This window comes from Schistocerca nitens, chromosome 10 (assembly GCF_023898315.1).
Source record: "Schistocerca nitens isolate TAMUIC-IGC-003100 chromosome 10, iqSchNite1.1, whole genome shotgun sequence".
Taxonomy (NCBI): domain Eukaryota; kingdom Metazoa; phylum Arthropoda; class Insecta; order Orthoptera; family Acrididae; genus Schistocerca; species Schistocerca nitens.
This window is the reverse complement of record NC_064623.1, coordinates 64575374-65152089: the sequence shown is the minus strand read 5'-3', so window position 1 is coordinate 65152089 and position 576716 is coordinate 64575374. Positions and strand designations below refer to the sequence as shown.

Sequence of the window (576716 nt, the reverse complement as noted above, 5' to 3'; positions counted from 1 at the left end):
TTTGACCTGGAATCTCATTGACTGGAGTAAAATTGTCTTCTGTGATAAGTCCGCTTCGAACTGAGCCCCAAATACCAGAGCGTTGGGATAATATCCTCAGTATCACCTGGCATACGACGTAATAACCAGGAGTGATGGTCTGAAGTCCATTTCATTTCATAGCTGGACCCCTTTGGTTGTCATCTGCGGCACACTTACAGTGCAGAGGTAAGTCGATGATATTCCACGTTGCGCTTTGTTGGCCCTCATGGCAAGCCATCCTGGACTTACATTTCAGCAAGATAATGCCTACCCACACATGGCGAGAGTTTGTACTGCTTGTCTTCGTTCTTGCGAAACCCTACATTGGGCAGCAACGTCACCGGATCTCTCCCCAAGTGAGAACGTTTGGAGCACTAAGAGCAGGCCTCTCCAACCATTGACGATCTAATACGCCAATTGGACAGAATCTGACGCAGTTTTCCTCAGGAGGATGTCCAACAACCCTATCAACCAATGCGAAGCCGAATCACTGCTTTCATAAGAGCCAGAAGCGCACCAATACGTAATGATTTGCCCAATTTTTGAAGCTCTTGCCCTTGAATAAATCATCTAACTTTTTTGAAACTGTAATCATTTGTTTTATGTACATGTAGATCGCGGCTACCAATTTCCGTCCCATTCGGATAACTGCTTCATATATATACACATATACACTCAAAGAAAACAAAACACATGTATCAGTTATATATATATATATATATATATATATATATATATATATATATATATATATATATTGTTGTGGTCTTCAGTCCTGAGACTGGTTTGATGCAGCTCTCCATGCTACTCTATCCTGTGCAAGCTTCTTCATCTCCCAGTACCTACTGCAACCTACATCCTTCTGAATCTGCTTAGTGTATTCATCTCTTGGTCTCCCTCCACGCTGCCCTCCAATACTAAATTGGTGATCCCTTTCATGCCTCAGAACATGTCCTACCAACCGATCCCGTCTTCTGGTCAAGTTGTGCCACAAACTTCTCTTCTCCCCAATCCTATTCAGTACTTCCTCATTAGTTATGTGATCTACCCATCTAATCTTCAGCATTCTTCAGTAGCACCACATTTCGAAAGCTTCTATTCTCTTCTTGTCCAAACTATTTATCGTCCATGTTTCACTTCCATACATGGCTACACTCCATACAAATACTTTCAGAAACGACTTCCTGACACTTAAATCTATACTCGATGTTAACAAATTTCTCTTCTTCAGAAACGCTTTCCTTGCCATTGCTAGTCTACATTTTATATCCTCTCTACTTCGACCATCATCAGTTCAAATGGCTCTGAGCACTATGGGACTTAACATCTGTGGTCATCAGTCCCCTAGAACCTAGAACTACTTAAACCTAACTAACCTAAGGACATCACACACATCAATGCCCGAGGCAGGATTCGAACCTGCGACCGTAGCAGTCGCGCGGTTCCGGACTGAGCGCCTTAACCGCGAGACCACCGCGGCCGGCCATCATCAGTTATTTTGCTCCCCAAATAGCAAAAATCCTTTACTACTTTAAGTGTCTCATTTCCTAATCTAATTCCATCAGCATCACCCGACTTAATTCGACTACATTCCATTATCCTCGTTTTGCTTTTGTTGATGTTCATCTTATATCCTCCTTTCAAGACACTGTCCATTCCATTCAACTGCTCTTCCAAGTCCTTTGCTGTCTCTGACAGAATTACAATGTCATCGGCGAACCTCAAAGTTTTTATTTCTTCTCCATGGATTTTAATACCTACTCCGAATTTTTCTTTTGTTTCCTTTACTGCTTGCTCAATATACAGATTGAATAACATCGGGGAGAGGCTACAACCCTGTCTTACTCCCTTCCCAACCACTGCTTCCCTTTCATGTCCCTCGACTCTTATAACTGCCATCTGGTTTCTGTAAATAGCCTTTTGCTCCCTGTATTTTACCCCTGCCACCTTTAGAATTTGAAAGAGAGCAGGTAAATACTATATGAAACGGTATGGCACCCTCAGTGCTATATTTTTTTGTGTTAGAGAATCCACGAATGTCTTGATGACGAGTCACATTGTGCTGCGATGTGCTCATACCGAATGTAACAATAGAAAAACAGGTCATGTGCTCCATGAGGCTCACACCTATCTCTTGACCTGCTGCTTTAACCTAATCTGCATGGATCTACAGCCTGTGACTGGTGCCGACATTGACCTGGTTTGACCTTTCAGGTATCCGGGTTGGACATGGTGCTGTCGCTGCTCCTCCTGGTGCTGAAGGATCTGTTGGCGTCCGACGTGTGCAGTACTCAACATGCGTGCGGTGTTGGCCAAGTTTCATCTGTTTGAATGCTGACAAATATAAATATATCAGATATAAAACTTTATTTTTGTTTGCTGTCGTTTATGTTTTTTCTACACTAGTCTACAACAGATTATCGTAAACAGATAATGGCAATGTATTTCCTCAATAGAGACACAGTTCAAGGAAAGACATTGGTGTAGAATGGATTATGAAATATTTAATACTGTGTCTCACCGTAAACTACCACACATGCTTGGTGGTGGAATGTCTTGCTCTCTGTGAAGAGCCTGAAGGCAGTTAATTCCATCCTGAGCAATAAGTGTACAGGTGACTGAAAAAGTCCTTGGTGGAGCCCATGGGGCTGCAGCTTCTCAACCTATTGCATCCCAAGTGTAGTTAGTTAGTTAGTTGTTTGCATGTTCCATTGATCATTTGCACGGTATGGTAGCTATTATGATGTGGAACGTGTCAAGTGCACAAGAAATGCACATATGAAACAAAATTTTTAGTACAGTATATATATATTACAATACAGAGTTAAAGAATAATATTTTTGTTACATACCCCATTCCATTAAATGGCACAAAATGCATATACTATTTTATAGATTTATTTATTCCTATTCAACAATTCATCTATGGTGCAGAAGTCGTTGTCAATTAGATATGATTTCAATTTATTTTTGAAGCTTTTACTACTGTCTGTCAGACATTTTATTTCATCTGGTAATTTGTCGAAAATCTTTATAGCTGCATATTTCACACCTTTCTGTGCCAAAGATAGGTTGAGTAAAGGATAGTGTAAGTCATTATTTTCTCTGGTATTATGATTATGAATGTCACTGTTGTTTTTAAACTGGTCCCATTGTTGAGAGTAAATTTCATTAGTGCGTAAATGTACTGTGAGGTTGTTGTAAGAATTCCCAATCTTTTAAAAAGATGCCTACAAGATGTGCGACTATGAACTCCATGCATTACTCTAACCACTTTCTTTTGAGCAGTGAATACTTTTTGTTTAAATGCTAAGTTACCCCAAAATATTATTCTGTATGCCATCAGAGAGCGAAAGTATGAAAAGTATGTCAGCTTTCTAATTTCTATATCCTCGAAATTGGCAAGAAGATCCAAAATATGAATTTTCCAATTAAGATTCTCATCTATGTGTACATGCAAAAACTTAGTATGCTCTACCCTGTCTATTGATTTCTGTTGATGTGCTATATTTATTGAAGGACCTGTACTTTTTGCAGTAGAAAATTGGATGTGCTGTGTTTCTTCAAAGTTTAGAGCAAGTCCATTTGCAGAAAACCAATTAATGACTTTTCCAAAGACCTTATTTGTATCATTTTCAATTGGACTTTCTTTTACTGGATTTTAATGATGCTTGTATCATCAGCAAACAGTGTCAGTTCAGCTTCCTGTTTCAGATAGGAAGGGAGGTCGTTCACATAAATCAAGAACAGAAGGGGACCCATGATTGAACCCTGTGGAACACCTAATGTAATTTTACCCCAGTTAGATGAAGTGGCAAACTTATTTAAATCACTTAACCCATATAAAGAAACTTTTGACAACCTGTTCTGTAGGTAGGACTTAAACCACTCATATGCTATTCCATTTATACCATAGAATTGTAATGTCTGTAACATAATGTCATGGTTCACACAATCAAATGCTTTGGACAAGTCACAGAAAATTCCTATTGGAGACATTTTACTATTTAAAGACTCAATTATGTGGACAGTGAAACCGTATATTGCTGTGTCAGTGGAACAGCATTTTTGAAATCTGAACTGTGATTTACTAAGTATCCCATTACTGTTGAGATGGCTAAACACTCTTCGGTAGATTACTTTCTCGAAGATTTTTGAAAATGCTGTAAGCAAGGATACTGGCCGATAATTAATTACATCTATGATGTCCCCCTTTTTGTAGAGAGGCCTGACAATGGCATATTATAACTTGTCTGGGAAAATACCTTGAGTTAGTGATGCATTACATATGTGACTCAGAACATCTGCTGTAATTGCTCCACATTGTTTTAATATCTTATTAGAGATGTCATCTACTCCAACAGAACGTTTATTTTTCAAAGATTTAATAATTTTACTTATTTCACAAGTGGTTGTTAGGTGAAACTTAATCTGACTAAATTTTTTCAAAACAGGCTCTTCCATGTTCCATCTGGCTTTTTATTTTGAACTGCTCTCCCCAATTTTTTCTCCTATGCTTAAAAAATGGTTGTTAAATACATTAGCTACTTGTGTACTGTTGGTTAGGATGGTCTCGTTCTCTTTAATATTAATACTACCTACCCCAGTGGTTACTTTTCCTGTCTCCCTTCTAACAACATTCCATATTGATTTGATTTTATTGCCAGAGTTGTTACTTTCTTCTCTAACATACATATTTCTTGATTTCCTTTCAACTTTTCTCAGTATGTTACAATAAATTTTATAGTGTAAAACTACTTCTGGATATTTACTAGTTCTTGCTGTCTCATACAGTTTTTATTTCTTTCTGAAGACACTTTAATACCTGTAGTAATCCAAGGTTTCTTTGAAAAGTGTTTGGTGTTACATTTAGTAATTTTCTTTGCGAAACAATGTTCGAAAACGGATATAAATTTATCAAGAAATATATATCATTTATCATGAGCATTAGGCTCATTATATATATCCCCCCAATTAACATTTTTTAAGCTTTCTCTGCAGTGCTCTGTAGATACCGGATTGAACGACCTCACACTTTTACTTAATGGTTTCCGAACTGTACACCCTGTTAGGTTTTGTAAGTTAATTAGTTGTGCATCATGGTCTGACAATCCATTTACCACAGGGAAAGCATGTGTTTGTTTTACATCCTCTTTCTGTACAAATACATTATCTATTAGCATGATACTGTCTTGAGCTATACGTGTAGGGAAACTGATCACTGATTCTAAGTTATATGTTGTTAATAATACTTCTAGTTCACTTTTTCCTATCAGAATTACTTAGAAAATTTACACTGAAATCACCACAGATTAATAACTTCTTCTGTTTGTCTGACAGACAGCGTAATAGGGAGTCAAACATTTTTATCAACAGTTCCCAGTCTCCTAATGGAGACCTGTACACTGTTGTTAATATCAATACTACATTATCTACCTGAAGTTCACATACACAAACCTCAAAGTGCTGATCAACACAAAAGTTGCTTACTTCTACAGTTTTGCATTTATACCCTTGTTTTATGAAAATGGCAACTCCTCCTTTATTCATCCTAGATCTACAAGTGTAAGATGCTAAATTACACCCACTTATAGTTACACTATCCATGCCCACAGTTACATGGTGTTCAGACAGACAGAGTATATCAATCTCATTCTTAACACACTAATCTAAACACACTAATAGCTCATCTACTTAATTTTTTGTTCCCTTGATATTTTGATGACGTAAGTTGATACTACCCTTAGCTTTACCCCTATTTGCTGTACATGAAGTTTCTTTTATTCTGTTTACCTTGATTGTCATCTGTCTTGACTTTGGCTTTAACCTAAAAAACCTGTCTGCCTGCACCCATAAACCACAGGGATCACCCCTTGTGTGACTGTGGACCTCCTTACAGTTTCTGCTAAGAGAGAAGCTAACTTATTTTTCTCCATCCTATTCAGATGCAGGCCATGTGTAGTGTACCCCACTTACCAAAGCATTTACTGGAACAACACTTATGTGAGATTTTGCCGGTGTCTGGGGCATCCTGTTCAGCTCAATGTTAATATGCCTTACAGCAGTGTTTACCCAGGGCTGATCATAGCGCTGTAAGACCTCCACAAACCCCACATTTGTGTGCTCATTTTCTGCTCCTATTTTATCCAGGTCACTACTGATACTGTATCTTGGATTCATAGCCAGGCTGTTTCCTGCTCCCCCAACTATAATTACCTGATCTTCCTTCTCAAAGTCCCTGCATAGCTGACCCGAGTTTTTTGTCACCTGGCTAAAACTAGCACTTGGTTTCACAATACTTGTGACCTGGTACTCTGCACCCAATTTCTCCTGAAGCGGCTGACCCACACCCCTCCCATGACTGCTACCTATAAGCAGAATTCTTCTTTTCCTATTCTTGTTTGATCTCGACCTGTCTTTTTTCTTTAAGCTAATATTCTGCTTCAACCTACTTTCAGCTACATCTGGGTGAGCCCCTTCCTCCAGATAGCAAGTCAAACTGCTTTACTAATTGAATTTCTGGAGTTTTTTCAAGTGTTTCCTTTTTTCGCCCGTTACTTGCTACTTTCCCCAGTTCCCAGTCCCTTTTTCCTCCCTTAACCTACATAATTTCAAGTTCGCGTTTTATAATCCAGCCTTAAGTGCACAAATTTTTGCCTCCTGTTCAGTGATTTTTCTGTCCTTTCTATATAACCTACACTGCCATGGAAGAGCCTCATTTTCTACCCTCGTTTCCTCGCCGTTACATTCGCCCCCAATGAAACCATAACTTACTGTCTAGACAGAACACCCCCTCTATCTAATTTCTACGGCAACCACCACATTTGTCACACATGGTTTGATAGACAAACTTAACACAAAAACAGAGAATAAGTTGGCACAAGACCACAGTAAATTCGTAACCTGTAGCCTACTAATCCGTAAATAAACCCTAACGCAAACTTTTAAACTTACTTCCGAAAGTTTTAACTACCTAAACTCTGTATAATCGACACGAATTAATTTGACTTTGAACAGATAACTTTAGTCAAAAACGAAAATCTACGCTCGCACAAATGTTACGACTAAAAAACGTAAACAAAACTAGTGACTACCGGCCTTTGAAGAAATACTTCCTTTTCGATCTAAATACGGTCAGAAAAGCGAAACCTTCAATAGATAGCCTAGAGAAGAAGTATATACACAAGTCTAAAATGTAATATTAACTAAATTAGCTCTTATTTCAATATTAATCACTTAACTTAGCGAGATCTTCGTATACGCGCGTCTGCCTAGCTCCAGAGACAGTGATGATGAGGACTTGCCTGAAGAAACTGTACTCAGACAGACAGACAGACATACACTATGTAAACACCGACTTAAGCTAACCAACCTCGTCTGCGTCTTCATATTGGTATTATCAACCACAAAAATTCATGAATTTCTAACAAATGAAGGACATAAATGTTGAAAATTCCTGGCAGATTAAAACTGCGTTCCAGACTGAAAGTCGAACTCGGGACCTTGGAATTTCGCGGGCAGGTGCTCTACCGACTGAGCAACCCAAGCACGACTCTTGACCCGTTCTCACAGCTTCACTTCGGCAGGATCTCGTCTCCTAACTTCCAAACGTCGCATAAGTTCACAGATTATTTTTGATCAGTTAACTAGCTGTGTTTTTGCACTTGGCTCCTCGCTTGTACGTAAGTTACATCTGGTGTACCTCTAGCAGTAGTGCAGTAGTGAAACTGCCGAAATAGCAGGAATCCTCTGAACTGCGCACCTCTTCCCAACGACTGGAATAACCTGATGAAATCGATCGTCATGACAGTCAGAATGTGATCCGCAGTTTTCAGGAAAGAATTCGAGGTGGTTATCAAGGAATTATATTTTCGGAAACATGTCACATAAAAGCTTTTCATAACACGACACCGTATGTAATTTCGTGGTCTCTTATTTCCTAAGAAATTGACACAAAACATTTTAAACCTCTCCGAGTCAGCCATCCCTTCGCCATGTAGCGTTTCACCAAACTGCTTCTTGTTGACCAGATCCCGAATCTCTGGGCCAACGGAGAGTCATTCTTCGACTTTTGATTGGCTCAAATGTAGGAATTTTTCCCTCAAGTGCTTATAGGTCTCGCCTTCGTGATTAATTTTCTTTAGAAAATTTTTCTTCCATTATACAAAAAACGACTTTACAACGACACAGAAAGACAAATTGCAGTCACTACCATCTACTTAATAGCTACAGTAAGACTCTTAAGTGGTATGACCTGAACGCTGAAAAATAATTTCATTTTGTCATATGTAACAATTATACATACATACTAGCTAGTTTCACGCAGTTTAAATTTCACTGTTGAACGATGTAATAGTTTAACATTTTGTAGTGAGTTTCATTTTGTAAACAAGACTAAAGAAAAATCAGTATACGTTCAGAGCCTCTGTCGACATGAAAAAAGCGTTCGACAATGTAAATTGGTGCAAGGTGTCCGAAATCCTGAGAAAAATGGGGTAAGCTATAGGGAGAGACTGGTAATACATAGTACTTACAAGAGGCAATACCAAGAACGAAGTGCTCGGATTAATCAGGGTGTAAGACAGGAATGTAGCCTTGCGCTCCAACTGTTCAATCGGTACCTCGAAGAAGCAATGATGGAAATAAAAGAAAGATTCAGGACTGGAATTAAAATTCAAGATGAAAGGGTATCAGTGATAAGATTTGCTGATGACACTGCTATCCTGTGTGAAAGTAAAGAAGAATTACAGGATCTGCTGAATGGAATGAACAGTCTAATGAATATAGAATATGGAGTGAGAGTAAATCGAAGAAAGACGAAAGTAAAGGGAAGTAGCAGAAATGAGAACAGCGAGAAACTTAACATCAGGATATGATGAACACGAAATACATGAGGTTAGGGAATTCTACTACCTAGACAGAAAAATTCCCAATGACGGACGGAGCAAGGAGGACATCAAAAGCAAACCAGCAATGGCAAAAGAGTATTCCTGGCCAAGAGCAATATACCAGTCTCAAATATAGACATTAATTTGAGGAAGGAATATGTGAGAATGTACGTTTGGAGCACAGCATTATATGGTAGTGAAACAAGGAGTGCGGGAAAACCGGAACAGAAGAGAATCGAAGCATTTGAGATGCGGTGCTACAGACGAATGTTGAAAATTAGGTGGACTGATAAAGATAAGGAATAAGGAGGTTCTCCACAGAATCAGAGAGGAAAGAAATATGAGGAAACAGTGACAAGGAGAAGGGACAGAATGATAGGACATCTGTTAAGACATCAGAGAATGACTTCCACGGTACTAGAGGGAGCTGTAGAGGGCAAAAAATAGAGGAAGAAAGAGATTAGAATACATCCAGCGAATAATTGACGACGTAGGCTGCAAGTGCTACTCTGAGTTGAAGTGGTTGGCTCAGGAGAGGGACTTGTGGTGGGCCGTATCCAACCAGTCAGAAGACTGATCACTCAAAAAAAAAAAAAAAAAAAAAAAAAAAAAAAAAAAAAAAAAAGCAACCAAATTCGATTACTGTACTATAAACATTATTTGAATAGAAACAGGACTGGTAGTCTCTGGACTTACTGAACTTTTTGAGATACTCAGTCATACAGAAAATTTGTCTTCAGTATGATTTGAGACTATATAAATGAAAATTTGATACATTAGGTACTTTTTAATTATAACTTATGGCTCCATTGACGCCGTAATAACGACGTCACGGACGACCACAATGAAACAAGCTCCTTCAGCTGAAAGTGGACCTTTTTGGACACAGTTTCTCAGGGCATTTCGGCAGTTGAAAGCGATGGTTCCAGACACCACTGTGCGCTGTCTGCTCTGACAAGTTTTGTGCTGGCCTCACTGGCGTTGGCCGTATGCTTTTATTTTGCACAGGCTAATAACAAACTCTACGTAAATTTTTGTTTTTTTCCCAATCCTCAGCAAAATTTCCAGCGTGAAATGATGCAGCAGACCTGCAATAATCGACAAATCTATGAACTCGAAATAAGTATACGCATGGCAGTTGTTTCTGCGAGAAAATAGTGGTTGGGAACTCGCCTTTTATGACTAAATATTAAAACATTCGTATAAAGCTCTAAAAATACACTACCTGTAGTTCATGAATTTGTCTGTTGAGTCGCCATTATTCGCCTAGTGGCAACTCCTCTCACTGCCGCTTCTTTTAATTCAAAGAGATCATATATTTTTATAGTTTTTTCACTCAGTTAACATCTCTTTATCATGAAAATAAAGATACTCATATTTTGCAGCTGAAATTTATTTACTTTCTTAATTCAGAATACATCAGTAACATAAGTATGCTCCTACGAATACATTCATGTAAACTAAGAATTCAAAATAAAATTTTTGTGTTGTCTCGTGACTGTAGGCCTGTACCTTGGGAAGCAAGGAGAGGATGTTGGTTGGTGGCCGGTATCCTGTTTCTATAACACAAACTGCAAGCATATATACAAACTGCATAAGGATAGAAACTTAGTTAAATCAAGATAGTTCAATTGTTGTGGTACAAACTCTTCGTAATAGACCACCTTAGTCTCACTGCTGGTGAACTAGAAGTCCGCTATGTACACTACTCTCGTCGGTATGTGTTGCCTGTCTCTGAGCCAGAGGCTGACCTAACTCTGCTACTGCGACCCCCACTGGGCTGCGACGGATGACTCGACTCGTTGACTCGCTGGATGACGGACTGGAATCGACTGGGGCCTCTCGTCCGAGGGGGCGATATAAATACTGGCGGCCGAAAAACCATTGGCGGCGAGTTTCTTGCGAGTCTGTCTTTGACCTCTATCGATCTTCTTGCAAGCACTTTTCAGCCTCAGATTTCAAGAAGAATATAATAATCCCAGTTCCAAGGAAAGCAGGAGCTGACAGGTGTGAAAATTAGCGAACTATTAGTTTAATAAGCCATGGAAGCAAAATACTAACACGGAACTTTTACAGAAGAATGGAGAAACTGATCAGTTACTGAGAACTTTCTGTGGAATAACAAAGATCGGATCGGTTGGTGGGACATGTTCTGAGGCATCAAGGGATCACCAATATAGTATTGGAGGGCAGCGTGGAGGGTAAAAATCGTAGATGGAGACCAAGAGATGAATACGCTAAGCAGATTCAGAAGGATGTAGGTTGCAGTAGCTACTGGGAGATTAAGAAGCTTGCACAGGATAGAGTAGCATGGAGAGCTGCATCAAACCAGTCTCAGGACTGAAGACCACAACAACAACAACAAAGAATCTAATTACAAGGCCATTGTTAAAAAAGTTGCAACATTTGCTGAAGATGGGCTGTTAAATGAGTGTGAAAGTCCACTTTCTACACTCACGTATCAACTTCTTTCCGGAAATTTGGAACATTATATTGAAGAGCAGAGTGAACGTTTTCACTGAGATGTTAAGAGGAGGTACCTGCGGCACTGGACAGCAGCTACACCGCCGATTAATGTTGGATGTTGAAGAGGGACTGTCATCTACAAAGAAGTCAAAGAAGAGAAATTTCAAAAATTTATGGAACAATTTCGACTTCTTGTTTTTATAGAAGGTAATCACGATACCAATTAGGGGAGTTCTGAGGAGTATTTTTTAGATGTATTTCATTTTTTAAATGCGTTTTGATTAAAAACTCACCTTGCGAGAAATGGTGTTTGAATATATTGGTGGGCTCGGCAGTGAAAATCGTCAAAATATTACTTCTTATTTTATGCAAAACCTGACGCGATAGACAAAAACAGTAGTTCTTTCTAGAATCAGCATAAAAAATTGATTCAAGGACACCTACGTTCAACAAATATTCTGAAAAGAAGTTTTAGTAACAGACTGGTGTTATTTATTCACAGTGTTTACAAGTCATAGTTCTTCTGCAGCAGCCTCGGCTGTTACTAATTCAACTGCGTGTCGGATTCCAGCTGACGTCCGTCGAGTCAGCTCAGGTTTTCAGGACCAGAAGGTGACGCAAGCGACCATGGTGGAGCGGCGGCTGCCCAGTGCGTAGTGGTTCTTGCACTAGCTGCGGAGTGTACTCGGTCCCACTGCAGATTCCATGACGACACTCGGGGACCCGTCTATGACGTTCCTGGTGTCGATAGTCACTGTTCAGTTCGTCTCCTCCCTATCCCTGGTAGGTTTCAGCAGCCGAAGGCACTCAAAAAGTTATTTGTGTTTATTCATTTCTGAGTGCTTTCAAAATGGTTCAAATGGCTCTGAGCACTATGGGACTTAACATCTGAGGTCATCACTCCCCTAGAACTTAGAACTACTTAAACCTAACTAACCTAAGGACATCACACACATCCATGCCCGAGGCAGGATTCGAACCTGCGACCGTAGCGTAACGATATAGTGTCATTCAATAATCACCTTCCTGTGAATTACAGGTACGTAATTTGGAAAGTCAAAATTTAGAATATATAAGGATGACAAAATTCGTAACATGATATTACTGACTCACTTGTTTCTTTTAACTTCAAATTTTTGTATTATTCGTTAACAATTACTGCTAGTCACTTTGTGCAATTTCTACAATTACTGGCTCAAGACGTTAACATATATTTTTGACTAACTGAGATGCGTAAAATGAAAAACTTATTTACCCATGAAATACTACAACAAAAATATCTTTTACCGAATTTCACTTTGTTAAGCGCCGTCTTTCAATTTACTGCTTACTAGACTGAAGCAGTTGCTTTAATTATTGTTTCGAAAATTATTGAATTTTTAATTGCTATTATTTCTCTAATAAAAACAAAGTAATAGTTGGTGATTAATTGAAACCCTCAGCTGCCGACAGGTGTTGTTGATATACCTCGATGGGGGCAGCTGAAAATGTGTGCCCTGACCGGGACTCGAACCCGGGACCTCCTGCTTATATGGCAGACGCTCTATCCATCTGAGCCACCGAGGACAGAAATGAACAGCACGACTGCATGGACTTATCCCTTGCACGCTTCCCGTCATACTCGTGGATACAGCGTCTGCCATGTAAGCAGGAGATCCCGGGTTCGAGTCCCAGTCTGGGCACACATTTTCAGCTGTCCCCATCGAGGTATATCAACAACACCTGTCGGAAGCTGAGGGTTTCAATTAATTATTATTTATTCTAGTGAAGCTGCACGGTCATCAGTGGCAACTGGTCTTTAGAGAACAGTAATAGTTTCTCAATCATTAGGACTCTCTCGGATCGTCAGTAGTGAATAGGATGAATCCGACTTAGGAATTTTGTCTTAGGTAAAAATGAGGGTCAACACTTTGGGATAACTGAATATTATTCAAACACAAAATGAACTACGACGCTGGCTAGCCGTATAAAAGTCTGACCAAGTAATTAGTTGGATCTTACTTCAGGTAGAGAGGTCGTCGGTGCAATGTAAGGCATAGTTGTTGACGATGTGTGGCACAGGCTATTCTTCTTATAGCTCCGTAACAAATGAAATTGGACCCTGAGTAATTTAATGCCATATGCTCCACCCGCCCACACCAAATGTACGCCGAGCCATTACGTACTTTAGCACCACTGCTTTACGACCATTTCTCGACTCGTCTCTCTCTGTCAACACTCTTACGTTCTGCCTGCGCTATGCTGAACTGTTGGTGCACCTGAGCGTCCAGTGATAATGCAACTGCCAGTTCACTATACTCTCTGACAATATTGCATCGACCTGACTAAGCCAGCGTGTCTACTAGCACTAGCTTATCGTCGCTAGGCAATGAAAACCTCTTAACTCCATCTGACAATGAAATCCACGTATCTCCATTACCAAATGTAGACAATTATGCCACGTAGCCTGTTGAAACCTCCCTTCTTCGAGATGTACGGTGTCGCCATCTAGCGGCAATAATGAAAAACCCAGATCTCCAGCGATATGTAGTTTGTGCTGAAAACCTCGCATCTCCGGTAATCGCCATTGTTAAGTGTGCAGGGCGAACACGTGCTCCGAGATTAAAACGTTTTTTGATGTGATAGTAACCTTTTTGACTCACAGACCCGACACTGCTTTATTGCTACAGATACGCGTTAGTATTTCTAGGTATTTATGTATTGTATTTTAACATCCAGAATTAATAATAACCTCATGAAATACAGGGTGATTCAAAAAGAATACCACAACTTTAAAAATGTGTATTTAATGAAAGAAACATAATATAACCTTCTGTTATACATCATTACAAAGAGTATTTAAAAAGGTTTTTTTTTCACTCAAAAACAAGTTCAGAGATGTTCAATATGGCCCCCTCCAGACACACGAGCAATATCAACCCGATACTCCAACTCGTTCCACACTCTCTGTAGCATATCAGGCGTAACAGTTTGGATAGCTGCTGTTATTTCTCGTTTCAAATCATCAATGGTGGCTGGGAGAGGTGGCCGAAACACCATATCCTTAACATACCCCCATAAGAAAAAATCGCAGGGGGTAAGATCAGGGCTTCTTGGAGGCCAGTGATGAAGTGCTCTGTCACAGGCTGCCTGGCGGCCGATCCATCGCCTCGGGTAGTTGACGTTCAGGTAGGCGATAAGGTTTCATAACTAACGTTTTTCGTAGGACTCTCCATACAGTTGATTGTGGAATTTGCAGCTCTCTGCTAGCTCTGCGTGTCGATTTTCCTGGGCTGCGAACAAATGCTTGCTGGATGCGTGCTACATTTTCATCACTCGTTCTCGGCTGTCCAGAACTTTTCCCTTTGCACAAACACCCATCCTCTGTAAACTGTTTATACCAACGTTTAATACACCATCTATCAGGAGGTTTAACACCATACTTCGTTCGAAATGCACGCTGAACAACTGTCGTCGATTCACTTCTGCCGTACTCAATAACACAAAAAGCTTTCTGTTGAGCGGTCGCCATCTTAGCATCAACTGACGCTGACCCCTAGTCAACAGCGCCTCAAGCGAACAAATGTACAACTAAATGAAACTTTATAGCTCCCTTAATTCGCCGACAGATAGTGCTTAGCTCTGCCTTTTGTCGTTGCAGAGTTTTAAATTCCTAAAGTTGTGGTATTCTTTTTGAATCACCCTGTAGAATGATGCGTAAGGCAGACTGCACTCGGTACATACGAGGTTTTAATTTTAGAACTTAACAGAATCCTATACATTCTACAATAACTACTTTGTTTTCAGATATGGGTAAAAACAGTAAATTCACTCTTCACCTTGTGAAACAAGCCGACAACGGGTCGTATCGTATAAAATCACCGGAAGAAGATTCTAGTTAGGTTCCTCCTTGTCCTGCACCAAAAGAAAGAGTAGACCCACAAAACGTCAAAAAATGAAGGTAAACCGTAGTTTATATTGTTGTAGCTTCGAATAAGATCCTTGTTTGAAAGTTGAGGTGATTAAATTATTTGAATATTATTGATGACATTATTGTTTACACTACAGATAATGCGGAAAAAGAAGCCAATACAGAGGCGAATTCTACTTCTGAGTTTGAAAGTCTTTTCGAACACAGCAGCGAGGATGATGTCTCCAGTGGCAGTAGCGATGTGTATGATCCACATAAAAACAAAAATGACTATAGCAGTAACAACAGCATGGAAGACGACGATGACGAAGTTGACGTGGGAGTAAAAAGAACTAAGCAGCGCCGTAAAAGGAAAAGCAGTCAATCACTTTAAAGTTTGCAGAAAGAAAAACATAAGAGGGGACAGGATTATTTAGGAATGCAAGAAGATGAGTTTGGCAAAAAGAGGCCAACAATGAGCAGAACTAGGAGAGAAATAAAACCACGATGTACTTGTAAACATTCTTCCTTTAATCGGAACAGGAATTGCAAGGATATTACAGAAGAGCGGAGACAGCTAATATTTAATCATTTCTGGCAGGATATGTCTTGGGGTGAAAGAAAATTTTTTGTTAGAAGCCATGTCTACTATGCTCCAGTTAAAAGACGCAGAAATAATTCAGAATCTAATAAATCTCACCGTTATAACACACTACATTACAATTTTGTAATAGGACAGAGAAAAACTGTCTGCAAGACTATGTTTCTGAATACTTTGTGCTTGGGCGAATGGAGTGTCAGAACATGGGCATCTACTGCATCAGGAAGAACGCTTGCAGAAGGGCCTCAAATGCAGGAGAGACCAACGAAAGTTTCAGATGGACGACAATCAACATCAGATTTATAGTGTCGCGGAATAGTAAAGAGTTGGAAACGTGGAATATTGTCAAAGTTTCGTTGCCTATGCCTCGGCTTCCAGTCCACCGTAGGCGACCGGGACCACCTACAGGTTTTTTTCCAGAGTTGCCGAAACTGGAATCGCATTACTACCGTAGTCCTTCCACAAAACTCTGCTTGGAACCTAACTGGCAGAGTAAATCAGAACTACATAGGAAATATATACAATTTTGCAAGGAAAGAGGACAAATCCCATCTGCTTACAAGAGGTTCTGCGAGGTATTCGATGGAAATAATCTTATTTTCACCTAAAAAGGACCAGTGCGATCTTTGTTGTTCTCACCAGACAGGCAACATCTCAGACAATGAATACTCTTTGCATATGGCCCGAAAAACTGAGGCAAATGAAGCGAAAAATAGTGATAAATTAGGTTCAGAATGGTTCAAATGGCTCTGAGCACTATGCGCCTTAACTTCTGAGGTCATTAGTCGCCTAGAACTTAGAACTAATTAAACCTAACTAACCTAAGGACATCACACACATCCATGCCCGAGGCAGGATTCGAACCTGCAACCGTAGCGGTCGCTCGGCTCCAGAGTGTAGCGCCCAGAACCGTACGGCCACTCCGGCCGGCTAATAAATTAGGACCAGCTAGAGTGTTTACTATGGACCTCCAAGCACTTCTGCTGTCACCCAGACTAAAAGCATCTGCACTGTACTGTAAAAGTAAACTAAAGGTCCACAACTTTACCATTTATGATTCAAAAAGTAACGATGGTTATTGTTACCATTGGTACGAGAGTGAAGGTGGACTAACAGCTTCGGAATTTGTCAGTATACTCGTACATTTTATATAAACGTACGTCCAAAATGATTCAGAAACTATTTTCTATAGCGACGGATGCACGCACCAGAATCGAAACTGTCATGAGTAATGCACTGGCTCATTTCGCCAATCTGAAAGGCATTACAATAGTCCAAACATTTCTGGAGAAAGGTCACACTCAAATGGAGTGTGATTCTATGCACTCCACCATAGAAAGGAAGTTAAAAACAGACACATTTTTGAACTGCTGCTGGATATGTAGATGTTTGTACTACTGCAAGACGAAGTCCTAGACCTTATGTTGTCAATTATTTGGGCCACACGGTTTTCAAGTCCTATGATAAACTCTCATTGTATTCGTCTATTCGACCAGAATCCAAAATTGAGGTTCCAACAGTGACTGATATCCGGTGTCTCAAGTATGATCCCTCCGCAAAAATGAAATATAAATTGAAATTCAGCGATACATAGGAACCGCTTCCAAGAAGGATGTCAAACATACCCAGCTCATTTACGGTGCCCCCTCTCTACAGTTCACCACTAAAGATCAGTGCAGAAAAGTTTATGCATTTGCAACAAGTAAAGTTGGTCCTTCCTAAGGATGTGCATTCATTTTATGACACACTGCCTCACATTTGTAATGAGAGAACATGTCCGTGCCTAAAAAATTGCAGCCGAAAATAAACTTATTTACAGCCACCTATGACTGTGATTGTGATAGTAGCAGTAATAGTAACAATAATAAATGTTAATAAACTGCACAAACGTTTACAGTAATAAAAGTTTAATTAAAGCTCACAACACTGTTTCCATGTTTTTTAAACAATGTAATTTATTAACATCCAGATTCCAATATTTTGATCAATGTGAAATTATTTGTTCCACTTTATATCTGTAACAATATATCATTACAGATATTTCATAATACACAAATAATGCAAAGTTTAAGTACTTTTTAAAACAAATTAAACATACATTCATTTCCATTCTTAACCGTACACTCGTTACATGCCTCTTATCTCCATCACTACCAAAAGAATAACTGTAAAAACCTCGTAACTCCAAATACCGGCAGACAATTTGAAGTGCATAATAAAGTCTTATGTACCAATGACCCAATCCGTATTGTGCAGCAGAAACCGCTACATTTGACTAATCAGGTCCCCATGTGATTTCTATAATTAGTTTTTTGTTTCTCCTGTAAAATTTGACCAATTTGAGTTACGAGGTTTTCATTGCCTAGCGACGTTATACTACTCACATTTATTTAACTTTACAAAGAGAAGAAGTTCCGTTTCATCATACGAACATTAGTACTCTTATTTACAAACTTTGATTCATAGAAAAAAATACATCGGAAAGTAAAATTGCAGGGAACAAATTTGGTAGCTCACAGAGTTGTTGTGTTACACACGCATCCTATTTTCTCAACAACAGCACGTATTGTGATCAGACGAACATGTTGCTATGTAAAGCGCGTTAGCTCCACCTGTTGCAAACTCCTTATACAGAATTTCGTGAGTATTGCCTAAGTCACGATCCCGTTAAAGCCTAGTTGATGATTCCTGTAAGTTAACGACACGTTCGTTATTTTGTCTAACATCCATGAAAAATTCAACTTGTCCTTACAGCATCACAATAGCGTTAACAATAACATCCAATTCATCGTGTAATTCGTAAAAAAAACTATGTATCGCCCTTCCTCGATGTTGTCGCCACCGCGTTGAAACGGATGCCTTGGCCACCGTGTCAACAGGAAACTCCTACTTGTATGCCTTCAGCAAGCATCACCCAACAGACAACTGCACTCTGTTACAAATATTGGTACATCGTGCCAGAACAATATCAGATGCCAATAATCTGCTATATGAGCTGAAACACATGTGCAGTGTCTTCAGAAACAACGGCTACAACGATCACGAAACAAATGAAGTGACAACAAACCGCCTGTTGACATTGTTCTCGACATTTACTACTCAAGCCAAATATAATATCAATGTTGTTGTACGACACCTAGTTTAGGAGATATGGCGTCATAGATACTGAGTAACCCGAGAAGCCACTTTTTCTCAAAAACTCAAAGATTCTCTATTTCAGTATCACAAAATTTTCACAGAATTGAAAAAAAAAGGTGTCAAAAGGTAATTCTCGTGTCACTCTGCCACGTACAGTTGTCAAATTATATTTAAAAAATCTTCATTTTTTACGTTCTGGATGCTTGCCGCCCGGCGGCTAGTAAAACGTTTCACTCAGCGTCCTGTGGACCGCATCGGAAACCGGAAGACGAACGAATATTCCACAGGACGTTTTTATAACTTTCCGCACCTAGGGAAACGTACATTTAGCTACTGTCTGGCGTTCATCGGCCAACATTCGTTTGGTCACTTTTCTGACGTTTCGTCAGCCCGAGTGGTTGGCATTGTCAAAGCTTTACCCTCCTTCACTGGTGGTGGACTGGAATCGAGCTCGTGGCCGCAGATTGTGTGTACCAGACACGCCAACGTCCGAGGGCATTCCCGTCGTCATTACCGCTGCAGTTTTCACCTCCAACGCTCTTTCGCTGCAGCACGGGAATCCAGGATCTGTTTACCTTGAGGCTTTCTTCCTTCTTGTTGAACCTATTGTCATCTTTGTGTTTTTCTATAGCTTCTCTCAACAGTCGGGTGTAATAGTTATTCTCTACAGCAATAAAAGCTCACAAGGTCCTTGTTCCACGGATGCTTGTGTGAAGTTCGTCTGGGAGCCTTACCAGGCAGGACTGATAGAAGAGCCAGAGAAGATCATACAAAGAGCGGTGCGTTTCGTCACGGAATAGTTCAGTACGCTCGACAGCGCTACAGAAAAGCGCAACAAAGTCCAGTGGCAGACACTACAAGAGAAGCATCGTGCATCGCGGAGAGTTCTTTTTTTTTTTTTTTTTTTTTTTGGTCATCAATCTACTGACTGGTCTGATGCGGCCCGCCATGAATTCCTTTCCTGTGCTAACCTCTTCATCTCAGAGTAGCACTTGCAACCTACGTCCTCAACTATTTGCTTGACGTATTCCAATCTCTGTCTTCCTCTACAGTTTTTGCCCTCTACAGCTTTCTCTAGTACCATGGAAGTCATTCCCTCATGTCTTAGCAGATGTCCTGTCATCCTGTCCCTTCTCCGTATCAGTGTTTTCCACATATTCCTTTCCTCTCCGATTCTGCGTAGAACCTCCTCATTCCTTACCTTATCAGTCCACCTAATTTTCAACATTCGTCTATAGCACCACATCTCAAATGCCTCGATTCTCTTCTGTACCGGTTTTCCCACAATCCATGTTTCACTACCATACAATGCTGTACTCCAGACGTACATCCTCAGAAATTTCTTCCTCAAATTAAGACCGGTATTTGATATTAGTAGACTTCTCTTGGCCAGAAATGCCTTTTTTGCCATAGCGAGTCTGCTTTTGATGTCCTCCTTGCTCCGTCCGTCATTGGTTATTTTACTGCCTAGGTAGCAGAATTCCTTAACTTCATTGACTTCGTGATCATCAATCCTGATGTTAAGTTTCTCGCTGTTCTCATTTCTACTACTTCTCATTACCTTCGTCTTTCTCCGATTTACTCTCAAACCATACTGTGTACTCATTAGACTGTTCATTCCGTTCAGCAGATCATTTAATTCTTCTTCACTTTCACTCAGGATAGCAAGTAGATATATTACTGAAATTTCGAGAGAACGCTTTCCGGAAATAATAAGACAACATATTACTTCCTCCCACATTCGACTCGGGGAATGACCACAACGAGAAACTTCGAGAAATTAGAGCTAGTACAGAGGCTTACCACGCGCCATTCGCGAATGGACCAGGGAAGGTGATGCTGTCAGATCCTCCTCTTTTTGTGGTTATTTCGTTTGCTAATAATGGATGAAATCTAGTCATATATGCGATTTCAGTCTTTCTCGGCGTATTCCAACGACGAATTCTTCTCGGGTTATCAGCCGAGTGGTGGCGTCGTCTTGTCGCAATGTTTCAATGAGTTTCGTACCCATCAATTTATGATCAGAAGACGACGCCACCACTCGGCTGATAACCCGAGAAGAATTAATCATAGAAATCTAGTCAGATTCAACATATTTCAACATTCGCCGTTACAGCGAGTTTGTTGATTAAACAACAAAACCTAGTAGGATCCGAATGTTGGCCACGTGGATTGTAACTGTTCACTTAGCTTGTTTGTAGTCGAATCTTGTAGATCATCTCCATGTGGTATGCTGGCTTCGTTTTGTCTAAGAGCATCTTAATTCCTGCTTCGCTGCAAAAAGCTGATGGGCTTACTTTTTTTTTCTTCATTGTTATTTTAAAACCTGTACAATAGGCAGGCTGGCAGTAGCATTCTACGCCGCTCTTCAGTCGTAGAATATCCAATGAGAAATAAACATAAGGAAGACACAGAATTTACATAATGGCGGGTAATAAAACAGTAGACACATTAATAGAAACACGGAACCGTTCACACTCGACGATAATCCACACTGCAAACTGTTGACACGACGCACAAACACTGAAGATGTCGATGGCACAGGTGAACGATGGAGTGTGACGGTGAACACTGAACACTAAACACGACAGCACACACGAGACACTGATGGCGATGATCTCCAGCGCGCGAATGTCCACGTAACGTATGCGAGTCTAGGTACCTGCCAAGAGGGCAAGAAGGGTGAGAGGGGGGGGGGGGGAGAGTGGAGAACAAAGATGCCAATGGCAGAGGAGATGGGAGGAGGAGTAGAGGGACAGGGGAGGGGAAGCCTGGGGAAGGAGTGGGGAGAAAGGGAGGAGGGCGGGAAGGGGGAGAGAAGGGACGGAGGGTGCCCAAAGGAACAAAACACAGGAAGAGGGAGGGAGGATCAAAGTTGGTAGGAGGGGTAGATGGAGGGGAGGAGGGCATCATCAGGGAGAGGGAGCTGGCGGAAGCCACCTTGGGAGAGGCTAAGGAGGGTGGTGAGATGGAGAGCAGGTGGGACGTGGGAATACAGGCGCGACAGCAGGCGGGGGTGGGAGGGGATGGGGGAGACAAGCGGTTGAGGATGATCGGGTTTACGGGAGGTGTAGAGGATCTGTATCCTTTCAAGGAAAAGGAGGAGGTGGGGGAATGGAATGAGGTCGTACAGCATCCGCGTGGGGGAGGGGAGACAGATGTGATAGGCGAGGCGGAGAGCATGGCGTCAAGGATCTGAAGGAATTTGTAAAAGGTTGGGGCGGGGCGGAGATCCAGGCAGGATGGGCGTAACAGAGGATAGGGCGGATGAGGGATTTATAGGTGTGGAGTGTGGTGGAGGGGTCCAGACCCCACATACGGCCGGAAAGGAGCTTGAGGAGACGGAGTCAGGAGCGTGCCTTGGCTTGGATTGTCCGGAGATGAGGGGTCCAGGAGAGGCGACGGTCGAGGGTGACGCCAAGGGCCGGCCAAAGTGGCCGTGCGGTTAAAGGTGCTGCAGTCTGGAACCGCAAGACCGCTACGGTCGCAGGTTCGAATCCTGCCTCGGGCATGGATGTTTGTGATGTCCTTAGGTTAGTTAGGTTTAACTAGTTCTAGGGGACTAATGACCTCAGCAGTTGAGTCCCATAGTGCTCAGAGCCATTTGAACCCATTGACGCCAAGGTACTTAAGGGTGGGGGTGAGGGCGATAATACGGTCATAGATGGTTAGATAGAAATCGAGGAGGCGGAAGGAAGCGGTGGTTTTGCCTACAATGATCGCCTGGGTTTTGGAGGGTTTGACCTTGAACAACCACTGGTTGCACCGAGCGGTGAACCGGTCAAGATGGGATTGGAGAAGGTGTTGGGAACGCTGCAGGGTGGGGGCAAGGGCAAGGAAGGCGGTGTCATCGGCAAACTGGAGAAGGTGGATGGGTGGTGACGGCGGCGGCATGTCCGCCGTATACAAAAGGTACAGAAGGGGGGAGAGGATGGAGCCTTGGGGCACACCGGTGGAGGGAAAAAAGGTGTAAGAATTCGTGTTATGGATGTTGACATAGGAAGGACTGTGGGAGAGAAAGGAGCCGATCAGATTGACGTAGTTAATGGGAAGGGCGAAGGTTTGGACCTCGAAGAGGAGACCGGAATGCCATACGCAGTCATAGGCACGTTTGAGGTCCAGGGAGAGGAAGGTTGTGGAGCAATGGGAATTAAGCTGTTTGGAAAGGAGATGAGTGAGGTGAGGGAGAAGGTCATCGGAAGAGCAGGATGGCCGAAAGCCACACTGGGTAACAGGAAGGAGGCAGTGCTGGCGGAGATGCTGGTGGATGCGTCGGGTGAGGATGGATTTCAGGACCTTGCTGAAGACCGAAGTAAGGCTGATGGGACGGTAGGAGGAGACGGCGGACGGCGGTTTACCGGGTTTAAGGAACATCAGGATATGGGAAGTATTCCACAGATCGGGTTAGCAGCCAGTGGACAGGACTACGTTGTAGAGCCTGGCCAGGGTGGAGAGGAAAGAGACTGGAGCTTCACGAAGGTGGCGGTAGGTGACACGATCGTGACCAGGAGCGGTGTTGCGTTTTGTGTGGATCGTAGCAATGAGATCCTGTGTAGTGATAGGGGCATTGAGTTCCATGTGTGCAATGTTGTCCAAGTACTGGAAACCAGGTGCGAGGCGAGGGACAGAGGTGTCAGTTAGATCGCAGACATCCGTGAGCGGGAGTAATCGAACTGGGGATCGCCGGGGATGGAAAAGACATTGGAAAGGTAGGAGGCAATGTGATTGACCTTAATAAGGGTGTCAGGGAAGGGGTGATCATCATGGAGAAGAGGATAGTAGGGGGAGGGTTTAGTTCCGGTAAGGCAACGAAAGGCTGACCAGAACTTGGACGAGTTTATAGGTAGGGTAGCATTTAAAGGGTGCATGTCTGTCGCCAGTTCCGGCGTTTCTTAGCCGCGAGCAAGTTTCGGATGTGTCGCTGGAGTTGCCGGTGGCGTCGTAGTATGTCCGGGTCATGCGTGTAGAGGAAGGCACGATAGAGACGGCGAGATTCACGGAGGAGGACTGCCTGTGGGGGTAAGGTAGGACGGTGGGAGTGGATGGCGACAGTAGGGACGTGGTTCTCCACGGCCTCAGACAAGGTCTGCTGGAGAAAGGAGGCGCCGTGGGTAACATCGTCAGGGTGGTGGTAGGTGAAGGGGTGGCCTTCGACCTGGGTGGAGAGGGTATCCTGGTAGGCATTCCAGTTGGCACGGGAATAATCATGGACGTACTTCGAGGCAGGGTCATTACAAGGGTCGGGGCAGGGGCGACGACTGTCTGAAACGCAACCAATGGGGTCCAGGACATCCACCGCTATGCGGCCAAGGATGTTGGGGGAGGAGAGGATGACATCAGGAATGGAGTTGGGTTCGGGTCGGGTGTGCTGGGGAATGGGGACGAGGTCACATTGGAGGGTGGAGAGGAACCAATGCCACCGCCATAACTGGGTGGTGGAACGACTATGGATGTTGAGGTCGGCGGCGATCACGTAGGAGGAGAAGGTGTGATCAATGTGGGAGAGGAAGTCGAAAGGAATAGGGGCGTTAGGGTGGACATAGATGGTGGTGCAGGTGACGGTAAGGCCGGGGAAGAAGAGACTAAGGATCAGGTGTTCGGTGGGGTCGGGAAGGAGAGGTTGGAGCCAAACCGGGATCTGGCGGTGGTGACCAATGGCAACTCCGCCACGCGCAATTGGGAGGGGATTATCGGAGCGGTGGAGAAGGTAGGGCGAAGTGTGGATGGTGTGGTGGGGTTGGAGGAAGGTTTCATTGAGTAGGAAGGCATCCACGCGGTGGGTTGCAAGGGTGTGCATGAAGAGGTTCTTGTTGGCGGGGAGGGAACGGATGTTGTTGAGCAAGATACAGTGCTGTCGCGCCATGACAGGGATTTAGACGAGGGTGTCGAGACGGGAGAAGGTGAAATGGGCCTGGTTGTGGGAGTAGGTGGCATACATTTTTAGGTGGAAGACGTAACGGGCGGTGAGGGAGACCTGTTGGAGGGTGTGAGGGCGCTGGAAAGGGTGGAATGAAGTCCTACACTCAGATTGGAATGTATACCGCAGAGACAGGCTGGACAGTGAAGGGGGAGGCGTGTTTATAGCGATAAGAAGAGCTATGGTATCGAAGGAAATTGACGGAGATCCGAAATGTGAAATAATTTGGGTGAAGGTCACGGTTAAAGCAGGCTCAGACATGGTAATTGGATGTCTCTATAGGCCCCCTGGCTCAGCTGCTGTTGTCGCTGAGCACCTGAAGGATGATTTGGAAAATATTTCGAGTAGATTTTAATTTGCCGGATATAGACTGGGAGACTCAAACGTTCATAACGGGTGGTAGGGACAAAGAATCCAGTAAAAATTTTTTAAGTGCTTTATCTGAAAACTACCTCGAGCAGTTAAACGGAGAACCGACTCGTGGCGATAACATATTAGACCTTCTGGTGACAAACAGACCCGAACTATTTGAAACAGTTCACGCAGAACAGGGAATCAGCGATCATAAAGCGGTTACTGCATCGACGATTTCAGCCGTAAATAGAAATATTAAAAAAGGTAGGAAGATTTTTCTGTTTAGCAAAAGTGACAAAAAGCAGATTTCAGAGCACCTGACGGCTCAACACAAAAGTTTTGTCTCAAGTACAGATAGTGTTGAGGATCAGTGGACGAAGTTCAAAACCATCGTACAATATGCGTTAGATGAGTATGTGCCAAGCAAGATCGTAAGAGATGGAAAAGAGCCACCGTGGTACAACAACCGAGGTAGAAAATCGCTGCGGAAGCAAAGGGAACTTCACAACAAACATAAACACAGCCAAAACCTTGCAGACAAACAAAAATTACGCGAAGCGAAATGTAGTGTGAGGAGGGCTATGTGAGAGGCGTTCAATGAATTCGAAAGTAAAGTTCTATGTAGTGACTTGGCAGAAAATCTTAAGAAATTTTGGTGTTATGTCAAAGCGGTAGGTGGATCAAAACAAAATGTCTAGACACTCTGTGACCAAAATGGTACTGAAACTGAGGATGACAGACTAAAGGCCGAAATACTAAATGTCTTTTTTCAAAGCTGTTTCACAGAGGAAGACTGCACTGAAGTTCCTTCTCTAGATTTTTGCACAGATGAGAAAATGGTAGATATCGAAATAGACGACAGGGGGATAGAGAAACAATTAAAATCGCTCAAAAGAGGAAAGGCCGCTGGACCTGACGGGATACCAGTTCGATTTTACACAGAGTACGCTAAAGAACTTGCCCCCCTTCTTGCAGCGGTGTACCGTAGGTCTCTAGAAGAACGTTGCGTTCCAAAGGATTGGAAAAGGGCACAGATGATCCCCGTTTTCAAGAAGGGACGTCGAACAGATGTGCAGGACTATAGACCTATATCTCTAACGTCGATCAGTTGTAGGATTTTGGAACACGTATTATGTTCGAGTATAATGACTTTTCTGGAGAGTAGAAATCTACTCTGTAGGAATCAGCATGGGTTTCGAAAAACACAGTCGTGTGAAACCCAGCTCGCGCTATTCGTCCACGAGACTCAGAGGGCCAGAGACACCGGTTCACAGGTAGATGCCGTGTTTCTTGACTTCCGCAAGGCGTTCGATACAGTTCCCCACAGTCGTTTAATGAACAAAGTAAGAGCATATGGACTATCAGACCAATTGTGTGAGTGGATTGAAGAGTTCCTAGATAACAGAACACAGCATCTCATTCTCAATGGAGAGAAGTCTTCCGAAGTAAGAGAGACTTCAGGTGTGCCGCAGGGAAGTGTCGTAGGACCGTTGCTATTCACAATATATATAAACGACCTTGTGGATAACATCGGAAGTTCACTGAGGCTTTTTGCGGGTGATGCTGTGGTATATCGAGAGGTTGTAACCATGGAAAATTGCACTGAAATGCAGGAGGATCTGTAGCGAATTGATGCATGCTGCAGGGAATGGCAATTGAATCTCAATGTAGACAAGTGTAATGTGCTGCGAATACGTAGAAAGATAGATCCCTTATCATTTAGCTACAAAATAGTGGTCAGCAACTGGAAGCAGTTAATTCCATAAATTATCTGGGAGTAGGCATTAGGAGTGATTTAAAATGGAATGATCATATAAAGTTGATCGTCGGTAAAGCAGATGCCAGAGTGAGATTCATTGGAAGAATCCTAAGGAAATGCAATCCGAAAACAAAGGAAGTAGGTTACAGTACGCTTGTTCGCCCACTGCTTGAATACTGCTCAGCAGTGTGGGATCTGTACCAAGTAGGGTTGATAGAAGAGATAGAGAAGATCCAGCGGAGAGCGGCGCGCTTCGTTACAGGATCATTTAGTAATTGCGAAAGCGTTACGGAGATGATAGATAAACTCCAGTGGAAGACTCTGCAGGAGACACGCTCAGTAGTTCCGTACGGGCATTTGTTAAAGTTTCGAGAACATACCTTCACCGAAGAGTCAAACAGTATATTGCTCCCTCCTACGTATATCTCGCGAAGAGACCATGAGGATAAAATCAGAGAGATTAGAGGCCACACTGAAGCATACCGACAATCCTTATTTCCACGAACAATACGAGACTGGAATAGAAGGGAGAACTGATAGAGGTACTCAGGGTACCCTCCGCCACACACCGTCAGGTGGTTTGCGGAGTATGGGTGTAGATGTAGAAGGGCGGCGGAAGGGTGGGTGGTGATACGAGGTACAGGAGCTACAGGGAGGTGGCGGGAAGCGGCAGGTCCTGGCGTGGACGCAGAAGTCGGTGCCGGAGATGGCGGTGATGAAGGTGACGGCGACCGCAGTGGGGAGAGCGGGGCATGGGCAGTGGCCCGTGGGGCCACCACCCTAGCTGGAGCTGCAGTGACAGGCTGGGGGAGTAGGGGGGAGGGGGGAAGGATCAGAGGGAAAGGAGCGGGAGGAAGAAGCTGGAGAGGGGGCGACAAAGAGCGAGGGCGAAGAGGAGGGGTGGAAAGAGGGGGAAGGGTGACTGGGCACACCATATAATGGTGGTGGTGGCGGCGGAGGGCGAAGTGTAAACTATGACAGTGGTGGTAGTAGTGGCAGTGGTGGTGGGGCATGACATGACGACAGGTAGAAACTAAGACGGTACAGGACGGAAAACGAGAGAGGAAAACCGGGGACTGACGAAGACGGACGAAGACGGACGACCAATTCCCACGCTGGCTCTGGCGACTGCTGGCGGGAACACCGCAGCTGGTGCTGCCGCGGACGGGGTCGCCGGCGCTGCTGCTGCTGCTGCTGCTGCTGCTGCCACTGGCTGGACCGCTGCTGGCTGGCTGGCTGGCTGGCTGGCTGGCTGGCTGGCTGGCACCTGCTAAACCTATCGCTTCGATTAGTGCTGGAATGGCACAATCGAAGCGCGGTATTCTAGCGAATTACCGCTGGAGGATGGGCTTACGTTCTTGTAAGATGCTAATCACACGAAAGCTAGTCTCAGATGCAAGTTGCATTTTTAAACTTCATTTTATTTTTCTCTTACTACCAGCCAATTGGTATATGTATATTTGTTAGTAACAACACAGATAAGCAAAAAACTATACAGGGTGGTCCGGACCAAATATCTCACGAAATAAGCGTCAAACGAAGAAACTACAAAGAACGAAACTTGTCTAGCTTGAAGGAGGAAGCCAGATAGCGCTATGGTTGGCCCGCTAGATGGCGCTGCCATAGGTCAAACGGATACCAACTGCGTTTTTTAAAATAGGAACCCCCATTTTTTATTACATATTCGTGTAGTACGTAAAGAAATATGAATGTTTTAGTAGGACCACTTTTTTTCGCTTTGCGATAAATGGGGCTGTAATAGTCAAAAACATATGGCTTGCAATTTTAGACGAACAGTTGGTAACAGGTAGGTATTTTAAATTAAAGTATAGAACGTAGGTACGTTGAACATTTTATTTCGGTTGTTGCAATGTGATACGTGTACCTTTGTGAACTTATCATTTCTGAGAACGCATGCTGTTACAGCGTGATTACCTGTAAATACCACATTAATGCAATAAATGCTCAAAATGATGTCCGTTAACCTAAATGCATTTGGCAATACGTGTAACGACATTCCTCTCAACAGCAAGTATTTTGCCTTCCGTAATGTTCGCACATGCATTGACAATGCGCTGACGCATGTCAGGCGTTGTCGGTGGATCACGATAGCAAATATCCTTCAACTTTCCCCACGGAAAGAATCCGGGGACGTTAGATCCGGTGAACGTGCGGGCCGCGGTATGGTGCTTCGACGATCAATCCACCTCTCATGAAATGTGCTATTCTGTGGTGTCACAGCCAGACACCACACGTGCTAGGTGGTAGCTTAAATCGGCCGCGGTCCTGTAGTACATGTCGGACCCGCGTGTCGCCACTGTGTGATCGCAAACCTAGCGCCACCACAAGGCAGGTCTCGAGAGACTGACTCGAACTCACCCCAGTTACGGACGACAGAGCTAGCGACTAGACGTACGAAGCCTTTCTCTCTCAGTAGCCGAGAGACAGAATAGCCTTCAGCTAAGTTAATGGCCACGAACTAGCAAGGCGCCATTAGCCTTACAGTGATTGTAATTAAAGTCTCCTTTGTGCGATGTACCACAATGAGTTATTAAAGATAAGTATTATACCAGCTACGTACTTTTCTTCATAGCATTAATTACGTATCCTGTTCCAGTACTTCACGCCCGTCTGCGTTAGTCTAGCGTGCATTAAGCCACCTCTATCTACAAGGTGTTGGCCCAGCTGCCGACACATCAATTCAATACCGCTTCAACCGCATGCGAGCTGTGTGCCGGACATCCACCATGTTGGAAATACATCGCCATTCTGTTATGCAGTGAAACATCTTGTAGTAACATCGGTAGAACATTACTTAGGAAATCAGCATACATAGCATCATTTAGATTTCCATCGATAAAACGGTGGCCAATTATCCTTCCTTCCATAATGCCGCACCATACATTAACCCGCCAAGGTCGCTGATGTTCCATTTGTTGCAGCCATCGTGGATTTTCCGTTGCCCAATAGCCCATATTATGCCGGTTAACGTTACCGTTGTTGGTGAATGACTCTTCGTCGCTAAATAGAACGCGTGCAAAAAATCTATCATCGTCCCGTAATTTCTCTTGTGCCCAGTGGCAGAACTGTACACGAGGTTCAAAGTCGTCGCCATGGAATTTCTGGTGCATAGAAATATGGTACGGGTGCAATCGATGTTGATGTAGCATTCTCAACACCGACGTTTTTGAGATTCCCGATTCTCGCGCAATTTGTCTGCTACTGATGTGCGGATTAGCCGCGACAGCAGGTAAAACACCTACCTGGATATAATCATTTGTTGCAGGTCGTGGCTGACATCTCACATGTGGCTAAACACTTCCTGTTTCCTTAAATAACGTAACTATCCAGCGAACGGTCCGGACACTTGGATGATGTCGTCCAGGATACCGAGCAGCATATATAGCTCACGCCCGTTGGGCATTTTGATCACAATAGCCATACATCAACACGATATCGACCTTTTCCGCAATTGGTAAACGGGTAATGTATCACGAAGCAAATACCGTCCGCACTGGCGGAATGTTACGTGATACCTCGTACTTATACGTTTGTGACTATTACAGCTCCATCTAACACACAGCGAGACTGGTGCAACTAAAACATTCATATTTCTTTACGTACTACACGAATAGGCAATAAAAATGGGGGTTCCTATTTAAAAATACGCAGATGATATCTGTTTGACCTATGACAGCGCCATCTAGTGGGCCAACCATAGCGCCATCTGGTTTTCCCCTTCAAGCTAGACGAGTTTCGCTCTTAGTAGTTTTTTTGTTTGATGCTTATTTCGCGAGATATTTGGCCCGGTCACTATCAATGGACCAACCTGTATACATCCACCTTTCATTCTAACACACAATAGAATGGGACATGTGCTCTCTGTCCGGATACACAAAGAGCTGCGTTACACACAAGTCCAAAGATGATAATGCGATACATCGATTATCGAAGTTATATTTACAAAACTTTTCAAAATATAGTTTATATTATATTTTTATGTCACTTCTTCAGATTTAAATATGAAATAAATAACATTATCCATACTAATCACTGATATAGTCGGTATTTAAATATAAGTCATAAAAGAACAAAAGTTTTAATTAACATATTAATTAAAGTGTTTCAATGTTAACTCGTTAACAAGATTGTTTGTTGTGTTTGAAATGCAATGACAAAACAAAGAATTAGCATATTTCCAGAAAAATGTCTTCTGTATCGGGAAGTCCTATACTTCCGAGTATTGTTAGCTTCAATACTTCGAGTATCGTGTACTACTATATGCTCTACTGATCAATTCATTACAGGGAGATCAGTTGTAGTACTAGAAGTACCTTCTCCCTCACACTGCCAGGTGGTTTGCTGAGTACTGCTGTCGATGTAGAAATCAGGAGCACTTCTTGGAAGCGACACATTCAATTTCAGAAGGTCTTCCTGTCCGAAGTTTTGCTATAGTTCGAAGAAACTGCAGGAAAACAGCAAGTGGTTGACACCTTCTCCTTCTTTCTTCTGACAGCTGCAGAAAGAGTTATCCTTGATGCCTACTCAGTGTAAGAGGGAAGGAGTCAAAACATGATTTGTATGTAATCAAGGTAGCTTTCTGCTCTCCTGAAATTTTCGGAACCAGGGGAGTTATAATTACTGGTTCGATCGCAGCGTAGTATTAATCTCCGTAGCACACTGGAAAATGCTAATCCTCTGCACATTCTTGGTCGCCCAGTTTTCGCATCCATAACGTGATATCGGAGGATGTTGGATTGACGTTTATTACAGGGCCAGAAAAACACTGGACTCCTTCCATAACCAATCCCAAATGAAACGTATTAGAAGTTGAGAATATGGACAACTATCCGCTACATAATGGAATGACGACAATGAAAATTTGTACCGGACCGGGACAAGAACCTGTATTTCCCACTGATCGCGAGCGGTTGCCGTAACATTTGGCTACCCGACAACGACTCATGAACACGACCAAACTTGCTATATGTCGTCAAGCATATGTCTACAACCAGTACTCGTACATCCATTATGTATATTCACATACAGGGGAGACATTTTACTTGAAAGTCGCTTGCCCAGTGTCGGCGAATAAGTAGGATATTGCAGGGCCCGTGTTATTCCGTAAAAACGAGGCAGTGTTCCTTCGGACATTGCATCGTAATTTGGAACAACACAGGCTCTACAATATCGTATCGTAATCCTACATGAGGTCGGACCCTAGAAAGCATATTTTGATAACTCTTCATTTATTTAGCAGTCATTCTCGTGGGATTTCAAGTATTGGAATGTTCATTTTACTGTTCCACATTAGGTTTTCAGTAGACTACAATACACGTTTTGAGTCTGAGGTTCTGGAGCCCAGATCACGATTAAATTTGAGAGCCCCTCTAATCGCTGGTAAAAACTGAACAGTATTGAGGCAGACGAGATAACTTATACCATATCAGTTTGAGGACGAGAAATGGACGTCCTGCAACTGTTTATATCGAGAGCCATCAGCATACAAGTGTAGAAAGTACGGGCAATAAAGATTAATACAAGCACTGAAACCTGAATTGATTGTGCGAAAGTAATTTTCGTAAAACTGTAACAGTGGATATCGTGGTTTTCCAACTTTCATCTGATTGGAGTCACAGATGGGGTTATGTAGCAATCTGTTTGAATCCGGCGGTCGATGACACGCACGGAGACTAATGTTACCACTGGCATGGCGCAAGGGTCACTCATTTTAGACGTGGACCTCATGGGAGGAGGAGGGTGATAAATCTACTACTGCGATACTGACCCTTACGGGAAACAAATTTTCTCGCCATATACTGACGTCGAATTTACAGCAGAGGTTCAGTAAGGCATTAGTCTAAGTCCATTGTTCCGTGGCATATCCGAAGGCATTGGAATTTTTCTTTTTCCTTTAGTACACGGTTGGCAGGAGAGCGGGCCGATTTGGGTGTAGGAAAATAGGTCGAGGATTATATTTGAAAAATTTTCAATCATAACAACGACACTCTTGCGTATTGTCTTTTCACGCAGTGTTCATGTTTTGAAAATGACGTCTTGTAAGCAGGCACCATCATTACATTGACACTCAGATAACTTGCGGTCCAAATCGATCGCGAAACGTTCAAGCATCTGTACAGGAATGTTTTTGATTTCCACAGGAATGGTGTCTCTCAGTTCCGCAACGGCGTGTAACGTCTAGCATACACCCTGTGTTTCAGGAACATCCAAACGAAGTGTTGCGCAACAAATCTAGTAGGAAAACGTGAGACTAAAATTATTTTCTAAGTGGGTCAGGTGGCATGACAGCTACGCGGGAGTGTCTCCAGGCACCGGTCGGAAAGCGTAAACATTCCAACACGTTACTGCTTCAGGAAGACAGCCATCTCAGCACCAAAAATCGTTCGAATTGCTCTGAGCACTATGGGACTTAACATCTGAGGTCATCAGTCCCCTAGAACCTAGAACTACTTAAACCTAACTAACCTAACGCCATCATACACATCCATGTCCGAGGCAGGATTCGAACCTGCGACTGTAGCGGTCGTGCGGTTACAGACTGAAGCGCCTAGAACCGCTCGGTCACTCCGGCCTGCCTCGGGCATGGATGTGTGTGATGTCCTTAGGTTAGTTAAGTTTAAGTAGTTCTAAGTTCTAGGGGACTGATGACCACAGCAGGTAAGTCCCATAGTGCTCAGAGCCATTTGAACCAACACACCGGCCGGCCATCTCAGCACCCTTACGAGAGACTGCGAGCAGCTCAGCAGAAAATGTTTAGAATAGTGCAGACAGGGCCGCCTTCTTTACTTACGTAACATTAAACTAGAGAAACTATATGCTCTCAGAGGCCTTTTTAAGTCTCAAACACCAATGACGTATAGAGTGTTTCCCAATTCATATTACGCATTTCAAGAGGTTGTAGAGGGGACTTAGTAGATCAAATTTTACACACGAACCCATGTCCAGGAACGTCATGCAACGACACTACAAAGCGTTGAAGTTATAGGCGTCGGCGCCTGTATACAGGGCGTTACAAAAAGGTACGGCCAAACTTTCAGGAAACATTCCTCACACCCAAAGAAAGAAAATATGTTATGTGGACATGTGTCCGGAAACGCTCACTTTCCATGTTAGAGCTCATTTTATTAGTTCTCTTCAAATCACATTAATCATGGAATGGAAAAACACAGCAACAGAAAGTACCAGCGTGACTTCAAACACTTTGTTACAGGAAATGTTCAAAATGTCCTCCGTTAGCGAGGATACATGCATCCACCCTCCGTCGCATGGAATCCCTGATGCACTGATGCAGCCCTGGAGAATGGCGTATTGTATCACAGCCGTCCACAATACGAACACGAAGAGTCTCTACATTTGGTACCGGGGTTGCGTAGACAAGAGCTTTCAAGTGCCCCCATAAATGAAAGTCAAGAGGGTTGAGGTCAGGAGAGCGTGGAGGCCATGGAATTGGTCCGCCTCTACCAATCCGTCGGTCACCGAATCTGTTGTTGAGAAGCGTACGAACACTTCGACTGAAATGTGCAGGAGCTCCATCGTGGATGAACCACATGTTGTGTCGTACTTGTAAAGGCACATGTTCTAGCCGCACAGGTAGAGTATCCCGTATGAAATCATGATAACGTGCTCCATTGAGCATTGCTGACGAAACTAAAATGAGCTCTAACATGGAAATTAAGCGTTTCCGGACACATGTCCACATAACATCTTTTCTTTATTTTTGTGTGAGGAATGTTTCCTGAAAGTTTGGCAATACCTTTTGGTTTCACCCTGTATGTTTGTATATACAGGGTGATTTCGTTGTGATGTTACAAACTTTTTCGGGTAATGGAGAAGCGTATAGGTATCAATTAGAGGTGTCTCTCTGCCGGAAACGAACAAGTCGAAAGTTCTGAGCGAAAACCGTTGTTCTGATACCTCTGACAGTGATACGTGTATTTGTGTTGTTGCTAAGATTGTAGGGTGGGAAACTTTCGGAGATATAAAATGCATAGCTTAACAGCTATGACCACTTGCTCAGTAGAGGAGATGTATTTCACCCTAGGGAAGATGAACAAGTGCTCATAGCTCTTAAGGTATGCATTTTAGATCCCATGTTCACTTGATATTTGTCTTATTTTGCTTCATAGTGCCACCTATGAATGTTGCCTTAGCAACATGTATTCCAACGCCAGAGGTATCAGGACGGTTTCTTCTTAGAACTATAGACTCGTTCATTTCCGGTAAGGGACCCTTAGCTCAGATTGAAACATTTACCCTTCTCCATTATCACAGAAAGTTAGTAGCATCATCACGGAATGAAAGTGCCACTAAAGCAGAGTTATTAAACACTGTTTTCCGAAACTCCTTCACCAAAGAAGACGAAGTAAATATTCCTGAATTCCAATCAAGAACAACTGCCAAGATGAGAGCATAGAAGCAGATATTCTCGGAGTAACGAAGCAGCTTAAATCACTTAATAAAGGCAAGGCCTCCGGTCCAGATTGTATACCAGTCAGGTTCCTCTCAGAGTATGCTGATAAAATAGCTGCATATTTAGCAATTATATACAACCACTCGCTCACAGAAAGATCCGTACCTAAAGACTGGAAAATTACACAAGTCACACCAACACCCAAAAAGGGGAGTAGGAGTAATCCGCTGAATTACAGGCCTATATCACTAACGTCGATTTGCACTAGGGTTTTGGAACGTATACTGTATTCGAACAGTATGAAGTACCTCGAAGAAAACGATTTATTGACACATAGTCAGCACGGTTTCAGAAAATATCGTTCTTGTGAAACACAACTAGCTCTTTATACCCATGAAGTTATAAGTGCTATCGACAGGGGATGTCAAATTGATTCCATATTTTTAGATTTTCCAGAAGGCTTTAGACACCGTTCCTCACAAGCGTCTTCTAACCAAACTGCGTGCATACGGAGTATCGCCTCAGTTGTGCGACTGGATTCGTGATTTTCTGTCAGAAAGGTACACAGTTCCTAGCAACAGACGGAAAGTCATCGAGTAAAACAGAAGTAACATCCAGCGTTCCCCAAGGAAGTGTTATAGGTTGGTTCAAATGGCTCTGAGCACTATGGGACTCAACTGCTGAGGTCATTAGTCCCCTAGAACTTAGAACTAGTTAAACCTAACTAACCTAAGGACATCACAAACATCCATGCCCGAGGCAGGATTCGAACCTGCGACCGTAGCGGTCTCGCGGTTCCAGACTGCAGCGCCTTTAACCGCACGGCCACTTCGGCCGGCGAAGTGTTATAGGCCCTCTATTGTTCCTGATCTATATTAACGATACAGTGGACAATCTAAGTAGCCGTCTTAGGTTGTTTGCAGATGATACTGTCATTTACCGTCCTGTAAAGTCATCAGATGATCAAAACGACTTGCAAAATTTCAATTACGCGGTAAGTCACACAAATTTGAAGGCTGTAAATTCAACTAAATACTTAGGGATTACAATTACAAATAACCTAAATTGGAACGATTGTGGGTAGAGCAAAACCAAAGTCTGCGATTCATTGGCAGAACACTCAGAAGGTGCCACAGGTCTACTAAAGAGACTGCTGCTTACACCACGCTTGTCCGCCCTATTCAGGAGTATTGCTGTGCGGTGTGGGATCGGCATCAGGTGGGACTGACGGATGACATCGAAAAAGTACAAAAAAGGGCAACTCGTTTTGTATTTTCGCGAAATAGGGGAGATAGTGTCACAGACATGATACGTGAATGGGAGTGGCAATCATTAAAACAAAGGCGTTTTTCGTTGCGACGGGATCTTCTCATGAAATTTTAATCACCACTTTTCTCCTCCGATTGCGAAAACATTCTGTTGGTGCCCACCTAAATAGGGGGAAATGATCATCACGATAAAATAAGAGAAATCAGGGCTCGGTCAGAAAACTTTAAGTGCTCGTTTTTCCCGCGTGCCGTTGGAGAGTGGAACGGTAGAGAGACAGCTTGAAGGTGATTGATTGAACCCTCTGCCAGGCACTTTATTATGAATAGCAGAATAATCACGTGGATGCAGATGTATATACATACATTTACAGACGCTGACTACTATAACTTTGACGCTCTGTAACAACATTTGGTGACTTGATCTACTACGTCATCTCTACAACCTCTAGAAGTGTGTAACATGAACCGTGAAACACGCTGTACGTACACAGACTGAAGCGATGAATGAATATTTGTACCAAGTCCGGGTTTGTAACCTGGGTCTCTTTCTCAAGAAGCAAATGCGCTAACTGCTACGCCGTCTTGGCGTAGTGGATTTGGATAACACCGGCTATGGTACAAATTTTCCGTAGTCGCTTTAGTCAGCATATACACATCATAGATGTTTATGACCTGAAAAGCTCTCTGGATCCATATACACACTTCAAAAAAAGTTTTGCATAACCCCAGTTCCCATAACTCCTTAAGATAGACGTTGACTGTGGATACTGTATCACAGACACAGTCCGTTTGACTGTTCAGAGATGTCACTAAACCCGCCCAAAGATGTGAACGACCATGCATGAGCAGCGCCTGTTAGACGAAGGAGGTCGGACAGCTGATCAGTTAAAGTGATTCCACCAGCAAGGATGAACACGGTTCGTGTTGTCTGTAGTTCAACCATGACTAGATGGTCAATACCGCGGTTCGATTGCGTCCGCATTGTTACTTTGTGCCAGGAAGGGCTCTCAACAACGGAAGTGTCCAGGCGTCTCGGAGTGAACCAAAGCGATTTTGTTCAGACATGAAGGAGATACAGAGAGACAGGAACTGTCGATGACATGCCTCACTCAGGCCGCCCAAGGGGTGCTATTGCATTGGGCGACGACACCTACGGATTATCGCTCGGAGGAACCCTGACAGCAAAGCAACCGTGTTGAATAATGCTTTTCGTGCAGCCACAGGACGTCGTGTTACGACTCAAACTGTGCGCATCACGTTCTCTTCACCAATGAGTGTCGCACATGCCTTCAACTAGACAATCGTCGGTCAGGCTGAACGCCTTGGACACACTGTCCAGCGAGCGCAGCAAGGTGGAGGTTCCCTGCTGTTTTGGGGTGGCATTATCTGGGGCCGATGTACGCCGCTGGTGGTCATGGAAGGCGCCGTAACGGCTGTACGATACTTGAATGCCATCCTCTGACCGATTGTGCAACCATATCGGCAGCATATTGGCGAGGCATTCGTCTTCATGGACGACAATTCCCGCCCCCATCCTGCATATCTTGTGAATGACTTCTTTCAGGATAACAGCATCGCTCGACTAGAGTGGCCAACATGTTCGCCGGACACGAACCCTATCGAATATGCCTGGGATAGATTGAAAAGTGCTGTTTATGGACGACGTGACACATCAAACTCTCTGACGGGTGCGTGAAATCTTATGAGACTTAACTGCTAAGGTCATCAGTCCCTAAGCTTACACACTACTTAACCTAAATTATCATAAGGACAAACACACACACCCATGCCCGAGGGAGGACTCTGCAGGGACCAGCCGCACAGTCCATGAAAACTTTTTTTTTATGTGTGTAGTTTCAGGTAGTTGAACCACGCACACCTGGGTTTCAGGCAGGATCCCCTGTTTCATTCAATGCTGAGGCGCTGGTCCAGTACAGATGGAGAGCTTCTGCAGTGCTGTTCGTGTTCAGGGGGAAAACCAACTGGGCTGAGTTGTGAAAGGGAATTTGACCTGAGACGGGAGGCATGATAGGGCAGTCCGTGCAGCCGTGGAAACCCACTGAGCCAGCGTGGCGTAGCGGTTTCCGCATCTGCCTAGACAGCAGGAGACCCGTCTTCGAACCCCTGCCTTGAAACAAATTTTCATTCGTCGGTTCACTCAGTATACAGGGTGGTCCATTGATCGTGACCGGGCCAAATATCTCACGAAATAAGCGTCAAACGAAAAAACTACAAAGAACGAAACTCGTCTAGCTTGAAGAGGGAAACCAGATGGCAATATGGTTGGCCTGCTAGATGGCGCTGCCATAGGTCAAACGAATACCAACTGCGTTTTTTAAAATAGGAACCCCCATTTTTATTACATATTCGTGTAGTACGTAAAGAAATATGAATGTTTTAGTTGGACCACTTTTTTCGCTTTGTGACAGATCGCGCTGTAATAGTCACAAACGTATAAGTACGTGGTATCACGTAACATTCCGCCAGTGCGGACGGTATTTGCTCCGTGATACATTACCCGTGTTAAAATGGACCGTTTACCAATTGCGGAAAAGGTCGATATCGTGTTGATGTATGACTATTGTGATCAAAATGCCCAACGGGCGTGTGGTATGTATGCTGTTCGGTATCCTGGACGACATCATCCAAATCTCCGGACCGTTCGCCGGATAGTTACGTTATTTAAGGAAACAGGAAGTGTTCAGCCATATGTGAAACGTCAACCACGACCTGCAACAAAGTATGAGGCCCAAGTAGGTGTTTTAGCTGCTGTCGCGGCTAATCCGCACATCAGTAGCAGAAAAATTGCGCGAGAATCGGGAATCTCAAAAACGTCGGTGTTGCGAATGCTACATCAACATCGATTGCACCCGTACCATATTTCTATGCAGCAGGAATTGCATGGCGACGACTCTGAACGTCGTGTACAGTTCTGCGCCACTGGGCACAAGAGAAATTACGGGACGGTGACAGATTTTTTGCACGCGTTCTATTTAGCGACGAAGCGTCACTAACCAACAGCGGTAACGTAAACCGGTATAATATGCACTATTGGGCAACGGAAAATCCACGATGGCTGCGAGAAGTGGACCATCCGCGACCTTGGCGGGTTAATGTATGGTGCGGCATTATGGGAGGAAGGATAATTCGCCCCCATTTAATCGATGGCAGTCTAAATGGTGCAATGTATTCTGATTTCCTACGTAATGTTGTACCGATGTTACTACAAGATGTTTCACTGCATGACAGAATGGCGATGTACTTCCAACATGATTGATGTCCGGCACATTGCTCGCATGCAGTTCAAGCGGTATTGAATAGCATATTTCATGAGAGGTGGATTGGTCGTCGAAGCACCATACCGTGGGCCGCACGTTCACCGGATCTAACGTCCCCGGGTTTATTTCCGTGGGGAATGTTGAAGGATATTTGCTATCGTGATCCACCGACAACGCCTGACAACATGCGTCAGCGCATTGTCAATGCATGCGCGAACATTACGGAAGGCAAAATACTTGTTGTTGAGAGGAATGTCGTTAAACGTATTGCCAAATGCATTGAGGTTAACGGACATCATTTTGAGAATTTATTGCATTAATGTGGTATTTACAGGTAATCACGCTGTAACAGCATGCGTTCTCAGAAATGATAAGTTCACAAAGGTACACGTATCACATAGCAACAACCGAAATAAAATGTTCAAACGTACCTACGTTCTGTATTTTAATTTTAAAAACCTACCTGTTACCAACTGTTGGTCCAAAATTGTGAGCCATATGTTTGTGACTATTACAGCGCCATTAATCGCAAAGCGAAAAAAGTGGTCCAACTAAAACATTCATATTTCTTTACGTACTACACGAATATGTAATAAAAAATAGGGGTTCCTATTTTAAAAAACGCAGTTGGTATCCGTTTGACCTATGGCAGCGCCATCTAGCGGGCCAACCATAGCGCTATCTGGTTTCCCCCTTCAAGCTAGACGAGTTTCGTTCTTTGTAGTTTTTTCGTTTGACGCTTATTTCGTGAGATATTTGGCCCGCTCACGATCAGTGGTCCACCCTGTATACATGTACACAAGATTACACAAGAGACACTAGGGAGGACGCCTTTATTCTTTTCTTGTAGAGGCGGCCCCTGTCGTGATGACGTCCTAGACAGCATGCTATTGGCTGACGTCGTCTCACAGCCTTGTCTGCTGTATCGTATCGTGCCGGCTCTTGTCGTTACACTGGAACAAGTCAGACGACACAATCGAACCACAGTCTAATAAATACAGTCGCGACCCTCTCTGGTGTGAAAGTTGTTACAGTTTGACTGCTGGATCGACACTGGCACTCCAAGCGGCGAGAAAGCAGGCAGTCGCATGTGTATTTAAGGATGTGTGTTTTTAATTATTTTCTGCTTAATTTACGGAATAGTGATTATATTTTTTCGTTCCATGCGCTAGTAAGTTACCAAGAGAGATGAACTGTCGTGAAATATGTGTAAAAACAGCCGAATCACACGGATCCAATGACTCAAGCTGCAATCCATAAAGGAATACTTTCGAATATTTCTATATTTACAGCGTTTTCCGCCGATGCAAGAGAATATAAACACATTTCATGCATGAAAAGCTTATAGTTCTGTTGTTGTCTGTTGTTACTATCATAGGCACTTTCCTCGACACTTATTACTTTTTATGGAGTCCAATGGTTTACCCTTTCTTACACTTCACTCGACTTCCTACTACACGATTTTTTTTGTACATTTAATAACTTTTGCTTCAAAAGTGAATGAGTTGAAGACTCTTTCCGTTTGTGTCCCAGATTTAGCAACAGTTGTGGAACTGGTTTCTCCTGTGTTAGGTAAAAATTTTATAGCTTATGACTATTTATTATCACGTATTTGAGATTTTTCCTTAAGCTGCAGTTGTAGTGGCCTGTTTAGTACGTTAAATAATGTAAGTATTACATTCCATATATGTTTCTTACGTTCCACATCCAATGACACAAGCTGCAATCCATAAAGGAATACTTTCGAATATGTCTATATTTACAGCGTTTTCCGCCGATGCAAGGGAATATAAACACATTTCATGCATGAAAAGCTTATAGTTCTGTTGTTGTCTGTTGTTACTATCATAGGCACTTTCCTCGACACTTATTACTTTTTATGGAGTCCAATGGTTTACCCTTTCTTACACTTCACTCGACTTCCTACTACACAATTTTTTTTGTACATTTAATAACTTTTGCTTCAAAAGCGAATGAGTTGAAGACTCTTGCCGTTTGTGTCTCAGATTTAGCAACAGTTGTGGAACTGGTTTCTCCTGTGTTAGGTAAAAATTTTATAGCTTATGACTATTTATTATCACGTATTTGAGGTTTTTCCTTAAGCTGCAGTTGTAGTGGCCTGTTTAGTACGTTAAATAATGTAAGTATTACATTCCATGTATGTTTCTTACGTTCCACATTCACAGCTTTAACTGGAAGTATAGCGAGCAAAACTCTGCTTTGCTACATAGATATACAAGGTCAGGTCTTTTGGTGTTTACTGCCAGTTTTTTGGTATTAAAGAAAACGACATTATTCAGTAAACGTCTGACAATACAACAGAATCGTAAATAAACTACCTTGTAATGCACCGTTTTGCATCTTCCAGGGTACTTAGGAAACTAAGTACTCACAAATGTGGTGTAATTTTTTCGTTATTGTCGATTTTTGTGGCACTGCAAGCACAAATTGTTGCAAAAGCTATGTTTCAAATCAATATAAACGTTAGTATTCGCACTTATGCGATATCGTATTCATAGGTGTCGCTTGCTGGCCGCTTGGAGCGCTGCTGTAGCTGGGAGTAACAAAAAAGCGATGGAGTGCGGCGACTGCTGTGTTAGGCTGTGATCGAACAGCGTTTTGAGTACGCGAAATTTGTCGCGATTTGACACACAGCGAGGAACATGATTCGACTAATGAATGCATCTACATGGATCTACATCTACATCGATACTCTGCAAATCACATTCAAGTGCCTGGCAGAGGGTGCATCGAACCACCTTCGCAATTCTCTATTATTCCAATCTCGTATAGCGCGTGGGAAGAATGAACACCTATATCTTTCCGTACGATCTCTGATTTCCCTTATTTTATCGTGGCGATCGTCCCTCCCTATGTAGGTCGGTGTCAACAAAATATTTTTGCATTCGGAGGAGAAAGTTGGTGATTGGAATTTCGTGAGAAGATTCCGTCGCAACGAAAAACGCCTTTCTTTTAATGATTTCCAGCCCAAATCCTGTATCATTTCTGTGACACTATCTCCCATATTTCGCGATAATACAGAACGTGCTGCATTTCTTTGAACATTTTCGATGTGCTCCGTCAGTCCTATCTGGTAAGGAATAGAACGGACATACGTGGTATACAGGTTTCTAACGCCATGAATGGTAACCGTTTCCCAAATTTTTGGACTTAAGTTGACGGAAAACTTACAGTATATGGCTTGTGCTGTGAAATGAGTGTTACCCTTCAGTAATTTATGGAAACGAATTCAATAATTTAGTGGTCAGCTAACAGTTAGGATAGAAAGATCCAAGGTTGCAGTAGTCTATAAAAAGTGCCGAAGATACAGTAAAGACCAACGCTTCGAAAGAAACACAAAAATCGTGCTTTGACGAAAAATGTGATTAGGAAGATAATTGTTGATGTGACATTTATTTAATATTTCGCTGATCTATACGGGAATATAATGTGTATAATCTTTGACGCTGGTAGTCATCTCTGGACTGCAGTCGACGAACAACCAAGCCTCTAAATTACTGAGGTCGATGGGTTGGCGTCAGCTGCTTTAAAACGTATGACCTCAGAATACAGTAAACCGTTTGTACAGGACAGTGTCATATATGCTCAAGTTTTTGTGTAGATGTTAACCAAATGCGTCGCAGTATGGCTTACCACGAGCGTGATTTTAACTTCCGCGACAACTACTACTACTACGGTAAGATTTCCAAGTTAAATTTATTTTCTGACTGTTTCGCAAATGCATAGGGTTTATATTTGCTTTATTATCATCCGAATAACGTTGTCTGGATGTAAAACTGTGTACAACTTGTTATTTTGATTGCTTAACGTGTGTTGCAAGTTCCCACGCTTGTTTCTTAAGTTTTGGGTATGGTTTGTGTCCATAAGACTATCTGCTCCAATCTTGTAGCAAACACAGATATTTCGTTTCATCAAACACAATGATGAGTACTCTGTTATTCGAAATTGAAGACGCAACGAAAGTAAATGTTCCTTTTGTTGCATTCCTCCTCTCAAAAATTAGTGTCTCTCGATTGTTAAGCAAGACGTCACGTTTTTTCTAATGTTCAGTGTTTTCGTAGTTAGGGCTAAAGTCGCTGAGGAGTAAGAAGTCGACTACAGTTTTGATCACTTGTCTAATGCCGAATAATCTCTAAATATTCCGCGTTGGTCCCTGTTTCGTGTTTTCTCTGATTTGTTTGGTTTGAGCTATAGGGTCGAGAAGAAGGTATCGTTTCTGTATACAGTCCAGATAAACTTTACTAAAAAGAATCATAGAATAGATGGCACACTGCGCATGTGACCAACATCAAACCGAAATAGTTGCGTGATGTTTATGTAACACCGATGTTTACATTTTGCCCTAACACCGGAACTTCTGTTTTTCACGCTTTTATTAAGGTATGACAGATGTACGTATTAGCAACGGCAGTGATGCTCAACTATTCTGCCACTGACGCAAATTGAAACTCACCAAAGGACAAAAGGCTGCCACAAAGTTCTAATTACGGTTATCGTACTAATATTTTAGTTGCTATGGTGTGACATCAGTTCTCAGCACTGACTATAATTGCTAGGATTAAACCGTCCTTTTATTTTATGCTAGCTAAACCCGGCCACGCTTCTCTGTGGTTCATTCTGATAACAAATGAAGGGGAAAGTAAATAAAAGTATCCCAGCGAACAACGATTCGCTGAGAAAACGCATCGTTCAATTCAGTACCCCGCCTTGCACTACAGTAGCTATGTGTCATATCAAGTAAAAGACTATTTTAAGTTTTACGAGTACAAATATACGCAGGCTGAATTTTTATGCAAGATGTTTCACAGTTCTGTAGAGGGGACTTAGCAGATCAAGTTTTGCATAGGATACCATGTCCTGAAATATCATCCAACGATGCTACAGAGCGTCAAAGTTGTAGGCGCCGGCGCCTGTAAATGTGGGTATAAACGGGGTGATTCCGTGATGATATTGTTACAAACATTCAAGGGTGACGGAGACGGAGAAATGTATCAATTTTAGGTGAAGGTGCCTGGTTCTGAAATGAACGGGCCGCAAGTTACAAGCGAAAATCATTCTAATTCCTCTGACGGTAAAATAAATGTACCGATACTATTCTTCCTAAGGAGGTAGTTCATCTTCTCTAGTGTGAAACACATCTCCTCTATTGAACAAGTGCTCAAATCTCTTGAGGTACGCATTTCAGAGCCCACGTACATCAGAAATTTTTTCTTGTACTGGCCCATACTACCACCTCTGAAAGTTGCCTACACTACAATCTTAGCAACAACAGTAACAGTACATGTATTCCACCGTCAGAGGTGTCAGAACGGTTATAAATTTCGACTCGTCTGTTTCCGGTAGAGCGACCCTTACCTCAAATCGATAAATGTATCCTTCTGCATTATCCTAGAAAGTCCGTAACATTATCATGAAATCACCTTTTATATACCTAAATTTACAGGCGCCGGCGCCTGTAACTTTGACGCTGTGTAACGTCGCTAGATGAAGTTTACGGACATGAGTTCTTTAGTAAAACACGACCTACTACGTAGGCTCTACAATCTCTAGACGTGTGACACGAACTGTGGAAAGCCCTGTATATGAAAGAACACATGGTTTGACAGTTGCAAGTTATCCATCGAGAAGAGCATCATTTTAGTTTCTTATTGGATAGTCAGGCAGCAGTTACAGTTGACGGTAAATTGAGTTCATGGTTCAGAGTAGTTTCAGGGGTAAGACAAGGCTGCAACCTGTCTCCACTGTTGTTCATATTATTTATGGATCATATGTTGAAAACAATGGGTGAGATTAAGATATGTGAACACAAAATAAGCAGTCTCGCATATGTGGATGACTTAATTGTGATGACAGATTCGATTGATAGTCTGCAAAGTAATATTTCAGAGCTAGATCAGAAATGTAAGGGCTATGGTATGAAGATTAGCATCTCCAAAACGAAAGTTATGTCAGTGGGAAAGAGATATAAACGGATTGGGTGCCAAATAGGAGGAACAAAGCTAGAACAGGTGGACGGTTTCAAGTACTTAGGATGCATATTCTCACAGGATGGCAACATAGTGAAAGAACTGGAAGCGTGGTGTACCAAAGCTAATGCAGTGAGCGCTCAGCTACGATCTACTCTCTTTTGCAAGAAGGAAGTCAGTACCAAGACTAAGTTATCTGTGCACCGTTCAATCTTTCGACCAACTTTGTAGTATGGGAGCGAAAGCTGGGTGGATTCAGGTTACCTTATCAATAAGGTTGAGGTTACGGATATGAAAGTAGCTAGGATGATTGCAGGTGCTAGTAGATGGGAACAATGGCAGGAGGGTGTCCACAATGAGGAAATCAAAGAAAAACTGGGAATGAACTCTATAGACGTATCAGCCAGGGCGAACAGGCTTAGATGGTGGGGTCATGTTACACGCATGTAGAAGCAAGGTTACCCAAGAGACTCATGGGTTCAGCAGTAGAGGGTAGGAGGAGTCGGGGTAGACCAAGGAGAAGGTACCTGGATTCGATTAAGAATGATTTTGAAGTAACAGGCTTAACATCAGAAGAGGCACCAATGTTAGCACCGAATAGGGCATCATGGAGGAATTTTATAGGGAGGACTATGCTCCAGACTGAACGCTGAAAGGCATAATCAGTCTTAAATGATGATGATGATGATGACTGGATAAGAGACTACATGCTACAAGCGACAGCTTCTGATAAGCAGTTGTCCACGAACACCCTGTGTGATGACTACCACTTCTCCGGAGAAGTCTGTTACGTCACAGTCAAGAACGAAAGTGTCCAGTCGGCAGAAAAAACAAGGTTGTCGAAATAGACGGATCGCATATAGCTACTATATACCAGGAGATAGGGAAGAACTCTACCTCTTCCAGTACATATATTTCCACAACTGGAGATTGCGTGGAAAAATTGACCCTCCTGATACTCTCCCGATACTTGAAACAGACATAGCAAGAGTGTATCCGATTATGGCAAAAAAAGTATAGCTGCAGACGGCTTATGAGGCACGATCAACAGTGCCTGAAGGAGACGTGGCTGACGAATAAAATAAGTAATGTTACTGCTTTGATTTGTAATTCTAACTTATTAAATGTTCCTATTTTGTCGTTTATAATGCTACAAGTCCCTACTATCAAAATGTTCGTAGATGTGCAGAAAGTAAATACCCTACGTTGCGCTAACTATTCCATCGTTAACGTATGTAATTTCATAAAGAAAGAAACATTATACTAACATATAAATGTTACTTATCTTGCTATGACAGTCTCGTTGTCTAGGATGTCTGTTCCTGTTTATGTTTTCCATTTAATAGAGCCGAGGTTTTTTTTTCAGTAAAGTTCGCTGGAATATTGTTGCTGCTTGGCATCATCAGTGTTTATTCATAAATTCCTGATACTTTATACAATATCATTTGTTAAGTAAATGCATTGTGCAGCATTTCAACACAACACAAAAAACTTGATACTTACGTTGACCAATTTCGACAGTTGAAACTGTTACGGTGCGTTCGATACCTAAAATTTCCATAAGTAAAGCGTACATTGCTTCCAGATTTTTCTAGAACACTCTGTAGTTCAAATTAATTTTGTTATGAGTGTTTTAAATGAAATTACTTTTCAGATATAATTTACAAAATGTTTTCTAGAAATAAAGATTTATGCGCCTAATAATTAGTAATGGAGGTTGCAAATTTTGACAATATAAAGACTATCCGCTTCTTGCCTTTGTGCAATTGTCGATTGAATTATCTATGATAAAAATCGAAAAATTAAAAATGGAAATAGAAACGTTGTTACATGCAAAATAACGGGTAAAAAGAGTTTCACGGTAAAACGGTTTTTGACTCATTCAGGTTAACAATTGTGATTATTAATTTTCAAGGCTCAAGATCGATGCTGCTGAATGGATCCATGTGAAAAATAAATTACATTTTCAGAAAAATATCGTTTTGGTGATAAGATATATACAAAACTATCTTTTCGTGTGGATTGTATATATTAAGCATAAAAATTAAACCAAGTTAGGGCGAATTTTATACGGAATCGAACATTTCAATTGAAGTACAAAAGTTCTGTGCTGCCGAGATTCATTACACGTTGCTCCAGTGAACGCTGTTGACTGTATGCATAGCTCGCATCACCAGTCATTTGGTCGATACAGAATCGCATTTTCGATGTATATTGTTATGGACCCACGCGTTCAATAGGTAATCATTCTTGAAAATTACCCGTTAACAGTCAGTACGGAAAACTGATATTATGTTGCAGTAAGAGATGCTTCACACGTTGATTAATATCGAAAACTTTTGTTCTCTGCCTGTGGGCTTACTTTCTCTTCTCAGGAAACGTGATTCTAGTGTTCTACTTGATCAGTTTGCCATTTGTGAATTTTGGACCTTAAGATTTCGCGATTTTGGACGTCTTCTGGTAGAGTCTCTGCCAACTTCAGATCAGTCCTGATCTCGCCGGTCTATTTCGTAGTGTCCGTTCTGGTATTACTCACATGTCAAAGAATTCGACTATTGGTTTTGTAAGTCTGTGTTGGTCCATACATTTAGTGTGTCCATAGAATCTTAAATTGCCATTTCTAATGTCGCTAGGGACATTTGTGCGTTGTCTGGTTTCCTTTCTGCCTCTGAGTTGATATTGTTCCTCTGGACGTTTTGGGCCTAGACTTTTTTTCACGAATTTAAGTTCCTTTTTTTCTATTTCTTTTGTTTGTCTTCTTGTTAAAAATAAGTTTTGCTGAACTATAGAGCCAGTCTGGTTTATTAACTGTTTTGGGGTTTGTGTGCTTTAAAATACATTTCTTGTTTTAGATATTTTCGGCAAGTCGGTATGCAGTTTCCACCTGCTGGCACCCAATTTCGTTTGCTTTTGTTTCGATTCCTTTTCCCTGAACCGTTTCAGCGAGCTATGTAAATTGTGGAACTCGTTTAATTTTGTCATATTTTGTACCCATAAATTGTGGTACCTGTTTTCAGGTCGCGCACTCTATCTTTTCATAAGATATTTAGAGGCCGACTTCTTCTGCAGTTTCTGTCAAGAGTCCAATCTGATGTTGGTCTGATGAAATGTCGCGAGTTAAAAGTAATAAATCGTGTACAAATTCTATCCAATCTATAGATAACATGCCTCTGTCAATTTTAAGGATTGATTTCTGTTTCTGCCTTCCATATATTATTATTATTATCATTATTTTATTATGCGCAGTGAATTCTCCCAATAAATGAAAGATGTTTAGCAAATAATTCAGTTAACTTTCCTTTAGGTTCAACTTGTTGATCCAATGCGCTTTCATTGTTTCCGAGAAGGACTGTTTACGTTATTTTGACCACTATGGTCTGAAATATTTTTGTTTTGGTTGCTCTGATGTAATTTCCAATTTGTTTCGTTTGTGTCTCTCCAAACTGTCGGTTATGTTCGGGTTTTTGAGATACTTTCCGATTTCGGTCAGCCAAGGTGTTGATTTCTTGATTAATGTTACATACTCTATTATCTTCCTCGTCAACCGCTTTTCTGCTAGTCTATTGGTCAAAGAATTTCATTCACTGTTTCTTAATGTCAGTTTCGACGACTGAAAACTCTTCTGTTATTTTGATTAATTTTAGCCTGTAACCGCCTTGTGTATGTCTTGTTCAATAATTTTCGTATATTACGTTGTTGAGCCATGATATTCCGTAGCGCTTATTTCTCCAAATTATCGAATGCTTTCTCAAAATCCATGAAAGCAAGGTGGGTTTTCCAATTGAACTTTCGTCTCTTTTCTTTAACTTGTCGCAGTGTGAAAACGTTGTCAACAGTTGATCGTCCTTTCCTAAAACATTATTTCTTCAGACATTAGCTTTTCCATGACTTTTTTAAGCCTTGCATTCAGGGTTTTGTTATATAATTTATTGGCTGAATCCTGGCGCGATGCACACAGCGGTTCTATGCGCTACACAGTTAATAAAGCACGGAACTATGTCTGGAGTTGATGCTAAAGAACACTGACAGAATTTAAAATAAGTCGCTTCTAATGAGAAGCCTTGCTTTTGCTGTCATTCAGTTCATGTGACATCTAAATTAAAATATCATCATACCGCTGTTTTTTATAATGAGTTATCCATTCCTTCTCTCTTGTATAATTAACATGTATATGAATATTTTGTATGTTAAGTGATTTCATCACTTTCTCAGCTATAGTTTGCATGCCATGTAAACAGTGTTCTATATTGCTAATAAAGCGTTCTCAGTAGTCTGTGTGCACTTTCCGAGTTATGTATTTCGCACTATTTCTCTTCTCTTTATATTCATTGTACATTTCATTACAGGGATTATATATGTAGGTCTTGAAAGATTCTTGGTTTTCTTTAATTGCTGTTTTCATCTCTGTCGTCCAACTCCTTAGTTCTCTAATTTTCCCATATTTTCTTTTCTCCAGAACATCATTGGCTTCACTCGATACAGCTGCTTTTAAGTTCTTCCATTCTTATTATGTCTTCAAACGTTTCTAAATTTGTTAGTGTTTTTGTCATCTACTTTTGCTAGATATATCTTACGGCGCTATCTTCTTAAAGGTAATCTTTAAGAACCTGTCCTTCCTTTTGATTCTTATCTAGTTCTTCCATTTTCCATAGATGTAAATTATTGACACCAATAAAAAAAGTGATCTAATCCTGTAGCCACTCCTCTATAAAGTCTAGTATCTATAACCTGTTCAGGAAATTCCTCATTTATTATTATACAAACTAAAACAGATGTATATTCTCTTGCTGACCAGGTGAATTTGTGTATATCTTTCTTCCTAAGGAAAGCATTGGTAATTTTTAAATGATTAAAGGTAGCAACATCTATGAGTATTTTTCCATTTTCATTATTATGTTTTCTCCCAACGTGTCTACTGTTTTTGGGATTGGTCTATTTCCAATTCTAGTATTGAGATCTGCCATAAGCAAAGTCTGAGTTTCATTGCATCTGTTTATGATCACTTGTAATTGTTTGTAAAAGGTCTTATACTCATCAGTTTTTACTTCTTCTAGAGCATAAGTTACTATTCTTAGGATTCCTGTTGGGTCTTGAATTCCTACGAGTACAATGCATCCATTTATATTCGTAGTCCTGAATTTTATCTTTCCATTTTCTATTACTGTAAATGTCAACACATTTACTTCTTTTTTGTCCCCGCTTTACTCCGCTGTAGATAATAATATAACCGCCTACATGTTTAGTTACAGATGTTTTCTTCTTTGTTTCTGTAATTTCTGCTAAATATGTATCCTTTTCTTTCAGATGTTTAGCTAATTCGACTTTCTTAAGAGCAGTCCCTCTAAAGTTCCAAGTGGTAACTTTCCAAGCTCCGTTAAACCATTTTCTCTTATTCCTATTTCTGGGCGGAAATCTGTCCTGTTTCTGGGGCTTGACTGAGTACTTAAGGTACGTGTATTGAGTCCCTGAATTGGGCTCTGGCCCACGGCAGATAAAACTGGTGATGGGACAAGCATCTCTGAGCTTTACTAGCCATATCTCATAACTTAAATAAGCGATGTCGTACAGCATATCCTCTGTACTCTCTAGGCGCTCAGTCCGGAACCGCGCGACCGCTACGGTCGCACGTTCGAATCCTGCCTCGGGCATGGATGTGTGTGAAGTCCTTAGGTTAGTTAGGTTTAAGTAGTTCTAAGTTCCAGAGGACTGATGACCACAGATGTTAAGTCCCATAGTGCTCAGAGCCATTTGAACCATTTTGAACCTCTGTACTCGATGTTATGGTTATACCACCAATACTTGGTCGTAGAGCCTCGTCTGCTTGGCGAGATACACCACTGGCAAAAGACGTTGACAGTTGGATGAAAGAGTCTGTAGACTTGCGCCATCATCCCATCAGTACCCCGAATCTATTCTTTTTGTTTAATTGTAAGCAGAAGAATTCAGACTTAAGGAATGATATTTGCCGGGCAACTTTTTCTGTTGATTCTTTTAGTATTTGGTTGCTGCTGTTTCGTCAACAGAAAGTATGGCTAGGTCGTCTGCAAAAGTTAGGGCTGAAGTTAATATTGTCCCATGATTCGTCCGTGTCATGTTGGATTCCACTGTCCTTGGCTCTTAAGTTCTTCTTCCCATTCCACTCATTTAATGTCCAGGAGCAGGTTCAATAGTAGTGGGAATAATGTGTCGCCTTGGTGTATCCTACATTAATTTTGACCATAAAGGGATCAGAGATTTCATCCATGAAGCGGACTTTCGATGTTGTCAGCTAGTGTCTGATTAGTCATAGCGTTTTTGAGCCTATTTCCTGTTCCTCTTGGATAATGAACAGCAATTATCGGTCAAAGAAAGCGTAGGGATTCTTGAAATTCATTGAGGTGGCATGTATTTTAGAATTGTTTTCAGATTGAAGATATCTACGTCCACATCACTCCTCTATAATTCACACTCAAGTGCCTGGAAGAGGATTCATCGATCCCCTTTCACATCAAGATGTATATATGACAGGTCTGGTCACGCTACCATGATACTGTAAGATGGCGGCCATTTAGGGTCTATAACGCCGCATTTAAAATTACCCAAGTTAAAATGTGTGCACTATACCTGCTGTTCGTAAATCGCTTGATTGCTGCACTCCTTATTTCTGAACTGGCAGAAATTGGAAGGCTGTTAATGCTTCGTGTCTAACCACAGCCACTAGTAATAATAATAATAATAATAATAATAAACCCCGTGGAGGCCCGGGAAAAGAATAGGCCTCCGGTATGTTCTGCCAATCGTAAAAGGCGACGAAAAGAACAAACCACTAATAGGGCTAACCCCCCTTTTAGTGTGATTAGTTGGTTCAGGACAGAACTAATGAAGCCTCGGACAAGCGCTGTCATGGTCAGGGATGACGCTTGAACCCTATGCCCGTCCACAATGGTAACGACACTGCTAGCCACACGGAAAATGATTTAAATCCAAATAGAGGTGTTTTGCAGGATATGCTTCCTGCAACCACTCTAGAAGGAAAACAAAGACAGAGGATGAGATGGTCAGATGAAGTTAACCGACACCTCATGTTCTGTTATTACCAGGCAACAAACTTAGGAACCAACCGAACTGGATACAGATCACTAGTATACACAACATTTATTACCAGATACCCAGAATTAAAATTTTTAATAGAACAACGGCTACCTGATCAGATCTGTGTAACAATAAAAAATAACAGGATACCCCAGTCAGAATTAGAAAACATCAAACAAGTACAACAAATACTGAAAGAAAATAATGTGCAATCAGAAGAAGAAGAAAATACAGTAATGGACAAACATCCCAGAGCAAACAAGCAAAGAACAACATGCATCAATTAAACAATCAGAGGAAAACGAAATCTTAAGACACCCACCAGAACAAGCACAAATAGAACACGAAATGACACACATGTTAGATATAGAAGAAAAATTTCAGATGACATATATAGAATACAAAGACACAAATACAGACATTAGACCATACTTGCATAGACCACCAAATAACCCACAAGTCGAAACAACAATAACAACTACCAACACAATCATACACAACAAAATAAATGAAAATACAATTATGGAAGAGTTACAGCTACTGGTTTATGTAGGAGCACTCACTACACTAAATATACACACTAGGCAGAGATCAGAACCAACCAACACACAGAAGAAACCCACAAAACCAGCATGGCAACACAGGCTACAGATCAGAATAGAAAAACTGAGAAAAGACATCGGACAGCTAACACAATTTATAAGAAATGAAATATCAGACAAAAAACGAAAAAGGTTAGGTAAAATCTCACAACAAGAAGTGATATAGCAATTAGATGAAAAGATGCAGAAATTACAAGCATTGGCCAAACGACTTAGAAGATACAAAAAAAAGTGAAAATAGAAGGAAACAAAACCAAACATTCAACACAAACCAAAAGACATTTTACCAGACAATAGATAAGGCACACTTTAAAATAGACAATTCACCAAACATAACAGACATAGAACACTTCTGGAGCAACATATGGTCAAACCCGGTACAACATAACAGACATGCACAGTGAATACAAGCAGAAACAGGCACATACAAGATGATATCACAAATGCCTGAAGTGATAATTTTGCAACATGAAGTCACCCGAGTAATTAATTATATGCACAATTGTAAAGCCCCTGCGAAAGATAAAATAGCAAATTTCTGGCTAAAGAAGTTCACCTCAACACATTCACATCTAACTAAATTATTTAACAGTTACATTGCAGACCCATACACAGTCCCTGATACACTTACACAAGGAATAACTTATCTGAAACCTAAAGATCAAGCAGACACAGCAAACTCAGCAAAATATCGCCCCATAACATGCCTACCAACAATATACAAAATATTAACTTCAGTCATTACACAGAAATTAATGACTCATACAACACAGAACAAAATTATAAATGAAGAACAAAAATACTGCTGCAAAGGAGCACGAGGATGTAAAGAGCAACTGATAATAGATGCAGAGGTGACATATCAAGCTAAAACCAAACAAAGGTCGCTACACTACACATACATTGATTACCAAAAAGGTTTTGATAGTGTACCCCACTCATGGTTACTACAAATATTGGAAATATACAAAGTAGATCCTAAATTGAAACAGTTCCTAAACATAGTAATGAAAAATTGGAAAACCACACTTAATATCCAAACAAATTCAAATAATATCACACCACAGCTAATACAGATTAAGTGTGGAATATACCAAGGAGACTCATTAAGTCCTTTCTGGTTCTGCCTTGCTCTGAACCCACTATCCAACATGCTAAATAATACAAATTATGGATATAATATTACTGGAACATACCAACACAAAATCACACATTTGCTATACATGGATGATCTAAAACTACTGGCAACAACAAATCAACAACCCAACCAATTACTAAAGATAACAGAAGTATTCAGCAATGATATAAATATGGCTTTTGGAACAGACAAATGTAAGAAAAATAGCATAGTCAAAGGGAAAACACACTAAACAAGGAGATTACATATTGGATAACCACAGCGACTGCATAGAAGCGATGGAAACAACAGATTCCTATAAATATCTAGGATACAGACAAATGATAGGAATAGATAATACAAATATTAAAGAAGAACTAAAAGAAAAATATAGACAAAGAGTAACAAAAATACTGAAAACAGAATTGACAGCAAGAAACAAGACAAAAGCTATAAATACTTATGCTATACCAATATTGACCTACTCATTTGGAGTAGTGAAATGGAGTAACACAGACCTAGAAGCACTCAATACACTTACACGACCACAATGCCACAAATATAGAATACATCACATACATTCAGCAACAGAAAGATTCGCATTAAGCAGAAAGGAAGGAGGAAGAGGATTTATCGACATAAAAAAACCTACATAATGGACAGGTAGACAATTTAAGAAAATTCTTTATAGAACGAGCAGAAACTAGCAAAATACAAAAAGCAATCACTGATATAAATACATTGGCTACACCATTGCAATTTCATAACCACTTCTACAACCCTTTAGATCACATAACATCAACAGATACGAAGAAAGTAAATTGTAAAAAGAAAACACTACATGGCAAGCACCCGTATCATCTAACACAGCCACACATCGATCAAGACGCATCCAGCACATGACTAAGAAAAGGCAATATATACAGTGAGACGGAAGGATTCATGATTGCAATACAGGATCAAACAATAAACAACAGATATTACAGCAAGCATATTATTAAAGATCCCAATACCACAACAGATAAATGCAGACTTTGCAAACAACAAATAGAAACTGAAGATCACATCACAAGGAGATGTACAATACTAGAAAATACAGAATACCCCAGAAGACATGACAATGTAGCAAAAATAATACATCAACAACTTGCCATGCAACATAAACTAATAAAACAACACGTTCCCACATACAAGTATGCACCACAAAATGAACTGGAGAATGATGAATACAAATTATACTGGAACAGAACCATTATAACAGATAAAACAACACCACATAACAAACCTGACATCATACTCACCATGCTTCGGTAGCTCAGTTGGTAGAGCACTTGCCCGCAAAAGGCAAAGGTCCCGAGTTCGAGTCTCGGTCGGGCACACAGTTTTAATCTGCCAGGAAGTTTCATATCAGCGCACACTCCGCTGCAGAGTGAAAATCTCATTCTGGAAAGTTGTCACCTTGTTTACTGCGTATAGGTTATTGTATCGACTCTGAGCTGCTTTGCATGTTAACTTGTGTGATATAATGAGCGAAGTGAGTGGTAATGAGTCAGAACACAACTTTACAGACAAAAAGAAGAAAAGAAAGTTACAGAAACAAGAAAAGAATGATCGTGGGCGCAAAAAAATTTAAGCCTGTAGATTGAGGTCGTCCAAAAAGGGTAGTGCATTAAGAAATCAACACGACTCCCTGAAGATATTTCTCTTTTGTCAATAACAGAGAAACCAACTGCAGCAGCAGCAAAGTTGATGGACATTCAAAACCTGTTGCGCTTTCTTCCTGATACTGTAAAAGGCTGGTATGAAGAACTGCTAGAAAGAGTAAACAGTGAAGAAGCTACTGATCCTGAACAGGAACATAAACTGTAATGGCCATTAACATATATTTTTTTGTTAACGTACAGTTCAACTGGATGTAAAATAATAAAAGCAATTTTCAAGTCAATTTTCATGATATTTTGCAGAGGTATGATGGTTTGATGGAAAAAGGGCGTAAACCATTCATCATATCTTGGATAATATATCACAAATTGAAGAAATATCTTCAGTCGTAAAGAATGATTCTGTATGTTAAAGATATGGTCTAAGACAGAATTATTACATCATTGAAATATAACTGTTTTTCAATATCGTATAAACATGCAAATCTTCAACTCAATGCACTTTTCGAACTTACGCCCATACTCTATAAAACTCAAAATCAATATTAGAGTCTTACAAAATTGTGAAATTAGTCTTTTGAAAATAATTTAGGTTCGTGACTGAAAGAGAATCGAATCGTTTAGATTTTACTGCTCAGAAAATTACATTTTACCCATCAGTGGGTAATTATCCTCAGGCTGGGAACCACTGGTCTAGAACCTGGAACAAGTTTCTAGCTACTGGATCAGTTGAGGATCGTCACAGTGTTGGCTGTGGAAGAAAAAGAACAGGTGTGCAGAACCGATGTCCGCATACAGCAGCAAGTAGACAACCTCAACTCAATACTGCAGGTCTAAGGCGGCAGTTGTAAACAGCTACAGGAGTGCAGGAGTCAACACAAATTATATGAAATAGTCTCAACGAGCAGGGATTATGTGCCAGAATACTTCTCAGAACTCTTCCTACTCTTCCTCTAAATCGGGTGTGGAGATCAATTGTGTAGTATGGCCACAAAACCGCTCTTTGTGGGCTAGCAAAAGATACAACGCCCTATTCTTATGAGACTCATATCAGTGTCCACCTTGACAATACTGACATTCATGTCTGGCGGCAACGAGGACTACTGTATCATAGACCTCCACCCTTGTCAAGGCGGTTCAGTTATGTTTTGGCGTTGAATCATGTATGATCGCAGGACCCTCCTTGTGCCCATACAAGAGTGGATGACTTGTGTGAAGTATCGGGACGACATCTTTGCGCGCATTGTGACTATTTGGTGAACACACTGGAGTGTGATTGAACGCAGATGGACGACAATGCACGCCACCATAGACACAGTCTTATGAAAATCCTTGCAGTGGAGCAACAAACAGTCGAATGGAATGGTCCCGTATTCTCCAGATCTTAACTGCACTGAAAATGAACGAGCCATGCTAAAATGACCCGTTTTTCAGTCGTGCTGTCCCACCAAAGAGACGTTTGAGAGGGAATAGAGCAACATCCCACAGGCTTATCTGGACAGTTTGGTAAGGAGTTTACCTAACCGCATTCAAGACTGTCCCCAGGTACGGGGTAGGCCACTTGGTTCACAAACAGCGCGTTAGGCAAGACGACAGTGGGAAAACCATAGTGTCTGCAGAAGACTCTTTCGAACGGTTTTGTTTTCGTTTTCTTTTCTTTGTCTGAATTTGTTGTTGTTGTGGTCTTCAGTTCAGGGACTTGTTTGATGCAGCTCTTCATGCTTCTCTATCCTGTGCAAGCTTCTTCATCTCCCAGTACCTACATCCTTCTGAATCTGCGTAGTGTATTCATCTCTTGGTCTCCCTCTAGATTTTTACCCTCCATACTGCCCTCCAATAATAAATTGCTGATCCCTTGATGCCTCAGAATATGTCCTACCAACCGATCCCTTCTTTTAGTCAAGTTGTGCCACAATTTTCTCTTCTCCCCAATTCTATTCAATACCTCCTCATTATTTATGTGATCTTCCCATCTAATCTTCAACATCCTTCTGTAGCACCACATTTCGGATTCTTCTATTCTCTTTTGGTTCAAACTATATATCGTCCACGTTTCACTTCCATACATGGCTACACTCCATACAAATACTTTCAGAAAAGACTTCCTGACATTTAAATCTATACTCGATGTTAACCAATTCCTCTTCTTCAGAAACGCTTTCCTTGCCATTGCCAGTCTACATTTTATATCCTCTCTACTTCGACAATCATCAGTTATTTTGCTCCCCAAATAGCAAAACTCGTTTACTACTTTAAGCATCTCATTTCCTAATCTAATTCCCTCAGCATCACCCGACTTAATCCGACTCCATTCCATTATCCTAACAACGTCCTCCTGAGTAGTCCCCGCCTGGAGATCCAAATGTGGGACTATTTTACCTCCAGAATATATAAAGTGGAAATATTCATTTTTTTATTTCATTGAATCTGATAGATCAAAACCAGTTTTGTTTCCTGTAACGTCCAGTACTCACAATAAAGCAATAAGCAACATTTGCATCGACCACTGTAATATAGTGGACCATACATAGAAAGAACTGCTACAGTATAATATCGAAATTAGCTGGAAGAAATAGCGGATGAGACGAGCAGGAGCGACACTTTTATTCAAAGACAATACTTATACTGAACTCACCACAATTCGTGATGGTCCTTTAGATATTACAAAAGGCGGAACATGTTTTTAATAGCATGTGTGATCACTACCGACTGTAATGCATGCTCTGCAATGCGCTGTCGTGCTGACCACAAGTTTTTTGGGAATTCTCGTGGTAAGGCATTCCACTCTTCCACCAGTGGGGTCAACATCTTCTTGATGGCTGTTGGTGCATGTGGACATGCGGCAGCACGTCTCCCCTAACCCATCCCAAACGCTATTGATGGGATTAAAGTCAGGGAAATGAGCAGGCCCGTCCATTCACCGAATATCCTTTCGTTCTTAGAACTCCTCGACCTTTCTGGTCGATGCGGTCGTGCATTGTCATCCATAAAAGTAAACTCAGTGAAGAAGGCGCAACTGAAAAAGCACACACGCAGTAGGAGTACGATGTGATAGTAACGTTGACCAATCATTGTACAGCAGCAGCACTCCGTCTTCAGGCCACAAGTGGCCCATCGGGACCATCCGACAACCGTGTCATCCTTAGATGAGGATGCAGATAGGAGGGGCGTGTGGTCAGCACACCGCTCTGTTGGTCGTTATGATGGTTTTCTTTGACTGGAGCCGCTATTATTCGGTCCAGTAGCTCCCCAATTGGCATCACGAGGCTAAGTGCACCCCGAAAAATGGCAACAGCGCATGGCGGCTCGGATGGTCACCCATCCAAGTTCCGACCACACCCTAAAGCGCTTAACTTCGGTGATCTGACGGTAACCGGCGTATCCACTGGGACAAGGCCGTTGCCTTAGCTAGTGTACCGTTTTCGACTATTTTAAAGGCTCTACGCCCATGAAAATAATATTATGCCTTCTCACAGCATATTATGAGAAGTACTGAAAACTAACGCCTACGAATTTCTTGTGTGAAAACTCTTGAAGCTTTTCAAAACGATACAAACGTCATTAAAATACTGCATGTACATTCTTAATGTCTACTACATACTTGCAGCTCTCTGCCGGTAGAGGGCTCAGAATTGCACTGAGAAACATGGCAGTGTGTAACGTAACTACGTTGGTACGTGAGAAAGGGCTTGCTGTGGTCTAATTTCGAATTTGAAGACTTCGTCCATACATGGAACATTTTCTGTCAGCATGCAATACCAGGCTGCACACGAGCACTGCGACTTCTTCAAAACTCTGACCCTTTGGGATCACCGTAATTGATTATCCTCCATAATGTCCCGACTTCGCCCCATTCGATTTTCATCTGTTTTCAGAACTTAAAGAATAACTTTGAGGACTTTACTTTGGTAGCGATAAAGCGGTGAATGCAGAGGTGTGGTTGTGTCTCCGTCAATATTCTACCGAGTCAACTAACTGGTCTCTCGTTGGGACAAATGTGTTCCTTGGGAGGGTAAATATGTTGATAAATAAAAATGCAGACATGAACAGTAAAGATTTACAATGTTAACAGACTTTATTTACAATGCTTTACGAGTTGTTGTGCAATAAATTTAGAGGCATTATTTTTCAGCACGTCCTCGTACCAGAATGACCAAAACGATCATGTTCGATAATGGTGAAACTACACTTTCATGAAGAGAGTTGGGAAGACGTAATGTGCCAAGGAATACTGTCGAACATGTTCGTTTAGTTGGTCCAGTTGTCATGGTGTGGGCAGGCATAATATTGTAAGAGAGTGCAGACCGCCAAATCTTTCAACGGGGTTGCTCTCAGGTCAACGCTACTGTGACACTGTACGCCCACCGCATTTATGTCTTGTTGAGTCCTGACTACTCTTCAAGTATGGGGTGCCTAGGAACCCTGCTTTCTCGGATCGCTAGACAACAATTCAAGCAAACCGTATAAATGAAGGTTATTACGAAAGGAAATGATTACAGTAGGTAAGTTTGAGAATTTACAATGATGTGTTGCAAGTAAAGGGTGACAGACAAATAAGGAATCTCATCAGTATATACAATTTCAATGCAAGTGAATGAATACAGTTCCTAATTCGCTGCTATACCAATGCCTATTCTTGATGCCACTGTGGAAGTCGGCGAACTCAGCTAGTCTTCAACTGGGGCATGGCCATGAGGCGCGGCCCTTATGTCTTCGTTTCGAGGACGCTGCTGTACGGTTGGGGTCCTGGAGAGGGGTCAGTCCGCGTGCTATTGGCTGACGTCTTCTTCACAGCCCTCTCTGCTCTAACGTTCCCGAACGGCGTGCCAGCGCTTGACTTTACAATGGAACACGTCTATTCAAGGTGCGCTTTCGGCACTGACTTCATTTTTATGGATGACAATGCGCGACCACATCGAACTGCACAGGCTGAAGAACTCTTATATCGAGAGGATATTCGTCGAATCGACTGACGTGCTTGTTCCTCCGACTTAAATCCTACCGAGCCAGTGTTGGATTTGTTGGGTGGTTGTGTACTGTAGCACGTCCACATGCACTGAAGACCATCCAGCAGATGTCAACAGTAGTGGTAGGGAAATGGAACGCCCTACCACAAGAAGTCCTTGTCAACCTTGTGGCCAGCATGTCAACGAGTTGCAGAGAATGCACCGCCGTCGTGGTGATCACAGAGCCTATTAAGAAGTGTGTCTTGCTTTTATAACGTTCAGGGGACCACCATAAATCGTAGTGACTTCAATATAATTATTGCCTTTGAATGAAAGTGTCATTTCAGTTTATCTCATTGCCTATATCTTTCCGTTACCTTTGTGTACTGTACTTTACTGTACTGTACTGAACACCGACGTGACAAAAATCATATGATACCACCTAACACCTTGTCGGACCTCGTTTCGCTTGGCGTTCTGCAGCAACTCGAGGTGGGATGGACAAGATAAATCGTTGAAGTCCTCTTCAGAAATATTCAGACATGCTATCTCTAGAGCTGTTCATCACTGTGAAAGTGTTGCCAGTGCAAAGAGTACGAAGAGACCTCTCGATTGAGTCCCACAAATGTCCGATAGGATTCGTGTTGGGCGATCGGGGTGGCCAAATAATTGGCTCAAACTGTCCAGAATGTTCTTCAAACCAACTGTGAACACCTGTGGCCCGGTGACATGGCACATTTTCGTCCACAAAAAATCCACCGTTTTTTGGGAACATGACATGCATGAAAGACTGAAAATGGTCTCCAGGTAGCGGAACATAACCATTTCCAGTCAATGGCCGGTTTATTGGAGAAGATGACCCATCCATTTCCTTGTAAACAGAGCCAACGCCATTATGGTGCCACCACCAGCTCCTACAGTGTCTTGTTGACAACTTGGGCCCATGACGTTGTGCAGTCTGTGCCACATTCGATCCCTACCATCAGCACTTGTTGTTGTTGTTGTTGTTGTGGTCTTCTGTCCTGAGACTGGTTTGATGCAGCTCTCCATGCTACTCTATCCTGTGCAAGCTTCTTCATCTCCCAGTACCTACTGCAACCTACATCCTTCTGAATCTGCTTAGTGTATTCATCTCTTGGTCTCCCTCTACGATTTTTACCTTCCACGCTGCCCTCCAGTACTAAATTGGTGATCTCTTAATGCCTCAGAACATGTCCTACCAACCGATTCCTTCTCCTAGTCAAGTTGTGCCACAAACTCCTCTTCTCCCCAATTCTATTCAATATCTCCTCATTAGTTATGTGATCTACCCATCTAATCTTCAGCATTTTTCTGTAGCACCACATTTCTAAAGCTTCTATTCTCTTCTTGTCTAAACTATTTATCGTCCACGTTTGACTTCCATACATGGCTACACTCCATACAAACACTTTCAGAAACGGCTTCCTGACACTTAAATCTATACTCGATGTTCACAAATTTCTCTTCTTCAGAACCGCTTCCCTTGCCATTGCCAGTCTACATTTTATATGCTCTCTACTTCGACCATCATCAGTTATTTTGCTCCCCAAATAGCAAAACTCCTTCACAACTTTAAGTCACTCATTTCCTAATCTAATTCCCTCAGCATCACCCGACTTAATTCGACTACATTCCATTATCCTTGTTTTGCTTATGTTGAAGTTCATCTTATATCCTCCTTTCAAGACACTGTCCATTCCGTTCAGCTGCCCTTCCAGGTCCTTTGCTGTCTCTGACAGAATTACAATGTCATCGGCGAATCTCATGGTTTTTATTTCTTCTCCATGGATTTTAATACCTACTCCGAATTTTTCTTTTGTTTCCTTCACTGCTTGCTCAATATACAGATTGAATAACAATGGGGAGAGGCCACAACCCTGTCTCACTCCATTCCCAACCACTGTTTCCCTTTTGTGTCCGTCGACTCTTATAACTGCCATCTGGCATCAGCACTTAACAACTGAAATCGAGACTCATCTGATGAGGGCACAATTTTCCAGTCGTCTCTGGTCCAACAGATAAGGTCACGAGGGAGAGGCGCTGCAGGCGATGTCTCGCTCTTGGCAAAGACACTCGGGTGGATCGTCTGCTGCCACAGCCCATTAACGCCAAACTTCGCCACACTGTCCTAAGGGATGACTTCCGTGTACGTACCATATTGATATCTGCGGTTATGTCACTCAGTGTTGCTTGTCTATTAAAACAAGTCTACGCAAACGCCGCTGCTCTCGGTCGTTAAGTAAAGGCCATCAGCCATGGCGTTGTCTGTGCTGAGAGGTGATGCTTCGAATTTCGCATTCTCGGCACGGTCTTGACGCTGAGGATCTCGGGATAATGAATTCCTCATTGATTTTGGAAATGGAATTCCATTGCATCATGTTCCAATTACCATTCGGTGTCAGTTCTGCTGATTCTCGCTGTGCGGCCATAGTCACGCCGAAAACCTTTTCAGATGAATCCTTTAATTGCAATTGACAGCTCCGCCAAGGCACTGTTCTCTTATTCTTTGTGTAGGCGATACTACGACCATCTGTGCGTGTTTATATCGCTATCCCACGACTTTTCTCTCCTCAGTGTACAACAGTAGTTGTTTCTATGTCTGCTCAGAATCTCAGTGAGCTACGTCACTTGGCTGTTTACACCTACAGAGAAAATGTACTTAATTCATCAAATAACAAATTACAAGCAGCAGGTATTTTCTGTGTTTTGTCAAAGGCATTTGATTGTGTGAACTACAATATCCTTTTAAATAGAGTTCTATGGTGTCACGGTCAGTGCTGCAAAATGGTTCAAGTCATACCTCGCTAACAGGAAACAAAGGGTGTCAGTGCAAGGGACTAGTGAATTAAGTCATCAGTCATCATCAGAATGGGAAGAAATTACGTGTGGTGTCTTAGGGCCATTGCTTTTTCTTGTGTACATTAATGATTCCCCATCAGTTACACTGCCAGAAGCAGAGTTCGTTTTGTTTGCAGATGATACATGTATTGCAATAATTAGTATCTCAAGTGTATTTCTAGAAAGATCTGCTAATGATATTTTCATGAATATTAATAAATGGTTTAAAGCCAACTCACTGACATTAAACTTTGAAAAGACTCACTATATGCAATTCAGAATCTATAAGAGGTTTCCACCCAGCATATGTGTAAGGTGTCATGCAAATCCAACACCTTCCATGAAAACCCTGACATGATAAGCAACTCCAGTAGTATGTCACATAGCTCCGAATAAATCGTGACATTAAATTAACCAAAGTAATACGAGTAACGAGTGAGCAAATGGAATACCAAAGACTAACACAAGAATGCCTAAATGCATGTCATACCTTCCCATCGTGAGACAGACGCAGTTCCGAGGGGAGAAACGAGAACAGAAGCCGAGAACAGAACAGTGTTAAACTGGAAGGCCCTACGATAAGGGACGGACACCCACGTCGCCAGCTAACCGCTAGGACCACACCCCAGCAGCAAGTCTTAGCGTGAGACTTTTTCGCGTCTCTGTTACGTCAGGACCACCCCCCAGCCCATGTTAAAAGCTAGAGCCCTCCAGAAGAACAGTATAGATCTTACGATAACACTAAAAGGACCGCACCAGCTGCATGTTTTAGCGTGAGACTTTTTCGCGTCCCTGTTACGTTGCAAACTTTAAAAACATTGCCTCACCACGAAAAGTATAACGTTTCTCATTGGATGGACAGAATTTTTGTAGGCAGAGCTTAAGGTTAACATTGAAACCCTGATTGGTCAGATGAAAACACAGCCAGATAATGTTTTTAAACCAACTTCCGTAAATTGTAGTAAGGAGAAGTTAAAGAGAGTTGCTTCCGAGAAGGCGAGATGTGAGGAGTTGCGCCGCCCTGACGCTGCCTAAACACCGACAAGGTAATGAACGCATTTTTAAGCGCATAAGGCTTCACTCAGAACTGCAGAAGTCTCATCTGTTACATCCCCGTTTTGCGTAATACTAGTGTCGATCGTCAATTAAAGCTCATGGTGTTCACATTTGCCACTTGAAGTAAAAACCTGAAACGCGATGATTTTTCTGTTATATAGTTATTGAGAAGCCACATCAGCCACTGTAATTTACGACAAGTTAGATTAGTAATTAAAGATAATTGAGGGTCACTGTAGACCATTTTGATAGTTTTCTCTTTTGTGAAACTTAATTTAAACCTAGATTATAGATGTGATATGGCATAGGTCATCCTTCGATCCATTGTAGAACTTGGAAACCCATTCAGGGAATATTTGTTCACATTTTTGTTGAACGCAGTTGGTTTTTACCATCCTGTATTAAAACATTTCCTTTTATCAATAGTGCAATTTATAAACAATGTTTTGTGAATAGAATAAAATTTCCAATGGTAAACTTAACTGCTTTTTCGACGTTATTTTACCAGCTAACTAAAAATAGGAAAGCCTTGAACCCCTTCCACTAAATTTAGTTAGTATTAAGATTCTTTTACAGGGAGTGCAGTGGAGCTGACGCCGAAATCATTAAGTATTTGGTTATATCATCGCTAGTCTCACTGAACTCTTCTGAACTCTACATGTCATGTGTGGTCTGGCGTCTCCTTACCAGCAACAAGTCCCAGGTTCAAACTAGTCAATTCCCCAAAAAACACGCTCAGAGCGTCGTTGCGCGAAAGTGGTAGGGAGACACGATATAGAACAAGCAGACACCACGCAGAATGTTAGATATGCATAAAGTATGAAGAAGAGCAGATAGAAGAGGTTGACAGTCTTTAATTCCTGGGATTACAACTCGATAATAAATTCAGTTGGTAGGAGCACACCACAGAACTGCAGAAACGCCTTAAGAAATCTGTATTTGCAATTCGAGTGTTAGCTGACATAGGCGACATAAAAATGGAAAAGCTTGCATACTTTGGCTACTTTCATTCCATAATGTCTTATGGTATAATATTTTGAGGTAACTCTTCAAGTCAAACAAAAGTTTTCAGAGTCCAAAAGCGTGTAATACGTATTATTTGTGGAGTATATTCACAGACGTCCTGTAGAAACATCTTCAAAGAAGTGGGTATACAAACTACTGCCTCTCAGTATATTTACTCCTTAATGAAATTTGTCCTAAATAATATATCTCTTTTTCCAACAAACAGCTCAGTTCATACATACAATAGCAGGAACAAAAATGATCTGCACAAGGGCTTAAAAGCACTTACTTTAGTTCAATAAGGGGTCCACTAGTCAGGAACACTCATCTTCAATAATTTGCCAGCAAACATAAAAAATTTAGCTACAAATAAAGATCAGTTTAAAAGGAGCCTGAATGTCTTACTAGTGGCCAACTCCTTCTACTTCATTTACGAATTTTTTAATAGAAACAAATGATGTATTGTATATATTCATACTATTAGTATTGTTATTTCAGCTTAAAAAAAAAGAAAAAATATTGACATGTCCCACATCCATGAGGACCTATGGAACGAAAAACTAATCTAATCTGATCTTGTCAGTGATAACATCATTCAACAAAGCTTTCCGCACCACTGTACATGACAGTCTGTTGTTTGTCACATGCTGTTTCTACTGCTGTTGCAATTTCAGTGACTTGCAGTGTAGATGAACTGACACCTGTCACTTCTCGTGTCGACAGGAGCAGTCGGAGGACGGCCTACAGGATAGCCAGCGGATATACGTGCATGGGGGCCGGCCGGTGGAGCGGGGTGAGTTCCCCTTCCTGGCGCTGCTCGAGATCTCCGACGGAGAGGGCGTCATGGTCTGCTCGGGCAGCATACCCTCGCCCTCCACCGTGCTCACCTCAGCGCACTGCGACGTGGGCACCATCAGTGAGTAGCCCAGCCGCCTGCCACAGACGGCAGGTCTGTCCACGTAGTATTTGTTGTGACTGACCATACGCAATTTTTCACAAACACAACATTTATTAATGTAAGTTCACAAGGTTGATGACTAAACAACAAACGAAAGGTAACAATAACAATGCCAGTAAAATTCTCCTAATTGAGTCAGACAAAAGTTCACTTCTAATTCGCCACAAAGGTTCGTGGTAACACACACACACGCACACACACACACACACACACACACACAGACACACACACACACACACAAACACACACACACACACACACACACACACACACACAATAGTAACAGTCCAATTCAGAGATGAAGACTTAATCTTTAAAGGTCGCAGTACACGAGGTCTGCATCCGGTGTAAACTGAACTTCGGGGCTGGTTCTAGCCCCTATATAGCTGTCGCCAGCCAATCAGGTTTTGGCATAGTGATACTTCCTGCAACCTGTGGTTCGAGCTCCCCCTGCAGGAAGTAGTGCTCGGAATTTCTGTTTCCATTATCTTGTATGTAAATAGCTGGGGTTTACCACAGTGATTTTGGTACGCCTTGGGCATAGACAACCACGTCCTCTGTGGTGTTATATGGCTTGCCGGCCCTCAGGGGCTACGTTGGTTCCGGTATAACAGTATCTGGGAGAAGGGCAGGGGGAGGGGAGGGGGCAAGGTGTGAGAACCGCTTTGAACACTCGCAAATGGCCAAGCGATGTGGTGCAGTGGATAGAACACTGGACTTACATTCATGAGGAGGACGGTTCAAACCTGCGACACGCTGAAATGTAGGGTTTCGTAGGGATCGAATGAAGGTTAGAGCCAAGGGTCGTAACACATCCGAAATGTAACGTCCACTGTTCAAAGTGCCATCAATGCGAACAAGAGGTGACAGATACGTGTAACCAATGGCACCCCATACCATCACGCTGGGTGATACGCCAGTACGGCAATGAAGAATACACGCTTCCAATGTCCGTTCACCGCGATGTCGCCAAACACGGGTGCGACAACCACGATGATGTAAACAGAACCTGGATTCAGTAATTTCCGGATGAATACAGGTTCTGTTTACAGCATCATGATGGTCGCACCCGTGTTTGGCGACATCGCGCGAACGCACATTGGAAGCGTGTATTCGTCATCGCCATACTGGCGTATCACCCAGCGTGATTGTATGGGGTGCCACTGGTTACACGTATCGGTCACCTCTTGTTTGAATTGACGGCACTTTGAACAGTGGACGTTACATTTTAGATGTGTTACGACCCGTGGCTCTACCCTCCATTCGATCCCTGCGAAATCCTACATTTCAGCAGAATAATGCACGACCGCATGTTGCAGGTCCTGTACGGGCCTTTCTGGATACAGAAAATGTTCGACTGCTGCCCTGGCCAGGACATTCTCCACATCTCTCACGAATTGAAAACGTCTGCTCAGTGGTGGCGAGGCAACTGGCTCGTCACAATACGCCAGTCACTACTCTTGATGAAGTCTGGTATCGTGTTGAAGCTGCATCGGCAGCTGTACCTGTACGCGCCATCCAAGCTCTGTTTGACTCAATGCCCAGGCGTATTAAGGCCGTTATTACGGCCAGAGGTGGTTGTTTTGGGTACTGATTTCTCAGGATCTATGCACCCAATTTGCGTGAAAATGTAATCACATGTCAGCTCTAGTATAATATATTTGTCCAATGAATACCCGTTTATCATCTGCATTTCGTCTTGGTGTAGCAATTTTAATGGCCAGTAGTGTACTTAAACCTAACTAACGTAAGGACATCACACACATCCATTCCCAGGGTTGGATTCGAACCTGCGACCGTAGCAGCAACGCGGTTCCGGACCGAAGCGCCTAGAACCGCTGATCCACAGCGTTCGACTTTTTTTATAGTCACTCTTGACAGATTCTTCGAATTTCATTTTCTACAATGGTAGAGCCGTTCTGTAAACCTGAAGGGAGTAAGATACAGTTCTGTAGATGGTACATAAAAAGTGCTGTTATGTATTTCTACAGTAAATAATTCAGGGCTCTGTAACAAGCAAATAAGCCATTGACCCGTTATTTCCGCCACACTTAAACTCTTCTGTCGATTGTTTATAGAGCTAATTACCGAAGAAGTATTAAATATGTAATGAAACTTTTCACCTGCATGCCGACCAACAGATGTCTTTCATCTGTACAGCCTGACGCATTCATTTTGGTATATCGCGGCTTGATCAGTCGTTACATGTCTGGAAAACACGATGTCTTGGCAATAACTAATACATATTGCACAATACCACATATACAGCACAGAAGACATTGCACAGTATGTGAAATGCTCATTTTTATAGCTGTGGAGTCCTCTTCAATGTATTCCTCAAACCATCAGCACCTATCTTAGGTGATCAATACTTATTGCTAAACATCCAAAATTGTGCAATAAAACTCAGTGTATGAGAGATCATTATCATATTGGCAGGCAATGCAAGAAACTACTGAAAATGGAAACGTTAGATATGTTGGCACGCATCTGAACATTATATGTCTCACAGAAAAACAATATGAAAAAATCTAATTCAATATTATGGGTAGTAATCACGCATTAGAAAGTGGTGGTGCTGATATGTTTGATGACCAACACAATTTTCAGATAGTTTAGAGTTTTATTTTTGAGGAAACTCTTTCGTTTCCTTCCCAGCTCTCCCTTCCTCGAAACTAATATGAGTTGCCTCCTATTTCAAATCACGGTTACATTCTCGAGACATCGCAGCCATACCTGAAAGAGGAAATAACGTCAGTGGTTTGGAATACCGGTATCATATTCAATGCAGACGGCTGAATACCTCGGACATTTCGTAAATGCCTCAAGTTTACATGCTTTAACTTGACACAATGCCTTTAAAATGAGCAGGGAGTATGGAGTGTGCTCACCTACATTTATTGCCGCTGTGCTGTTTTATTATTTATGTGTGAACAGTTTTGGACTGCAGAAGGCTGAATTTAATGTTTCTTTTTCCGTTGCAGCTGCCTACGCCGGTATAGTTAACAACACTGAAATGGACGTAAAGGATGGTAAAACGCAGGCACGCTATGTGGAGTCTGTGACAAAACCGAACTACCCCAACTTCTATGACATAATGATCTGTTACGTGAACGAGTCGTGGGTATGGAGCGAATTCGTCGCGCCAGTCGCCCTATATCTCAACGAAACAAGGTAGCTACGTTCTCCTCCATGATTAAATTGCCTCTCAGTTTCTCTGTCTTTCTACATACATATGTAGGCGTTGTTAGGGCACTACAGAATACAATTTACTTTTGTAGTTTTCCTCCTTATATCTCAAATGCACTTTATCATCAACTTCAACTTTTTGCCCATAGGTATTAACTCTTAAAAAAACTTACAAAAAACTGGTAGCTAAATATCTGCAAAAGTTATGGACCGATTTCTTTCAAGTCTTTACATGGTACTGTAATAGATGTTCAGACAGACATAGGCTGCATTTTTAATATCCAGTGTGTCCCATTTATCTTGCTCACCAGGAATACCTTCTTTGTGGTAAATTAAATGAAAAATAGTTTCAACCAGTGTTTTTTAACGCCATTGGGTAGTAGTTGCTAAGGGTATGCGTTTTATGTATCTCCACAGATGTAGGAGATACGGGATAGCGGTTAAATTTTTTAAATGAAACCATTTAAATTTTATTCAACAATTCACTCCTCTCCCCCGGCGCACCTTATTTGTTGTTGCCTTAGAGTTGTAGCTGTGTATCAGAGTAACTTGGTCACTGGATGGTGATAGTGTGCACTGTGAATGCAATTTTTGTTGTGTAGAGGTGTATGATGTACATGGATGACAAAAAGGTAGAAATGCTGTTGAAGTATAGAGAAAGTACGTTGACAGGAAATAATTTAGTAACTTGCATTTTTATGATCAGTACTGTTAGAGAACATTATGATTATTGTTTTATTATGTCTTTCTCGTTCTCTACTGTACATAGCTGTACTGTAATTTGCTGTAGCAGGCGAAATTCCGTTGAGGCACAACTACTGTTCAGCAGAGGTTTTTATTTTTATGGGGAGCAGTCAAGAACGCTCTTTACCAAAAGTTCCAGCAATACCAGGGGACATGCAACAATGCATTATTGATGCTTCTACAGCCATCACAGAACAAGTAGTAGCATCATGGCAAAAATGGTTCAAATGGCTCTGAGCACTATGGGACTCAACTGCTGAGGTCATTAGTCCCCTAGAACTTAGAACTAGTTAAACCTAACTAACCTAAGGACATCAGAAACATCCATGCCCGAGGCAGGATTCGAACCTGCGACGGTAGCGGTCTCGCGGTTCCAGACTGCAGCGCCTTTAACCGCACGGCCACTTCGGCCGGCTAGTAGCATCATGTAGGGCGTCCTACATCCACAGAGTGGCCCTGCGTAAGAATACCTATAGTCAGAATTTTCAGCATTCGACGTAAATGCTCTGTTTTTCATATAATTGTAGACTCACAATACGAGTTAGTACGAACTTCGAATGTTACTTCTGTATTGTCATAAGTACTGTAATGCAGTACTGTACAATAACTAGATGCAGTTACTTATGGTGCAGGACTGTTGTAATCAATGCTTACTGATAGTTTGTAAAATGTTCAAACGCATCTTGAAGAGATTAAAAACGTTTAGTTAATGAAATTCACTGAAGTGATATTTAAATCAGATATGTTACAATTCTTTATCATTTCAGTAGCTACTAGTAATATGAATAAAATGGTATGGTGTGATACATTACTGAATAGCTCTTGGAGAGGGTGAATGTTTTCATCTTCTTTACATGGCTCCATTTAAAAAAATTTAACCTCCACCCCATGTCTCCTACATCAATGCGTGAAACGTATAACCTTAGCAAAAACATAGGTTAACACTATTTTTCATTTAACACATCACAAGAACATATTTTGAGTTGGTAAGATAAGAGCAGGTGTTGACAGACGTGAAAATTGCCGAACTATCAGTTTAATAAGTCACAGCTGCAAAATACTAACGCGAATTCTTTACAGGCGAATGGAAAAACTGGTAGAAGCCGACCTCGGCGAAGATCAGTTTGGATTCCGCAGAAATGTTGGAACACGTGAGGCAATACTGACTCTATGACTTACCTTAAAAAATAGATTAAGGAAAGGCAAACCTACATTTCTAGCATTTGTAGACTTAGAGAAACCTTTTGACAATGTTGACTGGAATACTCTCTTCAAATTCTAAAGGTGGCAGGGGTACAATACAGGGAGCGAAACGCTACTTACAGTTTCTATAAAAACCAGATGGCAGTTATAAGAGTCGAGGGGATTGAAGGGGTAGCAGTGGTTGGGAAGGGAGTGAGACAGGGTTGTAGCCTGTCCCTGATGTTATTCAATCTGTATATTGAGAAAGCAGTAAAGGAAACAAAAGAAAAATTCGGAGTAGGTATTAAAATCCATGGAGAAGAAATAAAAACCATGAGATTCGCCGATGACATTGTAATTCTGTCAGAGACAGCAAAAGACCTGGAAGTGCAGTTGAACGGAATGGACAGTGTCTTGAAAGGAGGATATAGGATGAACATCAACAAAAACAAAACGAGGATAATGGAATGTAGTCGAATTAGGTCGGGTGATGCTGAGGGAATTACTTTAGGAAATGAGACACTTAAAGTAGTAAACGAGTTTTGCTATTTGGGGAGCAAAATAACTGATGACGGTTGAAGTAGAGAGGATATAAAATGTCGACTGGCAATGGCAAGGAAAGCGTTTCTGAAGAAGAGAAATTTGTTAACATCGAGTATAAATTTAAGTGTCAGGAAGTCGTTTCTGAAAGTATTTGTATGGAGTGTAGCCATGTATGGAAGTGAAACACGGACGATAAATAGTTTGGACAAGAAGAGACTAGAATCTTTCGAAATGTGGTGCTACAGAAGAATGCTGAAGATTAGATGGGTAGATCACATAACTAATGAGGAGGTATTGAATAGAATTGGGGAGAAGAGAAGTTTGTGGCACAACTTGACAAGAAGAAGGGACCGGTTGGTAGGGCATGTTCTGAGGCATCAAGGGATCACAAATTTAGCATTGGAGGGCAGCGTGGAGGGTAAAAATCGTAGAGGGAGACCAAGAGATGAATACACTAAGCAGATTCAGAAGGATGTAGGTTGCAGTAAGTACTGGGAGATAAAGAAGCTTGCACAGGATAGAGTAGCATGGAGAGCTGCATCAAACCAGTCTCAGGACTGAAGACAACAACAACAAGATAAGAGGGACACTCTGTATAAATAGATATACATACTGTATGAAGGATAACCATAGCAAAAATGGTCGAAAAGTTCTTGACAGATTAGTTCAGATTTCACACCATACTTTAACAAACGTTTCGAAAAATAACGAAAACTTTTTTAGACAAGTCTGGTATGTAAATATTCATACACTACGTAAAGAGAATACGTTGTTATCAAAAATCTCGACAAGTTCATGACTGATTTTCTTCAAAGTTTTGCACGACAGGGAGTATCTGTGTAGGCCTGTTGCAATGGAATTTGGTTGAGCTCAGTATTCGAATTCCACACCCGTGCACCATGCCACGAAAAGAAGCACACACGCCACCTTTGGTCGCTGGCCGAAATGTACCTTCCCCAGATTATATGAATGCATACATTACACGTTTGTTTTGTACTGAGGATATGCTTTTCCATAAGATACTGACCTTACTTTTCCTCAGTTCCTCACTTAATAAACTTAATAAACCGCTGTTTCAGAATTCTTTCGCAGTTGCGTCTGCAAAACATGTTAAGGAGATGACACTGTGTAAATTCTGCAGTGTTTTGGCAACGAAGCAAATTTTAAAATAGCATCCAGAGAATTTACTCTAAATTTCCCACTCGTGACGCTTCTCTGAAAGTTACAAATGGTTAACAAACAAGGCGAAAACAACTTGCTGCATTTTCCTTGGGATACTTTTTAGATGCTAATGAAAGCAGTGGTGGCAGTAGATCTTCATGGATGATCAGGTTAGAACGGCACTTCCCCTCCAGCGCTCTGCATTTCCTCTACAATGCCAGCTCTTACCCCCCCCCCCCCCCTCCCGCACTACCACTACCATTCTCCCCATGCCCAGCCATCTGCGCATCCAGCGGCCACGGTATTATGCGTGGCCTATATTGTGGGGCAGGGAGAGGTGTAACATCCGGCAGGTCCGCTTGCGTATGTGCGTGACAAATGCGCAAGAAGTACTTCGGTAAAAATTTTCGATTTTCACACACCTCATAGTTTTCTTTGCCAATGATGAATTGCTTATCATTTCGTTAATCGTCAGACTTAATGTGATATTTCAAGATTAAGCAAGCTACCACTAAAAAACGAATATTCTACAATGAAAAATAGAGGTCTCAATGAATTTGTGACTGTCTCACATTAGTTAGGTCATATGTTGCTACATACCAAACGTACTTAACATATTGGACTATTCTTTAAACTTGGGATGGGATCTCTAACTCACTTCATTCTTAAGAAGATGGATCGTATATAGCACTCTCCATTGCTCTTGCCTGACCAGATGATAAGCAGGAATGAAATATATATAACACCCTTGTATTTCATAAACTGCTTGAGATATCAAAACAAATTTTAGGCAAATGGTAGCACACAAAGAGGAGGAGAGTAGGTTGCCATATGGTTACTGTGCCTAACTTCCTTATCTAGTGCTATATACAGGTAACTACAGATTCTTTTCAATGGAATAATATAATTTTTAAGTGACATCGACAGCAGCTGAAACAGGAATTGTTACAGATTCCTAGAAGACAGAAGTAGTTTTCGAGACGTGGCTCTGACAATCACAGTAGGATTCGTAACGATTGTAAGAATTGTGAAGTCAACCACATAAGTGTTGTGGGATTGCCTCCAGCTGCAACACATGAGTACTTTCTGAAGACGATTTTTTAATACTTTGAACAACTTATATATTATACAGACCTTTCCAAATATAGTCGGTAATATCAACAGAAAACACATTTTTCTTAAGCGCTCAGAAATTTCTGGTACAATGTTCGTGCCTATAAAAAATTTTCATTTGGTCGTACTACAAATATTTGTAGATCCTCGCTGGAAATTCATTATAATCGATGGTGGATGATAAAGGAAGGAAAGAGAAGGTAGTAGAGTTCATTCTTCTAGTGTATTTCGCTTCATGTAAAAATGGGAGCGTAATATACCGGCAGCATCTTTACAACCAAAGACATGATTTGTATTACCTTTTGTGTTCATTGCAGGTGAGGCACATCCATTGTTAAGGCATTTAGCAGCTCTTACAGTCAATGGGTTCTAGAATCAGGGATAGACTACTTCGACAAACGCTTTTCCAGGCCATTACGATTAACTGAATATACTTTAAGAATAATGAACATTAAGAGAAGCATGTTTTGGAAGCAAGTGCAAACTTCACCAGAATTTGCTGACAATACTGTGAAATTTAACATGTTCCCCACAACATTGTCATTGACTTAGAAGATTCCAGAGTGTTGATGTGCAACAGACCGCAGAAACCGAGCGTTCTGTACATGGCACTTCACGACGAATTTGAAGAGACCTTCAAATGATGCTGTCCAATAAGACAGTTTTGAAAATTTTTTCTCACATAATAAAATAAGATTTTCATGTGTTTCTCAGTTATGCTACTTCAACTTTACTATCGCCTGACGTTTTAAAACAATGACACAAATAAGAGATTAACGAAATACCTTCTGGACATATGGTCTGTAATTTTCCTGCTACTTCACCATACAACTTATCCAAAGCAAGTTAGATGTGACGATAGTTGCTAGCGGTCCCATAAAGGACGCCAAGTAAAGACGGCTGCAGTCAAAGCTTCTGCTGATACAGTTTTCTTAACAGTACAACAAAAGAAACACACGTGGATGCAACAGTACTGACTCTTTGTATGAATGCACGGCGTCTGTTCTTTTAGAGGTGTCCAAAAGAACAGACACCATGCAGAATCCGCAGGTGTTATACGTTATATGTAAATTGAAGGTGGAGGGGGGAAGAAAGGAAAGGAATGGGGGTGGGGGTGAGGATTCACTGCTGTCAGCTGCATTGGGACATGACGGCGAACCAGCAGCGATGAATGAAAATGTGTACTGGACCAGGATTTGAACCCAGGTTCTCCTGCTTACCAGGCAGCTTGCGTTAACCACTCTGCCATCTTGGAGACAGTGGTATCGCAACTGCTGGACTATCTCGGCATGCCTCATGAGCGTTCCACATTCCCATCGAGCGCCACATACCCGCACCTGCCTAGTAAGTAGGAGATCCCGGGTTCGAATCCCGATAGAGCAACATTTTCCTTTGTCGCTTCTGATTCCGTGTAATGTCCCAATGCAGCTGTTAGCAGTGATCCCCTCCCTTTTCTTTCCTTACCTCCCCTCTCCACCTTCAGTTTGCATATAATGTATAACAGCTGTGGATTATGCATGGCCTGAATGAACAGACACCACACATTCATATAATCTGACAGTCCTAGTTGAGCAATGGATCCACCATCTTCAATGTGGATGCATAATTAAATCCGACCTCCTCTGTGAAGCCGGCCGATATGACCGAGCGGTTCTAGGCGCTTCACTCCAGATCCACACTGCTGCTATGGTCGCAGGTTCGAATCCTGCATCGGGCATGGATGTGTGTGATGTCCTTAGGCTTAAGTAGTTCTAAGTCTACGGGACTGCTGACCTCAGATGTTAAGTCCCATAGTGCTTAGAGTCATTTGAACTATCCTCTGTGAATCTGTGAGAGCGAACATGGAGGAAAAGGACTGCAGATAGGTGATGCTCGATGGGAGTGTGGACTGGCCGTGACATATGCAGACATACTCCGAGCGGTTGTCATACCGCTGTGACGTAGATGCACAGTGGTTAACACACCTGCCTAGTAACCAGGAGATCCCAGGTTCGAATCATGGTGCAGTACACATTTTCATTCATCGCCGGCGATTGCTTATAGTGTCCCAATTCAGCTGACACCAGTGATTCCTCCCCTTCCCTTTCTTGCCCTCTCCACCTTCAATTTACATATGAAGTACTGACTCTGCTACCTGCAGAAACAGCCGAATCATGCCGGCGTTGGCCGAATGCAGCCGGAGACACTCGAACGCCCTGGGCGCCGATCTGTGGAACAAATATGTCTGATCTGCTCTGCACTGCTCTACTGGCACCGCCACTACAATCGTTTGTTTCACAAGCTCTGCGCTGCTCAGATCACACAGCGCCACTCCACTATAACCGCAGCCTTAGCGATAGCTTTAGACCTGAAGAAAGAACCACCCATTCAGCCCTATCCACAACTACCGATAAACTAAGCCTAACGCATTGTCTGCTGAAAGTGGCGAACAAGAAAACGCTGGCACTTCAAAACACTATGAGGAGCAACGAACAAACAAGCGCCCTCATGGTAAGAATGTGCTAAAAGAGGCTCACTAAAAACACGTGCACCATACTGTGACGACCAAAGACTTAGCAGTGTCCACTATGCAGCTTGTACCACAGGTTTATTCAGGACTGCTCTGGTTGCCCTTTTGATGGAGGAGTGTTCACTTGGTGCTCTTAGGCACTTGATTGCTGGGTAAGGCGGGGAGCGGGAGAGTAAACGTGTGGGACTAGTTCCTGGTCGAAATCTGTCACTAACGTTTCCTCTGGCCGAGGTCGTCTTGGGTAGCCTAAAGTTCACAAGCATGCAAAACACAACATGATTTTGCCGTCACACACACCAAAGACCGCAGAAACTTTCATTAAGATTCGAGACTGAGCGCTGAGAAACACAATGTTGTATACCACAATTTTGTATCATAACTTGTGTGTTATGAAAGTATGCCTTTTCAAGGCAGTGGCATGTTGAAGATTTGTAAAAACACATCGTTCTTCATATGATTCCTACTAGAATGATTTTGTAGGTTCTGGCTCACTAACTCAATTTTAAACTAAATACTGAATTTTATAAATAAGACAACTGATTTTTAAGAAATCAGTAAAAAATCAGTATATTTAATTAACTTAACCGATTTTAAAATGTTAACTAAACGCCTAATTTTTACAACTCAACTAATTATAATAACAAACAAATTTATCCTAAAAAATTACGTGATTTACATTAAGATTTACCATTACTGCTTGAATCAAAACTTGTTCCAGGTACAAATGAAAGTAAATTAATAACTACTTTATATAAAAAACATAATGATGTAGTATTTTATAGAAAATTTCAACAGTATTTAACCCATGGAATGCAACTTACAAAAATACATAAAGTTTAAAAATTTAAACAAACTATTTGGTTAAAGAAGTGTGTAGATTTAAACACACAGTTAACAACTAAAGCTAGAAATAATTATGAAAAAGATTTCTATAAATTAATGAATAATTCTATATTTGGTAAAACAATGCAAAATATAAGAAACAGACCAGATATAAAATTAGTTTCAAATAGTAAAGCACATGATAAAGGTTTAGCTAAACCAGACTTTAAATATAGAACTATATTTAATGAAGATTTTGCTGGTGTTCATATGTATAAAAATAAAATTACATTTGATAAACTTTTATATGTTGGATCAAGTATACTTGATTTATCTATAGAATTATTGTATAATTTTCACTATAAAGTTATGAAACCTAAATATGGAGAAAATATTGATTTATTTTATCAAGATACAAATAGTTATATTTACAATATTAAAACAGAAGATTTCTAGGAAGATATAAAATCAGTGATTGCTTATTTTGGTACAAGTGATTATCCAACAGACAATATATATAATATTCCATAAGTAAACAAAAAAGTTGTTGGTAAAATGAAAGATGTATGTAATGGAAAAGTAATTAAAGAATTTTTGATTTAAGAGCGAAAATGTATACTTATAAATTTGGTGACAACATAGAAAAGAAACTAAAGGAATTAAGAAATGTGTTGTTAAAAACAAAATAAGTTTAGAATTATTACAAAGGTAGTTTGTTTAACAATATAGAATAATACAGAAAAATTAATTTAATTAAAAGTGAAAAACATGAAATATATACAATTCAAGTAAACAAAAAATCACTAAGTTCTCATGATAATAAAATATATGTATTGGAAAATAAAATATACATTACCATATGGTCGTTATATGTTATTAAAAATGTAATAAAATTTTTTATATATAAAATCAATAAAATTGTTTCTATTTAAAATTAATAAATTTTTTTGTATATAAAATTTTCCCCCTCCATGAACCATGGACCTTGCCATTGGTGAGGAGGCTTGTGTGCCTCAGTGATACAGATAGCCATACCGTAGGTGCAACCACAACGGAGGGATATCTGTTGAGAGGCCAGACAAACGTGTGGTTCCTGAAGAGGGGCAGCACCCTTTTCAGTAGTTGCAGTGGCAACAGTCTGGATGATTGACTGATCTGGCCTTGTAACACTAACGAAAATGGCCTTCCTGTGCTGGTACTGCAAACAGTTGAAAGTGAGGGGAAACTACAGCCATAATTTTTCCTGAGGGGATGTAGCTTTACTTCAAGAGCTGCATCAAACCAGTCCCAGGACTGAAGACCACAACAACAACAAAATTTTTCCATATGAATGGAAAATTTTTTGCAAAAATCAAAAATAACACAAAGATTTTTGTATACAAAAACTACATATATTGAATAAAATAAACAATGAAAAAATTAAAATAAAAGATGATAGAATTAGAATGAAAGATGAATGTGTTAATGTAAAATATGAAAGAATTAATGTAAAAGATGAAATAATTAATTCAAAAGACGTTCAAGTTCATAATTTGATGGAAACATTCGATATTTATTTAAAAACTAGTTGATTGTTGATCTAAATAGTAAACTGAATAGTAATCTAATTCTTTTTTAAACTCATTATTTAAAAACTAGTTGATTGTTAAAGTTAATAGTAAACTAAGTCTTTTAAAAAACTAGTTGCTTAAAAATTAATTGATTCTTTAACTAAAAAGTATCTAAATTGTAAACTAATACTTTTAAGAAACTAATTGTTTAAAAACTATCTGATTGTTAATATAAATAGTAAACTAGTTCTTTACAAAATTAGTTTATCTTTATTTATCCAACTGAGTGTGAATTATCGAAAACTAACCATTTAACATAAATTTAATTACCTTTCTTTCTCAACACTTTTTCAACTAAGTGTATATCTGGATACTCTGTTTTCTGTAGTTCTTGTTCATAAAAATTTCCTTTTATATATTTTAATTTATATGTATTTGGATTAGAATAAATAACGTCTGAATTTTAATGATTTCTTTTGACCAATTAGGGTATATCCTTTTTCAAAAAGACCTTTAACTATATCCCTGTTTTTAAATTTCGGATTTTCATTAGATAATATATTATGTATTTTTAAAATTTTTTCATTTTCTTCTGTTGATTTCATTCTTATTGTAGATTGTATTGTATTATTATAGTCATCAATTAGATTTTTAACTAAATTTAACCATTAATAATTTCCTTGTAAAGCAAATTTCTCCCATATATTTTCTTTGTGTTCTGTTAAATATTTCAACAAGTGATGCTTTTAATTCTAGAATAGTTGAATAATGATTAATGTTATGTTTCTTCATTAAATCTTTAAATTATTTGTTATAGAATCCTTTACCATTATCTGTTTGTAAATTATTTGGCTTTCCAACTATAAAATTTTTTTGAAAAGCATGAACTTTATTTTTAGCTTTTTTATCTTTAATAGGAACAGGAAAGGTATATTTTGAAAAAAAACCTCAATTATTGTTAATGAAGGTCTACAGCTTTTGTTCAGTTTTGAAATTCATTTTAAATTACCAGAATCCATTTGAACTAGATCAGCTTTCCATAAATGATCTATACTAAAAGCAATAAAATTTCTTCTATAAAATTCTTTCTAATTGGTTTATATATATTTCATTAATTATATTTTCACGGAGATTATTTAAACCTTCACCATTTACAAAATTTTTTAAATGAATTTTTTATTTTAGTTTTACGAATTGTACAAATACCTTCAATTCCTTGTCTTCGATGTTAAGTTGTTATTCTATGTGGATTATGTGTTACAGTAAACTTTTGCATTTCAAACAATAAATATGATCGTCTTTAAGAACTAAATATGACTTATGATTTTCCATTTATACAGGGTGTGTCAAAAAATATATACACACTTTGAAGTGTCATAGAAAATTTATTTCCCGTTCTACAATGTTAAATTTCTGGAAAAGTAAAGCTTAAAGTTCAATTGGAAATATAAATGAACTTTGCAAATGTGATTAATGTTCAAAATGGTGGCCTTCAGCATCAATACATTTCTGAGTACGAGTCACCACTGATTCCGTACATTGTACCAAAGTGTCCAATGAGATTTCTGCCCACACAGCCTGAATCTCATTCCAAAGTGTGTCCAGGTTATGTGGCTTACGTCTGTACACCTCATCTTTTGCTGTGCCCCATAAGAAGAAATCCAGCGGCATGAGGTCTGAAGAACGTACAGGAAACTCGATTGGTCATCTGCATCCCATCCACTGGACTGGTACATTGTGATCCAGGTATGCTTATGCAGTGGGGCGCCATCTTGTTGGAAATAAAACTCATCATCACTGTATAATGCACAAATGGCAGGGAATATGGAGTCCGCAAGCATTCTTAGGTACATTTCTACCTTCAGAGTGGAAAAGCCCAATGAGTCCCATTGTAGACAAACCACACCACACATTTACTCCAGGCACAGAGATACAGTGAATGAATTCCTTGCCACTGCTGCCACTGTGGAAGAAACATAACATTACTTTCTCACAGATATTTAACCTTGTAGAATTGGAAATAAATTGTCTTTGACAGTTCAAAGTGTGTATACATTTTTATGAACCCTGTATATATATATATATATATATATATATATATATATATATATATATATATATAATTCATATAGATTGACAAAACTTATATAGATTAACAAATTTAATAAAACTAAAATTAATCTAAAACCTTATTTCTTCTATTTCTTCATCTTATGTAAGCCTTTATTAATTTGTGATTTGTTCCTCCAAGATATTATTGCTAATACCATTTCTTTGCTTTAAATGTAAAAGAATCATGTTGTAATCTTCTTTATTAACATAATTATAGAACTGTGTTAAAGCGCTTGTGTATTCTGGTATTGTAACATATTCTTTTTCGAAGTACTGTTTGTTAACTATGTCTTTTACATCAATTGGATCATTTCCATTAACAAGTCTTCTATTTTTAAAACCAATATAACCATTAGTTATTTGAAAAATAGTATTAAATTCCTTTTGAAATTATATAAATTATATTATATAAATATCATTACAATTATAATTCTTACAAAGCAATTTTAAAACAAATAAACATAAATGACCACATATTACTTCATCAAAATTTTGTATTCTTTCTGTATTGTAGCATAGTTCCTTTTTTGCTAAATAGTTAACTAATTGTTTTGGTGTATTACCACCAAATGGTTCAAAAACACATTTTTATCATTATTTTTATAATAACAAATCCTATGAGTACCTGGATTATCAGATGTATCTAAATTTAGTATACCACATCTAATTCTTAATGTTATATTTACTAATTCATCAATCAAGTATACACCACAAAAGTTTTTAAGTTTTAATTTTTTGGATAGTTTTTCTATATCAAATATTACTTAATGCATTGTATTTTTTATTACTTTTTGAATTTTTTTGTCTTTTTTATTCCACTACCAACTTTCTTTCCACTTCAAAGTTATGTCTCTTTTCTTCTTCTAATTCTTAATCTTTTTTTGTTTAATACTGCATTTGCAATTGCTGCAGATCCTACAGCTAATGGAGCAATTATCGCTAAATATGATAACGCAGCTAATAATAATATCAAAAATCTACCTTCATGTTGAGTTTATCCTTTACTATCTTTCTTTTTTCTTCTTCTTCTTCTTCGTTTCACCCAACTTTGGGGTACGTTGAATCAATCACTTCTGTGTGTTGTGTGCCTTTCTTTTCGCCCAGTACTGCTTCATTCTTTCTGATCTTGCTTTTCTTTCCTCATCAGAGATGACAATCGTTCTTTTCTTCCTATTTTGGAGCTGGAATCACTCTTTTCTGTCTTTGCTTATCATTTTTGCGGTCCTATCTGTGAGCATTTTTTCTGTGATGTGTAGTTCTCTTAAGTCTTTCTCTGTTTGGATAAACCAATTTGGTTTGGATTTTTTATTCCTGAAGTAGTCAAACATTCTTTTTGTAAGTCTATTTGGGTTCATTCTGAGAATGTGCCCATAAAACTCAATTCTTCTTTTCCTCATTGTATCCGAAAGTTTTTCTGTGGTTTTGTAGAGTGTTTCATTTTTGGTATGAATTAGTTCGTCGTTATGAAATTTGGGGCCTAAAATTTTTCTCAATATTTTTCTTTCTTTGATCTCTAGCCTTTCAATTGGGCCATGGTTAGTGATAGATAATGTCTCAGCTGCATATAGTGCTTCTGGTTTAATGACAGTCTTGTAATGTTTTATTTTTGAATTCCATGAGAGGGACTTTTTATTATAAGTATTTTTAGTAAGCTGAAAGGCTAGTTCAACTTTGTTTCTTCTTAATTCTATTGCTTTTTTCTCAAGGGCGTTCCAGCTAATCCATTCACCAAGATATTTGAATTCTTTAACAATTTCGATCTTTTGGTCTCTTACTTTAAGATATTTCATTGGCTTTTTTATATTTGTGATTATTTTGGTTTTTTCAAAAGAAATTTTAAGGCCTATTTTCTCTGCTTGTTTCTGTAATTCGAGGATCTGTTCTTTGGCTTCTTCCCATGTTTCAGCTAGTAGGGCCATATCATCTGCAAATGCTAGGCAATTAACCTCGATGCCTTTGTTTTTTGTTCCTAGTCGGATTCCACTATTGATTTTCTTGTTCCATTCTCTTACTATTTTTTCTAGGGCACAGTTAAATAACAATGGAGAGAGTCCATCACCTTGTCGTACTCCAGTTTTTATCTCAAATAGGTCTGAGAGTTCTCCCATAAATTTAATTTTGGAGTATGTGTTGGTGATGGTTTCTCTAATTAGGTTTGTAGTTTTATTGTCTAGGTTCAATTCTTTTAATATGGAGATTAGAGATTCCCTGTCTATGGAGTCGTACACCTTTTGAAAGTCAATGAATGTGATGACATACGCTTTTGCTCTCGATTTTTGGTAGGCCATAAGATTTTTGAGGTTTAGAATTTGTTCTGGGCAGGATCTTCCCTTTCTGAAGCCTGCCTGGTATTCTCCAAGTTGACAATCTAGCTGGGGTTCTGCTCTGTTCAAAAGGACTTTAGACAGTATTTTGTATGTTACGTCAAGGAGCGAAATCCCTCTGTAATTGTTGGGGTCTGTTCTGGATCCCCTCTTATGAATTGGGTGAATGAGGGCCATCTTCCATTCATCCGGAATTCTTTCTGTTTTCAATATTTCTTCAAATATGTTTTGGAGAGATTCTATGGCATTTCTATTGACATTTTTCACAGTTCAGCAGTAATTTGTTCTCTCCCGAAGCCTTATAGTTTTTGAGATTCAAAATGATTGATTGTAGTTCCTCGACGGTGGGTGGTTCTGAGTTAGGACTTGTTGAAGTCTTTTTTGTTAAATATTCAATAACTTTTTTTACAACAGGAATACCTCATGTGTGAAGTAAATTTCCACCAGTTTTTATCTTTCTTACATTTTTGTGGTTCAGTTAAAAATGGTTCTGTTGCGATTAATTGTTCTTTATTTACCTTTAATTTAATTGATTTTGGTTTAGTTTTGCCACTAGGTAGCAAAGTAAAATCAATTGTAAAGTTATTCATTTATATAGTTAAAAATTTAATAAAGGGTTTTTATATAGTTATAAATTTATAAAGACTTTTTATATAGTTAAAACTGTATAAAGATACTTTATATAGATTAAAAATGAATAAAAGTTTTTATACTCAACGATTTTGATCAATATTAATACCCCTTACCTAATTTTCTTTTTCCATGCAGTATTCCTCTAACAGCTATTGCCCAACTTTTTCACCAAATGGAGCATCATTTGCATACATTCTTTCTTTTGCAGCTAACAAGTTCTTTATCAGCTAAATGTGTTTTCTCTAAATATTTATTACCTCTAAAAGAAATATCATGCTTTTTACAAGCTTCATCTAATGGATTTATACCTTTATCACCTTTAGGTGATCTTTCTTCTAATATTTAACTGGAGCACTAAATTTATAACTTTGAAGTTGCATTGCAAATGTTAATTTGTTAATTAAAGTATTTACTAATCCTTTTCCACATTTTTCACTTTTCGAAAACGTATATGGAAGATAATTTTAATATCTAATTAAATATGAAATTTATTTTGGATTATCAATTATAAAATCACTAAATTTATTTGTTAACAGTTGTGCAATACTAACTTTTCCAATATGATAATTTTTATTTGGAGGTAGTTTTTCACCTTGAATTACTGATAATATATTAATTAATTGTCTAACATCATTTAACCAATCATATTCAATTGATTTATTAATAGTGTAATTTTTAACTAAACCTTCACCTTTTTTTTATTCCGGAGAACTTAGTTCTGAAGAATCTATATTTGATTGTCTTCTTAAGTTTGGAAAATAATCAACAACTTTTTGTTTTAACAAGTAATTATATTTATTACCTCAACTTGATCTTATTTTATTTGGTTTATTACCAGACTATAATGCTCCTGAATTATATAATACATCTTCATAATTTGAAAATCTACACCATAGAATGTTTCATTTAAATCATCTATAGTAATTTTTTCTTCAGATAAAAGTCTCATTAATCCCTCTGTACCTTCATATGTTGTTTTATGAATTGTTAATTATTCACCATTGAATTCTACAGGTATATTACCCAGATATTTATACATACCAACATGTTTTAAACCAAATACTTTATCTTTACTTATGATTAATATACTTTCATAAACATTAATCTTTTTAGTTTCATTTATCTTTTAACTTTCATTTTCTTCTTGCTATTTATTAAATGTATCTCTAATTTCGGTTTCACTTAATGTATAATCATATTTTTCACGAATATCATCACACAATTCTGTTAACTTTTTAATGGGTGATTAATTTTCAAAATCTTCTTTATGATGATTATATGAAATCATTTGTTTTTCAACTTCCCTATTTTCTTCAATTGCTTTTAAAACATTATCACCTAAACCTTGAATACCTTGTTTTACTTTTTCAATAGCATCAATAACAGGTTGATTTCCTTTTTATATTTGTCATATTCTGATCTTGGTTGCTTTTTCCAAACCTTAGATTGTGCTTTTAATTCTTCAAATTTCTTTATATTTTGTTTAGCTAGTTTAACAAGTTTTTCATCATACTTTGCAAACATTAATAAATGAAGAAAAAACATTACTTTTGTTATGTTTATGTTTAATGTTAAAGTTAATGTTAAGTGTTTAATGTATTTCTTTAGTGTTTACATTGATAAGAAATGTATTTTATTTCTGAACTTACCTTCATTTGGTTTTCTAGACATATCTATCATTATTAAACCAAGTTCCTCATTCCAACATTTACTACACAATTCTTTAAAATTACATAACTTTAAATCTACACCGACAATTCATGGTAAATATGATTTAAATTTGCTTCATCTTGTCTAAAAATAATTTAAAAAATTAAATTTTCTCGAACTAAGTGTTTTGGTGTTTCTGAATAAGATTGACCTAAATAAAAGCAATCTATACATTATTCTCTTGCTATATCTTGATTTTCCAATTAAAGTCATTAAATACAACAACTGAATTTTCTTCACATTCAAGTAATGGAATAATTTCTTCATTATTTTGAATAAAACTAACTACTTGTTTGTTAATTTTATCTTCAATTTATTACATTGTTTTAAAAATTCTTGATATTTGGGTTATTCTAAACTTTTTGAATAAACAAACAAATGTTTAATTTTATTCCAATAAAACAACCTGTAGCTAAAATATATTTAACAATCATTAATGTTGTTTTCCCACAACCACCTGGTATATTTACTGCACATCTTATAGAATTTGGTAAAAGTTTATCATGTTTGTTTTTTAACTCAGTTTATGGAATTCTTACTTTTGGTTCCCAATCCGTTTTGTTCATTTATTAATAATGTTTTCATTTATTAATAATTTTTCATTTGGTGATAACTTTTTATTAACATTTTTTCATTTATTATTAATTTTTCATTTATTAATAATTTTTCAGCAGTAAATGAGTAGATTGTTTCAACTTAGTGATAAATCTTCTATACTTAGAAAATGATTAACTGTTCCAATACATGATAATTATATAATGTTTCATTAGTTGGTTTTTATTCAACTTTTTTAACATCAAATATTACAACAAAAAGTAATAAACTGTATTGTGATAGAGAAGCAATTGAAATTCCTGTAGGTCATTATAGTATAAGAAAAGTATACTATTGAAAAAACGTAATACACACATTAAAGCAGATGAAATATTAAACAGAACTGTTATTAAAGTGATGTAAGATTATATATTGATACAAAAGATAGTGTTTTAAGTATAGTTGGTTTTAATTATCAAGTTGTACAAGCTAATGAAAAATCTGTTGTTAAAGATGTTCCTAAAATAATTCCTTTTGAATCATTTAATATAAATTTTAACCTTGCTGAGGGAATGCATATAAAATTTAGTGATCATTTTCATAAAGAATCTATTATTGCTTCATTTAAACATAATGCAGAGTTTGGTGGATCAACAATATATGAACCAAAATTATCCTATTAATATTATTATTTTTAATAGAATTCAAGACTTAGAAGTTACTATTACTGATAAAAATGACAATTTAATTTACTTTAATGGTGCAACTATAACAGTTATTTTTTGTACTATCTTAATATCTTAATAAATTTTTTCCTTAACAAATAAATTATTGCTAAAACAATCTTTGTCTACATCATGAATAAAATTGAAAGTTATCAGTTTTGTTCATTTTCTGTTAATGAGTAATTTAAATGTTCCTAACAAAGTTACAGAAATTGCAATAAATATTGGTGATGGTTGGCTTCATCCAACTCATGCACAATTGTACATGAATTTTAGTATTATTGGAAATGATGGAACAGATGATCCAACTTATAATGAAAAATCAAACAAAAAATTAATTGATGATTATGTAACTATAAACAACAACAATAAAAAAAGAAATAATATATTATCTAGAATCATACATCGTTTTGTTTCATCAACGGTTTTATTACATTTAACTTCATCTGTTACTGACAGAATAAGTTTAGAAGGACATATTCTTAATACAGGGAAATTAAATAGTAACAAATGAACTACTTTATCCATTATTGATGTTTGGTGAATTTTTTAAAGATTATAAAGAAATTATGTTTGAAGGAAACTTAACTGTAGTTTTTACAGTTAGTTCAAGTTCTGCAGATGCAATTCTATATTGGTTTGATAAAAATGGTTCTGGTGTTGAAATAAAAGATGCACTTCCTAAAGAAGGTAAAATTGTTATAGAATCTGTGGAAATTCATGTACCTGTTGTTAAATATGAACCAAATTATGAACTTGAACAATGTGAAAATATTTTTAAAAATCCTAAATTTCCTATTTCTTTTTATGAACTTCACTCACAAGAAGTTGCTGGATTATCTGTTAAAAACAATTTTGAACTCAATATAACAAATTACTATAATTCTACAGAATTTGATATTCCATATTTTGTTTTGGTTGCATTTCAGACAAATCTTAAAAATAATCAATTAGTTGATTCATCATTATTTGATTATGTTAAACTACAGAATATATATTTAAAAAAATAGTAAAAATGAAGTTTTCCTCAATAAATGTGGAATATTAGTCCACCAAATAATTTTCTTAAGCATATGATGCATTTCTGAATTTTAAAAGGATTACTTTACTAAAATCAGATATTGAAATTAATTCATTTAGTTTTGTAACTAATTATTCAATTTATGTAATCAATCTGACATGTAGAAAAAATGTTATAACTACACAAAAAACAAATATAAAACGTTGTGCAACTTTTAATGATAAAATTCTAAATGATACACTTGGTTATGTAATTATGCATGGTAAAAAGAATGTTACATATGATGCATAACATAGATTACTTACTGAAAATTTTTAATTAATTACATTTGCTTCTATATAAATGAATGAAAAACTGAAAGATATATAAAAGTGTTATCTTTGTGCACATATACATTTCTGAAAGATTTTAAAAATGATAAAAAAATGAAAACTGATAATTTTTATGTAATTTACTTTTGTTAGCTAATACATTTTAATTATTTTACTTACATTCACAGTGTAAATTTTATAAAAATAACTTACTTTTGTTAAACAATACATTTTATTTAGTACTTACATTAACAAATTAAATTTTTATAATAAACCTTTGTTAGTTAACACATTTTAATTATTTACGTTTGTTAACTGATACATTTTGATTAATTTTCATGCATTCACAATATGATTTTTTACAAATAATTTACTTCTGTTATCTTATACATTTTATTTATTTACTTACATTCACAGTGTACATTCTTTAAAAATAACTTACTTTTGTCATATAATACATGTTATTATGTTTAAATCATGTTGTAAATTAAATAACTAATTTATAAATTAGTTTGTTATTATAATTAGTTGAGTTATTGTAAAAATTAGGTTTTTAGTTAACTTTTAAAATTGGTTAAATAAGTATACTGATTTCTTACTAATTTTTTAAAAATCAGTTGTCTTATTTATAAAATACAGTATCTAGTTTAAAATTGAGTTAATGAGCCAGAACCTACAAAATCATTTTACTATTTGTTATACTTAAGTCACATAATGATGTATTGGCTGTTGAAGCCTTCTGCCCTCCTGAGTTCTATTAGGTCTACAACTTTGGTTCCGCCATTTTGCAATAGACGGCAATAATAGAAAGTAGTGGTGCAAGTCGTTCGTCATGTCATACAGTAAGCTTAGCCATTTGAGAACATAACGCCATCAAAATATCAGTCGATTTTTGATTACATCATAAAGTTGTTCTCGAGTCAATACGTCAACCAATGCGCCCAATTCTCGTCATCTGCAGGAGATTTTAATTTTCTGCTTTGTATGAAGATATCTGCTGCTGAAGCTCATAAAAATCTGGGTAACGCCTATGATGGGACGCCTGTTAGTGACAGAACTTCGCAGACAATGGTTTCCACGCTTCAAGAATGGTGATTCTGACGTTGAAGATCGGCATGGTTGTGAAAAAGAGAAAGCTTTCGATGCTACTGCAACCGACGGGAACAATAACAGGAGATCGTTATCGAAAGCAAATGATGTGTTTGAACCGAGCACTGAAAGACAAAACGTTCACACTACAGCGATAGACATGAAAAAATGATTTTTCAGCATGACAGTGCACGACCCCATGTCGAAAATCCCGTCAAAACATACTTGGAAACATTGAAATGGCAAGTTCTACCCCACTCCAGATATTCCTCCCTCTGACAGCCACCTTTCTCGCTCTATGACACACGACCTAGCTCACTAGCACTTGCAGGCATATGAGCAAGTGTGAAATAGAATCGATTCATGGCTCCCCTTAAAAGATACCTAGTTTATACACTGCGGGATTCATATGCTGCCCTAAAGCTAGGAGAAAGCAGTGGCCAACGATGGCCAATACTTTGAATCATACATTTTTTGTAAGTTTTTCACGATAAAGTCTCGAACTTCGAGAAAAAAAGGCGAAAGCAAAGTTGTGGAGCTAGTAAGTTACATTACAAATGTTAAAATTCCGTTAGTTCATCATACAATTCCGCCTTGTGCGTCAAGGGAGCACCTTGTTCCTACTCGCGACTGTATCGCAGCGACGCGTGTGTCGAACTCGTGCATACTCGGTCTTGTGTGTGTATCTGCTGGTACCGCATCGTTCTCGCCTAGCGGAGTTTGTTGTTGGTTTGTTCTCTGGCGGCGACGTACTCTGCCTGCACAGTGATGTCTGTCGAGTCTCATAAGAATATTCCTCGTCGCGGTACCATTCGTTTCACTTTTGACAAAAGTGGTATCATGTTCAACGGAGCTCTCTACAGATTCACGATTGGTTAGTTGATACGATTTGAGCTACATCCGGTCAGGTAGATACTACCGATTTTGATTCGATTTGCACCCATTTATTGTGAAGTTCCACCATCACTTGCAGGCAGACCGGCTTCAGTCTGGGGCTGGTTCTGATGTGATGTTTACACATCGTGATTTCTCATATCGCCCAGTCCATCTCCCAAATGCAGCGATCGAGTACATTCCGGCTAGAATTTACGATCTTCCACCCGATGTAGACGATTCATTTCTTAAGGCGGCGTTGCTTCCTTCCGGAATCATGCAGCATATGGAGGCGATGATCTGCTCAACATCTCTTGCAGTGTTACAATGACATCCGAACGGTAGGAATGTGTGTTCAAAGAATATTCCTTCATACCTGGATGTTTGTGCTTACCGGATCATGCTATGTACGGCTGACAGGAAGAAACTTGCTTCCTTTGTAATCAAAGTGCCCATCTCAGATCCAATTTTCCACGCCGCGTTACGGTTTTGAAGTCGTCCCATGAAACACGGCGTCCGTTGACATTAGCTGAATTAGTGAATTCGCAATCTGGTGTCGGTAATTATACAGCTTTAGAGGACGTTTGAGTGACATTGTTCCCCAGCCCGCGCGAGTTTCCGCAGTTACCGGCACGTTCAGATGCGGACCCTACTGCCGCTAATGCGCCGGCACCCGTAGCACAGCTTAAACACCGTCGGACTCGGGATGGTGAAGATTTTGAAGTGACCCCTCCCCAGTCTCGACTCCCCGAGAAGATGGTGGTGGAGGGTGCTTCGTCCAGTGGTGATGCTTTGTGCACTGACGGTAATTACGGATCTTGTTTCGCCAGGGATGACGAGGCTGATTCTGTCGATGGTGAAATGAGTGTTGCATCTACGCCCTCTCCTCCACCTGTAGGAAAGTCATTTCCGGTGGGTTCCGATGATTTTACGGACACATCGTCTGCTGTTTCGCCTTTACAGTGCTCTAGGTGCAATTCCCCACCTTCATCAATCTGATACGATGGAACAACAGGTTGCTGCGGATTCTCTTCCGGGTAGTCACATGAGGCAGATAACTCCAGACGCTGCATTGCCTGTCTTCTCCTTCGCTGATGATGATGATCATCATATTCATAACTCCAGGCTGTGTTTCTCGTTTTTCTTGGAATGTGGAAACCTCCTCCCCCGACCTCCCCCCCCCCCCCCACCCCGAGCAGTGGACGGTGATGAGCCCTCTCCCCTTCCGGATCAAGAAGTTACTTTGTCACAGACTGGCAACGTTTTCAGCCGGACCGTGCGGCGTCGCGCCTAAATAAAATAAAGCATGGAATATGGACTTTCCGGTGGGGAGGATTCAAATCCTGTACCTTCTTCTCCGCCATCTGCCGGTATTATGGAGAACGAGACGTGATGCATTAATTGGTTTCTCTTTGTCTTTTCATGCCTTACGCGTGTTAACTAATGCGAGTGTATAAGTTTCTTACCTAAACGACAGTGGGATTACCTCTCCGTTACGGTTTGCTGCGTTACGACAGTTTATCATACCCAAGCTGGTGCCGTGTGCTTGCAACAAGCGTTGTTTGATGTGTTTCGTCTCCCTGGCTATAATGTGTCTTTTAATGTTTAGCCGAAAAGCTCGACTGGCGTGGCTGTGCTTCATGGGGATGGTATTCCGTAGACAGACTTTGAAACGCTGGCCAAAGGTCGTGGTAGAGTGTGTGGTCTTTATGATCTGGCCATAATTCTTCTTTATGTCCCATCTGGATCTGGTCGTACGTATGACTGGTGGCTTTTTTATAAGGAAGATGCCATTTGATTACTTTGTCCAAATCCTTGAAAGCTTTGATTAGGGGAGAGTCCAACTCCGTCTTACGTCCTGTGGATCAGACTCTCAGTAATAACTATTGTCTTGAACTTAAGGGGAGGTTTACTATCTTTGGCCCGAAAGAACTATGTTCTTTGAGAATTCTTTTCTGGGGATTTGTTATAGATATCAATGTTAAATTTGGTCAAAATGTTTATTGGTATTTCCTCTACAAACTGGAATTTTTTCGACCGGAAATGTCGAAGAGCAAAGGCGGAAGTGCCGTCGGAACGGAACAAAATTTCCATGTAGACCTCCACGCGTGGTATGTCACAGGTCAGCTGGCTCGTCTGAAATAAAAATTGAGTTGACGTTAGCGACCTATATAAGATTCTTAAAGAGTTGTACCTTGCTTAAGTATCTGGAGCGTAGGAAACAAAATGGCGGCCATTTGAAAAAAATAGGGTTTGTTTCGTCGAATTTTTCCACTTCGTCGGCCAAGTAAAAATATTTATATATATATTTAGTTGATGGATCGGAATAAAAGTGGTACAACTCCTAGACAATTTAGTTAGCTTCGTCGCAAACAAAGAATCATGCCAATCGGTTCAGTAGATTTGAAGTTACCATACCGCACGTTAAAAAATGTCATTTCGAGAAAAACGCGTTTGAAGTTTTGACTGCATATAAATGCAATATTATGCAACCTACGTTCAATCTACTATTCCGGGTCCATAAACTAGTCCTTCCTCTTCCTCATGGAGGGTGTTTTGCTCTATCTGGGCCCTCCTGCGCTGCTCCAGAGCCGCTCGTACGGCCGGTGACAAGCGGTTTTCGGCCGCTTGAATGCGGTGGTCGTCCGAATGCTTTGCGAACTGCGTCGAATAGAGTCCCAGGGTGGCGTCCATCGTTGTCATGGTCTTCAGAATTGCTGCTCACTGCCAGGAAAGTCGCAGTCTCCACAGTCTTCAGACCAGAATGCAAATGCTTGGGGGCTAACTTCCAAGCACATGCGTTTAAACTTTCATTTGAAATTTGTGTGTTTCCTCCCAAGCAGCGGTGCAATAACTCGTCCTCGGAAAGAAAATAACCGGTGTGTGAAAAAGGTCGATTTCAGGCAGGTGAATTTTTTTGTTCAACCGCGAATAACAAACATTTCCGTTCCGTATTAGGAAAAACCGTTTCAGGGGTGGATTCTATCACTTGTATGGATCCAAAAATGTAATTTAAATAAAATCGATTTTTTGAACCAAAAGATAGTAAACCTCCCCTTAATTATGTGGTGGCGTCGTTGAGTCTACAATGGGGTTGACATATTTTACAGTTGATTCCAGTAGTCGATTGGACTGTGTTTGTTCCTCTGCTCCGCTATGTGGCGAACTTATGTCAACCGATGTTATTCCTGGCAGCTCCACTGACCGCTGTGCTGTTTCAGTGACTCTTAATCGCGTCCCGTAGCTGATACATTTTTCTCGCCCTGTTTAGAAGCTCAGTATTTTACATCTGGCGGACCCGTCTCTGAATGATTTCTTCGGTGCCCTGTGGGCGCGGACAAGCCGTTCACAGCAGCATTATACCTCAATTATGCAATGGTGGGCTACCGTTGCCAGATCTCAGCTTCCCACTGCGCTTATACTTTTTAGCGCTGGTAAAGCGGCTGAAATGCGGTCTCGGGAATTTTATTATGCTGTCCTTCCTGATCTTTATGGTGGTGCTCGAGACGTCCATTTGAGAGTTATGGATGTTCATCGCGCGAAGGCGAAACTCCTGAAACTCGAAACACTGTAATTAGATGCTCTTCGATTGCGTTCCCAGTCACTTTAGATTATCCTGGACGAGTTGGCGTGTTTGTATCATCTAATTCGACTTTGATCGCGATCACAGAGGATGTGTCTCTCTACCATTCGTTCTATAGATGGACGTGAGTGACCATCCCCGGTATTCTTCCGACCTTTCCACTGGAGTGGACTCAGACGGTATACCCCAGACAGTATGCTGCCTGCTGGTTTTACTTCCCTCCTTGACAGTGTTGTTACGCCTGCTCTCTGTGAGGAGTTCTTGGTACCTTCTCGCCGTGATGAGGTACCCGACATTGCAGTTCGCCGGGTTTAGATGACCTTTCGAAACAAAATTCGGTTTTGGCCTCAGATAGGCGATACGAAGACATCTATGGTGAATGAAGTGCTGCAAGGAGTACACATCCTGCCCTACATTAAGATCGGAAAAAGTGTTTTAATTCGCAAAATGACGGAACGTCTATCCCTGGATTAGGTGCGACCGATAAAACTAGTCAGTTTTGGTCACAAAATCGGGCGACAAATAGCCCTTTGTCGGTTTTGCCTGGTGACATTTTCACGCTTTATCAAAGTTGTGTCCCGGGTCGTATTGTCCTGACTCCGGTTGCTGAATGTCGTGATCTCATCTCGATTGCTTCCACTGTTCCTGTGTCGGTAGTTTTTCTTTTCTTGATTTTAATTACGCGTTTGACCGAGTTAGTCATGTTTTTCTGTGGCGTTGACGGCTGTTGGTTTTAATGATGCTGCACGACGGATGTTCACCTCTTTAATCACTGGTATTCAGGCGTCTATTGATGCTAATGGCCGTCTTACTACACCCATTGAAGTGTGCGTTGTGTCCTCTATCTGTGTCGTTAAGCGTGCTATTTCTAGAATGCTTATTGCTGTTCATAGCTGCTCGACTGAGTGGTTGGTCGTTATTTGGACAATGTTCTATCTTTCGAGCGTATGCCATAGACGTTATGGGACTTCTTTGTACTCATAACGTGACATACTGCTGCTCAAGGGCCTTTTAGATGCATTTTGTAGCTTTCAAGGAGCATAGCTTACCGATCGGAAATGCCAGTTACTCAAATTGCGAGGATTTCACGCGGTCGTGATTCCTTGGGCTGTGGCGGTCTTCCGCCATCGATCGTTGGGCGTTATTATTGATCATTGTCCGATGAAGACGGCTGCGTTGAACTGGATGTCCTTCGCTGAAAGGATTCAAGGAGCTATCTTTGAATTTGCGTCGCTCCCTCTCGTTACTTCATAAAATTCGGACCTAAGTGCTGAGTAAGGCCTATTTTGTTTCCCAAATTTTCCCCCTCTTGCGATGGTTCCCCGAAAGTTGCGACGATTATCGGTCAAGATATCTGGCGAAACTCGGGTGCGCTGTGAGGTTATGACGAGACCCTTGCTGAAGGGAGGTTCGTGTCACCCTGATGTTTGCGCCAAGGCTCCTGCTTTATTTCTTCGACGCATTGTTTTAACTTGCCTTCGCGTCTCCCAACCACTTGTAGCCCTCCTTTTTCCCTCTCCCCGACCAGCGAGCTTAGCCCATGCAGTAGATGTTTGTGTACTAAATTAAGGCATATTCGAGAATTTCTATTGCTGATGTCAGTTATCTGTCAGTTGATACTCTTTTTCCCAGTCGTATGTCTTTGTAAAAATTATGTAACGTCGATGGACGTTTCCAAATCGCGATTCTTCTGTGCAATCCCTAATCTCTAGATAGGGATTGGAATGTCGTTTGGTCCAATGCCAGACTACCTATTTTTCCGATGGAAGTGGCATCCTCATGTTACCAAGTACTTCATAACCTTGTCCCCACCAATGTTCTACTGTTTTGCATTGGCCATAGTGGGACAGACTGATGCAGTCGTTGTCATGAAACTGATACATTATCGGTTGTTCGCCTGCTGAGACAGACATTGGAGTTGGCTCCACCAACAATTAGTCTCTCTCCAGGACGACGGAAGCAGCAGTCTCCAGAGAAATTCTCCTGTGTCCCGATTTCCTTCTTTTCCAGAACGAAAAAAATACAGTTACGTGGCTTTTTCGGGGATTTCATTCATTAAATTGTGGGGAGCGGGTGTGATCCTGACCCTTGAGCCTTTTACCAATATATGGTCACTGCCCATTTTACGTGGCAAAGGATGCCACGCTATCTTTTTGCGAATGTGCCCTATGTACACACATCAAAAATATTTTGCATCACCCCGGTTCCCAGAACTCCTGAAGATAGACGTTCACTCTGGATCCGATGAGTTCCAGTCGTTCCACCACGAAGGAGGTACACGGCTCGTGTTGTCTTTAGTTCAACCATGCCTAGACGGTCAATACCGTGGTTTGATCGCGTCCGCATCGTTACTTTGTGTCAGGAAGAGCTCTCAACAAGCGAAGTGTCCAGGCGTCTCGGAGTGAACGAAACCGATGTTGTTCTGACCTGGAGGAGATAAAGAGAGACAGGAAATGTCGATGAAATGCCTCGCTCTGGCCCCCCCCCCCCCCCCCCAAGAGCTACTACTGCAGTGGATGACCGCTACCTACGGATTATGGTTCGGAGGAACCCTGACGGCAACGCCACCATGTTGAATAATGCTTTTGTTACAGTCACAGGACAAACTGTGTGCAATAGGCTGCATGATGCGCAACTTCACTCCCGGCGTCCATGGTGAGGGCATCTTTGCAACCACGACACAATGCAGCGCGGTACAGATGAGCCGCTCAGGATTGGCATCACATTCTCTTCACCGATGAGTGTCGCATATGCCTTCGACCAGACAATCGTCGGAGACGTATTTGGAGGCAACCCGGTCAGGCTGAAGGTCTTAGACACACTGTCCGTCGAGGGCAGCAAAGTGGAGGTTCCCTGCTGTTTTGGGGTGGCCGACGTACGCCGTTGGTGGTCATGGAAGACGCCGTAACGGCTGTACGATACGTGAATGCCATCCTCCGCCCGATAGTGCAACCATATCGGCAGCATATTGGCGAGGCGTTCGTCTTCATGGACGACAATTCGCGCCCCTATCGTGCACATCTTGTGAATGACGTTCTTCAGGATAACATCGATCGACTAGAGTGGCCAGCATGTTCTCCAGACATGAACCCTATCGAAGATGCCTGGGATAGATTGAAAAGGGCAGTTTGTGGACGACGTGACTCACCAACCACTCTGAGGGATGTACACCGAATCGCCGTGGAGGAGTGGGACAATCTGGACCAACAGCGCCTTGATGAACTTGTGGAGAGTATGCCACGACTAATATAGGCATCAATGCAAGAGGACGTGCTACTGGGTATCAGAGGTGCCGGTGTGTACAGAAATCTGGAACACCACCTCTGAACGTCTCGCTATATGCAATGTGTGGTTTTCATGAGCAATAAAAAGGGCGGAAATGATGTTTATGTTGATCTCTCTTCCAATTTTCTGTAAAGGTTCCGGAATTGTGTGTAGTATTCAATCGTCAAGGTGTTGGGTGAAGTATACACTCTCTTTTCTCTTCGAATGTGCCATCCCTGTTACTTTCTTTTCGGTAAACTTGACAAAAAAAGCAAAAGAAGATAATAAGTTCATCAATCCTCTTGGTACTTTCGTCATGGTCCTCTTTCAGGTCTGCTGATAGACAGTTTATTTCAGTTTGTCTTTTTTGTTTAATTAACAAAAAGTAAATAGAAATTTATGCAGGCTATGACTGGAAATGAATTTTTTTTCTTTTGAAGTGCTGGAAACTTTTGTGTCGTCTCATTGTCACTGTAGGCTAGCACCACGAAAAGCAAGGAGAGGATGTTGTTTGTATGATGGGTATCCTCTTTCTATAACACAACTGCACACGTGTATTAACAGGGTTCTTTATTAACATAAACAAAGAGCTACTTAACTGTAGCAAGTTCATGTGTTGGTACTAGCTGTTCCGTAATACTCCACATTAGCCTCACTACTGGTGAAGTACAAGTCACAATAAGTACACTGCTCTGGTCGCTATGTGTTGGCTGTCTGTGAGCTAGAGGCTGATCTAACTGCAACTGTGACTCCCACTGGGCTGCGACGGATGACTGGACTCGTTGACTCACCCGATGATTGACTGGAGTTGATTGGCCTTCCAGTGTCCGCGGCGGCTGTGTAAATACTGGCGGCCGAGAGGGCGTTGGCGGCACGTTTCTTGCGAGTCTGTCTTTGGTCTCTGTAGATCTTCTCGCAACCTCTTTGCCGCCCAGTGTGTTGGCGACAGCTTACGCTAGCACAGAAGTCATGCAGGATTAAGAACGATATTTTTATTTCTTTTTTGAGTAGCAAACTGTAAGGTTTCAACGAAAAAATAAGTAAAGATAAAAAATTGTAAAATGGCGAGTATCATGCGTGGGACCAGCATACTGAAAAGCGACCACTGTCCACCTTTTCTCCAACCAACCTGATGCTCGCTATGTCTGTTCTTTCCTGACGCTACTGGCAATAGAATAAAATAAAAAAAAGAACTGAGTAGACTGCTGAGACACGAAACCCACATCCACCATGGAGATGTGGTTGGAGTCCTCATACGTTTATTTATTTAGTTTTGTTTAGACATCCATTTGTTTAAATATAAGAAAAGAAATCGTAGTGTAGCGTTATAGGAGATATGTTACAGACTGTAGGTTAGCTATGAACGTGGTTTGCGACCAGCCACATCCGAAGTTTTTTCCTGCCTTCACGTTTCTAAAAGGCTCTGTGACTTCATTATTAAATTAATAGAAGCAATTTCCTTCTGTAATATTCTGTATTGTGTATAGTGCTCTCTCTCTCTCTCTCTCTCTCTCTCTCTCTCTCTGTGTGTGTGTGTGTGTGTGTGTGTATGAAATGTCATTGTCAATATTTTACAAATTAAGCAGGTTACACGCAGATATGATTAAAAATTCACATGTTACTCATCTGGTAAAGCAAACTACCCTTCAGAATAAAACGCATAGAAAAGACTGACATATTTACAATAGAATTAAAAGGTAACTTTGTCTCAGCTATTTATGAAGGGTATAAATTACAATAAATGAGCCACTTCTTTTAGATCACATCTTTTCCAAACAAACGTCTTCCATTAAAATAAATCTTTAACGACTAATATTGCGCTTTTCTCACTTGATTACAACAAATTTTGCCAATAACGATGCGAGATCATTAATGTGTTGTTGTTTTGAAACATAGGACATACGATGAATGAGCTAGTTCTTTAATTCGTGTCCTAGAATGGCTACTCATCATTTCAAAATACAGACCAACTCCTGAAACTATCTTTCAGAGTTTATAAAAAAACTTATTTTGTTGAGATGCTTTAATGTACACTGTTGAACATATACGTTATTGGATTCCGTTCTGGCTGGAGTCAGCTTGCTTATTGCTTGTGAATGAGTAAGTCAGTCGTCTCACTTTCCGGTTTGGTGAAGGCTTATTAGGGAAAATAGTTAGTACAAGTTTTTCAGTAAGTTTCGGAGTTAAATCTTGCCAAAACTTTGATCTTTCTCTTATCCACACTCCATTCCACATTAAAGCAGAAACTTACACGTTTATAAACGATGTAACTTCAAGGTTAACGTAACCTGTAGTAAAGAAAAAGCGTAACCTCCAGTTCTCTCTACTTGAAGTGAATGTTACGGATTTGAACGCCATGTTCACCTCGCTTGTTGTGAACCGAACGATCGCGAAGTCGATAGACAGCGCTCTTCGTCTTCGATACAGCGTATAACGTCAAAATGGCGTCACGTTTTGACGAAGTCTTGTGAACTGTAAGTTACCCAAGCGTTTCCTGCTCTGCTGAAGCAGTTACGGCCGTGGGCTTGTATGGTTGCCACGAGGTCTCTCCCTGTTTTTTCAGACAAAGCACGGACCATGTGTGGGTTTTTCGCGACCCCATGAGGTCGGGAAGCCGTTGGTGGTCAAAAGGAGAGTTTAATTACGCATCTAATGATATAAAAATACCATCTGGATGTTACATATAAATGAAGTTACAGAGATAAATAGATTTACTTCCAACGTACGCACTTGATATAACTTTCAATGTAATCACGCCACCAAACCGATGACCGTAGCAGTCTGGTCCCTTTAATCCCACAAACCACGCCACCAAGGAGGCTGAGCAATCATGTTGTTGCTTTTGATGAAATCCATCTTCTGAAATAGTCATACGATCTATAACTCTAATAATTAACGTGAGAAAATCAATTTACGTGGAAATTAATTAAATTTGGTATCACTTATATACAAAGACAGATGTGCATTCCATAAGTAATGCGACCAATCTTTTTCTGACGCAGTGGTACACGACAGCGTGTTGTAACCGGCTGGGCTAAGTGGAGGGGGGTGTCAGCTTCAAAACTCTCTTTGTCTCATTCGGCTGCGAGCTGCTGGAGAGTCAGGACGTGCGTTTCCGTCAAGCCCGTTTTGAGTTTATGTAACACGGCACAATGGATCATTCTGCAGAGCAACGGTACGCTACGAAATTTTGCGTTAAACTTGGGAAGTCCGCCACCGAAACCATTCCATTACTTCAGCATACCTTCGGGACTGATTGCTTGTCCAGATCCGATGGCATAAGTCGTTCATGGAGGGCCGAGAGGAGATCACCGACGAACCTCGCAGTGGACGGCAATCAACCGCACGAGTCGACGGAAATGTGACGCGTGTATGCGACTGTTTGAACTCTGACATACGGCTGAGCCTTCAATTGATAGCACAAACTATAAACATGTCAAAAACAACACTTTTTCGCATTGTGACCGAAGATTTGAACATGATAAAGATGTGTGCCAAACTTTCCCCCTAAAAGTGTTGACCGACGAACACAAACACATGCGAGTGCTTCGGTGCTGAGAAATGTTGGAAATGTGTGAAAATGATCCTCATTTTTTTAAGCTCAGTTATCACTGGTGAAGAGACCCGGAGTTTAGAGTACGACCCTGAGGCAAAAAGGCACAGATCAGAGTGGCACATCCCATCGTCACCCCATCCCAAGAAGGCACGCATGAGCAAGTCCATGATCAAAACAATCTCGTTGTCTTCTCTGACGTCAGAGGCATACTCCACCACGAATTAGTATCTACCCGGACTACAGTGAACTCAGCTTTCTACTCGGAAGTGCTCAAAAGACTGAAAAGGAGGGTCTTGCGCTGCCAAAGCGACATCAAGGACACGTGGAAAGTTCACCACGACAACACGCCGAGTCACAGTGTCTTCATTGTCAACGACATCCTGTCCAGGACCAAGACCCCATTGGTTCCCCAACCTCTCTACAGTCCTGACCTGGCCACCGCTGACTTTTTTTGTTTCCTTGGTTAAAAGGAGTCATGAAAGGAAAACATTGGGACACGATTGAATGCATCCAGGCGCATGTTACATCAGCTCTAAAGGACATTCCGCAAAAGGCATTCCAGAATGCCTTCCAGGCATGGAAACACCGCCTCCAGAAGTGTATCGACGCAACAGGGAGCTATTTTGAAAATGTTAGATTATTTGTACGAATATATTCAATAAATGATTTTTTATGAATTTGGTCGCATTACTTATGAAACGCACATCTGTATACAAAGACAGATGCACTGACACTATGGCAGTATTTAGATTGTGAGGTTATTATTTTTGTTAGCAATGTTTATTATTTAATGTTAAAGTTATATAGTTTCGCCCATAGTTTGAATTCCATCGCAGGTACATAAATTCTGAATATAGCAGCGAAAAGAGGAGACCAAATATGATGAAAATGATACACCATTCGTAATTGTAAACTGAATAACAACGATGCCAAGAGCATACACAGTTTTAGCCTTCAAAGATCAAACTGTGAATAATTGTACTAAAATTTACGGGCAAACTGTGATACTTGGAAATTACTATGATATATATTTCTGAAGTAGAACTTTGTCACTGGATGCAGTTAGCCACAGAAACAGTCAATTTTTGGAGATAACAAATTTTGTGGAGTTTTCGATTTAGTTTCTGGCGAAGTTGAAGGACTTAGAATTATTCAGGATCAGTTTGCACTCTGATACGATATCTAAAAGACCTGCAGGACAATATATGGGTGTGTTCATTAGCTATAAATGAGTAACGATGTTTTATCCTAACTTGTAGCTGTGAACACAGTCGGGTGTCTTTCAGCTAGTTCATTGATTTATTAAATTTATGATGCGTTGTTATCCACAATTCGTATATCATTTATAGTTCCAGAATAGCTGGTGTTGATCGCCAGAAAAGTGTAATATCTGTTGAGTGGACAATAAATTTGATTTGTGAAAACTTGGACCACTCGTAGTTGCGCTAGTGATTTAAAAACTGGCACTATTGTTCCAACCTAGAAGTTAGAATTCTAACCTGCTGTAGTAACCATTTTGTAGGTTTATTTTAAATTAAAGTGACACAATTTAAGTAATAAAATCTGTCCCTAGATGATTATCTCCCTTGCATCATACATTGTATTAAATGATCGAACAGACATAGGCTTTGTTATTTTTCAATGTGTATAATATGTCAATAACGCGATATTCAGATAAACATTTGGATAGGTGAGGGCAAGTTACTTTTTGTGTACATAACAAATACATGTATGGGGTGGTTGGAAAGTCCGAAAAGCTTGTAAGGGTGTCGCAGGGTACTTTTTGCTGAGAAATAATTCTTAGGAAGAAAATTCGATACATTGCACAATTTCCAAGTTAATTAGCATTGAAGATAGCCAATCAGTTTCTTTGGTTTCCTAAAACCGAGCAATAGAGCAATACAATAACTGGACATGGGATGGTAGTAAGGACCGAACGCAAGCCAACGCTGAGCAGTCTCGTAAGCTATCGTCTCCACTATGAGAACAACTGACACAATGCTCTAATAAACATCAGAAGGACATTGGCTACATTAAAAAAGTATAGGTTTTCTGTTATAGTAAATAGTGAGAAAGAAAATGCTGTGCTGCAAAAGTGAGTAGTTTCATTTTCTTTCTCATAGTCAAATTTTTTCTATGACAACCAGACCCTTAAACTATTAGAGAAACTCTTTCTCCCGCATGCATTCTATCTCCTTGTTCATAATTTTAAACAAAAATTGTATACGCAACAGTGTGCTGCTTTGTTTTCTTCCTTGCAGTCAGTTTTAATAGAAAACAAGAAAGCTGTGTTTATAGCTTATCGGCTGATGTTTAGAATAGTACTACGGAGTCTGAATCTTTCGAAACATTGTAAATGATATATTATCGTAATTTGTAGCTCTGAACACAGTCTGGTATTTCCCAACCAGTTCATTAATTTTCTGCAGAGAAAAGTCAAATGGAATCAAATCTGGTAATCGTGGAGACCATGTGAATGGTCCACCTAGGCCAATGCATCTGTGTCCAAATCGTAGGTCCAGATGTGCCCGAACGTGTAGTGAAAAATAATGAGCAGGTGCGCCGTCATGCTGAAATCATGTTGTTGTAACACTTACAAACACGTGAATGAGGCTCCAACCAGGTCAGAGATACAGGACAGACGTTGAACATCAGCCAATCCGACGTAAGCACCTCCCACCATGACTACCCTGTTGGATACCTACACATGTTTTCAAACGGCTGCAGCACGGACGTTTCCGGATAAGGGTTTCTAATTCAACATATTGTCTAACCAGTTCCATCTACAAGTTGTAGAAGTTTAAAAGGGGAATTTTTGAACCCCATGTGTAAAAGAAATGTCCTGGCTGACCCACTGACTCATCAATGCCCAGTCCATATCGCTAAGCTTAAAAACCTGTAATTTGGCAAGGGTGTTGATCTTATTCTGTGGGCATGGTTTCACACGGGTGTTATCGAAATTATGCCCCTAAGGTGGTGAAATACGGGTGAAATGTTTTTTTGAAAATATATCACTATTAAGGCAATTTTGAAGCTACAACTACGAAAATTGGTATTTGGTTTCTCAGGTAGAAATAAAAACCTCGATGTCTCAGCATTTTTGGACATGGAAAACCTCAGTGAGTGAAACAATAACTGAAACTTTTTTGTTAATAAATCATTATTAAAGAGCTACTAAAGCATTTTTAACCCAGCGTCTATGAAAACTTGTGTTTGACTTCTCGGTTAGAAATTTAAAAAAAATGTATTTCATTGATTTTCGAAATTCAACCTGTGAGGGGATGAAATGGGGGATGAAAATTTTCATGAAAATATTTCATAAAGAAAGCATTTTTAAAGATAAATCTTTGAAAATTTGTATTTGGCTTCTCGCTTGGAAATCAAAAATATGTGTTTCAGTGTTCTTGGAAATTCAACACATAAAGGAGTGAAATAGGGGGTGGAAAGTATAATGAACATATTTCATTATGAAAGCGGAATGACTTTTCGGTCAGAAGTACATTCGGAAAATACCGTGCATCTATGGCCTTAATTAGCGTAAAAGGTTTATAAAATGTTGAAATCTGTGAACTATATCAAACAAAACTATTTAACAGAATTGCATAGAAAAAGAAACAGATCTTACAGGTTTTGCAGTAGGCCTACTATAAGATTATAAAATTATGTTTGCTGTAATTACTACGCAGAATAGTCTTTACTGGCGCTATCTACTTCGGAACCGTTTATCCGAATTGTATTTCTTTTTTTAGTTCCTATATGAAATTAAATTGAACTCGTTCGAATACTTCAATTATGCAGAGAGTGGCATCCATGTGAAGGGCCACTAACTCTCTCTATAGTGTGTAGACGGACTTGTACACGACCCCGTCCCTACCACCGACTAGTGGAACGTTGTAGCTTTCGTGGTGTATGGCAGGCGGTAGATGTTTTTAGAGCATTTCCTTGACGTCTCCACATAACTTCGACATCAGGTATTCGTTAAGTAATTATTATGATCAACTGTAACTCTACTTTATAATTTTTGTATTGTAGAGTTACTTCCTCATTTTATTAAAACATCATGTAGTCCGTATGCCAGATGGAAGACAGGCGAAGATGGCATTAGAGAGGAAACAAAACACCAAACGCCCCACTGGACGACCAAGGCAGCGCTGGATGGACGGCCTGACGAAGGACCTAGCAGCCCTGGGAACTGAAGACACCTGGAGGGACCGGGCACAAAACAGGAAGGAATGGAGGCACTTTGTGGAAGCAGCGCGTGGTCTGCAGGGCCTGTGATCGCTGGATATCTATCTATCCATTACTGTGGAAGCGGTGGGCGGTTGGAAAATTTAGCTACTGACAGGGATACAAAGGTGGGCGCTATGTAGAAAAGTTTGACTACACATGAGAAATGGGCGTAAAAACATAAAGATTTGATGAAAGAAACCAAAGAGCTTTGCAGACCAGACAGTCTACACTAGTGCAACCGGCTCTAAACTACACTCCTGGAAATGGAAAAAAGAACACATTGACACCGGTGTGTCAGACCCACCATACTTGCTCCGGACACTGCGAGAGGGCTGTACAAGCAATGATCACACGCACGGCACAGCGGACACACCAGGAACCGCGGTGTTGGCCGTCGAATGGCGCTAGCTGCGCAGCATTTGTGCACCGCCGCCGTCAGTGTCAGCCAGTTTGCCGTGGCATACGGAGCTCCATCGCAGTCTTTAACACTGGTAGCATGCCGCGACAGCGTGGACGTGAACCGTATGTGCAGTTGACGGACTTTGAGCGAGGGCGTATAGTGGGCATGCGGGAGGCCGGGTGGACGTACCGCCGAATTGCTCAACACGTGGGGCGTGAGGTCTCCACAGTACATCGATGTTGTCGCCAGTGGTCGGCGGAAGGTGCACGTGCCCGTCGACCTGGGACCGGACTGCAGCGACGCACGGATGCACGCCAAGACCGTAGGATCCTACGCAGTGCCGTAGGGGACCGCACCGCCACTTCCCAGCAAATTAGGGACACTGTTGCTCCTGGGGTATCGGCGAGGACCATTCGCAACCGTCTCCATGAAGCTGGGCTACGGTCCCGCACACCGTTAGGCCGTCTTCCGCTCACGCCCCAACATCGTGCAGCCCGCCTCCAGTGGTGTCGCGACAGGCGTGAATGGAGGGACGAATGGAGACGTGTCGTCTTCAGCGATGAGAGTCGCTTCTGCCTTGGTGCCAATGATGGTCGTATGCGTGTTTGGCGCCGTGCAGGTGAGCGCCACAATCAGGACTGCATACGACCGAGGCACACAGGGCCAACACCCGGCATCATGGTGTGGGGAGCGATCTCCTACACTGGCCGTACACCACTGGTGATCGTCGAGGGGACACTGAATAGTGCACGGTACATCCAAACCGTCATCGAACCCATCGTTCTACCATTCCTAGACCGGCAAGGGAACTTGCTGTTCCAACAGGACAATGTACGTCCGCATGTATCCCGTGCCACCCAACGTGCTCTAGAAGGTGTAAGTCAATTACCCTGGCCAGCAAGATCTCCAGATCTGTCCCCCATTGAGCATGTTTGGGACTGGATGAAGCGTCGTCTCACGCGGTCTGCACGTCCAGCACGAACGCTGGTCCAACTGAGGCGCCAGGTGGAAATGGCATGGCAAGCCGTTCCACAGGACTACATCCAGCATCTCTACGATCGTCTCCATGGGAGAATAGCAGCCTGCATTGCTGCGAAAGGTGGATATACACTGTACTAGTGCCGACATTGTCCATGCTCTGTTGCCTGTGTCTATGTGCCTATGGTTCTGTCAGTGTGATCATGTGATGTATCTGACCCCAGGAATGTGTTAATAAAGTTTCCCCTTCCTGGGACAATGAATTCACGGTGTTCTTATTTCAATTTCCAGGAGTGTAGTTATTACATATTTTTGAAAACTTACCTGTGAAAAATTTGTCACATTACGAAAACAAATTCTGCACCGTAGCTCACACCACGTCGGAAGCCCAACTGGACTCGATACAAAACACCAGGGGAACTTTCTGAAATAGACTATGTGGGAGCAACGCTCGACAGATGGGAAACCATGGTATTCCATTTTTCGCGTCTGTTCCATGATACCCAAAGTTCATCTGATTCTGGCAGTCACTTCAGAGCGGTTGGATGGGAGTGCCTGTTATTGTAGCGTATATTCGTGTTTCTTGTGGCAGAATTGGACCAAAATGTACTGTGAAGCATCCACTCGTTTACGCTGTTGATCAGCATTGAGGCATGAGGGAACGCATTTGGCTCAGATTTCGCACGTCCAAAATTTCATGAATAATGTGACGCAGAAGTTCTCCTGATGTGGCCAGGGTCTCTGCCATTTTTTTAGCAATCATCCTCAGATTGTCTTGGGTCATAATAAGAACAACATCCACAGGTTCCGGAGCTGAGACTTGAGCTGGCCTTTCAGAACGCTCTTTATCTTCAAGGCTGAAATGCCTTGTTGTAATAGCAGCAACCCAGTTGTTGATAGTGGAGTAGGAACGGCAGTTACCAGCCAATGTACCAGACCTATGATCAGAAACTTTCTGACCATGTTCCCTCTTGATAAAAGATACTGCACTGCAGCACGACTGTCTTTCACTGAGCATTCTCTATTTTCTTGGGGCATGTTCCCTTCAGACCCGCGCAGAAAAATATAAACCAGTGTTGCTGCTGTGCAATTACAATCATATGTAATGGAAAACACAAGATTTAATGCCGAAACAATCGCGGTTAATCTAAATCAGTTTTACCTAGGAAAAGCCACTATCGCCTCGATTTACCGCGCTAGTTTCGGAGCAGCAGGGTCTCAGCTTCCCTCGTGATTCCCAGTTCTTCTCAGAGAGATCGTCCGCCACTCCGTGTTTCACCATTCAGGCCGCCCTGCTGCTGAGTGGTCAGTGCGAGTAACCACCACGCACTGAGGCCATGGTTCGATTCTCGGTCCAGTCGGAGAGATTATTCACTCGGGGACTGGGTGTTGTGTTGGTTTCGTGAGGGGGATACCAGTTATCGCCGAAAGAACCGGCTTTCGGTACTTCGTTTCTTTTTTTCACGCAACTTGACTGTAAAAACTGCTCAAATTAATCGGTTTCTGAAATAACCGATTTTCGTTTTTTCATTTCCATTATCTCCTATAATAAACGTAGAAATCAAACAAAGATTTAAAAAATTAAATTTCTCAGTTTCAGGATACAAAGAGTCAAAATATTAAATTAAATAGGCAAATAAAAAGAAAACCTAGCTCGTCCACCGTTTGCTGCTTTTCTCGAAAAGCGACAAATAGCTGAATAATTAAAAAAAAAACAAAAAAGAAACAGTATACCGTATTGATTCAAATTTTTGGAACCTTCCTCAAAAATAATTTTGTAGTTGGAGATTATATCACTATATGGCCATTACGACTCTTGAGTGCTAAAGAGTGAAAACCGAGTTGGACGGAACTTTGTTTTTCGTATTAATTTGTCCGTTTTCAGAGGCGACAAGCAGATAAAGGCATTTTTTAATGTATTAAAAGGTAGCATATCAGCTACTTTCTGTTTTTACTGTGTACTATGAATGAATTGTTGTTTAGTTGTTCATTTTGTTACTGTTAACATAATATACTTCCTCTTTTATTATTTCATAGAAATGACACACAAATCCATAAACTTTTAGGCAAATGAAACCTTGTACTTTATCGTTACGTTACCTCTTCACAATGTTTCCAGTTTAGGGTTTGTACAGTTTTGCAGTAGAACGAAGGTCCAGCGACGACAGTGACAAAAAACCATAGAGTCAAGTCTTGCACACTGTACGTAGACCAATTCTTATTCTATGCGTTTCTTGCTCATTTCCATAGGCATTGTTGTTAAAATACCACCGATCAATTTTTGCTGTCGCTATATTTCAAACTAATGCAAAGGACAGGTTCATTACGAATCTCTCATTTTTTGAGGTGTTAATCAGAACTTCATGAGTGCTCTTGGCGTTAAGTACACTATGTGATCAAAAGTATACGGGCATCTGGCTGAAAATGACTAAAAAGTTCGTGGCGCCCTCCATCGGTAATGCTGGAATTCGGTAATTTTGGAATGTTGGCCCACCCTTCGGATTGATGACAGCTTCCACTCTCGCAGGCATACGTTCAGTCAGGTGCTGGAAGGTTTGTTGGGGAATGGTAGCCCATTCTTCACAGAGTGCTGCACTGAGGAGTGGTATCGATGTCGGTCGGTGAGGCCTGGCAAGAATTCGGCGTTCCAAAACATCTCAGAGGTGTTCTGCAGGATTCAGATCAGGACTCTGTGCAGGCCAGTCCATTACAGGGATGTTATTGTCGTGTAACCACTCCGCCACAGGCCGTGCATTATGAACAAGTTCTCCATCGTGTTGAAACATGCAATCGCTATCCCCGAATTGCTCTTCAACAGTGGGAAGCAAGAAGGTGCTTAAAACATCAATGTAGGCCTCTGCTGTGTTAGTGCTACCCAAAACAAGAAGATGTGCAAGCCCCCTCGATGAAACACGAACACGCCATAACACCACCGCCTCCAAATTTTACTGTTGGCACTACACAAGCTGCCAGATGACGTTCACCGGGCATTCGCCATACCCATACACTGCCATCGGATCGCCACATTGTGTATCGTGATTCGTCACTCCACACAACGTTTTTCCACTGTTCAACCGTCCAATGTTTACGTTCCTTACACCAAGAGAGGCGTCGTTGGCATTAACCGGCGTGATGTGTGGCTTATGAGCAGCCGTTCGACCATGAAATCCAAGTTTTCTCACCTCCCGCCTGTCATAATACTTGCAGTGGACCCTGATTAAGTTTGGAATTCCTGTGTGATGGTCTGGATAGGTGTCTATTACACATTACGACCCTCTTCAACTGTTGGCAGTTGCCGGCTGCGGTGGTCTAGCGGTTCTGGCGCTGCAGTCCGGAACCGCGGGACTGCTACTGTCGCAGGTTCGAATCCTGCCTCGGGCATGGGTGTGTGTGATGTCCTTAGGTTAGTTAGGTTTAAGTAGTTCTAAGTTCTAGGGGACTTACGACCTAAGATGTTGAGTCCCATAGTGCTCAGAGCCATTTGAACCAACTGTTGGCAGTCTCTGCCAATTAACAGGCGAGGTCGGCCTGTATACTTCTGTGCTGTACGTGTCCCTTCACGTTTCCACGTCACTATCACATCGGAAACAGTGGACCCAGGGATACTTAGGAGTGTGAAAATCTCGCTTACAGACGTATGACACAACTGACACCCAATCAGCTGACTACGTTCGAAGTCCGTGAGATCTGCGGAGCGTCCCATTTCGCTCTCTCACGATGTGGAATGACTACTGAAGTCGCTGATGTGGAGTACCTGACAACAGGTGGCAGCCCAATGCACCTAACATGGAAAACGTATGTTTTTGGGACTGTCCGGATACTTTTGATCACATAGTGTATCATTTGCTGATAGAGGGTGGGAAGGAATGGCTGCTTGTACACCTCTCACAAGGAGAGGCCTCTAGCGGTGAGATCGACTTTCTGAAACCATCCATATGATTATATACGTTAGCGTCGAAAGAATCACTCCCTTCACCCAAGTGGGTTCGCGTTTTGAGAATTATTAACGCACAAAATTAGGAATTTTGTGTGACGGTCAATAGCATTAAATTGATTGGTTGTGACGTGTAATGGACTGGGTAAGACCTTTACTTGCAGAAGGTTGTGGGTTTGAATCTCGACAGATATTTCGATTCTTTTTTATTTTTAAATTGTTGTCGTAATTACTTTGATCATTATTTTTATTCAGTTAATTGGTTTAAATACAATTTTTTTTTTATTTCTGTTCCCTTGTCACAATATTTTAGGCATCATATCAGTTTCTTTTTTGCTCTCATTTTTCTTCCTATCATTCCTTTTCTGCTTGAAATCTTTGTTCATGATATTGTAATTGATTTAATGTATTAAATTCGGTTTAATTTGTTTCGTTTTATCATCCTATTTTTTCGTCCACTTTGTTATGTTCATTATTTCTATTCCCTATTTTGACTGAATTTCGTTTTACTTATACAATCTTGTTTCGTTGAAATCTTCATCCGTGCTTACTTGTCCATAATGCAGAAGGAATTGAGGCTATGATTACAACATTTGTACGAAGATTACCATCCAAAAAATGCCCATCTTGTAACGAAAAATACATTGCTGCCATCATCATACAGTTAGCATATACAAACTATTTTGCCTTTTGTTTTCTGATAGCTCGGCATTTTCAAATAAGTAAACATTACAATAGATAAATGTAATTAAACTCAGATTCACAAAAATTCCGAGTGGAAAAACAATACTAGAAAGAAAAAATGAGAACAATTATGAAAATCTATACGACTATTAAAATGTGACAGAGGAACAGAAATAAAAAGGGGTATTGAAATCAACTAACTGAATAATAATAATGATCAAAGTCAGTTGGATAAGGATTTTAACAAATTTAAAGCGTCCGACGATATTCAAATCCACAACCCACTCAGCACCCTATCCACTACATCATGCAATCAATCTACAGAAACATTTCTTTTAACGCTATTGAGCGCCACGTATAATACTAATTTTTTTCTTCGATTGCTCGCAAACGAGAGCCCACGAGGGTGAATGTCTGCAGGGAGTGATACTTGGGAGCTTAGTCTACGTCAGCTCATAGACGCTTTCAACAAGTCGATCCAGTCGCTGGGGATCTCTTCTTGTGAGTGAACCGTTTGCAGATTTAATTTTCTCTCTATGATCTCGTCGGGTTGTTGTCGGGTTTGAAATTCTGTTATTAAAGTTTTTCCAAACATCTCTGCTAAACACTCTCACCAATGGACATCCACACCGCCTTTCTTCGTATGCATACATCGATTTGTTGTAGAATCTTAGAACATATCCTGAGCTCAAACGTAATGAGTTATCTCGATCAGAATGACCTCCATGTCAACCAGTATGGATTCCGAAAACATAGAGCATGTGAAACCCAACTCTCACTTTCCTCAAGTTACAAACTGAAAGCCGTGGATCAAGACGATAAGGAAGATGCAGAATCCTTCCGGGTCATGCTGACAAAATTTTATGAATTTATTTTTAAAAGTATGGACAGTGGAAATTGAAATTTACTGTGGTGCCTCTCTCGCTCCACGTCGGCCTGTTTGACGTCCTTTCCCCGTTAATCACATCCGCTTTACATGCATGTAAAGAACACTATGCTCATGAGAATATATTCTTCCTGATCTTCAGCGCTACCTAGGAAAATGAATTATCATAAATCCAGTCCTTTTTTATGATGAAGGTGTATCTGACTGAAACCTACTGACACTATAGCAAACTAAATAGAATAACATTAATCTAGGTAACTTGGTGTAACATTAAACAGAATGTACTGTTACTCTGTCACCTCTCCCTAGACTGAAGTCCGTATGGTGCATTCTGTGCTATTTTTTTTCTTTGTAGTAACTTCTCGTTTTGCGGTAATGCTGATGGTACTTGTGGCAGTGTGTCAACGGTACCTTTAAAAGATTTTGTCTGACTAACATATACTATCGATGATTTCATCAGCAACTGCATCTTGACATTGACCAGTGAAGTAATCTCCACTATGTAATATGATCCTTGAAACTTTGTTAAGAAATTCTCTGTGCGGTATAAGGAACTTTCCTATTCCGAACTGACGTAACTTACTCATACCCTGACTAAAGCATTCTTCATGCTCCAGTGCGCTTGTGTTATCACATTTTACTTGTTGCAACACTTCTTCAGGCTTTCGCGAATTGCTCTACATGTTCACCCTGTGTACCCCTTAGGTTAGATCACGTCAAACGGTGAGAGCATACACTACTTTGTGTGGAAAAAGAACAGTTTTTTGGGTGCATTTTAGAGTTGTACACACACACAAACACACACACACACACACACACACACACACACACCACACACCACACACCATAAAACTTAAATACATATCCCAGTCTAGGTGTTGGCTGTTCATATAGTTGATTTATGCTGTAGTATGGCAAACTCGCCCCATACGACCCATTGCTTGTCGGTGAAGTGGATTAGCGCGCAGTTTCTTCACTTTTAATGGGTGACATGACTGCTTCATCATATCTTTTTTTTTTTTTTTTAAGCACAAGGAATGGAATTTCTAACATATCGCTCCATATCATTACCAGAATCTCTCTGCGCTCTGTAGCTCTATGACTTTTGTGTCCTGACAGTACATGGTCTTATGTTTGCCATAACACTTCAGTTTGGAGCTGTACAGGAATGATGATGCATGGTCCACATTTTGTTGACATACAAAGTAAACCTTCCTGTATAGGAACGTGATTGCTTGCTGTATAATTGACGTTCCTTGCTTGTACCTTCTTCAAATCCGCCAGACTTGACCCAGACACTTGCAACAGCACTGTTTTTAGCTCCAGTAACCACTTAATGCTGCATGATCTGTTACTACTTTCAATTTACAACCAAATTAATAGCAACGGAAATACATAACACCGTATATTAGAACTAATAGCTCATTTTCTGTAGTCGAATAATTGTGCTCAACCTTGTTCATCTGGTGAGATGCATATATTACTGGAATTTCTGACCATCTACATTTTGACTTAAAATGACACCTAAAACAGTATCGCTAGCATCAGATGCTACTGTAAATTCTTTGGCAAAAACAGGAAAAACTGATACATGGTCTGAAGTTAATATGCCTTTTTAAATTTTGAAATGCTGTCTTGCACTGTGATGTCCACTGAAAAGTAACTTTTTTTCAGTAAACTAGTCAGTGGTTGCACAATTTCTGCAAACCTTTTGGCGAATTCTTAGTAATTATTCAGTATTCCATGGAATTATTGTAACTCTTTTGCTGTCGGTGGAACCGTAAAATCACATATAGCTGAAGTAAGATCGGGCCTCACTCCATTAGATTAGATTCGTACTTGTTCCATGGATGATGAATACAACACTTCGTACTGATGTCGAACGTATCAGGTTAATAAAAGGTGTCTATCCAAGATAATACACTATACAAAATATTACATGACACTTAATATCTGCCTCGCTGGATTAGCCGAGCGGTCTAGGGCGCTGCAGTCATGGACTGTGCGGCTGATCCCGGCGGAGGTTCGAGTCCTCCCTCTGACATGGGTGTGTGTGTTCGTCCTTAGGATAATTTAGGTTAAATAGTGTGTAAGATTAGGTACTGATGACCTTAGCATTTAAGTCCCATAAGATTTCATACACATTTGAACATTTTAAACACGTAATACCATTAATTTTTTTGCTGTGGGGGGTGGGGAAAATACCCACTTACTATATCCAAAAATTCATCTAATGAGTAGAAGGAGATGCCATTCAGAAATTCTTTTAATTCCCTTGTAAATGCTATATGGCTACCTGTCAGACTTTTGATGCTATTAGGTAAGTGACTAAAAACTTTTGTGGCAGTATAATTTACCCCCTTCTGAGCCAAAGTTAGATTTAACCTTGAGTAGTGAAGATCATCCTTTCTCCTAGTGTTGTAGTCATGTACACTGCTATCAATTTTGAATTCGTTCAGATTGTTAATAATAAATTTCATAAGTGAATATATATATTGTGATGCTATAGTGAAGATTCCTAGTTCTTTAAATAAGTGTCTGCAGGATGATCTTGGATGAGCTCCAGTAATTATTCTGATTACACGCTTTTGTGCAATGAACACTCTTTTACTCAATGATGAGCTACCCCATAATATGATGCCATACGAAAGCAGAAAATGAAAATAGGCGTGGTAAGCTAATTTACTGAGATGTATATCTCCAAAATTTGCAATGACCCTCATAGCATAAGTAGCTGAACTCGAACGTTTCAGCAGATCTTCAGGGTGTTTTTTCCAGTTGAACCCCTCATCAATGCATAAACCCAGAAATTTTGAATTTTCTACCTTAGCTGCCGATTTCTGATCGAAGTCTAAATTTATTAATGGTGTCATTCCATTTACTCTGTGGAACTGTTTATACTGTGAAACTTCCTGGCAGATTAAAACTGTGTGCCCGACCGAGACTCGAACTCGGGACCACTGCCTTTCGCGGGCAAGTGCTCTACCAGCTGAGCTACCGAAGCACGACTCACGCCCGGTACCCACAGCTTTAATTCTGCCAGTATCTCGTCTCCTACCTTCCAAACTTTACAGAAGCTCTCCTGCGAACCTTGCAGAACTAGCACTCCTGAAAGAAGGGATATAGCGGAGACATGGCTTAGCCACAGCCTTTCATTCAGGAGTGCTAGTTCTGCAAGGTTCGCAGGAGAGCTTCTGTAAAGTTTGGAAGGTACGAGACGAGATACTGGCAGAAGTAAAGCTGTGGGTACCGTGCGTGAGTCGTGCTTCGGTAGCTCAGTTGGTAGAGCACTTGCCCGCGAAAGGCAAAGGTCCCGAGTTCGAGTCTCGGTCGGGCACACAGTTTTAATCTGCCAGGAAGTTTCATATCAGCGCACACTCCGCTGCAGAGTGAAAATCTCATTCTGGAAACATCCCCCAGGCTGTGGCTAAGCCATGTCTCCGCTATATCCTTTCTTTCAGGAGTGCCAGTTCTGCAAGGTTCGCAGGAGAGCTTCTGTAAAGTTTGGAAGGTAGGAGACGAGATACTGGCAGAAGTAAAGCTGTGGGTACCGGGCGTGAGTCGTGCTTTGGTAGTTCAGTTGGTAGAGCACTTGCCCGCGAAAGGCAAAGGTCCCGAGTTCGAGTCTCGGTCGGGCACACAGTTTTAATCTGCCAGGAAGTTTCATATCAGCGCACACTCCGCTGCAGAGTGAAAATCTCATTCTGCTTATACTGTGTTTTGTCAAAGTTTAATGAGAGCCCATTTCCAGAGAACCACTTAATGGTTTTCTGAAAAACATCGTTTACAATTTCATCAGTTAATTCGTGTCTGTTGGGTGTGATAGCCATACTTGTATCATCGGCGAAAAGTACCAGCTTAGGCTTCTTCGTGAATACAGAATGGCAAGTCATTAATATATATTAAGAACAGCAGAGGACCCAAGACCAAACCTTGAGGCACCCCATTCGTGATTTTTCCCCAGTTTGAGAGATCACCAGTTTTTTTCATATTATGTGAACTGCTTATTTCAACTTTCTGCACTCTTCCAGTTAGGTATGATTTAAACCATTTGAGAGCTGTCCCATTCGTCCCACTGTACTTGAACTTATCTAGAAGTATTCCATGATTTATACAATCAAAAGCCTTTGAGAGATCATAAAAAATCCCAGTGGGTGACTTCCGGTTACTCCGAGCATTTGATATTCACTAATAACAAATGTGCAGGATTACATTTGTCATTGTTCTGCATGAGATGAGCTGTCTTAACCTGTCAAATACTTCTCTAAGACATTTCATGTATTCTTCTAAATCTTTAGCAGAAACTATGATGTCAGCTAAATAGACCATACATTTTTTCGATTATAAACGTCAAAGAACTCCATCTGGCAAAGGCTGGAATGTTGAGGACAATAAAAGGCATTCTGTGATATTGGTAGCTACCAGATGATGTTTTAAACGCTGTCGGAGGCCTGTCTTCTGGACAAACTTCAGTTTGGTGATAACAACTCATTGAATCTATTGTGGGAAAAGTTTACATTGCCCCAGGTTATCCGAAGTTTTGGTTATATTGAGAATCTGATATTCATCGCTTATTGTACATTTGTTTAAAAATATGTAATCACAACTGAATCGATATTTCGGTACAGTTACTTTACTTGCTGACCACGCACTATCGCTGTGTTCTGTTATGCTTTCCTCAAGCTGCTGATCTATGAAATGTGCTATCAATGCCTGGTTCGGTAGCCTGTGTTGTTTTCTGTTCACTGGTGTATGACTTGCCATTGGAATCTGATGCTGTGTAATGGTTGTGGCTGGCAATGAACTACCTGAGTTAAAGAAATCTTTATACTGAACTAACAAAGACTCCATGACTGATTGATCGTTACTCTCTAAATGACTGAGTTTACTACACAACGCACATCTGGTGGTGATTTGCTTGACAGTGTTGTTTATCGATTTCTTCTTTATGGACTACTTCTAGTTTAGCTATTACCAACCCCTGCAGAAGACTGACCTCATCTATTCTGAAATTACCAAGCTTATTGGCACCATAACCTGGCCATGTATGTCATTATCATGTACTATACTTCTTTGTATACAACAATGTTGTTCAATCAAATTATCATTAATAGAAGGTGGTTCTATCAAACATAAGACTTGCTGTGGTTTGTAGAGAATTGATGATGATGATGATGAAGTCCCATACTCCGTGACGGAGCGTAGGGGAGGATGCGGGAGACCCGCACCGCCGTACTAGGCAAGGTCCTAGTGGAGGTGGTTTGCCATTGCCTTCCTCCGACCGTAATGGGGATGAATGATGATGATGAAGACGACACAACAACACCCAGTCATCTCGAGGCAGGAAAAAGCCCTGACCCCGCCGGGAATCGAACCCGGGACCCCGTGCTCGGGAAGCGAGAACGCTACCGCGAGACCACGAGCAGCGGACTGTAGAGAATTAATGTTGTTTTGCGTGACAGAACACTAACAGGTATAGGAAATCTAACTTGAGTTACATGTAGAGAATTAATGTAACTCAAATTAGATTTCCTATACCTGCTAGTGTTCTGTCACGCAAAACAACTTTTAATGCCTTTGTACAATGTTTATTTGGTATTACCTTAGCAGTCGATGTACCTTTTGACGTAGAAACATTTGCACCTGCTGTATCCATCAGTAATAAATTCCCATTGAGCTCAATTGTTTGTTGCTAGAGGTCGATTTTAGGATGGTGCCTATCCAGAAAGTCTTATCAAAGTACTGCAGAAAATCCCTGCCCACAGTTGGCAACACTTCAATTTGCTCAAGAAAGCAGGTGTTTCCTACCTGAAACTTGAGCTGTATTGGCCCATCTCAATATCCCATATTATCGCCTATTGCTCGCAATCTGCATCTCAGATTTGCAGTCTCATCTTGTCCATGACACCCAGACTCACAACTCTTGCATGTGCCCCAGTGTCTACTAGAAATTCGTATTACTACTCGTTCACCCAAGCTATTGAACAACAACCCATCTCTGTGTACGTTTTTACAGTGCTGCAGTTTACTGGGAACACTCCCCGGCAGAAGAAACATACCCACTAGTATTTAAGCGTTTCATTTGCCATCGTATTTGTCCTGTTTTTTTAAATTCAAATATTGAGCCTTACGTCCGGTGTCGGCTATTATATCATTGCGGTTGGCGGCATTGTACCTTCAATTTCCCCTATTGGCCACAGTGGTAACATTCCTTACCACACGTAAATATCTTTTGCTCACTACTCATATTTGCTTCACTGTCTGTTTCTTGTAAATGCAAGTGCTACTGCTAAATTCTCACGTTTTCCTTTCGCATTTGTCGTGAAAAATGTGGGGAAATCGCTCTCAGCAAAACGTCTTATTGCCCTAGTCTTCGCCTCTTTGAGCATGACCCTGTCTCCATGTTGCTCCTGTTTCAGTCTATTTCATTATGTATATCCATGCCGTTACCTTGCGTATCCTGTTAGAAAACAATCAACAGTGTCATTTGTTTACTGTGTTAAGTTGTTGAGCTGCTCTCTAAAAAACAGTGCACTATTTTGTTTTCTATACCTTCGCTGTAAACCTTCTGCTAATTTTCCAGATTTCGATGCGTTTTGGGAACTTAATGATGATAGATATAGCTCTCAGCCTTGCCCATCTACAAACATGTTTCATCTGACCAGCTGCTTAACTCGGCCGTGGCTAACATATCGTTTGTAAAGATGATAACGTCCCCTGTTGGTTTCCTGTAGAAGGGGGTTATGAGATTCGTGGCTAAAGAAGCAACAATGATGGACGAACATTCATTACAGTTTTAAGTTCATCCAAACCTGATTGTGACTGAAGATTTATCAATGAGGGTGTAACGGTTGTAGTAGCTCTTCGTAAGTGCTTTTTGTTATTCAGTATGCTCTAATAATTTGGAAACTTGTTCCAAATTGTGATGCCTCGTGTAGGGAGGAGAAATGCGCACCATCACGTTTCCGACTTTGATAAAGGTCAGATTGTAGCCTATCGCGATTGCGGTTTATCGTGTCGCGACATTGCTGCTCGCATTGGGAGAGATCCAATGACTGTTAGCAGAATATGGAATCGGTGCGCTCAGGAGGGTAATACGAAACGCCGTGCTGGCTCGCAACGGCCTCGTATTACTAGCAGTCGAGATGACAGGCATCTTATCCGCACGGCTGTAACGGATCGTGCAGCCACGTCTCGATCCCTGAGTCAACAGATGGGGACGTTTGCAAGACAACAACCATCTGCACGAACAGTTCGACGACGTTTGCAGCAGCATGGACTATCAGGTCGGAGACGATAGCTGCGGTTACTGTTGATGCTGCATGTCAGACAGGAGCACCTACGACGGTGTACTCACGACGAACCTGGGTGCACGAATGGCAAAACGTCATTTTTTCGGATGAATCCCGGTTCTGTATTCCGCATCATGGTGGTCGCATCCGTGTTTGGCGACATCTTGGTGACCGCTCATTGGAAGCGTGTATTCGTCATTGCCATACTGGCGTATCACCCGGCGTGATGTTATGGCGTGCCACTGGTTACACGTCTCGGTCACCTCTTGTTCACACTGACGGCACTTTGAACAGTGGACGTTACATTTCAAATGTGTTACGACCCGTGGCTCTACCCTTCATTCGATCCTTGCGAAACCCTACATTTCAGCAGGATAATTCACGACCGCATGGTGCAGGTCCTGTTCGGGCCTTTCTGGATACAGAAAATGTTCGACTGCTGCCCTGGCCAGCACAGTCTCCAGATCGCTCACCAATTGAAAACGTCTGGTCAATGGTGGCCGAGCAACTGGCTCGTCACAATACGCCAGTCACTACTCTTGATGAACTGTGGTATCGTGTTGAAGCTGCATGGGCAGCTGTATCTGTACACGACATCCAAGCTCTGTTTGATTCAATGCCCAGGCGTATCAAGGCCGTTATTACGGCCAGAGGCGGTTGTTCGGGGTCTGATTTCTCAGGATCTATGCACCTAAATTGCGTGAAAATGTAATCACATGTGAGTTCTGGTATAATATATTTGTCCTATGAATACCTCTTTATCATCTGCATTTCTTCTTGGTGTAGCAATTTTAATGGCCAGTAGTCTAATATTGGGTTTAAAGGCACGCTCACATATCTTGAGTAATTTTTCTTAATTATTTAAGCTATAAAATGTCATTCTTCCAGAAAACTTTTTATGTCTTAAATGTTTATTAGTATTACATTGAACAATGAGATTCCATTGTTTTTATCTAAATTGTTAACCTGTACATTTACAGAAAAGAACTTCAAAGTGAAATTATTCCCCAACATAAGACGCCATTAAAGCGCCAAACTTCTCATTATGATACACAGCAGTATCGAGTACTTCACTAGTCCGAAGTATCGTATGCTACAGTACTCTCTAGTGGAGTCAGTTAATTTCTCGTTGCAGCCTTCATATCTCATAGTTAGTGAATTTAAACTGGAACTGAAGAGCTCTGCAGTGAGTCAGGGAGTCCGTGGTATTGTCCCTGCTTCTTGCAGCATGCAACCGTCGTTCGTGATCGACTGCCAGGTGCTGGGCTTCGGGCAGACGATGGCTGATGGGCCGGTGGGTGTGGCGCACGTGATGAAGCAGCTGGTTGGGAGCAGCTCTCAGTGCGCGCACCTCCACCCCATCCTCTGGTTCTTCTCTTTCTGGATGTGTTCCTTCGATGTCAACAACAAGGTACGTTGGTATTTTATTTTTTATATTGTTTACAAATATTAAGAGCTCACGTTGTTGTTGTGGGGTTCAGTCCAGAGACTGGTTTGATGCAGCTCTCCATGCTACTCTATCCTGTGCAAGCTTCTTCATCTCCCAGTACCTACTGCAACCTACATACTTCTGAATCTGTTTAGTGTATTCATCTCTTGGTCTCCCTCTACGATTTTTACCCTCCAAAATGCCCTCCAATATTAAATTGGTGATCCCTTGATGCCTCAGAACATGTCCTACCAACCGACCCCTTCTTCTAGTCAAGTTGTGCCACAAACTCCTCTTCTCCCCAATTCTATTCAATACTTCCTCATTAGTTATGTGATCTACCCATCTAATCTTCAGCATCGTTCTGTAGCGCCACATTTCGAAAGTTTCTATTCTCTTCTTGTCCAAACTATTTATCGTCCATGTTTTACTTCCATACATGGCTACACTCCATACAAATACTTTCAGAAACGACTTCCTGACACTTAAATCTATACTCAATGTTAACAAATTTGTCTTCTTCAGAAACGCTTTCCTTGCCATTGCCAGTCTACATTTTATATCATCTCAACTTCGACCAGCGTGAGTTACTTTGCTCCCCAAATAGCAAAACTCCTTTACTATTTTAAGCGTCTCATTTCCTAATCTAATTCACGCAGCATCACCCGATTTAATTCGACTACATTCCATTATCCTCGTTTCGTTTTTGTTGAGCTCACGTAGCAAGGCAAAATAGTGGATCACTACCGTTTCTGGGACAAAGGGCCCATTGTGCACCTTATCAGCAAGGTCAAAGGCAAATGTTCCCTAGGTCCATGTTCTCCATTCTGAGGCAGTTATGTGAGTTGTCTACGAGGTCAACCCCCTCTCCCCTCTCTCGACGAGTTGTGCATCACAAGTTTTCTGTACACTGTAGTGAAAGGATCGTGAAGTGTCATCAGCAGAGAACGCTACCAGGCAGAATAAGATAGGAAAACTCACTTTAAGTGTTAACCCATTCCTCTCTCTCTCTCTCATTATTCATCACATTTTTGTGTAATTTTGTGAATAGTTGAGGTGGTGGACGGTAGCGGTACACAGACAGGTTTGTGTATGCAGTTGTTTTTTACTGCAGGTAACAATGATTAACAACTGACTATCGTAATAAGGGTAATCATATAACTGTTTTACTTGTACGACTATTGTAATGATACAGATAAGAAATTTTTCACCATCTTGGCTTTAATTTTACGATAACGTTAGACTGGCTGTCGAAGTCGTCAGAATAAATGAATGTGATTGATTTTAATAGCACAGAAAAATCCATTTTTATGTTTAGGACGTTGCTATTTGCAAGCTGATAGTGGCACGACAAGTCCCATCTGTGTGAGGAATGGTACCGTTGGTCAAGTATGCATACTATATTTAAAGTGCGTTCATTAAATGTCCAGGTTTACCATGTATTTGGTAGATTGATGTAGTGTTTTACCGTTTGCACGTATTTGTTCAGCAGCACCGTTTGTTCTAGTAGAGATCTTATTTGTACGTATTTTTAGATTAAATAAAATGGGAAAATACAAAAAAATCGATAAATCATGTATAACCCAAGAGCAGCATGGTGAAGTGGTAATACTCATTAATGAGGGGGTGAATCAAAGGGCTGCTTCGAAGAAAGTTGGTTGCAGTGAAGAAACACTTATAGGCTCTAATTAGTGAAGATTAATTCAGTTGGCTAGAGTCATTAAATTTTTAAAAATTTACATTTATTAGTCAATATAGTAACTTTATTATTAATTGGTATTAGTTATCCTTTTGGTTGGGGTATCATAGCTAATTCCGTGGGAATACACAGTAAAGTATTCAGTAAAGAAATGGAAACACAATTAGCGAAACATATTAAAGAGTTTGGGTCTAGATTTTACGGAATGACCCGTAAGACGCCCATGAAAATGGCGTATGAATTTGCTGAGCAGAATGGGTTACAGCATCGCTTGACAATGAACTAAAGGTTGCAGGAGAAACCTGTGTGTACCATTTCCTTCAAGGTCCTGGTCTCTCTTTAGGTACACCAGAGCAGTGCAGCTGAGGAATAGCTGTAGGGTTCAGCAAGGTACAAAGGCTGCACAACATGGACGCGACTGGTGTATCTACTGTTCCTGGTAGGACTCCCAAAGTTTTGCCAACAAAGGGGAATAAATGTATAAAGAAATCAGAATCAGCAGAGAGAGCTCAAACAGTAACAGCCATAGGCTGTTCTAATCTATGTGTACATTTCATACCACGTGCATTCAGTGGTTTACATGAATTCTTAATTTTTCCTAGTTTTGTTGTGGCACTTCAACGAACATGTTAAGCCTTTTCCAGAGGACCCTGTCGTACTGGTTCTTGATAACCAAGTGTCTCATTGTAACCTCTAGGCTGTAGAATTTTACAGAGAACATCATATTCTTTTTCTAGGTCTGCTACTTCATCCAAAGTCGTATGTTACAGCTGTTACATAAAGTAATATCTGGTGCATTCAAGGAATTCTATGTAGAACCAATTGAGAAATGCCACTGTAGCAATCCAGGGAGCGCTGTTATTCAGATGGAAATGTCGGTCTATTCTGTGCAGAATTTCCAAGAATGACAACTACTAGGAAAATTTTAGCGTATTTCCGTAAGAGAGTGGTTTATCCTTACAATCCTGATGTGTTCACGGAAGATTTATTAGTAGCTGAAAGAACAAAAGTCGACTTAACAGCAATGAAAGGTCATTATGAATCAATAACCAGCACTCACCCCAACTATGATTATGGTGATGAAGGCGACCAACAAGAGAAAGAATCAGGAGCAGTTACCATGAAAGACGAAACGGGTCAATCATCAGCTGCCAGTGATCAAAGAAATCAACTGACCATTCCCTCCATTTCACCCTGAGTACCTGTCACCAACATTCATTCCCTTCCTAAATATTAAAACCATAACAAATGGAAACGAAGTGACAAGAAATCGAAGATTCCAACTTATTCCCAGCATAAGAACATCCTTAAGGAGAACCAAGGGTTAAAAGAGCAAGAAAAAAGGAGAAAGAAGAAAGGCTGAAGGCAAAACCTGCAAAATTGCTCACCAAGACGAATCCCCAACACAACAAGGGGATGAGAAAAGCGAAAATACGTGCAAGGACAAGAGACCTTCAAATTCACAAGAGCAAGCAAATCAGAAGGGAAAGGAAGTTCAGAGAATAATGTTCACATCCGTTCAGGATGTGTTGGGTGTTGCGATGATGTGGAGTGGGCAAAATGTGACGAGTGGTGGCGTGAGCTCTCCACACCACATGAGCGACACAAAGAGTTTATTCGTGATTACTATAAATAACATTTAGTAAAACCTACATGCTAATGTGAAAGTAAAGAAAATAAATGATCTGGCAAAATTTCCCCACTTACATGACAATATGTGTACATTTACCCGTCTGTGTGTTTGCATCCCACAACTTGCCTAAAATTGTGTGTTACATAGGTTATTATTACTGTTTCTACTATGCATATACATTTTTCAAGTTCCCTTTTATTAAATTTGTCCTTTAGTTTTACGAAAAAATCAGGGGCGTAAGTATTATAGCAGGCTGAGCAATGACAAACATATGTCAAAGCAGTGTTCAATGATTTTGTAAGCTATCTGTGCGATCACGGTGCTCGTGCAAATAACGGAACAGTGTGTCCACAGAATTTAAAAACAGAATACCTAGGTTTTATTTTCCTCCCACCTGTTTGACTGCGATGAAGTGTGAATTTGACGTGTATAAAAACAATTATTTGGGAACTACTCCTGTCTAAATGATGTAAAGAGGCAGGAAAAGAGACTAACATTTTTTGATGTTCGTCAGTAACAATGTTGGACAGTGTACAGTAGAAAAATAATATTTTCTTGAGAAACAGTTTCATTTTCTGTCAGCCTCATCCTGTAATTTAATGAGATTTAAGAGTTTATAGAGATAACCCCCCATGAACCATGGACCTTGCCGTTGGTGGGGAGGCTTGCGTGCCTCAGCGATACAGATGGCCGTACCGTAGGTGCAACCACAACGGAGGGGTATCTGTTGAGAGGCCAGACAAACATGTGGTTCCTGAAGAGGGGCAGCAGCCTTTTCAGTAGTTGCAGGGGCAACAGTCTGGATGATTGACTGATCTGGCCTTGTAACACTAACCAAAATGGCCTTGCTGTTCTGACACTACGAACGGCTGAAAGCAAGGGGAAACTACAGCCGTAATTTTTCCCCAGGACATGCAGCTTTACTGTATCAGTAAATGATGATGGCGTCCTCTTGGGTAAAATATTCCGGAGGTAAAATAGTCCCCCATTCGGATCTCCGGGCGGGGACTACTCAAGAGGACGTCGTTATCAGGAGAAAGAAAACTGGCGTTCTACGGATCGGAGCGTGGAATGTCAGATCCCTTAATCGGGCAGGTAGGTTAGAAAATTTAAAAAGGGAAATGGATAGGTTGAAGTTAGATATAGTGGGAATTAGTGAATTTCGGTGGCAGGAAGAACAAGACTTTTGGTCAGGTGATTACAGGTTTATAAATACAAAATCAAATAGGGGTAATGCAGGAGTAGGTTTAATAATGAATAAAAAAATAGGAGTGCCGGTTAGCTACTACAAACAGCATAGTGAACGCATTATTGTGGCCAAGATAGACACAAAGCCCATGCCTGCTACAGTAGTACAAGTTTATATGCCAACTAGCTCTGCAGATGATGAAGAAATAGATGAAATGTATGATGAGATAAAAGAAATTATTCACGTAGTGAAGGGAGACGAAAATTTAATAGTCATGGGTGACTGGAATTCGTCAGTAGGAAAAGGGAGAGAAGGAAACATAGTAGGTGAATATGGATTGGGGGGAAGAAATGAAAGAGGAAGCCGCCTTGTAGAATTTTGTACAGAGCATAACTTAATCATAGCTAACACTTGGTTCAAGAATCATAAAAGAAGGTTGTACACATGGAAGAATCCTGGAGATACTAAGAGGTATCAGATAGATTATATAATGGTAAGACAGAGATTTAGGAACCAGGTTTTAAATTGTAAGACTTTTCCAGGGGCAGATGTGGATTCTGACCACAATCTATTGGTTATGAACTGCAGATTGAAACTGAAGAAACTGCAAAAAGGTGGGAATTTAAGAAGATGGGACCTGGATAAACTGAAAGAACCAGAGGTTGTAGAGAGTTTCAGGGAGAGCATAAGGGAACAATTGACAGGAATGGAGGAAAGAAATACAGTAGAAGAAGAATGGGCAGCTCTGAGGGATGAAGTAGTGAAGGCAGCAGACGATCAAGTAGGTAAAAAGACGAGGGCTGATAGAAATCCTTGGGTAACAGAAGAAATATTAAATTTAATTGATGAAAGGAGAAAATATAAAAATGCAGTAAATGAGGCAGGCAAAAAGGAATACAAATGTCTCAAAAATGATATCGACAGGAAGTGCAAAATGGCTAAGCAGGGATGGCTAGAGGAGAAATGTAAGGATGTAGAGGCTTGTCTCACTAGGGGTAAGATAGATACTGCCTACAGGAAAATTAAAGAGACCTTTGGAGAGAAGAGAACCACTTGTATGAATATCAAGAGTTCAGATGGCAACTCAGTTCTAAGCAAAGAAGGGAAGGCAGAAAGGTGGAAGGAGTATATAGAGGGTTTATACGAGGGCGATGTACTTGAGGACAATATTATGGAAATGGAAGAGGATGTAGATGAAGACGAAATGGGAGATAAGATACTGCGTGAAGAGTTTGACAGAGCACTGAAAGACCTGAGTCGAAACAAGGCCCCGGGAGTAGACAACATTCCATTAGAACTACTGATGGCTTTGGGAGAGCCATTCATGACAAAACTCTACCATCTGGTGAGCAAGATGTATGAGACAGGCGAAATCCCCCCGGATTTCAAGAAGAATATAATAATTCCAATCCAAAAGAAAGCAGGTGTTGGCAGATGTGAAAATTACCGAACTAACAGTTTAATAAGTCACAGCTGCAAAATACTAACGCGAATTCTTTACAGACGAATGGAATAACTGGTAGAAGCGGACCTCGGGGAAATCAGTTTGGATTCCGTAGAAATGTTGGAACACGTGAGGCAATACTAACCTTACGGCTTATCTTAGAAGAAAGATTAAGAAAAGGCAAACCTACGTTTCTAGCATCTGTAGACTTAGAGAAAGCTTTTGACAATGTTAACTGGAATACTCTGTTTCAAATACTGAAGGTGGCAGGGGTAAAATACAGGGAGCGAAAGGCTATTTACAATTTGTACAGAAACCAGATGGCAGTTATAAGAGTCGAGGGGCATGAAAGGGAAGCAGTGGTTGGAAAAGGAGTGAGACAGGGTTGTAGCCTCTCCCCGATGTTATTCAATCTGTATATTGAGCAAGCAGTAAACGAAACAAAAGAAAAATTCGGAGTAGGTATTAAAATTCATGGAGAAGAAGTAAAAACTTTGAGGTTCACCGATGACATTGTAGTTCTGTCAGAGACAGCAAAGGACTTGGAAGAGCAGTTGAACGGAATGGACAGTGTCTTGAAAGGATGATATAAGATGAACATCAACAAAAGCAAAACGAGGATAATGGAATGTAGTCAAATTAAATCAGGTGATGCTGAGGGAATTAGATTACGAAATGAGACACTTAAAGTAGTAAAGGAGTTTTGCTATTTAGGGAGCAAAATAACTGATGATGGTCGAAGTAGAGAGGATATAAAATGTAGACTGGCAATGGGAAGGAAAGAGTTACTGAAGAAGAGAAATTTGTTAACATCGAGTATAGATTTAAGTGTCAGGAAGTCGTTTCTGAAAGTATTTGTATGGAGTGTAGCCATGTATGGAAGTGAAACATGGACGATAACTAGTTTGGACAAGAAGAGAATAGAAGCTTTCGAAATGTGGTGCTACAGAAGAATGCTGAAGATAAGGTGGGTAGATCACGTAACTAATGAGGAGGTATTGAATAGAATTGGGGAAAAGAGAAGTTTGTGGCACAACTTGACTAGAAGAAGGGATCGGTTGGTAGGACATGTTTTGAGGCATCAAGGGATCACAAATTTAGCATTGGAGGGCAGCGTGGAGGGTAAAAATCGTAGAGGGAGACCAAGAGATGAATACACTAAGCAGATTCAAAAGGATGTAGGTTGCAGTAGGTACTGGGAGATGAAGAAGCTTGCACAGGATAGAGTAGCATGGAGAGCTGCATCAAACCAGTCTCAGGACTGAAGACCACAACAACAACAATAGAGATGTGCAGTCACTGTTGCTTAGTGAGTAAGGTGTCTGTTTCTTCTGAAACATAGGTTTATACAGGAATAAAGTCATTACCATTCTGCCACCAACTTGCTAAGCTACTGTGGCTGTGCACATTATTGAGAAAGAAACGTATATATTACAAATTATTTTGTTGGTTTCTTTTTGTAGCCACAGTGCAGATTAATAGGAGGAGTCAAGGAATTTGACATCATGCATTCGAATTCCGATGTTCATACTTAGAAATGAGCACATGACTCTGAATCTCTGTGAACTATCACGTAACAATGATGTCAGTTGTTTAGGAAAGTACTCGTAATCAGTTGGGTTTAAACTACAACATCTTTCTCTAAGTTTTGTATTACTTTCAAAACGCAGCTCCCACGTGTTTTTAGATTAAAATCAGTAGAACGAGAAATGAGCATTAACACACTCATGAGCCTTCTTGCAAATCCATGTTCTCCAGTCACAGCGTTGGGACGTCTTTCAGAATAATTAGTTTCAGATTCTTTAGGATGCCTGGCGTTTTGAGATGTCTTTAATACACTAAAGTCGTGCAGGCGTCATTCTCCATAAGTAGTGACTTAATGGTTGGTAGAGTGTATGGGGAATACTTCAGTGTTCAAAACTTGCAACATACATTCATTTCCAACATTTAAATTACCACGTAGCACTATTGCTCCATAGTTATCACGTTTAAAGTCAAGCACATTAACCATATTCATTTTCAGGAGTATATGTGATGACATGTGCTACAGCAATGAACTGGATATAGAGACCAGCGTATTTTTTCTTTTATACCAAAAAGAAAAGAAGATCTATAGCTATACTTTTTTTTAAGTTGCGTACACTATGATGAATAATGTTTATTAACACTAGTTGAAAAAATGTTTTCTCCCTTTCGAGCAAGAACTCTAAAAGAGTGAACATGTCGAAACAGAGCAGCAGCGCCAATCCCATCCTCACTGCACCTGTCATGAAAGTATTACCAAGTATGATAATGAAGGTATTAGGAAACGGCACTAAAAATGTATAACTAATTTTTCTTTTGTACTTCACGCAGTTGAGGCAATGTCATCATCACAAACGCCGTCATATGTGATAATAATGGCGTTTAATTCAATACACAATTTAAATACGAGTAGCAGGTCATGTGTTCCGCACTGTGTTTTCGAAATTCCGCGGTATATTGACATGAGAGCGATATTATCCTTGGCTTCATCTAGGTGATACTTCTATGCAAATTTCTGCCATCTTCACGGGTGGGGGGAGTGGGGGGGGGGGGGGAAGGAGGAGTAACTTTCCACGAGCAGATAAACTTTCTAACGAGAGGAAGTGTATTACCCTGCAAGAGTATACATTTGAAATCTCAAGCATATGACAGTTATGTGATCCAGCATGCTCTTCACAGACGATTAATATGCCATCCATATGTAAACATATTGTATGAGATAATATGGACCAAATTTTTGCTGTTACCTCGTCAAAGTCAGCATCATACAGAAGAAGTCGTCAGGCAATGTTATGATGCGTGCTGTATAAGTATACATAAAAATTTATGAATGTGTATGAATGTATCGTGACAGATGTAGGCGCTGAACTATGTTATTATTTAAACATATTCAAGGAGGTACATGTGTTTCCTAGTGCCTCCCCCCTCCCAAAAAAGATTCCTTGAATAATCATCACCATGACCAAGTGAACAAGACACCTTCGTCACAGGGACTTCACACAAACCAACTCGTCCTGCAGTTCCAATGAAGACAAGAAGAAGAATGAACACCTTTTTTTCCGTAACGTATAAGCGATAATTTTTGGATCATCGGATTATGTCACTGCTAACACATCCAGATGGGATTCGCTAGAGGATGAGTACATATTTTCAGAAACATTATTTCAGCCCAAATACCACCTATTACAGGAGATACTGCACAACATTAATGGTGAAACTTTCTCAACATTCAGCAACGCAGTTATATCCTACCACACTGTGCTTATATGTGACGATGTTGCAATGAAAACAAACAAGGATCAATCACGGAAATATTTCTATTTTTCCAGTCATATTGGGGATGACGTCTTTTATTTTTTTCAGACGTACTCTAGGATTCGGAAAAGTTGGTAAGAGATAACGTTGACCTCGTTAACGCCTTCAGACCAGACAGTATGAATGTAAAGCACTTTTATCAAGCACATGTAGAACTGATACGACATTCAATCTATTTAAAACTATATTGGGACATTGCTAGAACCACACATGGTACAGGTTTCTAGTTATTGATCAAATACCTGGAAGATGGGCGATGTAGACGAAACTCACGAGAGTTCTTTTTAACTTAACAGGTTCAGTACAGAAAATAGGTAGCTGCATTCATATCAGGAACTCATCCTGAGAGGTGTATCATAGAGGGACAGAACATTCGTCCGTATGTGGATGCAAAAACTGAAACAAGAACTAACTGCGGTGGTAGCAGTGACAACGACACCTCACTATGAAGGTGCAGATGTTGGTAGACGCTGCTGATCGCATGAATACACTAACTATAAAAGTTAATGAAACAGAAAAAAGTATTAAGATATAAAAAGAGGACTCTTGTAGATCATAACACAGAACGAAAAGTTCGTGAGAAATCATCAAAACATTTCTGAGATTGATCAATAAGGTAAACGCACAGGTTGACAAAACTGAAATAATCTTACACATACAACAAGTAAGCCCCATTCATTAGCACACATAAGTTTCCATATTTTCTTGAAGTCAGTTTAGTACGCAACATGTCGACAAAACATAAATTCATCAAGGCCATACACAGAAATTACGAATGCAAAAGTTAGCCCATTTGGAGCAAACTCAATCACTCAGGGAAACATTTATACAAGTTACTGAATCTTTTGAATGACCCTCTAAGGTGGAAAAAATGTTGTTCCATTAATAGTGAAAGCAATGCCAATATAGGTAAAATACATCGAATGAGGAGAGGAAAACCATATACACTAGGTACACAACGAATATGTTTAAACGAACAAACAGCACAGGTTGGTGGTATAGAAATTGTAAGAACATTAACTTTACTAAATCTTATTCTCCTAATAGTCCCAAAACCCAAGAATTATTTACCAAAATGTTTAGGAATGTATGGCGAAATATCACATTTGACTAATGTGTATAAAAAGCCAGTGGAAGACCAAAACCCAAGCAATGAGAAATAGAAAACCATTAATAAACCATCAATGGATGGTAGATGCAACATAAGTGAGGTGTTTTCATCCAGCATAGAAAACAACTCATTTCTGCAGTACATATGTTACAATCACCTCAACAAAACAATAGAATGGTTACGACTAATCACATATGGCAGTCATGAATGGAAACGTATGAATCATTTCTGAGCTTAGAGAAAGACGCATCATCAAATAATTGTGAATACAATGGTTTTGAGAACAGGGGCACAAAACATTGCCACTTAGATGTATTATAATATACAGCTTGTATGACTTATTGCAAGCAGATCTCATAGATATGAGGCAATATTTGCAAAGGAAAAAGAGTTTCAAATATTCACTCTAAGACAAGAAAGGATCCACCGCAAATGATTAGCCGAATGGGACGGAAATCGATAGACGTGATTTACATTTGGAGACAAACAAATGATTGCAATTCCAGAAAAGCAAGTCAATAACATGTTGGTCCATCTCTGACCCTTATGGAAACAGCTACTCAGCTTGTCACTGACTGGGTTGTTGGATGTCCTCCTGAGGTATAACGTGCCAAATTCTGTCCAGTTGGTGCATTAGGTCATTAAAATCCTGACATGGTGGGAGATTCTTGTCAAATATGCTGGGGTGTCAGGCAAATCCATCACCTTCCATGAAAACCCTGACATGATAAGCAAATCCAGTAGTATGTCACATAGCTCCGAATAAATCGTGACATTAAATTAACCAAAGTAATACGAGTAACTAGTGAGCAAATGGAATATCACAGACTAACACAAGAATGCCTAAACGCATGTCATACCTTCCCACCGTGAGACAGACGCAGTTCCGAGGGAAGAAACGAGAACAGAATCCGAGAGCAGAACCGTGTTAAGCGAGAAGGCCCTACGATAAGGGACGGACACCCACGTCGCCAGCTAACCGCTAGGACCACCCCAGAAGCAAGTTTTAGCGTGAGACTTTTACGCGTCTCTGTTACGTCAGGACCACCCCCCCAGCCCATGTTAAAAGCTAGAGCCCTCCAGAAGAACAGTATAGATCTTACGATAACACAAAAAGGGGCACCCCAGCCGCAAGTTTTAGCGTGAGACTTTTTCGCGTCTCTGTTACGTCAGGACCGCCCCCCAGCCCATGTTAATAGATAGAGCCCTCCAGAAGAACAGTATAGATCTTACGATAACGCTAAAAGGACCACACCAGCTGCAAGTTTTAGCGTGAGACTTTTTCGCGTCTCTGTTACGTTGCAAACTTTAAAAACATTGCCCCACCACGAAAAGTACAACTTTTCTCATTGGATAGACAGAATTTTTGTAGGCGGAGCTTAAGGTTAACATTGAGACCCTGATTGGTCAGATGAAAACACAGCCAGATAGTTTTTTTTAAACCAACTTCGGTAAATTGTATCAAGGAGAAGTTAGGAGAGAGTTGCTTCCGAGACGGCGAGATGTGAGGAGCTGCGCCGCCCTGACGCTGCCTAAACACCGACAAGGTAATGAACGCACGCGATGCCGCACAACAGCGCATAATGCTTCACTCAGAACTGCAGAAGTCTCATCTGTTACACCCCCTTTTTGCGTAATACTAGTGTCGATCGTCAATTAAAGCTCATGGTGTTCACATTTGCCACTTGAAGTAAAAACCTGAAACGCGATGATTTTTCTGTTATATAGTTATTGAGAAGCCACATCAGCCACTGTAATTTACGACAAGTTAGATAAGTAATTAAGGATAATTGAGGGTCACTGTAGACCATTTTGATAGTTTTCTCTTTTGTGAAACTTAATTTAAACCTAGATTATAGATGTGATATGGCATAGATCACCGTTCGATCCATTGTAGAACTTGGAAACCCACTCGGAATATTCGTTTACATTTTTGTTGAACGCAGTTGGTTTTTACCATCCTGTATTAAAACATTTCCTTTTATCAATAGTGCAATTTATAAACAATGTTTTGTGAGTAGAATAAAATTTCCAATGGTAAACTTAACTGCTTTTTCGACGTTATTTTACCAGCTAACTAAAAATAGGAAAGCCTTGAACCACTTCCACTAAATTTAGTTAGTATTAAGATTCTTTTACAGGGAGTGCAGTGGAGCTGACGCTGAAATCATTAAGTATTTGGTTATATCATCGCTAGTCTTACTGAACTCTTCTGAATTCTACATGTCATGTGTGGTCTGGCGTCTCCTTACCAGCAACAGGTCCCAGGTTCAAACTAGTCAATTCCCCAAAAAACACGCTCAGAGCGTCGTTGCGCGAAAGTGGTAGGGAGACACGATATAGAACAAGCAGACACCACGCAGAATGTTAGAATGCTCCAAACCTTTTCCACTGGGGAGGGGTACAGCGACCTCACTTGCCAATGTAGGGTTTGCCAAGCATGAAGACAAACAACAGAAACTCTCCCTATCTGTGTGCAGACATTATCTTGCTGAAATGTAAGCCCAGGATCGCTCGCCACGAAGGGCAACAAAAATGGGTCGATCTACTGCTGTGCGGTAAAGATGCCATGAATAACAACCTTATATGAAAATAAATGGTACCCTAGTGCATCACTATCCGTTGTCGTGCCATATGGTGGGCAACTGTCATGTTGGTATCCCATCATTGTCCAGGGCCTCTCCGGACATGTCTTCATTGGTCAACAGAACTCAGTTCGAAATGGGACTCATTACTAAACACAACTTTACTCCAGCCAATGATATTCCAGGGCGACACTGCAAACAAACACATATTCAGTCGTGATGTACAAAAATGGACTGAGTTAGACACTCCTACGTCACAATCTGTGGACCAGAACACACTGAAGAACCCAAAGTAGAAAATTACTCAGAGTAACAACAACCTCAAGAAAAGATAAGAGCAGTACTTAGGTTCTCATAGACAAAACCGAATGTGCTGAGAAACTGAAACAGTGCCTCACACAGAAGTCCTACCATATCCTCATCGAACGTCCTGCCAAAACCTTTCAACCAATGTCGTAACCCGACGAATATGACATCATAACGAAAATAACGTGTAATACTCTGATACTGTGTGCTGTAATTGTTGTGTTTAATTTTGTCCATTGCGTGAAGTCGAATTTACAATATTAAACTCCTGTTTGGTGCACAACATAAATGGAGAATGCTTAGTTGACAGTTTTTCAACCAGTGTTAAGACCTTACAACCTTTAGCATATAAACGTATAACCAGTAATACTGTAATACTATGTATTTTAATTATTTATTAGGCTTAATATTGTCCGTTGCATAAAGTGTAATTTCAACGTTAAAAAAGATATCTGGTGTAAAACAATCTGAGCAAGTGGATTGTATCTTTGCTTATAGTGTTGGTTACCTACCGACTGAATAATGTCTTCTACTCCATCCACAGTCTATTCGTTTACACGCTCAGATGCAATATGACAGCTGGGCACTGTACCAGCGTCAAGCAGTGTATTGAACACACGAGTAAACGCTTTTGGATCTGGTAGTCTGCATTTAAGAAATTGTTTGACATATTCTCTACAGCAGTAGCAGGGTTTCCATTAAAAAAAACACATACACAGATACCGTATCGGCATACTCAGCATGTGTAAATACGTGTGGCATCTTTACACACTACAGTACAGTAGACTTGGGCAACAAATCACTATGAAAAAAAAATGGTTCAAATGGCTCTGAGCACTATGGGACTCAACATCTGTGGTCATAGGTCCCCTAGAACTTAGAACTACTTAAACCTAACTAACCTAAGGACATCACACACACCCATGCCCGAGGCAGGATTCGAACCTGCGACCGTAGCAGTCGCGCGGTTCCTGACTGAGCGCCTAGAACCGCTAGACCACCGCGGCCGGCTAATCACTATGAAAACTTCAATGTAAACTAAAGCACAACTTCACAACGTGAACATCAACGCTCTACTGCCGACATTCTATCAATATGCCCATAACAACCCATTGCAACTGGTGTACCAATACACGAAATGAAAATGCACTGAACTCAGCTGTATGTCTGTACTCAATAAAAATTGGACGCATGTTATATGGCATTTTCATTGCACTTCGTCTATACCTCTCTATATACGAAAATATTTACTGTTCCTCCTGAAACACCCTGTATAACAAGGAATGCAAAACTAGGAAGTGCATCAGATACACTAGCAGTATTCTCAACAAGCTAGCTGTTCACATTCCTGCATTTAACTGCAGTAGTTGGGAAACAAAGCTGCACAAACAGCTAGCATATGGCACTAAAGGGATGACTCTGCTGGCTGAAACATGCAAGTGGCACGATATTCCATACACTACAAATAAATATCTTCTGGAATGTCATGTTGCAGATCGAATTTTAGATGATAAAGCTAAGGCATTGCAAATACGTAGGGGGATCGGTACAGGATAATGCATTGCGGCATTTGCAGTTGATGAAACAATGCACACCAAACTTAAATTGGATTTGGAAGTAAACTTCTATCAAGTTATGAACTCCACTTTTCGTACATGAAGGAAATACATACGGGATGTTTAAAAAAACTGTATCCAGTCAGTGGGGTCAGTGGCTAAAAGTGTCCTGAAGGAGAAAGGAGTATGAGTTACAAGAAAAGGATCGATTATGACGACTAGGATTTCATCATTGCCTGAGATATCTGATGTAATTATGTCACTTCTAATTCCTGCTCTGGTAGATCTTTCAGTGAATGGCTTTTTACCCAGATGAAAGACAGTCATGACCTGCACAGTGAAAAACGTGAAAAGCGAGCAGAAGCAGCTTGATGAAGTGAAAAGACTCAATATAATGAAGGAATCAGTGGCTGTCAAAAAGAAATATATTGAAAATGGCAGAGAAAAGGGCACGGACTATTCATAATAAAAATCTCCAAACCGTACTATGCAACAGGCAACTGACAGATTCCAGTGTTCTTAAATTCATGAAAAAATCATTACTTCAAGAATCGGAGGAACTTTTATGCATAATGTGTTGCCAAGGACTATGTGGAAATCTAAAGAATGTATGATTGTGAATTTAGATGTTGCACAAGGACTTGTCAGTTACTAGGTTGCATATGGAAAAAATAATTCAATAATGTATACTATTGCGACTCATTTGGTGGCCTGCAGCGGACAGACTAATTGTGCTGATACTTCAGCAACAACAATGTTTTCTGCAATTTACGATACTACAAAAATTTTGATACTTGTTTCGGAGTCGTTTTTTCTTCATGGTCTTCCTGATGAGCTCATAAAGACAAGCACCTTACACATCCCTACAACAGCTAATGTTTTGCTGTGATGTTATAGCTCTGACTGTAAAAGAGCGATCGTTAGTTCGATGTTTGATTTACTTTGTGTGAGTAGGATTGGAGTATCACGTCGTTTGGACTGGAGGCATATAATAGCATTTCTAATCTCATCAATACAAAGAGTCATGTACATTAAGAGACTGATGGTAAAAAAATATAGAAATACCTGTTGGCACATAGATATTAAATCTATTTTTAAAACAGAAAGTAAATGGAATTGTTCAATGTGCTACCGTCAGTACACTTAAATCGCAAAAAAGAACAACATAGGTGACAAACTTCAGCCAGGCAGATACAATAGGACCACTACTACGTTTCTCAGAAATTCACATTTTGCGCAAGAGTCACAACAAATTTTATAAATCTGCCCACCAAAAGGATATACTAGCAGTCAGTACAAGTCTCATTAAGTGTAATATTACAATGAACGCATATTGCAAAACAAAACAAAAAAATGATTCCGGCAATTTACGATTTCTTCCCTGCAGCTCGCCCAGGATATGAGATAGTTGGGACACCCAGTGACCCCATATACCTGTCACTGACCGTCCAGGCATTAGAACATCACGAGTTGCGTATTGAAAACCGAGAAGGGCCCCTACCTGGCATTTGTGCTGAGGAAACTGTGATAAACCGCCACCTAAAATAGGATGGGCACAATGTGTAAATCCAGCACATGTAACCATCAGTGTACGACCTCGCAGAGAGGACACAAAATGACAACAAAGAAGAACTATCACTTTCTAAAATCGTAGGACATGATACCCAACAGTAGCATCATTCAAAATAACGGCTACTGTAGAATTATATGTCAGGGATACTTTTCATACAAGAGCTATGCTTCAGTAAAATTTAATAAAAGCCATCACATGACGACTGTTCTCCAGACCCACAATGCTTGAACCGCTCCATGCAAGAGTTTCCTGTAACTGGATGGGAAAAAAGATGGTAGCACTGCGGTAACACTTAATGCTTCAGTATTTCTGTTTCTGGAAACAAGATCTGAACTGAACATGCCAGAGATCAACCGCGCAAGCAATGTATGCAAACATCAACCCTTAAAACGCATATTTATGAGTTGCCTTCAGCTCGAACAGTTTAGAAAACACAAGATGGTTCATAGAAAAACCGCTACACAGAATAACAGCAGAGCACAGGTCATTTAGAGCAGGTTTATGTCTTAAGCTTATCATAGGATACTCTGAAGACATGAAACGCGTTAGTATGAATGCTAAAAATTAAATTACTCTGGTAAAAATTGCAACTGATAATAACTCATTCATTCAAGTAGATACTGTAGAGAAATGGAATTTTAATGGATAAAATAGGATGGAAAATACCTCAAGTCACTGCAACAGATGAACAGTAGACTTTTGAAGTTTGTGACTGCCAGTATTCAATTGCCCTTAACTGTCTATCCTTACGAGATTGTAATTAACTACTGCTAAAGCTTTTCTTAACTCGGAGTTTTATCCATATGATAGTTTACTAATAGACTGGATACAGAATGCACACAGTCTACAGTACTATATATATGTAAGATTTTTGCCATTCCTCCTATGAGAAGGATGTTTGTTCACTCCATGAAATTTAGGGATTTAGAGTCATTCAATGTGATAGATCGCTCAAAACAAAACAATTGAATCAGGGGTAATAGATGCCTGAACGGAATAGAAATCGTCAGAAAATTTCCTATTTGGCACTATACCTTCTGCTTTAGTACTACACGATGCGGTCTAACGCGCTGCAGTCATGGACTGTGCGGCTGGTCTCGGCGGAAGTTCGAGTCCTCCCTCGGGCATGAGTGTGTGTGTTTGTCCTTCGGGTAATTTAGGTTAAGTAGTGTGTAAGGTTAGGGGCTGATGACCTTAGCAGTTAAGTCCCATAAGATTTCACGCACAGATTACTACACGATGGCACCGTTAATTGTTCACCTCTCATGGGAATTATGCAACGGGTTCTATAAATGAGCGAGTGTTGTGCCACATCTAAAGCATTTGACGGTGACACATCAAATTGAAAACGTTGTATAGACGCTAAAGGTCTCTACGACAAATATGGACACTTGACTTTGAGGAAATCACTTGTATTGTGTTCGCAGACAGTGGATGTGTAATAAAAGTCACCGCAAACGTGGAAAAACACGACAAACTATATTAAGGTTAGCATATTTTCACTATTCAAAACGATGGAATGATTCAAGCATACCTTACGAGGTTGTGCAGTGTTTACACAAACACGTTATTACCAGTAAAATGGCTCTGAGCACTATGGGACTCAACTGCTGAGGTCATTAGTCTATTACCAGTAAAACCCAATCAAATTCGGAATATGTATCAAAAACCATTGAAATATATATCAACTTTTATTGTGACATGATTATTGCTATACATATAAAAGATCCACTTGCGTGTTGTCGCCGGCCCCGGTGGTCGACCGGTTCCAGGCGCTTCAGTCTGGAATCGCGCTACCACCACGTTCGCAGGTTCGAATCCTGCCTCGGACATGGATGTGTGTGATGTCCTTAGGTTAGTTAGGCTTAAGTAGTTATAAGTTCTAGGGGACTGATAACTTCAGATGTTAAGTCCCATAGTGTCCAGAGCCATTTGAACCATTTGCGTGTTATTACCACCTATCTAGACGTGAACGTTTTGCAGAGCCGCTTGTGGTGATCTCAAACTACCCTCTTCACAATTATTTGATGATGCATTTATCTTCAAGCTCTGAAATGATTTTTATGATTTCATTTCTATGACTTTTGTTTCTGTCATGGCTGATGGTCTGAGTAATCTTCATCATTCTACTAATCTGTTTTTGTCATTGTGTTATGTATATTACAAAGAATGGTTGTTCAACTTCTTACGCTGAATGTGGATGTCTTCGTCAGCACTATGTCGAGTAGCTAACATCAACTTAATAACATTTCCGTATTTCAAACTGTTTTTTTTTTTTTGGTCCTCCACTGGCTTTTTCGTGTACAACAGTCATATGTAATAAACTGAGATGACAAAAGTTAAGGGGTATCTCCTAATATCGTGTCGAGCCTCCTCCTACCCGGTGTGCTGCACCAACTCGACGTGGCACGAACTTAACAAGCCGATGGACGTCCCCAGCAGAAATATTGAGCCAGGCTGCCTATGTAGCCGTCCATAATCGCGAAAGCGTTGCCAGCGTAGGATATTGTGCTCTCGATTATGTCCCATAAATGTACTGTGGAATTCAAGTTGGGTGTCCGCAGCTCGTGGTCGTGCGGTAGCGTTCTCGCTTGCCGCGCCCGGGTTCCCAGGTTCGATTCCCGGCGGGGTCAGGGATTTTCTCTGCCTCGTGATGACTGGGTGTTGTGTGATGTCCTTAGGTTAGTTAGGTTTAAGTAGTTCTAAGTTCTAGGGGACTGATGACGATAGATGTTAAGTCCCATAGTGCTCAGAGCCATTTGAATCAACCATTCAAGTTGGGTGATCTGGGTAGCTAAACAATTCGCTCGAATTATGCAGAATACTCTTCAAACCAACCGCAAACAGTTGTAGGCCAGTGATGTGACATTGTTATTTGAGGACATGACGACCATTAACGGGCATTTGGTCTCCAAGTGTCCGAACATAGCCATTTCCAGTCAACGATCGGTTCAGATGCACAAGAGGACGCAGACTGTTCCATGTAAACACAGGCCACACCATTACGGGGCCACCACCAGGTTTCACAGTGCCTTATGGGCAACCTGGGTCCATGGCTTCGTGGGGTTTCGCCACACTCGAGCCCTACTGTCGTCTCTTACCAACTGAAATCGGGACTCATCCGACCAGGTCACGGTTTTCCAGTCGTCTTACGGGGAGCCGGAGGTGGTCAAATCCAAAAAATTACGATTTTTTTTTGATACCGAAAATTAATTGGATCATTCCCCTTTAATGTAAACTTTGAATTATTGTTCTACTCGCCCTAGAAGTGGAGTTATTACCACTTTCCCCCACGCCTGCAGAGGAAATGGGCGGCCGCTGAATGAATCTAACACCCTCTCGTGACTTCCTGGCGAACTGCTTGGGATTTTCTCGGCCTGTTACGCATACAGCGCCTTATGTTACGCATACAGCGAGTGTGCAAGGGTTGGCTACATTGTTTTCTGTGACAAATATTACCCGTATTTCCTTACAGCTTACTCCTACTTTCCTCAGAATTTCGAACATCTTGCTCCATTTAATATTGTCATACACTTTTGTTCTGGTTACGATGCCACGTTTTAGTAACCGTGTATATAAGAAGAGGAAGAAAGTAGGGAAAAGAAAATTAACACTAATACCAAGTTGCGATACTACAATGAATAAGAGCGCGGAACATCGTCTCTTTGCTGTTTACCGTTTCGAATTAGTTCAGTGTTGCGCCTGTTGTTGGTAGTATTATACTTCTTGTGTAAAGCGGGTAATATGCAGTATGTACAAGAATCAGGAGGGAACAATAAAACCAATTTTTCATGACTTTTCACAGCCAGAATTGTTACACAAATGTCTACACGGAAAGACGCAGAATCCTAATGAGAGCGTAAACAATTTGATTTGGAAAGTGATTCCTAAAAGTGTGTTTGTAAGTATAAAAACACTGCACTTTGGCATTTATGATGCAATAGCAACCTACAACCAAGGGAACAGTGTGAAGTGCGAAGTTCTGAAGGCATTAGGATTTACAGCTTGGGTGAACACCGTACGAGCACTAAGAAATATTGACAGAGAAAGGATAAGAGGAGCAGAAAGAAGAGAAAGGCATATGAAGTATGATGGAACAACAGGCCATAAAAGAAGACAGAAGAGGAAGCTTTTGGAGGATGAAGAAGAAGACCCTGATAATCCATCCTATAGTGCAGGAATATATTGAGAAACTTTGATAGCCATTTCCCGTAAATTAGAATTTTTCGAATATAAGGAACATTTTCTCAAAATCCACTCGAGCTAGAGAGATGAAATTTTTATACAGCACTCCTAGTGGTCAAACTTACATTGTAACACAGCCATTTGGCAATATGTTCAGTAGTTTCATTTCAGTTTAATTATAAAGCAATTATTCGTAAAAAATTTGGGTCATTAATAAAAAAAGTAATTGGAAGGAAACTAGAAAAGATACTCCAAAATCCCTCTGTCATAACTGCAATACTAAACCACCCTATATGTAAAAAAAAATCAAATTTTTCTATTTGGTAGTTTATTCATAAATGTTCCTCAAACTTAGTGATTTTAACATGGGCAGCATAGGCACCTCCGGCTCCCTTAAGTCCAGACAATATGTTTACGAGTGCAGGACAGGAGCTGCAGGTGATGTCGTGGTGTTATGAAACGCACTGATGCCGGTCATCTGGTGACGTAGCCCACAAATGCTACATTTCACTGCACCGTCCTAACGGATACGTCCGTCGTACGTCCCTCGTTGATTTCTGCGGCTGTTTCATGAAGTACTGCATGTCTCTTGGCACTGACATCTCTACGCAGACGCTGCTGCTGCTCGATTGTTAAGTGAAGGCCATCGGCCACTGCGTTGTCCGTGGTGATAGGTAATGCTTGAAATTGATATTCTCAGCACACTCTTGACACCGTGGATTTCGGAATATTGAATTCCCTAACGACTTTCGAAATAGAATATACCATGTGTATAGCTCCCACTACTATTTAGGTTTCAAAGCCTGTTAATTATCGTCGTGTGGCTGTAATCATGTCAGAAACCTTTTCACATGAATCAACTGAGTGCAAATGGCAGCTCTGCAAACGCCCTGCCATTTTATACTCGTACTTTGTGTACACGATAATGGCGCCATCTATATTTGTGCAAATCACTATCCTATTACTTCAGTGTATTTCAGCATACATTACGGGAACATTCAGTAAATAATTCTCGAGTTTTTAAGTTTTTGAAAATATTTGATTCAGTAAAGCAGGTGTTCTTTCAAATTCTCTGCCTTGAATTTGTAGTGTGTGCTCTGTTAAATTTATGGGTTGCATGCCAGGCGTATAGATCGTTCTTGCTGCTGACTGCATGTATTTTTTCTATCTTAGAATCATTGTTATGACTAGCGAAGTCGACAATATCATCATGTTCTTCTGTTTTCGCCCTTGTCAGTCGTTCAAGACTTTCAGTAACAGACTTAGACATATCCCCAACACACTGATCTCGTTCTAAATGCCCTAACTTTAGCAACTGTAATTTCCGTTGAACGGCTTTCATAAATTCATGTTTTGTGAAGATGCATACTAAACTGATTCGAATATGGTGTGCAACTGATATAGTCTCATGGGATTTTCTCAAATGTCTAAATTTTTTCCGATATCATTGGCCTTTGCTTTTAATATTTCGATTGACTTATGGACGTTTCTAATATCCTTGATATTAACATTGTGTAACGTCTTCGGAATTATACAGACATTTGCAATTAGTGGCCCTACTATTGTTAGCTTCTCAAACATTTATAGCATCAAGTTTCCCAATGATCAGAGGAAACAAGTCAGTATGGGTTTTGAGAACCTCGTTATTTATTTGAATTTCTGTATTCTATCTTTTAAGACTATCGATTAAGTTCTCTATTTCCATATCACAGCTTTCAAAATTTTGAAGACTTTTTTCAGTTTCTGTACACTGGAATTTAACACTTTCATTTCTATATTCAGTTTTTGCTTCCACATATGAATGAATGTTCTGTCTATGTACCTCCTCCTTTTGTACTGAGTGTCTAACATGAATGCGAGTATTTCCAATGTGTAATGTGTGTTGATGTACTTACCTCGTACTTTTCTGTATATTAAGTTTAAAAAAAATCGTTTGAAATTCCGTCTGTATCGCCCATCATTCAATTTTCTAGTTTTATCACAAACCAAATACCCACGCCTTGTGTGATTCCTTCAAACTCGACATGTGGTATAACTTCATTGAATGTCGTGTCAGTTCTTACATGCACTTGATACATCTCTTTTAAATTCGTATTGTCCTGTTTGGAGACGATAATAAGACTTGTGTTACACTTTTACTAGTTCTTTCGGAATCCTGGAGTATGTCTGATTCAAATAAAAGAAGTCAATTCACACACGGCAAGCAATAGAGAAATACTTCTGTATTTTGTCTTCATTTTCTACAGCAGCATCTTCAAATATAAACACAGTGTTTGCATGTACTCTTTCCGGTGGTGCAGTATCACTGCTTTCACTGGGTGTAGTGTATATTATATCGTTGATGCCATGCAATATCTAACTCAGTGGCTGGTATTTGGTCTGGAATAATGTTTCTGAAAATACATGCACATCCTCAAAGCGGATTCCATCTGGACGTGTTGGCAGTTACATCACAACATTGATCTTACCACAGTAAGATGCGTAATTGTTTTTGTGCTGTCACGCAGGAGTGTTCCATTCTTCTTCTTTTTCTACATTTCGGTAATACTGCAGGATTATTTGTTTACTACATGGGTATTTCGTTTATTTAGCCACAGTGTTGGCTATACATTTACATTAACGCACTGTCTCTCAGAAATTTGTTTATTTGTAAACCCTTAGGCGTATCTGGATATGCAGGCATGCTTAAATAGGAACATAGCTGTGTCTCCATATCTGGCACTGTCGTTTCATACATATACATATATCCATGTATCAATGCACGACACACATCATACAGCTGAGTGACGATTTCTTCTGATGGGTGCAGAGTTTAGCGCACTAACTCCACCAAATTGGTCCATATTTGCTTGTAGAATCTGCAGTTTCTCCAGAGCACATTGGATCCCATATGTTCATACATAACAATATGAAGCGTTTGCATGCAATCTCGCTAGATATAAAGTTTAACTATTCGTAGGAAGCCACTTGCCGAGATGATGTGATTACCTGATATCGCTGAGGAGCTTTGAGAACTTCCTCTGAACATGGCAGCAATTTGCATTGAAGTATCACACACATGAATCCACTCATCGAGTAATAATGTCACTTTAGCATCAGTATACTAAGGATTTTTGGAAGCAAGTACTGGGTTGAACTCACAATCCGTCATGTTCCCATACTAACACATTTACTGTCACTGCTGTTTCAATTGTATGTTGAATTAAACAGTATTATTTGTGCTAGTGTTCTTTCATCTGCGCGAGAAATAGACTTCTTCGAGTTACACGTATACATGGTGCCCCAGGAGGAGGGGGCAATAATCAGAGATACGGCAGGGGCGATCATTTAAGCAAAGAAGTCTAGGAAATATGGCCTCTAATATGCATACCTTAAGAGCTGTGAGCATTTCTTTATCTTCAATACTATTAAACAAATCTCTTCTACTTTAAGTTATTCGATTTTCATATTTTGGAAGGAGATGGTATGTGTCAAAACATGAAAAAATAGTAGAGCAACACCTTAACAGCTGTCAGCACATTTTTGAGTAGAAAAGATTTGTTTCACAGTACTGAAGATGAAGAAGTGCTCATAGATATTAATATATGCACTTTAGAGCCCATTCTTTACTACACTTTTTTGCATAGAACGATCGTTCTGCCTTATTCCTGAATATTGGCCATACCTGCTGGGACACCCAGCATTTAGGACCGCATCCTGCTATGACCGCCGCCATCTTCACTAATGCTTACATGAAAGCAGCACTGAGGAAGCGGAGAGCTGCACTGCACATTTCGACATGCACACACTCTGAGAGTTTTCACATGACTCGGAAAACACTTTTCAATTCTTGTTAATACATAACACTAGGAAATACGGGAATGCTTTACATCTCCATAATATGTATGGCCATTGTCTATGCATCCTAAGCTCCTTGTCCCTCTCTCTCTCTCTGTGCGTCGCTTCCTCCCCCCTCTCTCTGTAGACCGTCTCCTCCCGACCTCTTCCCCCACCCCTTCTCTGCCCATCTCATCCATTTCCCTCTGCATATCCATTGCCTCCCCCTTTCTGTCCTCCACTTCCGTTCTCTCGTTGACCTTGAGCCTTGTTTATTGTTCCTACCAATGAAACTTTGACTGGCAAATAAACTCGCTTAAAATAAATGGAATCTTCAATATAAAGCGAATAAAAAATGTCTCATGCTGCTGTGTCTGTGAGGACGGTAGCTTCAATGACATTATTTCTCATACACTCCTGGAAATTGAAATAAGAACACCGTGAATTCATTGTCCCAGGAAGGGGAAACTTTATTGACACATTCCTGGGGTCAGATACATCACATGATCACACTGACAGAACCACAGGCACATAGACACAGGCAACAGAGCACGCACAATGTCGGCACTAGTACAGTGTATATCCACCTTTCGCAGCAATGCAGGCTGCTATTCTCCCATGGAGACGATCGTAGAGATGCTGGATGTAGTCCTGTGGAACGGCTTGCCATGCCATTTCCACCTGGCGCCTCAGTTGGACCAGCGTTCGTGCTGGACGTGCAGACCGCGTGAGACGACGCTTCATCCAGTCCCAAACATGCTCAATGGGGGACAGATCCGGAGATCTTGCTGGCCAGGGTAGTTGACTTACACCTTCTAGAGCACGTTGGGTGGCACGGGATACATGCGGACGTGCATTGTCCTGTTGGAACAGCAAGTTCCCTTGCCGGTCTAGGAATGGTAGAACGATGGGTTCGATGACGGTTTGGATGTACCGTGCACTATTCAGTGTCCCCTCGACGATCACCAGTGGTGTACGGCCAGTGTAGGAGATCGCTCCCCACACCATGATGCCGGGTGTTGGCCCTGTGTGCCTCAGTCGTATGCAGTCCTGATTGTGGCGCTCACCTGCACGGCGCAAAACACGCATACGACCATCATTGGCACCAAGGCAGAAGCGACTCTCATCGCTGAAGACGACACGTCTCCATTCGTCCCTCCATTCACGCCTGTCGCGACACCACTGGAGGCGGGCTGCACGATGTTGGGGCGTGAGCGGAAGACGGCCTAACGGTGGGCGGGACCGTAGCCCAGCTTCATGGAGACGGTTGCGAATGGTCCTCGCCGATACCCCAGGAGCAACAGTGTCCCTAATTTGCTGGAAAGTGGCGGTGCGGTCCCCTACGGCACTGCGTAGGATCCTACGGTCTTGGCGTGCATCCGTGCGTCGCTGCGGTCCGGTCCCAGGTCGACGGGCACGTGCACCTTCCGCCGACCACTGGCGACAACATCGATGTACTGTGGAGACCTCACGCCCCACGTGTTGAGCAATTCGGCGGTACGTCCACCCGGCCTCCCGCATGCCCTCTATACGCCCTCGCTCAAAGTCCGTCAACTGCACATACGGTTCACGTCCACGCTGTCGCGGCATGCTACCAGTGTTAAAGACTGCGATGGAGCTCCGTATGCCACGGCAAACTGGCTGACACTGACGGCGGTGGTGCACAAATGCTGCGCAGCTAGCGCCATTCGACGGCCAACACCGCGGTTCCTGGTGTGTCCGCTGTGCCGTGCGTGTGATCATTGCTTGTACAGCCCTCTCGCAGTGTCCGGAGCAAGTATGGTGGGTCTGACACACCGGTGTCAATGTGTTCTTTTTTCCATTTCCAGGAGTGTAGTTTAATCTGCGAACTGATGAGATTACAAATGTTTCTGACGACTCAGTTTCCGTAGTAGTATGCTAATCATAAACCCATAAGCCATAAACCGAACATGTCTATTCTCTATTAAAACGGATTGCGAGGAAGAAAACGAAACAGCTGTGTAAAAAATTTTTGTGTAAAATTATGTATGAGGAGAAAAATATATATGGTGGAAACAACTTGTCTGGTGGTGTAAATGCCTGTTATCGAAGTTAAAAGAGGTCGGGAGGGAGCAAATGAAACTGCACATTTTCACAGGAGAGACAAGCGCCGCATCTTTTTTTTCTCAAGGTCGGTTTTGACAGAAACCCTTATAGCGTCTTAATAAATTATTACTGACGATCACACAAGGAAAAGACGCTCAATCACATGTAAGCGAGTTATGTTATTATTAATACAAGTTTTTTTTTTTTTTTCTCGTGAGACGATGGTGAGTCGCCTATCTTCAGAAACTCCGAAGGGTAAAGTTGCGATAGCCGCACCCCAGTAGTAATATATCTCATCCTACGTTTATAAAATGCGACATCGAGTGGTGTGAAGTTGAACCAAATAGTCGTGCGAGTAAGAAAAAACAAGTGAGCCCACCGCTGACTGTCGTGACAGAAAAATAATTAACAGGTAAGTTGTTTGAATGTTTTATTACATTATCTCTCTCACCTGTAAGCGATAACGGAGAAGAATATGATGGTAATGTAATTGTTTAGTATCATGTCTGTTTTCCTGGTACTCTTTTATTCATTTAAGCATAGTCACACGGTAGAAAACTTTGACGTTGTGCCTTTAGTTTTGGTTTGAAAAGGTAGAGCTATCACTGCCTAAGTCGCACCTATGGAGAATTCGTTAATCGTACCGGTGCAACTTAGGCTTTGATGGAAACTATACATCAACTAAAAATTGTTTGTTTTAGCTGATCAATAAGACGAAGAGGTCGTACAATAAGTGGAAGCCGGAGTATTTAGGCGAAGATTTACTGTAACATCGGAATGGTAAAATTGGATTTAATGAAACATAAGGAAAATATAATATACCACAGCCTACACGGTGTTGTCATTTGAAAAGTTTATGAAGACAGTACTTTCAGTAACGGTCTTCTCGAATGTCGTCAGAGATAGAGTGGACTGTTTAGCTACATAAAAATTTGAAAGATCTGCTTGTATGGCAGCAGAAATGGAAGATGAATCAGCACAGAATGTCATTAATTTACAATCTAGTTTCTTTACAGTAACTATTACTGAATTAAGAAACCTTGCCAACCAGCTGCCTGAGAAATATCATTTACCGGATAGAGCCAATTAAGAAAATAAAGATAGCTGGTAAAAAGTGGTTTGTGAAAGATCGTCCCACTTTGTCCTCGCGAGTTCTGCAGCAATATGGATGAGCTGAAGGAATAAGTTAATAAAGAACGTGTTAGTGATTTTTTTGATAAATTTGAGGAAATACAAGATGGGCATTGCTGACCAAAAATATAATGTGGTTGCAACAGCATTATCCACTGTTACACAAACTGTCTAATGTAATCTCCGGAAAAGGCAAACACCAGGTGGCCCCAATCATAAGCGAAGAAAGGAGTCTTACATTTAAATGTATACGTGCAATGAATGCAGCAGACGCATTCATACCTCCGATGTTAATATTTAAGCGCAGCAAATTTAGTTATGGTCGTAACAAAGGGAGCTTCACAGAACATATACGGACGCTCGACGAATGGATGGATAACATCACATCTATTTGTTAGATGACTGGAACATTTCATAAAACGCATAAAAGTAGAAAAAGAGGCCAGAAAGTAAATTTACTTTTACTGGATGGATGCAGCACACCCCCAAAAATTTAGAGACAATTCATCTGCCTCGTGATTATGGTACAATCATGATATCATTTCCCGCTCACACGAGTCATCGTCTGCAGCCACTGGACAGGTCGTTGTTTAAAACACTAAAAGAACAGTTACAACTAAGCGCAGTGTTCGTTACTACGTTCAGACCCTGGCAGTGCCATAAAACAAGCTGACATTGCAGAACTCGTGGGTAGCCCATACTTCACATCAGCTTGTATGGACATATCACTAAATGACTTTAATGCAATAGACTTGTGGCCATCTGATAGAAATGTCGTGAAAGAAAAGGACTTCGTAGCTGCTACGAATATTGTTCATCAGTCAGACCAAGAATCGCCCGATGGAACTGAAGCAACAACATGACAATCTGAAAGGCCGCATAACGTTGCAACACCTCTCAGTGATCAGTCTGGACCTTCTACAAAGTCTCAAGAATGAGGATCCGAAAACAATATTGCAATAGTTGCCGATATTAACAGTCAACAAATGAAATCTCAGTTGAACATTTGATCTTCTATCCCGTGGATAAAAATATTTATCAAGGAAAATACAGAAAATCCAAACCAACAATAGAATTAACATCAGGTCCTTAAGGAAAGGAAACAGAAGCCAAAGAAAAGGCGAACAAAAAGAAGATGCCCGTACACGTACCTCAGTATACGATCGTGGTATCGCGAAAAATCCGAGGAGACGCCAACACCAGCCATAGGGGCTAAAATATTCTGAAGATGGCTTGTAGATAAACCGAAACCGGTTAATAAACACATATTATTGCGATCTCGATCATTCATTTTTAAATTCAGAATAAGGTCGCTGCTCTCCGTGAACTATGTTGTCAAAATTTATAAGCTGTAAAACGACACAGACATATGCAAAATTCAACAATAATAAAAAATAAAGGACAGAATGAACTATTTGTGTCAGCATTGTAAGAAAGATTGAGAAGACGTGATTCAGTGTATGAAATGAACAGTTTAGGTGCATGACCTATGCGCTGGCGTGGAAAGTAAAATTAAGAGCTATGTCTGTGATATCTGTGTTCAAAACAACTGATTTTCGATTTCCCAATTCAAGCAATTTAATTTGCTAAGAAATTATATTTTGTTTCCTACACGTAATTTCATTTCGTCTAACTATGCGAATAACGTTACTTTTATAGTTTGCAATTTGCTATTGTGACTATTTTTATATTATTCCATGGATTTATTATGTCGTCGCTGACGTTGTATCCTAAGTATGACATAAGCAAAATGGGTATGGATTACGAAACCAGCCGTCTTAATTGAACCAAATGTACAGATCTGAGAAAGGTTGAAAACTTATTTTGAAAAAAGATTGTTGTATTGATTTAGGAGCTGGTTCATAGCTGAAAAATAGAGATTCAGTGAACGCAAAAGAAATTGTGCTATTTAAATTATACTATCAAATACAGTAATTCTCTCTTGAAGGGTACGACTTGAGCAACCTTACCCTACATCAGCAACAGTCGAATGTTCATAAATATTATAATGCTCGACCTTTAACTTTCAGTTTCTTGCGTTTCCTTGTAGGGTTTATTATGTCGTCACTCCTTTCACAATAATTCTCCTACTATCATAATGGATAACAATCGGACTTCAGTACGGTAAAGTCTTCGTGACTTAGAACTATCCTATATACTATTATGTGGAAAATAAACCCACAAACACTTGTACGTTTTTCATTGTTTATTTGTGTGTAGATTGTACAGCTCATACTTTTCAGAACAAACTAAGAGGCCATCTCCAAGAAGAGAGTAATAAAACAGGATCATAAAACATCAGTTTTTTTTTACATCAGCGATTCTCTGGCAGCGTTAATGATTATACTGCTGCAGTTAGGTTTCTCCAATGAACACATACTTCTTTTTAGAAATTTTTAGAACAAACTCCCTTTTCCTTACAAACTTTTTGGTCCTGATAACATCACAACGTGAACACTATTGTTTAAAAAATATATAGCCCATGTCTGTATGTTTATTAGACTATTGTATAAAAATTAGAGGAAAACTCCTCAAGAAATTTTCTATATTTTTGGTAACAACGTTAAACATCGACCTGCCTTTGTACAGTAGTATAGACTGTGAATATATATTTATGTACCATACATAATTTAAAATATGTAGCCCCTGTCTTTCCAAATATTTATTAGAGTATAGTGCAAAAATTTGATGTATAACACTCAAGAACTTTTCGAGATTTATTATTGTAACATGTACAAATCTGAAGTAATTGAATTAAGAGCTTTTCGAGATTTTTGTTATCAGTGTTAAACAATAACTTGTCTTTATATAGTAACATGGATTCACAGAAATATGTGCAACAATAAATCGTACAGAAAATGTACAACTATATAATCTCCGCTTTTTATTTATAAAATAAACTTACACCCTTACAAAAATGTGCAGTAATTACAGCTCAGCCAGTTGGGGATATGACAGGAATGGGACTGATGTATTTTGCTGAAGTCCAATGTTTACATATACTTATAAACTTTTAAATCAGTTTAAATGACAGAAAGTGCAAGAGGAACAAAAACAATTCTGTAAGAAGTATAGGTTTAGTAAATATTTTTATACAATTACCTGTACACGTCAACAGCAATGTTTTGAGAGTAACCGTTCTTTACATGCCTTAAATTCACTCTATATTGCGCTTCCATTCATGTGGGTATTCCATTTGCAAATTCTCAATGTACAGACTTAATACGTCTGGTTGTAATAGTTACAGACATTGGTACTGCATGAATACATGAATTTATACACAGATCTAACTCCACCTCATGCACACTATGCTCATGCACATAGCTCACGAAATAATTGACCTATGCTTTGACATATGGTTGCCACTCAGCCAGCCTGTCTTTCACAATCAGTAATGCACTGTATAGAGCACAAAAATTCACAACAATCGAATTATGTAAATTAATGCACTGTGAAGAGTCTCGACATGTTAACTTCAGTGCTGGAGTTCCATGTTAATGATGGAAGCCTTTTTGGTAAAGGTGTAGATGTCTGTAGGGGGATGATGCAGGTCATACTCAATCATCACTGGACTCTTGGTGTAATCCATCATGTTTCAGGGATGGTACCACGCCATCAATGTGTTGAGCACTTCAGGAATGTGTTGAACATTCTCAGTTTCCATTGTCACTTGGCGACCACCATCTGGAGCTATTCCTATATTTAGATGTTTAGTTCTGGTGGCAGTCAGTTCACACGTAATGAGGAAGAAAGAGCAGTACACTGAAACGGCTTAGCTGCTGCACAACGAACAGTGATGGAGAGAACAGAAATTCGAACAGTTGTGTGGCCTGCTCTGATAGATCAGGTAGTGCTAACTTCTGCATCAGGAAGCTGTTGCGCTGTGGAAAAATTAAAAGAAAAATCGTAAGTTTATGCAAAAACAGGTGCACATACACAAATAACACTGATAAATAATAAACAATGAGGAATGAATTAATAGAGATATTCAACTGTGTGAATCAGTTTTTTAATCTATCTGGAGCTGGTGGCTGACATTTTATATTATCGATCTTTCACTGCAGCATTCAGAAGACGAGTGATGAGTGCACCTGATGTCTAGCATGGGCAGGTGAATGGCGCGGTTAGGTGACTGTAGTGCTGTTGGAACAACTATTTTGTATCCACTATCTAGGATCTCCCTTGTTTGAGTGTGTCACCACACTTAATATAAAAAATACTAAATGGGCAATAAATTGTACAATAAGGAAGATGGTAGTCATAAATGTCAGTGATAAGGATAACATATTACAGCAAAAAGGAAATGATTGGTGCTAATTAGATAATAAATTATAGAGATAAAGGGTCTGAACATCTGGCAACCACATAAGCTACACCAACTTCATAGACCAATAGGATAACACCCCTTTGAATTTCTCGCCATTTATGCAGCACTCAGTTGGGCTGTAAGGGAATGGAGAGGGGGGAGAGATGGGGCGACCTTGATCTTGGACCTTGGGAAAATGTGACAACAATACAGACCGCAACAGAGTCTGCTTTGGTCCATTACTATCCAAACTCAGTCTGACTCGGTTCCCAGCTGGGTCTGAGCGGCTTTTGCTGGTAGAGGTATCAGTGCTGTATACTAAATTATTCCATGGAGACGGGCAACAAAACTAGTGGCCAACATGTTAGCCAGAAGGACATTTACTGTAAGGACAGGAAAAGAAACTAGCTGTCCAGGAGTATGGTATAATGACCTACTGTAACGATCTGTCCTCGATTACTTAATTTATATGTACAACTGAGTCTACAAATTTTGGCTATGTGGACGACTGGGCAGCAGCTAGCCAACACAAAACCTTTGACAGAACTGAAGAAATAGTAAATCCCGAGCAAGTCATCTTAAGCCAATACTTCCATAAATGAAGTTTAAACCTAAATCAAGTAAAACAGAAGCTGCTTATTTTTATCAGTCCATTAGACTGACTCACACATAGCCCTTAATGTCTACTATGGGGTAGGCATACTTCATCGTAACATGCATCCAAGATACCTTGGGATCACTTTAGGCAGGACACTTTATTTTGAGGAGCACTGATCACGAACTTCTGCTAAGCTCGAAAGCAGAAATAATATACTTTGTAACCTCCGCGGCACTAGGTGCTGATGTTGTATCAAAATCAATGCAAAGGTCCGTTCATTGATTTCCAGAAAGTGCCGAGTGGTGTGATGTTCGCCTACAGCTGTTGTCATTTGTGTTACACCATACTGGAGAATTGTGCTAAAGCGTTGATATACAATAGTTTAGTAATCTTTGTGTACAAGGTGATGTCACATAATTCATGAGGTGATCCTGCATGAGAATATGAACCGAAAAAGTCCTATGAATGTTTCCGATTCTCGATAGTTACAGAGCTGCAGCAGGTTGAAGACTTACACACATCGATGAACGAATATGAAGACAAGTGTGAATATTACTTGCCGAAATGCTGCCTAGGCCCTGTGGCGCACAGAATAATGGCGGCGCAGATGACTGATGCATCCTACAATGGACGATCAAAAAGTCCCCATCCATCTCAATGTACTTGACAACACACTGGACGGTGTGCTGTGTTGTCATTCAAACATCATCTCGGCGGGCTTTAATGTGGGAAACAGCGTTGGTGATGTGAGCGACAAGTTCTTCACGTGTATCCAGCTCCATAGTGCACACGTCCCCGTTTAACCAGCCCCATAAACAGAAGTCTAATGGGGTTAGGTTGGGCGATCTGGCAGACCAGATAATGGGTTCACCAAGGCCACTCCACCGTTGAGGAAATGTGTTACTCAGACACTGGGATGCTTGTCTGGTACATATGATAGATAATAATAATAATAATAATAATAATAATAATAATAATAATAATACCCGTGGAGGCCCGGGAAAAGAATAGGCCTCCGGTTCTGCCAGTCGTAAAACGCGACGAAAAGAACAAACCACTAATAGGGCTAACCCCCCTTTAGTGTGATTAGTTGGTTCAGGACAGAACTAAAGAAGCCTCGGACAAGCGCCGTCATGGTCGGGGACGACGCTTGAACCCTATGCCCGCCCACAATGGTAACGACACTGCTAGCCAACTGGAAAATGATTTAAATCCAAATAGAGGTGTTTTGCAGGATATGCTTCCTGCAACCACCCTAGAAGGAAAACAAAGACAGAGGATGAGATGGTCAGATGAAGTTAATCGACACCTCATGTTCTGTTATTACCAAGCAACAAACCTAGGAACCAACACAACTGGATACAGATCACAAGTATACACAACATTTATTACCAGATACCCAGAATTAAAATTTTTAACAGAACAACGACTAGCTGATCAGATCCGTGTAATAATCAAAAATAACAGGATACCCCAGTCAGAATTAGAAAACATCAAACAGCAAGTACAACAAATACTGGAACAAAATAATGTGCAATCAGAAGAAGAAGAAAATACAGTAATGGACTCAAACATCCCAGAGCAAACAAACAAAGAACAACACGCACCAATTAAACAATCAGAGGAAAACGAAATCTTAAGACAGCCACCAGAACAAGCACAAATAGAACACGAAGTGACACACATGTTAGATATAGAAGAAAAATTTCAGCTGACATATATAGAATACAAAGACACAAATACAGACATAAGACCATTCTTGCATAGACCACCAAATAACCCACAAGTCGAAACAACATTAAAAACTATCAACACAATCATACACAACAAAATAAATGAAAACACAACTATGGAAGAGTTACAACTACTGGTTTATATAGGAGCACTCACTACACTAAATATACACACTAGACAGAGATCAGAACCAACCAACACACAGAAGAAACCCACAAAACCAGCATAGCAACACAGGCTACAGATCAGAATAGAAAAACTGAGAAAAGACATCGGACAGCTAACACAATTTATAAGAAATGAAATCTCGGAAAAAAAACGAAAAAGGTTAGGTAAAATCTCACAACAAGAAGCGACAGAGCAATTAGACGAAAAGAAGCAGAAATTACAAGCATTAGCCAAACGACACAGAAGATACAAAAAAAGTGAAAATAGAAGGAAACAAAACCAAACATTCAACACAAACCAAAAGAAAATTTACCAGACAATAGATAACACACACATTAAAATAAACAATCCACCAAACATAACAGACATGGAACACTTCTGGAGCAACATATGGTCTAACCCGGTACAACATAACAGGCATGCACGGTGGATACAAGCAGAAACAGACACATACAAGATGATACCACAAATGCCTGAAGTGATAATTTTGCAACATGAAGTCACCCAAGCAATTAATTCTACTCACAATTGGAAAGCCGCTGGAAATGATAAAATAGCAAATTTCTGGTTAAAGAAGTTCACCTCAACACATTCACATCTAGCTAAATTATTTAACAGTTACATTGCAGACCCATACACATTCCCTGATACACTTACACATGGAATAACTTATCTGAAACCTAAAGATCAAGCAGACACAGCGAACCCAGCTAAATATCGCCCCATAACATGCCTACAAACAATATACAAAATATTAACTTCAATCATTAAACAGAAATTAATGACACATACAACACAGAACAAAATTATAAATGAAGAACAAAAAGGCTGTTGCAAAGGAGCACGAGGATGTAAAGAGCAACTGATAATAGATGCAGAGGTGACATATCAAGCTAAAACTAAACAAAGGTCGCTACACTACGCATATATTGATTACCAAAAAGCTTTTGATAGTGTACCCCACTCATGGTTACTACAAATATTGGAAATATACAAAGTAGATCCTAAATTGATACAGTTCCTAAACATAGTAATGAAAAATTGGAAAACCACACTTAATATCCAAACAAATTCAAATAATATCACATCACAGCCAATACGGATTAAGCGTGGAATATACCAAGGAGACTCATTAAGTCCTTTCTGGTTCTGCCTTGCTCTGAACCCACTATCCAACATGCTAAATAATACAAATTATGGATACAATATTACTGGAACATACCCACACAAAATCACACATTTGCTATACATGGATGATCTAAAACTACTGGCAGCAACAAATCAACAACTCAACCAATTACTAAAGATAACAGAAGTATTCAGCAATGATATAAGTATGGCTTTTGGAACAGACAAATGTAAGAAAAATAGCATAGTCAAGGGAAAACACACTAAACAAGAAGATTACATATTGGATAACCACAGCGACTGCATAGAAGCGATGGAAAAAACGGATGCCTATAAATATCTAGGATACAGACAAAAAATAGGAATAGATAATACAAATATTAAAGAAGAACTAAAAGAAAAATATAGACAAAGACTAACAAAAATACTGAAAACAGAACTGACAGCAAGAAACAAGACCAAAGCTATAAATACTTCTGCCATACCAATATTGACCTACTCATTTGGAGTAGTGAAATGGAGTAACACAGACCTAGAAGCACTCAATACACTTACACGATCACAATGCCATAAATATAGAATACATCACATACATTCAGCAACAGAAAGATTCACATTAAGCAGAAAGGAAGGAGGAAGGGGATTTATCGATATAAAAAACCTACATTATGGACAGGTAGACAATTTAAGAAAATTCTTTATAGAACGAGCAGAAACTAGCAAAATACACAAAGCAATCACTCATATAAATACATCGGCTACACCACTACAATTTCATAACCACCTCTACAACCCTTTAGACCACATAACATCAACAGATATGAAGAAAGTAAATTGGAAAAAGAAAACACTTCATGGCAAGCACCCGTATCATCTAACACAGCCACACATCGATCAAGACGCATCCAACACATGGCTAAGAAAAGGCAATATATACAGTGAGACAGAAGGATTCATGATTGCAATGCAGGATCAAACAATAAACACCAGATATTACAGCAAGCATATTATTAAAGATCCCAATACCACAACAGATAAATGCAGACTTTGTAAACAACAAATAGAAACAGTAGATCACATCACAAGCGGATGTACAATACTAGCAAATACAGAATACCCCAGAAGACATGACAATGTCGCAAAAATAATACATCAACAGCTAGCCTTACAACATAAACTTTTAAAACAACAAGTTCCTACATACAAGTATGCACCACAAAATGTACTGGAGAATGATGAATACAAATTATACTGGAACAGAACCATTATAACAGATAAAACAACGCCACATAACAAACCTGACATCATACTCACCAATAAAAAGAAGAAATTAACACAACTAATCGAAATATCCATACCCAATACAACAAATATACAAAAGAAAACAGGAGAAAAAATTGAAAAATACATCCAACTGGCTGAGGAAGTCAAAGTCATGTGGCATCAGGATAAAGTTGACATCGTACCAATTATAGTATCAACTACAGGAGTCATACCACACAATATCCACCAGTACATCAATGCAATACAGCTACATCCAAACACATATATACAACTACAGAAATCCGTAATTATTGATACATGTTCAATTACCCGAAAGTTCCTAAATGCAATATAACACATACCGTACAGTTAATAGGAAGTGACGCTTGATCAAGGTCCGCGTCACTTTCCATTCTCAACCAGACTTAACGTCTGAGAAAGTAAAGAAATAATAATAATAAACCTGAAATCACTTCTGAATTAAATCATGTGTTCTTTCTACTGTAATATACCTGCACCGTAAGTAAACTTCCATTATTTGCTGTCACTTATGCTGCTGCAGTTGTGACTGCCTGCAGAGCACTTTGCTCGGACACTAGTTCCATGTGTATCCTCCAGTAGTGTCAACTGTCAGCGACGTATTTCCCTGCCGCAGACAATGTGCCAGGGAGACTCGGGCGGGCCTGTGATGTGCTCGACAGCGACCGGCTCCAAGCAGTGGGCGGTGAACATGGGCATGGCTCCGGCCGAGAAGGAGTGCCTGCCGCAGAAGACGGCCAACGTGTACGTCAGCACCGCCTACTTCCGGTGAGTTCCCTCCTCCCTCTCCGCTGCAGTGTACACACACACATTTATACCTAAATGAGCAGTAAATGCACTGCAGTAGTAGGTCGCTTGCAGGCTGGCAGTAGGAGCGTTGTCATATTGTTAATACTTGTTTGTTGGCGGTTGTGCCAACAGTGAAATTCGTATGAGAAAAGAGGCAGTGTTGGTTGCAGTGTTACAATTTTTTTTATTATTTTCCAAGCATACATTTCGTCTATATTTAGACTTCTTCGGTTTGACCTAGGGAAGAAGTATGAAATTTCATAATATTTACTGAGACTGATTACCAAGAAAATATTAAGCTACTGATATTTGGTAGCAAAGCTTACAGTGCATGGGATACGGTGCATAGAAAATCCAGGCAGGTATATTTCCCTTTCCAAAGCTTTAAAAACAGTGTGCGGTGTCCTATAACACAGAATAAAACGGAACATGACATAAACGTATTTTTTAAAAAAATATGGTGATCAAATAGGAGATATGATACTGCGTGAAGAGTTTGACAGAGCAATGAAAGACCAAAGTCGAAACAAGGCCCCGGGAATAGACAAAATTTCATTAGAACTACTAATAGCCTTGGGAGAGCCAGCCCTGACAAAATTCTACCATCTGGTGAGCAAGATGTATGAGACAGGCGAAATACCTTCAGACTTCACGAAGAATATAATAATTCCAGTCCCAAAGAAAGCAGGTGTTGACAGATGTGAAAATTACCGATCTATAAGGTTAATAAGTCACAGCTGCAAAATACTAACGCGAATTATTTACAGACGAATGGAAAAACTGGTAGAAGCCGACCTCAAGGAAGATCAGTTTGGATTCCGTAGAAATATTTGAACACGTGAGGCAATACTGACCCTACGAGTTATCTTAGAAAATAGATTAAGGAAAGGCAAACCTACGTTTCTGGCATTTGTGGACTTAGAGAAAGCTTTTGACAATGTTGACTGGAATACTCTGTTTCAAATTCTGAAGGTGGCAGGGGTAAAATACAGGGAGCGAAAGGCTATTTACAATTTGTACAGAAACCAGATGGCAGTTATAAGAGTCGAAGGACGTGAAAGGGAAGCAGTGGTTGGGAAGGGAGTGAGACAGGATTGTAGCCTCTCCCCGATGTTACTCAATCTGTATATTGAGCAAGCAGTAAAGGAAACAAAAGAAAAATTCGGAGTAGGAATTAAAATCCATGGAGAAGAAATAAAAACTTTGAGGTTCGCCTATGACATTGTAATTCTGACCTGGAAGAGCAGCTGAACGGAATGGACAGTGTCTTGAAAGGAGGATATAAGATGAACATCAACAAAAGCGAAACGAGGATAATGGAATTTAGTCGAATTAAGTCGGGTGATCCTGAGGGTATTAGATTAGGAAATGAGACACTTAAAGTAGTAAATGAGTTTTGCTATTTGAGGAGCAAATTAACTGATGATGCTTAAAGTTGTAAACTAGTTTTGCTATTTGGGGAGCAAATTAACTGATTATTGTCGAAGTAGAGAGGATATAAAATGTAGACTGGCATTGGCAAGGAAAGCGTTTCTGAAGAAGAGAAATTTGTTAACGTCGAGTATAGATTTAAGTGTCAGGAAGCCGTTTCTGAAAGTGTTTGTATGGAGTGTAGCCATCTATGGAAGTCAAACGTGGACGATAAATAGTTTAGACAAGAAGAGAATAGAAGCTTTAGAAATGTGGTGCTACAGAAGAATGCTGAAGATTAGATGGGTAGATCACATAACTAATGAGGAGGTATGGAATAGAATTGGGGAGAAGAGGCGTTTGTGGCACAACTTCACTAGAAGAAGGGATCGGTTGATAGGGCATATTCTGAGGCATCAAGGGATCACCAGTTTAGTATTGGAGGACAGCGTGGAGGGTAAAAATTGTGGAGGGAGACCAAGAGATGAATACACTACACAGATTCAGAAGGATGTAGGTTGCAGTAGGTACTGGGAAATGAAGAAGCTTGCACAGGATAGAGTAGGTTGGAGAGCTGCATCAAACCAGTCTCTGTACTGAAGACCACAACAACAACAACATGTAACCTACTGTGTCCCTAAAATGTCAAACCACACTTGAAATAAGGAGGAAGCAGCAGATTACCTTATTACGGCGAGTGGCGCATTCCAGTGGAAACCAAGTGGGACCAGACCTACAGTAAAGCTCTACATCATAAACATGCCGGAGGTGTAGGGCATATTCTGATTTGCACACATCACGTAGGATGTAAAAACATACAAGCACGCAGCTCTCGACAAATAGCGCCTGCAAGCTGTGAGCTACGGTAGTGTTCAATTGCTAAATCTTGTCATAACGACAAATCATAACAGTTATTATACATGACTGCTGTTCAAAAAATTCCCGATAATATGCTTACATTGAGAGGCGAATGAAAATTAAAAATTAAAGTATATAAAGACAGGGAAAGCATAAAAGTACGCAGGACAGCTCTGAATTCCAATTTTTAGTTTAGTATTATACCCAACAACATTGTGCATACCCGTATCTCCCTAAAATCAGAATTTAGGCCCACCCCACTCTTTCTGAAACACGAGATCATCCCTACCTGTCACTACTGACTAACAGTGTCAATACTATGTTCGGATGCCTAGCAAGTGCGGCATCTATGTCGTAAAACATGCTTCATTGGGACGCTGATAAAGGCATGTGCAAACATAAAATATAATATAAAGTCACATCAACGTTAAAAACTGCCAGCGTTAACTACACTGTTGCTCATACATTAAGGATAATTGCAGCTTGTGGTGCCACACAACGTGGTGCTACACAAAACTGGCGCTAATAGCATAGGCACATAGGGAACACACACGACACATCTGTAAGTCCACGGTATTGGTGTTGAGTCGAGAAAAGCATCCCGAAACACATGTGCTACAAAGCTCCACGGTTTCTTGCGCATATACCCCGACATCAGTATGGGATATTATCATTATGCACACGTATACAGGCTGCACAACGGGCTGGCATACTCTGGATCAGATGGTCGAGCAGCTGCTGGGGTATAGCCTCCCATTGTTGCACCAGTGCCTGTCGGAGCTCCTGAAGTGTCGTAGGGGTTTGAAGACGTGCAGCGATACGTCGACCGAGAACTTCCCAGACGTGCTAGATGGGGTTTAGGTCTGGAGAACAGGCAGGCCACTCCATTCGCCTGATATCTTCTGTTTCAAGGTACTCCTTCGCGATGGCAGCTCGGTAGGGCGTTATCATCCATCAGGAGGAAGGTGAGACCCACTGCACCCCTGAAAAGGCGGACATACTGGTGCAAAATGACGTTCCGGTACACCCGACCTGTTACAGTTCCTCTGTCAAAGACATGCAGGGGTGTACATGCACCAATCATAATCCCAACCCACATCATCAAACCACAACCTCCAAACAGGTCCCTTTTAAGGACATTAAGGAGTTGATACCTGGTTCCTGGTTCACGCCAGATGAAAACACTGCGAGAATTACTGTTCAGAATATAGTTGGGCTCTTCCGTGAACACAACCTGGGACCACTGTTCCAATGATATTCTTGACACCAGGTATTACGGGCTCTCGTGTGACCAGGGGTCAGTGGAATGCATCTTGCAGGTCTCCAGGCGAATAAACCATGTCTGTTCAGTCGTCTGTAGACTGTGTGTGTGGAGACAAGTGTTCCAGTGGCTGCGGTAAGGTCCCGAGCGAGGCTACATGCAGTACTCTGTGACCGTCTGCGGGCACTGACGGTGAGATATCGGTCTTCTTGTGGTGTTGTACACTGTGGACGTCCCGTACTGTAGCGCCTGGACACGTTTCCTGTCTGCTGGAATCGTTGCCATAATCTTGAGATCAAACTTTGTGGCACATGGAGGGCCCGAGCTACGACCTGCTGTGTTTGACCAGCCTCCAGTCGCCCTAGTATTCTACCCCTCATACAGTCATCAATATGTGTTCTCTACGCCATTTTCAACACACAGTCACCATCAGCAACTCTGAAAACGTCTGGACACTTACTCGCTTCACCATACTCTGACATGCTCCAACACACCTGTGTATGTGGTCTGCTGCCAGCGTCACCGTGCGACGACCGCAGGCCAAATGCACCGCATGGCCATACCCTGAGGTGATTTAAACCCGCAAACCACCCACCAGGGCGTTGTTTCACCATCTATTAGCATTATCCTTAATTTATGAGCACGAGTGTAGATGACACCCTATATAAAATACCGAGGTCCCTCAGTGCAAAAGCTGAAAGCAAGAATCAATCTTAAAAATCCCAACTTTCAAAATATAATGGTTGTTAAAAAACATAGAATTACTTAAGGTCAAGAGCGCCAGTATGATCTAAATGTTACAGGATGCATAGTGAGAATTAATAAACTTTACTAATTTTTTTCGTTCCCCAAACCATAATGGACCTTCTTCGTGAAAAGTAAAGTTACATCAGCGCAAGAGTACCCGTGACAGCTATTATGTCGCACTGTGCATAATATATAGCACACACTGACTAAAAACTAAAAACTAAAAATCAATAAGCTTTAAAAATTAGACATTTAAAGAGATAACCTTTTGAAAAAATGTACAAGGCGGCGCGATTCAATTAAATAGCGTCCACGCCTTAGCTATAAACATTAAACAATGATCTCATAGAGTGAAAGTACACCTGGTTCTTCCCAGTTAGCTGATACCTCTTTTGTAATTATTAGACGGTGGGTGATGTTTTAAGTGGTCACTGTAGCAAGTAGATATCCACTAATACCAGTATTGCTGGCCCCTGCTTCGATCACAAGAGAGGTATATTCCTACACGTCGGCCAGGGGTCTGAAGATGGCGTAATTAAGCGCCGGAACTGGTTGCCTAATAAAATAAGGTTGAAAACTGACGTTTGAAAGGTGTTTAATTTGAAATCCTTATACAGACAGTGTCAGTAAGAGAGGATGCTGCATATGAATGCCTAAATACAAAGAGATATTGGGTAAAGGGATTTAGAATGTTCTGTGTTAAAGGAACGGGAATGCGTTCGCATGCCAATAGTTTTGGTGACGAAGGAGAAATGGGGATTGAGGAAACTGGTTCCTCAGTTTCCCTTCAGAGTGTTTTGAAGAGCTACATTCGCCTTTTTTGTGCTCCAACAGAAGCATTTTTCTGCTGGTAATATTCTGACTCCATCTGTTATGTGGTGTTGAGGTATCCTTAATACACTTGAACAGATTAATTTCGTACGGTAACAGTTTCCAAAGCAGCCTAAAATTTTGTTAATGTTTCACCACACTGTAGTTCAGTGTTTTTATATTTCTCTTTAAAAACTTCTAGTTATGTAATGACATTCTGATAAAGCGTGATAGATAAAAGCTGAATGAAATAAAAATTAAAATACCGGGTGATCAAAAAGTCAGCTATTTTTTTTTTAGTCATCAGTCTACTGACTGGTTTGATGCGGCCCGCCACGAATTCCTTTCCTGTGCTAACCTCTTCATCTCAGAGTAGCACTTGCAACCTACGTCCTCAATTATTTACTTGACGTATTCCAATCTCTGTCTTCCTCTAAAGTTTTTGCCCTCTACAGCTCCCTCTAGTACCATGGAAGTCATTCCCTCCTGTCTTAGCAGATGTCCTATCATCCTGTCCCTTCTCCTTATCAGTGTTTTCCACATATTCCTTTCCTGTCCGATTCTGCGTAGAACCTCCTCATTCCTTACCTTATCAGTCCACCTAATTTTCAACATTCGTCTATAGCACCACATCTCAAATGCTTCGATTCTCTTCTGTTCCGGTTTTCTCACAGTCCATGTTTCACTACCATACAATGCTGTACACCAGACGTACATCCTCAGAAATTTCTTCCTCAAATGAAGGCCGGTATTTGATATTAGTAGACTTCTCTTGGCCAGAAATGCCTTTTTTGCCATAGCGAGTCTGCTTTTGATGTCCTCCTTGCTCCGTCCGTCATTGGTTATTTTACTGCCTAGGTAGCAGAATTCCTTAACTTCATTGACTTCGTGACCATCAATCCTGATGTTAAGTTTCTCGCTGTTCTCATTTCTACTACTTCTCATTACCTTCGTCTTTCTACGATTTACTCTCAAACCATACTGTGTACTCATTAGACTGTTCATTCCGTTCAGCAGATCATTTAATTCTTTTTCACTTTCACTCAGGATAGCAATGTCATCAGCGAATCGTATCATTGATATCCTTTCACCTTGTATTTTAATTCCACTCCTGAACCTTTCTTTTATTTCCATCATTGCTTCCTCGATGTACAGATTGAAGAGTAGGGGCGAAAGGCTACAGCCTTGTCTTACACCCTTCTTAATACGAGCACTTCGTTCTTGATCGTCCACTCTTATTATTCCCTCTTGGTTGTTGTACATATTGTATATGACCCGTCTCTCCCTATAGCTTACCCCTACTTTTTTCAGAATCTCGAACAGCTTGCACCATTTTATATTGTCGAACGCTTTTTCCAGGTCGACAAATCCTATGAAAGTGTCTTGATTTTTCTTTAGCCATGCTTCCATTATTAGCCGTAACGTCAGAATTGCCTCTCTCGTCCCTTTACTTTTCCTAAACCCAAACTGATCGTCGCCTAGCGCATTCTCAATTTTCTTTTCCATTCTTCTGTATATTATTATTGTAAGCAGCTTCGAAGCATGAGCTGTTAAGCTGATTGTGCGATAATTCTCGCACTTGTCAGCTCTTGCCGTCTTCGGAATTGTGTGGATGATGCTTTTCCGAAAGTCAGATGGTATGTCGCCAGACTCATATATTCTACACACCAACGCGAATAGTCGTTTTGTTGCCATTTCCCCCAATGATTTTAGAAATTCTGATGGAATGTTATCTATCCCTTCTGTTTTATTTGACCGTAAGTCTTCCAAAGCTGTGTTAAATTCCGATTCTAATACTGTTTCCCCTATCTCTTCTAAATCGACTCCTGTTTCTTCTTCTAACACATCAGACAAATCTTCACCCTCATAGAGGCTTTCAATGTATTCTTTCCACCTATCTGCTCTCTCCTCTGCATTTAACAGTGTAATTCCCGTTGCACTCTTAATGTTACCACCGTTGCTTTTAATGTCGCCAAAGGTTGTTTTGACTTTCCTGTATGCTGAGTCTGTCCTTCCGACAATCATATCTTTTTCGATGTCTTCACATTTTTCCTGCAGCCATTTCGTCTTAGCTTCCCTGCACTTCCCATTTATTTCATTCCTCAGCGACTTGTATTTCTGTATTTCTGATTTTCCCAGAACATGTTTGTACTTCCTCCTTTCATCAATCAACTGAAGTATTTCTTCTGTTACCCATGGTTTCTTCGCAGCTGCTTTCTTTGTAGCTATGTTTTCCTTCCCAACTTCTGTGATGGCCCTTTCTAGAGATGTCCATTCCTCTTCAACTGTACTGTCTACTGCGCTATTCCTTATTGCTGTATCTATAGCGTTAGAGAACTTCAAACGTATCTCGTCATTCCTTAGTACTTCCGTATCCCACTTCTTTGCGTATTGGTTCTTCCTGACTAATGTCTTGAACTTCAGCCTACTCTTCATCACTACTATATTGTGATCTGAGTCTATATCGCCAATGCATGGCTGTCTTCAGTTACACGCATCAGCTGCGCAAGGCGGGTGACCTTGAACGAGCTGCGCCTGGCTGCCGCCAGTCAGTATAAATTTGAAAACTTAATAAACCACGGAATAATGTAGATAGAGAGGTACAAATTGATACACATGCTTGGAATGACATGGGGTTTTATTAGAACCACCCCATATTGCTAGACGCGTGAAACATCTCTTGCGCGCGTCGTTTGGTGATGATCGTGTGCTCAGCCGCCACTTTCGTCATGCTTGGCCTCCCAAGTCCCCAGACCTCAGTCCGTGCGATTATTGGCTTTGGGGTTACCTGAAGTCGAAAGTGTATCGTGATCGACCGACATCTCTAGGGATGCTGAAAGACAACATCCGACGCCGATGCCTCATCATAACTCCGGACATGCTTTACAATGCTGTTCACAACATTATTCCTAAACTACAGCTATTGTTGAGGAATGATGGTGGACATATTGAGCATTTCCTGTAAACATCACCTTTGCTTTGTCTTACTTTGTTATGCTAATTATTGCTATTCTGATCAGATGAAGCGCCATCTGTCGGATATTTTTTGAAATTTTGTATTTTTTTGGTTCTAATAAAACCCCATGTCATTCCAAGCATGTGTGTCAATTTGTACCTCTCTATCTACATTATTCCGTGATTTATTCGGTTTTCAAATTCATACTGACTTTTTGATCACCCAGTACAATATACTAATTACGAGAACACATGTTTGCTATTAACGAAAATGTGGTTCATTTCCCATCATTTTCTATTTTCCTCACGTATCACCACCAGATTCGGGACGTTGTAAATAAAGAAATAGGAATGATAAATATTTCGAGATAGTTCATTTTACATGTAACAACTCACATCTTCATAGACGTCGTATTCGAGTTATGAGTGTTGAGCGGAAGATGGTATTCTTTTTCAGGAGCTGGATCGTCGACAACATTAGAGACTTGGCATCGTGTGCTGGCAGCGCCCGGCATGGCTCAGTGCGAATTTTCACGCGCAAGGTATGGTGTGCCATTCAATTTCTTTTTCTTCTCTTAGCAGTCTTTGTACAGCATCTGAAAGCAGCAGATATGACTAAACCACCCAGTACAGCTCTACTTTTGATAGGGTCAGCAGTCTCGATTTAATAAAAGCTCATTGGCCCAATATACTGTACACATTGGACATCTCAGAAGTTATAAATCTCGTGATGTTACTGTAGGAGATACAAACATTAATGGAAGTAAAACAGTCCTAATAACTATAAAGACAAGTCATTTGAAAAGACACTCAAAATCAAGAATTTCACGTGTGACTTTACTTAATAACTGTTTTGTAATTATTTTTGGCTTCATTATGCACAATTTATCCAATTACTTTCATGTCCTCTTTCTGCAGTCTAGATCTGATTAATTTAAGAAGATGTAGAAATTAAAATGGTGTGATGAAAGTTATTTACTTTACCAACAGCTGAAGATTGTATACGTTATCAACAAGACACTCATGTGTCAAAGCATTTATGAACACGTGCCAAATAGGATGTTGGTCCACATCTGAAACGAAACACTGCAGCGATTCTTCATGGCATTAATTCTAGAAGTTGAATTGCTGCTTAGAGCAGGATCAGGTTATCGAGGGTGGAGCGATCCGTCCTGAGCCCACACAGGGAACGATTCAGTAGGGACCTGTTTCGAGAACCCACGCTAGGCGCCGATCGACTATATGCTCCACTGTCTTTCCTACGCAGCTTGTCAGGCTAATACTACGGGTTTCCAGAATGAGATTTTCACTCTGCAGCAGAGTGTGCACTGATATGAAACTTCCTGGCAGATTAAAACTGTGTGCCGGAGCGAGAGTCGAACTCGGGACCTTTGCCTTTCGCGGGCAAGTGCTCTACCAACTGAGCTGCCCAAGCACGACTCATGCCGCGTCTTCACAGCTTTACTTCTGCCAGTACCTCGTCTCCTACCTTCCAAATTTAACAGAAGCTCTCCTGCGAACCTTGCAGCACTTGCCGGCGAAAGACAAAGGTCCCGACTTCGATTCTCGGTCCGGCACACAGTTTTAATCTGCCAGGAAGTTTCATATCAGCGCACACTCCGCTGCAGAGTGAAAATCTCATTCTGGAAACATCCCCCAGGCTGTGGCTAAGCCATGTCTCCGCAATATCGTTTCTTTCAAGAGTGCTAGTTCTTCAAGTTTGGAAGGTAGGAGACGAGGTACTGGCAGAAGTAAAGCTGTGAGGACGGGGCGTGAGTCGTGCTTGGGTAGCTCAGATGGTAGAGCACTTGCCCGCGAAAAGCAAAGGTCCCGAGTTCGAGTCTCGGTCCGGCACACAGTTTTAATCTGCCAGGAAGGTTACTAAGGGTTTGTCTGATTCTACCCCGGTTTTAAAATTGGGATTCCTTCGTAAGCAACACCTTACGGCTATTTTCTTCGATTTGGATAAGGCCTACGATACTACCTGGGGGCATAATATTTTGTCGCAGCTATTCACTGGCTATTCCGTGGATGCCTACCTACCTCCATACGTCCCTTCCTCTTGGACAGATATTCAAGATACAAGCCTGACCGTTATAAGCAGGAGAATGGTGTCCCTCAACCGAGTGATTTAACTGTCACGCCATTCGCCATGGCAATAAACAGTACTACGTCCAGAGTGCGACGTTCTGTACTGTGGATCACCTTGTTTGTGGACGACTTCTCCGTTTTCTGTGCATCCTCCAACATCGCAACCGCTACCCAGCAATTGCAGCTGACGATCAGACGGTGAGAGGAATGGACTTACACCACAAGTTTTTAATTCTCTCTGGAAAAAACTGCCTGTATTGATTCTAATGTGTTCAGCTCTCTTTTTAATTCTCCCGTTTTAAAACTGCTGTGGGGGGGGGGGGGGGGGGGGGAAGAAGAAGATACCGTTCCCACATTTAAGGGAAAGGTGAAATATCTGGACCTTACATTTCATGAGAAGCTTACGTGGCTGCCACAGCTATAAGAACTGAAACTGAGATATCTCAAGGCCTTAAACATTCCTAACTGAGTCAGTCACAGGTCTTCTGAAGCCGACAGGGCCATCTGGGATCTGTGCAAGGGAGAGGGTTGAGCTGTTACATTCTGAAAACATTAATGTCCAAAGCCAGCGGTGGAGTTGGCCGTCCCTCTGGCTATTAAAGGGGTACAGATTACTTCTAGAGCTGACTCCTTACATGAAGCATTGTACACCAGAAGTTTAAAGAGGTTTTACATCGCCACCCAGATTTTATTACTGTTACATTGATGGACCCAAACAAGGAAATTTTCTCGTTTGTTCTGCCGTGGTCACCGACATTGTGCTCAGGATAACGTCCCAGAGCAGTTTTCAGTTTATTACTTGGAATTGTTTGCTATCCTGAAGGGATTCAGGGGAACGAACTGGCTGATGCGGCTGCCTACTCCTGCTCGATGTTCAGTTCCCCTGCAGGGGAAGGTCATATGTTGGTGGAAGGCTTAGTGCCTTGAAGTTTCATAAAGCATCAAGTGCGACCTAGGTTTACCTCCTTCCAGCCATTACGGCTTCAAGAAATAGCCCTTTCACGGCTCAGAGAGGCATGTCAGAGATGCGGGACGGAGCTGTCAGTACAACATATTTTAACTGTGTATATTTTATATTGAAGTGGGTCTCCCTCTATTCTGACTGATAACGAGGCGAGTGTTCGTGTTTTGAGATTTTATGAGGTGCCCGGAACTCTTCCTAAAATATTGTGTGTGAGGTCCTAATGTGTCACAGAACAGATGGTTCACTCATTATTTGTAAGCAGTCATCCAGCGTCGGTTATCATCCCTTTTTTAACCGTGTATTTACAGGTGTTTTTCCATGTTTCTTTTCTAGTTATTCTCCTGTATCTCGCTGGAATTATATTACGAACTTTCCTGAAGCTCATTTTATTGGTGTTGTCGTACGATTCTGGTGGGGGGGGGGGGGCGGATGAAACTTGATTTTAATGTTATCAGTAAATCATTACCTCAAGGGCGCTGATGGCACAGCTGTTCAACGCCCTCTGCCACAAACCAACATAATTCGACAAGTACTTGCTCATTTACCAGAGGTGTGTGGCCCCAGATGACAATGCATAGTTCCCCCAACTGCCATAAATTACGGACCGATGGTATTTTAGGCGCGGAGCGGGCTGTCCGTAGTGTCCCACATGCGTTCCATTGGGTTCAGATCAGGCGCATCTGGTGGCCGGGACATCAGCGTGAGTTCACTGTCACGCCCCTCATATCACTGTAGCACGAATCTAGCCTTTTGACACAGAGTGTTATCGTGCTGGAATTTGTCGTCACCATCAGTGAGCTGGCCGGAGTGACCGAGCGGTTCTACGCGCTACAGTCTGGAACCGCGCGACCGCTACGGTCGCAGGTTCGAATCCTGTCTCGGGCATGGATGTGTGTGATGTCCTTAGGTTAGTTAGGTTTAAGTAGTTCTACGTTCTAGGGGACTGATGACCTCAGAAGTTAAGTCCCATAGTGCTCAGAGCCATTTGAACCATCAGTGAAAACCTCGAGCGTGAAAGGATGCAGATGGTCTGCACTAAAGTTCATGTAGGCTACTAGTCTCACGGTGTCACGGACTGCTACCACAGGCCCTACTGAAGCCGAGGTGAAGTCCCTCACAGCATAATTCTGTCCTCAGTGGGTCGCATCTTTTGTGGCATGCTCGTCGAGCTGATGTATCAAGAAACGTCACCAGGCGACAAGTTCTATTGATCAACACTCCAATCTCGATGATCCTGTGAGCAACACAAACGTAGTTGACGATGGCTCTGGATCAACATGGCAAAACTCGGTATTGTACTCCATTAGGTTATCTGCCACTGCTTGTCGCCGCCTATCCCACTTTACAGAGTGGGCAAGCCACGTTGTGTGATAAGACATAGACTCGTGGCTAACCCTCCTCTTCTACATCTGCGCAGTTTCCATATGTCGGGGGGTGCCCTTGAGCTTTCCGTCCAGAAGGACCAGGGTTCACGTCCTGCCAGTTCCAGGGCGGGGCATGCGGTGGGACATCAGCATAGCCTTGGGAGAAAGAAAGACTTAGCAAAATTCGAAATTCCTACCAAAATTCGAAATTCCCATCAATAGGGTAAGTAGGGGAGGGTGAGAGTGAGAATGGGAAGGCCAGCCGATGTGGCCGAGCGGTTCTAGGCGCTTCAGTCTGGAACCGCGCGACCGCTACGGTCGCAGGTTCGAATCCTGCCTCGGGCATGGATGTGTGTGATGTTATTAGGTTAGTTAGGTTTAAGTAATTATTAGTTCTAGGGGACTGATGACCTCAGATGTTAAGTCCCATAGTGTTCGGAGCCATTTGAACCATTTTAGAATGGGAAGGTTCCGGAACCCAGTCCGCAGCTCGTGGTCTCGCGGTCGCGTTTTCGCTTCCCAAGCAAGTGGTCCGCGGCTCGATTCCCAACGGGGTCAGGGATTTTCTCCTGCCTCATCATTCATGAAAGTGGCGAGATCGGACTGAGGAAAGGTTGGGTATTTGTACGGGTACTGATAACCGAGCAGTTGAGCGCCCCACAAACCAAAACATCCATCCAGAACCGAAGTGCAGGTTGAGGAAAACACATGTTGTCAGTGGCTGGGGGAGCGGTGGTGAGCGATGTGGAGGTAATTCATTGGTCAATTTAATTAATTTGCATATCAATTTGTTATCAGTTTGACATCAACATTGTGATTGTGACGCCATCTCCCTACTAGTACTGCAGATCATGATTAATTTCAATGGTAATTGCAATCATCATTTACACAAATTTTTAAGCAAAGAGGATGTTTCTCAGGCCTTGAATGAACAGTGTAGACAGAAGACCAACCTCTTATGACTTGCAGCGTCTCCTATTTGCGCCGCATGTCCTCGGGTAGCAGCTTCAGTGCGACAAATGGCTGCAGCGTTTGCAACCACTCGATGTGCAGGTGCAGTCAGAGGCAGACAAGTCGCACAGTCTGACGTGGAGCTGCAGATCACACTCACGATAAATTTTATGGAGAGGCACACATTAGCAACGATTACAACGCCTTTTACCTAGCACAGAAAAAATTGTTTCACGTAAACCCTAGACATTTTTGGGGCGTAATTGGAATCTGAACTTAAAAATGCGTCTACCCATTTGAAAATAGAATGTTGAATTCCCTCACAGAGGTTTGGGGAGAGGAGTTAGTGGGTGACCACTCTTAGCACAAATAGATGTCCCTCTGGAATGTATTAGCGTTTCATCTGGAACATTAGTTTTGGATTATGCGCATTTCTAGAGATATTTAGTTATTCTAAACAAACGCCTGTATATGTTTTTGCCCTTTAATTTTGCCACTGATAAACTTGATTGTCCCTTGGATTAAAGACATAAATCACTTCCATAAAAAAGTGGGATGTTAAAGATAAAGAGGTTGGAGTTTTAAGATATACTGTTGATTTCTTCTACAGCACCCATAGTAAAGTCAAACAGCAAACAACCACTTGTAAAATTACCTCTGGCTACCTGTTCACAGATTTTGTGAGCAGTCTGTTTCACACCTTTGCTTTCCATTTTCAGGGTTCCAGGCAGGATACATAGAATGAAATAATATGTACCTTGTACTTCTGTTGTGAATCTTATTGTTACAGGTGCTTCCGTATCGACCTCTGTGGCTGTTGCCTATAACCGCAGTCACATTGTTTTATGTACACTGAATTAGTGATGGTGAGTTCTTTTGCAAGTAAAACATTACAATAATGATGTTAGAAATAGTGTTGTAATATATCGTTTCCTAGGCCATGGGAATGAATCATTCTTTATTAGTCAGTCAGCTCTCCTAGTTGGCTCTGGAGTTTTGGGGTATCAGGTTTCAGCCAAAGCTTCACAATGCATATACTCCCAAGAGACTCATCATAAATTACAGAGACGCACCCACCTACATCCTCGACAGACATGTTGAAAGTCTACCCCTTGTTTGTTATGCTGATTATTTTTCATGTGAGAAGTATCTCCCTTTAATGTAAGCGGACACAGTGCTCCATGGTTCCCATTTCTACCGCTATGTGTCTAATTCTTTCATTTAGGCCGGATAAATTGAGATATGGGTAATCAAACACGCTAGAAAAGATAGTATTCTAATTTAAAAATGAAGGAACGGATAACGCAACATCGGTGAATGGCCATGGAACAATACGTGCACATTAGGGACTGTAAGACTTTCTTTTTTTTTGATACTATGAATTCAGTTAGTTGCATAATGTGCATAATGCATACAATAGATATGCCTGGATTGAAAATTAATAGAATATAGTCATTATCTCGGTGGTATGGATGAAGGATACTGAATAACGCTAAGAGAGAATTTCAATTATCATTCTGATTTATTTCGATAACATTTAAGAAAACTATTACCCTCTGTGACAGAACATACATGAAATCTATTATATTTAAGAAAACGACCACTCTCGGTGACAAAACCTTCATGAAACAATCACTATCTCTTGCATCTCATGATAACGGAAACATAGACAATACTTCGTCGCCAGTTACATCTACTAATGATTAAAATGGGTAAAAATGAATGTTACTGAATGGTGGCCTCTTAACACCATTTAGTTATTGTCACACCCATTTAACGCGCGGAGAAGGGAAGGATACCACCTTTCACTCTCTCAAACATTACTTGCGTTACTTCACATGCAGTACCATTCGGATAAGTTCATGTTGAAACCGCGTATTATGCAACCGCACTGCAACGTGAGCAAACCAGCCCAGGCTTCATGACTCCACATTATTCATGCTATAATTAACGAAAGGCAAATCGATTGACTACCGTCATGAATGATGGCAACACGTGGCCAAGTTCGACAACAAAGAAACAAGTAAAAAAACCGTTGAATCATGAAACCTTTATGTTGCTTGTATCCAGAACTAAACTATGCAACAAATGAAACATTAATGAACCTATCTGCTATTGACCTAAGAACAAGAACCGTTGGTTCATGCCCTCAGTCACCTCGCGCCCAAGTCTGCTAGTTGAAACACATTAATCTGAAAATTTTCTACAAATAAAATATCGCTGAACGTTTCCCGGTATTAATTCACACCCGAACATGCTCCATAATCAATGTTACCCCAGAAGACCGACATTATGAATAACTTTTCTCACCATCCATGACGAGCGCCGCACCCCTGCGTCCGTCTCGTTCAATCGGCGGCCCCAGAGTGTCCTAACATGGCGCGTTCCAGGACCAACCGCCAACCGTTCAAAAAAAACTGGTGGTGGGGGTAGGACCTCAGTGAGAAACAACCTCACAAACTCTGCCCTGCTCATCCCCACCATCTTTGGAATCACGAACTCTCTGCCAAATCTACTCACGTTGTTATCTTGGTGCTAAACTACCCTACTGTTACCATCTTTGACTAACCCAGATTATTATATATTCCGTGCATAATTACGTTTATCCATCCACATACATCACGGGATTAAAGAATGAGAGAGGAGGTGTGACACCAACAGAAGAAAAAATATACATGGAAGCATTCTTGAATCCAGAGGATAATTAGCTAGACGAAACATTGAAATGACGCTCTCGGCGTAAAATAAAATGAATTATTAAACATGTAGAAATTATTTAGTTAAATGAAGCGTAAACCTGTGACGTTTCAATGTGCTAAACATTCTCACAAAGCAACATAAAAGGCAAGCTGACAGAACAATGAAACACAAAGAACTAATAAACGTAGATAATCTGCAACCCACCGTACGGTGCTTGGTGGAGAGTACCCTATACCGTTTCTCGTCATTTCCTTTTCGGTTCCACTCGCAAATAGAGCGAGGGAAAAACGGCTGTCTGTATGCCTCCGTATGAGCCCTGATTTCTCGTATCTTATCTTCGTGGTCCCTACACACAATGTTTGTTGGCGGCAGTAGAATCGTTTGGCAATCAGCTTCAAATACCGGTTCTCTAAATTTTCTCAATAATAATTATCGTAAAGAACGTCTTATTTCTTCCAGAAATTTCCATTGTTGTTCAAACCCACCGGTAACAAATCTAGCAGCCTATCTCTGAATTAAAAAACGAGCGTTCTATAATCCTGTGAAAAGAAACAATCAAGATAACAGAACATGACCTAGATACTTACAATAACACACAACAGAGATAAACACACTCCTGCACACCATTACTGAGCAAAATTACTTTAAATTCAATAAAGAATATTAACTTCAAGAAGGATTGCCCATGGGATCCCCAAGTTTATGAGAAGTGAGAAAATATCTTCATGAACAAAATGGAAGATAAAATTGTCCAGAAAACAGTAGCATGAAAATACAGTACACTGCATTGGTGGAGCTACGTGGATTGCATCTTGTACTTGCTAGATGAACCAGAAAATAAAATAGAATATCGACAGTCAGAGATAAACACATTACACAAAAGCATAAAGTTCACCTTTCAGGCAGAACAAGCAGTCCAAATAAACTTCCTAGATATATCCATCACAAAGTAAATTAAGCAAGACTCATAGTCATTTACAGGAAAAACACCACAATAGATATGATATTAAATCTGTCATCTAACTGCCCACAGGCTCGAAAAGAATCTGCCCTCAGATATATGCTCCACAGAGTAAACATAACAATAGTAAGGAGTTAAACATAATTATTGATATAGCAAAAAATAACTAATACCAAGAATCACTAGTAACAGAAATCAACCCAGAAGAACATAAAAGTAAAAAAACGAAACACTACACAAATTTAGAGACCCATAACACCCACCACTAATACACACACAGACAACATAACCACTAGACAACAAGAGCACAACACAGACGATCTGGTGCACACTCACACACAGAATTGAGAATCTGCTCAAAAAACAAAGAAGAAAAACAGCTTAACAGAGTAATGACTCTGTACAGAAATATCTAAGAAAGGAAGAAAAACAAGGAAGAAAAACAGCATAACAAAGTAATAACTGTGTACAGAAATATCTAAGAAAGGAAGATCACATTGACGTGTACAAAAAATTTGGTATCCCACAATTCCAGTGTAGCAGCTGGATCCTCTATACTTAGAGCAGACAGGCAGAACTTTCGAAATACGGTGTAAATAACACAAAAGAGCATGGAAATATGGCGTCAGTCAGTCAACATTTGTAGAACACCTCAATCAAGAAGACCATCATCCTGCCACAATAGAAATGAACATGAAACTACTCTGATTCAGTAGCAAAGAACGTCTAAACATACAGGAGAACTTCCAAATTCGAAAAGCAATGATAGAGACTAAATACATAATAAAAGTCCAGGCAAACATCAGCAACCGGACGTTGATTAAACTAATAGAGCATATTGCAGAGAAAGAACAGCGCCCTGAGATACCACAAAATAATATCTCAAACTAGATAATATCTCCAGGCTGGATCAGCCATCATTGTACCGCACACACACAGTAATTAAGAATGTTAGCTCCCTTTGCAGAAACACACACACACACAGACACACACACACACACACACACACACACACACACACACAGAGAGAGGGCAATATCAAATGCTCCCACTACTACAAAAACAAACAAAAAACCAACGCATTCCATAATCGGAAAAGGACAGTAGTTCTTCACAATACGAAAAACGTGAATAAAATGGTTCAAATGGCTCTGAGCACTATGGGACTCAACATCTTAGGTCATAAGTCCCCTAGAACTTAGAACTACTTAAACCTAACTAACCTAAGGACATCACACACACCCATGCCCGAGGCAGGATTCGAACCTGCGACCGTAGCAGTCCCGCGGTTCCGGACTGCAGCGCCAGAACCGCTAGACCAAACGTGAATATGTTTAGTGTTAGTGTAAGTGCTGCTTGCTGCAATCTAACACACATACGTGGAACAATACGAAGAATGGCGTAAATAACAAAGAAACCGTGAGTAACGATAAGAAGTAATACTGTTTAATGTAGTAAGTTCAACCATGTGAAATGTTCATGATCCTAGCAAACGAGATTGTCAGAGAAAAAAAAAAACTATATTCTTATAGTGGCCACTGAAGATGCTTTAGAATAAACGAAAGGCGTTTGGTCTTAATAAGACATTCAGTACACTTGCAAAAAGCGGTACTCGTATTTAGCCTAACAACTTATATATCTGCAAATGAGGAAAAGAGAGGCTGAAAAACGTGACAGACAACAGCAACACGTAGTTTCTATTAATTTTGAGTGTAATTTTGTCGTGAGATGCACTCTGCGGACTGCGGTCACCAGAAAACGCCCACCTCATTGTGCAATGAGTGATCACCATTGCTACTCGTACTCTGAAGCATGTGACGAGGTCTTCATGAGTGGAATTCAAGCTTATATGAGGGAGCGCTAGGGAAAAAAGTTGGCCGAGTTCAAAGGAACCATGCCAGCGTCTGCCAAAAGTCCTCAAGAAAGCGAGTCCAGTGTGTTACCAAAGCGCAACCTCTTTCGGTACCATGTGGTGGCAAGACATGTTTCGCTTATAATGTAACACGGAAGTTTGATTTTACAACACAAACAACACATGTAAGCAATCAAGAATTCAAACTCTACCTGGTAACTGTGCAATTCATTCCACTTTAAGATTTTAATTAGTGAAGCACCTGAGTGTAGTCTCTGTTACACTTTATTTTGGCAGTGGGACTCTAAGTTGGCAAACGATAAATTAGTAAGACTCATGTTATCCTCGACCATCACTTAATTCAGACGGTGTAATGCTAATAGTCACTTAGGCTGCTAAAACTAAACCAGATGAACGTGCTAGAGAACAACTATTGTGAAAGTTACATAACATTAAGTCCTTCTATACTCCACCTGTGAAAGGTCCTTATAGCAAAGACAGGGACTTTATGAAAGAAAATCGTTCAACAGAGGAAAGTCAACTGGATCTAATGGGACATTTATATCACCAGCGAGAAAATGCTCGTATTGGAGCACAGAAAAAGTGAATATGTTTCTGTTTAAAACACTCTGACCGAATAGTGGCGAACCAGCGCCTCATTCGACACTACTGGCCACTAAAATTGCTACACCACGAAGATGACATGCTACAGACGCGAAATTTAACCGACAGGAAGAAGGTGCTGTGATATGCAAATGATTAGCTTTTCAGAGCATTCACACAAGGTTGGTGCCGGTGGTGACTTCTACAACATGCTGACATCAGGAAAGTTTCCAACCAATTTCTCATACACAAACAGCAGTTGACCGGCGTCGCCTGGTGAAACGTTGTTGTGATGCCTCGTGTAAGGAGGAGAAATGCGTAGCATCACGTTTCCGACTTTGATAAAGGTCGGATTGTAGCCTATCGCGATTGCGGTTTATCGTATCGTGACATTGTTGCTCGCGTTGGTCGAGATCCAATGACTGTTAGCAGCATATGGAATCGGTGGGTTCTGGAGGGTAATACGGAACGCCGTGCTGAATCCCAACTGCCTCGTATCACTAGCAGTCGAGATGACATGCATCTTATCCGCATGGCTGTAACGGATCGTGCAGCCACGTCTCGATCCCTGAGTCAACAGATGGGGACGTTTGCAAGACAACAACCATCTGCACGAACAGTTCGACGACGTTTGCAGCAGCATGGACTATCAGCTCGGAGACCATGGCTGCGGTTACCCTGGACGATGCATCACAGACAGGAGCGACTGTGATGGTGTACTCAACAATGAACCTGGGTGCACGAATGGCAAAATGTCATTTTTTTTAATGAATCCGGGTTTTGTTTACAGCATCATGATGGTCGCATCCGTTTTGGCGACATCGTGGTGAACATACATTGGAAGCGTGTATTTGTCATATTGGCGTATCACCCGACGTGACGGTATGCGGTGCCATTGGTTACATGTCTCGGTCACCTCATGTTCGCATTGAAGGCACTTTTAACAGTGGACGTTACATTTCAGTGTGTTACGACCCGTGGCTCTACTCTTCATTCGATCCCTGCGAAGCCCTACCAGCTGTACCTGTACACGCCATCCAAGCTCTGTTTGACTCAATGCCCAGGCGTATCAAGGCCGTTATTACGGCCAGAGGTGGTTGTTCTGGGTACTGATTTCTCAGGATCTATGCACCCAAATTGTATGAAAATGTGATCACATGTCAGTTCAAATGGCCTGAGCACTAGGGGACTTAACTGCTGTGGTCATCAGTCCCCTAGAACTTAGAACTACTTAAACCTAACTAACCTAAGGACATCACACACAGCAATTCCCGAGGCAGGATTCGAACCTGCGACCGTAGCGGTCTTGCGGTTCCAGACTGTAGCGCCCAGAACCGCACGGCCACTCCGGCCGGCTGTCAGTTCTAGTATAATATATTTGTTCAATAAATACTCATTTATCATCTGCATTTCTTCTTGGTGCAGGAGTTTTAATGGCCCGTAGTGTACCTTCCATAGCAACTTTAAAGAATTTCTTAAATATTTTGGCATGGGAACACATTCGCGCTCGTTTTAACATGCAGTTCACCTTACACTCCCATGAGCTCCCGTAACTGTAACTCGCACCTACCCACTACTTCAACACTTTAAGTCACTCATACCCATCTACTTCCACTTGCCGGTTTTCATTGCACATTCAGCCCAACTTATTATCATTATCTCTTTGTGTCTCTCTGTGACTGCCTCCTGTCTCACAGCCACAGTCTTTTTCGTTCTGTCCTACTACTACTGTTTCCACTCACTGTCACTATCTCGCTGTTGCTCTCTCTTACTGCTATTATCTCGTTCACTTCCTCCCACTGCTGCTGTACCTTCTCACTGTCAGTATCTCTATCTTCCTCGTTGCCTTTCTCATAGAGTCTGTCTGTCATTATCATTGGCTCTCACCCACTTGCACTTCCTCCTTCTCTTTATATTTCGTGTCATGCCGCATTTTACGTGCGTATTGTTCCCATGGAAGTAAGGTAACTCTCTACCTCTGTATCTCGGAGACGGATAAAGATACCAAGAAATGTTTCAAGGCTGATCGAGATCGGTATCGTAGAAACATACCGTAGACATTTCAGCCGTTTTCTGTGCCTAACGGTCTTGGAACCCCCGGCTTGGTTTTGGCAGGAAAATACCGTAAAAATAAACTTTTTTTCAGGTTCTCTAAGGAATAGTTCGTGAACTAATAACGATGCCTCCATAAACCCCCGAAGACCTTTTGTATACCACATCAAATGCAAAAAAGGCCAACTTATTTGCTCCATTTGCCTAAGCAGGAGAAACAGCCTAATATCCATACTTTGATCTTGTACTGTAGGGCAGTGACGCTAAGACAATCCTTCTGTTGGCTATACAAATGGCCCCCAGGCCCAACGGCTATCTAAAACACTAGACCCTACGTTTCTGTCACCAACAGAACCCGAGGTATGGGCCGCGTTAGAATTCTGCTTGTATCGAAGGCTGTCGCAAGCGTACCGATTATCCTAAATTTTCGATTGAGAAGTACGTACAAAAAGAACTTGGTAAGAGGATGCAGAAGGTGAATTTGAAGCACAAAGAATAAATAGCCATTCCTTAGCATAGAAACATCCTTCTTCACTCCCCCGTCGTTTCTGTGTTCGGGTATGTAAGGGATATTCTCTCTCCTATACTGTCCGCAGCTCGTGGTCTTGCGGTAGCGTTCTCGCTTCCTGCGCACGGGGTCCCGGGTTCGATTCCCGGCGGGGTCAGAGATTTTCTCTACCTCGTGATGACTGGGTGTTGTGTGTTCATCATCATCATTTCATCCTCATTGACGTGCAAGTCGCCGAAGTGGCGTCAACTGAAAAGGACTTGCGATACGGCGGCCGAACTTCCCCGCAAGGGGCCTCCCGGCCAACAATGCCATACGATCATTTCATTTCATTTCATTTCTCCTATACTCTCTAATTTCTGTTTTACAACGTGTATGGCTCAAATGGTTCAAATGGCTCTGAGCACTATGGGACTCAACTGCTGTGGTCATAAGTCCCCTAGAACTTAGAACTACTTAAACGTAACTAACCTAAGGACAGCACACAACACCCAGCCATCACGAGGCAGAGAAAATCCCTGACCCCGCCGGGAATCGAACCCGGGAACCCGGGCGTGGGAAGCGAGAACGCTACCGCACGACCACGAGATGCGGGCCCACAACGTGTATGTTCACATTTTTTTCTGTATGGATTATGTTGGTAAATATGTGTTTTTACATGTGTAAAATAGATTAGATTTGAAAACCAAAAAGAAAAATCGGTCTTTCTTATGTGGATTTATTTTGTCGTCAAAATTACAAAATCAAACATTTACGAGTATATATGATTTTCTGTCTCTAACGTTTAAAAATACCAGTTGCATATCAGTCATATATGTACGAGGGTTATTCAGAAAGTAAGGAACGATCGGTCGCAAAATGGAAAATATAGTAAAAATCTGATGAAGCTTTGCGCAGATGCGTTGGGCACTGTGTCTACTTCGCTCGTCGATCGCATGGATCATGTCACTCTTTTCAGTTCTGACCTCACAGTGAGAGCATAAAGACGGCTAGAAATTAGCATCTTCCACCAAGTATTAGGATCTGGCGAAAGATTTCGCCTGAAGCTATGCAATCCACAAAACATAACTGTCATGCGGTTCTTTCTACACGACAGTTCTCGGCCGCACTCTGCAGGGGAAATGGAGATGCTTCTGCAGGGTTTTCGATGGGAGGTGTTTGATCACCCACAATACAGCCCGTAATTGGCTACCCCCGAGATTCATCTCTGCTCAAATGAACCGCTGGCTATGAAGACGATATTTTGACACAGACAACGAGCTGCAGTCCAGAGTAGAAAATTGTCGAAAAACACTGGTGGCTGTCTTCTATAACGAGGGAATTGAAAAGTGATAACGACTGTGTAAAGAAGTAGCTGGAAGGTGTGGCTAACTGAAGCAAATAAACAAGTTTTGAGTTTCATTGTATTTTCCATTTCGCGACCTATCGTTCCTAACTTTCCGAATATCCCTCGTATTAATTCTTCATATTAACGTATTTACTGCCTTGTTATCTTGCCTACGTAAATTAAAAGTGTGGTCCAGATTTATTCGAGACAAATGCAGTTTTGTCTATAGCACTCTGATGAGTTACATGCACCTTATTTTGTTGCTCTTCATGTCATCTACATGTGCAGTAACATTTATTTTCTTTACCTTTTGCAGGTTTTTGTGGGAGTCTCCAATTTTTTGGGATGTTTGTTGATTGCAGCGGCCTGTACTTGCACCAGTAGAAAATTTTAGTTACGATTGTATTGTTTTTATAAAGATGTACATTTATATATCAAACCATGATTATTGTTCTCTGTCCGTTTACAACTGCTGTGTGCTCTGAAATTATAACTCTTACCAGAGTCACGTTTTAAGTATTTGCAAACAGAATCAAAGCAAAATATTACGGGTGGCAGTTGTTGTGCTTGTTCTAAGAATATTCGCCTTTAAAATTGAGTTACTTTTGCGTCGGTTCGAAACGACTCCGTTGGCATTTCTCACTACGCTCATGTTGGTACCTCAAAGTCATAGGTTAGGAAAGGTCCGACAGCTTTTTGAGGCGATGAAACTTTTTGTCCACGTATTTTTGTGTGATAATAGGGAACTTGCAGAAGATATAAACGAGGACAGTACGGGCAGTGAACTGTCAACACTATGTTTTTCTCTCCCAGGTAACAAGATCTTTGAAGTCAAAAAAATGTTCAAATATGTGTGAAATCTTATGGGACTTAACTGCTAAGGTCATCAGTGCCTAAGCTTACTCACTACTTAACGTAAATTATCCTAAGGACAGACATACACAACCATGCCCGAGGGAGGACTCGAACCTCCGCCGGGACCAGCCGCATAGCCCATGACTGCAGCGCCTTAGACCCTGCGCGGCATCTTTGAAGCCCTATGTGGCCTGTGTGGCAGGCGACTTTCTCACGATGGACAATGTTATGGCTGTTTCTTTTTTCTTTTCTTTTCTTTTCTTTTTTTTTTTTTTTTCATCGCTGACTTGTGCAAATAGAATGCTCTACACTATTCAGCATTCACTTTCTGAACTTCTGAGCCGACGGTCACGACGTGTCCAGGGTAACCACTTTGGCTGGTTCCAGTTCACCTTGGAGTGTCCTGATAATTGACTGCTTTTTTACCGCCGTCTCCGACGAATACAGCCATGTTTAGTCTCACGTTATCACTTGCGTTAGGTGGTGATCATTTCGGCTTTAGGAAAGGTAAAGGCACGAGAAAGACAATTCTGGCGTTGCGCTTGATAAAGGAAGCAAGACTGGGGCAAAATCAGCACCCGTTCATAGGATTCGTCGACATGGAAACAGCGTTCGACTATGAAAAATGGGCAAAGATGTTCGAAATTCTGAGAGAAGTGGGGTAAGCTGTAGGGAGAGACGGGAAATATGCAACACGAGACTGTACACGAGCCAAGAGGGAACAATAAGAGTGGAAGACCAAAGAAGAAGTGCAGGATTAGAAAGTATGTAAGACAGCGATATAGTCTTTCGCCCCTACTGTTCTATCTGTACATCAAATAAGCAATGTCGGAATTAAAAGAAAGATTCAGGAGTGAAATTAAAATTCAAGGTGAAAGTATGTCATCGACAAGATTCGCTAATGACATTGCTACCCTCAGTGTCAATGAAGAAGAATTACACAAGCTTGTGAAGGGGATGAACAGTCTAATGAGCACAGAACATGGAGTGAGAGTATATGAAAGAAAGACTTTCATGAGAAGCAGCAGAAATGAGAAGAGCGAGAAACGTAACATCAGGACTGGTGATCACGAAGGAGATGAAGTGAAGGAATTCTGCTGCGCAGGCAGCAAAATAACCAATGACGGACGGAGCAAGGAGGACATCAAGAGCAGACTAGCACCGGCAAAAAGGGTATTCCTGGCCAAGACAAGTCTGCTACTATCAAACATGGCCTTAATCGGAGGAAGAAATTTCTGAGAATGTGCGTTTGGAGCACAGCATTGTATGGTATTGAAACATGGACTGGGGCAAAACCGGAATAGAAGAGAATCAAAGCATTTGAGATGTGGTGCTACAGACGAATGTTGAAAATTAGGTGGACTGATAAGGTAAAGAATGAGGAGGTTCTACGCAGAATCTAAGAGGAAAGGAATATGTGGAAAACACTGATAAGGAGACGGGACAGGATGATAGGACATCTGTTAAGACATGAGGTTTTTTTTTAAGACCACTTACGTTAGTAAACCTCAACGTGTGCTCCCTTGGTAGCTCGGAGAATGTCGAGGCGGTATTCCATTTCCCGCCAGGTGTTTCGTAATATGTCCTCTGTCACAGTACCCACAGCAGCTTGTATACTAGCCTTCAGTTTTTCGACGACAGCAACTGTTGTAACGAAGACTCCGTCCTTGATATAGCCCCAGAAAAAAAAGTCAAGGGGTGTAATGTCGGGAGAGCGGGGTGGCCAGGCTGTTGGACCATTCCTTCCAATCCACCGATCAGGACATTACTCCCCTCTCCAGACATTACTCGCCTTGACAGGAGTGATGACTCAAAAAATCTCGTGTATGTTTTTTTCTGAGCATTTCGAATGTGCTGCCATCTTGGACGCGCCTGAGCACACCTCTGCTTTTCACAGTGGGACACGTACCGATCTTCCGCTGCGGTCACGTAACGCTCGGCATCGACAGAGCCGATTTTTTGCGACCTTCACAAGATTCTGAGGTGACGGAACACCAGGAAGTTCGGCAAACTTAATAATAATAAGAATAATGTCTTATGGTTCAACAGCGTGGTGGAAGTCTTTCACTTGGGCGCCACTTCGGCTACTCAAAACGTGTCCCTGTGCCAAAGGCGCCTGGTGTTCCGAGGCGGAAACACGTCCCAGTACCAACGGGGCCCGGCGTTGCTTGACTTGGGTGGTCGGACAAAGGTTATGTTAAGCTGAACGAAACTATTGGATCCATTGCTGTTGAGTTAGTATTTACAAAAATTGTAAAAAAAAATGCTCAGGTTGTTTCACATAATTCTTTCTTTAAAGACTGACTTTAAACAAAAAGCTATGCCAATTTTTGGTTAATTAAAAATAACAAACGAGAAATCTCGAAACAATAGTGACGTCATGTCTCGACTACGCCGATCCTTGTACAGTAAATTACCGTCTCTTACCAAATATAACGGCTGCGGGAATATTATACATACATCTTCAGTGAGTGAAAGTAAGAGTGCAGTAGTGTATCTAGACCCAAACTGACCTGTGACGCGAACTTTGAGCTGCCACTCACGAAAATGCACGGGGGTCTTCATGCAGAGAGAATCCCAGGGTGCCCTTGAGAGCCGAACCAGCAAGAATCGCTTCTCGACTTCTAGCAGGATCAATGTGTGACTTTTTTTTTCAAGATCACACTTTATTACTGAAAATATACAATAAAATCACCAACAAAATTTACAGTTTCACATCTAGCATGCCCTTTACACCAGACAAAAACTGTCTCACCAGCGCCAGCCTTATGACGACTACCTGTTCTCACAACAAAAGCCATAATCACATTAAAATAACATGTACCGAGATCTCTATTGAAAACTTCGAAGACATTAGAAGTACGATAAGTACACTACTAGCCATTAAAATTGCTACACCACGAAGATCACGTGCTACAGACGCGAAATTTAACCAACAGGAAGAAGATGCTATGATATGTAAATGATTAGCTTTTCAGAGCATTTCACACAAGGTTGGCGCCTGTGGCGACACCTACAACGTGCTGACATGAGGAAAGTTTCCAACCGATTTCTCATACACAAACAGCAGTAGACCGGCGTTGCCTGGTAAAACGTTGTTGTGATGCATCGTGTAAGGAGTAGAAATGTGTACCATCACTTTTTCGTCTTTGATAAAGGTCGGATTGTAGCCTATCGCGATTGCGGTTTATCGTATCGCGACATTGCTGCTCGCATTGGTCGAGATCCAATGTCTGTTAGCAGAATATGGAATCGCTGGCTTCACGAGGGTAATACGGAACGCCGTGCTGGATCCCAACGGCCTCGTATCACTAGCAGTCGAGATGACAGGCATATTACCCGCATGGCTGTAACGGATCGCGCAGAGTCAGCAGGTGGGTACGTTTGCAAGACAATAACCATGTGCACGAACAGTTCGACGACGTTTGCAGCAGCATGACTATCAGCTCTGAGGCCGTGGCTGTGGTTACCCTTGACGCTGCATCACAGACAGGTTCTGTTTACAGCATCGTGATGGTCGCATCCGTGTTTGGCGACATATCGGTGAACGTACATTGGAAGCGTGTATTTGTCATCGCCATACTGGCGTATCACCTGGCGTGATGGTATGGGGTGTCATTGGTTACACGTCTCGGTCACCTCTTGTTCCCATTGACGGCACTTTGAACAGTGGACGTTACATTTCAGATGTGTTACGATCCGTGGCTCTACCCTTAATTCGTCCCCTACGAAACCCTACATTTCAGCTAGATAATGCACGACCGCATATAGAAGGTCCTGTACGGGCCTTTCTGGATACAGAAAATGTTCGACTGCTTCCCTGGCCAGCACATTCTCCAGATCTCTCACCAATTGAAAACGTCTGGTCAATGGTGGCCGAGCAACTGGCTCGTCACAATAAGCCAGTCACTATTCACGAGGAACTGTGGTATCGTGTTGAAGCTGCATGGGCAGCTGTACCTGTACACTCCATTCAAGCTCTGTTTGACTCATTGCCCAGGCGTATCAAGGCCGTTATTACGGCCAGAGATGGTTGTTCTGGTACTTATTTCTCAGGGTCTATGCACCCAACTGGGTGAAAATGTAATCACGTGTCAGTTCTAGTATAATCTATATGTCCAATGAATACCCGTTTATCATCTGCATTTCTTCTTGGTGTAGCAATTTTAATGGCCAGTAGTGTAATTACGTCACGATCGTTTAAACGCTCTCCGTACAATGCCAACATTGAGCCAACCGCTAACACGTGAAAAGCATCGGCCTTCTTACTACTAAAATTCAGTACTCCTCCTACGAAAACGCATGGTCTGTCCAATGCAGCGAAAGAACCAATGTCTCTCAGCTTCACTTCATTCTTTGTAACGACAGATCCTGTAGCAAAAGTGACATTATCAACAGCTTTATAAACAATACTTACATGGGTAAGGGGAAAAACATGACATCATCATGTCCCCTTTTCTCCTAAGCCACATATCCCCACCCCATACTCCTCCCCTTCTTCACAGCTATGCCCCAAACCATACACCACGTCTAAATTGTGTTTATTATTTAGCAAAATACACATAGATATTTTCATTTCTATCTTTCTCCTACCTGACGTTGTGTTCCACTACTGGTATATAAACAAACTTCCATGAACTCACCAGGCACGATTTTAAGAGGGGGAGACGAATGCATCATATTCTACGTAACAAAAATGTAATTGACGTTAATAACTGGCTAATACAACTTTTTCAATATTTTTGATCTTATGCATAATTCTGTTATGTTCCACCAGTGGTAGAAAAATTAACTTTCAAGGAGTGCTGTGAAATCATCGATTGTAATTATGGTGCTAAGTTTCTTGTGTAACGGCTACAGTTTACATCTCCTTTACTTTTCATAATCAACTAGTAAATAATACCAAGATCTGTAACATATTTATCCTATGGCGTCATTAATTTTTAACGCTTTGGCGTAACAAGTCATACTAAAAATAACCCAATTTGGAGCGCTCTCTAATGTGGTATATCACTTAAACCAAATATTTTCGTAATACGCAAACATAACTGCGAAAAGCAGTAAATACGATATGTCAGCTTTGTAAAGACTTAAATCAATGTGGAGTCTTTTTCTGTAAAAGACATTCCATATCCATACGTGTACTACTAGTGACAAAGTTCCACAAGGACGAGAGTTCGATTTGTGATTACAGACGAAAACTCGATGTTTGCACCAGAATAAAATTTCACTTTAAGGAAACCAAAATTTGTCTTTATCATTTGTTTAAATACTTAAAGACTTAGTCTATAATAGTACAAAACTCATATGGCTTGTTTTTTGGCACTACCGTTGTAAACTGCTGTCGAAGGGTACATTGGCGGTGACAGTAGTTAAATCTTAGTGCTACAGTAAAAAACGTAAATTTGCCAGTATTAGTTCTCAAAAGTTCCTCTTAGTTCTGCTAAAACAGATATCAAAGACATCGTTGTAATGACCCAATACTAGGCTAACAACGTCCTCCTTCAGTGCGATGATTGGAGCCTGGAATCTGCACAATGCTGGAGGATGCGACTGTGTACCCCTTTCACAACCATTCTCCTACCTGAAAATAACCGGGAATTTAAATTTTTTTCTTTTATTTCCTGCATAGTGGTATTGTAACAGCATTTTACATACTCATTGATATAATATGGCAACTCTTCCAACTCTATTCTAGTGGAATGTGGGTATAATAATTTATGTTTAGCACTTTAGCAGACGAATTATCATTAAATACAGATATTCCAATAAAACCTAAACATTTTAAATGGCATTTGTATCTATTACTAGATGCAAAATGTTGAGACGAATATATTTAGATACAGATACATCTTAAGCAGATCTCTATGGGTATGAAGGATTATAAAAACGATTTTCGTGTATCCTCAGTAATAGTAAACGTATTTTGATCCATTTGCTGTGAGTGCTTCAACAGAGGGCCACTTTGCATTTGTATTTGCAGCCAATATTGTTCTCTTATACCCCTCTATGTCATATCAAGTATTTCCAGTACAATGTTTTTAAAGCCGTTTGCTGTTCTTGTCTATACATATGAAATAGATAGTTCATTTTCCAATAGCACGTTATATTCATCCTTTCTTGCAATTGTTTTAGCCAAAATACTTGTTTATTTTTTTCTCCCATCTCTTTCATTTCCAGTTTTCTTCTGCATATGCATACACATAACACATTTCTGAAATAGGTCATGGTTAAATCTGTTTAATATATTGTTAATTCTTCGTATGACCTGCTGAAAAACATTAGTTATGGGAAATCATCCTCATTTGTCGGTATCTATACTTTTTGGTATTGTGAAGAACGATGTTCTGGATTGAGGAGAAAAAATACGTTTTTCTACCTTTATTATGACATTTATATTGTTCTTGCAGACAGAGCATAGGAGACAATCTTTTCTTGCTGTCGATTGTCAGGGGTTTGACTGTAAACAAGACAAATTTTGTGTGTTTTTATTGCTTGAGTGGATAAATTGCGGAACACTGTTAAACGCAACGCAGCAACTATTCTGTAACATGCTAATAGTTTAAACCATACTGAAGTGACTGGCACATAGTATAGCAGAGCGTACTGTGACTGCTGCTTGTTGACATTTGAAGTGCTAAGAGTAGAAATGGTACAAGAGACATTTCACAACAACATACTCTAAATACACATTTGGAAAGCTAAATTGTGGATCTCTTACTAGCAGAAGAAGAACACGCGAATTCATGCTTGGTGCCGCACTATGTGATGATGAAGTTTGCGCTCTAAGCGAATTCCTGGTTTGCACTTAGTATACAAGTATTACAAGTGGAATGGCAGACAAGAGGAGAATCGTTGATGTGTTTAATGAAGATTCGGATATGCATTTTTTGGAAGTTCAGCTATTCTTTGTTTTTAAGAGCAGTTATAGTAGTATTTAATACATGTTTAAATAGGTCATATTTTGAAATACTGATCGTACATCTTTGGCCAAAATCAGCATATTTACAGAATATATCATAAGGTCCTTGGAATTTGATAAACATTTTTGGCTCTCTGAAGCGCCAAAGAAACGCTTCAGACATGTATTTGTTCCTCTGGTCTGGATGTAAGCACTAAAACAGACCAGCAGAAAGCTTTCCGCAGTGGAAATGAAAACAGAAAACATTCTTTTAATCAAAGCCATGGGTGCACAGCAAAGGATAATGTTGCTAAAGACACAGAAAGAAGCAAAATACAACAGCGGAATACCATGTTGATGTACAGCATTTGCATCAAGATGAGTTTGAAATAAAATTTGAGGAATGGAAAAATCTGCAGGAAATGATGAACTATATCTCTCTACTTCATCACGAATTCCGTAACAATATATCCCATCCAAGACAGCAGGTACCATGGGTGTAATGAGAGGAAATGGAGAAAGCAGAGGATATTATCAGAGAAGGGTGCGAAAAAGACTGGAAAAAGCAAAACAGAATGGTACAGCAGCACAAGTGCTGCCTAAAGGAAATTCTTCAAGAACCGCCACAGAAGGAAATTACTATGATTCTGGAGACAATGACTATGATGCGATTGTAGAAAGTGTCTACGAATAATCTTTCATATTTGTTAGAACTATAACAAAACATTTTCATTTTGATATTTTAATTTTATTTCCTGTTTATCTATAGTTTTTCACCTTCTTATATTAATTTTATTTTAATTACTCACATATTCTTGTTTAATAACGAGCATGTATTGTACTATGTACATCATAGGCACTGTAAACAAAATCTTCTAAATATAGTACAGTAAATAAAAAGTTTTTGCACTTGTAACTGTTTTACTCCAAATAGTTTTAAGATGTAAGCAGTATAAATACTTTTAATACATTATAAAAATAATGCAGAGGCACTACAATCTCTAACTATATCTACAACTACACACAGACTAACTTACCATTAGGAAAAAGTATCCAACGAGTCCATATTAAGTCACATAGTTTATAAATACCCATTTAACTGCGGCAGTCATTTACTGCGAATGCTTTAGCATGCGCTAGTACAATTTACGTTCTCAGCTCCCCACTTAATACATTACACAGACTTGCACTTTGTAAAATACAATAACCATTCTGTAGTTATCAGTCAGACCATCCAGTATGGCAGTAGCACGTTTATTAGACGAGTAAGATGTAGAATTTTCTGAAATATATGTATCAGGGACATTTTGTAAAATTGATAGTATGGTTGTAAGTAGGCTGTTTAGGTTTTTTTATTGGTAACGCCACCTCTGTATGAAAATCACTGGCTGTGCTGTGTGCAGTCTGTGGCTGCTTTGCATTGTTGTAATACTCGCCATCGTAGTGTTAGGCAACTGGCTGTGAACAGCGCGTAGCGTTGGGCAGTTGGAGGTGAGCCGCCAGCAGTGGTGGATGTGGGGAGAGAGATGGCGGAGTTTTGAAATTTGTAATGAACTGCTATATATATATTATTATTGAGGTAAATACATTGGTTGTTCTCTATCAAAATCTTTCATTTGCTAACTATGCCTATCAGTAGTTAGTGCCTTCAGTACTTTGAATCTTTTATTTAGCTGGTAGTAGTGGCGCTCGCTGTATTGCAGTAGCTTCAATAGCGAAGATTTTTGTGAGGTAAGTGATTTGTGAAAGGTATAGTTTAATGTTAGTCAGGGCCATTCTTTTGTAGGGATTTTTTGAAAGTCAGATTGCGTTGCGCTAACAAAATATTGTGTGTCAGGTTAAGCACAGTCGTGTATAATTTTTCAAAGGGGACGTTTCATGGTTAACAATCTCATTCTTCACCCCTGAGCTGTGAGTTGACAAATTGTTATACCATATATATTTGTTTTACAATTATGGGTCTCCACAATAAACCGTCTATTCCAACTGTCTTATCGTTGTCCACAGTCACATGCTATTTCCTTGGTGGTCACTTTGTACAAAGAAGTTATGATTTGATGCTTTGTATTCCACACATCTCCAGTCTATTAGAAATATCAGCCAAATTTTGCGTTATTTCCATATCCACATGGTAACAGCCGTGTATGCAGACTTGCTCCAATATCCTGCAGAATTTACTATCTAGGTAACTGTTAAATACACATTCATCAACATTACATCCTTAATTGTTCTTGGCAATGCACCAATAGACACCTGTCCCTCTGTGGCAACAACGAGAAACATGTGCAGCTTACATCTCTGTAAAATGAATGTGTGAAGAAGTATAGACTGAAACCTTGATAACTAAGCTAAGATGTATATACATAGCAGCCGAGTTCCCCTCATGTCAAAAAAATGGTTCAAATGGCTCTGAGCACTATGGGACTTAACATCTATGGTCATCAGTCCCCTAGAACTTAGAACTACTTAAACCTAACTAACCTAAGGACATCACACAACACCCAGCCATCACGAGGCAGAGAAAATCCCTGACCCCGCCGGGAATCGAACCCGGGAACCCGGGCGTGGGAAGCGAGAATGCTACCGCACGACCACGAGATTCGGGCTCCCCTCATGTCACATGCATACTGTACGTCTCACGAAGCGAATGATGTGCACTATTTATTTGGCCTGTCTGTCTACAAATTACAAAAACGAAATTGTAAATACCTGCCAAAATTCTCACATGAGGGCTGTTAGGAGAGACACACACATCATTGAACATAAGATGAAGGTTACTACGTGATCGTCTTATTAAGCGAAGAGTACTTGCTGCATTGTATGGCGTAGTCTTGTAGGTTTGCTCCAAGATATTATCTTGCTCAACGTTGGCGAATGTGATACACACCTGATGGGGTACTGGAACATTTTTCAGCTGATGTAAGTCTACACCTAACGCACTAATATCGCCAAAGCTGGATACTTTGGATTCTTGGACCCGTGCCGGCACCTCGGACGCCAGAGACACATGACCTCCGATTTTTCTGTCTGGGGCCTCCTCAAAAGTGAAGTATGCATGAGGGTACTGATGAAGGCCTTGGGAAGCTAACTGTGAAGTCTTGTCGAGGTTTACGAGATGATCCAGAGATGTTTGAAAGAACTCACAACTACCTGCAGAGACGAGTACAGCGTTGCCTCCAAACGTGTGGATGACGTGGTGACTACATCCTTTAACAGGTGTGACAGCATGCTGTAACGTGTGGAAGTAGTGTTAAACTAGGGATTTAATCTAACAGTTAACATTTCAAATATATTTACTGTAACTGTTACAATATATGTAACTTGTATTACTATGTAAATGAGATTGAAACACATGTTTCTGTCTTGTTTCACATCCTTGAGGGCAACCTCACGTAAAATGAGCCGAATGATTGCTAAAAGGGACCACATAAATTCATTCGTGAAGCCTATATTCTGAAATGCATTTTCTCACACACGCTATACCCGTGAACATCTCTGCTTTGGAGATTTATGCAGAAATACTGTATACAATCTAATATTGCCAGGTAGTGCATATTTATTCGAACAGGATAATGTAAAGTTGTTCCATTTGCAAACTTCAAGGTGCCTCAACTGAGGTTCCAGAACCACTGTTTGAAAACTTATAGAACGTTCCCACATTCGTTTTTCTTTTCGTGTCTTCGATGTTCCATTTTTATGCCGCATTCTTGCTTCAACATGTCATGAAATTCTTCCTTTGTTGTTTCTCGAGATGTTAGATTTTTTTCTATTTAATTAAATAATATACACTGTTTTTGCTTTTATTAGTTACTAAATAATTTTATTATGTTTCGTCTCACTACAAGCTGGTTTCGGTTTGAAGGCAGCTTGTCAGCTGCAAGTAGTGTTGTAATATAAAATTCAATATACAGTATTTCAAAAACAATACACTCAAAGTGAAGGAACATTTCATGCTTGCAAAAGTTTACTTCATTTTTAGCACCTATGATGAGGTAATTTTCTGAATGTCCGCTATTACGAATGATGAAAGTGCAGATGATTATTAGAACAATCAAAACATATGAATGGATATGATTGATTTGCTGCTGGACTCTATACTTCCTGCCACACATCAGAGGTTTGCCCAATTATAGATACTTGTGTTGTCCATTACGCAGCTCCCCAATTAGTTACTTCACCATATCCGGCAGTTTAGATATATCTTCTGTTTGGCTCCATTAGTACATTAACTGCAATGTTGATTACATATAAAATTATGAACTGTTGCTTTCTCGTTCGGCAGAAGATAAGAAGATGCAGAAACTTTAACATCCATGTGAAAAGTATGAAAGAGAATCGGCATCTACACGTATTTCACTCCACAAAATGCAACAAAAGGAAAATTTGGTAACAGCTATAAAGCCACGCACGGATCTAATGCAGGCATCATGAGGGTTTGACACGCCCCCTCCACCCTCCAAAAAATATTTTAGTATAAGTGTTCCTACGAGTACAGTTGTCAATTACCATATACGTCAGCTAAATATCGGAGAATAAAACAGTATCAAAACCAAGCTTCTTAAAAGCGACTTTCAAGTGTGTGTGTGTGTGTGTGTGTGTGTGTGTGTGTGTGTGTGAATACAGCAGGATAGGAAATCAGCACAAATAACTGCTATGTTTAATTCTCAAGCGAAGATAGTGTTTCTGGATACAGTGTGTAACAATCACCCATGGATAGTGAAAATATGCGTTAATAACAAGAATACCATGCAGTGAGCGAGTCACATCTCACGTAAGAAATTCGCTGAAGTATCGTTACTCGTGGTTTGGCATGTTTTACGCAAACTATGTCATCAGACGTTTCCACTGAATCTATGACGTCAGAATCGAAGATGGTGATGCAAGATGGCTGACCTCGAATACTGGTTCTATGACGTTGGAATCCAAGACTTGGAATACTGGCACAGTCTCTCTGATGCTAGAATAGAAGATGGCGACTTTGCGGTCAAGGTCATACTGACACAGCTCATGATGTCGGAATCCAAGACTTGGAATTTTGGCACTGGCTCTATGGTGTCACAATCCAGCTGAGACTGGTCGGGCTATTGGCAGCAGTGTAGAATTCTGGCATACTGTCCCCCCAGAGGTATGTGGTCACTAGATACTGCACCTCCTAAGTTTGTATCTCTACATTTTATTTCTTAAACAGACATTCGGGAGGGAAACGCCACTCGGCCATATGCCGGGTCTCTCCCCCATCCCGAATTCACTTATGCTATGCTTCATCAACCCCCCACACCCCCTCTGAGATTTCAGTTTAAATAATTTATCTCTCCACACCAGCTACCAAAAGTTCAAATTGTGAGAAAATCAGCTTACCTCAAGTTTAAACCGAGGGCAAGTCTGCTGGTTGTCATACTTTAAACATGAGTAGCCCACTATTGCAGTCTGTATAGTTGTCAAACATTCGTTACCGTCGAGTGTAGTTGGGGGAAAGGAATATTTAAACACCGTTATATTACAGGGTGCCGAATGTCAGTCGCACCATGACGCTGACTCACGTCACCTACGCCACACTAAGGCCCACGAGAAACAGGCAGTGGCATGGACGTCACCTTCTGTGACATTGAAGGTCTTGCCAGCAGCCATCACTGGCGGGGATCAAATAAGTATTTCAGAAGAGTATGCTAATTCTTGACTAAGGATTTAAATGCATGTAAGCTCACGATAACACACAACGAATTTAAGACGCTTAGTTGGTATCTTTTAAATTACACGATCATTTTCCCTAGACCCTGAATGAAACCAAGCGTTTGCAAAGTGTGGCGAACAAGCCAACTAGTGTGACGTCACAAGTTCGTTGTGGGGCCCCTATCTCTCATGGATCCCACACGACACCTCCCAGCGTGTGCCTTGTTGGAGGATGCCGGTTTGTCTAATAAAACAAAACAAAACTAAACTCCGCCCAAACAGACTATGATGACCCAACGGTACCGACCGGCCGCCGTGTCATCCTCAGCCATCAGGTGCCACTGGATGCGGATATGGAGGGGCATGTGGTCAGCAAACGCTGACGCCCGAAGCAAACACCCAGCCTGAAAGTGTTTATCTAAGACATCTAAAGACCAACCGTCATTATGTTGTAGAATAGAGTAAACCAGGAACGTTACCTCCATTAAAAAAAAGAAATAAAAAAAAACACTGCATGTTGTCATCGTGAGACAGTGCACACTGAATTTAATACCAACCAGAAGCCAGAAACACTAACTTTGTCCCAACAAAAACACATCCATTCTCCCATTGCCCCATACGCAGGGACACGGACTAGCAATGATATCACATAGTCTTCACAATGTATTGTATGCAGGCTTACTACACGTCAAAAGTACGTTCACCAGAAACTGCACATCTCACCTCCCATTTCTGCTGAACTGTGAGGGTGCTTGTACAGGAGAAAGTGCTATAACGGCTACACAGAAGCGGCGAACTGCTTCCCAACTTGTAGAAGCACAGTGGGGTCTTCTCACAACCCTGAAGGCACGTCGGAGAATACCGTTACACAGTCAACATCACACAAGAGCATATGGTACACGTTCTAGTTCTTAGTGGGAAAAAAACCTAACAACACAGTGGAGTCACAAAGAGCATCTTAATAATGTATTCCTTTCGCCATGGAATTTTATAAATTTATCTGTATACCGCAACCACCTAGACTGGAGTCAGGCCATAAACCAGGCACAAGGTAGATACCAGAGAGCAGTTTTCTATGTTGGGAGGAATCCAATGTAACTGCAGTGAGACTTGTCTCCAGAATACATATCTTATTAACGCTATTTATTGCACACAAACCTTCCATTGCCATATCCATGCGAACTACTTTCACGTTCTTTGTTCGAGGACAATGATATTGTTGGCGCAAATTATAGGTGTAGGAGCATTTGAAGGAACTGTAGTAAACCAAGTACAAAATTTATGATAATGGCTGCAACACGAATCCATAGGAAAGTGTGAGAGACATGCTCCAGGAATTTCGACGGATTTTCATGGAGAAACGACGATGAAATTCTCGTAGGACCGCTTTGGGTAAAGGGATGTGAACATCAAGAATGGAAGAAAGAAACCACAAGCAGGAGTGACTTAAACAATGCAAAATTAGATGGTCTTACATAGTATAGTACATACAGTTAGTTTTACTACAAATTTACGCAATTTTATTGTGGTTCCTCTGTAATTGCGGTGCTATTGTACAGTACTACATAGAGAACTCTCAAAACTATTATCAGTATGATATACAGGACGTAAAATCCCGTCTGAGGCCAGCGATCATTTTTATGTTAATAATTGGCAACCAATGCTGTACAATCGCAATAAAGTCATGCCATGTTCAATTGGCTCTTTTATTAGAACATGTTACGCGTTTCGGGATCACACCCATCTTCAGACATCACAAATTTTAACTCTTTCCTAACGGACCAGGCGTACAGCCTTAACAACTCAAAGAAAGTGTCCAATAACATATGAGATGTTGAATTACGTGAATTTTTATTTTTTTATTTTATGTAATTTAAATATCCCAGAATTGCCCAGTGACTGCAGTGCTAACAATCGCATGATTATTTTGATGTAGGATACGATCACAACCTTCATGTAGTTATTAAGGACGTTAATTTCTGCTGTTCTGGTGTCAAAAGCTTCCGTTTATTATGATTTAATTTTCGAATATTCCTCATTATGACACAGTCACGTCGATTAAATATTTGGGCGTAACATTGCAGAGCGATATGAAGTGCGACAAGCATGTAATGGCAGTTGTGGGGAAGGCGGATAGTCGTCTTCGGTTCATTGGTAGAATTTTGGGAAGATGTGGTTCATCTGTAAAGGAGACCGCTTATAGAACGCTGCTGCGACCTATTCTTGAGTACTGCTCGAGCGTTTGGGATCCCTATCAGGTCGGATTGAGGGAGGACATAGAAGCAATTCAGAGGCGGGCTGCTAGATTTGTTACTGCTAGGTTAGATCATCATGCGAGTGTTACGGAAATGCTTCAGGAACTCGGGTGGGAGTCTCTAGAGGAAAGGAGGCGTTCCTTTCGTGAATCGCTACTGAGGAAATTTAGAGAACCAGAATTTGGGGCTGACTGCAGTACAATTTTACTGCCGCCAACTTACATTTCGCGGAAAGACCACAAAGATAAAATAAGAGAGATTAGGGCTTGTACAGAGGCATATAGGCAGTCATTTTTCCCTCGTTCTGTTTGGGAGTGGAACAGGGACAGAAGATGCTAGTTGTGGTACGAGGTACCCTCCGCCACGCACCGTATGGTGCGTTGCGGAGTATGTATGTAGATGTAGATTATGAAGCAAAAATCACAAACAAAAATGTGCACCCATGAAAAAATACACTCGCATTTCGAACCATTTCCAACGCATGTAACCCATCTGTAAATTTGCAAAGTATTTTAATTTCTTACTATAAAGGTTTTGGTATCGTTTATTAATGTGTAACCCTGGCACCATTAAAACTAGCTTGTCGTTTGCAAAAGTAGGTCTGTTTATGTCTGTGTACATCTTTACATCGAAATTTTTGCTTTAAAATGTGCAGCTTACTAAATTGCAATTACAGTAAGAAGTGATTTGATAGCTGTAAGCAGGAAATACCATGTTTATTGTTAGGAGAACTAAACATATAGGAAATTATTCACTCTTTTCCCTCAATAACGTTGTAAATATCTTGTACTAATGCCATGAATTTTCATGGCATATTACATACTTTTATTATGTTTCATATCGCACACAAACTAAAATAATTATCAAATAAATTTTTAGTATCAACAGAAAATGGAAGAAAACTGCAGGAGGAGTCTGTGATACAAAGGATGAACCTAAAAGTGGATTTATAAGATGAAATCAAAATGAGATATAGTTCCAATTTTTATCCAAAAATTTTTATTTTAGGTAGTAATTATACAAATAAGTAACATATAATAGGAAGAATCTTAACAAAAATCGTGGAGAAAATTAGTTGTTCAATTGTAAATAACAGCGATCATAAGGGGTGAGTACAGAACATAAGGTGGTGTGTGTCTTGATAAGTAACAAAACTGAAAATTTAGAGTAAGGATAGTAATGTGAAAAAAATGCTATGTCTATAGTATAGCTAGAGAAATGTGGAAGCAAAATAGTGTCTGCAGTTGACGTTTTTGCATTCAACCATAGTAGTAATGTACACATAAGCTTCACAATAATACATCCTAACGCTAACAGCAATACCAAGGGGGCCTGCACACGTCTTTCTGTGAGGCGGCATCCATACTTGTACAAACACCACTGCTACTGCTATAACTAATCCGTCACCAGTCATGGTAATGGAGGTAACCCCATGCCCTGGGCTGATGGGAAGTTGGTCAGCAGATGCTGCTGTCCAGTCGCACGCTGCTGCCCTGTGTGGTCAGTCAATGTCCAGCTTCTTGAAGGACCCCTCCACCCCGTACAGGGTCTCCGGGGTCCCGGCTTTCGGCTTCCCCTGCCGCCTGGACTCGTCCACACGTCGCTTCTCCTCCTCCACCAGGAAGTCACGGTTTGCCTTCATCACTTCCATCGTCTTCTCTGGAAGCAGACAGGATGCAATAATCAGTGCAATTTCAGGAATTCAGCTTCTGCAAACAGCCTATGATATAACGCCCACACATGTTTTAGGATCCATCAATAGGCAGTTTTGGACAGGTCTGTTATACATTTTACAAATAAATAATTATTGGGCAACGAAAACGGGACGTAAAACCAAACGATAATGAAATCAGTGCAATATTTACAACTGTGTGTGATTAATGTGGTGTATTTACCTCAACGTCAGCATGTCACATTTTGAGACATCTGTCCCTCCTGACGCTCCTTACCCCCCTCAGTCATTAGCTGGGGTAGTCTATGTGAACATTTCTATCTTAGAACTTACCGTGTCATAGTACCTGACTTTTAACCAATGATGACTGGATTTATATTGTCTGTTGTCACGGATATTATTATTATTGTTAACATTAGTGGTATTAGTACTAGTACACTACTGGCCATTAAAATTGCTACACCAAGAAGAAATGCACATGATGAACGGGTATTCATTGGACAAAGATATTGAAACTGACATGTGATTACATTTTCACCCAATTTGGGTGCATAGATCCTGAGAAATCAGTACTCAGAACAACCACCTCTGGCCGTAATAACGGCCTTGATACGACTGGGCATTGAGTCAACCAGAGTTTCGATGGCGTGTACAGGTACAGTTGCCCATGCAGCTTCAACACGATACCACAGTTCATCAAGAGTAGTGACTGGCGTATTGTGACGAGCCCGTTGCTCGGCCACCATTGACCAGACGTTTTCAGTTGGTGAGAGATCTGGAGAATGTGCTGGCCAGCGCAGCAGTCGAACAATTTCTGAATCCAAAAAGACCCGTACAGGACCTGCAACATGCAGTCGTGCATTATCCTGCTGAAATGTAGGGTTTCGCAGGGATCGAATGAAGGGTAGAGCCACGGGTCGTAACACATCTGAAATGTAACGTCCACTGTTCAAAGTGCCGTCAATGCGAACAAGAGGTGACCGAGACGTGTAACCAAATCCACCCCCATACCATCAGGCCGGGTGATACGCCAGTATGGCGATGACGAATACACGCTTCCAATGTGCGTTCACCGCGATGTCGCCAAACATGGATGCGACCATCATGATGCTGTAAACAGAACCTGGATTCATCCGAAAAAATGACGTTTTGCCATTCGTGCACCCTGGTTCGTCGTCGAGTACACCACAGCAAGCGCTCCTGTGATGCAGTGTCAAGGGTAACCGCAGCTATGGTCTCCGAGCTGATAGTCCATGCTGCTGCAAACGTCGTCGAACTGTTCGTGCAGATGGTTGTTGTCTTGCAAGCGTCCCCATCTGTTGATTCAGGGATCGAGTGGCTGCACGATCCGTTACAGCCATGCGGATAAGATACCTGTCATCTCGACTGCTAGTGATACGAGGCCGTTGGAATCCAGCACGGCGTTCCGTATTACCCTCCTGAACCACCCGATGCCATATTCTGCTAACAGTCATTGGATCTCGACCAACGCGAGCAGCAGTGTAGCGATACGATAAACCGCAATTCCGATAGGCTACAATCCGACCTTTATCAAAGTCGGAAATGTGATGGTTCGCATTTCTCCTCCTTACACGAGGCATCACAACAACGTTTCACCACGCAACGCCGGTCAACTGCTGTTTGTGTATGAGAAATGGGTTGGAAACTTCCCTCATGTCAGCACGTTGTAGGTGTCGCCACCGGCGCCAACCTTGTGTGAATGCTCTGAAAAGCTAATCATTTGCATGTCACAGCATCTTTTTCGTGTCGGTTAAATTTGGCGTCTGTAGCACGTCATTTTCGTGGTGTAGCAATTTTAATGGCCAGTAGTGTAGGTTTAGCATGGAATGTCCGTGGGAGAAGTTGGTACCACTGCCGTGTAGTGGAAGCCAGAGGAAGGAACGTGCATTCTCAACAATCAGTAGCTCGTCGATTACTGTTGTGGTGACTGTTAGAACTGGGCTCTCATTCCGACTTCCGCCGGCACGCGCGCTGTAATTCGTTATCTAAATACTCAGGGCATGAACGCCGTTGTGATTCATCGCGAAATTGTTTCAATTTATCGAGAGGCAGTGATGTCGAGGCAGCATGGGTACGGAATTACAATTTTGGAAGGCCGGAAATTCACGATGAAGACAGAAAGGGAAGGCCGTCAGTTGTGACTGATGATGTGGTGCAGAAAATTGAAAAACATCTCTCTAATCGCCGTTCGACAATTGACGACCTGCATGCAGTTTGTCCAAACATTTCACGAACTGTTGTGTGCGCGATGGGTGCCCAAGATGCTTCCCGAAGCACCCAAAATGAATAGTGTCAGTCCCTCTCACGAATTTCTTGACCGTTTTGAGAATGAAGGCGAGGCTTTTCTCGGCTCTATAGTGACAGGAGATGGAACTTGGGCTTATCACCGCATTCCAGAGAGCAAACGACAACCCTGCGGTGGTTCCATATTGATTCTCCTTCAACCAAAAAATTCAAAAATGAGCAAACAGGGAGGAAATCGTGGTGTGACAGAAAAGGGGTTCTGCTCGTTAACTTTTTGCAGAGAGGTGAAACAATAATTGCTGCAAGATATTGTGAGACAATGAAGAAACTTCGCAGAGCCACAAAAAAACAAACGTCGCAGGATGATGACAAAGGGAGTCTGTGTCCTTCATGACAACGCACGTCCGCACACCACTTATGCCACATGAGAGTTGTTTACTTCGTGTCGTTGGGATGTTTTAAGCCACACCTATCACAGCCCTGATCTCGCACCTAGTGACTATAATCTGTTCACTAAATCAAAGGAACACCTTCGGGAAAAACACTTTTCCGACGAGGACGAGGTGAAAATCGAAGTGAATAACTGGCCGAAATAGGCGAAGGGAGACGTCTGTGACACAGGAACAAAAAAATCCCCACCCACGGATGACAAAAAGTATTGGAGTAAATGGTGATTATGTGGAAAAATAATGCGAGACCTACATCTATCCAAGCACGCTTCATGTTCTACATTACGTTAGTTCACATACAAATATTGCAAGTCTTACATCTAATATAAAATTCAGTGCTTAGAAGTGGTTGTTGTCTGATATAATGTGTAATATCTGCTGTAGAAAATAATACAGATTATATTCATTTACGAGAAGTAAAACGATAAGAAAACCAAATTACGGGCAGTTGGATTACAACTTTCGGCATTTGTAGCAATACAAACGTATGGCAAAAGTGTTTGGATACCTCCTAAAATGGCGTCGGACCACGTTTTGCCTGGCGTCGGACCACGTTTTGCCTGGTGTAGCGAAGCAACTCGACGTGGTTCGGCTCAATAAGTCATTGTAAGTTGGCTGCAAAAATACACAGCCATGTTCCCTCTATTTTTTTTTTTTTTTGGGGTCATCACTCTATTGACTGGTTTGATGCGGCCCGCCACGAATTCCTTTCCTGTGCTAACCTCTTCATCTCAGAGTAGCACTTGCAACCTACGTCCTCAGTTATTTGCTTGACGTATTCCAATCTCTGTCTTCCTCTCCAGTTTTTGCCCTCTACAGCTCCCTCTAGTACCATGGAAGTCATTCCCTCATGACTTAGCAGATGTCTTATCATCCTGTCCCTTCTCCTTATCAGTGTTTTCCACATATTTCTTTCCTCTCCGATTCTGCATAGAACCTCCTCATGCCTTACCTTATCAGTCCACCTAATTCTCAACATTCGTCTATAGCACCACATCTCAAATGCTTCGATTCTCTTCTGTTCCGGTTTTCCCACAGTCCATGTTTCACTACCATACAATGCTGTACTCCAGACGTACATCCTCAGAAATTTCTTCCTCAAATTAAGGCCGGTATTTGATATTAGTAGACTTCTCTTGGCCAGAAATGCCTTTTTTGCCATAGCGAGTCTGCTTTTGATATCCTCCTTGCTCCGTCCGACATTGGTTATTTTACTGCCTAGGTAGCAGAATTCTTTGACTTCATTGACTTCGTGACCATCAATCCTGATGTTAAGTTTCTCGCTGTTCTCATTTCTACTACTTCTCATTACCTTCGTCTTTCTCCGATTTACTCTCAAACCATACTGTGTACTCATTAGACTGTTCATTCCGTTCAGCAGATCATTTAATTCTTTTTCACTTTCACTCAGGATAGCAATGTCATCAGCGAATCGTATCATTGATATCCTTTCACCTTGTATTTTAACTCCACTCCTGAACCTTTCTTTTATTTCCATCATTGCTTCCTCGATGTACAGACTCAAGAGTAGGGGCGAAAGGCTGCAGCCTTGTCTTACACCCTTCTTAATACGAGCACTTCGTTCTTGATCGTCCACTCTTATTATTCCCTCTTGATTGTTGTGGATATTGTATATGACCCGTCTCTCCCTATAGCTTACCCCTACTTTTTTCAGAATCTCGAACAGCTTGCACCATTTTATATTGTCGAACGCTTTTTCCAGGTCGACAAATCCTATGAAAGTGTCTTGATTTTTCTTTAGCCTTGCTTCCATTATTAGCCGTAACGTCAGAATTGCCCCTCTCGTCCCTTTACTTTTCCTAAAGCCAAACTGATCGTCACCTAGCGCATTCTCAATTTTCTTTTCCTTTCTTCTGTATATTATTCTTGTAAGCAGCTTCGAAGCATGAGCTGTTAAGCTGATTGTGCGATAATTCTCGCACTTGTCAGCTCTTGCCGTCTTCGGAATTGTGTGGATGATGCTTTTACGAAAGTCAGATGGTATGTCGCCAGACTCATATATTCTACACACCAACGTGAATAGTCGTTTTGTTGCCACTTCCCCCAATGATTTTAGAAATTCTGATGGAATGTTATCTATCCCTTCTGCCTTATTTGACCGTAAGTCCTCCAAAGCTCTTTTAAATTCCGATTCTAATACTGGATCCCCTATCTGTTCTAAATCAACTCCTGTTTCTTCTTCTATCTCATCAGACAAATCTTCACCCTCATAGAGGCTTTCAATGTATTCTTTCCACCTATCTGCTCTCTCCTCTACATTTTACAGTGGAATTCCCGTTGCACTCTTAATGTTACCACCGTTGCTTTTAATGTCGCCAAAGGTTGTTTTGACTTTCCTGTATGCTGAGTCTGTCCTTCCGACAATCATATCTTTTTCGATGTCTTCCCTCTGTAGCCGAACATAATTGCGAATCTGTTGCCGGTGCAGGATTTGTGCACGAACTGACTAAATTTCGGTGGGACTCATTCGGGCAATCTCGGTTTCCAAATCATTATCTAGAACTGTCCAGAATGTTCTTTAAAACAATCGCGAAAAATTATGGCCAGTGACATGGCGCATTGTTCTTTGGGAACATTTATTCCTGAAAATGGTCTCCAAGTAGCCGAAAATAATCAGAGGAGTCAGACCATCCGATATAAACACATACCACACCATTAGGGCGCCACCGCCATCATTTCGCCTTGTTGACAACCTGGGTCCATGGCTTCGTGGGGACAGCGCCAGACTCTAACCTACCATCGGTTGTTATGAACCACACTCATGCTCATAAATTAAGGATAATGCAGATCCATGGGGAAACAACGCTCTGGTGGGCGGTTTGCGGGTTTAAATCACCTCGGGGTGTGACCACGCGGTGCATTTGAACTGCGGTCGTCGCACGGTGGCGCTGGCAGCAGTCCACATACGCAGAGGTGTGTTGGTGCATGTCAGAGTACGGTGCAGCGAGTAAGTGTGCAGACGTTTTCAGACGTGTTAATGGTGACTGTGTATTGAAAATGGCGCAGGGAACACATATTGATGACGTTATGAGGGGTAGAATACTAGGGCGACTGGAGGCTGGTCAAACACAGCAGCTCGTAGCTCGGGCCCTCCATGTGCTACAAAGTGTGATCTCAAGATTATGGCAACGATTCCAGCCGACAGTAAACGTGTCCATGCGCTACAGTACGGGACGTTCACAGTGTACAGCACCAGAAAAAGACGATATCTCACCATCAGTGCCCGCAGACGGCCACGCAGTACTGCAGGTAGCCTTGCTCGGGACCTTACCGCAGCCACTGGAACAGTTGTCTCCAGACACACAGTCTACAGACGACTGAACAGACATGGTTTATTCGCCTGGAGACCTGCAAGATGCATTCCACTGACCCCTGGTCACAGGAAAGCTCGTAAAGCCTGGTGTCAAGAATACAGTACATGGTCACTGGAACAGTGGTCCCAGGTTATGTTCACGGAGGAGTCCAGCTAGATTCCTAACAGCGATTCCCGCCGTCTTTTCATCTGGCGTGAACCAGGAACAAGATACCAACCCCTTAATGTCCTTAAAAGGGATCTGTATGGAGGTCGTGCTTTGATGGTGATGGTTGGGATTATGATTTGTGCACGTACACCCCTGCATGTCTTTGACAGAGGAACTGTAACAGGTAAGGTCGTCATTTTGCACCAGTGTGTCCGCCTTTTCAGGGATGCAGTAGGTCCCACCTTCCTCCTGATGGATGATAACGCACGGCCCCACCGAGCTGCCAGCGTGGAGGAGTACCTTGAAACAGAAGATACCAGGCGAATGGAGTGCCCTGCCTGTTCTCCAGACCTAAATACCATCGAGCACGTGTGGGATGCTCTCGGTCGACGTATCGCTGCACATCTTCAAACCCCTACGACACTTCAGGAGCTCCGACAGGAACTGGTGCAAGAATGGGAGGGTATACCCCAGCAGCTGCTGGAACACCTGATCCAGAGTATGCCAACCCGTTGTGCGGCCTGTGTACTTGTGCATGGTTATCGGCCGTAGTGGCCGAGCGGTTTTATACGCTTCAGTCCGGAACCACGCTGCTGCTATGGCCGCAGGTTCGAATCGTGCCTCGGGCATGGATGTGTGTGTTGTTCTTAGGTTTGTTAGGTTTGAGCAGTTCTAAGTCTAGGGACTGATGACCTCAGATGTTAAGTACCATAGTGCTTAGAGCCATTTGAACCATTTGTTTTCCTTAAATCCAACCTGGTATGGATGCCAAACACTCGAACAGTATTCAGGAATAGTTCGCACGAAAGTCCTACATGCGGTCTCCTTTAGATGTCGACCACTCTCTCCTAAAGTTCTAAGTCTAATGGACTGATGACCTCAGATGTTAAGTCCTATAGTGTTCAGAGCCATTTGAAACATTTGAACCATGGTGATCATATCCCATATTGATGTCGGAGTACATGAGCAGGAAGCAGTGGCCTTTTTGAAGCACATGTGTTTCGGGACGACGGTTTTCTCAACTTATCACCAATACCGTCGACTTACAGATCTGCGTCGTGTGTGTCATGAGGTCATTATTTTAACTATGTACTTGGACTCCTTGCTTCACTTCATGCCAGATGAGGCCTGGTTGCATGTGTCAGATTACATAAACTCTAGATTTTCAGTTACTAGTCGCAGGACAACCCAAACATTCGGCATAAAGAACCTCTCCACTCAAGGAAGGAAGGAGGATTGAGTTTAACGTTCCGTCGGCATCGAGGTCACTGGAAACGGAACACGAGCTCGGACTATGTCAATGGTGGGGGAGATAATCGGCCGTGACCTTACAAAGGAACCATCCTGGCATTTGCCTGGAGCGATTTAGCGAAATCGTGGAAGTCCTAAATCTGGATGGCTGGACGCGGGTTTGAACCGTCGTCCTGAGGAACGAGGCCAGTGTGCTAACCACTTCACCACCTTGCTCGGTCCTCTCCACTGAAAGAATATAGGTGTCTGGAGTCTGTCGTCCAGCATGCGCATTGTTGGCCCTATACTTTTTAGTCATACCTTAAACGATGGCACATATTCAGAGATCTTTGACTCTTGCTGTGCACAGCTAACAATTGCAGGCAAACGGTAGGCAGTGTTCCAGCAAGATGGAGCAACAGCTCACACATGCAGTATGGCCCACGTCATCAATGTCTTCCCTGAAGACAGACTTGTCAGAGAGGCCTCTGGCCCCAAGGTCCCTGGTGTGTGATTTTTATTTATGGGGCGCAGTAAAAAGCAAAGTGTATGCTAACAATCCTTACACGATAGACGATGTGAAACGGAACATCACTAGAGAAATTAACAACATCATGCCTGAAGAATTACACGTGTTGCCGGTAACGCCATCACACGAAGTTAGCGATGCCTGTATGACCATGGCCAGCATTTTCAGCATCTCTTATAAACAGATAACTAAATGTTCTCGGGTTTCCAACCACGTCAATTGCTTAAAACTACACGAGCTTTCGGCCAAGCACTCCTTGGCACATGGTATGACTGCCAGTGGGCTGTTGGTGCGCCCTTATATTCGCTAGCTGCCGGTTGTGACGTCACTGGTGCCCGTGACATTGCCATATATGGGCATGTTTTGAGTCGGCGTTCGATGTGCCCTCTTCATAAGGGCACACCAACAGCCCACTGGCAGTCATACCACTTGACAATGGTCAAGGAGTGCTTGGCCGAAAGCTCGTGTAGTTTTAAGCAATTGACGTGGTTGGAAACCCGAGAACACTTTATTCAATGTTATCGCCGCGAGACTCTGCATTCATAGATAACTAAATGTTTTTAACGTCACTTTTACCTATTCCTTTTTAGTTAGTTTATTGTTACTTGAATCTTGGGCGTCAGGCGTACCGATTTTAAGTGGGACACCCTGTACAGTTGTTATCTCCCCAACTCGCACAAACAAATCCCTACATTGCGTAGTTGACTACTTCTTGGTCCCCCAAGACGTGATCTCAGCAGATCCGTTCTTTCAGAAGCATTATACGACAAATTTCGTTTTCCCGTAATTAGATTTAGTACCTCATCACTAATTACTAGATCCACACAATCTTCTTGTAGCCTGCTGGAAAGTGCCACGTATTAAACAGGCAGAGAATTACACGAGAAAAACAATGGTGCCTCCTCCGTTTGATATCCCCTTTCCATCCGAAAATGAGTCTCATCTAGGGATGAAGACGTCTAAAATGGCTGCCGTGTTGGGAAACAACTTCACAGCTTCTCCCTATTCCCTTCCCACACTATTTCACTTGAAATTTCTGTTTGTCCAACTGTTTTTGTTTTGGACGATTTGTTCCAGATCCATGCAACGCTGAACACATATCTGTTAGTGTTACGTTCTTCTGACTTGCCACTCGTGAATAACTGAAAAGTAACGGAATGTGTCTTTATATTGGAGTTTCAGGAAGACAAAAATTGTTCGCAGCCTGTAGAGTTTCTTCGTCATCATCTATACACTATTCGATTTTCTGCACACATCAGAAAGTCACCCCGTATAGTCTGAACAGTGTTCAAGCTGGCACACTGTCTTGCGGCAAAGAGTATACTCTGTCAGTCCAAAAAACAGATTTTATTCCTGGCGTATAAGCAACGTCAGCGACTGCGGTGACAGCTTGAAGTAACGACTGTTAACAACAGATGTGCATTCCACCAGTCAGCTATAAGTCAGTCCTCGTTAATTAACGGACGTGAAGCAGTAGTGTATGAAAATTGTTGTGAAAAATCATCACAGGTGATTAAACTTGGTTTTACCAGTACGAATCTACCACAGAGCAACAAAGTCAGAAATTCGCGTGAAGGGTCAATATTTCGACGGCATGTCTCACATTCAGGTCAATGAGATGTGCGAGTTGAACAAAATCCTAGAGAAGGACATTTCTTACTGTTTCATATGGTTGTATCAACGTTCTGGGTCTTCGCAGTTTTCCGTCATGGAGTCCTTGCACAAAAAGTTCTCAGTTCGCCTGCCGCGTCAAATTTGGATAAAATTCCAAGTTTTCGATGATACTCCTCCATCATCGTCGTCAAGGACTAAAACTGACTGTCTTTCTTCTTCTGTGTCGTAATTTCATACCCCTGTCCTATGTGGGCTGTATAAAATATCACAGGAGGGTGCTACATACGTAAAACATGGGGTTAAAATATGTAGTTTACACATGAGAAGGGGAAACAAATTGGAGTTAAAATATACAAAATAGAAGTAGTTTGACGAGACACATTTACATAAAACCCACATATAATTGAAATGACATTCGACGAAGATCTAGCACATAAACACTGGCTGGACGAAGAGAACAATTAAAAACGGCTTTCACAGTACGGGATGACGACACTGAACACACACTGCATTTATGTTAAATACACGGCGAGCACCAAACCAAGACAAAATACCTGGAGTAAAATAGGAAGGACCTGCCAAGGGAGTGGAGGTCAGAGAGGGGGGCGAGAGGAAAGAGAGAAGAAGGTCAGGGGGAAGAGAGAAGGCAGGAAGGGGGAGCTGGTAGCACACCAAGAGGCAGGAGATGGGGAGGGTGGGGGAGGGGAAAGCCCAGGAAGGAGTACAAGGAAGAGGGAAGTGAGAAGGGCAGGGAGGTAGGAGGGAGGAACCAGCTGGGGAGGAGGGGAAGAAGAGGAAGCCTTAGGGAGGAGGGGAGAGGAAGAGAAGGGCCAGAATTGGAAGGAAGGATAAATATTGGGGCGAAGCATATCATCTGGGATGGGGAGATGCTGCAAGTTTCTTTGCGAGGGCAGATGGAAGGTGTGGAGATGGAGAGAGGGTGGGATACATTGGTAGAGACCCGCAGCAGGCAGGGAGTGGAAAGGAGACACTAGAGGGTGATGGGGATCAAGGTGACGGTGTAGAGAATATGGATGTGTTCAAGGGAAAAGAGGAGATGTGGAAAAAGGATGAGACATAGAGGATTCATGGTGGGGGATGGGAGACGGATATGAAAAGCAGGGGGAGTGCATGGAGTTCAAGAATTTGGTGGGCTTTATAGAATTTAGGAGGTGAGGAGATCCACGCAACGATGGCGTAACAGAGGATGGATGGGTCGACGATTTTTAGGTATGAAGGATGGTGGAAGGGCGCAATCCCTGTGTCTGGCCTGACAGGAGGTGAAGTCTACTGTAGGCTTTGCATTGGATGTTAAGGGAATGGGAAACCTAGGTGATGTGACAGTCAAGGGTGAGGCCAAGGTATTTCAAGCTGGGGGTAAGTTGGATAGGACAGTCATAGATAGTGAGGAACAAATTATGGAGCCGGAAGGAGAGGGTGGTACATCCTATAATGACTGCCTTTGTTTTGGTAGGATTGAGTCAAAGGAGCCACTGATTGCAGCAAGCAATGAACTGGTCTAGGTCAGTTTGGTGGGAGTGCTGGGTCCATTGAAGGTTAGGACAGAAGGCAAGGAAGGTAGTGTCATCAGCGTGTTGAAGGAGATGGATGGGTGTAGGTGGTTTGGGCACATCAGCGGTGTCCAGGAGATATAGGAGATGAGAAAGGATGGCGCCCTAGGGCACAGCTGCATTACGGTAGAAGGTACGGACATTGGTATTATCAATGGTGATACAGGAGGGACAGAGGGAGAGGAAGGAGGCAATGTGAACTACCTTTTTTTTATTGTGATTTCATTCCCCTGCCCCAAATTGGAATGGGAGGGCTTGCAGCAGCAGAATCCGCCGCTCTTCAATCGAGTGATATGTTTATTAAAAAGATGAAAATGATACATGTAAAAGGCGATAAAAGGGGAGTTACGAAAATAGTAAGAGGTGCTAGTGGGGGTTAAAATATACACATACACGGAGATTTTCATGTGTGACAGTGAAAGATAGTCCACATAAAGTTAAAAAAAAACAGTTGGCAATATGTGTAACATGTAAAATATACCGAAGTCACATGTACAAGTTAAAGGTTGGCCACAGTACTAAAATACTCCAGAAAGATGACACTTGAAAACCAGTGCATGAAACAGAGCACCTACCCAAAAGAATAAAAACTGCCAGGAGGGACCTGCTGAGGGAGGGAAGGCCTGAGAGGAGGGGAAAGAGTGACTGGAGGGGCAGAGGGGGAGGGGGACTGGAGTGGGACAAAAACCAAGGGGGGCAGGGGGTACACCAAGGGCAGAAGACGAGTGGGGTGGGAGATGGAGAGGGATGGCAAGGCAGGAGGGAGCACAGAGATGCAGAAGGAGTGCACTGGAAAGGAGGGGGTGGAGGAGAGAGGAAAAACTGCTCAGGGGGAGGGAAGAGGAGAGGAGAGGGAGCCCTGAGGAGGGGGAGGGGAAAGGTGGCAATAGAGTTGGTAGGAACCCATCTACTGGGAGGGGTAGGCGCTGGAAGTTGTATAGGAAAAGGAAGATGAATAGAGGGCGAGACACCACAGTAAAGGTGCAGCAACAGGCTAGGGGTAGAGATAGCAGAAGACAACAGGGAATTGGGGGGGGGGGGGTCGAGTCTGAGGATGATGAACAAGGTGTGGATGTCATAACATACCCCAGGTGTGTATAAAATTCCGTGTAGCTGTGGCATGGTTTATATTGGAACAACTAAAAGGAGTGTTAATACCCACCTAACGGAACACACAAGGAACTGTAGATTGGGACCAATTGACAAATCAGCTGTAGCAGAAGACGTTTTCAAAGACGGTGATCACAAAATAATCGCTAGGACCTCACATTATTGTACCGACATGTATAGAGAAGCTATAGAGATCTAAAAGCACGAAATTAATTTTAATAAAAAAGAAGAAGGATTAAAAGTAGACAAGATATGGCGGTCGACTCTGTACCAACGAAGTGACTATCGATTACCTATAATCGAGAGAGACGGCACTAGCCAGAGATAGTTTCAAAGTCGAAAGCACGTGATGAGTGGTGGCGCCATCTAAGCGCTCTGTATAAGTGGGACCTCCAGCGCATAGCAGCCAGTCGCCGACTCACCTCGGAAGATGTTGCCCGCAGTAGGCAACGAAACGTCAGGAAGGAGAAACAGTTTTATATATGGACCACGGCAATTCAGCCCGGAAGTTTTAATCAATGAAGGTGTGGATGTCTTTGAGGAAAGGGGAAGATCTGGGAAGGGGATGGTGTCATAGAGGATACATGTGGGGTATGGGAGGCAGATACAGAAGGTGTGGCAGAGTCCATGGCGTTCAAGGATTTGGAGGGCTTTATAGAATCTGGGCAGGGCAGAAATCTAAGCTACGCTGGCATAACAAAGGAAGAGACGAATCAAGGATTAGTAGGTATGCAGGATGATGGAAGGATGCAGTCGCAATGTCTGGCCAGACAGGAGTTTTAGGAGCTGGAGTCTACTGTAGGTTTTGTGTTGAATGTTAAGGAGATGGGAAACCCTGGTGAGGTGATGGTGAAGGGTGAGGTCAAGGTATTTCAAGATGGGGGTAAGTTGGATAGGGCAGTCGTAGATGGTGAGGTAGAAATCATGGAACCGGAAGGAGGGGGTGGTACATCCTAAATGATTGCCTGTGCTTTGGTAGGATTGACTCGAAGGAGCCACTAGTTGTACCAAGCAGTGCACTGCTCTAGGTGAGTTTGGAGGGAGCGCTGGGACTGTTGAAGGCTGGGACAGAAGGCAAGGAAGACGGTGTCGTCAGTATAGTGTATGAGATGGACAGGTGGGGTCGTTTGGGCATATCAGCGGTGTACAGGAGATAAAGGAGATGAGAAAGGGGGTCACACCTGCGGTAGGGTAGAAGGTACTGGAATTGGTATTATGAATGGTGACACAGGAAGGACAGTGGGAGAGGAAGGAGGCAGTGCGAACTGATTGTCGCAAGTTTCCCTCTTTTATAGCCACAGGACTGCATCTGACTGGCTGGGTTACACCGTGATGGTGGGTACGGAGTTTTGCTTGCACTCTCTGTCTAGCGTTGCTTACAGGCGGCTAACTGCGAGAATTAGTCCTCTGTTTCTTTTTTTTTTCTTTTTTTCTTTTTCAACTGCTCGCTTCCATAGACTGCTAAGTGCATAGCTGTTGTCTCCATTGAATTTGTTTTCGCAGAGTCTGAGTTCAACTGCTTCTCTGATCACAAAATCCCAACTGGTCGACGTGTGAGCAGGTATTCTCTTTTGTCTGAACAGGTTGTGCTCTGCCACCACTGATTTCTGCAACTGCCTTTATTTATGATGACACCGATGCTCGACGCAGCGACCGGCTACGTCCTTGCAGACTGGCCCACGTAACTCTTGCCTCACTTGCAACGAATGCTATAAATTGCTGGCACTTGTAGGCCGAAATCATCTTCAACCCGTCGCAACATTTCTTTAATTTTTCCGGGTGGCCAGAAGACTGGTCTGATCCCTGGCCTGTTTAGGACGGTGCCTACCTTGCCGACTGTTGCACCGCAGAACGGAAGCTGCGCTGTGTGTCGGTCCTCTTGGCTTGTCTGAACGGCGTCACGCCATGGTTTCCTCGACACCGTTGATCCAACGTCACGACAGAATACCAGTTACTTCCGAATACCATCTTCAGATGCTTAATCTGGAAACCGATGTGGTCCTTGCCCGAAAACGTTCTGGGTCTATGTACTAAAGTGTTCAGCATAGCTCCCTTCTGAGCTGGGTGATGAAAGCTACGTCCGTTGACATACAGATACGTACGCGTCCGTTTCCCGTACACAGAATGGCATAGTCATCTATCTGAGTCCCGTTCGACCTACAGTTTTTTAAAAGGTAGCTTTCCATCCTTCTCCACCTCTACTGTAAATCTTATGTTGGGATGTCTACTATTCAAATAATAGTGGGATGTCTAACATTCAAATAACTGCTGCAGCCTCTCAGTGCTATGTGACGAGGTTGTGCTTGACACTTGTAAGGAAAAAACGTGGTGGAGTACCTCCCAAAGTTCACAGTCTGATGCGATGGATGACGCTGCAAGTGGTGTTAGAGATAGAGAGCGCAAGAACAATCTGTGGACATAAAGCGCTACACCTATGTATAATCCAGCCAGTCAGGTGCCGTCCTGTGGCAATAAAAGAGGGAACAGCTTGCCTGTTCAGGACAGTCAGTTTTAGCCCCTGACGACAGTGATGGAGGGTATCAAAAGCTTGGAAATTTTATCCGAATTTGAGCCCGCAAGTGAACCGAGAACATTTTGTGCAACATTCTGTGTGTTGCACTTAAGTGGGAGGAGACTTTGTAGACCATCTGAAGTATTAAGAAATCCCTCCTCAACTTTCCTCTACTTTTTATTAATCCAGTCTCGGAACGTTTTGAACTGACGAGGTACGTAGGAACACGACTCGAAACACACCAGGAGAAGTGCTGGGCCGGTCGTCGAGATTTCGTGCAGGAAACGGATTCGACGCAGCTGAACAGCCAGAAGAGCAGCTACAGCCACGTCTCCACTTACACCAGGCACACAATCTTCGTCTAAAGCAGGGTAAATCCGGGGGAGGCGCCACTTGCGCCTTAGATTGCGCACCCCTCGTAGTTTCGACAAACACTGACACAGTGTGCGTGCGCACATCGGCACTGCAGGTGTTCAGTGGACACCGCGCCATATCTGTCTGGTTACGTTTCGATCCAGCAAGTTTTACGTAAGCTTTGGGGAAATAACTGAGGTAAGTCTGTTAATATACCTTCAAAAACGCTTTTAGCGTCATGATTAATTCTTCGTGTGGAAATAGTAAAATATTTCGGTATATTTGAATAGTATTAACAATAAGTTCCATTAGGCGTGCCCTAATGCAAATGCGGCCAGCTTACCAATCAAGGTCGTACAAAGATACGACGTCTCTCCCCTGCAGATCGGGAAACATTCCGCAGTAATATGCAGTAAATATCCTGCCCATTTATTCATTAGGGATACTTGCCGCCCATATCAAATAACAGTTTTAAATAGGAGAAAACATTCCCGTTTTGTCTGTATTTTCGTTCAAATGACGTAGCATGCCCAGCGTTTCACATCTCAACGACCCGGATGACGACAAAAAGCATCAAAAAGGTGTCGCTAAGTAAGTTGTAACATTTGGTTACACGAAGACTGCACAATTTTTGATATGGTTTGTATCGATCGTGGCCGAGAAAAAGAAAAAAAAGCAAAAGAACTAATTTTTTAAATCTTACTTTTATTTCTCATTTAATATGTCGCCAGGATTTAATGAGTGTGTTAACTAAAGTTCAATGAATTATATTCCTTAGTTGTAATGTTTTCAGCTACCAATAAGTAAACTAGTAATCTAAACTAGAGAACTACTTACATATATATATTTTAAAAACGATTGCTAACAATTTATCGTTTCTTCTTTATCCATTTATACGAGGGGTGGAACTTCAAATTAGTGTCAACTGCTTATTCACAACCGATACAAAAGAGTTACATGTTTGCACCTGTTACTGCTTTCAGAATAGTCACCAGCGTTGTGTGGAACCCGTTGCCAGCGATGTGGAAGGCGTAGTACACCGTTAGCAGAGCTTGATAGTGCGAATGGAGCGGTCTACTGCCAGTCGAATCTCTGAAACAGTTCTGAAGCGAATGCCACGAAGTGGTTCCTTCATCTTCGGAATCAAATCAAAGTCACAAGGACCTAAGTCCGGAGAGTGTGGTGGATGGTACAGTACTTCCCAGTCCCATCGACCGAACAGAGCAGCCACTGCTTGCGCTGTATGCGCCCGCGCATTGCCGTGCAAAATGATGGGTGGGTTGCGCAGAAAGTGTCGCCGCTTCTTTCGCAAAGCTGGTCGCAGGTGATGCTCCAAAAACGAACAGTAATACTGTGCATTGACGGTCTGCCGTGGAGGAACGTAATGCGTTACGGTAACACCATCACTGTCGTACACGAGAATCACCATAACTTAAGACCGCTCTATTCGCACCATCAACAGAACAGACTCTGCTAACGGTATACTACGCCTTCCACATAGCTGGCAACGGGTTCTACACAACACTGGTGACTACTTAGAAGGACAGTAACAGGTGAAAACATGCAACTCTTTTGTATCGGTTGTGAATAAATAGTTGCCACTATTAAATTTCAACCTTCATATATGTATGCAGGGTATTACAAAAAGGTACGGCCAAACTTTCAGGAAACATTCCTCACACACAAAGAAAGAAAATATGTTATGTGGACATGTGTCCGGAAACGCTTACTTTCCATGTTAGCGCTCATTTTATTACTTCTCTTCACATCACATTAATCATGGAATGGAAACACACAGCAACAGAACGTACCAGCGTGACTTCACTTTGTTACAGGAAATGTTCAATATGCCCTCCGTTAGCGAAGATACATGCATCCACAATCCGTCGCATGGAATCCCTGATGCGCTGATGCAGCCCTGGAGAATGGCGTATTGTATCACAGCCGTCCACAATACGAGCACGAAGAGTCTCTACATTTGGTACCGGGGTTGTGTAGACAAGAGCTTTCAAATGCCCCCATAAATGAAAGTCAAGAGGGTTGAGGTCAGCAGAGCGTGGAGGCCCTCCATACAGTGACGTGGTCAACGTTACCTTGTAGAGCAGCAACTTCTCTGACGCTGACATTAGGGATATCGCCAACTGCACGTATAATTGCCTCGTTCATTGCTGGTGCCCTCGTCGTTCTAGGTCTTCCCCAGTCGCGAGTCATAGGCTGGAATGTTCCGTGCTCCCTAAGACGCCGATCAATTGCTTCGAACGTCTTCCTGTCGGAACACCTTCGTTCTGGAAATCTGTCTCGATACAAACGTACCGCGCCACGGCTATTGCCCCGTGCTAATCCATACAGCAAATGGGCATCTGAGTACAAAACCACGTTCGCGATGAACACTAACCTGTTGATGCTACGTACTGATGTGCTTGATGCTAGTACTGTAGAGCAATGAGTCGCATGTCACCACAAGCACCGAAGTCAACATTACCTTCCTTCAATTGGGCCAACTGGCGGTGAATCGAGGAGTACACTACATATTGACGAAACTAAAATGAGCTCTAACATGGAAATTAAGCGTTTCCGGACAGATGTCCACATAACATATTTTCTTTCTTTGTGTGTGAGGAATGTTTTCTGAAAGTTTGGCCGTACCTTTTTGTAACACCGTGTATACACGGCTATCAATATTTAGTGGGATGAATAAAAAACAATCAAATGTTAACAATACCTTTTTAATATATTATTTATTATATTAAATATTTATTAAATATATTAAATATTATTATTATTATTATTAGCGAATGTCCCCATGGGAGAACGATAAGCAGGTGATTAACATTTCTTAATGTTCTTCTTATTTTCCCAGTATTTCTTCATTGCCTCCCCAAAGGCCTTCTTCCTTTCTTCGGTCCACTTTGGTCGGAAAGGTTTAGATTCCGTCTCTGGAGTAAACTTCCACTTGTCGATTTTTCTTCTGAATGTATCCCGGTCTGATGTGTTTGTTATGTCAATTTTTGCCTTTTTCAAATCCTTCTTAACTTCAGTTACCCAGGGTATTGTTGCCTTAAGTGATGTCATATAGTCCAATAGACGTTTAGTTAACCTGTTTCCATGTAATCTGTCTATATGTCCATAAAACTTCATCCGCCTCTTCCTGATATCTGCCTCGATGTTTGATATTTTTTCGGTTGTCTCGGTAGTCTGCAGCCTGTATCCATCTTGTGTGTATCGTGGTCCTAGGATTTTTCTAATAATTTTTCTCTCTACTTTCTTAATTTCGTGTAAATCTAATTTTCTATTCAGGGAGAGTGTTTCACTTGCATATGTGACTGTTGGTTTGATGACTGTGTTGTAGTGTCTGATTTTAGTGCCTTTTGATAGACATTTCTTGTTATATATATTTTGAATAAGTCCGAATGCTTTCTTGATTTTCTGTAATCGGTTTTTTTGTGCTATTTTCTCAAGTCCTGTTGGTTCAATAACTTCACCGAGATACTTAAAGTGCTTGACTCTAGTTATTTCACCATACTTTGTTTTTAGTTTCGAAATATCTAATTTTGAGCAGATGAATTCTGTCTTCTCAAAGGAGATTTGCAGGCCAACCTTCTCAGCACATTCTTTAAGTGTCTCAATTTGTTTTACTGCTGTTTCTTCACTGTCAGTTATAATTGCCAAGTCATCTGCAAACGCTAAATAAGGGATGTTCAATTTTCCTTTACCTCTTCCTAGTTCAATTGGCTTCCACAAGCTTTGTTTCCTTAGTGTTACTTCCCACTCTTTCATAACTTTGTCCAAAACTATATTGAATAATAGTGGTGAGATCCCATCTCCTTGTCTTACTCCTGTTTTAATTGAGAATGGTTCCGAAATTTCCCCTCTGAATTTAATTTTTGATTTGGTTTCTGTTAGTGTTTGTTCAATTAGTTTTCGGGTTTTAGTGTCTAGGCCTCGTTCTTCGAGAATGTGACATAGAGACTGTCTGTCTATGGAATCGTATGCCTTTTTGAAATCAACGAATGTGCAGATTATTGGTTTTGACCTGATTGCTTTAATCTTTAAAATAGTTTTAAGGTTGAATATCTGTTCCGGGCATGATCTATTAGGACGAAAGCCTGCTTGGTAATCTGAAATTGTATGTTCTAGTTGTTCTTGTGCCCTCTTTAGGAGACATGCAGATAGAATTTTGTAGGTAACTGGTAAAAGTGAAATGCCTCTGTAGTTGTTTACGTCTGATCTCTCTCCCTTTTTGTGCAATGGGTGAATTAGTGCACACTTCCACTCCTCTGGGATATTTTCTGTCTGCCAAATTTTTTGGATGATGCTAGTGATCTCTTTTAACGAATTTGGACCAAGGTTTTTCAGTAGTTCAGCTACAATTCCATCTTCTCACGATGATTTATTATTTTTGAGTTTTCTAATGTGACTATAAATTTCTTCTTGAGATGGTGGTAGTGAAGTCTCATTCGTGTGTTCTGGTTGTAATCTGGGGAATCTTGTACTTGGTTGTGGGCAATTTAGGAGTTGTGAGAAATATTTAGCTAGTTCTTGGCAATTTTCTTTGTTAGTTAGTGCCAATTTTCCATTCTGTTTCCGGAAGCAGAGATTTTGTGGAGTGTATCCTTTGATTTGATTTGCGAATATTTTATAAAAATCTTGAGTGTTGTGGTTCTTAAAGTTTTCTTCAATTGTGTTTAGCTGTTCATTAAGGTATTTTCTTTTAGTTTGTCTAAGTATTTTAGCTGTTTGTTTTCTCACTTTGAAAAATGTTTGTTGTGTGGTTTCTGATTTGTCACAATTGTAATTTAAAAAGGCTTGTTGTCTCTCTTCTAATGCGTTATCACAATTCGAATTCCACCATGGATGCTTGGATATTTTCTTTAACGGAATCAAATCTCTTGCTTTCTGTATAATTTTCGTTCGGAAATCTTTCCAGTTGTTTGTTGGTTGTTTATCCCATGCTTCTGTAATTTCTGATTCCTTGATATTTTTCAAGTCAAATTTGGGAATTAGTGGTGATTTCCTTTGGCGTTTCCTTTTTGGAGTGAATTTAATTTTAACTCTGGTAAGGTAGTGGTCAGAATCTATATTTGCCCCTCTGCGGACTTGAACGTCGTGTATTTCTTTCTGGAAGTCATAGGAGATCGCAACATGGTCTATTTGAAATTCACCAAGCTGAAGGTTTGGTGATCTCCATGTTTTTTGTTTCTTGGGGTCTTTTCGAAGTGATGTTGTCACGATTTTTAGGTTGTTTTGCTGACATAACTCGATGAGTCTCATGCCGTTCTTGTTTGTGAATTTGTGTGCAGGGTAATTACCGACTGTTTTTTTATATTTCCTCTCTTTGCCAATTTGCGCGTTGAAATCCCCTAGAAGAATTTTTACATCCTCCTCTGGAATTTTGGACATTTCAGTTTCGAGTTTTTCCCAAAATTTTTCTGTCTTCTCCGGTTCTTTTTTGTTGGCAATGTTGGTAGGTGCATGAACATTAATAAATGTATATATTTTGTTGGTGTGCTTGATTCGCATGGTCATTAGTCTGTTACTGATTTGATTTATGTCTATAACAGAGTCAAGGGTGTCCTTATTTACAATAAAAGCCATGCCAAATATTGCAGCTCCTTTGCCAATTTTCTTGTCTGTTTTACTTTTAAAGATACGGTAATTGTTGTAGTCTATTGTTTCTGAATCAGTGAATCTGGTCTCTTGGAGAGCAAGGATTTGAATTTTCTGTTTGTTGAGTTCTGTTGTAAGATTATGAAGTTTGCCTGTCTGAATTAGTGTCTGAATGTTAAAAGTGCCAATAAATGTATGGGACTTTCGTGGACGTTTACTAGAGAACTCCGACTTTCTCTGTCGTACGAGCCCAAGCTCCCCAGAATCCGATAGCTTGGTTGTCGCCACAGGGCGAGTGGATTGGCCACCTGGGGTAATATTAATTTTACTTGTACGAATCATACTGCTTGTAATTAAGTTCCGGCTAATGCTGGGTAGTTAGAACCAGGGATTGTTAGTTCCTGGAGCTTGGTGTTCAGCCGCACCTCACATGGTGAATATATATATTAAATATTTATATATTTAATATATATATATATATATATATATATATGTTTTGATTTTAAAAAGTTTAGCGTAGCGGTTTTTAGCATGCGGCACATCACCCATAACGGACAGACGCCGCAATGTAAAGATGATTTGCTGGTGAAACTGTATGTCATAGACAAGTGGTTTGTTTAGTTGTACAAAAAAAGTTTTGCTAAAATTGCATCATGGGACGTTATACATGGAATTTTGAAAATGTGCGCCATCTTTCCGTGATTTGTGTATACAAAGCATTATTCTAACGCATTGTACAGAGCTTTTGCAGCAAACGTTTTGTGGTTTATCGTGTCGTATGCGGACGATATGTCTACTAATCCAGTATGGTTAAATAGTTACTCGAGAAAACTTTAGTCTGTGTGTGCTGCTAGGCTATGAACTTGACTTGTGCATTTAATCAGTGTGCGATTTGCAGGGGGGGATTCCCCTCCCCCCTCTGCATCAGACCATCCCCTCCTCTGGTTTTAGTTTATGCATCTCAACCTGGGATGTTTATTTCCCACGCAGTGGAGTAAAACTTTACATATAATTTAAATTTGTGGAGCCGAACACTGAAAGTTTTGAATATAGTCTTACAATTAATATTATTAATATGTTTGCTTATCAAATTTGAAAAAGTGTTATGCAGTAGTTAAGCATTTCCAAACATTTAGAACTAAATGACAAGACGACGCACGCCACATTTCCGTAGCATGCCATAATGTTGCAAGACGTCGCCCCAGCGTAAACGAGGCTTTAGAGCCAGGTCTGTATTGTATGGTGGATGTCATGTGTGGCGTACGAAACTAAAACCTGCAATCAGATCCAAACATCGTGGAAAACAGTGAAGAGGTGTCATCCTGCAGCAAGATAACGCTCGCCCACATTCTGCCAAACGGACAGCCGACGCAATAAAGGAGTTGAGATTCGAGGTGCTGGAACATCCACTATACAGTCGAGACCTGGCTCCAAGCGATTTTCACATGTTTGGACCCTTAACGGAAGCACTACAGGGAAGAAGATTTGAAAGTGATGAAGACGTCATTTCTGCGGTGCAAAATGGTTAGAGATGCAAGCGAAAAACGTATTTTCTGTTAAAATTAAAAACTCGTAAAACGTCGGCAAAACTGCATTGAAGTCCAGGGAGGTTACGTATAAAAATAACGCATGTTTCAGTTTTCTATCATCAGAATAAGCACAGCTTTTCACAAATGTGCCTTTACTTTTTGAATTTCCCTCATATACCTGTATGTAGATGATTTTGCAAATAAGCTTTACCTATAAGGTACTTTTAAAGATATAACAAGGGATGGCTTTTCTGATAGTGCATACACGCGACTAGTGAGTTTCGGCATTAACATCTATTTATAAATAACTGTTTAACCATGGGTAACGCCACGGTCCAAGCAAGTAACGTATGTAATTATACTAATCCCGTAAGACATGCCCCCCCCCCCCCCCCCCCCCACTGGTAAAAGCACAAATCGCACACTGCATTTAATCATAGTCGCACTAGCAGAGTTTGACTCCATAAGTACTGTTTCGTATTTAAGCGCATGGTCGGGTTTAGAATGAGCTCTGTTGTAGACAGAAGACCCACCTCTGATAGCCTCCAGGGTCTCCCCCTCGCCCCCCACGTCCTTGGGCAGCAGCTTCAGCGGGACGAACGGCTCCAGCGTGTGCAGCCCTTCCGTGTGCAGGTGCAGCTGGAAGCAGACAGGAGAATCACGCAGGCTCAAAACGCAGCTGCAGACAACACTCACGACAAATTTTACACAGACGAGCACATCAGCAACGACAGCAGAGGCAATAACACTGAGGCGAAAAACAGTCAAGTGATAGCGATGTGCATGTATACAGATGGCGCTAGTATCGCCTACACCAGGTATAAAGGGGCAGTGCATTGGTGGAGCAGTCACGTGTGCTCAGGTGATTCATGTGAAAAGGTTTCCGACATTATTATGGCGGCACTGCAGGAATTAACAAATGGCTTCAAATGGCTCTGAGCACTATGCGACTTAATTTCTGAGGTAATCACTCGCCTAGAACTTAGAACTAATTAAACCTAACTAACCTAAGGACATCACACGCATCCATGCACGAGACAGGATTCGAACCTGCGACCGTAGCGGTCGCTCGGCTCCAGACTGCAGCGCCTAGAACCGCACGGCCACTCTGGCCGGCAGGAATTAACAGACTTTGAACGCAGAGTGGTGGCTGGAGCTTCCATTTCGGAAATCGTTAATGGATTCAACATTCCGAGATCCAAAGTGTCAAGAGTGTGCCGAGAATACGAAATCCCCACGGACAACACAGTCGCCGACGGCCTTCGCTTAACGATCGAGAGCAGCTGTGTTGGCGTCAGTGCTAGCAGACAAGCAGCACTGCGTGAAATAGCCGCAGATATCAGTGTGGGACGTATGACGAACTTATCTGTCAGGACAGAGCGGCGAAATCTGTCGTTAGTGGGCTGTGGCCGCAGACGACCGACGCGAGTGCCGTTGCTAACAGCACGACATCGCCTGCAGCGGCTCTCCTGGGCTCGTGACCACATCGGTTGAACTCTAGACGACTGGAAAACAGTGGCCTATCCTCAGAATTTCCCAGAGAGTATTCGAGTGAACATTGTCAAAAGATTTCTATAAGTCTATAAATGCTATAAATGTAGGTTTGGCTTTCCTTGACCTATGTACTAAGACAAGTCATAGGGTCAGTGTTGCCTCATGTGTTCCTGCATTTCTCCAGAATCCAAACTGATGTTCCCCGTGGTCAGTTTTTCACAGATTTTTCATTCTTCTGCAAATAATTTGTGTCAGTATTTTGCAACCGTAATTAACTAATGAGGAGGTATTGAATAGGATTGGGGAGAAGTTTGTGGCACAATTTGACTAGAAGAAGGGATAGGCATCAAGGGATCACAAATTTAGCATTGGAGGGCAGCGTGGAGGGTAAAAATCGTAGAGGGAGACCAAGAGATGAATACACTAAGCAGATTCAGAAGGATGTAGGTTGCAGTAGGTACTGGGAGATGAAGAAGCTTGCACAGGATAGAGTAGCATGGAGAGCTGCATCAAACCAGTCTCAGGACTGAAGACCACAACAACAACAACAACAATTAACAAAACTGATTGCTCGGTAATACACACACGTGTCAGCATCTGACGTCTTTGGAACTGCTATTATTACACTCTTCTTGATGTCAGTCAACAACATACGCAATTAACAAAGTTTGTTATATCCTAAAAACAGCGGTTGGTAGGTTATCGTATACAGGGACAGAATTATACAATGAGACGTGGCTTCGCAGCCTTCGAGTCTGCCGTTTTCAGATCAGCGATGCTTATCTCGGATTGATTAGTCTTGCCCCGTGAATGGCACTTCTCTTTAAATGAGCATAAATGCAAGATTATGGCAGTAGTCAAGAGAAAACGATTCTGATGAAAAGATGAACATCTTGAGCACGTCATATAAGAATGCATAATACCGGGTATTCAGAAATGAATGTCGAGGCTTTAGGGCTTTGTAGCGGTTATTATATTCAACTTACAATTATAAAAAATAAAATAAAATGATAGAGCTGTTCAAACAGTTTTTCTTACAATTGTTAAATGTGAGCACCATTCGTAACACGGCACACACCGAGTCGATAGGCGATTTCTTTCCAAATCTTGATCAGTGTGTCTGGAGTAATGGTCGCAACAACTGCTTCAATCTTGTTTCTTAAGTTGGGTAAATCATCAGGTAGGAGAGGCACATACACCTAATCCTTTATCAATCCCCAAAGGTAAAAAGAGCATGGCACCATAGTGCATGAACGTGGAGGCCATGCGAAAGAAGCCCTGGTAATTAGCCTTGGATTCCTAGACATTTTAGAGGGATGATCAGCTGTTAGAGGCTTGTTTCTGAATGTGTACCACCCTCTAATTAAAGGCTCGTCTTAATACGTGAATAATCTGCACAGCTGAAATATCCTCTTGATTTATTATCACAATGGTAAATACAAGGAAGTGCGAGCATTCAGAGGAGGTAATGTATCTTAAGCAACTCTCAATCTTCCTATACAGTTCATTGATATTATAGTTCACTGCCCTGATCCGCAATGAGGAAAATGGTATGGATGGGATTAACATTGGCTTAAGTGATTGAACAGTTACTTTCGTGAGCAACAGGGTTTCTGTTTCGGTTACAAACCTCATTTACTTTCTTAAAGTCAAGAATTTGGGGAAATCAAATTGGAACACAATAAATACCGTTACAATGCAACTATGCATCTTAAAAATCATACTAGAATACCGGTCTCGTATTGACTTGGTTAGGGACACAGGATATTATGGCCAAGCCGAGCAAGCATCGAGCATGCCAGATAACGGGAGAGGCCCACGTCGAAGGTATTTTTACACTAGCAGGGTTCCAAGAGAAATACGAAAGCGGTTGCTAAAAATGCACTGTGAAAGGCACGAGAGCTAACAATTGCACCGGAGGGATAGCGTGGTAGTTCCCTTATAAGCGTGTATGGCACAAATAGTAAAAAATGGCACACAAATAATCAAACAAGAGGAAAATGCCAGTTACTCTCAAAATTTCACCTCTCATCCGGCTCCAGTCGCCAGTCCAATGGTCTGGTACAACGCGGTTTAACCAAGCGCGTACTGAATTACGTCAGTGAGGCGTCAAACAATCTCGCTGCCGAATAAAGTTCTGTGGTTCAGCTTCTTACAGATGTGAGACGCATTAAGATAAGAAACACCAGTTACAGTTGTTTCACGAAAAAAGAAAGGCCCATAAACTTTCCTCTCGGATACGGCACATAAAACATTGAATTCTTTGGAGTCTCGCAGTAACTCGGCTATTTGTTGGGGATTTCCTGACTGCCAGCTGCACACATTATGTGATTCATCACTGAACACGACACGATACCGAAAATCTCCACTGTCAAGCAGCAGCAGTTCGTTTGCAGAGTTGGATTGTAAACCATAGACGACTAAGATCCCGAACTGATTTTTTTGGGCTGCACGCGAAAAATTCTGTCACTAATTCAACACATCCTTGAGTCATTCTTCGTCATCCCATACTCTTCTATATGTCTTCAAACTGATAATACCGTCATTGCATATTATTACCACTTGGAGGATTATAGAGGAACTTAATGCGGAATACACTTTGCACTGTAACAACTGACTCAGTCTTTGCAAATTGTAAAACACAATAAGTTTTCTGCTCACTGGTCGCCATCTTTGCTACTAGCGCTTTCTAACGGAAGACACTGGAAACAATACATCCGCGCATGTACAGACACACACAACTGTTTGAGTTGCTCTTTCATTTGATGTATTATTTAAAATTGTAAGTTGAGTAGAATAAAAGCTTAAAAGTCTTAAAACCCCGATATTCGTTCGAAACGCCCAGTACTAAGAAGCGATACGAAAGGCAACAATCACGTAAAATCGGTATTATGGAAGGCATATGGACGACTTAAATTTATTAGAAGGTTACTGGAAAAATTGCATCCGAGATGCTAGTGGTACTATTTCTACAGTGTCGTTCCAGTGTTTGGTTTTGATCAAGTGGGTACGAGAACAGGGACTAAACATATTGAGTAAAGCGCAGCCAGCATCGCAACAGGGCGGTACAGCCTCCACGAAACTATAATATAAATACTTGGGGAACGTACATGTGAATCCTTCGAAGAAAGATATGTTACTCGGTAAGTTTACAGAACTTTTGTTCGAAGAATATCGTGCATCATCGCATGCTCGCCAGACAAAAATTAGTCATCCCTAGAGAAATACACTCCTGGAAATTGAAATAAGAACACCGTGAATTTAGGCGGCCGCGGTGGTCTAGCGGTTCTGGCGCTGCAATCCGGAACCGCGGGACTGCTACGGTCGCAGGTTCGAATCCTGCCTCGGGCATGGGTGTGTGTGATGTCCTTAGGTTAGTTAGGTTTAAGTAGCTCTAAGTTCTAGGGGACTTATGACCTAAGATGTTGAGTCCCATAGTGCTCAGAGCCATTTGAACCATTTTTTGAACACCGTGAATTCATTGTCCCAGGAAGGGGAAACTTTATTGACACATTCCTGGGGTCAGATACATCACATGATCACACTGACAGAACCACAGGCACATAGACACAGGCAACAGAGCATGCACAATGTCGGCACTAGTACAGTGTATATCCACCTTTCGCAGCAAAGCAGGCTGCTATTCTCCCATGGAGACGATCGTAGAGATGCTGGATGTAGTCCTGTGGAACGGCTTGCCATGCCATTTCCACCTGGCGCCTCAGTTGGACCAGCGTTCGTGCTGGACGTGCAGACCGCGTGAGACGACGCTTCATCCAGTCCCAAACATGCTCAATGGGGGACAGATCCGGAGATCTTGCTGGCCAGGGTAGTTGACTTACACCTTCTAGAGCACGTTGGGTGGCACGGGAGACATGCGGACGTGCATTGTCCTGTTGGAACAGCAAGTTCCCTTGCCGGTCTAGGAATGGTAGAGCGATGGGTTCGATGGCGGTTTGGATGTAGCGTGCACTATTCAGTGTCCCCTCGACGATCACCAGTGGTGTGCGGCCAGTGTAGGAGATCGCTCCCCACACCATGATGCCGGGTGTTGGCCCTGTGTGCCTCGGTCGTATGCAGTCCTGATTGTGGCGCTCACCTGCACGGCGCCAAACACGCATACGACCGTCATTGGCACCAAGGCAGAAGCGACTCTCATCGCTGAAGACGACACGTCTCCATTCGTCCCTCCATTCACGCCTGTCGCGACACCACTGGAGGCGGGCTGCACGATGTTGGGGCGTGAGCGGAAGACGGCCTAACGGTGTGCGGGACCGTAGCCCAGCTTCATGGAGACGGTTGCGAATGGTCCTCGCCGCTACCCCAGGAGCAACAGTGTCCCTAATTTGCTGGGAAGTGGCGGTGCGGTCCCCTACGGCACTGCGTAGGATCCTACGGTCTTGGCGTGCATCCGTGCGTCGCTGCGGTCCGGTCCCAGGTCGACGGGCACGTGCACCTTCCGCCGACCACTGGCGACAACATCGATGTACTGTGGAGACCTCACGCCCCACGTGTTGAGCAATTCGGCGGTACGTCCACCCGGCCTCCCGCATGCCCACTATACGCCCTCGCTCAAAGTCCGTCAACTGCACATACGGTTCACGTCCACGCCGTCGCGGCATGCTACCAGTGTTAAAGACTGCGATGGAGCTCCGTATGCCACGGCAAACTGGCTGACACTGACGGCGGCGGTGCACAAATGCTGCGCAGGTAGCGCCATTCGACGGCCAACACCGCGGTTCCTGGTGTGTCCGCTGTGCCGTGCGTGTGATCATTGCTTGTACAGCCCTCTCGCAGTGTCCGGAGCAAGTATGGTGGGTCTGACACACCGGTGTCAATGTGTTCTTTTTTCCATTTCCAGGAGTGTAATTACAAGCATCATTTAATACCGTGTAATTCCACCCCTGAATTTGATAATCTCCTGGATTCGATTACCAAGTGAGTCCTCCAGGTTGTGGACGTATGTAGCGTCTACGTTAAGCCACTCGCCGAGGATTTGATCGCTTAGTTCCACCAAATTGCGGAGATTCTGGTATAGGCCTTTCACCCGATGTTGCAACATGTCGCACAGATTTGCTACGGTCTGCAAGTCAGGCAATTTTGCAGGCCAATCGTGATGTAATAGGATGTAATAGGGTGGGGGAGTGTTCGGAAAACCAGGCACATATTCATGCTCCACGACGAACTTTGTTTTTTTCGTCTCTAAGTGCCTGTGTGAGCAATAGCCTTATGTGAGGCGACGGACTCCGAATATTCATAGCATACAGTTCTCGTCGTATTCTTCTCTCGCTAACAGCAGTTCTTCCCGGGTTTGGAAGAGGGGTGGGAAAATCGACGTGTTAAAACTGATACCAGTATTTTAGTTCTGAATAACCGGTATTTGTTTGATCTCCGTTATAAAAGGTGCTTTTTATTTCTTAAGTATAAACGGATAAAAAACAGAAATATCAGTTAGCCATAGCAGAAATGATAAAGTTTTCTGTTTTGAAAAACACCTTTTTTAAAGAGGAGACATTTTTATTAGGCATTAGTTTGAAATATTGTGTTATTAAAGAAAATGGGAAAAGCGATGGGTGCTGTTTGAGTAACAGTGACGACGGAAAAGCAGAGTAAGGTACGTGTGTATGTGCAGTGTGCAAAACTTGCGCCCACCTTGTCTAAACGGTTGTTTCACGTTGTCGTCATATATACTTGTTGTATTGCGAAATGGCACCAGCCGTAATCTGGAAATATTTTACGACCTGCCGCAGCAATGAAGTACAACGGTTCATTTACTTTAAAGGAGTGAAAATTGGTTGGTCGGTTGGTTGGTTGATTTGGGGGAGTGGAACAAATAGCGAGGTCATCGGTCCCGTCGGTTTACGGAAGGATGGGGAGGAACTCGGCCGTGATCTTTCAAAGGAACCATCCCGGAATTTGCCTGAAGCGTTTTAGAGAAATCACTAGAAACGGAAATAAGGATGGCCAGACGCGGGTTTGAAACGTCGTCCTCCCAAATGCGAATCCAGTGCGCCTACCACTGTGTTACCTCGCTCAGTAAAAAGAAATTGGTCTGCCGTTTCTACGAAATAATAAAGGAGGAATGAAATTATGGTAAAAGTAATAAATTAAAACTAAACAACAGCTCATTCATAGTATACAGTAAGAACATAAAGTCGCTGATTTGCTGCCTGTGTCTGCATAATATGTCTTTATGTACATATAGCCCTCGAATACGCACAAATTGACAACAAAAATAGACTATGAGCACTGATTGTTTGTAATGCTCAAATAATAGTATGACCTCCGATTACAACATTATTTTTGAGCAGAGTTTCGAAAAAAATAGAATAAATATAAGGTAGGAAATTTTTTGTAGTATTCAGCTACATAGTGAGAAAACAGCGAACGGTGGACAAACTAACTTTTTTTTTTACTATTTAATTTAATATTTTGATCCTATGCGTGTTAAAACGGAGGTAGTCAACATTTTTCAATCTTTGTTTGATTTCCACGTTTATTATAGGAAATAACTGAAATGAAACACGGAAGTTAGTTATTTCAAAAACCGATTATTTTGAGCGGTTTTAACAGCCAGGTTAAACTAACGCGGAATAAAATCAATGACATAACCAGAAACCGGTTGTTTCAGCGATAACCGCCATCCCTGGTTTGGAAGCGATTTTCATTCACAAGTCGTGAAACATATATGAAGATGGTATCTGTTCTTTCGGATATGTTGTTTCAGTAGCATGTTCGAAAGAACAGATACCATTGATGACGATACAGCGCTCTACAATGAAATGACAACTAAATCAAGACCCTACGCTGCCGACAGTCGTTGATGTACGTCAACGGGGACGGTTGAAAATGTGTACCCCGACCGGGACGCACATTCCCTACTTAATGCCCACACACTATATTAATGCCCTCGGTGGCTCAGATGGACACCGGCACGGTAGCTCAGCGGGTTTGGTCAGAGGGTTAGCTGCCCTCTGTAATGAAAACACTGAGTTGATCAATCAACGACGAACTTAAACGGGTGTCTTACGACGTTCGCCCCGAGCAGATGCAACGAACGAAAGCGAACAAAATGAGATTAAAAAAAAAGATGAATAGAGCGTCTGCCATGTAAGCAGGACGTCCCGGGTTCGAGTCCCGGTCGGGGTACATATTTTCAACTGTCCCGGTTGATGTATATCAACGCATTTCGGCAGCGTAGGGTCTTGATTTAATTATCATTTCAGTCATGAAACGTCTCTAGCCCCTCTGTGCCCTCGGTGGCTCAGATGGATACAGCGTCTGCCATGTAAGCATGAGGTACTGGGTTCGAGACCCGGTCGGGGCACATATTTTCAACTGTCCCCTTGATGTATATCAATGCCTTTCGGCAGCGTAGGGCGTTGATTTAATAATCATTTCAGTCGTGATACGCGTCTCCAGTCCCTCGCAGCTAGGATCTTCCTCCGACCACAATTCTGACGTCATGTGTCCGGGCTCACAGCTTGTACACACGCTGAAGAATCCGCCGCCAAGTACCAACAAATCCAGCACTTTGGACTTTATTCGCTTGCTAGCGACACTACTCCAGCCTCGCCCTAACGCCTCCAGTTTGTCGACCTTCGCACGGAACTTCACGATAGTGCCTCTGTGTACACTGATGGCTCTCGGACTGACCGTGGTGTCCGGTGTGCCTTCGTCACTGGCACCATTTCCGGTATCGGCTTCCGGAACGCTGCTCAGTATTTACAGCCGAGCTCTTCGCCTTGTATCAGGCCACGCAGTACTTGTGGCGACACAGGTTTTTCAATTGCCTCCTCTGCTCAGACTCTCTCACTGACCTTCAGAGCCTCTGTGTACTGTACACCGTCCGTCCCGTAGTGAAACGGGTCGAGGAAAGCCGTCACTTCCCCGCTGTTGATGGAGCCACTGTGGGGTCATGGTCGCTAGGGTCTGACGGGAAAAGAGGCTGTTGACCCTGCTACTGAGGCTGCAGTCTTCCTACCTCGGTCTGTTAGTTCTTCTACTCCTGTGTTGCCATCTGTCGGCAGGTGGTGTCACTTTGAAATCACCACTCTTCTTCCCTTCATAGGAACAAGCTCCGGGAAATTAATCCTCTCCCAGCGGCTTGGAAGACCTATTCCCGGCACTCTCGCCGTGAGGAGATCATTTCAGCATTGGGAACTGTCGCTTTGGCCACCATCATTTGGTAAATGGTGATACCCCACCATTTTGCGCTCATTGCCGCGTGAGGTAGCCGCGCGGTCTGGGGCGCCTTGAAGTTCGCCCCCCCCCCCCCCCCCACCTGCCCAGACACCCCCCACCCTCGAAGGATGGAGTCCTCCCTCAGGCATGAGAGTGTGTGTGCTGTCCTTAGCGTAAGTAAGGGAATACCCCCTTTTTAACTACTTACGTTTTAATTTATGTGTACCCTCAGAGTAATCGGTTGTTTTAGCCAATGACGCACGGGCTGTCGACCGCGTTTTACTTTTTATACATCGTAGCAATATGGCGAAGGATATTTAATCCTTCGTCCAGGACCTCCATTGTCTCTATGGCTTATGTCATGTAACTTTCTCTAAGAGAAACTCCCTGTTTTTAGCTGTCTTGCCTTCCGTCGATTGGGCTTAACGTGCAGTCGCTTTTAACTCGTTTTTCGTCTTCGTGTTCTACGGTTCTGACATGGACGCGTATGACCTTCGTTGTTTTTGCGCCCTAAAACAAAACAAAACATCTCCAGACACTATTTGGCCATGAGTATGGTCAAACACGATGTCCCCAGCTGCCAGGCAATCACGTCCTTACATTTACCCTTGTTTACGTACAATGTCCACATCAACGTCTCACCCATCGTCTCACCCATCGATATGAAAAAACAAAAACGATGACGTTCAACTATTTTAAGTGATTATACTATGATGTGGCACTTCAACCACGAACGTTGTATCTTTCGTGCAAGTCGGTGAGTGACTGCATGATTGTGAAGCGTCTAAAAGGCAATAGCGTCTAAAAACAAAATAAGAGAACAGTCAGATGACGAAAATGATAACATTTAGACAATTCTACACAACTATGGTTCCGAAAAACAAAAAATAATTCAATTATTGAACGTTGCAATGAAAAGTGTCCCCTTTAAGAACAACACCAACATTTTTTTTACTGTTCGTACCATGTCGATGAGCTCCTTCTTCATGAAAGGCTTCATGAGGGCGAGGAATTTGTCCATAAAAGGCACGACGTTGATGTAGTGGATGGCCTTTATCCTGACAGGCAGCGCTTCCTGGAACAAGCAAAGAAAGGTACCTCAGTGAAGCGATGCAATGAGGGCATTTACGTGGCTATAGAGTAGTCCGAGCGATTTTTCGCGGCTGTTCTTAAGAAATCGGTCGAACAAGAACCTACAGTTATCGCTCTTGCACAAAATTAAAAATTTTATTTCTTCAAATACAGCCACAGTTCTGTTCTTTTTTTAATAAAAATGGAGTAGAGACAACATGAATGTTACTAAATTTATCAAAAATAATGAACATCACCTAAAGGCACCTAGCCAAAACAAAAAATAAAAACTAAAATCTCACAGTACGTAATTTTTCTTTAGAGATGAAGACATGAAATAATGAAGAGAACATTATTACTGGTAAATACGACGTTATATTGTGATGGAATGAGGACAGAAGTGATTTCAAACGATGCCGAAATTATTAATCCTCTTCTTACACACATTCAGTGGCGGAAGTCCTACTGAGTAGGAACAAATACTGAAGGAAATTATGTCGAGTAACGGTAAGCCAAAATCACCACGTGACCACTGACTGCTCAACATATTACCTGCAAAATCCAAACACTCGCGCTCCTCACTTCCTCCATTCCCTCTTCCCCGGGAAACCACCAGGAATTGATCAACACTCTCAGGGGAATCACTCAGGCAACCGTGCTACTTACATTCAAGGTCATGTGACATGAAAATGACCACAACCCCTTCCACTCCCCTCTAGACCTAATGGGGATCATGCAGCCCCTCCACACTTTCATCTTTTATAAATGGAGCACTTCTGTGGTAGGGCGCACTCAGGAGAGGATGTGCCTATTCGTTAATACCAATATTAAGTGGCACCAACAGGGCCCTCACCTAGGTGGTAAGTACTCTCAGTCTTACGTAGTTTTCGAATTTTCTCATTTCTACGCATTTTTATCGAGATTCCCACAATTTTACGTGTTTTTTTTCCAATAAAACAAGACTCTTCACGACGTCGGGCCCACGTCATGACCTTCTCAGGCAATCACAATGGAGAATTAGATATCACTGATCTTTCATAACTGGGACACTCTGGAGCTGGGAACAACAGGGATAAGCCGAGTCTGTTAATAACATATTACATCAAGTTGAGATCTGTTTGTTTAACATTTCGAGGCGCCACCAGAGGCCTCTCAGTTTAACGTATTTTCGACAACTTACCCCATCGTACCCAGTTACGTGAACTACTTGACAACATCGCGTTATATCGTGTCACGGGGGCGTGTCACAGTGTTGTGTCTCATAGCGTCACCTAGCGTCGCGGCGCATCGTCGACGTCATGATGCTCTCAGCAGGGTCCCGATTTAGGCATCATTGCTAAGCCATAGCTCCATTACTACAGTGTGGCGTTCTAGAAACGAACACGCTGGTAGAAATAGTGACATCATGTAGAGGATGTCATAGAGAATTTAATAAGGACTACCGATTTCTAGCCGGCCGAAGTGGCCGTGCGGTTAAAGGCGCTGCAGTCTGGAACCGCAAGACCGCTACGGTCGCAGGTTCGAATCCTGCCTCGGGCATGGATGTTTGTGATGTCCTTAGGTTAGTTAGGTTTAACTAGTTCTAAGTTCTAGGGGACTAATGACCTCAGCAGTTGAGTCCCATAGTGCTCAGAGCCATTTGAACCATTTTGAACCGATTTCTAGCCGAACACATTGTTTTAGAAAATGAAGCATGCTTCGCAGTCTTGCGTCTGTAGAAGGTAACAGATGAGACGAAATGACGTTCAGTCATCCGACAGAGTAACATTGAATTCCACAATTAGTTTGGCTGCCAGTACAGATGTTTTGTGTAATCTATTTCCGTCTTAGAACTATAGGCATACAGGACATTGTTTTATAAACTATTTTAGATCGTGACAGCTTTTCTTGTAAGTAGAGTGCCATGTTATTACATCTTTCCATTACAAAAAAATCCATTAAAGCTACAGTCTTCCACACCATCTACAAATCCAGCTAAAAAAGTATCACTTATTTCTTGTAATTTTAGGAGTCACTGCCAGAAAAGACATCTCTATCAATACCATATGATTTAGCATCACTCACCCCCAGAGACAAGTTCCAAAATGATCTTCCAGATACATACACGAAACTTTAACAGTTAATGGTCTAGATATCCTTGACAGACAATGTCCCCTATACGAATCAGGAAGGTATAATTAAAAAAATTGGTTCAAATGGCTCTGAGCGCTATGGGACTTAACATCTGAGGTCATCAGTGCCCTAGAACTTAGAACTACTTAAACCTAACTAACCTAAGGACATCACACACACCCATAACCGAGGCAGGATTCGAACCTGCGACCGTAGCGGTCGCGCGGTTCCAGACTGCAGCGCCTAGAACGGCTCGGCCAGAACAGCCGGCAAGATATAATTTATTCTGTAACACTACCAATTAGACCCTCTAGAGCAGATGCATGGTTGTTCTTTCCATTCTCGGATTTATTATCATTAGAATTTTCCCTGCCGATTTGCTTACGACGAATAGATAGTCTTCTGGATGTGCAGCATCATTACTGTCAGTTCCCGATTTGGTGTTGTATGTAACTATTTGTCCCTTTATCAGTCCATTGTGGTGGGGGTTGATGGGGTTCCCCCCAATCACATCTACATTAATTCTCCGGATGGCGGCAGGTTGATCCCACGCCAGTCTATTTTAGTAACTTTACTTATACATGACGGTAGTATCTGTTCCCGAAAGAACAGTTACCGTGGATGACCATGCAGCTTTGCTAGAAATGAAATGATAATTAAATGGACACCCTAGCTGCAAACAGGCGTTGATGTACTTCGTTGGGAACATGTTGAAAATGTGTGCCCCGACCGGGACTCGAACCCGGGATCTCCTGCTTACATGGCAGACGCTCTACCCATCTGAGCCACCGCGGGCACAGAGGATAGTGCGTCTGCAGGGACTTATCCCTTGCACGCTCCCCGTGAGATCCACATTCCCAACATGTCCACACCACTACATTCGTAGTGCGCCTAATAGATGTTTGCCCATCATACTCATTACTCGTGGCAGATTAATCCACCAAGTCCCGTACGAGTTCGGGCATAGCGTGTGCGTTCGCACAAGAAGGTCAATGGCCGGGAAGCCATATTTTGACTATACATGACGGTAGTATCTGTTCCCGAAAGAACAGTTACCGTGGATGACCATGCAGCTTTGCTAGAAATGAAATGATAATTAAATGGACACCCTAGCTGCAAACAGGCGTTGATGTACTTCGTTGGGAACATGTTGAAAATGTGTGCCCCGACCGGGACTCGAACCCGGGATCTCCTGCTGACATGGCAGACGCTCTACCCATCTGAGCCACCGCGGGCACAGAGGATAGTGCGTCTGCAGGGACTTATCCCTTGCACGCTCCCCGTGAGATCCACATTCCCAACATGTCCACACCACTACATTCGTAGTGCGCCTAATAGATGTTTGCCCATCATACTCATTACTCGTGGCAGATTAATCCACCAAGTCCCGTACGAGTTCGGGCATAGCGTGTGCGTTCGCACAAGAAGGTCAATGGCCGGGAAGCCATATTTTGACTATACATGACGGTAGTATCTGTTCCCGAAAGAACAGTTACCGTGGATGACCATGCAGCTTTGCTAGAAATGAAATGATAATTAAATGGACACCCTAGCTGCAAACAGGCGTTGATGTACTTCGTTGGGAACATGTTGAAAATGTGTGCCCCGACCGGGACTCGAACCCGGGATCTCCTGCTGACATGGCAGACGCTCTACCCATCTGAGCCACCGCGGGCACAGAGGATAGTGCGTCTGCAGGGACTTATCCCTTGCACGCTCCCCGTGAGATCCACATTCCCAACATGTCCACACCACTACATTCGTAGTGCGCCTAATAGATGTTTGCCCATCATACTCATTACTCGTGGCAGATTAATCCACCAAGTCCCGTACGAGTTCGGGCATAGCGTGTGCGTTCGCACAAGAAGGTCAATGGCCGGGAAGCCATATTTTGACTATACATGACGGTAGTATCTGTTCCCGAAAGAACAGTTACCGTGGATGACCATGCAGCATGTTCCCAACGAAGTACATCAACGCCTGTTTGCAGCTAGGGTGTCCATTTAATTATCATTTCATTTGTAGCAAAGCTGCATGGTCATCCACGGTAACTGTTCTTTCGGGAACAGATACTACCGTCATGTATAGTCAAAATATGGCTTCCCGGCCATTGACCTTCTTGTGCGAACGCACACGCTATGCCCGAACTCGTACGGGACTTGGTGGATTAATCTGCCACGAGTAATGAGTATGATGGGCAAACATCTATTAGGCGCACTACGAATGTAGTGGTGTGGACATGTTGGGAATGTGGATCTCACGGGGAGCGTGCAAGGGATAAGTAGTCCCTGCAGACGCACTATCCTCTGTGCCCGCGGTGGCTCAGATGGGTAGAGCGTCTGCCATGTAAGCAGGAGATCCCGGGTTCGAGTCCCGGTCGGGGCACACATTTTCAACATGTTCCCAACGAAGTACATCAACGCCTGTTTGCAGCTAGGGTGTCCATTTAATTATCATTTCATTTCTAGCAAAGCTGCATGGTCATCCACGGTAACTGTTCTTTCGGGAACAGATACTACCGTCATGTATAGTCAAAATATGGCTTCCCGGCCATTGACCTTCTTGTGCGAACGCACACGCTATGCCCGAACTCGTACGGGACTTGGTGGATTAATCTGCCACGAGTAATGAGTATGATGGGCAAACATCTATTAGGCGCACTACGAATGTAGTGGTGTGGACATGTTGGGAATGTGGATCTCACGGGGAGCGTGCAAGGGATAAGTAGTCCCTGCAGACGCACTATCCTCTGTGCCCGCGGTGGCTCAGATGGGTAGAGCGTCTGCCATGTAAGCAGGAGATCCCGGGTTCGAGTCCCGGTCGGGGCACACATTTTCAACATGTTCCCAACGAAGTACATCAACGCCTGTTTGCAGCTAGGGTGTCCATTTAATTATCATAACTTTACTTATCTACACACTGGCCATTAAAATTGCTACACCACGAAGATGACGTGCTACAGACGCGAAATTTAACCGAAGGGAAGAAGAACCTGTGATATGCAAATGATTAGCTTTTCAGAGCATTCATTCACACAAGATTGGCGCCGGTGGCCACACCTACAACGTGCTGACATGAGGAAAGTTTCCAACCGATTTCTCATACACAAAACGGTAGTTGTCCGGAGTTGCCTGGTGAAACGTTGTTGTGATGCCTCGTGTAAGGAGGAGAAATGCGTACCATCACGTTTCCGACTTTGATAAAGGTCGGATTGTAGCCTATCGCGATTGAGGTTGATCGTATCGCGACATTACTGCTCGCTTTGGTCGACATCCAATGACTGTTAGCAGAATATGGAATCGGTGGGTTCAGGAGGGTAATACGGAAAGCCGTGCTGTATCCGAACGGCCTCGTATCACTAGCAGTCGAGATGACAGGCATCTTATCCGCATGGCTGTAACGGATCATGCAGCCACGTCTCGATCCCTGAGTGAACAGATGGGGACGTTTGCAAGACAACAACCATCTGCACGAACAGTTCGACGACGTTTGCAGCAGCATGGACTATCAGCTCGGAGACCATGGCTGCGGTTACCCTTGACGCTGCATCACAGACACAACGCCTGCGATGGTTTACTCAACGACGAACCTGGGTGCACGAATGGCAAAACATAATTTTTTCGGGTGAATCCAGGTTCTGTTTACAGCACCATCACGGTTTGGCGACAAGGCGGTGAACGCACATTGGAAGCGCGTATTCGTCATCGCCATACTGGCGTATCACCCGGCGTGATGGTATGGGATGCAATTGGTTACACGTCTCGCTCACCTCTTGTCCGCATTGGCGGCACTTTGAACAGTGGACGTTACATTGCAGATGTATTACGACCCGTACCTCTACCCTTCATTCGATCCTTGCGAAATCCTACATTTCAGCAGGATAATGCACGACGGCATGTTGCAGGTTCCGTACAGGCCTTTCTGGATACAGAAAATGTTGGACTGCTGCCCTGGCCAACACATTCTCCAGATCTCTCACCAACTGGAAACGTCTGGTCAATGGTGGCCGAGCAACTGGCTCGTCACAATAAGGCAGTCTCTACTCTTGATGAACTGTGGTATCGTGTTGAAGCTGCATAGGCAGTTGTACCTGTACACGCCATCCAAGCTCTGTTTGACTCAATGCCCAGGCGTATCAAGGCCGTTATTACGGCCAGAGGTGGTTGTTATGGGTACTGATTTCTCAGGATCTATGCACCCAAACTGCGTGAAAATGTAACCACATGTCAGATCTAGTATAATATATTTGTCCAATGAATACCCATTTAACATCTGCATTTCTTCCCGGTGTAGCAATTTTACTTGCCAGAAGTGTAGCAGAAGCCAGTTATTATTTCTCTCAGCGTACAATAATAAGCTTGTTATAACCGTTCGACATGCATACATTCCACAGACTGGCGACTGCGGCCTGGACGCACCTGCAGGTAGTAGAGGAACCGGGAGAGCGGGCCCGGCGTGAGCCGCAGCAGGTGGCCGAAGACGACGCCGCTCATGTCGAAGATGAGCACGAGGCCGGGCGCGGTGCCCTCGCGGCGCTGCCACACGTCCAGCAGCATGAAGAAGGCGCGGAAGCAGTCCGAGTAGTTGAGCAGCGCCGGGTCTGTGTTGCGGAGCCGCATCAGCACCACGCAGTCGCCGTCCGGGGACCTGCCCGCCATCCCGTACCTGCGGCGCGACACACACACACCCCGTAAACAGCGTCGCTGTTGGCTGGGCCACCACCGCGCAGCACGTATACACCGATGACTCAGAGCATTATGCTCTCGTGAGAGAAGCCGTCGGATGGCGATGTGCACTTATACAGATAGCGGTACTAATGCATACACAAGACGTAAAAGGGCAGCGCATTGATGGAGATTTGTTCTCAGGTGATTCATACAAAATGTTTTACGACCTGGTTACGGCTGCACAGAGGGAACTGACACACTTAGAATGAGGAATGCTAGTTGGAGCTAGACACATGGAATATTCCATTTCAGAAATCGTTAGGGACTTTAATATTCTGACACACACATTGTTAAGAGAGTGACGAGAATACAAAATTTCAGGCATCACCTCTCACCACAGACAGCAAAGTGCAAGACAGTCTTTATTTAACGACCGAGAGTAGTGAAGTTTGAGTGGAGTTTCTAACAACCATACCACAACAAAGGTCAAAAATTAATTATGATTGTAGTGTGACTCACGCAGCTAAATATTGCATTTTCAGGCAACAACAAAGTTATATTATGTGGCAGGTATCACTAGAGCACAGTTATTAAAGTCATTTCTTGAAATAATGGGTAAACTAGTCACTCATCTTTTTGTGTTTCCCACACTGGTCTCGTTGTGAACTCATGGCTGAATCGTCAAAAATCTGATGATTCCAAGCTTGGGTGCAAAGAGGCCTAGGTGTTATTCTGAGATATTCAAAAGCTTTATAGATGTGTTTCATAAACCATTCTTGATATTGCAAGTTAGGACAATGGTGATGTAAAAAGTAATCAGCACTCCAAATTTAAGTTACACTTCTTTTTCATTATTTTTCTTGCAATATCACATAACTCGTTCAATAAAACATCACTTCGCAATATAAAACGTACTTGAAAATATCTTCCTCACTGTTAAAGTTCACATTTCATAAACTGACTACAATTTGCGTCTTTTTAACATGACAACCAAAGCTTGACTCTCTAATAACCGCTTACGCGCCCAAAAATCAGAGTTACAAGTACGTCAAAGATCATAGTGACAAAAGAAAGAATACACATAAGAACAATATCATTGCAATATATACATATCGATGTATCGAAGTCCCTCTACATTAATGAAATCAAATCTGAATGTTGTCACAGAAATATGTTAATTATTTTACAGAAACACAGTAGAAAATTGCTGGTATCAAGAGGTTGAGGTGAGGTGCCTTAATGGTTACATAATTCAAGTACCACTACAAGTTGTCAGTGCTAACAATTAACAATGCATGAAATAACCGCAGAAATCAATGTGGGACCTACAATGAATGTATCTGTCAGGGCAGTGCAGCAACATTTGGCGTTAATGGGCTATGGTAGCAGATGACTGATGCGAGTGCCTAACAGCACATCACTTGCAGAGCATCTCCTGAGCTCGTAACCAAATCAGCTGGACCCTCGTCAGACGAGTCCAGATTTCAGTTGGTATCAGTTGATCATAGGGTTTGAGTGCACGCAGGCTCCACAAAGCCATGTATCCAAGTTGTCAAGAAGGCACTGTGCAAGCTGATGGTGGCTCCATAATGGTGTGGACTGTGTTTACATGGAACAGATTGGCTCCTCTCGTCCAACTGAACCGATCATTCACTGGGAATGGCTATGTTCGGCTACTTGGAAACAAGTTGCAGCATTCTACAGTTTTTGCCCTCTACAGCTCCCTCTAGTACCATGGAAGTCATTCCCTCATGTCTTAGCAGATGTCCTATCATCCTGTCCCTTCTCCTTATCAGTGTTTTCCACATATTCCTTTCCTCTCCGATTCTGCGTAGAACCTCCTCATTCCTTACCTTATCAGTCCACCTAATTTTCAACATTCGTCTGTAGACCACATCTCAAATGCTTCGATTCTCTTCTGTTCCGGTTTTCCCACAGTCCATGTTTCACTACCATACAATGCTGTACTCCAGACGTACATCCTCAGAAATTTCTTCCTCAAGTTAAAGCCGGTATTTGATATTAGTAGACTTCTCTTGGCCAGAAATGCCTTTTTTGCCATAGCGAGTCTGCTTTTGATGTCCTCCTTGCTCTGTCCGTCATTGGTTATTTTACTGCCTAGGTAGCAGAATTCCTTAACTTCATTGACTTCGTGACCATCAATCCTGATGTTAAATTTCTCGCTGTTCTCATTTCTACTACTTCTCATTACCTTCATCTTTCTCCGATTTACTCTCAAACCATACTGTGTACTCATTAAACTGTTCATTCCGTTCAGCAGATCATTTAATTCTTCTTCACTTTCACTCAGGATAGCAATGTCATCAGCGAATCGTATCTTTGATATCCTTTCACCTTGTATTTTAATTCCACTCCTGAACCTTTCTTTTATTTCCGTCATTGCTTCCTCGATGTACAGATTGAAGAGTAGGGGCGAAAGGCTACAGCCTTGTCTTACACCCTTCTTAATACGAGCACTTCGTTCTTGATCGTCCACTCTTATTATTCCCTCTTGGTTGTTGTACATATTGTATATGACCCGTCTCTCTCTATAGCTTACCCCTACTTTTTTCAGAATCTCGAACAGCTTGCACCATTTTATATTGTCGAACGCTTTTTCCAGGTCGACAAATCCTATGAAAGTGTCTTGATTTTTCTTTAGCCTTGCTTCCATTATTAGCCGTAACGTCAGAATTGCCTCTTTCGTCCCTTTACTTTTCCTAAAGCCAAACAGATCGTCACCTAGCGCATTCTCAATTTTCTTTTCCATTCTTCTGTATATTATTCATGTAAGCGGCTTCGATGCATGAGCTGTTAAGCTGATTGTGCGATAATTCTCGCACTTGTCAGCCCTTGCCGTCTTCGGAATTGTGTGGATGATGCTTTTCCGAAAGTCAGATGGTATATCGCCATACTCATATATTCTACACACCAACGTGAATAGTCGTTTTGTTGCCACTTCGCCCAATGATTTTAGAAATTCTGATGGAATGTTATCTATCCCTTCTGCCTTATTTGATCGTAAGTCCTCCAAAGCTCTTTTAAATTCCGATTCTAATACTGGATCCTCTATCTCTTCTAAATCGACTCCTGTTTCTTCTTCTATCACATCAGACAAATCTTCACCCTCATAGAGGCTTTCAATGTATTCTTTCCAGCTATCTGCTCTGTCCTCTGCATTTGACAGTGGAATTCCCGTTGCACTCTTAATGTTACCACCGTTGCTTTTAATGTCACCAAAGGTTGTTTTGACTTTCCTGTATGCTGAGTCTGTCCTTCCGACAATCATATCTTTTTCGATGTCTTCACATTTTTCCTGCAGCCGTTTCGTCTTAGCTTCCCTGCACTTCCTATTTATTTCATTCCTCAGCGACTTGTATTTCTGTATTCCTGATTTTCCCGGAATACTATCAAACATATCTGGGACATAACTGAGAGATCAGTTCATGCACAAAATGCTGTACTGGCAAAACTTTCGCAATAGCGCACAGCTATAGAGACAGGATGGTTCAGTATTTCTGCAGGGGAGTTGCAATGACCTGTTGAGTCTGTGCCACTTCCAGCTGCTTCACTACAGCATGCAAAAGAAGATATTCCTTGACTTTTGTAACCTCAGTATATAATCACCTGTTTCATAGCCTATAGTCCACCTTAGGGATACAAAACAGCAGCCATTCTATGTGGCAAGGCTTAGAAAAGTCCTCGACAGGTTTTTGTAGGTATGTGGTCTCAGACATCTATCCACAGCTTCCACAGCTTTCATAGTTTCCACACATTACAGGGTAGCAGTTGGTGCAACTGGCAACTAATAGTATCCCACTTGTGTTCTTTTGGGCTCAGGTGAGGTACATTTCGTGACAAAGACATCAAATTGAGACCACTCTGCCACTTCTAAAACTGCAGCAGCTGGATTCTGGCCTTATGATAAGGGTGGTTATCCTGCTGGAAGATGCCATAACCATCAAGGCAGCCAATAATGTCCACTGTAATGTTCAAATAATCCATAGCTGATACGGCCCCTTCGACTAGTACCAAAGGTCCCTCATAAGACAATGTCAATGTATCCCTTAGCACAATAGTGTCATTACAAGTACGTGTCCATTGCGCAGTGGATGTTCACACAGATGATGGCACATACAGACACGAGAATTCACCTTGTGCAACAAAAACATGGTTCTCCTGACCAGGCGATACGTCTCCATTGATCCACAGTCCGATCTCGATGATACCTACACACTGAAATCGTAACTGATGATGTCATTGGGTAAGCATGGGAACACGTAGAGGTCGTCTGCTGTACGTCAAACAATTTGTACTTAAGGGGCTCCAGAAAGGCTCAAAATCATGAAAAGTTCTATTTTTACTTTTTTGCGTTTTCTGAATGTGCAAACTATTACCTTTTAATAGATATATAATTTATTCAATTCCGAAGACTACAACTATTTTTAAATTTTTTTTGAAATGTATTCTACATGGGCGTGACCCACTGTGGCGCTGTTAAACTGCTGTCAAATGGTGTTATTATTAACGTCCGTGTTCACCGGGTACATTTTAGTGATGTGAGATAAAGTATGTGCTGTGGCTAACCTGTGATGGTTCAATATATATCGCTGGTGTGATTGTCGATTGTTTCATGTTTATTTACTCTGTCGTTATCTCGAAAATATTCGTAGTTAATTCTGTTTCTTGAGTCTCTGTTTTGTTGAAGTATAATAATGAGTAAAAGTAAAGTTATTAGAAATCCTCTGAAGGCTTTTAAGAAAAGGAGAAATGTTGGAAAGCCAAAGGTATGTGTTATTACTGTAAACAATAAAGACGATGAAAATCCCCAACATAGCTTGTGTCCCAAAGAAGAAGACAGTTGGTGTAAATATAACAAAGGATTGCTAACTGGTGAAGTGTACACTCATAAGCATAGTCTGCCTCATGCAATAATGGAGGTAATAAAACCTATTTTCAGAGACTTAGCAGCACCTGAACTGTTGAAAAAGTGTATTCACGGAAAAACTCAAAACCCCAATGAAAGTGTAAATAGTGTTATATGGTCGAGAATCCCCAAGACTGTATTTGTTGGAATAGAAACACTTCACTTTGGTGTGTATGATGCTGTTGTGACTTTCAATGATGGCAACATTGTAAGGTGCAAGGTATTTAGAAATATGGGAATGAAGATAGGAATGAAATGATAATTAAATAGACACCCTCGCTGCATACAGGCGTTGATGTACTTCATTGAGGACATGCTGAAAATGTGTGCCCCCGACCGGGACACGAACCCGGGACCTCCTGCTTACATGGCAGACGCTCTATCCATCTGAGCCACCGCGGGCACAGTGGATAGTGCGTCTGCAGGGACTTATCCCTTAACGCTCCCCGTGAGATCCACATTCCCAACATGTCCACACCACTACATTCGTTGTGCGCCTAATAGATGTTTGCCGATCATACTCATTACTCGTGGCAGATTAATCTACCAAGTCCCGTACGAGTTCGGGCAAAGCCTGTGCGTTCGCACAAGAAGGTCAATGGCCGGGAAGCCATATTTTAACTACACTCCTGGAAATTGAAATAAGAACACCGTGAATTCATTGTCCCAGGAAGGGGAAACTTTATTGACACATTCCTGGGGTCAGATACATCACATGATCACACTGACAGAACCACAGGCACATAGACACAGGCAACAGAGCATGCACAATGTCGGCACTAGTACAGTGTATATCCACCTTTCGCAGCAATGCAGGCTGCTATTCTCCCATGGAGACGATCGTAGAGATGCTGGATGTAGTCCTGTGGAACGGCTTGCCATGCCATTTCCACCTGGCGCCTCAGTTGGACCAGCGTTCGTGCTGGACGTGCAGACCGCGTGAGACGACGCTTCATCCAGTCCCAAACATGCTCAATGGGGGACAGATCCGGAGATCTTGCTGGCCAGGTTAGTTGACTTACACCTTCTAGAGCACGTTGGGTGGCACGGGATACATGCGGACGTGCATTGTCCTGTTGGAACAGCAAGTTGCCTTGCCGGTCTAGGAATGGTAGAACGATGGGTTCGATGACGGTTTGGATGTACCGTGCACTATTCAGTGTCCCCTCGACGATCACCAATGGTGTACGACCAGTGTAGGAGATCGCTCCCCACACCATGATGCCGGGTGTTGGCCCTGTGTGCCTCGGTCGTATGCAGTCCAGACTGTGGCGCTCACCTGCACGGCGCCAAACACGCATACGACCATCATTGGCACCAAGGCAGAAGCGACTCTCATCGCTGAAGACGACACGTCTCCATTCGTCCCTCCATTCACGCCTGTCGCGACACCGCTGGAGGCGGGCTGCACGATGTTGGGGCGTGAGCGGAAGACGGCCTAACGGTGTGCGGGACCGTAGCCCAGCTTCATGGAGACGGTTGCGAAAGGTCCTCGCCGATACCCCAGGAGCAACAGTGTCCCTAATTTGCTGGGAAGTGGCGGTGCGGTCCCCTACGGCACTGCGTAGGATCCTACGGTCTTGGCGTGCATCCGTGCGTCGCTGCGGTCCGGTCCCAGGTCGACGGGCACGTGCACCTTCCGCCGACCACTGGCGACAACATCGATGTACTGTGGAGACCTCACGCCCCACGTGTTGAGCAATTCGGCGGTACGTCCACCCGGCCTCCCGCATGCCCACTATACGCCCTCGCTCAAAGTCCGTCAACTGCACATACGGTTCACGTCCACACTGTCGCGGCATGCTACCAGTGTTAAAGACTGCGATGGAGCTCCGTATGCCACGGCAAACTGGCTGACACTGACGGCGGCGGTGCACAAATGCTGCGCAGCTAGCGCCATTAGACGGCCAACACCGCGGTTCCTGGTGTGTCCGCTGTGCCGTGCGTGTGATCATTGCTTGTACAGCCCTCTCGCAGTGTCCGGAGCAAGTATGGTGGGTCTGACACACCGGTGTCAATGTGTTCTTTTTTCCATTTCCAGGAGTGTAAGTTCAACTTCCTACCTCAAATACTTTGTGAGGAAAGATGTAATTTATAAGCGTTATTTTAACATTGCAAGTATAGGGCGTTCCGGAGCCCCTTAAGCACGTGGTCCTGGAACGTTTGTGTGTGCACCAGCACTGTACTCAGTCATGAGTGAAGCGGCAGTTTGCACTTTTAGCTGTAGCAGTTTGTCTCATACAAAATAATTTAATTTAATCTCTGTTTTTATATACTCCTGCAAATAAGTAAACTGTATTGTGTATTTTACTGTGAACCTTACTCCAAGTTCTTTCCATTCATTTTAGTGCATATTGAAATGCCATTGATAATTTTGAGCCTTAGTAGTTGAGAAGCGGCTCCATTGCTGTTGTATGTGAGGGAAGCTGGCAGGTGCAGGGGTGCAGAAAGGCCATGCAACTATGAACCAGCCTGCAGTGTATTTACATACAATTGAAACACCTTCGAAACTTTTCATGCTACATAAGGCCATAGAAGCATGGTCTTCTCCAAATGTGGTTCTGACTAAAATGCGATTCTGGTAACTGGAATCCAAGATTTTTGTTAATCATGCCTTCTACGTTCTTGTGCTGATGTTTCCATAGGGACTTTCATCCCCTAAGACATATTTACTTATATCTAACCAAGAAGATAAATACCAGTTATCACAGATATAGTTTTAACAATTTTTTAATATAAGGAAATACTTTCTTAAAATTTTTGATGCCCTATTTCACCACATTAGGGGATGAATTTTCAAAAACAATGAAAGAAATACTTTTTCTTAATTTTCAACCGTAAAGCCAAATTCAAATTGTCATACATTTAGCTTTAAAAATGATTTCATAATGAATTAGTTTCCTACAACATTTGTCTTTGACATGTATTTTTTATTTCTAACCGAGAAGCCAGAAGTCAGATAGCAATATTCGTAGAAGTATCCTTCAAAATGCTTTAGTAGGTCTTTAATAACGATTTATTTTTAAAAAATTCACGCATTAATTCACCCCCATAGGGTTTAAACTTCCGAAGATACTGAAAGATGTATTACTTTATATCTGACCGAAAAGCGAAATGCCAGTTTTTGTAGGGCTAGCTTCAAAATTGCCTTAATAGCAATATACAGGGTGATTCAAAAAGAATACCACAACTTCAAAAATGTGTATTTAATGAAAGAAACATAATATAACCTTCTGTTATACATCATTACAAAGAGTATTTAAAAAGGTTTTTTTTTCACTCAAAAACAAGTTGAGAGATGTTCAATATGGTCCCCTCCAGACACTCGAGCAATATCAATCCGATACTCCAACTCGTTCCACACTCTCTGTAGCATATCAGGCGTAACAGTTTGGATAGCTGCTGTTATTTCTCGTTTCAAATCATCAATGGTGGCTGGGAGAGGTGGCCGAAACACCATATCCTTAACATACCCCCATAAGAAAAAATCTCAGGGGGTAAGATCAGGGCTTCTTGGAGGCCAGTGATGAAGTGCTCTGTCATGGGCTGCCTGGCGGCCGATCCATCACCTCGGGTAGTTGACGTTCAGGTAGTTACGGACAGGTAAGTACCAATGTGGTGGCGCTCCATCCTGCTGAAATATGAATTGTTGTGCTTCTTGTTCGAGCTGAGGGAACAGCCAACAAATGCTTGCTGGATGCGTGCTACATTTTCATCACTCGTTCTCGGCCGTCCAGAACTTTTCACTTTGCACAAACACCCATCCTCTGTAAACTGTTTATACCAACGTTTAATACACCACCTATCAGGAGGTTTAACACCATACTTCGTTCGAAATGCACGCTGAACAACTGTCGTCGATTCACTTCTGCCGTACTCAATAACACAAAAAGCTTTCTGTTGAGCGGTCGCCATCTTAGCATCAACTGACGCTGACGCCTACTCAACAGCGCCTCAAGCGAACAAATGTACAACTAAATAAAACTTTATAGCTCCCTTAATTCGCCGACAGATAGTGCTTAGCTCTGCCTTTTGTCGTTGCAGAGTTTTAAATTCCTATAGTTGTGGTATTCTTTTTGAATCACCCTGTACATTAAAAAAAACTTTCATGTCCTCTTTCACCCCTTACTGGAGGAATTTCGAAAAATCCAGAGTTTTTATCCTAAGTGGTTTTGGCTGAGCGATGATGAGTCACTGAGTTAGAGAGTCAGCCTTTTACTTATAGATATTGAGAAGTAACAGGGCACATCGTTGTTTGGAAACGTTTAGTAAATTAATGGCTGTAAGTGGTGGCTGCAAGTAGCCCAACATAGCCATTTCCATTCAATGATCGGTTCAGATGCAGCAAAAGATCAGGCCTTTCTATGTAAACACAGTCCACACCATTGACATTTTCCGTCCATGGCTTCGAGAACTCTCCATCTCACGAACCCTAACGTAAGCTCTTAGCAACTGAAATCTTCAGTCATTTGACCGCACTACGACGTTCAAGTCGTCTAGGGTCCAACCAATATCGTCACGACCCCTGGAGGGGTGCTGCAGTCGGTCGTCTGCTGCCACAGTCCATTAACGTGAAATTTCGCCGCTCTGACCTAACTTAACGCGTTCGTCGTACGTCCTACATTGAGTTCTGCGGTTGTTTCATGCAGTATTGCTTGTCTGTTAGCAGCGGCAACTCTACGCAACTGCTGCTACTCTTGGTCTTAAGTTGAGGCGGTCGTCCACTGCTTTGTCCGAGGTGAGAGGCTGTTCCTGAAACCTGCCATTCTCGACGCACTCTTGATACTGTGGACATCGGTGTACTGAATTCCCTAACGATTTCCGAAACTGAATGTCCCATGCGTCTAGCTCCAACTACCATACCGCGTTCAATGTCTGTTCATTCTCGTCGTGATGCCATAATGACGTCGATGGCTTCGCACTGCTTGCTTATTATTATTGTCATTAGATACACCTTGCAGTGGGATTGCACTAACCTTTTATACCTTGTGTATCGAATTCTACTGCCACATGTATATGTGTATGTCGCTATACCATGGCTTATGTCACCTTATTGAGTAAGTAGCAACAAGTGGGTAAGGGATCAGTGTGGCATTCGTGATTTTACGATGTTGTTGTTGTTGTTGTGGTCTTCAGTCCAGAGACTGGTTTGATGCACCTCCCCATGTTACTCTATCCTGTGCAAGCTTCTTCATTTCCCAGTACCTACTGCAACCTACATTCTTCTGAATCTGCTTAGTGTATTCACCTCTTGGTCTCCCTCTATGACTTTTACCTTCCACGCTCTTCAATACTAAATTGGTGATCCCCTGATGCCTCAGAACATGTCCTACCAACCGATCTCTACTTCTAGTCAAGTTGTGCCACAAATTTCTCTTCTCCCCAATTCTATTCAATATGTCCTCGTTAGTTATGTGGTCTACCCATCTAATCTTCAGCATTCTTCTGTTGCACCACATTTCGAAAGCCTCTATTCTCTTCTTGTCTAAACTATTTACCGTCCATGTTTCACTCCACACAACTACTTTCAGAAACGACTTTCTGACCCTTAAATCTATACTCGATGTTAACAAATTTCTCTTCTTCAGAAATGCTTTCCTTGCCATTGCCAATCTACATTTTATATTCCATCTACTTCGACCATCATCAGTGATTTTGCTCCCCAAATAGCAAAATTCATTTACTACTTTAAGTGTCTCATTTCCTAATCTAATTCCCTCACCTGATTTAATTCGACTAAATTCCATTAACCTCGTTTTGCTTTTGCTGATGTTCATCTTATATCCTCCTTTCAAGACACTGTCCATTCCATTCAATTGCCCTTCCAGGTCCTTTGCTGTGTCTGACAGAATTACAAAATCATCGGTGAACCTCAAAGTTTTTATTTCTTCTCCATGGATTTTAATTCTTACTCCTAATTTTTCTTTTGTTTCCTTTACTGCTTGCTCAATATACAGATTGAATAACATCGGGGATAGGCTACAACCCTGTCTCACTCCCTTCGCAGCCACTGCTTCCCATTCATGCCCTTCGACTCTTATAACAAATATCTGGTTTCTGTACAATTTGTAAATAGCCCTTCGCTCCCTGTATTTTACCCCTGCCATCTTACAGTCAACATTGTCAACAGCTTTCTCTAAGTCTACAAATGCGAGAAACGTAGGTTTGCCTTTCCTTAATCTAGCTTGTAAGATAAGTCGTAGGATCAGTATTGCCTCACGTGTTCCAACATTTCTACGGAATCCAAACTGATCTTCCCCGAGGTCTGTAAAGAATTGGCGTTAGTATTTTGCAGCCGTGACATTCTATTTTGATAGTTCGGTAATTTTCACATCTGTCAACACTTGCTTTCTTTGGGATTGGAATTATTATATTCTTCTGTCTTATATATCTTGCGCCCCACATGGTAGATTTCTGTCAGGGGCTGACTCTCTCAAGGCTATCAGTAGTTCTAATGGAATGTTGTCTACTCCCGGGGCCTTGTTTCGACTTAGATCTTTCAGTGCTCTGTCAAATTCTTCACGCAGTATCATATCTGCCATTTCATCTTCATCTACATGCTCTTTCATTTTCATAACATTGTCCTCAAGTACATCGCCTTCTATAGACCCTTTATATACTCCTTTCACCTTTTTGCTTTCCCTTCTTTGCTTAGAACTGGGTTTCTATCTGAGCTCTTGGTATTAATGCAAGTGGTTCTGTTTTCTCCAATGGTCTCTTTAATTTTCCTGTAGGCAGTATCTATCTTACTCCTAGTGATACGCGCCTCTACATCCTTACACCTGTCCTCCAGCCATCCCTGCTTAGCCATTTTGCACTTCCCGTCAATCTCAATTTTGGGACGTTAGTATTCCTTTTTGTCTGCTTCATTTACTGTATTTTTATATTTTCTCCTTTCATGAGTTAAATTCAATATGTCTTCTGTTACCCAAGGATTTCTACTAGCCTTCGTGATTTTACCTACTTGATCCTCTGCTGCCTTCACTATTTCATCTCTCAAAGGTACCCATTCTTCACCTGCTGCATTTCTTTCCCCCATTCTTGTCAATCGTTCCCTTATGCTCTCCCTGAAACTCTCCGTAACCTCTGGTTTTGTCAGTTTATCCAGGTCTCTCCTTAAATTCCCACCGATGTACATATGATGAATGTGGAACCGTGATCTATGGCGTCGATATTACCACATGCGTTCAGACAGGACCAACGCGCTGTTATTTTTTTCTTGGCTGCCAACGGGCAAAGAATGAAGAATGTGTATGGAGCAGCTTGTCCATCGGAAGCCAAGTTTTGCGCCGGTCGCTACTCGACACGTCCCCATATCGTGAATGTCTTAATGCAGAAGTTACGCCATTTCAAGTGGGAGACAATCGAGCAACCGTCCGACAGTCCTGATCTGTCCCCATGCAGTCATCATGCCTCCAGTCCCTTAAAACAAGACATGAGTGGTCGACGATTTCTGTCAGACGAGGATGTGGCAGCACACAGTTACGGTATTCTTCATGCAAACTTGCTGCGTTGCTGGGATCAATGCCTAAGTGCTCACTGGTATTTTCCTCGATTGCCTTACCGATTCTGAACTGTATGGTCTTCAGATGGAAACTTTTTGATGGCCCCTCTAACTTAATTGGGTCGCATAGAACAGAATTGAGCCGTGCGTGGCTCGTGTTCCCGCCGTCATGTATTTTACACCCTGTTTTTAACGTACTTCCACCTCACTATGTTGATTTAAATTACTACTGTCACTGAGTTGCTGCTTTGCCTGACCGTGAGCGGCGTTAGCAGCGCGTATCGATATATCCACTCTCCTAGTATCTTTGCTTGACTGCAATTACTTCCCGGTCGTTGTCTGTCGTAAGTGGAATACGGATCGCGAGTTTGGGCTGCCAGTCAGTTGGAATGTGTCTGGAGCGCAGTCCGGACTTGCCAGTCGGGGAGTTGCAGTGCGGCACTAGTGCAGTCGGGTTGGAGCTGTGAGGTCTGCGTCGACGTGGCTCGCCCGACCATTGCCGCCACGCATCACTTGAGCCGGGCCACGGTCTTGTTGGATCGTCGGTCGGTCGTCCTACCGGGCGACGCGTTTTGGCTCGCCGATCGTTCATGAATTGGCTGTGTGTGTGTGTGCATCGACACCCGATTTGTCTTCGTGTGTGCTTAGTTACTGTTGGGTATCATTCAGGTCTTCATGCAAGTGTTTGTCAGGTTGGGTGTGTATTTGGCGTTATTTCGACTGACGACTATTTTAGATGTTGACAGCATTCTGAGGGAGTCGGTCGGTTGCTGCGGACCAGGGAAGATATCTCCGCGTTGTCTGGGTCTGCTGGCGGTCCCTGCACAGTGTCGGAGCGTGTGAAGAGCTGTCCGATCTCTACGAGCTTCGTGGCTCACCGACAGAGGACGTCAAAGCTGAGTGGTGTTTTAAGTACCCAAGCCACGTCGTTTCGGTAGTACGCCGTTGGGGAGGTTTTCCTGTGAGTAACACCGTGTGTTTGTATTCCTGAAATTTAGCCGTCATGCTATGGAATTAACTATATTGGTTGACTACAATTCAAGTGCACCAGTGGAATATTCTGCCTTGTGGTCGTTAGTGTTTTGGTTACCTGTCGTGGCGACTAACGTAATTTCAGGTAGCGTCCTTTCCTCACCTGTTGCTGCTGTCCAAGATGGTGTGTAGTTTTGACAGCTTAATACATATTTCACTGAGGATACGTTTGAAACATTTTGTGTTTGAGTTCTCATGTACCGATTGGGAGCAAGCAACTCGTTTTGTCAATCGGTCCATGGCTGTTCCCTGGTTGGGTTCCGACGGATCAAGTGTAGCTGGGCTCACCACCTGTCTCACCTAAGTGAACGAGGGCAGACAGACCCCCTGGAGGCTTCTGAGTGCCGTTATCTTTATTGTCTTTCTCACCGGTATTTAATTGTCTGTCTATAATCTATCATAGTCAACGATTTAAAAAATGCTTAGTTTTACTGTATTTAATGTAAATTAAAGGCCTTCAGCTGTGTATACGTAAGTTTGAATTGCGGAAACTAGATATTTGCTGAAAGTTTATTGTCGTTGTGTTGTCTTTTCTTTTAGTGCGTTTCAACCACCTAAAACTTAAGATTTAGGGTTATAGTTTTTTTAAAAAAATTTTGAGAAATTAATTGTGGGCCTTCAGCTGCTTGGAACCTTATCTTAAAATTACCTTTCAAGCTTAAATATTGCGGCCTTCTGCCCTTAGAGGTTTATGGTATTTTTGAATTTTGGAAAATCAATTGCGGGCCTTCAGCCTCTTAAAATCTTATTCTTGAAGTTACCCTTTGAGCAAGAACATTGCGGCCTTCTGCCTTAGAAAGGTTATGGTAATCTATTTTAAAATCTTGAAAATTTTATTGCGAGCCTTCAGCCATTTGTATTGCATCTTGTTTATATTTATATATGTATATTAATTATTTTAATTGTAATTGCAACTGCGTGTCTTTAGTCACTTGAAATTGTTGATTTTTTTAAAGATTTCGTGTTTGGAGGCCTTCAGCCGTGAAAGATTTGGAGTTTGATGTGTTATTAAATTACAGTAAATTACAATTTTAAGATGAAACTGACCCCAACCTTATTTGGCCCTTTCCGCAGTCCTAATCACCTGTTCTTCCCAGCAGGTATAGCGGGCGTTTCAAGAATGATTCAGTAATCTGGGTTACACAAGAGAGGATAGCATTCTGGAGGAGAGAATTAACTAAAGGTCGTGTTGCACAACCGGAGAATGCTGCCAAGCGTAAGGTGGAAGGACAGTACGATGGGTGGTTGAATGGATGGTGTTCTCAGGATAGAATGGAAAATTAAATATATGAATGACGAAGTTCAACGTTCACCAAGGGTTGTAGTGGCCAAGAAGAGGAAAAAAGGCACGTGGTCAGGGTGCCGCACGTGCTGGCGGTGCTACTCACAGGTACTCGTTGGTGGCGACGTTGACGGGCAGCAGCGGGTCACGGTCGGTGAAGAGGTCGGGCATGTGGGTGCGCGCCGTGTACGCCGCGTCGATGGTGTTCTTGGCCGCCTCCAGCCGGTAGTGGCAGCTGTGCAGGAACAGCACCAGCTGCAGGTCTGCAACGGAAGATAAGGCGGGTCCAGGACGCAGCCAAGCAACTGTGCCGGCACCAATCCCAAAGTGAATCTGTCTTTTTTACTCATAGAAGGAGCTTTTTAATTTTATTTTAACGGTCCGAGATATCGAAAAACCCGCCGGGGTAGCCGAAAGCGCTAACGCCCTGCTTCCTGGACTCGTGTGGGCGCGCCGGCCCCTGATCGGATCCGCCCGGCGGATTAACGACGAGTGCCTACGTGCCAGCCAGCATGGATGTGGTTTTTAGGCGGTTTTCTACATCCCGCTAGGTGAATACCGGGCTGGTCCCCATGTTCCGCCTCAGTTACACGGCTCGCAGACGTCTGAACACGTTCGCACTATTCCATGGATTACACTCGACGCAGACAGTTGGCAGGAAGGGCATCCGGCCACCCATTAACCATTAACATGCCAAATCCGATTAACGATGGCAGACCCTATGTAACTGCGGGACAAGCCTCAAGTGATAAATACACTCCTGGAAATGGAAAAAAGAACACATTGACACCGGTGTGTCAGACCCACCATACTTGCTCCGGACACTGCGAGAGGGCTGTACAAGCAATGATCACACGCACGGCACAGCGGACACACCAGGAACCGCGGTGTTGGCCGTCGAATGGCGCTAGCTGCGCAGCATTTGTGCACCGCCGCCGTCAGTGTCAGCCAGTTTGCCGTGGCATACGGAGCTCCATCGCAGTGTTTAACACTGGTAGCATGCCGCGACAGCGTGGACGTGAACCGTATGTGCAGTTGACGGACTTTGAGCGAGGGCGTATAGTGGGCATGCGGGAGGCCGGGTGGACGTACGGCCGAATTGCTCAACACGTGGGGCGTGAGGTCTCCACAGTACATCGATGTTGTCGCCAGTGGTCGGCGGAAGGTGCACGTGCCCGTCGACCTGGGACCGGACCGCAGCGACGCACGGATGCACGCCAAGACCGTAGGATCCTACGCAGTGCCGTAGGGGACCGCACCGCCACTTCCCAGCAAATTAGGGACACTGTTGCTCCTGGGGTATCGGCGAGGACCATTCGCAACCGTCTCCATGAAGCTGGGCTACGGTCCCGCACACCGTTAGGCCGTCTTCCGCTCACGCCCCAACATCGTGCAGCCCGCCTCCAGTGGTGTCGCGACAGGCGTGAATGGAGGGACGAATGGAGACGTGTCGTCTTCAGCGATGAGAGTCGCTTCTGCCTTGGTGCCAATGATGGTCGTATGCGTGTTTGGCGCCGTGCAGGTGAGCGCCACAATCAGGACTGCATACGACCGAGGCACACAGGGCCAACACCCGGCATCATGGTGTGGGGAGCGATCTCCTACACTGGCCGTACACCACTGGTGATCGTCGAGGGGACACTGAATAGTGCACGGTACATCCAAACCGTCATCGAACCCATCGTTCTACCATTCCTAGATCGGCAAGGGAACTTGCTGTTCCAACAGGACAATGCACGTCCGCATGTATCCCGTGCCACCCAACGTGCTCTAGAAGGTGTAAGTCAACTACCCTGGCCAGGAAGATCTCCGGATCTGTCCCCCATTGAGCATGTTTGGGACTGGATGAAGCGTCGTCTCACGCGGTCTGCACGTCCAGCACGAACGCTGGTCCAACTGAGGCGCCAGGTGGATATGGCATGGCAAGCCGTTCCACAGGATTACATCCAGCATCTCTACGATCGTCTCCATGGGAGAATAGCAGCCTGCATTGCTGCGAAAGATGGATATACACTGTACTAGTGCCGACATTGTGCATGCTCTGTTGCCTGTGTCTATGTGCCTGTGGTTCTGTCAGTGTGATCATGTGATGTATCTGACCCCAGGAACGTGTCAATAAAGTTTCCCCTTCCTGGGACAATGAATTCACGGTGTTCTTATTTCAATTTCCAGGAGTGTAGATAGATCCGAGATATCGAAATAAGGTTCTCGACAGACGATAATAGCCATAGTGGGACGCATACCTTAAGTGTAGAATGACCTGATTTTTGACGGTAATAATTACGAAACGCCAGCCGCTGTGGTCGAGAGGTTCTAGGCGCTTTAGTCCGGAACCGCGATGCTGCTACGGTCGCAGGTTCGAATCCTGCCTCGGTCATGGATGTGTGTGATGTCCTTAAGTTAGTTAGGTGTTGTGTACATAGTTCCACGTAGTCAGCGCGTACACTACTTTCCCACTAGAACGCTCCCCGCTAAGCACAACAGCGCAGGCGCAGCGCTCGTCCGTCTCCGCACTACGAGATGGCACTGTCTTAGATTCAAATGGTTCAAATGGCTCTGAGCACTATGCGACTTAACTTCTGAGGTCATCAGTCGCCTAGAACTTAGAACTAATTAAACCGAACTAACCCAAGGACATCACACACATCCATGCCCGAGGCAGGATTCGAACCTGCGACCGTAGCGGTCGCTCGGCTCCAGACTGTAGCGCCTAGAACCGCACGACCAACTGTGTTAGAGACGGATCAAATTCTGCTTCCGCCGATCCGCGTATTAAAATGTAACGTGGCCAATGAGATTGCTGCTAACGTAGAACCTTTTCTCCTCGCGGATCACACTCGCGCAGTGATACCTGAACGCACGAGGTATTATAACGAGTGTACAGACCTCCGATTAGTCAGTCTGCATTAGTATGCATTAGTCTACAGTCAAGTTTCAGTCTGCGCCTAATAAGATTATCAAATTCCTGTACATAGCCATGAAGATAAATGAATAGACACTTTGTCAAGTATCAGAGATATGTGAGAATAAGATTAACGTACCAAGACCAAAGGAACTTCAGATTGTCAACTGTAAATAGCATCCAGAATCAAGTTAAGTAAGGTTTATGATTGTTATTATTTTAATAAATATATGTGAAAATTAATCAAGTTCTGTTTAAAGTTGGTCACCGTCAATCTGCTACTCTAATCGTGCAAGTGGCATTTCTATCGTCTGACCGAACGGCAGAAGATAAACACGCCACGATAAGACCACGAGACATATTGCTGACACTCGCCTACTTCGTTAGAGCAACAAGTCAAATAATCTGATGGTGTGTGTACCGAAGGTCTTACAGTACGCATACCACATTAGGTTTAAGTACTTCTAAGTTTAGAGGACTGATGACCTCAGATGTGAAATCACATAGTGCCTAGAGCCATTTTTGAATTACGAAAAACGGGATGTGCAGGCAAGGAAATGTGTGTTGTTTGAATGGAAGCGAGCTAGAGTTTCAGAGTATCGCTGTCAGACGTCAGCCAATACGTCTTTTCAGTTTGCAGACAGAAGTAAGATGGCGTCCGCTCAACAGCAGCCTTTTTCAGTGCTGCAGTTTGCAAAGAGAGAGTCAGTGATTTCGGTCAAGCGTATTTTTCCTGGACGTTTTGCCCCTTACCTGCCTGCACCCAAAAATATTCGTCGTTGGTGTCGGCAATCTGAAGAGACAGGATGCTTGTGTAAGGGTAAGAGTGCAGGTTGAACTCGGACAGGAAAACACAGTGGCTGGAATCAGGTATCTTCGGATACTGCGGAACTGGCTTTTCCAAAACTTCAGGAGGACTCCGATGACTTCATTTTCCAACAGAATGGAGCTCTACCGCACTGGCACAGCAACGTACGTTAGTTTCTCAGTGGCACTCTTCCTCAACACTGGGTAGGTCGCACGGTACTCTCAGAAACTACTCTGTACCCTTGGCCTCTAAGAACGCCAGACGTGACCCCATACGATTTTTTCTTGTTTGGATATCTGAAGGAAAGTGTGTCCATTTCCCCCAGAACTCGCGACATAGAACAAGTGAAGAAGAGAATAACAGCTACCATAACTTATGTAAATGCAGATACATTTTGTAAAGTTGATGAGGAACTTAGCTATCATCTAGATCAGGGCTTAACAACTGGCCGGTTTTGAGCGCGAGTACTCGCGTCTGCTCAGGCATGTGCTCGCGAGCAGGTGCAAGGTCGCGGAGTAGGGAGGGAGGGGAGGGAGGGGAAATGCGCGCGCACGTTTGAATAGAGCCGCTGCGTGCCTATTGAATTCGCGCCGACTGTGTAACGTTTAAAGTACTACGATCAGCTCTTAACAGTCACTTCGCTAGTTAAGAATCATGTGATGTCGCCGTTGTGTAACCCCAAACATGCTTTCGCAGTTCAACCCCCATTGGGAGGAATTGTATCTGTTTACAGAAAAAGATGGTGTTGCAAAATGTTTAGTATGTCACAAAACGCTGAATTCTTTTACGAAATTTAATTTGCAGCAACATTATATGTCGTACCACGCGGAAGACTACGGACGTGGAAAATGTGATTGACCAGATCGTGCACAGGAAGTTATTAAATTTAAAAGGAAGTTATCTGAAGAAGATCTGGACGACGAAGAAAAATCAACTGAGGCAGCTCTCAGAGTGGGTTACAAAATTGCTTTGCTTTTAGCAAAATCCCTGCGCCCCTTAACTGATGGCTATTTAATAAAAGAATGTTTGGTAGTTGCAGCGGAACATTTGTGTCCATCTCAAGTTGAACAGTATCGGATTGTGCCATTATCTAACATGACCATTATGCGTCGCATACAGGACATGGCAGACGACGTCCAGAGCCAGCTTGTAAACATCTGTAAAGATTTTATGGCGTATTCTCTAGCTCTGGACGAAAGTGTTGATATCACTGGAACAGCGCAGCTTGCCTCATTTATTAGAGGTGTTAATAGAGATCTTCAGGTGAGGGAGGAGCTCCTCGATGTAGTAGCCATCAAGAACACTACAACCGGAGGTGATATTTTAAGTAGTGTTGAGGAAAGTGTTGAAAATATAGGATTGTCGTGGAATTCTTTAGTTTCAGTGTCTACGGATGGTAGAGGCATACACTAAGCTAATAAAATTATGTGGCACCTGTACATTCTCCTTTATTTGTTTCATTTGCCGCAGTAATAATTCGTGAGTGATATCCCTGCAGGTGGCCGCGGATTTACATTGACTGGCGGCAGCTGTTGTGTGCCCCACGTGACTCTCCCCACTCTCCACTCTGGTCCGGTAGCGGGGGTAACGTGCTCGCGCTGCTCCGTGCTCGCGCCTTGCTGCTCACAGCTTGCTCCGCGAGCACGTATGTTGTGAAGCCCTGATCTAGATGTTACTCGAGCTGCTACTGGTGGACACACAGAGCATTTGTAATAGCGTAGCTAAAATTTAAAGGTTTTGCAATTCATCCCATGCTTGCAGTACGTTTCTGTCAATAAATACGGAGTTTTGTAATCAGGTCATTCTTTTTGAAACACCCTGTATTATACAAATGGATCTTTTTATGAGTGTATGGTTCATGTCATCTCCTTAACCAGTGGACCGATGTCAACTTGGTACGTATGTTCCTACTGTCACGCAAGAATTATTGTTCAGACGACATGACGTCATAATCAATGGGGTGCGCAGATTTAATACATTTATTCTTTACTCCTGAGACTCTTCTACAGCTGATTCAACTTCTAGAAATCCCTGATCACTGGCAGCGCTTTTCACAGCTTTCAACTGCGAAGCGCAAACTGCTGTAAGCGAAAACGATAGCTGTCTAAGGCGTTACCACAGAGACGTTTACAAAATGGCTTCTGAACATGTAATTAGAAATATTGTCGATAATCAATTTGTGGGTTAAATAAACATTACAGGGAATTTGTATTTTGCATGCTATGATTCTTAATTTAGATACTTAATTTGTACATTTGCACATATGCATATTTCTTTGCGCGACTGTTCCATAATTTCAATAGTATTTCCACCAAGTGGCAACGCAACACAACGACTATTCACGTTGGTGTGTAGAATATATGAGTCTGGCGATATACCATCTGACTTTCGGAAAAGCATCATCCACACAATTCCGAAGACGGCAAGAGCTGACAACTGCGAGAATTATCGCAGAATCAGCTTAACAGCTCATGCATCGAAGCTGCTTACAAGAATAATATACAGAAGAATGGAAAAGAAAATTGAGAATGCGCTAGGTGACGATCAGTTTGGCTTTAGGAAAAGTAAAGGCACGAGAGAGGCAATTCTGACGTTACGGCTAATAATGGAAGCAAGGCTAAAGAACAATCAAGACACTTTCATAGGATTTGTCGACCTCGAAAAAGCGTTCGACAATATAAAATGGTGCAAGCTGTTCGAGATTCTGAAAAAAGTAGGGGTAAGCTATAGAGAGAGACGGGTCATATACAATATGTACAACAACCAAGAGGGAATAATAAGAGTGGTCGATCAAGAACGAAGTGCTCGTATTAAGAAGGGTGTAAGACAAGGCCTTTCGCCCCTACTCTTCAATCTGTACATCGAGGAAGCAATGACGGAAATAAAAGAAAGGTTCAGGAGTGGAATTAAAATACAAGGTGAAAGGATATCAATGATACGATTCGCTGATGACATTGCTATCCTGAGTGAAAGTGAAGAAGATTTAAATGATCTGCTGAACGGAATGAATAGTCTAGTGAGTACACAGTATGGTTTGAGAGTAAATCGGAGAAAGACGAAGGTAATGAGAAGTAGCAGAAATAAGAACAGCGAGAAACTTAATATCAGGATTTATGGTCACGAAGTCAATGAAGTTAAGGAGTTCTGCTACCTAGGCAGTAAAATAACCAATGACGGACGGAGCAAGGAGGACATCAAAAGCAGACTCGCTATGGCAAAAAAGGCATTTCTGGCCAAGAGAAGTCTACTAATATCAAATACCGGCCTTAATTTGAGGAAGAAATTTCTGAGGATGTACGTCTGGAGTACAGCACTGTATGGTAGTGAAACATGGACTGTGGGAAAACCCGAACAGAAGAGAATCGAAGCATTTGAGATGTGGTGCTATAGACGAATGTTGAGAATTAGGTGGACTGATAAGGTAAGGCATGAGGAGGTTCTACGCAGAATCGGAGAGTAAAGGAATATGTGGAAAACACTGATAAGGAGAAGTGACAGGATGATAGGACATCTGCTAAGACACGAGGGAATGACTTCCATGGTACTAGAGGGAGCTGTAGAGGGCAAAAACTGTAGAGGAAGACAGAGATTGGAATACGTCAAGCAAATAATTGAGGACATAGGTTGCAAGTGCTACTCTGAGATGAAAGGGTAGCACAGGAAAGGAATTCGTGGCGGGCCGCATCAAACCAGTCAGTAGACTGGTGACCAAAAAAAAAAAAAATTTCCACCAGCACATGGAAATTAATTTTTTCTATAGTACATTTCAAACACAGTCCGTTTTTTGTTTTCGTGTCTAATACAAACTGAGCGAAAAGAAAACCCAGGTGTCGCCACGCGTATCAGCTAATTTTTTTATAAAGAATGGAAACGAAACGATAACTGTTTACAATGTACCACAGCGGAGCAGAGCAAGTCGAGACCAACTGTTCGATGTACGATACTTGTGGCCTATCAGATCGGGAAGCTACCTTTTAGTCGCCTACGAACCTTACCGAAGCTACAGTGGGTGCGTCCCGTGGGAGGTTTTCTATATTCTCTCTCTCCCCTCGCGCATACTATTAGCGCTGGAGAAAAAACATGAGTACGCCCTTGGTCGTACGAAATTTAATGCAGTTTACTTTTGTTCTGGGATACGTTTTCACTATATGCCGCTGTTTTCGAGTTATTCGGAAAAATGGTACAAAAATGACCTCCAAAGGCAACCGTAGCTCCAAACTCACCTCTCACCGATCAGGGTTTTTAATATTTTCTTCACAGCAATCCTTCCTACCTCTGCACAAAATTTCCGGCTACAAGAGTTATCTTCCATACTCGACTCATTCTGGTTATTACCGACTGTCCTTAATCGTGCACTTATAAATTGTAAAAGTGACGTTTGTGTAAAATTTACCTCACAATTTTACGAATTTTAACAGCATAAAATTCACAAATTAAATATTGTTGTTTGTATGGTTTTCTTACTACAAGATCGCTGTGCTTGTAGGGCTTAAGCCTTGACTCAATTGTAAATATAACTAGTTTTTGCAAGATGTTCACAGAAGTATTTTTCTGTCATTACCCTTAAATTAATAATGTTACCAAAACAGTCAACTAAGCTGACGGCATAATGAAGACTAAAAAAGCCGAATATGGACGGTAATTGGCATAGTCGCAAATTTTTAGAGTTAGGAGGGAGCGCCATAAACAATAGGCTCTAAATTTTAACCAGTAGGGAGCGAGTGTGGACGTGGGCGTATACGAGGGTAAGTCAACTAAAAACCTTAAATATTTTTTTAAATATTATTTACTGTGCAGAAGTGGTACAAAGCTGTATCACTTTTCAACATAATCTCCCCCACGCTAAATGCAAGTCCTCCAGCGCTTACAAAGTGTACAAATTACTTTAGAAGAAAATTATTTTGGTAGTCCGCTCAACCACTCATGCACCCCGTGGCGTACCTGTTCATCAGAACGGAACTTCTTTCCTCCCATTGCTTCTTTGAGTGGTCCAAACGTATGGAAATCACTTGGGGCAAGGTCTGCTGAGTATGATCGATGAGGAAGACACTCAAAATGCAGGTCTGTGATTGTTGCAACTGTTGTACGGGCAATGTGGCACCTTGCATTGTCATGTTGCAAAAGGACACCTGCTGACAACACTCCACGTCGCTTTGATTTGATTGCAGGCCGCAGATGATTTTTTTAGGAGATCTGAGTTTGATGCACTGGTGACAGTGGTCCCTCTAGGCGTGTAATTCTCCAAAATGACGCCTTTTTCGTCCCAAAAGAGATTCAGCATAACCTTCCCTGTTGATGGTTCTGTTCGAAACTTCTTTCGTTTTGGTGATGAGGAATGGCGCCATTCCTTGCTCGCTCTCTTCGTTTCCGGTTGGTGGAAGTGAGACCAGGTTTCGTCCCCAGTAACGATTCTTGCAAGGAAGAAATCACCTTCTCTTTGAAAGCCCCGAAGAAGTTCTTCAGAAGCACGTCGTTCTCTTATTTCAGGAGTCAGCTGCGGTGGCACTCATCTTGCAGAAACTTTGTGAACCTGGAGCATATCATGCACATTGTGGTGTGCTGACCCCTGTCTAATCAGTAAACATGCTGCAATGTCATTCAGTGTCACTCGGCGGTTTTCCTTCACTATGGCTTCAACTGCTGCAATGTTCTGTGGAGTCACAACTCGTTGTGCCTGACCTGGACGAGGAGCATCTTCCACTGAAGTCACACCATTTGCGAACTTCCTACTCCATTCGTAGACTTGCTGCTGTGAGAAACATGCATCACCGTACTAAACCTTCATTCGTCGATGATTTTCAATAGGTTTCACACCTTCACTAAGCAGAAACCGAATAACAGAACGCTGTTCTTCCCTGGTGCAAGTCGCAAGTGGGGCGGCCATCTTTATACTGATACTGCGACGGTAAGTGTGCATCTGCACTATGCTGCCACCTACAGGCCATTCTGTAGGCTGTTTGTAGCACGCTTACCAACTTACAGGATAATGGCGCGAAATTTCGATTTGTTATTACAAATTTAAGGAAACATCCCCCAGGCTGTGGTTAACCCATGTCTCCGCAATATCCTTTCTTTCAGGAGTGCTAGCTCTGCAAGGTTCGCAGGAGAGCTTCTGTAAAGTTTGGAAGGTAGGAGACGAGATACCGGCAGAAGTAAAGCTGTGACACCGGGCGTGAGTCGTGCTTCGGTAGCTCAGTTGGTAGAGCACTTGCCCGCGAAAGGCAAGGTCCCGAGTTCGAGTCTCGGTCGGGCACTCAGTTTTAATCTGCCAGGAAGTTTCAAATTTAAGGTTTTCATTTGACTCACCCTCGTAATTCAAGGAAATTTTTGTACGTTTTTCTCGAATAACTCGTAGACCGCTGCCTGTAGCGAAAACAGACCCCAGGCCAAAATTAAGGCGCGTTAAATTTCCTACGAAAATGGTCTTATTAATTTTTTTCTCTACGCCTAACAGTTTGAGAGGGAGACTACACTGAAAGTCTAGTGCGAGACGCATGATCTGTATTCTCGGTGGTTTTTGTAGACGAGTTCGAGGTTGCTTAGCGGCTTGACAGTTACCAGCGCACCGTATCAGACTGTTCGTCTCGCCTTCCTCTATATCCCTGTGGTAGACTATAAACAGTTATCGTTTACACGTTGTATGCTTTACAACTTAAAGAACGGCAGGACGAAGCTACAAAATGTTGCTGTAATGTGTGGTCATTGATCGACAACCAGTTTCGGTCAAGCGGCAGCCCTCAAGTCGCGATTCTCAATAGTGAAACACAACTAGGAGATGGCGTTTTTGTGCGGCCAAGCAGACGGAGACGATCGAGAGTCAGCACGGCAATAACAAAACAAGTACCCGCACAGTCAACAAACGTTTCGAACAACATTTCAAGCCCTTTTTGGTCATTTGTGTGACCATGGTTCCTTTCAGATAGACAAACGCGCGGAGAGGTGGCGGACTGCGCATTCATCACCGGGTTCTACAAGATACTGAGACGAACTCTAGTACAAGCTCCAGGAAAATGCCCCAGCAATATAAGCCGAAGTGCGATTATGGGCGTCCTGCATGACAACCGCTACTATCCTTATACCTGCAACGGGTGCAAGGGTTATCACCAGCGGATTTCCCTCTACGGTACGGATTTTGTCGATGGTTTTTGTACCAACCATCTACACCTACATCACGCTTTGCAAGCCACCTAATGGAGAGCACTTTCGGTACCACTATCTGATACGAGGTGTATTCAAGTTCTAAGGCCTCCCATTTTTTTTCTAATTAACTACTCACCCGAAATCGATGAAACTGGCGTTACTTCTCGACGTAATCGCCCTGCAGACGTACACATTTTTCACAACGCCGACGCCATGATTCCATGGCAGCAGCGAAGGCTTCTTTAGGAGTCTGTTTTGACTACTGGAAAATCGCGGAGGCAATAGCAGCACGGCTGGTGAATGTGCGGCCACGGAGAGTGTCTTTCATTGTTGGCAAAAGCCAAAATTCACTAGGAGCCAGGTCAGGTGAGTAGGGAGCATGAGGAATCACTTCAAAGTTGTTATCACGAAGAAACTGTTGCGTAACGTTAGATCGATGTGCGGGTGCGTTGTCTTGGTGAAACAGCACACGCGCAGCCCTTCCCGGACGTTTTTGTTGCAGTGCACGAAGGAATTTGTTCTTCGAAACATTTTCCTAGGATGCACCTGTTACCGTAGTGCCCTTTGGAACGCAATGGGTAAGGATTACGCCCTCGCTGTCCCAGAACATGGACACCATCATTTTTTCAGCACTGGCGGTTACCCGAAATTTTTTTGGTGGCGGTGAATCTGTGTGCTTCCATTGAGCTGACTGGCGCTTTGTTTCTGGATTGAAAAATGGCATCCACGTCTCATCCATTGTCACAACCGACGAAAAGAAAGTCCCATTCGTGCTGTCGTTGCGCGTCAACATTGCTTGGCAACGTGCCACCCGGGCAGCCGTGTGGTCGTCCGTCAGCATTCGTGGCACCCACCTAGATGACACTTTTCGCATTTTCAGGTCGTCATGCAGGATTGTGTGCACAGAACCCACAGAAATGCCAGCTCTGGAGGCGATCTGTTCAACAGTCATTCGGCGATCCCCCGAAACAATTCTCTCCACTTTCTCGATCATGTCGTCAGACCGGCTTGTGCGAGTCCGAGGTTGTTTCGGTTTGTTGTCACACGATGTTCTGCCTTCATTAAACTGTCGCACCCACGAACGCACTTTTGACACATCCATAACTCCATCACCACATGTCTCCTTCGACTGTCGATGAATTTCAATTGGTTTCACACCACGCAAAATCAGAAAACGAATGATTGCTCGCTGTTCAAGTAATGAAAACGTCACCATTTTAAGTATTTAAAACAGTTCTCATTCTCGCCGCTGGCGGTAAAATTCCATCTGCCGTACGGTGCTGCCATCTCTGGTACGTATTGACAATGAACGCGGCCTCATTTTAAAACAATGCGCATGTTTCTATCTCTTTCCAGTCTGGAGAAAGAAAATCGGAGGCCTTAGAACTTGAATGCACCTCGTACCTCCAACCCTGTTCCACTCGCGAATAGTGCGTGGGAAGAGTGATTGTCGGTAAGCCCCTGTATTGGCTACAATTTCTTGAATTTTCTCCTCGTGGTCAATACGCGAGACGTATGTGGAGGGGGGGGGGGGGGAAGTAATATATTGTCTGACTCCTCCTGAAAAGTGCTGTCCCGAATGTTCAACAGTAAATCTGTCTCTGATGCTCAACGTCTCTGTTGTAACGTCTGCCAGTGGAATTTGTTTAGCTTCTCCGTAACGCTCTCTCGCCAGCTAAACGATCCCGTACATGAGCCCACTCGAAGTGTAAATGGTTGCGAAAGCATACGGGACCTTTTAGCAACAAATAATACTGGACAAATAGTATTGTGACGAATACAGGGATTACCGACCACAAGGCAGTTGCTGCTAGGCTGAATACCGTAACACCCGCAACCATAAAAAAGAAACGCAATTTAAAAAAGCTGATAAAAATGCTCTTAACGCCTTTTTAAGAGACAGTCTTCACTCCTTCCGATCTGATCATATAAGTATACAAAAGTTGTGGACTGTTTTCAAAGAGACAGTGTCGACAGCAATAGAGAGATTTATACCACATAAATTAATAAGCGATGGTACTGATCCCCCATGGTATACAAAACGAGTCAGATCGTTGTTGCAGAAGCAACTAAAAAAGCATGCCAAATTTAAAAGAACGCAAAATCCCCAAGATTGGGAAAGTTTTACAGAAGTTCTAAATATAGCGCGTACTTCAATGCGAGATGCTTTTAATAAGTTCCACAACGAAATTCTGTCCCGAAATCTGGCAGAAAACCCAAAGAGATTCTGGTCACACATAAAGCACACCAGTGGCAAGACGCAATCAATTCCTTCACTGCGCGATACCAACGGTGAAGTCACTGATAACAGTGCCACTAAAGTACAGTTATTAAACACGGTTTTCCGAAACTCCTTTACCAAAGAAGACGAAGTAAATATTCCTGAATTCCAATCAAGAACAATTGCCAAGATGAGAAACATAAAAGTAGATATCCTCGGTGTAAAAAAGCAGCTTAAATCACTTAATAAAGGCAAGGCCTCCGGTCCAGATTGTATACCAGTCAGGTTCCTCTCAGAGTATGCTGAGAAAATAGCTACATATTTAGTTATTATATACAACCACTCGCTCACAGGTAGATCCGTACCTAAAGACTGGAAAATTGCTCAAGTCACACCAATACCCAAGAAGGTAAGTAGGAGTAATCCACTGAATTACAGGCCTATATCACTAACGTCGATCTGCAGTACGTTTTTTGAACATATTCTGTATTCGAACATTATGGAGTACCTCGAAGAAAACGATTTATTGGCACATAGTCAGCACGGATTCAGAAAATATCGTTCTTGTGAGACACAACTAGCTCTTTATACTCATGAAGTAATAAGTGTTATTGACAGGGGATGTGAAACTGCTTCCATATTTTTATATTTCCAGAAGCCTTTCAACACCGTTCCTCACAAGCGTCTTCTAACCAAACTGTGTGCCTACAGAGTATCGCCTCATTTGTGCGACTGGAGTCGTGATTTCCTGTCAGAAACTTCACAGTTCGTAGTAATAGACGGAAAGTCATCGAGTAAAACAGAAGTAATATCCGGCGTTCCCCAAGGAAGTGTTATAGGCCCTCTATTGTTCCTGATCTATATTAACGACATAGGAGACAATCTGAGTAGCCGTCTCAGATTGTTTGCAGATGATGCTGTCATTTACCGTGTTGTAAACTCATCGGATAATCAAAACCAATTGCAAAATGATTTAGATAAGATACCTGTATGGAGCGAAAAGTGGCAATTGACCCTGAATACAGACAAGTGTGAAGTTAATCACATGAGTACTGAAAGAATTCAGCTAAATTTTGATTACGCGATAAGTCACACAAATCTGAGGGCTGTAAATTCAACAAATAACCTAAATTGGAACGATCACATAGATTGTGGGTAGAGCAAACTAAAGACTGCTATTCATTTGCAGAACACTTAGAAGGTGTAACAGGTCTACCAAAGAGACTGCTTACGCTACTCTTGTCCGACCTATTCTGGAGTATTGTTGTGCGGTGTGGGATCCGCGTCAGGTGGGACTGACGGGTGACTTCGAAAAAGTACAAAGAAGGGCAGCTCGTTTTGTATTATCGCGAAATAGGGGAGATAGTGGCACACACATGATACGTAAACTGGAGTGGCAATCATTAAAACAAAGGCGTTTTTCGTTGCGACGGGATCTTCTCATGAAATTACAATCACCAGTTTTCTCCTCCGATTGCGAAAACATTCTGTTGGCACCCACCTACACAGGGAGAAATGATCATCACGATAAAATAAGAGAAATAAGGGCTCGCACGGAAAAATTTAAGTGCTCGTTTTTCCCGCGTGCCGTTCGAGAGTGGAATGGTAGAGAGACAGCATGAAGGTGGTTCATTGAACCCTCTGCCAGGCACTTTATTGTGAATAGCAGAGTAATCACCTAGATGTAGATGTAGACACCATGGAAGCACCATGAACGCACGATAAGAAAAATTAGGGCTCTACGGAGGCATACAGACAGAAATTTGTCTCCGGCTGCACTTGCGGGTGGAACAGGAAAGGGAGTGTAATGTGCTGCGAATACATAGAAAGAAAGATCCCTTATCATTTAGCTACAATATAGCGGGTCAGCAACTGAACGCAGTTAATTCCGTAAATTATCTGGGAGTACGCATTAAGAGTGGTTTAAAATGGAATGATCATATAAAGTTGATCGTCGGTAAAGCAGATGCCAGACTGAGATTCATTGGAAGAATCGTAAGGAAATGCAATCCAAAAACAAAGGAAGTAGGTTACAGTACGCTTGTTCGCCCACTGCTTGAATACTGCTCAGCAGTGTGGGATCCGTACCAGATAGGGTTGATAGAAGAGATAGAGAAGATCCAACGGAGAGCAGCGCGCTTCGTTACAGGATCATTTAGTAATCGCGAAAGCGTTACGGAGATGATAGATAAACTCCAGTGGAAGACTCTGCAGGAGAAACGCTCAGTAGCTCGGTACGGGCTTTTGTTGAGAACGTGCAAAATGGCTAAGCAGGGATGGCTGGAGGACAAATGTAAGGTTGAAGAGGCTTATCTCACTAGGGGTAAGATAGATACTGCCTACAGGAAAATTAAAGAGACCTTTGGAGAAAAGAGAACCACTTGTATGAATATCAAGAGCTCGGATGAACACCCAGTTCTAAGCAAAGAAGGGAAAGCAGAAAGGTGGAAGGAGTATATAGAGGGTCTATACATGGGCGATGTACTTGAGGACAATATTATGGACATGGAAGAGGATGTAGATGAAGATGAAATGGGAGATACGATACTGAGTGAAGAGTTTGAAAGAGCACTGAAAAATCTGAGTCGAAACAAGGCCCCGGCAGTAGACAACATTCCATTATAACTACTGACGGCCTTGGGAGAGCCAGTCCTCACGAAACTCTACCATCCGGTGATCAATATGTATGAGACAGGCGAAATACCCTCACACTTCAAGAAGAATATAATAATTCCAATCCCAAAGAAAGCAGGTATTGACAGATGTGAAAATTACCGAACTATCAGTTTAATAAGCCACAGCTGTAAAATACTAACGCGAATTCTTTACAGACGAATGGAAAAACTAGTAGAAGCCGACCTCGGGGAAGATCAGTTTGGATTCCGTAGAAATATTTGAACACGTGAGGCAATAGTGACCCTACGACTTATCTTAGAAGCTAGATTAAGGAAAGGCAAACCTACATTTCTAGTATTTGTAGACTTAGAGAAAGCTTTGACAGTGTTGACTGGAATACGCTCTTTCAAATTCTGAAGGTGGCTGAGGTAAAATACAGGGAGCGACAGGCTATTTACAATTTGTACAGAAACCAGATGGCAGTTATAAGAGTCGAGGGACATGAAAGGGAAGCAGTGGTTGGGAAGGGAGTAAGACAGGGTTGTAGCCTCTCCCCGATGTTATTCAATCTGTACATAGAGCAAGCAGTAAAGGAAACAAAAGAAAAATTCGGAGTAGGTATTAAAATCCATGGAGAAGTAATAAAAACTTTGCGGTTTGCCGATGACAATGTAATTCTGTCAGAGACAGCAAAGGACTTGCAAGAGCAGTTGAACGGAATGGACAGTGTTTGAAAGGAGGGTATAAGATGAACATCAACAGAGGCAAAACGAGGATAATGGAATGTAGTCGAATTAAGTCGGGTGATGCTGAGGGAATTACATTAGGGAATGAGGCACTTCAAGTAGTAAAGCAAAATAACTGATGCTGGTCGAAGTAGACAGGATATAAAATGTAGACCGGCAATGGCAAGGAAAGCGTTTCTGAAGAAGAGAAATTTATTAACATCGAATATAGATTTAAGTGTCAGGAAGTCATTTCTGAAAGTATTTGTATGGAGTGTGGCCATGTATGGAAGTGAAACATGGACGATAAATAGTTTGGACAAGAGGAGAATAGAAGCTTTCGAAATGTGGCGCTACAGAAGAATGCTGAAGATTAGATGGGTAGATCACATAACTAATGAGGAGGTATTGAATAGGATTGGGGAGAAGTTTGTGGCACAACTTGACTAGAAGAAGGGATCGGTTCGTAGAGCATATTCTGAGGTATCAAGCGATCAACAATTTAATATTGGAGGGCAGCGTGGAAGGTAAAAATCGTAGAGGGAGAACAAGAGATGAATACACTAAACAGATTCAGAAGTATGTAGGTTGCAGTAGGTACTGGGAGATGAAGAAGCTTGTACAGGATAGAGTAGCATGGAGAGCTGCATCAAACCAGTCTCAGGACTGAAGACCACAACAACAACAACAACCTTCACCGAGGAGTCAACCAGTATATTGCTCCCTCCTACGTATATCTCGCGAAGAGACCATGAGGATATAATCAGAGAGATTAGAGCCCACACAGAGGCATACCGACAATCCTTCTTTCCACGAACAATACGAGACTGGAATAGAAGGGAGAACCCGTAAACGTACTCGAGGTACCCTCCGCCACACACCGTCAGGTGGCTTGCGGAGTATGGATGTGGATGTAGATGTAGATGTAGCAGTGACTAGTTACAGTACAAGGTGCCCTCCGCCACGCACCGTACGGCGGCTGGCGGAGTATGAATGTAGATGCAGATGTACTATTTGACCTAGTGTTCGACCGCCGACACACAATCTCGCCACTTCGTAGCGGCGGAACCGGTTGTCACGAGTTTCACTGTCTGCCGGCGGACAGGTTTTGTGGCTCAGTCGGGGACGCGATACGCAAGGTCAGGGGCACCTCCGCCTGCTGCTTGACCGCGTCGTGAAAGCCGTGGGCGAGAGTGGCCTATATTCGTTGGAAGAGGCTCCGCCGGCGCTGTAACATAACGCGGCCAGAACGGACCTCTCTGCACAGATCTTACTAACAAGGGCTGTACGAACTTCCCCTCACTGATGCGACTCACTTTCAGAGGACGTGTAGGCCACGACTAGGAGTTCGACAAATGAAAAAAGGGAGACACAACTTTCATGCAGTGTAGAGAAAAACTAGTTTGAAAATTTACGGCGAGCTTAGACGAGGTGAAGCTTAAAAAAGCAGAGAACCTGCAAGGAGGGATTCCTGACTGCAAAAGGAGGAGAAAAGGTCCTACGAACATGTGTCCAGAAATGCATCCTTGCCACGGTATATGGCGCTGACGAATGACAGTCGATTCTTCTGACCACGGGCCGTGTGTTCCTTATATGTTGGAGGCTGTGTGATTGATTGACGCAGCGTACTGTCGGAATTCCATGCGGCTTTTCGCGGATGATGCTGTGGTATACAGAGAAGTTGCAGCATTAGAAAATTGTAGCGAAATGCAGGAAGATCTGCACCGGATAGGCACTTGGTGCAGGTAGTGGCAACTGACACTTAACATAGACAAATGTAATGTGTTTTGAATACATAGAAAGAAGGATCCTTTATTGAATGATTATATGATAGCGGAACGAACACTGGTAGCAGTTACTTCCGTAAAATATCTGGGAGTATGCGTGCGAAACGATTTGAAGTCGAATGATCATATAAAATTAATTGTTGGTAAGGCGGGTTCCATGTTGAGATTCATTGGGAGAGTCTTTAGAAAATGTAGTCCATCAACAAGTACTCGCTCGACCTATACTTGAGTATTGCTCATCAGTGTGGGATCCGTGCCAGATCGGGTTGACGGAGGAGATAGAGTAGATCCAAAGAAGAGCGGCGCTTTTCGTCACAGGGTTATTTGGTAACCGTGATAGCGTTACGGAGATGTTAAGCAAACTCAAGTGGCAGACTCTGCAAGAGAGGCGCTCTGCATCGCGGTGTAGCTTGCTGTCCAGGTTTCGAGAGGGTGCGTTTCTGGATGAGGTATCGAATATATTGCTTCCCCCAACTTATACCTCCCGAGGAGATTACGAATGTAAAATTAGAGAGATTAGAGCGCGCACGGAGGCTTTCCGCAGTCGTTCTTCCCGCGAACCATACGCGACTGGAACAGAAAAGGGAGGTAATAACATTGGCACGTAAAGTGCCCTCCTCCACACATCGTTGGGTTGCTTGCGGAGTATAAATGTAGATGTAGATGTACTGTATTTAGCACGATGTTCCGGGAACGAAATCACGTAACTGTGATGGTCTGGTGCAAAAACCATTGACAAAATCCTTCCCGCAGAGGGAAATTCGCTGGTGTTAATCCTTGCTCTCGTTGCTGGTGATACAGATAGTAGCGGTTGTCATGCAGGATGCACACAATCGTACTTTGGCTTGCACGATGTTGGAGGGACACTCTCTTTTTGCTTGTACTAGGGTTCGTTTCAGTATCTTGTAGAACCCTGTCCTCTAGATTCAGTGTACACACAGTCCACCACACCTCCGCAAGTTTGTCTGTCTGAAATGACACATGATCACACATACGACCAAAAAGGACTTGAAATATTGTGTGATGTGGTGGGTGTCTGCGAGGGTACTTGTTTTGTTATGGCCGTGCTGCCTCTCCACCGTTTCCATCTGCTTGGCCCTATACAAATACAATCTCGGCTTGTTCCCTGTAGTGTACCTAAACTGGGATACAAAAGGACTGTAATTTTTTTAAAATTATTTGCCTCTCTCTTTCTCATGAGTTGTAGGAAGAAAGTCCTCACAACATGTGGTATAGCATCAATTTCAATTTTTTTTTTTAAATTTACAATTGTTAACAGATTTCTATTATTAATCACTTCTCTTGTTTCGGTGCGCCTCCAAGGTAGGACGTTTTATGGAGACCCTCCGTCTTTTGTGTAAAGAAAAAAAGTGTAAACTTGTATCACAATACAGTGTTGATTACATTATGCCACATAGGCTGCAAGGGAGACAGCGATGTGATTGTGGACAATGATTAGATTGCTGGAATAGACTGCTTAAAGTCGATGACCCCCCGTTGTAGCATAAAGATGTGTAATGAATTTATGTGACGAATCACAAGCCCAGGCATGAACAAAGTTATCGGTAACCACCTTATAAATTTTGTAATGTGTCCAGACACGTGTCCGTGAGGAGCTTTGACGTATTCCTTGGTTACAGATCATCGTATTACCACGTTGGAAGCTTCAGTACACAACTACAGAATGAGTCGTGTATTTGGCTCAGCGCAAGACTGTTTACGTCTTTCTGAACTGTAACCAACAGTATTTACAATGTGCTCCACTGTAATCTGTGCCAGCTACATCCGTGTGGTGACAGCCAACGGATAACTTGCAGAACAGCTGCTCTTTGTCTCCTGCAGGTTGTAAGAATACTGCCCTCAGACTCAAGACCGAGAAAAGCTTATTAATTGTCGTCTGTCTGCACAGACTTTTAATTATCTACTACACGGAGATTCTTAATACTGGCTCCAATAAAAATGACGTAAGTATTTCTCGGAGGAGCTATATTATAGCATGAAAAACATAGTTCATTTGAATCCCGGAAGTTGTTCTACGCAATAACGTCAGGTAAAGATATTACCGAGCTAGGACTGGTACCCACAAACAATATTGACCACAACAGCAGTCTGGTGCAGTAGCCAGAAACTCGTGCCAGCATATCTCCCTCTTTCTCTAAAGGTGTCTCATAAAATAAACTTGACATACAGCCCCGCAAGAAGTAGTCCATAGGAGTTATTTCTGGCGATTGCTGGGGCCACGCTGTTTAACGATCTCGGCCTATCCATCTGTCACGACATAGACTGTTGAGATGGAACCGCACGTGGAGAGTGAGGCGATCTTAGAACGGAAGCTGTATGTTTCCGGACAAGCGTTCCTATTCAGAATACGAGAGTTGAAACTTTAATAGTGGCAACCATTTATTTACAGCTCGGACAAAATACAAACGAGTTTCAAAGTTTTACTGACCTTCAAAGTAGTCACCAGCATTGGGTATAACCCGTTGCCAGCGGTGTGGAAGTCGTAGGATACTCTTAGCAGTGCCAGTTGTGTTGACAGGTCGAGCGGCGCGGTCTATTGCCCGACGAATTTGTAGCAGTTCTGAAGCGAATGCCGTGAAATGTTACCTGCAGTTTAGAAATCGAGTTGAACTACGAGGTCTTAAGTCAGGAGAGTGCAGTAGGTGGTATACAACTTAGCAGCCCCATCAGTCAAACAAATCAGTAACAGCTTACACTGTACGTGCTTGAGCACTGTCCTGCAAAATGATGGACAGGTACTCTGCTCACACTAAGCAAGTTGACGTCGCCTTAAACGAAACTGTACGTATTGCCACAGGATGCCTCAAACCAACTCCCACAGACATCATTTACCCCATCATAGGCATAGCACCACCCACTATCCGCAGACAAGTAGCCGCCGAGATCGAAAGACCAAAACAAAAGAATGATCCTCGACACCCGATGCATATGCACCGAAAACAACGTGTCCGGCTGAAATCCCGCAGGAGTTTCATTGAAACTACTGAAGAGCTCGCCACCAAGCCCGTCGCAAGGCGGCTATCTCTCTGGGAAGAAATGGTGCCACACTCCACAATGGAACTACTTGAGGAGAGATCTGTAGGATTTCAACTACCTTTTACAACTTGGAGGTCATTAAACCGGCTGCGCACTGGAGTAACTGGGTGCAAATCGAACCTATTTAAATGGGGTTACAGTGATAGCGATAGGTGTGAATGCGGAGCAATACAGGACTTGGACCACCTACTGATCTGCCCAGATATGTCTATGACATGCACTAAAGATGATATTTTGAAAGTCAATGACAAAGCAATCTACGTTGCTAATTACTGGGAAGGGAAGTTATAATTGGTGCATCCGGACACGGAAGAAGAAAAAAATGGTCAGGTCCTGCAGAAAGTGTCGACACTTCTGTCTCAATGCTGTTCATTTTTGGAACACAACCTACAACCAGCTTAGAAGTGAAGACACTTTCTGCAGGACCTGACCATCATTTTGCAGGACAATGCTCTCAAGCATGTACAGTGCAAGCTGTTACTGATTTGTTTGACTCATGGGTCTGCTAAGTGCAAGACAACCTACTACACTCCCGTGACTTCAGCCCTCGTAAGTTCCACCCGATTTCTAAACTTCAGGAAACACTTCACGGCATTCGCTTCAGAACTGCTACAAATTCGTCGGGCAATATACCGCACCGCTCGAACTGTCAACACAACTGGCACTGCTGAGAGTATCCTACGACTTCCACATCGCTAGCAACGGGTAATACGCAATGCTGGTGACAACTTTAAAGCCCCGCGGGGTTAGCCGAGCGGTCTGAGGCGCTATAGTCATGGACTGTGCGACAGATCCCGGCGGAGGTTCCTCCCTCGGGCATGGGTGTGTGTGTTTGTCCTTAGGATAATTTAGGTTAAGCAGTGTGTAAGGTTAGGGACTGATGACCTTAGCAGTTAAGTCTCATAAGATTTCACACACATTTGAACATTTGTACTACTTTAAAGGTCAGCAAAACTTTGAAACTCGTATGTATTTTTTTGAGCTGTAAATAAATAGTGGCCACTATTAAAGTTCCAACCCTCATATTGTGTTCTCATTTCACTCTACAAGTCCTGGAAGTTTTAACGGGAATTGTTGAACGCACTGTGTAAAACTAGTTTGTGTTATGTGGGAGCAGAAATTTCTGAGAATGTACGTCCTGGGTACACCACTGTGTGGCAGTGAGAATTGGACTGTGGGAAAATCAGAAAACAGGGTAATCGCAGCGTTTGAAATGTGGTGCTGTAGAAGGGTGTTGAAAAATTTAGTGAGCTGATAAGATGGCTCTGAGCACTATGGGACTTAACATCTAAGGTCATCAGTCCCCTAGAACTTAGAACTGCTTAAACCAAACTAACCTAAGGACAGCACACAACACCCAGTCATCACGAGGCAGAGAAAATCCCTGACCCCGCCGGGAATCGAACCCGAGAACCCGGGCGTGGGAAGCGAGAACGCTACCACACGACCACGAGCTGCGGACAGCTGATAAGAAATTGGCAAGGTCTCCTCAGAATCGATGAGGGGACAAATGTGTGGAAAACCTATTCTAAGGGACAGGACCGAATGACATGGCCTGTGTTAGAAAAATGGTTCAAATGGCTCTGAGCACTATGGTACTTAACTGCTGTGGTCACCAGACCCCTAGAACTTAGAACTACTTAAACCTAACTAACCTAAGGACATCGCACACATCCATGCCCGAGGCAGGATTCGAACCTGCACGGTTCCAGACTGTAGCGCCTAGAACCGCTCGGCAACTCCGGCCGGCCTCCTGTGTTAGAACAGGGAATGACTTCTGTCGTACTGAAAGGTGCTGTAGAGTGCAGAAACTGTTGAGATGGATGGAGACTGCACTGTAAACAAGAAATACATTGGTGTCCAGATTTAAAGCAACAAAAAAAATGGTTCAAATGGCTCTGAGCACTATGGGACTCAACTGCTGTGGTCATAAGTCCCCTAGAACTTAGAACTACTTAAACCTAACTAACCTAAGGACAGCACACAACACCCAGCCATCACGAGGCAGAGAAAATCCCTGACCCCGCCGAGAATCGAACCCGGGAACCCGGGCGTGGGAAGCGAGAACGTTACCGCACGACCACGAGATGCGGGCTTTAAAGCAACAACCGCTGTTTCCCCATCCTGTGTCTTATTCATAATGTAATCATACAAAATATCAACAGATGTTCGTTAGATAATGTTCTGGCCACAAGACGGCATTCCAGTCATTCCAGACTATGACGTCAGATCACCTGTCAAATGGGATACTGTTTGCCAGTTAGTCCCACGTCCACATCTCCCCGTCGGAGGTTCGAGTCCTCCCTCGGGCATAGGTGTGTGTATTGTCCTTAGCGTAAGTTAGTTTAAGTAGTGTGTTAGCCTAGGGCACGATGACCTCAGCAGTTTGGTCCCATACTCCTTACCACAAATTTCCAAATTTTTCCCACGTCCACAATCGCTGTCTACGCAGTTACAGATGGTGCAATACGGCACACGTAAGGCGCCTACCTGATTCTCTGTGGTGGAGGGCCACATGAAGAATGGGAGCAGGACAGTCGCAAACTGATGTATCTCGATAAAATGTAAATGTCGTGTGACTAGGGCCCCCCGTCGGGTAGACCGTTCGCTGGGTGCAAGCAGCATCCACTGGAAGTGTTGTATCGAGGGCAACACAGAAGGCTTCCGCAGAGTGACTTTTGCTGTCGGAGACCTGCTGTCTGTGTAACCTCCGACGCATCTTCACAGAAGATCTAGGGTGGAGGCGTCAACACGGCACTTGGCCAGTCGAACAGTGGGCAAATGTTCTCACAGATGAGTCCCGATTTGGTCTGGAGAGTGATTTTCGACAGATTCGCATACTGAGGTAACGTGGAACGCGACTTCGGGAGCCTGCCGGACTCCGGTATTGACTTCTTGTGTGTGCATTGGCTCCAATTCAAATTCCACCACTTCTTCGCCTAAATCATCATATGCTGGATTTCCACCATATCTTATTTGATTCGCAGCGTCTTGTCTGCCAAGTGTCCTTATATTGTTGCTCCTTTTAACATTAAAATTACCACTCCTCTCCGCCATTTCAATATCGTCCACTGGTCCTGGATATAAAGTTCCTCCTTCGTACTGTACTGACGGGTGATTTCCAGTGCTTAAATACCCATTTACCCACGACATTCTGCTGACTGCATAAATATTACTCAAGCAGCAGCATTTATATAATTTACAAAATAAAAATCTCTTGCTGCATACCGCTCACATTTCAAAATTTCTGCACGTGTCAACCTTTTTCTAGCGTGGGTGCTTGCCCATATAATGTCCTAACCGAACTACACTCCTGGAAATGGAAAAAAGAACACATTGACACCGGTGTGTCAGACCCACCATACTTGCTCCGGACACTGCGAGAGGGCTGTACAAGCAATGATCACACGCACGGCACAGCGGACACACCAGGAACCGCGGTGTTGGCCGTCGAATGGCGCTAGCTGCGCAGCATTTGTGCACCGCCGCCGTCAGTGTCAGCCAGTTTGCCGTGGCATACGGAGCTCCATCGCAGTCTTTAACACTGGTAGCATGCCGCGACAGCGTGGACGTGAACCGTATGTGCAGTTGACGGACTTTGAGCGAGGGCGTATAGTGGGCATGCGGGAGGCCGGGTGGACGTACCGCCGAATTGCTCAACACGTGGGGCGTGAGGTCTCCACAGTACATCGATGTTGTCGCCAGTGGTCGGCGGAAGGTGCACGTGCCCGTCGACCTGGGACCGGACCGCAGCGACGCACGGATGCACGCCAAGACCGTAGGATCCTACGCAGTGCCGTAGGGGACCGCACCGCCACTTCCCAGCAAATTAGGGACACTGTTGCTCCTGGGGTATCGGCGAGGACCATTCGCAACCGTCTCCATGAAGCTGGGCTACGGTCCCGCACACCGTTAGGCCGTCTTCCGCTCACGCCCCAACATCGTGCAGCCCGCCTCCAGTGGTGTCGCGACAGGCGTGAATGGAGGGACGAATGGAGACGTGTCGTCTTCAGCGATGAGAGTCGCTTCTGCCTTGGTGCCAATGATGGTCGTATGCGTGTTTGGCGCCGTGCAGGTGAGCGCCACAATCAGGACTGCATACGACCGAGGCACACAGGGCCAACACCCGGCATCATGGTGTGGGGAGCGATCTCCTACACTGGCCGTGCACCACTGGTGATCGTCGAGGGGACACCGAATAGTGCACGGTACATCCAAACCGTCATCGAACCCATCGTTCTACCATTCCTAGACCGGCAAGGGAACTTGCTGTTCCAACAGGACAATGCACGTCCGCATGTATCCCGTGCCACCCAACGTGCTCTAGAAGGTGTAAGTCAACTACCCTGGCCAACAAGATCTCCGGATCTGTCGCTCATTGAGCATGTTTGGGACTGGATGAAGCGTCGTCTCACGCGGTCTGCACGTCCAGCACGAACGCTGGTCCAACTGAGGCGCCAGGTGGAAATGGCATGGCAAGCCGTTCCACAGGACTACATCCAGCATCTCTACGATCGTCTCCATGGGAGAATAGCAGCCTGCATTGCTGCGAAAGGTGGATATACACTGTACTAGTGCCGACATTGTGCATGCTCTGTTGCCTGTGTCTATGTGCCTGTGGTTCTGTCAGTGTGATCATGTGATGTATCTGACCCCAGGAATGTGTCAATAAAGTTTCCCCTTCCTGGGACAATGAATTCACGGTGTTCTTATTTCAATTTCCAGGAGTGTATTATCTCAACGGGACAGTGACGCCGCCATGCTGACGTCAATTGACCCCGGTCGGGACACAGCGACCAAACGACCTTGGGTGTCGAAACGAAACAGCACGCAGTTCCATGTTTCATGTTTCGAGGAGGATCCCTAATGGTGTGAGTAGGGATTAGGTTGACCACTCCAACATCTCTTCATGCAATTGTACCGATGAATCGAGAACGTCTAACTGCTGTCAGGTATCGTGACGAGATCTTGGGACCTCATGCTGCGGTTGTTGCGAGTTGGTGCGGGCCCGGACTTTCTGCTGATGGACGATAATGACCGACATCACAGGGAACGGGCGGTTGATATCTTCTTGTAAACGGAAGGTATAACACGCATGGCGCGACCTGCTTGCTCTCCCAATCTGAATTCCATAGGGCGTGTCTGACTTGGACCACGCACACGTGTTGCATCACGCCAGCATCCACCAACCACTCTCCTAGACCTGCGAGCAGCTAAACATGATGACTTTGCTTTACTCCCTCACCACGAGATTGATTACAAATGGTTCAGATGGCTCTGAGCACTATGGCACTTAACATCTGAGGTTATAAGTCCCCTAGACTTAGAACTACTTAAATCTAAGGACATCACAAACATCCATGCCCGAGGCAGGTTTCGAACCTGCGACAGTAGCAGCCGCGCGGTTCCGGACTGAAGCGCCGAGAACCGCTCGGCCACAGCGGCCGGCGCGATTGATTACATCATCCACTGCACGACACGTCGTTGTCAGACCTGTATTGTTGCCAGAGGTGGTCACACCCCATACTGAGCGCAGTAACCCGCTGTCGGAATGTGTGAGCTAATCCGTTAAATTGCAAAAGTGAACATTTTTGTCTACCATTATGCATGTTGCAGTTGTTTACGTTCCGTATTCTTTACATTAATTCTACTTCACTGTCACCTGTTTATACTTTTTTGTGGCATAATGAACACAGCCTTGCAAAATTTTCGTTTGTTGAGTTAAGTTTGGACACTAGCGCAATTACACTACTGGCCTTTAAAATCGCTACACCACGAAGATGACGTACTACAGACGTGAAATTTAACCCACAGGAAGAAGATGCTGTGATATGCAAATTATTAGCTTTTCAGAGCATTCACACAAGGTTGGCGCCGGTGGCGACACCTACAACGATTTCTCATACCGATTTCTCATACACAAACAGCAGTTAACTGGCGTTGCCTGGTGAAACGTTGTTGTGATGCCTCGTGTAAGGAGGATAAATGCGTACCATCACGTTTCCGACTTCGATAAATGTCGGATTGTAGAATATCGCGATTGCGTTTTATCGTATCGCGACATTGCTGCTCGCGTTGGTCGAGATCCAAGATTGTTAGCAGAATATGGAATCGGTGGGTTCAGGAGGGTAATACGAAACGCCGTGCTGGATCGCAACGGCCTCGTATCACTGGCAGTCGAGATGACAGGCATCTTATCCGCATGGCTGTAACGGATCGAGCAGCCACGTCTCGATCCCTGAGTCAACAGATGGGGACGTTTGCGAGACAACAACCATCTGCACGAACAGTTCAACGACGTTTGCAGCAGCACGGACTATCAGCTCGGAGACCATGGCTGCGGTTACCCTTGACGCTGCAGCACAGACAGGAGCGCCTGAGATGGTGTACTCAACGACGAACCTAGGTGCACGGATGGCAAAACGTCATTTTTTCGGATGAATCCAGGTTCTGTTTACAGCATCATGATGGTCGCATCCGTGTTTGGCGACTTCGCGGTGAACGCACATTGGAAGCGTGTATTCGTCATCGCTATACTGGCGTATCACCCGGCGTGATGGTATGGGGTGCCATTGGTTACACGTCTCGGTCACCTCTTGTTCGCATTGACGGCGCTTTGAACAGTGGACGTTACATTTAAGATGTGTTACGACCCGTGGCTCTAACCTTCATTCGTTCTCTGCGAAACTCTACATTTCAGCAGGATAATGCACGACCGCATGTTGCGGGTCCTGTACGGGCCTTTCTGGATACAAAAAATGTTCGACTGCCGCCCTGGCCAGCACATTCTCCAAATCTCTCACCTATTGAAAACGTCCGGTCAATGGTGGCCGAGCAACTGGCTCGTCACAATACGCCAGTCACCACTCTTGATGAACTCTGGTATCGTGTTGAAGCTGCATGGGCAGCTGTACCTGTACACGCCATCCAAGCTCTGTTTTACTCAATGCCCAGGCGTATCAAGGCCGTTATTACGGCCAGAGGTGGTTGTTCTGGGTACTAATTTCTCAGGATCTATGCACCCAAATTGCGTGAAAATGTAATCACATGTCCGTTCTAGTGTAATATATTTTTTCCAATGAATACCCGTCTATCATCTGCATTTCTTTCTTGATGTAGCAATTTTAATGGCCAGTAGTGTAATTATGTGGTGTGAATGGTATTCTGACACACTCCAGACATTAGATTCGTAAGAAGAAAATTAAACTCGGTTCCTGCATTATCTCCGCGCAGTAAGGCTGCAATGTTTTCGCGTGGATTTGCGACCGACTGGCGAGCGAAACCTCTGAAGTGCTGCGAAGACCCTCAGGCAGTGGGTGCATCCGGGCAGGATCTGAGGGCTATCCTCTCCGCGGTTGCCTTTGTAACGTACCAGTTCATTTACCTAGCTAGGTTGGCTGATGGAAAATTATTCTGTTACGTAGCTCTACACATTATTAGGCGAATTTAAATAGGGATTTCATTACAGAATACATCTACGGTAGCCACCTGAATTGACCTACCATTTAATTACCCTGGATGTTTACCTGAAAATTATGGATAGGCCTCAATTCAGGACAGTTTATGAAATTTTGATTACCTCGATAATTCTTGTCTAGTTCTGCAGGAGAATCAGCTTGGTAAAGGCTATTAAAAATACTAAAAAAATCATACAACAGTGAGGTCAGCTGGCCTGAAGAGCCTCGATAGGGAACACGGTAAATAGGTGCTAAGTTACTGAACATCAGGAACGGTTTATGAGCCGTGTGGGATTAGCCGAGCGGTCTGGGCGCTGCAGTCATGGACTGTGCGGCTGATCCCGGCGGAGGTTCGAGTCCTCCCTCGGGCATGGGTGTGTGTGTTTGTCCTTAGGATAATTTTGGTTAAGTAGTGTGTAAGCTTAGGGACTGATGACCTTAGCATTTAAGTCCCATAAGATTTCACACACACTAAAAAGAACGGTTTCTGCTATACACGTATTTCAAGATTAAATCTTTACGAAGGAAGCACATGTACAAACGCATATTTAAGAGAAAAACCTTAACCTATAGTTGAGTGTCGGTGGTCAATATTGTTGTTAAAAAGGTTCGAAATTCATACATTAATAACACTATTTTTGCAATCGGGAGTCCCGTAGAAAAGATGGATTACACACCCATACATTCAGACTAATCATCCATTACAGAAATCGAAGTCGTTCAATAATTTAATAAAACAAACAAGATCCAAATTGTGTTAGAGAGAGAGACTAGCCACGATGGTCGAATACTTTAATAGAAAATTATTCCCAACTTCACGAAAGAAATTACGCGAGATTGCAATTAAGGACAATGAATAACAACTACGTTTTGTGGGTAATTCTTCCAAAAGGTAGCAGCCGCCGAAAATCAATAATAGCCACGTGGCTACCCACTACAAAGAAACATCGAAAAAATGTAACAAGAATTCACGACAACAAAGCACTAGAATTTACTCATGCAATGAAAATAGTTAAATTGCAACCAAAAAACACTAAAATACAATCTCATGAAGAAAACACGTGGTAACGGCTACCAACAATGCAGAAAGCAAACTCATTGAAATCTGCCAAAAACACAGTGGTACTTTTCTTAATACGACTCCCAGGTGTTAAAACGATACGCACTGCTCCAATCACAAACACAATTTATTCAGGAATGTAGTCACACTCACTGATCCACGTGGCCTCGTGCCCCGCAATCGCAAGGTTGTAGAGCGCAAAGGAAACACACCCATAAATTCAAAAAATCACGAATTAATTCTCAATCCCCGGCTGCGCAAGGTATCCCGAGCTATTCCATAATATCTGAAACCTACTAAGAATTGATTAAGGACTCAGTTAAGCTGAAAAATTACGCATTCACAAAATTACGACACTAAGGATTAAAACTGGATGTTACCTACTGAACGATGTGCAGCGCAGTGAGACTGCTCACCATCCACCCACAGTCCCTGCCGCAGACCAGAAACCGGCGCACAGACGATATGCATATTCTACCTGTGCCAGCTTAACGAAAGTGAAGGATCAGTCTCTCTGGCCCAGAAGGTTTCCCTCTGATACACACAATAGTTGGCTAAGCTGTTCCTGCATTCAGAGAAATTTATTTTAAGTCCAAAGGCGTATAGAAACTCCAGCAGACGACAAACACGCTTCCAAGCAGACAACCAGATGGATGGAACAAGGAATAGATGGGGTGATAACGCAGATGTATGATGAATGCTTTCCTATCTCAAACTCTGCCCAGAACAGTATTCTGTGTAGCTGCGAGTGCGTTACATCGGAGCCGAAGTTTTTTGGTGTTTCAAGAGGCACCGTATTGAAGATTGATACCACGTACAGGAAAAGCGTAAGAACATCATTCGCCAAGTCTCAACGTGGACGGAAGGATGTGTTAAGTGCTTGTGACAGATGGTTATTGAAGAGGGAGCTCCATAAAGAAGGAATCGCAGGGCGAGCACTATGGGTATCGCAGGGCATTATATGGTAGCCTTTGTGGACTAAAGAGACTGACATCATGATATCAGTTCCTGAATTACAACTAGGTTGAACTCCCTGTCTGCTGTCCAGTTTCAGAACATCCGCCAAGGAGCGCTGAATTAAACTAAAAGTCATGGAAAATCTAAACGGTATCGGAACTAGTTAAAAACAGTCTTGGTTGCAATGTTTTTTATTTTTTTATTTTTTTGTTTATCTTTTTTTTTTCAACGACGCGTTTCGCCTTATTTAGGCATCTTCAGCTTATCTTAATTTGGTATTTCTTAGAAGAATCCATTAGTCAGTGTAGCGAAAGGGCATCGTCGAATGTATCAGGCCAAGATCGCCTTCGTTAAACTCAGTTTTTACTGAGTTTAACGCTGATAATGGTGGGCACATCATAATGATATATATATGAAGATGGTATCTGTTGTTTCGGACATATCTGAAAGAACAGATATCATCTTCATATATATATATATATATATATATATATATATATATATATATATATATATATATATATATATACAGGGTGTTTCAAAAATGACCGGTATATTTGAAACGGCAATAAAAACTAAACGAGCAGCGATAGAAATACACCGTTTGTTGCAATATGCTTGGGACAACAGTACATTTTCAGGCAGACAAACTTTCGAAATTACAGTAGTTACAATTTTCAACAACAGATGGCGCTGCGGTCTGGGAAACTCTATAGTACGATATTTTCCACATATCCACCATGCGTAGCAATAATATGGCGTAGTCTCTGAATGAAATTACCCGAAACCTTTGACAACGTGTCTGGCGGAATGGCTTCACATGCAGATGAGATGTGCTGCTTCAGCTGTTCAATTGTTTCTGGATTCTGGCGGTACACCTGGTCTTTTAAGTGTCCCCACAGAAAGAAGTCACAGGGGTTCATGTCTGGCGAATAGGGAGGCCAATCCACGCCGCCTCCTGTATGTTTCGGATAGCCCAAAGCAATCACACGATCATCGAAATATTCATTCAGGAAATTAAAGACGTCGACCATGCGATGTGGCCGGGCACCATCTTGCATAAACCACGAGGTGTTCGCAGTGTCGTCTAAGGCAGTTTGTACCGCCACAAATTCACGAAGAATGTCCAGATAGCGTGATGCAGTAATCGTTTCGGATCTGAAAAATGGGCCAATGATTCCTTTGGAAGAAATGGCGGCCCAGACCAGTACTTTTTGAGGATGCAGGGACGATGGGACTGCAACATGGGGCTTTTCAGTTCCCCATATGCGCCAGTTCTGTTTATTGACGAAGCAGTCCAGGTAAAAATAAGCTTCGTCAGTAAACCAAATGCTGCCCACATGCATAACGCCGTCATCAATCCTGTGCACTATATCGTTAGCGAATGTCTCTCGTGCAGCAATGGTAGCGGCGCTGAGGGGTTGCCGCGTTTGAATTTTGTATGGATATAGGTGTAAACTCTGGCGCATGAGACGATACGTGGACGTTGGCGTCATTTGGACCGCAGCTGCAACACGGCGAACGGAAACCCGAGGCCGCTGTCGGATCACCTGCTGCACTAGCTGCGCGTTGCCCTCTGTGGTTGCCGTACGCGGTCGCCCTACCTTTCCAGCACGTTCATCCGTCACGTTCCCAGTCCGTTGAAATTTTTCAAACAGATCCTTTGTTGTATCGCTTTTCGGTCCTTTGGTTACATTAAACCTCCGTTGAAAACTTCGTCATGTTGCAACAACACTGTGTTCTAGGCGGTGGAATTCCAACACCAGAAAAATCCTCTGTTCTAAGGAATAAACCATGTTCTGTACAGCACACTTGCACGTTGTGAACAGCACACGCTTACAGCAGAAAGACGACGTACAGAATGGCGCACCCACAGACTGCGTTGTCTTCTATATCTTTCACATCACTTGTAGCGCCATCTGTTGTTGAAAATTGTAACTACTGTAATTTCGAAAGTTTGTCCGCCTGAAAATGTACTGTTATCCCAAGCATATTTCAACAAACGGTGTATTTCTATCGCTGCTCGTTTAGTTTTTATTGCCGTTTCAAATATACCGGTCATTTTTGAAACACCCTGTATATATATATAGCTGAGGCTCACCGGCGATTTGACCTTCTTCTTCTGTGCGGATGCACAAACAGTGCCCGAACTCTTACGGAAATCGGCAGTAAAGCCGCGAGTAGTGAGTATGATGGGCAGGGGCACTATGAATATAGTGCGGGATAATAAGTTGCGAATGTGGGTCACACGGGAGGCGTGCCAGAGACAAGTCCCTGCAGTCGCACTATCCTCTGTGTCCTCGGCGGCTCAGATGGATTGCCGGCACGGTAGCTCAGTGTGTTCGGTCAGAGAGTTGGGAATTCTCTGTGATACAAAAAAGTGAGCGAAGGGATCAATAACGAACTTCAACGGATGTCGTGTGACGTCCGCTACAATCAAATGCAACGAACAATAACGAACAAAATGCAAAAAAATAAATAAATATATAAATAAATGGATAGAGGGTCTGCGATGTAAGCCGGAGATCCCAGGTTCGAGTCCCGGTCGGGGCAACATTTTCAACTGTCCTCTGACTTATATCAACGCCTGTAAACAGCTAGGAGTATTCATTTCATTGTAACATGATAATGAACCTGACATATTACGCTACAAGTACAGGAATAATGAATTTTTTTTCCCGAATAGTTTCTGTACAATCGTTTCAGAAAAGTTGCAGCGTGTTCTGTTATCGCTAAGCGACCGAAAGATGGCAAACACTTATCGGCCTCTCCATCCCAACAAACGAATGAAGTTGCCCAGCCTTTGGAAGAAAAGTAGTCACCGCTCATTGGTCACCGTATCCTGGCCGCACTTTTCTTTCTACCGGGAAATGCCGGCTATTCAGCACTGAAATACCCGTGTCGGTTCTAACCGGTCGGTGTTTTTCCATCCCTGGTCCGCACTGTAGCGCAGTGGACCAGTGCGTGGAGGTGGGGTCGCAAAACTACGCAGCCTTCCATCACGTGGCGGCCGGTGTAATTGCCCCTGTCGTTCAGAAGGCAGCCGCGTCCGCTATGTTTTCCGATCCAACGGCCTTGGCGACTCTTTGAGTTTCGCACAACGAGCTCGCGTCCTGAGACCGGCATTCCGACACTGTGGCTGCCAGCTGCCGCTCACCGCCATGTCGTCCAGACAGGCCCACGTAAACCCAAAACGTTAAAAGTGACATTAGCGCATTACATTTTGTGTCGTCAGTTATAGTCATTCATATTCTTACTAATTAGACAATGGAGAAAAGAGCAGCACTTGACCGCCAAATCTGTCGTTTTTATTACAGCAGATCAGTGATCATAAGGCCGTTGCAGCATCCCTGAATATGGAAGTAAATAGGAATATAAAAAAGGGAGGAAGGTTTATCTGTTTAGCAAGAGTAATGGGAGGCACATTTCAAACTACCTAACAGATCCGACACTGACAATGTTGAGTGTTTATGGAAAAAGTTCAAGGCAATCGTAAAATGCGTTTTAGACAGGTACGTGCCGAGTAAAACTGTGAGGGACGGGAAAAATCCACCGTGGTTCAACAACAAAGTTAGGAAAGTACTGCGAAAGCAAAGAGAGCTTCACTGCAAGTTTAAACGCAGCCAAATCCTCTCAGACAAACAGAACCTAACGATGTCAAAGTCAGCGTTAGGAGGGCTATGCGTGAAGCGTTCAGTGAATTCGAAGGTAAAATTCTATGTACCGACTTGACAGAAAATCCAAGGAAGTTCTGGTCTTACGTTAAATCAGTAAGTGGCTCGAAACAGCATATCCAAACACTCCGGGATGATGATGGCATTGAAACAGAGGATGACACGCCCAAAGCTGAAATACTAAACACCTTTTTCCAAAGCTGTTTCACAGAAGTAGACCGCACTGCAGTTCCTTCTCTAAATCCTCGCACAAACGAAAAAATAACTGACATCGAAATAAGTGTCCAAGGAATGGAAAAGCAACTGGAGTCACTCAACAGAGGAAAGTCCACTGGACCTGACGGGATACCAGTTCGATGCTAAACAGAATACGCGAAAGAACTTGCCCCCCTTCTAACAGCCGTGTACCGTAAGTATCTAGAGGAACGGAAGGTTCCAAATGATTGGAAAAGAGCACAGATAGTCCCAGTCTTCAAGAAGAGTCGTCGAGCAGATGCGCAAAACTATAGACCTATATCTCTGACGTCGATCTGTTGCAGAATTTTAGAACATGTTTTTTGCTCGCGTATCATGTCATTTCTGGAAACCCAGAATCTACTCTGTAGGAATCAACATGGATTGCGAAAACAGCGATCGTGTGAGACCCAACTCTCTTTATTTGTTCATAAGACCCGGAAAATATACAGGCTCCCAGGTAGATGCCATTTTCCTTGACTTCCGGAAGGCGTTCGATAAAGTTCCGCACTGTCGCCTGATAAACAAAGTAAGAGCCTACGGAATATCAGACCAGCTGTGTGGCTGGATTGAAGATTTTTTAGCAAACAGAACACAGCATGTTGTTATCAATGGAGAGACGTCTACAGACGTTTAAAGTAACCTCTGGTGTGCCACAGGGGAGTGTTATGGGACCATTGCTTTTCACTATATAAATGACCTAGAAGATAGTGTCGAAAGTTCCATGAAGCTTTTCACGGATGATTCTGTAGTATACAGAGAAGTTGCAGCATTAGAAAATTGTAGCGAAATGCAGGAAGATCTGCAGCGGATAAGGCACTTGGTGCAGGGAGTGGCAACTGACACTTAACATAGACAAATGTAATGTATTGCGAATACATAGAAAGAAGGATCCGTTATTGTATGATTATATGATAGTGGAACAAACTTCTGTGAAATATCTGGGAGTATGCGTGCGGAACGATTTGAAGTGGAATGATCAGATAAAAGTAACTGTTGGTAAGGCGGGTACCAGGTTGAGATTCATTGGGAGAGTCCTTAGAAAATGTAGTCCATCAAGAAAGGAGGTGGCTTACAAAACACTCGTTCGCCCTATACTTGAGTATTGCTCATCAGTGTGGGATCCGTACCAGATCGGGTTGACGGAGGAGATAGAGAAGACCCAAAGAAGAGCGGCGCGCTTCGTCACAGGGTTATTTGGTAAGCGTGATAGCGTTACGGAGATGTTTAGCAAACTCAAGTGGCAGACTCTGCAAGAGAGGCGCTCTGCATCGCGGTGTAGCTTGCTGTCCACGTTTCGTGAGGGTGCGTTTCTAGATGAGGTATCGAATATGTTGCTTCCCCCTACTTATACCTCCCGAAGAGATCACGAATGTGAAATTAGAGAAATTCGAGCGCGCACGGAGGATTTCCGGCAGTCGTTCTTCCCGCGAACCATACGCGACTGGAATAGGAAAGGGAGGTAATGACAGTGGCACGTAAAGTGCCCTCCGCCACGCACCGTTGGGTGGCTTGCGGAGTATAAATGTAGATGTAGATGTAGATTTACGTTCAACTATGTAGTAGCCCTTATGTAGTTACTGTTATATCATACTGGTAATTAATTCATTTACATAAAATTTTTGAAAACATTATCAGCGATCTTTTATTAATATTATAATTAAAAATACAGTCTTGATCGCAAATATCTTTTAATCGGAGTGACCGGTTTCAATCCTTACGGAATATCTTCAGACTCTAGAACGGCAGGTAGACTTCCATGGAGCAAGCTGCGCCGACCCACGACGCTGAACTGACTGCTCCATGCAAGTCCACCTGCCATTCTGGAGTCTGAAGATAATCCGTAAGGACTGAAACCAGTCACTCCGATTAAAAGAAATTTGCGATCAAGACTGTATTTTTTAATCATCATAATTCATTTAGCTCCTGTGAAGTGAGCAATGAAGAAATTTCTGGTCTGTTGCATGAAATACCTACAATTTGGAGAAGACATTTTCATCATGTATCAAGTGTTTGTTATGTATAGGCCACTATGTGTCGTTTTTACAGTCATCGATGTATAATAGAAAGCCCAAACTATGTGTGTACTTGGTGGAGTATGTGAGGGACCTGCAAGTCCACCGCATAGTGTCACACATTAATGCAAGTGATTGAGAAAAACTAATTATTGTTGACTTACATAATCAATATTATGTTTTGAAGAACATACTGTAGTTCCACAACTGAAATTATCAAACCCTTTTCGTTTTTACCCCTCAGAACACGTGATTACCCTTCCGCGGGTAAGCACCCCCGGAATGGGACTTGCTGATATATACTGCAAACCTAAAGAAACTGGTACACCAGCCGAATATCATGTAGGGCCACAGCGAGCACGCAGAAGTGCCGCAACACGAAATAGCATGCATTCGACTAATGTCTGAAGTAGTGCTGGAGGGAATCGACACCATAAGTCCTGCAGGGCTGTACATAAATCCGTGACAGTATGAGGCGGTGCAGATCCCTTCTGGACAGCACGTTGCAAGGCATCCAGATATGCTCAATAATGTTCATGTCTGGGGAGTTTGCTAGCCACCGGAAGTGTTTAAACTCAGAAGAGTGTTCCTGTAGCCACTCTCTAGCAGTTTTGGACGTGTGGGCTGTCGCATTATCCTACTGGAATTGCCCATGTCCGACGGAATGCACAATAGACATGACTGTATGCAGTTGATAAGACAGGATGCTTACGTGCCTGTCACCTGCAGAGTCGTATCTACAAATATCAGGAGTTCCATATCACTCCAACTGCTCAGGCCCATACCATTACAATGCCTCCACCAGCTTGAGCAGTCCCCATTCTGACATGCAGGGCCCACCTATTCATGAGGCTGTCTCGATACCCTTACATGTCCATCCGCTAAATACAATTTCAAACGAGACTTGTTCGACCAGACGACATGTTTCCAGTCATCAACAGTCCAATGTCGGTGTTGACTAGCCCAGACGAGGCTTACAGCTTTGTGTTGTGCAGTCATCAAGGGTACACGATTAGACCTTCCGCTCCGAAAGCCCATGTCGGTGATGTTCGCAGGCTGACAATTGTTGACGGCCCAACACTAAATTGTGGAAGGGTTTCACTTCTGTGCTGTTGAACGATTCTCTTCACTAGTCGTTCGTCCTGTACTTGCAGGATCTTTTTCCAGGCGCAACGATGTCAGAGATTTGATGTTTTACCGGATTCCTGATATTCATGGTACACTCATGAAATGATCGTACGGCAAAATCACCACTTCATCGGTACATCGAAGATGCTGTGTCCCATCGCTCGTGCGCCGACTACAGCACCACGTTCAAACTCACTTAAATCTTGATAACGTGCCATTGTAGCAGCAGTAACCGATCTAACAACTGCGCCAGACACTTGTTGTCTTATATAGGCATTGCCGACTTTAGCGCCGTATTCTGCCTGCTTACGTATATCTGCATTTGAATTCGTATGTCTATACCAGTTTCTTTGGCACTTGAGTGTATAATGCTGTACACAGTATTATTATTATTATTATTATTATAGTACCCAGACACGAAGCATTAAAACCTGGAAGTCTTTCAGTTTCTGCTAGTGCAGATGTAAAGAGCCCAACAATAAAGTGATTTACAAAGAGTAAGTATAGAGCATACGTACGAACTTGGTTGATTTGAAGTTGAGTTGTAGATCATTCATTGTAAAAGCGCGCACGCACACACACACACACACACACAGTCTCTCTGTCTCTCCACACACACACACACACACACACACACACACACACACACACACACACACGTACACGGAAAAGAAATGTGGCAAGCTTTTTATATACACTCCTGGAAATGGAAAAAAGAACACATTGACACCGGTGTGTCAGACCCACCATACTTGCTCCGGACACTGCGAGAGGGCTGTACAAGCAATGATCACACGCACGGCACAGCGGACACACCAGGAACCGCGGTGTTGGCCGTCGAATGGCGCTAGCTTGTGCACCGCCGCCGTCAGTGTCAGCCAGTTTGCCGTGGCATACGGAGCTCCATCGCAGTCTTTAACACTGGTAGCATGCCGCGACAGCGTGGACGTGAACCGTATGTGCAGTTGACGGACTTTGATCGAGGGCGTATAGTGGGCATGCGGGAGGCCGGGTGGACGTACCGACGAATTGCTCAACACGTGGGGCGTGAGGTCTCCACAGTACATCGATGTTGTCGCCAGTGGTCGGCGGAAGGTGCACGTGCCCGTCGACCTGGGACCGGACCGCAGCGACGCACGGATGCACGCCAAGACCGTAGGATCCTACGCAGTGCCGTAGGGGACCGCACCGCCACTTCCCAGCAAATTAGGGACACTGTTGCTCCTGGGGTATCGGCGAGGACCATTCGCAACCGTCTCCATGAAGCTGGGCTACGGTCCCGCACACCGTTAGGCCGTCTTCCGCTCACGCCCCAACATCGTGCAGCCCGCCTCCAGCGGTGTCGCGACAGGCGTGAATGGAGGGACGAATGGAGACGTGTCGTCTTCAGCGATGAGAGTTGCTTCTGCCTTGGTGCCAATGATGGTCGTATGCGTGTTTGGCGCCGTGCAGGCGAGCACCACAATCAGGACTGCATACGACCGAGGCACACAGGGACAACACCCGTCATCATGGTGTGGGGAGCGATCTCCTACAGTGGCCGTACACCACTGGTGATCGTCGAGTGGACACTGAATAGTGCACGGTACATCCAAACCGTCATCGAACCCATCGTTCTACCATTCCTAGATCGGCAAGGGAACTTGCTGTTCCAACAGGACAATGCACGTCCGCATGTATCCCGTGCCACCCAGCGTGCTCTAGAAGGTGTAAGTCAACTACCCTGGCCAGCAAGATCTCCGGATCTGTCCCCCATTGAGCATGTTTGGGACTGGATGAAGCGTCGTCTCACGCGGTCTGCACGTCCAGCACGAACGCTGGTCCAACTGAGGCGCCAGGTGGAAATGGCATGGCAAGCCGTTCCACAGGACTACATCCAGCATCTCTACGATCGTCTCCATGGGAGAATAGCAGCCTGCATTGCTGCGAAAGGTGGATATACACTGTACTAGTGCCGACATTGTGCATGCTCTGTTGCCTGTGGTTCTGTCAGTGTGATCATGTGATGTATCTGACCCCAGGAATGTGTCAATAAAGTTTCCCCTTCCTGGGACAATGAATTCACGGTGTTCTTATTTCAATTTCCAGGGGTGTATGTTAAAGTAGATTTTTTACTATGATAACAGTTAAAATAAAAACACGGGACTGAATGGACTTGGAACATGATTTATGATCTGCAGAGACTTAAAAAGACTGAAATATAAGTGAGGGTGTTAGACACAAGCAGTACCAATCGTTTTATTGACACATTAATCGGTGGCTTAATGAAACACAAAAGTTAGCTGTGATTCATGTTCCGTCATTTTAGAAATAAAAGTGCTGAAAGGAAATTCTTTTTCATTCTAAAGCTTAGTTGGGTGCCAAAGGTGGTGATGGAGGGAGAAGGAGGAGGGGGCAAGGTACTACTTAACATCTGGTTGCACTCAGGGATAATCATCTATGAAAAGTTGCCTCAGCCTGGACGTCGGACTACGGGGCGACTTTACGGGGATTTCACTGTTGCAGACGTGTCAGGTTTTTGGCACGTTATTTACCACGTCCTGACATGGACAATTCGCAGCTTGTGGACGGCGTCACTGTGTTGACACCTGCAGGTTTTCGTCGAGATGCGGCAGGATGCACGGCTAAACTCGTGCAAGACACCAGTGGCGAGTACGCTGACTTATTGAAGCACGGACAAGACCTCAGGAAGCACCGGAGCAAATAACCGCACGACACGGTGCAGCACACACAGAGTACAGACGGCCCAACAGACTCCTACTGACCTCTGCGCTAGGCACGAGATAGACTAAGCGAAATTTGACATCATGATCCGCGAAAGCGATACATATCATGAAGCCATTAAAGTTAGCCCAAGTTTCAACTTTGAACAGCCAGATTGAAGTGAGACACTACAATATCCTATCGAATTTTGATTATCTGAATTGTCACCGGTAGCTACTAGGATGATTTTCGAGTCAACTTAGCAACTACTGTATATCATACTCAAATACTATTCTTCTGGTAATTTTCTAGTGTTCAGGTATGTACGTCAAGCAGATTACATTTTATTTCTCATTTCATGCCTGTAATAAATCAAAGATTTTTAAAGTTATGTAAGGCGATTCCCAGCCTTCAGTTGGTTTTCTATTCACGACTGCCCCATTGCAGCTGTTGGTGTGTTTGTATTTTATTGTAAGGCACTGTATTGAACCGGGGACCTAGGAACGACGGAGCGGCTTCGTCCTGACGTCGCCCTCAGTGATTCACAACTCCACAACAGGCCACAGCAGTCCACCCACCCCACCGCCACCCCAAGCCGATCCAAGGATTATTGTGTGGTTTGGCCACCGGGAACATCTCATACCAGACGAGTGTAACCCCAAATGTTTGCGCAGTAGATTAATTCTGGTGTACACGTATGTGGAGACTGTTTGTGCAGCAATCACCGACACAGTGTAACTGAGGAGGAATAAAAGGAACCAGCCCGCATTCGCCGAGGCAAATGGAAAACCGCCTAAAAACCATCCACAGACTGGCCGGCACACCGGACCTCGACACAAGTCCGCCGGGCGGATTCGTGCCGCGGACCGGCACGCCCTCCCGCTCGGGAAGCAGCGCGTTTTTTTTTATTTTTTTAAATTTTTTTTAATCTCATTTTGTTCGCTATTGTTCGTTGCATCTGCTTGGGGCGGACGTCGTAAGACATCCATTTATGTTCGTTGTTGATCGATTGACTCAGTTTTTTTTATTACAGAGAGCACGTAACTCTCTGACCGAACACGCTGAGTTACCGTGCCGGCATTTTTATTCGCTATTGTTCGTTGCATCTGCTCGGGGCGGACGTCGTAAGACATCCGTTTAAGTTCTTTGTTGATCCATTAACTCAGTTTTTTTATTACAGAGGGCTACTAACCCTCTGACCGAACACGCTGAGCTACCGTGCCGGCGATGGGATTTTAAGTTTTATACAGTGGTGCCTATCGAATTCAGTAATGTATCCTACAGTATGTTATCGGTGAACTACTTTTCGGATTTCTTCCATTCTCGACGTTTCGGTTGTATACTAGAGTATTACTTTTTGAGTGATATTTCCCCTGTACGTATGGTACTTTCCGTACATGTTAGTTAATTTTTAGGCATTTTTATCCCCTTTTTCTCCTGATTCTTTCTAGGCCTGACTCATTAAGCATTCACGCTTTGTAAACTTTGACACGCATCTTTGGGGTGTACTCAGTTTCACTATGACAACCCACGTGGATAACTTCGTGGATAACTTCGCAAAAGCTGAGACTCAGTGATCCTCCCACTACATTATTCAGATAAAACGATTGTGAGTACTCGTCACTATTTGTTGTTGAATGCCAACTCCATGGTTTGTATTTCTACAATGTCAAAAATTCACACAGTGATTTGTATTCTTGACAGATAAACCTGAAGACACATCTATAGTGACGTGAAACCGGTAGCTGCGAAGCTGCGAATAAAGCAGCTTCATACAGCTATGCGGCTTTTGGAAACAACTCGTCATTCTTTACTTTTTAGTTGTTATAATTTTTATGGTAATATGAGTGGTTATCGCATGTTGAATGTTGTTATTCATATGACATAGTCATCTTCAGTGCATATAACAGCTAATTATCCCAGGGCTTTTAATATACTTATTCTTAAGCTATATCATACAACCTGCTTGCATAGCCACCGCCTTTGGGACAGGAAGGTGCGCCAGCTCCAGATGGAATCCATTTGGCACATTAACGACAACGGCAAATGTGGCAGCCAGCCAGGATACGGTTATTAGGCGGTTCCCCATACCCCACTAGGCGAATACTGGGCTGTTACCGAAGTGCCACCACAATTACACGATTCGCAAACATTTCGAAAACTTTTTCTAACATTCACGTGAATAACACTACACGCAAACAGCTTGGTTACACATATTCTGTTCCTTCAGGGGCTAATGGGGTGGCGACAGAAGTCGCATCCGGCCACCGTTTAAACTAAACACGATCAGTGGCGGCTGCTGTGTAAGAGCACAGGAGTATGTGAAACGCCCCCTCCCTAACTTCTGACATGTTCCGGATTTTTTGGTTATTTTCTTTGAGTGCTGTTAAACGTAACGTAGATATGGTAATCTGAGATACGAGGGTTGGAACTTAAATAGTGGCAACGATTTATTTACAGCTCGTACAAAATACACTCCTGGAAATTGAAATAAGAACACCGTGAATTCATTGTCCCAGGAAGGGGAAACTTTATTGACACATTCCTGGGGTCAGATACATCACATGATCACACTGACAGAACCACAGGCACATAGACACAGGCAACAGAGCATGCACAATGTCGGCACTAGTACAGTGTATATCCACCTTTCGCAGCAATGCAGGCTGCTATTCTCCCATGGAGACGATCGTAGAGATGCTGGATGTAGTCCTGTGGAACGGCTTGCCATGCCATTTCCACCTGGCGCCTCAGTTGGACCAGCGTTCGTGCTGGACGTGCAGACCGCGTGAGACGACGCTTCATCCAGTCCCAACCATGCTCAATGGGGGACAGATCCGGAGATCTTGCTGGCCAGGGTAGTTGACTTACACCTTCTAGAGCACGTTGGGTGGCACGGGATACATGCGGACGTGCATTGTCCTGTTGGAACAGCAAGTTCCCTTGCCGGTCTAGGAATGGTAGAACGATGGGTTCGATGACGGTTTGGATGTACCGTGCACTATTCAGTGTCCCCTCGACGATCACCAGTGGTGTACGGCCAGTGTAGGAGGTCGCTCCCCACGCCATGATGCCGGGTGTTGGCCCTGTGTGCCTCGGTCGTATGCAGTCCTGATTGTGGCGCTCACCTGCACGGCGCCAAACACGCATACAACCATCATTGGCACCAAGGCAGAAGCGACTCTCATCGCTGAAGACGACACGTCTCCATTCGTCCCTCCATTCACGCCTGTCGCGACACCGCTGGAGGCGGGCTGCACGATGTTGGGGCGTGAGCGGAAGACGGCCTAACGGTGTGCGGGACCGTAGCCCAGCTTCATGGAGACGGTTGCGAATGGTCCTCGCCGATACCCCAGGAGCAACAGTGTCCCTAATTTGCTGGGAAGTGGCGGTGCGGTCTCCTACGGCACTGCGTAGGATCCTACGGTCTTGGCGTGCATCCGTGCGTCGCTGCGGTCCGGTCCCAGGTCGACGGGCACGTGCACCTTCCGCCGACCACTGGCGACAACATCGATGTACTGTGGAGACCTCACGCCCCACGTGTTGAGCAATTCGGCGGTACGTCCACCCGGCCTCCCGCATGCCCACTATACGCCCTCGCTCAAAGTCCGTCAACTGCACATACGGTTCACGTCCACGCTGTCGCGGCATGCTACCAGTGTTAAAGACTGCGATGGAGCTCCGTATGCCACGGCAAACTGGCTGACACTGACGGCGGCGGTGCACAAATGCTGCGCAGCTAGCGCCATTCGACGGCCAACACCGCGGTTCCTGGTGTGTCCGCTGTGCCGTGCGTGTGATCATTGCTTGTACAGCCCTCTCGCAGTGTCCGGAGCAAGTATGGTGGATCTGACACACCGGTGTCAATGTGTTCTTTTTTCCATTTCCAGGAGTGAAGATACGTGCTTCAAAGTTTTACTGACCTTCAAAGTAGTCACTAGCATTGGGTATAACCCGTTGCCAGCGATGCGGAAGTCGTAGGATATTCTTAGCAGTGCCAGTTCTGTTGACAGTTCGAGCGACGCGCTCTATCGCCCTACGAATTTGTAGCAGTTCTGAAGCGAATGCCGTGGAGTGTTTCCTTCAGTTTAGAAATCGAGTTGAACTCATGAGGGTTTAAGTCAGGGGAGTGCTTGAGCACTTTCCTGCAAAATGATGGTCAGGTCCTATAGAAAGTGTCATCACTTTTGACTCTAAGCTGGTCATAGGTTGTGTTCCAAAAACGAACAGCAAGCTGTTACTGATCTGTTTGACTGATGGGGCTGCTAAGTGCTATACGAAGTGCAGTCAAGTTCTAAGGCGTCCGATTTTTTTTCTCTGGACTGGAAAGAGATAGAAACATGCGCATTGTTTTAAAATGTGGCCGCGTTCATTGTCAATACGTCCCAGAGATGGCAGCACCGTACGGCCAGCGGCGAGAATGACAAGTGTTTTAAATACTTAAAATGGCGACGTTTTCCTTACTTGAACAGCGTGCAATCATTCGTTTTCTGAATTTGCGTGGTGTGAAACCAATTGAAATTCATCGACAGTTGAAGGAGACATGTGGTGATGGAGTTATGGATGTGTCGAAAGTGCGTTCGTGGGTGCGACAGTTTAACGAAGGCAGAACATCATGTGACAACAAACCGAAACAACCTCGGGCTCGCACAAGCCGGTCTGACGACATGATCGAGAAAGTGGAGAGAATTGTTTTGGGGGATCGCCGAATGACTGTTGAACAGATCGCCTCCAGAGTTGGCATTTCTGTGTGTTCTGTGCACACAATCCTGGACGACAAGCTGAAAATGCGAAAAGTGTCATCCAGGTGGGTGCCACGAATGCTGACGGACGACCACATGGCTGCCCGTGTGGCATGTTGCCAAGCAATGTTGACGCGCAACGACAGCATGAATGGGACTTTCTTTTCGTCGGTTGTGACAATGGATGAGACGTGGATGCCATTTTTCAATCCAGAAACAATGCGCCAGTCAGCTCAATGGAAGCACACAGATTCACCGCCACCAAAAAAATTTCGGGTAACCGCCAGTGCTGAAAAAAACGATGGTGTCCATGTTCTGGGACAGCGAGGGCGTAATCCTTACCCATTGCGTTCCAAAGGGCACTACGGTAACAGGTGCATCCTAGGAAAATGTTTCGAAGAACAAATTCCTTCCTGCACTGCAACAAAAACGTCCGGGAAGGGCTGCGCGTGTGCTGTTTCACCAAGACAATGCACCCGCACATCGAGCTAACGTTACGCAACAGTTTCTTCGTGATAACAACTTTGAAGTGATTCCTCATGCTCCCTACTCAGCTGACCTGGCTCCTAGTGACTTTTGGCTTTTTCCAACAATGAAAGACACTCTCCATGGCCGCACATTCACCAGCCGTGCTGCTATTGCCTCAGCGATTTTCCAGTGGTCAAAACAGACTCCTAAAGAAGCCTTCGCCGCTGCCATGGAATCATGGCGTCAGCGTTGTGAAAAATGTGTACGTCTGCAGGGCGATTACGTCGAGAAGTAACGCCAGTTTCATCGATTTCGGGTGAGTAGTTAATTGGAAAAAAAATCGGAGGCCTTAGAACTTGAATGCACCTCGTACCACCTACTGCACTCCCCTGACTTAAGCCCTCGTGAGTTGATTTCTAAACTGAGGGAAACACTTCACGGCATTCGCTTCATAACTGCTACAAATTCGTCGGGCAATAGACCGCGCCGCTCGAACTGTCAACACAACTGGAACTGCTGAGAGTATCCTACGACTTCCACATCTTTGGCAACGGGTTATGCACAATGGTGGTGACTACTTTGAAGGTCAGTAGAACTTTGAAACAGGTATCTATTTTGTACGGGCTGTAAATAAATAGTTGCCACTATTAAAGTTCCAACCGTTGTGCACGGCACTAAATCTACCGTGCTATGCTACACTGCTGTTATAGACTTCATGAAACGTGGCATAATGGTCGTGAGCAAACCTTGAATTGTGCACGTTTTAAACACCTTTTATGCACGAGAAACTAACGTGATGTAGTTGCCTTACAGGCCAAATAGATGTAGATTTGATTAAAAAATGTGCACACTTAACGCACGGCGTGCATAGCTAGCCCTTACCACTTAACTACAAGTTTACATCAGTGCCACCAGGTGGTAGCACACTGCAGCCAATTCACTGTTTATATACTGAAATTAGAGCGAATGTCAGCATATGTTATAGCTATCCTGACAGAAAAACCTATTTTGTGGGTTTATTAATGAGATACAGTGTATTAAGCTGTGGATTTTATCATACATTAATCTATTTGAGGCGCTGAGAACCATAAAACACATCATTGTCGATTGTGAGTACATCTCTCCACCCTCCTTACCCTCTCCCGAGGTGGCTTCCTCCAGCTCCCCCTCCCTGATGATGTCCTCCTCCCCTCCATCTACCCCTCCTATCAACTTTGACCCTCCCCCCCACTTCCGGTGTCCTTTCCTATAGGCACCCTCCCTCCCTTCTCTTTCCTTTTCCCCCGTCTCCTCCCTCCACCCCTCTTCCCCCGGGCTTCCCCTACACCTTCCCCCCTCCCCCTATCTCCCATGCCCCTGGCATCTCTGCTCTCCCTCTCCCACTCCCCTTCCTCCCTCCTCTCTTGACAGGTCCCCGGACTCGCACACGCTCAGTGAACATTCGCGCGCCGGAGATCATCGCCATCAGTGTCTCGTGTGTGTGCCTTCGTCTGCGTTTAGTGTTCTTTCGTCGTCACGCCTCAACTGTTCACGTGTGCCGTTGCCGTCGTCCGTCTTCTGTGCGCCGTGTCAACAAGTATTAGTGTTTTTTCGTCCAGCGTGAACGGCTTCATGTTTATTGTTTTTGTATCTTCTTTCTTTGCCCGCCATTTTTTGTATTGTCTGTGTCAGCTATATATCGTATTATTGTACCCCTTAAGGCTGAAGAGCAGCGTATTATGCTGCTGCCAGCCCGCCTTGTATGAGGTGCTTAAAATTACAATAAAGAAAAAAAATTGTGAGACTATAGTATTTATTTGTGCTTCTGACGTCTGTTGATCTTATGGTGGGTCAGGTTTATATGTACTGTGGGCCCACAATGTACGTATATATGAACATTCGTGATAAGCCGCCTCAATTTTTTCTTTGATATTGACTTAAATGGTGGGTCGGAGACAGTGTCCTTTCGTCCCTTATGGCTCTCAGCACCTCATTCGTATTCCAGTCAAGTGGTCTTGGTGGTAGACATTGCTACCTGAATTTAATCATGTCCACTAACTGCAGTTTGGCGTTGGTTGTTTACTGTACTGGAATCGGCTTTCGTGTGCAATCTCAATATGAACTGTATTCTGCTAACAGAAAAGAAACTTACCAGGATAAGTTAGCCGAAAAGGAAGTGAGGACCCCCAGACCAGATCTGTGGACTCATAAAGTGATGAAATCACATAAGGATGTGTACAAGCCGGCCGAAGTGGCCGTGCGGTTAAAGCCGCTGCAGTCTGGAACCGCAAGACCGCTACGGTCGCAGGTTCGAATCCTGCCTCGGGCATGGATGTTTGTGATGTCCTTAGGTTGGTTAGGTTTAACTTCTAAGTTCTAGGGGACTAATGACCTCAGCAGTTGAGTCCCATAGTGCTCAGAGCCAATTGAACCATTTTTTTGATGTGTACAACCGAACACACGACGGTTGGAACTAAAACAGTGGAAACTATTTATTCACAACCGATACAAAAGAGTTACATGTTTGCCCCCGTTACTGTCCTTCAAAGTAGTCACCCGCGTTGCGTAGAAGCCGTTACCAGCGATGTGGAAGGCGTAGTATATCGTTAGCAGAGCCGGTTGTGTTGATGGTGCGACTGGAGCGGTCTACTGCCTGTCGAATCTCTGGAACAGTTCTGAAGCGAAGTGGTTCCTTCTTCTGGTTAATAAAGGTCTTAGCTTACAGAATTGGCTGCCAGTGTGTTGTCCTCGGCGGCGAGTGTTCATCAGAGACAAAGGTATAGCCACGAGAGCCCCAGGACAATGTGATAGGACCACTGCAGCTTGTCTCAAAAGAAAGTTTATAGTTGAGCAGGTCACTGGACATGCGCAAAAATCAGAGGAGAGTGATGGGTACGTTGATCGCTTGCTCGGCCTTGAGCAATTCAGTCGATATGGAGCGCTTCTCGGAGCTGATCGAGCGTTCCGTGTGCGAGAATTTTACAAAAGCTGTGATTCGCGACTGAAGCACGGAAGAAATTTTGCAGTGATCGTGGATTGCATAATGTGAATTGATGCTCCAAGTGTTCCCCTTAACCCGAACTGGATCAAAGCGTTTGAGGAGACCGGTTCAACACTCGCCAAACTGGAATGCTGGCAATCAAGGTCATCAAGAGCGGCCGAATCCGTGGACAGTGTGTAACGCCGGAAATGCATATCCTCCTATTTCCATCTATTGCACCTGAAGATATAACGTTTCTGTGTCTTTGTATATTGTAATTGTTTTACTATTTGTATATATTTATGCATTTATGTCGTTTTGTGAATATTATTTGTATTTATACGCTGGGTCTGACCTAGGGAAAACTATGCTATCGAACGAATACATCGATAGGTCGTGTGGAGAACCCAAGTGTTTAGGATCTTTGGTAGTGTTAACTCTGCCGCGTGGAGCGCGGGCAGAGCAGAGGGAGTCTGGCTGGGGTGGTGCAGCGGAGCAGGTGTGTTGTGTGAAGCTCCCGCGAGTTGCCGCGCTTTCGGGGTTTGGCAGCATGTAATTGCGCTCGACTTGCGATGATAGTTTCTGACATGGTGTCGCGGACGGGAAGCATTAGCTGGCGCACATCAAGAGCCCGTTTCGTCTGGTGACCCTGTCGAGAAGAAGGCGCGCCAACATCCAGCTTCTGCAACAGCGACGGCCGACAATGAGTGACTGTCGCCACCTCCTCGATCGACGGCTTCAAACCTTCAATCAACCAACAAGGAAGACTGGAAGCACGTTAAGTTTTAGAACTGTATGGCAGACGTCAGCTTTTCAAACTTTTAAAATTGTTGCATCACAAAATTACAGCAACTTAGCATGAACGTTTGTTGCTCATTGTCCCAATTGCATTACCAAGCAGGCTCCCTTCCTTTTCCGAAATGAGCCCGAGTGTCGTTGAAATTCAAACGCCAGCATCATTCGATTTCACTGTTTTAATTTCAAAGTTCAGTTAAGGTATTCATAGCTGGCTACAATATTTAGATTGCACAAGCTCAAATTAAGAGTACGAGTTTTGTTATCGTATTTTAGTTACCTGTGACTGCAGCTCAGCTTGGTACGTACTAAATTTTACTATTGTTAATTGTTCAGAATCATTTAATTCAAGTTCAAAGTTAAGTCTCTTATTTCTAAATTGCGTAGATTCAAGTAGCTTTTGAAATGATTGTTGAGGTAGTCCAAGACTAACCGTATTTTACTGAATTTCGATGTGCTTCAGAAAGAAAGCTCACTATTAACTTCAGTCACTAAATTAACTTTCGATTTTCCGGTTTTATTAATTCTTTTGCTAAATTAAGTCAGAGTGTAGCGAAATTTATTACTTCTGACAAACTTTCAGTTTTCACACTACACGTGTCAACCTTCAGTTGCCACGCTTCTAGTGCTAATTATATGTGTAATAACCTTTCTTTTTCAGTTACTATAGTAATTGTCCTTAGGACTGGCGACCGTAATTTCCCCCAAATCTCAAATATCTAATTACCGCTAGTTAATTGTTAACGTAACGGAGGCACATTTACTTTCTTTATTAACTTTACCCCTTTTCAAAATTAATTTCCACCAGTTTCAGTTGCATTTTTCCTTTCATTTAGATGTAAACCTTTCCTCCCTCTTTACCGACAAATTGACTTTAGTGACGATTGCTTTTTCCCAAATTTCCATTAGGTACACACGGTTTAATTTTTCACTGTCATTAAGGTCGATAAGTGAGGGAGAAGTTACAAGTGTCAATCGGTCTGTTGGTGACCCTGCAGTTTGGTCTCTTCCCACAAACAACCCACCCTCTCCAGTCGGAAGCGAGGAAGTTCTTTAAATGTGAATAGATCATCACTCAACGGAATTCTGCGCAAAGGCCTTAAACTGTACCCTTACAAAATTCAAGTGGTTCAAGAAATAGAGGCTCAGGTTGCCAGACATAGGTTGCTGTTGTTAATGATGTGACTGAGTACCCGTCACTTAAAAACATCTTATTTCCTGACGCGAATCGTTTTCACCTGATCGGTCAGGTCAGTAAGTAAAATTGCCGCTGCTGGAGTGCAACGAAACCTAAACAGAACCATGAAATCACCTTCATTCGCCAAACATTACTGTATTGGCTGCAATGTCGGCTGCAGGAAGAATTGGCCCGTGCTTTTGCGAAGATGGCAGAGGGATATCATGTGAGAAAATGGCAAGCTGAGTTTTGCAAGGACAATGCTTTCCATATTCGAGGATTTTTTGTGGGCAGAACCTTTTCTGCCACGATAAAATTTACTATAGAGATACTTGGGGAAAATGGGGTAGCGGTGCCACCACGTGCTTCTACTGTTATCAAAACCGAAGCCTGCTGCAACCTACTATAGTGACGTAACTATGGGGTGTTCCACAGTTCGTGTTACATCTAGAGTTTGTTGGGGTGAAGTAGTAGATCGAGTTTTACGTAGGAACCCATGTCCGGAAACGTCATCCAACGACGATAGAGAGCGTCAAAGCTATAGGCGCCGGAGCGTCTAAGCGTGTGTACATGCAGGGTGACTCCCGTGACGACGTTGCAAACTTTCTGGGGTCATGCAGAGGGGTAAATGTATCAGTTTGAGGCAAGGTTCCCTGTACCGGAAAGTTATAACCGGAAACCGTTCTGATCCCTCTGGCAGTGGAATACGTGTACTGCTACTGTTGCTGCTAACACCGTAAGGTAGGCAACTTTCAGAGGTGGCAGTATGGACCAAAACAAGGAAAAAACGTCCAGTAAAGATAGGCTCTAAAACGTAAACCTGACGAGCTATGAGCAGTCGTTGATCTTCCCCCGTCTCAAATATATCTCCTTTACCGAACAAGTGTTCATAGCTGCTCAGGTATGCATTTTGCGTCCCATGTTTACTACACATTGATAGACATTGTTTCCTTGGTTTTTTTTTCTTTTTTTTTTTTTTTCATACTACCATCTCCGAAAGTTGCTTACCTTAGCAGCAGCAGTAGCTGTACATATATTCCACTGTCACAGGCATCAGAACGGTATTCGCTTATAACTGTTCATTCGTTCGTTTCCGAATTAGCGAATCTTACCTCAAATAGATGCATTTATCCTTCTCAATCGTCCTCGAAAGTTTCTAATATAAACCCGGAATCACCACGTTTATACATACACTCCTGGAAATTGAAATAAGAACACCGTGAATTCATTGTCCCAGGAAGGGGAAACTTTATTGACACATTCCTGGGGTCAGATACATCACATGATCACACTGACAGAACCACAGGCACATAGACACAGGCAACAGAGCATGCACAATGTCGGCACTAGTACAGTGTATATCCACCTTTCGCAGCAATGCAGGCTGCTATTCTCCCATGGAGACGATCGTAGAGATGCTGGATGTAGTCCTGTGGAACGGCTTGCCATGCCATTTCCACCTGGCGCCTCAGTTGGACCAGCGTTCGTGCTGGACGTGCAGACCGCGTGAGACGACGCTTCATCCAGTCCCAAACATGCTCAATGGGGGACAGATCCGGAGATCTTGCTGGCCAGGGTAGTTGACTTACACCTTCTAGAGCACGTTGGGTGGCACGGGATACATGCGGACGTGCATTGTCCTGTTGGAACAGCAAGTTCCCTTGCCGGTCTAGGAATGGTAGAACGATGGGTTCGATGACGGTTTGGATGTACCGTGCACTATTCAGTGTCCCCTCGACGATCACCAGTGGTGTACGGCCAGTGTAGGAGATCGCTCCCCACACCATGATGCCGGCCCTGTGTGCCTCGGTCGTATGCAGTCCTGATTGTGGCGCTCACCTGCACGGCGCCAAACACGCATACGACCATCATTGGCACCAAGGCAGAAGCGACTCTCATCGCTGAAGACGACACGTCTCCATTCGTCCCTCCATTCACGCCTGTCGCGACACCACTGGAGGCGGGCTGCACGATGTTGGGGCGTGAGCGGAAGACGGCCTAACGGTGTGTGGGACCGTAGCCCAGCTTCATGGAGACGGTTGCGAATGGTCCTCGCCGATACCCCAGGAGCAACAGTGTCCCTAATTTGCTGGGAAGTGGCAGTGCGGTCCCCTAAGGCACTGCGTAGGATCCTACGGTCTTGGCGTGCATCCGTGCGTCGCTGCGGTCCGGTCCCAGGTCGACGGGCACGTGCACCTTCCGCCGACCACTGGCGACAACATCGATGTACTGTGGAGACCTCACGCCCCACGTGTTGAGCAATTCGGCGGTACGTCCACCCGGCCTCCCGCATGCCCACTATACGCCCTCGCTCAAAGTCCGTCAACTGCACATACGGTTCACGTCCACGCTGTCGCGGCATGCTACCAGTGTTAAAGACTGCGATGGAGCTCCGTATGCCACGCCAAACTGGCTGACACTGACGGCGGCGGTGCAAAAATGCTGCGCAGCTAGCGCCATTCGACGGCCAACACCGCGGTTCCTGGTGCGTCCGCTGTGCCGTGCGTGTGATCATTGCTTGTACAGCCCTCTCGCAGTGTCCGGAGCAAGTATGGTGGGTCTGACACACCGGTGTCAATGTGTTCTTTTTTCCATTTCCAGGAGTGTACATTTACAGGTGCCGTCGCCTATGACTTTGACGCTCTTTACGGAGATAAACTGTTAATTCTTGAATGAGATTTTCACTCTGCGGTGGAGTGTGCGCTGATATGAAACTTCCTGGCAGATTAAAACTGTGTGCCCGACCGAGACTCGAACTCGGGACCTTTGCCTTTCGCGGGCAAGTGCTCTACAATCTGAGCTACCGAAGCACACGCCCGGTCCTCACAGCTTTACTTCTCCCAGTATCTCGTCTCCTACCTTCCAAACTTTACAGAAGCTCTCCTGCGAACCTTGCAGAACTAGCACTCCTGAAAGGAAGGATACTGCGGAGACATGGCTTAGCCACAGCCTGGGGGATGTTTCCAGAATGAGATTTTCACTCTGCAGCGGAGTGTGCGCTGATATGAAACTTCCTGGCAGATTAAAACTGTGTGCCCGACCGAGACTCGAACTCAGGACCTTTGCCTTTCGCGGGCAATCTGAGCTTAATTGTACGATCTTAAATGACAGGTAGTCTAATAGTGCATAGCATTAGTTATACATTAGTAATGTAATATGTTTAAATGTGTCAGTTATTACGCTCGTTGGATGAAGTTTCCGGTCATGGCTTCCTACGCAGAACTTGATCTACTAAGTCCCCTCTACCACCTCTAGGAGGGTGTGTCATTAACTGTGGAACACCCTGTATGTCTCTCACTGGAATGGAAAGTGCGACAGCCATGTTGACTTAGAACCGTGCATCCGTGGTGAGATTCCTGTTGAGAATAACTGTATCATATTTGTTCAGCTGAAAAGATATATGCCTTAACCTTACTTTACAGATCGCAGTAACCTGCACCCGTTCTGTCTCATGTGAATGCATTACCGTATCTCATCATGGAGTATTCCCATTCAGAGACTTATCAGACAACTTACATCTCTTTGACCAAAGAGAGTTCGAGCACAGCTATGCTGTTGAGTATGTAGTCCACAGCTTATTACCAGGTACTACTATGCAAGTCCACATGACAAAGGAGAGTCTTTGGCTGCAGACAGGTATATCTCAGATGAGCTTCTTACTACAATCCACTATCTATGCACTCACCGATGTGTCAAAAGTATTGCGATTTAGTGTCAGGTTAGAGCAGTTTGCTCACATCTCATTTCACTAAGCAGAGGTATGCTGCAGCTACTTTGTTAAATTCACATATCGTGGCTTCTTTGAAGACCCCTCGCACTATGAGAATCTGCCGGTAATGTATTTGGTATTGGAAACCTTCCTATTCAGCATCTATTCAGAATAGCGTTATCACATTTCTTTGGCTGAAGTGAGGTATGCTGATGATATTCTGTTCACTTCACAGATTGTGGTTCATTACTACGCACCTCTACCCACAATCTGTTACTGATTCAGGGTCATGTGTCAATGGAGACTGCCCCATACTATGACAGTTTATTATAGCTATATTACATCTCCTTGTCCGCGGGGGGTACACCAATACTGTGCTGTTAAATTCATGCACTGCATCTCGCTACCTGTCAAACTGCATTTACGAGAGTCTCGCACTATTGTGCGACAGTAACACCTTAGCATGATGGGGGAGGGGGGAGGAGGCAAAAGTGTGCTACACAGGTTAAACCACTCATGTCTAAGACTGTGAGTAGAAAAGTGAGTCGAGTTGGCTCACCGTCGATGTCAGGAAGGTGGGGCTGCTTGGAAAGCCACGCCTTGAGGTGGTCCAGGTCAGCTTGGTTGAGCTCCGGGTTCCTCTTCATCTCCTCCTCCATCGTGACGCACGTCTCCCGGATCGTCCACATGTTTGCTCGACCTGCGAACAGCACAAGGCCAAACATGCTTACTGTGCAACACTGCAGAAAGGGGTAACAACATGCTCACTGGTATAGCAAATGTTCCACATAAACAAAGGTGACATCGAGTGTGTCCCAAGCAAGAATAGTAAGACCTCTAATGTTTACAATATGTTGTTGCTGTGGTCTTCAGTCCAGAGACTGGTTTGATGCAGCTCTCCATGCTACTCTATCCTGTGCAACCTTCTTCATCTCCCAGTACTTACTGCAACCTACATCCTTCTGAATCTGTTTCGTGTATTCATCTCTTGGTCTCCCTCTACGATTTTTACCCTCCACGCTGCCCTCCAATACTAAATTGGTAGTCCCTTAATGCCTCAGAATATGTCCGACCAACCGATTCCTTCTTCTGGTCAAGTTGTACCACAAATTTCTCTTCTCCTCAATTCCATTCAATACCCCCCCATTAATTATGTGACCTATGCATATAATCCTCAGCATTCTTATGTAGCACCACATTTCAAAAGCTTCTATTCTCTTCTCCTCTAAACTATTTACGTTCCACGTTTCACTTCCATACATGGCTACACTCCATACAGATACTTTCAGAAACTTAAATCTGTACTCGATGTTAACAAATTTCTCTTCTTCAGAAACGCTTTCCTTGCCATTTCCAATCTACGTTTTATATCCTCTCTACTTCGACCATCATCAGTTATTTTGCTCCCCAAATAGCAAAACTCATTTACTACCTTAAGCGTCTCATTTCTTAATCTAATTCCCTCAGCATCACCCGATGTAATTCAACTACATTCCATTATCCTCGTTTTGCTTTTGTTGATGTTCATCTCGTATCCTCCTTTCAAGGCACTGCCCATTCCGTTCAGGTGCTCTTCCAGGCCCTTTGCTGTCTCTGACAGAGTTACTGTGTTATCAGCGAACCTCAAAGTTTTTACTTATTCTTCATGGATTTTAATTCCTACTCCGAATTTTTCTTTTGTTTCCTTTACTGCTTGCTCAATATACAGATTGAATAACGCCGGGGATATACATTAGTTGATAAAATAAAAACTTAAGCGGCCAGAAAAGGAGGAGTTGAAGAGATGAATCTTGATGTGTTCAGAGGATACGTGGTGTTGTTTGAGTGATTACAATACCTAGTAACATTTAGGTAGAACTACACAGTATTAGTCCACTTATCAGCACAACATTACACTCCCTGCGGCTTGGTTGCATACTTTGATTTAGCAGGAAACGATATGATAAAGCCATTGCATCCTCTCCTGAGACAATCTGGACCACTAATATGGTAAGTGGTCCTCGATATCCCGGATACTGGAACTAGGATGGACACCACATGTGTTCTATCGTAGACAGATCTGAGGATCTCACTGGACACATGAGTACCACAACATCAATGCTGAAAGTCCATAGAGACTTGTGCCAAGTGTGGACGAGCAGTGTCCTGTTGAAAGCCGGCATCTCTACACTGTTGCATGAGACGTAATACATGAGGACGGCTATCAGAGTTCCATCAATCAGTACCAACTGTGACCCAATGTCGCACCCAATAGCTCTCCACACCATGACGCCAGGTATTACTACACCGATCCTTCTGGCAAAGGAGAGTCTTTGGCTGGAGACAGGTATACCACATATACATCATTGTGACTCTCCAAACCACTCGAAAAATGGGACCCTCCCACCAGATCTCTGCCCTACACGCCATCCCAGCAGTCACGAAAACCACTCTAAACGAAGCCTTTTGTGTTGTGGTGTTAACGACAGCCTAGGCACGAGACAATAGTTCCCTACTTCGGCTGCTAATGGTCTTCGAGGAATGATGTGGGTTGAGACAGAATGTTCCAGGGAGTCCACTAGTTGTACCCAGATGGCAAGCACAGACTCAAAGGGACTGCGACGAGCTTGGTACACAATATGGCGAACATTACATTTGGTACACTGTTGGAAATTTGTGGAACGTTCTATGGGACCATACTGCTTGGTCCCTAAGCTTACACGCTACTTAATCTTACTTACGCGAAGGACAACACACATACCCATGCCCGAGGGAGGACTCCAACCTCAGCCGGGTGAAGCCACGTGAACCGTGACAAGGCGCCCAAGACCGCGCGGCTACCCCGCACTGTTTATGAAGAGTGTGACAACAGGGTTTACCGTTCTTGTCGAATACTGACAAGCATTCGGCCTCCCTTCGACAGCTGCCAAATCAGTCCTGTTATCATATCCAGTATCTCCTCGAACTGTGGTTGAAGCACTTGGAGACGTATGGGACTCGAGGACGGCTTTGCGCCAGATCGCCTAAATACTTGTCGGTGTCGATCTGACTGCCGCAGATAAAAGAGAGACTCAAACTCCACAGAATGCTACCCAGTCTCTTGAACACTTTCACCAGTAAACGATACGTGGCCCAACTTTCACTAACCTGTTCTCGCCGGTTGGCAGTGAAACTCTGCCTGCTACCTTAGCCCAGTATTCGGCTGTCATCACATTCCGCAGAACCAGTCGGAAGACTGGAGAAACCATCTCTTTGTGGAGTGTGTTCCTCTTGGAGGGATGATCACCTCCGCTTGCGACTTTGTCCTGAGTCCGCCTCACTACCGCTCGTAAAATCTCTTGTCAAAGGACTTTCGCAACAGACACATTGAGGCGTAGCGCCGTATACCGATCCTGCCTTGGAGGCGGTTAAGTGGGAGATGTGTCTGAGAGCTGGATAGTGACAGATGGTGACGCGAGACTGGACGTGCACGTAGTTTATGTATCAGTCGATCGAGGACAATATTGGATAGGGGACTGAAATAGTTTGGATTGTGCCCACTAGAGTGAAGTCGCTGACCTGGTATTGGACAGTAATCGAATGTTTTTCATAAACTGTTCTAGTAATTTCATACTGTGTTATTATGTCTTTTTGTGTAGGTAAAATGTTATAACTCTGTTTTAACAGTAGGAATAATGCGTGAGTGTCTTTTAAGGTTAATATGAAGATAATTGTTTAACGAGTTATGTAGTGGGATTTAGTGTAGGAATATTTCGAAGAAGTATGGATGTTTACAAGGGGGATTTTTATACAATAGATTTGTAAACTAAGTTTGTGGTAAAGGGAAAGATAATTCAGGTATAAATAACAATAGTAAATAACTTTATGCATAAACGAAACTTTAGCATATTAGATAATTACGTCGGTAAAAAGTGCAATCGTTAGGTTTACTATTTTGCAATTGGTTATTGATGAAAAGCGCGGATTGACGCGGGAGAGTGTTGTTTTGCTATTGGCTGTTGAGTAAACTGGCCAATGGTAAAGCAATATGCTTCGCGCGCCTTTCTCTGCTGGTAGAGAAGACAGAGTATTCTAGGGAGGAGTCGGAGCCTAGCCATGAAGCAGTTCGAACGTGTGTAGTAGTAGTTCCGATGGAAATGATAAGTTGCCGGATCTAGCAGTGTTTCATACATCAAAAGTGTTGTAAAGTGACGGCGTAATTATTCCGCTGGGTGTGTAGAAATTTCGGAATTTTTAAGTGAATTGGTTTTTGGAGTATTTAGTACGAAGACTTCACAACAATTAGCTGTCAAGTCTTCCACGTAAATGCTCCAAAATGCCTGAAGATGGCATTAATGAGATGCCGAAACTGGTCGTATAAATTAAGTAACATCTAAAAACATATGGCTGTCCGGCGATTTCTCTGCGGTAAATATAGAAGTTTGGATCTCGCCATGATCGTGCTCGGATAGCCTAAGTTGTGAAGACGACTCTAAAATCAGGTTGAAGCCCCGGCCTGGCACAAATTTTCACTGCAGTCATTCCATTATGCATCTGAAGTCTGTTCCACTGTATTCAGAATTGCAGATACGTTTCATGAAGTTCAGCGACGTTCGACACACCCAACAGCCCCCATCTACTCTCACCAGTCTTCATCTACAGGAATGGCTCTTCTGTAGTGAAAATAAGCCTGTATAAGGATGACATTGTACTCAACATATTCTACAGCTACGGAAGTACTGGAGTGCCAGTTTGGTAGCGCTCGGTCGATCTGTTCACACTTTACACTTCAAACCAGTGTATGCAACAAAAATTCGTTAAACAAAATTCCAACTCTACCTCGTTGTTGTTGTTGTTGTGGTCTTCAGTCCTGAGACTGGTTTGATGCAGCTCTCCATGCTACTCTATCCTGTGCAAGCTTCTTCATCTCCCAGTACCTACTGCAACCTACATCCTTCTGAATCTGCTTAGTGTATTCATCTCTTGGTCTCCCCCTACGATTTTTACCCTCCACGATGCCCTCCAATACTAAATTTGTGATCCCTTGATGCCTCAGAACTTGTCCTACCAACCGATCCCTTCTTCTGGTCAAGTTGTGCCACAAACTCCTCTTCTCCCCAATCCTATTCAGTACCTCCTCATTAGTTATGTGATCTACCCACCTAATCTTCAGCATTCTTCTGTAGCACCACATTTCGAAAGCTTCTACTCTCTTCTTGTCCAAACTATTTACCTTCCATGTTTCACTTCCATACATGGCTACACTCCATACTCCATACTCTACCTCAAGCAACGCTAAACACTAGTCAACGTATGTTATGTGGGCCTGAGTGCTATAAGCAAATTTTTAAATTTCCAAGTCTGCTACTAAGCACTGCGTTAACATCAGCTGTTAACAAGATAACGCCATATCATGTCAAATGTGGTGTACCAGAAAGACAGTAAAAAACGGGAGGTATGGTTCATAGATGTTGCCCACTGATGGAATCGTGTATACAGTTGGTGTTAACCCCGTCAGGGTCAGTTACGGCCTAAAGATGGTGTACCGAATCACAGGAATGGGTGCCCATATAGTAAATAACATCGAATTTTATTACATGTTTTACCGATGTTGTGCGTCGTAGCAGTCACTTACGAGCGTTCGAATTAACAGCCAGGGCGAAGATGGTGCTATTTGATTGTAGGAGAGTGTGACACTTGTTTCCTATTTTTAGTGGTCATACTGAGATCATTGACAGTGAAAGTGAAGGCACTATTAAAAGAAGACTCAGGCTGTTTAGCGTTCTGCCAGGTTTTATGATTTAAGCCTTCGTGTTTTGAAAACTAAAAGTTATTAACAAAATTTGAAAAATATATAGTTCTTAGCTCTGGTGAAATGAAAGGAACCAGTGATTTATATTTTGACCAGGCAGAGAGCAAAAAGGTCAGAAAAGCTGACCAGCGACTTTGTCTTATACCGAAATGGAAAGAGGAAAAAGAAAGAAGTACATCCCAGAATATTAAAAAAAAGGAACCTAGTAATATATAGTTTAGTAATAATAACAATAATAAAACACTAAAACATGGAAAATCTCGATTATATTCATGCCTGCGTGTGAGTTAAACGTGTGCGCCGTGTGCGTATAAGCCCCAGTGTGTAAGTAGGCTGTTTAGGTTTTTTTTATTGGTAACGCCACCTCTGTATGAAAATCACTGGCTGTGCTGTGTGCAGTCTGTGGCTGCTTTGCACTGTTGTAATACTCGCCATTGTAGTGTTAGGCAGCTGGCTGTGAACAGCGCGTAGCGTTGCGCAGTTGGAGGTGAGCCGCCAGCAGTGGTGGATGTGGGGAGAGAGATGGCAGAGTTTTGAAATTTGTCATGAACTGCTATATATATATGATGATATTAAGGTAAATACATTGTTTGTTCTCTATTAATATCTTTCATTTGCTAACTATCCCTATCAGTAGTTAGTGCCTTCAGTACTTTGAATCTTTTATTTAGCTGGCAGTAGTGGCGCTCGCTGTATTGCAGTAGCTTGAGTAGCGAAGATTTTTGTGAGGTAAGTAATTTGTGAAAGGTATAGTTTAATGTTAGTCAGGGCCCATTCTTTTGTAGGGATTATTGAAAGTCAGATTGCGTTGCGCTAAAAAAATATTGTGCGTCAGTTTAAGCACAGTCATGTATAAATTGTTGAAAGGGGACGTTTCAAGTGCAAAGCGGCGACGCGTGGGGGTTCACGGTGATGTCACAGTTTACAGCCCGGCTACAGTGTGTTCTGTTAGAATTTAACCGTAATCCTCTAACCACTGTGTTTTTAATGATAAACGGTGACTTGTAGAATTACTGGTCGTACTGGCATAGCCCGTTAATACGATTGTTTGCAGAGTCGCTAAGTGGCAGCTTACAAGTTCCGCATGGTAGGCGTTTGTATGAAGAATTCAGCTGTAGAACTATGGATCCCTACTGTGCTGCCCCGTCAAGCAAGAGGCCCCCAATCACTCCCGCTGTTGTCTGTTTGGCTATGCGAAACTGTGGCGGGGGGGGGGGGGGGGGCAGGCATGTAATATTGCATGCGAACACTCCAAGCGCTTCTGTTATCCGAGTGCATTGTCAGTTCGATTCGATGCCCAACCAGATCAGAGGTAGTGTTGTAGTGTTGCTTCCACAGTTGGCAGCACTGTGTACTGGATACCAGAGGTGTGCAAATTCTCCTTCGAATCTGTCTGCCCCTACTTCTGCAGCAACCATTAAAGCAGCTCAAACTGACGCAACGGAGAGACGAGAGTACCATGTACTGAGGAATACAGTGGTTACAGCAGTGGGTTTCCGGAAGCCTGGCAAATTTCACGGGATCCGTTCAGCCTGTTGCAACTGACAACAGGTTGCGCTAGTCAGTCCGACGTGACTATCGAACAGCCAGGTATATGTTTGTGTAGGTAGTTTCACTGCAGCTGAGATACCTTAACGGTGGGAGCAGCGCAATTAATAAATAAAACTAGTAGGTGACTGTGGAGAAATAAATAACTGGGGAATACACTGGTCAGGCAGAACATTATGGCAACGTGCCTCATAGCCGGTATGTCAACCTTTGGCACGGATAACAGTACCGACACGTCATGGCATGAAAGCAGTGAGGGCTTGGTAGATCGCTGAGGGAGTTGGTAACACATCTGCACACACAAGCCACCTAATTCCTGTAAATTACGTTAGGGGGGGGGGGGGCATGAGCTCTGTCACCACATTCACTAGCATACCAGATGTGTCAGATCGGTTTCAGACCTGACGAGATGGGATGGAAACACATCAGCTGGAACTCGCCACTGCGTTCCTCGAACCAATCCATCACACTCCTGACCTTGTAATATAGCCCATTATCTTGTTGAAAAATGCCACGTTATCGGGAAACACGATCGTCATGAAAGGATTATGTGGTCTTCAGCCACTGTACAATACTTCTTCGCCGTTATGGTACCTTCCACGGACTCAGCTGGACCAACAGATCCCCACGTGATTGTTTCCCACAGCATAGTGGAGCCGCCGACAGCTTGTCTCCATCCTGCAGTACAGGTCTCAAGGAGATGTTTCCTGGAAGGCGACGGATTCGCGCTTTTCCATCGGTATGATGAAGAAGGTATCGTGATTCGTCAGACCGTCCAACGCTCTCACACAGCGGCAACGTCCAGTGCCGATGGTCACGTGACCATTTCAGTCGGAGTTGCCAATGTCGTGATGTTAACGTTGCCACATATACATCTACATCTACATCTACATTTATACTCCGCAAGCCACCCAACGGTGTGTGGCGGAGGGCACTTTACGTGCCACTGTCATTACCTCCCTTTTCTGTTCCAGTCCCGTATGGTTCGCGGGAAGGACGACTGTCTGAAAGCCTCCGTGCGCGCTCGAATCTCTCTAATTTTACATTCGTGATCTCCTCGGGAGGTATAAGTAGGGGGAAGCAATATATTCGATACCTCATCCAGAAACGCATCCTCTCGAAACCTGGCGAGCAAGCTACACCGCGATGCAGAGCGCGTCTCTTGCAGAGTCTGCCACTTGAGTTTGCTAAACATCTCCGTAACGCTATCACGCTTACCAAATAACCCTGTGACGAAACGCGCCGCTCTTCTTTGGATCTTCTCTACCTCCTCCGTCAACCTGATCTGGTACGGATCCCACACTGATCAGCAATACTCAAGTATAGGTCGAACGAGTGTTTTGTAAGCCACCTCCTTTGTTGATGGACTACATTTTCTATGACTCTCCCAATGAATCTCAACCTGGTACCCGCCTTACCAACAATTAATTTTATATGATCATTCCACTTCATATCGTTCCGCACGCATATTCCCAGATATTTTACAGAAGTAACTGCTACCAGTGTTTGTTCCGCTATCATATAATCATACAATAAAGGATCCTTCTTTCTATTTATTTCACAATACATTACATTTGTCTATGTTAAATGTCAGTTGCCACTTCCTGCACCAAGTGCCTATCCGCTGCAGATCTTCCTGCACTTCGCTACAATTTTCTAATGCTGCAGCTTCTCTGTATACTACAGCATCATCCGTGAAAAGCCGCATGGAACTTCCGACACTATCTACTAGGTCATTTATATATATTGTGAAAAGAAATGGTCCCATAACACTCCCCTGTGGCACGCCAGAGTTTAACGTCTGTAGACGTCTCTCCATTGATAACAACATGCTGTGTTCTGTTTGCTAAATACTCCTCAATCCAGCCACACAGCTGGTCTGATATTCCGTAGGCTCTTACTTTGTTTATCAGGCGACACTGCGGAACTGTATCGAACGCCTTCCGGAAAACAAGGAAAATAGCATCTACCTGGGAGCCTGTATCTCACATTTTCCGGGTCTCATGAACAAATAAAGCGAGTTGGGTCTCACACGATCGCTGTTTCCGGAATCCATGTTGATTCCTACAGAGTAGATTCTGGGTTTCCAAAAACGACATGATACGCGAGCAAAAAACATGTTCTAAAATTCTACAACAGATCGACGTCAGAGATATAGGTCTATAGTTTTGCGCGTTGCTCGACGACCCTTCTTGAAGACTGGGACTATCTGTGCTCTTTTCCAATCATTTAGAACCTTCTGTTCCTCTAGAGACTTGCGGTACTCGGCTGTTAGAAGGGAGGCAAGTTCTTTCGCGTACTCTGTGTAGAATCGAATTGGTACCCCGTCAGGTCCAGTGGACTTTCCTCTGTTGAGTGATTTCAGTTGCTTTTCTATTCCTTGGACACTTATTTCGATGTCAGTTATTTGTTCGTTTGTGCGAGGATTTAGAGAAGGAACTGCAGTGCGGTCTTCCTCTGTGAAACAGCTTTGGAAAAAGGTGTTTAGTATTTCAGCTTTACGCGTGTCATCCTCTGTTTCAATGCCATCATCATCCCGGAGTGTCTGGATATGCTGTTTCGAGCCACTTACTGATTTAACGTAAGACCAGAACTTCCTAGGATTTTCTGTCAAGTCGGTACATAGAATTTTACTTTCGAATTCACTGAACGCTTCACGCATAGCCCTCCTTACGCTAACTTTGACACCGTTTAGCTTCTGTTTGTCTGAGAGGTTTTGGCTGCGTTTAAACTTGGAGTGAAGCTCTCTTTGCTTTCGCAGTAGTTTCCTTTGTTGTTGAACCACGGTGGGTTATTCCCGTCCCTCACAGTTTTACTCGGCACGTACCTGTCTATTCGCTGATAAGTGTTTGGAAGTGTGTGCTAAGGACTTGAGGCCATTTAGCGTTATATAAGCTTTCCAAATTTAGAGCAAACATTGACTGAAATAGGGAAAATATATTGCTCAATGGGTATTAAAAATCACATTCTGGTGGTATTCAAGGTAGAGGAAGAAAGCTTAATATGAAAGAAAACCTTCTCGTATCAGACGTGTACTTTTTAAATAAGTACATTATGAAAAACAAACTTCGTGTTTTCTAAAACGCATTTGGGGAATTTTGGCCACTTACAATGAATTCAGCGAACCTGCACTACGCACCCTGAAACAAGTAATTCAAAATGGTTGAAACAGGGTTCATATTTGGCTGAAAACAGCTAAGGTTACAGAAACCAGACTTCCAAAACCTTTATTTAGTTGGCGTTGCAGTGTAATAGACATCTTTAGCTTCTTAAGTGCAAAGGATCTCGTCTTTCAGACATGGTTCTGCTTACAACTGAAAACATGTAGTAGAGGTGACGATAATTAGAATTGAGAATAGCCAGTACTAGTCGCAAGAGGGTGAAGGTGCAGGGAAAACCGTTCATACTGAAGTAAATAAATCCGAAATACGCCGAAAATGAAAAAAGAACGCCGGCCGCGGTGGCCGAGCGGTTCTAGGCGCTCAGTTCGGAACCGCGCGACTGCTACGGTCGCAGGTTCGAATCCTGCCTCGGCCATCGATGTGTGTGATATCCTTAGGTTAGTTAGGTTTAAGTAGTTCTAAGATCTAGGGGACTGATGACCTCAGATGTCCCATAGTGCTCAGAGCCATTTGAACCATTTGAAAAAAGAACAAATGTAATATACCATTTTCTGGGCTACAGTAATCCCAAATGAATGTATATTTCATTAACCCTCGTTTAGTGATACTCAGGTACAAACAGACTGTTCATCAACTTCCGAACTCTACTCGTAGCGCTACAGTGAGAGCACACAGAATAGAACACTCCGTAGCGTAGCACAACGGGAAGACTGTCAGGCAGGTAAGATGCAGGCAAGATGCTTGGGCTGGGCACAAACTGGCTTGGATGGCAGCAGAGCAGCCTGCCCCTTTCTGCGACTCGTCTGCCTGACTAACAGGCAAGTATGGACACATCGAAAGCGGAATGTGTACACCTCTCCCTACTACGCACAGTGTCCCATTCAACTTCATCGTCCCAACGAAATTAAAGATGCACCACGATAATGTGGTTTAATTAACGGTTGGGCATTGGTTATTACGAAGACACGAATAGCTGTACGTCCATTTGAAACAGCCCACTACATTTCTGTTCGGTACTTCCATCGCCCCTCCTCAAGACACGTTCATAAACGCAACACAGACTTGCATCAATATGATATTATTAAAAATGTAACACAGCAAGCTCTTTAGTCTCACGAAGTAACGAGTGATATTCACAGGGTATGTCAAAGTGATGCCATATTTTTAGATTTCCAGAAGGCTTTTGACATCGTTCGACACAGTCGACTTTTAAGCAAATTGCGTGCCTATGCAGTATCGTCTCAATTATGTGACTCGACTCGTGATTTCCTGTCAGAAACACGGATGGAAAGTCACCGAGTAAAACAGATGCAACATCTAGCGTTCGCAACGGAAGTGTTATAGGCCCTCTGTTATTCCTAATCTACATAAACGATTTAGGAGACAATCAGAGTAGTCCTCTTAGATTGTTTGCACATGACGCTGTCATTTACCGTCATGATATATGAAACGTCCCCTTTGAAAAATTATGAATGACAGTGCTGGAAAAACTCTTAAGTTATTGGATACAGAAACAGGTGAGCAAAACTGAACGTATTCAGACGTTTCTCTCTTTTTACTTATTCTGATCATCACTAAAATGACATACAATATATTTTGGCGCAACGCAATCTGACTTTCAATAATCCCTAGAAACAATGGCCCTGACTAACAATAACCTATACCTTTCATGAATCACTTACCTCACAAACTCAACCTCACCATTTGAACTACTGCAATACAGCGAGTGCCAATACTGCCAGCTAAATGAAAGATTCTAACTAGTGAAGGCACTAGCTACTGATAGGCATAGTTAACAAATGAAAGATTTTGATGAAGAACAAACAATGTATTTGCCTTAACAGCGTTCAAAATATACAGGGTGATTAAAAAAGAATACCACAACTTTAAAAATGTGTATTTAATGAAAGAAACATAATATAACCTTCTGTTATACATCATTACAAAGAGAATTTAAAAAGGTCTTTTTTCTCTCAAAAACAAGTTCAGAGATGTTCAATATGGCCCCCTCCAGACACTCGAGCAATATCAACCCGATACTCCAACTCGTTCCACACTCTCTGTAGCATATCAGGCGTAACAGTTTGGATAGCTGCTGTTATTTCTCGTTTCAAATCATCAATGGTGGCTGGGAGAGGTGGCCGAAACACCATATCCTTAACATACCCCCATAAGAAAAAATCGCAGGGGGTAAGATCAGGGCTTCTTGGAGGCCAGTGATGAAGTGCTCTGTCACGGGCTGTCTGGCGGCCGATCCATCGCCTCGGGTAGTTGACGTTCAGGTAGTTACGGACAGATAAGTGCCAATGTGGTGGCGCTCCATCCTGCTGAAATATGAATTGTTGTGCTTCTTGTTCGAGCTGAGGGAACAGCCAATTCTCTAACATCTCCAGATACTGTAGTGCAGTTACAGTAGCACCTTCGAAGAAAAAGGGACCAAAAACTTTATTGGCTGAAATGGCACAGAAAACGTTCACCTTAGGCGAGTCACGTTCATACTGAGTTGTTTCCCGCGGATTCTCAGTGCCCCATTGTGACGGTTGACTTTCCCGTTAGTGTGGAAAGTTGCTTCATCACTAAACACAATCTTTGAAACGAAAGATTCATCTGTTTCCATTTGAGCAAGGATAAAATCACAGAAATCGATTCTTTTAATCTTATCAGCTGCAGACAGTGCTTGAACCAATTTCAGACGATAAGGTTTCATAACTAACGTTTTTCGTAGGACTCTCCATACAGTTGATTGTGGAATTTGCAGCTCTCTGCTAGCTCTGGGCTGCGAACAAATGCTTGCTGGATGCGTGCTACATTTTCATCACTCGTTCTCGGCCGTCCAGAACTTTCCCTTTCCACAAACACCCATCCTCTGTAAACTGTTTATACCAACGTTTAATACACATCAGGAGGTTTAACACCATACTTCGTTCGAAATGCACGCTGAAAAAATGTCGTCGATTCACTTCTGCCGTACTCAATAACACAAAAAGCTTTCTGTTGAGCGGTCGCCATCTTAGCATCAACTGACGCTGACGCCTAGTCAACAGCGCCTCAAGCGAACAAATGTACAACTAAATGAAACTTTATAGCTCCCTTAATTCGCCGACAGATAGTGCTTAGCTCTGCCTTTTGTCGTTGCAGAGTTTTAAATTCCTAAAGTTGTGGTATTCTTTTTGAATCACCCTGTATATATAGACAATAACAAACACAAACACACACACAAATTTCAAGCTTTTGCAACCCACGGTTGCTTCATCAGGAAAGAGGGAAGGAGAGGGAAAGACGAAAAGATGTGGGTTTTAAGGGAGAGGGTAAGGAGTTATTCCAATCCCGGGAGCTTGTGTCCGTATATGTGCGGATGGATATGTGTGTGTGTGTGCGAGTGTTTACCTGTCCCTTCCCCCCCCCCCCCCAAGGTAAATCTTTCCGCTCCCGGGATTGGAATGACTCCTTACCCTCTCGCTTAAAACCCACATACTTTCGTCTTTCCCTCTCCTTCCTTCTTTCCTTATGAAGCAACTGTGGGTTGCGAAAGCTTGAATTTTGTGTGTGTGTTTGTTATTGTCTCTATCGATGTACCAACGCTTTCGTTTGGTAAGTTACAGAATCATTGTTTTTATATATATTTTTCCCACGTGGAATATTTCCCTCTTTTTTGTGACATCCAGTTAAACAAATTTCCTTTTTCTGACGGACACACGTCCAGATCGTCCGCTCAATACTCTGACATCTCTCTCCCTACATCCACCACTGCTGGCGGCTCACATCCAACTGCCCAACGCTACGCGCTGTTCACATCCAATTGCCCAACACTACACAAGCGAATATTCCAACAATGAGTCCAACCAGCCACAGACTGCACACAGCGCAATCAGATTTTTTCAAAAAACGCACTACGTGCCGTTACCAATATAAAAACCTAAACAGCCTACTTACATATGTTATCATATGATCAAAACGAATTGCAAAACGATTTAGACAACATATCTGTATGGTGCGAAAAGTGACAATTGACTTTAAATCATGAAAATTGTGAAGTCAGCCACACGAATACCACAACGAATCCGCTAAATTTCCGTTACACGATAAATCACACAAATATAAAGGCTGTAACTTCTTCAAAACATTTAGGGATTACAATTACGAATAACTTAAGTTCGAACGATCATGTAGATAATGTTGTGGGCAAAGCAAACAAAAGACTACTACTGAGCACTGAGAAAATGCAACAGGTCTACTAAAGAGACTCCCTACTCCGCGCTTGTTCATTCGCTTGTAGAGTTTTGCTGTGCGGTGTGCCATCCGTATGAGATAGAACTGACGGAGGACATCGAAAAAGTTCAAACAAGGGTAGTTATTTTTTTTTAACCATAGCGAGATAGGGGACAGAGTGACACGGATATGTTACGTAAATTGGGGTAGCTATCATTGAAGCAAATGCGTTTCTCGTTGCGCCAGGATCTTGTCATGAAAATTTCAATTACGAGATTTCTTCTCAGCCGGCCGCGGTGGCCGAGCGGTTCTAGGCGCTTCAGTCCGGAACCGCGTGACCACTACGGTCTGATGTCCTTAGGTTAGTTAGGTTTAATTGGTTGTAAGTTCTAGGGGACTGATGACCTCAGATGTTAAGTCCCATAGTGCTCAGAACCATTTGAACCATTTCTCCTCAGAGTGTGAAAATATTTTAATTTCACCCACCTACATGGGGGAAAATGACCATTATAATGAAAAAAGAGAAAACAAAACTCGAACAGAAAGAATTAAAGAATTGAGTGTTGGTTTTTCCCGCTCGCAGTTCGAGAGTGCAACGGTAGAGAGGTAGTTTGGAGGTGTTGCGATGAACCCTTTGCCAGCCACTTAATTCGGAATTGCAGAGTGATTTAGTATATGTCGATATAGATGACAAAATATAGAGTTTATTTAAGAAAAACATACACTACTGGCCATTAAAATTGCTACACCAGGAAGATGACGTGCAGCAGACGCGAAATGTATCCGACAGGAAGAAGATGCTGTGATATGCAAATGATTAGCTTTTCAGAGCATTCACACAAGGTCGGCGCAGGTGGCGACACCTACAACGTGCTGAGGAAAGTTTCCAACCGATTTCTCATACACAAACAGCAGTTGACCGGCGTTGCCTGGTCAAACGTTATTGTGATGCCTCGTGTAAGGAGGAGAAATGCGTACCATCACGTTTCCGACTTTGATAAAGGTCGGATTGTAGCCCACTGTGATTGCGGTTTATCGTATCGCGTCATTGCTCATCGCGTTGGTCGAGATCCAATGACTGTTAGCAGAATATGGAATCGGTGGGTTCCGGAGGGTAATACGGAACGCCGTGCTGGGTCCCAACGGCCTCGTATCACTAGCAGTCGAGATGACAGGCATTTTATCCGCATGGCTGTAACGGATCGTGCAGCCACGTCTCGATCCCTGAGTCAACAGATGGGGACGTTTGCAAGACAACAACCATCTGCACCAACAGTTCGACGACGTTTGCAGCAGCATGGACTATCAGCTCGGAGACCATGGCTGCGGTTACCCTTGACGCTGCATTACAGACAGGAGAGCCTGCGATTGTGTACTCAACGAAGAACCTGGGTGCACGAATGGCAAAACGTCATGTTTCCGGATGAATCCAGATTCCGTTTACAGCAACATGATGGTCGCATCCGTGTTTGGCGACATCGCGGTGAACGCACATTGGAAGCGTGTATTCGTCATCGCCATACTGGCATATCACCCGGCCTGACGGAATGGGGTGCCATTGGTTACACGTCTCGGTCACCTCTTGTTTGTATTGACGGCACTTTCAACAGTGGACGTTACATTTAAGATGTGTTACGACCCGTGGCTCTACCCTTCATTCGATCCATGCGAAACCCTACTTTTCAGCAGGATAGTGCACCACTGCATGTTGCAGGTCCTGTACGGGTCTTTCTTGATACAGAAAATGTTGGACTGCTGCCCTGGCCAGCACATTCTCCAAATCTCTCACCAATTGAAAACGTCTGGTCAATGGTTGCCGAGCAACTGGCTCGTCACAATGCGCCTGTCGGTACTCTTGATAAACGGTGGTATCGTGTTGAAGCTGCATGGGCAGCTGTACCTGTACACGCCATCCAAGCTCTGTTTGACTCAATGCCCAGGCGTATCAAGGCCGTTATTACGGCCAGAGGTGGTTGTTCTGGGTACTGATTTCTCAGGATCTATGCAATCAAATTGCGTGAAAATGTAATCACATGTCAGTTCTAGTATAATATATTTGTCCAATGAATACCCGTTTATCAATTGCATTTCTTCTTGGTGTAGCAATTTTAATGGCCAGTAGTGTACTTGCTTTCCCTATCTTCGTAACGGCACATATATTATCATCCTGGTTAATATTTCTCTGGTAACTAAACAACATTTACTTCTCGTTTTTATAATTTTATTTCTGTACAAAAAAATTAAATGGGACACACTATACGTACACGCACACTATGCCAAATATATTTTTCTCTATTCCTCCTGGTGCTGAATTTTTAATATTCACTAATGCAGGCTACAGCCCTCGCCTTACTAGAAGACACGTGAAGTGCAGTTTACCAGCGGTAGGATCGATGTTAAGTACTCCCGTACTGCCTGTGTTGGAACAACTTTCCCGTGTTAATCAGGAGAAGACAAGTTACACTGTCTGCCTTAATGTTTGCCGCCAGCTGAGCAACGTCTTGTCTTACATAATCTCCACGTGTCACGAAGTTCCGCGGAATAAGCAATGCAGGTGTAGCAGCTCGGTGCTGCGGGAATGTGAAGGCCAGCTTCTTGGTTCACAAGTCCCAGCACAGCCGAGGGCAACACTCTAGTGCAGACCCAATATCTGTGTAAAGTCTGTGGTGGAGGATACAGCATTTATTGAACCACAAACCCAGTGACTGACGAAACTGAACCGGCTCACTTGGAAGAACGCTAAGACACGCGGAGAAACATGCTGAAAGCTTCTGAAAAGTAACAACAACAATTGCACAGAGATTGCTTTTAAGGAAGTATGCAGTATTCTGTATAGTGTGTTTGCACGTAAGGGGTACTCAACGACAAGGTTATCTGCGCCTAAATATTCAATATAAAGAGTTGTTGTTGAGGTCTTCACTCCGAACAATGATCTGATGCAGCTCTCCATGCTTCTCTAACCCATGCAAGCCTCTTCATCCCCCCGTATCTCCTTCCTGTATTCATCCCTTGGTCCCCCCCCCCCCCCGCTTCACTCCAGTACCAAATTATTGGTGATCTCTTCATGTGTCCTACTAAACGGTCCCTTCTTTTAAACAGGTTGTCGGCCGGGGTGGCCGAGCGGTTCTAGCCGCTACAGTATCGAGACCGCTACCGTCCTGCCTCGGACATGGATGTGTATGATATCCTTAGGTTAGTTAGGTTTAAGAAGTTCTAGGTTCTAGGGGACTAATGACCTCAGAAGTTAAGTCTCATAGTGCTCAGAGCCATTTTTTAATCAGGTTGTGCCACAAATTTTTGTTCTTCCCAATTCTGTTCAGTACCTCCTCATTAGTTATGCGATGTACCCAGTTAACCTTCAGCGTTCTTCTGTAACACCACATCTCAGAAGCTTCAATCCTCTTCGTGTCCAAACTGTTTATCGTCCACATTTCACTTCCATACCTGGATACTCACCAAACAACCAAACAAACACCGAATTACTAACACATAAATCTATACCTGACGTCAACAAATTTCTCCTCTTCAGAAATGATTTTATTGCCACTGCTAATCTACAGTTTATATCCTCTCTCCTTCGGCCATCATCAATTATTTTACTGTCCAAATAGCAAGACTCCTGTAGTACTTCGTGTCTCGATTCCTAATCTAGATCCCTCCGCACCACCTGGTTTAATTTGACTACATTCCATTATCCTCGTTTTGCTTTTGTTGATGTTCATCTTATATCCCCCTTTCGAGACACTGTCCTTTCCATCGAACTGTTCTTCCAAGCCCTTTGTTATCCCTGACAGAATTACAATGCCATCGACAAACCTCAAAGTTTTTATTTCTCTTCCGAGAGCTTTAATTCCTACTCCAAGTTTTTCTTTGTAATCCTTTACTGCTTGTCCTCTGTAAAGATTGAATCACATCCGAGATAGGCTCCAAGCCCATCTCACTCCCTTCTCAACTACTGCTTCCCTTTAATTCCACTCTTATAACTGCTGTCTGGTTTCTACACAAGATGTAGATAGCCTTTCCCTCCCTGTATTTTACCCCTGCTAATTTTGTATCCCGTGGGTTGGACCAGGAAAAGGTAAAACACGTCGGTACTGCTGTATGAATTTAAATCCCCTTTACTCAGGCAATAAGAATACATAACTTGGAATGAGGTGCGAATCTGAAGCGAAGTGTCCTGGCTGGCTGCACCTGATGAAATGGGCTGAAACTGTGGCGGAGCTTGTAGAGCTGCACAGCACCAGCTAGAGGGCGCTGTTGTCAAAAACTTTCTCTAGGTCTACCAGTGCTACAAACGTAGTTTTGCCTTTCCTTAACCCGTCCCCTAAGGTAGGTAATAGTGTCAGTATTGCCTCACGTGTGCATACATTTGTCTGGAATGCAAACTGATCTTGTCCGAGGTCGACCTCTACCAGTTATTCCATTCTCCTGTAAAGAATTCGTTTTAGCAGTTTGCAGCTATGACTTATTACACTGATACTTCGGTGATGTTCACACATATCAGCACCAGTTTTCTTTTGAATTAGAGTGGTTACTGTTATGCCGGAACCAAGGTAGCCCCTGAGGGCCGGCAACCCATGTTACACCACAGTGGACGAGGTTGTCTATGCCCAAGACGTACCAAAAGCACCGACTATTTATATACAAGATAATGGAATCAGACATTCCGAGCACTGCTTCCTGCAGGGGGAGCTCGAGCTACAGCCTGCAGCAAGTATCACTACGCCAAAACCTGACTGGCTGGAGACTACTACTGAGAGGCTAGAACCAGCCCCGAAGTTCAGTTCACGCCGGATGCCGACCTCGTGTACTGCGACCGTCGATTACGTCTTCGTCTCGGAATTGGACTGTTACTAGTGCGGGAGTTTGTTACCACTAACCTTGGTGGAAAATTAGAAGTGAACTTTTGTTTGCATCAGTTAGGAGACTTTTACTGGCATCGTTATTGCTACCTTTCGTTTGTATGTTCAGTCATCAACCTTGTGAACTTACATCAATAAAAGTTGCGCTTGTGAAAAATTGCGAATTGTCTGTCACAATAGTTACATTCTTCTTAAAGTCTGAGTATCTAATCAAATGTATCCGTGTACTCCTACATCATACGGGTTCGACCGCCAGATGAGAGACAGACCAGCTAGAATAAAAGAAGGCAGGGATTGATGTGTTCCCCGTATGGCATTCCGGTCTCCTCTTCAAGCTCCAAACCTTCGCCCTTCCCATTAACTACGTCCGTCTGATCGGCTCCTTTCTCTCCCGCCGTCCTTCCTATGTCACCATCCATAACGCAGATTCCTACACCTTTTTCCCCTCCGCCGGTGTGCCCCAAGGCTCCGTCCTCTCCCCCCTTCTGTACCTTTTGTACACGGCGGACATGCCGCCGCCGTCACGCCCCTCCCCCCCCCCCCGTCCACCTTCTCCAGTTTGCCGATGACACCGCCTTCCTTGCCCTTGCCCCCACCCTGCAGCGCTCCCAACACCTTCTCCAATCCCATCTTGACCGGTTCACCGCTTGGTGCAACCAGTGGTTGCTCAAGGTCAATCCCTCCAAAACCCAGGCGATCGTTGTAGGCAAAACCACCCCTTCCTTCCTCCTCCTTGATTTCTACATCACCATCTATGGCCGTCCTATCGCCCTCACTCCCACCCTTAAGTACCTTGGCGTCACCCTCGACCGTCGCCTCTCCTGGACTCCCCACCTCCGGACAATCCAAGCCAAGGCACGCTCCCGACTCAGTCTCCTCAAGCTCCTCTCTGGCCGTTCGTGGGGTCTGGACCCCTCCACCATCCTCCACACCTATAAATCCCTCATCTGCCCTATCCTTTGTTATGCCCATCCGGCTTGGATCTCCACCCCCCCTCCCTTTTATAAATCCCTCCAAATCCTTGAACGCCATGCTCTCCGCCTCGCCTATCGCATCCGTCTCCCCTCCCCCACGTGGATCCTGTATGATCTCATCCCCTTCCCCCACCTCCTCCTTTTCCTTGAAAGGATACGGATCCTGTACACCTCCCGTAAACTCGACCCTCCTCACCTGCTCGTCTCCCCGATCCTCACCCACCCCCGCCCGCTGCCGCGCCTGTTTTCCCATGTCCCACCTGGTCTCCATCTCTCAACCCTCCTTACCCTCTCCTAAGGTGGCTTCCGCCAGCTCCCCCTTCCTGATGATGTCCTCCTCCCCTGCATCTACCCCTCCTATCAACTTTGATCCTCCCCCCCCACCTCCTGTGTCCTTTCCTTTAGGCACCCTCCCTCCCCCCTTTCCCTTCCCTTCTCTTTCCTTCCCCCCCTCCCTCCTACCCTCTCCCCCGGGCTTCCCCTCCCCCTTCCTCCCTCCCCCTCTCTCCTTTGCCCATGGCATCTCTGCTCTCCCCTCTCCCATTTCCCCTTCCTCCTCCTCCACCTCCTCTCTTGGCAGGTCCCCGGACTCGTACACGCTCAGTGAACATTCGCGCGCCGGAGATCATCGCCATCAGTGTCTAGTGTGTGTGCATCGTTTTGTGTTTTGTGCAGTTACAACTCAACTGTTCACATGTGCCGTCGCCGTTCTCCGTGTTTTGTGCGCCGTGTCTACAAGTGTTAGTGTTTTTTATCGTCCAACGTGAACGGCTTCTTGTTTATTGTTTTTTGTATCTCCATTTTTTGCCCGACGTTTTTTGTATTGTCTGTATCACCTCTATGTCATGTTATTGTTCCACTTAAGGCTGAAGAGCAGCGTACTATGCTGCTGACAGCCCGCCTGTATAGGTGATTAAACTTACAATAAAGGAAAAAAAAAAAAAAGATGTGTTCCCGGCAGAGAAGCGGCGACAGCGCAATGGGTCGGCCAGGAGATCTCAGTGACGTGGAAGGTGGACTAGGCACTGGATGTCTCCTGACTAACAAATCCATCAGAGACATCCCAACCCTTCTCGAGCCCCCAAAGACGACCGTTGGTGATGTGATTGTGGAAATGGGAACGAACAGCCAGCCGCAGTGGCCGGCCGGTTCTAGGCGCTTCAGTTCGTAACCGCGCGACTGCTACGGTGGCAGGTTCGAATCCTGACTCTGGCATGGATGTGTGTGATGTCCTTAGGTTAGTTAGGTTTAAGTAGTTCTAAGTTCTGGGGGACTGATGACCTCCGGTGTTAAGTCCCGTAGCGCTCTGAGCCATTTTTTGGGAACGAATAGCCACGGTTAAACTAAGATCAGACATATCTCAAGTGTTGACAGAAAGGGATGGTCGAAAGGGATGGTCTAGCATCATGAAATCAGTGAAAGAAATCACTCTTCAGTTACAAAGTGCTGCAGACCAGCTAACACAATGACTGTGCACAGGGAGAGTTCTGGTACACAATGTGGTCAAAAGCATCTCGACATCCCCAAAAACATACGTTTTTAATATAAGGTGCATTGTGCTGCCACCTACTGCCGGGTACTCCATCTCAACACCTCAGTAGTCATTAGACATCGTGAGAGAGAAGAATGGGGCGCTCCGTGAACACACAGACTTCGAAGGTTGTCAGGTGATTGGGTGTCACTTGTGTCATACGTCTGAACGCGAGATTTCCACACTCCTAAATTCCCTAGGTCCACTGTTTAGGATGTGATGAGGAAGTGGAAACGAGAAGGGACAAGTACAGCACAAAAGCGTACAGCCGACCTCGTCTGTTGACTGACAGAGACCGCCAACAGTTGAAGAGGGTCCTAATGTTTAATAGGCAGACATCTATCCAGACCATCCCACAGGAATTCCAAACTGCATCAGGATACACTGCAAGTACTATGACAGTTATGCAGGAGGTAAGAAAACTTGGATTTCATGGTCGAGCAGCCACTCGTAAGCCACACACCACGCCCCGTAAATGCCAAACGACCTTCGCATGCTGTAAGGAGCGTAAACATTGGAAGATTGAACAGTGGATAAACGTTGTGTGGAGTGACGAATCACGTACACAATGTGGCGATCCGATGGCAGGGTGTGGATATGGCGAATGCCCGCTGAACGTCATCTGCCAACGTGTGTAGTGCCAACAGTAAAATTCTGAGGGGATGCTGTTATGGTGTGGTCGTGTTTCTCATGGAGGGGGCTTGCTTGCACCCCTTGTTGTTTTGCGTGGCACCATCACAGCACAGGCCTACATTGATGTGTTAAGCACCTTCTTGCTTCCCACTGTTGAAGAGCAATTCGGGGATAGCGACTGAATCTTTCAACACGATCGAGCACCTGTTCATAATGCACGGCCTGTGGCGGAGTGGGTACACGACAATAACTTCCCTGTAATGGACTGGCCTGCGCAGAGTCTTGACCTCAATTCCATAGAATACCTTTGGGATATTTTGAAACGCCGATATCGTGCTAGGGCTCACCGACCTCAGTGCAGCACTCCGTGAAGAATGGGCTGCCATTCCCCAAGAAAGCTTCCAGCACCTGACTGAACGTATGCCTGCGAGAGTGGAAGCTGTCATCGAGGCTAAGGGTGGGGCAACACCATATTGAATTCGAGCATTATCAATGGAGGGCGGCACGAACTTTTATTTTCAGCCAGGTGTCCGAATACTTTTGATCTCATAGTGTAACGCGAATGCCTGGAGCACATTTCTACTCAGTGGCGTACCAAATTTTTTTCTCGCGATTTTACTTTTTCCGTGTATTTTTACTCTGAATTATATTTCGTAAAGAAGTACGGGGTACCTTGAAGAAATTGCGGAACATTCGTAATTTCGCGCCACTACTGTGTTACAGCGAAATGTGGTTGGCATCCCTGCACAGGCGTGTATTTAATGTGTAACTGTTGGAAGTTTCATTGTTCTACGTCATTTACTTATTGTTAAGTGTGAAAGGGTCCTGTAGCCACCTTTCATTGACAACTCTCGTAGTGGTCAAGTCGGCAAAGAGGTTTCCGCTACTTGTGAGAAATCCACCTGCGTTAGGTTGGTGGCGGAAATGGCATCCTGGGGTTTTCCGGTCCACGCGGAGCGTGGAGGATGCTGGAGAAGCGGGAGGCAGTCTGTCGCCGGTACAGGAAGCGTACACAGCTGTGCTCCAGTCGAAGAAGGGTGAGTTGGACTGACCGCGTGGCGCGTTGTCACATAGAGAGGGGAGCTTTTAGCTTTTGGTCTCGAATTTCGTCTTATAAAGATTTACTTGCTGGGTTGCAGCAGGGAATGCAAGGCTTTTGTAGACTTTCAGTTTGATTCCCAATGCAGTCTTGACTTTGATCCGTGAGAGGAACGCAGCACAAAGGAGTTGCATATGTTGAAGTGCCCTCGGTTCAGTGTGAATGTTTATGTGCCTACAACTGTGTGTGTATGCTTCTAATCTTTTCCGGATCTTGGTAATTTTTGTGTATTTGTGAATTTTCTTTGTCTCATGTGATTAAAATTTGGCCACGGTCCATAGAAATTGTCTCCGCGGACCGAGTGGGCACGCGAGTCTGTTATGAAACGTATAGTATTTCACAAGCAATTGTACATAGTTAGCATGCAACAGCAGTCTATAGATGCACTACATCAATGTTTTAAGGAATAAATAATTTTGCCTTCAATTTTATCTTGTGTACCGATGTTACGTCGCCGTTACCTTCGCCATTTTACCTTGTAGTTTTCCTTGTTGGCCCACCTATAGCGTTTCCATGTGCACAGGTGTAGTGATTAGTGTCCCTTTTTTTTATCTGAAACAAATGCTCTGGAATAGATCGTGTTTTCACGAATCTTGCTGCAGGCTGCACTTACGCATGGTGTTCACGCCCTCTTTACTTTACTCAATATTTGATTCACGGGAAGAATGCCTGGATCATATTAATAACTACATCCCATTCTTTATCAATGACTTTACAATGAATGTTCTTTTGTGAGTTTTTCTTATTAATAAATTAAGTAATTTTCCGACTCAGTGCTACCTCTTCTTTGTCGTGTGGCTAGAGTTGGTGGCGACCCTATCTTTTATATTGATTTCAGTGTCAAATAGCATTTTCTTATTCAAAGTGCGCGTGGCCCTTTTAGCTATCAGGATACATTCAATGGGCGCTTCATGCTTCTTGCACATAGCGTTCTTTTATTCACGCTACTTACAAGTGCTGTATTGAGTAGAACGTTGAGTCGCACAGTTTGCGAATTTCGAGATCGAGAGAGAGGAGCAACGCGTCTGTATTAAATTTTCCGTGAAACTCAAGAAAATCTTTACAGAGAAGGACCAGATGATGCAGGAAGCCTACGATGAAGCGTGCTTAAGCCTTACTCTGTGCTGCGAATGGTTCACACTTCTCAAAAATGGCCGAACGGAAGTTAAAGGTGACCCTCGTTCAGGACGCCCTTCGACGTCTATCGACGACGCTCATGACAGGAACGTCAACGAAATTGTGTGCCCCTCGAAGACTGATTGTACGAGAGACCGCACAAGAATGTGACATTTCAGTCGAATCGCATCATGAAATCCAGACACAACATCTTGGAATGCATCGCGTTGCCGCAAAGTTTTACGTAAGTTTCTTATACACTCCTGGAATTGGAAAAAAGAACACATTTACACCGGTGTGTCGGACCCACCATACTTGCTCCGGACACTGCGAGAGGGCTGTACAAGCAATGATCACACGCACGGCACAGCGGACACACCAGGAACCGCGGTGTTGGCCGTCGAATGGCGCTAGCTGCGCAGCATTTGTGCACCGCCGCCGTCAGTGTCAGCCAGTTTGCCGTGGCATACGGAGCTCCATCGCAGTCTTTGCCGTGGCATACGGAGCTCCATCGCAGTCTTTAACACTGGTAGCATGCCGCGACAGCGTGGACGTGAACCGTATGTGCAGTTGACGGACTTTGAGCGAGGGCGTATAGTGGGCATGCGGGAGGCCGGGTGGACGTACCGCCGAATTGCTCAACATGTGGGGCGTGAGGTCTCCACAATACATCGATGTTGTCGCCAGTGGTCGGCGGAAGGTGCACGTGCCCGTCGACCTGGGACCGGACCGCAGCGACGCACTGATGCACGCCAAGACCGTAGGATCCTACGCAGTGCCGTAGGGGACCGCACCGCCACTTCCCAGCAAATTAGGGACACTGTTGCTCCTGGGGTATCGGCGAGGACCATTCGCAACCTTCTCCATGAAGCTGGGCTACGGTCCCGCACACCGTTAGGCCGTCTTCCGCTCACGCCCCAACATCGTGCAGCCCGCCTCCAGTGGTGTCGCGACAGGCGTGAATGGAGGGACGAATGGAGACGTGTCGTCTTCAGCGATGAGAGTCGCTTCTGCCTTGGTGCCAATGATGGTCGTATGCGTGTTTGGCGCCGTGCAGGTGAGCGCCACAATCAGGACTGCATACGACCGAGGCACACAGGGCCAACACCCGGCATCATGGTGTGGGGAGCGATCTCCTACACTGGCCGTACACCACTGGTGATCGTCGAGGGGACCCTGAATAGTGCACGGTACATCCAAACCGTCATCGAACCCATCGTTCTACCATTCCGAGACCGGCAAGGGAACTTGCTGTCCAACAGGACAATGCACGTCCGCATGTATCGCGTGCCACCCAACGTGCTCTAGAAGGTGTAAGTCAACTACCCTGGCCAGCAAGATCTCCGGATCTGTCCCCCATTGAGCATGTTTGGGACTGGATGAAGCGTCGTCTCACGCGGTCTCCACGTCCGGCACGAACGCTGGACCAAACTGAGGTGCCAGGTGGAAATGGCATGGCAAGCCGTTCCACAGGACTACATCCAGCATCTCTACGATCGTCTCCATGGGAGAATAGGAGCCTGCATTGCTGCGAAAGGTGGATATACACTGTACTAGTGCCGACATTGTGCATGCTCTGTTGCCTGTGTCTATGTGCCTGTGGTTCTGTCAGTGTGATCATGTGATGTATCTGACCCCAGGAATGTGTCAATAAAGTTTCCCCTTCCTGGGACAATGAATTCACGGTGTTCTTATTTCAATTTCCAGGAGTGTATTAACTGACAGCAATTACAGAGACAGTAATTTTGCTCAAGCAGTGAGCTGGCGACTTTTAATATTCATTGCTACATTAATTAAATATATAACATTTTCCAGAGTAATTAGTGTAGTCCCACCCAGCCCAATTTTGTATTCATTTATTTTAACCGAGTTTTCTTTTTGTCATTGCTGCAAGTGCTGAGCATTGACGATTCGGTTATAACTGCACCTACATGTCCCGGACTTCTTTTATTCATCGGAGTAGATGCTTTTCCCGCAGAACAGGGAACTTTAGGTACACGGTTCATTTAACTTCCAAATAAAGGGGTGCGTAGGGGATGGTTACAATGTTACTCGTCAGCACGTCTAGTGCGAACTGTGAAATATGAAGGAGGCGCTGTTAGCGTATGGGAGTGTATTTAGTGGTCAGGGTGTGGTCCCCTTATTGTGCTTAAATAAACGCTACATGTGAAGGATATGAACAAATTTACAGCTTTGTGTTTGAGGAAAAGTTCCGGGACGAAGACAGTTGGTTCAAATGGCTCTGAGCGCTGTGGGACTTAACATCTGAGGTCGTCAGTCCCCTAGAACTTAGAACTACTGAAACCTAACTAACCTAAGGACATCACACACATCCATGCCCGAGGCAGGATTCTAACCTGCGACCGTAGCGGTCACGCGGCTCCAAACTGACGCGCTTAGAACTGCACGGCCACACCGGCCGCCTACGAAGACAGTATAAGCACAGCAGTGGACATTGTCAGAAGGCAGCATCTGTGAGACATCGGGTTATGGAGAAGAGTATTCGTGAAACTGCTTGCCCAAAGTCTCAATATGAACCCTACGGAACACCTCTGGCGTGGGTAGCAGAACGAAGTCTCCAGCATCGCTTCACGCTCTAGTTTCTGCTACGTAACCAACAGGTTGTGACCTTGCTGAGTCCCGGTGATGTAACGGGAGTAATTAATTGTCAAGGCTGCAGTTGTTGCTCCAAAGTGCGATGAGTGACTGTTCGTCGTTGTTTGAGTTACTGAAGTAAATGAAATGAAACGAGCGTATGGCATCGTTGGCCGGCCCCATCGGGGAAGATCGGCCACCAAGTGCAGCTCTTATTTCAGTCGACGCCACATTGGGCCACTTGCGCGCAGGAGATGAGGATGAAATGATGAGGACAACACAACAGTCCCCGAGCGGAGAAAATCTCCAACCCGGTCGGGAACCGAACCCGGGCCCGCTATCATGGGAGGCGAGCACGTTATCACGAAGCTACGAGTAAAGTTTGCCACATTCTCGAAGCGAAGGGCTTTGAGCGGTTCAATCTATGTCCGCTTTTGGTTCACTTAAGAAGACACGGAAAATACACTGAGCTGACAAAAGTCATGGGATCGGGAGCCCGATAGATCGATATTTAACAAAATACCATTATTGGTCCTCGATATACTGACAAACAGCACCGAAGGCTAAAATATCGACCTATCAGCCAATAAAAATGTTGGTAGGACATTGTTAATATACTGCTGGTTTCAGAGGTTCAGAAGAATCTACATCTAAGATGTTATGTATGTCAACAAGCTACCAGGCTGCCTATCCCGCTTAGAGCAAGAACTGAAAGCAGAGCAGGTAAATTGAAAATTTGCAAGTTAATAATGGGACCTAACATATCAAAAACCTATATTACAGGAGTTTTTGGTCGATTGCTGTGTTGTTAATAAACAGCGATGTACGTGGTGCATTGTCAAACAATATGTCAGCCAGTTAACCTCTCATAGCTTATTTTCTTAATTTGTGTCTTTGAAGAAGAACAGCGTGGTGAAGCTAAATTTCGCGTTTTCTGTTGGTAGTGCCGAGAGCCGATTACGTCATCAATTCCGCTCACACATCTCCACCCATAGACCAATCTTGTCACTTAGATTTTTGTCCATTATTTCCAGCAACTGTTACTGAAGAATTCCTATATGAAGAAATTGCACACTTGTCGTGTTAAAAATTGGTTTTTAACGCAACTAGTGTGCAATTTCTTCACGTCGCAAATCTTGTTATTCCACTCACACCGCGACCCTCCCCCCCCCCCCCCCCACCCACAGTGCTATCGGACTCATTCTTTTGCGCCACCTATACTTGCTCCACACATTCAAAGAGAAAGACTGGACGTAATGAAAGCTCAAAAATTAGTAAGACTCCTTCACACAGTGAAAGTAATTTCCTAATAAAGTTTCAAATGTTTACCAAAAATTGCGAAGAAAAAATATAAAACAGAAACATCGGCACTCGATATTGCCATTTTGACATCGATATCTCGCGGAAGAAAATGTCGCCGATATATAAATACAGGGTGGTCCATTTATAGTGGCCGGGCCAAATATCTCACGAAATAAGCATCAAAGGAAAAAACTACAAAGAACGAAACTCGTCTAGCTTGAAGGAGGAAATCAGATGGCGCTATGGTTGGCCCGCTAGATGGCGCTGCCATAGGTCAAACGGATAATAACTGCGTTTTTTTAAATAGGAACCCCCATTTTTTATTACATATTTGTGTAGTACGTAAAGAAATATGAATGTTTTAGTTGGACCACTTTTTTCGCTTTGTGGTAGATGGCGCTGTAATAGTCACAAACGTATAAGTACGTGGTATCACGTAACATATGGCCAGTGCCAGTGCGTGACACATTACCCGTGTTAAAATGGACCGTTTACCAATTGCTGAAAAGGTCGATATCGTGTTGATGTATGGCTGTTGTGATCAAAATGCCCAAAGGGAGTGTGCTATGTATGCTGCTCGGTATTCTGGACGACATCATCCAAGTGTCCGGACCATTCGCCGGATAGTTACGTTATTTAAGGGAACAGGAAGTGTTCAGCCACATGTGAAACGTCAACCAGGACCCGCAACAAATGATGATGCCCAGGTAGGTGTTTTAGCTGCTGTCGCGGCTAATCCGCACATCATTAGCAGACAAATTGCGCGAGAATCGGGAATCTCAATTACGTCGGTGTCGAGAGTGCTATATCATCATCGATTGCACCCATACCATATTTCTATGCACCAGGAATTGCATGGCGACGACTTTGAACGTCGTGTACACATCTGCCACTGGGCACAAGAGAAATTATAGGACGATGACAGATTTTTTGCACGCGTTCTGTTTAACGACGAAGCGTCATTCACAACAGCGGTAACGTAAACCGGCATAACATGCACTATTGGGCAACGGAAAATCCACGATGGCTGCGACAAGTGGAACATCACGACCTTGGCTGGTTAATGTACAGCGCGGCATTTCGGAGGAAGGATAATTGGCCCCCATTTTATCGATGGCAGTCTGAATGGTGCAATGTAAGCTGATTTCCTACATAATCTTCTACCGATGTTACTACAAGATGTTTCACTGCGTGACAGAATGGCAATGTACTTCGAACATGATGGAAGTCCGGCACATAGCTCTCGTGCGGTTGAAGCGATACTGAATAGGATATTTCATGACCAAAAAAAAATGGTTCAAATGGCTCTGAGCACTATGGGACTTAACATCTGTGGTCATTAGTCCCCCAGAACTTAGAACTACTTAAACCTAACTAACCTAAGGACATCACACACATCCATGCCCGAGGCAGGATTCGAACCTGCGACCGTAGCAGTCCCGCGGTTTCGGACTGAGCGCCTAGAACCGCTAGACCACCGCGGCCGGCATTTCATGACAGGTGGATTGGTCGTCGAAGCACCATACCATGGCCCGCACGTTCACCGGATCTGACTTCCCCGGCTTTCTTTCTGTGGGGAAAGTTGAAGGATATTTGCCATCGTGATCCACTGACAACGCCTGACAACATGCGTCAGCGCATTGTCAATGCATGTGCGAACATTACGGAAGGCGAACTACTCGCTGTTGAGAGGAATGTCGTTACACGTATTGCCAAATGCATTGAAGTTGACGGGCATCAATTTGAGTGAGCATTTATTGCATTAATGTGGTATTTACAGGTAATCACGTTGTAACAGCATGCGTTCTCAGAAATGATATGTTCACAAAGGTACATGTATCACATTGGAACAACCGAAATAAAATGTTCAAACGTACCTAAGTTCTGTATTTTAATGTAAAAACCTACCTGTTACCAACCTTTCGTCTATAATTGTGAGCCATATGTTTGTGACTATTACAGCGCCATCTATCACAAAGCGAAAAAAGTGGTCCAACTAAAACATTCATATTTCTTTACGTACTACACGAATATGTAACAAAAAATGGGGGTTCCTATTTAAAAAAACGCTGTTGATATCCGTTTGACGTATGGCAGGGCCATTTAGCGTGCCAACCATAGCGCCATCTGGTTTCCCCCTTCAAGCTTTTTCGTTTGATGCTTATTTCGTGAGATATTTGGCCCGGTCACTATCAATTGTATACAGTCCTAATGCGCACATAGAGACGGCGGTAGTATCGCGTACACAGGTAATGAAAAGGCAGTGCATCGCCAGCGCTGTCATTTGTAGTCAGGATGTTCATGTAACAAGGTGTTAGGGCGCGCGACGGGAAGTAACAGACTTCGAAGGTGGGACGGTAGTTGGAGCAAAAGCATGGAACTTTCAGTTACAGAAATCGTTAGGGAATTCGGTATTCCGAATTCTACAGTGACAAGAGTCTGCTGCGAAGAGCTGCATTACCGCTCATCAAGCTCAACGCAGTGGCCGACCGAGAGCATTGGCGTTTGCGAAGAGTTTTCTGACAAGCAACACTGCTTGACATTATCATAGAAATCAACGTGGGACGCATGATGAATGTACGAGGGCAGTTCAATAAGTAATGCAACACATTTTTTCTGAAACAGGGGTTGTTTTATTCAGCATTGAAATACACCAGGTTATTCCCCAATCTTTTAGCTACACAACACTATTTTTCAACGTAATCTCCATTCAATGCTACGGCCTCACGCCACCTTGAAATGAGGGCCTGTATGCCTGCACGGTACCATTCCACTGGTCGATGTCGGAGCCAACGTCGTACTGCATCAATAACTTTTTCATCATCCGCGTAGTGCGTCCCACGGAATGCGTCCTTCATTGGGCCAAACATACGGAAATCCGACGGTGCGAGATCGGGGCTGTAGGGTGCATGAGGAAGAACAGTCCACTGAAGTTTTGTGAGCTCCTCTCGGGTGCGAAGACTTGTGTGAGGTCTTGCGTTGTCATGAAGAAGGAGAAGTTCGTTCTGATTTTTGTGCCTACGAACACGCTGAAGTCGTTTCTTCAATTTCTGAAGAGTAGCACAATACACTTCAGAGTTGATCGTTTGAACATGGGGAAGGACATCGAACAGAATAACCCCTTCAGCGTCCCAGAAGACTGTAACCATGACTTTACCGGCTGAGGGTATGGCTTTAAACTTTTTCTTGGTAGCGGAGTGGGTGTGGCGCCACTCCATTGATTGCCGTTTTGTTTCAGGTTCGAAGTGATGAACCCATGTTTCATCGCCTGTAACAATCTTTGACAAGAAATTGTCACCCTCAGCCACATGACGAGCAAGCAATTCTGCACAGATGGTTCTCCTTTGCTCTTTATGGTGTTCGGTTAGACAACGAGGGACCCAGCGGGAACAAACCTTTGAATATCCCAACTGGTGAACAATTGTGACAGCACTACCAACAGAGATGTCAAGTTGAGCACTGAGTTGTTTGATGGTGATCCGTCGATCATCTCGAACGAGTGTGTTCGCACGCTCCGCCATTGCAGGAGTCACAGCTGTTGCACGGCCGGCCGGCACGCGGGAGATCAGTCTTGCTTGACCTTGCGGCGATGATGACACACGCTTTGCCCAACGACTCACCGTGCTTTTGTCCACTGCCAGATCACCGTAGACATTCTGCAAGCGCCTATGAATATCTGAGATGCCCTGGTTTTCCGCCAAAAGAAACTCGATCACTGCCCGTTGTTTGCAACGCACATCCGTTACAGACGCCATTTTAACAGCTCCGTACAGCGCTGCCACCTGTCGGAAGTCAATGAAACTATACGAGAGGAAGCGGGAATGTTTGAAAATATTCCACAAGAAATTTCCGGTTTTTTTCAACCAAAATTGGCCGAGAAAAAAAATGTGTTGCATTACTTATTGAACTGCCCTCGTATCTGTTACGTCAGTGCGGCGAAGTCTAACGTTGATGTGCTATTCCAGCAAAGGACCGACGCGAGTGCTTTCACTAACAGCACGACATCGCCTGCAGAGCCTCTCCTGGGCTGCTGACCGTATCAGCTGGAACCCAGACAACAGGAAAACCGTGGCCTGGGGAGATGAATCCTGATTGTAGGGTTCCTGTTGTCAACAGGGCACTGTGCAGTCTGGTTTTGGCTCCATAATGGTGTGGGTTGTGTTTACATAGAATGGACTTAGTCCTCTGGTTCAACAGCACCAGTCATTGGCTGGAAACTGCTGTGTTCGGCTGCTTGCAGACCAATTTCAACCATTCACGAACTTCATGTTCCCGGACAACGACGCGCCAGTCACTGAGCCACAATTGTTCACGATCGGTTTGAAGAACACTCTGGACATTTGGAGGGAATGGTCTGGCCACCCAGATCGCCCGACACGAATCCCATGAATATCTGTGGGACTCAATCGAGAGGTCAGTTCGTGCACAAAATTCTGCATCGGCAACACTTTCGTGAGTACTGATGGCTACAAAGTCAGCATGGCTCAGTATTTCCGCAGGGGACTTTCAACGACTTGTTGAGTACACGCCACGTCGAGTTGCTGTACTAACCCAGGCGAAAGGAGGTCCGACACGATATTAGCAAGTATCCCATGACTTCTGTCGTCTCAGTTTACGTCATGAGCAGTTTTCGAACTGGACGATTTCTTGAAGACGCGGTCTTCAAAAGTTGACAAAGAGATATCGGTCTAATCGCAATGTGTCTAATTCTACCCGTAAGCATTCAGTTTGCACATCCGAAAGGGTTCGAACCATTTTGCAGAAATCTACTGTTAGCTCGTAAAAACTCTTGTCAGGCAACTTTCGCAACAGACAAATGTTATTACGAGGGTCACTCCAACATAAATGCACATTATTTTAGTAAAAACACAGTTTTCATTCTGCATGTGTGAAAGTTTTACAGTGTGTAGATACATCGTTCCCGCTTGTTTTCAAACTTAGTTCAACCTGTTCCCGTGAGTGGCGCCGTCACATCATGTCTTCAGGATGGCTGCTACATTTGACGTCCGTCAGAAGCAACATGCTGTCATAGAATTCCTGTGCTGTGAAAAGGAGACAGTGGGAAACATCCACAAGAGGTTGAAAAAGATGTATGGAGATTCTGCTGTCGATTGCAGTACAGTTAGTCGGTAGGCAAGCAGCTTACGTGGTGAAAGCGGGCACGGCAATATTGAGGATTGTCCTCGCAGCGGAAGGCCTCGTACTGCACACACTCCAGACAATGTGCAGAGAGTTAACGAACTGGTGACTGCTGACAGACGCATCACAGTGAACGAATTGTCACGCTACGTTGGGATAGGGGAAGGAAGTGTTTGCAGAATACTTGAAGTGTTGGAGTTAAAAAAGGTTTGTGCCAGGTAGGTTCCCAGGATGTTGACAGCGGCTCACAAAGAAACAAGAAAAACGGTATGCAGCGAAATTTTGCAACAGTACGAGAATGGTGGAGATGAATTTCTCGGAAGAATTGTGACGATGAAACATGGCTCCATCATTTTTCACCAGAGACGAAGAGGCAAACAATGGAGTGGCATCATGCAAAAAAATTGAAAACCACACCTTCTGCTGGAAAAGTTATGGATACGGTGTTTTCCGATTGCTTGTGGACATCACGCCAAGTGGAACCACCATAAATTCTGATGCATACGTGACGAGACTGAAGAAAGTTGAAGCTCAACTGAGTCGTGTTCGACCACATCGGCAAAAGCAGGATGTTCTGCTGTTTGCACGACAATGCACGGCCACGTGTCAGTCAAAAAACCATGGAAGCGATCACAAAACTCGGGTGGACAACACTGAAACACCCGCCTTACAGTCCTGACCTGGCTCCATGTCACTACCATCTCTTTGGAAAACTCTTTGTGGAACAAGGTTCGAAGATGATGACTCCCTTGTGCACGCTGCCGAATAGTGGCTCCAACAGGTTGGTCCAGAATTTTACCGTGCGGGTATACAGACGCTGGTTCCAAGATGGCGTAAGGCAGTTGAGAGGGATGGAAATAATGTGGAGAAATGAAAATATTTTTCCTAAAGGTTGTATCTACACACTGGAAAACTATCAAACATGTAGAATAAAAGACGGATTAAAAAAATAGTGTTTATTTATTTTGGAGTGACCCTCAAAAATGGCTCTGAGCACTATGGGACTTAACATCTGTGGCCATCAGTTCCCTAGAACTTAAGGGCATCACACACATCCATGCCCGAGGCAGGATTCGAACCTGCGACCGTAGCAGTCGCGTGGTTCCAGACTGAAGCTCCTATAATCTCTCGGCCACCACGGCCGGCTGACCTATAGACCGAACCTGTGGTGTGGGGCCTCTGGCAGGCGAAATCTCTTGTCAACGTTTGCTTCTTCTTCATTTTCTTTTTCTTCTTTCTTCTCCCAAGTGTTACTCCCGCCTAGTACGGCGTCTGCATTTCACGATTTGGGCAGTTTTATTTTTATTGTTTAACTTTGTGACTGGCTGCCCTTCCTACGTCACAGTCTTGCAGGGAGGCCCAACCGTGTGCGAATCTCGTGAACTGTGTTTCGTGTGCGATCGTGTTTTAACTGTGTGTGACTGTGTATGTCTTATTCTCTGAGGCGGAATTCGTGCATCAGCCTAGCTTTTGTCCAAACGAATGTGTCAAACAGCCTGTTACACCGCGTGTCCCGAAATTCCCATTCCACACTACCAGTACTTGTAGAGGGGAGAGAGTACATTATATTTAGAATAGGAACCCACATCCGGAAACGTACCGTTTCCATTCTACGACTGTTTCAGTTCAGATGATTAACTCACCCACTTCTTGTGGGATTGACTTAACCTTGACGCAGTACAGTTATTACATACAGGGTGTTTCAAAAATGACCGGTATATTTGAAAAGGCAATAAAAACTAAACGAGCAGCGATAGAAATACACCGTTTGTTGCAATATGCTTGGGACAACAGTACATTTTCAGGCGGACAAACTTTCGAAATTACAGTAGTTACAATTTTCAACAACAGATGGCGCTGCAAGTGATGTGAATGATATAGAAGACAACGCAGTCTGTGGGTGCGCCATTCTGTACGTCGTCTTTCTGCTGTAAGCGTGTGCTGTTCACAACGTGCAAGTGTGCTGTAGACAACATGGTTTATTCCTTAGAACAGAGGATTTTTCTGGTGTTGGAATTCCACCGCCTAGAACACAGTGTTGTTGCAACAAGACGAAGTTTTCAACGGAGCTTTAATGTAACCAAAGGACCGAAAAGCGATACAATAAAGGATCTGTTTGAAAAATTTCAACGGACTGGGAATGTGACGGATGAACGTGCTGGAAAGGTAGGGCGACCGCGTACGGCAATCACAGAGGGCAACGCGCAGCTAGTGCAGCAGGTGATCCGACAGCGGCCTCGGGTTTCCGTTCGCCGTGTTGCAGCTGCGGTCCAAATGACGCCAACGTCCACGTATCGTCTCATGCGCCAGAGTTTACACCTCTATCCATACAAAATTCAAACGCGGCAACCCCTCAGCGCCGCTACCATTGCTGCACGAGAGACATTCGCTAACGATATAGTGCACAGGATTGATGACGGCGATATGCATGTGGGCAGCATTTGGTTTACTGACGAAGCTTATTTTTACCTGGACGGCTTCGTCAATAAACAGAACTGGCGCATATGGGGAACCGAAAAGCCCCATGTTGCAGTCCCGTCGTCCCTGCATCCTCAAAAAGTACTGGTCTGGGCCGCCATTTGTTCCAAAGGAATCATTGGCCCATTTTTCAGATCCGAAACGATTGCCGCATCATGCTATCTGGACATTCTTCGTGAATTTGTGGCGGTACAAACTGCCTTAGACGACACTGCGAACACCTCGTGGTTTATGCAAGATTGTGCCCGGCCACATCGCACGGCCGACGTCTTTAATTTCCTGAATGAATATTTCGATGATCGTGTGATTGCTTTCGGCTATCCGAAACATACAGGAGGCGGCGTGGATTGGCCTCCCTATTCGCCAGACATGAACCCCTGTGACTTCTTTCTGTGGGGACACTTGAAAGACCAGGTGTACCGCCAGAATTCAGAAACAATTGAACAGCTGAAGCAGTACATCTCATCTGCATGTGAAGCCATTCCGCCAGACACGTTGTCAAAGGTTTCGGGTAATTTCATTCAGAGACTACGCCATATTATTGCTACGCATGGTGGATATGTGGAAAACATCGTACTATAGAGTTTCCCAGACCGCAGCGCCATCTGTTGTTGAAAATTGTAACTACTGTAATTTCGAAAGTTGGTCTGCCTGAAAATGTACTGTTGTCCCAAGCATATTGCAACAAACGGTGTATTTCTATCGCTGCTAGTTTAGTTTTTATTGCCGTTTCAAATATACCGGTCATTTTTGAAACACCCTGTAACAATTCGAATGGGAAACATAACGAAACATCCATTTATCATTTAAGTATTTGTATTAACACTTAAGCATTAGGTGTTCACTTTATTCCAAAACAAAAAAGAATATAGAACAGTCCTGACGCATTACAACAGCGGCTCGATGTGGCGAAAACCGACGTTGTTGCAGATATTGTACACGGTAACAGTTATTGACCTATATGTAATAAAGTCGTCATAACTTCTGAACGGTTTGCGTTAGGACGTTCAAAATGCACGGTTGGTCGTGGGGGATGACGGGAATTGCTGTGCTTAGGTTTAGCGACGAAGCCCACTTTCATGTGGATGGGTTCGTCAATAAGCAACACTGGCTCATTTGGGGGACTGATAATCCGCATCCTGCGACCGAGACGCTCAACGGGTGACTGCATGGAGTGCAACGCGCACTCACGGAATAATCGGTGCGATATTCCTTGATGGACACGGTGACTACCAAACGGTACGTGAAGGTTTTGGAAGATGATTTCATTCCCAATAACCAAACTGACGCTGATTTCGAAAAGATGTGATTTATACAAGACGAAGCTCGACCCCATCGGAGCAGGAGAGTGTTTGACGTAATGGGGGAGCGCCTTGGGGGACCACATTCTGGCTCTGGGGTAGCCATAGGCTACTGGTATGGGCCTCCATTGGCCGCCATATTCTCCGGATCTGAACAAAGGCGACTCCTTTTCGTGGAGCTTTATTAAAGACAAGGTATACAGCAATAACCCCAAAACCATTTCTGAGCTGAAAACAGCCATTCAGCAGGTGATCGACAGCATGGATGTTCCGATACTTCAGCGGGTCATGCTGAATTTCGCTATTCGTCTGCGCCACCACATCGCCAATGATGGCAGGCATATAGAACACGTCATAACCTAAATCCGAATATCTGTACTGATATTTACATGTTGAATAAAGTGCGTGCACGCCGTGGCTTGTAACTATTTACGTTTTTTTTTTCATAAAGTTAAATAATTGTCAGCCTGTATGATAAAAGTCAACCCACCAACAAAAAGTAAATGCAAAGCCAGTATTTTATTCTCTTTGCATATTCTTATCTCATTGGCTTGCTTACGGAAGTCTGACCTGTATTACATGTAAGTTTACGTAATTTGTAGGCAGGCTTGGTGACGAAATATCAATCACCGGACCCGTAAACAAGAATAAAATGAAGTACCGTTGTGCGAACACGTTAAGAAAGTGAACGAGAATGCATGCGGCAAGAAATATCCCGCCGGCCGAAGTGGCCGTGCGGTTAAAGGCGCTGCAGACTGGAACCGCAAGACCGCTACGGTCGCAGGTTCGAATCCTGCCTCGGGCATGGATGTTTGTGATGTCCTTAGGTTAGTTAGGTTTAAGTAGTTCTAAAGTTCTAGGGGACTGATGACCTCAGCAGTTGAGTCCCATAGTGCTCAGAGCCATTTGAACCATTTGAAGAAATATCCGCCGGCCGCTGTGGCTGAGCGGTTCTTGACGCTTCAGTCCGGTCCCACGCGAATGCTACGGTCGCAGGTTCGAATCGTGCCTCGGGCATGGATGTGTGTGATGTCCTTAGGTTAGTTAGGTTTAAGTAGTTCTAAGTTCTAGGGGACTGATGACCTCAGTAGTCAAGTCTCATAGTGCTCAGAGCCATTTGAACCATTTGAAGAAATATCCGCCAGCCGCTGTGGCTGAGCGGTTCTTGACGCTTCAGTCCGTTCCCACGCGAATGCTACGGTCGCAGGTTCGAATCCTGCCTCGGGCATGGATGTGTGTGATGTCCTTAGGTTAGTTAGGTTTAAGTAGTTCTAAAGTTCTAGGGGACTGATGACCTCAGTAGTTAAGTCCCATAGTGCTCAGAGCCATTTGAACCATTTGAAGAAATATCCGCCAGCCGCTGTGGCTGAGCGGTTCTTGACGCTTCAGTCCGGTCCCACGCGAATGCTACGGTCGCAGGTTCGAATCGTGCCTCGGGCATGGATGTGTGTGATGTCCTTAGGTTAGTTAGGTTTAAGTAGTTCTAAGTTCTAGGGGACTGATGACCTCAGTAGTTAAGTCCCATAGTGCTCAGAGCCATTTGAACCATTTGAAGAAATATCCGCCAGCCGCTGTGGCTGAGCGGTTCTTGACGCTTCAGTCCGGTCCCACGCAGGTTCGAATCGTGCCTCGGGCATGGATGTGTGTGATGTCCTTAGGTTAGTTAGGTTTAAGTAGTTCTAAGTTCTAGGGGACTGATGACCTCAGTAGTTAAGTCTCATAGTGCTCAGAGCCATTTGAACCATTTGAAGAAATATCCGCCAGCCGCTGTGGCTGAGCGGTTCTTGACGCTTCAGTCCGGTCCCACGCGAATGCTACGGTCGCAGGTTCGAATCGTGCCTCGGGCATGGATGTGTGTGATGTCCTTAGGTTAGTTAGGTTTAAGTAGTTCTAAGTTCTAGGGGACTGATGACCTCAGTAGTTAAGTCTCATAGTGCTCAGAGCCATTTGAACCATTTGAAGAAATATCCGCCAGCCGCTGTGGCTGAGCGGTTCTTGACGCTTCAGTCCGGTCCCACGCGAATGCTACGGTCGCAGGTTCGAATCGTGCCTCGGGCATGGATGTGTGTGATGTCCTTAGGTTAGTTAGGTTTAAGTAGTTCTAAGTTATAGGGGAGTGATGACCTCAGTAGTTAAGTCCCATAGTGCTCAGAGCCATTTGAACCATTTGAAAAAATCTCCTTCGAGGATGTAATAGATAAATTATAATGCGTTTGGGTGGCGTAGGAAGTGACAGCGAAAGTGTTTACGGCGATTTTATCACTCTGAAGATGGTGGAGAACTGGAAGGACTAACTGAGCTGCCTGGTAGTAAGTGATGGCGAGTAACAGCAGTCAGTGTTTTCGGTTGAGCGCGCAAGCGCTCGTGTCGAGCATAGCGGCAGTTCGCTCCGTGACGTCAACCGCGCCTTCGGATGTCTCGCGCGGAGTGTACAAAGACAGTGGGAAGTGGCCTACCAGTTTTCTACAATGTACTGCAGTTACCGCCAACACAATTTCTACAGCCTTAGAAGCCGTCTTCCCGCCTGGCTGGAAAACGCACGTGTAAGAGGCGATGGCGACGCCACAGCGTGGAATTCCCCACTACACACACTGCGAAGGGTGAAATGAAACACATGGCATGGCAGGTTTTTGCTTCTTAGAGAGCAACGTGGCCGATGTGATGCAACATCGGTTTTGCGTCACAAGCAGAAATTCGTCTATAGTGGGTTTATTTACTCATACTACAGGGTGTCCATTTAATTTTTACTGAAGAAAGGGGTAGTTTAGAAAGTTTAGAGAAAAAACTGGGACAATTAAGGAAAAGAACGGAACACAAATGATGCTGACAATATTTAATGAACATAGTTTACCTTCGTGCCCACGTATTCAGATTAGGACTGTTGAGAATTTTAAAAATATCGGGAATCCGTTATAATGATATTCAAGAAAACATGATTATCGGCCACTGATATATCGACAAAAGTATCGATACATCGAAGGAAAGACATCGGAATACCGGCCTATTAAAATATCGGCTGTACATTGTAAGTACAAAATTTTAGAGTTGCATATTTAAGTACTGATCTATTATTGCATATTCTGTACACCAACAAGCTAGCAGCCTGCCTATCACGCTTACAACAAGAATTCAAACAAAAACACTTAATTGTAAAAACTGTAAGGTAATAATGGGGCTGTGTGCAGGTGAAAAGTTTGTATTACATTACTTGCTTGGTAGACAACTGTGTTGTTAATAAACAGCTGTGTATATGGTACATTGTCATGCAATATTTCATTGCAGTTAACGTCTTATATGCCATTATATGTGGCTTTTGTTGACCTCAACAAAGCCTTTGACACCGTCAGTAGGGAGGGACTCTACAGCATATCGGAAAAAATTGGATGTCCCCCAACTTTGTTGTCTTTAATAAAATCTTTTCACTACAATATGCGTGGCTCTGTAATCTTCGATGGCAGTACATTTAAACCATTCAGTACGAACTGTGGCATAAGACAAGGCTGTGTGTTGGCACCTACAGTTTTTGGAATTTTCTTCTCGGGTCTGTTCCAAGTGGCTTTCGAGAATTGCAATGTTGGAGTACATCTGCATACTAGGAAAGATGGAAGGGTTTTCAATGTCAGTCTTCTGAAGAGTAAGACAAAGCGCTACGAGATAGTCGCTCGTGAACTCCTGTATGCTGATGATGCTGCAATTGTTGCGAACTCCACAGAAGAGCTGCAAGAGCTAGTATCAAGATTTAGTCACGCATGCCACCTATTCTCGATGAGTCTAAACAGCAGTAACGCCGTAATTATGGTTCAGGGTGCTAACACAAAGCCGAATATCACACTAGATCGCACTACTCTGCAAGTCGTAGATAACTTCTGCTGTCTTGGATCTACTATAGAATCAAACATGTCTGTCGACAAGGAAATTGATGCTCGCATTGGAAGAGCTGCGACAACTTTTGGCAAACTCTCTGCAAGTGTTTGGAAAAACAACAAACTCTCTTTGACCACCAAAATTTTTGTATATCAAACTTGCGTCCTCAGCATCGTTTTTGCATGCATCGGAAACATGGACTACCAATGCCAAACAAGAACGTCGCCTTAATGCTTTCCACATGCGGTGCCTGAGATCCATCCTCGGAGTAACGTGGAAGGACCGAGTGACCAACGAAGAAGTGCTATCTTAAACTAACTGCAACAGTATTTCAGCCATCATGAAGCAGAGACGACTCCGCTGGCTGGAACACGCCCACCGTATGGGTCCTGACAGATTACCACGTGAGGTGATGCTTGGAGAGATCTCTATAGCCAAAAGACCTGTAGGGCGTCCTGTATTGAGGTTCAAGGACTCCTGTAAACGAGATATGGAGAGCCTTGGAATCGACACAAGCAGATGGGAGGCACGGGCTAGCACGAGACCAGAGTGGTGTGATGATATATCATCTGGAATGTTGAAGCATGATGAAGGCTTGTTACACAGATTAAGGGGCTCCGGAACGCCCTATACTTGCAATGTTAAAATAACGCTTATAAATTACATCTTTCCTCACAAAGTATTTGAGGTAGGAAGTTGAACTTTTTACAGATTATTTTTTGGAATATAGGCTACAACTTAACACAGGGATTTTACAAAATTTTAGTTCAGTTATTAAAGATGATTTTTTTTTCAATTGTAATGAAAATTCACAACATTTTTTTGCAATTTTTTATTTATATATTCAAAAATATACAATTTTTTGGAAAAAAGGCTATGTTAAATTATGCAGAAGGTACTGTGTAACATTTACTGAAAGTTTGAAACAAATATGTTTGGAAGCTCCTTAGAAAACATGTAATTAGTATGAGAAAATAAAAGTTTTGGGAATCGAGCGACAAAGATTGGATTAACTTTTTAGTGCATTCCAGGTCCATAGGATGGATTATCTTCATCCTCTGCAAACTCCTCCTCTAGCTTCCTCTTGTTCCTCCTCCTGTTTACTCTTGCTTGTATTTCTAAACTCTTTACAGCCCTGTCTGCAGCCCGAAGGCGTTCCTTGTCTAAAGCAAGCATCGCTCGTACCATGTTAGAACCTATCTTCATTCCCTTGCACCTTACAATGTTGCCATCATTGAAAGTCGCAACAGCATCATACACACCAAAGTGAAGTGTTTCTATTCCAACAAATACAGTCTTGGGGATTCTCGACCATATAACACTATTTACACTTTCATTGGGGTTTTGAGTTTTTCCGTGAATACACTTTTTCAACAGTTCAGGTGCTGCTAAGTCTCTGAAAATAGGTTTTATCACCTCCATTACTGCATGAGGCAGACTATGCTTATGAGTGTACACTTCACCAGTTAGCAATCCTTTGTTATATTTACACCAACTGTCTTCTTCTTTGGGACACAAGCTATGTTGGGGATTTTCATCGTCTATATTGTTTACAGTAGTAACACATACCTTTGGCTTTCCAACATTTCTCCTTTTCTTAAAAGCCTTCAGAGGATTTCTAATAACTTTACTTTTACTCATTATTATACTTCAACAAAACAGAGACTCAAGAAACAGAATTAATTACGAATATTTTCGAGATAACGACAGAGTAAATAAACATGAAACAATCGACAATCACACCAGCGATATATATTGAACCATCACAGGTTAGCCACAACACATACTTTATCTCACATCACTAAAATGTACCTGATGAACACGGACGTTAATAATAACACCATTTGACAGCAGTTTAACAGCGCCACAGTGGGTCACGCCCATGTAGAACACATTTTAAAAAAAATTTAAATATAGTTGTAGTCTTCGGAATTGAATATTTTATATCTCTATTAAAAGGTAATAGTCTGCAGATTCAGAAAAGGCAAAAAAGTAAAAATTGAACTTTTCATGATTTTGAGCCTTTCCGGAGCCCCTTAAGGCAGAAAAAGCTTTGCAATGCTACCACTGCTCCTGCCTCAGCAGCCAGATACACTTGTGACAATTGCGGCAAGAGATGCCGTGCTGCTATTGGCTTGACAAGTCACATGAAAAAATACAACCCATAAACACACAGACACAGCAATAATGATCTACCAAGATATCGTGGCCAATATATACAACGTCCTATACCTAATTTTCTTAATTTGCCATTGGCTACATGTCGGAATCAACCATTTTCACGCTGATGTGGGAAAACTGCGTCGTGAAGCTAATTGTTGCAGTTTGTGTTAGTAGCGACGGGCGCTGATTACGTCAGCATTCCCTCTTACAAGTCTCCACCAGCCACAATCTTGTCATTCAGATTTTGTTCACCATTTTCAGCAACTGTTTATGAAAAACGCAGATGTGAAGAAATGGCACGCTAATTCTCTGTTTTTTAACTGAACTGGTGTGCTATTTCTTCACTTCGGAAATTTTGTTATTCCATTCACACCGCCGTCCACCAGTGCAATCGGATTTCTACTTTTGTGGTTGGCTCTGAGCACTATGCGACTTAACTTCTGAGGTCATCAGTCGCCTAGAACTTAGAACTACTTAAACCTAACTAGCCTAAGGACATCACACACATCCATGCCCGAGGCAGGATTCGTACCTGCGACAGCAGCGGTCGCTCGGCTCCAGACTGTAGCGCCTAGAACCGCACGGCCTACTTTTGTACCTCACACTCAAAGAGAAAGACTGGACACAATGAAAAAGTTCAAAAACAATTAAGACTCATTTTCCAGTGAAAGTAAAATTATGTTCAATACCAAAAGAACAGTTTCAAATATTTAAGGAAAATTTCAAAAAAGTATAATATGAAATAAAAATATCGGCACTCGATATTGCTATTTTGATATCGATGAAGAAAATACAGTCGACGTATATCGATATATTCTGGGAAGCGTCGAAAAATCGATATTTTATGAACAGACCTAACTCAGATGATCCCTTATTTTTACAATTGTACTGCTGCTTTCGTGTATTTTATCAAGACATGCATTTTCGTTGGGACATTCAAGCGATGATTGTTCGTCTTAACGCCATTCACACTGCCAGACCGTCCACCAAGTCCAATAGCAAAGTTTGACTTGCACAACATACATTCTACAGTTTCCCCTCTGCTAGTGGTGAAAGCAAACTCACTTCTTACTGTTAAAACTACGCTTTCGTTTTCTCATTTTGAAACACTGAACACGAATCGGTACTACTAAATGTGCAAAGCATTCAGAGAGAATAAATGAAGATAGTTCCTAGAGTGCATGCGCAGCAAATTGTTAATCCGACATCCGGTAGCGTAAAATACCATAGCCAAGCGGAATCACAAACAAGCGGGACATTCAAACGTTCCCAAAAAAAACTTTCGAAGAAATGGGACTGTCCCGGGGAAAAGCGGGACGAATTGACACGCTATGGGACTATAGAGTATGTAGTATGAACACAGGCTGTTTGCCGGCCGATGATGGCCGCGCGGTTCTAGGCGCTTCAGTCTGGAACTGCGCGACAGGTACGGTCGCAGGTTCGAATCCTGCCTCGGGCATGGATGTGTGTGATGGCTTTAGGTTAGTTAGGTTTAAGTAGTTCTAAGCTCTATGGGACTGATGACCACAGATATTAAGTCCCATAGTGCTCACGGCCATTTGAACCACAGGCTGTTTCAAACCATCAGCGCATTGAGGATCTCCCACAAACGAGCCATTTTCGGTGCGATTTATCATAATAAAACGACAAAAAAATTATAAGGTGAGTCACATTAAACTTCCCGATTTCAAAAACTTATGAAATAAAAAGAAAGCGAAATGCAGTCACAATTATTTTAGTGTCTGAAATGACACTGAATGCGGTTTTAAATTAATTGGATTTGAACAAATTATATCTTGTAAATACCCACCTCCATCGTCCACGCACTGTAGGAGCTCATCCCGGGAATCGTTCGTGATGACATCCTTCATTTCATCGGTAGTTCGAGGACTATGTCTACACAGCTTTTACTTAAGGCACCCAAGGAAAAAAAAAAAAAAAACGCATGGGGCGAAATCAACCGAACTGGGGGGGGGGGGGGGGTTCATGGCTGTGTGACTTAGCCTGCTGCGCGCCACGTAAGTCACGTGACCAGGGCTGTACAGTGAGCGCTACGCCAGGGCTGACCATTGCGCCAAGCGAGGCATACGCAACACGGTCCCTAGTTTTACTAGGACCGTGTTGCTGGAAAATCAAACTTATCAGCGGAAGTGACGTCACGATAAGGCGCGCGTGACGTCTTATCAGCGCTTCCGCTGCCGAGGCAGCTGCAGGCTCATTCGACTCGAGGCAGCCGCACCGAGCACACAGCCATGGGTTACCGTCGCAGAAGATACGTGAGGAGGAGCAGAATACCAGTGTACAAGACAGTGGATACATTTTCAATTACACCAAATGAGACTGGTCAACAGGAGTTACTACAAGGACCTATTACTTTTGTTGGTTGCAAGATTCAATTTTCTTGTACCCAGTGTCGTCTCGCGAAGAGATGAGTGGGAAATACGAGGGAACATCGGAAAGTAACTCATCAACAGAACTTTTTCTTCCAGAATTTCCAAGACATATTGGCGCCAAGATATAAAAAATGACAACAATAACACATACTCATAATCCTGCACGCTGTCTTCTTGGCGTGTAGCGACTGTGGCCTTCTGTAAGGTACATAAAAAATTTTAATTACGTAGTAAATATTCCACTCTATTTATTTACCTTTTGCGTAACATTTAATCCATATTACACCTACAGGTACAATGAAGAGCCAAGGAAACTGCTACACCCGCATAATACCGTGCAGGACCCCCCCAAAGCACGCAGAGTGCCACAACTCGACGCAGCATGGACTCGACTAATGTCCGAAGTAGTACTGGAGGGAATTGACCCCATGAATCTATCAGGGCTGTCGTTAAAACCGTAAGAGTATGACAGGGTGGAGATCTCAACAGTGCATTACAAGGCAACCCAGATATGCTCAATAATGTCCATGCATGTGGAGTTTGGTGGCCAGCGGAAGTGTTTGAACTCTGAAGAATGATTCTGGAGCCACTCTGTAGCAATTGTGGACGTGTGGGGTGTCGCATTGTCCTGCTGGAATTGTCCAAGTCCGTACGAATGCACAATGAATGGATGCAGGTGATCAGACAGGATGATTACGAACGTGTCAACTGTCAGAGTCGTATCTAGACGTATCTGGAGTCCCGTGTCATTCCAACTACACACGCCCCACACTTTACAGACCCTCCACCAGCTTGAAGAGTTCCCTGCTGACATGCAGGGTCCAGGGATTCATTAGGTTGTCTCAATACCTGTACACGTCCATCCGATCGATACAATTTCAAACGAGACCCGTTCGACCAGGAAACATGTTTCGAGTCATCAACAGTCCAATGTCGGTGTTTATGCGCCCAGGCTAGGCGTAAAGCTTTGTGTCGTTCAGTCATCTAGGGTATGCGAGTGGACATTCGGGTCCGAAAACCCATATCGTAGATATTTCGTTAATGGTTCGCACGCTGACATTTGTTGATGGACCAGCATTGAAATCTGCAACAGTTTGAGAAAGGGTTGTCCTATTATATGTTGAACGATTCTCTTCGTTCTTGCAGGAGATGCTGTGTCCCAACGCTCGAGCGCCGACTGTAGCACCACGTTCAAACTCACTTAAATCTTGATAACCTGCCATTGTAGCAGCAGTAACCGATCTAACAACTGCGCCAGTCACTTGTCTTATATAGGCGTTGCCGACCGCAGCGCCTTATTCTGCCTGTTTACGTATCTCTGTATTCGAATACGCATGCCTATACCGGTTTCTTTGGCACTTCAGTGTATATTTGCAATATGAAAACACTCCTGCAGCTACACTCCTGGAAATTGAAATAAGAACACCGTGAATTCATTGTCCCAGGAAGGGGAAACTTTATTGACACATTCCTGGGGTCAGATACATCACATGATCACACTGACAGAACCACAGGCACATAGACACAGGCAACAGAGCATGCACAATGTCGGCACTAGTACAGTGTATATCCACCTTTCGCAGCAATGCAGGCTGCTATTCTCCCATGGAGACGATCGTAGAGATGCTGGATGTAGTCCTGTGGAACGGCTTGCCATGCCATTTCCACCTGGCGCCTCAGTTGGACCAGCGTTCGTGCTGGACGTGCAGACCGCGTGAGACGACGCTTCATCCAGTCCCAAACATGCTCAATGGGGGACAGATCTGGAGATCTTGCTGGCCAGGGTAGTTGACTTACACCTTCTAGAGCACGTTGGGTGGCACGGGATACATGCGGACGTGCATTGTCCTGTTGGAACAGCAAGTTCCCTTGCCGGTCTAGGAATGGTAGAACGATGGGTTCGATGACGGTTTGGATGTACTGTGCACTATTCAATGTCCCCTCGACGATCACCAGTGGTGTACGGCCAGTGTAGGAGATCGCTCCCCACACCATGATGCCGGGTGTTGGCCCTGTGTGCCTCGGTCGTATGCAGTCCTGATTGTGGCGCTCACCTGCACGGCACCAAACACGCATACGACCATCATTGGCACCAAGGCAGAAGCGACTCTCATCGCTGAAGACGACACGTCTCCATTCGTCCCTCCATTCACGCCTGTCGCGACACCACTGGAGGCGGGCTGCACGATGTTGGGGCGTGAGCGGAAGACGGCCTAACGGTGTGCGGGACCGTAGCCCAGCTTCATGGAGACGGTTGCGAATGGTCCTCGCCGATACCCCAGGAGCAACAGTGTCCCTAATTTGCTGGGAAGTGGCGGTGCGGTCCCCTACGGCACTGCGTAGGATCCTACGGTCTTGGCGTGCATCCGTGCGTCGCTGCGGTCCGGTCCCAGGTCGACGGGCACGTGCACCTTCCGCCGACCACTGGTGACAACATCGATGTGCTGTGGAGACCTCACGCCCCACGTGTTGAGCAATTCGGCGGTACGTCCACCCGGCCTCCCGCATGCCCACTATACGCCCTCGCTCAAAGTCCGTCAACTGCACATACGGTTCACGTCCACGCTGTCGCGGCATGCTACCAGTGTTAAAGACTGCGATGGAGCTCCGTATGCCACGGCAAACTGGCTGACACTGACGGCGGCGGTGCACAAATGCTGCGCAGCTAGCGCCATTCGACGGCCAACACCGCGGTTCCTGGTGTGTCCGCTGTGCCGTGCGTGTGATCATTGCTTGTACAGCCCTCTCGCAGTGTCCGGAGCAAGTATGGTTGGTCTGACACACCGGTGTCAATGTGTTCTTTTTTCCATTTCCAGGAGTGTAGTTTACTTAAGTATAATATCTATACTAGTAATGTTTGTACTGCAATACAACGTATCTCATACCAAAAGAAATGATGCTGTAATGTGGAATATGTATCATGTCCATATTCTCAGTAATAACATCCACTGTTCACTTTCTGTGAATTAGTGTGAAACCAAGTGCAGCTAAATACTGAATACATTTTTGTACGTAGCTTGATAATGTACATTACAGGATCAGATTTAATTTTGGGTCCACAAGGCAGTGCGCTGTAAGTATCAAACACGTAACAAACTTTCGGCTCCATAAACGTTTCGCCACCGATCACTAAATTTTTGTCACTTCCGCCAGCAGAACACTGCATCTAGCTGCTTGGTCCACAGCATACTGTTCTCGTAACGCGTCCATTTAATGACAAGCGTGCAGTAGCTCGAAAACATGTTTATCGTAATATAAATCGTATCAAAAAACTAAAAAAAGCGACCTGTTGCATTTTTATTACCAGATAAATCGCCAGCTTAAATCACAGTCGCTGTTTGTCATCCACAGTTGATATACTGTAATTATACAGTTAACGATGGGATTTTAATAGATCCTCTGTTGGCTGATGCTTAGAAATGGCATATATACAGAGGGTACAGAGAAATATAGACACTCTTTGATAGTCAATATTAATAGATGAGACTGACATACCGTTTCAAAAAAAAAAATGTTCAAATGTGTGTGAAATCTTATGGGACTTAACTGCTAAGGTCATCAGTCCCTAAGCTTACACACTACTTAACCTAAATTATCCTAAGGACCAACACACACACCCCGCTGGGACCAGCCGCACAGTCCATGACTGCAGCGCCTAAGACCGCTCGGCTAATCCCATACCGTTTCAATTCTGGCACGGGGTGGTAGGTTATTTATTGTGCTCAATGTGATCCCCATCATCAGCCGAACAACATCGATATCGCTGAACTGTTGACAGAACTACGGCAGTCAGTGTTGCCGATGTGATAGCAGCACAGGACTCCTCCATGATTTGTCGTAGCTCGTTCAGTGTAGTTGGCTTCTGTTCATTAACTTCATTTTTCAAGGCCCTCCATTGGTAGAAGACAAGAGGTGTAAGGTCTGGAGACCATGAGGGGTACTCAACAGCTCCTTTTCGACCCACCAACCGGCCACGTAGCATGCATGTAAGCGCTGACATCTTTGTGCTAGTGAGGCGGTGCGCCATCTTGTTGTAGATGTCTTTTATTTTCAGACACATTACGGATGGCAGGTAACATCTGTTTTTGAAACATATGAAGATACACCTTAACAGTTACAGTACCTTCACAGAAGAATGGACCAGTCAAACCGCACGATTACAGGCCACACCACATACTAACAGCCGATAGATTAAGGTGTTTGTCTACGTGAACGTGAGGGTTTTCAGAAGCCCAGCACATGCAGTTGTGTTTACAGTAGCGTTCACTTTGAATTGCGCCTCATCAGACCAGATAACCATAAAAAATAGTTCAAATGGCTCTGAGCACTATGGGCCTCAACTGCTGTGGTCATCAGTCCCCTAGAATTTAGAACTACTTAAACCTAACTAACCTAAGGACATCACACACAGCCGGCCGTGATGGCCGAGCGGTTCTAGGCGCTTCAGTCCGGAACCACGCGGCTGCTACGGTCGCAGGTTCGAATCCTGCCTCGGGCATGGATATGTGTGATGTCCTTACGTTAGTTAGGTCTAAGTTGTTCTTACAAGGGAACCTCCCCATCGCACCCCCCTCAGATTTAGTTATAAGTTGGCAGAGTGGATAGGCCTTGAAAAACTGAACACAGATCAATCGAGAAAACAGGAAGAAGTTGTGTGGAACTATGAAAAAAATTAGCAAAATATACGAACTGAGTAGTCCACGTGCAACATATGCCACTTCAAGGGTGACATGCAGCTAGGAGCGCCGTGGTCTTGTGGTTAGCGTGACTAGTTGAGGAAGAAGAGATCCACGGTTCAAGTCTTCCCGCGGCTGAAAATTTTAATTTTTTATTTTCAGACAATTATTATCTGCCCGTCTGTCCGTCCGATGCGATCACTTTTTTGGGAGTGATAATCACATCCACAAGAAAACCTAAATCGGGCAAGGTAGAAGAATCTTTTTACCCATTCGCCAAGCGTGCAAGTTAGGTGGGTCGACAACATATTACTGTCATGTGACGCACATTCCGTCAACAGTATCGTATAGAATATATCAGACGTGTTTTCCTGTGGAGGAATCGGTTGATCTATGACCTTGCGATGAAATGTTTTCAGTTCCCATTGGAGAGGCACGTCCTTTCGTCTACTAATCGCTCGGTTTTGCGGTGCGGTCGCAAAACACAGAAACTAAACTTATTACAGTGAACAGAGACGTCAATGAACGAACGGACAGATCATAACTTTGCGAAAATAAAGGAAGTAAATTTTTCACTCGGGGGAGGACTTGAACCGTGGACCTCTTATTCCGCAGCTAGTCACGCTAACCAGAAGACCACGGCGCTCCTGGCTGCATGTCACCCTTGAAGTTGCATATGTTGCACGTGGACTACTCAGTTCGTATATTTTGCTAATTTTTTTCATAGTTCCACACAACTTCTTCCTGTTTTCTCGATTGATCTGTGTTCAGTTTTTCAAGGCCTACCCACTGTTCCAATTTATAGCTAAATCTGAGGGGGGTGCGATGGGGAGGTTCCCTTGTTAGTCTATGGACTGATGACCACAGATGTTTAGTCCGAAAGTGCTTAGAGCCATTTGACATAACACACATCCATGCCCGAGGCAGGATTCGAACCTGCGACCGTAGCGGTCGCGCGGTTCCAGACTGTAGCGCCTAGAACCGGTTGGCCACTCCGGCCGCCAGATAACCATCCCTGGAAACCATTTATCCTCGCGAAGCATGCCTTGAAACCATTGCAGTACTTCATCCTTCGATCCGGGTCGTCCTCGTTGACAGAGTGCAGCGACCTAGGAATGTACACTTTCCACTTTCGAGCCTTCAGAATCCGCCGTACGCTTGATCGGCTTACCCCGCCTCCACGTGCACCCTGCCTCCCAGAGTTCTGAGGTGACCTTTAATGTTGCAACACAGCAGCGCTGAAAGCTGGACTTTTCGTGCTTCCAGTGCCACTTCAACACGGCCTTGTCTTGCTCAAACGACAATCTTAATTCATTCATTGTTGCACTGTCATGTGCTGGAAAACGCTCGCCAAGATCTGTTGAGAAAACAACGCACTACGCTGTCGCGCAAATTTGCAACGATATGCCGTTTTGTTCCAAAGACATTACCTATCGAAGAGTGACTATTTTTCTGGCCCATAGACAATATGGTGTCTCGTGACTCTGTAGCGGAGAGACACGTGACATAGGTGGCGTTCTTCCATCTCATTGGTCAACGTTCAGGCTATCTGTCTTGCTAGATACATTACTGGCCATTAAAATTGCTACACCAAGAAGAAATGAAGACGATAAACGGGCATTCATTGGACAAATATATTATACTAGAACTAAAATGTTATAACATTTTCACGCAATTTGGGTGCATAGATCCTGAGAAATCAGTACCCAGAACAACCACCTCTGGCCGTAATAACGGCCTTGATACGCCTGGGCATTGAGTCAAACACAGCTTGGATGGCGTGTACAGGTACAGCTGTCCATGCAGCTTCAACATGATACCACAGTTCATCAAGAGTGGTGACTGGCGTGTTGTGACGAGCCAGTTGCTCGGCCACCATTAACCAGACGTTTTCAATAGGTGAGAGATCTGGAGAATGTGCTGGCCAGGGCAGCAGTCAAATATTTTTTGTATCAAGAAAGGCTCGTACAGGACCTGCACCATGCGGTCGTGCATTATCCTGCTCATATGTAGACTTTCGCAGGGACGGAATGAAGGGTAGAGCCACGGGTCGTAACACATCTGAGGTGTAACGCCCACTTCAAAGCGCCGTCAATGCCAACAAGAGGTGAGCGAGACGTGTAACCAATGGCACCCCATGTCATCACGTTGGGTGATACGCCAGTATGGCGATGACGAATACATGCTTCCAATGTGCGTTTACCGCGATGTCGCCAAACACGGATGCAACCATCATGATGCTGTAAACAGAACCTGGATTCATCCGAAAAAATGACGTTTTGCCATTCGTGCACCCAGGTTCGTCGTTGAGTACACTATCGCAGACGCTCTTGTCTGTGATGCAGCGTCAAGGGTAACTGCAGCCATGGTCTCCGCGCTGATACTCCATGCTGCTGCAAATGTCGTCGAACTGTTGGTGCAGATGGTCGTTGGTTTGCAAACGTCCCCATCTGTTGACTCAGGGATCGAGATGTGGCTGCACGATCCGTTACAGCCATGGGGATAAGATGCCTGTCATCTCAAGTGCTAGTGATACGAGGCCGTTGGGATCCAGAACGGGGTTCCGTATTACCCTCCTGAACCCACCGATTCCATATTCTGCTAACAGTCATTAGATCTCGACCAACGCGGGCAGCAATGTCGCGATACGATAAACCGCAATCGCGATAGGCTACAATCCGACCTTTATCAAAGTCGGAAACGTGATGGTACGCATTTCTCCTCGTTACACGAGGCATCACAACAACGTTTCACCAGGCAACGCCGGTCAACTGCTGTTTGTGTATGAAAAATCGGTTGGAAACTTTCCTCATGTCAGCACGTTGTAGGTGTCGCCACCGGCGCCAACCTTGTGTGAATGCTCTTAAAAACTAATCGTTCGCATATCACAGCATCTTCTTCCTGTCGGTTAAATTTCGCGTCTGTAGCACGTCTTCTTCGTGGGGTAGCGATTTTAATGGCCAGTAGAGTATTTCCCCCGCACGTTTGAGAGACTCCCCAAAGCGCCTTTTCATGCTGCAACGCCAGGAACTCGGCACGCTCAACGCTCAACTTTCGAATGCACTACCTGTGGGCCGACGGCTAAAGGCACTGCTTTCCATTCTATGCCTTTTATGATGCACCGCAGGCAATGAATGACTATATAGGCATGCCCAGCTCTGCCATACGATGCACAGGGCAATCTTGCGTACAGATGTGTTGTTGTCTAATTCAGACGCTTTCTGGACCACGGCTGAGGACTCGCTATCAGAATCCCGCATGAAAGGGTTAAACCATCTGAACACATCGAAGTATGGTTTTCTCCAACCTACAGCGGACGGTACGTCAAGTATTCTCATGTACGCAAGTATTTTTAATTTTTATAGCTTCCAAATGATTCGAAAGCAATTCTTTTTAATGAAACTATACTCGTTTTTCTGTGACACTGGAAGTATGCTTCAAAGACGATTTCAACGACATAACGTGTCTGGAACTTGATCAGTGACAAGGTAACAATGCCGTAAACCAGGAATTAGAAGCAGGTATCCTCGGTGTAGCGAAGCAGCTTAAAGTAATTAAGCAAGGCAACGCCTCCGATCCGGACTGTATACCAGTCAGGTTCCTTTCAGAGTGTGCTGATACAATACCTCCATACTTAGCAATCATATACAACCGCCCGCTCCTTACCCAGAGACAGGAAAGTTACACAAGTCACACCAACACCTGAGAAAGGAAAAATGAATACTGCGCTGAATTACACACACATATCACTAAAGCCGATTTGTAGTAGGATTTTGGAACATACACTGCAATCGAACATTATGAATCACCTCAAAGAAAATGATTTATTGACAGATAGCCAGCAGTGGTTCAGAAAATATCGTTCTTGTGAAACACAACTAGCTCTTTATTCTCACGAAGTAATGGTTGCTATCGACAGGTGACGTCAAATTGATTCCATATTTGTAGATTTTTTTTAATGTCTATCCTTTTGGCAGGACGTCTCTGGGACGACGGCCGTTTGCCTTTGTGATAAAATAAAACACCTACAGCCGTCATTATGATTTTATTTTATTTTGTTGCAACCAGTTTCAAAGCTTCAATGCGTCATGTTCAGGCCTGTATGTATAAAACAGTAATGACAGCATTATCAACTTATCAATCAAATTACATAGAAACAGATCAAAGGAACAGATCACAACAGAATGAGGAACAATGGAAATACTCTACAAGTGAATTTACACCGAACACTTGATGGAACGAACAGATACAGCAATGGTCACATCTCTAAAATATACCATCACGAACTTCCACTCAATACATTGTTGAATTACACTATATATTAAAACTTCTTTAAATAATTATTCATGATTTTATTGGACATAAGGACATACATTATCTGCACAACCCTGAAATAACCTACTGTAGGACAAAATAACTGTAGAAGGCGATAATTGGAAGGAAACAATGCCCTTCGTATGTGTACTATTAAGCATTTTCTACTCTGACACGACACATAGGTCATGTTCCTTCTTTTTACTTGTTTGTGAGGTATTGTTTCCTTCCGCCGGCCGGAGTGGCCGTGCTGTTCTAGGCGCTACAAAACGGTTCAAATGACTCTGAGCACTATGGGACTTAACATCTATGGTCATCAGTCCCCTAGAACTTAGAACTACTTAAACCTAACTAACCTAAGGACAGCACACAACACCCAGTCATCATGAGGCAGAGAAAATCCCTGACTTAGGCGCTACAGTCTGGAACCGCGCTGCCGCTACGGTGGCGGGTTCGAATCCTGCCTCGGGCATGGATGTATGTGATGTCCTTAGGTTAGTTAGGTTTAAGTAGTTCTAAGTTCTAGGGGACTGATGACCTCAGAAGTTAAGTCCCATAGTGCTCAGAGCCATTGTTTCCTTCCATTTATCACCTTCTACAGTTATTTTGTCTTACAGTAGGTTATTTAAGGGTTTTGAAGGTAATGTATGTCCTAATGCGCAATAAAATCATGAATTGTTATTTAAAGAAGTTTTAATACACAGCATAATTGTACAATGTATTGAGTGGAAATTCTTGATGATATACTTTAGATAAGTGACAACCGTAGCGGTCGCGCGGTTCCAGACTGAAGCGCCTAGAACCGCTCGGCCACACCGGCCGGCTGTTCGTTCTATCAAATGTTCGGTGTAAATTCACTTGTAGAGTCTTGCCATTGTCTCTCATTCTGTTTTGATCTGTTTCTATGTAACTTGATTGATAAGTTGATAATGCTGTCGTTACTGTTTTATGCGTACAGTCCTGAAGATGACGCACTGAAGCGTTGAAACTGGGTGCAACAAAATAAAATAAAATCATAAAGACGGCTGCAGGTGTTTTATTTTGTCACAATATTTGTAGATTTCCGGAGGGCTTTTGACACCGATCCTCATGAGCGACTTCTAATTAAATTGCGTGCCTATGGAGTGTCTACTCAATTGTGCTACTGGATTCGTGATTTCCTGTCACTAAGCTCACACTTCGTAATAACTGACGAAAAGCGATAGAGTAAAACAGAAGTAATATCTGGCGTTCCCTGCGGAAGTGTTATAGGCCTTCTTTTGTTCCATATCTATATCAACGATTTAGGAGACAATGTGAGCAGTCCTCTCAGATCGTTCGCTGAGGATGCTGTCATTAACCGAAATGTAATGTCATCAGATGATCAACACGAATTGCAAAACGGTTTAGACACCTGTATGGTGCAAGAAGTGACAATTGACTCTAAATCATAAAAAGTGTGAAGTCATCCGCATGAGCACCAAAAAAACCCGCTAAATTCCAGGTATACGATAAATAGCAAAATTCTAAAGGCTGTAAACTCAACTAAATACTTCAGGATTACAATTACGAATAACTTGAACTGGAACGATCACATGTTGTGGGGGGAGCAAACTCAAAGAGTGCGATTTATTGGCAGCAGAGTTAGAAAATGTGACAGGTTTACTAAAGAGAGTGCTTACATTACACTCGTCCGTCGTCTTCTGGAGTATTGCTGTGAGGTTTGGAATCCGCATCAGGTAGGATTGACGAAGGACATCGAAGAAGGACAGCTCGTTTCGTATTATCACGAAATAAGGGAGAATGTGCCACGGATATGATACATGGATTGGGCTAGCAGGCATTTTTTGCTGCGGCAGAACCTTCCTGCGAAATTTCAATCAACAGCTTTCTCCTCTGAGTGTGAAAATAATTTGTTGGCGTCCTCGTACATAGGGAAGAACGATCATCATGATAAAATAAGAGACTGCACGGAAAGATTTAAGTATACGTTTTTCCCTCGCGCTGTTCCAGGGTGGAACGCCAGAATAGTACTATTGCCAGGCACTTAATTGTGAATTGCAGAGTGATCACGTAGATGTAGATGTAGAACTAGTGTGCCTGCTTCGGCAGAAGAGGAGAGAAGAGAAGAAGCTCCACAAAACCCGTAGCCCAGTGTGCCAAACATGAGCAGACACGTGACTCAGGTACCGTCCGTGTGATTACTATTATTAGTGTCCTATCGATTGCTCAGAATTATTCCAGGCAGTACTGATGGTGATCTTCGTCTGGACCCATCACAGTGCAGGCGCGTGTCATATGGTGCCTCACGTCTTCGGGAGTCACAGGTGTTACTTTACGAACTTACTTCTTTAATTTTCCTAAGAGCTGACGACATAAAAATCTTACGCATAGTAAGCGTGCTCAGCTTTTAGTGTATTGCGAACGACCGATGCACCGATTTCCAAATTTTCTGTTAAGAAGATGTGTAATTGTCTACGCGGAATGACGTACACTACATAAAACACCTAATGTGAATATTTCGTCTTGATGACCATAATCAATTTCCGAAACGCGTCATATCAGCATGAAGCAACAACAAATACGTCACTCGTACAGTGTTCCATTATTTACATCACGAATGATCGGTTGCATGCTTTCCAAAACATGCCGCGCGGTTCTAGGCGCTGCAGTCTGGAACCGAGCGACCGCTACGGTCGCAGGTTCGAATCCAGCCTCGGGCATGGATGTGTGTGATGTCCTTAGGTTGGTTAGGTTTAATTCGTTCTAAGTTTTAGGCGACTGATGACCTCAGAAGTTAAGTCGCATAGTGCTCAGAGCCATTTGAACCATTTTTTTCCAAAACATAGATTACGATGAACGAAATTAAGAAAAGATGATGATGATGATGATGATGTTTGGTTTGTGGAGTCCTCAACTGCGCGGTCATCAGCGCCCGTACAAAGTCCCAATTATTACACAGTCCATTTTTTTTACACGGCCCAATCTAGTCACTGTCACGAATCATGACGATGAAGATGAAATGCTGAGGACAACACAAACACCCAGTACCGGGTTAGAGAAAATCCCCAACCCTGGTTGGTTGGTTGGTTGTGGGGATTAAAGGGACCAGACAGATACGGTCATCGGTCCCTCCCCAACCCTGAAACTAAGAATGGCATTTCTTAAATGAGTATCGTGTATGCGAATATGAGAGGCCGCTTTTACGAGGGCAGACTGAAATGTTTGTTCGCCCGTTCTCAAATAATTTTCGTTGTTCTTTATGTCCTCGCACTGCAGCTCATGCTGCAAATCCCGGTCAACACATCGAACTTCTCGCACTCCACGGTTTGATCCACAATCGTTTCAATTCCTCTTTTTTTTTTTCAAGCAATGTTGGTAGGTATCATGTATAAATAGTTTGGACAAGAAGAGAATAGAAGCTTTCGAAATGTGGTGCTACAGAAGAATGCTGAAGATTAGATGGACAGATCACATAACTAATGAGGAGGTATTGAAAAGAATTGGGAAGAAGAGGAGCTTGTGGCACAACTTCACTAGAAGAAGGGATCGGTTGGTAGGACATGTTCTGAGACATCGAGGGATCACCAATTTAGTATTGGAGGGCAGCGTGGAGGGTAAAAATCGTAGAGGGAGACCAAGAGATGAATACACTAAGCAGATTCAGAAGGATGTAGGCTGCAGTAGGTACTGGTAGATGAAGAAGCTTGCACAGGATAGAATAGCATGGAGAGCTGCATCAAACCAGTCTCAGGACTGAAGACCACAACAACAACATCATTTATAATTATCGTATGTGAATTTTTAGTATCTGGATCGATTGTGACCGAGCAGCGATGTTGTAAGCTGCATCGCAAAAGTTAAGCTAACATCTTTGAGCTGCGCGAGGGTGCAGTGGAGCAATGTTTAGCTCCGGTAGCGAATGGAGTAGAAGTTCAACTGTGTTAGAGTTAAGCTGATAATTTTAAGCGGTGTTAGTGAGTAAGCTATGGCAATTTTATGATTCAAGTTAAAATTGATCTTTTGTGCAAGCAACATGATTACGAAACTGATTTGTCAAGGAAGAAATCTAATGGAGTGTCAGGTAAATACAGTAATGATGTTATTATTTTTCACTATTGCTGAACTATCGAACTAACTTGGTTATTGTACTAAAAGTTGTTGCATTTAAGAGAAAGGAAAGTGTATTGTTTGGATGTAGAGAAGTTCTTTAAATTTAAAATCTGCCTTGAGCAGTTGATCTCAATACACAGAAAACAGAGTGTTGTCATTTATGTGCATATTTCATTTTCTTGCCAAGCTTTCTCTTACACTTCTTTTTTAATGGATGATCCAACCAGGCATGTTCGATCTGCAATTAACAGAGAATATATTGCATCTCTCGAGTGTCTCTGCGGATACAGTAATTTGTAGCTTTAGCATAGCGGCGCGACAGACAGAGCAGACGGCAACGCGTTATCCAGATTTTCGCAGATTAGAGCTAAGGAGGAAATATTTTGATTGTTTTATTTATTCAATCAAGGCCAACTTACGTTTTTCAGAGACAGCTTTTTTATCAATTTTTAAAATCCAATTACTCGAGGTTTCATGTCCAAGTTAATTATTCAGGCAGTTTATACTGTTCAAAATTCTTGCAGTCAGATTGCTAACTTTCACAGTATGAAAGACCTTCCATTTCATTACGACACTTAATTACTTTTACAGTTCAGCTTGGCATTCACAATACGACAGTTAATTTATTATCAATTTATCATCACAGATCAGGCGTACAATCAGAAACAGGCCATATTTTTATTTATTTAAAGGTAACTTTCAATGTGCTCGCTGCCAATATATGCTGTTGTACAAGCGATTAACTGTTCGGCATCCATACCCGAGCAACTACGAGAAAAAAATTTACGATCGGTGAATAGCTGCAGAAAAATACACTCATGCTCGTAAATTAAAGGTAATTGCAGAATGTGGTGTCACACAACGTGGCACTACACAAAACTGGCGCTAATAGCATAGGTACATACACACACAACACAGATCTGTAAGTCCACGGTATTGGTGATAAGTTGAGAAAACCGTCCTGAAATAGATAAGTTGAGAAAACCGTCCTGAAATACATGTGTTACAAAACGCTACTGTTTCCTGCGCATGTACCCCGACATCAATATGGGATGTGGTCACCATGCACACGTACACAGCTCGCTCAACGGGTTGACATACTCTGGAACAGGTGGTCGAGCAGCTGCTGGGGTATAGCCTCCCATTCTTGCACCAGTGCCTGTCGGAGCTCGTGAAGTGTCGTAGGCGTTTGAAGACGTGCAGCGATACGTCGACCGAGAGCATCCCAGACGTGTTCGATGGAGTTTAGATCTGGAGAACACGCAGGCCACTCCATTCGCCTGATATCTTCTGTTTCAAGCCACTCCTCCACGACGGCAGCTCGGTGGGGCCGTGCGTTATCATCCATCAGGAGAAAGGTGGGACCCACTGCACCCTTCAAAAGGCGGACATACTGGTGCAAAATGACGTCCCGATACACCTGAGCTGTTACAGTTCCTCTGTCAAAGACATGCAGGGGTGTACGTGCACCAATCATAATCCCACCTCACACCATCAAACCACGACCTCCATACAGGTCCCTTTCAAGGACATTAAGGGGTTGGTATCAGATTCCTGGTTCAGGCCAGATGAAAACCCGGCAATAATCACTGTTCAGACTACAGCTGGACTCGTCAAAACTTGGGACCACTGTTCCAGTGACCACGTACTGTGTTCTTGACACCAGGCCTTACGGGCTCTCCTGTGATCAGGGGTCAGTGGAAAGCACCTTGTAGGTCTCCGGGAGAATAAACCATGTCTGTTCAGTCGTCTGTAAACTGTGTGTCTCAAGACAACTGTTCCAGTGGCTGCGGTAAGATCCCGAGCAAGGCTACCTGCAGTACTCCGGGCACTGATGGTGAGATATCAGTCTTCTTGTGGTGTTGTACACTGTGGACGCCCCGTAGTGTAGCGCCTGGACACTCCCTGCTACAATCGTTACCATAATCTTGAGATCACACTTTGTGGCACACGGAGGGTCCGGGCTACGAGTTGCTGTGTTTGACCAGCCTGCAGTCGCCCCTCATAACGCCATCAGTGCTGGCCGGTGTGGTCGAGCGGTTCTAGGCGCTTGAGTCTGGAACCGCGCGACCACTACGGTGGCAGGTTCGAATCCTGCCTCGGGCATGGATGTGTTTGATGGCCTTAGGTTAGTTAGGTTTAAGTTCTAGGAGACTGATGACCTCAGATATTAAGTCCCACAGTGCTCAGAGCCATTTGAACCATTTTGAATGTCATCGATATGTGTTCTTTGAGCCATTTTCAACACACAGTCACCATCAGCACGTCTGAAAACGTCTGCACACTTACTCGCTGCGCCGTACTTTGACATGCACCAGCACACCTCTGCGTCTGTGGACTGCTGCCAGCGCCACCGTGCGACAACCGCAGGTCAAATGCACCGCATGGTCATACCCCGAGGTGATTTAAACCCGCAAACCGACCACCAGAGCGTTGTTCCACCATGTATCAGCATTATACTTAATTTATGAGCATGAGTGAAGTTTGGTCAAAAATCTTTGACGAAATCTATGACAAAGATGGTCGTCAACGATCTTTTACAGTGTAATACGCTCCTCAGACTTCACGTACTTGGCGGTCGGCAATAACACCAAATTGCTGACTGTGATATATTGACGACTTAATAAGTTGTACGTTGTTACGCTTAAGGCTGTTGGGAGCCATCAAGAGTACCCCAAGAATGGGAATCAGAGACACGATGCAGAGAGCAGGCGAAAGTGGTAGCGTTTACATTACCGGTGCTAAACAGTAACACGAGAGCCCGGCAAATTGCAGACACTCTGGGCAGCTGCCCTAGGGGAGGCGTTTCACTTCAGAGAAATAACTGGTAATTCCATCCACGGCCTAGAAGACCCTGTTGTAAGGCGTCACTTTAGAATACGAAAAGGCACATCCTAGCAGCGGCAGCAAGCTTGATACTTGCTCCAGAGAACTGCAACGTCAGTGGATTTAGACAGGTTAGAGCGCTGCTACAGCAGTCCCCGCCCACAAAAGGGCGCAGGGCTGGGCCAAGTGACGTAAAACACTGTTGTTGCCGGCCATAATAGGAATGGCAGTGACGTTTATCTTTCAGCAGGACGCTGTTGATACCAATTTTTTTTTTCTTTATTGAATTTCAATTCCCCCCGAAGGGGGCGGGCTGGCAGCAGCTTACTACGCCGCTCTTCAGCCTACAGAATTTGTTTTAAAAAGATGAAGATAATAAAAATAACAGTTGGCGATAAAATCGGTGACTTAAAGGTAAAATGGCAGAAAATTCTGGAGCTTAAAACATAAAACACAGGATTGATGATGCTAAGAAAATACACAAGAAGCAGAAAAATAACAGACAGACAGTTAAAAAACACGGCGACAGTCTGGTTTCTGTTCGCAAGATATAAAATGCACACCCAGCGACAGCATGATTTCTGTTCGCAACACTGTGGAAAGACGCACAACACTGAACACTCACTTAAACACTGCACTAAAAAGTTGGCACAAATATGACATACCACACCCGAGAGAAGGTGGGGGGGGGGGGGGGGGAGAACGGGACAGATGATGGAGAAATAAAAAAGGGGGGGAAGGAGAGGAAAAGTGAAGGGTGGGAGGGGGGAAAGAAGCCAATGGAGAATGAGGACCCATAAGAGGGGTGGAGGGTGCTGAGCAGACGTGCCAGGGAGTGGGGAAGGCAGAGGAGGGGAATGCAAAAGGACTCGGGGGGTGGGCGGGGAGAAAACACAGGATGGAAGGGGGAGGAAGAGGGAGCCCAGGGAAAGGACGGAGGAAAGGAGGGGGGTGAGGATCAGGGTTGATAGGAGGGATAAATGGAGGGAGAGAGGGCATCGTCCAGGAGGGGGAGTTGATGGAAGCCACCTTGGGAAAGGAGATGTAGGGTGGAGAGATGGAGGGTAGGGGGGACACAACGGTGAAGACGTGGCAGGGGGCGGGGATGGGAGAGGAGAGGAGCAACCAGGGGGTGAGGGGGTTCAAGACGGCGGGAGGTGTAGAGGATGCAGATATGTTCGAGGAATAGGAGCAGATGGGGGAAAGGAATGAGATCATAGAGGATCTGCGTGGGGGACGAGAGGCGTATACGAAAGGCGAGGCGGAGGGCATGACGCTCAAGGATCTGGAGGGACTTATAGAATTTGGGGGGGGGGGGGGGCAGATATCCAGGCAGGACTGGCATAACAGAGGATGGGACGGATTATTGATACCAAACTTGGAGTAAGTGTTAAGTCCAGAAGCATCCCTGTTTACCGAGTAGGAGAAGGGGAGGAATCTAAATTTGGATGGCCAGAGGCGCCCTGGAGGTGCAGAAATTGGTCGAAGTCGGTGGATTGGTGGCTCGACTATACAGGGTGTCCCAAAAAGAATGACCCGATTGTAACTGGTAATAATATTGAGACAAATGTCACTAGGTAACTGAAACAGAGCTAGATGTAATCGGCATGGTATAGAGTTTCAGAAAAAATCCGCTAGATGTCGCTACGAGCGCTGACCTGGAGCGTGCAGCCAGTCTCGAGCAATATGGCGTCCGCTCAACAGGAAGGCGTATTGCGTTTTGAATTTAGTCGTACTCAATAATTGATCGCAGGTCAGCGGGCGGATATGTTGAACGATGTGTTTACGTTCCTCCCTTACCTCGTGATACTGTTGAACTAAAAACCAGAATATCAGCTGCTGTGGCTTCAGTGACAGAAGACAACTTACGCTCAGTTTGGGATGCTATCGGCTAGATGTCGTCCGTGCAGCCAATGGAGGACATATTGAACATTTATGATGGATTTTTATAAACTTCTGTCTTTTCTGAGTAATTTGGTATGCAATTTGTTGTTCTTAAGCCCTTCTTCCTAATAAATAATTCTATTTAAAATCGGGTCATTCTTTTTGGGACACCCTGGGAGAAATAGTGCGCTGCCACGATTCCTTAAAACCCCATTTTTTTGTTTTCAGAGGGGATTTCTCAGTCAGATTGCTGGGGCGCTGACCCAGTATCGCTCGTGGCCAGCCTCGGTAAGCTCCGACATGTCTGCTTTTCTCACATGGAATGCTGCTCTCAAGTTTGTGCTTGACCTGCTGCTGGTGTTCGCTACTTGTTAGCTTCAGACACTGACTTCTGTTGTGCAACCAGTTGCCTGCTTTGCTTTTTCTAATGTTATGAATTTGCCTTCAGTGTAGTAGTCGGTCTGATGGCAAATAAATAGGGTTAATCAGACTCCTGCATCCCACGAGTCCCCCGCTGCAAGCATTGTATGATTATGTGATAGCAGAACAAACACTGGTAGCAGTTACTTCTGTAAAATATCTGGGAGTATGCGTGCGGAACGATTTGAAGTGGAATGATCATATAAAATCAATTGTTGGTAAGGCAAGGGCCAGCCACTGTGGCTGTGGGGTTCTAGGCACTTCAGTCTGGAACCGCGTGACCGCTACGGTCGCAGGTTCGAATCCTGCCTCGGGCATGGATGTGTGTGATGTCCTTAGGTTAGTTAGGTTTAAGTAGTTCTAAGTTCTAGGGGACTGATGACCACCGATGTTAAGTCCCATAGTTCTCAGAGCCATTTGAACCATTTTTTGGTAAGGCAGCTGCAAGGTTGAAGTTCATTGGGAAATGAAAATGTAGTCCATCAACAAAGGAGGTGGCTTACAAAACACTCGTTAGACCTATACTTGAGTATTGCTCATCAGTGTGGGATCCGTACCAGGTCGGGTTGACAGAGGAGATAGAGAAGATCCAAAGAAGAGCGGCGCGTTTCGTCACTGGGTTATTTGGTAAGCGTGATAGCGTTACGGAGATGTTTAGCAAACTCAAGTGGCAGACTCTGCAAGAGAGGCGCTCTGCATCGCGGTGTAGCTTGCTGTCCAGGTTTCTGGATGAGGTATCGAATATGTTGCTTCCCCCTACTTATACCTCCCGAGGAGATCACGAATGTAAAATTAGAGAGATTCGAGAGCGCACGGAGGCTTTCCGGCAGTCTTTCTTCCCGCGAACCATACGCGACTGGAACAGGAAAGGGAGGTAATGACAGTGGCACGTAAAGTGCCCTCCGCCATACACCGTTTGGTGGCATGAGAAGTATAAATGTAGATGTAGATCCTGTGGAGTCCCAGAATACGCGCCTCTCGGTGGTTCCTTGTGACAGTGATTGGCTTGGCGCTGATCCAGATCATCAGCCTGCCTTCGCTGGGAACGTGTCTTTCTGCGTTTGCTCCTCACCGCCCGGAAACTGCAGATTGACCTCAAGGTCTTCCCTCTGTCCTGTGTTAGGACACGGTGTGACGGCACACAGATGTGCGCTCAGGCCTGTGTTCCTCGTTGGCCGCGTTCCGAACTATCTGTCGCGCAATGTTGTAATTTTGCGAGTGTATTCAATGGTGTACGTGGTCAGAAAACTGTGTTGCGAATAGAGTTAGTAGTAAAATGGTAATAAATTAAAACGAAATTCCCGATACTGCAGTCTGACTTTATGAACAGCGAGTGTATAGTAAGCGATGAACTCTTTTCCTTTCATCATTTTGTGGAGGATGTCAGTGACAAAGAGTTTCGTAAAGTTTTGAAATTATGTGTGAAGTTTGTTGGAAATTCTAAGAAATACAAATCTGGGAATGTGAACTGACAACCTAAATGTGCTACTGAGCTCAAATCCACACCACTTACATGAATTTCGAAACAATCCTATCTGTGTGAAAGCCGATCTCATTCATAAGCAAACCAATAATTTCATGCTCAATAGACTTGGTCAGTGTGAAAACCGATCTCATTCATAAGCAAAATATAAGCAAATCAATAATTTCTTGCTTAATAGACTTGGTCAGTGCAAACTGAAAAGAACGTACCTGTATGTAAAAAGAAACACTGTAATGCCGACCTGTGTAAGAGTGTACCCTGCACTAACAACTGGCCCTGGTAAAATAAACTGGCAGAACCTACACTGCACAAAGGAAACGAAACAATAACGTATTATGAATCTCACCTGCAAAATGAAGTACTAGCAGAAACAGGTAGACTACACAAAACCTAAAAAAATTACTACTAAAAACTAACTACAGTTGATCCAGGGAAATTGTGTTCATAATCTTGACACAGAAGGCCAATGAAACACATGACTCAACATTTAAGTACTGAAATATCAGTTAGGAAGGGACTCATCAAAGATGACAGTTATAGACTCTAATATGAAAATTCATTTAATAACTTCCAAGGTACAGAAGATCAATCAATAGAATAATTATCAAAAACTCGACTGTGACGAAAGTGAAGTGGAGCAACAATGCAAATCTAAAAAATAAAAATGAACTTTTTACCTTACCAAATAATAGCTTATTCTTCATTTCGCAACCTTTTCTATGTCCATATGCAACCCACCCATTGTTCTGGGTCATCATTACTCCTCGTAATACATCCGCAACTCACGTAGTTCCAAAAGTGCGTCCGTGAATTACACTGTACACTCATCCACCCCCACCTCCTGCACACCGCAGCTACCCACTACTGACTGTCAAAGTTTCTACGACTTCACAGTGCTACAGTCGCAAACACAGGTACTGTTGCCTCACAACCGCTTCTCTCGCCACAGCTCTTCAAATACACTGAAACGCCAAAGAAACTAATATAGTAATGCGGATTCAAATACAGATATATGTAAACAGGCAGAATACGCCTATATAAGACAACAAGAGTCTGGCTCAGGTGTTAGAGCGGTTGCTGCTGCTACGAGGTGCATTCAAGTTCTAAGGCCTCCGATTTTTTTTCTAATTAACTACTCACCCGAAATCGATGAAACTGGCGTTACTTCTCGACGTAATCGCCCTGCAGACGTACACATTTTTCACAACACTGACGCCATGATTCCATGGCAGCGGCGAAGGTTTCTTTAGGAGTCTGTTTTGACCACTGGAAAATCGCTGAGGCAATAGCAGGACGGCTGGTGAATGTGCGGCCACAGAGAGTGTCTTTCATTGTTGGAAAAAGCCAAAAGTCACTAGGAGCCATGTCAGGTGAGTAGGGAGCATGAGGAATCACTTCAAAGTTGTTATCACGAAGAAACTGTTGCGTAACGTTAGCTCGATGTGCGGGTGCGTTGTCTTGGTGAAACAGCACACGCGCAGCCCTTCCCGGACGTTTTTGTTGCAGTGCAGGAAGGAATTTGTTCTTCAAAACATTTTCGTAGGATGCACCTGTAACCGTAGTGCCCTTTGGAACGCAATGGGTAAGGATTACGTCCTCGTTGTCCCAGAACATGGACACCATCATTTTTTCAGCACTGGCGGTTACCCGAAATTTTTTTGGTGGCGGTGAATCTGTGTGCTTCCATTGAGCTGACTGGCGCTTTATTTCTGGATTGAAAAATGGCATCCACGTCTCATCCATTGTCACAACCGACGAAAAGAAAGTCCCATTCATGCTGTCGTTGCGTGTCAACATTGCTTGGCAACATGCCACACGGGCAGCCATGTGGTCGTCCGTCAGCATTCGTGGCACCCACCTGGATGACACTTTTCGCATTTTCAGGTCGTCATGCAGGATTGTGTGCACAGAACCCACAGAAATGCCAACTCTGTAAGCGATCTGTTCAACAGTCATTCGGCGATCCCCCAAAACAATTCTCTCCACTTTCTCGATCATGTCGTCAGACCGGCTTGTGCGAGCCTGAGGTTGTTTTGGTTCGTTGTCACACGATGTTCTGCCTTCATTAAACTGTCGCACCCATGAACGCACTTTCGACACATCCATAACTCCATCACCACATGTCTCCTTCAACTGTCGATGAATTTCAATTGGTTTCACACCACGCAAATTCAGAAAACGAATGATTGCACGCTGTTCAAGTAAGGAAAACATCGCCATTTTAAGTAGTTACAACAGTTCTCATTCTCGCCGCTGGCTGTAAAATTCCATCTGCCGTACGGTGCTGCCATCTCTGGGACGTATTGACAATGAACGCAGCCTCATTTTAAAACAATGCGCATGTTTCTATCTCTTTCCAGTCCGGAAAAAAAAAATCGGAGGCCTTAGAACTTGAATGCACCTCGTACAATGGCAGGTTATCAAGATTTAAGCGAGTTTGAACGTGGTGTTGTAGTCGGGGCACGAGCGATGGGACACAGCATCTCTGAGGTAGCGATGAGGTGGGAATTTTTCCGAGTTAGCGATGAAGTGGGGATTTTCCCTTACGACCATACCACGAGTGTACCGTGAATATCAGAAATAGGGTAAAACATCAAATCTCCGACATCGCTCCTACCGAAATAAGATCCTGCAAGAACGAGACCAACGACGACCGAAGAGAATCGTTCAACGTGACTGAAGTGCAACCCTTACGCAAGTTGTTGTAGATTTCAAAACTGGGCTGTCAACAGGTGTCAGTGTGCGAACAATTCAACGAAACATCATCGACATGGGCTTTCGGAGCCGAAGTCCCACTCGTGTTCCCTTGATGACTGCACGACAGAAAGCTTTACGCCTTGGCTGGGCTCGTCGACACCGACATTGGACTGTTGATGACTGGAAACATGTTGCCTGGTCAGACAGGTCTCGTTTCTAATTGTGCCGCGCGGATGGACTTGTACGGCTATGAAGACAACCTCATGAATCCATGGACCCTGTATGTCAGCAGGGGACTGTTCAAGGTGGTAGAGGCTTGTGCAGTTGGTGTAATATGGGGCCCCTCATATGTTTAGATACGACTCTGATAGATGACATGTAGTAATGTCGATTATGCATTCCAACGGACTTGGGCAATTTCAGCAGGACAATGCCTCATCCCACTCGTCCAGAATTGCTACAGAGTGGCTCATGGGACACTCCTCTTTAAACACTTCCGCTGGCCACCAAAAGCCCCAGACATGAACATTATTGAGCATATCAGAGAAGCCTTGCAACGTGCTGTTCAAAACAGATCTCCAACCCCTCGTACTCTTACGGATTTATGGTGTCAATTCCCTCCAGCACTACTTCAGACATTAGTAGAGTCCATGCCACGTCGTGTTGCGGCACTTCTGCGTGCTCGCCGGGGCCCTACACGATATTACGCAGGTGTACCAGTTTTTTTGGCTCTGCGGTGTAGTTTACAATAAAAACAGAAAGTAGCTGAACTGTTGCCTGAGTCTACAAATACGCCTTTATATGCTTGTAGCTTCTGAAACTGACAAATTAACACGAAAGATAGAGTTCTTGAAGCTGTCTTCATCCTTTAGCACAGACTGCTCGTAATACCCAAGTAGTGGTTTGATCATCGACCGCAACATGATTGTTTAGCAGAGTTTCAAAAATTAGGACCAGTAGGAGAATAATAATGATTTTTGCAATATTCAGGCACTTCGAGAAAAGCAGCGAACGGACGGTGGACGGACTGTTTTCTGTTATTCACCTATTCAATATTTTGGTTGTATTGTAAGGTGTCAAACAAATAATACATCTTATATTGAATTTCCGAAACAGCTCAATATTCACTTGACGCTCAGATCTGCGGTCATTTCCGTCTCTCCTTTTTTTTGGACTGATCAGCCACAGTACAGTGCTTCATACACTGATATATTGACCTGTTTTAATTGTGCCCTTATCTTTGCAGTGATATTTACGCACCCTATACAGACCCCGTTGAATTTTGGGTATTTTCATTGTGCAATTTTAGCTTGATTGATATCTCTGGCCCCAACTGTATTCAATTTGTTTGTATTTTATCTACCCCCAGACATGGTCATCAACCATCTTACTATTTAATAACCTTAGAATAGTTAGGAATTTCGCTTCACAGTTGTGAACACCCAGTATCAATATTTTACCATCCTGTACGTATTATAGTTGTTTCTATGTTATGAAGTCATACTTAGACAAGAAAATAAACCTTGATAACGAAAATCTAAGACTTTTATTTTTGCTAACATATAGTTACGCCTGGTCCTGTACACTTGTTTCTCTTAGCGATAACATTTCGTTTACAGGGAGTGTAGTGGAACCGACATTGAGATAATTGTCTGATTACATCACTGTCCGTACTGCTGCACTCTTCTGAACTTTGTATGGTGAGATGGTATCTTCGTACCTTGCATGCCGCAGGTTCAACACCAAATCCAGAATGAGATTTTCACTCTGCAGCGGAGTGTGCGCTGATATGAAACTTTCCTGGCAGATTAAAACTGTGTGCCCGACCGAGACTCGAACTCGGGACCTTTGCCTTTCGCGGGCAAGTGCTCTACCAACTGAGCTACCGAAGCACGACTCACGCCCGGTACTCACAGCTTTACTTCTGCCAGTACCTCGTCTCCTACCTTCCAAACTTTACAGAAGCTCTCTCGCACGACTCACGCCCGGTACTCACAGCTTTACTTCTGCCAGTACCTCGTCTCCTACCTTCCAAACTTTACAGAAGCGCTCCTGCGAGAGAGCTTCTGTAAAGTTTGGAAGGTAGGAGACGAGGTACTGGCAGAAGTAAAGCTGTGAGTACCGGGCGTGAGTCGTGCTTCGGTAGCTCAGTTGGTAGAGCACTTGCCCGCGAAAGGAAAAGGTCCCGAGTTCGAGTCTCGGTCGGGCACACAGTTTTAATCTGCCAGGAAAGTTTCAACACCAAATGCCTAAAACACGTGGTTGCGCAACTGTGGTAGGAAGATAGATCAGAACCAGTCTCACACATTATAGACAATGTATTCTGAAACTGAGGGAGTCAAAAATTTTCAATCGTCCTGCGATTTCTACGTTTAATACACCAAGTAATAGAGACAAAACCTCGAAAATCGGTTATTTCAGAAACCGGCTATTTCGAACGGTTTTAACACTCAGGTTAAACTGACGTTGAAAAAAATAAAAACCTAAATAACGCAGGTCCGGGAGAGTTGGACCACTGGGTGAGATGGACCAGTGGCGTATTTCCCAAATGTGCCACCGGAGAGCAGCACCTGCTGCTCGCGATGAAAGCCTTTTGTGAACAAAGGTGGTGCAGGATGATTGCTGTCATTTTTGTGTTAGTTCTGGAGAACAATCGCAATCTCCGTTCTGGTAATTCGAAAAGTTTTATCCTCAAGTTACATAATTTTGATACAGCTTTTTTACTGCGAGCCTGACAAGTGTGCAGGCATTAAACTAACCTAAAATGGCTACCGAGTTCGCTACCTACAAATAGAAGTCAGGGCAGTCCATCTATCCCACACAATACAGAGAGACAGACCAGTATTATTTGAAAGTGATGGACCTCTCTTTTTAATGTGGGATAGGTGGAGCGCAATTAAATTTAGCTTTCAAGACATGTGCAGTAATGCCACTGAAGCTAACTGTAGCCCCAGACCATGTTTATTTGTCGTAAGACACGTCGGTGGCAACAAATGGAAGAGCAGAATTTCGCACACAGACCAACCAACCAACTCAAAGCTCATCAAAAGACCTAGTCTTCCCAAGCACATCAAAACAACAGGGTTCTCTTCACTGGTCAAATTCCTTCACGGACACAACTTCGGAGTCCAGTCGCACAAAACCTAAAACGTCGAATATTACCTACGCTTAAACCAACGCAGGCAAAACTTTTGGAAGAAATGTCACCTGCTTCTTCTACTGATGAAACCACGAATCTTAAGAGAAAACTAGCAACTGTATCCAGACGCCTTGACTCTGGTGAAAATACTGAAACTGTAAAGAAAAAGAGGGATAAGAAACGAAAAGAAACAGAAAAAATCGCAAAAAGATCACCAAAGGGAAATACTAGTGAAGAGAAAAACAGACTGATAATGACGATGTTTGGTTTGTGCGGCGTTCACCTGCGCAGTCATCAGCGCCGTTACAAAGCTCCAGTTATTACATAGTCAAATTTTTACGCAGTTCAATCTTGCAACTCTCAGGAATGATGACAATGATGATGAAATGATGAGGACAACACAAATACCCAGTGCCCGGGCAGAGAAAAATCCCCAACCCGACCAGGAATCGAACCCGGTACCTCGTGATCCAGAGGCAGCAACGCTAGTCACTAGCGCAGAGCTACGGACAGAAAAAGAGAGTGAAGAAGCTAAAAAAGAAAGAAGTACCGCAATAGGTCACCGTGGCCATGAGATGCAGACTTTGTAGAAGATTACGAAAATGGGATGAAAATGAATGTGTTGGGTATGGTGAAATCTATTCGGAAACTAATAAAAAAGACGATTAAATTCACATTGTTTGCTGTCCTCGATGGTCACGTGAACGTCATTCAACATTTGGTAATAGGGGTGATTGGCGTGATGAGGTAAAGACAACTAAACAGCAAAGCCAATGTTAAGTCATGTTCTCACCAGAAACAATAAGAGTCAATTATTATAACAACAAAACATTTATTGGTATAACAAAACCAGAGATAGACCGTGTGGGTTATTAGTTAATGGAACCAAGTGTGATACAGCAGGAATGTGAAATGAGTCCCAGCTACAATTACAAGTGCTGTAACGATTATAGCAACCAACCAATGTTCTAATGGACAGAGAAATCTTTACGTACGTCACCCATAAGAAACATAATCTTCCTAAACAGTACCTTTGATCGCATTTTACTACAGGCAATAGGTTCAAATGGCTCTGAGCACTATGGGACTTAACAGCTGTGGTCATCAGTCCCCTAGAACTTAGAACTACTTAAACCTAACTAACCTAAGGACATCACACACATCCATGCCCGAGGCAGGATTCGAACCTGCGACCGGAGCAGTCGTGCGGTTGCGGACTGCGCGCCTAGAACCGCGAGACCACCGCGGCCGGCTAGGCAATAGGTGAATTAATCATTTCAGAGACAGGACAAATTTAGCCAGATCAAATGTTACAGCATTTACGGAAATATCAGGAGAAAGTAGATGGAATATCATTATGATCAGGGTAACAACCACTAACGATATCGGGATACTGGCATTTAGTTACGCAGTTTATTTTTGTGTACGGAGGAATCTCACTCATGGAAAAGAAGCAATCGTTCACAAAATTCTCGCAAAGCTGAGTTGTTGTAGTAAACAAAAGATTTTAGAGGACACAGTGCATGAAGGAGCAAACTAGGAAAAGTTTTTTTGTGGTTGAAGGACAAAAAGGTTCAGAGTAAATGTAACCACGTAAGATAACTCATTAGTAGGCTACAGAAGAGTAAAATTCTGGATGAATTTTATTAGAGTCGTGGGGACTCATACATCAAGAAAGTAAAGATATGGGAGCGTAAAATTTTCTGAGTCGGAACAGAACAACATTGCTCAAGCACATGGAAGTATCAACACGAGCCAGCCGCTAGGTGCAAACATGACAACTAGGTTTGTCGGTCACCTTTCAAGAGTGGAAGATGTTGAAGAGTGGACTTAAAATTCAATGACTTCTCTACATGGGGCCTCCCGGTCAACGATGCCATACGCTCATTTCATTTCATTTTTATTTTCAAGTTATCATATATCGTAAGTGTCAGTGTCTCCGCAATACATTGCACTTAAGTTTATGTAACACTCTACACAAACATGTTGCCACACGTAAAATAAATAAATAAATAAATGTTGGAAACAACACAAATTTTATGCCGAAAAGAGCAGTGGTCCAACTATTTCGGAGTTATCTTAACCAAAAACCGTTTGTTTCAGCGATAACCGCCTACAGGGTGGCGCACGAAAAGTGTTACCAATTGTTTCTTTCACAATTTACGACGCACATTAGCTATCCCGCTGGGATCTCTAAAGCAGTACCAGCAGAGCTTGGAAAAACAAATGAGCTACGAAATGACGTGTAATTCACGATACTGCCGCTAGTAGACTAGTAAGCAGCAACGGCTGACAATGGAAGACTGACGACACAGCAGCGATCGGCAATTGTGTTACTTTTTCATGAAACGAAAAGCCTTGTTGCGACTCATAGGCGTTTTTGACAACAATTTAACACACGATGGGTCCCTTGCAAGAAGACCATGCACACGTTGTTCGATAAATTTGTACAGGAAGGAACAGTATTGGAAGCGAAGCGACCTCGGCCTAAGCCTGTTTGACGCCGGAGAATATTGAAGCGGTACGAGTTGCTGTACACAGAAGTCCCGGGAAATCGTGTAGAAAGGCAGCAGTGCAACTGGGAATATGAAGACGCTCGGTTCAACGCATTCTTAAAAGTGACCTCCATATGTACACATACAAGATGACCTGTGCACAGAAGCTCACTGAAGAACACAAGCAGCAGAGACTACTGTTTGCTCAGTGGGCGGAGGATAGGGAAGAAACTCAACAACGTTTGGTTTTCAGACGAGGCGCATTCTCATTTAGACGGTGTGGTTAACAAAAAAAAATGTACGCTTTTGGCCCACTGAAAACCCACAAGTGCGTAATGAACGACAACATTGTGCTCCGAGGATTACAGCGTGGGCAGCAATTTCCAGTCACAGACTTATTGGACCCTTTTTCTTTGAAGAAACTGTGAACAGCGAGCGTAATTTGAGCATGCTTCTCAATAGCTTCATTCCACAGCTTCTTGCTACTGCTTTGCCCTTCAACACGCAGATGGAGCAAGGCCACATACTGCAAACACAGTGTTGGAGTTTTTACACGAGCATTTCGACATGCGGATCATTTCACTTAGGTTTCCAGGTCGCTTCAATGACGGACAAAATTGGCCCCCCAATGGTCCACATCTCAATCCATGCGAGTTTTTTTTTTTTTTGGGGGGGGGGGTACCTAAAGGAAAAAGTTTCCCGAGACATCCACGTGATTTAATGGAGCTCAGAAGACTTATTCTTCAAGCTTGCAGTGAAATTACGGAAGACATGTGCCGTAGGGTAATCACTAGCTTCAGTGTTCGTTTAAAGGAAGCTAGGAAACGAAATGGTGGACATATTTAGCATGTGTTCAGTTAGAACAAATCTCCATGGACGGCTCTTCAATGTAGTGTATGTTCCTTTCAGATTGTATTGACAATAATGTTTATATTCAAAAAAGAAATGGTAACACATTTCGTGCGCCACCCTGTAGCTAATCTTTCCTAGAGCCCAACTGGTGGACGAGAAAGAGAAAACGGACGCAATCTGTGTAGCAGGAGGCGCGCAGCAGACCGCATCGCAAAGCACGCAGTTTCCGGCGGCCGCGCTTGAATGGCTCAGCGACCCAGCACAACACAAGGTCACAATTCTGGCAGTGCCCCGCAGGGCACGGGCTCGCCGATATACACACAGCGGCCCCATTATGCCGCTATCATCGCCACGCCTACGCGTCTATGACGTTTCTGAGCGGCGCTACTGTCAAATGTGACGTCAGAGTGTTGCAGTCTGGGCCGCTGCCACATTGTCCCACTCCTAAACGGCACTTCTGCACGAGGCATAAGAACATTCAGTATAGTCGACAAATTATTCCGACATCTTAGTGCAGGGTTGCCAACTTCGCGACTTTATCACCAGATATTGCGTTTATTGATTCAATCTGGAGACTGAGCGACTGAGTTGCCCATCAGCACTACTGGCATTAAAATTCCTGAAATGCAGATGATAGCCGGGTATTCACTGGACAAATATACTACACTAGAACTGACATTTCATTACATTTTCACGCAATTTTTGTGCATAGATCCTGAGAAATCAGTACCCAGAACAACCAACTCTGGCCGTAATAACGGCTTGATACGCCTGGGCATTGAGTCAAACACAGCTTGGATGGCGTGTACAGGTACAGTTGCCCATGCAGCTTCAACACGATACCACAGTTCATCAAGAGTAGTGACTGGCGTATTGTGACGAGCAAGTTCCTCGGCCACCATTGACCAGACGCTTTCAGTTGGTGAGAGAACTGGAGAATGTGCTGGCCAGGGCAGCAGTCGAACATTTTCTGTATCCAGAAAGGCCCGTACAGGACCTGCAACATGCGGTCGTGCATTATCCTTCTGAAATGTAGGGTTTCGCAGGGATAGAATGAAGGGTAGAGCCACGGGTCGTAAAACATCTGAAATGTAACGTCCAAATTGCCGTCAATGCGAACAAGAGGTGACCGAGACGTGTAACCAACGGCACCCCATACCATCACGCCGGGTGATAAGCCAGAATGGCGATGACGAATACACGCTTCAAATGTGCGTTTACCGCGATGTCGCCAAACACGGATGCAACCATCGTGATGCTGAAAACAGAACCTGGATTCATCCGTAAAAATGACGTTTTGCCATTCGTGCACCCAGGTTCGTCGTTGAGTACACCATCGTAGGCGCTCCTGTCTGTGATGGAGCGTCAAGGATAACCGCAGCCGTGTCCGAGCTGATAGTCCATGCTGCTGCAAACGCCGCCGAACTGTTCGTGCAGACGGTTGTTGTCTTGCAAACGTCCCCATCTGTTGACTCAGGGATCGAGACGTGGCTGCACGATCCGTTACAGTCTTGCGGCTAAGACGCCTGTCATCTCGACTGCTAGTGATAGGAGGCCGTTGGGATCCAGCACGGCGTTCCGTATTACCCTCCTGAACCAACGGATTCCATATTCTGCTAACAGTCATTGGATCTCGACCAACGCGAGCAGCAATGTCGCGATACGATAAACCGCAATCGCGATAGGCTACAATCCGACCTTTATCAAAGCCGGAAGCGTGCTGGTACGCATTTCTCCTCCTTACACGAGGCATCGCAACAACGTTTCACCAGGCAACGCCGGTCAGCTGCTGTTTGTGTATGAGAAATCGGATGGAAACTTTCCTCATGTTAGCATGTTGTAGGTGTCGGCACCGGCGCCAACCTTGTGTGAATGCTCTGAAAAGTTGATCATTTGTATATCACAGCATCTTCTTCCTGTCGGTTAAATTCCGCGCCTGTGCACGTCATCTTCATGGTGTAGCAATTTTAATGGCCAGTAGTGTATGATATATCGTAGATCCCTCGAACAAAAAAAACCGTGCTCAGCTCTTGGAAATAAAGCATAGGTCACACCCGTTTACCAGAAGGGTACTAGACGTGATCCATAAAACCACCGTCCTGTATCCTTGACGTCAATTTATTGTAGAAGCTTAGAACGTATTCTGGGCTCAAACAAAATGAGGTATCTCGAAAAGACTGATGTCCCCCTCACCAACCAGCATATATCCCGAAAATATCGATCATGAGAAAGGCAGTTCGCACTTTTCTCGTATTCCATACTGAAAGCCTTGGATCAAGGGACCGAGCGAGGTGGCGCAGTGGTTAGCACACTGGACTCGCATTCGGGAGGACAACGGTTCAATCCCGCGTCCGGCCATCCTGATTTAGGTTTTCCGTGATTTCCCTAAATCGCTCCAGGCAAATGCCGGGATGGTTCCTCTGAAAGGGCACGGCCGACTTCCTTCCCTAATCCGATGAGACCGATGACCTCGCTGTTTGGTCTCTTCCTCCAAAAACCAACCAACCAACCTTGGATCAAGGCAACCAGGTACATGTAGTATTTCTTGATTTCCGCAAAGCATTTGACTCACTACCACTCCTTCGTTTACTGTCACAAGTACGATCATAAGGGGCATCAAGTGAAATTCGTGACTGTATTGAGGGCACAGCATGTTATTTTGGATGGAGGTTAATTGTCAGCTGTAGAAGTAACTCCGGGTGTGCCCTATGGAAGTGTCTTGCGCCCGTTTCTGTTCATATCGCATAATAAGGACCTTACAGACAATACTGATTGTAACATCAGTCCTTTTGCAGTTGATGCAGTTATCTATAATGAATTACTGTCTCAGAAAAGCTGTATCAATATTCAGTCAGATCTTGGAGGGATTTAAAAGTGATGGAAAGAGTGGCAACTTGCTTTAAATGTTGAGAGGCATAGAACTGTGTGCTTCACAAAACGAAAAACCGTAGTATTCTATAACTACATCAGTGAGTCACTATTGGAATTGGCCAACTCATACAAATACCTGGGTGTAAGACTTTGTATGGATATGAAATAGAATGACCATATAGGTTCAGTCGTGGTTAAAGTAGGTGCTAGACTTGGATTTATTGGTAGAAAACTGGAGAAGTGCAATCATCCTACAAAAGATATTCCTTATAAATCACTTGTGCGACCGGTTCTAGAACATTGATGTAGTGTGTGGGACCCGTAACACATAGGACTAATTGGGGATATTGAACATGCGAGGTGTGACAATAAAGTAATGAGACTGATTTTCCTTGATAAGCTGCTGCCGGCCGGCGTGGCCGAGCGGTTCTAGGCGCTTCAGTCTGGAACTGCGCGACCGCTACGGTCGCAGGTTCGAATCCTACCTCGGGCATGGATGTGTGTGATGTCGTTAGGTTAGTTAGGTTTAAGTAGTTTCTATGTCTAGGGGACTGATGACCTCAGAAGTTAAGTCCCATAGTGCTTAGAGCCATTTGATAAGCTGCTTCTAGTACAAGCGGCACATCGATGCAACTGCTCAGTCGTGAGTTGTGCTGTAATAAGTTAACACGTGTTTGTGTCTCTCGTCACGGAAATGGAACCGCATAATATTGCACAATAGTATGCCATTTCTTTTTGCGTTAAATTGGGTGAAAACGCGACGACAACTTACGGTAAGCTTCAGAAGGCGTTTGGAGAGTATGTCAAAAGCTCAAGTTTTTCGTTTGCACAAAATGTTTACTGAAGGCAGAACGAATGTTGAAGATAAAGATTGTGTGCTTCTTCCATTCCAAGAGAGTTGTTCATAAAGAGAGGGTGCCTCCTGGACAAACAGTTAACCAATATTACTACAAAGAAATTTTAAAAAGACTTCGTAAAAGAGTTCATCGTGTCTGTGCCGACATTGGTGATAATTGGATTCTGCATCACGATAATGCGCCATCCCATACTGCTCTGTTAGTACAGCAATTTTTAACCTTAAAACAAATTTCAGTACTACCAGTCACCTTATTCACCAGATATCGCTCCATACCACTGTTTCCTATTTCCAAGATTCAAAACGGCGGTCAAGGGACACCATTTTCAAACAATACAAGATGTCCAAAATGCTGTGACGAGGGTCTTGGAGGACATTACAGAAGCTGAGTTCCAGAAATGTTACCGTCAATGGCAGAAGCGCTGCAAAAAGTGTGTGCAGTCAGAAGGGAACTACTTTGAAGGAGACAACACTAAACTTGACTAAAACGGTAAGCAACTTTTTTTTTTCTCATCAGTCTTATTACTTTATTGTCGCACCTCGTATACAGAGAAGGGCAGCACGAATGGTCACATGCTTGTTCGACCCTTGGGTGAGTGTTACAGAGATATTGAAGAAACTGAACTGGCAGGCCTTGCAGATAGACGTAAAGTAGTTCGAGGAAGTCTGTTGACAATGTTTGAAGAACCAGCTTTAAATGATACGTCTAGGAATATAATCCAATCTCCTATGTATCGCTCTCAAAGGGATCCTGAGGACAAGATAAGAGTAATTACAGGGACTGTGAGGACTAGATTATAATAATAACTGCACGCACAGGGGCATACAGACATTCATTCTTCCCGCGTTCCATACCTCAACTGGGAAGAAACCCTAATATCCGTTATAATGGGACATACCCTCTTCCATGCACTTCACTGTGATTTGCAGAGTATAGATGCAGAAATGAGTTTACTTTTTGCAACATGCCTCATTACAGGAGATTTTTAATGCGTTTTAGCGAATTTTTTTTATGAATAGGATGACAATAAATTCTAAGTTTCAGTCAGACATGAAATGTATAACGATTGTCGCTGTGGTTAGGTGTACACGACCCTTGACTTCCTGCGATGCTTTTGGCAGGATAGTTCCTCTGTCGAATTTACGCGCTTTGCGTCGTTCTGTTCGGCTAGCGCCCTCTATTTAGGACAGCTGCAGCTTACGAGGTAGCCCATGTGAATCATCTATGACCCGATTCCTTTCCCCCACGTGCTCCTTTTCCTCGAACATATCTGCTTCATTTACACCTCCCGCCGCCTTGATCCCCCTCATCCCTTGGTTGCTTCTCTCCTCTCCAACCCCCACCCTCTGCCGCGCCTTCACCGTTGTGTCCGCCCTACCCTCCACCAGTAAACCCTTCATCTCCTTTCCCAAGGTGGCTTCCGTCGACTCCCTCTCCTGGATGATGCCCTCTCTCCCTCTATTTATCCTTCCTATGAACTCTGATCCTCACCTCCCCCTCCCTTCCTCTGTCCTTTTCCCGGGCTCCCTCTCACCCCCTTCCCCCCTTCTATCCTGTTTTTTCCCCACCTACTCTCTCTCTCTGCCTCCCTTCTTTCCCCTTTTTGCTCTCCCCTCCACCTCCTTTCCCACTCTTCCACGCGTCCGCCCAGCCCTCCCCCCCCCCTTTTTCTATGTCCCCTACCTCCATCGGCCCCTCCCTTTTTTCCTCTCCTCTCCTCCCCCCTTTTTCCTCTCATCTGTCCGGATCCTCCCCCCTCCCCCATCTGCCACTGGGTCGCCCGTATAGTGCTGTTTTAAGTGAATGTTCAGTGTAGTGTGTCCTCTGTCAGTGTTGCGAACAGCCATCATACTGTAAGTAGTTGTGTTTTCCTTTTTTTTTATCTCATGCGAACAGAAACCAGACTGTCGCCCATGTTTTTTAATTGTGCCTGTGTATTTACTATGTGTTTTAATCAGCATCACTCACCGTTTTGTTTCTATATTTTTATTCTTATGTTTTTCTCCATGTTTCAGTTTTTAACAGTCACCGTTTTATCGCCTGCTTTTGTTTTGTTTTTCAAATCTCCTAATTCTGTTTTTTAACTTTTCTGTAGGCTGCAGAGGGCGTATTGTGCTGCTGCCAACAGGGGGGGGGGGGAATAGAAAGGCAATAAAGAAAAAAAACACGAGGCAGAAGAGACTCGATCGGGGCAGAGACAGAGGGTAGACAGCACACGGAGGGTGGCGAGTATTCAGTCGACGTTAGGTGTACCGCGAGGACGCACGGTGTTGACATCCCGTCGCCTGTGTCTGGCGGCGAGCGGAACTACAGTTCGGAAGCAGTCACCGGTCAGCACAGGTTCTGTTTAAGAGTCGTGTCTGTTTCGAATCCTGAGAAGAGCGGGGCAGTTTAACCTGGAGTGCATGTTAACGGCGAGCTCCTGAACTAACTTTAAATGGTGAGTCATTTTGTTGTGGGACTTTTCGATGTCATTGCTCCGTTTAGGCACTTTGATTTTCGCTAGTCATTCCTTAAACCCCTTGGACATGGGTCCGGGATACTTGGTATTGCAAGTCCACGTAACTGCGCTGTGCCCTGGTTCTGTTGCATTACAAGTGTGGCCGATATTCCAGGATTCCTCTCTTTATTATTATTCTTAATACGTTAAGTGGTCAATTTTATGAATCAAAGTTTATTCTCTCCATAAAGCTTGAGCCGCCAGTTTAAATTGGAATTGCCAAGTTCCTTTTGGTTGGCCACTATGATACTAACAATTTTGCGTCGTCAAACGGTGCTTCGGTGTTTATGGTTGTGTGCGGATTGTCTGGTCATTATCACCTTGAACTAGTTGTGGCTTATAAATTTATCGAGTGAAATTTAAAGTCTTTGGAAACTGTCTAAAGAACTAAGGCTTTATTAGTAACTGCGGTTGTCACACTATAACATCTCTTCCTGTATTTCGCGCTACCCAGTGTTTGGCTGTTGGTTTTAGTATTTTAGTAAACTGTATATTAATACTGGGTTTGTATGCTCTAGGAGCCGTCGTCGGTGTGCGCAGGCTTTCCCGCCTGTTGTTGTCACCTCGAGAGCGGAATTCAGACGCGCGGTCGATGTGAACACCAAACGTAGAGAATGTGCTGATTTGCGTGTAGATATTTCAGGCTATCATATCATATTGCCGAATGTTTTTCATAATAGTTAATTCACATATTTATGAGATCTTGCTATTTGAGTATTTATTTTTAAACCTAATAGCTTGTACAAAATTTTACTTTTCATATTCACCAGCCGCGGTGGCCGAGCGGTTCTGGGCGCTTCAGTCCGGAACCACGCGACAGCTACCGTCACAGGTTCGAATCTTGCCTTGGGCATGGATGTGTGTGATAAAATGGTTCAAATGGCTCTGAGCACTATGGGACTCAACTGCTGAGGTCATTAGTCCCCTAGAACTTAGAACTAGTTAAACCTAACTAACCTAAGGACATCACAAACATCCATGCCCGAGGCAGGATTCGAACCTGCGACCGTAGCAGTCTTGCGGTTCCAGACTGCAGCGCCTTTAACCGCACGGCCACTTCGGCCGGCTGTGTGTGATATCATTAGGTTAGTTAGGCATAAGTAGTTCTAAGTTCTAGGGGACTGATGACCTCAGATGTTAAGTCCCATAGTGCTCAGAGCAACTTTTCATATTCACAAGGCCTGATAATTGACTATTGAGATCAGATCTCTAGTTGTGTTGAAATTATATTTGTGTAAAATAATTTTTTATGAGTTTAAGTTAGGAGCATAAGGCTGTTTTTCTTTTAATTTTTTAAAGTATTCTCATTTCTTTTACACAATTGAATAATCGATGTAGTTCACAGCAATTTGCAAATACTAATTAATCATTCTGTTATTACCAGTGTTCTGTTTTAATTAACGTGGTGAAAGTAAATTCTTGTATCCCCAAATGTGTTCAGCATTCCACTTCAGCAGCCCATATGCCTTGCTTACCAGTACAGTTTTTTTTTTCATTCCTCGTTAGCAGCTCTTATGTCAGACGTCACGCTCAACACTCCGATAGGGAAATCCCTGGTTTGTTGATTCGGGTCCCTGCTGCAGGCAACTGGAGAAAGCAAACAAATATCGCGGCAAGCAGTGCTGTTACTTCAACTCTGCATGAAATTATTCCTGGCACACATGTATCATTTCTCTCTCTCTCTCTCTCTCTCTCTCTCTCTCTCTCTCCCCCTCCCTCCCTCTTCGCCCCCCCCTGTGTGTGTGTGTGTGTGTGTGTGTGTGTGTGTGTGTGTGTGTATTTAGCTAGTCTATCATACCAGTTTGAAGACAAATATTAACCATTAATTGCTGCGTTTCTTGTGATACTTACGGTTCGTGGATATATGTTATTACTTTTAAACGCATTAGTTATTTAATATAAAATTCTCTGCAACAAGTGTAGAGCTGGAACTAATGTTGTATTAGGTTCCACAATAACAATTCCCATCGTAATGAAATCCTGAAAGTGGCACATTAATTCTTAGGTTTTACTTACTAGTTGCTGTTGGCCTAATAGTGGGCGAGAAACATAAATCCATTGTAAAGTTGATCGTTTCTAAGGAAGTAGATAGGCAACACGAAGGTATCGGGTGTTTTTTCTTCGAACTAGGCACGACTATACTCTGCATATCTTTATAAAATAAATGTCGTCCCCAGATATTGCGCAACTGAAAAAGGATGATTTATTTACTCTGCGATAATCTCCTTCAGTGACGAATTTTCATATTTTATGGTAACTAATTTCAGTTAATAATTCTTGGAATGTGAAAGTAGAATTATCAGACTCATTGCGTTTTAACTTGTGGATATGATGCTAATGTTTATTCTAAGATACCTTCTGCCATAAAAAAAAACCCAAAGAAATGTTTTGTAAGATATAGCAATCCAAAGCAGCTTTTAAATACTGCTTCAGCGACCGTGATGAAACCAGGTAGTAGGAAGCCATCGAAACTAATGTGGTGAAACTAATATACACTTTTAAACGATGAGGAAACAGTTCCATTCATATTAATTTATTGAGAACACTGATTGAAATTCATTTAGGTGCCTCGCTATACAAATAATGTATGTTCACAAATGTATTTTCATATTTCACTTATACGTACAGTTTAATTTTGAACATTTAATTTCACAATTCTCTTACATGTGCAGTTAAAATATTAGAGCTACTCCGGTCATGAGCTCATTTTGAGTCCGCTTCTAGTAAGCTAATATTTCTGTTTGTTGGACCGCTTACTATCGCAATAGTAAAGTGTCCTCAGCAGGTTAGGAAGGTGACTCGGCTCAGATGAGAAGGAAGCAATAAACAATGATAAAATGACCTCTGGCAGGTGGAATGGAATGGAAGCTTGCCAAAGGATTTTCTTCCTGTTCTTCCTCTGAAAAATATGAAAATGACGAGGGTGCCCCTCAGAGGGAGAGACGTGCACATTTGCCAGGTGCCTGGCTACTCGCCTGCGGCTTGCGAAACTGATGTGATTCTCGAATAAAAGAGTTATTACTGAAAAAAGTAAACAACTGATCCACCGCACAACACAATGATCAATGTACTGTTAGCGGCTGTTGCTAAAGCGTGCGACGGGAATGCCAGGTGTGTGTCGTGAGGGGAAGAGTTCACATCGTTCGAGAAACACCGTCATTCGTTTGTCAGCAATACATTTCAGCAAATTAAACACATCAGATCACCATATTCTTTCAGGATACTTGTACTTTCGGAATAATACGGACCAAATTCTTCGTTTGCGTAACCTTTTTGTGTAATTAGTTTATTGTTGCTGATACGCTCCATTCAACCACTGAAATGCTCTTTCTCGTCACTATGAGCCATTTAAAACATTGTCATTCGTGGGGGTTTCTCGACTGTTACTAGCTTAGAGACAAAATGCTGTGCATATAGTAAGAGGGCAGTTCAATAGGTAATGCAACAAATTTTTTTTCTGAAACAGGGGTTGTTTTATTCAGCATTGAAATACACCAGGTTATTCCCCAATCTTTTAGCTACACAACACTATTTTTCAGCGTAATCTCCATTCAATGCTACGGCCTTACGCCACCTTGAAATGAGGGCCTGTATGCCTGCACGGTACCATTCCACTGGTCGATGTCGGAGCCAACGTCGTACTGCATCAATAACTTCTTCATCATCCACGTAGTGCCTCCCACAGATTGCGTCCTTCATTGGGCCAAACATATGGAAATCCGACGGTGCGAGATCGGGGCTGTAGGGTGCATGAGGAAGAACAGTCCACTGAAGTTTTGTGAGCTCCTCTCGGGTGCGAAGACTTGTGTGAGGTCTTGTGTTGTCATAAAGAAGGAGAAGTTCGTTCAGATTTTTGTGCCTACGAACACGCTGAAGTCGTTTCTTCAATTTCTGAAGAGTAGCACAATACACTTCAGAGTTGATCGTTTGACCATGGGGAAGGACATCGAACAGAATAACCCCTTCAGCGTCCCAGAAGACTGTAACCATGACTTTACCGGCTGAGGGTAGGGCTTTAAACTTTTTCTTGGTAGGGGAGTGGGTGTGGAGCCACTCCATTGATTGCCGTTTTGTTTCAGGTTCGAAGTGATGAACCCATGTTTCATCGCCTGTAACAATCTTTGACAAGAAATTGTCACCCTCAGCCACATGACGAGCAAGCAATTCCGCACAGACGGTTCTCCTTTACTCTTTATGGTGTTCGGTTAGACAACGAGGGACCCAGCGGGAACAAACCTTTGAATATCGCAACTGGTGAACAATTGTGACAGCACTACCAACAGATATGTCAAGTTGAGCACTGAGTTGTTTGATGGTGATCCGTCGATCATCTCGAACGAGTGTGTTCGCACGCTCTGCCATTGCAGGAGTCACAGCTGTGCACGGCCGGCCCGCACGCGGGAGATGATGACACACGCTTTGCCCAACGACTCACCGTGCTTTTGTCCACTGCCAGATCACCGTAGACATTCTGCAAGCGCCTATGAATATCTGAGATGCCCTGGTTTTCCGCCAAAAGAAACTCGATCACTGCCCGTTGTTTGCAACGCACATCCGTTACAGACGCCATTTTAACAGCTCCGTACAGCGCTGTCACCTGTCGGAAGTCAATGAAACTATACGAGACGAAGCGGGAATGTTTGAAAATATTCCACAAGAAATTTCCGGTTTTTTCAACCAAAATTGGCCGAGAAAAAAAATGTGTTGCATTACTTATTGAACTGCCCTCGTATAATGCCTCCTCTTACATTCATCTTCAAGTAACCATAGTGAAACTTGTACACTTCAGATCTTGGATGCTTTTTAGCAGGAGCACAAAGGGGATGCATCTGTCGAAATTTCCACGTTTCGAATGTTTGTAACATATCGTACAGATACGCCAGAATAATAAGCAACACGTAGACAGCTACATCTACAGCTACATCTATATGGCTGCTCTCGAAATTACACTTAAGTGTTTAGCAGAGGGAACATCGATCCACCTTCGCAATAATTCTCCATTTTCCAATCTCGAACAGCGCGCGTAAAAAACGAAGACCTATATCCTGACGTGCCTACTCTGATTTCCATTACTTTATTGTGATGATTGTTTCTCCCCATGGAGGTCGGCGTTGGCGTCAACGAAATATGTTCACACTCAGAGGAAAAAAGTTGGTGACTGACATTTCGTAACAAGATTTCGCCGCAACGAAAATAGCCTTTGTTTTAATAATGTCCACACACCAAACCCAGTATCCTGTCAGTCTCTCTCTCTCTCTCTCTCTCTCTCTCTCTCTTTCTCCCCTACTTATCGATAGTAAAAAAAAAAAAAAAAAAACGTGTTGCTCTATTCTATACTTTCTAGATTACTCGGTTAATACTATATGGTAAGAACGCAACAACGTGCAGCAGTACTCCAAAAGAGTACGGAGTAGTGTAATGTAGGCAGTCTCTTTAGTAGATCTGTTACATTTTGTAACTGTTCCGCCAGTAAAACGCAGTCTTTAGTTCACCTTCTCCGTAACATCTTCTATGTGTTGCTCCCAAAATACGTTGTTTGTAATTGTAACTTGAAGGTATTTAATTGAAAATACGGCCTTAGGTGTGACTTTATCGTGCAACCTATGTTTAATTGATTATTTTTAGCATTCATGTGGATGACCTCATATTTCTCACTATTTGGGGTCAACTGTGAATTTTCGCAGCATATAGATATCTTTTCTAAATCATTTTACAGTTTGTGTAGATCTTCTGGTGACTTAGCTAGACGATAAATGACAGCATCATCTGCAAACAACTTAAGACTGCTACTCAGATTGTCTCTTGAATTGCTTATATAGCTAAGCAACAGCAGAGCGCCTATAACACTACCTTGTGGAATGCCAGAAATCACTTCTTACTCGATGACTTTCCGTAATTACTACGACTTGTGACCTCTCTGACAGGAAATCATGAATCTAGTCGCTTAACTGGCACGATATTCCATAAGCACGCAATCTAATTACAAACTGATCGTGAGGAACCGTGTCAAAAGCCTTCGGTTAATTTAAAAATATATAATCAATTTGACATGCAATGTCGATAGCTTCCATTACTTCGTTACCTTAAAGAGGTAACTGTGTTGTAAATGAACGATATTTTCTCAATCCGTGCTGATCATGTGTCAAAAATTTTTTTCTTCGTCGTAGTTCATAATGTTTGAACACTATGTATGCTGCAAAATTCTACCGCAAGTCGACGTCAGTGATACGACTACGTAGATCAGCGGATTACTCCTCCCTCCCTCCCTCCTTCCTTCCTGAGTGCTCGTGTGACCTGAATAACTATCCAGTCCTCAGGTATGGATCTTGCGGTGAGAGAGCTGTTATATAACATTGTTACATACTAAGCTATTACATCAACACACGCTAAAAGGAGTCTAATTTGTCTAGAAAATGGTTAAAATGGCTCTAAGCACTATCGGACTTAACATCTGAGGTCATCAGTCCCCTAGACTTATAACTACTTAAACCTAACCAACCTAAGGACATCACACACATTCATACCCGAGGCAGGATTCGAACCTGCGACCGTAGCAGCAGCGCGACTAGAACCGCTCGGCTACAATGGTCGGCAGTTTGTCTACAATCTGGACTGGAGGACTTGAGTCTACTAAGTGACCTGAGTTGTTTCCTACACCAAGGATATCTACTTCTAAGGTATTCATGTAGTTATTGATTCGAATTTCGGAATATTTAATTCGTCTTCTTCGGTGAAGGAATTTCGGAAATCGTCTTTAGTAACATTCCCATCGGTACTGCACAGTGAAGGTATTGATTGTGTACTTTACATACGACCAGAATCTCTTTGGATTTTCAGGCAGATTTCAAGACAGAGTTTCGTGTTGGAACCTATTAAAAGCATCTCACATTGAAACCCGCTAAAAATTCGAGCATCTGTAAAACTTCAATAAACTTGAATGATTTCCCTGTATCATGGGGGATCATTTCCGCCTATTATTAATGGAATTGCTACGAAGATGAAACTGTCGTGGATACTATTTCTTTGAATGTGAACGACATCTGGTACACGATTACATAGTGAGGTCGGAATGAATGGAGTGCGTCTCTTAGGAAGACGTCAGGAGAATTTTTATCTGATATTTTTTAAACAGATATATTTTGCATTTACATTTGGTGGGTTTGGATGGTACAGTTTCCCGTCTCGCTTCAACGACCTTTTGATCACTAATTCCTGTATTCATAATGAGGCTTCTTATTCGTTCAGGATTATTTCTTGCTAAGAATCGATTATATTTTTGCTTCCATCTACGCTTCGAGTGGTCTCCTGAACTAAATGCTCAAAATAATTTTCGGAGAAAGCGGTAGTACAAAGCATTTAGTAGCAACTACCAAGTCTTAGATTTATCAAAACAAGACATGGTTGTCTCACTGGGAGGTCCGCGATCGTTCATTAAGTAAAATATGGCGTTTCAGTCTTCGATCGCTATTCTTTATTCTCAATAACCGGTTTCGGGCTAGCTGCCCATCTTCAGATCATATGTTGTAGTTACAGAGTAACTTGTCCGTACAGAACTGTGTGTTCTGTACGGACAAGTTACTCTGTAACTACAACATATGATCTGAAGATGGGCAGCTAGCCCGAAACCGGTTATTGAGAATAAAGAATAGCGATCGAAGACTGAAACGCCATATTTTAAGTCTTAGATTGAAGCAGTTGAGAAACGGTTTGAATTCACGAGACCCAGAGATATATGGCACTGTATGGCATTATCGTTTATTTTGAGAGATACATATGGGGCCTGAAGAAGGCATAGTGCAATGCCGAAAGTGCTTGTCGTAAAAAATAAATAAATAAATAAATAAATAAAAAATAAAAATAAAATAAATAAATAAATAAAATAAAATAACATATTAGCTACACAGCTGTCGGAGAATTTGAGTGATATTGACAATTAATTCCGGACTACGTTTTATACCTAAATGCGGCTCTGACCATGTATTTCCGCCAACATATGGAGGCTGGGTGGCGAACAGAAACAATCGTCATTGAGGTCTGGTGGCAGATAAGTGCCACGAACAGTGGGAAGTCTGTAGGCGGAACATAAAAGGAGCGAGTTTGGTTTACGATCCATTCCATTAAACCGCTGCTGTCTTTTACGAGTGCAGCTGTTTGACGGCCGAGTTAAGCTGGAAATTGCTTACAGTCGGAGAGCAATGAAAGCAAACGACTTGCTAGGTCACGCACAAGGTCTGGGGGACGTCCTCTATTCCTCCTCTGTAACTCTCTAATCTTCCTTCCGTCCTTATACTCTTCCTCGAACTGCTAAACAGTCCATACCCGTGCAGATGACGCGTAACTAGTGCAAGAGAGTGGACTCGAATAGCGACACTTATCTGCCCCGAAAATCAGCAGGAGATGTGGCGTCTTTCGTACCTCACGGTTGTGTTCTGGGGCCTCCGCAATTCGCGGTACAGAAGCACAAGAGACCTCATGATAGAGGCTGCTGCCCTGTGAGGTTGCTAGCAGGCGAAGCATTTGTCTAGTACGAGGTGACACCGTCAGAAGCTTATCAGGAGATGGAGACACACTTGCAGATGATCAGCTAAAATTTCTAAACAATTAAACAACGTTACAGGAGCAGATGGGATTCCTATCAGCTTCTGCACGGAATCTGCATCGGTGTTAGCTTCCATTTTAAACATGATATACCTTAAACTATGTGTCCAGCGACTGGCAAAAAGCACAGGCCGCATCCGTTCACAAGAAGGGTTCACAAGTGATCCACAAAACTACCGTCCAACGTCATCGCTATAACTCTGTTGTATTACCAAAAATGGCTCTGAGCACTATGGGACTTAACATCTGAGGTCATCAGTCCCCTAGAACTTAGAAATACTTAAACCCAAGGACATCACACATCCATGCCCGAGGCAGGATTCGAGCCTGTGACCGTAGCGGTCACACGGTTCCAGACTGAAGCGCCTGGGACCGCTCGGCCACACCAGCCGGCTGTTGTATTATCCTAGAACATATTCTGAGCTCAAATGTAACCAGGTACCTCGAACAGAATGATCTCCTCGGTGTCAACTAGCACTGATTACTAAAATATAGATCGTGCGAAACACATCTTGTGCTTTTTCCACAAATGATATCGTGAAAGCCGCGAAATAAGGATGTGAGGTAGATGTAGTATTTCTGCAATTCAGAAATGCATTTCTCTCGGTTCCACACTAACATTTATTACCAAAGGTAATTTTATTTGCGGAGCAAAGACAGCTGTACCTCGACTGAGAACGAAGTATGGATGAAGAGTAAACAAAAGGTGTAGAAGTAACTTCAAGTGCGCTGCAGGGAAGTGTGTTGGGACTCTTGCTGCTCATGTCGCATATTAACAGCCTTCAGACTCTATGATCGTAACCTCACATTCTATGCCGATGATGCAGCTACCTGTAACCGCGTACTGTGAGATAAAAAAAAAACTGTACAAATATTCAGTAAGATAACGATAAGATTTCAGTGTTGTTCAGGGACTGGTAACTTAATTTAAATGTACAGAAATGTTAAATTGCGCTTTCCACCAAAAGAAAAGTGACTATCCTATGACTACAGCAACAACGACTCAGAATTAGAATTCGTCGTGTTAGGTAACTGGGTGTGTAGCCTCCACACCATATTTATTTCTATATTAAACTTAGCCCAACTTTACCTCCCACTCTATGAAAGTCCAGACTATGCCTATTGTAGCCCTAAATTTGAACTCATGTCCTAACCTAACCACAGCCTCGTAATGTGCAAAGTATCTGAAAAAACGGCGGTCAACAATCTGCGGCAGAACTAAAATAATGGTCATGGCGTTTAAGTCTAGCCTGTGTGAGGAAACATAAGACAGAAAAATTTCATAATATGTTTTTTTTCCATAGCCAGCTTCGACAGAAAAATTTCGATTGTAGCGGTAAAAGCAAACTATACTCTCTCTCTGCCGTTGGTTACCCGAAACTGCCCTCACACTGGCTACACGGCATGCTGCGGTACCAATCGATGAGCAGTCCTGGTTGGAACTTGGTTGCAGATATGACCGACGCAAGGAGATTCCAAATGGAAACGAACGGTAAGAACAAAATAAGAGCAAATAAAAAAGTAAGTACAGTGATGAAAATATGGCAAAATATGAGAAATAAAAGAATTACATTTAAACCAATTAATTGCATAGAAATGACACTCAAAGCATTTTCATTACATTTAGAAAAATAAAAACTTTGCTTCTTGTGACGACATTGGAACCTAAGACCTTCTACATGTAGGGTTTATACGCTAGCTACTTCGCTAGACCATTACACAGCATAACGGTCGCAATAATTAATTGTAGCCTTCAAAAATTCGATTTCACGCAGTGTCGTGCGAAGCTTAGCTAACGCAATCCGACCTCTATGATAACTATATACGTGATGCTGAATCGCGTCTTCTTGCGCGGAAGGATCCAGCAGTGTTTGGTCAGCATTGTGTATAAAATGTATAAGTGTTGTTTCTGGTGTGGGTATGATGTGTGATGAAATGCGAAATAAAACGGCCAGGGATCGAAACTCAACATGAAAGAAAGCCGGACAAGAAATCAGAAGTGAACTGACCAATTGTTGTGACAGTTTGGCAACGGCGAACTGATAGAGCGTGACGTTGAGCGCTCTGATTGGAGGAAAGCAGCTACAACACGTCAAGTGTCAACTGTCAAATAAATTTAACTGCACCATATTAATGCTCTCTCTTCGTCAACAGTGGCGATTAATTCAAGCTCCCAATATGCAGATACTGGATACCATCTTCACAGATTGGCAGCTGTCTCTAAACACTAATAAATGTTACATAATTCGCACTGTTAGCCAACCCAAGCGGAAGACGTAGTTTGTTGGTGGTCGACAATTTTTGCAATTGTGACTGTGACCAAATGATGCTGCAAAGTTCATCACGGTCTAAATAAATTTCGATTTTCTAGTGCTGCAAATGACATTTCGAATGGCAATAAGCTGAAGAACTGCTATAAAACTGAGAAAAGAACAGGTGTTGAGCAGAACCTATTAAATTTGCCATTGATGATAATAAAGGCGAAACATGTATGGCAGCAAAAATCCGTTTCCTTGATTTGTAATTAGACGCAACATAAAATAATCATCATCAACATAACGTTCACAGTAACTTTTTCCTATATTCATGATGAATCCTCCACACATTGCACCTTTTTCTGCTGTTGTTGATTCGTTTCACTAGATACACTTGTCTACTTTCCAATTCATTTCAGTCACCACAATATTGATCAGTAGTTCCCACCCCTTGGGTAATTTTGTGAAAGATAAAAACTATAAAATGTTCGACTGTGTTATAGTCAGGTCACTAAATTATTATTAAAAGATCATTACTGTTATCACAGTTTTGTGAGACTCTAATATTACCAATAATTACTTTTTTCTCAGTTACCAGCCTTAATGCGAGACTGTGAAGGTTACATGTTCCTCACATAGTCCGCCCACTGCACACATACTTTGTGCTTTGTACCACAAATTGTAGGACATGTACGTAAGAGACACAAAGTATTTCATGGAACTGTGTTCTCCAAATTTTGGATAGTTCCTGCAATAAACAGAAATTTCTTCATTACTCATACTGCGACTGACAAACAGACAGCAACGCACAACAGTGACTATAGGAGGCCTACAATAGTGCTGTACTGAGCGTTTTTTGTTTTTATTTCCATATTGACCAACTATAGTGATGTAACAGTTTCAGTTTTTTCTTCTTTTCCTGTCGTTGTTTCCTATTTTTCCAGTACTCCTTCATCCTCTACCCATGTTGTCTCCTTTCTGCTGTCCATGTTGTCCCAGATTTCTTATGCACTGAAAGCCTTCTAAACTTAGTATATTATCCTTAAAAACTGCTCTATCTGTTATTTCCGATTCTTTGATGCTGTTTCTTTCTACTTCTCTACTTATTTCTGTAATCCATGGTACTATCGATTCCTTCTTCTAGAAGTATAGGAACGTCTGTTTTTTTAGCTTGTTCTCATCCAATCGATAGAGAAGTCCAAAAACGGTTAACCTCCTCTTAGCTATTGCTTCTAATATTATCTCTAAATTTGTGTAGTTTTCCTCATTACTTTCCATTTTCCACGCGTCTGTAGTTTGTATTCTACCCATTATTTTTGTAATATGTCTTTCAGTTCTGTTCTAAGCAGCTTATAATTCATCGTTAGTCATTCACATCCATATAAAAATTCTGGTCTTATCAATGTTCTGCAGTGTTTTAGTTTCACTTTTCTAGATATGCATTACCTGATGCCAATTTTGCCGCCCTTACATCTACTTCAAACTCCTGCAACCTGGGTTCTAAGTGTTCCAATGTTGCCTGTCACAAATCAGGATAAAGGAGGTATGATAAAGAGCACCACCTTGTAAGATGGCCATTTTTTGACAATGTTATTGGATGTGTTAATATCTGTAAAGGCAACTGATGTACTTGAAGAACTGTGATCAGACAAAAGAGTTGTTAGCCAACAGTATCTGTTTCTGCGATGGAGTGGTAGCGTCTTTGACAGTCAGTAATGTATAGCTGCGGTGTGCAGCGGGGGTATTCGTTGAGTGTGCAGTGTAATGCACGGACGCACTTCTGGAACTATGTAACTACAAATTTATTACGAGGAGGAATGATGAATCAGGACAATCGTTGGATAGCATACGAACATAACAAAGGTTTTGAAAAGAAGAAGAAGGTAAAAAGTTTATTTTTATTTTTTGTAGTCTTATATTGTTGGTCCACTTCACCCTAGTCACAGTCCAGCTTTTGATACTTATTCTATTTATTGATCTTCTGAGGTAATTTACTGTACTGTGGCAGTTATTAGATTAATTTTCGTATTAGTCAGCCATCTCTCATCTTACACAAGACTGTCGGCCAGGTACATTTTCGTTTTATTTTCTACTTCATTCGATACAGAAACTTGAAGGACCACACACTGGGGTTTGAGATCAAAGACTCCTTACTTTTCCTTCTCATTATACAATCAAACTTACTACGGTCATTACCTTCTTATTACCTTTTCTGGTGGTCAACACTAACCGCCGGCCGCGGTGGCCGAGCGGTTCTAGGCGCTTCAGTCCGGAACCGGTCGCAGGTTCGAATCGAGCTTCGGGGATGGATGTGTGTTATGTCCTTAGGTTACTTAGGTTTAAGTAGTTCTAAGTTCTAGGGGACTGATGACCTCCGATGTTGGGTCCCATAGTGCTCAGGGCCATTTGAACCATTGTTTGTACACTAACCACTTCACAATGGTCAGCAGGCTCAGAGGTCAAAGAGTGCGGTACAGCCTGCGAGCAACCAAGCTCTATGGCTGGACGTTACCTCAGGCAGGAAGTATTTCTCTAGGCCTGGGAAGCGGGTTTCTCGTGGAGGCGATAAAATCGTTCAAAACAGCCCAAATTTTCCTGTTGCTTCTTACTCACCTGTTTTGGCGCCCTCGGGACATTCCGTAGCGCGAGCGAATAAAGTTTCAGGGCTCTCTCCACTTGCCACAACCTGTGGAATGCCCGGTCCAGATTTTACGAACTTGTTGAGAGCAAAAGTTATTACACTGACGTAAAAATTCGCAACACCAAAAAATAATTGTATACGAATGCGTGTTGTCTGTTCTTTTGGACACGCAGTGGTTAACACATATGCCTAAAGCAGAAGATCCCCGGATCGAATCCCGGTCCGGCACATGTTTTCACCTGTCGCCTTTGATTCCACATAAAGTCCCGATGCAGCTGACATCAACCGCCCCTTCCGTTTCCTTTCCTTTCTCCCCACTCCACCTTCAATTTATATACAAAAAATAATTAATGTAGAATAATGTAATTTCTGGAATACATTTGTTTAGGTAACACATTGAAGTGATTAACATTGCAAGATGAGAGGCTAATCTAAGCGGGAGAGAAGCAATTGCAAATACACTACTGGCCATTAAAATTGCTACATCAAGAAGAAACGTAGATGATAAATGGGTATTCATTGGACAAATATATTATACTAGAAATGATATGTGATTACATTTACACACAATTTCGGTGCATAGATCCTGAGAAATCAGTACCCAGAACAACCACCTCTGGCCGTAATAACGGCCTTGATACGCCTGGGCATTGAGTCAAACACAGCTTGGATGGCGTGTACAGGTACAGCCGCCCATGCAGCTTCAACACGATACCACAGTTCATCAAGAGTAGTGACTGGCGTATTGTGACGAGCCAGTTGCTCGGCCACCATTGACCAGACGTTTTCAATTGATGAGAGATCTAGAGAATGTGCTGGCCAGGGCAGCAGTCGAACATTTTCTATATCCAGAAAGGCCTGTACAGGACCTGCGACATGCGGTCGTCTATTATCCTGCTGAAATGTAGTGTTTCGCAGGGATCGAATGAAGCGCAGAGCCACGGGTCGTAACACATCTGAAATGTAACGTCCACTGTTTAAAGTGCCGTCAATGCGAAGAAGAGATGAGCGACACGTGTAACCGACGGCACCCCATACCATCACGCTAGGTGATACGCCAGTATGGCGATGACGAATACACGCTTCCAATGTGCGTTCACCACGATGTCGACAAACACGGATGCGACCATCATGATCATGATCAGTATTGCCATTCGTGCACCCAGGTTCGTCGTCGAGTACACCATCGTAGGCGCTCCTGTCTGTGATGCAGCGTCAAGGGTAACCGCAGATATGGTCTCCGAGCTGATAGTCCATGCTGCTGCAAACGTCGTCGAACTGTTCGTGCAAATAGTTGTCGTCTTGCAAACGTCCCCATCTGTTGACTCAGGGATAGAGACGTGGCTGCGCGATCCGTTACAGCCATGCGGATAAGATGCCTGTCATCTCGACTGCTAGTGATACGAGGCCGTTGGTATCCAGCACGGTGTTCCGTATTACCCTCCTGAACCCACCGGTTCCATATTCTGCGAACAGTCATTGGATCTCGACCAGCGCGAGCAGCAATGTCGCCATACGATAAACCGCAATCGCGATAGGCTACAATCCGACATTTGTCAAAGTTGGAAATGTGATGGTACGCATTTTCCCTCCTTACACGAGGCAACACAACAACGTTTCACCAGGAAACGCCGGTCAACTGCAGTTTGTGTATGAGAAATCGGTTGGAAACTTTCCTCATGTCAGCACGTCGTAGGTGTCGCCACCGGCGCCAACTTTGTGTGAATACTCTGAAAAGCTAATCATTTACATATCACAGCATCTTGTTCCTGTCGGTTAAATTTCGCGTCTGTAGCACGTCATATTCGTGGTGTCGCAATTTCAATGGCCAGTAGTGTATGAAATGCTGGAACATTAATAACTGGTGTAACCACCAGAAGTTTGAATGCAAGCATGCAGGCGTGCATGCATATCGTTGCGAAGGTGCCGCATGTCAGTTTGGGGGATAGAGTTCCACGCCTATTACACTTGGTCAATATGAGGACGGTTAAAACTTATTATTGAACACGCTGGCGTTGTCGTCCGATGATGTCCCATATGTGCTGGATTGGAGACAGATCTGGTGATTGAGCAGAGCAAGGCAACATCACGACACTCTGCAGAGCATGTTGGATTCCAACAGCGTTATGTGGACGAGCGTTATCCTGTTGAAAAACACTCCTGGAATGCTGTTCATGAATGGCAGCACAACAAGTCTAGTAACCTTATTGACGCACAACTTTGCGTTCAGTGTGACGGAGATAATCACGAGGGTGTTCCTGCTGTCATACGAAATCACACCCCAGACACAGCATCCAGAGTGTCAGGCAGACTGGCAGGTTGGATGCAGGTGCTCAACTGGCCTCTTTATAACCGATACACAGGAATCACTGGCACCGAGACATAACCAGCTTTCGTCAGAAAACGTAACAGACCTCCATCTCGGCCTCCAACGATCTCTCGCCTGACCCCACTGAAGCCGGCGTTGGGTTGGGGTCAGTGGAGTGCACGCTACAGGGCTCCTAGCACGGAGGTGTCCTTGAATAGCCGATTTGTAAAAATTCGTTTTGTCACCAGCTGCTGCTCAAATTGCTGCTGCAGATGCAGTACGATGCCGTGTGGGTATACGGGACCCGGTCTTCTTGGGAACGTACTTCCTCGTGATCACCATTGACACCACTCATGTACAGTGGTTAAATTTCTGCCAAGTCTTTCCGCGATATCTCGTTCGTTGCGACCCAAGTGTTATCCGTTTTATTCTTTACTCCTTTTCTTATTCAGGTTTAAAATCAATCCAATGTCAGTTGTGCTTTCAATGATCATTTCTGTTGGATTAGCGTTATGTTGTTGTTCTTGTGGTCTTCAGTCCGAAGACGAGTTTGATGCAGATCTCGATGCTACTCTTCGAATAACTACTGCAACTTACGTCCTTCTGAATTCATCTCTTGGTCTCCCTCTGTGGCAACGGCCTTGCCGCAGTGGATACACCGGTTCCCGTGAGGTCACCGAAGTTAAGCGCTGTGTAGCGTGGTCGGCACTTGGATGGGTGACCATCCAGGCCGCCGTGCGCTGTTGCCATTTTTCGGGGTGCACTCAGCCTCGTGATGCCAATTGAGGAGCTACTCGACCGAGTAGTAGCGGCTTCAGTCAAGAATACCACCTTACGTCCGGGAGAGCGGTGTGCTGACCCCACGCCCCTCCTATCCGCATCCTCCACCGAGGATACCACGGCGGTCGGATGGTCCCGGTAGGCCACTCGTGGCCTGAAGACGGAGTGTCTCCCTCTGTGATTTTTTCTCCCACCATTGCCTTCCAGTACTAAGTTGGTGATACCTTGATGTCTCAGAATGTGCCCTATCAGTCTAACCCTTCTAATAATCAGGTTGTGCCATAAATTTCTTTTCTCCCCAGTCCCGTTCCATACTTTCTCATTAGATACGTGATCTACCCATCTAATCTTCAGCGTTCTTCCGTAGCATTGCATTTCAGAAGGTTCTATTCTCTACTTGTCTACATTGTTTATCATCCATGTTTCACTTCCATATATGGCTACACTCCATATAAATACTTCCAGAAAAGACCTCCTAACACTTAAATCTACATTCGATGTTAACATTTTTCCTGCCATTGCCAGTCTACACTTTATATCCTCTCTACTTCGGCCATCATCAGTTATTTTACTGCCCAGATAGAAAGTTAATTGTCTCGTTTCCTAACCTCATTCTCTCGGCTTCATCTGGTTTATTTCGACTACATTTCATTATTATCGTTTTGCTTTTGTTCATCTTGTACCCACCTTTCAAGACACTGTCCATTTCGTTCAACTGCTCTTCCCTTTTCTGTCTCTAACACAATTACAATGTCATCGGCAAACCTCAAAGTTTTTATTTCTTCTCCGTGTACAGTAATTCCTTCTCCAAATTTTGCTTTGGTTTCCTTCACTGCTTGCTCAATTTGCAGACTGAATAAGACTGCGGATAAGCTACAACCCTGTCTCATTTCCTTCTCAATTATTACTTCCTTTTGATGCCCCTCGACTCTTATAACTGCCGTTTGTTTTCTGTACAAGTCGTAAATAGCCTTTCGCTGCCTGTGTTTTACCCCTGCTAGTTTCAGAATTTCAGAGACAGTATTCCAGTCGGCATTGTAAAATGCTTAAGTCGTAAAGTCTGTATTGCCTCGCGTATGGCCACATTTTTCCGGAATCCAAACTGATCTTCCCTGCTGTCGGCCTCTACCGGTTTTTCCATCCTTGTGTACAGAATTCGTGTCAGTATTTTGCAGTTATATCCACACCTCTTGGCACCAGCTTTCTTTGGAATTGAAATTTTTTTTCTTCTTGAAGTCTGAGGGTATTTCGTATTAATAAATTACATTTTTCCAGATCAGACTATGACATTCAATAGCTAGAAGCATGGAACCGAGACAGATGGAAACAGAGGACATTACCACACATCGAATCATCGTACACTATGTGATCAAAAGTAGCCGGCCGCGGTGGTCTAGCGGTTCTAGGCGCTCAGTCCGGAACCGCGCCACCGCTACGCTCACAGGTTCGAATCCTGCCTCGGGCATGGATGTGTGTGATGTCCTTAGGTTAGTTAGGTTTAAGTAGTTCTAAGTTCTAGGGGACTGATGACCACAGATGTTTAGTCCCATAGTGCTCAGAGCCATTTGAACCATTTGATCAAAAGTATCCGGACGCCCCGAAAAACATACGTTTTTCCTATTAGGTGCATTGTGCTGCCACCTACTGCCAGATACTCCATATCAGCAACGTCAGTCGTCATTAGACATCGTGAGAGAGCGGAATGGGACGCTCCGCGGAGCTCACGGACTTCGAACTTGGTCAGGTGATTGGGTATCACTTGTGTCATACGTCCATACGCGAGATTTCCACCCTCCTAAACATCCCTAGGCCCACTGTTTCCGATGTCATAGTGAAATGGAAACGTGAAGGGACACGTACAGCACAAAAGCGTACAGGCCGACCTCGTCTGTTGACTGATGCGTAATAGGCAGACATCTATCCAGACTATCACACTGGAATTCCAAACTGCATCTGGATCCACTGCAAGTACTATGACAGTTAGGCGGGAGGTGAGGAAACTTGGATTTCATGGTCGAGAGGCTGCTCATAAGCCACGCTTGGTGTAAGGAGTGCGAACGCTGGACGATTCAACAGTGGAAAAGCGTTGTTTGGAGTGACGAATCACGGTACACAACGTGGCGATCCGATGGCAGGATGTGGGTATGGCGAATGCCCGGTGAATGTCATCCGCCAGTATGTGTAGTGCCAACAGTAAAATTCGGAGGCGGTGCTGTTATAGTGTGGTCGCACTTTTCATGGAGGGGGCTTGCACCCCTTGTTGTTTTGCGTGGCACTGTCACAGCACAGGCATACACGGATGTTTTAAGCACTTTCTCGCTTTCCACTGTTGAAGAGAAATTCGGGGACGACGATTGCATCTTTCAACAAGATCGAGCACCTGTTCATAATGCACGGCCTGTGGCGGAGTTGTTACACGACAATAATATCTCTGTAATGAACTGACCGGCACAGAGTCCTGACCTGAACACCTTTGGGGCGTTTTGGAACGCCGACTTCGTGCCAGGCCTCACCTACTGACATCGATACCCCTCCTCAGTGCAGCACTCACTGAAGAATGGGCTGCCATTCCCCAAGAAACTTTCCAGCTCCTGATTAACGTATGGCTGCGAGTGAGGAAGCTGTCATCAAGGCTAAGGGTGGGCCAACATCATACTGAATTCCAGCATTAACGATGGAAGGCGCCTCGAACTTGTAAGTCATTTTCAGCCTGGTGTCTGTACATTTTTGGTCATATAGTGTACCACTCATGAATGTGGATAGCCTACTGTACCAGGCGAACTGCGTAGGAAACATCTAGCCCGCGACTGAGGAACTCTTTGTCTCCCTTGTGACATGAAAATGAAACTTCATCTACTATGTCCCCTCTGCAACCTCTAAAAATGTGCAACATGAATTATGAACCACTCTATATATTTCGACGCATATACACTCCTGGAAATGGAAAAAAGAACACATTGACACCGGTGTGTCAGACCCACCATACTTGCTCCGGACACTGCGAGAGGGCTGTACAAGCAATGATCACACGCACGGCACAGCGGACACACCAGGAACCGCGGTGTTGGCCGTCGAATGGCGCTAGCTGCGCAGCATTTGTGCACCGCCGCCGTCAGTGTCAGCCAGTTTGCCGTGGCATACGGAGCTCCATCGCAGTCTTTAACACTGGTAGCATGCCGCGACAGCGTGGACGTGAACCGTATGTGCAGTTGACGGACTTTGAGCGAGGGCGTATAGTGGGCATGCGGGAGGCCGGGTGGACGTACCGCCGAATTGCTCAACACGTGGGGCGTGAGGTCTCCACAGTACATCGATGTTGTCGCCAATGGTCGGCGGAAGGTGCACGTGCCCGTCGACCTGGGACCGGACCGCAGCGACGCACGGATGCACGCCAAGATCGTAGGATCCTACGCAGTGCCGTAGGGGACCGCACCACCACTTCCCAGAAAATTAGGGACACTGTTGCTCCTGGGGTATCGGCGAGGACCATTCGCAACCGTCTCCATGAAGCTGGGCTACGGTCCCGCACACCGTTAGGCCGTCTTCCGCTCACGCCCCAACATCGTGCAGCCCGCCTCCAGTGGTGTCGCGACAGGCGTGAATGGAGGGACGAATGGAGACGTGTCGTCTTCAGCGATGAGAGTCGCTTCTGCCTTGGTGCCAATGATGGTCGTATGCGTGTTTGGCGGCGTGCAGGTGAGCGCCACAATCAGGACTGCATACGACCGAGGCACACAGGGCCAACACTCGGCATCATGGTGTGGGGAGCGATCTCCTACACTGGCCGTACACCACTGGTGATCGTCGAGGGGGCACTGAATAGTGCACGGTACATCCAAACCGTCATCGAACCCATCGTTCTACCATTCCTAGAGCGGCAAGGGAACTTGCTGTTCCAACAGGACAATGCACGTCCGCATGTATCCCGTGCCACCCAACGTGCTCTAGAAGGTGTAAGTCAACTACCCTGGCCAGCAAGATCTCCGGATCTGTCCCCCATTGAGCATGTTTGGGACTGGATGAAGCGTCGTCTCACGCGGTCTGCACGTCCAGCACGAACGCTGGTCCAACTGAGGCGCCAGGTGGAAATGGCATGGCAAGCCGTTCCACAGGACTACATCCAGCATCTCTACGATCGTCTCCATGGGAGAATAGCAGCCTGCATTGCTGCGAAAGGTGGATATACACTGTACTAGTGCCGACATTGTGCATGCTCTGTTGCCTGTGTCTATGTGCCTGTGGTTCTGTCAGTGTGATCATGTGATGTATCTGACCCCAGGAATGTGTCAATAAAGTTTCCCCTTCCTGGGACAATGAATTCACGGTGTTCTTATTTCAATTTCCAGGAGTGTATAAGTTTACTATGATTTCCATGTTATTAAGATTTAAAATTGCAGTAATCACTGAAGAAAACCAGTTTTTATTATTTTTAATAATTTTACTAACCTTCGAAATAAGGAAGGTGTTCTATCAAAGTACCTGGGTTGCCAAAGTGTTTAGTCAGAGGAAAACTCCGGGAACCCCAGATTCTAGACTGTGCCTTTAAAGTTTCGTTTCCAGATTTTCTCGTTGCCATACTACCAGAATCATACCAGGGGGCGAGAGACAGAGAGGGCCTTCCACTGACCGGGAGAAAAAAAAACAAAACAAAAAATTCGAGGTAATTATTACCCGGGGAGGGAGGCGTTCGACCTCCCCGATTACTCTCCCATCTTCAGCCTGCGAGAGGAAGCCGCCCCCCGTGACTGTAATCGCACGCTCTCGTCACTGAGTCATTCCGTAGAAGCAGAACCGCAAAGAAACGATTACTGCCGAGCAGACGTCTATGGCTAGCATGATTTACGTGGCAACTGTGCCCTCTGCGTGACGCAGCTGCCGCCTACACAGCGCGCTAGTGGTCCGCCGTGAGATTCTGGTCGCTGCTTCGCTACTGTACAGAATTCTAAGATCGCGAAGGTCAGCGAGCGGGTGCCAAAGTACGTATGCTGTCTGATCTGGGCCATTTCTGATTTGGGCGGTTACTCTCGAGTGATGGCTATAGCGAGACTGTAAGTACTTCTTGAAAGAAATAAGTTTACCAAATTACTTTCCATTAGGAAAGTAGAATACGCTCCACGACTGTGATATAGCTTTCAGAGTGGTAAAGAGCAGCAGTGGGTCGTCGTTTCCGTTCTAGCTTTCTTAGAACAGATCCAGATTTCGGCTAGTAACTATCAATTATCAATGCTAAAAATACAAGAAGTACGTAGTCAGAGCGTAGTACACAAAAATTGCAACCTATGACGTAGCCTATATCGCTTATACATTAAACTACATGCCAGTATTTAGGAGTTGTTATATATGTCCTAGTATATCTACACCTGTTGTTCAGGCCTTTGTCACGGTACATTCAAGACCAGAGTGTAATGAAACTATGGCTGTTTGGCGCTCTATATATGACCTACGTAATACAAAACCTTCATAGTGAAGCACTTATGGTCTCTAATGAAATTTAAAAGGTGCGGAGGAATAAAATAAAACAAAAGAAAATATACGTAACGTTTCTGGCTTTGCTATACTAACTTACCGCCACATTTAACAGTTAACATTTTTTTTCCTTTACTGAGTTTCAAAAAAATGGTTCAAATGGCTCTGAACACTATGGGACTTCTGAGGTCATCAGTCCCCTAGAGCTTACAACTACTGAAACCTAACCAACTTAAGGACATCACACACATCCATGCCCGAGGCAGGATTCGAACCTGCGACCGTAGCGGTCGCGCGGTTCCAGACTGTAGCGCCTAGAACCGCTCGGCGACACCGGCCGGCGTATTCCCGTCGAAGGGGGCGGGCTGGCAGCAGCTTAGTACGCCGCTCTTCAGACTACAGAATTTGTTTTAAAAAATGAAGATAATAAACAATAAAAGCAGCCATTAAAATCGGTGACTTAAATGTGGAACTTAAAACGTAAAACAAAGTGTTGGTGATGCTAATAAAATACACAGGAAGCAGACAGGTAAAATAATAGACAATTAAAAAACACAGCGATAGTCTGGTTTCTGTTCGCAAGAGATATAAAAATCACACCCAGCGACAGCATGATTTCTGTTCGCAACACATTGGAAAGACACACAACACTGAACACTCACTTGAACACTGCACTAAAAAGTTGGCACAAATATGACGCACCACAGCCGAGGGCAGACGGGGGGAACCTGGACAGATGATGGGAAAGAAAAGAGGAGAAGGATCGGAAAAACTAAGTGGGGGGGAGGGGGGGGGAAGGAGTTGACCGAGGACGAGGACTCATAAGAGGGGGCGGAGGGCGGGGGGCTGGGCAGATGTGAGAGCGAGTGGGGAAAGGTAGAGGAAGGGAATGCAAAAGAACTCGGGGGGGGGGGGAGAAAGGCAGAGAGAGGGTAGGTGGGAAAAAACAGGATGGAAGGGGATGCCTGGTGAAAGGACAGAGGAAAGGAGGGGGGATGAGGATAGGAGGGATAATGGAGGGAGAGAGGGAATCATCCAGGAGGGGGAGTTGACGGAAGCCACCTTGGGAAAGGAGATGAAGAGTGTAGAGATGGTGGGAAGGGGGGGGGACAATAGTGAAGGCACGGCAGAGGGACGGGGTTTGAGAGGAGAGGAGGAACCAGGGGATCAGGGGGAGCGAGGCAGCAGGAGGTGTAGAGTATGTGGATATGTTTGAGGAATAGGAGCAGATGGGGGAAAGGAATCAGGTCATAGAGGATCCACATGGGGGATGGGAGGCATATATGGAAGGCGAGGCGGAGTGCATGGCGCTCGAGGATCTGGAGGGACATAGAATTTGGGAGGGGGGGCGGATATCAGGTGGGACTGGCATAACAGAGGATGGGACGGATTAAGGATTTGTAGGTGAGGAGGATGGTAGAGGGGTTCAACCCCCATGTCCAGCCAGAGAGGAGGAATTGGAGGCGGTTGTGGGCTTTGGATTGGATGGAGCAGAGATGAGAGATCCAGGTGAGGTGACGGTCAATGGTGAGGCCAAAGTAGGTGAGGGTGGGGGAGAGGCAGACAGGACAGTCGCAGACGGTAAAGGAGAAATCCAGGAGCCGGAAAGAGTGAGTGGTACGACCTACGATGATTGCCTGGGTCATGGAAGGATTGATTTTCAGGAGCCACTGGTTTTACCAGGCGCCAAAAAGGTCAAGGTGACTCAGGAGAAGGCGTTGGGACCGTTGGAGGGTAGGAGCGAGGGCAAGGAATGCGGTGTCATCGGCATACTGCAGGAGGTGTACTGGAGGGGCGGGGGGGTGCGGTTTGGGCATATCTGCCGTATACAGGAGGTAAGTTAACATTAGACTTCTTGCCACTATCTAGCAGCCATTGACGCACTCCTGTAATACTACTCTATGGCTATAATACTGAACGTACATAACTTTCTCCATGTTATACTCGTTTAGATGTAGGCACATTGTTAATAACAGCAATTCAGTATCTTTTTTTTATTGTTCTATTGATTAAAGTGTCATAGGAATCATTATCCTCTACATCCGTTATGTATTGGCAAATCACACACCGATCTATCTTAGCGGTATCAGACGCTATATATGAACTATTAAATAAGTAATATGAGCCACATTCCTTCCCATGACACCTAAAATACAATATGCTAATAAATTCCAATATTCGCAGCGTATATGATGTGCCTCCTAGCTGTTTGTAAGTTTTATGAAAATAATTATCCATACGCTTTTAAAGAATAACAAAATAATTGACTCACAAGGCGAGAGTCTGCCATTTTTATATCTTCCAATTTTAACTTTTAAGGGTGGAAGTAAGTCAATATAGCAACGTCAGTAATATAACTTGTATTTCATTTTATTTTGTCCCTATCCAAACTTTAAATTTTATTAGAGATCATAATTCCTTTACTATGAAGCTTATGTATTATGCAGTTCATATAGAGGGTGCCACACAGATTTGTTCTCTGCAATGCCTACGTTCATTACGCAGTAATCTTTAATGAGCTGTGACAAGAGCTCAAACAACAGGCGTAGACGTACTAGGGCATGTGTAACAACTCCGAAATATTGGGTTGGCGTTGTTGTGGGGGAGGAGACCAGAGAGCGAGGTCATCGGTCTCATAGGAGTAGGGAAGGACGGGGAAAGAAGTCGGCCTTGCCCTTTCAAAGAAACCATCCCTGCATTTGCCTGGATTGATTTAGGCAAATCGCGGAAAACCTAAATCAGTGCTAACCACTGCGCCACCTCGCTCAGTCCGAAATACTAGTATGTAACTTAATGTACAAGCGAGATAGGTTATGTCACGAGTTGTAACTTTGTATACTATACTCTGACTAACGTTATCGCAGCTGCATTTCTGGCTATGATACTTCTCATTGCGAGAGATTCATTGTAGGGTGAGAGAGATGTGGTTTTTGCAGTGGAATAGCTAGCTCTGAACCGTCGAATCTTGTCCACCACTACTGTCCATTAGGCGATGTACATTGCAGATTTGCCTGAATTTCGGATGTGATGAAAATTTGGATTTTAAAATAATATTTCCTAACACAGTGATGAATCCTTTTCACAGCAGATGTATTTTCCATAAGCATTTGCAAAGATGATCACACATAAACTGCCAAAACAGCATCTGTTACAGCCCTTGCGTCATTACAGTGGCGAAATTGCGATTGACTTCAAGTGCTTTGTACCGCTCAATGTATACACTAACTTAACAATGTATGTTCCTCGGCTTATTGTCAAAAACAATTACATTAATTGATCTATAATGCAAAGTTAATGATTTACAACAAACTTTTTCTACAGTTTTAAAGACAATAAATGATGAGTCACTGTGAGTACATTTCTAAATATTGTTTTTTTGACTTCTGTGTGGAAATTTGGTTATGAAGTTACAGGAACAATACCTATCGTAAAATCATTAATTACATCTTCATTTCACGTTGGACTTTATGCCTGACAATAACAGACATATATGACGAAATACCAAAATATAATTTCAGATTAAAGTTCTGTATGATAATTTCGTAGTACCAAAATTACTGAAAATCAATAGTGTTTACATCAGAAAGTTCGAGAATCGTAAATTAAAAAGATAATTACAACTGATACAACTGGTTTTTCCTTATCGACGTGATACATAAAGTCACGTTAAATTCATCAGATGAAATAAATGTCACAAAAGTCTGTTTTCAGATAAGCTGAATTTTACGAATTTTGCCAATTAAGTATTGGTTTACTTACAACATACAAATTTCTCATAACACTTCTGTGGGAATTTAATAATGCGATCACGAGGAAATTAGAAATTTTCGTTAAATTTACGACAGTATATTAATTCAATTATTAATTCACAACATCAGCTTCTAACCAATTATGCCTTTCTGTTAATTACAGTTTAATGATCTGAAATAATCTTAATGATGTTGATTCGATATATAAGTGAACCATACACTTCAATTTGCTGATAGAAATGAAGAAAACCCATACTTTCTACATCTTGTCCATTGCATATTGTGGATCGGATAATAAACAATCTACCAAACTCTTAGTGATATCGAAGCACTCATTAACAACTCTATTAGTAGTCCTATTACACTACGTACTTGTTGTATTTTTGACACTCATAATGGGTAGTTACTAGCCGAAATCTGGCTCTACTCGAACAGAGCTAGGATGTAAACGTCGACTGATAGATGCACTTTAGCCGGCGAGAGTAGCCGAGCGGTTCTAGGTGCTTCAGTCTGGAACCACGCGACAGCTACGGTCGCAGGTTCGAATCCTGCGTCGGGCATGGATGTGTGTGATGTCCTTAGGTTAGTTAGGTTTAAGTAGTTCTAAGTTCTAGGGGACTGATGACCTCAGATGTTAAGTCCCATAGTGCTCAAAGCCATTTGAACCATAGATGAACTTTCCAAGAGCAAATTTGCTGCATTGGCTGTTGTTCACTCCCGTTTCACCTTTATTTCACGTACTCATCTACATGGATGCTCTGCAGATCGCACTTAAGAGCCTGGCAGAGGGTTCATCAATTCACCTTCACAATAGTTCTTTATTATTCCGATCTTAACAGCGCGCGGAAAAATTGAACAGCTGTATCTTTCCGTGCGAGTTCTGATCTCCGTTACTTTATTATGATAATCGTTTCTCCTTATATAGGTCGGCGTCCACGAAATATTTTAACATTCGGAGTAGAAAGTTGGTGATTGAAGTTTCGTCATAAAATTCCGCCGCAACGAGAAACGCCTTTGATTTAATGTTGTCCACCTCAAATCCTGTATCATGTCCGTCACACTCTCTGTTCTGACATTACGACGCAGTCTTTATTTCACCTTTCCCACAACATTTTCTGTGTGTTATTTCCAATTAAGTTGTTCGTCATTGTAGTTCCTAGGCGTTTAGTTGAATTTACTGTCCTTAAATTTGATTGCTTTATCGTGTAACGAAAGTTTAACCTATTACTTTTAGCACTTATGTGGATGATCTCACACTTTTCATTATTTAGGGTGAATTTCCATTTTTCGCACCATACAGATATCTTTTCTAAATCGTTTTGCAATTTGTTTTGATCTTCTAATGACTTTACTAGACAATAAGCAACCTAAGACGGCTGCTCAGATTGGCTCCTAAATCGGTTTCTCTTGATAAGTAACAGCAGATGCCTGTACACTATGCTCTGACTACGCACTGATAATGGCTGGTTACTAGTCAAAATCTGAATCTGCTCTAGCAAAGCTAGAACAGAAACGACGAGTGACTGTGATTCTTACCGTTTTGAAACGAGTAAGTTTGCTACAGAATGCCTACACAGCCGAAACTTCTTAGTACGTAAAATAAAGGTGAAATGGGGCTAAACAATAAACGTTGGAGAATTCGAAACTGTGGAACTTGTAGTTGCGCTATTGATCTGCACTGTTATTGACTGAATTGCGCTGTTGTTGTTGTTGTGGTCTTCAGTCCTGAGACTGGTTTGTTGCAGCTCTCCATGCTACTCTATCCTGTGCAAGCTTCTTCATCTCCCAGTACTTACTGCAACTTACATCCTTCTGAATCTGCTTAGTGTATTGATCTCTTGGTCTCCCTCTACGATTTTTACCCTCCACGCTGCCCTCCAATGCTAAATTTGTGATCCCTTGATGCCTCAAAACATGTCCTACCAACCGATCCCTTCTTCTAGTCAAGTTGTGCCACAAACTTCTCTTCTCCCCAATCCTATTCAATACCTCCTCATTAGTTACGTGATCTACCCACCTTATCTTCAGCATTCTTCTGTAGCACCACATTTCGAAAGCTTCTATTCTCTTCTTGTCCAAACTGGTTATCGTCCATGTTTCACTTCCATACATGGCTACACTCCATACAAATACTTTCAGAAACGACTTCCTGACACTTAAATCTATACTCGATGTTAACAAATTTCTCTACTTCAGAAACACTTTCCTTGCCATTGCCAGTCTACATTTTATATCCTCTCTACTTCGACCATCATCATTTATTTTACTCCCTAAATAGCAAAACTCCTTTACTACTTTTAAGTGTCTCATTTCCTAATCTAATCCCCTCGGCATCACCCGATTTAATTTGACTACATTCCATTATCCTCGTTTTGCTTTTGTTGATGTTCATCTTATATCCTCCTTTCAAGACACTGTCCATTCCGTTCAACTGCTCTTCCAAGTCCTTTGCTGTCTCTGACAGTGAATTGCGCTATCAACAGCTAAATTACCACTAACAAAAATGTCATCACCAACAACACTATCACATCGGAATCGTCATCAGGAATATCACTGTCTTCATCACTTGTAATTACGTCCAAATCAGAACAATTGGCATCATCAACAGAATCTAAAATGAGTAAACTTTCCTCTGGGCTAAATGTTCTCCTTCGATTCATTTTTAATAATGTTGGAAGAGAAACTGTAAGATAAATGAAAGTAAAAAAAAATGACAAAAAAGGTACTTTATAATTGAGACACTGGTCGTTACGTTGTATTTCAGGTTATGTTACCTATTGCACTGTGTCCACAAATGTGTAAGTTTGTAAACAGTCGATTTATACAAAATAGTTCTCAGACATCACTGTTTCAACAGTAACATTACAATAATAATTGTTCAAAGCACACAATAAAAAATTGTAGACGAAAAATTCTCCTGTAAAGAAAGTGTAAATCATGATTTCAAATGCGTGTACTGAACAACAGGCAACTGCTCACTATCGACAGATATAAAAACATCTCTCTCCATAACAGTCAAAGATAATGAACTAGGGACAGGGTAGCCAACTTAAGGGAACACAATGGCAACAAATGTAATGACTGCTCATTACAGGACCTCAATTTCTTCAATATATTCAGCATAAGGTTAATGGCCACTTATGTGCCAATATGCCTGAAGAGGTTAACAGTTTAAGACTCTGTTGTCACTGAGGCGGTACGATATCCGATATGGCAAGTTGCAATGAAAGCCGCGGGACGCGACGCAAATCATGCGACTCGCTTGTTCCCGCAGAGGCGATACAGTAAGACGAGCAACGAGACACATGGCTGGCGGCAGTAGCTTAGCGTCTGGACCGGCGCTGTCGGGGACAACCTCCAAATACGCCACACGTTTGCTCGAGACTGGAAAGAGTCATGGCTCTCCTTCCAACGTTAAAAACAATTTCGACATGTTGGCTAGAGTTAGCGCAGGATAACATGGCCGGTGCGCACTGACGACTCGTTTTTCTCGGAAGGGGAAGCTGACAGTGTGTGCTTCGTTTCGGCCGGTCGGCGATGACAGAATCGAAGTCCACGCCTGAGACCGCGCGGCTACCACGCGTGGCGTAATATTGAAGACCTATGGAATGCCACAGACGTTTTTGACAGCGATATCAGCTAAAAATCCTATCTTCCGAATGCCAACAATTTGTGCAGCTGCTCTGAGGGCAATGGGGGAGTTTATATTCTAAACTATGTTGAATTATACTTAATGGAAGAGAGAGAAAATATTTGTTTTGTTGGTCTGTTTAGTTCATACATTGAGACTATACATTGAAATTGTGGTGTCACCGCCAGACACCACACTTGCTAGGTGGTAGCTTAAATCGGTCGCGGTCCATTAGTACATGTCGGACCCGCGTGTCGCCACTGTCAGGATCGCAGATCGAGCGCCACCACACGGCAGGTCTCGAGAGACTGACTAGCACTCGCCCCAGTTGTACGACGACTTTGCTAGCGACTACACTGACGAAGCATTTATCTCATTTGCCGAGAGACAGTTAGAATAGCCTTCAGCTAAGTCCATGGCTACGACCTAGCAAGGCGCCATTTGTAACATTGCATGTATCTTAAGAGTCTCACTTGATTCGTCAAGAGCGATGTACCACAAGGATGGAATAAAGTTAAGTATTTCCGCAGCTACGTACTTTTCTTTATAGCATTCATTACGTATCTTGTTTCAGACCTCACGCCATCCTTCGTGCGCTTATAGCGTGCATCTCGGCCACCCTCAAAAACACTGTGTCGGCTCTCGTGTCGACACAACAGAAATAAAATATTAAAACCGACAAACTCTGGGTGGTTGTAGGGGACATCAAAACAAATATTTTTCCCTGATGTCATTTTTTCCTGCGAGGAGTATTTAAACCGGCAGAGGAAGATTTCTCTGGCGGCAAATTAATTAAACCAACAAACACTTTTCCATTTTTTTATGACCAAGAGACAACACATTAACACAACCCAATTTCAATTACAGTAGATTTTCAAAAATGCCTCGATTCACGCGTAAACAAAGGTTACACGGTCGGATCATGTTCTGTCTGACATGGGCAAAAACCCCAGGAGTATCCTGAATTGTTCCTGCTGCTGCTACTATCCGGGCAACCAGATCCTCTTCTGATGCAACAGGAGTTGCGTAAACAAGGTTGCGCATCTCTCCCCACGCAAAAAAGTCCAGAGGGGATATATCTGGGGATCGAGCAGGCCATGGTCAATCCACGTTTCTGCGAACCGTTTTGTCCAGGAATCGACGCACACGACGACTGCAATGTGCCGGCGCCCCGTCATGTTGGAACCACATGCATTGTCTTGTAGGGAGCGGGACGTCTTCCAGCAATTCTGGCAATGCTCTGGCGAGAAAATTGTAATAATGCCTGCTACTTAACGGCCTAGGCAGCAAATACGTCCCAATTAAACAGTCTCCAACAACACCGACCGACACATTAACGAAGAACCGCACTTGATGAGCGCTAGTAACTGTGGCATGTGGGTTATCCTTACTCCAAACATGCGAAATGTGCATGTTGAAAGCTCCATCACGCCCGAAGGTTGCTTCATCGGTAAACAACACAATGGAAATGTAGGATGCATTTCACACTGTTCCAGGTACCACTGCGAAAACTGTGCTCTGGGTGGATAATCAATTGGTTCCAGGTTGTGGACACGCTGTAAGTGAAATGGACGTAACAATTGCTCTCGAAGGACTGTTCTTACATCCGTCTGATTCCTCCCCACGTTACGTGCAATTTCACGACTGCTGATTGAAGGGTCCCGCTCCACTTGCTGCAAGACAGCTTCCTCAAATTGCAGCGTTCTTACCGTGCGACGGCGTCCCTGTCCAGGTAATCTGCTAAATGACCCAGTCTCACGCAGATGTTGGTACACAGCAGCAAAGGTCGTGAGATGCGAGATACGACGATTAGGATATTGTTGATAAACCCGCTGTGCAGCTCGTCCGTTGTGGTGCGCTACGTAGTACGCACCAACCATATCAGTGTACTCACTCCAGGTGTATCGCTCCATTAGTAAACAGAGACAATGCACTATTACACTGGTGGACAGCAGTTGCCTACAACTGAAGAGCGTAATACCCCCTCTACCAACTGAAGATCGTAATACGGCCTCTGACAACCGAAGAGCGTAATACGGCCTCCACCGTTTTAAATAATCCTCATAGGAAAAAATGACATTAGGGAAAAGTATTTGTTTTGATGTCCCCTACAACCTCCCAGAGTTTGTCGGGAGTTGGCTTGTTTTGTACTTTAGAAGAGATAATTAAGTACTCTTTATTGCGATTTCAGTGTCAACTCTCTAGAAATATAACGACAAGAACTTGCGCTGTTTGTACAGGTACGAGGCATTTCTTCTTCTGAATTAAAACAAAGCGGAATCGACCAATATTCACGAACTTAGAACAAGAAACTGTCTTTTCGAAGAATCGTCAGAACACTCAGGGTTAAGGTGCAACAATATGGGAAGCAATGGATAAGCTTGAGTAGTCAGCGGTGCTGCTATACCACCTTTGTTCCCTGGAGATGCTTTTAGTAAACTGAAGATAAAGTGTGATAACTTCTTGTACACACCTCGGTTATTTGATTAACAATTAAATCTGCACAATATTTAAGGTCAGCCCTAGAATGATAACCCATACGCGACGTTTCCTTTGCCGGCCGCGGTGGCCTAGCGGTTCTAGGCGCTCAGTCCGGAACCGCGCGACTGCTACGGTCGCAGGTTCGAATCCTGCCTCGGGCATGGATGTGTGTGATGTCCTTAGGTTAGTTAGGTTTAAGTAGTTCTAAGTTCTAGGGTACTGATGTTAAGTCCCATAGTGCTCAGAGCCATTTGAACCATTTGAACGTTTCCTTTGATTTCGATAAACAGGGTTTTCAAAATATAACTGCCCCCTACACACATACCAAAAGACCGACCAACCGACCAGTATACGTGCAGTCTACACCCGTCCGAAACTTCACACAGCGACTGCAGCGCCGCCCTGTTCGCATCGCTGTTTGCGAATTGTTTATAGGACGTTGATTGACGTTAGGTTCGACGTGATGCCGCTCTAGGAAAACCTGTTAGCAGAGCAAGGTTATGCATTGAAAAAGATAAGTAACAGATTGTTCATAATACTTATATTCTGATAGCAACACATTACATGTAGCACACTTAAGAGAGAGCACATCAAGTGCAAAGATAGTCTACTCGTCATACTCGACGTATACAAACCAAGGAGCCGTATTACCAACATTACAAATACTGGGAATTTCCTTGGCTATTTCGCAGGTTTCAACGCTAAGAAAAGCCGAGAGAAATCTGTGGGAAAAGAAGTGGCTTATCCAAAGCAAGAAATTCACGCACTCTGCGTTACTGAAGGAAATGGGAGCGACTGATTTTCGCATTTACCTTAGAATGGATGAAGGATGCTTTTCAGAGTTGCTGAATATGATGAAACAAAGTCGTAATGTGTATGAAACATCTACGACTCTGTTTTGTGCTGCTCATTGTAGTCAAGACTTCCCTACAACGGATCTGCTGTAGGGCAGTACATACATTCTTCAGTTCTCTGATATATGCCATTCGCCTGTTATCTAATTCCGCATAAAAATCAGAGATGTGGCGTCTAGATTGAAATGTTTAAAGATTTGCAAAAAGAAAGTCAGCGTAGCGTGTCTTGCTTCCGTGTTTCTACACTCCTCACAGTTATTATCTCAAAGACGTCTACTGTCTCTGTACTTTTCCAACATTTCTGTCGTTTTAAGGTGATCACCCCCAGAATCTGTCTTGTTTGCCATTTCACTACTGTGCGAGTAATCCCCATTGTGCGAAAATATTTCCCGCGCACATACAGCTGGCGAACATCAGTCAGGGAGTCGGCACGACAGCGCTACACACGGCGAAATTTGTAGGCTGAAATGGTGGTTGGGGTAGGGTGAAGCGGTGGTGGGGGGTTCGGCTGTCGGATGGTCATACCCGACCAACCGGCCAATACGAAAAGTTGCTCGGTCAGTTGGCTAACAGAGCTACGCACGCCCAATTTGTTGGTTGGTTGGCTCGTTCGTGTGTAGGGCTCTTAAGAGCAAGGTGGGACTGACCCTTGTCAATGATCACCACATAAAATGCTGGAAGAGGCTCGATTTATCAAAATTTTAAACATGTGTAGGCTCTCTGGTTGAGGGACAGCAGCGATACCGTTGTTATTTGTCTGTTGTAACTCCTTTAGCGCATGAAGATTATCTGAGTACACCCAGCCCAACAGTTTGCCCCATAGGTGAAAATGACAGTGAGAGATTTCAGGTAACTGATGTGCCCAGGAGATTTCACTGCCTCTTAGAGATGGGAAAAACCGACCAGTTAAAAACCGATACTGGTGTTTTGGCTCTGAATAAACGGTATTTGTATGGCCTCGGTTATGACATATGTTTTTATTTTTTTTTAATAATAAGTGGATAATAACGGAAATATTAAAAAAAATAATAAGTGGATAATAACGGAAAAATGGATGTAGAGGCTTGTCTCACTAGGGGTAAGATAGATACTGCCTACAGGAAAATTAAAGAGACCTTTGGAGAGAAGAGAACCACTTGTATGAATATCAAGAGCTCACATGGCAACCAAGTTCTAAGCAAAGAAGGGAAGGCAGAAAGGTGGAAGGAGTATATAGAGGGTTTATACAAGGGCGATGTACTTGAGGACAATATTATGGAAATGGAAGAAGATGTAGATGAAGATGAAATGGGAGATAAGATACTGCGTGAAGAGTTTGACAGGGCACTGAAAGACCTGAGTCGAAACAAGGCCCCAGGAGTAGACAACATTCCATTAGAACTACTGATGGCCTTGGGAGAGCCATTCATGACAAAACTCTACCATCTGGTGAGCAAGATGTATGAGACAGGCGAAATACCCACAGACTTCAAGAAGAATATAATAATTCCAATTCCAAAGAAAGCAGGTGTTGACAGATGTGAAAATTACCGAACTATCAGTTTAATAAGTCACAGCTGCAAAATACTAACGCGAATTCTTTACAGACGAATGGAAAAACTGGTAGAAGCGGACCTCGGGGAAGATCAGTTTGGATTCCTTAGAAGAAAGATTAAGAAAAGGCAAACCTACGTTTCTAGCATTTGTAGACTTAGAGAAAGCTTTTGACAACGTTAACTGGAATACTCTCTTTCAAATTCTGAAGGTGGCAGGGGTAAAATACAAGGAGCGAAAGGGTATTTACAATTTGTACAGAAACCAGATGGCAGTTATAAGAGTCGAGGGGCATGAAAGGGAAGCAGTGGTTGGGAAAGGAGTGAGACAGGGTTGTAGCCTCTCCCCGATGTTATTCAATCTGTATATTGAGCAAGCAGTAAAGGAAAGAAAAGAAAAATTCGGAGTAGGTATTAAAATTCATGGAGAAGAAGTAAAAACTTTGAGGTTCGCCGATGACATTGTAATTCTGTCAGAGACAGCAAAGGACTTGGAAGAGCAGTTGAACGGAATGGACAGTGTCTTGAAAGGAGGATATAAGATGAACATCAACAAAAGCAAAACGAGGATAATGGAATGTAGTCAAATTAAATCGGGTGATGCTTAGGGGATTAGATTAGGAAATGAGACACTTAAAGTAGTAAAGGAGTTTTGCTATTTAGGGAGTAAAATAACTGATGATGGTCGAAGTAGAGAGGATATAAAATGTAGACTGGCAATGGCAAGGAAATCTTTTCTGAGGAAGAGAAATTTGTTAACATCGAGTATAGATTTAAGTGTCAGGAAGTCGTTTCTGAAAGTATTTGTATGGAGTGTAGCCATGTATGGAAGTGAAACATGGACGATAACCAGTTTGGACAAGAAGAGAATAGAAGCATTCGAAATGTGGTGCTACAGAAGAATGCTGAAGATAAGGTGGGTAGATCACGTAACTAATGAGGAGATATTGAGTAGGATTGGGGAGAAGAGAAGTTTGTGGCACAACTTGACTAGAAGAAGGGATCGGTTGGTAGGACATGTTTTGAGGCATCAAGGGATCACAAATTTAGCATTGGAGGGCAGCGTGGAGGGTAAAAATCGTAGAGGGAGACCAAGAGATCAATACACTAAGCAGATTCAGAAGGATGTAAGTTGCAGTAGGTACTGGGAGATGAAGAAGCTTGCACAGGATAGAGTAGCATGGAGAGCTGCATCAAACCAGTCTCAGGACTGAGGACCACAACAACAACAACAACGGAAATATCAGTTAATCACAGCGGCTGTGGTAAAATTTTTCGTGTTTAAATAAAACTTTTTTAATGGCCACGTAATTCTTACTCGTTAAATTTTGAATATCACGTCATTATAGAAAATGGGAAAATGCGATCACTGCTGTTTTAATAACACTGAGAAACAAACACATGGCATAAGAACAGCATTGCTGATATAACAATTTATCTACCACTATATGGCGTGGCTTCTTAGATGGTATACATGTACATGGACTGTGCAAGACCTGTCTCATCTGGTCTGTTTGGTAGTTTCTCACTTTCCCTGGAAATGTTTTTCACAATGCTCCATTGGCTTTGAAAGATTAAAAATGGGAAAAGCCCAACGAACTTGCTGCATAATATATGGAGAAAACTTAAAAATTTCATCGTTAGTTAATAGTTTACATTAAGAATGGAAAGCAGCTGATCTACTGCATAAGATTACGTAATATACCTTTATCTGCCTTTAGCCCTTGAAAATGGACAATTAACGCCAAAGATAGAAGTTCTTCAAACGCAATTTTCTCCCTGTAGCCCTGACTATACGTAATGTTTAAATAGTGGTATGATCCCCAACTACAACATGATTGTGGAGAAGAATTTCAAAAAATTAGAATTAGTAGAAGAATACTGCAGATTTTTTGCAGTATTCTGCCACTAACCTAATCACTTTTCGAGAAAAGTAACGCGCAGTGGATCCACTAAGTTTTCTTATATTTGCCCATATAATTTAATATTTTGATTCCATGCATCTCGAAGCTCAAGGACTCAATCTTTTTCGATCTTTGTTCGATTTCTATTTTTATTACAGGAGAGAATGAAAAGGTAGTGCTTTAAATCACCTATGTGTAATCTGTCAAGTGCTAAACATTTGTTCTAGTGCGTTTTTTTCTTTCATTTCTGCATCTGTAGGACTCAATGTAATTTGTGTCGTAAATGTTGTGATACAGCTTTTTTTATAGAGAATAGTAATACAATACGATTATTTACCGTTTGTCATTGTGTACTAGTGGTCAACTTTAGGTCCCTTATTTTTCGCATTTATCCTTTATTTTCACTTCTGTTATACACTATTATCCCGTATTTCCACTTTAACCCTTTTCGGACCTGAATTTTTTCTGGAGGAAGGAAGACTTTTCTTTACATGGTAATGCATTTAGGTGACTTTTTAAATGATTTTTGATAGAAGATTTATACAAAAATATGTACCCGTTTTCAAAACATATCTTCTTTCTATATTTGGCTGCATTTCATTAACTAAAATAACTAACTGCAAAATATTTTCTGTTGTAATAAGTAATGAAATTATCGTTCAATGATTGCCGTACGAAATAAGAATAACAATATTCAATTATGCAGTGGTATATAGTGAACCAACCACATCCATGTGGTGGTCACGAGCTGCTGCGTACTGCATCATTGGCTTGTTGATATTTTCATAATGATGCCCAGCAGTTGGCAGCACTTGCACATGATGAAAAGAATGAACATTCAGAGATGTGTTCCTCAGGTTTCAATTGGGAAAAAATTTTTCTGTTGCAGCTAAGACACAGTGAATATTCACTTACACAATTGTAGCCAGACGGTCTGAAAGTGTTAAAGCGTTGGCAATCGTAATTTTCGCGTACCTCTGCGTTCACTGGCCAGTTTTACTGCAGAGAACGGATACACCATACGTCATTACGTAACGGAATGCACCTGCCACACAGGAATAGCGTAATCACCTCACTATCTGGTCGGTTGTGTTGCATGCAAGTGGCAGCCTGTTGGACACGTACAGACGTTATCTTTGAAAGCGCTTTCCGTAATCTGCACTTCACTGCTGCCTTATCAGTCGAAAGCGCAGCACTGCAGTTGGAAATGCATTTCCATCACACATGTTGTTCACTCGTCATTTTGTCTTGCCCATGAAAATACGTTGTGCGAATCACAAAAAAATGAAAAAGACGAAGTGTGTGTGTGTGTGTGTGTGTGTGTGTGTGTGTGTGTGTGTGTGTCGCAGAACCTCTGTGCATTCTTGAGCAATTAGAGAGTAATGTCCAGCAGTTTCTTTTCTTAACAGAATTTATTGGCCTTTAACTTTCACCATACAGGCAGCTCATATTTGAGTAAAATACATTGGTATTGGTAGAAATATATCTTTGCAAGCACACACGCGTTGCAGACAGAATATACATAACTACAGAGAAACCAGTACCGTATAATCACTGTAAAATGAAATGTCGAAGAACAATTTAATGCAGTCCATTCTGGCTGCCATATCCGTCTTACAAGGGGAGGCCGCCAATTGTGAAAATCAGATTCGATTCATACTGCGCATAATAAAAGCTCATGACCAGAGGTGTAATGTGGCAAAGCACCAAGATGCACTTCTCAGCCCTTGTCGAGAAAATCGACAGTTAAAGAAACCGTTGCCATGAAATACTCTCTACGATCAATAATTTTTTACAGCGTCGTGGCGCAGCGGTACGCTCTCGGGTTCGTAATCCGAAGGTCGCCGGATCGAATCTCGCGCCATGCAACATTTTTTTATTATTAGTTTATAGTAATGTAAACATAAACTATTAATGAATTGCTTATGCATTTTGGTGAAGGCGTATCGCTCTCCAATTGTACCGCCCCCATTTTTCCGTTTGTTTAACAAGGTGTACTAAAGCTCTCACGTCCGCACTGATTTTCGACGATGTTATAAGTTGCGCTAGGGACCGCATCTACCTTCTTTCGAAGTTAGCAGGCAACTACGCTGTTATGCGGCGGCTCGTTTCGGCCCATTCAACGTCTGTCCTTCAAGTGTAACGAGCGAGTAACGGAGTTTATATTTCATACCTGCCACAGCAAATTTGTGTTCGTGGGGTCTCTATTCTAATTCGAACGTTTGACTTACGCTATACGTATTCGTTTCGGAATATCGTTTCTACGTCTTCCGTTAACTATACGTGGTTAACATTATGAAGACAATTAATAACATTTGTGAAATACAACTTTGTTTGCGGAAAACATAATGATGTTCGAAGTCGCCAGTTTTTCCACGACAAACGACTTTCAACAACTTATTATATGCATAATTATTGCAACTGATTGCCGGGAATTATATATATATATATATATATATATATATATATATATACATTGACACCGGTGTGTCAGACCCACCATACTTGCTCCGGACACTGCGAGAGGGCTGTACAAGCAATGATCACACGCACGGCACAGCGGACACACCAGGAACCGCGGTGTTGGCCGTCGAATGGCGCTAGCTGCGCAGCATTTGTGCACCGCCGCCGTCAGTGTCAGCCAGTTTGCCGTGGCATACGGAGCTCCATCGCAGTCTTTAATACTGGTAGCATGCCGCGACAGCGTGGACGTGAAACGTATGTGCAGTTGACGGACTTTGAGCGAGGGCGTATAGTGGGCATGCGGGAGGCCGGGTGGACGTACCGCCGAATTGCTCAACACGTGGGGCGTGAGGTCTCCCCAGTACATCGATGTTGTCGCCAGTGGTCGGCGGAAGGTGCACCGGACCGCAGCGACGCACGGATGCACGCCAAGACCGTAGGATCCTACGCAGTGCCGTAGGGGACCGCACAGCCACTTCCCAGCAAATTAGGGACACTGTTGCTCCTGGGGTATCGGCGAGGACCATTCGCAACCGTCTCCATGAAGCTGGGCTACGTTCCCGCACACCGTTAGGCCGTCTTCCGCTCACGCCCCAACATCGTGCAGCCCGCCTCCAGTGGTGTCGCGACAGGCGTGAATGGTGGGACGAATGGAGACGTGTCGTCTTCAGCGATGAGAGTCGCTTCTGCCTTGGTGCCGATGATGGTCGTATGCGTGTTTGGCGCCGTGCAGGTGAGCGCCACAATCAGGACTGCATACCACCGAGGCACACAGGGCCAACACCCGGCATCATGGTGTGGGGAGCGATCTCCTACACTGGCCGTACACCACTGGTGATCGTCGAGGGGACACTGAATAGTGCACGGTACATCCAAACCGTCATCGAACCCATCGTTCTACCATTCCTAGACCGGCAAGGGAACTTGCTGTTCCAACAGGACAATGCACGTCCGCATGTATCCCGTGCCACCCAACGTGCTCTAGAAGGTGTAAGTCAACTACCCTGGCCAGCAAGATCTCCGGATCTGTCCCCCTTTGAGCATGTTTGGGACTGGATGAAGCGTCGTCTCACGCGGTCTGTACGTCCAGCACGAACGCTGGTCCAACTGAGGCGCCAGGTGGAAATGGCATGGCAAGCCGTTCCACAGGACTACATCCAGCATCTCTACGATCGTCTCCATGGGAGAATAGCAGCCTGCATTGCTGCGAAAGGTGGATATACACTGTACTAGTGCCGACATTGTGCATGCTCTGTTGCCTGTGTCTATGTGCCTGTGGTTCTGTCAGTGTGATCATGTGATGTATCTGACCCCAGGAATGTGTCAATAAAGTTTCCCCTTCCTGGGACAATGAATTCACGGTGTTCTTATTTCAATTTCCAGGAGTATATATATATATATATATATATATATATATATATATATATATATGTGTGTGTGTGTGTGTGTGTGTGTGTGTGTGTGTGTATATATACACACATTTGAATTACAAAAAAAAATACTAAAAAAAAAGGTTGCATGGCACGAGATTCAATCCGGCGACCTTCGGATTACGAACCCGAGCGCTTACCTCTGCGCCACGACGCTGTAAGAAACTATAACTCGTAGAGAGTATTTTACAGCAACGATTTATTTTAACTGTCGATTTTCTCGACAACGGCTGAGAAGTGCATCTTGGTGCTTTGCCACATTACACCTCTGGCCATGAGCTTTTATTATGCGCAGTATGAATTGAATCTGAATTTCACAATTGGCGGCCTCCCCTTGTTAGACGCAGCAACAATGAACCTGCACATCGTGTGGTAAAGTCTATGACCTTCCGTTGTTAACAAAGCTGTCACAATATGGGATATGGGGCGAAGGGGGGGGGGGGGGGAGCGACGACGATGATACAACCATATAATAAGCCGTGGCCGTTTCGTTCTATTTTTATATTTATGATTTTTACTTTATTTACGACTGTAAATTATTTCATTTGAATTTAATCTGTCTTATCAGTTTTATGTCCACATGAAAGAACAACACGCGTGTGCACCATCCATGTACACTCAGTACATCGGCTTTTTATATCTGTGTATACCTCGGTGAAGGTCTTTGCAAAATGTGCTTTACAGTTATATGGCCACAGCGAACACTTCGCAGCCACTGCGTGTATCTTGAGTGCAACGGAACGTGAAATGTGCACATATCAAAAAAAGTTTTGCATCACCCCAGTTCCCAGAATTGCCGAAGACAGACGTTGACCGTGGATACTATATCATAGACACAGTCCCTTTGTTCAGAGATATCACAAAATCCGCCCAAAGATGTGAACAATCATGCATGACCAGCGGCTATTAGACGGAGAGGGTCCGACAGCCGATCAGTTCCAATCATTCCACTAGCAAGGAGGTACACGGCTCGTGTTGTCTGTAGTTCAACTATGCTTAGACGGTCCGCATTGTTACTTTGTACCAGGAAGGGCTCTGAACAAGGAATGAGTCCATGCGTCTCGGAGTGAACCAAAGCGATGTTGTTCTGACTTTGAGAAAATACAGAGAGAGAGGAACTGTCGATTACATGCGTCCCTCAGGCCGCCCACGGGGTGCTACTGTAGTGGATGACCGCTACCTACGGATTAAGGCTCAGAGGAACCCTGACAGCAACGCCACCATGTTGAATAATGCTTCTCGTGCAGCCACATGACGTCGTGTTTCGACTGAAACTGAGCACAATAGACTGCATGATGCGCAACTTCACTCCCAGCGTCCATGGCGAGATCCATCTTTGCAACCACGACACCATGCAGCGCGGTACAGATAGTCCCAACAACATGCCGAATGGACCGCTCAGGATTGGCATCACGTTCTCTTCCCCGATGAGTGCTGCATATGCCTTCAACCAGACAATCGTCGGAGACGTGTTTGGAGGCAACCCGGTCAGGCTGAACGCCTTAAACACACTGCCCAGGGAGTGCAGCAAGGTGGAGTTTCCCTGCTGTTTTGGTCGGCATTATGTGGGGCCGACATACGCCGATGGTGGTCATGGAAGGCGCTGTAACGGTTGTACGATACTTGAACGCCATCCTCCAACCGATAGTGCAAACGTATCGGGAGCATATTGGCGAGGCATTCGTCTTCATGGACGACCATTCGCGCCCCCATCGTGCACATCTTCTGAATGACTTCCTTCAGGATAACGACGTCGCTCAACTAGAGTGGCAATCTTGGTCTCCAGACAGGACCACTATTGAATGATGCCTGGGATAGACTGAAAAGGGCTGTTTATGGACGACGTGACCCACCAACCGCTCTGAGGGATCTACGCCGAATCACCGTTGAGGAGTGGAACAATCTGGACCAACAGTGCCTTGATCAAACTTGTTGATAGTATGCTACAACGAATGCAGGCATGCATCACTGCAAGAGGACGTGCTACTGGGTATAAGAGATACCGGTGTGTAGAGCAGTCTGGACCACCACCTCTGATGGTCTCGCTGTATGATGGTGCAACATGCAATGTGTAGTCTTCAAGAGCAATAAAAAGGGCGGAAATGATGTTTATGTTGATCTCTATTCCAGTTTTCTGTACAGATTCCGGAACTCTCGGAACCGAGGTGATGCAAAACGTTTTTTGATGTGTGTATTTTAAAAATTGTGGCACCCTCCCATATTAGTTTTATAACAATTACGACACCTGCTCTCATAGACACAATAACGGTGGACGCTATTTAAACAGGTATAGGAACTGAGACCCGTAGGGCATTATGGGCTATCTATTAATTTTTTTGTAAAGCGACTGATATTTTTCCTAGTATATCTTAAGATCTGATCTGTTTCTATGTTTAATGCTTTAATATTTTACCACTTAAAGTGGTTGCTAATACAAGGTGGTTATAATGAGACTTGACAGGATCCCCATTTCAAAAGAGTGATTGTAGGCCAATAAAATTTTGTGGAAAGATTTGTAAGGACATGCGGAAAAGAGATAACGAATAAATCATTGAAAGAGGGACATTTTAGTTTCCAAATAAGAAAGTGACATTTTTAAAGGTGTGCCATGTGTATGTTCCAGTGTGCTCAATGTGATGACCATCTGTAGTCACGACTACCTGGAACCGCACACTGCTGCTGCCCAAAATAAACGTGGACCATGGACTGTCCAGCTGTCGTGACAAAGCTCGTGCACTGCTTGACGATTGCTCATTATGTCCAGCATTCTCTGCCATGCCAACAGGAAATTCTTCAACAACCTGCGGCGCAATTCGCCGTCGGCTTCTCCCAAGAAAAATTCCCAAATCGCCAGTTTATTCGAACTTTCGAGTCATGTCCTTCAATCTCGGTGCAGAAAGAAGACCTATCCGTATTACTTTGATCCATCGATACTAGCAAAGAGCGTTACAAGTAAGGCCCTTCCCACTTTTCCAGACCCATGTTGACTGTTCAAATGGTTCAAATGGCTCTGAGTACTATGGGACTCAACATCTGAGGTCATCACTACCCTAGAACTTAGAACTACTGAAACCTAACTAACCTAAGAACATCACACACATCCATGCCCGAGGCAGGATTCGAACCTGCGTCCATAGCGGTCGCGCGGTTCTAGACTGAAGCCCCCAGAACCGCTCGGCCACAGCGGCCGACCATGTTGACTGTCTGCAACTGCAAAGCTAACCGATGCTCCTGTTTCAACTCCACATCCCCCTGCCAGTACCGGCACCTAATGGCAAGTCAAGAAACTAGCACCACTAACAATGCAAATACACAATCTGAACATAATTCCTATAATGTTGGGTACCCATACGGTAAATAAGAGGGTTGGAACTTTAATAGTGGCAACTATTTATTTACAGCTCGTACAAAATAGATACGTGTTTCAAAGTTTTACTGACCTTCAAATTAGTCACCAGTATTGTGTATAACCCCTTGCCAGCGATGTGGAAATCGTAGGATACTCTTAGTTGTGCCAAATATCTTGACAGTTCGAGCGGCGCGGTCTATTGCCCGACGAATTTGTAGCAGTTCTGAAGCGAATGCCTGAAGTGTTTCCTTCAGTTTGGAAATCAAACGGGGGCTTAAGTCAGGGGAGTGCAGTAGGTGGTATAGCACTTTGCAGCCCCATCAGTCAAACAAATCAGTAACAGCTTGCACTGTACGTGCTTGAGCACTGTCCTGCAAAATGATGGTCAGGTCCTGCAGAAAGTGTCTCTATGCTGTTCATTTTTGGAACACAGCCTACGACCAGCTTAGAGACAGTAGTGATGACACTTTCTGCAGGACCTGACCATCATTTTGCAGGACAGTGCTCAAGCACGTAGAGTGCAAGCTGTTAGTGATTTGTTTGACTGATGGGGCTGCTATGTGCTATACCACCTACTGCACTCCCCTGACTTAAGCCCCCGTTTGATTTCCAAACTGAAGGAAACACTTCACGGCATTCGCTTCAGAACTGCTACAAATTCGTCGGGCAATAGACCGCGCCGCTCGAACTGTCAACACATTTGGCACAACTAAGAGTATTCTCCGACTTCCACATCGCTGGCAACTGGTTATACACAATGCTGGTGACTACCCTGAAGCTCAGTAAAGCTTTGAAACACGTATCTATTTTGTACGAGCTGTAAATAAATAGATGGCCACTATTAAAGTTGTGTGCAGCTTTAAAAGAACAAAGCGTATTTGAAATTTTGTGTCCTGTTTAAAAAATCGGCAATGCAGACTCACAAAATGCTTCAAGAGGCTTTCCAGAAGGATGTTATGAGGTGCACACAACGTGGCGAGAAAAGTGTTGAAAACCAACGTCGTTCTGGACGTCCCGCAACATAGCAAAACGAAGAAAACATTGAAAAAATCCGTCAAAAGATCAAGGAGGGTCGCCGTTTCATGATCGACCAAATTTCAAAAGAGACAGGCGTGAGTGGGAGCTCGTGCCAGTTGCTTTTGAGTGAGGATTTGCACACGAGACATGTTGCCGCTAAATTTGTTCTGAGCCTTCTCACAAATCAGCTAAAAATCATGTGTGTGAAAGTGTGCCAAGACTTGAAAACAGTGACTGAAAGTTATCCAAATTTTGTGAACAAAATCATTACAGGCGATGAGGGTTGGTGTTACGGGTATAACCCAGAAACGAAGCAAGCATCATGTCAGTGCAGGACTCCCAACTCTCCTAAACCAAAAAAAGCAAGGCAAGTGAGGTGGGATGTGAAGCCGATGACGATTCTCTATTTTGATGTTCGTGGAATTGCGAATCGGGAATTTGTACCCACTTGCCACACGACCACAAGTGACAGCCCATTCATCACGACAACACGCCCACACGCACAGCCTTAAGAGCGACCCACTATTTGGCATCTCAAATAAATACTGAATCTACTTGCTTCTTCAGAAATAGTTTATGCCATGAACCACGAGAAGAAGTATACCAGGCTGATACAATGAATGAGAAGTTCAACTCTTTCCTGAGCTTATTCCTTAAACATTTTGAAGCTTCTTTCCCCCAAAGACAGATTAAAATCAAACCAACCTGTAGTAAAACGAAAGAGTGGCTAACTACTGGCATAAAAATATAACATAACAAAAAGAGAGATCTGTATGTACAATAGAGGACAAGTATAGGCCCAGCAGTAAAGTTACATTACAAGAAATACTGTAAAATTCTAACAAGTGTAATGAAGACGGCCGAACAGTTGCACTATGCCCAAAAACATAGCAACTCAAACAATAAAATAAGAACCATATGGCACATCATAAAAAGTGAGACAAATAGGAACATAAAACCTGACAATAATAACCGCAGAGTTGCAACCTCAGATTTCAACGATTTTTTCCTCACTATAGCTGAAAAAACAGTGAACCATAATAAACAGTCTCACACAGAAGCTATTGAACTACTTAACCACATGCAAACAACATCCAAAGTATCACTTTATTTCAGAAGTACAACTACTAAAGAAATTGGAAAAACCATAAAATTACTCACAAACTCAGATCCCTGTGGATACGATGGCATATCAAGTAGGATTTTAAAATCATGTGCAGACTTAATCTGTTATATACTCTACTATTTGTGCAACCAATCTATGGAAACTGGTGTGTTCCCAGATAGATTAAAACATGCAGTAGTGATTCCAATCCACAAAAGTGGAGCAAGGGATGAAGTATCCAACTATCAGCCCATCTCTTTGCTGCCAGTGTTCTGAAAGGTATTTGAAAGAATAGTGTATGATATTATTTATAGTCACACTACACAAAATGGCTTACTGGCTCCTACATAGTTCAGCTTTCATAAGGACTCCTTCACAGAGAGATGAAATTTTAGGTGAACTAAATTACAAAAGGTATCCAATGGGGATATTTTGTGACCTTGCCAAGGCATCTGATTGTGTAGATAACAACACACTCTTAAAAAAGCTTCTACATTATGGCATTAAAGACAAATCTTTGACTTGGATAGAATCATACTTACAGAACAGGAAGCAAAAGGTTGTCTTAAGGGGGACAGGTACAGCATTAAAGTCAGACTGGGGAAATATAAAGCATGAAGTCCCACAGTGCTCGATTCTTGGGCCACTAATTTTCCTGATCTACATTAATGATCTAAAAATCACAATTAAAAACAGATCAAAAGTTTGCTGACGATACAAGTGTTCTTGTAAAAGGACCCAACTCCACAATGCAGGATATTGCCACGACAGTCTCTACTCAAGTACACAAATGGTTTACTGCGATTAGCCTAACCTTAAATCTTTCAAAAACCAGTATGATACAGTTCGTGACAAAAAATAAAAAAATAAAGTTCCTGAAATACATGTTAACAGTCACAAAATTAATGAAACCACACATACAAAATTCCTAGGTATCCAGATAGACAGTCACCTAAGACAGAAAAAACAAATTGATGAGCTGGTCGAGAAACGTAGCTTATAGTGCTTTGCACTAATAGATCTCCATCACTTAGTGGACAGAGAAATAATGTTGTTGTCATATTTTGCATATTTCTATTCTGTTCTCTCCTATGGCATAATCCTCTGGGGAAACGCTGCAGGTGTTGAAAAAGCCTTCAAAATACAAAAACGAACAGGGAGACTAATATGTGCGGTCCCTAATGGGGCATCTTGCAGAGGTCTCTTCAAATCTTTCAGGATTCTTACCATCAAAGATCAGTATATATACTCACTGATGTTATTTGTAGCCAACAACAAGGAATTGCTTCAGAAAAATTGTGACATGCACAACCATGAAAAGATTATTTCGTCTTTTGTGTTTTAACCGACAGATCAACATTTTCAAATATTATAGTACATAAATACAATTGAATTCACATTAATAAATTCCTAAAAATTCCAAGTAAAGAAAGAATGATACAAAAATGTGAAAGTCCATGTTGTTGTTGTGGTCTTCAGTCCTGAGACTGGTTTGATGCAGCTCTCCATGCTACTCTATCCTGTGCAAGCTTCTTCATCTCCCAGTACCTACTGCAACCTACATCCTTCTGAATCTGCTTAGTGTATTGATCTCTTGGTCTCTCCTTACGATTTTTACCCTCCACGCTGCCCTCCAATACTAAATTGGTGATCCATTGATGCCTCAGAACATGTCCTACCAACCGATCCCTTCTCATTAGTTATGTGATCTACCCATCTAATCTTCAGCATTCTTCTGTAGCACCACATTTCGAAAGCTTCTATTCTCCTCTTGTCCAAACTATTTACCGTCCATGTTTCACTTCCATACATGGCTACACTCCATACAAATACTTTCAGAAATGACTTCCTGACACTTAAATCTATATTCGATGTTAACAAATTTCTCTTCTTCAGAAACGCTTTCCTTGCCATTGCCAGTCTACATTTTATATCCTCTCTACTTCGACCATCATCAGTTATTTTGCTCCCCAAATAGCAAAACTCCTTTACTACTTTAAGTGTCTCATTTCCTAATCTAATACCCTCAACATCACCCGACTTAATTCGACTACATTCCATTATCCTTGTTTTGCTTTCGTTGATGTTCATCTTATATCCTCCCTTCAAGACACCATCCATTCCGTTCAACTGCTCTTCCAAGTCCTTTGCTGTCTCTGACAGAATTACAATGTCATCGGCGAACCTCAAAGTTTTTATTTCTTCTCCTTGGGTTTTAATACCTATTCCGAATTTTTCTTTTGTTTCCTTTACTGCTTGCTCAATATTCAGATTGAATAACATCGAGGAGAGGCTACAACCCTGTCTTACTCCCTTCCCAACCACTGCTTCCCTTTCATGTCCCTCGACTCTTATAACTGCCATCTGGTTTCTGTACAAATTGTAAATAGCCTTTCGCTCCCTGTATTTTACCCCTGCCACCTTTAGAATTTGAAGGAGAGTATTCCAGTCAACATTGTCAAAAGCTTTCTCTAAATCTACAAATGCTAGAAACGTAGGTTTGCCTTTCCTTAATCTTTCTTCTAAGATAAGTCGTAAGGTCAGTATTGCCTCACGTGTTCCAGTATTTCTACGGAATCCAAACTGATCTTCCCCGAGGTCGGCTTCTACTAGTTTTTCCATTCGTCTGTAAAGAATTCGCGTTAGTATTTTGCAGCTGTGGCTTATTAAACTGATTGTTCGGTAATTCTCACATCTGTCAACACCTGCTTTCTTTGGGATTGGAATTATTATATTCTTCTTGAAGTCTGAGGGTATTTCGCCTGTTTCATACATCTTGCTCACCAGATGGTAGAGTTTTGTCAGGACTGGCTCTCCCAAGGCCGTCAGTAGTTCCAATGGAATGTTGTCTACTCCGGGGGCCTTGTTTCGACTCAGGTCTTTCAGCGCTCTGTCAAACTCTTAACGCAGTATCGTATCTCCTATTTCATCTTCATCTACATCCTCTTCCATTTCCATAATATTATCCTCAAGTACATCGTCCTTGTACAGACCCTCTGTATACTCCTTCCACCTTTCTGCTTTCCCTTCTTTGCTTAGAACTGGGTTTCCATCTGAGCTCTTGATGTTCATACAAGTGGTTCTCTTATCTCCAAAGGTCTCTTTAATTTTCCTGTAGGCAGTATCTATCTTACCCCTAGTAAGACAAGCCTCTACATCCTTACATTTGTCCTCTAGCCATCCCTGCTTAGCCATTTTGCACTTCCTGTCGATCTCATTTTTGAGACGTTTGTATTCCTTTTTGCCTGCTTCATTTACTGCATTTTTATATTTTCTCCTTTCATCAATTAAATTCAATATTTCTTCTGTTACCCAAGGATTTCTACTAGCCCTCGTCTTTTTACCTACTTGATCCTCTGCTGCCTTCACTACTTCATCCCTCAAAGCTACCCATTCTTCTTCTACAGTATTTCTTTCCCCCATTCCTGTCAATTGTTCCCTTATGCTCTCCCTGAAACTCTGTACAACCTCTGGTTCTTTCAGTTTATCCAGGTCCCATCTCCTTAAATTCCCACCTCTTTGCAGTTTCTTCAGTTTTAATCTACAGGTCATAACCAATAGATTGTGGTCAGAGTTCACATCTGCCCCTGGAAATGTCTTACAATTTAAAACCTGGTTCCTAAATCTCTGTCTTACCATTATACACTCCTGGAAATGGAAAAAAGAACACATTGACACCGGTGTGTCAGACCCACCATACTTGCTCCGGACACTGCGAGAGGGCTGTACAAGCAATGATCACACGCACGGCACAGCGGACACACCAGGAACCGCGGTGTTGGCCGTCGAATGGCGCTAGCTGCGCAGCATTTGTGCACCGCCGCCGTCAGTGTCGGCCAGTTTGCCGTGGCATACGGAGCTCCATCGCAGTCTTTAACACTGGTAGCATGCCGCGACAGCGTGGACGTGAACCGTATGTGCAGTTGACGGACTTTGAGCGAGGGCGTATAGTGGGCATGCGGGAGGCCGGGTGGACGTACCGCCGAATTGCTCAACACGTGGGGCGTGAGGTCTCCACAGTACATCGATGTTGTCGCCAGTGGTCGGCGGAAGGTGCACGTGCCCGTCGACCTGGGATCGGACCGCAGCGACGCACGGATGCACGCCAAGACCGTAGGATCCTACGCAGTGCCGTAGGGGACCGCACCGCCACTTCCCAGCAAATTAGGGACACTGTTGCTCCTGGGGTATCGGCGAGGACCATTCGCAACCGTCTACATGAAGCTGGGCTACGGTCCCGCACACCGTTAGGCCGTCTTCCGCTCACGCCCCAACATCGTGCAGCCCGCCTCCAGTGGTGTCGCGACAGGCGTGAATGGAGGGACGAATGGAGACGTGTCGTCTTCAGCGATGAGAGTCGCTTCTGCCTTGGTGCCAATGATGGTCGTATGCGTGTTTGGCGCCGTGCAGGTGAGCGCCACAATCAGGACTGCATACGACCAAGGCACACAGGGCCAACACCCGGCATCATGGTGTGGGGAGCGATCTCCTACACTGGCCGTACACCACTGGTGATCGTCGAGGGAACACTGAATAGTGCACGGTACATCCAAACCGTCATCGAACCCATCGTTCTACCATTCCTAGACCGGCAAAGGAACTTGCTGTTCCAACAGCACAATGCACGTCCGCATGTATCCCGTGCCACCCAACGTGCTCTAGAAGGTGTAAGTCAACTACCCTGGCCAGCAAGATCTCCGGATCTATCCCCCATTGAGCATGTTTGGGACTGGATGAAGTGTCGTCTCACGCGGTCTGCACGTCCAGCACGAACGCTGGTCCAACTGAGGCGCCAGGTGGAAATGGCATGGCAAGCCGTTCCACAGGACTACATCCAGCATCTCTACGATCGTCTCCATGGGAGAATAGCAGCCTGCATTGCTGCGAAAGGTGGATATACACTGTACTAGTGCCGACATTGTGCATGCTCTGTTGCCTGTGTCTATGTGCCTGTGGATCTGTCAGTGTGATCATGTGATGTATCTGACCCCAGGAATGTGTCAATAAAGTTTCCCCTTCCTGGGACAATGAATTCACGGTGTTCTTATTTCAATTTCCAGGAGTGTATAATCTATCTGATACCTTTTTGTATCTCCAGGGTTATTCCATGTATACAACCTTCTATCATGATTCTTAAACCAAGTGTTAGCTATGATTAAGTTGTGCTCTGTGCAAAATTCTACCAGGCGGCTTCCTCTTTCATTTCTTAGCCCCAATCCATATTCACCTACTACGTTTCCTTCTCTCCCTTTTCCTACACTCGAATTCCAGTCACCCATGACTATTAAATTTTCGTCTCCCTTCACTATCTGAATAATTTCTTTTATTTCATCATACATTTCTTTAATTTCTTCGTCATCTGCAGAGCTAGTTGGCATATAAACTTGTACTATTGTAGTAGGTGTGGGCTTCGTATCTATCTTGGCCACAATAATGCGGTCACTATGCTGTTTGTAGTAGCTTACCCGCATTCCTATTTTCCTATTCATTATTAAACCTACTCCTGCATTACCCCTATTTCACTTTGTGTTTATAACCCTGTAGTCACCTGACCAGAAATCTTGTTCCTCCTGCCACCGAACTTCACTAATTCCGACTATAACTTTAACCTATCCATTTCCCTTTTCAAATTTTCTAACCTACCTGCCCGATTAAGGGACCTGACATTCCACACTCCGATCCATAGAACGCCAGTTTTCTTTCTCCTGATAACGACGTCCTCTTGAGTAGTCCCCGCCCGGAGATCCGAATGGGGGACTATTTTACCTCCGGAATATTTTACCCAAGAGGACACCATCATTTAATCATACAGTAAAGCTGCATGCCCTCGGGAAAAATTACGGCCGTAGTTTCCCCTTGCTTTCAGCCGTTCGCAGTACCAGCACACCAAGGCCGTTTTGGTTATTGTTACAAGGCCAGATCAGTCAATCATCCAGACTGTTGCCCTTGCAACTACTGAAAATGCTGCTGCCCCTCTTCAGGAACCACACGTTTGTCTGGCCTCTCAACAGATACCCCTCCGTTGTGGTTGTACCTACGGTACGGCTATCTGTATCGCTGAGGCACGCAAGCCTCCCCACCAACGGCAAGGTCCATGGTTCATGGGCGAGTAACATGTGACACGAGAACAGAAATAAAATAGTACATTTAAACCAAGGAACTGATTAAAAATGGAGGATATAAGATGAACATCAACAAAAGCAAAACGAGGATAATGGAATGTAGTCGAATTAAGTCGGGTGATGCTGAGGGAATTAGATTAGGAAATGAGACACTTAAAGTAGTAAAGGAGGTTTGCTATTTGGCGAACAAAATAACTGATGACGGTCGAAGTAGAGAGGATATAAAATGTAGACTGCCAATGGCAAGGAAAGCGTTTCTGAAGAAGAGAAATTTGTTAACATCGAGTATAGATTTAAGTGTCAGGAAGTCATTTTGAAAGTATTTGTATGGAGTGTAGCCATGTATGGAAGTGAAACATGGACGATAAATAGTTTGGACAAGAAGAGAATAGAAGCTTTCGAAATGTGGTGCTACAGAAGAATACTGAAAATCAGAGGGTAGATCACATAACTAATGAGGAGGTATTGATTAGGATTGGGAAGAAGAGAAGTTTGTGGCATAACTTGACTAGAAGAAGGGATCGGTTGGTAGGACGTGTGTTGAGGCATCAAGGGATCACCAATTTAGTATTGGAGGGCAGCGTGGAGGGTAAAAATCGTAGAGGGAGACCAAGAGATGCATACACTAAGCAGATTCAGAAGGATGTAGGTTGCGGTAGGTACTGGAAGATGAAAAAGCTTGCACAGGATAGGGTAGCATGGGGAGCTGCATCCAACCAGTCTCAGGACTGAAGATGACAACAACAACATCATTTCTATACAGATTTTTTTTTTAATTTGAAGCATCTGATGTGATTCGAACCCACAACTTTTTGCATACAATGTGCTTACCCTATCAATTACACCACGCAAGCAGTCTACACAGTAATAATTGTTTAAAGGTACTGAGCGTGACGCAAAATTCAGAATAATTTTTTTCATCGATTACTCGCAATTGAGGGCCCACCAGGTAGAATGGGTGCAGGTTATGATACCTGGGATCTTAAACTACATCACGATAGATGGTTTAAAAAAGTCTATCCCATCACTGGGGAACTTTCCTTCTTATATAGAAATGGAGATCATAAGCGTATATGAGTTATTTGCTGTGGGACGAGACTGACGATACGATACTGCAGTGTCTGCGTTACTCTGATTGCGATGTAAAGCTCTTTTACACGTCCATGCATGTCCAAAGGAACAGGCCCTGCGGCGACTACAGCCGTTATGAAACACAATAAATGTATTCCCAATAGCGAATCATATCAGCTTTACAAAGGAATGACGACAATGTAAATTTGTGCCGGATCGGGACTCGAACCTGCTTGCCGCGAGCGGTCCACTTACCACGTTTGGGTCTGGTCGTGAGTCATGCACGGATAGCCAAACGGTTGGGCTGCGGCACAAATTTTCATTGTCCATTCTACAGCTGATGGTTATCATTATGCGCAATAGAGAGTACATTTAATGTATTAAACTGACGATACGTCAGCGACATACAATGAAACGAGTATAGGAGCTAATACCGAAACTTAGGGGATGCCTGATACTGCTTGTGTCCTTTAAGATGGCGGACACGACGCATTGTTGGCGAGACGTCACGTACTACAGAAACCATTACACTGCGCTTGGCGAGAAATTTAAGCTGCCAAGTTTGGCAAATAAGTCGACAGTGTCAAAGGCTTTACTAATGTCTAAGAAGCACATGATAGTCGCCTGTTGTCTTTCCATAGCAAGCTTGAGGTCATATGTTATCTTTGTTAACCCTTGTATGTATTACGCTGTCTAAGCCGTGTTGGGACTGGCACCAGTTGTATGTCTGACATGAGATTTCCTAGTGCAGAGGTTTGTGTTTGGGCTTGGGCCGGCTCGGAATATAAGGGAGTACCGACCGCGAGTAGGTGAGAGTACACAACGCTTGGAAATGTTACGCGGAGGTGGGCGAGTTGGTTGGTTGGCGGACGGATGGAAGCGAAGATGGCGTGCCTGAAGGCCGGGCGGCGGTTGCCACGTGGTTGTACTGGAGGCGGCGGGAGTTGGCCGGCGCTGTGCATTCTCCGGCAACCTCGTGAGCTGTGGATGTGCCCGCTTCCTTGGAGAAACACGCTGTTATGGTCTTGCGAAGTGATGGCTTGACACCTTCGCAAAATCGCCCCAGCATCGAGACACCAAGTTAAGTACGCTATTTACTAAAGCCGCTTAGTTAACTGTCATTGTGATCGCTCTTCGTACAGTTATACACTACTGGCCATTAAACTTGCTACACCAAGAAGAAATGCAGATGATAAACGAGTATTCATTGGACAAATATATTATACGAGATTTGGCATGGGATTACATTTTCGCGCAATTTGGGTGCATAGATCCTGAGAAATCAGTACCCAGAACAACTACCTCTGGCCGTAATAACGGCCTTCAATGCGCCTCGGCATTGAGTCTAACAGAGCTTCGATGCCGTGGACAGGTACAGCTGCCCATGCAACTTCAACATTTCATCAATAGTAGTGACTGGCGTATTGTGACGAGCCAGTTGCTCGGCCACCATTGACCAGACGTTTTCAATTGGTGAGAGATCTGGAGAATGTGCTGGCCAGGACAGCAGTCGAACATTTTCTCTATCCAGAAAGGCCCGTACAGGACCTGCAACATGCGGTCGTTTATTATCCTGCTGAAATGTAGGGTTTCGCAGGGTTCGAATGAAGGGTAGAGCCACGGGTCGTAACACATCTGAAATGTCCACTGTTCAAAGTGCCATCAATGCGAACAAGATGTGACCCCATAGCATCACGCCGGGTGATACGGCAGTATGGCGATGACGAATACACGCTTCCAATGTGCGTTCACCGCGATGTCGCCAACACGGATTCGACCATCATGATTCTGTAAACAGAACCCGGATTCATCCGAAAAAATCATGTTTTGCCATTCATGCACCCAGGTTCATCGTTGAGTACACCATCTCAGGCGCTCCTGTCTGTGATGCAGCGTCAAGGGTAACAGCAGCCATGGTCTCGGAGCTGATAGTCCATGCTGCTGCAAACGTCGTCGAACTGTTCGTGCAGATGGTTGTTGTCTTGCAAACATCCCCATCTGTTGACTCAGGGATCGAGACGTGGCTACACTATCCGTTACAGCCATGTGGATAAGATGCCTGTCATATCGACTGCTAGTGATACGAGGCCGTTGGGATCCAGCACGGCGTTCCGTATTACCCTCCTGAACCCACCGATTCCATATTCTGTTAACAGTCATTGGATCTAGACCAACGCGAGCAGCAATGTCGCGATACGATGAACACCAGTCGCGATAGGCTAGAATCCATCAGAGCCGGAAACGTGATGGTACGCATTTCTCCTTCTTACACGAGGCATCACAACAACGTTTCACCAGGCAACGCCGGATCAACTGCTTTTTGTGTGTGAGAAATCGGTTGGAAGCTTTAATCATGTCAGCACGTTGTAGGTGTCGCCACCGGCGCCAACCTTGTGTGAATGCTCTGAATTGCTAATCATCTGCATATCACAGCATCTTGTTCCTGTCGGTTAAATTTCGCGTCTGTAGCACGTCATCTTCGTGGTGTAGCAATTTTAATGGCCAGTAGTGTATGTTGCTAGACGTGTGACATTATGTTTGTTCGATTTCATTCGTAGCCTCTTCTTAAGCGTGTGCTCTGCGTCCGTATAATATTGACGTATTAGCAGATGTGTGTTATTAAGTTTTAGTGAGTGTCGTTTTTCCAGAGTCAGTTTATTTCTCACTCTTAGAATTGTTATCAAACACTGTTTCTCTTAAAGGAAGCACATGTGAGTGAAATTAGTTATTTTTTAGTCTTGTTTTTATAGGGTAATTTACTGGTCAATTTTAAATGTTATGGTTAAGAAAAGTTTTTCTGCTTCCTGTTGTCGGGTGCGATCTGTGTTTCAGTGATCTGAGGCAGTGGGCAACCAAAGCACAGGGCTTCCCTTTAGATTACAAGTTTGGCTTACAGACGGTGGACTTTGTCTGTGCTCGTGGTCTTCGGTAGCGTTTGCTTGCTTCACATTTTGGTCTACTCGACGTGGGGTTGCAAACGGAGTTGCGTCTTGGTTCGAAGTTAAGTATTCCTTCTCTCAGTCGGTTCCACCGTTCGTGGCTAAACTTCAGCCTTATAAGCTTGGACCTTGCTTCCGTTGTTACACACTGATCATTAAACAAAGTTGTAACTTCCTGTTCCATAAAGGTTCATCTCACAAGTTGCTCTCTCTGGAAGATTGATAAGTTACGTTTAATACATATGTGTTTTGAGTATTTCTGTAAAACCAGCCTCTGTGTCAGCTGTTACTTTACATGTATAGTTTATAAATGAAAAGGGTTTTAAATAATGTCTTATAGAGTTTTACAGCTTAGTGGCTTTTGTCAACTTTGGTGGGAGATTGTGGGCTAATAACTTGTTAACCTGGTTATGATCTTATGTAATGAGTTTCTTAAATATTTCGCCTAACTGGCGGTCCTTAATATTTATTGGAAATGTTTCATTAACTTATGATTTTATGTAATAAATGTCGCTTACAAAAACATCTTGCCCAGGTGGAGCCTGTTAAATTGTTTTGGGGAGTCAATAAACCTATTGGAATTGAAATGTTCACTTTATTGGGTCAGTCCTTCCAGCCCATTTAGATTTAAAGGTAAAACGAAACAGCTGTTAAGTAATAACGCTCCAGCGTCCTTTAGACATGGCAACGTTTCGTTCTGTTCGAAAATTGTCTTTAATTTATTGATTTTAGTTGATGTGCTTGGTAACACTTGGAATTCAACCGGTTTTGCTCAGAAGGAAAACTGTTTGCTGGACGTAAAAGTAATTATTTTACTTTATAAATCTTATAGGCCTACTAGTATAATGCAATACAGTAGTCTTTTAGACCACGTAGCGAAACAGCTGCCTTTTAGGTACTTTATTTATATTTCACCAGAATGACTTATTAAAGTAGCTAGATTACTGATAACAGTTGTCAGTTTGGCACAATTGTACTCTTTACTGAGAGCTCAGAAGCGAAATCTATATGCCAGTCCTCAATTGAAAATAAGTATATTTTTCAATGCCAAAACACTTTCAGATGAATGTAAGTTTTGTATCACAAACAGAATAAGTACTTATAATACTATTTTTCGTTACTTAGAATGTAATCAAATACCATACTGTCCGTAAAGACAGAAGAGCATTTGCAGTCAGCACACGTGATCAAAACTTCAAATCAGTTGTTACTGAGTATCTTGAAGATGAAGCTCTCTTCCATCAAGAAGAAAGCAGAGATTTAGACACTGATGGTCACCAGAGCAATGAACCCACGTATTCAATCGTCCCAGGTGAAACAAGCACTGAAGAATTAGATGATCCAGACTACAGAACTGCTGACTTCCTTATCGATCATGATGGATCTCAGAAGAGTTAATCGCTGCCTCCAATGAGGCAGGATACCAGTACACAGTATCACGAAAATTCCATCTTGTCGAGTAAGAGACATTGTGACCAAACAATCACTCCACTCGAAATGAAGGCTTCTATGGCCTGGGAACTTTTATTATCATCTTTCGTCTGAAATACAACTTGACACTTGTACATTCTGCGGCGGAAAGACAAAAAACGTGTGATGCAGCTAAGGCAAAAGAGCCCAACTGCAGATGAAAGCCGTAATATAATAATGTCTTATTATATAATGAATGTATATCAGGAGTTGATTCTTGTGACCAACAGGCAAGTAAACACACTTGGAAGAGACAGTCAACAACATGGCTTTTTTGTCTTATGGATGTAGGAGCAATAATTTTCACGGTAACATCCCAACTAAATGGAAGGCAGATCTGATGAAAACTTTTGTCATATGGAGAGGGGAATCAACAGAGTACGCCCCCAAAAATGAAATTCTGCAAGCCAAGGCACGCTGTGAAATTAGTAGCCAGCTGTTCGAAGATGGCGGCAACTGAAAGACCACGAAAAGCAAGATGCTTCACGTGCCCACGTCTGTAAGACAGAAAAGAAGTCAATCATGCTGCAAATAAACAAAAATGTACGGTAAGTGCGGAAGAGTTGGACCACCGGGTAAGACGGAGAGGTGACGTACTTCACAAATGCGTCGCTACAGAGCACCACCCGCTACTTATGAGGAATCTCTTTTGTAAAGAAACGTGGTGCAAAAGTGTTGCTGTTACTTTTTGTGTTACTTCTGGAGAAAAATCACATTCTCTGTTTTGTAAGCCGAAAAGGTTTATAGTGTGGTTACATGATTTTAGTATTTAGGCTTAGTTTGCGCAATACTGATGCAGTTTTTAAATGGACGCAGAGTTCGCTACCTGCAGATAGAAGTCTCCAGACAATCGCGAGAGACGGACCAGTGTTATATGGGAGAAATGGACCACTCCCTGTAATGTGCAAGAAATGGTGCGCAATTAAATTTAAACTTAGCTTGAAGGCATGCGGAATAATCCCACTGATTATGCCCGCAGTCCCTTATTACGCTTATTTGTCCGAAGGTAGGTCTATGCCAACAAACGGAAGAGAAGAATCTCATGCACAGGACAATCGACCACTTCAAAGCACGTACTGATCCTAAACACTCCAAAAGGGCAGAGTTATGTGAATAAATCAAATCCTACTAAACCTAAAACTTCAAACATTATCACTTTAAAACACAACCACTCCTAAACCAACACACAAAAATCTTTTGGAAGAAATATCACTTGTACCTTTTATTGATAAAACCATGAATTTTTAGAGGAAACCAGGAACTGTAATCAAATGGCTAAATTCTGCTGAAAATATTAAAATTGCAAAGAAAGAGAGGGATCAGAAAAGAAATATAAAAAAGGCACAAAATGGACACCAAAGGGAAATACTAGTGAAGAGAACAGCAGACTGGTGTAGCTAATACGGAAAAATACTAAAATTAACTCACAGCGTTAATCAGATAAAGGTATTGCAGAAGGCTACGAAAATAACAAAGAGAACTTGGTGGTGTTGTGAAATCTATTACGAAATTAAGAAAAGTAACGATTGGATGCACTGTGTTTCCCGTTCACAATGGTCACGTGACTGTTGTTCAACATTTGGTAATAAGTGTAACTGCCGCGTTAACAGAAGGATACGCTAATGCACGGGAAAAAAAGACTCGTTACAAAAGCTAAAGTTCAACGCAGCTTTTTATAAACTGACAATGTTTTGGAATAAAATATTTAACAGTGTAATTCTGTGTTGAGTACCAAACATTCCTAATAAAAATATGCCTCGCGGAGCAGCCAAGCAGTCTGAGGGACCTAACCACATTTTGCGCCCCCCCCCCCCTTGTCCTTAGTGTAAGTTAGTTTAAGTTAGATTAAGTAATGTATTAGCGTAGAGACCGATGACCTCAGGAGTTTGGTCCAATAGGAACTTCCCACAAGTTAAATTATCAAAAATGCTTAATTTTAATCGACTCTTTTCTTCATGAATAGCCCCCGCGATCACACACAAGTGCCGCAACACGACGTGGCATGGACTCGAATAAAGTCTGAAGTAAAGGTGGAGGGAACTGACACCATAAGTCTTGCACAGCTGTCCATACATCCGTAAGAGTACGAGGGGGTGGAGATCTCTTCTGAACAGCACTTAGCGGGGCATTCCAGATATGCTCAATAATGCTCATGTCTGGGGAGTTTGGTGGCCAGCGGAAGCGTTTAAACTCAGAAGGGTTTTCCTGGAGCCACTCTGTAGTAATTCTGGACGTCTGGGGTGTCGTATTGTCCTGGTGGAATTGCCCAAGTCCGCCGGAATGCACAATGGACGTGAATGGATGCAAGTGGTCAGACAGGATGCTTACTTACATGTCACGTGCCAGATTCGTATCAAGACGTATCAGTGTTCCCATATCACACCAGCTACACACTCCATACACCATTACAGGGCTTCCACCAGCTTGAACAGTCCCCTGCTGACATGCAGGGTCCATGGATTCATGAGGTTGTCCACATACCCGTACACGGCCATCCGGTTGATACAATTTGAAACAAGACTCCTCCGACCAGGCAACATGTTTCCAGTCATCAACAGTCCTGCATCGGTGTTGACGGGCCCAGGCGAGGCGTAAAGTTCTGTGTGGTGCAGTCAACAACGGTAGAGAGAGGCCCTTCGGCTCCGAAAGCCCATATCGATGATGTTTCGTTGAACTGTTCGCTCGCTGACACTTGTTGATGGTCCAGCACTGAAATCTGCAGCAATTTGCGGGAGGGTTGCACTTCTATCACGTTGAACGATTCTCTTCAGTCATCGTGGGGCCCGTTCTTGCAGGATCTTCTTTCGGCCGCAGCGACGTTGGAGATTTGATGTGTTACCAGATTCCTGATATTCACGGCACATTCGTGAAATGGTCGTATAGGGAAATCTCCACTTCATCGCTACCTCGGAGATGCTGTGCCCCACCGCTCGTGCGCCGACAATAACCAACACCGACTAAAAGGAAGGCCTCGGCGCTTGTTCGTGACGTCACGTCAGCTAGGCACGGCGAACGGCAGGTCTGTTGCAGGCATACTCATAATGGTGGTGTCTCCCTCCTTGACACAGGAAAATGTGAAACTATTGGCGGCAGTTGACCAACACACATTGTTCTGAGAGGTTTTTGCAATCATTTAATTGTGCAATTCATTACACTTCTTAACAAATAGTGTACTCCTGAACTTAAATTTCCACCTGTTTTAAGGATTGACATACAAAAACAACTTAGTGGTCCAGCAGCAACAGAATTCGTGCTTCTTTACCTTATTTGTAAATCTGAGGAAGTTACGTTTGTACTGGGTTGCTTTTACAAGAAACTGTGAACATATTGGTGCTCTTCTTTAGGTATCTTGGTTGACTACGGGTTGAGGAGCACTGAATGTTAATGAAATATTTTGCGATTGTACACGTTGGTGGAGGGGGTGGGGGACAGAAGAAGAGGCAAAAGAGAGATACTTGTTTTATCAAATAAAATTTTTTTATCATATTCTCCTTTCAGTTGCAAGAGGGGAATATTTATCTTTCTTAATGTGGATGTTTAAAAAAGTTTAAGCTCAGCAGTATTTTCGATGTGTGAATCTATTTTGTTTCCTGTTTAGAATTCCTTTCGTTGAAAACGACTGTAATCTAATGACTGGCAACAGTTGGACATTTACACATGTAAATTAGTTCACATTTCCAGTGACGATGTCAAACGAAAAAAATAAAAGAAACGAGTTCATTGTAAGGGGGCTGGGGTAATTTTCGATAGCAAAATGGACCAAGTAAATATAGTTACTTGAATGTAAAATTTCCGAAGCTTGCAATGGGGCAAAGCGTCTTCTCATATTGATCTACGTTTGTTTCGACAGGATTCAGTAATACAGAACTATGATCTTCATTTGAAGCTTTACGATAGTAAGAAAATCTTTCATCTAAATGAAACTGCAGAATCTAAAACAATACCGAACATTTTGTCCAAAAATAAGAGATTTATAGTGATAAGCACGCCCAGGCGTTTCTGCCTGCAACAGACCTGGCGTTCGCCGTGCCTAGCTGACGTGACGTCACCAACAAGCGCCGAGGCATTCCTTTGAGTCGGTGTTGCAATAACACCACGATTAAACTCAATTAATTCTTGATAACCCGCCATTGTAGCAGCAGTAACCGATCTAACAATTGCGCCAGACACTTGTCTTATATAGGTGTTGGAGACCTCACAGCCGTATTCTGCCTGTTTGCATATCTCTGTTCTCGAATACGCAAAAATGGCTCTGAGCACTATGGGACTTAACATCTATGGTCATCAATCCCCTAGAAATTAGAACTACTTAAACCTAACCAACCTAAGGACATCACACAACACCCAGTCATCACAAGGCAGAGAAAATCCCCGACCCCGCCGGGAATCGAACCCGGGAACCCGGGCGTGGGAAGCGCGAACGCTACCGCACGACCACGAGATGCGGACTCAAATACGCATGCCTATACCAGTTTCTTCGGCGCTGGCGACGAAGCTTCGCCTGAGTCAAATTTTACATCGTGTAAAACAGGCAGCTTTTAAATGAGTGAAAACACGGAGAAAGTCGCACAATAATGTGCAATGGTGATAGGTTTAAAAAATTAAAAATATACAAATTTCTATTACGAGAGAATAAAAATGTTGTAACCTCCCCCCTTTACTAATCGGCCTATCCTGCTTGCGATATAAAATATGACCGTGGATCGTGTGTATACGTAATGGAATTTTTTTTCTATTTGGATAAGACTATCTTTCCCGAAGAAGTAATACCGATAAGTAGGGGGAAAGTGTGCAACCGATCTTTCTGATAGAAAAGTCTACTAAAAATAACAAAGTAATTAAACCGAACAGGGCTACAATTTGGAAAAATGAAAGTTGTTTTGTGCATTTACTCACGAACAACACTGATCATGAATCCAAAAGTTACACTAGCGAACGAAAAGGAAATAATTACGGTCGTCAGCCCACTAGGGCGATTTACATCCAAAATCCTGTGGCCGTGCGGTTAAAGGCGCTGCAGTCTGGAACCGCACGACCGCTACGGTCGCAGGTTCGAATCCTGCCTCGGGCATGGATGTTTGTGATGTCCTTAGGTTAGTTAGGTTTAACTAGTTCTAAGTTCTAGGGGACTAATGACCTCAGCAGTTGAGTCCCATAGTGCTCAGAGCCATTTGAACCAGAATCCTGTACAAAATTATGAGAAAGAAAAACATTTATTATTAAACACTGACGTGACAACTGACGGTTGTCACATTTTTTGACACTAATTGAGTATGTAATGATAAAGAAAACTGAGAAGTCACTTTTACGTTAAGTTTGTCATTAAATTTTGAAAAGGCAGTAGAGTAATGATTTGAAAATATCCACTTAAACTGTATGTTAGTATTGAACTTCGTTGCGTGAACAATGACTTTCAGAGACCTCAACACAACGTCATCAAAGAAATTTAGAGAAGGGCAAGCCCTTTTTACTTTGCAGCTACTTAATTTTCAAATTGAATTTCATATTATTGTCTGAACAACTGAGCCTTTTTTACTGACTTGAACAGGTTCAAATGGCTCTGAGCACTATGGGACTCAACTGCGGAGGTCATTAGTCCCCTAGAACTAGTTAAACCTAACTAACCTAAGGACATCACAAACATCCATGCCCGAGGCAGGATTCGAACCTGCGACCGTAGCGGTCTTGCGGTTCCAGACTGCAGCGCCTTTAACCGCACGGCCACTTCGGCCGGCGACTTGAACAGAATTAAATACTAGTATAGGTACCAAACCAAACAGCCACGTGCTCCAAGCTATATGTAAAATAAATAAAACTTCCGCACTCTTTAATTTGTGCATTAGATTTGGATTTTTTCCAGTGATAGATTATCAAACTTCGATTAGCATATAAGAAAAAAAAGCGAGCAATGACCGTGCTTGGTAACAATGTCTGGGGCAATGAGGACACAATCGCCCTGAATTTAACTGATTATTATTTAAATAAAGTTCATTAATCAAATCACATTCAGTTGTGCTGCTGGGTAAGCCGTTAATACTTTCTACCAATGATCAGTCTTACTTCAGTGCTGTGCGTGCGACGAAACTCGGAGCCGACGACGAATCTGTGTTGCTGGAACTGCTGCTGTTGTTGAAGACGGTAGCATCTTGTGGAGCACGGCTAATTACAGGAACGGGCCATCGTACTTAATACCCCCTTCCGTCCGTCCACTGTCCTTCCTCCTGCTACTAGTCATCAGGCCGGCGAGCGTACATGATGCCGCCGAAATGGTGCTCTCTACTACGAGAGCGTTAACACCACACTTCCGCACACTACAAGCGCTGGAACCCGTCTCCCGCCCTCTCCGCCCGCTCTGCGCAACAACCCCCTACCCAAAGATTTTATAACGCACAAGCACTGCTAGTCGACGCAAATAACAGTTCCTTTGGCTTTTCCCGTAGAGTAAATATCTATGGAGTGAGCATTGCGATTTGCGCATGTTGTCAACATTAAACCAGGATTGTCACGTGTTTTCGGGACTTCGCTGTGCGTGTGTGCTTTCCGCAGAGTTTGAAGTTTATAATATCAAGAGTTTTTGTTGTGTTTTCACCGTTTGTTGATTGTGTAATAGCGGTGGATAATTACTATTGTTGCTACGGATGGAAAGAAAAATAGGTGAAAGGAGGGATAGTAATTTTTCATGGGTACATACCATGTAGCTCTAATTATAGTTATCATATTAGTAAGGGACACTGTATATGTTTAAAAATTTCGAGACGCTTTATAATTAAGGCTTGATTCTGTAGACCTATTTTTCTACAATTTTATGACTGTTGTTGTTGTGGTTTTCAGTCCTGAGACTGGTTTGATGCAGCTCTCCATGCTACTCTATCCTGTGCAAGCTTCTTCATCTCCCAGTACCTACTGCAACCTACATCCTTCTGAATCTGCTTAGTGTATTCATCTCTTGGTCTCCCTCTACGATTTTTACCCTCCACGCTGCCCTCCAATGCTAAATTTGTGATCCCTTGATGCCTCAAAACATGTCCTACCAACCGATCCCTTCTTCTAGTCAAGTTGTGCCACAAACTTCTCTTCTCCCCAATCCTATTCAATACCTCTCATTAGTTACGTGATCTACCCACCTTATCTTCAGCATTCTTCTGTAGCACCACATTTCGAAAGCTTCTATTCTCTTCTTGTCCACACTGGTTATCGTCCATGTTTCACTTCCATACATGGCTACACTCCATACAAATACTTTCAGAAACGACTTCCTGATACTTAAATCTATACTCGATGTTAACAAATTTCTCTTCTTCAGAAACGATTTCCTTGCCATTGCCAGTCTACATTTTATATCCTCTCTACTTCGACCATCATCAGTTATTTTACTCCCTAAATAGCAAAACTCCTTTACTACTTTAAGTGTCTCATTTCCTAATCTAATCCCCTCAGCATCACCCAATTTAATTTGACTACATTCCATTATCCTCGTTTTGCTTTTGTTGATGTTCATCTTATATCCTCCTTTTATGACTATATAATAGATATTACGGCTCGTACAAAATCTTACAAACAATCGCTCCCTCTCGTAAATATGCTGGTGGAACAGGAAAAGGAATGGTTAGTTGTTTCAACAAATACTATCCTCCATGCATTTATGAGTGAGTGACTTGTCGATTATGTATATAGATTTGAAGGACGGGAGACAGATAAATTCAATAGAGTGGGAGTCTGTAATTGTCTTCGTATAATATGTGAGTCCAAACCTTTTTGTTTACTATAAAGTTACAGTAGGAGACCATGTTAAGTACGTCTAGGACATGGAGAATGATTATGTGTGATTTATATTTTAGTTTCGCGAAGGATGAACAACGAGTAGAGACGTGGCTCCAGAAAATGAGGAGTAATTTTGTCGCCACAAAATATTCCAAAGTATGTTCAAAACACTTTGAAGAGGAATGTTTAGACAGAGAAAAATTTGGACGTGTGTGGCTGAAGGTAGATGCTATACCAACTATTTTTAATTTTCCACAGAACCTACTACCAAAAGTACCCATACGAAAAGCACCTGTAAAACGAAATTTGTCAGGTTCGTATATATTAACTTGTGGTTATTATATTTGCTACTTTCTTTCACTGAGAAATATTTATTTAATAAACTCGGAGCAAGTACGTAAAATGCGTTAAATAAATAGTTAAAGGTGTCACCAGTAAGAAAAATTGTGCTTTAGGTCGCAAAAACGAGCAAATAAATACGCAGAAATAGCAGAAAAAAAGGACGAATTGCAGGGATACAATTGCTAATGTGTGGCAAATTCGGTGTTTTTTGGACACTAGCGTACTGTCACGTCGTTTTGCAAAACTATCACTGCAAAAATGTACGTCAGGCTCTGTAATACCATAAAGCGCCGTATCATACCGAAAACTACCAAAAATCGAGTGCATCTGAACTGTGACACCTATCGCAAAGAAGCAGAATGCAATAACACTTGCCCTTAAAAGTTAGGTAAGCTGGTTTATTCCCGGTATCAAATGGATACTGTGGTGTCACCGCCAGACACCACACTTGCTAGGTGGTAGCATTTAAATCGGCCGCGGTCCGTTAGTATACGTCGGACCCGCGTGTCGCCACTATCAGTGATCACAGACCGAGCGCCGCCACAAGGCAGGTCTAGCCTAGAGAGACTCCCTAGCACTCGCCGCAGTTGTACAGCCGACTTTGCTAGCGATGGTTCACTGACTACTTACGCTCTCATTTGCAGAGACGACATTTTAGCATAGCCTTCAGCTACGTCATTTGCTACGACCTAGCAAGGCGCCATATTCAGTTACTATGTATCCTGAACAGTTAATATTGTGAATCACGTACCGTCAAGAGCGACGTTCATCATTAATGGATTAAAGTTAAGTATCAAACTAATTATGTCCGCTTTCTGAACTCTCATTCCTTGTCATGTTCCAGACCTCACGTTAGTATAGTTCTTCCATCCTCACGCCAGCCTGCGTGAGCTAAAAGCCGTGCATTTCGGCCTCCACTAGTATCACGGTGTTGGCTCTTCTGCCCACACCACAGATACTGTTAAAATGTCTGCGCAACATATATAAATAATCCACGACACGTACGAAAAGAGTCCGTCTGTACTAGGGATGTAGTGGCATTCGAAATATAAAGGGCGCTATACGGACAAACACACGACCTCCTGGAGAACACGTGACCAGGCCGGCAATGTATGTTGACAACACAAAATCTGTTCTGCGCATGTGAATGCTCAAATGGTTGAAATGGCTCTGAGCACTATGCGACTTGACTTCTGAGGTCATCAGTCGCCTAGAACTTAGAACTAATTAAACCTAACTAACCTAAGGACCTCATACACCTCCATGCCCGAGGCAGGATTCGAACCTGCGACCGTAGCGGTCGCTCGGTTCCAGACTGTAGCGCCTAGAACCGCACAGCCACTCCGGCCGGCGTGAATCCTCACTCCAGAGATATTTACTCTATGGCTTTTCCCAGAGCGTATATGTTTCACAGTAAAACACAGGTACATACATTGAAACGTCAACAGACTTCTACCTAAATGTACACATACAGTGAAACAATGTCCTTACTCTTTAAAAGAAAGCATTTAAATTACAAATATTTACGTACACTATATATATATATATATATATATATATATATATATATATATATATATATATATATCAGGTGCCATGCATCCTGCATTTTCGGTGTTACAGTGTGTAAAATAAACGCGGTGTACATGGCAGACCTAACTGTAGGAGGCAGGCGATGATGCGCTGGGTTGTGTACGTCTAACGGGGTGTTTACGTGGTTAGGCTGTTTGTCAGCTGCTCTTGGGACCAGAGGGTTGCTCGCTCGAGGCGCTGGCCGCCGGATGCGCCCTGCCTTTCCCTGCTCCACTCGTTGCTCGGCCTTGTTCGCCTGCTCCGCTGTGTTCCGTGCTGCTCGCAGAGCAGCGGACGCGCACACGGCTGGCTTCCATTGTGGCCGTCTCCGGCCGGCATTGAAGGCTGATCCCGCCAATCTACCTCCGGGTCAAGGGCGGCCCTGCGAGCCGCACACAGCGCCACACTGGTGGACAGCGGTCCCCGCCTCACAAAAAGAGCCGGGTGCCGGACCAGCGCTTCCCCCCTACAGCCAGCCGTCTAGCGCTGGTATTCTCTATACGTACAACTACAGTAGCGCTTGCAACGTGACACGGCCCTCAAAAAATGGCTCTGAGCACTATGGGACTTAACATCTGAGGTCATCAGTCCCCAAGAACTCAGAACTACTTAAACCTCACTAACCTAAGGACACCACACACATCCATGCCCGAGGCAGGATTCGAACCTGCGACGTAGCGGTCGCACGGTTCCAGTCTGAAGCGCCTAGAACCGCTCGGCCACACACGCCGGCACGCTCCTCCAGCATTACTTTACCTCAACAGCAGTTGTCGATACCACTATTATGTTTCGAATTTCAGCTGCTTTCCTGAAAATGTTCATATAATTTTATACACAGTATGTTATACAGGGTGGTCCATTGATAGTGACCGGGCCAAATATCTAACGAAATAAGCGTCAAACGAAAAACCTACAAAGAACGAAACTCGTCTAGCTTGAAGGCGCTATAGTTGGCCCGCTAGATGGCGCTGTCATAGGTCAAACGGATATCAACTGCATTCTTTAAAGTAGGAACCCCCATTTTTTATTACATTGTGGTACGTAAAGAAATACGGATGTTTTAGTTTGACCACTTTTTTCGCTTTGTGATAGATGGCGCTTTAATAGTCACAAACGTATAAGTACGTGGTATCACGTAACATTCCGCCAGTGCCGACGGTATTTGCTTCGTGATACATTACCCGGACCGTTTACCAATTACGGAAAAGGTCGATATCGTGTTGATGTATGGCTATTGTGATCAAAATTCCGAACTAGCGTGTCCTACGTATGCTGTTCGGTATCCTGGACGATATCATCCAAGTGTCCGGACCGTTCGCCGGATAGTTACGTTATTTAAGGAAACAGGAAGTTTTCAGCCACGTGTGAAACGTCAATCGCGACCTGCAACAAATGACGATGCCCAAGTAGGTGTTTTAGCTGCTGTCGCGGCAAATCCGCACATCAGTAGCAGACAAATTCCGTGAGAATCGGGGATCTCAAAAACGTCGGTGTTGAGAATGCTACATCAACATCGATTGCACCCGTACCATATTTCTATGCACCAGGAGTTGCATGGCGACGACTTTGACCGTCGTGTACAGTTCTGCCACTGGGCACAAGACAAATTATGGGAGATGACAGATTTTTTGCACGCGTTCTATGCGACGAAGCGTCATTCACCGACAGCGGTAACGTAAACCGGCATAATACGTACTATTGTGCAACGGAAAATCCACGATGGCTGCGACAAGTGGAACATCAGTGACCTTGGCGGGTTAATGTATGGTGCGGCATTATGGGAGGAAGGATAATTGGCCCCCATTTTATCGATGGCAATCTAAATGGTGCAATGTATGCTGATTTCCTACGTAATGTTCTACCGATGTTCCTACAAGATGTTTCACTGCATGACAGAATGGCGATTTACTTCCAACATGATGGACGTCGGCACATAGCTCGCGTGCGGTTGAAGCGGTATTGAATAGCATATTTCATGAAAGGTGTATTGGTCTTCGAAGCACCATACCGTGGCCCGCACGTTCACCTTATCTGACTTTCCCGGATTTCTTTCTGTGAGGAAAGTTGAAGGACATTTGCTATCGTGGTCCACCGACAACTCCTGACAACATACGTCAGCGCATTGTCAATACATGTGCGAACATTCCGGAAGGCGAACTACTCGAGAGGAATGTCGTTACACGTATTGCCAAATGCACTGAGGTTGACGGACATCATTTTGAGCATTTATTGCATTAATGTGGTATTTACAGGTAATCACGCTGTAACAGCATGCGTTCTCAGAAATGATAAGTTCACAAAGGTGGAACAAACGAAATAAAATGTTCAAACGCACCGACGTTCTGTATTTTAATTTAAAAAAAACCTACCAGTTACCAATTGTTCGTCTAAAATTGTGAGTCATACGTTTGTGACTATTACAGCGCCATCTATCACCAAGCGAAAAAAGTGGTCCAACTAAAACATTCATATTTCTTTACGTGCTACACGAATACGTTATAAAAAATGGGGGTTCCTATTTAAGAAAACGCAGTTGATATCCGTTTGACCTATGGCAGCGCCATATAGCGGGCCAACGATAGCGCCATCTGGTTTCCCCCTTCAAGCTAGACATATTACGTTCTTTGTAATTTTTTCGTCTGACGCTTATTTCGTGAGATATTTGGCCCGGTCACGATCAACAGACAACCCTGTATACCAAGCTAAAAATTTTTGAAAAGGATACACTTTATTTTGGATGCTATAATCGATACCTATTAGCCTGAATGTTCAGTTAAAAATAGTTTTTTAGAAACATTTGCAATTACGAATTAATTGACATACATGTAATTCGTATTATTAATTACGCAATCTAGTGCTGTTTATTATATTTCTGAATTCATTTATGAAGTAATAATCGTAACTAATTGAAATTCATTTGTCAAGAAAAATTGTAAACCCTTCGGAATATTGTTATTCCCGCGGAGTGAGACAGCAGTAAGCTTCCCTCTGATGCGATCGGACATATTTCTGTACCTTGTGCCAACAATGTACGGGAGTCGTTCAATAAGTAATGCTCCACATTTTTTTAAAAAAAAGCAGCCATTAATAAACACAGACAAGCGTCTTTACTGGTGCTTCACATTTGATGTTTGTTCTGTGCGCCGGTGAAGTTTCGAACCGTTCCGGCAGATGGCAGAGCCGTAGTACAGCGTCAAAATGGCGTCTAATTACGACTCACGTTACAGGCAGAGTGCTCTTATTGATTTCTTGTGTGCAGAAAAAGAAACGGTGGTGAACATCCATAAACGTTTGTGTGCAGTGTATGCCGATGCTGCAGTTGACAGGAGGTACAGTTTGGCGATGGGTAAAGAAAGTTACTGCCTCAGGAAATGCAGAAAGAGAGCTCCATGATCAGCCACGCTTGCGATGCCCTGCCACAGTCACTACTCCAGACGTGCTGAATCTGGATAAACTCAAGAACTGTTTCCGACGTGTTCGATAGGACCAGAATCCCGCAGACATCTTGCTCCAGCACGATAATGTACGCCTTCATACAAGTCTGAAAACCCGGGAACATATTGCCAAACTGCGTTGAACATCATTGCCTGATCCACCCTACAGTCCAGACCTGGCACCCATCTCTTTGGGCCGCTTAAAAATTCTCTACGGGGAACTCACTTTGACAAGAGTGCCAGTCATGCAGTGAAAATATGGCTACGCCTACAGCAGGGAATACATCCTCTTCCACAACGTTGGCGTACGAACGTGACGGAGACTACGTCGAGAAGTAGGGCATCGACAAGACATGTTGATGTATATTGTCACCAAATTCTGACTCTTAACAACAAATATGTTCTGAAAAAAAATGTTGGGCGTTACTTATTGAACGACCGTCGTAATTTCGGCTTCGCTAATGTTACAAATTAAAAGACTGTATCGTATACTAAAATGTAACACAATATACAGGGTGTTTCAAAAATGACCGGTATATTTGAAACGGCAATAAAAACTAAACGAGCAGCGATAGAAATACACCGTTTGTTGCAATATGCTTGGGACAACAGTACATTTTCAGGCGGACAAACTTTCGAAATTACAGTAGTTACAATTTTCAACAACAGATGGCGCTGCAAGTGATGTGACAGATATAGAAGGCAACGCAGTCTGTGGGTGCGCCATTCTGTACGTCGTCTTTCTGCTGTAAGCGTGTGCTGTTCACAACGCGCAAGTGTGCTGTAGACAACATGGTTTATTCCTTAGAACAGAGGACTTTTCTGGTGTTGGAATTCCACCGCCTAGAACACAGTGTTGTTGCAACAAGACGAAGTGTTCAACGGAGGTTTAATGTAACCAAAGGACCGAAAAGCGATACAATAAAGGATCTGTTTGAAAAATTTCAACGGACTGGGAACGTGACGGATGAACGTGCTGGAAAGGTAGGGCGACCGCGTACGGCAACCACAGAGGGCAACGCGCAGCTAGTGCAGCAGGTGATCCGACAGCGGCCTCGGGTTTCCGTTCGCCGTGTTGCAGCTGCGGTCCAAATGACGCCAACGTCCACGTATCGTCTCATGCGCCAGAGTTTACACCTCTATCCATACAAAATTCAAACGCGGCAACCCCTCAGCGCCGCTACCATTGCTGCATGAGAGACATTCGCTAACGATATAGTGCACAGGATTGATGACGGCGATATGCATGTGGGCAGCATTTGGTTTACTGACGAAGCTAATTTTTACCTGGACGGCTTCGTCAATAAACAGAACTGGCGCATATGGGGAACCGAAAAGCCCCATGTTACAGTCCCATCGTCCCTGCATCCTCAAAAAGTACTGGTCTGGGCCGCCATTTCTTCCAAAGGAATCATTGGCCCATTTTTCAGATCCGAAACGATTACTGCATCACGCTATCTGGACATTCTTCGTGAATTTGTGGCGGTACAAACTGCCTTAGACGACACTGCGAACACCTCGTGGTTTATGCAAGATGGTGCCCGGCCACATCGCACGGCCGACGTCTTCAATTTCCTGAATGAATATTTCGATGATCGTGTGATTGCTTTGGGCTATCCGAAACATACAGGAGGCGGCGTGGATTGGCCTCCCTATTCGCCAGACATGAACCCCTGTGACTTCTGCCTGTGGGGACACTTGAAAGACCAGGTGTACCGCCAGAATCCAGAAACAATTGAACAGCTGAAGTAGTACATCTCATCTGCATGTGAAGCCATTCCGCCAGACACGTTGTCAAAGGTTTCGGGTAATTTCATTCAGAGACTACGCCATATTATTGCTACGCATGGTGGATATGTGGAAAATATCGTACTATAGAGTTTCCCAGACCGCAGCGCCATCTGTTGTTGAAAATTGTAACTACTGTAATTTCGAAAGTTTGTCTGCCTGAAAATGTACTGTTGTCCCAAGCATATTGCAACAAACGGTGTATTTCTATCGCTGCTCGTTTAGTTTTTATTGCCGTTTCAAATATACCGGTCATTTTTGAAACACCCTGTATTAACGTGTATATTATTATAAATATTTTGAATGGGGGGCAAAATGGAGAGGGTATTTTGCTGTTATCTATGGTACCTGATGTTTCAGAAGATGTCGTTTTTTAGCCTCGTGCGAGTACGCCGAATTTCGACACAAGCTCACCTTGTTCCGTGCAATGACGTGTCGGATACTTGAAAGAAGCGATCAATAATTTTGATACACTTTTCTGGAAAACAAAACGGGATTAGTAATCAAATTTTCACCGGATAGCTTCTGAGCCTGGATTTCAACAATATTATCGAAGGGACCTAAGTTTGGAAATAAAGTACAGCGAATTACCATTCAGTGACGAGCAGTAGTTTGCTGATTGCGACAACTTCTTTCAAGTTCCTTCGTCCTGTGGAACCGTCGATGATTTCTATGTACTAAAATGACAATTAAACATTTATGAACATAGGGCAAGAAAAATTGACCGGTGATTGCTACTTAAATAAAAAGTAAAATAAGTACATTCAGTTTAGAATTAATTTGTAATAAGCTAAAGAGAAACTTAATTTAAACATTTTTTCACACATTATCGTTGCTGACAATGCCATATAAACCAGATTTTGTGCCAATAATTACAATTCCTCAGAAATAGGCAAATATCGATTACTTTTTTTACATGTGGTATGTTGGGTTGGCGGAAGAGCCAAAACCGTGTTACTGGAGGAGGCCGAAATGCACGCGTTTTAGCTCACGCAGGCTGGCGTGAGGAGGGAAGAACTATACTGACGTGAGGTCTGGAACATTACAAGGAATTAGAATTCAGAAAGCGAACGTATTTCGCTTGATACTTTAATCCATTAATGATGAACGTCGCTCTTGACGGTACATGATTCACAATATTATCTGTTCAGAATTCATTCTAATTACTAAATATGGCGCCTTGCTAGGTCGTAGCAAATGACGTAGCTGAAGGCTACGCTAAACTATCGTCTCTGGAAATGAGAGCGTATGTAGGCAGTGAACCATCGCTAGCAAAGTGGGCTGTACAACTGGGGCGAGTGCTAGGGAGTCTCTCTAGATTAAACCTGCCGTGTGGCGGCGCTCGGTCTGCAATCACTGATAGTGGCGACACGCGGGTCCGACGTATACTAACGGACCGCTGCCGATTTAAAGGCTACCACCTAGCAAGTGTGGTGTCTGGCGGTGACACCACATGGTACTTCTTGATATATTGAGAAACTATTCACATTACATATTTTTAATTATACATTACAATGAACTTTAATAACGTGCGTCTACACATTCAGACAGACAAAACATAAGTGGTATAGGATTTAGTGCACATTTTGTTTTCACATTGTATCTCATACTTTGTTTCACCGCGGTCAGGCTTAAAAAATGTCTTTGACAGCTTTTGAGTATATCGGATCGCAATAGTAATCTTTGGTGCTCTGCGCCGGAACACGTCATGTCATATCACGCGACTTTTACAATTTCACTCAGTCTTCCATTCTCTGCATAACTTATTCAGTTAAATTCGTTCGATGGACACACATAATGTTACATGTGACAACAAAAATCCTGCAACAACAATCTTCAAATTTATTTAGATCAATTCAATCATAAGGACCTAAAATGTGAGAATTTCAGCTTCAAGAACTCTACGTGAAAAGATAAGTAGACTAAAAAGTTAATTGTAGTTTTCGCTCCTCTCAGATCTTCATAAAAGACTATTGTTGACAATAACTGCAAGTAGGAAGGAGGGGGTAGGTTACACGCTCCAAAATGTTTTGTAGTTGCGGTGTGACGTTGCCAGTACTGTTTGCACGCAGTCACAACAGAGCAACCCATATGAACGTGTCGCTCAACCAGGAGCTCTTAATGAATCTTGCCCCCTCCGAACTTTCGTTCTTTATTTAATATGTTCGATAATTTTCACTTAGTTAATTTCTATACGGGGTGACGCAGTTAAAAGTAGCCCGCCTCCCTTCTTTGAATACAGCTGCCATCTTTCGACTTCTGATATAAACAGTTTTATGCAATAATCGATTGTTAGCGTTCTTCTGTCAGCATTTATTTCCTCAGTGAAATTAGATGTTTGTCGTTGCGATCTCCAAAATGATTTTCTCGATAGTGGAAGCATATGCGAAAAAAGGTACGATAAAGGAAACTTTCGGGCTCTGGTATCTGGGTAGAGGACTACCAGCAAAGGGAGGAATACAGAGTCCGTATATGTGCAAAATGTAAAACGAGAAAGTATTCCTTCAGTTCGTACACCGTAAGTTACTGTAGACTTTCGCTGAAAAATTGTTCAGCTCACAATGAAGCCTACACGTAAACTTTTTGTACGTCCATGCGTTTGACTGGAGTTCTTGAAGGTAGTTTTGTTCTGTCGTTGCAACTACAAAAATGCGTGTTTTTTTCACCAGACGCGTTTCGCTTTGTTGAGGTTAAGCATTGTCAATGGTGCTGATCTTCGCTTGATTCCTCGCTTACATCGGGAAATGCCGTCTGCTAGCATATCGCTTATGTTTTTCTTCTTCGCCACTGGTGGTTGTGGTTTAATTTTTAGTTTTTCTGCAGCACTATGCATTTCTTATGTTTCCCACACCACATTGTTTCGCAAACCACTCACCAAAGTGTGGTGTGAAAAACATAAGAAATGTGTAGCACTGCAAAATAACTAATAATTAGACCACAACTATCAGTGGCTAGGAAGAAAAAACGATGTGCTAGCAGATGGCATTTCCCGATGTAAGCGAGAAATCTAGCGAAAATCACTACCACTGATGATGCTTTACCTCAATAAATCGAAACGCGTCCTGTGGGAAAAAAAGCATTTTTGTAATTGCAACGACAGAACAAAACTACCCTCAAGAGTTGTAAAGAAGCTACGGACAACATGGCCACAAAAATGAAGAATTTTTGACTGGACGTCTGGGGGCCACGGCCATTCACTATTGTAAGAAAATGAAAGGCGTACAACCGTCCTTTCGATTTTATTTATTGTGTAGCCACCAGTTTCGGCATTACACATCGCAGTGCGGCATCTTCAGGCCTTAGTTGATGCAGGAGGGGTTAGCACGATACATATATACAATGTGTCAGTGGCAAATATAACTGGTTGACGCAGACAGTCTGTAACTGTGATGTCGACTCTCCAAACATTACCAGTTGACAGTTGATGGTTGGAGAGAGAGTGTCACAGTTACAGACTGTCTGCGTTAAACAGTTACTGTATGTTGCCCACTGATGCATCGCATATATGGATCGCGACAACCCCTTCACCGTCAACTATGGCCTGAATATGGCCCATTGAAGCGCCGAAACTGGTAGCTACATAATAAATAAGGTCAAAAGGACGGCTGTACGAATTTCATTTTCTTACAAGACACGTAAATTGGTCCAACAGGCGCATGTAAGCAGGGAGAATATTGAAAATCCATAATTTGAAGACATAATTTGAAGTCATATATCGTGTGAAGGTTGAAAGGCAATTACGGGAAAAATAACAGTCAGAAAAGTATTGATTGTTGCATGTGGCTTTTGAATAACGTCGACGATGGTTTGTTAGACTCTCCCCATTACAATAATGAATGGTTTCGTCTTTCCTGTCACGTGAGTTCACAGAAAACGAGGTAATGGGCAACGGAGAACCCTAATATTGTGTGTCAGTAACCATCCCATGATGAAAAAATCGGCGTTTGGTGAAGTGTAACAGGTTCGCACAGTATTGGACCGATATTTTTTGACACTATCCTCAACACGGTTTCATGTATGAACATTTTTTATACATTATGTGCTCATCTCACTAAATATGAAAGACAACATAGCATCTTCCAGTAAGATGGGGCAACATGTCACAAGTGTAAGGCACTCCTGCAACGAATCCATGATGTCTACACTGAGGAAAGAATTGTCAGCAAACAGAAATGGCCACCACGTTTGCCGGATCTAACAACATGTGATTTCTTTTGCGGGAAAATTTGAAGAGCAACATCTATGAAACAATCCACACACTCTACAGGAACTGAAAGACAACATCGGCCGTGAAGAAGGCGCCATCGTTATCGGAACTTTATGCCGGGCGTATCCCAAAATGCTTAGACGAGCACAGCCGTGTATTGATATTGAAGGGTATCACTTTCCACATCTTGTATGAATTTATTTTTCACTGTAAATAAAAATACACTACCGTGCATCTACATGTACGTGTATGCTCCGCAAGTAATGATAGAGTCCGTGGCGAACGGTTCCTTGTATCTGATCTCATCCATTGCAAATGGTTTGTGAAAACATGCGACTGCGAAAACAGTCGGTTTGTTTATAAATGAGTTTTCTGCTACCAGTTACGCTCTTATTTTATTTAAATTTTACACGACGTGTTTCGGGAAATGATTCTCATCTTAGAGTGCTATTTTTCTCTGTGTACTATGCCATTTTTTTCGTAATGTTTTTGATTTGCGAACTTCTTCATTGTTCAGCAATAAACGTTATTAGCCTGTTAAGAATAATAGGGGCAAAATATAAAACCCACGTGCTGTGATCTACACGTTTCTGATTGTCATTCTCCTGTAATTCCTGCACATCCGTCACACGATATGGATTCAAATTAAAACCGTTCAGTATCCGCTGGCACCTCCTCCTACTTATTTGGACCAACTTTAGTGCAGACTTCTTTGGGCTCCGAATAATTCTTCGGCGAATGTCTGAAGCAACCTCTGGTGGGGAAACCGAAGGAATTCTTTGTCTGTGTTAAATTTTGCTCAGATCCGTAGGTGCGCCAATTTTTAAACAGACTCTGTATTGCTCACTTTGCTCGTAGTCCTCTATCTGATACTTCATCCTGAAAAATTCCTTAATCGAACCAGCTTTAACATACGCTGCCACAATTCAATTCTTTCTTCTATCGAGAAGCGTCCAAGTTCTGTAATGAAATAAACTGAAATTCTGACAGAAGAATGCTAAAAATCGATTATTGCATAAAAGGGGCCACTGTTGTAGTTGTTTACTCTGTTTTAGAAGTCGAAATGTTGCATTCGCATTCAGAAGGGAGGCGATCTACTTTTATTTGCGCAACCCTGTACTTAAAAGTGGAATAAGCCCAAGACGACTTAAAATAGACTTGATTCCCTTGAGCTCTGAACGCCCCAATTGAGTGTTCCGCGACTTTCCTTTCAACGCTTCTCGTCGGCAATTTTAGTATACACGGTTGTGTTTACAAAGAGGCGGTCAAGGCCGTGTCTTGTCCGTTACTACGGCAACTGTCCTTGCGTTACATCACTGTTCCCGGAAGAAAAAGAGATAAATAGCGTGATTTCCGGTGTGGGGACCAGTTCTGACCTCGACCAGGAGGAGGAGGAGAAGGAGGAGGAGGAGGGGGAGGGGGAGGAGGCGCGGGGCATTAGTGTTTAACGTTCAATCGACATTGAGATCATTAGAGGCGGAGCACAAGCTCGGATTATTGAAGGATGGGGATGGAAATCGGCCGTGCCCTTTCAAAGAAACCATCCCGGCATTTGCCTGAAGCGATTTAGGAAAATCACGAATCACCTAAATCAGGATGGCCGGACGCGGGTTTGAAACCTCGTCCTCCCCAATGCGAGCCCAATATGCTAACTAGAAACAGAAATAATCAATCCATCAGGGGAACAAGGGTAGTAGAAGACGACCTGCAAGCTGCAAGCAAAAAGGAATGGCTTTACCTAGGCAACTTTAAGGGAAACGCCACAGCTGAAAAGGTGAAACAGTATTTAGAGAGAAATGGAGTTAAAGACAACGTCCAATGTGAAGAACTACACACAATAGGGGGAAAAAAGGCCTTCAGAATAGAGTTCCCATTCGAATTCCTCAAACACACAGAGCGACCAGAGTTCTGGCCAATAGGAATAATAAGATGTTTCCGTTTTCAGAGGACACGCTACGCCGAAGAGGCTCCACAAGTGTTCTCGTATGTAACATCGAAGGTTTGAAGAAAGCCCTGCCTCTCTTCCCAATAGAAAAAAAATGGTTCAAATGGCTCTGAGCACTACGAGCGGTTCTAGACGCTACAGTCTGAAACCGCGCGACCGCTACAGTCGCAGGTTCGAATCCTGCCTCGGGCATGGATGTGTGTGATGTCCCTAGGTTAGTTAGGTTTAAGTAGTTCTAGGTTCTAGGGGACTGATGACCTCAGAAGTTAAGTCCCATAGTGCTCAGGGCCATTTGAACCATTTTTTGAAAACTTACATTGCTCCGAATGCAACCAGCACCACAGTCCTAGTCTTCTACAGAGAAACAGACATAAAGTCACTCAGCCAAATCGCACTATGGAACTCGGCCATGGCTCCGATTAGAAAGCGTGTACAAATCTCAACAACCTTTGAAATCTCTCGCCGAGAACAAGCGCCCATACCGCCAAAGAAGAAATTAGATATGGAGAAACTTGGACACAACACCTAAGAAATAGACAAAGCAAGACAGTTAATACGGCAACACGAATTAACTAAGGCAGTAGAAATATGCACGAGAACTCTACAAGCCTGCCAAATTCAAAAGAAAGAAGGAAAATCGCAACAATGGTTCAACAAGGACTGCTATAACGAACGGAAAATCCCTGCTACCACTACATCGAGCGAAGAATACAAATCGCTCAAATAAACTATTCCAATATGCCGAGCAAAGAAGGAAATATAATACACTAATCAAGAATACGAGGGCAGAATATGTTGAAGAGGACCCCAGGGGTGCTAACAAGCGCCCAAACTCACCCATTCATAGCACTCAGGAAACCCTAAACCCCAACAACAAATTCTGTCTTAATGGAATCGTGGGAAAGCCACTTCAAAAACATTCTCAACCATCAAAGTTGGCCAACAGCTTTTGAACTAACTCCAAATACAACAGCAGCAAATCACACTCCCATAACGAAACAGGAAATACTTGAGGCAATGACAACAGCAAAAAACGGAAAGACCCCAGGCCCAGACAGCATTTATATCGAACACCTAAAGCAATCACTTAAAATCAGCAAGACTACTGGGTAGAACTATTCAACGAATGCATCCTCTGCAGGAAAATGCCTGAGCAATGACGTTCAAAGGGAAAGGAGACCCCTGCGATCCTGACTCATACCGACGTATAGCACTCAGAAATACACCCTTCAAGATATTCATGAAAATCTTACTCACTACCTCAGTGACAAAATGCACTAGGCGCAGAGAATTTCCAGACAAATGTTACACGGAATATGCTGCGTAATTCGCTCCTCTGTTTCAGATACTTACATCTTCATCTATTCTCCACAATGCATCTTTTGGTGTTTGGCGGAGGGTACTTAGTGTAATACTGTCGCTTCCCTCTTTCCGTGTTGCAGTCGTGAACGTTTCGGGGTACGATTGATTGCTGGTAAGCCTCTGCCTGAGCTCACATCTCTCTGATTTTTACCACCAGAGTGTTTCCACAGATATACTTGGGAGACAGCAATCTGCTGCTAGGTTATTTCAAGAAGGTACGGTCATTTAATTTGATCGTTAAACCACTCCATTATGCATAACGTCTCCCTTGAAACGCGTGCAATGAAGCTGCAATGAAGCGTCTCAGTGTTACTTTCCCACTTACTAAATGGACCTGTTATGAAACCTGCTGCTCTAGCTTCTATCTTCTCTATCTCCTGTATTAGCCGTATCCGGTACAGATCCAACTCTGACGAGCAGTATTCACGTATCTGGTCGAATGACCTTCTTTGCGGTTGGACTACACTTCCTGAGGATTCTGTCAATGAATCTGAGCGTGGAGTCTGTCTTACCTGCGTTTGCTCTTATGTGCTCCCGCCGCCGTCAATCGCTTCGGCCCTCAGGGCCTCAGCATTCGTTTGGTGGGTAAGGGCTTGGCGACCCCGGGGTTCCTAAAGCCGTCGGCACACGGAACGTGCTGTCGAACGTTAACTTTGAGCGTGCCAAGTTCAACGTGCTGCTGAACGCTCAGGAACGATGCGACTTGTGCATACGGTACGTGGGCCCCAACGTGGTATACGCGATCGCAACGCACTCCAGCGGCAGTTGAGGGACGTTTCTAGTTCGTAAATGACATTGTTTACTCAACGGCCGCGCGTAAAATTCCCACGTTAGCTCTACTAAAACGCACATTTCCTCCATCGTCCATGAAAAGGAAAGTACCATGTCCAATCAGTAAGGACACAGGCTTATAGAAGTTCCATTACAAACAGGGCGGTACAAATCTGGAATACTTCTCCACATAACATTATTTCATCATTCCCACATTTTAGTAAAACCCCAAAGTCAGTCTTACTTGATCACTGTTCCTACCCAGTAGCAGAATCTTTGAAACATGTGAATTACGAAGCGTCAAAGAAAAAAGAGCAAAATATCTTCATACAAGTAGCGCAAGCTGTCCTGTAGATTAAGCCAATCGAACAAAGTCACCCCTGAAAAAAAGGTGAACCTATATTTACATAACATCAAATATTGTAGTATATACTTATATTAAACTAATAACAAAGTATCAGAACCTAATAAAAACGCGAATGTTAAGAACAAATCTTGGAAGTGGCAAAACGCGAACTTCCCCCCCAACAAACAACTCAATAGCGGGGAGTGACGCTACACCAGTAACATACCCCTAGCGTCTAATCATAGTATGTTAGGTGCTGCTGAAAACCTTAATCGTAGATATGTTACTAATAGATCCACAAAAATGATAGACTCAAAAATACCAGAGAATCAATTCGGCTACCTAATGGAGCAAGTACAAGATACACTCAAACATCCAAGAGAGAAATACTTTGTAGTCTTCGTGGACTACCGCAAAGCCTTTGATCTCATCGACAGAGCGACGCTAGTCCAAAAACTCAATCATCCGATAGGAGCCACACACCCGTTGGCAATCACAAACTCAAATATCCTTAGATAGAACAATATCCAAATATCAGACAACACAGCAATGTCCACGAACATAATCCAGACAAACGGAATTCTACAAGGAGATCCAATTAGCCCAACGTTATTCAACATCACGATAGCAGTCATCACAGACATAATCAGAGACACCTCAGCATCACTTATTCTCTATGCGGACGACGTGGCAATAGGCTCAGAAAATGCAGAAGGTGTCCTCAACAGGCTCACAACGTGGGCGGAAGGAAATGGATTGCAAATAAACCACAGCAAACGCAGACAAATGACTTTTAGGAAAGGAGGGAAACACTTTCACAGAAATTAAATTATCCTGCACACTAAACCTGTACAGGTGGTGCCAAAATGCAAGTATCTTGGAGTCACCCCGCAAACCACCTTGTCATCCTTCAGTAACCACGTCAAAGAAAGAGTGGCCGCAGCAATAAAAGCCATCTACCACATCCAACAGCCTCATAAAATATCACTGGACACAGCAATGTTCCCCCAATAGCTACCTATGGGATCAGCATCATATTGGAAAAATCACCCTAAGCGACCAGATAACAATAGAAAAAAGTCAAATCTCGCTACATCAAAAAGGATTCTAGGCATCGATAAGACCTCAAGGCTAACATATGTATTAACCAAGGAAAACTACTTCATCGACGACATAAAAATGCAGTTTTGGCTGCCAAATACCAAGCCCTACGAGAACGCACGTCAAACCCTCACCGTGAAGTGCACAGCCATCTGGCACGACTTCTGCTCCACAGACGCCATAATAATGAACGAATGGAAGCAAGCAAACTACAAGCTACGATACGATAAACTCTGCCAAAACAAATTTCACCAGCCGAACGAAGACAGTGTTTGTGATTAGTGTATGAAGCATTGCATGAGATACCACGCTCAAAACTGCAAACTGAGGAGAGTGTCAATTATAAAATGGGCTCTTGAGTATCCATTCATTTATAATTTCTCTTTACACATTGTGCGTTTTTCATTTAATAACAGTAAAATAATACTTCGCTCCGGACATCGGCCAGACGGACCGCGACGCGGCCACGTGGCCTTGCACGCTACCCTCACAATGTCTCACCGATGCTGACGGGTAGCCTTGAAATGTGGATCGAGTGTGCTAGATACTGTTGCCGAGATTCTCTGCAGAATACAAACCACAGGAGACAAAATCTCTTTTTTTTTCTCCCAGTATCAGATGAATCAGATCACCAATTTAGTATTGGAGGGCAGCGTGGAGGGTAAAAATCGTAGGGGGAGACCAAGAGATGCATACACTAAGCAGATTCAGAAGGATGTAGATTGCAGTAGGTACTGGGAGATGAAGAAGCTTGCACAGGATAGAGTAGCATAGAGAGCTGCATCAAACCAGTCTCAGGACTGAAGACCACAACAACAACAACATCAGATGAAATGAAAGAATGTAGTAGTAGTGTTTGTTGATTTTTTAAAAAAAAATGGGCATATGATTCAACAGACAGAGACTCGCTCCTCAAAACCCTTACGGAATTTGCAGTATACAATAAAACTCTGAAAACCACAAAACAAACTCGTACAGATATAGCATCTGAAATTTCTTGGAAGAGCTTCTGGTCCCCTCCAAATTCTGTTAGGATTCTGGCAAGGAGACTCTTTTGATCCCCATTCTTATTCAACTGTGTGTTGGAAAAAGTTATTAGAGAATTCAAGAGAAGAAGAAAAACAAGAAGTTAATAACTACATAAAGCTGGGTAGATCGAAAGAAGCAATAAATTGTTTGACCTTTGCAGATGAACTTATAGTAATAGATGGAACTTCAGAGAATGCAAAGAAAAGACTAGAATTTCTGAAGGAAACAGATGAGAAGAAAGTCTACAAATATCGTTTGAAAAGACAGAATACATGTCCAACGAAAGAACCTCACCATAAATTTTAAAACCAAGCATGGCAACATCAACAGAACATAACTTTAAATATGTGGTTGAAAATATAAACATAAAAAGTGAACAATAAGCAAGGACTGAAGAAATGAGAAGAACGTACATGCAATTGAGAAACCTACACTAGAGAAACTGTTTTTCTACAGATGTTAAATTGAGACTAAAATAAAATTGGAAAACCACAAGTCCTCTTTGGATCAGAGGCATTACTTCTATCCGAATGCAAAAGGGGACTTGAAGAATTGGGAAAGACAGAAAGAAGAAGCTAGCCAAAAACATTAGGTCTAATCTAGAACAAAAATAGCAATTGGGTTTTGAAAGTAAAGAAGGAAATACACTCATTCTGCCCTAAAATAATAGATCAGGAAAGGTTATATTTGTCGACATCTAGAGAGAATAACGAAGATAAATTAACTAAGGAGATCCACATATTCTTCCAAAACAGGAATCCAGACAAAGAAAATGGGTGGGGACGCAAGACAAAAAACGACATAGAGAAATTCAGACCGAACAGGAGACCTTACACAGCAGAGACTAATTCACACTATAAATCAAGAAATTCAAAGGTTTTCAGGAAGCTAAAATCAACAGTAAAACAACGAGTAACAAATGGTCAGATGAGAGGAAAAGAGCTCATTCTAAGAAAATGAAAGAGTTTTGGAGAAAGAGAAATAGAAAATAGAAATGATTAGTTATTTTGACGTGGTTCATAGTACGCCGGTAACGATTTTAAAAAAAGTATACCTACCAAAATTTGGGCTACAAGCCTGAGTGGAGATTATCTTAGAAAAGAAGACAGATTTTTCTTTTGTTCTGAAACAATTTTTATTTTCATTATTTCTAAACGACTTTCTTGACCTTTTAGTTGTTAAAAGTCATTTTACATGTATTTCAAAAATAAAAGCTCAGATAGTCTTCATTTATGACCAATATTACATTTTTATTAATAGATCTTTTTTTTTAACTTGACAATGTTGGCAAAATCAGTGAGGTGGTACACAAGGGTCGCATGTCTGCAACAAGCTGCTAGTTGTCCTTACAACCTAGATTTTTCCAAGAGCAATTTTTATTTGCAGAGTGGCATTGTTAGAATGGTAAACATGAAAAAAGTATAACTAATCAGTATCAAAACACATTTCTACTCATCAAAGTGAATAACGTGACGTATCACTTACAGATTTCCAGCATAAAGTTTGAATAAGGCTATGATTACATACCAATGATATTTATTTCTTCAAAATTTGCTGGGATATAGCGACTCAGCTATGTACAAATGATGTACACAATACCCTCCTTACTATAGTGTGCAATAATGTTCAGAACAATGCCTACAATACACTGAGTGGGCAGGTCATATCGATAAGCACATGGTTCAAATGGCTCTGACAAGGGAACCTCCCCATCGCACCCCCCTCAGATTTAGTTATAATTTGGCACAGTGGATAGGCCTTGAAAAACTGAACACAGATCAACCGAGAAAACAGGAAGAAGTTGTGTGGAACTACGAAAAAATAAGCAAAATATACAAACTTAGTTGTCCATGGGCAACATAGGCAATATCTAGGACGCTGTGGCCTCAGGAGCGCCGTGGTCCCGTGGTTAGCGGGAGCAGCTGTGGAACACGAGGTCCTTGGTTCAAGTCTCCCCTACAGCAAAAATTTTAAATTGTTATTTTCAGACAATTATCAGTTCAGGCACTCACACATAATCAATTTCGCTCTCCAAAATTCCAGGACATATTCAGATTTGCTTGGACATATGCAGGATTTGACGGTCTACACACGGAAAAATTTGAAAACGTTAAAAACATATGTTTTGACAGAGAACAGAGAAAACTGTGCGACTGTGAAACTCTTGCATTCATTTGTTGCAGTTTATGTGACACACTCTTATGTTTTCATCACTTTTTTGGGTGTGATTATCACATCCACAAGAAAACCTAAATCGGGCACGGTAGAAGAATCTTTTTACCCATTCGCCAAGTGTGCAAGTTAGGTGGGTCGACAACATATTACTGTCATGTGACGCACATGCCGTCACCAGTGTCGTATAGAATATATCAGACGTGTTTTCCTGGATCAAATATTTTCGGTTCCCTTTGGAGAGGCACGTCCTTTCGTCAACTAATCGCACGATTTTGCGGTGCGGTCGGAAAACACAGACACTAAACTTATTACAGTGAACAGAGACGTCAGTGAACGAATGGATAGATCATAACTTTGCAAAAATAAAGTAAGTAAACTTTTCGCTCGAGGGTAGACTTGAACCAACGCCCTCTCGCTCCGCAGCTACTCACGCTAACCACGAGACCATGGCGGTCCTGTGCCCAGATCATCCTTGATGTTGCCTATGTTGCCCAAGGAGTACTCAGTTTGTATATTTTGCTTATTTTTTCATAGTTCCACACAACTTCTTCCTGTTTTCTCGACTGATCTGTGTTCAGTTTTTCAAGGCCTATCCACTGTGCCAAATTATAACTAAATCTGAGGGGGGTGCGATGGGGAGGTTCCCTTGTGAGCAGTATGGGACTTAACATCTGAGGTCATCAGTCCCCTAGAACTTAGAGGTACTTAAACCTAAGTAGCCTAAGGACATCACACATATCCATGCCCGAGACAGGATTCGAACCTGCGACCGTAGCGGTCGCGCGGTTCCAGACTAAAGCGGCTACAGCCGCTCGGTCACACCGGCCGGCGATAAGCACATGTACACATGGCGATAGTGTCGCGTACACGAGGTATAAAGGGGCACTGTACCCATGGGGTTCATGCGAAAAGGTTTCCGACGTGATCATGGCCCCACGACCGGATTTAACAGACTTGGAACCGGGAATGATAGTTGGAGTTAGATGCATGAGACATTCCATTGTCGGATGTAGTTAGGGGACGGAATCCACAGTGGCAAGAATGTGCTGAGAATACCAAATTCAGGCATTACTTCTCACCACGAACAACGCAGTGCCCGAAGCCCTTCACTTAACGACCGACAGCAGCGGTGCTAACAGACAAGCAAAACTGCATGAGATAACCCCAGAAATCAATGTGGGACGTACGAAGAACATATCCGTTAGAACGGGGCGGCGAATTTTGGCGTTAATGGACTATGACAGCACACGACCTACGTGAGTGCCTTTGCTAAGAGCACGACATCGCCTGAGGAGCCTCTCCTGGGGTCGTGACCATATCAGATAACGATGATCGATTTTAGTTGGTAAGAGCTGATGGTAGGGTTCGAGAATGACGCAGACCCCACGAAGCTATTGATCCAAATTGTTAGCAAGGAACTGTGAAAGCTGGTAATGTCTCCTCATGGTGTGGGTCTAACTGGAAAAGTTGATGTTCGGCTACTTGGAGACCATTTGCAGTCATTAGTGGACATCATGTTTCCCAAAAACGATGGAATTTTTATAGATGGCAATGAGCCATGCCACCAGACCACCGTTGTTCGTGACTGGTTTAAAGAACATTGTGGGCAATTCGAGTGATCACCCGACATTTGTGAGACAAAATTGAGAGGTTGAAACGTCCCCTTTTATCAATTTATACATACGACTGTGCTTATACTGACGCACAATATTTTTAGCGCAACGTAATCTGACTTTCAAAATTCCCTACAAAAGAATGGCCCTGACTAACATTAAACTATACCTTTCACAAATCACTTACCTCACAAAAATCTTCGCTGCTCAAGCTACTGCAATACAGCGAGCGCCACTACTGCCAGCTAAATAAAAGATTCAAACTATGGAAGGCACTGACTACTGATAGGGATAGTTAGCAAATGAAAGATATTAATAGAGAACAAACAATGTATTTACCTTGATATCATCATATATATATATATAGCAGTTCATGACAAATTACAAAACTCCGCCATCTCTCTCCCCACATCCACCACTGCTGGCGGCTCACCTCCAACTGCGCAACGCTACGCGCTGTTCACAGCCAGCTGCCTAGCACTACAATGGCGAGTATTACAACAATGCAAAGCAGCCACAGACTGCACACAGCACAGCCAGTGATTTTCATACAGAGGTGGCGTTACCAATAAAAAAAAACCTAAACAGCCTACTTACAAGGTCAGTTTGTGAACGTAGTCCTGCACCGGAAACACTTTGGCAATTATGGACGATTATAGAGGCAGCATGGCCTAGTATTTCTGCAGTGGCTTCCAACGACTTGTCGAGTTGATGTCACGTGGAGTTGCTGCACTACGGCACGAAAAAGGAGGTCCGGCACGATATTAGGAGCTAACGCATGACTTTAGTCACCTGAGTGCATACAAGAAAACACAGTTCCACACTTTAGACCTTCTCGGTTCGGAGAACATGGTGATTTGATTGGATTCTTGTAAAACAGATGCACTGTACGTACACTCCGCCACACTCAATTGCTCCCAGCCTTCTATATATACAGCGAATGGAACATCGTATTTATCTCCAGCTTCTGAAAAGCTCCTCTCTGATGCCACTAGCAAACAGAACAGAAAAATTACCCCATAAACTTCCCTATTCTCCCTAAATCATCAAGATGTTTGCTGACATACAGTTTCGAGCAATAACACACATTCCATGATCCCAAGCCATTCGCCGGCCGGGGTGGCCGAGCGGTTCTAGGCGCTACAGTCTGGAACCGCGCGACCGCTACGGTCGCAGGTTCGAATCCTGTCCCTGTCATGGATGTGTGTGATGTCCTTAGGTTAGTTAGGTTTAAGTAGTTCCAAGTTTTAGGGGACTGATGACCTGAGAAGTTAAGTCCCATAGTGCTCAGAGCCATCTGAACCATTTGAACCTGGCCATTCCGAATTGATACTACGCCTCTAACCACCTTGACACCGACTCTGCGTTAGACTGTAAACTTCCTTCGTAACTTCCCTTCTATTGTTGGGATTAAACTATTAATAAGAGGTAGACGTGGCTGTTCGGGCATTATATCGGTTGAAAATGTTCTCACTACCTGAGTGACAAAATGCACTAGGCGCAGAGAATTTCCAGACAAATGTTACACGGAATATGCTGCGTAATTCGCTCCTCTGTTTCTGGTACTTACATCTTCATCTATTCTCCGCAATGCATCTTTTGGTGTTTGGCGGAGGGTACTTAGTGTAATACTGTCGCTTCCCTCTTTCCGTGTTGCAGTCGTGAACGTTTAGGGGTACGATTGATTGCTGGTAAGCCTCTGCCTGAGCTCACATCTCTCTGATTTTTACCACCAGAGTGTTTCCGCAGATATACTTGGGAGACAGCAATCTGCTGCTAGGTTATTTCAAGAAAGTACGGTCACTTAATTTGATCGTTAAACCACTCCATTATGCATAGCGTCTCCCTTGAAACGCGTGCAATGAAGCTGCAATGAAGCGTCTCAGTGTTACTTTCCCACTTACTAAATGGACCTGTTATGAAACCCGCTGCTCTAGCTTCTATCTTCTCTATCTCCTGTATTAGCCGTATCCGGTACAGATCCAACTCTGACGAGCAGTATTCACGTATCTGGTCGAATGACCTTCTTTGCGGTTGGACTACACTTCCTGAGGATTCTGTCAATGAATCTGAGCGTGGAGTCTGTCTTACCTGCGATTGCTCTTATGTGCTCCCGCCGCTGTAAATCGCTTCGGCCCTCAGGGCCTCAGCATTCGTTTGGTGGGTAAGGGCTTGGCGACCCCGGGGTTCCTAAAGCCGTCGGCACACGGAACGTGCTGTCGAACGTTACCTTTGAGCGTGCCAAGTTCAACTTGCTGCTGAACGCTCAGGAACGATGCGACTTGTGCATACGGTACGTGGGCCCCAACGTGGTATACGCGATCGCAACGCACTCCAGCGGCAGTTGAGGGATGTTTCTAGTTCGTAAATGACATTGTTTACTCAACGGCCGCGCGTAAAATTCCCACGTTAGCTCTACTAAAACGCACATTTCCTCCATCGTCCATGAAAAGGAAAGTACCATGTCCTATGAATAAGGACACAGGGTTATAGAAGTTCCATTACAAACAGTGCGGTACAAATCTGGAATACTTCTCCACATAACATTATTTCATCATTCCCACATTTTAGTAAAACCCCAAAGTCAGTCTTACTTGATCACTGTTGCTACCCAGTAGCAGAATCTTTGAAACATGTGAATTACGAAGCGTCAAAGAAAAAAGAGCAAAATATCTTCATACAAGTAGCGCAAGCTGTCCTGTAGATTAAGCCAATCGAACAAAGTCACCCCTGAGAAAAAGGTGAACTTATATTTTAATAACATCAAATATTGTAGTATATACTTATATTAAACTAATAACAAAGTATCAGAACCTAATGAAAACGCGAATGTTAAGAACAAATCTTGGAAGTGGCAAAAAGCGAACTTCCCCCCCCCCCCCCCCAACAAACAACTCAATAGCGGGGAGTGACTCTCGTCATTACATACCCATAGCGTCTAATCATAGTATGTTAGGTGCTGCTGGAAACCTTAATCGTAGATATGTTACTAATAGAAATTTAATTATAACAAATTATACCAAGAACAATGCGTTTTGGGTGTATCTTCAGTGTATCGCTGGCTTCAAATAGCCTACTCTCATAATACGCAAGTTACAATGATTCTTTTGCCACGAATATGATGTTTCTCATATTTTATAGGAACGAATCACACAGTTAACGACAGGTTTTCCAGTGATTCTGAATTTGCTGGTGCTCAGAAACGGCATATATACATATAGGCTTGAAATGAATGCCAATATGGCGCCTCACAACTCTGTACTGAAGGGAGACGGCATGCGTGTGACGTAGGTGGCGTTGTGCCGTCTCATTGGTCAACGCTCAGACGCACGCTCAGAATATCTGACATGCCAGATATTGCTCTGCACGTTCGGAAAGACTCCCGAACGTGCTATTCCACGCTATGACGTCAGAAACTCGGCACGCTCAACGTTCGGATGCACAGTCCGTGTGCAGACGGCTTAAGCTGGGGACCGGTAAACGCCGCTAGTCCCCTGTAAGTAAGCTCTGGGCATGCTTCAGCGACCACTGTGCGGCGTGGCAGTGGAACGTTGCGTGTTACAGGGACTTTGCCTTAACCGCCCAGATCGCGAGGATGGTAAAAACATCCGCTCAATCTCAAGCTGTGCTCCACACCGATCAGATGAGGTGGAACAGTCTGTGGAGGGCAGCGTCTGGGGAAATTGCCGCACCTCAGTTGTAGAAGGCTCTGTCTGGGTGGACTTATTTCCCTAGCAGCTTGTGGAACCTAGATGGAATCCTCTAAATGCCCTTCTACTTGCAGCGGATTGGGTGAGCCGCTTTTAGGTACAAAAATCCAATATTGTGTAGCCAATCCTCCAGATTCAGGGATTACACAGAGTTCTTCACTGAACAGTTACAGAACTCACGCTGCTGGCCAGAAAGTTTTTGTTATTGTGAGATGGAAAGTGGGCAGCTTGGAAAAGTTTTCACCTTTTTATATTCATAAACGTTTAGAGGGCCTCACAGATATACTGAAATCAGCCAAGCGAAGGCATAAAGAAACACTTCTGGTTGAAAATGCTAATTCCTAACAAGCGAAAAACCTCTGGAAAGCTAAAGCCTTCGGGAATATAACATAGAAATGGAGCTCCAAAACACTTTGAATTGCAGAAATGGTGTTGTGCCATGTGTCATGGAGAGATCTGGTCGACATTCCCAAGGAGGAATTGAAAAATGAGTTGGCTCAAGAAGGGATCGTTGCTGTGCAAAATGTACTGAAAAGGGTGGAAGGGGATCTCGGAAAATCTCACTCCTTCATCTTTATGTTCAAAACCCCGAAACTCCAGGATATATCAAGACAGGTTTCCTTTATCAAAACATGTGGCCATATGTCACAAACCGAATGCGTTGTTTGGGCACACTGCTTTAGTATGTAAGGGTGAAGCAACTTGAGGCAAATGTGACAAGATCGCCCACGGACAGGTGTTGTTGTTGTGGTCTTCAGTCCTGAGACTGGTTTGATGCAGCTCTCCATGCTGCTCTATCCTGTGCAAGCTTCTTCATGTCCCAGTACCTACTGCAACCTACATCCTTCTGAATCTGCTTAGTGTATTCATCTCTTGGTCTCCCTCTACGATTTTTACCCTCCACGCTGCCCTCCAATACTAAATTTGTGATCCCTTGCTGCCTCAAAACATGTCCTACCAACCGATCCCTTCTTCTGGTCAAGTTGTGTCACAAACTTCTCTTCTCCCTATTCAATACCTCCTCACTAGTTACGTGATCTACCCACCTTATCTTCTTCTGTAGCACCACATTTCGAAAGCTTCTATTCTCTTCTTGTCCAAACTATTTATCGTCCATGTTTCACTTCCATACATGGCTACACTCCATACAAATACTTTCAGAAATGACTTCCTGACACTTAAATCTATACTCAACGTTAACAAATTTCTCTTCTTCAGAAACGATTTCCTTGCCATTGCCAGTCTACATTTTATATCCTCTCTACTTCGACCATCGTCAGTTATTTTACTTCCTAAATAGCAAAACTCCTTTACTACTTTAAGTGTCTCATTTCCTAATCTAATTCCCTCAGCATCACCCGATTTAATTTGACTGCATTCCATTATCCTCGTTTGGCTTTTGTTGATGTTCATCTTATATCCTCCCTTCAAGACACCATCCATTCCGTTCAACTGCTCTTCTAAGTCCTTTGCTGTCTCTGACAGAATTACAATATCGGCGAACCTCAAAGTTTTTACTTCTTCTCCATGGATCTTAATACCTACTCCGAATTTTTCTTTTGTTTCCTTTACCGCTTGCTCAATATACAGATTGAATAACATCGGGGAGAGGCTACAACCCTGTCTCACACCTTTCCCAACCACTGCTTCCCTTTCATGCCCCTCGACTCTTATAACTGCCATCTGGTTTCTGTACAAATTGTAAATAGCCTTTCGCTCCCTGTATTTTACCCCTGCCACCTTCAGAATTTGAAAGAGAGTATTCCAGTTAACATTGTCAAAAGCTTTCTCTAAGTCTACAAATGCTAGAAACGTAGGTTTGCCTTTTCTTGATCTTTCTTCTAAGATAAGTCGTAAGGTTAGTATTGCCTCACGTGTTCCAACATTTCTACGGAATCCAAACTGATCTTCCCCGAGGTCCGCTTCTACCAGTTTTTCCATTCGTCTGTAAAGAACTCGCGTTAGTATTTTGCAGCTGTGACTTATTAAACTGATAGTTCGGTAATTTTCACATCTGTGAACACCTGCTTTCTTTGGGATTGGAATTATTATATTCTTCTTGAAGTCTGTGGGTATTTCGCCTGTCTCATACATCTTGCTCACCAGATGGTAGAGTTTTGTCAGGACTGGCTCTCCCAAGGCTGTCAGTAGTTCTAATGGAACATTGTCTACTCCCGGGGCCTTGTTTCGACTCAGGTCTTTCAGTACTCTGTCAAACTCTTCACGCAGTATCATATCTCCCATTTCGTCTTCATCTACATCCTCTTCCATTTCCATAATATTGTCCTCAAGGACATCGCCCTTGTATAAACCCTCTATATACTCCTTCCACCTTTCTGCTTTCCCCTCATTGCTTAGAACTGGGTTTCCATCTGAGCTCTTGATATTCATGCAAGTGGTTCTCTTTTCTCCAAAGGTCTCTTTAATTTTCCTGTTGGCAGTATCAATCTTACCCCTAGTGAGACAAGCCTCTACATCCTTACATTTGTCCTCTAGCCATCCCTGCTTAGCCATTTTGCACTTCCTGTCGATCTCATTTTTGAGACGTTTGTATTCCTTTTTGCCTGCTTCATTTACTGCATTTTTATATTTTCTCCTTTCATCAATTAAATTCAATATTTCTTCTGTTACCCAAGGATTTCTATTAGCCCTCGTCTTTTTACCTACTTGATCGTCTGCTGCCTTCACTACTTCATCCCTCAGAGCTACCCATTCTTCTTCTACTGTATTTCTTTCCCCCATTCCTGTCAATTGTTCCCTTATGCTCTCCCTGAAACTCTCTACAACCTCTGGTTCTTTCAGTTTATCCAGGTCCCATCTCCTTAAATTCCCACCTTTTTGCAGTTTCTTCAGTTTCAATCTGCAGTTCATTCTTCTTCTACTGTATTTCTTTCCCCCATTCCTGTCAATTGTTCCCTTATGCTCTCCCTGAAACTCTCTACAACCTCTGGTTCTTTCAGTTTATCCAGGTCCCATCTCCTTAAATTCCCACCTTTTTGCAGTTTCTTCAGTTTCAATCTGCAGTTCATAACCAATAGATTGTGGTCAGAATCCACATCTGCCCCTGGAAATGTCTTACAATCTAAAACCTGGTTCCTAAATCTCTGTCTTCCCATTATATAATCTATCTGATACCTTTTAGTATCTCCAGGATTCTTCCATGTATACAACCTTCTTTTATGATTCTTGAACCAAGTGTTAGCTATGATTAAGTCATGCTCTGTGCAAAATTCTACAAGGCGGCTTCCTCTTTCATTTCTTCCCCCCAATCCATATTCACCTACTATGTTTCCTTCTCTCCCTTTTCCTACTGACGAATTCCAGTCACCAATGAGTATTAAATTTTCGTCTCCCTTCACTACCTGAATAATTTCTTTTATCTCGTCATACATTTCATCTATTTCTTCATCATCTGCAGAGCTAGTTGGCATATAAACTTGTACTACTGTAGTAGGCATGGGCTTTATGTCTATCTTGGCCACAATAATGCGTTCACTATGCTGTTTGTAGTAGCTAACCCGCACTCCTATTTTTTTATTCATTATTAAACCTACTCCTGCATTACCCTTATTTGATTTTGTATTTATAACCCTGTAATCACCTGACCAAAAGTCTTGTTCCTCCTGCCACCGAACTTCACTAATACCCACTATGTCTAACTTTAACCTATCCATTTCCATTTTTAAATTTTCTAACCTACCTGCCCGATTAAGGGATCTGACATTCCACGCTCCGATCCGTAGAACGCCAGTTTTCTTTCTTCTGATAACGACGTCCTCTTGAGTAGTCCCCGCCCGGAGATCCGAATGGGGGACTATTTTACCTCCGGAATATTTTACCCAAGAGGACGCCATCATCATTTAATCTTACAGTAAAGCTGTATTTCCTCGGGAAATTTACGGCTGTAGTTTCCTCTTGCTTTCAGCCGTTCGCAGTACCAGCACAGCAAGGCCGTTTTGGTTAATGTTACAAGGCCAGATCAGTCAATCTTCCAGACTGTTGCCCCTGCAACTACTGAAAAGGCTGCTGCCCCTCTTCAGGAACCACATGTTTGTCTGGCCTCTCAACAGATACCCCTCCGTTGTGGTTGCACCTACGGTACGGCCATCTGTATCGCTGAGGCACGCAAGCCTCCCCACCGACGGCAAGGTCCATGGTTCATGGGGGGACGGACAGGCACAGAAAATTAAAACATCGAAACGTATGCTATATGGTGAGGCCAAGAAGATCTGTAATGCGATGCAGCCCCCATCCCCAAGTTGACTACAAATCACATTGTACATATAGAGCTTATACTGGAACGATGTGCTACTTCTAGTGATTGTTCAACAGTCATGTAATGATACCGTAGTAACTGAATTTTCCGTCGGTACGCAGGAAATAAAGAGGAAGTGTCCCATATTTAATATCATACTCATACACCGTTGTATCTTCCACATATTTATGCGCAAGAGATTTGTTTGACTCAGTTGGCACTCACTGAACCAGCGTCGATCATTTGTAGGTCCTCCTTCACTTCGCTACAATTTTCCAGTGTTGCGACTTTTCTGTATACAGCAGCTGTAGCAGAGTAACACCGCTGGTATGAGAACAGATAATCGTCTTATCTCAAGGTCGTGGTGTAACCTGATCTCAGCCATTGGCTCTAGGGTACTTGTCTGTGATGCACTCAAGGTCACTGTGTAAACTGATACCTGCTACCAGACCCTTTCATATTACTATGTTTTGGTGATCGCGTATTACAGGCTTTCTCAGTTTGTGGAAGGATTTTCAAAGAAAGGTAGATAATTCTGGTAACATAGCCGAATAAGTCATAACTATTCTGTAACGAGCCACCAGTAGGCACGGGTCCCATACTCCACAATGCTCAGAAGGTATCCCGGAACAATATCTGTAATTTTCTCAATGGAGCTCTGTTTCACCCTGTATACTGTATGAAGATGAAATGGGAGATACGATGCTGCGTGAAGAGTTTGACAGAGCACTGAAAGACCTGAGTCGAAACAAGGCCCCCGGAGTAGACAACATTCCATTGGAACTACTGACGGCCTTGGGAGAGCCAGTCCTGACAAAACTCTACCATCTGGTGAGCAAGATGTATGAAACAGGCGAAATACCCACAGACTTCAAGAAGAATATAATAATTCCAATCCCAAAGAAAGCAGGTGTTCACAGATGTGAGAATTACCGAACAATCAGTTTAATAAGCCACAGCTGCAAAATACTAACGCGAATTCTTTACAGACGAATGGAAAAACTAGTAGAAGCCGACCTCGTGGAAGATCAGTTTGGATTCCGTAGAAACACTGGAACATGTGAGGCAATACTGACCTTACGACTTATCTTAGAAGAAAGATTAAGGAAAGGCAAACCTACGTTTCTAGCATTTGTAGACTTAGAGAAAGCTTTTGACAATGTTGACTGGAATACTCTCTTTCAAATTCTAAAGGTGGCAGGGGTAAAATACAGGGAGCGAAAGACTATTTACAATTTGTACAGAAACCAGATGGCAGTTATAAGAGTCGAGGGACATGAAAGGGAAGCAGTGGTTGGGAAGGGAGTAAGACAGGGTTGTAGCCTGTCCCCGATGTTATTCAATCTGTATATTGAGCAAGCAGTAAAGGAAACAAAAGAAAAATTCGGAGTAGGTATTAAGATCCATGGAGAAGAAATAAAAACTTTGAGGTTCGCCGATGACATGGTAATTCTGTCAGAGACAGCAAAGGACTTGGAAGAGCAGTTGAACGGAATGGATGGTGTCTTGAAGGGAGGATATAAGATGAACATCAACAAAAGCAAAACGAGGATAATGGAATGTAGCCGAATTAAGTCGGGTGATGTTGAGGGTGTTAGATTAGGAAATGAGACACTTAAAGTAGTAAAGGAGTTTTGCTATTTGGGGAGCAAAATAACTGATGATGGTCGAAGTAGAGAGGATATGAAATGTAGACTGGCAATGGCAAGGAAAGCGTTTCTGAAGAAGAGAAATTTGTTAACATCGAGTATAGATTTAGGCGTCAGGAAGTCATTTCTGAAAGTATTTGTATGGTGTGTAGCCATGTATGCAAGTGAAACATGGACGGTAAATACTTTGGACTAGAAGAGAATAGAAGCTTTCGAAATGTGGTGCTACAGAAGAATGCTGAAGATTAGATGGGTAGATCACATAACTAATGAGGAGGTACTGAATAGGATTGGGGAGAAGAGGAGTTTGTGGCACAACTTGACCAGAAGAAGGGATCGGTTGGTAGGACATGTTCTGAGGCATCAAGGGATCACCAGTTTAGTATTGGAGGGCAGCATGGAGGGTAAAAATCGTAGGGGGAGACCAAGAGATGAATACACTAAGCAGATTCAGAAGGATGTAGTTTGCAGTAGGTACTGGGAGATTAAGAAGCTTGCACATGATAGAGTAGCATGGAGAGCTGCATCAAACCAGTCTCAGGACTGAAGACCACAACAACAACAACTGTATTCCCTACAGAAGGCTTGCACTCCCTCAGAAGTCCTCCGATAAGTCTTCCATATGACATTCCTGTGCTGAGTTCATGTGATCCTGCGACGTAGTATCGCTTCCAAGTGTTACCACTAAACGCTTGCACAGTGTGACAGGGCTGTCACGTTCACTGACTTCAGATGACACAATCCTTTTCTTTCTCCTTGTTAGAACCACTATCTTATGTCCACCAGCATTTCATGAGAGCCATATTCATTACAGCAAGAAGAAATTTTACACAAGGCTCTCTGCATTTCCCTGAGATCGACCAGCGACGATACTTCCCTGCAAACAGTCTTGCAGTGCTACTGATCCTGTCTCACAAATCGTTTACGTGTATTGAGCACATGAGAGGCCATGAGAGTTCCAGCAGCACTGTTCTGTACTAGACACAGCGTCTGGACGTCTCAACTTACTCACCCAGAGACCTATAGGGACAGCTACAGTTTAAGATAGACACCGACCCATGGAACAATTCAACATTTTCCACATCGCCAAACAACACCCTAGCTGAAAGAAATTATGGGAAGCAGATGCGTAACCTTGCACTGCCTAGAGGTGATATATGTACAGGGTGAAGACAGAAGCCCATCAACGGACTTTCAGAGGTTGTTCAGCGATAACACAGTCTAACGTAACAGTAGCAACACTCGTCTCGTTGTTCTTATCCCCAGTGACAGCAGCGCCCCAAGTGGCCAGCAAGCACACTTCTAAATACGACTTCGGATGATTGAGAACACTAACCTTGATATTGATTTGTAACATAGTTTTTACAATAGGGAGTGTATGTAGGTGATAAAAAATCGAAAATAACTAAAAAGTTACACCACATTTGTGATTGTTTAGTTTCATCAGGACACTTGGAGATACGAAACGGTGTATTCAAAATGGTTCAAATAGCTCTGAGCACTATGGGACTGAACATCTGACGTCATCAGTCCCCTAGGACTTAGAACTACTCAAACCTAACTAACCTAAGGACATCACATACAACCATGCCCGAGGCAGGATTCAAACCTGCGACCGTAGTGGTCGCGCGATTCCGGACTGAAGTGCCTAGAACCGCACGACCACAAAAGGTGTATTACACGACAGTTTATTTACTATCATCTTGTAACATACGGACATTTACTGAGTAATACCATTTTCCTCTAATCAAAAAAATAGCTACTCAACACCAGAAGACCGGACATTTTGCAGAAAGATGTCGATATCTATTCAACAAAGCAGAGTTTTGTTCGCCACACTCTCAACCAAATTAGTGAATGTGGGACCCGGGAAATCTATATGAATGTAATACCTACATTATTTAACTTAGCTAATAAGCCACCACTATTGTAGCTTAAGCGAAAACCAGACAAATGCGTTAATAAACTGACGAAAGCACTAATACGGTTTCCCAACACAGCAGAAACCAGTTCCACAATTGTTGCTCAAGCTGAGCCACAACCGGCAAGAAACTTCGACACATTCGCTTTTGAAGCAAAAGTAATTACATTTACAGAAATATTCGTTTATTAAAAAGTCGAGCGGAGTGTAGGAATGGGCGAATCATTGGACTCACTAAAAAATTTTTAAGTGTCAAGGGAAATGCGTGTAATAGCAATAACAGACAACAGAAATACATGATTCTCATGCATTAAATGTTTTATATTCACTAACATTCAGCGAAATTAGCTGCAAATATATACATGTTCAAAAATATTTCTTCATGAATGAGTTCTATCTTATTTCGCGCAATCAGTGTGATTCGGCTGTTTTTACACGCATTTCAAGATAATTTATGTCTCTTGGTGACTCACTAACACATTGAACCCAAAAATATAGCAATTATTTTGTTAATTAAGTAGAAAGTAATACAAAACAATCATTACCCTTACGACCCATGAGACTGCCTGATTTTTCACCGCTTGGAGCGCTAGTGTCGCTACAACTGCCAAACGGTTACAACTTTCTCACCAGAGAGCGTCATGACTGTATTTATTAGAATGTGGTAATATCGTCTGAGTATTTAGCTTTTAGGGAACCACAGTCTCTGGCATGTCTTTACAGAGTAATAACGTAATTACGATTTATTCGGTTTGTTACACCTACCTCCTTTGGGACAGAAACAGGTTTGTTTCCAACAAGACACAGGCCATATATCGTCGACATTTGCGCTGTTTTGCACTTAATGATATTTCTTTCGCCGGGAACCAGTCACGTACAACTATTTGAAAGGAAAGTCTTCCATCTGACTGTAAATTGCAATTTATTTATTTCACACAATTATGATCTCGGCTTTATAGCCATGCCAAAGCGCAAGCTGACATGTCCAAAGGGTCCGACATACCTAAATGGCATGTCAGTCGTCGAAATAACATATATCTAGTCTGATAAACCAGTCGCCGTATTACAGGATATGAACAGATAACAAAGACATATGAAGTTAATATTTGTCCTGACGTCAGTTTATATTTGGGTGTGATGAAAGCAGGTCGAAAATGGCCTTGCCGCAGTGGTAACATAGGTTCCCGTCAGACCAGCGAAGTTAAGCGCTGTCGGGCTGGGCTAGCACTTGGATGGGTGACCATCCAGTCTGCCAAACGCTGTTGCCAAGCGGGGTGCACACAGCCCTTGAAAGGCAGACTGAGGAGCTACTTGGGAAGTAGCGGCTCCGGTCTCGGAAACTGTCAGACGGCAGGGAGAGCGGTGTGCTGACCACATGCCGCTCCATATCGGCATCCAGTGACGCCTCTGGGCTGAGGATGACACGGTGGCCGGACGGTACCGTTGGACCTTCATGGCCTGTTCGGGAGGAGTTTATTTTGAAGAAATTAGGTCACATCAGCGTATTGGCTCTCAAATAATCATCAAAGTTCGTTGACGTTTATTCGCTGTGCACAATGCGTCTTTCATATTTACTCATATCCTGCAGTAATGGTTCAAATGGCTGTAAGCACTATGGGACTTACCATCTGAGGTCATCAGTCCCCTAGAACTACTTAAACCTAACTAACCTAAGGACACCAAGCACGTCCATGACCGAGACAGGATTCGAACGTGCTACAGTAGCAGCAGCGCAGTTCCAGACTGAAGCGCCTAGAACCTGTAATAATGAAACTGGTTTATAAGGCCAGTGAATCACCTAAAACTTGCACCGCAAATATTGCGGAAATGGAAAGTGCTACAATATATGATCAAAAGTACCCGGACATGCCCAAAGACATCCGTTTCTCATGTTAGGTGCACTGTGCTGCCACCTACTGCCAGGTACTCTGTATCAGCAACATCAGTATTCATTAGACATCGTGAGAAAGCAGAGTGGGGTGCTCCGCAGAACTCACGGATTTCAAACGTGGTCAGGTGATCAGGTGTCACTTGTGTCATACGTCTGTACGCGAGAATTTCGCACTCCTAAACATCCCTATGTCCACTGTTTCCGATGTGATAGTGAAGTGGGAACGTCACGTCACACGTACAGCACAAAAGAGTACAGGCCGACCACGTCTGTTGACTGACAGAGACCGCCGACGGTTGAAGAGGGTCGTAATGTGTAATAGGCAGATATCTATCCAGACCATCACACAGGAATTCCAAACTCCAACAGGACCCCTGCAAGTACTGTGACAGTTAGGCGGGAGGTGAGAAAACTTGAATTTGATGGTCGAGCGGCTGTTCATAAGACACAAATCACGCCGATAAATGCCAAACGACGCGTCGCTTGGTGTAAGGAGCGTAAACATTGGACGATTGAAAAGTTGAAAAACGTGTGGAGTGGCGAATCACGGTGCACAATGTTGCGATCCCATGGGAGGGTGTAGGTATGGCGAATGCCCGGTGAACGTCAGCTGCCAGCGTGTGCAGTGCCAACAGTAAAATTCGTAGGCGATGGTGTTATAGTGTGGTCGAGTTTTTCATGGAAGGGGCTTGCACCCCTTGTTGTTTTGCGTGGCACTATCACTGCACAGGCCTACATTGATGTTTTAAGCACCTTCTTGCTTCCCACTATTGAATAGCGATTCAGGGATGGCGACTGTATCTTTCAACACGATCGAGCACCTGTTCATAACGCACTGCCTGTGGCGGAGTGGTTACACGACAATAACTCCCTGTAATGGACTGGCCATGCAGCATCGCCATGCAGCTGTGTCCTCTCTCTTCATCAACAGCTTACAGCCACAGAAATGCCCATAGTAAAAGCCAAGGTTGTGTAAAAATGTGGGCAAGGATGCGCGGCTGCCTTGAAAAAAGTCATGATTCTTTAAGTGTGAGCAGTAACTTCCTGAGCGTCGGATGTTCCTGAGATATTAATCATAAACATGACGTTCAATTCTATAATCATTTTGGACAGACTGTAGTACGAGTTGTTTACGAGAAATCATATTTTGAAATGCTCCCACACCCAGACTTGTACAATAGATGTCGCAGCACACACTAAAGAACAATACAAATGTATACACTAGTAATGTGCAATCTGAACAGTAAAGAGACAACTGGCCATTACAGGTTGTGTTCAAAAGGACCACCGACAGCGGTAGTACACGCTCATATTCTGATATGTAACGACTGCTGCACACGTGCTACGATTTCGGCGGAGTTGTCCGAGAACGCTGCAGTAATATGTCGTTGCGTAACATCGGGTGTAGTTGGTAAATCCTTGTAGACAGCGCCTTTCAGGTCTCCCCACAGAAAAAAAGTCCACAGGCGTCAAATCAGGGGAACGGGCCGCACAAGTGCTTTGCGTCGAATCCAGCGATTTGGAAACAGTTTGTGAAGACATACTACACTACTGGCTATTAAAATTGCTACACCACGAAGATGACGTGCTACAGACGCGAAATTTAACCGACAGGAAGAAGATGCTGTGATATGCAAACGATTAGCTTTTCAGACCAATTACACTAGGTTGGCGCCGGTGGCGACACCTACAGCGTGCTGACATGAGGAAAGTTTCCAACCGATTTCTCACACACAAACAGCAGTTGACCGGCGTTGCCTGGTGAAACGTTGTTGTGATGCCTCGTGTAAGGAGGAGAAATGCGTACCATCATGTTTCCGACTTTGATAAAGGTCGGATTGTAGCTTACCGGTTTATCGTATAGCGACATTGCTGCTCGCGTTGGTCGAGATCCATTGACTGTTAGCAGAATATGGAATCGGTTGGTTCAGGAGGGTAATACGGAACGCCGTGCTGGATCCCAACGGCCTCGTATCACTAGCAGTCGAGATGACAGGCATCTTATCCGCATGGATGTAATGGATCGTGCAGCCACGTCTCGATCCCTGGGTCAACAAATGGGGACGTTTGCAAGACAACAACCATCTGCACGAACAGTTCGACGACGTTTGCAGCAGCATGGACTATCAGCTCGGAGACCATCGCTGCGTTTACACTTGACGCTGCGTCACAGACAGGAGCGCCTGCGATGGTGTCTCAGGTCATCAGTCCCCTAGAACTTAGAACTACTTAAACCTAACTAACCTAAGGACATCGCACACATCCATGCCCGAGGCAGGATTCGAACCTGCGACTGTAGCGGTCGCGTGGTTCCAGACTGTAGCGCCTAGAACCGGTCGGCCACCCCGGCCGGCTGCGATGGTGTACTCAACGACGAACCTGGGTGCACGAATGGCAAAACGTCATTTTTTCGGATGAATCCAGGTTCTGTTTACAGCATCATGATGGTCGCATCCGTGTTTGGCGACATCCCGATGAACGCACATTGGAAGCGTGTATTCGTCATCCCCATACTGGCGTACCACCCAGCGTGATCATTTGGGGTGCCATTGGTTACAAGTCTCGGTCACCTCTTCTTCGCATTGACGACATTTTGAACAGTGAACGTTACATTTCAGATGTGTTACGACCCGTGGCTCTACACTTCATTCGATGCCTGCGAAACCCTACATTTCAGCAGGATAATGCACGACCGCATGTTGCAGGTCCTGTACGGGCCTTTCTGGATACAGAAAATGTTCGACTGCTGCCCAGGACAGCACATTCTCCAGATCTCTTACCAACTGAAAACGTCTGGTCAATGGTGGCCGAGCAACTGGCTCGTCACAATACTCCAGTCACTACTCTTGATGAACTGTGGTATCGTGTTGAAGCTGCATGGGTAGCTGTACCTGTACACGCCATCCAAGCTCTGTTTGACACAATGCCCAGGCGTATCAACGCCGTTATTACGGCCAGAAGTGGTTGCTCTGGGTACTGATTTCTCAGGATCTATGCACCCAAATTGCGTGAAAATGTAATCACATGTCAGTTCTAGTATAATATATTTGTCCAATGTATACCCGATTATCATCCGCATTTCTTCTTGGTGTAGCAATTTTAATGGCCAGTAGTGTATGATACGTCGTGCACTATGGGTTAGACAGCATTCGCCTTATTATCACGGGTTCCTCCTTTTCTGCAGAGAACACCTTCTAGCATCCGTAGCGTATGATCTGCTAGCAACCTGCGATATGCGCGGTCAGTGTTCCCTCTATGAAAAACGAGCCTATGACCTGATTGTTCACTACCCACATGACACTTTTACACTCCATGCAAGCTGACGTTCCACGTGACGAAGCCTATGAGTATTGTCAACAGACCAGCAGTGCATGTTTCGGCGGCTTACCTGGCAATGATTGGTAAATGTGACTTCATTACAAATGTGTGAATTCCTAAGGGACCAAATTGCTGAGGTCATCAGTCCCTAGACTTACGCACTACTTAAACTAACGTATGCTAAGAACAACACACACACCCATGCCCGAGGGAGGACTCGAACCTCCGGAGGGAGGGGCCGCGCAATATGTGACATGGTGCCTTAAACTACGGGGCCACTCCGCGCGGCGACTTCATTACATGCTATATCTGGAGTATCTTGTCTTAATGGCCATGTACAGAAGTTAACACGATTCTCATAATCGTTGCCATGCACCTCTTGATGCAGACAAATGTGACAGGAACAGAACCTGTGTCGACAGAGAATGCGTAGGGCACTTGCCTGACTCGTGCCACTTCCTCATGTGATTGCGCAGCTGACGTGCGGATCAGCTGCAAAAAAATGGTTCAAATGGCTCTGAGCACTATGGGACTCAACATCTTAGGTCATAAGTCCCCTAGAACTTATAACTACTTAAACCTAACTAACCTAAGGACATCACACACACCCATGCCCGAGGCAGGATTCGAACCTGCGACCGTAGCAGTCCCACGGTTCCGGACTGCAGCGCCAGAACCGCACGGCCACCGCGGCCGGCGATCAGCTGCAAGAACATTACTTTCCCTCTCTTGTGTCCTTAGCTTGTTTCCTTCTTTTTTTGAAAGATATCATGTTTACGCCAGTGACTGTTAGACTTTTTATTTCCACTATTACAATTTCGATCTTAGGCCATTATCAAGTGCAGATGTTTTGGCTTTAAGCCATGTCAAATTTATACATGCTGACACATTTATATGTCGTTGTCATTTGATGTTATATACATTCGTAATGCTACTAAGTAGTGCGAGCGTTACGAATGTATATAACAGCAAATAACAGCAACATATAAATATGTCAGCGTGTATAAAGTTGACATGGCTTAAAGCCAAAACATCTGCACTTGATAATGGCCTAAGATCGAATTTATAATAGTGGAAATTAAACGTCTAACAGTCACTGGCGTAAACATGATGTCTTTCAAAAAATGTTACATGACTGTGAATTCCAGTTATGAAAAGTTAATTAATTGTTTCCTTCTATTGCGTTACCTAGGTGTTACAATACCACTTTCACCTAACTGAGTGAAGAAGTTGACAAATAACTGCCGAGATGGTTGACATCTATTGGAATATCTTGCCGCATACACCATACGAAAACGAACTGCATTCTTTCTACATTTTCCATACACCATGAACATGTCGGCTTTTTCTGCATTCGTAAATCCCATCGTCCGCTAACGAAAGTGGTAGTGCAATCAAGGAACACACAAGCGTACTGTACGCAAACATAACAACATCGTTCCTAGCAAGTACACAGATTGAATGGCCCAAACCAGTGTCGGTGTGAAAAGCTTTGCACAACTGGATCTCTCGTAAACGACTCGAATTAGTATCCTGCCACAGACATCATTGTCATTCTAGACTGGATCGCCAAAGAAACTGGTACAGGAATCCGTATTCAAACACAATGTAAACATGCAGAATACGGTGCTGCGGTCGGAAACCCATATGTAAGACAACAAGAGTCTCGCGCAGTTGTTGGATCGGTTACTGCTGCTACAATGGCAGCTTATCACAATTCAAACGAGTTTAAACGTGCTGTTATACTCGACGCAGGAGCGATGGGACATAGCATCTCGAGGAAGCGATGAAGTGGGCTTTTCCCGTACGGCCATTTCACGAGTGTACCATGAATATACACTCCTGGAAATGGAAAAAGGAACACATTGACACCGGTGTGTTAGACCCACCATACTTGCTCCGGACACTGCGAGAGGGCTGTACAAGCAATGATCACACGCACGGCACAGCGGACACACCAGGAACCGCGGTGTTGGCCGTCGAATGGCGCTAGCTGCGCAGCATTTGTGCACCGCCGCCGTCAGTGTCAGCCAGTTTGCCGTGGCATACGGAGCTCCATCGCAGTCTTTAACACTGGTAGCATGCCGCGACAGCGTGGACGTGAACCGTATGTGCAGTTGACGGACTTTGAGCGAGGGCGTATAGTGGGCATGCGGGAGGCCGAGTGGACGTACCGCCGAATTGCTCAACACGTGGGGCGTGAGGTCTCCACAGTACATCGATGTTGTCGCCAGTGGTCGGCGGAAGGTGCACGTGCCCGTCGACCTGGGACCGGACCGCAGCGACGCACGGATGCACGCCAAGACCGTAGGATCCTACGCAGTGCCGTAGGGGACCGCACCGCCACTTCCCAGCAAATTAGGGACACTGTTGCTCCTGGGGTATCGGCGAGGACCATTTGCAACCGTCTCCATGAAGCTGGGCTACGGTCCCGCACACCGTTAGGCCGTCTTCCGCTCACGCCCCAACATCGTGCAGCCCGCCTCCAGTGGTGTCGCGACAGGCGTGAATGGAGGGACGAATGGAGACGTGTCGTCTTCAGCGATGAGAGTCGCTTCTGCCTTGGTGCCAATGATGGTCGTATGCGTGTTTGGCGCCGTGCAGGTGTGCGCCACAATCAGGACTGCATACGACTGAGGCACACAGGGCCAACACCCGGCATCGTGGTGTGGGGAGCGATCTCCTACACTGGCCGTACACCACTGGTGATCGTCGAGGGGACACTGAATAGTGCACGGTACATCCAAACCGTCATCGAACCCATCGTTCTACCATTCCTAGACCGGCAAGGGAACTTGCTGTTCCAACAGGACAATGCACGTCCGCATGTATCCCGTGCCACCCAACGTGCTCTAGAAGGTGTAAGTCAACTACCCTGGCCAGCAAGATCTCCGGATCTGTCCCCCATTGAGCATGTTTGGGACTGGATGAAGCGTCGTCTCACGCGGTCTGCACGTCCAGCACGAACGCTGGTCCAACTGAGGTGCCAGGTGGAAATGGCATGGCAAGCCGTTCCACAGGACTACATCCAGCATCTCTACGATCGTCTCCATGGGAGAATAGCAGCCTGCATTGCTGCGAAAGGTGGATATACACTGTACTAGTGCCGACATTGTGCATGCTCTGTTACCTGTGTCTATGTGCCTGTGGTTCTGTCAGTGTGATCATGTGATGTATCTGACCCCAGGAATGTGTCAATAAAGTTTCCCCTTCCTGGGACAATGAATTCACGGTGTTCTTATTTCAATTTCCAGGAGTGTAGATAAAACATCGAATCTCCGACGTCGCTGCGACCGGAAAAGAATCCTGCAAGAACGAAATCAACGACAACTGAAGAGAATCGTTCAACGTGACAGAAGTGCAAATTGCTGCAGGGCGATTAGCAAGTGTCAGCGTGCGAACCATTCAACAAAATATCATCGACATGGGCTTCAGGAGCCGAAGTACCATTCGTGCACCCTTGATGACTGCACGACACAAAGCTTTACGCCTCAGCTGGGCCCATCAACACTGACATTGGACTGTTGACGATTGTAAACATGTTGCCTGGTCGTAAGAGTCTCGTTTCAAATTGTATCGAACCAACGGACGTGCACGGGTATGGAGACAACCTCATGAATCCATGGAGCCTGGATGTCAGTACTGGACTTTTCAAGCTGGTAGAGACCCTGTAATGATGTGGAGCGTGTGTAGTCGGAGTGATATGAGTCACCTGATACGTCTACATACGACATTGACAGGTAACACGTACGTACGTATGCTGTTTGAGCACCTGCATCCACTGATGTCCATTGTGCATTCCGACGGTTCAAATGGTTCAAATGGCTCTGAGCACTATGGGACTCAACTGCTGTGGTCATAACTCCCCTAGAACTTAGAACTACTTAAACCTAACTAACCTAAGGACGTCACACACAGCCATGCCCGAGGCAGGATTCGAACCTGCGACCGTAGCGGTCGTGCGGTTCCAGACTGTAGCGCCTTTAACCGCTCGGCCACTCCGGCCGGCCATTCCGACGGACTTGGGCAATTCCAGCAGGACAATGCGACACACCACTCGTCCAGAATTGCTACAGAGTGGCTCCAGGAACACTCTTCTGAGCTTAAACACTTCCGCTGGCCACCAAACTCCCCAGACATGAACATATTTGAGCATATTTGGGATGCCTTGGAACGTGCTGTTCGGAAGAGATCTCCACGCCCTCGTACTCTTACGGATTTATGGGCAGTCCTGCAGGATTCATGGTGTCAATTCCTCCAGTACTACTTCAGACATTAGACTTCTGCGTGCTCGCGAGTCCCGTACACGATATTAGGAAGGTGTACCAGATTCTTTAGCTCTTCAGTGTAATTTACACTACTATTAGTCTGTAGAGGCTTGTCTCACTAGGGGTAAGATAGATACTGCCTACAGGAAAATTAAAGAGACCTTTGGAGAGAAGAGAACCACTTGTATGCATATCAAGAGCTCAGATGGCAACCCACTTCTAAGCAAAGAAGGGAAGGCAGAAAGGTGGAAGGAGTATATAGAGGGTTTATACAAGGGCGATGTCCTTGAGGACAATATTATGGAAATGGAAGAGGATGTAGATGAAGACGAAATGGGAGATAAGATACTGCGTGAAGAGTTTGACAGAGCACTGAAAGACCTGAGTCGAAACAAGGCCCGGGAGTAGACAACATTCCATTAGAACTACTGATGGCCTCGGGAGAGCCAGTCATGACAAAACTCTACCATCTGGTGAGCACGATGTATGAGACAGGCGAAATGCCCTCAGACTTCAAGAAGAATATAATAATTCCAATCCCAAAGAAAGCAGGTGTTGACAGATGTGAAAGTTACCGAACTATCAGTTTAATAAGTCACAGCTGCAAAATACTAACGCGAATTCTTTACAGACGAATGGAAAAACTAGTAGAAGCCGACCTCGGGGAAGATCAGTTTGGATTCCGTAGAAATGTTGGAACACGTGAGGCAATACTAACCTTACGACTTATCTTAGAAGAAAGATTAAGGAAAGGCAAAGCTACGTTTCTAGCATTTGTAGACTTAGAGAAATCTTTTGACAATGTTAACTGGAATACTCTCTTTCAAATTCTGAAGGTGGCAGGGGTAAAATACAGGGAGCGAAAAGCTATTTACAATTTGTACAGAAACCAGATGGCAGTTATAAGAGTCGAGGGGCATGAAAGGGAAGCAGTGGTTGGGAAAGGAGTGAGACAGGGTTGTAGCCTCTCCCCGATGTTATTCAATCTGTATATTGAGCAAGCAGTAAAGGAAACAAAAGAAAAATTCGGAGTAGGTATTAAAATTCATGGACAAGAAGTAAAAACTTTGAGGTTCGCCGATGACATGGTAATTCTGTCAGAGACAGCAAAGGACTTGGAAGAGCAGTTGAACGGAATGGACAGTGTCTTGAAAGGAGGATATAAGATGAACATCAACAAAAGCAAAACGAGGATAATGGAATGTAGTGGAATTAAGTCGGGTGATGCTGGGGGAATTAGATTAGGAAATGAGACACTTAAAGTAGTAAAGGAGTTTTGCTATTTGGGGAGTAAAATAACCGATGATGGTCGAAGTAGAGAGGATATCAAATGTAGACTGGCAATGACAAGGAAAGCGTTTCTCAAGAAGAGAAATTTGTTAACATCGAGTATTGATTTAAGTGTCAGGAAGTCGTTTCTGAAAGTATTTGTATGGAGTGTAGCCATGTATGGAAGTGAAACATGGACGATAACTAGTTTGGACAAGAAGAGAATAGAAGCTTTCGAAATGTGGTGCTACAGAAGAATGCTGAAGATAAGGTGGGTAGATCACGTAACTAATGAGGAGGTATTGAATAGGATTGGGGAGAAGAGAAGTTTGTGGCACAACTTGACTAGACGAAGGGATCGGTTGGTAGGACATGTTTTGAGGCATCAAGGGATCACAAATTTAGCATTGGAGGGCACCGTGGAGGGTAAAAATCGTAGGGGGAGACCAATACTAAGCAGATTCAGAAGGATGTAGGCTGCAGTAGGTACTGGGAGATGAAGAAGCTTGCACAGGATAGAGTAGCATGGAGAGCTGCATCAAACCAGTCTCCGGACTGAAGACCACAACAACAACAACATTAGTCTGTTAATGTCAATAGGCATGGTTCCATTTTTTTTAAATGAATATTTTAAAAAAAATACACTTTCTATGTTCTGTTTCGCCCTGTACACGCCGCACGCCTTTTGAGGGCAGAGCCACTGTCAGACTCAAGCTAGTAGACATGCAGCAAAGCCCGCCCGGACGTCTGCGGTCCGAGTCCCGAAGTTTCACAGCTACACACTGCCACTAAGTTCATTAAGGTCGATTAGTCAGCCATGCAGTGGCAACGTAATTACTATGCAGATCTACGCTGCATTCTCTCACGAAGAAGGTCACAACGCAACACAACATTAACCACAACAGGCGGCAGCCTCCACCACGTGAAAGGCAAGGTTCAAATGGTTCAAATGGCTCTGAGCACTATGCGACTTAACTTCTGAGGTCATCAGTCGCCTAGAACTTAGAACTAATTAAACCTAATTAACCTAAGGACATCACACACATCCATGCCCGAGGCAGGATTCGAACCTGCGACCGTAGTTGTCGCTCGGTTCCAGACTGTAGCGCCCAGAACCGCACGGCCACTCCGGCCGGCTGTGAAAGGCAAGGCGGGAGCGTCTTCTGCAGAAGCACCTGCAACAGCTTTATCAGTGGAAGCCTTAATTCCCTTCAGTAATATACGACCTGTCAGTTTCGAGGACTCCGCAAGTTAGATACATGTTCCACTGATCTTCCGAACAATTTTCATATCGAAACTTCGAGGATTAGTTTGTTCAAATGTGTGTGAAATCCTATGGGACTCAACTGCTAAGGTCATCAGTCCCTAAGCTTACACACTACTTAACCTAAATCATCCTAAGGACAAACACACACACCCATGCCCGAGGGAGGACTCGAACATCCGACGGGATCAGCCGCACAGTCCACGACTGCAGCGTCTAAGACCGCTCGGCTAATCGCGCGCGGCGAGGATTAGTTTCAGTGGATGGCAACAAGTTGGCCGGTTACAAGTTCCTAAATTTAATACTGATGATCAAGTTACACTGAGGTGGCAAACGTGTTGGGATAGCAATATGCGCCGGCCGCGGTGCACGAGCGGTTCTAGGCGCTTCACTCTGGAACCACGCTGCTGCTCCGCTCGCAGGTTCGAATCCTGCCTCGGCCATGGATGTGTGTGGTGTCCTTAGGTTAGTTAGGTTCAACTAGTTCTAAGTTCTAGGGGACTGATGACCTCAGCAGTTAAGTCCCATAGTGCTCAGGGCCATTTGAACCATTTGAACAGCGATATGCACACATATGCTACTGACCATTAAAATTGCTACATCAAGAAGAAATGAAGATGATGAACGGATATTCATTGGACAAATATATTATACTAGAACTGAGATGTGATTATATTTTCACGCAATTTGGGTGCATAGATACTGAGAAATTAGTACCCAGAACAACCACCTCTGGCCGTAATAACGGCCTTGATACGCCTTGGCATTGAATCAGAGATTGGATGGCGTGTACAGGTACAGCTGCCCATGCAGCTTCAACACGATACCACAGTTCATCAAGAGTAGTGACTGGCGTATTGTGCCGAACAAGTTGCTCGGCCACCATTGAGATTGGTGAGATATCTGTAGAATGTGCTGGCCAGGGCAGCAGTCTAACATTTTCTATATTCAGAAAGGCCCGTACAGGACCTGCAACATGCGGTCGTGTATCATCCTGCTGAAATGGAGGGTTTCGCAGGGATCGAATGAAGGGTAGAGCCACAAGTCGTAACACATCTGAAATGTAACGTCCACTGTTCAAAGTGCCGTCAATGCGAATAAGAGGTGACCGGGACGTGTAACCAATGGCACCCCATACCATCACGCCGGGTGATACGCCAGTATGGCGATGACGAATACACGCTGCCAATGTGCGTTCACCGCGATGTCGCCAAACACGGATGCGACCATCATGATGCTATAAACAGAACCAGCATTCATCCGAAAAAATGACGTCTTGCCATTCGCGCACCCAGGTTCGTCGCTGGGTACACCATCGCAGGCGCTCCTGTCTGTGATCCAGCGTCAAGGGTAACCGCAGCCACGGCCTCCGAGCTGATAGTCCATGCTGCTGCAAACGTCGTCGAACTGTTCGTGTCGATGGTTGTTGTCTTGTAGGCGTCTCCATCTGTTGACTCAGGGATTGAAACGTGGCTGCACGATCCGTTACAGCCATGCGGATAAGATAGATGCCTGTCATCTCGACTGCTAGTGATACGAGGCCGTTGGGATGCAGCACGGCGTTCCGTATTACCCTCCTGAACCCATCGATTCCAAATTCTGCTAACAGTCATTGGATCTCGACCAACGCGAGCAGCAATGTCGCTATACGATAAACCGCAATCGCGATAGGCTACAATCCGACCTTTATCAAAGTCTGAAACGTGATGGTACGCATATCTCGTCCTTACACGACTCATCACAACATCGTTTCACCAGGTAACAGCGGTCAACTGCTGTTTGTGTATGAGAAATCGGTAGGAAACTTTCCTCATGTCAGCACGTTGTAGGTGTCGTCACAGACGCCAACCTTGTGTGAATGCTCTGAAAAGGTAATCATTTGCATATCACAGCATCTTCTTCCTGTCGGTTAAATGGTTCAAACGGGTCTGAGCACTATGGGACTTAACTTCTGAGGTCATCAGTCCCCTAGAACTTAGAACTACTTAAACCTACCTAACCCAAGGACATCACACACATCCATGCCCGAGGCAGGATTCGAACCTGCGGCCGTAGCAGTCGCGCGGTTCCGGACTGAGCGCCTAGCCTGTCGGTTAAATTTCGCGTCTGTAGCACGTCATCTTCATAGCGTAGCAATTTTAATGGCCAGTAGTGTATATATGGCGGTAGTATCGCGTACACAAGGTATGAAAAAGCAGTGCATTGGCGGAGCTGGCATTTGTACTCAGGTGATTCATGTGAAAAGGTTTCCGACAGGATTTTGTCCGCAAGACGAGGATTAACAGACGTGGAGCCCAGAAAGGTAGCTGGAGCTAGACGTACAGGATTTTCCGTTTTCGAAATTGTTATGGAGTTCAGTTTTGCAAGATCCACAGTGTGTGTACCGACAGCAACAGATTTCAGGCATTATCTCTCACCACAGACAAGGCAGTGGCCGAAGGTCTTCACTTAACAGCCGAGAGGAGCAACGTTTGCGTAGTTGTCAATGCTAACATACAAGCAGCACTGAGTGCCGCTAAAATCAATGTGGGACGTACGACGTACGTATCCCTTACGACAGAGCGACGAAATTTTGCGTTATTGGGCTATGGCAGAAGACGATTGATGAGCGATGTGAGAACCGTTACTAACAGCCCGACATCGCCAGCAGTGCCCGTCCTGGGCTCGTGACACTACCAGTTGGATCCAAGACTGCTGGAAATTCGTCATCTGGTCGGATGAATCCCGATTTCAGTTGGTAAGAGCTCATGGTAGGATTTGAGTATGACGCAGATCCTACGTAGCCATGAACCCAAGTTGTCAACAAGGGCCGGCCGCGGTGGTCTCGCGGTTCTAGGCGCGCAGTCCGGAACCGTGCGACTGCTACGGTCGCAGGTTCGAATCCTGCCTCGTGCATGGGTGTGTGTGATGTCCTTAGGTTAGTTAGGTTTAAGTAGTTCTAAGTTCTAGGGTACTGATGACCACAGCAGTTAAGTCCCATAGTGCTCAGAGCCATTTGAACCATTTTTTGTCAACAAGGAACTGTGCAAGCTGGCGGTCGCTCCATAATCGTGTGGGCTGTGCTTACATGGAACGGACTAGGTCCTCTGGAAGAACTGAACTGATCATTCATTGGAAATGGCTACGTTCCGCTACTTGGAGAACAGTTGCAACCGTTCATGAACTTCATGTTCCCAAACAACGGCGGAACTTTTATGGGTGCCAATAGGCCATATCACTGGCCACAATCGTTCACGACTGGTTTGAAGAGCATTCTGAACGATTCCAGCGAATTATTTGGCCACCCAGATCGCCCGACATGAATCCCAACGAACACTTATGGAACATAACCGAGAGGTCAGTTCGTGCACATTTGCATTTATGGACGACTATAGAGGCAGCATGGCTCAACATTTCTGTGGTTGGGTTGAGTTGGGGGAAGAGACCAAACAGCGAGGTCATCGGTCTCATCGGATTAGGGAAGGTTGGGGAAGGAAGTCGGCCGTGCCATGTCAAAGGAACCATCCAAGAATTTGCCTTAAGCGATTTAGGGAAATCACGAAAAACCTAAATCGGGATGTCCAGACGCGGGATTGAACCGTCCTCCTCTCGAATACGAGACCAGTGTGCTAACCACTGCGCCACCTCGCTTGGTCAACATTTGTGGAGGCGACTTCTAACGACATGTTGAGTCCATGGTAGTCGAGTTGTTGCACTGGGTCGAGTCAAAGGAGGTTTGTAGGTTGGTTGGTTGGTTGGTTGGTTGGTTTGGGGGAGGGGACCAAACAGCGGGATCATCACCCCATTGGATTTTGAAAGGCTGTGCTCTTTCAAAGGAACCATTTCGACATTTCCATTTATCGGTTTAGGGAAATCACGGAAAACCTAAATCAGGATGGCTGGACGCGGGTTTGAACGTCGTCCACTCCCGAATGCGAGTTCAGTGTGCCAACCACAGCGCCACTTGATCGGTTCCAAAGCAGGTCTGCACATTCCATGATTTTTGTCACCTAAGTGCATTTTTCTGTTCCACTCACGCAACCACAACTACACTCCTGGAAATGGAAAAAAGAACACATTGACACCGGTGTGTCAGACCCACCATACTTGCTCCGGACACTGCGAGAGGGCTGTACAAGCAATGATCACACGCACGGCACAGCGGACACACCAGGACCCACGGTGTTGGCCGTCGAATGGCGCTAGCTGCGCAGCATTTGTGCACCGCCGCCGTCAGTGTCAGCCAGTTTGCCGTGGCATACGGAGCTCCATCGCAGTCTTTAGGACTGGTAGCATGCCGCGACAGCGTGGACGTGAACCGTATGTGCAGTTGACGGACTTTGAGCGAGGGCGTATAGTGGGCATGCGGGAGGCCGGGTGGACGTACCGCCGAATTTCTCAACACGTGGGGCGTGAGGTCTCCACAGTACATCGATGTTGTCGCCAGTGGTCGGCGGAAGGTGCACGTGCCCGTCGACCTGGGACCGGACCGCAGCGACGCACGGATGCACGCCAAGACCGTAGGATCCTACGCAGTGCCGTAGGGTACCGCACCGCCACTTCCCAGCAAATTAGGGACACTGTTGCTCCTGGGGTATCGGCGAGGACCATTCGCAACCGTCTCCATGAAGCTGGGCTACGGTCCCGCACACCGTTAGGCCGTCTTCCGCTCACGCCCCAACATCGTGCAGCCCGCCTCCAGTGGTGTTGCGACAGGCGTGAATGGAGGGACGAATGGAGACGTGTCGTCTTCAGCGATGAGAGTCGCTTCTGCCTTGGTGCCAATGATGGTCGTATGCGTGTTTGGCGCCGTGCAGGTGAGCGCCACAATCAGGACTGCATACGACCGAGGCACACAGGGCCAACAGCCGGCATCATGGTGTGGGGAGCGATCTCCTACACTGGCCGTACACCACTGGTGATCGTCGAGGGGACACTGAATAGTGCACGGTACATCCAAACCGTCATCGAACCCATCGTTCTACCATTCCTAGACCGGCAAGGGAACTTGCTGTTCCAACAGGACAATGCACGTCCGCATGTATCCCGTGCCACCCAACGTGCTCTAGAAGGTGTAAGTCAACTACCCTGGCCAGCAAGATCTCCGGATCTGTCCCCCATTGAGCATGTTTGGGACTGGATGAAGCGTCGTCTCACGCGGTCTGCACGTCCGGCACGAACGCTGGTCCAACTGAGGCGCCAGGTGGAAAAGGCATGGCAAGCCGTTCCACAGGACTACATACAGCATCTCTACGATCGTCTCCATGGGGGAATAGCAGCCTGCATTGCTGCGAAAGGTGGATATACACTGTACTAGTGCCGACATTGTGCATGCTCTGTTGCCTGTGTCTATGTGCCTGTGGTTCTGTCAGTGTGATCATGTGATGTATCTGACCCCAGGAATGTGTCAATAAAGTTTCCCCTTCCTGGGACAATGAATTCACGGTGTTCTTATTTCAATTTCCAGGAGTGTATAACTTACTTTGCTTTATTTGATTTATTTATTTATTTTGGCTGCTACTTCTCCAGAGAAAAAATGATTTTCGGTTACATTTAATATTTGTTGTACTACCTCTAAGGCACTTTATATCTTTGGGTAAATGATCAAAAATGTCCATTGCTGCATATTGAGCGCCTTTTTGAGTCTCTGACAGTTTTAATAACAAATAATACAAGCAATTGTTTCTTATAGTGTCCAAAACATGGACATCACCATTCTTCAGAAAATGTGATGCATCATTTATGACTAATTTAATTAATTTATATGTTGTGAATGTACCGTTAGAATGTCTACACGGAGTTTGGGGCTGACGAAGATCCAAGCCACCTACTTGTATGCCCCCTCCTGGTCGACCCGTGCACAATACAAGATGTTTACGAAGGAAATGACAAAGCTATCGCAGGTGCTATTTTTTGGAAATGCTGACCGGACACGGAAATGAATGAATGAATGTGATGGCTTACCACAGAAATTATTCCATATGACATTGTTGACCGGAAATTTGCAAAACATGTCAGGAGGCTGAATCGTTTGTTCCCGATACTTGCAGAGGAAAAAGCAGCTGAGCTTAAACATTGTGTTGCTCAGTAATGTGCTTCTCCAGCTGCAAGTTTTCGACAGTATGAACACCAAAAAATTTTGAACATTCTAGTCTGTTTACTGACTCCTGTTCACGCGTTACATCAATTGCCGATATGATTATTTCTTGTACCGAAATGCATATGTAATATGATTACAAATTATTCGTCAGGTTTTGACGATTTACAGCTTCAGATACAGCGGGTGATTCTTATTGGCGTATGAAAACCTTGAAACTGACGTAGGTGACCCTGAGGCAAGTAATTTAATATAGGATACGAAGGGTCGCAAATATCGGGAAATACCCCAAAAGTGGGCGGTAACTTTAGAAAATGTGACGTCACCAGGTGGCGTAACTCGTAGCACGCGCAGCGTTGAGCCTATTGGTTAACATGTTAAACACTTCTCAGCCATTATTGGAATATTTCCCGAGATTTGCGACCCCCATGTGTCTACATATATATATTTACATCTACATGGGTACGCTACAAGTTCCTGGCAGAGGGTCATAAAAACATTTTCACAGTGTTTCTTTATTATTCCACTCTCAAGGGGCGCGTGGATTAAACGAACACCTGTATCTTTGCTTATGCACTCATATTTCAGTTATTTTATTACGATGATCGCTTCTCCCTATGCAGGTTGGCCTCAACAAAATATTTTCACATTCTGAGGAGAAAGTTGGTGGCTGAAATCTCGTGACAAGATCCCGCCGCAACGACAAACGCCTTTGCTTTCATGATTTTCACACCAAATCCTGTATCACGTCCGTGAAGCAACAGTTTGTAAGAGTAAAGAGCTAGTTACGTTTCACGAGGGTGATCTTTTCTAAATCATTCCCCTATTTCTCGATAGTACAAACACAAACACTCTTCCCCATTTCTCGATAACACAAACGTACTTCTCGATACACTCCGTTAAGCCTATGCGGTAAGGATACCATGACCGGCCAGCAGTACTTCAAAAGAGGAGGAACAAGCGTAGTGTAGGCAGTCTTTTTAGTAGATCTGTTGCGTCTTCTAAGTGTCCTGCCAATAAAACGCTGCCTTTGGTTAGACTTCCTCACAACATTTTCTATGCGTTCTTTCCCTTTTAATTTGTTCGTGATTGTAATTCCTAGGCATTTAACTGAATTTCTAGCTTTTAGATTTGATTTCTCGAGCAACAGAAATGTAACGAATTACCTTAGCACTCAAATAGATGACATCAGAATTTTCATTATTTAGAGCTAACTGTAAATTTTCACAACATAGAAATATTGTTTCTAAATCGTTTTGCAATTTGTTTTGGTCTTCTGATGACTGTACTTGACGAGAAACGACAGCGCCATCTGCAAACAACTGAAACAGCGTCTCGTTTATGCAAATAAGGAACAGCGGAGGATCTATAAAACTTCCTTGGGAGGCACCAAAAATCAGTTCCGTTTTACTCGATGACTTTCCGGCGGCTACCACGAACTGTGAGCTCTCTGAAAGTAAATCACGAATCCAGTCCCATAACTGAGACCATATTCTGTAACCGCACAATTTTATTACAATCCAGTTGTGTGGTACAGTGTCGAAATAGCCTTCTGGAAATCTAGAAATACGGAATCAATTTGAAATTCCTTGTCGGTGGCGCTTAACAGTTTGTGTCAATAAAGAGCTAGTTGTGTTTCACAAGGACGATCTTTTCTAAATTAGTGTTGTCATTGTGTCAACAGACATTCTAATGGAGGTAATTCTTAATGTTCGAGCACAGTGTATGTTAAAAAAATCCTGTTGCATATCGACGTTAAAGATATGGGCCTGATATTTAGTGGTTTACTCCCATAGCCTTTCTTGTATATTGGTGTGACCTGTGCACATTTCCGGTCTTTCTGTACCGATCTCCAGTCGGGCGAGCGGTTGTATGTGATTGTGAAGTGTGGAGGTATTGCATCAGCATAGTCTGAAACGAGCCTAACTGGGATACGGTCTGGACCGGAAGACGCTTTTATTAAGTGATTTATGTTGTTTCACTACTCCGAGGACAGCTACTTCTAAGTTATTTACGTTGACAGCTCTTCTCTGATTCTGATTCTGGAATATTTACTTCGTCTTCTTTGGTGATGGAATTTCCAACACTATCACGCAGAGCAGGCGTTGGCTGTGTCTTGCCGCTAGCAAACTTTACTAGAATCTCTTTGGATTTTCTGCGAGCGTTCGAGACAGAGTTTGGTTGTGGAAGCTATTATGAGCATCTCGCAGCGAAGTCTGCGCTGAATTTCGAGCTTCTGTAATAGATCGCTACTCTTGTGTGTTGCTTTAAGCTTACTAAACTGCTTTTCTCAATTACTAGTGTCAGTCTCACCTACGTCGCTTCGGGTGTTTTTGAACGTAACAAAGATTCAACCTGTATAATGCCCACCCGTTTGTATTAGTAACCAATAAAAGAGCGCATATTTTAAAGTTTTGTTTATGTCACTCCAGGTCTCATTATGATGAGTGTGCAAAACGGCGACTAGTCAACAGAGGCCGTTTTGGGTCCTTCAATATCCGTACAGCATATGGCGGCAACCCACCACAGCATTCTGCGGCGGTATCGATATTTCGTAGGATGCAGGTCGCCTCCGGAATGTGAAAAGTTTCGGATGGGCACGTGCTGCAGTTTAAAGAGTGGACAGTGTCCGCGAAGCGCGCCTTCGTAGCACAAATCAGTCGACAAGCCGTGCCAGTCGCGAACTGGCCATTTCACAGCCAGCTGCGCGGAACATCCTCCGCAAGCGATTACATCAGAGACCGTATCGCATACAGATGCTGCAACTTTTACGCCCCCACGCGACTGCATCATCACTCGCGAATTTTGTGATTCCCCTCCGACTCGCGTTCAGTGATGATGTGACGTTTCACATAAAGGGTCAAATGAATCGTCACAAAGTCCGCATGTGCGACGGCAAAACTGGACGTTAACAGTGAAGAATAAAAGAAATTTCCCAAAGCCGAACGGCTTCTGGGCTGTACCACGAAGCAAAGTGTATGGGAAAATTGTGGTAGGTACACATATCTACATCTACATCTACATACATACTCCGCAATCCACCATACGGTGCGTGGCGGAGGGTACCTCGTACCACAACTAGCATCTTCTCTCCCTGTTCCACTCCCAAACAGAACGAGGGAAAAATGACTGCCTATATGCCTCTGTACGACCCCTAATCTCTCTTACCTTTGTGGTCTTTCCGCGAAATAAAAGTTGGTGGCAGTAAAATCGTACTGCAGTCAGCCTCAAATGCAGGTTCCTCAGTAGCGATTCACGAAAAGAACGCCTCCTTTCCTCTAAAGACTCCCACCCGAGTTCCTGATGCATTTCCTTAACACTCGCGTGATGATCAAACCTACCAGTAATAAATCTAGCAGCCCGCCTCTGAATTTCTTCTATGTCCTCCCTCAATCCGACCTGATAGGGATCCCAAACGCTCGAGCAGTACTCAAGAATAGGGCGTATAAGTGTTTTATAAGCGGTCTCCTTTACAGATGAACCACATCTTCCCAAAATTCTACCAATGAACCGAAGACGACTATACGCCTTCCCCATAACTGCCATTACATGCTTGTCCCACTTCATATCGCTCTGCAATGTTACGCCCAAATATTTAATCGACGTGGCTGTGTCAAGCGTTACACTACTAATGGAGTATTCAAACATTACAGGATTCTTTTTCCTATTCATCTGCATTATTTTACATTTATCTGTATTTAGAGTTAGCTGCCATTGTTTACACCAATCACAAATCCTGGCATCCCGGTGTGGCCGAGCGGTTCTAGACGCTACAGTCTGGTTCGAATCCTGCCTCGGGCATGGATGTGTGTGATGTCCTTAGGTTAGGTTTAAGTAGTTCTAAGTTCTAGGGGACTGATGACCTCAGAAGTTAAGTCCCATAGTGCTCAGAGCCATTTGAACCAACAAATCCTGTCCAAGTCATCTTGTATCCTTCTACAGTCACACAACGACGACACCTTTCCGTACACCACAACATCATCAGCAAGCAGCCGCACATTGCTATCCACCCTATCAAAAAATCATTTATGTAGATAGAAAACAACAGCGGACCTACCGCACTTCCCTGGGGCACTCCAAATGATACTCTCACCTCCGATGGACACTCACCATCGGGGACAACGTACTGGGTTCTATTATTTGAGAAGTCTTCGAGCCACTGACATACTTGGGAGCCAATCCCATTTGCTCGTACCTTAATTAGGAGTCTGCAGTGGGGCACCGAGTCAAACGCTTTCCGGAAGTTAAGGAATATGGCATCCGTCTGATACCCTTTATCCATGGTTCGCAAGATATCATGTGAAAAAAGGGCGAGTTGCTCTTCGCAGGAGCGATGCTTTCTAAAGCCGTGCTGATGCTTGGACAGCAACTTCTCTGTCTCAAGGAAATTCATTATATTCGAACTGAGAATATGTTCGAGAATCCTGCAACAAACCGATGTTAAGGATATTGGTCTGTAATTTTGAGGATCCGTCCTTCTACCCTTCTTTTATACAGGCGTCACCTGCGCTTTTTTCCAGTCGCTCGGGACATGCACGTGTTGCAAGACTGGTTGTTTTCTAAACTGACAGGGAACATCCAAAATTTCGTATTCCAACAAGACGGAACTCCGCCTCATTGGCACAAGGCAGTGCGTCACCATCTGAAAGAAGGATTTCCAGACAGGTGCACAGGGAACAGCGTTCAGAATTATTTGGCACTCTTCAGGATACCGTTAAGGCGTTTGCGATATTTTTCTTTGGGGATGTGAGAAAGACAATGTGTACGTACCGCCTACGCTGCACAGTCGTATCGATGCCACGCTTCTGAACATTGACAGGGGCATGTTCGAACGATTATGGGTCGAAGCTGACTACTGTATGAAGTCTGTCGTGTAACACGAGCAGGACACATTAGCACATTTGTAATGGTGTGTAAGAAACTTTAACCCTGTAGTGCATATCGTCCACTACAGTGGACAGCTGTTAATGGTCGATTCTTTAGCATTTTCAATCAGTCCTGGGGCTGCAAATGCACACATTTCACTGCAGTGGGCACTCCCTACTGGTGTTGTGTCCTGCATGCAAATTCAGCCTCATGACATTGAAAACGCCAGAAAATTGACCATTATAAGTTGTCCACTGCATTGAAATTCATGCACCACAGGGTTAAAACGTGCTCTTCCATGCAATGTATAATCACTATTTTTATGTAATACTCTGTAAAATAAATTCATCCAGAACTCGAAGAATTATTTGTCCATTTTCAAAGGGAACCAATAATTTCTTCAAAAATGTTATTAAGTATTTCTTCAGCTACTTTCTCCATAATGAGATTTTTTGTAACATATCGTCTGCAAAAAAGTAACAATTCTTCTCCTGGAATGGTAAGTTCACACACATAAAAAAATGATCGGGGGGCATTGTTGGCTGGGAGCCCCAACCGGGGAAGTTTTCACTCGACGCCATATTGGGCGACTTGCGCGCCGCTGATGAAGATAAAATGATGAGAAGGATAACACAACACCCAGTCCAGTTGCGGAATAATCTCCAACCCCGCCCCAAACTGAACCCGGGCCCATTGCATGGTACGCAAGCACGTTATCACTCAGCTAAGCATGAGGACATTCACATGTATAAGTAGTCACCCACACTAGATACCGAAAGGAGTGAGGCAAGACATGCGTGGGATATTGAAGAACGTTATACCTGCGAACTGTGTTGCTACAACGAGAACTAAAATTAGAATGCGGTATATATAGCTAAGAGTAATTTCCTTGAATGGATCACCACTTCGTTCCATACAAATAGAAAATTCCCTCCAGCTGTCAAAAGAAAGGGAGGGGCGGTATGCGTGACTGAGCTGACTGCAGTTGGCTAGATATCCGCGAGCACACTCACCGCTGCAGCAGTTGCCTCCCACGCACGTCTGAACAGCTGGGCGGTCGGTAGCCGACTGTCGTGCTGCGCCAGCGTCGCGCTCCATTGGTGCCTCACTAGCGCCGCCAGCGGCCGGACTCGCAACTCGCGGCTGACCCCTCTGCCCCTCTGCTCCAGCGCGGTAAACAATAGTGAAGGCTGACGGATGGGACGCGGAGAGAGGGCTTTTCCATAGTCACTCTAAACTAATGTCTTATTAACAAAAAACGATCTTTGTCAAAAATCTATCTGAGGACAACGAAAAAAGTTCTAAATGCATAACAGAAAACGATCTTTGTCAAAAAATTACATATCTGAGGTCAGCGACAAAACGTTCTAAATAGTTGTGTAACGTATTGCCGTGACTGTAATCGTGATTTCCTGCCAGAGAGGTCACAGTTCGTAGTAACTGACAGAAAGTCATAAAGTAAAACAGAAGTAATTGTTAGTATTCCCTAAGGTATGTTATAGGCTCTCTGCTGTTCATTATCTCTATAAACGATTTAGGAAACATCTAAGGTTGTTTGAAAATGCTGCTGTCGTTTATCGTTCAATAAACTCATCAGAAGATCAAAACAAATTGCAAAACGATTTAGAAAAGATATCTGTTTGGCACGAAAATTGGCAATTTACCCTAAATAATGAGAATTGCGAGGTCATCCACATGAGTGCTAAAAGGAATCCGTTAAACTTCGATTAGACGATAAATCAGTCAAATCTAAAGGTGTAAGTTCAACTAAATATCTAGGAATTACGATTATGAACAACTTCAGTTGGAAAGAACACACTGAAAATGTTGTGGGGGCAGCAAACCAAAGACTGAATTTTACATCTACATCTACATTCCGCAAGCCATCTGACGGTGTGTGGCAGAGGGTACCTTGAGTACCTCTATCGGTTCTCCATTCTATTCCAGTCTCGTGTTGTTCGTGGAAAGAAAGATTGTCGGTATGCCTCTGTGTGGGCTCTAATCTCTCCGATTTTATCCTCACGGTCTCTTCGCGAGATATACGTAGGAGGGAGCAATATACTGCTTGACTCCTCGGTGAAGGTATGTTCTCGAAACTTCAACAAAAGCCCGTACCGAGCTACTGAGCGTCTCTCTTGCAGAGTCTTCCACTGGAGTCTGTCTATCATTTCCTGTAACGAAGCGCGCTGCTCTCCATTGGATCTTCTCTATCTCTTCTATCAACCCTATCTAGTCCCACACCGGTGAGTAGTATTCAAGCAGTGGGCGAACAAGTGTACTGTAACCTACTTCCTTTGTTTTCGGACTGCATTTCCTTAGGATTCTTCCAATGAATCTCAGTCTGGCATCTGCTTTACCGGCGATTAATTTTATATGGTCATTCCATTTTAGATCACTCCTAATGCCTACTCGCAGATAATTTATGAAATTAACTGCTTCCAGTTGCTGACCTGCTATATTGTAGCTAAATGATAAAGGATCGTTCTTTATACGTATTCGCAGCACATTACACTTGCTATATTGAGATTCAATTGCCATTCCCTGCACCATGCGTCAATTCGTTGCAGATCCTCCTGCATTTCAGTACAATTTTCCATTGTTACAACCTCTCGATATACCACAGCATCATCCGCAAAAAGCCTCAGTGAACTTTTGATGTTATCCACAAGGTCATAGTGAATCGCAACGGTCCTACGACACTGCCTTGCGGCACACCTGAACTTATTTTTACTTCGGAAGACTTCTCTCCATTGAGAATGACATGCTGTGTTCTGTTATCTAGGAACTCTTCAATCAAATTACACAACTGGTCTGACAGTCCATATGCTCTTACTTTGTTCATTAAACAACTGTGGGGAACCGCATCAAACGCCTTGCGGAAATCAAGAATCACGGCATCTACCAGGAAACCCGTGCCTATGGCCCTCTGATTCTCGTGGACGAATATTGCGAAACCCATGCTGATTCCTACAGAGTAGATTTGTAGTCTCCAGAGAAGTCATTATACTCGAACGTAATACGTGTTCCAAAATTCTACAACTGATCGACGTTGGAGATATAGGTCTAGAGTTCTGCACATCTGTTCGCCGTTCCTTCTTGAAAACGGGGATGACCTGTGCCCTTTTCCAATCTTTTGGAACGCTACGCTCTTCTAGAGAGCTACGGTACACTGCTGCAAGAAGACTTAGAAAATGTAGCAGATCTACTGAAGAGACTGCTTACACTACGCTTGTCCCTTCCCTTTTGGAGTACTGCTGCGCGGTCTGGAGTCCTTACCAGATAGAATTAACGGAGTACACCGAGAGAGTTCAAAGAAGTGCAGCACGTTTTGTATTATCAGGAACTAGGGGTGAGAGTATCATTGACATGAAGCAGGGTTTCGGGTGGACATCATTAAAACAAAGACGTTTTTCGCTGTGGAGGAATCTTCTCACGAAATTTCTATCACCAACTTTCTCCTCCGAATGCGAAAATATTTTGTTGACGCCGACCTACATAGGGAGAAACGATCGTCATAATAAAATAAGGGAAATCAGAGCTCGCACGGAAAGATATAGTGGTTCGTTTATTCCGAGCGCTGTTCGAGACTTGAATAACAGAATTATTGTGTAGGTGGTTCGATTAATCTGTGCCATGTACTTAAGTGCGATTTGCAGAGTATTCATGTAGATTTAGATGTACATGAGTTGTCTTTTTATGTGGCTTCTTGGAAATGACTACATAATTTTTATGACACTGTGCTAACTTATCTTTCAGTGTAGCTCATAATTTTTCTTTTCAAGTTACAGCCGGCCGGTGTGGCCGAGCAGTTTGCCGGCACGGTAGCTCAGCGTGTTCGGTCAGAGGGTTAGCAGCCCTCTATAATAAAAAAACTGAGTTAATCAAATGGCTCTGAGCACTATGGGACTTAACATCTGAGGTAATCAGTCCCCTAGAACATAGAACTACTAAAACCTAGCTAACCTAAGGACATCACATACATCCATTCCCGAGGCAGGATTCGATACTGCGACCGTAGCGGTCGCGCGGTTCCAGACTGAAGCGCCTAGAACCGCTCGGCTACACCGGCCGGTTCTGAGTTAATCGATCAACAACGAACTTAAATGGATGTCTTATGACGTCCGCCCCGAGCAGATGCAACGAACGAAAGCGAACAAAATGAGATTTAAAAAATCTGGATCCGCGCGACCGCTACGGTCGTACGTTCAAATCCTGCCTCGGGCATGGATGTGTGTGATGTCCTTAGGTTAGTCAGGTTTAAGTAGTTGTAAGTTCTAGGGGACTGATGACCTCAGATGTTAAGTCCCATAGTGCTCAAAGCCATTTGAACCTTTTTTTTTTTTTTTTTTTTTTTTTTTTTTCAAATTACAGTCTCACTGACATAGGCTGCTTCTGCCAGCAAATGCAGCTATCAGTACGAAGAATGACTCGATGAGTGAATTAATCATACATTATAAAACTCATAATATGCTAATCTTTCAGTACGGCATTAAGAATACACATAACTGATCAAATAAACGTTCGCTAGTCCTCTGCACAACTGCCGTCAGATTCAATCATATCCTAGTCCGGCCCATCTTCTTCCTCTACTCAGGCAATCAGTGTTTTGAAAAAGTTTTGTCCACCATTCGCCAAAAAAGGAAAAAGCAGCTTGAGGTCTTGAGCTTTCGACTTCTTGATCTTGAGAACATTGTTGTAAATCTGACTGAAAGTCAACTTGCGTGAAAGCTTCACGGTATTCCGAGGAGTGCTCGTACGCCACGGTCCTGTATAAGTGTCCCGCACAAAGACGTATCTCTTGCAAGTCATCCTTAACCCATTAGATTTGTTTTTCTCGCCTGTGGTTTGAAGTAGTGGTCAACAGCTTCCTTCATGTTGTGTATCACTGACTGGCCTAATTTGTAGATGCGGAAAGATGTTGGATGCTTTCGAGACGAGTAAATGACTGGGTCCCAATCATCACGTACTTTAATGACCTGATCCTGTCTCTTACGCAAAATTAAGGACAAATCCTGATCATTGAGCAAAAGCCAATAGCCTCCCAAGGGAAAGATGTAAGTTACTCCGTTGAACATTTTCAGGCCGTGTACTAGCATACAAAAAAAAAAGACGGAAATTTTTAATCTGACCTGTGCTTCCCCCTGAAACCGAAACTAAACGTCTCTCCAGATGTTGCCTGCTTTTCAGGTAATGAAAGAATAAAGAGGTCACTTCGTCGCGCTGTTTGGCGGGAACACTTTTGCAGATATAATTTGTGTGTTCCTCGCCCAAATACTTCTTCTTCAGATGGTAGAGCACTTGCCCGCGAAAGGCAAAGGTCCCGAGTTCGAGTCTCGGTCCGGCACACAGTTTTAATCTGCCAGGAAGTTTCATATCAGCGCACACTCCGCTGCAGAAAAAGAGTGAAAATTTCATTCTGGAAACTTCTTCTTTATTATACACTCCTGGAAATGGAAAAAAGAACACATTGACACCGGTGTGTCAGACCCACCATACTTGCTCCGGACACTGCGAGAGGGCTGTACAAGCAATGATCACACGCACGGCACAGCGGACACACAAGGAACCGCGGTGTTGGCCGTCGAATGGCGCTAGCTGCGCAGCATTTGTGCACCGCCGCCGTCAGTGTCAGCCAGTTTGCCGTGGCATACGGAGCTCCATCGCAGTCTTTAACACTGGTCACTGGTAGCATGCCGCGACAGCGTGGACGTGAACCGTATGTGCAGTTGACGGACTTTGAGCGAGGGCGTATAGTGGGCATGCGGGAGGCCGGGTGGACGTACCGCCGAATTGCTCAACACGTGGGGCGTGAGGTCTCCACAGTACATCGATGTTGTCGCCAGTGGTCGGCGGAAGGTGCACGTGCCCGTCGACCTGGGACCGGACCGCAGCGACGCACGGATGCACGCCAAGACCGTAGGATCCTACGCAGTGCCGTAGGGGACCGCAACGCCACTTCCCAGCAAATTAGGGACACTGTTGCTCCTGGGGTATCGGCGAGGACCATTCGCAACCGTCTCCATGAAGCTGGGCTACGGTCCCGCACACCTTTAGGCCGTCTTCCGCTCACGCCCCAACATCGTGCAGCCCGCCTCCAGTGGTGTCGCGACAGGCGTGAATGGAGGGACGAATGGAGACGTGTCGTCTTCAGCGATGAGAGTCGCTTCTGCCTTGGTGCCAATGATGGTCGTATGCGTGTTTGGCGCCGTGCAGGTGAGCGCCACAATCAGGACTGCATACGACCGAGGCACACAGGGCCAACACCCGGCATCATGGTGTGGGGAGCGATCTCCTACACTGGCCGTACACCACTGGTGATCGTCGAGGGGACACTGAATAGTGCACGGTACATCCAAACCGTCATCGAACCCATCGTTCTACCATTCCTAGACCGGCAAGGGAACTTGCTGTTCCAACAGGACAATGCACGTCCGCATGTATCCCGTGCCACCAAACGTGCTCTAGAAGGTGTAAGTCAACTACCCTGGCCAGCAAGATCTCCGGATCTGTCCCCCATTGAGCATGTTTGGGACTGGATGAAGCGTCGTCTCACGCGGTCTGCACGTCCAGCACGAACGCTGGTCCAACTGAGGCGCCAGGTGGAAATGGCATGGCAAGCCGTTCCACAGGACTACATCCAGCATCTCTACGATCGTCTCCATGGGAGAATAGCAGCCTGCATTGCTGCGAAAGGTGGATATACACTGTACTAGTACCGACATTGTGCACGCTCTGTTGCCTGTGTCTATGTGCCTGTGGTTCTGTCAGTGTGATCATGTGATGTATCTGACCCCAGGAATGTGTCAATAAAGTTTCCCCTTCCTGGGACAATGAATTCACGGTGTTCTTATTTCAATTTCCAGGAGTGTATTTTCCTTTCTTTCTTGATGTTATGCTTTTTAAAGTCACTGAACACAATGTTCGGAATTCATTATAGAATCACTGAACTGCCACATGCCAAAGCGTAGGCTGTAGTAATCCGACAAGTAATATGAACGCGACACTGAAAATTGAGGCTGTAGTGTCGCCTACTTTCACAGAAGAATAGCGCTTGTCAGTTTCTGTTATTTTCAGAAATTATTTTGGTAAAGCCTATTTTTGTAGGACCATCACATTTTTCAGCTGCAATACCTCAGGACATGGGTCATCTCTGTCATATCTGATTAGAACAAATCGTGAGGCTCGGGGATGGCTAAAAGAGAGCGCTGGAATCGAGAAAACGGAAAAGCTGAAAAGGGTTGTTTTTGTTATGAAGTCTTATCGCATCACGATTAAACGACGCCCTCTTGCTCGTTTACGTCTGCATTATACTCCGTGAAACTCTGTACGGTGCATGACGGAGGGCATCTCGTACCATTTACACCAGTTTTCTTTTCTATTCTGTTTCCGTACCGATCGAGGGAAAAGTGGTAGTCTATATGCCGCTGTATGCACACTAACGTTTTATAAGCCGTCCTCTCATGGGACGTGAACATTCGAAGGCTGGAACCCCTCTTCCTCTTGGAAATAAGAACTGCCTCGGCTGCTCTCAGGGTATACATTACGATAGGGAGCAGTTTCTAGGTTTTTCGTCTCTGACGTCGCCTTCCCTACCAGGCCTCGCTACACGTCATCGCCATCGCCGCCAGCTGTCGCTACCTCCATCGCTCTTGCTGATGGTCATGATTTTCGCATCAATATCTCACCATAGTTACTGGCCATCGCTATCCCGCATCTTCACTGCCAATCTTGGCCTCCATCAACGTCACCTCCGCTCCGTGGCCTGTTTGTCATGGCACGGCCTCCCTCTGTTGACAGACGCCACTACACCACTCCTGACATATCTGTTTCCATCTCTGTCACATCACAGCCATTCTCATCGTTCATGACTTCACCATAGCTCGTCGCCGTCGTCCCTGCACTGCTTGGGCGGCTGCTCACCACAATCAACGCCATACCTCACTCTCCGTCGTCATGGACGACCATACTGCGCCATTTATCTACACCTCTCCATCCCCTGCTCCGTCACCACAGGGAGCACTTCCCATAACACACCCCTACATCTTTCCCCCATTATATACCGTATTCAGTACTACTGCACCAATTACACACGCACCTGAACTGTGAATTTACTTCCAAAACCTTTTCTCAAGAATTTACTTTAGTTACTAGCGATTCAGCAAAAACATTAACACATTTAATCACACTATGTGAGCGTGGAAGTAGTTGCCAGGGAGTAACTGTTGAAATCAAAATAAAATTGCTTTTAAAAAATGGGAATTTTATTCCTAAAAGCCTTTTTTTAGAAACAGATTTAAAATTATAAGCAGAAAAGCACCCACTAAATATCAAGTAACAATTTATTCAGAGGCAGAAAGAAACAAATTTTTGAGTGTATGAGCTTTCGGGCTGAGAACCTTGCCGCTCCCTTTTGACACGGCCGTAGTCACGACCGCTCACAACAACCTCTGAAAGACTACACTGGTGTACATATGCAACGCACAAGATTACCTTAAAGTAAAAGATTTAACAATTCACACAAGAACACAAACTATGAACCCCGTAGGAGGGATGGAAATGGTACATATCACTAAAATTAAAAGAGTAACTTGCCACCGAAGGTGCAACTTGATTTTAACTTCTAAGAAAAGTATTACGGTGGAAGGGTGGCATTTAAGTAAAAGCCCATGAAATGCAATCTTACATAAAATTATACAAGGTTGGCCAAACATGCTCTACGGTACACATATACTGCGTCTCAAGATGATAGGCAAGATAAAAACATATTTCAGGAATTAGGTTGTTACACTTCAAGCAATAAATTCGTTAACACACCGAATCCGACAAACATGACGGAGGCAGTTCCGAACGACAGACAGACACTAACTGCCTAACAAATGCGGACGAGAGACAGACGAGCAAGCTGGGGACGAGAGACTGACCAAGAAAACAAGTAGAATGTAACAAGTGCAAATGACACAACATATCACCAATCACTTAACTTCTAATAAACTGCGATTTCTCGAGAGGACCTGGCGCAGCACCCCCAAAACGCTCTCCGGAACCGTCCGCTGCCAGCCGCTTCTACGGACGCAGGAAGGCGCGCCGATCTCCCGTCTCACGGCGTCGCAACTCGCACCGGCCAGACAGACGTCGTGGGTTGACTCCTGTTCCTCTGGTGTCGGCCGCGAAGCCACTACCGCTCGCTATACGGCGCGGCCCACTGGACTCACGTGGCGACCTCACATGCGCCGACGATCAAGGCGGACAAGTCATCTTGTGTCTCAGTGCGCGACCGACCAACCGCTCGATCCAACCGCCAATGACCGTTGCCTGAGCAACTCGGGCAGACTGGCGGCCTAACGGGCAGATGCAGGAACTAAGCCCCCGACCGGGCGGCCATTCGTTCTCTCACTGCGCCACAAATTCGGACGAGAGACAGGCTAGCAAGCTGGAGACGAGAGACTGACCCCAGACTGACTCCAGACTCGCCCAGACTGACCGACTGGCGAGCTCCTAGCGCCCCTTAAATGCACTTGAACGGGCAACCTTTCCCCTTTCCCAGCAGGGGGAGACACAAAAGCTTCGAATGCCACAGCGGCGCCACCGCCAGAAACGGAGGGCGACTGCTTCACACTACGCACTGCGGCGCGCTCTTCAAAACAGGAATTTTTTACCACGGTTCAACACCCATTACTGTCCACAGCTTCCCATACCATTTCTCTTTCATCCACATCTCACTAGCCACCTCAACCACTGCCGCATGTGTCACCGCCCACCGAGATGCAGTTACAACAGATGACATCACCAGGATCACGTCCTCGAGCCTCACCGAGCCGACCTATGTGAGCTGAACTGAAGGAACCTGCAGAACTCCCACATAATCATCAACAATGCACATCCCGCCATCCAAATCCCACAATCAACCTTCTCTCCAACAGCCGTTAAGAAAGGTGTGAAATGTCAAACCACTGACATCTGCTCCACACCCACACCTAGAAAACCGCAAACTGAACCTGACAACACTCAGCATATGGACACAACTCTTCCTCCTCCAGCTTCTTCCCCTGCCATCCACAACTTCATCCTCTCAAATTCTGACCCAGAGTTCCTTAAACACAAATCCCTGACCCTCTAAATCAAAAAGTACAACCCAGCCTCCACATCCTAAAAATCAAACAAAGGACTTTGTCATACTAAAGTACCTAAGCCCCAACTTCCATACTGTCCTTCTCTCCAAAATTCCGCTCATTATCTTTGTCCCAAAGCCTCCTTGACACCTCTCACCACAACAACACCCAGGGACAAACTAACTCGCCGCTGTCTTCCCACCCTCACTGCAGTGATCACAATGATCGACCTTGAGATCACAGATGAGGAAGTGGCATCTGAACCAAAAAACCACCAAGATTTAGAATTCCAGGAAGCCCTTTGGATCGATAATGACCTTGGCCGCATTCGCCTCATCATTGTCTTCTCTGAATCTACCGCCACTACCGATCACCTGCATAAAGAGGGAGCCCTGATCTATCACCACTGCCACAAGGTCTAACCGTCAACCAAATCTCCCTACTGTCAAAAATGTCTCTTCTACAGTGACCACCTTACTGCAGATTATAAAAATCCAGCTACCTGCCCACACTGCAAAGTCTCCCATTTTCTCAAACATTGCCCTACCCTAGTATCCCGTCCTACCTGCAATGACTCCCACCCGACCTACCCTCCGAAATGCAAAGTTAAGCCATGACGAAGAAACCTGAGCTCTGTCTCAATCCGTCCGATTGATGCACCACTCATCCCAACAATTCCCTTCGCTCAGCTAAGTCTGCTGAAGATATATCCTCCAAAATAACCATCCATTCCAACGACCACAAATCCTCCAACAAATCTCCCTTGCTACCTGCTCCATCTTCCACCTCAACACCCACACAACCAGGTTCACTTCGTCTTCACCCACCTTGACATCCTTGTTTGACCTACTCAGATCTTAGACACACAAACCAGTCATATTCAGTCTCTCCCTCCCCACCAATAAACATCTTTTAATGCATATCCTATCTATTCACAAAGTCCATATTTTTATCTGTAATGAAACAATCTTTCAACCCTACAGACCATCCAGATCTCTCCCCAAATCCTTCACCCTGCAGAACCCCTTTTTCCCTTGCAAGAGGGGAAGTTGCAATTGGCCATAACGAAAACATCCCTGATGCGCATTTTCAACTATTCGCGGCGTTATGAATAGTTCATTAGATTTCGTACATGCAGCCGCGCAGATAAATTAACAATCCTTCAATCCTATCACACCATCCAGACATCTCCCTAAATCCTTAATCGTGCAGACAGCCTCTTTCACCTTAGCCAGAGGGGGTGTTGCAATTGGCCACAAGGAAAACATTCCTGACGCGCGTTTTCATCTATTTCCTGCGTAACGAACAGTTCCTTAAATTTCATGCGTACAGCCGCGCAAATAAATTTTCTTCCAATGTGATTTCGCTCGCATTTCGTCTGGCTATCCTTATAGTGAGTCCCAAGCCTGATGGTAAACTTCCAAGCGCAGCATTATATGCTCCACCACGGCTGTACACACGTGCGAGTCACAGACGATGGTCGGCAGCAAAGAGATACGCTTACACACGCGTCGCCTGTGGCGGAGGCGTACAGACATTCGATCCGCTTATCGATGTATGTTTGGCGACGATGACACCATGACGATTTCTCTGCAGTTTAATTATCCCAAGAGCCGCATTCCATGCTTTGTCCAGATTAAAACCATTATATCTATTTATTAAATCATTAGCCAATCTTATCTCTACAGTTTCCTTGAAGACAGAATCCTAAAAGGAAGAGTAGTTCATGGAATTCCCCGTATCAGTACAATGTTCGGCCACAGCTGACTTGTCTGGCTGTAGATAAGCGTGTGTATCTTCGATGTTCCACACATCTCTCATGAACGGTGCGTGTTGTTTGACTTTTGTACGACTTCCCACAATGTCCGCAAGGAATCTGATACACACCCGCCTTACGAAACAATTAATCGCCCTTTACAGAGCAGTGTGAAGCTGCAATCTTCGTGGGAGGCCGGAAGATGTAGTGTTTCTCGAGAATACGGCCTTTCTTCGTGGAAAGAGCACCCACATAGAGCAAAAACGCACTTGATCTGGAGGAATTACTATCTGCTTCCCCATCATACACCTGCATTCTAGATTTTTCATCGAATGCTCAACGAATTTGTTGCGGAGGAAATCCATTCGCATTAAAAATGCTCTTGATGTATGTGAGCTCTTCTTGGAAATTATCTTTATCGTATATAAAGTGCGCTCTATGCACTAAGGACTTAAGGACACCTGTTGTTGTGGTCTTCAGTCCTGAGACTGGTTTGATGCAGCTCTCCATGCTACTCTATTCTGTGCAATCTTCTTCATCTCCCAGTACTTACTGCAACCTACATCCTTCTGAATCTGCTTAGTGTATTCATCTCTTGGTCTCCCTCTACGATTTTTACCCTCCACGCTGCCCTCCAAGCTAAATTTGTGATCCCTTGATGCCTCAAAACATGTCCTACCAGCCGATCCCTTCTTCTAGTCAAGTTGTGCCACAAGCTCCTCTTCTCCCCAATCCTATTCAATACCTCTTCATTAGTTATGTGATCTACCCATCAAATCTTCAGAATTCTTCTGTAGCACCACATTTCGAAAGCTTCTATTCTCTTCTTGTCCAACACCTATGGTCTGCAAAAGGTGCCGGCAGCTACTGACATGTAGATGTAGATTTGTGTGTGTTGGTTTACGATATACAACATGTGCTAATGTGCCATCAGCTTTACGGCAAACGACAGCGTCCAAAAAGGGGAGGCAGCCGTCTTTTTCTATTTCCATAGCAAATTTGATACTAGCACAGATATATTTCAAATGCTTAGGAAATCAATGTAATTCTTCCATCCTGTGCGGGTATACTACAAATGTGTCGTCTACGTACCTACAGAAGACCTTTGGTTTAAAACTTGCTGAGTCCAGTGCCTTGTCCTCGAAGTCTTCAGTGAATACAGCAGCAACCAAAGGGGAGAGGGGGCTTCCCATGGCAGCTCCATCAATCTGCTCAAAAAATTCACCATTAAACTCAAAATAGGATGACAAAAGTACATGTTCAAATAAGGCCGTGATGTTCTTATCAAAATGTTGGCCGATAAGAGACCATTAAAGATGCCTTGGTATATAATGTGAAACGTCCCCTTTGGAAAATTATAAATTGCTGTGCTGGTAAACCTCCTACGTTATTTGATTTTCAAACCGCTGAGCAGAACTGAACGTACTCAGACATTTCTCTCTTTACTTATTCTGATCATCACTAAACTGACACACAATATTTTTAGCGCAACGCAATCTGACTTTCAATAATACCTACAAAAGAATGGCCCTGACTAACAATAACCTATACCTTTCATGCATCACTTACCTCACAAAGCCGGCCGTGCGGTTAAAGGCGCTGCAGTCTGGAACCGCAAGACCGCTACGGTCGCAGGTTCGAGTCCTGCCTCGGGCATGGATGTTTGTGATGTCCTTAGGTTAGTTAGGTTTAACTAGTTCTAAGTTCTAGGGGACTGATGACCTCAGCAGTTGAGTCCCATAGTGCTCAGAGCCATTTTTTTTTTTTTTTACCTCACAAAAATCGTCGTTACTCGAACTACTGCAATACAGCGAGCGCCAATACTGCCAGCTAAATAAAAGATTCTAACTACTGAAGGCACTAACTACTGATAGGCATAGACAGAAAATGAAAGATTCTGATAGAGAACAAACAATGTATTTACCTTAATAGTGTTCAAAAGTCATTATATATATATATATATGTTCATGACATCCAGTCTTACAAATTTCGTTTTTCTGGCGGACACACGTCCAGATCGTCCGCTTTCAAAATTCTGCCATCTCACTCCCCACATCCACCACTGCTGGCGGTTCACTCCAACTGCAGAACGCTATGCGCTATTCACAGCCAACTACCCAACACTACAATAGCATGTATTCCAACAATGCAAACCAGCCACAGACTGCACACAGCACAGTCAGTGATTCTCATACAGAGCGCTACGTGGCGTTACCAACATAAAAACATAAACAGCCTACTTACAAATGATACCACGTAAAACTAACGAGCACATCCGTACTGTTTAGCCTGACATTGCTGAGTCTCTGAATAAAATTCATAGAATTCGAATGTGGTGACTACATTTTCCTACCAAAGATTTTAATAAGGAAGCTAAATATTTGGCAGAAAAATACGTTGGCCAACCAATAGTGGCCGTTAAAGGCCTCTTAGACAGATCCTCTAGACACTCATCCTTATCCATATTGTGAACTTTAGGGAGGTCTCAAAATCGTGGTGGTAGTGGCCCTCACACTTTTAAACTTGTTATGACTTCCTCAGGTAGTGATGAAGCGTTCAGCAAGGCGTCAGTGCTTGTTGTCACCTTGTTGGTAGGATCTCTGTTTATTTTCCGATACGCTCCAGAACTAAGTAGACCACATACCTAGCAATATCTTTATCAGCACACAGGAGGACTGCGTCAGTATCCTCACGCAGTTCTCTCTGGATCTGAATACGCATGCCTATACCTGTTTTTTTTTTCGCTTCAGTATAATATTTGATGTCACAGTGTTTAAATTAATGAAAGTTTGTCCAACATCTAGGTTATAATTTATATACCTCAAAGGTTTCAGGACGTAAAACAAAAAAAATGCAGATTTTGGTTATTCAAAAGTCACAGTATACATATTGAAATCGGATTTTCACATGTTAGTTTTCCTCCACGTTCGCATCCATTCTGCGGCACTCCACGATCAAGTTTTAATCACTATTCTTCAAAATTATCACATCTGTTCAGAGCTCTTTATATCCGCATCTGAACATGGTGATGTCTGAGCTCCAAACCGACTCTTTAGACTTCCCAGAGCAATTCTTTAGCAGACAAAATACGCACGAACGTACTGTCGTCTGGTTGGCTATTTCACATCACAACCCATCCGATACGAACAATTTACTAAATTAAAAAATTTAGAGATTCCACAAATATCAAAATAATTGCCCCTTTAAATAACAGAACCATCATAAAATGTTTCTTGTTTCCAGAGTCCCATAAACAGGCTAGTTGTGCATTACAAAATTCTCCTGAAAGTATAATTCAGTTTGTTTGTACAGTCACAGTTCTCAAGATAACGCGTACTGAGTTGATAGACATAACGATATTAATTTAATATCTTACTTCACATTCACACCATCAGTCACATTAATAAACAAATTATGACAGTCGTAATAATCACAATAACTCCAAAGTATGTTTCAACTATTTGGTAATTTCATAGTCCGTAGGAAACTGACACCTTTCAGTGGCCGGCCCGTGTGGCTGAGCGGTTGTAGGCGCTTCAGTCTGGAACCGCGCGACCGCTACGGTCGCAGGTTCGAATCCTGCCTCTGGCATGGATGTGTGTGATGTCCTTTGCTTAGTTAGGTTTAAGTAGTTCTAAGTTCTAGGGGACTCACGACCTCAGAAGTTAAGTCCCATAGTGCTCAGAGCCATTTGAACCAAGCTTTCAGTAGTTACTTCTTGCAGCTGGCTACTGGATCAGAGCGCCCCTGTCGTGCGATAACCGTGACCCTCTGTGTGAGGCTGCCTGCCCGCTACCGTCTACTACTTAACGTAGACGCGATATGCAGCACTACGCCTTGAAGGGTGAATACCTATAGAAAGACCACTACCATCGCCAACTTTCATTGTGATGGTGGTTTGATTTTTTTGTGGCGATAACCACAACTTTATACCCACTTCCTGTAAGGCCAGTTTCGCACGTATGTGGTTCCATCCAGTTCGGTTCGTTTTCGGTCGCTGCTGACAAGTGTGAAACAGTGCTTTGGTTACCGTTCGGTGCCTAATAGAAACAGTAGATCACCTAACACCACCTCGACACGAAGAGGTTTCATCAGGTTCCTATAAGGTGCGAACTTGTGTCCAGCGAACAGAAAGCAGTCAATGCGTTCACACACACACACACATGCCGTTCGTTTTCTGTTTTAACCTGATTGTGAGTGGATCTCCTTAGAAATTACCTCTCACTGTTATTTTTTGAAACTTGTTGTCGCAGTTTTCGGGGTAAAATGCGCAGTTTACCAGATGTTGATATGGATCGGTTAATTTCTGCAGAGCAATCTAAGCCAGTGCTCTGGGTTAAGACTTGTGAAAAATGTAAGGACAAATTTAAGACGCAAGAAGCACGGAAAGACGCCTGTGTTGAAATTTTCAACATCTTTGATGAGTTTGACATCACTAGAAAAATGGAGTTGAGTAGGTATTGAAAAACTCATTTTTGTCGAATAAGAGACGTAGTACATTAGGAAAGGAAATTATTTGAAAATCAAGGAAATAACCAATGGCGTTTATTTAAAATACGTGTTAAATTATAACAAAATCCACGATTTTTTGTGATAAGTATTAAGGTAAATCAGAATTTAGAAAACTGCCAACTCACTGAACCCATTTCAGGTATCAACTAATCTTTCAACTACTGTGTACGGAAGAAAACACAAAACCTAATACTAACCGTGTGAGAAACGTGTATGTGTGAAAGAATTTAATTCGTTTTCGGTTGCAACCATGAAGGAGCTGAACCGAATGGAACCGTATATATGTGAAACATATCTCAAGCATCTACATCTACATGGATACTCTGAAAATCACACTTAAGTGCCTGGCAGAGGGTTTTTCGAACGACCTTCGCACTAATTCTCTATTATTCCACATTAGAACAGCGCGCGGAGAAAAACGAACACCTATATCTTCACGCGAGTGGTCTGATTTCCCTTATTTTATGATGATGATCGTTTTTTCCTATGTAGGTCGGTGACAACGACATATTTGCGCATTTGGAGAAGGAAGTTGGTGACTGAAATTTCGTGAGAAGATTCCACCACAACGAGAAACGCGTTTCCTTTAATGATGTCCATCCCAAATCCCGTATCATGTCCGCGACACTGTGTTCCCTATTTCTCAGTTATACAAAACGTGCAGCCCTTCTTTGAACTTACTCGATGTACTCTGTTAATCCTATCTAGTAATGATCCAACAACGTGCAGCAGTGATCCAAAAGAGGACGGACACCGTAGTGTTGGTAGTCTCTATAGTAGATCTGTTGCATTTTCTGTGTACTGCAAATAAAACGCAGTCTTTGGTTCGCCTTCCCCACAACATTTTCTGTGTTCTTTCCAATTTAAGTTGTTCGTAATTGTAATTCCTAGGTATTTACTTGAATTTACGGCTTTTAGATGACAAATGGTTCAAATGGCTCTGAGCACTATGAGACTTAACATCTATGGTCATCAGTCCCCTAGAACTTAGAACTACTTAAACCTAACTAACCTAAGGAGATCACACAACACCAAGTCATCATGAGGCAGAGAAAATCCCTTTCCCCGACGGGAATCGAACCCGGGAACCCGGGCGCGGGATGCGAGAACGCTACCGCACGACCACGAGCTTAGCTCCACGACTTAGATGACATTGATTTGTCGTCTAATCGAAGTTGACGGATTCCTTTTAGCACTCATGTGGATGACCCCACAGTTTCTATTAATTAGAGTCCTTTGCCAATTTTCGCACCATACAGATATCTTTTTTAAAACATTTTTACAGTTTGTTTTGATCTTCTGATGACTTTACTAGACGATAAACGACAGCATCATCTGCAAACACCTTAAGACGGCTGCTCAGATTGTCTCTTAGATGTTTATATATGTTACTGTAAAAGTAAGATGATTTGTAAATCCTATAATTTACCAGTAAAACCCAACATTTATCATTTCATTGCGGTAATCGTCCAAAATTTCTTGTTATATGCATAGATTTCGAACTATTACCAAGAGATATTGATAAATATTAGGATATACCCATGGAAACTGGATAAACAGTATTCATTACAAACAAAATCACCTTATCAATTATTGATATATTTTGTATTGATTATAAAATTATATTATTTAAAAATTTTTGCATTTCAATGTGATTATAATGTTGTTGTTGTTGTTTTGGTCTTCAGTCCTGAGACTGGTTTGATGCAGCTCTCCATGCTACTCTATCCTGTGCAAGCTTCTTCATCTCCCAGTACCTACTGCAGCCTACATCCTTCTGAATCTGCTCAGTGTATTCATCTCTTGGTCTCCCTCTAAGATTTTTACCCTCCACGCTGCCCTCCAATGCTAAATTAGTGATCCCTTGATGCCTCAAAACATGTCCTACCAACCGATCCCTTCCTCTAGTCAAGTTGTGCCACAAACTTCTATTCTCCCCAATCCTATTCAATACCTCCTCATTAGTTACGTGATCTACCCACCTTATCTTCAGCATTCTTCTGTAGCACCACATTTCAAAAGCATCTATTCTCTTCTTGTCCAAACTGGCTATCGTCCATGTTTGACTTCCATACATGGCTACACTCCATACAAATACTTTCAGAAATGACTTCCTGACACTGAAATCTATACTCGATGTTAACAAATTTCTCTTCTTGAGAAACGATTTCCTTGCCATTGCCAGTCTACATTTTATATCCTCTCTACTTCGACCATCATCAGTTATTTTGGTCCCTAAATAGCAAAACTCCTTTACTACTTTAAGTGTCTCATTTCCTAATCTAATACCCTCAGCACCACCCGATTTTATTTGACTACATTCCATTATCCTCGTTTTGCTTTTGTTGATGTTCATCTTATATCCTCCTTTCAAGACACTGTCCATTCCGTTCAACTGCTCTTCCAAGTCCTTTGCTGTCTCTGACAGAATTACAATGTCATCGGCGAACCTCAAAGTTTTTACTTCTTCTCCATGAATTTTAATACCTACTCCGAATTTTTCTTTTGTTTCCTTTACTGCTTGCTCAATATACAGATTGAATAACATCGGGGAGAGGCTACAACCCTGTTTCACTCCCTACCCAACCACTGCTTCCCTTTCATGCCCCTCGACTCTTATAACTGCCATCTGGTTTCTGTACAAATTGTAAATAGCCTTTCGCTCCCTGTATTTTACCCCTGCCACCTTTAGAATGATGTCGATATCTATTAAATAAAGCAGAGTTTTGTTCGCCACACTCTCAGCCAAATCAGCTTTCTCTAAGTCTACAAATGCTAGAAACGTACGTTTGCCTTTTCTTAATCTTTCTTCTAAGATAAGTCGTAAGGTTAGTATTGCCTCACGTGTTCCAACATTTCTACGGAATCCAAACTGATCTTCCCCGAGGTCCGCTTCTACTAGTTTTTCCATTCGTCTGTAAAGAATTCGCGATAGTATTTTGCAGCTGTGACTCATTAAACTGATAGTTCGGTAATTTTCACATCTGTCAACGCCTGCTTTCTTTGGGGTGGAATTATTATATTCTTCTTGAAGTCTGTGGGTATTTCGCCTGTCTCATACATCTTGCTCACCAGATTGTAGAGTTTTGTCATGACTGGCTCTCCCAAGGCCATCAGTAGTTCTAATGGAATGTTGTCTACTCCCGGGGCCTTGTTTCGACTCAGGTTTTTCAGTGCTCTGTCAAACTCTTCACGCAGTATCTTATCTCCCATTTCATCTTCATCTACATCCTCTACCATTTCCATAATATTGTCCTCAAGTACATCGCCCTTGTATAGACCCTCTATATACTCCTTCCACCTTTCTGCTTTCCCCTCTTTGCTATATTTGCTAAATACGAGTGTTGGAACCTAAATAGTGGCAACATTTTATTCACAACCGATACAAGAGAGCTGCATGTTTGCACCTGTTACTGTCCTTCAGAGTAGTCACCAGCGTTGTGTAGAACCCGTTGCTAGCGATGTGGAAGACGTAGTATACCGTTAGGAGAGCCGGTTCTGTTGATGGTGGGAATGGAGCGGTCTGTTGCCTGTCGGATCTTTGGAACAGTTCTGAAGCGAATGCCAGGAAGTGGTTCCTTCATCTTCGGAATCAAATCAACGTCACAAGGACTTAAGTGCGGGGAGTATGGTGAATGGTACAGTACTTCCTGTAGGCAGTATCTATCTTACCCCTAGTGAGACAAGCCTCTACATCCTTACATTTGTCCTCTAGCCATCCCTGATTAGCCATTTTGCACTTCCTGTCGATCTCATTTTTGAGACGTTTGTATTCCCTTTTGCCTGCTTCATTTACTGCATTTTTATATTTTCTCCTTTCATCAATTAAATTCAATATTTCTTCTGTTACCCAAGGATTTCTACTAGCCCTCGTCTTTTTACCTACTTGATCCTCTGCTGCCTTCACTAATTCATCCCTCAAAGCTACCCATTCTTCTTCTACTGTATTTCTTTCCCCCATTCCTGTCAATTGTTCCCTTATGCTCTCCCTGCAACTCTGTACAACCTCTGGTTCTTTCAGTTTATCCAGGTCCCATCTCATTAAATTCCCACCTTTTTGGAGTTTCTTCAGTTTTAATCTACAGGTCATAACCAATAAATTGTGGTCAGAGTCCACATCTGCCCCTGGAAATGTCTTACAATTTAAAACCTGGTTCCTAAATCTCTGTCTTACCATTATATAATCTATCTGATACCTTTTAGTATCTCCAGGATTCTTCCAGGTATACAACCTTCCTTTATGATTCTTGAACCAAGTGTTAGCTATGATTAAGTTATGCTCTGTGCAAAATTCTACAAGGCGGCTTCCTCTTTCATTTCTTCCCCCCAATCCATATTCACCTACTATGTTTCCTTCTCTCCCTTTTCCTACTGACGAATTCCAGTCACCCATGACTATTAAATTTTCGTCTCCCTTCACTACCTGAATAATTTCTTTTATCTCGTCATACATTTCATCAATTTCTTCATCATCTGCAGAGCTAGTTGGCATATAAACTTGTACTACTGTAGTAGGCATGGGCTTTGTGTCTATCTTGGCCACAATAATGCGTTGTAGTAGCTAACCCGCATTCCTATTTTTTTATTCATTATTAAACCTACTCCTGCATTACCCCTATTTGATTTTGTATTTATAACCCTGTAATCACCTGACCAAAAGTCTTGTTCCTCCTGCCACCGAACTTCACTAATTCCCACTATATCTAACTTAAACCTATCCATTTCCCTTTTTAAATTTTCTACCTGCCCGATTAAGGGATCTGACATTCCACGCTCCGATCCGTAGAATGCCAGTTTTCTTTCTCCTGATAACGACGTCCTCTTGAGTAGTCCCCGCCCGGAGATCCGAATGGGGGACTATTTTACCTCCGGAATATTTTACCCAAGAGGACGCCATCATCATTTAATCATACAGTAAAGCTGCATGTCCTCGGGAAAAATGATTACAATTATCTATTAAGAAGTTGAACAAAAATGTTATGAAGCTATTAACTTGTGACTGTTAACTTTTGTTGCAACAAGGCTGACTGTTGTGGCATTTAGATTACGTAACTTGGAAGAGCTTTTGCACAAGCTTCTTTTAGTTCAACACTTTTTTAAAGAATTGCACTTTTTGAAGCCTTGTCCTCCAACTAAAGATAGTTAGGCGGCTAATTCCCAAACACTGATTTCGTCTCTTCGTACTACTTAAACGTTAATAAAATTTTCTTTTTGACAATTTAATCTGGTTCATAGTTTACAATGACTTCATTTTGTCAGCTTTGGTAACAAGCTGATAATATTTGCCATCCTGAATATTTATGACCACTGTTATTATTGATTTTGCATCAGTTTTTGTCCAATTTACACCAGTACCTTAATGCTCACATTCTGTCCAACTAAAGATTTAGGAATTTTCTTATATAAGGCTGGTTTCATATTCCTTGCTTTGGACCTTCTTTGACAGTCTCTTAGACCCACTACACTTTATTAACACTGTTAGAACTTAAGCGTCTCGTCACTGCCATCAGTTGGTATTGATGTCTTGATGCTTCTTCTCCTGCTGCAGCCACACTTCCTACCTGTGTTCCTTCTGTTCCAGTATTCGATTCATTGGAATCATTTCCTTGACCGTCTTCTTCCCTGTCTTCTGACTCAATCATAGTAGTTTTTAACATTGTTTCCAAATCCTTTTCAGTGTTAAATTTTTTTTATTAAATCATGTCAAATAACTGAGCTGGCAATAATCATTCTCCTTGGCACACCAAATGTATCTTCATGAGGCGAACATCTGATCCCTTCATGATAAGCCCTATTTTTCATTCCTTGCACAAACCTTAACACTTCAGACCACTTTTGATTTGGTCATTTGACTACTCCCTGAGACTGATTTTGCCTCGGTTTACCATCTTTATATCATTCCACAACCCACGTAAGCTTTGGGTGTCTTGATTACAAGAATGAAGGATTTTTGGGGCGCCAAAGATGGTGAAAATATCCAAAAGATGCAGTGCTACATGAATCCTTTTCGAAGTTTATACTCAGTGGTTAACAGATTTTGTCAGATGATTCTGGTATACAAGTGTGCACTTCGAGTTATTGTCTAGGTTTGCCTGCATGTTAACCAAGTCAATTTCACATCGTGAATTCATTTCACTCTATGACATGTTTCACTGCAACACCCCTTTTCAGTATTGTTTTTTCTGTCATGATTCACATAACCTCAAATAAGTAACTATTGATTTAACAGTCACGTTCTAGCACTTATGATTCAGTTTCATAATCATCACACTTTGCCCGCTATGGCTCTTAACGCCTTTTTAAGAGACAGTCTTCACTTCTTCCGATCTGATCATGTAAGCGTAGAAAAGATGTGGAATGATGGCAAAGAGATAGTGTCGACGGCAATTGAGAGACATATACCACATAAATTAATAAATGATGGTGCTGATCCCACATGGTACACAAAACGGGGTTAGATCGCTGTTGCGCAAAGAACGAGAAAAGCATGCCAAATTTAAACGAACGCAAAATCCCCAAGATTGGCAAAGTTTTGCAGAAGTTCGAAATATATAGCGCGTACTTCAAAGCGAGAAGCTTTTAATAATTTGCACAACGAAACTCTGTCTCGGAATCTGGCAGAAAACTCAAAGAGATTCTGGTCATACATAAAGCACATCAGTGGGAAGACGCAATCAATACCTTCACTACGCGATAACAACGGTGAAGTCACTGATGTCAGTGCCACTAAAGGAGAGTTATTAAACACGGTTTTCCGAAACTCCTTCACCAAAGAAGAGAAAGTGAATACTCCTGAAGTCCTATCAGGAAGAACAGCCAAGATGAGAAACATAGAAGTAGATATCCTAGGTGTAGCAAAGCAGCTTAAATCAATAAAGGCAAGGCCTTTGGTCCAGATTGTATACCAGTCAGGTCCCTTTCAGATCATGCTAATACAATAGCCCCATATTTAGCAATCGTATACAACCGCTCACTCACAGAAAGATCCGTACCTAAAGACTTGAAAATTGCTCAAGTCACATCATTACCAAAAAATGGAAGTAGGAGTAAACTGCTGAATTATAGGCCTATATCACTAACGTCGATTTGCTGTAAGGTTTCTGAAAGATATACTGTGTTCGAACATTATGAAGTACCTCGAAGGAAACGATTTATTGACACATAGCATGGATTCAGAAAATATCGTTCTTGTGAAACACAACTAGTTCTCTATACTTATGTCAAATTAATTCTATATTTTTAGATTATCAGAAGGCTTTCGACCCCGTTCCTCACAAGCGTCTTCTAATCAAACTGCGTGCCTATGGAATATCGCCTCAGTTGTGCGACTGGATTCGTGATTTAATGTCACAGTTCGTAGTAATAGACGGACAGTCAACGAGTAAAACAGAAGTAATATCCGGCGTTCCCCAAGAAAGTGTTATAGACCCTATATTGTTCCTGATCTATATTAACGACATAGGAGAAAATCTGAGTAGCCGTCTAAGATTGTTTGCAGATGATGCTGTCACTTACCGTCTTGTAAAGTCATCAGATGAGCTAAACGAATTGCAAAGTGATTTAGATAAGATATTAAAGAACAAGAACCCGCCTCGACTGCGAAAAAACCACCTAGTGTTTACCGAGGTTTCGGCGTAGATAACTACACCTTCTTCAGAACAATAAAACCCTCAAATGCCTAAAAAGGCCTTTGACAATTATTAAAAGAACACCATGGCTATACATTTATAAACGAAAAAAGGGAAACACAAACAGTACATATGCACAGTCGTGCTCAAAAGTATCCGAACAACCTGAATTGCATTTCGCCTGATTCGCATACAACCCACATAACGCAACTGTGTAGCAGGTCCTCTAATCGCTCCTTGGTACAGTCGTTTGACTATTGAAAATGGTTCCAACTAGTCACCATTAGAAAACACTACTCTGTATCGCAGTAACTCGAGATGTAAAGTAATGCTACGATACTACAAATATCAGGGAACACCTTATCACAGGTAAGACTGTCCTTAAGGCTTGCAAGCTCACATTTATTACAATAAATGACATACCTGAAATGTTACTACCCTCATTATTACGTCAGATAGGTAATGCACGTAGTAAGTTCGTCGTATTCATGATTTCCTCTTCAAACTAACATAACTTACTTATTACTTAACACAAAATGACATTAAAAATTTAAGTTATTCACGAGCAGGTAGTTGAGAATATGTATGAACTTCATATGGCACGACGAACCGTCTCGTTCTGCATATGGATTCTTACCCAGGTCATGCTGACTAAGCAAAGATTTCGTGACTGACGGAAACTAACAGTCGTTCCTGATTAGGCATACAGAGAGTGATATACCTCGATTTTAGACAGTATCAATTAGCAACTTTAAATTACATAACGCAAACATTTTTAACGGACACGAATTCCTACCCAGCTCGTATAGTCCCTGTTAACGAACTACGAGAGATGTTAAATATTGTTTCTTAACAAGTAACTTATTTGAAATGCCGTGAGGTAAAGCTTTGTGTTGGACCAGGGATTCGAACCTAGAACCTAATCGGATAGATATCGAAGCACAATCAACTGTGACATATCGCATTTTCTCGGCAGTAGCTAGATGTTTTAACTGAAATGACGAGACGATACATTAATTGTTTCATTCCCAGGACTCCAACTCGGCACCTATCGCTGTTATATTCTAGAGAAAACAAACGTTAAATACGGGTTTGTTGCACCAGCAGCGACATGTGAGCATGTTTGAACTAGAAAGAATATGACGAAGAGTTCAGTGCTGACTGGGAATAGAGCCCCACACATATCGTTGTTGACTACACGCAAAGAGACGTCAGCTACCGAATGTTTCTCCACCAGCAGCTCGGAATAACATCTTGTTGAACTTACAGTGATCTCGCGAATAGTTCTGTATCTCACTGGGAGTCGAAAACGTCAAATATCGTTAGTGTTGACAACGGATGAAAATACATTAAATATCCACCAGCAGATAGGTGTTCTCATGCTAGATCTTGATAATACATGATGAAATCTTTAGCGCCGGGCCACGATTCGAACCCATTCACGCGCAATATGTGGAGATGTTGAGGAATCTGCAGTTTCGAACAAACAACAAATTGTAGCCGAGCTATATTGTCACGAAGGGAACAAATTCCGTGTTAAGGGCGGTCTGAGTTGCATTCCCAGATCAGAACCAATTTTATCGTCATACAGAAGCTCAGATAAAAGATGGAATAAGTGTCCTGTGAGCCTACATAGCGTTTGTTTCGTCACTAGAAATAAATAACTGGTATAAGAAAGGTTACTGGTGATAGAGTTTCTACATGTCGCCACTCCAGACTTTATTGTGGCTCAACCTAACGTCTACTTGGTAGAGAAGGAATATCATCTTTAAAGGGAATTTCAGACCAAAATGCCATTATATCTATCTAAAATCACTGACCGAAGTTGGAATTGAAACCAGACCTTAGATATATGAACCTCTCATCAGCCCAACAGACCACCAGACCCTCTTCTGAGTGGATCATTTTTCTATCATAACGCCGTTTTGCCACAATGGCTGAGAATTCTGACACACACAGGCTCCCTGTATCAATTTGCAGAACGTTCAGTAAATTCATTTACTTTGTTGACCGAATCAGCATGAACTAGCTGCCTCGGCTACCCAGTGCATACGTTCGACTTTATTTTGTAATCACCAAAATAAAATCACGTAACTGCCACCAACACAGAACTGCCAACAGTGTAGGATGCAGAAATATAAATAGGAAGTGTTCCTTTCGACTTGAGCTACTCTATTGCGCTATCTGTTTGTTGAAAACGTCGTGCAGTGCAAAAGGTATAACTGTTTGTCTCTCATAAGTACTGACCTGGCCATATGCGTTATCCCACAGCGCTGTGGAATGCAGAAGTTCAGGAGGAATTGTTTTTGACTTCTGGAGCTGTCATAGCTATGTGTTGGCTAGTAACGTAATTGCAAGTATCGTGCACGGTAGATAAGATGTCGGGAGTTCGAGTACATTCACTGCTCCATTTTTTAAAACGCATTTCTGCTGTCTGCTAAAGTTATCAATCTAATGAAACTTGTAACATAATTCCCCACTCTTCTCAACCGAAAATAGTCGTATTTGGGAAAAGAGCTAACTTCTGGGACATTTTGTTCATTTCAGGTTTAACAGACAGGCAGTAGATGCATCTCGCAACTTTTGTATTATCTATGGGTTAGAGCGCATCGTGCCAAAATACGTCGGAAAAGTATTTCCTATATTAGCTGTTGTCTGGTAGTGGTATTTTATTCTTCTTCAAGCCTTGTTTGAGAGCTTTATCTCAGAACAAGTTTTCTACATGCATGTAATCAATAAACTGCATGTGCATTTTCAGACTGTTATTGATAACATCGAAGAATTCGCATATATCGTTGATGATTAATTTCTCTCTTATGTTTACTATTGTTTTAACAACACTAAAGGGAACCTTACGAATATTGGGAACTGTATTATAAAAAATGAAATAAAACTACCCACGATAACCTCAAGACGAAAGTCTGTTTTAATAAAACTGAGTATCTGTACACAAGCGTACCTCTATCGACACGAATTGGTAAAATAGTACTCACTTAGATTTTGATTGGGTTTGTGTTTAATTGGTACGCTGTGTCATATTCAAGATATATGCAAATGTGGCATTGCATAAATAAAATTATGTATTCCTAGAAACGCAAAATTTGCTTGTCAGCAGCGGAAAGAGGCGTTACCTGTTGTGCAGCATTGTACGTTTTTCACCATTGCACTATGAGCCGAAAGTATTTTCTTGCGATTTCCTTATCGATGTTTGATCTGAATGTTTGTAGCTCATCCATAGAAGCGATAAAAAGCCTCCACTCAGTGAGACTGGAACTGTGAACCATAACAGACGCTGTTTTACAGGTCAGCACGTTACCACAGAGCTAGCGAAGAAGTTGTGTCTTAGTTTCCTCTTTCGAGACCAGTAGCGGCTAGAACTCGTAAACCGCTATTTGAAGGACGAGATTAGTTGCGATTTCCACGTGCAACGACTAACCTGGGCTGAAATCCGTAACTTAACAATCTCAAGCGATAACAACTCAGATTATTCAATGGAATAACAAGTAAAATCAACTAAACTTTGAGGCTTAATTCCGTGCACACCAGGAAGTAACTCGTCGATCACAGAGTTGCCAAACACACATTGCGTTGTTGCCAAATCTCAGTTACAATACCAGCAGGAAGACGACGAACCTATGTGATCTTACAGCGGGCTGGGATGTGACCATAGCTGGTGTCTGCAAGTCGCGGCTGCAACGGCTTGGAATACGTAATGCGTCTGATTCGCATTTCTGTAACTAGGTTTAGGGACTGGAGCGTAGTTACTAATAATACTCAGAACTGACTGCAAACTGAGCATCATAAATCAGTAACTCTCATAGTTGTTTTATATTTCTTTCGTAAGTGTACTCAAAACTAAGAAACTCATTCACAGACGTTTTCGTACCTCACCGATAGTCGAGCACAACAAACAAATAAAAAAACGAATATATATATATATATATATATATATATATATATATATATATATATGTGTGTGTGTGTGTGTGTGTGTGTGTGTGTGTGTGTGTGTGTGTGTGTGTGTGCGTGTGTGTGTGAGACAGAGAGAGTAAAAAATTGTTAAGAAATTGAATCATGGTATGTAAAGAACTCTTTCATTAAAAGGACATGTTCCACATCGTTACGATAATCGTGTTCACGATCCATGAAACAAGAATTAATCTAATGTAATCTAATCTAATCATATCATATTGATGACTAGCCATGAAGAGTCATGAATTACCGAAGTTTTTGCCAATACCAGTAACCAAATCTAAACTTGAAAAGAAAAGATGACAGTTTTTGTAATAAACCGGGGCTTCTGTCGAGACCCTTTCGTCCCTGTTAATTAACCACGAAAGATGTCTAATATACCTCTATTCTGATGTAACAAAGTGTGCATGTATTTAAAGATGAAGTGCATGATGTGAAGTTCTGTGACAGAGATACGAACCCATCACGGTTCCTTCCCTGTCTACTGAATCCTTTTCAGGTTAATATCAAACATCAGTAATTACTCGCAGATTTCATTAAAACTAAAGTAATTGATGAAGAAGTTACTTGATAATAAAAACGCGCTGCCTTTCTTCATTTACTTGCGCCTAGAAATGGCTATCGAGTACTGCCAAACCCAAAGCAAGAGATCTTACTGCCTTCCGATATACGTCGCTGTCAGTTCTTCCATATGATTTGGTCGACATGACCTGTTTAAAGTTGTGTATGACAGACAATGTTTTATAAAATCAATTGTTTTCCTTTGCAATAAACAGAAAGATTTTCATTCTAAGTATCCAAGTACAAAATGTTCGCAATATTAGTTCAAATTGAATATTCGCTTCCATAATGTAGGAAAGTATTTCACAGTTGCAAAACTCGCATCCGACACATTAACCTTACACTTAGTCGCTGACCATAATTTCTAGCTCAGAGTGACACCAGATTAAGCAACCTAATGTAGCGAAGTCTGTTTGCCAGTGCTATTTCTCACCAGAAAATACGCAATTCACTCATTGGGCTCCATAAGTACACTGTAACAGAAATTTCTGTGTGTATGCAATGCATACGGATTAGAATTTAGTGGTGCTCTCTCTTCCACTTCTCTATACAATATGCCTAACCTAAACGGGCCCCGTATCATTACAGGCTCTGGGCAGTGCAACATCATACTGACAACAGTAATGTGCTTATACTGACAACATGACTGTTCGTTTTACCTGACTTCATAATCATTTATATAAAACAACATGACCTTCCAGTGGGAGACATTTCGTCCCTCTTTTCCTCCTGTGAAATTTGTCAGTAAGCTTTTTGCCTTCCAGCCAGCGAAATGCGGCAGAGTACGGCCGGTAAACGATTCACAAACCACGATTTAGTGCCGTTAAGACCATTTCTTTAAACGTTGTCGTAGCTGAAGGAGTTTAGTTTCGTCTTAAATCGTCTCAATCAGCAATGTTCACAGACATCTCAAATAGGAAAAAGCTCATTATCCAGGTACGAATGTTGTAAAACAAACTTCCCACAGTTTGTGTTAGGTTGATCTTTTCGTCTGATAGCACTGCGTAAGTATTTGGTCTATGAGGTATCACAAGTAGTGTTCCTGTAGCTGTGAGAATCATTGGTTGAAAAAGAGTTTAACACCAATGGCTACAGTGCTGCTAAATATTCAAAATTATTATCAACCTGAGTTCATCCACAAACTGAGGCGAATTTGTAATATCGAAGCTAGACTGTGTATCCTTGTCTTTCTTGAGTGGTCATTGGAAGGCGTTTACACACACGTATACAATACTATGAATACTTCGATCGCTATGGTTAACGTTGCTCTCATAAACTACTTTTGTTTTTTTAATTCTTCTGGGTCTTCAGCGTGCAATATGTGTTGTAGATACAGTCTTAGAGCAAAAAATTGACCGCCGAGTCGTTCACGTAAGGTGGGCAATACAGCCGTGCTCCTCTCAAAATCCTATGTCTGGCAATATGCTCGATCCGGCAACATTGTAGACTGCGGCACTTCCCAGAGGAAGTCTTGACTTCAGTCTTAGTACTTTATTCTAGACTACGACCGTAGTCTTGAGGTAAAGCGCGAGACTAGCTAATACGACGTCTGGTAACTAAACGCACACGTCGACAAAGTTTTTATCGCCCCTTTCTTCTCGGTGCTGAAGCTATGAGTGCAATTCAAGCGAATCTACGATAGATTTCGCTTTCTGTCACACTGGTTATAACAGCTTGGTCCAACAATGTTTTAGCGAAAGATTTCTTTGCCGACCATCTGCCTCTGAACACCGCCTGCGTCTGAATTCTCTGGGACCCGTTTGCTGCCTACCAGCGGGGGCTGAGGCACTGCATTGTCTCGCCTTCTGCCGACAACGTCTGCTCCACTCCGCACTCTCGACCATGTAAAATGCTTTGATGTTGTTGAGTGGTGACCCATAAAATCTGTCTACGATTTGTTCAAATGGCTCTGAGCACTATGGGACTTAACATCTGTGGTCATCAGTCCCCGAGAACTTAGAACTACTTAAACCTAACTAACCAAAGGACATCACACACATCCATGCCCAAGGCAGGATTCGAACCTGCGACCGTAGCGGTCACGTGGTTCCAAACTGAAGCGCCTACGAATTGTGTTTCACTCTTGATAGCAAAGGAGGCACAAAACCGTTTTTATTTGATGATTGTTTTATTACACTAGAACGCAATACATCAATGTGGCACAGAATTAATTTCGTTGTTTCTGATCCAGTGCACTACAATTAAAGCGTCACATTCTGTTCTTTTTCCTTTCACGGGAGGTTCCTCAAATAATTTATTATTGTCATGGATTCATATGTGTTAGTCAAGGCACCGAGAGTAAATGTAAAGTAATGTGTTTGATTTCTTTCTTTGATTCTCTATGGTAAATGGATGCAAAACATTGTGTCGATACCTATCAGAACCTGCTCTATAGCTACTCAGGCAAATTGGTTGTTTTGAGGTCTATACCTTAATTAATGGAGAAGTGAACGCTGTTCACAAGTGATATTTAAAATATTCAATTGGATTTAAGGCGACAAAATTGCCCATATTTGAAGCTACCCAGAGAAACAGTAAGTAGCTAGAGCCGCTGCTAGCAAATGTCTGCAGGGAGTTCCTAATTGCTACTGTGGAAATTTAGGCCCTATGGTAATCAAGAGGTTCATTTCCTTCATACTTATCACCATGGCATGGGAGTCTGAAGTGAATAACAATATAGAAATTCGTATCGCTGATGGTCGATTCGAATTTCTTCAGAGATGCTGATATTGCGAAGCAGCTTGGCTGTCAGAAAGCCAAGATCTATGACCAATTACACAACTTACTGAGTCGAGCTACCAAGAGGATTTGATGTCTAAAGGTTTTCTTCCGATTTCGATACAGAATTTTTTCTGGACATTCGCAGCTCCATAAAATATATCAGAAAAAAAAGCTCGCATACGCTGGCCCCTACCACGGTTACAACTGACGACTGATTGAGCCGTTCTGACCCAACACACGGGCGGTACCACCACGCTACGGACACACTGCAGCCTGTACGCCACTCTCATCATGGTATTTGTCGCTCAGCCTCATAACGCATCGTGAAAGATAATAAAAGTTGTCACTTATGTGAAGAATAGTATTTCTTTAGGCAAAAAATTGAATTTTCTGTCTCAGTGTCTTAGTTTACATGAGGATTATATAGCACGAGTCATTCAAATGGAAATAGAATATCAATTTAGCGAGTCAGTTCAGTACCATACGTGGAAGTGATTGCAATGTCACAGTGTTGCCTAATGTTTGTGACGATGTTGCCAATTCTCAGCTCTGCTAGGAGCAGCTCTGTAGCGTTATAGGAGGAGAATCCTGTGCTCGTGTCATAGGAGGATATGGAGAGGAGGCGTGGGGTATGGTTAATATGCAGAGTTTTCTCCTACCAGTTGCGTCAAACATTCAGCTGTATAATCTTCCATCACGATTACAGTTTCCTACAAAATATAAACGGATAAAACACTTACCTTGTTACTTTGTGACAAGATATTATTTGAGTACAATAAAAAGTCTTTGGAAATCACTTATGCCCACCTGTCACAAAAATAAGATACCGAACACTTTGCTCCTCAAAATCGATTGCACCTATGTGCAGTGTTGTGACGTTTAAATAAATCGTCTTAACGGCACTAAATCGTGTTTTGTGAATCATTTACCGGCCGAACTCTGCCGAATTACACTGGTTGGAAGGCAAAAAGCTTACTGACAAATTTCACAGAAGGAAAAGGGGGACGAAATGTCTCCCACTGGAAGGTCATGTTGTTTTATTTAAATGATTACAAAATCAGGTAAAACGAACAGTCAGGTTGTCAGTATAAGCACATTACTGTTGTCAGTATGATGTTGCACTGCCCAGAGCCTGTAATGATAAAGGACCCGTTTAGGTTAGACATATTGTATACAGAAGTGGAAGAGAGAGCACCACTAAATTCTGATCCGTATGCATTGCATACACACAGAAATTACTGTTACAGTGTACTAATGGAGCCCAATGAGTGAATTGCGTATTTTCTGGTGAGAAACAGCACTGGCAAACAGTCTTCGATACATTAGGTTACTTAATCTGGTATCACTCTGAGCTAGAATATATGGTCAGCGACTAAGTGTAAGATCAATGAGTCGGATGCGAGTTTTGCAACTGTGAAATACTTTCCTACATTATAGAAGCGAATATTAAATTTGAACTAATATTGCGAACATTTTGTACTTGGATACTTAGAATGAAAATCTTTTTGTTTATTGCAAAGGAAAACAATTGATTTTCTAAAACATTGTCTGTCATACACAACTTTAAACAGGTCATGTCGACCAAATCATATGGAAGAACTGACAGCGACGTATATCTCTTGCCTTTTGGTTTGGCAGTGCTCCATAGCCATTTCTAGGCGCAAGTAAATGAAGAAAGGCAGCGCGCCTTTGGTATCAAGTAACGTCTTCATCAATTACTTTAGTTTTAATGTAATCTACGAGTAATTGCTGATGTTTTGATGTTAACATGAAAGGGATTCCGTAGACAGGGAAAGAACCTGTACTTGGGAAACTACTTCTATAGTGACCAAAAGGCATCACATGATCTTCAAGTAGAGTGTTTCACCAGCGGTATGAAGAAAAAGATAGTATTAATGACGGTAATAATCGAATTATCCAGTAACTTCACACTTCCCAGTGGATTTTCTCGAACTAAGAAATTTGCTGAATTTGTGAAAATTTCAAAATGCCTAGAAGAGTCTTTACATCCTGCTGACGTGAGAATAGCATAATCTCCGCTTCAGAAGCTTGCTTCTACTTAACCGTTTAATGGACTCGCGTTTTTTCCACCGTGACTAATTTTGTAAGCTAAGCACATCATCTGTTACAGCACACTCCTGGGGCTGGGAAATGTGGCCACAATGGTCTGGCGGAACGAACTATCACAGGTGTAATGCGTGGGTTCAGGCATTTACTTTTAAGAGGCACAAACAGATTTACTTTACCCCTGGTAACATCAAGAGAAAGACGTTATAATCTGGAATCCCCATTAAACATCACGTTCCTTCATTACCAACTGGGCAGAGCCGGTTTACGTCGGGAAATGACATAGCGGATATCATGGTAAACAGAAATATAGTCGCCAGTAAACTTACTTACATTAGACAATTTTATTTTATTTGATGAACCGATAACCATTTCAAGGAACAGGGATCTTACTTTACTTGTACTTGATTCAACTAGAGACGCTGAAAAATTTGGTGCTGGACTGCGATTCGAATTCGTATCTCCTCTTTCGAGGTACTGAATCTCTCGGAACAGTATAGTTCAATAATTTCGTTCCTTTTCTCAAGACTGCAATCATCTTTAGGTCTCCTCCGAAGGTAAGTATGTGGGTCCCAATCCTGTTCCAGTACAAAAATATTCATAATTTCATTTCAAGCTCTATCACGTGCACACCGGCCTGTTAGTGAGAATCAACGTACATTTATAATGTCTGTTCATGTGTTGCCAACAATCGCAATAGCTGTCGTTATTTCTGGTCCAACACGCATACATCATACTATTGGTGAGTAAGCAACTGATACTTAAGCTATATTCGTGGATGCACGGTAGGTGTGCAGTTCGATTGTCGCTTAGGCACAAAAGTTTGTATCCTTATTTTAGATTCAAACACCTAGCAGCTGGTAAGAAAAACCGATAAGAAACATTTGATTTTACTTAGTTAACAATCGGATTACGTGTTGGGTTCGTATCTCCGTCACAGAACTTCTCATCATCCACTTCATCTTTAAATGCATGCACACTTTGTTACTTCAGAATATAGGTATATCAGACATCTTTCGTGGTTAGTTAACAGGGACGAAAGGGTCTTGATAAAACTCCCAGTTTATTACAAAAACTGTCGTCTTGTATTTTCAAGTTAAGATTCGGTTACTGGTATTGGCAAAAACTTCGGTAATTCATGACTCCTCATGGCTAGTCATCAATATGATATGATTAGATTAAATTACATTAGATTAGTTCTTGTTTCATAGATCATGAACACGATTATCGTAATGATGTGGAACGTGTCATTTTAATGAAAGAGTTCTTTACATACCACGATTAATTTCTTTACAATTTTTTACTCTCTCTCACTCTCTTTCTCTCTCTCTCTCTCTCTCATTCTTTTTGATTTTTCTCTCTCTGTATCACACACACACATATTCTTTTTTTATTTTTATTTGTTTGTTGTGCTCGACTATCGGTGAGACACGAAACGTCTGTGAATGAGTTTCTTAGTTTTGAGTACACTTACGAAAGAAATATAAAAACAACTATGAGAGTTACTGATTTATGATGCTCAGTTTGCAGTCAGTTCTGAGTATTATTAGTAACTACGCTCCAGTCCCTAAACCTAGTTACAGAAATGCGAATCAGACGCATTACGTATTCCAAGCTGTTGCAGCCGCGACTTGCAGACACCAGCTATGGTCACTTCCCAGCCCGCTGTAAGATCACATCGGTTCGTGTTCTTCCTGCTGATATTGTAACTGAGATTTGGCAACAACGCAATGTGTGTTTGGCAACTCTGTGATCGACGAGTTACTTCCTGGTGTGCACGGAATTAAGCCTCAAAGTTCAGTTGATTTTACTTGTTATTCCATTGAATAATCTGAGTTGTTATCGCTTGAGGTGTAACAAAAGATTGTAAATTTACGGTTTTCAGCCCAGGAAAGTCGTTGCACGTGGAAATCGCAACTAATCTCGTCCTTCAAATAGGGGTTTACGAGTTCTAGCCACCATTGACCTCGTAAGAGGAAACTGAGACACAAACTTCTTCGCCAGCTCTGTGGTAACGTACTGACCTGTGAAACAGCGTATTTTGTGGTTCGTAGTTCCAGTCTCACTGAGTGGAGCTTTTTTATCCCTTCTATGATTGAGCTACAAACAGTCAGATCAAACATCGATAAGGAGATCTCAAGAAAATAGTTTCGGCTCATAGTGCAATGGTGAAAAACGTACAATGCTGCACAACAGGTCATGCCTCTTTCCGCTGCTGACAAGCAAATGCCGGCCGGAGTGGCCGAGTGTTTCTAGGCGCTACAGTCTGGAACCGCGCGACCGCTACGGTCGCAGGTTCGAATCCTGCCTCAGGCATGGAAGTGTGTACTTGCCTTAGGTTAGTTAGGTTTAAGTAGTTCTAAGTTCTAGGGGACTGATGACCTCCGAAGTTAAGTCCCATAGGGCACAGAGCCATTTGAACCATTTTTTTTGACAACCAAATTTTGGGTTTCTAGGAATATATAACTTTATTTATGAAATGAAACATTTGCATACATCTTGAGTATGACCCAGCATACCAATCAAACACAGACCCAATCAAAATCTAAGTGAGTAGTATTTTACCAATTCGTGTGGATAGACGTACGCTTGTGTACAGATACTCAGTTTTATTAAAACAGACTTTCGTCTTGAAGTTATCGTGGGTAGTTTTATTACATTTCTTATAATACAGTTCCCAATATTCGTAAGGTTTCCTTTAGTGTTGTTAAAACAATAGTAAACATGAGAGAGAAATTAATCATCAAGGATATATGCGAATTCTCTGATGTTCTCTTTAACAGTCTGAAAATGCACATGCGGTTTATTGATTACATGCATGTAGAAAACTTGTTCTGAGCTAAAGCTCTCAAACAAGGTTTGAAGGAGAATAAAATGCCACTACCAGACGACAGCTAATGTAGAAAATACTTTCCAGACGTATTTTTGCACGATGCGCACTACCCATACATAATACAAAAGTTGCGAGATGCATCTACTGTCTGGCTGTCTATTAAACCTGAAATGAACAAAATGTCGCAGAAGTTAGCCCTTTTTCCACATACGACTATTTTGGGTTAGGAAGTGAAGGGAATTATGTTACAAGTTTCATCAGATTGATTACTTTAGCAGACAGCAGAAATGCGTTTTAAAAAATGGAGCAGTGAATGTACTCGAACTCGCGACATCTTATCTACCGTGCACGATACTTACCATTACGTTACTAGCCAACACATAGCTATGACAGCCCCAGAAGTCAAAAACAATTCCTCCTGAACTTCTGCATTCCACAGCGCTGTGGGATAATGCATATGGCCAGGTCAGTACTTATGAGAGACAAACAGTTATACCTTTTCTTTTGCAATGCACGACGTTTTCAACAAACAGATAGCGCAATAGAGTAGCTCAAGTCGAAAGGAACACTTCCTATTTAAATTTCTGCATCATACATTGTTGGCAGTTCTGTGTTGGTGGCAGTTACGTGATTTTATGTTGGTGAATACAAAATAAAGTCGAACGTATGCACTGGTTAGTCGAGGCAGCTAGTTCATGCTGATTAGGTCAACCAAGTAAATGAATTTACTGAAGGTTCTGCAAATTGATACAGGGGGCCTGTGTGTGTCAGAATTCTCAGCCATTGTGGCAAAACGGCGTTATGATAGAAAAATGATCCACTCAGAAGAGGGTCTGGTGGTCTGTTGGGCTGATGAGAGGTTCATATATCTAAGGTCTGGTTTCAATTCCAAATTCGGTCAGTGATTTTAGATAGGGAGAGACAGATTCCATTCTCTTCTGGCTACACCAAGTGAAGAAGATATAATGGTATTGTGGTCTGAAATTCACTTTAAAAATGATATTCCTTCTCTACCAAGTAGACGTTAGGTTGAGCCACAATAAAGTCTGGAGTGGCGACATGTAGAAACTCTTACTTACCATTACGTTACTAGCCAACACATAGCTATGACAGCCCCAGAAGTCAAAAACAATTCCTCCTGAACTTCTGCATTCCACAGCGCTGTGGGATAATGCATATGGCCAGGTCAGTACTTATGAGAGACAAACAGTTATACCTTTTCTTTTGCACTGCACGACGTTTTCAACAAACAGATAGCGCAATAGAGTAGCTCAAGTCGAAAGGAACACTTCCTATTTAAATTTCTGCATCATACATTGTTGGCAGTTCTGTGTTGGTGGCAGTTACGTGATTTTATGTTGGTGAATACAAAATAAAGTCGAACGTATGCACTGGTTAGTAACCTTTCTTATACTAGTTATTTATTTCTAGTGACGAAACAAACACTATGTAGGCTCACAGGACACTTATTCCATCTTTTATCTGAGCTTCTGTATGACGATAAAATTGGTTCTGATCTGGGAATGCAACTCAGACCGCCCTTAACGCGGAATTTGTTCCCTTCGTGACAATACAGCTCGGCTACAATTTGTTGTTTGTTCGAAACTGCAGATTCCTCAACATCTCCACATACTGCGCGTGAATGGGTTCGAATCGTGGCCCGGCACTAAAGATTTCATCATGTATTATCAAGATCTAGCATGATAACACCTATCTGCTGGTGGATATTTAATGTATTTTCATCCGTTGTCAACACTAACGATATTTGACGTTTTCGACTCCCAGTGAGACACAGAACTATTCGCGAGATCACTGTAAGTTCAACAAGATGTTATTCCGAGCTGCTGGTGGAGAAAAATTCGGTAGCTGACGTCTCTTTGCGTGTAGTCAACAACGATATGTGTGGGGCTCTATTCCCAGTCAGCACTGAACTCTTCGTCATATTCTTTCTAGTTCAAACATGCTCACATGTCGCTGCTGGTGCAACAAACCCATCTTTAACGTTTGTTTTCTCTAGAATATAACAGCGATAGGTGCCGGGTTGGAGTCCTAGAAAGGAAACAATTGATGTATCGTCTCGTCATTTCAGTTACAACATCTAGCTACTGCCAAGAAAATGCGATATGTCACAGTTGATTGTGCTTCGATATCTATCCGATTAGGTTCTGGGTTCGAATCCCTGGTCCAACACAAAGCTTTACCTCACGGCATTTCAAATAAGTTACTTGTTAAGAAGCAATATTTAACATCTCTCGTAGTTCGTTAACAGGGACAATAGGAGCTGGGTAGGAACTCGTGTCCGTTAAAAATGTTTGCGTTATGTAATTTAAAGTTGCTAATTGATACTGTCTAAAATCGAGGTATATCACTCTCTGTATGCCTAATCAGGAATGACTGTTAGTTTCCGTCAGTCACGAAATCTTTGCTTAGTCTGCATGACCTGGGTTTAAAGCCATATACGGAACGAGACAGTTCGTCGTGCCATGTGAAGTTCATACATATTCTCAACTACCTGCTCGTGAATAACTTAAATTTTTAATGTCATTTTGTGTTAAGTAATAAGTAAGTTATGTTAGTTTGAAGAGGAAATCATGAATACGACGAACTTACTACGTGCATTACCTATCTGACGTAATAATGAGAGTGGTAACATTTCAGGTATGTTATTTACTGTAATAAATGTGAGCTTACAAGCCTTAAGGACAGTCTTACCTGTGATAAGTTTTCCCTGATATTATTAGTATCGTAGTATTATTTTACATCTCGAGTTATTGCGATACAGAGTAGTGTTTTCTAGTAGTGACTTGTTGGAACCATTTTCAATAGTCAAACGACTGTACCAAGGAGCGATTAGAGGACCTGCTAGACAGTTGCGTTATGTGGGTTGTATGCGAATCAGGCGAAATGCAATTCAGGTTGTTCGGATACTTTTGAGCATGACTGTACAAGGTCTAAAACTGTTACTTAACTTAATGGTGTAACCTCCACCTCACACCGGCTTATGTTCGATGGGCTACGACCCGTCATACCCGTGTATGGCGGGTCGTGGCCCATCGAACATAAGCCAGTGTGAGGTGGAGGTTACACCATTAAGTAACGGTTTTAGACCTTGTACATATGTACTGTTTGTGTTACCCTTTTTTCGTTTATCAATGTATAGCCATGGTGTTCTTTTAATAATTGACAAAGGTCTTTTTAGGCACTTGTGGGCTTTATTGTTCTGAAGAAGGTGTAGTTATCTACGCCGAAACCTCGGTAAACACTAGGTGCTTTTTTCGCAGTCGAGGCGGGTTCTTGTTCTTTAATACATTAACCAACGACTGCTGACGCACTGCAATGTTGAAGGTTCTTTGATTTAGATAAGACATTTGTATCGTGCGAAAAGTGGCAATTGATACTGAATAAAGATCAGAGAGAAGTTAGTCATGTGAGCACTAAAATTAATCCGCTAAATTTCAGTTACGCGATAAGTCACACAAGCCTGAAGCCTGTAAAGTCAACTAAATACTTAGGGACTACAATTACAAATAACCTAAATTGGAACGATCAGATAGATAATGTTGTAGGTAGAGCAAACCAAAGACTGCCTTTCATTGCCAAAGCACTTTGAAGGTACAACAGGTCTACTACACCACGCTTGTACACCCTATTCTGGAGTATTGCTGTGCGGTGTGGGATCCGCATCAGGTGGGACTGACGGATGACATCGAAAAAGTTCAAAGAAGGGCAGCTTGTTTTGTACTATCGCGAAATAAGGAAGATTTTCCACAGACATGGTACGTGAATTTTAGTGGCAATCATTAAAACAAAGGCGTTTTTAAATGCGGCGGGATCTTCTCATGAAATTTCAATCACCAGATTTCTCCTCCGATTGCGAAAACATTCTATTGGCACCCATCCACACAGAGAGAAACGATCATCACGATAAAATAAGAGAAACTATGGCTCGCACAGAAAAATTTAAGTGCTCGTTTTTCCCGCGCTCCTTTCGAGAGTGGAACTATAGAGAGACAGCCTGAAGGTGGTTCATTGAATCCTCTGACAGGCACTTTATTGTGAATAGCAGAGCAATCACGTGGATGTAGATGTAAACGTAGCAATATGGGTCTCCTGTATTTCATTAAATAGTTCATCAAAACAAACGTAATAGGGAATTCCTTCTCCAGCAGACACAGGTCCCTTCACCTCCGATGTTGAGAACGTCATAGCACTTCAAAAGTCTTTAGTGAACAGGTTTTTTTATTGGAAGAGGTCTTTACATTTTTCGCTTCACTTAACAGAATGCTCAGTAGTAACATTAAAAATGTTGTCCTACTTCTTATTCATTGATGCACTTAAAAGTTCCTTAGGTCTGTTACACATAACATCACTCATTGTGATGCAAAGCTCCAGAAGAAACAAAACCACTAAAATGACCATACATGTACTCACGGTACTTGAGATAGGTTGAAGCTACGCAGCGGTGAGTGAACTGTAAGCAAAAAATTTGCCAACAGAGAAACATTTCTGAACCTGCATGGAGGAGGTGGGAGTCTTCGATCCAATATTCACCAGTTCGCCTGAGTAAGTCTTAAGATTTACCTATGTGTTTTGGTAAAAGTTCAAAATCTGTGCACAGACTCAGAAATTTTGGACTGTTACCAAACCGCGATGGTAAGTTTTAGGTTTTACATGTAAATTCTAGGATTTACCAATCATCTTACTTTCACAGTAACATACACAACAGGAAATGTCCTGAATGACTGACTGACTTACCATCGTCCAGCCCAAACCGCTAGGGACAGAAACTTGAAATTTGGAGAAAGTGTGGATCTTATACTGTAGGTGTCGTTTAAGGAGGGATTTCTGCAAATGCTAACCGTAACTGAGAGAAATAGGGTATGCAGTGTCTTTATGAAAAATGTCGTTAGACCTACAAAAATTATTTGGTTTCTCGGTCAGAAATAAAGGAATATGTGTTTCAGCATTTTTTGAAATACGGGTGAAAGATGTATGAAATCTTATTTTTAAATATCATTATTAAAGAAATGCTAAAGCATTTTTAAAGCCACATCTATGACCACTAGTGTCTGACGTCTGGTTACAAATAAAAAAGTACGTGTTTCAGTTCAAATGGTTCAAATGGCTTTAAGCACTATGGGACTCAACATCTGAGGTCATCAGTCCCTTAGACTTAGAACTACTTAAACCTAACTAACCTAAGGACATCATACACATCCATGCCCGAGGCAGGATTCGAACCTGCGACCGTAGCAGCAGCGCGTCCGTGTTCAGTGTTTTTTCGAAATTGAACCCTTAAGGGGATGAGTTTTTCATGAAGATAATTATTATGAAAGCATTTTTAAAGCTAAATCTATGCTATTTAAATTTTGCTTCTCAATCAGAAATTTAAAAATACGTCTTTCAGTATTTTTGAAAATTCAACCGCTGTGGGGGTGAAATGAGGGATGGAAGTTTTTGTGTAAACATTTCACGGCAAGCATTTTTTAGCTAAATCTATGAAAATTTGTTCTTGGCTTCTCTTTTAGAAATAAATCATACGTGTTTCACTGCTTTTGGAAATTTAATGCCTAAGGGGGTGAAATAGGGTATCAAAATTTTTAAGAAAATGTTTCATTGCCCTAAAGAATTTTAAAGCTAAATCTACGATAACTGGTACTCTACTTCTCGGGTAGGTATAAAAAAAATTTTGTTGGGGATTAAAGTAGCAATGGAAACATCTCCACAAGAACGCAAAAGACATTATTAGCAAAAACTTTGGAAGAACCGGGTTTTGGTCAGAAGTACATTCGAAAAAGACCATGCTTAAATGGCTTCAATTAGCGTGAAAAGCTTAGAAGGTGTTGCAATTTATCAACAACATGAAAATTCGATTTAATAAAAACGTAAAACATCTCTGAAGGACATACAGTCCACACGAGCGAAGTAGCGGGCGCTAAGGTTAGGAACAGCAGAGGGCCTGCAGGACTGCCTTGGGGAACTCCAGAAAACGCTCCTGTTTTACTCGATCACTTTGCGCCAGTTATTACTAACTCTAACGCTATGACAGGAAATTATGAATCCAGCTGTGTAACTGAGACGTTTTCCATAAGCACGCAATTTGGTTGCCGCTTGTGAGATACGGTGTTAAAAGCCTTCTGAAAATCTAGAAATACGGGATCAATTTGAAATCCCTTTTCGATAGCCCTCAACACTTGATGTGAGTAAAGAAATGTGTTTCGCAAGAACGGTGTTTTCCACATTCACGATGACTGTGTGTCAATAGACAGTTCTCTTCCAGGTGATTCATAACGTTCGAACACAATATTCAATCACGTTAAAAAAAATTGCACATGACATGCACAATAGCATGTTCTCTTATCATTTGAACCATGTCGGCCTGCTGATTCGATACCAATATTGATATCGCGGAGCAGCACCGCCTACGGGTAAAATGTCCCTGCGGCTCTCCTTGTCGCTATGAACCGAAGGTAATGGACCAGTGTGACTTGAGCAAACGTGCTTACGTATGCGCGAACCTCATAACAGTGAGTTTGAAAGCGGGCGCATTATTGGCATCAGAGAGTTGATGCATACATCCGGGAAATTGCTGCTCGTATGGGACGAAGTGTTTCGGCAATGCAACGAGTGTGTGCCGAATAGTCCACGGGAGGTCATAGAATGCGACGAGATGGGTCGGGTCGCTCCAGAGAAGATCGACACCTCATCGGAACAGCATTGCTGGACAGTGTAACACATCGTACACTATCAGGGTAGACACTCTTGAGCGGACGATTTGGATGGGTTTCGGTTAATGAAAAGGGGACATACAATTCAAGGTTTATTTCCCCAAAACACTGTGGCTTACAAATTACAGTGACACAAACAAATCCAGCTGCTTCCAATATGAGGTAATAAAAACGTTATATGCCACAGGTGAACAGAGAAACTTATTTGTGTCGTTTGAATCACTGCCAAACAAAACTGCTTATAATTTGATACATTAACAAATAATCATTGTGCATTAAACTACATTTACATACAATTAAATTTATAATGTGAAGCACAAATGTATAATTTACAATTAAATTTTCAGTCGAAATTACTCCTTCTTATACCTTCTTTAAAAGTGTGATAAAATTTCCAAAAGGTATTTCAATTAAAAATGCCCTAAAACCCTTAACACAAGAACACGTGCATGACTAGCTCAAAATCGAAAATCGCTCTGAGCACTATGGGACTTAACTGCTGTGGTCATCAGTCCCCTAGAACTTAGAACTACTTAAACCTAACTAACCTAAGGACATCATACACATCCATGCCCGAGGCAGGATTCGAACCTGCGACCGCAGCGGTCGCGCGGTTCCAGACTGTAGCGCCTAGAACCACTCGGCCACTCCGGCCGGCTGACTACCTCAAATAATAAATATATGTACCGCAAAGCCCAACATTTGCTTCCTTACAGAAAGTTTGCTGATTTCAACAGCGCAGACCACATTCATACTCTAGCCAACATGAGCCGCTTGCCGGTCAAAACATGTTACGACTGAGGCAGCGGGCAAACTTACATAGGTAATAAAAGAACACAGGCCACCTAGCAATCTTACCAAAATCAGTTTACACGAAGGAGGAAGAGGGGGGGGGGGGACATAATAAATAAATACCATACGCAAGTGCACTTGCCAAACCTACTACTAAAAATACAGTATAAAAGGATCTCAATTAATGACAAAATCCGGGATAGGCTCGGCAATATTGCACCTGAACGCTAGTAGGCAAAATAAGGTTGACAGATACCAAGGTCTGACATCATCTTAGGGCTAACTGGCACAACAAATAAATAAGAGTAAAAGAACAAGCAAATGGCAATGCCCAATAATTTGAATAGGATTAAGTACACACGAGGCTCAAATCAATTGCTAGCACATTGGACATCGTCTTAAGCTTAATTGACACTACAAATAAATATAGGTAAAAGAACAGACAAATGACAATGCCCAGCAATTTAAATAAAAATAAGTAAGCACAAGGCTAAAAGCAATTGCTTGCAACTTAACAAGCACACATAAAAATATCAGACTGCTGCCACAACACCAAACGGAACAGGCGCGCGCGCAGTCCCCAGCAAGCCAGAAAACCAATAACACACACTCCAGCAACCGAGCCAGCCTGACCGCAGTAATTTCAACTCAGAATCAGGGCGCGTGAGCACACCGGGTCCACGCAAAACACGCACTAGAGGGCAGCAGCCGCCTCAGCGGAAACAGAAATACAAGTTACTATCGACAGTGCCGGATACGCAACGCGCCAGAGAAATGGCACAACTCTATCGCAGTTTATTACGTCATGAGTTACTAGCGCGTCGTCCATTCACCTCCTACCTTAGACGAATCTGCAGAAAGGTGCTACCAGGCGATGGTGTATGAAACGACGTCACTGGGGACAGGAATGGCATCAGATAGTGCTTTTGGGTGAATCGAGGTTCTGTTTGTTTGAAAATGGTGGCCGCATTTTGGTACGTCTTAGGCAGTAGTAGTGGCATCAGAATGACTGCAGTTGCAGAAGACATGCAGCGCCAACTAACAAGGGAACCTCCCCATCGCACCCCCCTCAGATTTAGTTATAAGTTGGCACATTGGATAGGCCTTGAAAAACTGAACACAGATCAATCGAGAAAACAGGAAGAAGTTGTGTGGAACTATGAAAAAAATTAGTAAGATATACAAACTGAGTAGTCCATGCGAAGATATGCAACATGAAGGAGAACGCGAATTAAGGAGCGCCGTGGTCCCGTGGTTAGCGAGAGCAGCCACCGAACGAGAGGACCTATTTTCAAGTCTTCCCTCGAGTGAAAAGATTAATTTTTTATTTTCAGTTTATGTGACAAACTCTTATGTTTTCATCACTTTTTTGGGAGTGATTATCACATCCACAAGAAAACCTAAATCGGGCAAGGTAGAAGAATCTTTTACCCATTCGCTAAATGTACAAGTTAGGTGGGTCGACAACATATTCCTGTCATGTGACGCACATGCCGTCACCAGTGTCGTATAGAATATATCACACGTGTTTTCCTATGGAGGAATCGGTTGACCTATGACCTTGCGATCAAATGTTTTCGGTTCCCATTGGAGAGGCACTTCCTTTCGTCTACTAATCGCACGGTTTTGCGGTGCGGTCGCAAAACACAGACGATAAACTTATTACAGTGAACAGAGACGTCAATGAACGAACGGACAGATCATAACTTTGCGAAAATAAAGAAAGTAATGGCTCTGAGCACTATGGGACTCAACTGCTGAGGTCATTAGTCCCCTAGAACTTAGAACTAGTTAAACCTAACTAACCTAAGGACAGCACACACATCCATGCCCGAGGCAGGATTCGAACCTGCGACCGTAGCGGTCTCGCGGTTCCAGACTGCAGCGCCAGAACCGCGCGGCCACTTCGGCCGGCCAAAGAAAGTAAAATTTTCATTGGAGGGAAGACTTGAACCAAGGACCTCTCGCTCCGCAGTTACTCACGCTAACCACGGGACCACGGCGCTCCTTGAGTCGTGTTCTCCTTGATGTTGCATATCTTCGCATGGACTACTCAGTTCGTATATTTTACTAATTTTTTTCATAGTTCCACACAACTTCTTCCTGTTTTCTCGATTGATCTGTGTTCAGTTTTTCAAGGCCTATCCACTGTGCTAACTTATAACTAAATCTGAGGGGGGTGCGATGGGGAGGTTCCCTTGTAAGTAAGGCCTTATGGTGTGGGTTGCTACTGGGTACAATCACAAATCATAGTTGGTGCTTTTCCGGGGCATTGCCACCAGCGTGACCTACGTGAATGACATCCTGCGACCCACAGCCATATCCTCTCTGCACAACACCCCACACGCCATTTTCCAGCAACACAATGCATGACCACATGTTGCTGCACGAACACGTGCCTTGCTGGTTTCACATGATGTCAGCCTTTTGCCCTGCCCCAACAGATCACCAGACTTGTCGCCAACTGAAAATGTGTGGGGTGTGGTGGAACGACGGGTGCTGCGCTGTGGCCCGATGCAAACCACCGCAGGTGGACTTTGAAACCAGGTGAATGCGGCATGAATCGTTATACCACAGGATGCCATTCGCGCCTTTTACATATCGATGCCGGCACACAATTACAAGTTATCAGAGCCAATGGCGGACCCTGTGCCTACTAGACAACAGTATACATGCTGAACTGAGCTCACTGAAATGCTAACCATTTCTGCAGAAGATTCTAACGTACATGTGCTGTGAATATGAACGTCCTATCCCTTGGCGCTCAAGGTTTTTTCCCTGAACATGAGTGTATGTTCCATATCGACGTTAATGATGTTGTTGGTGCTGTGGTCGTCAGCCGAGAGGCTGGTTTGATGCAGCTCTCCATGCTACCCTATCCTGTGCAAGCTTCTTCATCTCCCAGTACTTACTGCACCGTACATCCTTCTGAATCTGCTTAATGTATTCATCTCTTGGTCTCTCTCTACGATTTTTGCCATCCACGCTTCCCTCCAATACTAAATTGGTGATCCCTTTATGCCTCAGAATATGCCCCACGAAACGATCCCTTCTCTTAGTCAAGTTGTGCCACAAATTCCTCTTCTCCTCAATTCTATTTAGCATCTTCTCGCTAGTTACGTGATCTACCCATCTAATCTGCATCATCCTTCTGCAGCACCACATTTCGAAAGCTTCTATGCTCCTCTTGTCTAAACTATTTATCATCCATGTTTCACTTCCTTACCTTCAAGAGACTTCCTGGCACTTATACACTCGACGTTAACAAACTTCTTTTCTCGAGAAACGCTTTCCTTGCCATCGCCAGTGTACATTTTATATCCTGTCTACTTCGACCATCATCATTTATTTTGCTCCTCAAATAGCAAAACTCGTCTACTACGTTAATTATTTCATTTCCTAATCTAATTCCCTCAGCATCACATTATTTAATTCGACTACATTCCATTAGCCTCCTCTTGCTTTTGTTGATGTTCATCTCATATCATCCTTTCAAGACACTGTCTATTCCTTTCAGCTGCTCTTCTAGGTCCTTTGCTGTCTCTGGCAAGATTACAATGTCGTCGGCAAACCTCCAAGTGTTTATTTTCCTGTATGGATTTTAATTCCTACTCCAATTTTTCTTTTGTTTCCTTTACAGCTCTCTCAGTTTATAGATTGAATAACATTGGCGATAGGCCTCAACCCTGTCTCACTCCCTTCTCAGCCACTGCTTCCCTTTCGTGGCCCTCGACTCTTATAACTGCCGTCCGGTTTTTGTGCAAGTTGTAAATAGCCTTTCGCTCCCTGTATTTTACTCCTGCCATCGTCAGAATTTGAAAGAGACTATTAAAGCCAACATTTTCAAAAAGCTTTCTCTAAGTCTATAAATGCTACAAACGTAGGTTTTCCATTCCTTCCTAAGTCGTAGGGTCAGTACTGCCTCGCGTGTTCCAAGGTTTCTACGGAATCCAAACTGATTTTCCCCGAGGTCGGCTTCTACCAGTTTTTCCATTCGTCTGTAAAGAATTCCTGTTAGTATTTTGCAACCGTGACATATTAAACCGATAGTTAGGTAATTTTCACGCCTGTCAACACCTGCTTTCTTTGGCATTGGAATTATTATATTCTTCTTGAAGTCTGAGGGTATTTCTCCGTCTCATAAATCTTGCTCACCAGATGGTAGAGTTTTGTCAGGACTGGCTCTCCCAAGGCTATAATTAGTTCTACTGGAATGTTGTCTACTCCCGGGGCCTTGTTTCGGCTCAGGTCTTTCAGTGCTCTGTCAAACTCTTCACGCAGTATCATATCTCCCATTTCATCTTCTTCTACGTCCTCTTTCGTTTCCATAGTATTGCCAACAAGTGCATCGACCTTGTATCGACTCCCTGTATATTCCTTCCACCTTTCTACTTTCCCTTCTTTGCTTAGCACTGGTTTTCCATCTGAGCTTTTGGTATTCATACAGATGGTTCTCTTTTCTCCAGAGATCTATTTAATTTTCCGTAGGCAGTATGTATCTTACCACTAGTGATATATGCTTCTACATTGTTACATTTGTCCTCTAGCCATACCTGCGTAGCCATTTCGCAGTTCCTGTCGATCTCATTTTTGAGAGGTTTGTATTCCTTTTCGCTTGCTTCATTTAATGCATTTTTATATTTTGTCCTTTTATCAATTAAATTCAGTATATCTCCTGCTGCCCAAGTATTTTTACTAGCCCTCATCTTTTTGCCTACTTGATTTCTTTCCTCAGTTCTTTTGAATCGTTCCATAATGATCTCTCTCAAACTCTCTTCAAAATTCCTACGTTAATGATATGGGCCTGTAATTTACTGTATTGCTCCCATTGCCTTTCTTGAATACTGGTGTGACCTGTGCAACTTTCCAGTCTTTGGGTACGGATCATTGCCGAAGAGACAGTTACTGTGGGCTGACTTATCTCGCTGCGCCGTTGCCTGCTCTTCCAAAACTGACGTCGTTTGTCGCCGCGGCCGTGACACGCACGGAGAGGCGGCGTGACCTTCCCGCAGGACTTTGCGTGTGTCGATAATTGCAGTACTCCCGCGGTCGGACAGACCACGGCTGCTATTGTGGAAGTTGCGAGAACGTCCGCCCACGGGACACGGACAACAACCGCTTCCGCACTCTCTCCCAGCGCCCGGTGCGACCTTGGCGCCAGCCGCAGCAGTAATTACGGACGGCTGCGCGATGTCGAAACACGTGTGAAAGAAGCCGAGCCGTCAATAGGGAAGTGCGTGCGGCGTGCAGGACAGGAATCACACGCTATTCTGAGTACCTGCAAAACCGGACAACAGACTGCTGCAGTTACGTCACAAAGCCTAAACTGCAAGTCATACTCGTGGCCGAAAGCAAGGTTCCGGAGATCTACGATTGCCCGTATGGCGGTTCGCAACAAATCCGCAACTCCTACTCCCGAACGACGAATTGCATATTATTTAATGGATTCTACACACAAGCATCACCTCGGTTCCGAGAGTTCCGGAACCTGTACCGAAAATTGGAATAGACATAAACATAATCATCATTTACGCCCTTTTTACTGCTAATGAAAACCACACATTGCATGCTGTACCACCATACAGCGAGATATTCAGAGTTGGTGGTCCAAATTGCTGTACACGCCGGTACGTCTAATACACAGTAGCACGTCCCTTTGTATTGTTGCATGCCTGTATTCGTCGTGGCATACTACCCACAAGTTCATCAAGGCACTGTTGGTCCAGATTGTCCCATTCCTTAACAACGATTCGGCGTAGATCCCCCAGAGGGGTTGGTGGGTCACGTCGTCCATAAACACCCCTTTTCAATCTATCTCACGCATATTCGATAGGGCTCATGTCTGGAGAACATGCAGGTCACTCTAGTCGAGCAAGTCATTATTCTGAAGGAAGTCATACACAAGATGTGCTCGAAGGGGGCGCGAATTGTCGTCCATGAAGACGAATGCCTCGTCAATGTGCTTCCGATATAGTTGCACTATCGGTCGGAGGATGGCATTCACGTATCGTACAGCCATTACCACCAGCGGGGTACGTCGGCCCCACATAATGCCACCCCAAAACATCAGGGAACCTCCACCTTGCTGCACTCGCTGGACAGTGTGTCTAACGCGTTCAACCTGACCGGGGTGCTTCCAATCACGTCTCCGACGAGTTTCTGGTTGAAGGCATATGCGACACTCATCGGTGGATAGAACGTGATGCCAATCCTGGGTGGTCCATTCGGCATGTTGTCGGGCCCATCTGTACCGCGCTGCATGGTGCCGTGGTTGCAAAGATGGACCTCGCCACGGACATTGGGAGTGAAGTGGTGCATCACGCAGCCTATTACGCACTGATTGATTCGTAGTACGACGTGCTGTGGCTGCACGAAAAGCCTTATTCAACATGGTGGCGTTGTTGTCAGGGTTCCTCCGAACTGTAATCCGTCGGTGGCGGTCATCCACTGCAGTAGTAGCACTTGAGCGGCCTTAGCGAGGCATGTCATTGACAGTTCCTGTCTCTCTGCATCTCCTCCATGTCCGAAAAACATCGCTTTCGTTCACTCTGAGACTCCTGGACACTTCCATTGTTGAGAGCCCTTCCTGGCACAAAGTAAGAATGCGGACGTGATCGAACCGCAGTATTCACCGTCTAGATACGGTTCAACTACAGACAACACGGGCCGTGTACCTCCTTCCTTGTGGAATAACTGGAAACGATCTGCTGTCGGACCCCCTCCGTCTAATAGGCGCTGATTATGCATGGTTGTGTACATCTTTGGGTGGGTTTAGGGACGTCTCTGAACAGTCAAAGGGACTGTGTCTGTGATACAATATCCACAGTCAACGTCTATCTTCAGGTGTTCTGGGAACCAAGGTAATGTGTATTATTCGACTTATTATGAGTAGACAGAAGCACTTTCTCTTTTATAAGTAAAACAACAATCAATGAATTTTATGTATATAAAATGTATTTTGTGTATAATATATGTATATAACTATAAACGTAATATATTAAGTTATTTAAGGAATAATGCACTTAAGTAGAAATGAACTACATTACACTTCTACGAACAAGTTTACAACCATAAGTGTATTTCTCAACTAAAGCTAAAATTCATGTATTCCATCTACCAAATGCTCAATCAGTATTGTATGTGCACAATACCATGTGTATGTAGCTAAGATATCTCATAGAATATACCACAACTACAACAATAGGACAAACAGACAGCTGCTGAATATCATGTAGTGTCCTGACATGCAACACTGCAAGTAATATAGCAACACACAGAAACACAATAAACATGCATAAGAACAAATCATTTCAGATGAGAATAGTAAGAGGTTCTATCGAGACCATCTCACTTGAAATAGGTAGAAATTGGCTGTTATCAACCAACAAACTACTTAGACTATATTAAACATCCAAATATAGTATAACATTTCCCTCTACATATTGCACTTTATTTTCACCATACTAATTGTATTACTTTTTTATTTTTCTTTCACGTTCCCGTTATATAAATTATATTCTCGTCAATTAAACAGAAACAAATTATATAGAACCACTTTGACCATTGTTAAGCATTCAGTTCGCCTTAACCTTAGAGAAATTTTATATGTTATGTTCTTTATGTTATTTATAAAAGCTTTTAACAACTGTTTACCAATAAGACTGTAATAATGAGAAGTATTTGCAGTTAGATTCAAAAGCATTCGACCTACCTTATATTTCAAGGCGTTGGGTTACTTTGTACTGTTAATGAAATAAATAACAAATAACGACAATCTAACACATGTCACTCTCTAGTGCGAAGTCGTCACTGTTTGACAGCTGGAGCGACACTAGCGCTGCAAGCGGTGAGAAAGCAGGGAGTCACATGCGTCGTAGAGGCCCCCGTAAATGATCAAACGTGTCTGACAAAATCGTTTTTATTTACGAGGTCCGAACTAAAAATTCCGGAACATTCGTAATTTCGTGCCACTGGTATGTTGGATCGAGATGCGGTTGGTACCCCTGCACACACCCGTGTTTAGTGTGTAACTGCCGGAAGTTTCATTGCATGTCTGCTAGCTATTGTTCAGTGCTGTATAGACTAGAACGTTGCGTCACACAGTTTGCGAATTTCGAGATGGAGGAATTAGAGGAGCAACGCCTCTACACTAAAATTTGCGTGAAACTCAAGAGAACCTTGACAGAGACACGCCAAATGATTCAGGAAGAAGTTGAGACCAAGGTTCAGCCTTCACAGTGGTTCGGGAGAGACTCTCCTAGACCAAAAATGTTCGTCAGGTCAGATCAAAGGCCTACTTTGAAGTATTAGTTCATCATGCATTAGTGACATAAGGACAAACTATTAATCAATGGCACTATCGGGATGTGTTAAGACGCATGCGACAATATGTGAGAAGGAAACGGCCCGCAATGTTGAAAGGTACACACAGAGGACAAAATTTTGTAAGAAAATTTTATATTGAACCAGAAATGGTCAAATGTAGTATCGATTGTATAGTAGCGTTGCTGCTCAACAGCGATCGCTGGGTCAAGGTGTTATGGGTAATGTGTTAGAGTAATTTTAGATAGAGAGATGTGTGGAGAACTCTCAAGTGTAAAGACGTGTTGTATCTGATGTGTGCGGATATATACTTGCCGGCCGGGGTGGCCGAGCGGTTCTAGGCGCTACAGTCTGGAACCGCGCGACCGCTACGGTCGCAGGTTTGAATCCTGCCTCGGGCATGGATGTGTGTGATCTCCTTAGGTTAGTTAGGTTTAAGTAGTTCTAAGTTAGGGGACTGATGACCTCAGAAGTTAAGTCCCATAGTGCTCAGAGCCACTTCAACCATTTGATATATACTTCACCCAAAGTGCATAAGCGGAAGATAAAATACACGTTCCCATGCTATTCACTTTCTAACAGATGCGCTGCAGGCTACTGCCAGCTATCTTATTTCAGACGTACGTGTTTCAATGTGGTGAGACAATTCATGGCTCTTACATCACTATAAGGCACCCGGACATTCATCCCTGTTGGTGCGTGCACAAAAAACACAATCACTGTGCTGCCTCATACTCCGTATTCTGCAGACCTGACCCCTGCGGACTTTTTATTTATTTCCAAAGTTGAAAACTCCGTTGAAAGGACGGAGATTTGGAATGGTACACGAGATAAGAGGAAACTCGCAGCCGTCGCTTCTCGCGATCCAGCAAAAGGCGTACCAAGACTGCTTCCGGAAATGGAAACGGCGTTGGGAGTGGTGTATCACATGTGGAGGAGGGTATTTTGAAGGAGACCATGCCCAATAAATAAAAGATAAGCGTAGAAAAATTTTGTGGATAATGCTCCGGAATTTAATGTGCAGACCTCGTTGCCACGCATTTACCAAGCAAGCCTTAATACGTTCAAACTATGTTTGCAAGTTTAACCTCACTTGGAAGCAGACGGTGGTTCGTGTTCGTGAGTATTTTGACAGTAGTGAGAACGGCTACAGATGCAGACAAAGCAGTCCTGGCATTAACTCTGAAGAAAAAGGAAGTAAGACTTTGGTCCAGGGAATGGCTTAAAATAAGCGATTTGTCCATGAAAATCTCCTAAGCGAAATATTACTCTCAGAAGCCGATGATTACTTAAACTTTCTTCAAATGGACAATGAAATTTTTTCAAACTTGTTGACGTCCTCCTAAAAGAGCAAACTTGTCTGTCAAGTTTGCTAGTATCTAACCACGGATGTTCAAACAAGCCCGTGGACGCACCAAGACATCTGGTCATTTTAACCATACGTTTGAAGGAGACGCTTTACGTGTGTGCTGTATTTTGGCACTGGTGGGAATGGTTATAAATGGGGACACAGCACTTCTAATATTGACTCTGACGCTGTGTTTAATGAAGAAGCAAACAAGACGCTGGTCCAGGGAATGGTTTAAAATGAGAGGGAAATATAGACACGAAAACCTGTAACAGGGAATGTAACACTCAGAACCTGATGGTTACATCAACTTTCTGGTGATGTATATATGAAGATGGTATCTGTTAATTCGGACATGCCCGAAAGAACAGATACCATTTTCTCACCTGCCATTTGACCATCTTCTTCTGTGCGGATGCACAAATAGTGCCCGAACTCTTACGGGAATCGGCAGTAAAACCGCGAGTAAAGAGTATGATGGACAGGGGCACTATGAATATAGTGCGGGACAATAAGTTGGGAATGTGGGTCTCACGGGAGGCGTGCCAGAGATAAGTCCCTGCAGTCGCACTATCCTCTGTGCCCTCGGTGGCTCAGATGGATAGAGCGTCGGCCATGTAAGCAGGAGATCCCGGGTTCGAGTCCCAGTCGGAACACACATTTTCAAGTGTCCCCTTTGACTTACATCAACGCCTGCATGGAGCTAAGGGTATTCATTTCATTGTAATTTCTGCTGATCGACAATGAAACATTTCTAGCTGGCGTGATGAATTACAGCTAGCCCAAAATGCGGAGAAATGTAAGTTAATGCCGATGAGTAGGAAGATCAAAACTGTAATGTTCCGATACAGTATTACTAGTGTCCAGCTTGACACAGTCAAGTAGATTAAATACTATCTGGGCATAAAGGTAGAGAGAGCTATTTGATGGAACGAGCATGCAAGAACTGAGGTAGGGAAGGCGAATTTTAGGAAAAAGTGGCTCACCTGTGAAGGAGACCTCATATAGGACGCTGGTGCGACCTACTCTTGAGTACTGTTCGAGTGTTTGGGATCCGTACCAGCTCGGATTGAAGTAAGACATCGAGGCAATTCAGAGGGGGCTGCTGGAGTTTTTACCGGTAGGTTAGAAACAACACGCAAGCGTTACGGAGATGCTTCGGTAACTCAAATGGGAGTCCTGGAGGAAAGGCGACGTTCTTTTCGAGAAACGCTGTTGAGAAAACTTAGAGAATCGGCATTTGAAGATGACTACTGAACGATTCTACTTTCGTCAATATGCACTGCGCGTAAGGAACACGACGATAAGATACGACAAATTAGGACTCATGTGCAGGTATATAGACAGTAATTTTCCCTCGCTCTATTTGCCAGTGGAATAGGAAAGGAAATGACTAGTATTGGTAAATAGTACCCTCCGCCAAGCACCGTGCAATAGCCTACCGAGTATCTACGTAGACGAAGATGTAGAATAACTTATTTAGAGTTGCTTAGACCTCACGTTGAAAAAGAATACAAGTATTCTCTTCCACTCGATCCTCCAATGACAGTTCATTAAAATACCACAACGTGGAAAAACATAACCCACATCGTCCGTGGAAGAATCGGAGAGCTTCAATTTTGTTTATTTCATTCCACTCCCGCTTGTATGTTACTCTATATGAAAAATACAGATTTCGTTCATAACCTCTCCATGCATAATTCGTGGCTGGGAGAGGTGTGATTCCTCTACCATTTTGATAACTGTCAGTGCTATTTTGTTTTTGTACTTGATCGTACTTTCAGTAGCTTTGAAAAAACTCACGATGCAATGAGATAAATTGTAATAAAACAGTTTTCACTAAACTTATGCGGAGAGACGACACAAACAACGATCGCCATCTCGTCAAACATTGCGTCAAATAAAATTTCTTGCAGACACGTGAAACACGGTCTAAGCTTGACAAACATGTCGAACAGCATTGTACACGGTCAAATACGTAGGTTGGAACTTAAACAGTGGCAACACTGGTGTGAAAACATTATCAGTCTACTATTGTCGCTGATAGCCCACGTTGTTGACATACCTACCTTAGCTCCGAGCAAATGGACTCGCCCGTCCCACGTCACCGGCGGGCGCATAGTCGAGGGAAACACAGTCTAGTCTCTTGTGAGCGAGCGGTCTAACGTAACGGTGTCACTATGTTTTCGAAACAGGAACAACGGAATTGGATCAAGATTGAATGTGCCAGAGGTCGTACAGCACGACAGTGTCATCAGGGTCTTCAAGAGGCGTGCGGGAAATCTACGTTGCCGTACAGAACAAGGACACGTTGGGTAAAAGTTTTCAATGAAGGTCGGCAAACTGTGGCAGGCATGTATAGGGCAGGTCGCCCTAGCATCTCTGAAGAAGAAGTGCATGCTGTTGCCGCGTTAGCGGACAGTGATCGAAGCCATACTATTCGTGAGCTCGCCCACGAAAACGGATTAACGCATACGACAGTGTTTCGCATCCTGAAGGAATGCCTGGGCATGAGAAAAATTGCATCACGAAGGGTTCGGCGTGACTTGACGGAAATGCAGAAATGGATGCGTTACAACGCTGCTCAGACGCACTTGGAACACTATGGGCGCAAAAGAGAGGCTTTCTTACGACGTATCGTAACACTGGATGAGGCATGAGCCACATACATTGTACGAGCCAAACCTGAAACGCCAATCCAACGAATGGTGTCGTTATGGGTCGCCGCGAAAGTCGAGTGCGGCAGAGCCCCATTATGATGAAAGTTACGGTGATTCTCGTGTACGACTGTGACCGTGTCGCCATAACGCATTACGTTCCTCTACGGCAGACCATCAAAGCACAGTATTACTGTTCGTTTTTGGAGCATCACCTGCGACCAGCTTTGCGAAAGAAGCGGCGACACTTTCTGCGCAACACACCAATCATTTTGCACGACAATGCGCGGGCGTATACAGCGCAAGCTGTGGCTGCTCTGTTTCGTCGTTGGGACTGGGAAGTACTGTACCATTCACCATACTCCCCGCACTTAAGTCCTTGTGACATTGATTTGATTCCGAAGATGAAGGAACCACTTCGTGGCATTCGCTTCAGAACTGTTCCAGAGATTCGACAGGCAACAGACCGCTCCATTCCCACCATCAACAGAACCGGCTCTCCTAACGGTATACTACGTCTTCCACATCGCTGGCAACGGGTTCTACACAACGCTGGTGACTACTCTGAAGGACAGTAACAGGTGCAAACATGCAGCTCTCTTGTATCGGTTGTGAATAAATAGTTGCCACTATTTAGGTTCCAACACTCGTATTTAGCAAATATAGCAAAGAGGGGAAAGCAGAAAGGTGGAAGGAGTATATAGAGGGTCTATACAAGGGCGATGTACTTGTGGACAATATTATGGAAATGGAAGAGGATGTAGAAGATGAAATGGGAGATACGATACTGCGTGAAGAGTTTAACAGAGCGCTGAAAGACCTGAGTCGAAACAAGGCCCCGGGACTAGACAACATTCCATTAGAACTACTGACGGCCTTGGGAGAGCCAGTCCTGACAAAACTCTACCATCTGGTGAGCAAGATGTATGAGACAGGAGAAATACCCTCAGACTTCAAGAAGAATATAATAATTCCAATCCCAAAGAAAGCAGGTGTTGACAGATGTGAAAATTACCGAACTATCAGTTTAATTAGTCACAGCTGCAAAGTACTAACGCGAATTCTTTACAGACGAATGGAAAAACTAGTAGAAGCCGACCTCGGGGAAGATCAGTTTGGATTCCGTAGAAATATTTGAGCACGTGAGGCAATACTGACCTTACGACTTATCTTAGAAGAAAGATTAAGGAAAGGCAAACCTACGTTTCTAGCATTTGTAGACTTAGAGAAAGCTTTTGACAATGTTAACTGGAATACTCTCTTTCAAATTCTAAAGGTGGCAGGGGTAAAATACAGGGAGCGAAAGGCTATTTACAATTTGTACAGAAACCAGATGGCAGCTATAAGAGTCGAGGGACATGAAAGGGAAGCGGTGGTTGGGAAGGGAGTAAGACAGGGTTGTAGCCTCTCCCCGATGTTATTCAATCTGTATATTGAGCAAGCAGTAAAGGAAACAAAAGAAAAATTTGGAGTAGGTACTAAAATCCAGGGAGAAGAAATAAAAACCTTGAGGTTCGCCGATGACATTGTAATTCTGTCAGAGACATCAAAGGACTTGGAAGAGCAGTTGAACGGAATGGACAGTGTCCTGAAAGGAGGGTATAAGATGAACATCAACAAAAGCAAAACGAGGATAATGGAATGTAGTCGAATTAAGTCGGGTGATGCTGAGGGAATTAGATTAGGAAATAAGATACTTAAAGTAATAAAGGAGTTTTGCTATTTGGGGAGCAAAATAACTGATGATGGTCGAAGTAGAGTTGATATAAAATGCAGACTTGCAATGTAAAGGAAAGTGTTTCTGAAGAAGAAAAATTTATTAACATCGAGTATAGATTTAAGTGTCAGGAAGTCGTTTCTGAAAGTATTTGTATGGAGTGTAGCCATGTATGGAAGTGAAACATGGACAATAAATAGTTTGGACAAGAAGAGAATAGAAGCTATCGAAATGTGGTGCTACAGAATAATGTTGAAGATTAGGTGGGTAGATCACGTAATTAATGAGGAGGTATTGAATAGGATTGGGGAGAAGAGAAGTTTGTGGCACAACTTGACTAGAAGAAGGGATCGGTTGGTAGGACATGTTCTGAGGCATCAAGGGATCACAAATTTAGCATTGGAGGGCAGCGTGGAGGGTAAAAATCGTAGAGGGAGACCAAGAGATGAATACACTAAGCAGATTCAAAAGGATTTAGGTTGCAGTAGGTACTGGGAAATGAAGGAGCTTGCACAGGATAGATTAGCATCAAACCAGTGTCAGGACTGAAGACCACAACAACAACAGTTACTTTAGACAAAATGTTTACGGAGATCTTAAACATACTGTTTCCGTTTAATTATTTCTAACTAATTAACGAAATAATTCTTATATATTTGCGTTTCATGCCTTATAAATTACGGAGACACACGAATTATCGTGAAATATGTGTAAAACTGAAGAATCATACTAATCTAATGATATAAGCTGCAACTTATTCATGAAGAAATACGTTCAAAAAATGGTTCAAATGCTTTAAGTACTATGGGACGTATCATCTGAGGTCATCAGTCCCCTATACTTAGAACTACTTAAACCTACCCAACATAAGGACATCACACATATCCATGTCCGAGGCAGGATACGAAACTGCGACCGTAGCAGCACAATATGTGTATATTTGCAGCTTATTCCGCTGAAAGCAAGATAATATAAACCCATATTTGATGCATGGGGAGAATACATACAGAAGAGCCAAAGAAACTGGTACACCTGCCTAATATCGTGTTGGGTCCCAGCGAGCATGCAGAAGTGCTGCAACATGACGTGGCATGGATTCGACTAATGTCTGAAGTAAATACTGTCCTCGGTTGTTAAGTGAAGGCCTTCGGCCATTCCGCTCTCTCCACCAATGCAACGCCCTTTTATATGTTGTGTGCACGATACACGTACTTTTTGAGTACAGCTCAGCCTTCCTCATACTCTCATTGCAAGGGACATTTCTGCGTTGCAGCCAATCAAGCATTTGCACTTCAGTGCCAAATTTCGTAGGCGTTCTTTCAGTCTGCCTGTTATTGTAAGGTACATTATCCATAACCATAACTGAATTAGGTGGGAGATTTGGATTTACTTTTTGCACTGCAATGAGCACCATTTTGTCATACGTCCGACCTTTGTATCTGCACGGTGAGTGTACTAATGTGTGCAAACTTAGCTTACCACTTGGTGCGCAAATGCACAAAACATCTGAACTTTCTTCTCAAGCCCAGGATGTCAAACAGACATTCTAAATAAATATGACCCTGACCATGTAAGGCAGCTGATATCAGGTGTGTATCGTAACAAAAATCATCAGAGATGCTGCTGTCATGTACCTAGAATGCATGAATTAATAAAAGTGTAAGTTTGGGGTCTATTCTAGAAAGACAACACAGCTATTCCCTTTTTTTCTATATATAATTTATCAACTGTTGCTTTCAAGGGTCAAGTGATAAACAACAATCATGTTCAATTACTTTTGACACTCAATAACAAAATATTTAAGTCTTGTAAATATTGAAATGACGATTATTAAAATCGTTATCTCTACACAAGAAAAATTTTTTGTCACAGGAAAGAATGGTTATTAAAATCCTCATTAGCTCATTTAAGTCTATGTTGTTGTAACTGGTCAATGCACTGAGTTGGTGGAGAATAAATTTACTATTTGAACCAATGAAGAAAACTCTTATGTACTCAATGTGAGGGTAGGTTAGTATCCTAGCTTCTCATATTTTAAGGTCAAAGTGTACGCAAATTTGAGTGAGCAAAATCTATACTCAACATTTACTGTGACCTAATGCGCGATGGTACTTTACCAAGAGGCATCTGCAATGGTGTTGTCTCTGTACTGGATCTGAAATGCTAATTCCCTACTCTGGCTTTGACTGAATGCACTCACTCGCAACTTTCCTGTGTTCCATAGAACGTTAATCTTTCCCTAGTCGAAATAATGGCTATTGCGCACTCGCTATGGGTTGGAGAGATGTGCAAAATTTCTTTGCCCACAGAAAATCCCACAGGAATAATTAACTACCGCTTTGCTATCTGTAGCCACGATACATGTAGTGTATCGTCCTCACTTCGCACAAAGTAAAGCTCTTAACGCACTCACTTGTTTTCACACACTTGTGCGGTCCACTGTGAGACTAGAGAAAGTGATAGAGCCTTAATGTCTCAAAATGCTTTTATATAATGGGGATTCCTCACCATGTCGCGTCTGCGTCTCCAAGTATGCCTCCAGACAATCACCATCTCAATAGAGGTGAATAAACATTTTTATTTTTCTTGCTCGGTCGCAGCCTAACCCTGTTAATGACGTGCAGCCACTTACCCTCAGTCCCAGCCTTATTTGTATTAAAAGTAATAATGTATTGTTCTCAGTAATTAAAACTTCCGGGCTAAGAGGCCGTGGTCCAATAGTAGAAATACTTCTCCCTGACGTTTCGTTGCCAGCTGCAGGCAACATCATCTGAGGTGAGTCTACGACTGGCTGCTAGGCCGTGGAGGTCCTGTTTATATAGAGCGCGTAGAGGGCGCCACCACTCGTCACGTGTTGTCAACAGTAAAACTATCTCTGGCTAGCGTCATTACTCTCGATCGAAGGTAATCGATTGTCACATCTTTGGTACAGAGTCGATCGCCATATCTTATCTAGCTTCAAGCCTTCTTATTTCCTGTTAAAATTATTGTGGTGTTTAAAAATCTCTACAGCCTCTCTATACATACGTGCATAATAATGCGATGTCTTAGCTAGCACGCTCTGTACCAAAGATGTGACAATCGATTACCTTCGATCGAGAGTAATGACGCTAGCCAGAGATAGTTTTACTGTTGACAACACGTGACGAGTGGTGGCGCCCTCTACGCGCTCTATATAAACAGGACCTCCACGGCCTAGCAGCCAGTCGTAGACTCACCTCAGATGATGTTGCCCGCAGCTGGCAACGAAACGTCAGGGAGAAGTATTTCTACTATTGGACCACGGCCTCTTAGCCCGGAAGTTTTAATTACTGAAGACGCCGGCCGTGAAAGCCTACACTCTATGATTAATGTATTGTTCTGACCTTATCCATTTCTGCGCTAAAGCTCGCCGTTCTCTTGCTAAATGGGAGTCTTAGGATATCATTAACCACCTGCTCGGTTCGTCTCCAAAATGCGCTTCGCTTTAATTTGTATATTCCATGCAATTGTCCATATTGGTAGAGATAGTTTTGTTAGTTTTTGGTACATGAGATTAACTGCAACTGCCTTTTGTTGATATAATGTAATTATTATTTTCTGAGGATCTCATATTGCATCGTACTGTCACTATGGACCAAGTTCATGTAAGGCCTGTAAATCCGGACGCCTTACACTTTCTCTCTGAACTACTTTTGACAGTTCACCGAATTTGTCTCCCTGTGAAAATCGCCCTTTGTCGATTTCACCCAGAGCATAGCTGTGCTTTCCTGACAAATCCATTCCTGCATCCAACACTTGTTATGATCAGTCTTCTCGATGTGCTTCCCTCACCCACACTATGACACACCCGATAGTCTCTTCACATAACACACTTGTCCTGTGTCAGCATTTACTACGCTTTAAATTACTGTCTATCGATAACTCATCAGGATCAAATTCACAGTGAGTCAAAAAGGACTTTACAACTTTGGAATGCCTTTTTTTTAGTCATCAGTCTACTGACTTATTTGATGCGGCCCACCACGAATTCCTCTCCTGTGCCAAACTCTTCATCTCAGAATAGCACTTGCAACCTACATCCTAAATTATTTGCTGGATGTCTTCCAATCTCTGTCTTCCTGTACAGTTTTTGCCCTCTGCAGCTCCCTCTAGTCATTCCTTGATGTCCTATCATCCTGTCCCTTCTCCATGTCAATGTTTTCCTCATATTCCTTCGCTCTCCGATTCTGTGCAGAACCTTCTTATACCTTACCTTATCAAAATGGTTCAAATGGCTCTGAGCACTATGGAACTTAACATCTATGGTCATCAGTCCCCTAGAACTTAGAACTACTTAAACCTAACTAACCTAAGGACATCACACAACACCCAGTCATTACGAGGCAGAGAAAATCCCTGACCCCGCCGAGAGTCGAACCCGGGAACCCGGGCGCGGGAAGCGAGAACCTAATTTTCAACATTTGTCTGTAGCACCTATAAAATGACTTTTATCTTAATAAAATTAATATTTATATATGTGTTTGGAGAGAGAGAGAGAGAGAGAGAGACATTGATTTTTGATTGAGAATTTTGCTTTAAGTCGTAACTGGTACCTGAATTTTGGTTGCTGCCTCCTTGATACATCAGCTTCTGCACCAGTTAGTGATGTATTATAATTTGGAGGAAGTTATTGTTCTTTAAGGTTTAAAATACGACTCTGTTAGTTACTTGGCTGTATTGTGGATAGCTTTGAGCCCAAGTTTTCGTAGATTTTCATACCTAAGGGACCACTGTTATAAGTAATAAGATCAAACAGCAATCTCCTTTTCGTGAGAAAAGGAGATTGCTTAGCACACAAACTTGCTTCAAACTACACGTCCTGCTGCATCAGAATTGGTCAGTGGAGTTCAGCTCCATACTATTATACAAGAACATAATCCAATTACTGCAGTTAAGAAATTATGAGAGGTTGTTACGTATTGAATGACAACTATAGAGAATGGATTTCCTTTCCTGTATTTTAGTGAACTTTGTACACTTACACCTTCTTCAATTGATATCCGGCGACTTCCAGAAGTTTTTTATGAAATTTACTTTTACGGTATTTGCATACATTACTGAGCTTCTCAGAATAAATCAGGCACAAATTAGTTTAAAAAAGGGCCAGTGAGGCTCACATAACATTACACATCACATCTCAAATGCTTCGATTCTCTTATGTTCCGGTTTTCCCACAGTCCATGTTTCACTACCATACAATTCTGTGCTCCAAACGTACATTCCCACAAATTTCTTCCTCAAATTAAGGCCTATGTTTGACTCTAGTAGGCTTCTCTTGGCCAGGAATGCCCTTTTTGCTAGCACTAGTCTGCTTTCGATGTCCTCCTTGCTCCATCCCTAATGGGTTATTTTGCTGCCTAGGTAGCAGAATTCCTTAACTTCATCTATTGCGACACCATCAATCTGGATGTTAAGTTTCTCGCTGTTCCCATTTTTGCTAATTCTCATTACTTTCGTCTTTCTTCGATTTACTCTCAATCCACATTCTGTACTCATTAGACTGTTCATTCAGTTTAGCAGATTCTGTAATTCTTCTCCTTTTTCACTCAGGATAGCAATGTCATCAGCAAATCGCATCACTGATATCCTTTCACTTTGAATTTTAATTCCACTCCTGAATCTTTCTTTTATTTCCATCATTGCTTGTTCGATGTACAGATTGAACTGTAGGGGCGAAAGACTACATCTCTGTCTTACACCCTTTTCAATCCTAGCACTAAGTTCTTGGTCGTTCATTCTTATTACTCCCTCTTAGCTCCTGTACATATCGTATATTACCCGCCTCTCCCTATAGCTTACCCGTATTTTTCTCAGATTTTCTTGCACCATTTTGCATTGTCGAACGCTTTTTCGAGGTCGACAAATCCTATGAACGTGCCTCGATTTTGCCTGAGTCTTGCTTCCATTATCAACCACAAAGTCAGAATTGCCTCTCGTGCCTTTACCTTTCCTAAAACGAAACTTCGCCATCTAACACATCCTCGATTTTCTTTTGTATTATTCTGTATATTATTCTTGTCAGCAACTTGGACGCATGAGCTGTTAACTTGATTGTGCCATAATTCTCCCACTTGTCAGCTCTTGCAGTCTCCGGAATTGTGTAGATGTTATTTTTCCGAAAGTCAGATGGTATGTCACTAGACCATACATTCTACACACCAACGTAAATAGTGTTTTTTTTCCCACTTCCCCCAATGATTTTAGAAATTCTGATGGAATGTTATCTATCACTTTTGCTTTAAATTCTGGTTCTAATATTGGATCCCCTATCTCTTCTAAATCGACTCCTGTTTCTTCTTCTATCACATCAGACAAATCTTCACCCTCATAGAGGCCTTCAATGAACTCTTTCCATCTGTCTCCCCTCTGTTCTGCATTTAGCAGAAAATTCCCGTTGCACACTTAATGTTACCGCCTTTGCTTTTTATTTCAGCGAAGGTTGTTTTGACTTTCCTATATGCTAGGTCAGTCCTTCCGACAATCATTTCTTCTCCGACTTCTTCACATTTTTCAAACAGCCATTTCGTCTTAGCTGCCCTGCACATCCTGTTAATTTCATTCCTCAGCGGCTTGTATTTCTGTATTCCTGAATGTCCCTGAGCGATTCTGTACTTCTTTGTTCCATCGATCAACTGAAGTATTCCTCCTGTCACCCACGACTTCTTCGCAGTTGCCCTTTTTAGAGATTCCACTCCTCTTCAACTGTGCTACCTACGGAGCTATTCCTTATTGCTGTATCTATAGCCTTAGAGAACTTCAAGCGTGTCTCGTCATTCCTTGGTACTTCCGTATCCCACTTCTTTGGGTATTGATTCTTCCTGACTAATCTCTTGGACTTCAGCCTACTCTTGATCACTACTGCATTGTGATCTGAGTCTGTGTCTGCTCCTGGGAACGCCTTACAATCCAGTATCTGATTTCGGAATCTCTGTCTGACCATCGTGTAATCATCCTGCCTTCTCCAAGTATACCACCTCCTCCTGTGATACTTGAACAAAGTATTCGCTATTACTAGCTGAAATCTTTTACAGGACTCAATTAGTATTTCTTCCTCTCATTCCTTGTCCCAAGCTCATACTCTCCCGTAACCTTTTCTTCTACCCCTTACTGTGCAACTGCATTCCAGTCATTTCATCTCCCTTTACGGACTGAATTGCCTTTCAATATCCTCATTTATCTTTTCATCTTCAGCTTGCGACGTCGGCATGTATACCTTTGTGGTGTCACCGCCAGACACCACACTTGCTAGGTGGTAGCCTTTAAATCCGCCGCGGTCCGTTAGTATACGTCGGACCCGCGTGTCGCCACTATCAGTGATTGCAGACCGAGCGCCGCCACGCGGCAGGTCTAGAGAGACTTCCTAGCACTCGCCCCAGTTGTACAGCCGACTTTGCTAGCGATGCTACACTGACAAATTACGCTCTCATTTGCCGAGACGATAGTTAGCATAGCCTTCAGCTACGTCATTTCCTACGACCTAGCAAGGCGCCATTACCAGTTACTATTGATGCTGTAAAACATGTACCGTCACGAGCGATGTTCACCAATTGTGGATTAAAGTTAAGTATTCCAGCAGCTACGTACGTTATTGGCTATATTAATTTCCTTGTCCTGTTCCAGACCTCACGCCAGCCTGCGTGAGCTAAAACGCGTGCCTTTCGGCTTCCTCATAGTGGCTTGGCTGTCTTGCCAAGCCACAACAACCTTAACTATAGTTATCGGTGTTGCTTTG

The 576716-nt window shown here is 43.2% G+C and overlaps 1 protein-coding gene and 5 non-coding genes across 6 annotated transcripts; 3 read left to right on the top strand and 3 right to left on the bottom strand.

The window, feature by feature from the left end:
• Positions 1 to 12866: 12866 nt before the first annotated feature.
• Positions 12867 to 12941, bottom strand: Trnai-uau (transfer RNA isoleucine (anticodon UAU)). The gene has a single exon. It is a non-coding gene; the product is annotated as a tRNA-Ile (tRNA).
• Positions 12942 to 56089: 43148 nt separating this feature from the next.
• Positions 56090 to 56164, top strand: Trnal-caa (transfer RNA leucine (anticodon CAA)). Its single transcript has one exon. It is a non-coding gene; the product is annotated as a tRNA-Leu (tRNA).
• Positions 56165 to 199382: 143218 nt separating this feature from the next.
• On the bottom strand, positions 199383 to 512331 carry LOC126210525 (retinol-binding protein pinta-like). Its single transcript, XM_049939770.1, has 7 exons — positions 512254 to 512331; positions 309497 to 309637; positions 254710 to 254866; positions 239610 to 239856; positions 232973 to 233083; positions 222864 to 222969; positions 199383 to 200065 (listed from the first exon to the last, which is right to left on the bottom strand). Exons 2-7 carry the CDS (start codon positions 309624 to 309626, stop codon positions 199908 to 199910), a joined length of 909 nt encoding a protein of 302 aa, XP_049795727.1. The 5' UTR covers positions 309627 to 309637; positions 512254 to 512331; the 3' UTR covers positions 199383 to 199907.
• On the bottom strand, positions 235913 to 235987 carry Trnat-ugu (transfer RNA threonine (anticodon UGU)). The gene has a single exon. It is a non-coding gene; the product is annotated as a tRNA-Thr (tRNA).
• Positions 237502 to 237576, top strand: Trnat-ugu (transfer RNA threonine (anticodon UGU)). Its single transcript has one exon. It is a non-coding gene; the product is annotated as a tRNA-Thr (tRNA).
• On the top strand, positions 237945 to 238019 carry Trnat-ugu (transfer RNA threonine (anticodon UGU)). The gene has a single exon. It is a non-coding gene; the product is annotated as a tRNA-Thr (tRNA).
• Positions 512332 to 576716: the final 64385 nt, after the last annotated feature.

Coding starts and splice junctions, on each gene's coding strand:
- LOC126210525 (XM_049939770.1), bottom strand. CDS start 309,626: ATGTGGACGATCCGGGAGACGTGCGTCACGATGGAGGAGGAGATGAAG. Junction 254,867..309,496: donor CCACCTTCCTGACATCGACG/GTGAGCCAACTC, acceptor CTTCCGTTGCAG/ACCTGCAGCTGGTGCTGTTC. Junction 200,066..222,863: donor GACCCTGGAGGCTATCAGAG/GTGGGTCTTCTG, acceptor GTCTGCTTCCAG/AGAAGACGATGGAAGTGATG.